Consider the following 459,099-nt stretch of genomic DNA (forward strand, 5'->3'; position numbering starts at 1 on the left):
TTTTCACACCTTTCGAGAAAAGATGAATTATTCATGAAACACAAAAAATTGGTGTTTTTGGGCAAAAAGCATGGACTGTAGCCCATGGTTTTGATTGATTTTGGGTCATTTTCATACCTTTCGAGAAAAGATGAATTATTCATCACACTACAAAAATGGGTGTTTTTGGCGAAAATGCATGGACTATAGCCCGTGGTTTTGATCGATTTTGGGACATTTTCAAACCTTTCGAGAAAAGATGAATTATTCATCACACTTCAAAAATGGGTGTTTTTGGCCAAAAAGCATGGAATATAGCCCATGGTTTTGATCGATTTTGGGTCATTTTCACACCTTTCGAGAAAAGATGAATTATTCATGAAACACAAAAAATTGGTGTTTTTGGGCAAAAAGCATGGACTGTAGCCCATGGTTTTGATTGATTTTGGGTCATTTTCATACCTTTCGAGAAAAGATGAATTATTCATCACACTACAAAAATGGGTGTTTTTGGCGAAAATGCATGGACTATAGCCCGTGGTTTTGATCGATTTTGGGACATTTTCAAACCTTTCGAGAAAAGATGAATTATTCATCACACTTCAAAAATGGGTGTTTTTGGACAAAATGCATGGACTATAGCCATTGGTTTTGATCGATTTTGTGTCATTTTCATACCTTTCGAGAAAAGATGAATTATTCATCACACTTGAAAAATGGGTGTTTTTGGCCAAAAAGCATGAGCTATAGCCCATAGTTTGGATCGATTTTGGGTCATTTTCACACCTTTCGAGAAAAGATGAATTATTCATCACACTTCAAAAATGGGTGTTTTTGGGCAAAAAGCATGGACTGTAGCCCATGGTTTTGATTGATTTTGGGTCATTTTCATACCTTTCGAGAAAAGATGAATTATTCATCACACTTCAAAAATGGGTGTTTTTGGCCAAAAAGCATGGACTATAGCCCATAGTTTGGATCGATTTTGGGTCATTTTCACACCTTTCGAGAAAAGATGAATTATTCATCACACTTCAAAAATGGGTGTTTTTGGGCAAAAAGCATGGACTATAGCCATTGGTTTTGATCGATTTATGGTCATTTTCACACCTTTCGAGAAAAGATGAATTATTCATCACACTTGAAAAATGGGTGTTTTTGGCCAAAAAGCATGGACTGTAGCCCATGGTTTTGATCGATTTTGGGTCATTTCCATACCTTTCGAGAAAAGATGAATTATTCATCAAACTTCAAAAATGGGTGTTTTTGACCAAAATGCATGGACTATAGCCCATGGTTTTGATCGATTTTGGGTCATTTTCACACCTATCGAGAAAAGATGAATTATTAATCACACTTCAAAAATGGGTGTTTTTGGCCAAAAAGCATGGGCTATAGCCCATGGTTTTAATCGATTTTGGGACATTTTCACACCTTTCGAAAAAAGATGAATTATTCATGAAACGCGAAAAATGGGTGTTTTTGGCCAAAAAGCATGGACTGTAGCCCATGGTTTGGATTGATTTTGGGTCATTTTCACACCTATCGAGAAGAGAATGTATTATTCATCACACTTCAAATATGGGTGTTTTTGGGCAAAAAGCATGGGCTAAGCCCATAGTTTGGATCGATTTTGGGTCATTTTCACACCTTTCGAGAAAAGATGAATTATTCATCACACTTCAAAAATGGGTGTTTTTGGGGAAAAAGCATGGGCTATAGCCCATGGTTTGGATCGATTTTGGGTCAATTTCACACCTTTCGAGTAAAGATGAATTATTCATCACACTTCAAAAATGGGTGTTTTTGGCCAAAAAGCATGGAATATAGCCCATGGTTTTGATCGATTTTGGGTCATTTTCACACCTTTCGAGAAAAGATGAATTATTCATGAAACACAAAAAATTGGTGTTTTTGGGCAAAAAGCATGGACTGTAGCCCATGGTTTTGATTGATTTTGGGTCATTTTCATACCTTTCGAGAAAAGATGAATTATTCATCACACTACAAAAATGGGTGTTTTTGGCGAAAATGCATGGACTATAGCCCGTGGTTTTGATCGATTTTGGGACATTTTCAAACCTTTCGAGAAAAGATGAATTATTCATCACACTTCAAAAATGGGTGTTTTTGGCCAAAAAGCATGGAATATAGCCCATGGTTTTGATCGATTTTGGGTCATTTTCACACCTTTCGAGAAAAGATGAATTATTCATGAAACACAAAAAATTGGTGTTTTTGGGCAAAAAGCATGGACTGTAGCCCATGGTTTTGATTGATTTTGGGTCATTTTCATACCTTTCGAGAAAAGATGAATTATTCATCACACTACAAAAATGGGTGTTTTTGGCGAAAATGCATGGACTATAGCCCGTGGTTTTGATCGATTTTGGGACATTTTCAAACCTTTCGAGAAAAGATGAATTATTCATCACACTTCAAAAATGGGTGTTTTTGGACAAAATGCATGGACTATAGCCATTGGTTTTGATCGATTTTGTGTCATTTTCATACCTTTCGAGAAAAGATGAATTATTCATCACACTTGAAAAATGGGTGTTTTTGGCCAAAAAGCATGAGCTATAGCCCATAGTTTGGATCGATTTTGGGTCATTTTCACACCTTTCGAGAAAAGATGAATTATTCATCACACTTCAAAAATGGGTGTTTTTGGGCAAAAAGCATGGACTGTAGCCCATGGTTTTGATTGATTTTGGGTCATTTTCATACCTTTCGAGAAAAGATGAATTATTCATCACACTTCAAAAATGGGTGTTTTTGGCCAAAAAGCATGGACTGTAGCCCATGGTTTTGATCGATTTTGGGTCACTTTCATACCTTTCGAGAAAAGATGAATTATTCATCAATTTTCAAAAATGGGTGTTTTTGGCCAAAATGCATGGACTATAGCCCATGGTTTTGATCGATTTTGGGTCATTTTCACACCTATCGAGAAAAGATGAATTATTCATCACACTTCCAAAATGGGTGTTTTTGGCCAAAAAGCATGGGCTATAGCCCATGGTTTTAATCGATTTTGGGACATTTTCACACCTTTCGAAAAAAGATGAATTATTCATGAAACGCGAAAAATGGGTGTTTTTGGCCAAAAAGCATGGACTGTAGCCCATGGTTTGGATGGATTTTGGGTCATTTTCACACCTATCGAGAAGAGAATGTATTATTCATCACACTTCAAATATGGGTGTTTTTGGGCAAAAAGCATGGGCTAAGCCCATAGTTTGGATCGATTTTGGGTCATTTTCACACCTTTCGAGAAAAGATGAATTATTCATCACACTTCAAAAATGGGTGTTTTTGGGGAAAAAGCATGGGCTATAGCCCATGGTTTGGATCGATTTTGGGTCAATTTCACACCTTTCGAGTAAAGATGAATTATTCATCACACTTCAAAAATGGGTGTTTTTGGCCAAAAAGCATGGAATATAGCCCATGGTTTTGATCGATTTTGGGTCATTTTCACACCTTTCGAGAAAAGATGAATTATTCATGAAACACAAAAAATTGGTGTTTTTGGGCAAAAAGCATGGACTGTAGCCCATGGTTTTGATTGATTTTGGGTCATTTTCATACCTTTCGAGAAAAGATGAATTATTCATCACACTTCAAAATTGGGTGTTTTTGGCGAAAATGCATGGACTATAGCCCGTGGTTTTGATCGCTTTTGGATCATTTTCACACCTTTCGAGAAAAGATGAATTATTCATCACACTTCAAAAATGGTTTTTTTTTTGCGCAAAAAGCATGGACTATAGCCATTGGTTTTGATCGATTTTGTGTCATTTTCACACCTTTCGAGAAAAGATGAATTATTCATCACAATTTAAAAATGGGTGTTTTTGGGTAAAAAGCATGGACTATAGCCCATAGTTCTGATCGATTTTGGGTCATTTTTACGCCTTTCGAGAAAAGATGAATTATTCATCAAACTTGAAAAATGGGTGTTTTATGCCAAAACGCATGGACTATAGCCCATGGTTTTGATCGATTTTGAGTCATTTTCACACCAGTCGAGAAAAGATGAATTATTTATCACACTTCAAAAACGGGTGTTTTTGGCCAAAATGCATGGACTATAGCCCATGGTTTTGATCGATTTTGGGTCATTTTCACACCTTTCGAGAAAAGATGAATTATTCATCACACTTCAAAAATGGGTGTTTTTGGGCAAAAACCATGGACTATAGCCCATGGTTTTGATTGATTTTGGGTCATTTTCACACCTTTCGAGAAAAGATGAATTATTCATCACACTTCAAAAATGGGTGTTTTTGGCCAAAATGCATGGACTATAACCCATGGTTTTGATCGCTTTTGGGTCTTTTTCACACCTTTCGAGAAAAGATGAATTTTTTATGAAAAGCGAAAAATGGGTGTTTTTGGTCATAAAGTATAGACTAAAGCCCATGGTTTTGATCGATTTTGGGTCATTTTCATACCTTTCGAGAAAAGATGAATTATTCATCACACTTCAAAAATGGGTGTTTTTGGCCAAAATGCATGGACTATAGCCCATGGTTTTGATCGATTTTGGATCATTTTCAAACCTTTCGAGAAAAGATGAATTATTCATCAAACTTCAAAAATGGGTGTTTTTGGGCAAAAACCATGGACTATAGCCCATGGTTTTGATTGATTTTGGGTCATTTTCACACGTTTCGAGAAAAGATGAATTATTCATCACACTTCAAAAATGGGTGTTTTTGGCAAAAATGCATGGACTATAACCCATGGTTTTGATCGCTTTTGGGTCTTTTTCACACCTTTCGAGAAGAGATGAATTTTTTATGAACAGCGAAAAATGGGTGTTTTTGGTCATAAAGTATAGACTAAAGCCCATGGTTTTGATCGATTTTGGGTCATTTTCACACCTTTCGAGAAAAGATGAATTATTCATGAAACGCGAAAAATGGGTGTTTTTGGCCAAAAAGCAAGGACTATAGCACGTGGTTTTGATCGCTTTTGGATCATTTTCACACCTTTCGAGAAAAGATGAATTATTCATCACACTTCAAAAATGTTTTTTTTTGCGCAAAAAGCATGGACTATAGCCCATAGTTTTGATCGATTTTGGATCCTTTTCACACCTTTCGAGAAAAGATGAATTATTCATCACACTTAAAAAATGGGTGTTTTTGGCCAAAAAGCATGGAATATAGCCCATGGTTTAGATCGATTTTGGGTCATTTTCACACCTTTCGAGAAAAGATGAATTATTCATCACACTTCAAAAATGGGTGTTTTTGGGCAAAAAGCATGGACTATAGCCTATGGTTTTGATCGATTTTGGGTCATTTTCACACCTTTCGAGAAAAGATGAATTATTCATGAAACGCGAAAAATGGGTGTTTTTTGCCAAAAAGCATGGACTATAGCCCATGGTTTGGATCGATTTTGGATCATTTTCACACCTTTCGAGAAAAGATGAATTATTCATCACAATTCTAAAATGGGTGTTTTTGGGGGAAAAGCATGGACTATAGCCCATGGTTTTGATCGATTTTGGGTCATTTTCACACCTTTCGAGAAAAGATGAATTTTTTATGAAAAGCGAAAAATGGGTGTTTTTGGTCATAAAGTATAGACTAAAGCCCATGGTTTTGATCGATTTTGGGTCATTTTCACACCTTTCGAGAAAAGATGAATTATTCATGAAACGCGAAAAATGGGTATTTTTGGCCAAAAAGCATGGACTATAGCACGTGGTTTTGATCGCTTTTGGATCATTTTCACACCTTTCGAGAAAAGATGAATTATTCATCACACTTCAAAAATGGTTTTTTTTTGCGCAAAAAGAATGGACTATAGCCCATGGTTAGGATCGATTTTGGATCATTTTCACACCTTTCTAGAATAGGTGAATTATTCATCACAATTCAAAAATGGGTGTTTTTGGGCAAAAAGCATGGACTATAGCCCATGGTTTTGATTGCTTTTGGGTCATTTTCACACCTTTCGTGAAAAGATGAATTATTCATGAAACGCGAAAAATGGGTGTTTTTTGCCAAAAAGCATGGACTATAGCCCGTGGTTTTGATCGATTTTGTGTCATTTTCATACCTTTCGAGAAAAGATGAATTATTCATCACACTTCAAAATTGTGTATTTTTGGCCAAAAAGCATGGACTATAGCCCATGGTTTTCATCGATTTTGGGTCATTTTCACACCTTTCGAGAAAGGATGAATTATTCATCAAACGCGAAAAAAGGGAGTTTTTTGCCAAAAAGCATGGACTATAGCCCGTGGTTTTGATCGATTTTGGGTCATTTTCACACCTTTCGAGAAAAGATGAATTATTCATCACACTTCAAAAATGGGTGTTTTTGGCCAAAAAGCATGGACTATAGCCCGTGTTTTTGATCGATTTTGGGTCAATTTCACACCTTTCGAGTAAAGATGAATTATTCATCACACTTCAAAAATGGGGGTTTTTGGACAAAAGAATGGACAGGAGCCTATGGTTTTGAACGATTTTTGATGATTTTCACAACTTTCGAGAAAAGATGAATTTCTCATCACACTTCAAAAATGGTTTTTTTTGCGCAAAAAGCATGGACTATATCCCATGGTTAGGATCGATTTTGGATCATTTTCACACCTTTCGAGAAAAGATGAATTATTCCACACAATTCAAAAATGGGTGTTTTTAGACAAAAGAATGGAATGGAGCCTATGGTTTTGAACGATTTTTGATCATTTTAATACCTTTCGAGAAAAGATGAATTTTTCATCACACTTCAAAAATGGTTTTTTTTGCGCCAAAAGCATGGACTATAGCCCATGGTTAGGATCAATTTTGGATCATTTTCACACCTTTCGAGAAAAGATGAATTATTCAACACAATTCAAAAATGGGTGTTTTTGGGCAAAAAGCATGGACTATAGCCCATGGTTTTGATTGATTTTGGGTCATTTTCACACCTTTCGAGAAAAGATGAATTATTCATGAAACGCTAAAAATGGGTGTTTTTGGTCATAAAGTATAGACTATAGCTCATGGTTTTGATCGATTTTGGGTCATTTTCACACCTTTCGAGAAAAAATGAATTTTTTATGAAAAGCGAAAAATGGGTGTTTTTGGTCATAAAGTATAGATTATAGCTCATGCTTTTGATCGATTTTGGGTCATTTTCACACCTTTCGAGAAAAGATGAATTATTCATCACACTTCAAAAATGGGTGTTTTTAGCCAAAAAGAATGGACTATAGCCCATGGTTTTGATTGATTTTGGGTCATTTTCACACTTTTCGAGAAAATATGAATTATTCATGAAACGCGAAAAATGGGTGTTTTTGGTCATAAAGTATAGACTATAGCTCATGCTTTTTATCGATTTTTGGTCTTTTTCACACCTTTCGAGAAAAGATGAATTATTGATGAAACGCGAAAAATGGATGTTTTTGGCCAAAAAGCATGGACTATAGCCCATGCTTTTGATCGATTTAAGGTCATTTTCACACCTTTCGAGAAAAGATGAATTATTCATCACAATTTAAAAATGGGTGTTTTTGGGGGAAAAGCATGGACTATAGCCCATGGTTTTGATCGATTTTGGGTCATTTTCACACCTTTCGAGAAAAGATGAATTATTCATCAAACTTCAAAAATGGGTGTTTTTGGGCAAAAACCATGGACTATAGCCCATGGTTTTGATTGATTTTAAGTCATTTTCACACCTTTCGAGAAAAGATGAATTATTCATCACACTTCAAAAATGGGTGTTTTTGGCCAAAATGCATGGACTATAACACATGGTTTTGATCGCTTTTGGGTCTTTTTCTCACCTTTCGAGAAAAGATGAATTTTTTATGAAAAGCGAAAAATGGGTGTTTTTGGTCATAAAGTATAGACTAAAGCCCATGGTTTTGATCGATTTTGGGTCATTTTCACACCTTTCGAGAAAAGATGAATTATTCATGAAACGCGAAAAATGGGTGTTTTTGGCCAAAAAGCATGGACTATAGCACGTGGTTTTGATCGCTTTTGGATCATTTTCACACCTTTCGAGAAAAGATGAATTATTCATCACACTTCAAAAATGGTTTTTTTTTGCGCAAAAAGCATGGACTATAGCCCATGGTTTGGATCGATTTTGCATCATTTTCACACCTTTCGAGAAAAGATGAATTATTCATCACAATTCTAAAATGGGTGTTTTTGGGCAAAAAGCATGGACTATAGCCCATGGTTTTGATTGATTTTGGGTCATTTTCAAACCTTTCGAGAAAAGATGAATTATTCATCACACTTCAAAAATGGGTGTTTTTGGCCGAAAAGCATGGACTATTGCCATGCTTTTGATCGCTTTTGGGTCATTTTCACACCTTTCGAGAAAAAATGAATTTTTTATGTAAAGCGAAAAATGGGTGTTTTTGGTCATAAAGTATAGACTATAGCTCATGGTTTTGATCGACTTTGGGTCATTTCCACACCTTTCTAGAAAAGATGAATTATTCATCACACTTCAAAAATGGGTGTTTTTAGCCAAAAAGAATGGACTATAGCCCATGGTTTTGATTGATTTTTGGTCATTTTCACACCTTTCGACAAAATATGAATTATTCATGAAACGCGAAAAATGTGTGTTTTTAGAAAAAAAGCATGGAATATAGCCCGTGGTTTTGATCGATTTTGAATCATTTTCACACCTTTCGAGAAAAGATGAATTATTCATCACACTTCAAAAATGGGTGTTATTGGACAAAAAACATGGACACTAGCCTATGGTTTTGATTGATTTTGGGTCATTTTCATACCTTTCGAGAAAAGATGAATTTCTCATCACACTTCAAAAATGGTTTTTTTTGCGCAAAAAGCATGGACTATAGCCCATGGTTAGGATCGATTTTGGATCATTTTCACACCTTTCGAGAAAAGATGAATTATTCCACACAATTCAAAAATGGGTGTTTTTAGACAAAAGAATGGACAGGAGCCTATGGTTTTGAACGATTTTTGATCATTTTCATACCTTTCGAGAAAAGATGAATTTTTCATCACACTTCAAAAATGGTTTTTTTTGCGCCAAAAGCATGGACTATAGCCCATGGTTAGGATCAATTTTGGATCATTTTCACACCTTTCGAGAAAAGATGAATTATTCAACACAATTCAAAAATGGGTGTTTTTGGGCAAAAAGCATGGACTATAGCCCATGGTTTTGATTGATTTTGGGTCATTTTCACACCTTTCGAGAAAAGATGAATTATTCATGAAACGCTAAAAATGGGTGTTTTTGGTCATAAAGTATAGACTATAGCTCATGGTTTTGATCGATTTTGGGTCATTTTCACACCTTTCGAGAAAAAATGAATTTTTTATGAAAAGCGAAAAATGGGTGTTTTTGGTCATAAAGTATAGACTATAGCTCATGCTTTTGATCGATTTTGGGTCTTTTTCACACCTTTCTAGAAAAGATGAATTATTCATCACACTTCAAAAATGGGTGTTTTTAGCCAAAAAGAATGGACTATAGCCCATGGTTTTGATTGATTTTGGGTCATTTTCACACCTTTCGAGAAAATATGAATTATTCATGAAACGCGAAAAATGGGTGTTTTTGGTCATAAAGTATAGACTATAGCTCATGCTTTTGATCGATTTTTGGTCTTTTTCACACCCTTCGAGAAAAGATGAATTATTGATGAAACGCGAAAAATGGATGTTTTTGGCCAAAAAGCATGGACTATAGCCCATGGTTTTGATCGATTTAAGGTCATTTTCACACCTTTCGAGAAAAGATGAATTATTCATCACAATTTAAAAATGGGTTTTTTTGGGGGAAAAGCATGGACTATAGCCCATGGTTTTGATCGATTTTGGGCCATTTTCACACCTTTCGAGAAAAGATGAATTATTTATGAAACGCGAAAAATGGGTGTTTTTTACCAAAAACCATGGACTATAGCCCGTGGTTTTGATCGATTTTTGGTCATTTTTAGACCTTTCGAGAAAAGATGAATTATTCATCAAACTTCAATAATGGGTGTTTTTAGACAAAAGAATGGACAGGAGCCTATGGTTTTGAAAGATTTTTGATCATTTTCACACCTTTCGAGAAAAGATGAATTTTTCATCACACTTCAAAAATGGTTTTTAATGCGCAAAAAGCATGGACTATAGCCCATGGTTAGGATCGATTTTGGATCATTTTCACACCTTTCGAGAAAAGATGAATTATTCAACACAATTCAAAAATGGGTGTTTTTAGCCAAAAAGAATGGACTATAGCCCATGGTTTTGATTGATTTTTGGTCATTTTCACACCTTTCGACAAAATATGAATTATTCATGAAACGCGAAAAATGTGTGTTTTTAGAAAAAAAGCATGGAATATAGCCCGTGGTTTTGATCGATTTTGAATCATTTTCACACCTTTCGAGAAAAGATGAATTATTCATCACACTTCAAAAATGGGTGTTATTGGACAAAAAACATGGACACTAGCCTATGGTTTTGATTGATTTTGGGTCATTTTCATACCTTTCGAGAAAAGATGAATTTCTCATCACACTTCAAAAATGGTTTTTTTTGCGCAAAAAGCATGGACTATAGCCCATGGTTAGGATCGATTTTGGATCATTTTCACACCTTTCGAGAAAAGATGAATTATTCCACACAATTCAAAAATGGGTGTTTTTAGACAAAAGAATGGACAGGAGCCTATGGTTTTGAACGATTTTTGATCATTTTCATACCTTTCGAGAAAAGATGAATTTTTCATCACACTTCAAAAATGGTTTTTTTTGCGCCAAAAGCATGGACTATAGCCCATGGTTAGGATCAATTTTGGATCATTTTCACACCTTTCGAGAAAAGATGAATTATTCAACACAATTCAAAAATGGGTGTTTTTGGGCAAAAAGCATGGACTATAGCCCATGGTTTTGATTGATTTTGGGTCATTTTCACACCTTTCGAGAAAAGATGAATTATTCATGAAACGCGAAAAATGGGTGTTTTTGGTCATAAAGTATAGACTATAGCTCATGGTTTTGATCGATTTTGGGTCATTTTCACACCTTTCGAGAAAAAATGAATTTTTTATGAAAAGCGAAAAATGGGTGTTTTTGGTCATAAAGTATAGACTATAGCTTATGCTTTTGATCGATTTTGGGTCTTTTTCACACCTTTCTAGAAAAGATGAATTATTCATCACACTTCAAAAATGGGTGTTTTTAGCCAAAAAGAATGGACTATAGCCCATGGTTTTGATTGATTTTGGGTCATTTTCACACCTTTCGAGAAAATATGAATTATTCATGAAACGCGAAAAATGGGTGTTTTTGGTCATAAAGTATAGACTATAGCTCATGCTTTTGATCGATTTTTGGTCTTTTTCACATCCTTCGAGAAAAGATGAATTATTGATGAAACGCGAAAAATGGATGTTTTTGGCCAAAAAGCATGGACTATAGCCCATGGTTTTGATCGATTTAAGGTCATTTTCACACCTTTCGAGAAAAGATGAATTATTCATCACAATTTAAAAATGGGTTTTTTTGGGGGAAAAGCATGGACTATAGCCCATGGTTTTGATCGATTTTGGGCCATTTTCACACCTTTCGAGAAAAGATGAATTATTTATGAAACGCGAAAAATGGGTGTTTTTTACCAAAAACCATGGACTATAGCCCGTGGTTTTGATCGATTTTTGGTCATTTTTAGACCTTTCGAGAAAAGATGAATTATTCATCAAACTTCAATAATGGGTGTTTTTAGACAAAAGAATGGACAGGAGCCTATGGTTTTGAAAGATTTTTGATCATTTTCACACCTTTCGAGAAAAGATGAATTTTTCATCACACTTCAAAAATGGTTTTTAATGCGCAAAAAGCATGGACTATAGCCCATGGTTAGGATCGATTTTGGATCATTTTCACACCTTTCGAGAAAAGATGAATTATTCAACACAATTCAAAAATGGGTGTTTTTGGGCAAAAAGCATGGACTATAGCCCATGGTTTTGATCGATTTTGGGTCATTTTCACACCTTTCGAGAAAAGATGAATTATTCATGAAACGCGAAAAATGGGTGTTTTTGGTCATAAAGTATAGACTATAGCGCATGGTTTTGATCGATTTTGGGTCATTTTCACACCTTTCGAGAAAAAATGAATTTTTTATGAAAAGCGAAAAATGGGTGTTTTTGGTCATAAAGTATAGACTATAGCTCATGCTTTTGATCGATTTTGGGTCTTTTTCACACCTTTCTAGAAAAGATGAATTATTCATCACACTTAAAAAATGGGTGTTTTTAGCCAAAAAGAATGGACTATAGCCCTTGGTTTTGATTGATTTTTGGTCATTTTCACACCTTTCGAGAAAATATGAATTATCATGAAACGCGAAAAATGGGTGTTTTTGGCCAAAAAGCATGGAATATAGCCCGTGGTTTTGATCGATTTTGAATCATTTTCACACCTTTCGAGAAAAGATGAATTATTCATCACACTTAAAAAATGGGTGTTAGTCGACAAAAAACATGGACTATAGCCCATGGTTTTGATTGATTTTGGGTCATTTTCACACCTTTCGAGAAAAGATGAATTATTCATGAATCGCGAAAAATAGATGTTTTTAGCCAAAAAGCATGGACTATAGACCATGGTTTTGATCGATTTTGGGTCATTTTCACAGCTTTCGAGAAAAGATGAATTATTCATCACAATTTAAAAATGGGTGTTTTTGGGGAAAAAGCATAGACTAAAGCCCATGGTTTTGATCGATTTTGGGTCATTTTCAAGCCTTTCGAGTAAAGATGAATTATTCATCACACTTCAAAAATGGGTGTTTTTGGCAAAAATGCATGGACTATAACCCATGGTTTTGATCGCTTTTGGGTCATTTTCACACCTTTCGAGAAAAGATGAATTTTTTATGAAAAGCGAAAAATGGGTGTTTTTGGTCATAAAGTATAGACTAAAGCTCATGGTTTTGATCGTTTTTGGGTCATTTTCACACCTTTCGAGAAAAGATGAATTATTCATGAAACGCGAAAAATGGGTGTTTTTGGCCAAAAAACATGGACTATAGCCCATGGTTTTGATTGATTTTGGGTCATTTTCACACCTTTCGAGAAAAGATAAATTATTCATGAAACGCGAAAAATGGATGTTTTTGGCCAAAAAGCATGGACTATAGCCCATGGTTTTGATCGATTTTTGGTCATTTTCACACCTTTCGAGAAAAGATGAATTATTCATCACACTTCAAATATGGGTGTTTTTGGCCAAAAAGCATGGACTATAGCACGTGGTTTTCATCGCTTTTGGATCATTTTCACACATTTCGAGAAAAGATGAATTTTTTATCACACTTCAAAAATGGTTTTTCTCGGCCAATAAGCATGGACTATAGCCCATGGTTAGAATCGATTTTGGATCATTATCACACCTTTCGAGAAAAGATGAATTATTCATCACACTTCAAATATTGGTGTTTTTGGGCAAACAGCATGGGCTATAGCCCATAGTTTGGATCCATATTGGGTCATTTTCACACCTTTGGAGAAAAGAAGATTTATTCATCACAATTTGAAAATGGGTGTTTTTTGATAAAAAGCATGGACTATAGCCCATGGTTTTAATCGATTTAGGATCATTTTTACACTTTTCGAGAAAAGATGAATTATTTATGAAACGCGAAAAATGGGTGTTTTTGGTCATAAAGTATAGACTATAGCTCATGCTTTTGATCGATTTTGGGTCTTTTTCACACCTTTCTAGAAAAGATGAATTATTCATCACACTTAAAAAATGGGTGTTTTTAGCCAAAAAGAATGGACTATAGCCCTTGGTTTTGATTGATTTTTGGTCATTTTCACACCTTTCGAGAAAATATGAATTATCATGAAACGCGAAAAATGGGTGTTTTTGGCCAAAAAGCATGGAATATAGCCCGTGGTTTTGATCGATTTTGAATCATTTTCACACCTTTCGAGAAAAGATGAATTATTCATCACACTTAAAAAATGGGTGTTAGTCGACAAAAAACATGGACTATAGCCCATGGTTTTGATTGATTTTGGGTCATTTTCACACCTTTCGAGAAAAGATGAATTATTCATGAATCGCGAAAAATAGATGTTTTTAGCCAAAAAGCATGGACTATAGACCATGGTTTTGATCGATTTTGGGTCATTTTCACACCTTTCGAGAAAAGATGAATTATTCATCACAATTTAAAAATGGGTGTTTTTGGGGAAAAAGCATAGACTAAAGCCCATGGTTTTGATCGATTTTGGGTCATTTTCAAGCCTTTCGAGTAAAGATGAATTATTCATCATACTTCAAAAATGGGTGTTTTTGGCAAAAATGCATGGACTATAACCCATGGTTTTGATCGCTTTTGGGTCATTTTCACACCTTTCGAGAAAAGATGAATTTTTTATGAAAAGCGAAAAATGGGTGTTTTTGGTCATAAAGTATAGACTAAAGCTCATGGTTTTGATCGTTTTTGGGTCATTTTCACACCTTTCGAGAAAAGATGAATTATTCATGAAACGCGAAAAATGGGTGTTTTTGGCCAAAAAACATGGACTATAGCCCATGGTTTTGATTGATTTTGGGTCATTTTCACCCCTTTCGAGAAAAGATGAATTATTCATGAAACGCGAAAAATGGATGTTTTTGGCCAAAAAGCATGGACTATAGCCCATGGTTTTGATCGATTTTTGGTCATTTTCACACCTTTCGAGAAAAGATGAATTATTCATCACACTTCAAATATGGGTGTTTTTGGCCAAAAAGCATGGACTATAGCACGTGGTTTTCATCGCTTTTGGATCATTTTCACACATTTCGAGAAAAGATGAATTTTTCATCACACTTCAAAAATGGTTTTTCTCGGCCAATAAGCATGGACTATAGCCCATGGTTAGAATCGATTTTGGATCATTATCACACCTTTCGAGAAAAGATGAATTATTCATCACACTTCAAATATTGGTGTTTTTGGGCAAACAGCATGGGCTATAGCCCATAGTTTGGATCCATATTGGGTCATTTTCACACCTTTGGAGAAAAGAAGATTTATTCAACACAATTCCAAAATGGGTGTTTTTGGCCAAAAAGCATGGACTATAGCCCATGGTTTTGTTCGATTTTGGGTCATTTTCACACCTTTCGAGAAAAGATAAATTATTCATGAAACGCGAAAAATGGGTTTTTTTTGTCAAAAAGCATGGACTATAGCCCGTGGTTTTGATCGATTTTGGGTCATTTTCACACCTTTCGAGAAAAGAAGATTTATTCATCACAATTCAAAAATGGGTGTTTTTGGGTAAAAAGCATGGACTATAGCCCATGGTTTTAATCGATTTAGGGTCATTTTTAGACTTTTCGAGAAAAGATGAATTATTTATGAAACGCAAAAAATTGGTGTTTTTGGACAAAAAGCATGGACTATAGACCATGGTTTTGATTGATTTTTGGTCACTTTTAGACCTTTCGAGAAAAGATGAATTATTCATCACACTTCAATAATGGGTGTTTTTAGACAAAAGAATGGACAGGAGCCTATGGTTTTTAACGATTTTTGATCATTTTCATACCTTTCGAGAAAAGATGAATTTTTCATCACACTTCAAAAATGGTTTTTTTTGCGCAAAAAGCATGGACTATAGCCCATGGTTAGGATCAATTTTGGATCATTTTCACACCTTTCGAGAAAAGATGAATTATTCAACACAATTCAAAAATGGGTGTTTTTGGGCAAAAAGCATGGACTATAGCCCATGGTTTTGATTGATTTTGGGTCATTTTCAAACCTTTCGAGAAAAGATGAATTATTCATGAAACGCGAAAAATGGGTGTTTTTGGTCGTAAAGTATAGACTATAGCTCATGGTTTTGATCGATTTTGGGTCATTTTCACACCTTTCGAGAAAAAATGAATTTTTTATGAAAAGCGAAAAATGGGTGTTTTTGGTCATAAAGTATAGACTATAGCTCATGCTTTTGATCGATTTTGGGTCTTTTTCACACCTTTCTAGAAAAGATGAATTATTCATCACACTTCAAAAATGGGTGTTTTTAGCCAAAAAGAATGGACTATAGCCCATGGTTTTGATTGATTTTGGGTCATTTTAACACCTTTCGAGAAAATATGAATTATCATGAAACGCGAAAAATGGGTGTTTTTAGCCAAAAAGCATGGAATATAGCCCGTGGTTTTGATCGATTTTGAATCATTTTCACACCTTTCGAGAAAAGATGAATTATTCATCACACTTAAAAAATGGGTGTTATTCGACAAAAAACATGGACTATAGCCCATGGTTTTGATTGATTTTGGGTCATTTTCACACCTTTCGAGAAAAGATGAATTATTGATGAAACGCGAAAAATGGATGTTTTTGGCTAAAAAGCATGGACTATAGCCCATGGTTTTGATCGATTTTGGGTCATTTTCACACCTTTCTAGAAAAGATGAATTATTCATCACACTTCAAAAATGGGTGTTTTTAGGCAAAAAGAATGGACTATAGCCCATGGTTTTGATTGATTTTGGGTCATTTTCACACCTTTCGAGAAAAGATGAATTATTTATGAAACGCGAAAAATGGGTGTTTTTTGCCAAAAACCATGGACTATAGCCCGTGGTTTTGATCGATTTTTGGTCATTTTTAGACCTTTCGAGAAAAGATGAATTATTCATCAAACTTCAATAATGGGTGTTTTTAGACAAAAAACATGGACTATAGCCCATGGTTTTGATTGATTTTGGGTCATTTTCACACCTTTCGAGAAAAGATGAATTATTGATGAAACGCGAAAAATGGATGTTTTTGGCCAAAAAGTATAGACTATAGCTCATGGTTTTGAGCGATTTTGGGTCATTTTCACACCTTTCGAGAAAAAATGAATTATCATGAAACGCGAAAAATGGGTGTTTTTGGCCAAAAAGCATGGAATATAGCCCGTGGTTTTGATCGATTTTGAATCATTTTCACACCTTTCGAGAAAAGATGAATTATTCATCACACTTAAAAAATGGGTGTTATTCGACAAAAAACATGGACTATAGCCCATGGTTTTGATTGATTTTGGGTCATTTTCACACCTTTCGAGAAAAGATGAATTATTTATGAAACGCGAAAAATGGATGTTTTTGGCCAAAAAGCATGGACTATAGCCCATGGTTTTGATCGATTTTGGGTCATTTTCACACCTTTCGAGAAAAGATGAATTATTCATCACAATTTAAAAATGGGTGTTTTCGGGGAAAAAGCATGGACTATAGCCCATGGTTTTGATCGATTTTTGGCCATTTTCACACCTTTCGAGAAAAGATGAATTATTTATGAAACGCGAAAAATGGGTGTTTTTTGCCAAAAACCATGGACTATAGCCCGTGGTTTTGATCGATTTTTGGTCATTTTTAGACCTTTCGAGAAAAGATGAATTATTCATCATACTTCAATAATGGGTGTTTTTAGACAAAAGAATGGACAGGAGCCTTTGGTTTTAAACGATTTTTGATCATTTTCACACCTTTCGAGAAAAGATGAATTTTTCATCACACTTCAAAAATGGTTTTTTTTGCGCAAAAAGCATGGACTATAGCCCATGGTTAGGATCGATTTTGGATCATTTTCACACCTTTCGAGAAAAGATGAATTATTCAACACAATTCAAAAATGGGTGTTTTTAGGCAAAAAGCATGGACTTTAGCCCATGGGTTTGATCGATTTTGGATCATTTTCACACCTTTCGAGAAAAGATGAATTATTCAACACAATTCAAAAATGGGTGTTTTTAGGCAAAAAGCATGGACTATAGCCCATGGGTTTGATCGATTTTGGGTCATTTTCACACCTTTCGAGAAAAGATGAATTATTGATGAAACGCGAAAAATGGATGTTTTTGGTCAAAAAGCATGGACTATAGCCCATGGTTTTGATCGATTTTGGGTCATTTTCACACCTTTCTAGAAAAGATGAATTATTCATCACACTTCAAAAATGTGTGTTTTTGGGCAAAAAGCATAGACTATAGCCTATGGTTTTGATCGATTTTGGGTCATTTTCACACCTTTCGAGAAAAGATGAATTATTCATGAAACGCGAAAAATGGGTGTTTTTAGCCAAAAAGCATGGACTATAGCCCATGGTTTGGATCGATTTTGGATCATTTTCACACCTTTCGAGAAAAGATGAATTATTCATCACAATTCTAAAATGGGTGTTTTTGGGGGAAAAGCATGGACTATAGCCCATGGTTTTGATCGATTTTGGGTCATTTTCACACCTTTCGAGAAAAGATGAATTATTCATCACACTTCAAAAATAGGTGTTTTTAGCCAAAAAGAATGGACTATAGCCCATGGTTTTGATTGATTTTGGGTCATTTTCACACCTTTCGAGAAAATATGAATTATCATGAAACGCGAAAAATGGGTGTTTTTGGCCAAAAAGCATGGAATATAGCCCGTGGTTTTGATCGATTTTGAATCATTTTCACACCTTTCGAGAAAAGATGAATTATTCATCACACTTAAAAAATGGGTGTTATTCGACCAAAAACATGGACTATAGCCCATGGTTTTGATTGATTTTGGGTCATTTTCACACCTTTCGAGAAAAGATGAATTATTGATGAAACGCGAAAAATGGATGTTTTTGGCCAAAAAGCATGGACTATAGCCCATGGTTTTGATCGATTTTGGGTCATTTTCACACCTTTCGAGAAAAGATGAATTATTCATCACAATTTAAAAATGGGTGTTTTTGGGGAAAAAGCATGGACTATAGCCCATGGTTTTGATCGATTTTGGGCCATTTTCACTCCTTTCGAGAAAAGATGAATTATTTATGAAACGCGAAAAATGGGTGTTTTTTGCCAAAAACCATGTACTATAGCCCGTGGTTTTGATCGATTTTTGGTCATTTTTAGACCTTTCGAGAAAAGATGAATTATTCATCAAACTTCAATAATGGGTGTTTTTAGACAAAAAACATGGACTATAGCCCATGGTTTTGATTGATTTTGGGTCATTTTCACACCTTTCGAGAAAAGATGAATTATTGATGAAACGCGAAAAATGGATGTTTTTGGCCAAAAAGTATAGACTATAGCTCATGGTTTTGAGCGATTTTGGGTCATTTTCACACCTTTCGAGAAAAAATGAATTATCATGAAACGCGAAAAATGGGTGTTTTTGGCCAAAAAGCATGGAATATAGCCCGTGGTTTTGATCGATTTTGAATCATTTTCACACCTTTCGAGAAAAGATGAATTATTCATCACACTTAAAAAATGGGTGTTATTCGACAAAAAACATGGACTATAGCCCATGGTTTTGATTGATTTTGGGTCATTTTCACACCTTTCGAGAAAAGATGAATTATTTATGAAACGCGAAAAATGGCTGTTTTTGGCCAAAAAGCATGGACTATAGCCCATGGTTTTGATCGATTTTGGGTCATTTTCACACCTTTCGAGAAAAGATGAATTATTCATCACAATTTAAAAATGGGTGTTTTCGGGGAAAAAGCATGGACTATAGCCCATGGTTTTGATCGATTTTTGGCCATTTTCACACCTTTCGAGAAAAGATGAATTATTTATGAAACGCGAAAAATGGGTGTTTTTTGCCAAAAACCATGGACTATAGCCCGTGGTTTTGATCGATTTTTGGTCATTTTTAGACCTTTCGAGAAAAGATGAATTATTCATCATACTTCAATAATGGGTGTTTTTAGACAAAAGAATGGACAGGAGCCTATGGTTTTAAACGATTTTTGATCATTTTCACACCTTTCGAGAAAAGATGAATTTTTCATCACACTTCAAAAATGGTTTTTTTTGCGCAAAAAGCATGGACTATAGCCCATGGTTAGGATCGATTTTGGATCATTTTCACACCTTTCGAGAAAAGATGAATTATTCAACACAATTCAAAAATGGGTGTTTTTAGGCAAAAAGCATGGACTATAGCCCATGGGTTTGATCGATTTTGGGTCATTTTCACACCTTTCGAGAAAAGATGAATTATTCATGAAACGCGAAAAATGGGTGTTTTTGGTCATAAAGTATAGACTATAGCTCATGGTTTTGATCGATTTTGGGTCATTTTCACACCTTTCTAGAAAAGATGAATTATTCATCACACTTCAAAAATGGGTGTTTTTAGGCAAAAAGAATGGACTATAGCCCATGGTTTTGATTGATTTTGGGTCATTTTCACACCTTTCGAGAAAAGATGAATTATTTATGAAACGCGAAAAATGGGTGTTTTTTGCCAAAAACCATGGACTATAGCCCGTGGTTTTGATCGATTTTTGGTCATTTTTAGACCTTTCGAGAAAAGATGAATTATTCATCAAACTTCAATAATGGGTGTTTTTAGACAAAAAACATGGACTATAGCCCATGGTTTTGATTGATTTTGGGTCATTTTCACACCTTTCGAGAAAAGATGAATTATTGATGAAACGCGAAAAATGGATGTTTTTGGCCAAAAAGTATAGACTATAGCTCATGGTTTTGAGCGATTTTGGGTCATTTTCACACCTTTCGAGAAAAAATGAATTATCATGAAACGCGAAAAATGGGTGTTTTTGGCCAAAAAGCATGGAATATAGCCCGTGGTTTTGATCGATTTTGAATCATTTTCACACCTTTCGAGAAAAGATGAATTATTCATCACACTTAAAAAATGGGTGTTATTCGACAAAAAACATGGACTATAGCCCATGGTTTTGATTGATTTTGGGTCATTTTCACACCTTTCGAGAAAAGATGAATTATTTATGAAACGCGAAAAATGGATGTTTTTGGCCAAAAAGCATGGACTATAGCCCATGGTTTTGATCGATTTTGGGTCATTTTCACACCTTTCGAGAAAAGATGAATTATTCATCACAATTTAAAAATGGGTGTTTTCGGGGAAAAAGCATGGACTATAGCCCATGGTTTTGATCGATTTTTGGCCATTTTCACACCTTTCGAGAAAAGATGAATTATTTATGAAACGCGAAAAATGGGTGTTTTTTGCCAAAAACCATGGACTATAGCCCGTGGTTTTGATCGATTTTTGGTCATTTTTAGACCTTTCGAGAAAAGATGAATTATTCATCATACTTCAATAATGGGTGTTTTTAGACAAAAGAATGGACAGGAGCCTATGGTTTTAAACGATTTTTGATCATTTTCACACCTTTCGAGAAAAGATGAATTTTTCATCACACTTCAAAAATGGTTTTTTTTTGCGCAAAAAGCATGGACTATAGCCCATGGTTAGGATCGATTTTGGATCATTTTCACACCTTTCGAGAAAAGATGAATTATTCAACACAATTCAAAAATGGGTGTTTTTAGGCAAAAAGCATGGACTATAGCCCATGGGTTTGATCGATTTTGGGTCATTTTCACACCTTTCGAGAAAAGATGAATTATTGATGAAACGCGAAAAATGGATGTTTTTGGTCAAAAAGCATGGACTATAGCCCATGGTTTTGATCGATTTTGGGTCATTTTCACACCTTTCTAGAAAAGATGAATTATTCATCACACTTCAAAAATGGGTGTTTTTGGGCAAAAAGCATGGACTATAGCCTATGGTTTTGATCGATTTTGGGTCATTTTCACACCTTTCGAGAAAAGATGAATTATTCATGAAACGCGAAAAATGGGTGTTTTTAGCCAAAAAGCATGGACTATAGCCCATGGTTTTGATCGATTTTGGATCATTTTCACACCTTTCGAGAAAAGATGAATTATTCATCACAATTCTAAAATGGGTGTTTTTGGGGGAAAAGCATGGACTATAGCCCATGGTTTTGATCGATTTTGGGTCATTTTCACACCTTTCGAGAAAAGATGAATTATTCATCACACTTCAAAAATGGGTGTTTTTAGCCAAAAAGAATGGACTATAGCCCATGGTTTTGATTGATTTTGGGTCATTTTCACACCTTTCGAGAAAATATGAATTATCATGAAACGCGAAAAATGGGTGTTTTTGGCCAAAAAGCATGGAATATAGCCCGTGGTTTTGATCGATTTTGAATCATTTTCACACCTTTCGAGAAAAGATGAATTATTCATCACACTTAAAAAATGGGTGTTATTCGACAAAAAACATGGACTATAGCCCATGGTTTTGATTGATTTTGGGTCATTTTCACACCTTTCGAGAAAAGATGAATTATTGATGAAACGCGAAAAATGGGTGTTTTTGGCCAAAAAGCATGGACTATAGCCCATGGTTTTGATCGATTTTGGGTCATTTTCACACCTTTCGAGAAAAGATGAATTATTTATCACAATTTAAAAATGGGTGTTTTTGGGGAAAAAGCATGGACTATAGCCCATGGTTTTGATCGATTTTGGGCCATTTTCACTCCTTTCGAGAAAAGATGAATTATTTATGAAACGCGAAAAATGGGTGTTTTTTGCCAAAAACCATGTACTATAGCCCGTGGTTTTGATCGATTTTTGGTCATTTTTAGACCTTTCGAGAAAAGATGAATTATTCATCAAACTTCAATAATGGGTGTTTTTAGACAAAAAACATGGACTATAGCCCATGGTTTTGATTGATTTTGGGTCATTTTCACACCTTTCGAGAAAAGATGAATTATTGATGAAACGCGAAAAATGGGTGTATTTGGCGAAAATGCATGGACTATAGCCCGTGGTTTTGATCGATTTTTGGTCATTTTTAGACCTTTCGAGAAAAGATGAATTATTCATCAAACTTCAATAATGGGTGTTTTTAGACAAAAAACATGGACTATAGCCCATGGTTTTGATTGATTTTGGGTCATTTTCACACCTTTCGAGAAAAGATGAATTATTGATGAAACGCGAAAAATGGATGTTTTTGGCCTAATAGCATGGACTATAGCCCATGGTTTTGATCGATTTTGGGTCATTTTCACACCTTTCGAGAAAAAATGAATTATCATGAAACGCGAAAAATGGGTGTTTTTGGCCAAAAAGCATGGAATATAGCCCGTGGTTTTGATCGATTTTGAATCATTTTCACACCTTTCGAGAAAAGATGAATTATTCATCACACTTAAAAAATGGGTGTTATTCGACAAAAAACATGGACTATAGCCCATGGTTTTGATTGATTTTGGGTCATTTTCACACCTTTCGAGAAAAGATGAATTATTTATGAAACGCGAAAAATGGATGTTTTTGGCCAAAAAGCATGGACTATAGCCCATGGTTTTGATCGATTTTGGGTCATTTTCACACCTTTCGAGAAAAGATGAATTATTCATCACAATTTAAAAATGGGTGTTTTCGGGGAAAAAGCATGGACTATAGCCCATGGTTTTGATCGATTTTTGGCCATTTTCACACCTTTCGAGAAAAGATGAATTATTTATGAAACGCGAAAAATGGGTGTTTTTTGCCAAAAACCATGGACTATAGCCCGTGGTTTTGATCGATTTTTGGTCATTTTTAGACCTTTCGAGAAAAGATGAATTATTCATCATACTTCAATAATGGGTGTTTTTAGACAAAAGAATGGACAGGAGCCTATGGTTTTAAACGATTTTTGATCATTTTCACACCTTTCGAGAAAAGATGAATTTTTCATCACACTTCAAAAATGGTTTTTTTTTTCGCAAAAAGCATGGACTATAGCCCATGGTTAGGATCGATTTTGGATCATTTTCACACCTTTCGAGAAAAGATGAATTATTCAACACAATTCAAAAATGGGTGTTTTTAGGCAAAAAGCATGGACTATAGCCCATGGGTTTGATCGATTTTGGGTCATTTTCACACCTTTCGAGAAAAGATGAATTATTCATGAAACGCGAAAAATGGGTGTTTTTGGTCATAAAGTATAGATTATAGCTCATGGTTTTGATCGATTTTGGGTCATTTTCACACCTTTCGAGAAAAAATGAATTTTTTATGAAAAGCGAAAAATGGGTGTTTTTGGTCATAAAGTATAGACTATAGCTCATGCTTTTGATCGATTTTGGGTCTTTTTCACACCTTTCTAGAAAAGATGAATTATTCATCACACTTAAAAAATGGGTGTTTTTAGCCAAAAAGAATGGACTATAGCCCTTGGTTTTGATTGATTTTTGGTCATTTTCACACCTTTCGAGAAAATATGAATTATCATGAAACGCGAAAAATGGGTGTTTTTGGCCAAAAAGCATGGAATATAGCCCGTGGTTTTGATCGATTTTGAATCATTTTCACACCTTTCGAGAAAAGATGAATTATTCATCACACTTAAAAAATGGGTGTTATTCGACAAAAAACATGGACTATAGCCCATGGTTTTGATTGATTTTGGGTCATTTTCACACCTTTCGAGAAAAGATGAATTATTGATGAAACGCGAAAAATGGATGTTTTTGGCCAAAAAGCATGGACTATAGCCCATGGTTTTGATCGATTTTGGGTCATTTTCACACCTTTCGAGAAAAGATGAATTATTCATCACAATTTAAAAATGGGTGTTTTTGGGGAAAAAGCATGGACTATAGCCCATGGTTTTGATCGATTTTGGGCCATTTTCACACCTTTCGAGAAAAGATGAATTATTTATGAAACGCGAAAAATGGGTGTTTTTTGCCAAAAACCATGGACTATAGCCCGTGGTTTTGATCGATTTTTGGTCATTTTTAGACCTTTCGAGAAAAGATGAATTATTCATCAAACTTCAATAATGGGTGTTTTTAGACAAAAAACATGGACTATAGCCCATGGTTTTGATTGATTTTGGGTCATTTTCACACCTTTCGAGAAAAGATGAATTATTGATGAAACGCGAAAAATGGATGTTTTTGGCCAAAAAGTATAGACTATAGCTCATGGTTTTGATCGATTTTGGGTCATTTTCACACCTTTCGAGAAAAAATGAATTATCATGAAACGCGAAAAATGGGTGTTTTTGGCCAAAAAGCATGGAATATAGCCCGTGGTTTTGATCGATTTTGAATCATTTTCACACCTTTCGAGAAAAGATGAATTATTCATCACACTTAAAAAATGGGTGTTATTCGACAAAAAACATGGACTATAGCCCATGGTTTTGATTGATTTTGGGTCATTTTCACACCTTTCGAGAAAAGATGAATTATTGATGAAACGCGAAAAATGGATGTTTTTGGCCAAAAAGCATGGACTACAGCCCATGGTTTTGATCGATTTTGGGTCATTTTCACACCTTTCGAGAAAAGATGAATTATTCATCACAATTTAAAAATGGGTGTTTTTGGGGAAAAAGCATGGACTATAGCCCATGGTTTTGATCGATTTTGGGCCATTTTCACACCTTTCGAGAAAAGATGAATTATTTATGAAACGCGAAAAATGGGTGTTTTTTGCCAAAAACCATGGACTATAGCCCGTGGTTTTGATCGATTTTTGGTCATTTTTAGACCTTTCGAGAAAAGATGAATTATTCATCAAACTTCAATAATGGGTGTTTTTAGACAAAAAACATGGACTATAGCCCATGGTTTTGATTGATTTTGGGTCATTTTCACACCTTTCGAGAAAAGATGAATTATTGATGAAACGCGAAAAATGGATGTTTTTGGCCAAAAAGTATAGACTATAGCTCATGGTTTTGATCGATTTTGGGTCATTTTCACACCTTTCGAGAAAAAATGAATTATCATGAAACGCGAAAAATGGGTGTTTTTGGCCAAAAAGCATGGAATATAGCCCGTGGTTTTGATCGATTTTGAATCATTTTCACACCTTTCGAGAAAAGATGAATTATTCATCACACTTAAAAAATGGGTGTTATTCGACAAAAAACATGGACTATAGCCCATGGTTTTGATTGATTTTGGGTCATTTTCACACCTTTCGAGAAAAGATGAATTATTGATGAAACGCGAAAAATGGATGTTTTTGGCCAAAAAGCATGGACTATAGCCCATGGTTTTGATCGATTTTGGGTCATTTTCACACCTTTCGAGAAAAGATGAATTATTCATCACAATTTAAAAATGGGTGTTTTTGGGGAAAAAGCATGGACTATAGCCCATGGTTTTGATCGATTTTTGGCCATTTTCACACCTTTCGAGAAAAGATGAATTATTTATGAAACGCGAAAAATGGGTGTTTTTTGCCAAAAACCATGGACTATAGCCCGTGGTTTTGATCGATTTTTGGTCATTTTTAGACCTTTCGAGAAAAGATGAATTATTCATCATACTTCAATAATGGGTGTTTTTAGACAAAAGAATGGACAGGAGCCTATGGTTTTAAACGATTTTTGATCATTTTCACACCTTTCGAGAAAAGATGAATTTTTCATCACACTTCAAAAATGGTTTTTTTTTCGCAAAAAGCATGGACTATAGCCCATGGTTAGGATCGATTTTGGATCATTTTCACACCTTTCGAGAAAAGATATATTATTCAACACAATTCAAAAATGGGTGTTTTTAGGCAAAAAGCATGGACTATAGCCCATGGGTTTGATCGATTTTGGGTCATTTTCACACCTTTCGAGAAAAGATGAATTATTCATGAAACGCGAAAAATGGGTGTTTTTGGTCATAAAGTATAGACTATAGCTCATGGTTTTGATCGATTTTGGGTCATTTTCACACCTTTCGAGAAAAAATGAATTATTCATCAAACTTCAAAAAAGGGTGTTTTTGGGCAAAAACCATGGACTATAGCCCATGGTTTTGATTGATTTTGGGTCATTTTCACACCTTTCAACAAAAGATGAATTATTCATGAAACGCGAAAAATGGGTGTTTTTGGGCAAAAACCATGGACTATAGCCCATGGTTTTGATTGATTTTAGGTCAATTTCACACCTTTCAACAAAAGATGAATTATTCATGAAACGCGAAAAATGGGTGTTTTTTGCCAAAAAGCATGGACTATAGCCCGTGGTTTTAATCGATTTTGGGTCATTTTAACACCTTTCGAGTAAAGATGAATTTTTCATCACACTTCAAAAATGGTTTTTTTTGCGCAAAAAGCATGGACTATAGCCCATGGTTAGGATCGATTTTGGATCATTTTCACACCTTTCGAGAAAAGATGAATTATTCAACACAATTCAAAAATGGGTGTTTTTAGGCAAAAAGCATGGACTATAGCCCATGGGTTTGATCGATTTTGGGTCATTTTCACACCTTTCGAGAAAAGATGAATTATTCATGAAACGCGAAAAATGGGTGTTTTTGGTCATAAAGTATAGACTATAGCTCATGGTTTTGATCGATTTTGGGTCATTTTCACACCTTTCGAGAAAAAATGAATTTTTTATGAAAAGCGAAAAATGGGGGTTTTTGGTCATAAAGTATAGACTATAGCTCATGCTTTTGATCGATTTTGGGTCTTTTTCACACCTTTCTAGAAAAGATGAATTATTCATCACACTTCAAAAATGGGTGTTTTTAGCCAAAAAGAATGGACTATAGCCCTTGGTTTTGATTGATTTTTGGTCATTTTCACACCTTTCGAGAAAATATGAATTATCATGAAACGCGAAAAATGGGAGTTTTTGGCCAAAAAGCATGGAATATAGCCCGTGGTTTTGATCGATTTTGAATCATTTTCACACCTTTCGAGAAAAGATGAATTATTCATCACACTTAAAAAATGGGTGTTTTTAGCCAAAAAGAATGGACTATAGCCCATGGTTTTGATCGATTTAGGGTCATTTTTACACTTTTCGAGAAAAGATGAATTATTTATGAAACGCGAAAAATGGGTGTTTTTTGCCAAAAACCATGGACTATAGCCCGTGGTTTTGATCGATTTTTGGTCATTTTTAGACCTTTCGAGAAAAGATGAATTATTCATCATACTTCAATAATGGGTGTTTTTAGACAAAAGAATGGACAGGAGCCTATGGTTTTAAACGATTTTTGATCATTTTCACACCTTTCGAGAAAAGATGAATTTTTCATCACACTTCAAAAATGGTTTTTTTTTCGCAAAAAGCATGGACTATAGCCCATGGTTAGGATCGATTTTGGATCATTTTCACACCTTTCGAGAAAAGATGAATTATTCAACACAATTCAAAAATGGGTGTTTTTAGGCAAAAAGCATGGACTATAGCCCATGGGTTTGATCGATTTTGGGTCATTTTCACACCTTTCGAGAAAAGATGAATTATTCATGAAACGCGAAAAATGGGTGTTTTTGGTCATAAAGTATAGACTATAGCTCATGGTTTTGATCGATTTTGGGTCATTTTCACACCTTTCGAGAAAAAATGAATTTTTTATGAAAAGCGAAAAATGGGGGTTTTTGGTCATAAAGTATAGACTATAGCTCATGCTTTTGATCGATTTTGGGTCTTTTTCACACCTTTCTAGAAAAGATGAATTATTCATCACACTTAAAAAATGGGTGTTTTTAGCCAAAAAGAATGGACTATAGCCCTTGGTTTTGATTGATTTTTGGTCATTTTCACACCTTTCGAGAAAATATGAATTATCATGAAACGCGAAAAATGGGAGTTTTTGGCCAAAAAGCATGGAATATAGCCCGTGGTTTTGATCGATTTTGAATCATTTTCACACCTTTCGAGAAAAGATGAATTATTCATCACAATTTAAAAATGGGTGTTTTTGGGGAAAAAGCATGGACTAAAGCCCATGGTTTTGATCGATTTTGGGTCATTTTCACACCTTTCGAGTAAAGATGAATTATTCATCACACTTCAAAAATGGGTGTTTTAGGCAAAAATGCATGGACTATAACCCATGGTTTTGATCGCTTTTGGGTCATTTTCACACCTTTCGAGAAAAGATGAATTTTTTATGAAAAGCGAAAAATGGGTGTTTTTGGTCATAAAGTATAGACTAAAGCTCATGGTTTTGATCGATTTTGGGTCATTTGCACACCTTTCGAGAAAAGATGAATTATTCATGAAACGCGAAAAATGGGTGTTTTTGGCCAAAAAGCATGGACTATAGCCCATGGTTTTGATTGATTTTGGGTCATTTTCACACCTTTCGAGAAAAGATGAATTATTCATGAAACGCGGAAAATATTGGTGTTTTTGGGCAAAGAGCATGGGCTATAGCACATAGTTTCGATCGATTTTGGGTCATTTTCAAACCTTTCGAGAAAAAAAGATTTATTCATCACAATTTAAAAATGGGTGTTTTTGGGTTAAAAGCATGGACTATAGCCCATGGTTTTAATCGATTTAGGGTCATTTTTACACTTTTCGAGAAAAGATGAATTATTTATGAAACGCAAAAAATGGGTGTTTTTGGACAAAAAGCATGGACTATAGACCATGGTTTCGATCGATTTTTGGTCATTTTTAGACCTTTCGAGAAAAGAGTAATTATTCATCACACTTCAAAAATGGGTGTTTTTGGACTAAAAGCATGGACTGTAGCCCATGGTTTTGAACGATTTTTGATCATTTTCACACCTTTCGAGAAAAGATGAATTTTTCATCACACTTCAAAAATGGTTTTTTTTTGCGCAAAAAGCATGGACTATAGCCCATGGTTAGGATCGATTTTGGATCATTTTCACACCTTTCGAGAAAAGATGAATTATTCATCACAATTCAAAAATGGGTTTTTTTGGGCAAAAAGCATGGACTATAGCCCATGGTTTTGATTGATTTTAGGTCAATTTCACACCTTTCAACAAAAGATGAATTATTCATGAAACGCGAAAAATGGGTGTTTTTTGCCAAAAAGCATGGACTATAGCCCGTGGTTTTAATCGATTTTGGGTCATTTTCACACCTTTCGAGAAAAGATGAATTATTCATCACACTTCAAAAATGGGTGTTTTTGGCCAAAAAGCATGGACTATTGCCCATGCTTTTGATCGCTTTTGGGTCATTTTCACACCTTTCGAGAAAAAATGAATTTTTTATGAAAAGCGAAAAATGGGTGTTTTTGGTCATAAAGTATAGACTATAGCTCATGGTTTTGATCGTTTTTGGGTCATTTTCACACCTTTCTAGAAAAGATGAATTATTCATGAAACGCGAAAAATGGGTGTTTTTTGCCAAAAAGCATGGACTATAGCCCGTGGTTTTAATCGATCTTGGGTCATTTTCACACCTTTCGAGTAAAGATGAATTATTCATCACACTTCAAAAATGGGTGTTTTTGGCCAAAAAGCATGGACTATAGCCCATGGTTTTGATCGATTTTGGGTCATTTTAACACCTTTCGAGAAAAGATGAATTATTCATGAAACGCGAAAAATGGGTGTTTTTAGCCAAGAAGCATGGACTATAGCCCGTGGTTTTGATCGATTTTGGGTCATTTTCACACCTTTCGAGAAAAGATGAATTATTCATCACACTTCAAAAATGGGTTTTTTTGGCCAAAAAGTTTTGACTATAGCCCATGGTTTTCATTGATTTTGGGTCATTTTCACACCTTTCGAGAAAAGATGAATTATTCATCACACTTCAAATATTGGTGTTTTTGGGCAAAGAGCATGGGCTATAGCCCATAGTTTCGATCGATTTTGGGTCATTTTCAAACCTTTCGAGAAAAAAAGATTTATTCATCACAATTTAAAAATGGGTGTTTTTGGGTTAAAAGCATGGACTATAGCCCATGGTTTTAATCGATTTAGGGTCATTTTTACACTTTTCGAGAAAAGATGAATTATTTATGAAACGCAAAAAATGGGTGTTTTTGGACAAAAAGCATGGACTATAGTAGTATAGGGAATGGGGGTTCCAGCGCAATCTCAACACGGGCAAGACCCGTGTCAAAAATCCACCTGCGGAAACAACCCACTCCAAGTGTGGTTGGGGGCAACAGCGCAAATATGTTAGTCTATATATGGAGTGCAAAGATTGTAAAGAGTTTGTTTATGATTTCTGTGTAAAGTGCTTGAAACCCAAGTTTGTACCTACTAAACCAAATAAGTATATTTGTTGTGACAAGAAAATGCAAATAGAAGACGACACGTCAGCACAGTGTTACGAATGTGGTAAGAATATTCGTAATGCCGTACCAAATGCTACCAAAGAGCAGTATTACGCTAATGGAGGCCGTAAGAAGACCCCATACAAAAGAATAAAATACTTCAGAGACTGGATGAGTCACATTCAAGGTCATCGGCCGGTATATTTAGACGACGAAGTAATGGAAAGAATTATGAACCATTTAGAAGAGCCAACCCCGCAAAGTCTACGGAAAACGCTGAAAAAATTAAAACTAGGGAAATATTACAAAGCTATTCCCTATCTTTTGTCTGAAATTACCGGTAAGTCTATTCCCGAGGTTTCTGATATGAGCAGAGCCGAGTGGATGTTTTGTCGGCTGGATAAGGATATTCCTTATTACCCTGACGTAATTTACGAAATATTTTACGAAATAGACCCCAACCACCCCCTGTTAGGATGGATTCCGAGGCGACAATAACATATTACACGTAATTCATACGATGAATTTATATTACGCGTAATAATTTGCCAAATAAGGTCATGCAAATAATTTATATTACGCGTAATAATTCGCCAAATAATTCATATTACGCGTAATAATTCACTGAATTTATATTACGCGTAATAATTCACCAAATAATTTATATTACGCATAATTTCCAGACTGTCGTTCAATATGCAAATGAAATCCTGTCTCGCTTTTTTCAAAGCAGATGTTTACTGAGCAAGCTTTCTTTGAAGCTCTTCTTTTGCCTCCTGGTAGATCTTTTTGCGAGATTCCTCGGAAAGATCTTTTACGACTGTTTTTTTATTCCTTATGTCCGACTTTAATTTCTCATACTTTTCCTCTTCGGCTAAGATAAGCGAGAATTCTACGTCGTCTATCTTTCTGTCACGCAAAGCCTTTGAGACAAGGTCAGTGATCGTATTTACTTTAGCCCTTGACAGAGCTATTGTCGTGTCGTGTTTTGATATTTTGCTTGACAACTGTTTCATAATGCCCGTAGTAACAGCTGAAATAATACCACAGGCTGCCCCAACGCCAGCCAAAGGAACTCCAACGATTATTCCCGGTCCAGTAAGCGAAGTAGCAACGCCAGAGCCCGTTAACACAACAGATATGGATCCTGAAGTTATCGCAATCTTATGTAGCGTACTCCGGGCTCTAACGTACTTTTTTCTAACTTTTTCATAGTGTTTTGTCTGCCCTTCCAAGTAAGCCAGGATTAAGTTCGCTTTATTCAGACGAAAGTTTTCAGCGTTTAATTCGTTAGGTTCCTTAGGAAGTTCAGGATAAAGTGGAGGCGCTGATGGTATAACATCCATTATATATATACTAATGTACGACGCTTTTGGGAATGATATTGAGGAGCAGCCACATCATGACAACAGGGACTACTGGAATTGGAGAGCATTTAGGAAGATGTTTCCACATGCAGACCCCAGTAAGTTCGAAAGAAGACCCGATGGTATTTACTATAACGGCTCTAGGATGTACAGCAACGAGGATTTGAAGCCTACGCTGGTTAATCAAATAGACGATCAACTGAAGCATTCGCCAATGCATAAGCCAACGCCAGCGCCAACGCATGTTGAACCCAGTTGGTCAAAGGAATTATTGCTTGGTACCAGTACTTATCCGATACCCGCAGTTTCATTTGATAAACACCCAAGCTTGGACCTAACGCTGAACATGCGGATTTCTAACAAGCATTCCTTTCCGTTAAAGGTGCGGGATATCTTCAAAGACGTACCCATTATTCATACCACCGCTAAGGAATCTCATGAATGGTTAAGTGGTCCTAACATGCGTTATTGGCCGCAGCAACTAAACTTTGCAGTTTGGTGTGCCACTAGCGGCTGTGGTGTAAGCGCAAGCTTGATGAAGAATTCAATATTTATGTTTCATTTTCACTTCACGGTTAGAAGAATACTGCATGAAATGGGTGTTATTGCGCTGCCGGGAGATGCCACGTTTTATCCAAGAGATAATAAATGCAGCGTGCCGGCTTATGACAGACTTTGTAAGGAGTTTGACGTTGTAGGGAAGGATTTCCGATGCACTGCCGGCGCTAACAATGGTCTGGGGCATATTTGGGCTTATTGGGGGATTGGTGGACATGAGCTAAGTGATAAGGAAGTGCATACGCTGCGGTTGCAGTGGGACACTGGGTATCACAAAGAAACTCACGACAGTAGCACCTTCTTTGAACCAAACGCTAAGACCACTAAGGAAGTTAGAGACGGACCTTTGTTCAAAGACGAGGGCGGTAAGTATGCAGGGGCTAATCCACTGATTATCAAAATTACCAACGACGAGCAAACAAAGCAATATCTTAATTTCATACCCCCAGAAGGTAAAGGACTAACCAAAGCCGGCCTTGCCCGTTTAAACCGCAGCATAGAAGCTTACGTGTATTCTATCCTTGGAGCTCAGGTAAACACCCGATCCAGCATAATCGGAAATACTGGCGCCGCAGAAGAAACGCGAGCCGAAGCCTTGATCTTATTCGAAAGTTCAATCTTGGAGGGCGACATTAGCAAGGGCGTACAGCGTTACCAACTAGCCATACAAAATTCTAAGGCGAGGTTGGACTATGCAGTAGCCCCGGGTTGTTGGTTAATGCCTAGTAATTTATCTATAAATACTGGTTCTGTAGTAGGATACAACAACAAACTGCAGCGAGCTACTAAGGATATGAAGTTTGGGGTGAATGACGTGAACTCTGACACTCTTAGGAACATTCCTCACTTCGTAGAGAAGCCAAAAAAGTCACACGAAACGAAGCTACCCACAGTTAAGAAACCATCAAAGAAGGTCCTACCTGCGATACCTGAGGAATATGACCATAACTTATTAAAAGCCGGTCTAGCAGCTGCAAGCATTGGTCTGAGCTATTATATATGGCGATGAACAACCCCTACGTAACTGGAGTAGATTGCGTTTATACGACTTACACAGGCGAGAAAAAATACACCCAGGCATCTTGGGTGGACGTCACCGGGATGTCTGTGGATCTGAACTACTCAGGAAAGAAGTTAATCCTTTGTAGTATTTGCCTCGGATCAGTAAGTCACACCAACATTGGTTTTAGATTTTGCGATAACAACGGCGTACTACAACCCATGCGCGTGAAGACGAACAACAGGGAGCCTGCGCATTTCTCCGTAGAGCCCAACCCCCTAAGCAACGAGAATCAATCCGTTTGGACTTTCCATATAGTCGCCGATTGCCATGGAAAGGTAAAGCTGCAGATAAGAGTAGACGATACGGGAAAGGTTACGGTAAATAGCATAGAAAATCAAAGGGATAGAGCCTATAATCACGCAACCATTAGCACTCTTACGGTAATAAGTCTCTAGAAGCAAATTTATTTGCTGGAATATATGAACCCGCACGTAAAGGAAGAAGGCTTTCATTACTATTTAGGAGAGATTCATTATCAAGGGGATGAGTGGTTTGATACCGAAATTTGGGCAAAGGTTGGTGGTTTAGGGTTGCTTATATGCACCCCCAACATTCATCTACGCAATAGCTGTAATCTTGGGTTTAGGATAGTAGATGAGACCAACACTCCACTATTTCCATATAGGGAGGAAAAAAATAACAGGCACTCGTCACACTTTACGTATGAGGCCGCACGTGGTGTTAGTAAGGAAAATCAACAGCCGGTAACTTTTCATATGATAGTCAATTGTCAATATGCAAAGCTTCAAGTTCGCCCCAGCGATAATTTCCAAGGTTTTCCCAATAGTAAAGGCTTTGTCGTATTTAATACCATAACGCAAAATGGCGGCTTGCCGGATGCTGTTTGGAATCATAAGACCATTTCTACCATGACCGCCATACCACTAGTTCCGCATTATCAAGGCGGCGCGAATACTATCTTTACTTATCCCCAATCGAGGACACCTCGGATTCCCGACGACGATAAGCCAGCAGTAATACACGAGGATAAGATTAAGCCTTCATCTTCTTCAGGAGTACCACCCCAATAGCGACGACCAAGACCCAAATGTTGTTACCCACGAACTTCAACAGTTCTCCGCCAGCCCTAAGTGCCAAGGAAACAACCGAACCCAGCAGCCCAGGAAGACCGGCTGCCATCTTTTTCCCCAAGTCCGTTAGTCCCTTACCTAACTTGCTTACGCCTGCGCCTGTAGCCTTAAGAGCGGATAGGATAACTCCTACTACGCTTGAAATGGCGACCGCAAACGCCAGCGGAACGCCATACTTCAAAAGGGCTCTTTTTATCTTTTCCTTGGCGGTAAGCCCCAATTCTCTTTCCAGGTTTTCCTTTTGCGCCTGTAATTCCGCAACTTCCACCTGAAGAGTTTCTAGTTTTCTTTGAGTTGCCTCCCTTTCCTCTTCAGTACGAGTTTGGTCATTGATTATTTCCCGCTGCCGCTCTATTTGCCCCTCCAGGTCTTCGATGGCCTGATCTCTTTGTCGGATTTGCTCCTCTTTAGTGTTGATTTCGGCAACCAACTGCCGCCGTTCCTCTAAAGAGCCTGCTATGGCGGTACGTAAGTTCTTAGCTTCTTCCTTGCTTATGTCTAGGTCTTGCAGGGCAAGTTCGAAGGCGTGTCGGGTTTGGTCTCTTTCACGTAAGGCATTTCCTTCTCGTTCTCTCATTTCCGTTATTCTTTGGTTTTTATCATCAAGTTCTCTCTTTCGAGCATCAAGGAGTAGTCGGGTTTGCCGCATGTAATCTGCTTCTCTTTCCTCCATCGCCTGCTTTAGCTCTTCTACTTCCCTTATCGCCTCAAGGCCTTTTTGTTGCCGCTGCATTAGGGTCTTAACTCTTTCGACGGCTTCGTCAATATTCTCACTATTTTCTCTCATTCTTTCGGGTAAGTTGGGCTCTCCTAATGCCTTTCTAAGGGTTGGAGGAATATTTTTATCTGCGTAGTATTTACCATTTATGTCCCTGATGACATATGGATGAGCATTAGACCTATTTAACCTTGCTACTACGACTTCCCTGCCCCATTCGTTATCCGCGTCAAACATTACTTGGACTTTGTTTGGATCCCAGTTTGGGAATTCTTCCTTGATCCTATCAAAATCGTCTGGGGTTTCTTCCATGGATTCGTCCATTTGTTCCTGAACCCTACTAAGCCATGCAGCGCCGGGGGCTTCAGGAATGTCGCCGCCTGGGCCTACTACGTAATCCATTTGCAAAAATTCTGGAACGGTTTTGTATGGATTTTTTCGTGTGAACATACGATTTAATGTGGCCTTGACCCTCCTCCATCTACTACCAAACGTGTCTCTTAAGGCTGCGTCGTATATCAGGGGGTCGGTTTCCGCGCCTTTAGTCCATGCGTCGTATTCGTCGTCGTTAATATCTACTTGACCTTCTTCAGTGGTGGGGTCGAAGTCTGTTCCTTCTACTTCCATTATATATGATAAGCTCAAAGTTAAACCCCAACGTATTACCTAAGCAGGTTGGCGGACTGAAAGCAGAACGCACCTTTCACCGGGTTACATTCACGCCTTCTAGCGCAAAGCCTGGAGAAACCTTGTACGTAGGCGTGCCCCGCCTAACGGATAACCTAGTGTTAGTTCCTGGTACCTTGGCGTTAAGGTTTGACCTAGCAATACAACCAAGCACTGCGGACGCGCGTCACGTTGTCAACGACCTTGGCCGCAACATTGTCTCAAAGATGCGGGTGAAGTTCGCAGGGGAATCCCTCTTGGACTTAAATAGGTACGATCTGTATACCACGTACAAAGACTTATGGTTGACTGCATTTGACCGCGCGCAAAGGATAGAGCAGGGAATCGCCAGTGATGCTATACGCAAGGTAAGAAGCGCAACCTCTGGCGCCTCAGGAGAAGACGAAATAAAGACGGCTTATGGTACTAAATATGTCGTTCCATTAGATTTCGAAGTTATCACGAACCACGGTGCATACTACCCAAGGCAGCTAAGCGAGCTGCAGTTCGAAGTAACCCTAGCAGACACTACGAACATCCTACAGGGAAAGGACGTAAGTTCCTCAGCCGTCCACCCATACTCCGTTACTAACTTAGAGCTGCAGTATGAAACGGTATACAGCGAAGACTTAGCCCGTAGCGCCGGTATGGAATACAGCTCCGGGAAGGCTTTCCTTTACGATCACGTCGTGATGTACAAGACGTTCAGCTTTACAAATAACGTCGAAGAGGTCATCAACCAAAGCATTAACCTTCCCAGGCGCAGCCTCACAGGGATAATGTTGCTGTTCGCAAAGACATACACGGCAGGATTGCGTGACTCTGAGGCGTTCTTTAATCCTAACATCACTAACGTAGGCGTTAGCATTAACGGAGTGCCTAATAAGGTTTACTCACAAGGGATAAAGCCCGAGGACATGTACCGGGAAGTCGCGCGTAAGTTTGGCGACCAAATTGGCCCAAAGGAATTCTTTAAGGATAAGTATGCGCTGTGGATCGACATGCGCACGACGAACGACGAAGACCTACATGGTCAGGGATTGCGGCTGGTAAATACCCAGGACGGCATTACGTTGGAGATCAAGCGCACCAAAGACGCCAGCGACGCTACTAAGATCAACGCATATATCTTCGTAGTCTCAGACGCGCAACTGAGTGTAGAAATGAATCAGCTAAAAAGCGTTGCGTATTGATTCGCGTTCCTTGAGCCAAGCGAAAGGATAAAAAATATTCCTTAGGTATAATATGCTTCGCGTATTCGAAAACAACGAAACCAAACTGCAATGCATAGTGCAAGGCGATAAACTTTACTTCAAAGCGAAGGAGGTGGCGGCGGCGTTGGGTTACGTAAATTCCAGAAAAGCGGCGTCTGATCACGTATCAGAGGAAAACAGGGTAACTTTGAAGTCTTTAAAGGGTGTAACTCAGCGTGACACCCTTAACGCACAACCCAATGCCGTGTATTTGACGGAGGAAGGTCTTTATGAGTTAATATTCGGATCTGAAAAGTCCGTAGCTAAGGAGTTCAGAAAATGGGTGTTAGGTGACGTTCTACCTACGCTAAGGAAGACAGGTAAATACGATATGGAGAAGCGATTCAATGGTTCAAATCCAATGGCATTTAAGATAGAAACGGAGGCAGACATACACGATAGAACCGTACACAGGGTGCGTAGGTTCTACTCGCACGTAATCATAGTTCCAGGTCTTGGAGAACTGCAGGACACCGCAAGTAAGCGCATTAAAAGCTGGCGGAAAGGCTACCAGGCAGGCCAACCCGATCTGCTGATCCTTAACAACCATAATAAATACAATGGATTATGCATAGAATTGAAGACACCCAAAGGCACCGGCGTATTGTCCGAGAAACAAAAGGTAATGTTGGAACGATATGAAGAAAATGGATATTTAACCATCGTAAGCAATGATTATGATCTACTTTGCAGGGAAATAGACGAATATGTTGCCGGTATTCGCATTCCTTGCCCTTGGTGCATTAAGGCATTCAAAGGTCAAGACACTTTAAGCACGCACCTTAAAATATTTCATAGGTATAATGATTCTTAAACAAACATACTGGCGAGATCTGCTGCAAGGCGTTTCATACCGAATAAAAAACTACGTCGCATTCGAAGACATCGACCGTTTGAGGTTGGTCTTAGAACGCGACGGTCAGGAATACAGCCTTTGGGCGCCTGACTGTGTGAGATACATACTGCAGGGTGAAGAATATACACACCTACGCAGTCATGGTAAGGTAAACGGCCGATGGAAGTTTGACATCGAACGTCGAGCGGAGGATAATCCGTTGTGCGACTAATCCTCTTCATGGGCGGATAAGTAGTCATCTGCTGTGTCTGCCCTCATTTTTTCCGCCATTTCATACGCTGATAAGGTAATAGTCACGCCTCCTAGGAACGCTGCGATGTAAGGTAACATTATACCTTAAGTAGATTCCACTCTTTTCTTACCAACAGATAATGATCTAAGGGCTTAGGGCCATCGTAAAGGCAGCACCAAATATGTTGGCCGCTACGTATACAGCCACATCGGTCGCAGATGCCATCCCAGTGTTCCCTATTCTCCCACCTTACACCCTCATAGTCGTCGAAGCATACGAAGTCTTCGTCGATCTCCTTCTTACGTCGCGTGAGCACCCGGCCGGTTTCAAGGGGGCAACATCGCTCTGCTAAATCGCCGTGGGTCTCGCAGACCACATCTGTGAGGTCATAGCGACGGCAGCGGTACTTATGCCAGTTTTCTTCGAAGTGAGGTTCATCGCAACGGAGACAACGGTCTTTGAGGCAGACTCTGTTCTCGCGGTGATATCGTAGGGCCTGTACAGTGGACAGTTCCTTACCGCAGTCACCGCAAACAGTGCTGATGGTCTTCTGACAGACTTTCTTGGAAAGATGGTATTGCAGTCGCTGCTTGCTACTAAAAGCTCTATCACATTGCACGCACTTCATTATATATACCTTATTTTTTATTGTTATTTTGTTAAATGCTGCAAAGAGGTCTCAAGTAAGGATCTATCTTTTATTGTTATTTTGTTAAGCCCCCATTAAAAGATGAGGTATCATTCTTTCTCATTGTTGAAACCAGCAAAAAGATAATCATGTTAACCATTCTTCGATCGTGATGATTTAACAAAATAACAATAAAAGATAGACCCTTACTTGAGACCTCTTTGCAGCATTTAACAAAATAACGATAAAAAAAGAAAGACCTATGCTAATTCCTCTTGCTGGGGCTTAGTAAGATCTTCTTTGCGACCTCTTACTCTTCTCGAGCGTCGTCTAAAGTCCTTTGTGCTTTAGTATCCGCGGGACACCAATGTCCAACGAAGTCTTCTTCAGAGAATACCTTATTACAGTGACAGCAGCTGTGTTTCTTACGAGGCGTCGGAGGGGTAACGATGATGCAGTCAGCAGGTAGTTCGCACGTAATGCAGTCCATATATCTATGGGGGATATCGAATGAAGTCCTTAATGGACTCCTTAGCCCAGCCCGCCATTGTCAAAAGCGCGCCAAACCGTTCTGCACGCTTCAGACCACACATTTCATCGTACAATTCCTGTACGCGCTCTTTTAACCGGTCTATCTCTTCCCTTTGCATTTCTATGGTGTCTCTTTTATCCTTTGCGTCGGCGGTAATCCTTCTTACTGCGTCCACTGGGTCCATTGTATATATAATGGATCCGAATCATATTCCCTGCAATGCTCTGATAGTAGGACCCACCGGCAGCGGAAAGACCCAGTTCGTGGTAGAGCAGCTATTAGGACCCTTTAGATACCGCTTTGACTACATAGTGCTGCTTTGTCCCACCTACGTGAATAACCGCACCTGGGCGGGTATAGGAGTGAAAGATGACGACTTCTTCGTAGATATTTTAGACCCTAACGAGTTATCCAGCCATTTGAAGTTCTGGCACAAGCAATTCCCTAAAGATACGCAGACACTCCTCATACTGGATGACATCGCCTGCGGGGACGACGTAAAAAGACGCACCTCCGAATTAGTGAAGCTCGCTTTCAGCGGCAGACACGACAATATCAGCGTTTGGTTGCTTTCCCAGCAGCTTACCAGTGTCTCTAAACCCTTTAGGGAAAACATAGGCTCTCTCGTAGTATTTTATACACCCAGTAAGTCTGATCTGGAAACCATCTTAAGCGACTACGGTGGTGAGATAAGCAAGGAACAGCTGCACGAATACATGCGGCATTTAAAAACGCACCAACATTCCAAGATGATCTTCTCTTTGAGGTTTCCGTATGACGTTAACATATATGGACATTGAGCAGCTCATAGATGAAGTCCCCACACAGTTAGATGAAAGTAACCTCAAGGAACAACTTAACATTCTTGTGTCTTCTGGGAAGTGTAAAGAAATGATAGGTAAGGAACTTACCCATGAGCAGGTTAATAAGCTGTCAGAAGAGGAGGTTAAGAAGTTCCATAAGAGGTACGAGGCTGCCCTTGCAAGTAAGACCACGGACGCCGTAGCAGACTCCGCTATCCGACTTGCCACTAAATTGCTTGGACTTGCGCTGCCCATAGACGACGTGGAGCAACTGCGGAAGGACATAAGCGAGGACTATGTTATCGCCCAAGAACTTAAGATAACCTGTGGGTGGTTGTCTTTGAAGTGCGGTAAGTTAATGGCAGTCGCCTCTGCGGCACTTCACGTAGCTCAGCACGTCGACTTGAAGGAGGTACTAGGTTCCTTTGGAACATCTTGGAAGGACTTCAAGAAGGACAGAGAAGTCGAAAAGGTCTTCCAGGCAGCACTTGCTGAGGTACCTGATCAAGTCACCTCAAGTACTTAGTCAAGTCGTTGTCAGGTCACCTCAAGTACTTAGTCAAGTCGTTGTCAAGTCACCTCAAGTACTTAGTCAAGTCGTTGTCAAGTCATTGCCAAGTCATTGTCAAGTCGTCATCAAGTTACTTGTCAAGTCCTTCAAGTCCCTTAATATAAGATGAGTGACACCGAAGAACAACCAGAAAAGGCTCCCGTAGAAGATACCAAGATTACCAAGGCTAAATCTCCGGGCAGAGTCGCTGCCGGAAAGAAGCTCGCGGAGATGAATAAAAAGAACAAAGCAAAGAAGGAGGAAAAGGTGGAGGAAAGAGAAGAGGAATCCTTTATCAATCCTGGGTACGTCATTGGCGCGTTAGGAGTCGCTATAGCAGCAGGCAGCCTCTACTTACAATGGCGGGCTACGAAGCCAAAAGTAAAGTGGGAGGCCGCAACATATCACGCACCTGTGGAGGTTAGAAAAAGTAAGATCCCTGAAATGGAGTAGATTTATCACCACGTACCGTGGCGACCTAGATTTTCCTTCTTGCTTTGTAATATAATGTCGACCGCGTTGTTGAAAACTGTTGAAGAAGCAGCTATCATTACTTCCATCGTTGCGGGTATTGGTTGGGTAGGTAAGAAAGTGCTCAAAGAAGACTTTACTGAAGACCCAAGCAAGAGCTTCGCTAACTTTGCTAAGATGACCGCTGCCGTAGGCGGGGCTATCATGCTAAAGGATTACCTACGAAAGGAAAAGTACCTGCCTAACATATAATGGTTAGCTTAGTCGCAGGTGGAGTCATTGCAGCTTTAGCATTTACAGGGGCTAATTATGGCGGTCAATATTTGGATAGATTAGTCAGAGGCGACAAAAGCGGTGCCGCCGAAAGGAAGAGACACGACTTAGCGCTGGAGAAATATCAGCGGGACGTGGCAGCTTGGAATGAAAAAAGACAAGCTTACAGGGATTGGTTGGACAAGAACTACCAAGACAAGATGCAGGCAGACAAGAACTTCGAAAACACAGACTACGCCTTCAAACTTTATGCGCAAGCACACCCCGACTTTAGAATGAAAAAGCCTCAGTTCAAGAATTACTACCAGCCTTCTAAGAAACAAAAAGACAATGAATTGGTCTTTGTAGGAGTCGCAGGGCTGGCGGGAGGCGTGGCCTTGGCGTATCTAATATAATGATCGTCTTTTTGGAAAGCGACAAGAATAACTTTACTACTTATCTGAATCCTCCCATCCGCGCGGAAAGGGTTCGGCTGGTTAGTTGCTCTTTGTACAATTCTTGGTATAATTTAATTAATGGCTTTGTCGTCGTGACTTCCGGCACCAAACCAAAAATACCAGATTCCCATTACACCCCCATAACACTGGCTAAGGAGCTAGCAAAGCATGGATATACTCTTACCACAGGATTGCCCCATGAAATGACATTCAAGAAAAATAATGGGAGCGCCAATCTAAAGGACAGTTCATTGGTAGAACTCCTGGGCCTTACTAGTACCACGATAAATAGCGGCAGTACATATGATGTGAAATGGAAAGTCGCATCCTCTTATGAAGTCTATTGCGACTTGGTCCATAGTTACAACAATGGAGAAAAGTCTTCTCTTATGTCCAAGTTTCTGCCCCAAGGTAATCCATTTGACCCAGTAGAATACACTCCCATTTCTTTGAGCTATGACTTATCTAATTTGGTAGAAAGCATAAACATCACCATTAAAGTGGACGGAAAGACGGTGGATTTTAACGGACGTAAGATCAATCTCGTCCTGGAATTCATATAATGGGCCGCGTAGAGGACAAACTTAAAAGGATTTACTATGGGCCTGAAGGCTATTGGAAAGGAGCGTCAGCTATCAAGAAACTCGCGACCGCGGCCAGGGTATCAGACGAAACGGCTAAGAACTGGTTGAAAAAACAAACCCTCTGGCAGGTTTACCTTCCCGTGCCTAAGTACATTCCCAGGCCCAGCTTCACCGTAAATACCCCCAATGAAGTTCATCAGGCGGACTTGCTTTTCTTACCACATGACAAGGTGAGAAAGAAGACCTATAGGTACGCTTTGACCGTAGTTGATATCGCAAGCAGATACGAGGACGCCGAACCTATAACCAGCAAGGATTCTGGGGAAGTCGCAGAAGCCCTAGGTAGGGTTTATAAGCGCGTCTTGAAATGGCCTAAGCTGCTGCAAGTGGATGCGGGGACAGAGTTCATGGGCGTGGTTACTAAGACCCTGAAAGACCACGACACTAAGATTAGGAGAGCCGAAGCAGAGTACCACAGGGGTCAGAGCATCGTCGAAAGATTCAATAAAACCCTGGCCGAGCGTCTCTTTGGGTACCAGTATTGGAAAGAGCTGGAAGATCCCTCCAAACGCAACAGGGAATGGACTCAGAGGCTCCCCCAGGTCGTCGCGGCTTTGAACAACGAGGCGGCCAGGGCTACGGGAATAAAACCCAAGGATGCCATAAAAAAGAAACACGTGGAACACAAGTCCTACGTCAGAAGTTCAAGGGCGGTCTTCCCCCATGAAAAGAAATTAGGTAATGTCACGGTTCGATATCTCTATGAGCCGGGTGAATTAGAAGGAGGATCCAAAAGAGCTACGGATCCTAATTGGTCTTTGGAAACTTACCAGATCCGAAGTGCGATAGCTAAGAAGGGTCAGCCCATCTTGTATTATCTTCATGATGGTCCCACGCGTGGGTTCGTCAAAGAAGAACTGCTTATCGTGTGATGTCCGAATGCTATCGTATGCACTCCGTCATCACACATCCATCGCTTACCGTCAAATGCAGACAGTGACACCTTCTCCTGCGTGACGTTATGTATCTGATGACCATAGCTGCGCAGGCTGTTCATCTTATGCCGCTGTTCCTTGCGTGTTCGTAATACGTTGAGGTAGGACTCGTGCGTAATGTCCTTCTTAACCACGTACTTTTTTACGCCTTTAGCTTTCTTTTCTACGCCGTCTAACTTTAGCACGCTGTACATCTTTGGTTTCAGACCCACGTACTCTACTATGGGTTTTCCTAACATTTCGTCTTTCATCTTCCCAATTACCTTCTTATTCTTCGCAGAGTAAAGGAAGTGCTCCTTCGGGTAACCGCTGGTGTCGTACTCGTCTATGTCGGGGAGGCAGTCTTTGTAAACGTCTTCCGTTTGCACTTCTAGAATTAGGGAGTCGGTGTCTGTGTATAGGAGGCGACAGCGGTCTCCGTACTTTGGCTTAAGCTTATCGTAGTAGAACTCGTACATAAGCAGCTTCGATAGATCCAGCACCGTAAAGCCTGTGTAAACGGGCTTGTTTAGTAAGAGGTTTGCCTTTTTCATGTGAATCACGTAGAAGTTCAGCATTTCTACGTATCTAACGAAGCCTGGCTGTGACACGTATGCTTCTGCTTCCTCTTTGGTGCTGACTATTTTTACGCTTACGCGCTTGCGGATGTTCTCCATTGTCTTTCCGAACACGCTGTTGTTCATCAGTTTGAAGAGGTTTTTCTCGAAGTCATTTTTCGCTGCGGTACGCTTTTGCGTGTTAAAGTCAATGTAGGGGCGCATCCAGGGTTCCTGCGTGAATTTTAGGACTCTGTGGATCTTCTCTACGCGCATTCCGTGTCGCACGTAGAACTGCAGGTTGCGGTAATGTACCACATACTTCTTCTTATCCATCAGGTTCATAGTTAGTTTCCTGTACGGTTTGTAACCAGGGCACATTTGCTTTTGCAGCGGACTTAGCTGCTTAAATGGTATCTCTATCGCTTCTGGTGCTAAGGGGAACTCATTGTGTTCGTCGTGCAGGCGCTCTGGGTACTCCAGATCCACTTCTAAGACGTAACCCTTGTCTTCCTCCTTTCCTACCTGCATGTAGAAGTCTATCGGCTTCACTGGATCCCATTCGAAGTCTCTCACAGGTAGGTACTGTGACATTGCCCAACCATAAAGGTTATTCGCATCCAGGTAGTAAATGTATGTGGTTGGTTTCTCTGGGTCGTGCTCTACTAAGGGGTTGTTTGCGCGGGCGTAACGTCGGCTGGGTCCGCATACGCCGCCACGAATACCGTCTTCCATAAAGCGGTACATGTCGTACTCCGTTAGGAGATCCAACTGCGCATTTGTCTTCTTTAACAAAGCACTCCAGCTGAGCCCAGGAGCCGTGTAGAAATTAGCGGGATCCAATCCGTAATATTCCATAGCCATCTTTCTGAAGCTTTGGAAAACATCTGCAAGCAGCACTACGTCAGACCTTAGGTAGATGTCGTGGTAGTCACCCATGTTCTCACAGGAGTACTTTTCCCACACGTCTAACGCATGCTGGTACTCCTCATCCTTTATACCAGACTCGTTTAGGGTGCTGTAGAAGCGATCTTTGGGTGGTAGGGGTTCTTTGAATCGATCCCAGGAATCCATGTATTCGTATGGGTACACTCCTTTCCTTTCCGCGCCGTATTGGCTGGAAATGGGGAACTCCGTGTTGTATTTAACCAAGTTTGCTAAGGAGTCCGCCATAAACTGCTGCGAATCTAAGAACTTTAGCTTACCCACAGTTACGGACATGTAGCGCTCTTTGTTGTTGGGTATGCATTTGACGTCGGAGCCGTCTGTTCCTTGTAGTAGCAAATGGGAGTCGTAACCGCGGAGGTTGTGAAAGAACACCGGAATCTCCATGTCTGGATTTACTTTGAAGTTTATATTGCATTTCCAATGAGCCGCTCCTCTGTATTTACCCGTGATGTGGCAGTGATCCCTAACCTTATCCACATAGAAATCCTCAACAAATGCTTTGTGGCAGTGAATGCAGTGCGTGGAGGGCTTTCCCGGCTTCTCACCCTTCTTAGCATACTTCCCGCATTTAAAATGAGCTTCTCCTAGATACTTTCCATCTTCATCCCACGCTTTCTTGGCTCGTCTTCCAAACTGAAGAAGCGTATGTTGGCAAATGTGGCATTTTTTTGCCTTGTTAAAAGCCTCCTGGTTCTCTTTGGTAAATTCCATCTTCTTTGGACGTCTTAATTGTTCTCTTATCTCCCCCTCCTCTTCTCGCAATGCTTCTAGAAACTCATTAGCTGCGTTCTTACCTCGGTAAATCACAGGAGGGTTTGCTTTACCGTCTGATCTGACTACTATGTAACCAAAGGAGCAGATCTCGTGTAATCCTACCTTATTCGTGGCACCACGTTTCTGCTCTTCCTTAGTTATCAACGCTTCGAAGTCTGCATATATCACGTAAGGCACTTGCATCTGCTTTTGATGGTTTGCGTATGAAAGCTCTTTGTTGGTGGGCATCTGGATCCGTTGCGCCACTTCTTCGACTCCGCGGCAGATCTCATCGTGTTTCTTTAGGGCATTTAAGGATGTAAATGACAGCAAGCAGCAGTCGCAGAAGTACTTTTTGCCTTTGTGCTTAGTATGTCTGTAGAATAGTCTGCTAATGTGTTTAACCCATGAGTAGTGTCCGCCGTGGTAGAATAAATGTACGCGCTCTCCTTTACTTTTTGACAGAACTAACGGTACTATCGTCTGCTCTCTGACTCCGTAAACGTTAATTGCTAGATCGTTTATTTCCTCAAATATGGGGATGTCTATCAACTGCATGGGAAATTCCACACCATCCCACTCTAAATCATCTGTGGGATACTTACTTGTCCTACAGGGATCCTTCTCTGCTGGATACAGTGCAGACCTGATTGCCCACATAAAGCATCGATTGTCTTCATTCTTCACGTTTACAATAGCCTTCTTCCTTTCTACCCACGTTGGTAGCGGTACGTAACTCCCCCCTCGTATGGGTACGTACCTGGCTATACTTATCTCTATTCCTTCAACCTCCTCTACTGTCCAACCCGATCCTTCTTTCGTGTAGTTAGACAGCGACTCCATTATTGCTTCTAAGGCTTCACTGAGTGACCTATCCAGATTCGTGGATTCTAATATCACTAACGACTTTGATCGCAACATTGCTGTCGTCATTACCTCGTCTTTTGACAAACTTACTTCTACCATTATGCTCGCTTTCAGGGCTCCTAATTCTTCTATACCTTTTCGGAGAGTCCTTTTAACCTTCCTTTCTGACTGACGCCAAAACTGTCTAACGTCAATCTCACCGTTACCGGGTATTGACACCGTGCTGAAGTTGCTTTGGGATTCCATCTATATAATAGGAAATATTTTATACCTAATACCAAGCACTTTTTAGGTCGTCGTAGTCGTACTCACAGTCCTGACAATGCCAAAACAATTTAACCTTAGTCTCAAACTTCTTACCACATCCACAATCATAACTGCTCATACACTTCGTCTTCATTTTCAAATGCTTTTTCAAATCCGCTTCTTTCTTAAAAGTTCTCTTACAATCTTCGCACTCCATATATAGACTAACATATTTGCGCTGTTGCCCCCAACCACACTTGGAGTGGGTTGTTTCCGTAGGTGGATTTTTGCCACGGGTCTTGCCCGTGTTGAGATTGCGCTGGAACCCCCATTCCCTATACTACTACTATAGACCATGGTTTCGATCGATTTTTGGTCATTTTTAGACCTTTCGAGAAAAGATGAATTATTCATCACACTTCAAAAATGGGTGTTTTTGGACAAAAAGCATGGACTGTAGCCCATGGTTTTGAACGATTTTGGATCGTTTTCACACCTTTCGAGAAAAGATGAATTATTCATCACACTGCAAAAATGGTTTTTTTTGCGGCAAAAAGCATGGACTAAAGCCAATGGTTTTGATTGATTTTGGGTCATTTTCACACCTTTCAAGAAAAGATGAATTATTCATGAAAAAAAAAATGGGTGTTTTTGGCCAAAAAGCATGGACTATAGCCCATGGTTTTGATCGATTTTGGATCATTTTCACACCTTTCGAAAAAAGATTAATTATTCATGAAACACAAAAAAAGGGTGTTTTGCGGCAAAAAGCATGGACTAAAGCCCATGGTTTTGATCCCTTTTGGGTCATTTTCACACCTTTCGAGAAAAGATGAATTTTTTATGAAAAGCGAAAAATGGGTTTTTTTGGTCATAAAGTTTAGACTATAGCCCATGGTTTTGATCGATTTTGCGTCATTTTCACACCTTTCGAGAAAAGATGAATTATTCATCACACTTAAAAATGGGTGTATTTGGGCAAAAAGCATGGACTATAGCCCATGGTTTAGATCGATTTTGGGTCATTTTCACACCTTTCGAGAAACGATGAATTATTCATTAAACGCGAAAAATGGGTGTTTTTGGCCTAATAGCATGGACTATAGCCCGTGGTTTTGATCGATTTTGGGTCATTTTCACACCTTTCGAGAAAAGATGAATTATTCATCACACTTCAAATATTGGTGTTTTTGGGCAAAAAGCATTGGCTATAGCCCATAGTCTGGAATTATTTTGGGTCATTTTCACACCTTTCGAGAAAAGAAGATTTATTCATCACAATTTAAAAATGGGTGTTTTTGGTTAAAAAGCATGGACTATAGCCCATGGTTTTAATCGATTTAGGGTCATTTTTACACTTTTCGAGAAAAGATGAATTATTTATGAAACGCGAAAAATGGATGTTTTTGGACAAAAAGCATGGACTATAGACCATGGTTTCGATCGATTTTTGGTCAATTTTAGACCTTTTGAGAAAAGATGAATTATTCATCACACTTCAAAAATCGGTGTTTTTGGACAAAAAGCATGGACTGTAGCCCATGGTTTTGAACGATTTTGGATCGTTTTCACACCTTTCGAGAAAAGATGAATTATTCATCACACTGCAAAAATGGTTTTTTTTGCGGCAAAAAGCATGGACTAAAGCCAATGGTTTTGATTGATTTTGGGTCATTTTCACACCTTTCGAGAAAAGATGATTTATTCATGAAAAAAAAAAATGGGTGTTTTTGGCCAAAAAGCATGGACTATAGCCCATGGTTTTGATCGATTTTGGATCATTTTCACACCTTTCGAAAAAAGATTAATTATTCATGAAACACAAAAAAAGGGTGTTTTGCGGCAAAAAGCATGGACTAAAGCCCATGGTTTTGATCCCTTTTGGGTCATTTTCACACCTTTCGAGAAAAGATGAATTTTTTATGAAAAGCGAAAAATGGGTATTTTTGGTCATAAAGTTTAGACTATAGCCCATGGTTTTGATCGATTTTGCGTCATTTTCACACCTTTCGAGAAAAGATGAATTATTCATCACACCTAAAAATGGGTGTATTTGGGCAAAAAGCATGGACTATAGCCCATGGTTTAGATCGATTTTGGGTCATTTTCACACCTTTCGAGAAACGATGAATTATTCATTAAACGCGAAAAATGGGTGTTTTTGGCCTAATAGCATGGACTATAGCCCATGGTTTTGATCGATTTTGGGTCATTTTCACACCTTTCGAGAAAAGATGAATTATTCATCACACTTCAAATATTGGTGTTTTTGGGCAAAAAGCATTGGCTATAGCCCATAGTCTGGAATTATTTTGGGTCATTTTCACACCTTTCGAGAAAAGAAGATTTATTCATCACAATTTAAAAATGGGTGTTTTTGGGTAAAAAGCATGGACTATAGCCCATGGTTTTAATCGATTTAGGGTCATTTTTACACTTTTCGAGAAAAGATGAATTATTTATGAAACGCGAAAAATGGGTGTTTTTGGACAAAAAGCATGGACTATAGACCATGGTTTCGATCGATTTTTGGTCATTTTTAGACCTTTCGAGAAAAGATGAATTATTCATCACACTTCAAAAATCGGTGTTTTTGGACAAAAAGCATGGACTGTAGCCCATGGTTTTGAACGATTTTGGATCGTTTTCACACCTTTCGAGAAAAGATGAATTATTCATCACACTGCAAAAATGGTTTTTTTTGCGGCAAAAAGCATGAACTAAAGCCAATGGTTTTGATTGATTTTGGGTCATTTTCACACCTTTCGAGAAAAGATGAATTATTCATGAAAAAAAAAAATGGGTGTTTTTGGCCAAAAAGCATGGACTATAGCCCATGGTTTTGATCGATTTTGGATCATTTTCACACCTTTCGAAAAAAGATTAATTATTCATGAAACACAAAAAAAGGGTGCTTTGCGGCAAAAAGCATGGACTAAAGCCTATGGTTTTGATCCCTTTTGGGTCATTTTCACACCTTTCGAGAAAAGATGAATTTTTTATGAAAAGCGAAAAATGGGTGTTTTTGGTCATAAAGTCTAGACTATAGCCCATGGTTTTGATCGATTTTGCGTCATTTTCACACCTTTCGAGAAAAGATGAATTATTCATCACACTTCAAAAATGGGTGTTTTTAGACAAAAAGCATAGACTATAGCCCGTGGTTTTGATCGATTTTGGGTCATTTTCACACCTTTCGAGAAAAGATGAATTATTCATCACACTTCAAAAATGGGTGTTTTTGGTCAAAAAGCATGGACTATAGCCCATGGTTTTGATCGAATTTGGGTCATTTTCACACCTTTCGAGAAAAGATGAATTATTCATAAAACGCGAGAAATGGGTGTTTTTGGCCTAAAAGCATGGACTATAGCCCGTGGTTTTGATCGATTTTGGGTCATTTTCACACCTTTCGAGAAAAGATGAATTATTCATCACACTTCAAATATTGGTGTTTTTGGGCAAAAAGCATTGGCTATAGCCCATAGTCTGGAATTATTTTGGGTCATTTTCACACCTTTCGAGAAAAGAAGATTTATTCATCACAATTTAAAAATGGGTGTTTTTGGGTAAAAAGCATGGACTATAGCCCATGGTTTTAATCGATTTAGGGTCATTTTTACACTTTTCGAGAAAAGATGAATTATTTATGAAACGCGAAAAATGGGTGTTTTTGGACAAAAAGCATGGACTATAGACCATGGTTTCGATCGATTTTTAGTCATTTTTAGACCTTTCGAGAAAAGATGAATTATTCATCACAATTCAAAAATGGGTGTTTTTGGCGAAAATGCATTAACTATAGCCCATGGTTTTGATTGATTTTGGGTCATTTTCACACCTTTCGAAAAAAGATGAATTATTTATGAAACGGGAAAAATAGGTGTATTAGGGCAAAAAGCAAGGACTATAGCCCATGGTTTTGATCGCTTTTGGGTCATTTTCACAACTTTCGAGAAAAGATCAATTTTTTATGAAAATCGAAAAATGGGTGTTTTTGGTCATAAAGTTTAGACTATAGCCCATGGTTTTGATCGATTTTGGGTCATTTTCACACCTTTCGAGAAAAGATGAATTATTCATCATACTTCAAAAATGGGTGTTTTTAGACAAAAAGCATGGACTATAGCCCGTGGTGTTGATCGATTTTGGGTCATTTTCACACCGTTCGAGAAAAGATGAATTATTCATCACACTTCAAAAATGGATGTTTTTGGTCAAAAAGCATGGACTATAGCCCATGGTTTTGATCGATTTTGGGTCATTTTCACACCTTTCGAGAAAAGATGAATTTTTTATGAAAAGCGAAAAATGGGTGTTTTTGGCCAAAAAGCATGGACTATAGCCCATGGTTTTAATCGATTTTGGGACATTTTCACACATTTCGAGAAAAGATGAATTATTCATCACACTTCAAAAATGGGTTTTTTGGACAAAAAGCTTGGACTATAGCCCATGGTTTTGATCTATTTTGGGTCATTTTCACACATTTCGAGAAAAGATGAATTATTGATCACACTTCAAATATTGGTGTTTTTGGGCAAAAAGCATTGGCTATAGCCCATAGTCTGGATCGATTTTGGGTCTTTTTCACACCTTTCGAGAAAAGAATATTTATTCATCACAATTCAAAAATGGGTGTTTTTGTGTAAAAAGCATGGACTATAGCCAATCAATGAAACAAAATTAGACTCTACCATTATGGATTCTGAGTTACATATAGAGGGTTTCGATATTGTCAGAAAAGATCGATCTCAGAATGGTAGAAACGGAGGAGGCGTATGTATTTACATGAGAAACAACCTGAGTTATCAAAGACGCGACGACTTTGATGATGGGATCTTAGAACTCATCACTATAGAAATCTTTAAGCCACGATCAAAATCATTCTTAGTTAGTACTTGGTATCGCCCTCCCAACTCACCCCTCGAGTTATTTACGACATTTGAAAAGCTCATAGATAGCATTGATAAGACAAATCTCGATTATTATTTGTTAGGTGATATAAATTGCGATCTCTTAGAACTAACGAGAACGAACCTAGCTTCATCTAATTTAATTGATATTTTGGATATCTATGGGCTTTATCAGCTATTAAATGAGCCAACACGTGTAACGCATAACACCAAATCATTAATTGACTTATGTGTGACAAACACTCCCGACAAAATTAGTAAGTCAGGTGTGTATCATCTTGGCATCAGTGATCACTCTTTAGTATTCATGACGAGAAAAATTCATTACGAGCCGTCAAAGGCTCGCAAAATTGAGGTACGTAACTTCAGAAATTTCGATCAAGACAAATTTTTGAGTGATCTCAAACAACTGCCATGGTCAGACATCAAGTCTTACGATGATCCGAATGATATGTGGATTCGCTGGAAAACCTTGCTAACCAAGTGTATTGATTCCCACCTGCCTGTTCGCCACAAGCGTGTGGGAAGGAAAAACTCACCATGGATCACAACGGAGCTAATACAGAAAATGCGGTCACGTGACCAATTGAAAAGGAAAGCAATTTCCACTGACAGTGACTTATTTTGGAAAAAATACAAAGAATCGAGAAACAGGATTAATAACGAAATTAGATTAGCGAAGAAAAAATACTTTACGGAAAATTTAGCACTAAATAAATCTGATCCTCGGAAAACATGGCACCTCCTTAATGATCTAAGTGCTCGAAAGGCTAGCAAATTTTCCGGCGTTTCCGAAATTAAAGTTGCCAATAAATCAGTAACCTCACCAAGTGAGATGGCCGAGATTTTCAATGAACATTTCACAAGTATAGGCCAGACTCTAGCCAATAAATTACCTCCATCTGACATTAAATTTGAATCATTTCTGAAACCTACAACTGGTAAAACTTTCGCTATCCAACCTCCAAGTGAGCAAACTGTTTGCGACTTGTTAGGAAGTATAAAGGAAAAGAAAGCTGCAGGCTTAGATAACATACCCAACAAATTGCTAAAAATGTCCGCCTCTATAGTGGGACCATCTCTCACTGTGATTTTTCGACAATCTATTAAAATGGGCATTTTTCCTAGGGAGTGGAAAATAGCGAAAGTAACGCCTATATTTAAAAAAGGGGAGAAAACTGACCTAAACAATTATCGCCCAATCTCGGTCATTCCCACTGCTTCAAAGATATTTGAGAAGATCGTTTATGATCAACTATACGATTATTTGAATGAAAACCAGTTATTGACGGAATGCCAGTCAGGCTTTCGCTCCCTGCACAGCACTGTCACCGCGTTGCTCGAAGCAACGAACGAATGGTCAGTTAATATAGACAAGGGACTACTTAACGGAGTAATCTTCATAGACCTCCAAAAAGCCTTCGACACCATAGATCATGAAATTCTTTTGTCCAAACTATCGAATTATGGTGTAGATGAAGGCTCACTCAAGTGGTTCCGTTCTTATTTACTGACGAGGTCTCAGCTGTGCAGTGTTAACGGAAGTCTGTCTGAGCCTTGTACTGTGAGCTGCGGTGTACCACAAGGCAGTAATTTAGGCCCACTTTTATTTCTCCTGTATATTAATGACTTACCAAATTGTTTGGCGCAAGCCATAACAAGAATGTTTGCTGATGATACCAGCATCAGCGTTCATGGTAAAAATGTAGGAGACTTGGAACCAAGCATCAACACTGAACTCACTAATATACATCAGTGGTTGTTAGCAAATAAGCTAAGCTTGAATGTAGCGAAAACGGAATTTATGATTATTGGGTCCCGCCAAAAGTTCACAGCGCAATGCGATTCCACTATTAATATTGCGATTAATGGAGCTAGCGTTAAACAAGTTGATCACACCAAATCTTTGGGTGTCACTATCGATAAAAACCTTAATTGGTCAGAACATGTTAACAACATTTCGAAGAAAATCTCTTCAAGTATAGGGGCTCTAAAACGTGTTCGCCCATTTATTTCGACCGATAGTGCCATCCAAATCTACGAAGCCTTAATTCTACCCAAACTGGACTATTGTAGTGCAGTTTGGGATGGATTAAGTGATAAACTATGTGTTCAACTACAAAAGCGTCAAAATCGAGCGGCTAGAGTTATCACAAGATCTAACTATGACATAAGATCTAGCCATCTCCTTGACCAATTAAACTGGGATACACTTGCAGTTCGTCGTAAAAAACAAAAAGCCCTACTAATGTTTAAGACGATGCAGGGACGTACACCAGTTTACTTACAAAACCTTTTCTCCGACTACCATACTAAATACAACCTTCGAAATCATGATCATAAACTGTCAATACCTAAGCCACACACTGAATATCTAAAACGATCATTCAGCTATAGTGGGGCAAAATTGTGGAATGACCTACCGTTAAATATAAAAGAGGTCAAGTCAGTACGAAAATTTAAAACGGAAATTGATAGTTTGTACAGTAAGAAAAGTTGTAACTAAGGGCTCCACGGCAAACATGTAAAACAGTAACTAGCTTTTTAATCGTAAATCTTTACTTTTAAATGTTTTTAGGCAATCGACTGATGTTTTTACCGTGGCAAAATAAAGAAGCTTCCTTCCTTCCTTCCTTCCCGTGGTTTTAATCGATTTAGGGTCATTTTTACACTTTTCGAGAAAAGATGAATTATTTATGAAACGCAAAAAATGGGTGTTTTGGGACAAAAACCATGGACTATAGACCATGGTTTCGATCTATTTTGGGTCATTTTCACACCTTTCGAGAAAAGATGAATTATTTATCACGATTCAAAAATGGGTGTTTTTGGCGAAAATGCATTAACTATAGCCCATGGTTTTGATCGATTTTGGGACATTTTCACACCTTTCGAGAAAAGATGAATTTTTTATGAAACGTGAAAAATGGGTGTTTTTTGCCAAAAAGCATAGACTATAGCCCGTGGTTTTGATCGATTTTCTGGTCATTTTCACACCTTTCGAGAAAAGATTAATTATTCATCACACTTCAAAAATGGGTGTTTTTAGACAAAAAGCATGGACTATAGCCCGTGGTATTGATCGATTTTGGGTCATTTTCACACCTTTCGAGAAAAGATGAATTATTCATCACACTTCAAAAATAGGTGTTTTTGGCGAAAAAGCTTGGACTATAGCCCATGGTTTTGATCGATTTTGGGTCATTTTCACACCTTTCGAGAAAAGATGAATTATTCATCACAATTCAAAAATGGGTGTTTTTGGCCAAAAAGCATGGACTATAGCCCATGGTTTTCATTGATTTTGAGTCATTTTCACACTTTTCGAGAAAAGATGAATTATTCATGAAACACGAAAATTGGGATTTTTTTGCCAAAAAGCATGGACTATAGCCCGTGGTTTTGATCGATTTTGGGTCATTTTCACACCTTTCGAGAAAAGATGAATTATTCATCACACTTCAAAAATGGGTGTTTTTGGCCGAAAAGAATGGACTATAGCACATGGTTTTCATTGATTTTGGGTCATTTTCACACCTTTCGAGATAAGATGAATTATTCATCACACTTCAAAAATGTTTTTTTTTGGGCAAAAAGCATGGACTATAGCCCATGGTTTTGATTGATTTTGGGTCATTTTCACACCTTTCGAGAAAAGATGAATTATTCATCACACTTCAAAAATGGGTGTTTTTGGCCAAAAAGCATGGACTATAGCCTATGGTTTTGATCGCTTTTGGGTCATTTTCACACCTTTCGAGAAAAGATGAATTTTTTATGAAAAGCGAAAAATGGGTGTTTTTGGTCATAAAGTTTAGACTATAGCCCATGGTTTTGATCGCTTTTGGGTCATTTTCACACCTTTCGAGAAAAGATGAATTATTCATGAAACGCGAAAAATGGGTGTTTTTAGACAAAAAGCATGGACTATAGCCCGTGGTTTTTATCGATTTTGGGTCATTTTCACACCTTTCGAGAAAAGATGAATTTTTTATGAAACGCGAAAAATGGGTGTTTTTGGCCAAAAAGCATGGACTATAGCCCGTGGTTTTGATCGATTTTGGGTCATTTTCACACCTTTCGAGAAAAGATTAATTATTCATCACACTTCAAAATTGGGTGTTTTTTGCCAAAAAGCATGGACTATAGCCCGTAGTTTTGATCGATTTTGGGTCATTTTCACACCTTTCGAGAAAAGATTAATTATTCATCACACTGCAAAAATGGGTGTTTTTGGTCATAAAGTATAGACTATAGCCCATGGTTTTGATCGATTTTGCGTCATTTTCACACCTTTCGAGAAAAGATGAATTATTCATCACACTGCAAAAATGGGTGTTTTTAGACAAAAAGCATGGACTATAGCCCGTGGTTTTGATCGATTTTGGGTCATTTTCACACCTTTCGAGAAAAGATGAATTATTCATCACACTTCAAAAATGGGTGTTTTTGGTCAAAAAGCATGGACTATAGCCCATGGTTTTGATCGAATTTGGGTCATTTTCACACCTTTCGAGAAAAGATGAATTATTCATAAAACGCGAGAAATGGGTGTTTTTGGCCAAAAAGCATGGACTATAGCCCGTGGTTTTTATCGATTTTGGGTCATTTTCACACCTTTCGAGAAAAGATGAATTTTTTATGAAACGCGAAAAATGGGTGTTTTTTGCCAAAAAGCATGGACTATAGCCCGTGGTTTTGATCGATTTTGGGTCATTTTCACACCTTTCGAGAAAAGATTAATTATTCATCACACTTCAAAATTGGGTGTTTTTTGCCAAAAAGCATGGACTATAGCCCGTAGTTTTGATCGATTTTGGGTCATTTTCACACCTTTCGAGAAAAGATTAATTATTCATCACACTTCAAAAATTGGTGTTTTTAGAAAAAAAGCATGGACTATAGCTCGTGGTATTGATCGATTTTGGATCATTTTCACACCTTTCGAGAAAAGATGAATTATTCATCACAATTCAAAAATGGGTGTATTTGGGCAAAAAGCATGGACTATAGCCCATGGTTTTGATTGAGTTTGGGTCATTTTTACACCTTTCGAGAAAAGATGAATTTTTTATGAAACGCGAAAAATGGGTGTTTTTGGCCAAAAAGCATGGACTATAGACCATGGTTTTGATCGATTTTGGGTCATTTTTACACCTTTCGAGAAAAGATGAATTATTTATGAAACGCGAAAAATGGGTGTTTTTGGCCAAAAAGCATGGACTATAGCCCATGGTTTTGATTGATTTTGGGTCATTTTCACAACTTTCGAGAAAAAAATGGATTATTCATGAAGCGCGAAAAATGGGTGTTTTTTGCCAAAAACCATGGACTATAGCCCATGGTTTGGATCGATTTTGGGTCATTTTCACACCTTTCGAGAAAAGATGGATTATTCACGAAACGAGAAAAATGGGTGTTTTTGGCTAAAAAGCATGGACTATAGCCCATGGTTTTGATTGATTTTGTGTCATTTTCACACCTTTCGAGAAACAATGAATTATTCATCACACTTGAAAAAATGGGTGTTTTTGGTCATAAAGCATGGACTATAGCCCATGGTTTTGATCGATTTTGGGTCATTTTCACACCTTTCGAGAAAAGATGATTTATTCATCACAATTCAAAAATGGGTGTTTTTGGCCAAAAAGCATGGACTATAGCCCATGGTTTTGATCGATTTTGGGTCATTTTTTCACCTTTCGAGAAAAGATGAATTATTTATGAAACGCGAAAAATGGGTGTTTTTGGCCAAAAAGCATGGACTATAGCCCATGGTTTTGATTGATTTTGGGTCATTTTCACACCTTTCGAGAAAAAATGGATTATTCATGAAACGCGAAAAATGGGTGTTTTTGGGCAAAAAGCATGGACTATAGACCATGGTTTTGATTGATTTTGGGTTATTTTCACACCTTTCGAGAAAGTATGAAAAATTTTTTCACACATTAAAGATAGGTGTTTTTGTGCGAGAGGTATAGATCATAGCCCATGATTTTGATTGATCGATTGGGCTTTTAGTATTCTTTTTAAAATATTGAAGTTGTTTTGTTGAAAAAGCTATTTTTTCCAGTTTTGATTAAAAAGCATGATTTTTATTTTTATTTTATTTTATTTTTTTTTAACTTGATATGTTTATCGTATTCTTGCTTTTATAAAGTGTTGTTTGAAGAACTGAAGCCTTAATAAAGGTCATCAGACGGCTGTTAAGACACCAGAGATGCTAAGGCAAGTAACAATACTGTAACGTTCGTTAAAGGTAATGACGTCATACCACCTTAATCATTGTATATACACCTATTTCAGAAATCGTTGTCGCACCAAAAGCCTCCAGCAACAAGCCAAGGCCGCAGAAAACACCGGTACTTTTAGCTGTAATTAGTTTATTCATGGTGCATTTTCATTTATTGACAAATTCACAAATTGCTCCAAGCAAGACTGCTTGAGATGATAATTATAGTGGAGAGCTATAGCCACTTGCATGAACCATGAATAAATCAATTCTAATTAAAAGTACCGAAGTTCTCTGGAGCCTTGGCTTGTTACTTGAGGCTCTTGGTACGACAACGATTTTCGAAATAGGTGTATTTGAACCTCGAGACATGAAATGACGCAGAGATGTCATCTGACTCGTAGCTAATCGAAAATCAAGTGATTGCGTCTGTCGATATTGCTAGCCAATAGGAGTTTATATGAGTTTCGGGAGCAGCACATTATATTTTATTTGTATCTGTCATACTATTAGAGTCAGAATTTCATTCACTTTCGGGTTAATTTAGAATTCGCATCGTTTGGTTTCATATTGTGTGCTTTGCATTTCATTGGCTTCCATCAATACTCTTAGCCAATCCTGTTGTTCCTTGGGACACGTAGCCCCGTAACCACAAAAAGCTTCAAAAATGTTCAATTAAATTCATGTTTAATTATTGAACAAAACATGCGACACGAATGTCCTGCCTTAAGATGCAGTAATTACCCAGGAGGTGACGTTCATTTACAGCGATAAATTAAACTGGAAAGCTATATGTTCTTGGCTAATCGTTAAAACCAAGGTTTTGCGGAAGAAACAAGACGAATTCACTTGTCATTAATGAGTTGTGAGAAAATCAAAGTTTACTGGAAGCTGAACAAACCAATGTTTTTATTCTTTTTCATTACTTATGATTACCGTAGCCTCTAGAAGTAGAAAAACCTTCTTAGTGTTAATTACAGTATTCACTAATCCGCGGGGGGTATGGCTGACGACTAGTTATCACAGTCTTCCATCCAATCAGAATCCAGTTGGCTCAGTAAGGTAATAAGCCAGGTTTTGCACACCATCCTCTGGTTCAGTGCTGACAAGTTTGTGTCATATCAACGCCTCTAGACCTTAATATCGTACGATAGACATTAGAAACAGCGAGTGAACTGTTAAAAAGTGTCTGCGATCATGAACTCCACATCTACACACCCTCTTGAACTCAAGATTCTGTTCTATTCTGCATTCATCATTGCCTTTCCTCTCATTATTGTCGGTAGGTTCTCCTTTGCTCTTTATCGTTTTTTCTATTAGATAGTTAGATCTTTATATATATATATATATATATATATATATATATATATATATAGCCATTTGCAAAAATTATGGCCGCTTCCAATGTATATACAAATATATCAAAAGCATATCAAAAGTTATGGGATATCCTCCATTATATTTTTTTCGAGTTGTCTATCACTAGGGCTTTCTGAAAAAAATATCAAGAAAGATATCCCGCCCTGTCTGATATACTTTCGATATATTTGTATTTATATTTGAAACGGCCATAATTTTTGCAAATGGCCGCCTATATATATATATATAGAGAGAGAGAGAGATAGATACAAGCTACGAAGGCAACACTCACTAAAACATGGGAAGAGTCTAAGAATCCCTGTTTCTATGAAGTCTTATTTTTCTATTAGTCTTTTCGTGATCCTTTTCGTTTCTTTTGTGTTTGTATTCTCTTAAAAATGCCAAAATATGAGATCCAATGGGTGCTGTTTCTAAAAATAATGGTCGAGTTTGATGAAATATATATTTTGCAAGTCAGTTTACAACAACGTAGGAGCCAGGGGGCCCCACTTTTTTGAAATTTACCGTTTGTAATAATGATAAAATACTTATATATATAAAACTAAATTCTTATATTCAAAAATAATGAACATTTAGTAGAAGAAGTAGCTATTTAGCACGACGCATACGATCGAGCAGGCGAGTGCTTTTTAATCTTTTCAAACATTTTTTTTCAGCTTCCCCAATAAAAATTATCCAATATATATGAAATAGAAATGTCGTTTTTCCCTTTGATGACACTCAAGGCTAATTAACACACTTTTCCACTATGATATCCAATCTTACAAATTTATGCACAGTAAAACATAGCGAATTTAAATTTTCTAAATTATTACTGAATATTTGCAATAGACGGTAACAAGTGAACTTCGTGTAAATACTAGTGGATGTTATATCATATTAATCACTTGTATGTGGCATGTATTCAGAAGGTACGCCATGATCACTGGCTTGAGTTTAGTCAGCTGTACAGTCCAGTTTCTGCCTCAGTGCTAGCTAGTGTCGTAGCCATCAATAGCAAGTCTGCGATGATCTTGTTGCCTTGAGAAAAAATGAAAACAGAATGAATAAATGAATGAATAATAGAATAAATGAAAAGAGCAAAGAAATTAGACGACTTTTCCCGCTAATATTTTGATACGGCTATCGATTTCATGATATTATCAAAGCCGTCTCCAAGTAATTTTTTGACTTTAGTGATGGCTAATACATCGATTCACGTCTATTTAACTTTAAGCGTCCAAGAAGCTCTAGTAACTATTATTAATTTACACCTTGTAGAATAAAAAAACAGTAAATGATATTAGAACGAACCAGAAGTACAAATACTGTCAAACACAGACGTCACAATGACCAACCATTCGATCCAAAATAGGATAGACTAGGCGAAAAATTAATATATCAACTCTAAAGAAAAATATAACATACTTTAATAAGGTTGCTTAAAAACCTAAAATGTTCTGAATAAGCTGGACAAAGTATGTGTTATAGTATGTTCTATTCGTTAGATGACAGACTCAGTGAACATATTTCAACTTTTTTCTGTGTAATAATCAATTAGTTTTCTTTTGTGTTTCTAGTTCAGTTACTGAATGCGGGGCATCTTACTTATTTCTCATTTATAACTATTAGAACAAAATAACGAAATCCTCTTACCTTCTTTTCAAAGGTTTTTTTAGGGATATAACTCTAACAATCTTTGCGTCTTATTTATCAAATATAAGCAATTTTCAATCAGTTTATCACAGAACACATTTCATTTTTTTTCTTTCATAGCCATCTTAAAAAGCAAATTGATCTTTTCTGTGATTCAGCTCTTATTTACACTAAAAAAAATAATTATTTTTGAAGTAGTTTGTCGACATTTATGTTACCGTGAGAACACCAAACATGTCGGATAAACAATTATAAAGTAAACAGTAAATATCTAGGGATACTTTGATTTAAAAGACGAATTAAAAGCTACAAGAAAGAAAGATTAAAATCGAGTAACTAATGAAAGGAGAAAAACCCTGGAGGAAAAGACAAAACTAAAAAAGAATTCTTTAACGACATTGACTTTAATGAAAATAGCCAACAGATTACGACGAAGAACTGTAAAACGCCATCTAAATGTCTAGTAAAATGATTATGACAAACAAAGAGTAAGATCAACTGTCTACGACTTCCATGACGCCTGCATGTAATGGTACCTCATGTAGTAACACAATCTGACATTAATAGCTTCCTATAAATAAATACAACAGTCCAAAGTGATGCTTCATTACAACATTCAATTTTCACTACAACCCATGGACCTCAACGTACAGTAAATAATGAGGAAATTTTTAAAAAGCCTAAAAAAACATCCAAAATTGATCAAAACCATGGGCTATATTCCATGCCATTTTGAACAAAATAGCCTAAACACATTACCCAAATAGATCAAAACCACTGGCTAAACTCCTTGCTTTTTGGTTGAGACTCGCCTGAAACAAAGCGTCTTCAAACCATTCAGATAACAATGCGGCAATGAACGACAAGTATGGGACATGTATGGAGTAAAGGTTTCTTAGCTGTATGGCCGTTAAAACGATGCATGATGAAGTAGAGTCTGGGTATGGAAAAGTTAACTGGTGGTGGCGTTGTTCAGAATCTTACATTTCAATGATATAACACCGATGGAGTCAATGGGACAGCCGTCTATATTCTGATGATGTTGCTCATAAATGATAATACAAGTAATAACGACTAATAATACTGGATAGTCATGAACGTATCTAGATGCATTGAGTTATCATGCTGAACACCTTATATTACTTCTTATTTTAACTACGAGTAAGTAATTATAGTAATATTATAATAAGAGTAAATTAGACATTTCCGATTTAGCGGCATATGAGCGGAATAGGAATATACTAGCGGAATAAGCATAAACCAGCGGAATAAGGCTAGAATCATCGTTATGACCAGAAAATTCAATAAAATAATGAAACAGCTTTCAGTAGACCTGTTTTATTTAACTTAAGGTATTGCACAATTAATATCGTTAACACTACCTGTTTTATTAGCTTAACTGACGAGCAGTGTGCTCGAGAATAAGATCTCGTCCCGTTGAAACGCAGGTATATAAAAAAGTTGCGTTCATAATATACTAATGTAAATGCTCGCCCTTAAATTTATAAAAGCACTAAGAATGCTAGCATATAATGTAGAATACCACGACGGTTATTATTTTCGAGAAGTTTTCCTTCTGCATGGACACGTACGTATTGCTAACATATAGTTGATATGTGGATGCCTACTGAGATTGTTCACTGCCTGTAAACACTTGCTTCCCAACTCTGTTCCCCCTCCTCTGCGGGGAAAAACAGGATTTTATTCAAGTTCTCTATTAGTTCTTCTACATTGGAAAAGGCTGTGCACATAACCAATGCGTTGAAATTCAGAACAAAACAAGATATTTGAGAGATTCAGTAAGACAAACATTTGTGCTACGCAAACGAAAAAAAAAAAAAAAAAAGTAAAAAGAAGTTGAAAAGCTTTTCAAGAAGCAATAGATAAATAATGAAATAACCTTTGTCTTTGCTGAGAAGGTTTGTAAAAAGGTACTAGTTATAAATTACAGGGAAAGAACAAAAACGTGCTTATGCCGGCCAGGCTCTGCGGTAAGAAAAAACGTGATGCTTAATGTCTATTTATTAATAACGTGAATAGAACTCATAAAACCTATATATTGCTAGTCTTCATCTGACGAAGAATTTGTCACATCAAGACCATGAACTGCCCTCCAGCTTCTTAATGCTTTCTGGTGCTCTCGTGCAGCACGTTGGGCCGCATCAAGAACGGCGGGGATTGCTTCGAGTAAGCTGTCCAGTTTTTTACTTGACTTTGAGCTTTCCTTGAGAAAAAGGAATAAACGAGGTTTTATTATCAAATAGGTATGAGAAACGTTCAAAGTAATTATGTCTGCTTATAAATTACCTGTCTTCCATCCTCTCGCTTTCTCTTGTTTTCTTGATTCGTGTAAGGATGTCAGCAGGGTTCGTTCTTTTCTGCATCTAACACATACTTTGTTTCGCGGTCATTGATAGCTCTGCAAATATCTTCGACTTCTTCAGTATCTTTATTACAAGTTTCTTCCTCACTGGATGCGGACGAGTATTCTTCTTCAATTATTTTATTTGACGTGCTTGCTTCACTGGCATTCCTACCAGGAAATAAAAGAATCATCACACTCCATATAATACCGTTATGTAGAGTCTTTTCTTCTTTGGTCAACAGCATTCTTACCTTGAAGGAAGAGAGTTGTTAAGCAGTTTATTAGCTCTCTTCCTTAATCGCTCCTGCAACACTTTGTTGGAATTTCCTTCAGCCAAATATTGATCACCTGCTTCTCCCAAAACCTCAACATGCCTTCTCATAAAACTCAAAACACTTTTCCACTCTCTTCCACATGTTTGCACAGCTTGAAGAAGAAGAGTATCTTCGACTTGAGTGTAGTTTTTCCTTGGTTTTCTTTGCTTGTTGCTGTCCATCGCGCCTTTCTCACAGGATTAAGAAAAGTGAAAAGAGCCCTAAAAATTCGCATACATAGGCACGTGCACACGTGCACTGGCCGTAATGTTTTTTTTAAATATTTTTGTTTGGTTTCGTGATTGCGAACGAAAACGTTGCATATATGTTTAATACACTATCTGTTCGCGTCAGTCAACAATGGATGTCCCACCTTTCCCAATGTTTATTGTAGTAACCCTGCTGTCTATCTTTGCAGCTATAAAATTGAGTCTTCAAAGACCAAAACGTTTGGCCCCTTTATTTCCTATGCATTTAATAGGGAACCTGCTCATCACACTCGTTGCGCTTGTCTCTACGGTACCAACGGGAGCTAATCTCCTAGCCCGACTTTTTGGCAATCAGCCGCGGAGTCATACAGACGACTTCCTGCTATAGGCCATGGAAGAAGAAGGAATCTACCACGACGAGCAAAGGCTGCTAGCTGATGGGGGATACGCTAACGCACCACCTCTTATCACTCCAAGGCGTATTGCTTACATTAGACGACAACAGAATGCCAACAGAGCGCTAAGGTCGCTTCGTATCCGCGTAGAGCACGCCATTGGATTCCTGAAAATTTACTCAGCGACCTCGGATATTTTTCGACACATGAGGCCATTTCAACCCTTTGTAATAGCAACTTGTGGTGCTCTTGCTAATCGAAGGAAAAGAATTCTAAAAACACTGTAATGTTATATATGTTCTTTTTGATATACTTTTCGGAAAAGTAAAACAAACTGGCTTAACACATGTTTATATTAGTGAGAGCAGAAAAATTCCTAGCTTAATACTGTAAACAAATCTCAAGATATGTTGATACTACTAGCGTTTACTAGTCAGTTGTGACTGTTTTGGTGCGTTGAATACAACTGGTGTATAAGAAAGTTCATAAATATATGACGTTTGGGACATTAGTTCTTCGTAAGAAGAGGATTGACTATTAAGGACCATAGTAGTAAGACGAAGGAGTAACGTCAGTAACAATAGTTACAAACTTTCTTTCGCAGTTGTTATTTACCTAATAATACATTGTACTAGCTGAGAAAACAGTAAGATAAGGAGTTTTGAAAATTCTATTGGTTAAATCTGGAATAAAATAATGATAGCTCTTTTTAATTTATGCTATTCCGGTCGGATTAAAGAATGCGGAATATACTTTCCCTATGCCGCTAAATCGGAAATGTCTATTATATACATACATACATATATAGCATTTATTCATAAGGTTATTAGTTGCTTTTTTATTAGCTCTATTACTGTTTAATAGTTTATACTATTTGAATACATATATTGCAGTCACTTATCAGCCTATGAGTTTTTCTATTATAGGTTTTATATTATTTACTACCGCGCATATTTCCACGCACACGTTATTTTGTCGATAAAGTGTGCAGCCATATTCGAAGTGAGGTTAATCGGAGGATCGAGAGAAAATGGCTATTTGTCACACTCACCGATAACTGAACTATAACAACCAACAACGTGTATTTTGTTTTTTTCCTCTCAGGTAACGTGTTGGTGATTCTATCTATCATATTTCACAGACGTCTACGTACAACGACTAATGCTTTAGTCTTCAGTCTTTCATTGGCTGACTTACCAGTAGGGCTTATAATCTTTCCTCTCATCAGTGTCACGCAGAAGTATGGACCCACCATGTCTCCTAAGGTTGGGTTAGGACTTTGTCACGTGTCTATATTCATGACGCAAGTTTTCCTCAGCGCTTCTTGTCTTCATCTGTTGTTCATCAGTGCTGATAGATTTATAGGTAATATATACTGGTTATACAATGGTTTGGAGTGGTATACGATGGAATATCCTTATATTTTCTAGTATATTCATGAGCCTTTAGCCGAACTACGAACATTTCATGTGTCATGTGAAAGCATTGTATAACTATTTTATCCTACACCATTGAAAATGCACCTAGGTTGCAATGTCTGATGGGAAGGAACAGTGGAATACCCCAGAATAAACTACGGCTTTCTTGCATTCTCATTGGTGTAGGGTAAATTACAATCTATGATATACGACAAGAATTTCAGTGGCCGAAACCAGCAGAAACTCTAACTTGCAATACTTGAACAAGAAGTAGTTACAATTCTTGCGTCTTTTGAAAGCAAAGGATCCCATGTGAAATTACTGAAAAGAAGGGGAAAAAGGAAATGAATAAAGGGAAATTGAATGAAAGAAAATGAAGGAATGAAAAAAAAAAAAAAAAAAAAGAAAAAGAAAAAGAAAAAGAAAAAGAAAAAGGATATGAGATGAGATGAAATGAGATGAAATGAGAGTAAGACAAAAAGAACGGGAAAGAAAGGTCCTGATAAGTCATTTACTTAAAGTCATACTTGATTTTCAGCCATTACGAAAGCACTTCGATACCAGGTACTTGTGACGAGTCATCGGGTAGGTCTGGTTATTGCCTTCATCTGGGTTCTCTCAGTGTTCGCACCACTTCTACCATTCTTTGGATGGCGTATTATCACGGAACGAACCCAGGGGGGGTTCTGTCAGTACCATCTGAACCTCGACATCACGTATATCCTATTCCTTCACGTGTTCGTCTGCATCACACCAATAACTGTCACGTGTGTTGCATATATACAGATATTCATTATTGCAAGGCGACAGGCTTTAAAGATTGCTAGTACTGATGTAAGTAGCAGTATACCATGTGCCATTCCCTTTTATCCATAACTCATCTCTCATCCAAACCATCCATCTCTATGAGGACTGAAATAAAAAACGAAATGTACGCCCTATAAGGCCAAACGAAAAAATAAGTATGTTTCCAGTTGCGCGACCGACCTTAATTTTCTTGCCGATTGAAATTACTGCTCTTATGGCAGCGTTGTTCTTACTTTTAGTGTTTATATCAGAACCAATCAAAGAGGAAGTGTACAGTATACGCTTCCCAGGCACCTTTGCGAGATTAGTCTTTTCGCAATCGATCCATGACCTTGCAATCATTTTCTTTTTTTCTTTACCTTTCGATTCTTTCACTTTAAAACTGAACATCCCTGAATGTGCTATTCTGTACCAAGGAACCATGTTCTTGGCGTCCTGTCTCTGTGAGATAAAGAAAGAAAGCTTGATCAATGTTTCATGATTTAATCTTTTATCGACAGATTAACGTGAGTGAACGCGAGCGACAACAGCGGCGTCTGGAGAAAGAGCGTAAAATCACCCTTACAGTTGCTATAGTGGTGGGTGTATTTATCCTGTGCTGGGGTCCTCTCAACATCCTGCTTCTAATCTATGCAGTTTGTCATCAATGTGTCTCATCCCTAGTGGTAGAGGGTGTTGAGATCTTGGCTCTCATGAACTCTGCTTGCAATTCTCTGATTTACAGCGCGTGTAACAAGGATTTTAGGAAGGCGTTCAAACGTCTCCTCTGCTGTCGGTTTGGACGTGTTTGGGATAATACAGGAATAAACTACGATAACACTGACACTCGTATCGGACAATCAGAGATGAGGAAAAACCCTGACCCACCCCACCCATCATAATTCTGCCAAGGAACAGCCCGACCCACCCTACCCGTGACAAATCTGCCAAGGAACAGCTTGAAACACCCCACTCAATAATAGTAAGAAGGTTTTACGAATCTCCAATTAATGAACATATTTCAAAAAGTTTAATAAAGTTTTAGTAAATTATCAAAGTTAACTGAATTTATTAGATAATGAATACTGGATAAAACGTGACCTAGTATGTTGCTTACAAGCGCAAGTTTCAAAATCTATATATTATACTCTAGAATTATTCAATAAATGCTTCAATAATTATTTATGTGCTTCAATTATTATTTATGATTGCGCTGCTTTGGTGCTGATGCAACGGGCCTACATGGTATGTTCAGATCATAATTTATATTTTTCTATTTCTATTTCAGTTTGTAATGCACGTGTGAGCATCTTCCTATGTAACACGTGCAATATAAGTATTAAATTTTTATGTATTTGATTTCAATCGATTGTCTAAAACTAGTCCAACATTTAGCTTTATAACAAGACGTCATTATCGTTGCTATAGCTACATTTCAATAAATCAAAAGGAAAACTATCCTCTTTTATTTTACTCTGAAAATAATATAAAGAAGAGATAACTAGCTAAAAACTAGTGTGATGCTCTTTTACTCCGACGAAGGACTAGCGTCTGAAACGTCAGTAAGTTTTTTCATCTTTTCACGGTGTATAATTTAATTACCCTTTTATCATTACTGAAAATATTATATGTGAAATAAACAATAATACAGCAATAAAAACTGCATATATTAGCTTACATTAGCTTTGATGGTGGTTTATATTAACGTTAATTAAACCGTATTTAACATCCCATAGAGCGTTTTCACACGAAGTCAAAGCCACCATATTAGTGTACCTTTGACAATGACTTTGTCATTAGTTTCTTTTGTTAGATACACCAACATGGCTGCCATCTCTATTGAAAGTTAACTCTCTAGAGACTGAGTGAAAACGCTCCATGAGGAGTAAACAACAATTAACATGGATGATTCCAAGAACGCTTGCGAGTAATCAAGAAAATATGGTTCATTGTTGTCTAAATGCTTGTTTTGTTTAGACACAAAACATCCAATCCTTTGATACAAAAGACCAGTTTTAAAGCAATTTTCCTAAAGTATACTTAGAGCCAAAGTGATAATTGACTCTCTTAAGATAAGTATTTTAGAAAGAATTCTTCACATATAGTATCCCTGTGGTTTTGAATACCTTATATATCCTGTGTATCTCTCAGCACGTTTCCTGCCACGATAGACAATCACGACCATTGATCTCTGTGCAAACATATAGTGTCTCTTAGCAACAGGGTGACGCTAGTAACAAACACTCAATCTAAGGAGGTCTGCTTTAGCAATTCACATTAATCAAGAACAACAAAGACACATTGTCGAAAGCGTTCTTACACCTTGAAGAAGCCTGAACTACGAATAATATTCCAATACTAGCTGTTGAGTTCTGAATATAAACTTGACATTCCTTTACTGGATGACATGAAGGAACTAAGCTTCTCACAGCAGCGTCTGCTTGAAGCAATAACTAACGGCAGAATCTACCAAACGAGACAACTTCTAGAAGCAGGGACGCCTTCAGAATTTCTCGACGAGGAAGGTTATAGCCCTTTCCTACGGGCTTGTTTTATCGACGATGAAAGACACAGGACAAGGACCAACCTGATAAAACTCTTGATTGTTTACGGAGCTGATGTGAATACTACAGATCCACTAGGTCGGCATGCCTTGACATATGGTTGCATGACCGAAAACCAAGAGATGGTTCAACTCTTGTTAGACATCTCGATACATAATATAGACTTGAATAAGAAAGATTGCAATGGAGATACACCGCTAATGCATGCTGTACGACTTGGTAATGTTAACCTAGTCACTATACTAGTAGATGCCATGAACAAGTTTAGTATCAACATGGATGTACGAAATAATGCTGATAGGACTCCATACCTTGAGGCTAAACATTTGGGAAGAAAGGAATGTGCGGAACTTCTACTAGAAAAGGCAAGCGCGTCCAGGGAAGTACAAGTCAATCCGTTTCTTGACTTTATGGAAGGTAAAGGCGAAAGATATCGATACAGTGGGGATGTTAGAGGTGTTGATTGGAGAAGGAAGAAAATGAAGGGAACAATAGTAGAGAAGAATCGGTATAACTTGATCCATCAACACCAAGGAAAACCTGCAAGATTAAACTCGAAACGAGAAATAAAGATTGATTGTAGTGTTAAAAGATTACCCAAGAGACAAGGCACAAAGCCTAGGGGTTTAAAGAACAGAAACACTAAAAATACAACTGCTTTTGAAGAGAAGAAACTAGCTTCCAACGCGACTACAGAAACACGTGTTACAGAAGTGTTACGAGAAGTTCAAGTATGTAACGAGAAGAATGACACTGATGATAGAGCGGAGTCGAGTGCCGCCAGGGTCACAAACGAAAATACCATAACAACGACGAAAATGGAGAAAGAAGGTTTGATATCTGTGAGTGAGACACCTCGAGTAAGACCATCTACAGCTGTTATTACACGGAGGGAAATGAAAGCTGCCACGAACAGAGAGAACAGAGACCCTTTGTTGTATAACACATTCTTAACGGACGGTACCCCCGTGAGGCCAAGCAGTCATCGAGTATGGGTACCACATCACCTCAGAAGCAAAACAGCGCCCCCCAGACGGTACCCTCACAGCATACGGCAAACACCACTCATGTCAGATAATCCATCAGTCAAGAGGTACAGCGTGGACGATAATGATCAGATAAGTTGGTATTCTCATTTTAGTATTCGTACTTCTCCTTCAGCGAATTTCATGAATAAGATAATGGCAATGTATGCTGAACAAGTCGCTCCTCAGTCTAGTTATAGAAAAGGCGTAAAACCGAGGAAATCCGAATATGCACCGACTATTGTCGCACCGCCCGATGGTGAACACGATAAACACTCGGACGGCCGTCGGTCGTCTAGCGGAAGTGTTCGTTCGTTGTCGGGTTCTGTTCGGAATAGAAGGTTTTCTGTAATAACTAAAACAGTTGCTTCTTACATATCAAGTAGGAAAGCAATGACCTCTGGTGGCAAAATTAAAAACTAAATTATATTACTGAATAAATGTATAAAATCCTTTAAAAATAACTCAGTTACTATAGTTTAAATTATTATTAGCAAAGAAATTTGTATTGAGAATTACATCTTTTAGTATAGAATGTAACAGAATGTTCAAGTTTTTTTATTGAATCTTTTATTATTTAGTGAAAAATATTTTTATGTCTTTGCTATTTTATATTTTTAGGAGTTTTGATGCATTACTTTTTATACAGGTATATGTATATATTACTATTATCAGAAATAATAATCTTCAATTAAATATATAATACCAACTCTTGTATATATTGAGAATATATTACATTAGATACTGATGACCGTAATTCACAAAAAAACCAAAGCTGTTTCCTTTTGAGGGTGAGTAGCTGAGTTGTCTAGAGAGTGTTTGCTATCCAAAGACAGCACTGGATCAAAAAGACGGCTTAAAATAACTATATGGTATTGTCTGGCCAGAATTGGAACTTGTCCAGTCAAATCGTTGCCTTACCAGTTATTTTGAGCAGTAATCTTAAGATAGAAAGGAGGTATGACCAAGCTAAATCCCCGAGGGGGGGGGGGGGGGTACTCCCATATATGGACTATACGGGGATGATCCGCTGAACAGGGTGAACAGGGTATGGTTTTTCGAGCTTCTTGTCATAAACAGGGTATGCAATTTTACTCAAGTTCCAAGTTCTTCCTAAGTTTCCTGTTATATTCAGGGTTTCTACTTTCGTATTGGCCGAAACTGGTTATTATGGTCATAACAAAACAATACGCGAGCTGACATGATAATTGAAACAGGAACACAGTGCAATTAATTATATCTTTTATCATAAACAGGGTCTACAAATTTGGGTTTTTTTGTCACCAACAGTGTACCCCTTTCAGAATCCCAGCGGAACACTCCTACCCAAATTCTGGCGGAGTTCATTTTATAGTAAAAGTCACTAAGCTTATATTATGTAAAGACATCTTATAAAATAAAAACAAAATCTTACCTTAAAACCAGAAACCCGAATATCTCCACCGACACGAGCAGCGAGGAAGCAAGAGAGCCAACCATTGATTAGTTAAGAGCTAACAAGTGAAACTTCCAAGTCCACAACGATTTGTAATAGCGAGAAAAGAAGGCATGTGTTGTTATCTTCTCGTGTTGTTGTCTTCTCGTGTGTCAGCCATATTGAATTTCGCGCCAGCCCGATCCCATGGATCTTTGCGCGTAAGGAACAAACCCAACCTAGAAGCTGATGTTACCTCAAAAGGCAAATTTATCACAAATTGATCACAGTTGATTAGAACGATTTCGGATCGAGGAGATTTTCGCATAATTTCCCATAAACCGCGTATTTTGAATAAAATAAAACAAAGCCAAAACTCTTTAAAAATCCTCAATTTTAAATTCAATAGTTATCGATAAAATATATTTAATTTGTTTAAAATAAGAATAAATGCAGAATAGAAGAAGAGAAAAAATATGCAAAGTAAATTATTCAATAATAAATCTTGATATATGATAAAATCAGAGAATTTGTCCATACTGCCTCGTTAGCGCAGTAGGCAGCGCGTCAGTCTCATAATCTGAAGGTCGTGAGTTCGATCCTCACACGGGGCAAGTATTTTTGCTCATCTTCACCTTTTTTTTTTGCCTATTCTTAAATACAACATAAAGCATTATAACTTTGAGAAACTTGAAAGAAATGAATTACCTGTCATTAAATAGCATCTGGGAATAATATATTTTTTTCGACCAAAGCGACAACAAAAGCATGCTACGACGAGCTACGACCTGGAATCGATAGAGTAGTTTATACGTTTTGATTTCTTTGTGTTTGTTTCTTTTTTTCTCTTGCTTGTTAATGACTTTTCTGAAACTCTTATATAAATTGTTAACTTTTTAAAGTTTGTAAGGCTCAAATGTAATGTATATTTCATCGACTGGGATACCTGTGTTAATCAAAACTTGTTTTAATTCTTATATTTTATTAAATAATTCAATAAAAAACACCGTAACAAAAAAGATAAAATGAGAAGTAAATCTAACTCAAAACCTGGAAATACTACATCAAGTCTATACGACTTGCATTAAAATACACTGGGCTGCCTGTGTCAAAGAAAATTAAAATAACAAGTAACATATTAATCTATATATAGTAATAGACTCTAATAATATCTCTCTTCTATATATACACTATACAATGTCTTTAACCTTGTAATATATTGCATCTTGGTTGTTTCGTATACCAAATCTGTAGCGGACTGCAGCTAAAAAGTACAGCATTAAATAATTTGATTTTAATAAATTAAAAATAGGAATAAATAAGTTTAAATGGCTTTTTCAACATTGCAATAGCTACAGCTCCAGTTAAGGGTGTGTCAACTTCTGAATTTCTTGTTGGCGCCAGGCGAGATATCATCAGTACTTTCAAGAAAACTTGCAGGTACCAGTCCTTTACGGCCATTAATTTCCGCGTTGTAATACCCGTCTTTATTCATGGTACCAGTTATCGTTATTTGTTGTCCTTTTCGAAAAGAGAGTTGATTATGAGGGTTATCTAGAGGAGACTGCTCGTTTGGGTTGTAGTCGTATAATGCTATCATTTTCTTTCTGTGTCGAGGAGTAGGATTGGGTGATGATGTTCCATTTATGTTGCCATCGTTGATGGCTTGAGAACCACCCTACAGTGAGATAATGAATAATTAGGGAAAGCTTTGTCAGTGAAATATCAAAGAAGCACACTAGATTTTAATGGTTGTGTCATACCTTGCGTGTAGGCGATGGTGGACCCAGGGCGTTGGCAACCGCAACTTCTTCTACAAAGTTCGATGGAATAAGACCTTTTTTATCATTCAAAGAACCAAAATAGAATCCATCTTTTCTGGAAGTATCTTCTACTCGCAGTATATCTCCTTCATTAAACTTCAGTTCATACTGAGGATTGGAGTTTGGAGAACTTTTCAAGGGGTCATAATCGTAGAGGGCCACGAAAATGCGCATTTGTTTGTTGTTACCCACAGTATCCTAATAGAAAGAAAAATGGACAAACAGTCAAACACTACCGAAATAAAACTATAAAATCTAGCATAATAGCTGTTAAATAATGGGAAAAGTTTGAAAAGCATGAATGAAACAAAGAAGAAAAGCAAGGGGTTGTCCTGAAACCATAAAGAGAAATCTAATAACTTCAAATCAAGTTCGTTTGAATACATACCTCAATGGCCTTGGAAACAGGCATCTACAAAAAAACAAAAAAGTTTTAGGGAAAAACAAGTAAAAAGGAATGGCTACGCGGTTTTAAAATATCTTTATACAATCTTAATAGTATACCAATGAAGAAATAGAAAACGCTCGCGCGTGCTGTGTGCTGTCATAAAGCACGCGGGGGTTGGCAGAACACGAGAGAAGTGTTAGGAGAAGCACGACGCGTAGGGGAGTGCTTCTGGACACTTCTCGAGTGTTCTGCCAATCCCCAAGTGCTTTATGACTGCACACAGCACAGCAAGCAAGTTTTTTATTTCTTTTATAAAATACAAATTACAATAATAGATAGGAATGACGCAACGGAAAGTGCGCGCGCGTGCAATGTGCTCTCATAAAGCACGCGCTCCAAACCAATCAGAACGCGACATTCATAACATTTATTTTATAATATTTAATAGAGAATATACTTAATTTAGCGAGAAGAAGAGTGATCGAAGGATGGAGCAACTCACCCTAGTGTTATTGATAGTATCAGTAAAGGTCGTAGATACGTCACTAGAATGAGAACCATCAGATCCTATAGTACGGATTGTAAACCGTATGGGATACCGAAGATCAAGGTCGTCTACCAACGCCTAGAACAAACATTATGGTTAGTTCGCGTGGAAGCTCAAACTGAATAACAAGAAATTTATTCGTACTTTGGTCATAAATTGACTCCGGACATCCAACTTGTAGTCGCCATTTTCGTATATCTACCGAAATAAAGACAAAATGATAACGTTAACTATTATTCCCGGTAATGATGATAACAATTCGCACCACTTTGCCTTCATGCTACTCTGCGCATGCTCACGTTTATCACGCATATTACCTTGTAACCCTTGACAGCCACCCCGTTACTTCTACCAAACTCATCCATATCAGGAAGACTCCAGCCCAGCAAAATAGCGTCATGGTTGACAGGTCGTATAACACGAAGACTTGAAGGAGGACCTGGAGGACCTTAAAAGTAATAAAATATGTCAGTATAGTACATCCCATACAACAAGACGAGGTTAGATTGAACCGATACTTACCTCGATGACCAACAGACTGGGGACTAGTCACCAGAGCCTTTGATTGACGGGGTTTGGGTTTATTGACAGGTTGTACTGAACTACGTTGTACTTGTGAGGTTATTTGAGGTGGTGATGTCAAAGGTTGTGATGATATAGGGTGTTTGGAAGGTGAGAGCTGTGAGGTGATCCCACGTGACCTAGGTGATGACTGTTGCCTTGGTGATCGCTGTGATGCACGTGGTTTGCTAGGAGAAGTGTTGCTGATTGGTGCAGCTAGCTTGTGTACTTCTGCAGGTGACATATAGGGTGTAAATATCGGTTGAATCAGCTGCTCTCTTCTTGGTGATACCATGGACACCATGGGAACCGGTTGAACCAAGTGACCTGAAGGTGCTATACTGGTTATTGTGGGTTGGCTTGAGAACCTTGGTTCAGTGTTGGGTAAAACTGACATAGGTAGTGACGTTCCTAAAAACAATATATATAGAATTCTGGTTACTATTTTTGAACTGTTGTAGGTGGTGTAAATTTCAAGGGCATGGATGATAGCAGTTTGTACCTGTTCTTTGCGGTGAAGGAACCTTTATGTTATCTAACATCCCAAGAATTTGTTCTGGGGCAGTACTACTCGTCTGTAAAGCAAACAAAAACAACACCCAAAGTATTACTACACGGCAAACAATGTAAACAGCAGACAAAGAGATCGGTTTAAAGAAGAGAGCAACGAACGTGATGGCAAGAAACTCACGGGTTGAAGAAAAGATGAAGAAGTGACATCTTCTACAAAGTTAGACGGGACCAGTCCAATTTGACCTGAGAAAATTACACAGAATATAATCAACAAATCATGTCATTTATTCTGATGATTTAAAACAGGAACCGAAAGCCCGGAAAGCACAGGCCAAACAACCTACCATCCATCTCTGCCTTATAGTATCCACTGATATCCATATCTCCTATCACGGTCATTATATCACCCTTCTTGAAGGGTAGCTCTACTTCAGGTCTACCAGTTGTACAGGACTGGTAAGGGTTATAGTCGTATAAAGCTACGTAACATTGTCTTTGTAGCTCAGTATCTGGACATGATGATCGTGGTGACATACTACTGCGACCACTAGAAATAGCATCAGGCTGAAGGAATGAAAGAGAACACATCCATGTCAATAGAGGCTTTGCACATTCACTTGACGGCAACCATGGTGGATGACAGGGACAATATAATAAATATAATAAGAAAGAATTCAATCCCCAAGGGCAAAGGGATTTTATTGTTCTGCCATCCAACCACAGGGCAGCCCAACCTGTATTACGAGCATGGGCACGTGATGGTGCAAAACCTCTATAAAAACCCTTGCGCAAATGTACTTAGTATGTCATCTTGTTGTGAGGCTTAGAGGACGTAATAGTATGCCTGAGCATGATAAAAAAACACATAAGAATGAGGCTGCGAAGGCAGAACAATCATTATAACATTAATTAAAACATGGAAGCGAGGATAATAATGTCATTATACCTCACAGTGGCCATTAGTCAGCCGTCCTTTAGCAATTCTTTCTTTTTCTTTTTCATTAGTTCCATTGACCAAGGTTTGACCAGGACCATCCTCTACTTCTTCAACGTATAGTCCAGGTACCAGTCCCCTCACGCCGTTCAACTCGGCTTCATAGCAGCCATTAGAGTCCATGTCCCCATACACCATCAGTTCCTCGCCTTCCTTTAGGGTTAGTTCTGACTCGGGGCACCCAGAAACACTAGCTTTATGTGGGTCGTAATCAAAGATGGCTACAAATAACTTGGGAGGAGGGTTTTTCGACTGTAAAGAAAGAAAAGAAAGCACAATTTAGAAAGCAGTAGAAAGTCTGTGGACTAAAATGAACACTAGAAATGAAAAGATGAAAGAAATTCGATAGACAAATTTGGAAACAAACCTTTGATTTAGGACTTCTTTGACCATTCGAATGAGGCTTTGAATCCACAGCATCCTGGAATAAAGGAATCGAATGTTCTTTAGTAAAAAATATGTCAACTTTGAGGGTTTCAAATTTGGACATGATAGTAATAGGAAGTTTTGCGATTAAACGCGTTTTTAAGAGGCACTGATGACTTTTCGGCTACATATGTTTGTGATAGCCATAATCATTCTGATAAAGGTTATCATAAGCATAGCCGAAGCTTCATGCTTCTTAAGAATCACTTGTTAAAAAAGCAAAACCTACTATTACTAATATGTCAACATATTTATCTAAAACTTGCACATGCGCACTAAGGCAATAGTAGAAAACCGGATTGGAAAACATTATTTGTATCAACCAATCAAAAGTAGCAGAAGTTTGATCATTCAGTGGCTGCTCATCATTGTTGGCAGACGGGAAAAATAGCATCAACTGATGTAACTATCTGATACTCATTGATACAGCCCGTGGTCTCAATTAACAAATACTGCCCTCCCGTCAAAACAATCTTCAAAGCTGCCTTCATATCATTGTCTTCCATAACAAAGACTTGTTTCAAACAGCATAGTCAATAAAGTGTAGCTCACCCTAAGGCCGTTGGTGTTGTCTTTTTTGTTCCCATCTCGCTGACTAGAATATTTCACAAAGTTTTCAGGGCTGTATCCATAGCTTCGTATCTTGGACAGGTCATCTAATGTTGATGTAGCAATGGCGTGTCGTAGTTCACGTATCTCGTCATTCAGTTTATCAATAAACTCGTCCTTTTCCTTACATGCTTTTTTGAGAAGAGCCACTTTGGCCTGAAAATCGGAATTACGAGTTTGTCAAGGACCCATTTTTATCCGGTATGCATTGCAAGCTGAGCTACATCTTCTGAAAGACTCCCAGAATCATTTAAAACGTACTCTAAACGAGATTCATATTCATAACTTGCTTTGAAATGAAACGAATCAGTGTTTATTAATGCGCATGCACCAACCATCTTTTGCGCAGCTATTCTTGCATTGGGTCAAAACTAATTAGAACATTGTACATTTGGGTCGAAGAATAACTGAATCAAATCAAGTTACCTTGAGGGTTGGGATCTGCATCTCGAAGTCATCCCTTTGACGAGTCACTTCAGCAGCCTGGTATCAATAAATACAATAGGATTGATTTTGCACGTGTTATACTTAAGGTTTGACATCTAGATGCGAACACATGTAACCTACCTTTAATCTAAGAGTATGGAATCCATCTTCTAACTTGACATACTCTCTATGAACAACAGTACGTAACGCGTTAACGAAAGACTAAATGCTGCCAGGAAAACCATCAAAAGCAGTGTACTGGCAATGTTGTAGGAAGAAGTTTGGTAGTGCAGTGTTTTATGAAGTAGAGTAAAAGTGTGGTGTGGTTTGATTCGGTATGCTGTAGTGTGGTGTGGTGTAATGTAGTGTGATGTTATGTTGTGTAGTGCGCTGTGATGTGATGTAGTGTGATGTAGTGTAGTGTAGTGTAGTGCAGTGTCATGCAGTGTGATGTGTAGCGTAGTGTGGTGTGAGGTAGTGTAGAGGGATTCGAGTAGCGTAGTGTGGTGTGGTGTAGAGGGATCCGAGTAGAGTAGTGTGGTGTGGTGTAGTGTAGAGGGATCCGAGTAGAGTAGTGTGGTGTGGAGTGATGTAGTGTAGAGGGATCCGGGTAGAGTAGTGGCGTAGTGTGGTGTGGTGAGTAGTAGTGTACTGTGGAGGGATCTGAGTAGAGTAGTGTAGTGTGGTGTAGTGTAGAGGGATCCGAGTAGAGTAGTGTGGTGTGGTGTAGTGTTGAGGGATCCGAGTAGAGTAGTGGTGTAGTGTGGTGTGGTGTGTAGTAGTGTAGTGTGGAGGGATCTGATTAGAGTAGTGTACCACTCTAAGGGGTGTGTCGTAGTATGGTTAGCGTATTATAGGGTTATATATATACGTTTGTTTGCGTGAAAAAAACTACGTAAAGAAAAACAAACAAACAAACAAACACCACTACACCACACCAATAAAACAAAAACTATTAAATAGCATTCAAGTGAACAAAATCACTTAGGCATAATATTAACAAAATAAAATAAGATATGATTTAAAATTAATGAAATGTTAGAAACGATTATCAATCATTAAAGCATAAGGAATCAGCACGGACAGCGCTTAGAGAACAATTACAACATCAACACAAACAAACAGCCACAGCTGACAAAATATATATCATACAATATCAACACGAATCATGACAAAATAAAAGTAAAAATAAGATTGAATAGAATTAAACGAGGATTTAATGGAGTGAATATGATATACCGTGATAAGTGTGCCATGACAAAGAAATGTAAGGTGAAGAAAGTGTCATTCAAGCAAGTATTAATATACTACAGACGTCAGTACTACCACACCGCTGATCAGTAAAACTGCAGCTTCAGACAAGAACCATGAAAAACACAGGTTGACCAAATCAAGCTAATCCACATCTACCAGGTGTAGTTTGGCGTTATCCATAAATTCATAATTTAGAACATTTCTTGTTAAAATATTTTATGGTATGGATGTTTTATTCTTTATTCAAGACAATAACAGAACCTCGTAAAACTTATTATTTTTATTTGGTGTTTATTATATTTTTATTATTTTAATATTTGATTTAGTTAATCTTAGTTCACCTATTTACTAGTTTACAAAAATATTCACAGAAATTAATATTCTTTATATTTTAAATTACTCTTTGTATCTTATATTTCGAAGTTCATCACGAACCACAGGTAGCCCATTGTTGTGTTTTTAGCTTAAGAGGAAATTTTTTTCAATAATGAGCAATGATGGCAAAAAGCGCCAAAAACTAGACTTTCGTATGAGTTTTGATCCCAATTTTCGTTTTGGGTTAACACTCAAAACCTTTTTTAAACAGTTAGAAACGGTTGTACTATGATAAAATGCTTGTTTGAAGCGGTATTTTCAGTTGTACAAAGATGTTTTGTTGCACTTGTGTTAGAATGTTGCTTTGTCAGGCTTTTTTATAAAAATATATGGGAAATAAGCAAATGAAGGCCTAAACCTCATTTTCGAATAAAATTTTTGCTTTGGGTTAACACTTTGATTCCACTTTCATTGGTCATCTCCACTTCCAAACAAGTTAAACTTTCTGATTTTAGCCTTGTACAACAGCCTTTCTTCAAGAAAATAGTTTTTGGCGCTCACCGCTTGAATACGAAAAGAATTCTCTCTTAATACCTAACACCAAAGGAAGCCCAACATTTATCTAACTATGTTACTTAGTATATTATTGTTATTCCACGTAGCTGAAGACAGGTTTATTTGGGTCTCTTGTTACGTTTTAGTCGTCCAAGGAACGAGCTGCTTCGTTTAACACGCTCTTCTTTGTCTTGAGGAGGAGAATCAGAAGATGGAGTGGAGCGAGAAGGCGAGAGCCTGGAGAGGAGGGTTAGAGTAGAGGCTTGTATCACCAGTAAGTAAAAGACTAGGTATGTTACTACTAGTAGGGTTATTATCAGTGCATGCATGATCATATATCAACATTATTATAAGATATTAGATAGTGGAATGAAAAGTAATAGAACAACACAATAATAACAGAAGTAACAATAATAGCAGCACAGGACAGCACAAGAAGCACTAAAAAAGAATGTCTGAATATCTAGACACGGGGAGGAAAGGATTTGTACTCCTACAAGTACAACACATATATATTGTACAATACTATGTAAGTAACAATAAGCTATCTGTCCGTGCTGAGTATGTACATAAATAATGAAGTACGGAAAAGATTCAAGAAGAACATAGATTAAAGAGTACACTTATTGGTTAAATCCCGATAAGGGAGGAATAAGAGCAGCCTAATGAGCAGCCTAGGAATTGCCTTTAAAATGGACAAAAAGATGACGCGCAGTTGAGAGAACGGCGCGTCACGACATTTTTGTTGTGCGCACTCGTTTTCAAAAATACCATCGATGATAGGTTACATCTCGTAGCCTCCTTCAGTATGAAGGGGAAGTCAAACCTAAAGACTACACCCTTCGTATCAAAAACCTCTCTCGTGCAGCCCCCCATGACTCAGAAGGGAAATTATCTAGTGTAGTATGGGGAATAGAATATCTATGAGTATAAGGCTTAGTTACGCACCTGCTACGATCCTCAAGCTCAGCCAAACGAGTCTCGAGTGAATTTCTTTCCTGTATAATGCCTGCTACCCGTTTTTCCAGTTCGTTTTTCTCATCTTCTAGTTTGTTGTACTTTGCTTGCACAAAGTTGCGTTCGTGTTGCGCATCTAAGGTCTTGTTATTAGCGTCCTGGATTTTGTCTTCCATCTCATCAGCCTAATACGACAGATAGATTAAAGAACAATCTTCTTAGTATACAGTTTACGTAGAACAAATGCCGTGTGACCGTAAAACTCTTAGAGTGAGTATGGACGTGGCGTGCGTGACCATGGATGAACACTATCCTCACGCACTGTTATTGGTTTAAAGGATAACGTAAATTCCGTACCGTGACAGTGCGCGTGACAGTATATTTCACAGTCAAACGAAATGCTAAATGCAATAGTATTGTTAACGGGCGTGACGCATTGGTATGTCACGCAATCTTACCGCAGCTTTCAGTTCCATCTGGTTCTTATGCGCCATAGCATATCTCTGCTCCAGTTCATCTCTCTGCATTTCCATTATCTTGTTATTTCTCAAAAAGTCATTTCTTTCTGATTCCACCATTCGTCCTTTCTTCAGCAGATCATCCCGTTGGTCCTCTACGATCTTTAGTTTCCTCAACAGGTCGTCACGCTCTTTCTCCACACTCTCCATGTCCTGTAGATGATTCTATAATACATAGGATATTGTTAACAAAGGTGGATCAATATTCGTTTTTCCTGATTGGCCAGGAAAGCAGACCATCTAAGAATCAAAATACCCATAGCACTCGTATCAAGAAAACCATTCCCTACACAACACTAAGACATTTAGAGCATCTCAATGGCCTTGTGACGTCACAGTCTATGGACTTGTGACGTCATGTTCGGTGACTAATTGTTGGGCATGAGAATATTATACCTGTAACACGGAAATGTTGTACTCAAGCTGTTTAAACTCCTTTTCTGTCTTTTCCAAGTTTTTAACCTGAAGGAAAAGGTAATGAGAAGATTTTAAAAAAGTACAAGGGACGGCAGCACAAAATATAATATGCATGAAGAGACGAGATCTCTGTGATACCTTGTCCATCAATTGCTTGTTTTCTCTTTCCAGCGTCGAGTACTTGGACTGTAATCCAGAGAGCTTCGAGTCAGAACCTTGTAAGGTACGCGTTTGAGCCTAGGGAAAAAACAATATTCTTTTATTTCTTTATTTCTTTTATTTTTTCATTTTTTCCTTTTTCCTTCGCCGTTCCAATCATTAAACAGTCCATTCATCCCATTAACTTATCTGGTCATCCATTCCCTCGTTCATTTGTTTATTCATCTATTCATTAATTCATTAATCTTTTCATTTCAGTATTCAGGCTGACCCACCTGCAGGTTCAAATAAGACGCTTCGATTCGTTTTCGCTGTTTCTCTGCGTTATTTGCTTCAGCTTTCCATTGATCCGCCTGAACAAAACAGAGATATCAGCAACATGTATCAGAATCCTGATCTACATCCACCTACATTCACATCATGACTTCACAAACGAACGTACATTACGTTCACGTTTCAACGAGTATGTATGAGCTCCTAAGTGGTACGTGGGTAAATAAAGTATTCTATCACATCCCATCCCATCCCATCACATCCTATCCTATCGCATCCCATCCCATCACATCCTATCCTATCGCAACCCATCCCATCCCATCGCATCCTATCCCATCTCATCCTAACCTAACCTATTCTATTCTATCCCGTCCTATTCACACCAAATTTCAAGTTAATGTTTACCTCATAACTTTTCCTGTTCAACTCTCCAATCTACACAAGAAAAGAAAACGCACCTCGTTTAGTCAAGAATGCTGGGTTAATCACTTTATATAGTAGAGTTGACGGAAAGTAGCATTATAATAAAGAGATAATTTGTACAAACCTTAGTAAGAAGCTCCTTTTCCTTTTTATGATTCTGTTGACAATCAAAATAAGAAACAATTAATGATCAAAGCGTCAAAAATATTAATTAGAAATAATAAAAAACACAAGTGATTATTACCTCTTGTTTCAGAAAAGATACATCCTCCTCCTGTATAGTTGAGAATATACAAGACAAAATATTCATGTTATAAGCATCTAACAATGAGTAATGTGAGTAATTATTAGGAACTGAGGATGAATAGGTGCTTACCAAGATCTTGATTTCTCGTTCTCTGCGTTCAAGCTGTTGTTAAAAATAAATAGAATGAATCAATAATAATAATAAAGATGTTCTTATACATGTATACCGCAGCCCCATACGATCTCGATCTCTTTCAATGGAAAGTAAAAAAACGATCAGGTAGTTGTCCTACAACAGTGCGGACTGTTAGTATGCTATGCAATCGTGATATACACTAGGAGGAAAAATCCCCATCACTTGATTCATATTTACCAAAGCTTGTTTTTCTAGCTCAGTTGCTTCAGTCTACAAGGAAATAAAAACGAAAAGTAAGCTATGATATACCAGGCCACACCTGTGATAAGCCTTCAGCAAATGTTTGAAGGATCTACGACTAAAATACTGAGCAAGAAAGAATTACTCTTCAAGAGATTTACCTTCATGGAGCGTATCACGTTTTCTTTGTTCTGTAACAAAACAAACCACACATGTTAGAAGAACACCAATAACCAATGAATATTCAGCTACTGATGTGTAATTAACACCTCTTAACCGTGGGTTAACGTGTATTCTACGTACTGCATAGTGACATTAAAACATAACGTTATCGTGTAATTGCGGTAGATGCGAGTTGAGAGAACCATTAATAACATTACATTTAGTGCTTCCTCTCCACAGCAACCAATCAACGGGCAGAAAAAGTTCAAACTATCCAATCGATACGCTTGTTTGCCGAAACCACATATATGAATCAGAGTCATAACACAGTATGTTTTCCTTCATTTGAAATCTAAGCTAGTTTGATGTGACATGTAATCGATAGTGAGAAAGCGTGACATTAATCTTTGTCACGCACAGCAAACATAAACACAACGAAAGATGCCAAGCACCTGCTAGAACATGACAATTAGTTGAATTACATACTTGTAATACATATTCATACTATCTATTTCTAGCTGAAAATGTGCTAATTTAAAACAAGATCTTAACATATCATTTAAACACGAGACAAAATCGTTATCTTCTTTTCTCTCTCACTTTTTTCATTTTTTTTCCATTTTTTCACTTTCGTTTGAATAAGAGAACCTTGACATTTCTTTTATCATTGACCAGGTCTATATTCTATAGTTATTAAACCTACATAACCACTACAGCCTCTACTTATCTGCCCTGGTCATGACTTACTAGTTCTCGTATCTCCATGCTACAGATAACACAGTTTGGATATTTCCCACATACAGGCCATTCAACCATCCTCTTTCCTCGATCACTACTATTACTATTTTCGATCCTTGAAAGTCTGTTTTTAAGAAAAGTCCCACGGAGATTTTTTGAAAACTTGTCTAACGTTTTCTCTAAGCCGACTAGAACTTCTACTTGCACGCGTTTTTCTCGTTGATGGAAAAACGAGAGGTTCGTTTCGAAGTGCTTGAGAATTCTGGACAACTGCGCTGTTTGAGCTTTACATTGTTTGTCCTGCTTTGATGTCGTGCCAGGATTACTGCATCGTCGTAGCTCTTGACTCAAGGAATCTACATCATCGTCAGTGTTCCACTTGTGTTTGTTGGTATCTTGTGGGTCAGGTTTACAGGCATGAGATGGTATGACCACTGAGCTAGCTGTTCGTGGTAGCGAGGGAAGACATCTCAGGTCACTTATTATAGACTTATCAAGAGTCTTCTGAGAAAGACATTCCTCCTCGGTGATTCTGTTAGACATCACTAGCTAATAATATACCACATCATTCGATCTGCATGTTATCAGCAAGAAGCCTCTCACAAAAAAGCCGTAAGCTACAAGAATCGTTGGTACAGTCCCAGTGGGTCCTTACTGTGTTCTGTAGGCTATTTTAAGCAAGTCTTGCAGGCGTTCTCCCAATAAATCATCACATATATTTGCATAGTGTTCGGTTGTCAACAGATTTAGTCATATTTGGCTATAGGAATTGAATGTTTAACAGGTAGCTTGGAATTCTGCCAGAAGTTGGAAGACAATGGACAAATCATTTAATTTTACTGCTCCTTCCAGTATAGCAGCGCTCGTGTTTTCCTTGTAACCAGAAATTCCCATGGCAAAATATTAAATTGTCAAATTTGCGTTTCCAAAATTCAGTGGTAGACTAGTAGTAAATAATAATAATAATACCGTGCAGCTTACAATCATGAGTATGATGGTGATGATATACATGGTGCATAGAATCTTGGGACTGAATTGGAGGATGGGAGATTGTAGAGATTCTTGATTCCGTCCCCAATTCAGTCCCACAATCCCATGCACTACGAGACTATATCTATCCCTATCTTGCACTAACCTTCAGCTGTTTTTCCAGGAAGTTAATCTTTTCTCCCAGTGCATCCAGCTCACCCTGGTTAATAGCAGATGCAGTAGCACGTACATACCCACGTGGGGTCAGGCCAAGTGCTTCCTCATCGGTAAGAGATTCACGTGATCTAGTCAAAGGTGTGGAGAGTAACCCATGTTTTGGGGTACCTGGTACCCTTCTTCCTGACATCTTGGGTTTGGGTAGTGTAGGTGGAGGAGCAGCTTTGGGTGTAGCTGGTGGTCTGGACGTCCCTCTATGGAGGGGGCTTGTCTGGTTGGTACGTAAGGGTGGAGGGATCTTGGTTCTCTCGGGTATAGGTTCTCCCTCTACACCAGACTCTTCATCAGCTTGTATAGCCGGCTCACTCACAGTTTCTCTTTCCGCGGGATAGTTCTTCTGACGTGAAGCAGCCCGCAAGGCTCTTGAGTCACGCGGAGGGGAACTTCCAAGTATATTTTCTGTTCCTAACTCCATGTCATCTTGCTCGTTATCTGGAAGATCCGGGGGAGGTACTGATGGAACCGGCGGCGGAGCAAAATCTGGAGGAAAATCATCTCCGAATTCAAAGTCAAGGATATCATCAGTATCGGCTCTTTGACGTACATCCTGTTGACCATCCATGACGTCAAGACTCCTTAACCCTCTCTGTACGGCAGTCTTGGTGTCCCGAGGAGATCTCGACGACAGGACCTCGGGTTCCTTTACCTTCCTTTTATTGGAATACTGTCTCTTGGGACCCTGTGGTTTTGGAGCAGGCTTGGTAAACAGCTCATCGAAATTCTTCACTGGAACCTTGGGTTTATTTCGATCATCACGGCGTGTACTGGACCGACCATCACCTGAGTCTAACTTTGTAAGCCAGTCATTCTTGGTTTCAGCAGTTGACTGTACACTAGCTCTGATTGGTTCCTCTTGTCTTTTGTCACGTGACCCTCGGTATCCTGCTGTAGAGTTCTCCAGCTACAATAACAACATTAGAAAAAACATCAAATGAAGGAATTTTAAATGTAATAGACTTGTAACGCGATAAAGCTGTCACGCGTCACATCAACGATGCCCGCTGGGGTTGAGATCATAATAGGGTCTTCCTGCTAAACGCACTCATGATATTAAAAAAGGCATTTTTAATTATAAAAGACTGTTCCACAGCCTTGGGTTGGATTAAAGATGTTATGACTGACCTACTAACACTCACTTTAGTAAATTATTTTTTCGACTACAAAAAACATTAACAAAGTAAAACACTTGAAGGCATAAAAACCATTCTAATGATTGTTTCCCTTACACGCAGGTGTTTAATATGGCCCGTAATATTTATTCTCAAAGAAGATACTTCTCTTTGACATCAATATTTGAAACCATCATAACACTGAGAGCCGTTAGCATACACTGACCGAATATAGTTATAAAACAGAGATCAGAGTTCAACGTTGTGATGATAGATTACACAAATAAATAATGGCTTAAAGACGCGGTCTCATGCAGGGCTAACCTAACCTAACTAGCCAACGATAAACGAAATTCTCGGAAACCAAAATACCTCTCAGTCAAAGTACATCTATTGCTAGTCTTGTACTTACATTTGTACAAGATTTGATTCACGTTTGACAGTGTTTTGAGTTTTGTATGACAGATTTGAATATGTGTAAGCTAAGTGAAATCAACTTAAGCAAGCCGATGTTATTAAGTCATTTTCAAACTGCAAAAAGTTGGCATAGAAACTGAGAAAGAAACCTCTACAAGTAAAGGGCGTTAAAGTACAGTTTATAACAATTATGTTATTGTTATATTTTATAGCAATCTCCTCTAAAGCATCCCTTGTTCGCTAAGCGATTGATCAGCAAACAACACCACCGACAAAATGACCTAAAACCAAAGTACTTAGTCATAAATCTATTACCTGTAAACACAGAATCCCGATATTAGGCCGACTACACGGCATTCATACCTGGAACAAGGGTTTGTGCTTGTTTATAGAAGCGTAAAGAATGCTTTTCGCTGGCTTCGTCGAGCTGAACGAACGAAGCAACGAACCACGGGGCAACAACACACAGCAGCTTGTGTAGAGATCGATCGGAAGTAATTTGCATATTAATGATCCGGTTAGATAATGTATGCGTGTTTGCTTCACGCGAGCTGCCTTCTAGTGTACAAAAGATTCTCTTGACGTTTTGTTTCCCTGTTTGATTTGGTTCGATGGCTGATTTAGAATAGTACCAAGGCTTTAATCCAGTAAACAAAAGACATTTTATTCTAAGAATATCTTTTAGACGAGCTTATAATTAACGCTTTTAAAATAAAATCCAAGCCAAAAAAGAATCCTCGTTGATTCTTATTTATTTATTTTTCTTGTCCTGTTGTTGTTACTTTACATTATTTCTAGGCAGGAACGCTTCCCATGCCGATATGTCATTCTTTTTTCATAAAGTGATATCATCACGGCTTTTGTTCCAGGGTGGTTTTGTAATGCGAAAAGAATGTCAATAGTCTGTTTGTCATAGCGATTTTAATCCCTGTTGGTGTGGTGCGAATGTTTTTCGCAAAAACCCTCAAAAATGACGCTCTTTAGTCCACTCCATATTCGCTTCCATGTTAACTACTATAATCTAATCATTACCTTCAGTTTTCTCAACTCCAGCAGCTCCTGGTACAATTCTTTATTTTCTGCTTTTAATTTCTCAAGCTCCTGGACAGGAAAAAAGAGAATAATTATAGAAAGGAAAAAACATACATTACACGCGGAACAACGGTTGCGTGCTACAGAGTTTTCGAGTATGATCACACGTATTGCAGTAACATTTCGTGCAAAATGAATTATAAATGAAGAAAAAACTCTATCGCATAATATCAGAATGCAAAAATCGCATTTTCTTGGCAAAGACCACTTCAGCCTATGGTACGTCTTGCGCGCAACGTTGCGAAAGTAGTTTTTGATTCTATCTCTGCAAACATTCACTACTGTTAAAGCAGCGTACAACGCAGAGTTGGGCACATTTGCGCAACAGTTGCACCGTGTTTTTGGACCTTTGGTAGGGTAACTAGATTTACACAGCCCGGAGTAATTTTCATCCAGGTCCTTTCTAGATCGAATTAGAATTTAGAAATTGATTTTTGTGGAGGGAGGAAAACCGGAGAACCCGGAAAACCCTCGAAGCACAGGAGAGAGAACCAACAAACAACTCTACTCACATGCCTCGAGTACGAGAATCGAACCCGGGTCGCGTCGGTGAGAGGCGAGCGCTCTCACAGCTACGCTACCCGTGCTTCCCAATATTAACCAATTAACCAAGAATTCTAACTTTTCTTTTTGAACAAGAAAGAGAGACTTTACGACAGGTTCAGACTGACCTTGGCTATGTGGTCTGGTATGGTTCCATCGTATGACAAGTCAATCAGTTTTACCAGATCTTCTGTGGTTTGGATTTCCTGGCTGACCCCTGCTGCTGGTCCTGCCTGGGTTGCATGGTCAGACTAGAATACAATACAAGACTTTTAATACGTGGACTGAGGCCGCAGATCTCTTTATACCATCAACAATAGAAGCACCTTCACTCTTTTCTCCGTACCTAGTTCGATGTAACACATTCTTAACCCCACCTCTCCTATTCCCCTAGGGTCACCCTGGGCCTACTCTACCGTCCGATCAATCCTCTTACGTTGCGATACTAAGACCAGTGAGGATTAAATCGAAAGGGTGCACTGTATGCCGTGAGATGTAGTCCCTATTTTTCCTATCCTATGCTATCACAAATAAAGGTTTGAATAGCATTGGGAAGGTTTTTAAAGTTGTTTTTTATAATGGAAGTTTTATTTTATCAAATAGTCTCCTAAGCAGCCGCTATTAGTGTCGTCACGCAAAGATCTCTCCACTATAAGTAACTACTTTGGGGAGATAACGTTGCGTGACGACACTAAGTAACTACTTTGGGGGAAGAGCGTTGCGTGACGACACTAAGGAATTACTTTGGGGAGAGAGTTGCGTGACGACACTAAGTAACTGCTTTGGGGAGAGAGCGTTGCGTGACGACAATAATAGCGCCTGCGTAAGTGACTATTTGCTATTTCAAGTTTAGTTTTTTAAAGTTTTTATGACACTGATTTTTACCTTGGTATATTCATCTATTAGTCGTCGTAATGCACTAGTTTCGATGCTTTCAGCTGGAGACACAGCTCCTTCACGTGCAGAGAACAGACTGTCAAGATCAGACTCGCCTAGACCCCAGTCTTGTACGAGTAACAGTCTTGTCTAAACAGGGATAAAGATTACACCACGGATATACGCAATTTATAACGGTACTTTATAAGTTAATTTTACAGGGAGGAACCAATCTATAAAAATTTTGTTTTAGCTTTTTAAGAAAGTCTTACTTTTAAAGAGCATTATTTAGAGGTGTTTTAAGTGTAGCATCATATTCATTTTGTTAAAACGAGTTGAAGACTCCGTTAACATGTTACAGCCTTATTTCTAACCAATAAGATAAACACGAATGTTTGTAGTAACTCCACTGACAGGAGTTTAGGATTTTTGGGGATTTACGTTTCAGACATTTTACTACATGATATAGAGGTTTGAAACCTCTACATCATTAACGATTACGCATCATTCACAATTTTGCAATAAATGATGATTATGATGATGACGATAGTTGCATCTGTGATGATGATGGTCGTGGTGGCGATGATGATAATCAATGATGATGACGATGATGATGATAGTCGTGGTGGCGATGATGATAATGATGTTCATGACGATGATGATGATGGTCGGGGTGGCGATGATGATAATCAATGATGATGACGATGATGATGATGGTCGTGGTGGCGATGATGATAATGATGTTGATGACGATGATGATGATGGTCGGGGTGGCGATAATTATGATGAAAAAGATGATGATGATGATAGTGTTGGTGATAATGAACAACATGATGAAAGTTGGATTGTGATTACGCCTATGTTGACGTTGTTTGACGATGATGATCAATGATGATGAATAAGACATATATTCTTACCCTTCCTTCACTAGGATCCATCTCAGACCAGTTGTCTCGCGCACTTCTTGACGTGGTAGCCCCTGATGGCAGATTCTCCTGGAACAAGGCATCAATACTGTTAGACCCAGTTGGTAATATCTATATCAGTCGTGTGTTTATTCACTAACCTCTTGTAGCTGGTTGATTCTATCTTTGAGCGCGGTATTCGAGTCGTGAAGCTTCTCCATTTGCTGCAACGAACACACAGTATCATCGTTTGCTTTTGTGCTAGTGAACAAGAAGTTCCTTAGACGCAAAACATGCCCAACAAAAGAAGAACACAAGCTACAAATAAACATATTTCTCCTCTCTTCTATCTTCGAGAACACACCTTTCTGTGATGGTTGTATTTAACATTAAAACAATAAATACATGTGTGTGTTAGTAATGGTGGTCAACCACATGGTATTGCCACACATTGTTATTAGTCATGTACTAACCACTAATAAACCATGGTTAATATTATCACTCTGTCTACATGTGTATTTATATACAGCAAGAAACCTTGATGTATGACGACAATCAAATACTGATCAATCAAAATAAATGCACGATTTAAAAAATATATGTTTGTTTACACTGAAAAAGATTAGAAGGTTAGTTTAAATGGATGATAAGGTTGATCATGATGCCTACCATGCATATTGGTGCATGATTCATGAATACGATATTAAGATTCATTCAATTCTATCCTTACAAAGGAAACCAGACCGCTTACTCCAGACAATTTTTTTAGTAAGTAAGAATAAGAGTAAGAAAGAATATTAATTAATTCTGACAGAATGGACAAAGATAAGTGAGAAAGAAGACATGGATTTCCAAATGGAATAAAAAAGATGTTACCATTTATTGGCCAGTAAAGTTAAAAGGAATTGAAGATAAATGTGTTTTGAATATCGTTATTATAGTTTACATATTGCAGTAGTAATAATATTATACAGACAGCATATGTTATAACCATTATGATCTACCGACCACAGTTTTTCAATACTCACCTCTTCTGCTTCTCTAAGCTGCTGAATCTTCTGTTTCAATAGCTGCAGTTCATCGTCTGACAAATCTCCTTTCTGAAAAAATTACCGCGCAGGAAATGATTTAGAGTCTCGTATTGTTCAAGCTGTGCCGCGTTTCATTATGAGTTTTACGCTATGTGATTTGCAGCACTTACTACAGACAGACATCGGATATTTTTTCTTTCCCAGTTTTCATTTTTTTTCCTTTTTCATTTTAAATAATCGTTTTTTTACCTCATCAAAAATCAGGGAGAAAATCGAAACGTTACTAGAAAATATTATTAACGTCAATATTTTGAATGATAAAAATACGGATCAAAGCATAGCAGGTCTAGCATTGGTTCGTACCATATGCTATACTTACGGCTTCATGCATAGCCAAATAATCTATCAAATTCTGAACATTCATTTCTCTCGTTTCGTCCGGATTTTCTTTTTCCAGATCTAGAACCGCTTCAAGTTGACTCATTTTTGCTCAGTTTACAGAAAGCAATTCGTTAAGTTGATGTTGCCGGCAGATTTCTTGGAGTTCGGGAAATCTTCATTTGAACATCTTCACCGCTCAAAGTTCGTTCCAAGATATTCATTCATCTTGATATAATTTAGATGTCAAGCTTGTCAGAGAATTCTTGACTTACAAACCACAGCTATCGAAGCCGAATTAATAGCAAAGATATTTGATTTGGGCTGTTTGCAAGAGACCTGTCGTGTTGTGAATACTAATCAGTTTATGGAGGAACATCGTCCAATCACAGGGCAAATGCTAATCAGACTCACAGGTAACCATATAATAATTACAATCATTCGTATTCGTTTGACGGTAACGACAATGATATTCTCAGAAAACCGCCTTATCAGCAATTAGTTTAGCTTTCAAGTTATTTAAAACGATTCAGAACCTTTTTCCTAGATCTTATTCAAACTAACGCAAACATTACAGAATCCAAGTGCATTAGTGATAAATGTATTTATGGTTGGAGCGAGACTTATATTGGGGCTGATCTCGATTGCTGCAGAAAGGGTCTCTTGTTGAAATGAAAAATGAAAACACATTCGATATAAACAGCATATTGAGGCTTTAATTGCGTGCGTGGGAGAAAAACACCCTCAAATTCGACCCTTAAGAAATATAAACTACAAGATCTTTCGCTTTATTGTGAAGGCAATTATCCGTAGTAAAGCAACAGCGATAGACGAAGATCTCTTAAAGTGAAAACTCTCTATACAATAATAAACATTTCAGACTAAATTGGTCCGAGCAATTGGCCAGTTGTCTGGGCTGCGCCGGCGTCAACATGCCCTGTCTTGATAATATATCACAACAAGTATACCAGATATATCCTATATGCATATTGTATGATAGCATGTCTTTTATGACTAGCAAAAAATGGATTTCCTTGTTTTTTGATTATGAATGCATCGATCTCAGTATCGCAGCTAATCGAAGCCTTTCCTATAGTTTACCTCAATGACGGAAAATATCGGATGCAACTAAACGCGATCAAAAGCACATCATATAAGGATCTATCATATAGAGGGATTCGCGACAGCCATGTTATGGGGAATAACAATAGAGATTTTTTCTTTGGAAATTGAAATCTTGTCATTCCTGCCCTACACGAGCCCTACACTGACATGGCATGAGGAACCATCGTTAAGGCACCATACCTATCACTGGGGCATGCGGGTAGGGGTCTATCACTAGGGTATTGTGATAGACATATTTGAGTGACTCACCTGGGCCACGAGTAGTTCCAGTTCCATGTTTCTAATCTTTAGTTGTTCATTTTCGTTTAGGAGATCAGCCATACTCTACCATCAATCATAAATAGAATGCGTCAAGTAAAGAAACATGGGGGCATTAGCAGCACTACTGTTAATGGAAACCATTTGTTTAAACGTTAATACTTATACTCAATTTATGACAATTACGTTTCTTCGTCCCTCACAGATCGTACTCTGAAATTACTTTTGGGCTAATCATTTTAGGTATTTTTAAAACTTCCAATAAGGTCTTATTATGGCGGAGACAATTACAGTCACACAATCTACTGAACTGCGACCCCCCTTTGCATGGAAGTCATGATATATATACATATAGTGCTAAATATACCGATACAAATTGTTTCCAGGTACCTTTGGTTGGTGTGGTTCCCCATCTTCTTCATCACCGTTTTCACGGATATCTGCTAGCATATCCTTCTCGGACTGTTTCCTCGCCATGACGTATCGATCAAACTGTGTCACAGCGCTCTCTCCCACAACGCTAGTTTGCATTGCATGATGTAGAGACTCCTCGCTTGGTGCGCTTTCAATATCTGACAGGTCAAATGTTTCATCCTGTGCAAGAGGAACACGAGGAGAATCCCATCTACCAAAACCAGAACCTACAATAAACAGAACACGATGTGTTTGATGCTTCTGTCTAAAATAATCAATTGATGATGAATAAAACATTAGCAACGCGGTGTTTGACTGACCTCTTGAGGGTGTCCTGTCTAATCCACTAATATCCAAGCTAGACGTAGACTGCCACCCGTAATCAAGATTCAACGACATATTACTACTATGCCTTTTACTATCCAGTGAATATCTCTTGTTGCCTTGGTCACGGCGGCTTGTCACGTCAGGGGTGGACGAATTCCGTGCGCCGTGTCTTAGAACAACTTTTACTGGCTCGAATCCCTCTGAGGAAAGACAAAGATATACAAAATAAAAGACATGATCGATGAAAATGACTATCAGAAAGTCGGAGTCGTTGTTATACCTTTACTCGCTTTGTTAAATTCTGAAATAAACCACTTGGTATCGACAGAGCCACCATTTTGCTCGTGTTGCTCGCGAATAAGAGATAACAGATCCTTCAAATCACACTGAATACCGATCTCAACAGTATCAACACCCCTTGCGTCTCCATCACAACCTCTATCACCATGACGACCAGTATCACCATGACGACCATTGATGTCTCTATTTTTCAGAGGATATGACGATTCAAGTAGATCTTGACTGGTTTGTGCTGTTACTTTCTCTGATATTCTCTTCTTTGTGTCTGCAGCATTATTTGCAAGGTTTTCAATACGTTTCAGATCAGATCGTGTCATGTCTGTTTCTACTGACTTTTCTATCATACTGTTTCTTATTCTTTCTTGTTCTCTGTACCACCGTTCAATATCTTCAAGATATTCTATACTCGAGACTACCAAGTCTGTTACCGTGCTGTATTTTCGTTTAGGTTTCTGTAGTTGTTCGAGTCGCGATAAAATACCTCGATCTTTTAACTCCGTATAAATATTACCCGACTTCTCGAGATTTTTTAAGTTTTCTAATGACAACTCCGTCATTAGCGCGCAATCACGCCTTTTCTCTTTCTTTATTCTCTTTTCTTCTGTCAACTGTGATACTATCTCCTCAAGCTCCTCACCCTTAGCTGCCATTTCGTCAAGGTTGTCAAGATGTCTTCCCGTGACTTCAGTCATCAAGTTAACATCTTCCGTCTCCTTTGTAACAGATTGTCTAAATGCTTCGTACTCTCGTACGATCTCTTTATGAGCGACGGCCACCTCTTCCAGGTATTCTAATACAGGAGCTGTTAACTCAGTACCTACACCCATATCACTAGTGTCTGTTCTACTACTAGAGATATCGTTATCCACTGTTGTCATACACTGCTGGTGAACTGCTTCTACTTCCTCCATGTAGTGCAGGTCTGCAAGCATCAAATCAGTCGTGGTACCTACAGGAACACTCTTCCTCGAGCCACACTTTTTGTGAATTGACTCAACCTCTTCTAGGTACTGTAGGCGGTCCATACTGACGGCTGTAGAGACTCCTTCGTCAGGAGACAGAGCCTCCTGTTGTGTAAGAAGAAGGTTCTTGTACTCGTTGTCAGCATCCTGTAAGGATTGTATATCATCAAGGCTCATCTCTGTCTCTGTCGCTTTGTTAGTACTGTTCTTATCCCTGTTCATGGCATCATATTGTTCAGACAACTGCTGGTGACTTTCTTGGAGCTCACGATAATCTAGTTCTAAATTCTCATAGTATTCTAAGTCATCTAACGTGAGATCAGTGGATGTTCCCAGCTCGCTTTTAGCCTTCTGTCTGCCGTACAAGTCCAACGAGCCATGTAACTGAGCAGTTTCCAAATGTTCTTTTTCTGATAACAATTCGCTATATTTTTCTTTCAAATTCTCATAATATTTTTGATCATCTGGTCCTAGTCGCATTTTAGATTGCGCAGCTTCATATTTCTCTTTCTCCAACAGAAGCTCATTTAATTGTTCTTTCATATTCTCATGATCTTCTTGATCCACTGAAGTAAGTCTCTTTTCAGCTTGCGCAACTTCCCACTGCTCTTTCTCTGATAACAATTCTTTATATTTTTCTTTCAAATTCTCATGGTCTTCTCGATCAGACTGCACAGCTTCCCATTGCCTTTTCTCCAACAGAAGCTCATTTAATTGTTCTTTCATATTCTCATAATCTTCTTGATCCACGGACGTCAGTCTTTGTTCATTCTGAACAGCTTCCCATTGCTCTTTCTCCAACAGAAGCTCATTTAACTGTTCTTTCATATTCTCATAATCTTCTTGATCCACGGACGTCAGTCTTTGTTCATTCTGCACAGCTTCCCATTGCTCTTTCTCCATCAGAAGCTCATTTAACTGTTCTTTCATATTCTCATAATCTTCTTGATCCACGGACGTCAGTCTTTGTTCATTCTGCACAGCTTCCCATTGCTCTTTCTCCATCAGAAGCTCATTTAACTGTTCTTTTATATTCTCATAATTTTCTTGATCCACAGAAGTCAGCCGCTGTTCATTCTGCACAGCTTCCCATTGCTCTTTCTCCAAAAGAAGTTCATTATATTTGTTATTTAAATCCTCATATTCCCTAACATCGATCGTAGACATTCCTGGTGCTAATCCTTCAGCTTCCCAACCCTTTTTCTCCTCTAAAAGTTGTTCATATTTATTTTTCAAGTTCTTAAATTCTCTGGCATCAACAGTTGTTCTATCTTCTTCAGTACTTGATGAATCTCTAGAAAAGATGCCTGCTGCTTCTTCCTGTTGGTTTTTGTTCTTCTTCTCTAACATCATCTCATAATGTTCTACCTCGAGATTCTCTAAGTTAATCAGATCTTCTAGAGTTAAGTCAGTGCTTGTTTCTTGATCTGTTTTGCCCAGCCCTATAGGTCTGCCATTCTTGTCTAAAATCATGCTTGAAGACCCATCCAATGAAGAACCATCCAATGAAGACCAGGCAACTGAAGACTCATCCACTGAAGGCCTTGTTTCTTGCTGTTTTGTCTTCAGCAACAATTCATGGTGTTTAACTTCAAGGTTTTCAAAGTACGAGATATCATCCAGGGTTATATCTGTGCTGGTGTACTGGTCAATAAGATCAGCATTTTGACTCAGCGATGAACCCTCTCGTCTTAAGCTGTCATCAAGACCTTCACTAAAGGGGAACTCCATCAAGCTTGTCGAGGTTCGCGGTTGTTCGGTAGACTGTTGAAACAAATCACATTATTTAGAACAAGAACGATTAAACGCCCAAACATTCTGACCGAATTCATATACTTTTGACAAATAAGTTATGATTATATAAATAAAACGTAAAATAATAAAACAAAACCAAATAAAAACTAAAGCAGAATAAAAATAAAAAACCGAAGAATATTCATGGCTAAACTTTCCCATGCAAACCGTAACGCCTATTGTAATGCCATGTTCACGTTGTCAGTAAACGTGCCTGGATAAACCAAGCTTGCGTAAGGTACACAGCCATAAAGTACAAGCTTAGGCGCAAACATATTGGTATATCGAATCTAGAGTTGTATGGAGGACATCTAACAACACTTTACCCCTGTTACCTCCAGCGTGTTGTCCGCATTCTGTCCTTCATCATCATCATCTGTTTTTCTGTTATATTGTCCTTGCTCGAGTCCTTTTTTGTCTTGTCCCCGTTTAAGGTCACAGCTACTAATATTAGCGGTCATGTGTTCGTTACCTGTGTTGTCTGTAGTTAGTTGTTCTTCTAGTTTTCGTAACCGTTCTAATTGAGATACGATATTGTCAAACAGTAAATCTGTCATACAACTTTTGTCTTGTTGTTCAGTTAGTTTCATTGCAACATCTTCCATGGTAGAGATATCTTCATGGGACATTTCAGTCATACATTCTTTGTCTTTCCTTTGCTCTACCAAGATGTTTAGTCTGGTTTCCATGGTTACCATATCCGTCATGCTCTCTGTGTCCCTCATCCTTTCATTGTCAATATCCAGGCTTTCCTCCTCATCTTGTAGGTCCACAATGTCTTCCAGGGTTTCGATATCCATTGACCATGGTATCTGACCCATACTTTCGCCCTCTAATCCACTAACCATGGTTTCAGTTAATAAACTCTCACCAGGGTATCTGTTATCCGCTATTAAGCCATTCAAAAGGTCAATCTGATTTTTGTACGATTCTAGCTGACATTCCACTTCATCCCACTTCAATTCTGTCATGACTTCTTCATCCATAGCTTCTTTCTCAGTTTCATTAAAAGATTTTGCAAGAACTTCAAGTTTCTCAAGTTCTTCCTTGTACGAAATCTCAAGGTGCTCAACGTCTTGCCAAGTCAGGTCTGTCATAGCTTGTTTATCAACACCAGCTCTAGACCCACCATACTCAACGTTTCTTATTCCCTCAGCGATTACTTCAAGTTCTACTAGTTTTTCAGTGTAAGATGTTTCGAGGTATACTATGTCCTCCCACTTTAGTTCGGTCATCGTGGTTTTCTCTTCACTCATACCCTCATTTGCCTTGACATCCTTTAATGCTTGCAGCTCAAGTATCAGTCTGTTGTAAGAGTTTTCAAGATGGATGATCTCGCTCCATTCAAGGTCTGTCATCGTTTCAGCATCCATTGAACTTGTTTGTAATTCCGTCATACAACTTTTGTCTTTTCTTTCCAGCTGTTGTTGTCGTAAGTCCTCTTTCATTTGACGCAATTCCTCGACCCACTCACGATAGGTTTTCTCGAGATATTCGATTTCTTTCCACGAGAATTCCGTCATATTTTCTTTGTCTTCTTTTGCCACTTCGAGGACAGCTGTTTCAGCTGTTAATTCAACAATCGCCTCATTTTTAGCTTTCTCCACAAGTTCCACTGCAGCCGATTGTAAGACTTCTTCCTTAACCCATACCTTGTCTGTCATGACACTTTTATCCTCGCCTGGTATGGCCACACTTGATTCTCTTAATGCTTCGTATTCCAAGAGTTTCATCTTGTCAGCTTCTCTCATCACTTGTTCCAAAATCAATTGTTCCTGCAGTTCTTCAATCTGTTCCTTGTAAAGTTGTTCTTGGTTGTACAAGTCTTCCCAGACAAGGTCTGTCATGATTTCTACCTCATCTTTCTCAATGTTCTCGTTAGCAAGCTTCTCTTGTAGCTCTTCTCTCGTTTCTCGCTCCATAATCAATTGTTTCTGCATTTCTTCAATCTGTTTCTGTATTTCTTCAATCTGTTCCTTGTACATCTGCTCCTTGTTGCACAAGTCTTCCCAGACAAGGTCTGCCATGATTTCTACCTCATCTTTACCAACGTCTACTTTAGCAAGCTTCTCTTGTAGCTCTTCTCTCGTTTCTCGCTCCATAATCAGTTGTTCCTGCAGTTCTTCAATCTGTTCCTTGTACATTTGTTCCTGGTTAGACAAGTCTCCCCAGACAAGGTCTGTCATGATTTCCACTTCGCATTTCTCAACCTCTACTTTAGCAAGCTTCTCTTGTAATTCCTCTCTCGTTTCTCGCTCCATAATCAGTTGTTCCTGCAGTTCTTCAATCTGTTCCTTGTACATCTGTTCCTTGTCGTACAAGTCTTCCCAGACAAGGTCTGTCATGATTTCTACCTCATCTTTCTCAACGTCTACTTTAGCAAGTTTTTCTTGTATTTCTTGGATATTTTCACGGAATTCTTCATACTTTTCTTCTACTTGTGTTACTTCAACCCAAGACATGTCAGTCATAATATCTTTGTCACATTTTACTGAACACTCAACTTGTTCTCTCATTGATCGATTTTCTAGAACATCAATGTCTTCACCACTCAACTCGGTCATCACACAAACGTCTGCCTTCGCGAATAAAAATCTACTCATACCATCCTCTAGTTCTTGTATCGTTTGTTCTTTCAGTTCAACAGCATCTTTCATCTTTATCATTTCTATCACAACATCCCTATAGTCGTTTTCAAGGTTTTCAATATCTTTGTAGGTCATGTCTGTCAATGTAGGCTCATCAATTAGAGGAACAGCCAGCTTCTTTGTTAACTCGGTAACTGCTTCCATCAAAACCTCGTTCAAGGCTGCATTCTTAGACTTCTCAACAAGTTCCTGTGTCACCATCTCCAACGCGTCTGCAGCTTCCTTAATCCCACTCTTGTCTGTCATGACAATCTTTTTCTCTTTTAGCACATCTCTTTCTGTTTGTCTTAAGGCTTCGGATTCAATAAACTTTATCTTTTCAGACTCCCTCAAATCTTGTAGCATAATCAATTGCTCTTGCAACATATTGATTTGGTCCTTGTAACACTGCTCTTGTTGTTCTCTTATGGACACATCTTCCTCCAGGCGTTCTGCCATTATCTGCAGGTCATTTTGACTTTTTGATAACTTCTCTTCCATATCGTCTAGTTTTTGTTCATTCTCTATGAATCTCGATTGCCTTGAGATTTCATTCTCCATTATGTACTGGAGCTCTTCATCTGCTACTTCAACAAGAGCTTTATTCGTAGCATTCTTCACCATCTCTTGTACAAAGATATCTAAATTTTCTGCAGGATTGTTGACGCATACCTTGTCTGCCATGACACTTTTATCCTCACCTGCTATATCCAAATTTGATTCTCTTAATGCTTCGTATTCCAAGAGTTTAATCTTGTCAGCTTCTCTCATCACTTGTTCCAGAAGCAATTGTTCCTGCAGTTCTTTAATCTGTTCCTTGTACAACTGTTCCTGGTTGCACACGTCTTCCCAGACGAGGTCTGTCATGATTTCCACTTCGCCTTTCTCAACATCTACTTTAGCAAGCCTCTCTTGCATCTCCTCTCTCGTTTCTCGATCCACGATTAACTGTTGCGTCAACTCCTCAATCTGATTTTTGTACACCCGCTCTCTTGTTAAAAACACTTCCCTCAAATCGTCGGTCTTGGCCTGCAGCTCATGTCTCTCTATTACACTCTTTGACAACTCGATTTCCAACTCGTTCAACTTTTGCATCTTCTGGATGCTATTTTGAATGATATCTTCAAGATCTTCACATGCAATTTCAGCGATAGCTTCAATCTTGGCCTTTTTAACCATCTGTTGTGCCATTCTTTCCAACATCTCTACAGGATCCACGATGAAGATATTTTCTGTCATGACAATTTTGTCTTCACACATCTTATCCATTTTGTCTTGTAAAACCTCGTACTCCGTCAGCTTCATCTTGTCCGCTTCTCTCGTGTCTTGTTCAAATAGTATTTGCTGTTGCAGTTTTTCAACTTGTTCATCATGTAGCCGATCTCTCTTGGTAACATCTATTCTAATCATCTCGATCATAATTTCCAGCTCTTTCTTCTCGCTAAACAAATTAGATAACTCGTTTTCCAATTCTCCTACTATTAGCTTGTTTTGTCCAATAACGTCTCTCATCTTTGCCAATTGCAGAATGTTAGTCTCATTATCCTTCTCAATGTTCTGAAGATCCTCGTCTAAGATGTCTGTTATTGTTTCCTGGTCAGTTTTAGCTAATACTGGTCTGTTCTGTAAATCACAGATGATATCATTTGCTACTTCCATTAAGGCTTTGTTCATCGCCTTCTCGACAATTTCTCGTGCAGTCCTTTCCAAAACTTTATCAGTGTCCTCAGCAGTGTCTTGAACTGTCATCGATTCCTTATCACTCTTAGCTACTACTAGTCTGTTCTGTAAACCATAGATGATATCATTTGCTACTTCCATTAAGGCTTTGTTTATCGCCTTCTCGACAATTTCTCGTGCAGTCCTTTCCAAAACTTTATCAGAGTCATCAGCAGTGTCTTGAACTGTCATCGATTCCTTATCACTCTTAGCTACTACTAGTCTGTTCTGTAAACCATAGATGATGTCATTTGCTACTTCAACCATGGCTTTGTTCATGGACTTACGAACAATTTCTCGTGCAGTCCTTTCCAAGACTTTAGTCGTGTCTTCAATCCATACCATCTCTGTCATGCTGCTCTTGTCCTCATTCAGTAGGGCCATATTTGCTTTTTCAGTTAAAGCTTCGCATTCCAAGAGTTTTATCTCGTCTGCTTGTCTTATTTCTTGTTCCATGCTCAACCTTTCATGAAGTTCATCTATCTGGCTTCGATACATCTCTTCTTTTTCTGCAAATTCTCCCCTCATAAGATCAGTCATTGTCTCCAACTCATCCTTCCCGACTAGAGTGTTTGTCAACTCATCCTGCAGTTTTTCAAGTCTTTTTTCTCGTTCTTCCACAACTTCTCTCAATCTCATTAGTTCAGAAGTAATAGTTATATTGCTTGTTTGAAGGGTTTGTATATATTCGCCAGTAACGTCTGTTCCTATCTGCTGGTCGGTCTGACAAATTGACAACCTTTCAAACAGAAAATGCTGTAACTCGTCAATAGTTTCATCTGCTGTTTCACAAACAGCATCACTCTTAGTCGTTACAACAAGATCTTGAACCATCCTTTCTAATCGTTCTGCTGGATTTTCAATCCAGACATCGTCCGTCATGACACTTATTTCTACAGTCTTTTTAGCCGCATTTGCTTCTTTTAGAATCTCGTATTCTATCAGTTTCATCTCGTCAGCCTCTCTCAATTCTTGCTCCATAACCAAAAGGTCTTGTAATTCCTCGATCTGTTCTTTGTACAGTTCTTCCTGCTTTACCACATCTTTCCATGCGACATCTGTCATTATTTCCACATCGTTCTTCTTACAAACTCTCCTAGAAAGTTCACTTTGCAGTTGCTCCACCTTCATCATTAATGCTCTACTGTTCTCCTGTTCTTTTAACATATCATGGCAAGTCAAATCTGTGTTACATTCAATCTCATGTTTCTCAATAACCTCAGTACTGCTTTCCTTGTCAAAACACTGCATGACATCAGTGTTGCTATCTTGCTCGTGTTTTTCGACATTCTTATCTCGCGACAAAGTTTCTTGCAGGTGCTCCAGCTGTTTTCCCTTGTTCTCTAAGGCAATGATATCATCACAGTTCAGGTCGGTTGTGGTTCTTTTATCCAGCATTTTGACTCCAGCTTTTGCTAGATTTAACTCTAGGCCTTCAATATTTGTTAGAAATTCTTGGTATGTTTCTTCAATTTCAACAATATCTTCCCAGATAAAATCAGTCATGCACTCCGCATCACTCTTGTCTGTATCAAAAGTAATAATTGGGGTTTGGCAAAGATTTTTAGTCTCTTGTTTGTCGTCAAGCAAGAATTTTTCATAAATGCGCTCCATGTCACACAGCAGAGTGCAAGTCAATTCCGTCACGCATTCCTTGTCTATCATTTGCTTTTCTTTGAAGTGTTTGTCAATGTCAAGTAACGTAAAGTCAGTGTTGCTTTTAGTACTGTCAATTTGATCCTTATTGGCTGCATCCAGCTCTAATGCTTCACTAAGGGTCTCTGGCTCCCCCATGTGGGAGTCATACTGTCTGAACATTGTTGGTCCTTGACTGTCTAGTAAGTTCTAGGGTAGGGACGGAAGGCAGAAATGTCACTTATAGTTTTGTCACGTTGTGTTAGGATGCGGTTACAGGTGAGTTAGTTGCTGTGGTTTTGTTAGACACGATGAGTCACGGTTAGGTCTTTGGTTTGTCAGTATTTTGTTAAATGATGAATTAAATATCATCATCGTCATCATGAGTGTTACCACTAGCATCATAATCATATCTACCTCCTCGATCGTTAGAAGGATTAGTAGCATAGTAATCAATACGTTGTTTCAATCAGCGCAACTAGCGATTTTCTCATCACTATAATTGTCAACACCGATCCTATACACCACCGCAATGCACCACCATCATCACTACATTCATCATCATCACCACCATCACCATCATCATCACTACAATCATCATCACCGCCACCATAAACCACCATCACCAACATAATCATCATCATCATCACTACAGTCATAATCACCACCACCATCATCATCGCCGAAACTATCATGCAACACCATCATCACTACAGTCACCATCACCACCAAGATCACCATAATCATCATACTCATAATAATAATTTTGATTGCCGTGTGCGCAACACTATTAGATAATGATCCAGCTGTAATGACCTTGGGTTATACTATTAAGTACTAAGGTATTACAGACGATCTATAGTGACGGATCTAGCCATGCATGCATGCAATTAATATTACTAATGGTATTACTGATATTTGTTAGAATATGAACAAACGTAACAAAAATAATAAAATCAAAATAAAATAGAAGTAAATGAAACAAAACATAATTCAAAAATAAAAACAAAATTTAAACAAAATACATCATCCAATAAATAATGGTAATTAATCCGTGATCATTGCTGCAAGTATAGATAACTTGCATGTACAGGTCTTGTTGGATGTCAATATTCAATAGGAGAGAACAGAGGGTGGGTCAGTAAGGTTTTACACGAAAAGGTCCTACTATATATATGGCTTGACATCAACCTAGTTTCAACCCTCCCTTATGCATAAACGTCCAATCAAATCATTATAGCCCCTCTTCCTATGACATGCCTGTAAATGGTTATCAGTAATGACCCTATGATGGTATGACTCACCCTTTCCTCTAGATCTTTGACTTTTGACCTAAGAACTGCTTCAGTCGCTTCTAAATGGCTGATTTTCTGGAAGAAAAAAACCATGTAGCTTAGGCATGTTTTGTCATAATATAGCCAATTTACACGGCCAAGTGTGATACACAGCCATCATGGACCACCTCACTCTCAGCTATGCTCTAAACTCAATTCAATCTCTATTGAACAAGATGTTTAAATGCTTGATTATCTTCTTACCTGTGGAAGAGCAGTAAGACTAATTCTTGCTTGTTTCAAAGCTTCTATCTCCATGACATTGAGAACATTAGCCTAAAGAGATATAATAGTTATGCCAATAAAAAGACTGAAAATAGAAAAGACTACAATAAGAGCAAAAGAAATGAATCCAATCCCTTCTATTCATTACCTTCTCATTCTCCATTTCTTCTAAATAAGCTTTCACTTCTTCAAGAGACAATGGCAGTTTCTGGTATGATGAAGATATTCAAGTTAAGAAAATTATAAGCAAAACTCTGCTTGGGAACTTTGTGATCATTCCTTTGCCTTGTCTCCCCCCACCCCACCCCTCCAAATGTCACTTACCCTGTCCTCCTTATCTCTCATCTTTCGTGGACTAGCAAACTCATCTTCTGAACCAGCAAACTGAAAAAACAAAAGGGAAAAATATTGAGCATAATCAATGAGAACCGTCTCTTCCACTTCTCTTCCCATTACACAACGAAAAGCACCACTGACAGTAAAAAAACCTACATTATACTGTTTACGGTAAATACTCACAGACATCTGAGACATCTCCTCTAGTTCAAACTCTAGGAGGTCTTTCTTGTCTTGAAGATCTATCAAATGCTATCAGGCAAACATTAAAACACAAGTAAAGAATAGAACTATTGCAAGTAAAGAGATATTGAGTACAAATTTCATTGACTTGTGTACCTCAGTGTTCTTAGTTAGGTCATTCAGTGCTCTGTCTCTTTCATTCTCTGCAGCAATAAGCTGAAATACAATAAAATCAAGTCAGTATGGGAAAGATGAATGGATGGGGGAAGAAATGGATGAATGAATAGATGGAAGAATAGGCGAGAGATGTATAAATGCCATTCAAAGTAAGAAATTCTTAAGGAGAAAGGAAAATCCAGAGGCAATAACTCATGACAACCTTACTATCAATCTCAATATTACTAGCATTTAATAGCATCATTATGATGATATTTTACCTTTTGATAAAGAATCTTGTTGTCATATTGTAGCTGTTGCAGATCTTCAACACCACCCTGTTCAAGTACAATAATTGTATATTGATTGTCAATCTATTTAAATAACTAGCAAGAATTAACTTCAAATATTGGTATTTTCAAATAACTAACTATAAAGGATTGGATATATACCGTCATTATCTCATTTGAACAAACCTGCGCATTGTTATCCATCATTCTTTCCAGTTCATGTATCCTGGTTTGGCTTTCTATCAGGTCAGACTGCAGCTGTTGACGCTCCTTCAACAATAATTACCAAAAGTACTTTTAAATACTAAGAACATGTCCACAGAAATATTTATCAAAGCAGCTGGTATGTGCAGTGTAAGCTGAGTGTATATGTACTCCAATATATGTGCACATCAACTCTTTCCATAGTTACATTGCATATTATGTTGGTCCAAAGGGATTAGTAGGATTAATTTAAAAGCACACCAAAGTTCCTGTATCGATACACATATATAATATGGCTATACTAATAGATTTATGCAGTTACTGACCAGCTCGTCGCGTTCTACGTCAACAGTACCACCAACTTGTGCTTGTAATAATGCATAAGCTCTTTCTAATGCTAGAAGTTCTTTGGTTAGTTTCTTTAGCTTGCTGGCATCTGAACCAGAATCAGTTGATGACTGTGGAATAAAATTAATATAAACAAACCATGTCTCTAAACTATAGAATGTTCTATAGTTTTATATGTACGTACAGCTAACTTTTGCCTCAAAGATATCTAAAACAGACCTCAACAATTATAAAGCAAGTTCCAAGATATCCATAATCACATGTAATCTATTCAAATGTCTCTTAATAAGCCCTATATCAGAAAGGATTTGTCAGATCAGACAAAACCCTGGCAAACTTCCTATAAAATGTAATGAGCTGGTTGTGCTTATGTACATGTTAGATACCATGGAATTTTAATGTTGACAAATGACTTGTAAAGTAAACAGGGATTATATACGGACATTTATATGTTTATTTATGCAAATAAAACAATAGCATGCACCTCTACAGCTACTCCTTCCAACCCCTTCAATCCTTCTTCTCTATCTTTTCCCACTTAAGTTAAAGCAAGTCAAATTAACTTGGTCACTATAAAAGGAAAATAATTCATAAATACAAATTCATACAAGAATGCTTTAACTGGAAAAAAATATGCAATTAAAGAAAGAGTGGATTATCTATTACTTCTCAAGGAATTGGTCAAATATTTGCTGATAATGACAGTTTAATCCAGTGTTGGCTATCATACATTAAAATACTTCTGCAATACCTCTGTCTAGACATATATAGGGGAATGATTATTCTACTTTGGTCCCTTTGTAGCACACCTGATATTTACATTATATATCAAAAAATGCCACACTTATGCGAGTTTTAAGAGCAGACCAATGCTTGATGTATGTAATGGAACTAAAGATTCCTCAGTGAATATATACATTGTTAACACAGAGAACAATGAACATGTACATGTTGTGTACTCTATTAGACAACAGGTACAGTACCATGTTATACCTACCATTTCAGAGACGTCACTACTGACATCAGAAACTCCTGATGCAGCATCATCATGTTCATGTTGTAACACAGCATCCACAGAGGTACGGCCCTGACACAGATAAAACAAGTTTATACTAACAAACTTAGTAGTAGACTATAATTATAGATACTGAATTCTGATTCACTATGCTGGTTTGTTATCAACAACCAGGTTTATTGAGCACTAGTGATAGGATACTAGTGATCTGCCACTTCTTTTCAAATGTGTAGCGAGAGTAAAGGAGCCTGGCTGACCCTATATGGAACAGCACTTGAAAATGAAGGAGCTACATATACCAACACTAAATATATATTCCTTTAACTGCATGTGTGGTTTATCCTTACCAGTTTTAGCTTTTTCCCACTTTTCTTTCTTTGCTTCAGTAGATCTATTCTCCTTTCTTTTTCCTATTTGACAAATTAAAGTTACCATCAGCAAGGTGTTTGAAACATGTTGTGTTGTAACATGGTTCTATACAATCATATTGATCATCAATTACAGAAACATTCAGAAGAAAAAATTACCATTAAGTTTTGTTTGAGTTCCTCAATAGTTTTACTTTGTTCTTTAATTTGCTGCTTGAGTGTTGCAATCTCTGGACCATCAGTCTGTGATGCATCTTGACCACGTGGGCGAACTGCCTTTTTACTGCCAACATCCTTGCCACTACTAGTAGAACCAGGTTTTCTTTTCTAGACAAACATTTTTATTCTAAATAAGTTGTATGAGAGATATAGGATGATGTACATGCTGGCACTTAGGGCTGTGCACTTTATTACTCAACCATCCCCAAACTCATTTAATTGAGGTCTAATGAGAAAGAAAAGTATAAGACTCAATACTAACTAGAGCATTGATCTCGTCCTGTAGAGCCTTGTTCTTGCTTTCCAGCTTCTTGCTGTTCTGTGTTATTTCCAAGTTCTTCTTTTCCAATTTCTTATTTTGGTCTTTTGCATCTTTGTTGCTTCTCTCAAGCTCTGATAGCTAACAAATGGAATTCATATTTTTTAATTTATCCGATTATTCATAGGAGATACCTGAGACTCTTACAGTGCTTTTCAAAAGCATGCGAAGAATCGTCATGATAATGAAGATATATGATGGATGTCAATCAAGATGTCTCCATGACATTTACAAACACATGGCACAATTAGCCCTTGAAAATTTTGTGCTTTAAGACCATATCATGGGAAACTTTCATTGATGTCCACCAAAACCCTATTTTGTTCTGAGGGCAAAGTGTACAATTTCACACGTGATTGAGAAACACTGTACTAGTGTCTACAGGTCAAAAAGACCAAGCATTGGTTAGTCTGCGTTGCAGCCTTCTAGTGGATCAATCTGCCCACTCCTCTCACCCTAATCCCCACCAGGGGGCTGCTATTCAGGCTATAAGCATTAGTCAAATGTCAATTACAGTTTACTGGCAGTTATATTCTAATCATAATAAATACTTACTAATTCGGCATTTTTTGTTGCCAGTTGCTGGTTTTTCTCATCTAGTTTCTTAACCAAAGAGCTCAGCTCTGTATTCTTTCTTTGTAGTGTTCGTATCTCTTGGTTGACACCATGATACTTTGGGTCCTACCAATAATAATATTAATATCGTTAGAACCACAAATATCCAATAATAATTAAGACGGATTGATGATATGAAGTCACTATTATATCAGTAATCAATTCCTTTATCATACTTTTGGTATGAGTAATGTTCCAAATAAGCTGTCTGAGTAAGTTGTCAAGAAAATTTATGAATGAGATAAGTGATGATATCTCCAACTATCAGTCTATATACGCTAATGCAATAGCATCTAGTAAATAAAAATATTGCATGGACTAGATTTAAACTAGACTAGATTTAAACATCTTAATAGTCAACAATTTATAGCTATTTTATATCAAAGAATTACCTATGAGGTTGTGCTTAAATCTTAAATGTGATGCCATGCTAAGAATACTTGTAAATACTGTCATAATTCAATATTATCAGTTGTGGCTAATACAAGAGCAACGTTTCTCGAGTTTATATTTTATTTACAATTATGATCATCATATTTCTAAAATAAATCCATTAAAAGAAACTATGTTTTACAAAGTAGATAGATTGGGAATTTCTGTAGAATAAAGAATCATAATATTTGAATGTTACTACATTAGTTTGTATATGAAATTCAGATCACACAAGAAGATGTGCAGGTGCCAACAAACACAAACTTGTTCCCTACACAGCTTCATGCAATCTTAAAAATAACTAAAATATCTATAACTAAAAATAATAAAATCATTACAAACCAATGACAGAGGACTTTCCATATGGAAATGGTGGAAATACCACAAAATTGTCTTTCATACAAATATCACATTTTTAGAAGGTAAAAATTAAAAGAGCTTTTTCAATCCAGCTGATGGCAGATTGTGTTTGCATACATTAAATATGCCTGGTGTTCTAGATGTTTGTAATACTCCTGGTATGTTAAGGAATAACAAAATACTGCCACCAGTTAGATTGTTTTCAATAACTCTAGTCTGCTATTGGAGGAAACAGAATTTAATTTAAACTTCAATAATAACAAAAATAGACATGAATGGACTCTATTTTAATAGTAATATTGTATGGATTGATAAAAATGAGGAATAATTTGTGAAATGTAAAACTAACAGTAGTGAAAAAATATTAGATATAAAATAATCTGTGAGAAATAATTTAAATGAACAGATATTATTTTTGTTTTTCATGTCATGGTTTCTCTGCGATTTTTAGCAGATTCTAGTAGTCTAAATGTGCTATTAATAAATATTACTAGCAAATAACAATAATTGTAAATGATTACATACTTTAAGTATTATTGTAATATTTCTTAGTAATGTATAGTTGGATCTGACAATAGGGACATGGTTTATTTCTAGCAGTCAGACTAAAAAGCCAAATATATTAGAATTGACATGCTATACATGTAAAGCAGTTTTTTTAAATGTCTATTTCTTGATCTGATATTATGCTGCTTGCTTCCTAGTCTGTGAAGAATGTCTGTTACAGTATAGCCATCATGAAGGTGAAAACTAAACAGACGCCTGATGTATGCACATACAATGATCCCTGTCTCTGATTGGCTAATCTATTGTATTGATCAGCAAATTAGGAGTAAGGATCATTGTATGTGACTGATTTTATACACGGACAGTAATAGTTTCTCTAACAGATGCAATGCATTTAACCTATTGTCTGGCCAGAACTGGGACTTGTCTGCTCAAATCTTTGCCCTGAAGGTTATTTTGACCACTGACGTTTAGCCAGATATGAAGTATGACTAAAACTCACTTGTCCTGTGGTCATGACCAGGGGTTGATTGGTGGTTATTTTGAGCTCTGCCCTACCATATGGCTGTTGTGAAACCACTCTATAATCATGATAATAAATAGTATACTCACAGTGTTAGGAGAGGGTATGGTAGGTCCACTAGTACTACTGTCAGGTTTAATCGACGATGACATACTATTATCCCAAGCATCAAAAGTATTAGTTTTCTTCCTTAATTCCTCATACAAGCCTTCTTTTTCCATTCGTAACTTGTTGATGTGTCCAGAATCTATACCAAGCTTGCGCTCCAACTGTTCTATGATGTTAAGAAGTTGTCGCATCTCACCCATCTGAAAACCAAACAAACAAAAAAAATTCAGTTTATAAATTAAAACTTCTATTAATAGTTGTTTTCTTGTGACAGTAACAATTAATATCATATATCAATATCCACAGAAAATAAAAATCATTGGCAAAGGCAATACTTTTACAATTAAACTCAAGATAAAAATATCACACATAATTATGGCATAGCTACTTCAAAATGGTTGTTTTATATTTAGTATTTTAATACTACCCTATACTCAAGTCAAATTTAACCTCACCAGAAAGACCTTGTACTAAATATACTACATTTGCTTATAATTTAGGGTCTGGTTACTTTGATCTTATAGCTTTTTAACTTTCTTTTTGATATTTTGATGCACATACTGCATACAACATTATGAATGGTGGGCGGGGAAAAGATCCATGAATACTTCAAAATAAATTATTAAATAAAGTGAGAAAAGAAACCATTATCTTCTTTAGCTTTTAGTAAGGCAGAACCTATAAAATATCATACAAAAATTGTAGACTTTAAAGTAAAAACTAAATAGAAAGCCTGTTATTTATACAAAGAAGAGGTTTACATTTGCAAGTACTTGAAAAATTATAATTTATAATCAATGCAAACAGAACTGAAATATTATTGCTCAGACTTTTATGATAAATGTTATGATTTATCTACATGGTGAGGGCTATCAGGCTCAAAATAAAATTGAAAATTCTTTCAATGATTATTTGACTTCTACATTTTCAACATTTAAACCTGATTGGAATGAAATAACTGGATCCATTTGTATTTTTGAGTATAAGCTGACAGTATTCATGTACACATATGCGAATTATATTGAACAAAGGAATTTTTGACTTGCCTGATACTGTACTGATTATCAGCCATTATCTTCCACCAAACCATCAAAGAATAAATGATGATCAAACACTGATATTGAAGATACTTATTTCTTGATTCTTAGTTTTAAAGGAGGGTCAATTGTGTATCTTTTACACATGAAAACATGTCAAGCAATAATCAATTGTTATGTGCATTTCAAAGACGTACAGTACTGAATCACCTGTTGATCATCCTTGACCATTAGATCCAAACACCTGTCTGATCTATTTTGAGGTTACAGAATAACTTAATATCAGAAATCTAGGTCAACAGTTAACCAATCCTGTTCTACTTATAAACAATAGTCTTGGCTATTTTAAAGTCCAAGAATTTTATCATTTAATTTTACTAAAGGGGTGAAAATCCATCTACTCTTTTGTTATGGTGAAAGATGTTTAATAGTGATAACGATGTACTATTCACGGTTCATTAAAGATGGACTTTTCTTTGTGTAAATCCAGTTTTTGTTCGCACATCTTAACACCTTTTTGTTTACTTTTCTACTGTTTTCTGTTAATAAAATCATATTCCATCAAAAAGAAAGTAAAAGAAAAAATTTCAAAAACATTTTGTCTATTTTTATCTTTTTCATAATCGCTATGCCTTTAGAGAAAATATTTGATACTACTTTTAGTAAAAACATCAATAAAAATATTATACCAAAATATCTATCAAGCCATCCTATTTTCTCAATAATTGAAGTAAAATTCCTTCTGATGTATATATATATATATATATATGTTATAGGAAGTAAATGGATAATCCAAGCATATTAGCCTGTCATGGCATTAATGTTGTTTCCTTGGCAACAGGATATATACATACTGTGGGTTATATATAGCACAGCTATATATATATTTATATTATTATTCTATAACTTTCATGCAACAAGCAAAGGGTAATGCTATAAAAATGTATCCTGTTTACAACTGAAGCAATATGCAGTCATTTCACATTGTGCTTTTAAATGAATTCAAACCTTCAAATATGACACAAGTCTAAAGCAATGTTGACGACCTGTTGACAGCTAGTCACAGCACAGCTTTGCCCTCCATAAGCTTATTATAGAATTATGATTGGATATTATGAGACGTATAATACCATTATACATAGACTATATTACTTTCGTATCTGATATGGTAAGGGTTGAGGTAAGATCGAATGTAAAACAAGTAAAACACCTAATTAGACATAATTATTTTTGACAGCTTGGGTAATAACACTTTCAATTTTGTATCATTCGTTGGATTTAATTTATAGCTTATTTTACTCAACAAAACCATCAAACACCTATTCTTTTGTAATTTCTTTGGTTATAGAAGGGAAAAGGAATAATAGAGGTTTTGTTTTAGGTTGGTTGTTTTATGGATGGAACTGTATTTCAGGTGAACAAACAAATGTCATGTTATATGCGTAGCAGAAATACTAGCTACTGTTGGTCGCAAATATAATAGTCAACAACAATCAGAATAATCTGTTCATATGTTCACCACTGTACCTTGTACTTAACCTATTCTCTCTCATCTGATATAAGGCTACATTAAACATTACAAAAACATAAATATCGCTGATAGATTAAATTAGATAAATGATAACTGTATCATGCGTAAAGCTATCTCGGAGTGACTCCATTATCATACTCACTTGTCGTCTACTTTCTTGCCAAGAATTGCGCTTGAATTTCTCTAATTCTATCTCATGTTCATGGAATATCCTCCGTATTTCATCAGCTTTTCGTTTATCAGATTCTTGCAGGGTTTTATTAGCTTCTTCAAGCTCTTTTTTCTGCATTCTTAAATCCAAGATTTCTTGCTCAAGTCTCGTCCTCTCGCGATCAAACTCCTTTCTCGATTCCTCCCTGGCTTCACTCCATATTTCACCACGTAGTTTACCGCGCAATTCATCTTTTTCTTTCCCCCAACTCTGCTGTGCCGTCCTTAGTTCATCATCCTTCTGTTTAATGATTTGTAAGATTTCTTTTTCCTTATCTTTGTGTATCTGTTCTCTAAGAGCGGTTAGTTCATTAGTCTTCTCCTTGTGAAGTTTAGACTTCAGTTCAGTTTGCATGTTGGCTGCTCGTCTTTGCTCTTCTTCTCGAGCGTGTTTCAAATCTATTGATTTTTCTCTCCTTAACTGCTTTACGAAAGCTTTCTCAGCCTCTAGCTCCTTATTCAAACTGACTATTTTCCTTCTCAAGTCCTCAGTACTGTACCGTGGTGCTCTTAGTTCTGCAGTACTTAGAGAAGCGCTATGGCTGAGGTTGGGATGTGAAGTAGCACGTTTATCTTCCTTGAACTCAGCCTCACCAGAAGGAATCTTTTTCCAAGACTGACTCCTATTCATGGTCATAGCTATATCTTTTCTTCTTCAGTCTAACCAACCAGTTGTATTTAATACGAGCAATTATTTACTGCTATCCTTGAAGTCCACCTGTAAAAACTTGACACCCTTTTCCATGTTTTATCTTCCTCTAGCTTTCAGTTCTGCGACCGCGGTTTGAGATTCTACACCTTATGAACCATGATATTCTGAAAATGTTCATCTTATCAGGAACATAAACTATTGTAGGGGTATTCAATAACCACAGAGTTTAGAGTAACTGTTCTCTGTGAAGTAATTCAAAGGACGCAATATCTGACGGTGTGAGGAAGATAGCTCACGCTTGCTTGTTGTCATGCATCACACTACTCAACCCCTCCCCCTGGGGGCGGTGGGAATGTATAAGGCGTGTACAAGGAAGTATGGGAAATGAAATGAAAGAAAGGCATAAAAGAGATCAGAGATTTTATCACAGAATAAATTAAAAGCCGGATTAATCAAAGTAAGGAAACACAACTTCAAACCATCTAAAATATTATTCACTATTTCTGTGAAACTAGGTGCGTTGTTTCGGTTAAGCGGGATTTTTCATTTTCAAACTGAGGCATACGAAGATACCGCATTTCTAAGAACTTTCAACACGACAGCACCATAAATCAAAAGTTCCAGGCAAAACCAAAAAAGCCGATGCTTGATGAAGGCGTCTTTTAGGACGAGTGTACAAGATAAATGCAGTCAACATGGCTACAGGAGGGCAGACATTTTGACACTGTCTCTTTAACATACCTTTTATTCCTTCCTTTCTTTGAAAGGTTTAAACCAGTGTTAATCCCATCATTATTATTATTTATTATTATTATTATTATTATTATTATTAATATTAGGTTTGTGCTTGTTAATTTCCCATTTTCCCATTCTTTTATTTCTTTATTTTTTCACTCTTTCAACGTGATCTTCTCATATTAATCCGTCAGCAAGTCTTTATTCGGTTCAAAAATATGTTATGACTATTGGAGAAAATATATACACTGGCGACTGAAATAAGTTTTTATACCTTTGCCAGATTTTTGATTATAAAAATATAGTGGGGGAAAGTGAGATAGTTGGAATGGCGATTTCCGAAGAATGCAAAATGATTGAAAAACCTCTTAGAAGTATGCGGAAATTATCTGAAAATATAACAGAACTATTTGCAATATACCATTTAGCCAAAACATAAACCCTGTACTCAAACCGTGGTAAAAACCTTGGTATAAACCAGAAACGTTTTTTTTTTTTTTTTTTTTTTGTAATCATAAAAGCACGTGATAGACACGTGATATAATGCGCTAGTGTGATTGGTTAGTGGATTAGAAGACAGAACGTCATGGTAAACAAACACTAATCTGAAAGACAAGTCTGCGTAAATCTTGGGTTCAGTGAATAAAAAAGATTATTGTCGCCTTTATTTGGCCTTTTTACTTCGACAATCATGGCACATCATACTAACGGAAATAGTGAAACATCCAGCGAGTCATTAAATGGTAAATATCGAGTAAGAACGTGAGAAATCGTAATGATTGCGTAGGTTGTTCGATTTGTGTTTTGGCAACATTTTGATAATGTTTTGTTATTTTTTTGTTATTCGTTTTAGGATCTTGGGTGAATTTGGATGGTTCTATGCGCAATGGAAACAGTGTTCATCATTCTCCTACAGGCTCACAATCAGGAGCTATGGAAGATCTTTTAGCTGAGGCAGTAGAGGATCATTACAAGCAAAATTCTAAGTTAGTAAAGGACCATATCTACTGCGGCTTGTTCTTGCGGTTGCTGACGGCGTTATTTACGTATCTTGTCATCTATTTTACTTCCAAAAATACCCTCTTTACATCCATATTACCTACTGGCTTTGCTAATCCATAGTTTTAAGCGTTTCCTCACCTCATATTTTTGTCATTTTCTCTTACATAGCGGAGAAAAGACTCCTTCAACACCAAGTCCAACCCAAGAACTCGCCCAGGTGAATATAATAGCGGGAATAATATGTTATTCATTCATTGTGTGTTTATTGTTTCTTTGCCTTTTTCCGCCCAGTTTCTCGTTTCTAGATACGAATAAGAGGCCACTCGACTAATTTTCGTGTTGCTTGAGATAACAAGATTTTCTCACGATACTAAAGAGCTTATTTCCTTTGGGATTTCGTGATCAAGAAAGGAAAAATCAACCGAGCTTGACATTTGTCATTAATCTTCAGAACTATTATTTGTTCGATTAAAGTTTGCATTTAAAAGCAAGAGTTAAGTCACGGCTTTACTCTGCCTTTTTCAATACCAAGCTTCAAGTTGTTGCTTAATATTTATTATACGGGTTTTACATACGTGTACAAATCATATACAAGGGCTGCACCGTGGGAGGGGAGGGCGTAAAAACTAGATATTTCTCTTAATATTTACATCAATCTTAGATCTTACTTGCTTCAAATATTATGATTTTTAGAATTAATTTTCTAAATTGATTATTAATATATATTTTTTAATTTCAGAGTAGTGTACCCCTTCTACCGCAGGAGCCCAAGACTGATTGGATATGGGAGTGGTCAAGTGGGATTGAACGAAACCCGCCAAAGTTAGTTTTGAAGAATTTTTTTCTATAGGCAATATTGTATCAAACTTAATATCTTCTGTTCTTTTAAAGGGAGTGGAAGCTGCGACATCCAAGTGAGAAACAAAAAAAGACACATTCTCATACAAGGCTGAGCCTGAGAAAGACTAAAGTCATGAAAAGGTTGTCACTAAAATAATTTCATTAATTGTAATATCACTCTACCATCAGCCTTCCAGGGGAAGTAGCCAGGATTTTCCAAAGAAGGGGAGGGGCAAATTTAAAAATTGCCATTTTGTTTGTGTGCCCACTAACCCCCCCCCCCCCCAAGACACCTTACGGTTTACAAAAATATCAAAATTTAAAATTCAGTTTTACATTTTAAAAAAAATTGCCATTATGTTGCTGCCATTTTGTTGCAGCGAAGGGGGCCCTGGTGCCCTCTCTATGCCCTTGTACAGCATATTTTGAAAACAGTTTTCATAACATAGATAAACTGTATGCACTCATATCCAATGACAGTCCAAGAAATTGGAAAATTAACAAATGATATATGATTTTACCCTTTTTTTAGTGACCTGCTGAATGTTAATTTCTATATTGTTGTGCCAACCATTATCTTTACTCACCTTGTTGCCTTTGGTATTGGGTAAGTAAATTTCTTTGTCCATAGATTAGCAGAAAACAGTGCGGGGCCTAAATTCATCTATCATTTCTTAATCCAATAGTCTTTATTTGCATGTTCCACTGCCATAGTCCTATAGCCATTCATGAACACAGCTCTGGCAGTACAGTGCTCAACATTAAGGCAAGCCCAATACACTGGGACTAGTAAATAATTTGCTCCAGACCAGTGAAAATTAGGCCTTACTTTACTACTCCATAGACTAGTGGGTTTTTTGGATTACCTAAATAAGCTACTAGTAGAATACTGGATTTATAGACTTACTAGCTTATTGCTTTATTATCCAAAAAAGTAAGTGCCGAGAACTGCAGTAGAATGTAACACCTTTCACATTTTTACATTCTATATTTTTCAGAGTGTATGTTGGAAAAAAGATGGCTGTCATCCAGAGCTCATGAATAAACAAGTCCATATTGACAATTCACAGACACCTGATGACAGAATTATTTATCAAAAAAATAGAGCAATTGAAGCAGACATACATTTTTGAAAAAAAGATGTTTTCCAAGAAGGTGCAACCAAAATATCACTTACAAATCCTGGTAATAATTATCTCTCAATGATAAGGTCATGAGAATAAGTGAATTACTTGACCTTATTGTTACAATCAACCAGTCTCTCAGTTGATAATCATTATATGAAGAAATGCTTTGTACTATTTGAAAAAATGCATTTTTTATTATTCCACTATCTTTAGACCTTTATAAAAGGAGTGTGCTAATATTTAAAAGTTATAAGGGAGCTATATAAGAGGGAATAATCTTACAAAAAAAATCTGACATTCCAGCTAGTACAAATAAATAAGTTATTGGGAAACAAAGAGAAAAATATCATAAAGTAACTTGGACAGATAATTATGAATTTTAAAAATGCACCTATGTCCCATTTTTTGCCGTTGGTTTAGAATGTGTTTAAAATGTGTGAATGACTTAATCTATTACATAGTGCAGTTTTCGTATGACCGTGAAAAGTTCACGGCATGAACACGGTCGTGACACAGCAAGGGATACGCCAGACAAATCACATTTCACGAGAATTTACTCTCCATCCAATCAAATACCCGGAACACGGCATAAACACGGTGAGGACACGGTCACGCCGAGATCACGACACTTTTAGACCATTATCATATTGTGCGTGAAAAAAATCAGCCAATTAAAATTCTAGAAAGTATCATGGTCACAGCACGTCACGCTTACGGCACTGAGCTTTTCACAGTCATACGAAAACTGCTCTAAAATATAATAACAATTGCATATAATTTCCAATGAGAACTACTACTAATATTCAATACCTAATTAAGGCCTTCTGACCTTTTATATTATTAGAAAATTAACAGACAGTATTACTAGATGTATATAGAATGATGTAGTATCATACAACACCTATTAAGGTTACATGTTAGCTACTACATGTACTTCCTATAGTTCATGATTTCACTGGACATCACACCTACTACTTGCTCCTTAGTTTGTTCATAGCCCTGCAATTCCTTTTTTCCTGTGTACCATGTGAGCAAAGTTTGTAAATACAAGGTCAGCTATTGCTAGGTTCTTTAGTATTTAAAAGATATAACTAGCTAAAAACTATTGTGAGCTGCGTCGGTGTTTCTAATGAAACAGTAATGATGAAAAGGTAAATTATACACCGTGAAAAGATGAAAAAACTTACTGATGTTTCGGACGCTAGTCCTTCGTCGGAGTAAAAGAGCTCTTTTACTCCGACGAAGGACTAGTGTCCGAAACATCAGTAAGTTTTTTCATCTTTTCACGGTGTATAATTTACCTTTTCATCATTACTGTTTTTTTAGTATTTGTTTAGCTATAGCTTTTTTGGTTTTAGTATTAGGCAATTTGGACCAAAAGAATTGCAGGGTCTTCTTGTTGCTGCTGGATAATTTACAACACACTGTATGCATTCATGTTAAAAATAAGCTCTGCTTCTAATGTATGTAGCTGCATGCATTGTGTAAGGTAACTGGCATTTTAGAAGTCAATATTTTTATTAATTTGTTGCTGCTATAGTTGAAGTATAGATTAATTCTCTATCTTTTGTATAGAATATTGCATTGCATATTATTCAAAAATAAATCCAGTGACACAAACATTTTGTGTAATCTATCTGCATTTTTTACCCAAATAAAAAAAACTTACCAAAAGAAAATCACTGACTGATAAATATGAGAAACCCCTGCTTTAAGGTTTCCATAAAAAATGTTATGGATAAGTAAGAAAAGCTCTATAAAATATATTAATCAACAGGGGCAGATCCAGGATTAGTCCCATCACACAGAAAAGCGTTAATTGTAGTGGTGTTGGGTGTGGTCTCACATGCCACTGACGAGGACAAGAATGATGCAATATTCCACTCATTTTATTTTCATTAGCATACTTATTGGCAATTGATTTGAATCTGCTGCTGGTCTGTACACCCAAGACAGATTGATTACAGTATAATTATAGTCCCTTGTTGAAGTACACCTTATCAATGGCTGGTCCTCCCATCCTTCTTATTTTCTCTTGAAGTTCTGGCTCTAGATGTTGAACCTTCAATGAACTGAAATACAAAAGACACATGGGAAATTCCTAAATAATACTGTAAGGTGGCAAACCATTAAATTAAACCAAACAAAACATCAATTTCTCAAACCCTGAGCAGCAACTAACTCTCAGAGACTGAATTGGACTTTGGCATTATAGGTTGTGTAAGAGTAAGGTATGCTGGTGCCTTATCTTTCACTTTCATGATCAAGGAATAAGCCATAAGGTTACTGCAGATTTGATCCCACGTGGGAATTGAGTTTGTTTGAGTTGCCATAGGGTTTTGTGTGGTTTTCCTCCCTCCACAAAATGAACACATGAATTGAGTGTGGCATGAATAGAATTCTTGGTGTTTCTGGCAGAAATACAACTCACCATCTTTGTGGGAAGATTGAGCAAGCAACTGGCACCATAAACGTCAAACTAGCCCCAACCATTAACATCTGAAATGGTCCATGTAGAAAACGAATCCTCTGTCACGTGATAAAAATAAAATATAAATTAGGATACAATATTATTGTTAGTTCTTATGTACTGCTAAATATTCTCCTTCATAGTTGTCCAAGGTGTTAAAAAAAGGTCTCTATCATTACAAGCTCACTGTTCATCTTGCTTTGATGCAAAGGCAGTGAACTGTGACTGGAAAGGGGGACTATTGGAATAAGTAATAAAAACAATAAGGGAGATATATACCTGCATGAAGTGATATCTTTCCAACTTTTCCATGATAATGGGAAGGATTGCTGTGAAAAGGGAATGGGTTAATTTTTCTGTAATCTCATTCATTCATTTGCCTGTTCAACCAATCCTTGAACTCATTTATCCCATAATTCATGCATCATTGATTCTCAATGCAGATAATTGTATCATTCCCAATCCATTGATGAATGACTGATTTATACAACATTTGCAAATCCACAATTATTTATTCTACATTAATCTACCACATACACATTTGCCTTTTCTCATTCTTCCACTCGCCCATTCACTGAGTTGGCCAGTCATTCAGTATTTTGTCCATCAATCCTGCACATATTCATTAATTCATCCATTCAATCAATCTGTTCATCCATCCATCTTTTCATTTGTTAAACCATCCGGTTAGGGTATGTCATTCACTTGCCCATTCATTCATTCATCTATTCATCCACTCATCTATTCATCCACTCATCTATTCATCCACTCATCTATTCATCCAATCCTCTATTCATTCACTCATCTGTTCATCCACTCATCTATTCATCCAATCCTCTATTCATCCACTCATCTATTCATCCACTCATCTATTCATCCATCACTCATCTATTCATCCAATCCTCTATGAATGTACTCATCTATTCATCCACTCATCTATTCATCCACTCATCTATTCATCCACTCAGCTATTCATCCACTCATCTATTCATCCACTCATCTATTCATCCACTCATCTATTCATCCACCCATCTATTCATCCACTCATCTATTCATCCAATCCTCTATTAATTCATTCATTCATTCATTTAGTCAGACATGCATGTATCTTCATATTACATACTCATTCCTGGAGCTGCCATGGCTATTCTTGATATAACAACCTGCGCTATGCCTTTTTTAGCAGCCTTTTTTGATTGACCAATAGGATTTCCATCCTTGTCAAACACCATAATCCCATTAATTAACTCCCTAAAAAAACAGAAGAAAATTACTCTACAGGTCTCAATCTATCAATCTCATATCCACAGCCTGAGTTTCTTTTGGCCTGCGGTGAAGAACAAGGGCATGCACAGTTTTCCGGAAGTGAAATATATATTTATCGATGAAAATCATGCTTTCAAGCAGAGTTCTGTGTTTATTTCCGATCAAAATAAGAATTAGAAATGGGGAACATATTTTATTAATTTTGGCAAAGCTTTTAATGTATGTGCTCTTGCCGGAAGTCCTAGAAATCCTGGTCTCAAAAAATGGATTATGCCAGAGCCCTTATTCTTAGCCGCAGGCCAGAAGAAACGCAGGCTCTAGGTACAAGATTGTCAATCTATATAAAATGCTTTTCTGACATGCGTAACCTATTCTAACCCTCACCAATGTGATAATGTTTATATGCAATTTAACAATTAAATAACAGTTTAGTATTGTCACCTTTGTCTCATCAAAGGAATATTGACACAATTAGCAGCTGCAACAGCAACAAATGGAACATAACGAGCTATGATTGGTGGCGCTGTCTGTGAGAGAAAAGAGAAAATCAGTTGCCACTGCTCTTTGCAAAACAACATCAAGTTAAATGCGGGGTTTTCATTAAGGGTTGAAAATCGGAGAATGCTGCAGTAATGTGTAACTGAGCAAAATTCTCCTGCTTGAACAACATACATGAGACATACATGATCTTCTTCTATTTTTTAAAAACTTAATAAAAACCCAGCTGGAAATGTCTTATTCAATTACCTTTATTAGGCTATTGAGTCCCACAGATGCAGCAACAGCACTGGTAGTGGCTGACACATATGCAATGCCTATTTGCCTGCAGTTGCGATAAAAAATCACAATTCAATTAAAGTGCTACTCTGACGAAAATTGCTCAAACTTGGATTCAGCTGAAACTTCCTAAGAATACTCTTTAAAGGTCCAATAATCACTGAATTAAGTGTTTTCTTGATATTCAGGACGAAAGTATGACATTTTTACAATTATTTTTGGAGTCTGTGACGTCATATACCCAACATCAAACATTGCTACATATATTTCTTTGTATATAAATCCTTAATTTATTTTATTCCTATGAAGCCCAAAGGGTGGTTAATGTGCTTATTTCATATAACTTGTGACTATAATTTATATTTTGGGGGTGTTTGGGTATTTCTTTTTCGGCTTTACTACTGATATTTTGATTATAAACTACAAAGAAATGTATGAAGCGATGTTCGATGTTGAGTGTATGACGTCACAGACTCCAAAAAATAATCGTAAAAATGTCATACTTTCATCCTGAATATCGAGAAAACACTTCATACAGTGATTATTGGACCTTTAAGAGCATTCTTAGGAACTTTCAGCTGAATCCAAGTTTGAGCGATTTTCGTCAGAGTAGCACTTTTATGCTTGAGCCTTTGCCTTTGGAGAAAGTAGTTTTGTAAGTTAATTTTAGTATGTGACAGAACTGATAATATTTGTATAATGTAGTTTACATACTTTCCAGTAATCTCAGACTTTGCATTTCTGTTGGTATAGTTAACTAGAGCATTGAAAGACTGGTTGACCCACTGCCAAAACACCACAGCTGGGACTGTTCTGAAATCAATACAATAATATGATCACAGGCAATGAAAAAAGGGGGAGTTACTTAATTTATTAGAAATTTATAAATGTATTTATTTTATTTATTTATTTATTTACAAAAATGTATTATAATCGTGTCCATTTCAATTGAAAAACAGTGTTCATGTTATATAAGCAATTGATCTTATAATATTGGATGGAGTAAGTATAAGTATTGCGATTGGTTGCCTTTATCATCTTGATTAAACTTACCTATACCACTGGAGCATTGCACCAGTTATAGCCATTCCCCCAGGCACCTGAAACGTCATGCGCCCAATAACATTCATTCTTTCACCACTATCTGGGTGGAATGCAGAGTCAGTCAAGTGTTTAGCATTCCATATATCTTCAACAGAGAGTCCAGGCCTTTCTTTGCCTTGTCTGGAAAAAAGTGAAAAATGGGAAATGAAAAATGGGAAATCATAATAAAGCTACTAGATGGAAATGCATAATAAAGATACAGAAATGAAGGCATTATATTTCTAATATCTTTTTTCCTTAATTCACATTTATAAGAAGTTCAGCTTTAACTTACTTGTAATCTTCAACTATTTGTTTTGCATCGTCAAGTTCTTTATTAGTCTTGAAGCCTTTTGTCCAATCAGTAATAGCAAAAAAGTGCTTGAATCTCCCACTGAATGTTGATTGGTCCCATCTCGGCGCATCTAGGTTGAGTCTTTCACCCATCTTAACTTAATTAGTTTTATAGCAATAACTAAAGAAGCTACCTCATTAGGTCTGAAAATCAAAAGACGTTTGTTTAAGATTTCAATTAGTTTTTTATCACTTGATTTGGGCTCCCTGTGTTCATAGTCTTCGATAAAACAGTCAGTACAGCATTTCATAAAAATCGAAATGAATAAAAATTTAAGTCAGCGATAATAATATTGGGTGTTATAATATATAGCCTACATATATATATATAGACTAAATAAGAGAACAAGACACTTTAGCTAAGGCATTCCTAACACCAGTTTACTAGTAACAGTGGCCTTAGTGTGTGCTATATCATCCCTGTTGTCTTCTAGAAAATCAGCTTTTATTTTACTAAAGAACTTAACAACCCGAGAAATGTTCATAAGAACAAAAGAACTAATTATACGAAGTTCACAAATTAAGATTAAATTCGATTTTCTGCCGCCAAAAGCAAAACCCTTGAGAGGACACGTATTCACCACGCTTGATCAAAAACCAACATAGGTCTCTGATATTTAGGAAATTTAGCAAAAAATATCGATTATCAGTGGTAAGGAGCATTGTTCTTACCTTAGCTAGTCATTCTACTCCCTAGAACAGTGTTAGAACAATGTTTTACTTGGCTTCTGAGCCGCCTTCCACGATCAATGGAACCAGACACTAGAGAGCCCCATATCACCCGCCCGTTCAACGGGTTTGGAATTGCATATCGCCTTAGGGGGGAGGGGTCAGTAATGTGGACAAAAACACTTTGCAAAATTTGTAAAACAATAATTTTATTGCTTATATTATTAATTGTTTTACTACCTGTTGATCAACATATCTACCTAAAACCCCATGAAATTCAGCAGGCCATTTTTTGTTGAACTGAAATTGCTTGAATGTGATCTGAATAAGGTTCTAATTAGATTCCAGGGGGAGGGGGTAATGGGAGGAATCTGACATCAAAAAAAGCCACAAAATGGGTTACAAGATATGACAAAATAGTTTGACCACTTTACTTAACACTCCTCTAAGCAGTTTGATATAAAGAAGCTTTTGAAGAATAATTTGTGAAGAAAATCAAAGTCAAGTGGACGACACTTCCATTCCTCACTGTCAAAACAAAGAATTACCTTTTTGGTATGATTTTGCAAGTTTTTAAAATTTACTGCTTTTTCTACTTTTTGCAACGAGCAGCCACAACTTGCAATATCAACCTTCATTGAGTGACAAGTCTGCAACTTGCAACTGACTTACAATTGATTTTGTTGCTCATATTACTAGAGTGCAAACAATTAATCCGTGAAACACTAATTATTAAATAGTACAAAATAGTGCTAATTAAACAATAGAAAACAATGGATTTTGCATGAAATTGTGCTATTTAGTATTACTAAAGTTTCACGGATTTACTGTGGTCACTCTACACCAAACAGGAGAAAATATATGAGTTGTATCAAAAAGTGAAAACACAACATTCTTTAATCTAATTATTAGATTACAAGCATCAATACATTTTACCATCAACCCCTAACATTGAATATATCTATTATTACACTTCTATCATTTACAACACCAACATTGATAATTATTCTACTGTACTGTGTAATTTTTTTTTGATATTTGAAAAATTACAGAATAGTAATATCCATGTACTTGAGTGAATGATGTCAGTTACAGCTTTATTATCACTTTGATTTCATTCACACTGTACCAACAAGTGCCCCTGTTCCACTAACCAGATTTCAGGCTTTATGTGTAAATTAATGTACAATTAAGTTTGATACTTGAAAAAGGATTAATAATAATATTCATCATTGGAACGACTCTGGCAGATTGCTAAACTACATGGTGATTGAAATATGTTCTGAAAGAAATACAAACAAAAAAGCAATTAACCATCACTCAAAGTCTTGACTAGGGTCTTTCATTTTCATGTTTATTGTATGTACTCTGTTTTATTACCATTAATTAAAGTCTTCTTCCCCATATTCCTATGATTTCCTTCAATTGCTTTCCTTCTATTATTGGTCCAATTAGCGGGTTTAACTGTGCTAAGTAACAGGCTAACCAGCTACATAGTGTCGAGTTAAGGAGAGTACATGCAAACATTGTTAGAGGTAGAATTTATGCAAATCAAAAACAATATTAGCACACAGTTAATAAGCTATGCCCAATTAGCAAATCGACGTTCCTTTTCTATGGTTTGTACTCTTATCGAACATGGAATAGCGTCAGCATATGATCCAATATAAGCGCATATATCATATTGCATGGATCATATGCTGATCCAATATGAGCGCACATATCATATCGCATGGATCATATGCTGACACCATTCCATGTTCGATAAGAGTACAAACCATAGAAAAGGGACCTCGATTTGTTTTTTTACTGCAAAAAAATTCACCATCAGCTATTTTTTCAATGTTTTTTAGTGATCAAAACAACCAATGGAAAGTGGGCATGCTCGTTGTCAGCTTATTTGTCTGTCCTCTTATTGATCATAAAAAAATAACCAATCAGCACAAGAGAAATTAACAATTTGTGGTAAAATCATTGATATCTGTCCAATCCATGACTATGAAATGATTTTCATATAAGTTGAGAATCGTATGATGTTAGTAATAATGTACAAGATGCAGCATTAATTATATGCATGTCATTATATGCTCGTGCTTATATGGTAAAAGTCATATGCCTAAGAGTACCATAGGTATAGCTATGGTATATAGTTATAGCGCTAGTTGTTGTGACAAAAGGTACTGTCATTCCTTAGCCAACCAGAGATCAAGTTGCTGATAAAACAAATGAACTTGCAATGGCAAGAACTACTGTGACAATGGTGGTAATGTATGTAAACACCAACTAGTATATATGATCTTGCTTGATTAAAGGATACAATAACCAACAGCAGACTGCCGTCAACATCAACATGGTTTGAATAAGACTGAAAATAGAATAGAAATATAAATTTGAAGACTCAGTCAGCTGATACTAAAATTAAAGATTAATAAACATAATAAAACAATATTTATTGATTGAAGTATGTTGTTTGGCATTCTACACATCACATGATAATCACTCTTTATAGAACCACAGACAAGACAATGAAGTCAAAACATTACATCGTAAATGATAATAGTTACGAATAACTCAGATGATATAAAGTAACATTGTTAAAACGTTAGCCTGCCTACTTGGAACGCAAAAGAGAAAATTATTATGTACACAGAACAACAATAAGAGAAAAGTAAAGGCTTAGACTAACATATTCGAAAATTATTATACATGATTCAACTTCTCAAACGTTAACATTTATCTAGGTAGGTTAGGAATAATCTAAGATTAAAGAAAACGGAAGGAAGACTGATGTCATCTTAAGAATCATGAAATATTCGTACCTTTTATTCTTTCCCCGGATAAAACATGGTACCACTGCACCAATGATAACCCAGAAAACAGTTACTACGACAATTGGAATTGCTGCTGCCCCTTTAGCCGAACCGTCGTTTGGCAAAGAAGACATTTTGATCCTTTTTCTTCTCGATTCAAAATGGCGACCAAGTCATGTGAATAATATGACACAGGCTACCCATGTGATGGAAAATAGTAAAACACAGGACACCCATAAGTTGTAATTTTATTTCATTTCTTTATTTTATTTCATTCTAACTTTATTGATTATATATATATCGACCATAAAACAACTTTTGAGCCGGTCAAAGTCATGTCAGGGCATGGCATTACTAGACAAGTAACAATCTGTGAATTCAATTTTCCATTGCGTGACCAAATCACTACATTGCGTGACATTGTGAGCCCGTGCGTGTAAAGGTCAGCTGTTAACCCTAGACACACATGACGTCATAATCCAACATGGCGGCCATGGTTTGTAGAAGAAGTGTTTCCAATGTCTTCGGTATTTCTACTCGAATCGCTGAAAATCTTCGAACTTTAAAAAACCCAAAGGTATCCTAAGGAATCTTTCTTTCGTTTGAAGTATTTCCCCCAGAAATCGCTTGATTGTTCAAATGGTAGCTTTTGTTGAAACGTGCTTAATATTAGCTGTCAGATAAGATATTCAGTACCTATACACAGTGTTGCCTTATCACTTTAGTATTATGCTTTTATTCATCGATCTATTGATATTTTTACATGCAGCATCTTTATGTGGAGGGAAACATATCTATTTTGTACATTGTTATAGTCATATTTGAATTGTTAATGAGTAGTATTGTGGTTTTCTTCCCTTAGACGCCTTATAAATATTAGTAATACATCTGTTTACTTACTTGTATAAATAGGTTTTCCCTGCATCAATTCAACTGAGTCTGGGACGCAGATTACTAAGCACAGCGGAACCAAGTGAATCAAATATAAACACACCTGCACAGTTTGGTGGTCGCCAAACAATGACCCTCATCCCTGGAGATGGTGTTGGACCTGAGGTTGTTAACTGTGTCAAACAAATATTCAGGTGAATTAACATAAATAATTGGGCTGTCTTTTTTTTTCTTCTTTTCTTTTCTTTTTTTTCTTTTTTTTTTTTTTTTCTTTTTTTTTTTTTTTGATTTTAAAATTTACCATTTGTTCACCATATTTTCAAATAGCCTAAGACAGAAAGTTGGCTCTAAAGTCTTGTCATTTACTTTCATTTCTATTTTTCATTTATACATTTTTTTACTTCATTTTTCTGCATTATTTATGCACCTATCAGCGGCTTCCCCGGGGGTCGACCCCCGGGCTGACCCCGGAGATTGTAAAAATTCATAAACAATGTTGATCATTTTTCCCAGGGGTAGGGAAGTTGTTCTTTTCAATGTCCCCTGGTCGAGGCATTCAAATCTAGAATCTCCCTCATTTTGGTTGAAATTATTGTTATTGTATTTTGAAAACTGAACTCAACGCGTAACCCGTGCGGTTTGCTCGATATTTCAGGTAGTTTTTCATTGAAAAGATTGAAAAAAAACTCATGAATTGAAGAATTCACATTTAAAAGTAAAAAGTAAATCAAGTTGCCTTCGATTTCGTTTCTATGTAACAACAAAGAATGTCCAAAAAAAAATACTTCACAGTGGAATTCTCTCACCTCGTCAGCCATCTTGACGAGCAGAAGCATCTGGGTATTGTCGAATAAACACAGGTAACCCAGCCGGACCAAAAACGTCCGTGGTCTCAAAATTTTTAAAATCAGAAGCTATTTCTTTAACTAGAGAGTAAAATCAATCCCCCTGGTAACCTCCGCAATGAAAATAATTTCATTGCAATCCCCCACCTCAGTTTTTAGCCACGAAACCAATGTCGCAAATTTTCCCGACCCCAGGGGGAATAACTGGATCTAATCCTTCTATATTCTCCCACCCATCTCCCTGGTCAGCCCGGGGGTCGACCCCACGGGGAAGCCGCTGATAGGTGCATTATTCAGTTCACTTTTTTACCATAGGGTTACTGGAGTTCCTGTTGACTGGGAGGAAGTCAATGTCAGGTAATAATCAAGTCTAGTTCATGTGTAATAATAGTATCAACCAGCTGCAGATTATAGCTCTCACTATTCATAGTATATGTACCTCATCATTTTTCCATTATTCCTCTTCCGCAGTGACTTGGGATATGGCAACAGATACACACTAGAGGATGTAGTAGAGTCACTAAACAGAACTGGTGTTGCACTTAAAGGTAAACTAACCAGTTACTATTTATAGAAGAATGTGATTGAGAAATATTATCAGTCTTGCACATATTTTAAGTGGTTCAGATTCAGACATTTCTTTGTGTTTTTCCCTGAAGTAAAAATACTTCTCTGATAACTTGTTTTGTTTTAGGTGCACTAACAACGCCATCAAATATCAATACACAAGATCACCTCTCCCTCAACCAACGAATGAAGTATGTAACAAAGAATTTGAATTGGATTTAGCTTTAACGGAGAAATATAAATTATTGCATTCATATGACACTTTCATATATTCAAACAAAAAGGTTATACGATATATAGTCTACTGCATGGAAAAAAAACAAATTCTCTTAGTTTAACATCTTATATTTATTTTACTTTTTCTAACAGAATTGAACTTGATCTTTTTGCCAATGTGGTTCACTGTAGAAGCCTCAAAGGGTTCAAAACAAGGCAAGAATGAAATTTAAATAACTATATACAATACAAATCTGACAATTGTACTGTACACGTATATGTATACTGTAACAATTTAGAAACATTAATTGCTATTGATGTATGATTGGTCAAAATTTGATCATTTACAGGCACAATGATGTTGATCTTGTTGTGATTAGAGAACAGACTGAAGGAGAATACAGCCACCTGGAACACGAGGTAATAGCTATGATCAAGGATCTTCTGTAAATTGGTTTAATTTGTTTTTACTTATCAACTCGTATTTTTATCTTGATGTCCATCAGAGTGTTCCAGGTGTTGTGGAGATGCTGAAGGTGATCACAAGACAGAAGTCACAAAGAATTGCTAAATTTGCCTTTGATTATGCAACAAAACACCAGCGTAAGAAGGTTACTGCAGTACACAAAGCAAACATCATGTAAGCACATCTGCTCTATTGTACTTATAACATGCTGTCATGTTTTGATCACTTTATCTGTATTACCCTTCCTGAAGTGGCAGAAGGATTATACAACACATTTCTACAACTTTGGGTCAGCTAATATTACTTTATCCTTAACATTACATTGACATACGTAGAGACTTCGGAGTATACAATTTGAGATTTTCTTTCTTTTTCAGGAAAAAGAGTGATGGCTTGTTTCTAAAAACTTGTGATGAGGTTTCAAAACTCTACCCTAAAATCAAGTTTGAGGGAATGATAGTAGACAACACCTGCATGCAGGCAAGACTTGTTTTTTTCATTTGTTAATCAAGAATAATTCTCCAGCTTATTGGTATCATTGTTGTTTTGTAGCTTGTTTCCAAGCCTCATCAGTTTGATGTGATGGTACTTCCCAGTCTTTATGGCAGCATTGTTGATAATGTTGGAGCAGGGTTGGTAGGAGGTGCTGGCATTGTACCTGGCGTCAGCATCGGCAGTCACTTTGCCCTTTTTGAACCTGTAAGTTACGTTTACATCTGAGTTTTTAATCCCACTTTGATGATGTACGTTAACTTATCGATGGCCACCATACACTTAACCAATATGGATGTCATTTCTTTGAAGGGTGCACGGCATACCTATGCTTCTATGGCTGGCAGGAATGTTGCTAACCCAACAGCCATGTTGCTTGCCGCAGTTGATATGCTGAATCATCTCAAGTGAGTACTTCCCAACAGTAAACCCATAACCATTAAATACACCCTTGTACTTACCATACTGCATTACTTACTGGCACTAGCTATAATACATATTACCATATAATACAACCAGTAAAACTGCTCTTATGCTTGTATTTATAGCTTGAATTCCTATGGCAAGCTGATAAAGGAGGCAGTTGAAAAGACTATAGAATCTGGAAAGGTATGATCAAATTCGTTAACCTATATGCATTTATGTCAACACCAAGGAATGGATATTTTCTGAAACTCCTCACCTCTTGCATTTTTCAATCCCCCCTCATGGGGAAGGTATGGATATTTCTTGCACTACACAATATGCCCTATTCAGAACCTCCCCACCCTTGGAAATTTCATTCCCCTCAATGGAAGAAAATGTAGACGTGTATTTTTGAACTATACAACACACATCCTCCTGACTCTCTTCTCTGTATTTTTATAGAACTTAACAATGGACATGGGTGGAAGTGCCAGTACCTCAGATTTTATGCAAGCTGTGATAAATAACTTGCATCCACATTAACTCAACTACAATCTAGAATTTGAAACCAGTATATTATTTTAACAGCATCAGGTTTCTGTGAAACTGCTGCAAGATGAATGAGAATCTTATAAAATATCATTACAATAATAATACAAGAAAAGAGGATGTAATTATTATAACGGCAAATGTTCAAAAGACTTCCAATATTAAATACTGCTAAATTACGAATGTCAAAATGTTGGCAACTTCTTAAATAATACTGTATTATTTAGCCTACACATTTCATGTGTTGTCATGGAAACAGTTTTGAATCATTTAACCTCTGGCCATAAAATGTGGTGTCACAAAACACCTGCATGGCCTCTGGATAAAGTCAGTGAGAAATGAAACAAAAATAGTTATTTAAGGGGTTTTTTTCGCTATCAAAAGGAATCATATGACAAGAAGAGCGTGTTTGTTACAGATATATTCCATAATCTCTAAAATCTTTGAAGATTTAATGTGTTAAATCTTGGAGAGAACCATCGTGGGAACTGCCCAAGAAACTTTATTTTATTAATGAACAAAACAGTATTACAGTAGCTGGATCTATGAATAGTTAAAACAATATACTGTCTAACATTCAACACATTTAATTAATATCAAGAAACAAGACTGACATGTTACTATCATTATTTCATACAAGCTACAACTATATACACTAACATCAACACATTAATTAAATGAATTTGTCAAACTAAAACCTTTACTGATATTGATAAGCAATACTCATGCAGACTTTCTCAAGTCTAAACAGAAAAGATTCATCACAAAAAAGTTCTACCATGCATCTATAATGTGTTAAATGGCCTGATTTACAAGAGCTATTATATTACACATACATGGTATTAATTCAGCAAACTTTTCACTGTATTAGTAAAGATACAATTTGTCTAAATTAATATTATCTCATGGCACAATTTAATGATTATTATGAGATCAAGGTTTTCCTAATTTAAGTTTAATGTAGTAGTTCCTCCATTACTAGTGTTAATATCTGCAGCATATTGTCACAGCAATACAATATTATAAATGTAATGTTGCAAAAAACTGCAGATTAAATGCATCAGCCCAACTTTGATATTGCAAAATGCTCCCATAATCTTAGGATATACAAGTAACTAATATTTATGCTTCAAAATCCAATTCTCTGGCCAAATTTTGTTGAGTGATGAAGTTATTCACTCAATTTTTTACCCATATCTTCCATTGTTTATTAATAAAAGAAAATGTTTTTATGGAAGGCAAAAAATTGCAGTTATTCGTAATTAATGTATCATCTCTCAAATAACAATAAGCCACAATTTTGTACCATTTTTGATACTTTTTTCCTGGCTGTTTTTGCTTTTATAATAATTATTATTGAATGAAAATAAAATAAATCATGATTACAGTTCAAGGAACATTGTAGCATAACATGTACTTTGATTAGCATGGTTTAAACCAGTATTAATCTCTTCTCCCAAGCATTCCCTAATTCTCCCAGTCAAAATTTCTAAAAAGAAATCAAGTTCTAAACCATGTTTATACGGCACACTAATCTATTTATGTTATTAATAAGTCTTCAAGATTTGAAATTCCTTATCAGCATTGGCCAACCTTTCATCAGCAGCTATAAATGATGTAGCTGGTAAATAAATAATCCTACTTGAAAGTACAGTATGTGTTTACGATAATCCCATGTCTTCATTATTATTTTACTTCTTTTTCATGTTTTTTACAACCCATTCCATTCCCGTCTGTAAATGAACATAGAAATATGTCAAATATTCACCAAATAAAACAGAAGACAACAAGAAATATTTTTGAATAAATATCATGAGAGTAATAATATGAATTTGAAACGCATCATGAATAAAACTACATCTGCCTATGGTCTTGACGTGGCCAATTTGTATATTACCACTATTTTCATTGCTATGCAATGATTGAGACAAAACTAGTGATGTTGAGAGCAGTTGACAGATTACTGTCAATCAAATAAATGGTTCAATTCATCTTCCATGTACGTACTACATCAATTCATCTAACAGTAGTCTCTTGCCCAATTTGCCTTGATCAGCACATATTAATACCAACAGTGGTAAAATGTTTCTGATAGATGTAAGCCCACTAATGTTTGGTTGACGGTACATACCTTGACTCCTTCATTCTTGATAGCCGAACATGCCTGTATTTGCCATGCTCTATCACGGATTGACTGTAGGTCTAATTTTTCTGATATCTGTGAAAAAACAACATTAGCTCAGATATCATTTTCTGCAGTAATACGATTCTTTATTTGTGTCATTGTTTTTGTTTGTTCACTAATATTGCACTAGTTTTTGTCACACATGATGTCTTATTAATTGATAATCAATCACTGCATGATAACAAGATAAGAAGCTAAAATCACACCAAACCTAGTCTCACACATCTACACATTTTTCTCTCTCTTGAGCAGGAAATATTGTTTTTAACCCTATTATCAGTATTCACTTACTTCAGCGGCTGGAGCAGCACTAAGTAGATCCTGTTTGTTGGCGAACACTAACAGTGGGACACCAAGCAATTTTTCCTCTTCCAATAATTCAGCCAATTCCTGAAGAAAAAAGACATTTTTCTTACATTCGCAATCCTCATTAGATCGACATTCTTCCTTCAAATACTTTTACACCAATGATAAAAAGGTAAATTATCATTACTGTTTCATTAGAAACATTGACACAGCTCACACTAGTTTTTAGCTAGTCATCTCTACTTTTACACCATAAACTTGTAATTTAATATTTTATCATTATTATTATTACGTGAAACGTATTGAAGAAATGAAAAAAAAATACTGATAATAATTTTTCTAATTGTAATAAGAAAATTCTGTTTTATTTGTTATTGTCTGTGATAGTGTGAAAATCTCAGAGAGATGTTTTGGTCTAATGATTGTGCGGGCAAACGCCGGGTAAACTAGGTCTATCTTGCGGTTCTACCTTATTATAGATACAAGACTGTTTACGCTTAGCAACCAAAGAACGAACTTCACTTACCACACCAGTCTCCTCCATCCGCTTGCGATCTGCACTATCTATCACATATATCTGAACACAGAAATAATAAGCAATAAATAAGGCAAGACTGAAGTAGCATTACAATACAATCAAGATGATCAGATCCTTGTTGTTATAGAAAAGGTTGTTTTATGCTCCATAACTCGCTCGATCTTTGTACCTAGCTACTTACCAGTACGTCTATGTCGTCGAAGTAATTTTTCCAGTACGGTCTAATCTTTCTTTGCCCTAAATAGACAATAAATCAAGGCTAGTACTGGTGTGTTATTGAGTTTGTTGTTTGATAATGAAGATAGCTCTTACCTCCGATGTCCCACACGTTGAGTCTTATGCCATTTTGAGACGAAACAGATTTGATGTTAAAGCCCTGAATATCAAACAAAAACGTCAATTGAAGGTTCACAGGAGCTGAGATGATCCACAGAAAACTAACCTGAGTAGGTGTTATGTGATTAATCTCTTCAGAAGCAAGTTTCTTGAGGATAGTTGTTTTGCCCGCGTTGTCTAACCCGAGCAACAAGATCTTCAAGTCCATGTCTTTATCAGATTTGAGCTTACGAAGTAAAGATAACAGACCCTAACAATAACAACAGCTAGTTAGACTAACGAATACCGAATACATATCTAGTCTTGCACCTCATTCTTACCATTTTATATCGACAATAAACACGCAGTTTTGAGAGAAGTAAAGGAAAGTTCGCGTTGTCGAGTTCTTGCAAATAAACAATATGGCGGCCGAGAGGGGTCCGTGACGTCATACCAGGATCATGGACGAGCTTGACTGGGTCTGTTGTTGTTCAAAGAAAGAAACATGGCTGGACTGGTTGGGAAGTCTTTGCTTCGCTATTCTCTTAGATCTTGTAGTCTAAGAGTTGTATCGCAGACAAGATTCTATTGTCAAGGGAATAAACCGATAAGTCGATTCCCTGTTCCTGAAATATCGAGCTTAGCAAGCGACATCAGGGAAAGAATAGATGAAGTTGAAGAAAAGGTACGAACTGCATGGTTAACACGATGTTGTATGAACTTTGATAACCTCAAATCCCTCATTCTTGATACTTTTGCACACACTCACTCTCTTCTATATTCGTGCAGTGGGATACTTCAGACTCTTTTTCCTTTTTGATTCCTTGTTGCCCGGCCTTGATGCTTGGATTCCTCATGTCCCTTCCCCCTCCAGGATATCAGCCATCCCTTCAAACTAGTACTTCAAGTTACGCTAGCTTCCATTTATCATATGGAATGCATTTGCATAAAGTATTACGTATCTTTTGAAAAGTACGATTTTGTATATACTTATTTCAATAAAGTTAGTCACCAAAAACCTATTAAGCTGTGATCGCTGAGAATCATGGGAAATTCACTTCATATTCATCAAGTAAAGCTTTTGACACAAACTGCAGCAGTTGAGGATGCTCAGAGGAGGTGAACTCGTAACTGGTAAAAGATCTCAAGTCCATCAACAGTTATCAAGAGCTTGAAATATGTGAAATGTGTCTACCCATAATCCTTGCCAGTCTCAGCTTTGTAGCTTTTCTGGTGACTAACTTTATTGAAATAAGTGTATGATCTTGATGACGAAGAGGTATGATCGAATAAGCTCGAATAGTGGTGATAAATATGCATGATGGTAAAGAATTAGAATGAAGATGCATTGATGATGATGGTGATGGTGCATGATGGTGATGATAATGATGATGGTGATGATAGTGGTAGTGGTGTAGGGGATGGTGATGGTGATGATGTAGATGTAGATGTAATGAATAATAATAACAATATTGATGGGAGTTTCTTATATAGCGCATTTCAAATATCTCAATGCGCTTCACATTTATGATCAGTGATCAGTGGAGGACTTTACGGAGGCACATGTATTGATGATAATCGTGATAATGATGATGATAGTGGTGGTGATGATGATGATGATGATGATAAAGTTGAAGATGCATTGCGTCGATTATGATGGTGATGATGATGGTAATGCTGGTTGTAATGATGACGGTGCCGATGATAATGATTGTAATAGTAATATATAGTACCAATAATGGTAACGATAGCTTTGACATTAAATGACTGTACATTTTTGGTTTCATTTAGTCTGGTTTTATCCCAAACGTCTTCAAAACCCTGGCGCACCGTCCCGCTGAGTTTCGCGCATTTTTTGATTACTATGATGCTCTGATGACCAAAGAGAACAACTTAACGAAGGCCGAGAAAGAGATGATTGTCGTGGCTACTAGTGCAGACAACAACTGCATGTACTGTGTCGTGGCACATGGAGCATTGTTGCGCATTTACTCGAAGAACCTGCTACTTGGTGATCAAGTAGCAATCAACTGGAAATCTGCTGATCTTACTGATCGTGAGAAAGCGATACTCGAGTTTGCTACAAAAGTAGGACGAAGCGAATCAATCGAAGAAGAAGACTTCAAAGCGTTGGAAAAACTCGGGTTGGGTAAAGAAGACGCATGGGACATTGGTGCTATAGCTGCATTCTTCGCCATGTCTAATAGATTAGCACACATTACTGACATGAGACCTAACGATGAATTCTACCTTCTTGGCAGACTTCCCAAGAATAAAAAATAAATGCGCAATTTAGCCACCCGCTGCAACATTCTTATGAACATTTAAAGTATTTAGGCTTGGTTTCTTTTGGGTGTCAATGGTTTTTGTTAAAGTCACGGCAGCATCGGTTAAAAATTCGTTCAAAAGCGGAGATAATAAGGATGAATATTAACCTTTTTCGCACAGTATCATCAGAATAAGAAATTTAAATTTAGGGACTAAACCAAATATTTTTCAATAGAATTAGCAACAGTGCTCGACTTATTTTGGTCTTAAGTTTTCATTAATAAATGTACGAGTGAAACTTGAAGATGCTCGAAATGGCATGGCATGCGTAAGTCGCAGACCTGCGCACTAGTAATGCTTCCAAGTGACCTCGTTGTGTTCATCTGTGCAAACAAGTAGGCAATCATCAAAAGCTTGCATGTGTTTCTGCTGACCAGCACCCAAGAGACCTAAACCTGTAGCTAATCCAATTTTAAAGCAATTTGATTGGCTTATGCATTCTTATGGGAGTCAGATCTTAAAAAAGTGGGTCCACCTCTGGACTACAGAAATGCGAGTTTGGATAATAAAATGACCAATCAGTCCTTTGATAAAAAGGTTCTTTGGCAAATAGGTTACACCCTTTACCAAGGCAAGAGTGCGTGCGCATGATCCACGGCGGATAAAGCCTGTTACCCGCACACAGTCACCAACGCCTTTTTTCGAATATTTGGCGATCACTCAGAGTGGGAACTACTAAATGTTCATAAACACAACACAGGCTCAGGTCAAACATCGAACTTCATATGAGCCGAACCTAATGACATCAAAGAAGACCGCCTCGCTATCCATTATTTCAATATGTTCGGCTCACGTGAAGTTCGACGTTTGACATGTGCCTAAGAACATTAATAACGAACCAGTGGTGGTTCAAAGCAAAGAAAATGCAATATAGATCATATCACAACCAACTTCCTGCAGTTTTATCTTTGATTCTCTGCAATAAGTCATATAATTATGTCAACATTACAATATATATTTTCAAGCATGCTAAATATTGGAATGATATTCAATGAATAATTTAAAATTTCTATGTAAGATCAAAAAAATAAAACTGTTTTTGGAAAATACAATTAAATGCAGCAATTGCAAAATCAATTTGAAATAAGCTAAAATTCTTTTAGAGTGCTTGTTCAACTTGATAATTTCAGTGCAAAACAAACTCAAAGATGTAACTGACTTGTCCTCTTTGAGACAGCGGATTCAATTCAGGGACTCTGTTATTCTTACTAAACAAAAGTGATTCTCAAGTCTTCGGTCTCGTAGGTCACGTACGGATCGAGTTTGGGAATTTCCTTCCCAGGCTTCCTCGAACTATCCAGCGAGTCTTCAAGAAGCCTGGAATTACGTTTCTGTAAAACATTGTCTCTAAATACTTTAGGTGCCGCTAATGGCGTCCCCTGATTGGTCGGTTCGGCTACAAATGTTCTGTCATTAGTAGATGGAGTAATGGTTTTATTCATGCTTTGGTCCGGGGAGGGTGTGACAGTCGATGACTCAAATTCACAAAGTGGAGTAGGAGGAGGAAAGTCAGCCACATCTAACTCATCCATTTGCTCAGGTAAAGGAGAAGGGGGGAGGGGTAGGGGACTATTGGTAGTCCTGTCAGTACCCTGCACAGGAGATGGTAGTCTTTCCACAGAAGATAACACTTTCAATCCTTCAGTAGAAGGTGTTGAAGTAACTTGTTCAGGAATGGATTCATTGTCAGCCTTTGAATTCTTGTCATCCTCAAGTCCTGCCATTAGCTCCTGTGAGACCGTGATGGGTTTAGGGCGTGGTTTGGTATCCGAGCAACTCGAAACAACCCGATAAGGTTTGGCACAGATGGCTGCAGATGAAGGTATATACACCTCTGCTTTCTTAGCGTTAGCTTGAGGGAAACGGAATGGAGATGATATGTTCCCTTTACTACCAGCATCAGTATCACTTACATGACGTACCCTACTCGACCTTTTCCCTGTCACAGGACTTGCTTCGAGCACGTAAGGTACATTAGAAGGATGATCAGGAGCACTCGATAAAGAAACTGTCCTCTGTTTAGAAGAATAGGTGTGGTATTTTTGTACCGGGACCCCCTGAGTGACTTTAACCGCATTCTTGTCATGATGGGTGTGTTCATCTATACGGCCTTTAATATTCCCCGTGGATGTGTGTAATCCACGTTTAGTATTTACAGTTATTGGCTGGGTATTACTGGTGCGTGTAGGTAGCGTATCAGGCATACTCTCAGAATGTGTCACGCGAAGTTTCTGTTGTCTTACGTGACTAAGAGAGGTAGTACCATCTAGACGTACTGGCGTGACGGCCTCTACCTTGAAAACAGCACCATCAGTAACAGCTCTTGGTCGAACTACGTTAATTCTCCTATGATGTTCTTGTCGTTCCCAAGGAGAGTAAGATTGACTCCTAGTAGGGCTGCCTTCTTCATCATTCTCAGCCTGATGGTTTTCCGGGATGGAAGCAGCTTCAGACATGGATCGTCTTCGTAGTTTTTCTGCTAGTTCTTCCATTAAGTCTACTTGCCCCTGCATGCCTGCTGGAGTCGATAATGTTTTTCTAATCACAGGTCTTTCTTCTTTTCTTAATTTCAAGCTTTCTGTCTTTTGATGTGAGCGCACTTCCATGACAGGCGGTGGTGGCGGCGGTGGTGGTGGGGGTGGGGGAGGGGGAGGGGGAGCTGAGGAGTCATTTTCGTCTATTATATCTTGATTTATCTCTCGATTTATTACAGGAATCCTCAAGAAGTCTGGTAATTCAAAGTTTTCTTTTCCTAGTGCTCCACGTTGGTCGTCCATTCTCTTGCCTTGCGCTCGACTTAGAAGATCTAACAACTCTGCAAAACCAGAAAGAAAGTGGGTAAATAATGATATGGAACAACTAATCCCACCCAAGGCTAGCCGACCACAAACAACAAGCCAAAAGTAGAGTTTCCTTGCCTTAATCAGTGAATGAGTAATATAAGGAATTATAAAGATCAAGTAAACTAGCTTTGCGAAAGAAATGATGTAATAACAGATGGATATGAATGATATCGTGTGCCGGTTGCAAGCGATTCATTGCATTAGTACAACATGTCATCAACTGTTGAAGTACACTGGTCTGTGTACTTGTTTTCAGTCGCATTCATTCACTTTGTAGATTTTTAAATAAATATTTCGCCTTCAAACTTCAGTGTTTTCAATACACCAAATGAAATGCCTGCTTGTAATGCATAATTTATTGGTTTTATTGATAAGTCCCAAACTTATCCATTTGTTAATCCACAGGATAGCTAAATAAACACAATGCCTCACTTTGCATTTTTTTATATTATAAAAAATGGTTTTGTTTCAAGCACGAAAAGAAAGAAAAGATTAATGAATTAACCCAGATCAACGCTCTACATCAAACAGGGCTTTACACCACCAGGGATATACGCTATAAATACTTTATTTCATTAAATATTTATGCATTCTCCCGATAAACCTTTTAGAACTTCGAAACAGAAATGAACTCTGGAAACTTTCCCAACAGTGTGCCGTGAAAGAGTTTTATGCATGCAAATTAAAAATACAAAATATAGCCGAAGGTACTAGAAGGGAAAAGAAAAGTGAAGAGAAGAAAATTCCCACTACAATCCGGAAGCGTTTGATAAAAATATTGATCAAGAGCTGGTTTCAAGCAAGAAAATCATTTTGAAATTAAAATCCTAAGTTTACAAATACTTTGAGATTACAGTCAGTTTAAGATGCAGGAAAATTTTCTAGTTTTATTGTGTCAAGAACAAACAGATTTGGCCATGAGCGAAACTTGAACTTACGATTATCAGGATGAATTTGCAGAACTTGCCGAAAAAATACAAAAGTAGAATAATATGAAGAAAGCATGAGTTTCCACTATAAAGAAATCCGGTTACTATATCATACATAGCCGCCACACTTTACTGAGGAGCTGAGGATATTCATTTTGAAGTGAAAATTGTATAAAGCAACTACTAAAATAATAAAAAATATCGTGATTAACCAACCTGTAACTTCTGTATTACTCTTGGAGGTAGGTTTTCCTGCTTTAACCGAAGATCTCTCCTTATCGTTAGATTCTTTTCGTTTTCTGCTGAACAAACCAGGTCCTCGTAGAAAGTTTCTACCAAAACTATCGTCGTTCAAAGACTCATGGCTTCGAAAAGGCTTCAATCCGGGAACCCATACATTTGCGTCGTCAAAGTAACCGTCACCTAGCGACTGTTTTTTGCCTCGCATGATATCATCAAATATGGTATCATCCCAGCTGCTGCCTCGCCTGCTGCCGCGACGAGGCGAACTGAATCCAACTGGAGGTTTGATGTTAATTTTAGGTGGGCCATTGTTGTTACCTGTGGGAAGTGGATAGGAAGAAATGAAATAAAAACATGAAAAATATAACAGCTGTTTTAATGAGGAACTTTTTGTAACGTTTATCATTTTTCAGTTTTGTCTCTGTCATCAGAATGAAAACCACTGACTGACAGACAATCCCAGCCAAAAAAGACATTTCAGTTTCAAATTGTAAATGCCAGGAAAAGAAGGCACGAAATACAAGGCTAATGTGAGGCGGTTGGCAGACACTTACAGCCAGCACACTCCGGTGGTCAAAGATAGATGCTTCCTAAATTTACGTGTTTCAAAGCCTAAAGGTTATTATTATAGTCCTGGGTCCAGTGATTTGCGTGCTTAAAAATGGATAAAAACGGCGGGTTTCACTTTTCAAACTTATGATGAAAAAGAAAGAAGAAATAAACGAAAAAATTAATCACGATAAAACTAGACGAAAAGAATATGAAACGGAAAAATAGAAATGAATGCGCAAAGTTGCGGCATCGTTCGTTCATTAAGGATATAAGGTTTTAATATAGATTATAGAACTGAACACAAAGATTCATTGTCGACTCAAGTACGAAGGTAAACGATATTCTATATTTAAAGAAAAACTAATTAGAAAACCAAAGCCACAAGGTAAAGCCTCGAATGAAATTCTTAATTTATGTTGAGACATTTCCTTTCTTTTCTTGGAGCAAGAAAGGATTGATAGTTAGCAAGAGAGGAATAAAAAACGATTGTCATGTATAGTATCAAGCGTGACAGGCGGACATGCTAATGATCCATGGATCGAACCACCTGCCAAGCCCACTCTTCAACATATTTCTGTTAGAAATCATTCTACATGTAGGGGTATAACTACCACCTTCACTACAGGTTTTTTCAGGGTGCGCTGATTCGTTTTAATGGTCAAAATACCCTGAATATTAGTCAGTACAGTGGTAGTGAAGTGTAGGAAGAAATTACAGTGTTAAAAACAATAAAGCTATAAATCTAGACTCATAAATGAGCTGTAGTAACAAAGCTACGCTTCGAGGAACATCAAAAATTGTACAAAACTAGTTTCATAACGAAAAAGAAGTAGATATGAAATGACAGTTCTGCGCCACTCGAGTGAGGTACCATTGAGGTACCATTGAGGTACCCCCCTCCCCCTCCCCCTCAGGGTCTTTACAGAGATGATGTTATAGCTATTCTTATGTTTTTAGTTGACTGGATTGCACCACATCCTATATTTTACGTCAAAGTTTAATCCTAATAAAAGTTTCTAATTATTCATAAAATATAGTTTTTCTATCTCAAAGCCTTAAAGGCTTAGTTTAGGCTTTTGTTTCATCCTAATTGAGTTCTACGGATATTGTCCTTTGTCTTACTACCGCGATAAGATATTGAATACTAAAGATTTTGAGATTTTATGCCCAACTCTTTTACTACCGTCTAAAGTAAGAATTGCACCACTCACAGGCAATACGGATATCGTCATATCTATTTTTAGAATTAGGAATTGCACCACATCCTATATTTTACGTCAAAGTTTGATCCTAATAAAATGTTCTGATCTAATTATTCATAAAATATAGTTTTTCTGTCACAAAGCCTATTGTTAAAGGATTAGACTCTTTTTACTTTATGCTTTTGTTTCACCCTAATTGAGTTCTACGAAGTTGACTCATCGAAAAACAAACAATTAAATGACTTGCCCAAGGAAAAAGAGCAAACACGTTTTTCAAAAATCTTTTCCTTTTTTAATTTATTTATAAAACGCTCAGTGCATGTGAATACAAAAAAAGTTTAGTTACAGCTCTTTTCATTTTTTAACTAAGTATTATGTTTTGATTGTCAGTATATATTTGTTCAATAGAAACACCCGTCACTTGAAACAATAGAGGACTGTGTTCTGTAAAATTTGCGAGTCAAAAAAACCTACTAGATATCAAGACCACGATCTACTCTTTCTCAGTTTTACAAAACAAACCGTCCATCCAAGTTGAAAAAATAATTAGTGCAAATTTCTTATTCACTAATGAGTTCAGCCAGGTGTGGACTTTCAGGTCAGGTACATGCCAATAGCCGATAGCTTGATAGCTGATAGCCTAGCTCTATATATATTGTAGATCCTAGTGTAGATAGTAGATCTAGTGTAGAATCTAGTGTAGAATCTAATGTAGAATCTAGTGTAGAATCTAATGTAGAATCTAGTGTAGAATCTAGTGTAGAATCTAGTGTAGGTCGATGAGAGGTCGATGTTGGGTCGATGTTGGGTGGATGTCCACTACACTAGAATCTACACTAGATTCTACACTAGATTCTACTATCTACACTAGATTCTACACTAGATTCTACACTAGATTCTACATTAGATTCTACACTAGATTCTACATTAGATTCTACACTAGATTCTACACTAGATCTACTATCTACACTAGGATCTACATTAGATTCTACACTAGATTCTACACTAGATCTACTATCTACACTAGGATCTACAATATATATAGAGCTAGGCTATCAGCTATCAAGCTATCGGCTATTGGCATGTACCTGACCTGAAAGTCCACACCTGGCTGAACTCATTAGTGAATAAGAAATTTGCACTAATTATTTTTTCAACTTGGATGGACGGTTTGTTTTGTAAAACTGAGAAAGAGTAGATCGTGGTCTTGATATCTAGTAGGTTTTTTTGACTCGCAAATTTTACAGAACACAGTCCTCTATTGTTTCAAGTGACGGGTGTTTCTATTGAACAAATATATACTGACAATCAAAACATAATACTTAGTTAAAAAATGAAAAGAGCTGTAACTAAACTTTTTTTGTATTCACATGCACTGAGCGTTTTATAAATAAATTAAAAAAGGAAAAGATTTTTGAAAAACGTGTTTGCTCTTTTTCCTTGGGCAAGTCATTTAATTGTTTGTTTTTCGATGAGTCAACTTCGTAGAACTCAATTAGGGTGAAACAAAAGCATAAAGTAAAAAGAGTCTAATCCTTTAACAATAGGCTTTGTGACAGAAAAACTATATTTTATGAATAATTAGATCAGAACATTTTATTAGGATCAAACTTTGACGTAAAATATAGGATGTGGTGCAATTCCTAATTCTAAAAATAGATATGACGATATCCGTATTGCCTGTGAGTGGTGCAATTCTTACTTTAGACGGTAGTAAAAGAGTTGGGCATAAAATCTCAAAATCTTTAGTATTCAATATCTTATCGCGGTAGTAAGACAAAGGACAATATCCGTAGAACTCAATTAGGATGAAACAAAAGCCTAAACTAAGCCTTTAAGGCTTTGAGATAGAAAAACTATATTTTATGAATAATTAGAAACTTTTATTAGGATTAAACTTTGACGTAAAATATAGGATGTGGTGCAATCCAGTCAACTAAAAACATAAGAATAGCTATAACATCATCTCTGTAAAGACCCTGAGGGGGAGGGGGAGGGGGGTACCTCAATGGTACCTCAATGGTACCTCACTCGAGTGGCGCAGAACTGTCATTTCATATCTACTAAAAGAAAAAGCTAAAGGAAATTTAAAGGAAAAGCAACTAGCATTAGACACGAAACAATGATTTAGAAAGAAGGAAATAAATAAGTTTAAAGGAAAAACAAGTTTACGATTTTGTATATTAGCTTTAGCAAATTTTTAAAGCCGAATTAAAAAAACGAAACTTATAGTGCGAAAGAAAAAACACTGGCTTACCATAGACAGCAAACTTGAGCATATTGTTACCAGTAAACAGCTAAAAACGAATAATCTTTTCTCGTTCAGGGTAAAGTTTGGTCCATTACGAGAGAGTACAGTAGCTCAACAGGCTGTGACGCCACAACTGACTAGCTAGCGCGTCTACAATACATTTATATACAACACTACGTCACTTTATGGTACTGGCCCCTCGCTCATTAATACTAGGGATGATTGATATCAAGACCTTTGGCACCACATTTACAGCTCGCTTATTGTTTGATAATACTCGTACGGAAAACATACAAATAAATGTACATTAATTTTCGTAGTTTAGTCTGAATATTATCGATGTATTTGACATAGAAATGTGAATTGAAGTAGTTGGATTGTGATGGAGACAAAATTACTGTGTTTGAATTTGACGGGTGGCTTTGTATCCAACATAAACAAAGAAACCTTCAAGTTCTGAGTATTATTACAAATGTCACTGAAAAAGAACAAAGGAGTTACAAGAACGATCTTGATTTTCGTCATACTGACAGATGTTTACTGTGAATAAAGGAAAGATTACTGCCAGGCAATAAAAATGAATGTTCTTGATTCATTCTTCATTTTATTATTATGTCTTGTGGTCGTATTTTCTTTTTTAATTAACGAAGAAAAGGCAATATTGAAAACAAACCCCCTAACGAGCCGGCTTCCTCAAAGCAACAGGTTTTTTTTACTAATGACTGATTTTGACTTTAACTACGTTAGTAACTTCACTTTATGTAGCTGTTTCCATAGTAATCAGCGTATTCAGCAATTATTTGATTGACAAGAGATTAACTTAATCTCTTAGCGTTCTACCCTTTTAATTCAGTATAGTGTAACACTCGTTTGAAGTAAGACGAACTTTCGGGATTAATATCTTTATGTAATTGTTTTAACTGACCCGCCAACGTTGGTAAGTCCTCAACCTTATTGTATTTCTTTTAATCTGTAGCACAACTGATTACTTTGTTGTGTATTTCACCTTGTGAATCATTTTCCCATAAGTAACAACAATTGTAAACAGAGCAATAACTATAATAATAACTATAGATAATCCTTATTTTAGTTGACCAGATCATTACCAGATTCAATAGTGCAAGAATAAAAAGGATTTGCGTACTCAACTATGGCAGTGGTTTCTTTTTGATACGATATTATTGAGAAATCCCGTACACTTTACTTTAATGGTCAGGTACAGCCACAACACGTGCTGTAGTAATAAAGAACTCCAATCAAATATATTATTACTAAATTACAAAACATGACATTTATCAATTTACAGATGAAAATAAAGTTTATGAAGTTTGTAATCTCGTGGCTTACGACTCGTCTTTCAAAAAAAAAAAAAAAACTGCAAGCAATCAGTAGTCAAGAGAGTTGAACTCAGAGAAGCAGATTCCTACTGTTATGACTGAATCGGGCTCAAATCATCAAGTAATGCAAGGGCATCAAGTAACGCAAGGGTATCAGTAGTACTCATTACCATATTAGAAAATTATCTCATTGTAAAAGTATTTCCTGAAGTCTACTGTCTACTGAAGTCTACATGTGTATTCATCTGTTTAATCTTCTCCCCCACCCCTCCCCCACACTCGGCCCACCCCACCCTCCCTAGTGCATGACTGAAAAGAGATCGCATAAAAGAATACTCGCAAGCACTCGAATCTCCATATTTCGATTTAAACCTTTAAAAAAAAATTTTTTTTTTTTTTTGGTCTTTAGTAGAATATATAAAAAAAGTGATGAGAATAAAGTTACAGGAACACCGTTCATCAGCCTTCCTTTGCGCTTCCTTGCGTTTGTGTTTCAGAAAGTCGTCTCAACTCAAGAGTACATCCTAGAGTGCACCTGAAACTCTTTTCTTTATCTCGGAATATTGTCCAAACTAAAAGATACTGATACAAATAAATAGAGTATGACTAAGATGTACCAGGACTAACAATGTATCCCTGGTATGACTTATTTACTTGTATAACAAGATAAATGACACAAAGAAAAGCCGCTTGCAATCGGCAGATGCGTGTACTTAAAGCAGTGTAATCATGAGTGATGGCTGGTCTCAGTATACAGGTAGCTATACCATGTACCGACCTAGTCAATGAGATTAGTCTACTCATTTGGTTATCATGAATATAGAAACAAGACCGACATAGATAACTATAGTATCGAGAGAGAAAGGAAGGAATGACGAGAGAGAGAGAGCTGATAAAGAACACCTGGTGATGTTACATACAGTATGAAGTATTACTACTAGCCTGTGGGAACTGAATACCAGCAACATGCTTAACGATAGATTCAGAAACAGGTTTCAGACCTGTACAGCTGGGACATGGTTAGGTGTGTGATTTAATAAAGTAATACTGGAACACAGTAACTAACGAGCATAATTAAAGCTAAGCGAAAGAAATGAAATACTAAAAAGTTAATCGAGTTAAATCAAGAAAGATAAGCTTAAGTCAGATAGCATGATCAGCCATGTTTGAGTAGGAAACCCGCAGATGATAAGGATATTAAGAACTAATGATGAACACTCGAAACTAAAGTGAATAGAATCTCTTAAACGAGTTGGTGGGTTCAAAGCATTTGGTTCATCAGATAAACCATTACTTGTTCAAGTCCCCTACGTACTAGACGTCTTTCAAAACATGACCAAAACAGATGGTATTTTTCTAAGGCCGATTTGCACGGTACAACTTTTCTCTACGACTGTGGCACACAACAGACTTAAGACATGTCTTAGCAGTTATTTCAACGCGCGCAACTCTTAGCTTACGACACCATAAAACCGTGTGCAATTCTCTCGGTTTGCTTGTCACTTTTATTGTTTTCGGCTACGATTGTCCCAAGGTTTTAAAAAATGTTTATAAATCCTACAACTTTTTTTTATGTCGTACACAACAGATGTGATCAAGTTGAAGGATTGATTTACATGACGCAATTCGCGTTATAATCACAGCGTAAGCAGATTGCATGCGACAGTTGTGAGCAAAAGTTGTATCTTGTAAATCGGCCTTTTAAGATGATCACGTGGTGGTAGGCCGATCACGTGACTAGTGACTGACTGACCTGATAAGGGATCTATTTTGTCTACTACAACCCACTGATGTTCTATAGATGCTATAGGTACACCGCTGTCCAAGGGTACTTCACAATCCACCTGGTGTACAAACACAACATGCTAAAGGTTAGTTAGTGAGTAACACTTAAATGGTTTTCCTCTTCAACCAAGGAAAAGAAAAAACAATTGGTGAAAAAATATTTTGATGAAAAACATTTCAAAAAATCGGGGGGAAAAATCTTTTCAAATTTTATCGAACCCTAATTAAAATAACTTCTGGGTTGATAAAAGTTAGAGCACGCTAGTCCACAGATGGAATTGGAATTTAACGTGTTGGGTCTTGCGGAGGGAGAAAAAGTGGAGAAAACCCACGAATCAAGGGAAATACCTAACAAACTCTACTCACGTGTGATGCCGAGTCTTGGAATCAAACCCGAGGCCCCATAGGTAAGAGGCGAGTACACTACAGTACTGCACATTATAAGAAACATATTATCAAATAATGATTATCACTACCGCTAACACACTGTACTCACCAAGTGAACAGAAACACTAGAATAGTTCAAACCATTTCGATTCAGGATGGGTTCCAGGCACATGCGCAAAGATTCATCTGGCTTTGATTTGACTATCAGAAAATTGCCTGGTGACATCTCAAGTCTGATCCAAACAAAAACAACAACAAAAAAACAATCCATGTCAATAAACTGAGTCTTTAATGTTCACATGATACCAGGGGATTTTACGATCGAAGGTTACAAGCCTTACACGTGCCAAACGCGCAATAGCTCAATCTTTACCGAGTATAAACAAAAAGCGTCACTCAAAAAAAGATGAACTAGTTCATTTAAGTCTCTTGCCTCACCTGAATAAAGATCTATGTTCCAGTATGACTTCTTTGCCCGCCATGGATTGTATGTCTACATCCACTTCTTTGAGCAATGCCGGCTGTTGATCAGTACCATATATCAGGATGATTAGCACTATGTATAAGAGAGGCGCACGATCGCTTTGCTTTACTAATAGAGGGGGAGGGGGCGGGAGAGGCGGTAATTCCTGGTCTGCTGGTTACATTTCCAGCGATAAATGACTTGCAGCAATTCCAAATGCTAACTATCATTGGTCACGAAAACGGAATTTCCTGTACGGAGAATGTAAGACCGCGATTTCCATATTAGTTGCTTTCCACGTGATCCTCACCTTGTCTGCTCCACCAATAAACACGTCTGTACTAACGAAAGACATGTGTCTTCGTTCACACAGCTGCATTAGGGTTTGACGCAGCGTTTGTCCTTGTTTGCCTGTGACGATGGTAGACGAGTGATCTGGTAACACGATACGACAAAACTGGAACACCTCACTCTCTCGCCGACCTTCCAGGGACTGCAGGGAAAAACAGGGAGAGATAGCAGGTTAACTTTCAATATAATAACTGTAGGCGAGCATGTAGACACTGATAACAATCTGGTTAGTACTAGCTTCCGCACGAACTACAACCCGTAAGAAACATTGCGGAAAAGGTTAATGAAAAAGGTGAACAGGAAAAAGCTGTTGTAAAATTCTACCCTGACTTTCAAATGGCTTCCATGCCAATCAAAGACCGGGAAACCATATCATCCAACCACATTGCTCAAGAGCGGAAGCGATTCAAGACACTTGTCACATGTACCTCGGTGGAATAGCTCATGCTTGGAAATGAATCTGATAACGATGATAAAGAACTTCGAGCGCTGCTGGGTTGGCTGTCGAATGGGCGATTGGCTCCTGTTGAGGACATAGAAAACGAGTCAATCCCTATTTAAGCCTTAACTTAAAAAGGATTAAAACTTTGAAGTGTAAAAGACATTTTATGATATATTCACAACACTACAATGCACCTACGCGTGAGTACACACCTTTCTTAGCTTGTTTGCCTACAAAAGAAAGAAAAGTACAAGAATGACATTAGTAGAAAGCAGTTTTCACTATGAGACGTTTGGTTCAATACTAGCAGAGCTACTAAGGCCGTGGACCTGAAGTCGTGTTTTCACTATGAGACGTTTGGTTCAATACTAGCAGAGTTACTAGGGCCGTGGACCTGAAGTCGTGTATCCGCTTTCACTCCTACTATCCCTTCCGTCCTCTTGCATTTTATTCTCTTCTGCAATCTATCATTTCCTTTTCCTTCTTTTCCCTTTCCTTCCATTCATTCTCATACAAATGTAGTGCTCGCCTTTCCAGGGTAAGAAGGACTTCTTCTTTTCTCCTGGCGTTCTGTTCTCGTCGTACGAGCTTGTACTTTTCTTGGAGCTTCGTCTTCCCCAACCACGTGTTGAACGCTGAATTTGGATAAAATACTAAGATGAGAAAGAAAAGACATGAAAAATACCCGCGATTCGAGGAAGATCAGGGTCCGACACTGTTTGTAGGACATGCATCAGAAGGGAAAACCCCAATATCCGTGAATACCTAGCTTGGTTAGAATCGCGGGAAAAAACACTGTACACAGGAAGCCCAACCTCGTTAGGTCTTTCTCTGTGATGCACAATGCCGAACAGTGTACAGCGTTTCCAAACAGCATCAATAGAAGCGACTGTCTTCAAGACTAGATCACTGCTGAAACCATGTCACGACGCCACGCCCTCGCAAAACAACTCACTTCAATGGAATCCACAATTGACGATTTAACATTTAAGAACTTTATTTTTATTATTTTTTCATTATTATTCTCTTATTCTCTTACGTACACATACGTAATTTATAATTCCTTCGTTAATATTGTATTTATATATAACAGATTTAACTTGAAGTTAGAGTTATCTTATTTAAACTAGTTATTGTTGTATGTGTTATCGATTTACCTTGGTCTCAAAAGTGTAGCTGCCTCGACTGCTAATACTCGAACATTCTGATTCTTCTGACGACAAGTACAGACAGTTGGCCTGGAAACGTTACCACGTGATAGATCAACACAGTTAATCAAGTACAGCTGGGTAACCTGTCTTCGCCAGTATCCCCCATCAACATTCGCAATACTTATCCCACAAAGGAGTTTAATGCAGTATTCGAATTTAGGTTTAGATTTAGAGTGTTTTACCTTGCTCAGCTGCAAGTGGTGTTAAAAGTGATATATTTTTTATTCATTGTTATTTATTGCAAAGGGAACGGTAGATTCTGTTAAGTGAAAAGCTAATTATCATTAAGAATTAAACGTGACGATGTTTTAAAGTAGTCAATTAATTTTCTTTCAAATATGATTAACGCCGGTTTTAGACAGTCAATGACTTTAATATCTAAGGAATAAATTTTAACTCCTAATTATAATATCACCGTCAAATAAAAGTTTAGCGACAAACTTTGATTTCTCTAAGATTCCGCTGTTTGGTGGTCAAATAGGCAAAGACTAAAGTCATACGAATTGATCAAATTATCTTATTAACTCTCGCTATCTAATCCTTTGTTCACTTATCAAAGATAACCATCTAGGGTCATCTATTGAAGGGGCGTGGCACCACGTGATGGTCAGGCAGGGCGTGGTCCCACACCGCGTGGAGAGCAAACCATCAGACAATACTTTTGAAAGTACCTTTTTAAGAAGTTTTCCTTTATCAGGTTTCCCATCATCGAAAGGTAGTGGTGATCCCTCCATTTCTGATACTAAACATTTTCTGTACAAGTCTGATTTGAGGAATCTTGGATAGCTGTCAAACTTCATCAGGGTATATACCTATATGTGTACAGAATGACACATCAGAACACTCACACATCATCTATTTAACGCCATAATCTGTAACATGATCTTTGTAACTGAACCTCTTCATTATACACAAGTATTGCAAAATTATTCTGTAGAAACCTGAACGAAAATGTGAATCACATAACAACATAGTTTGCTGTTACCTTGCCTATTTCTCTTTGTCTCAATTCTTCTTTTTGTTTTCTCTTTCTCACTGACTTTCTGTGTGTGTGTGTGTGTGTGTATGTGTGTCCGAATATCACACAACATGTCAGTTTCCACCAGAGGTCATGCATACTCAAGTCAGCAGACTAACCTGTTGTTGTTGCAGTCTGTACATATCATTGGTAGGGTTGGCTAAATGCTCCTCAGCAAGTTTAACAGCAGAACTATCAATATTTACAGGCATTGTTGCATTAGAACTCAAATGAGCATCAAATATGCTGATTGCCGTGCTTTTTTGCTGGGGAAAAATAAAATAGAACATAACTTTGTTTGAAATCTGTTTCCAAAAGTGATTAAAAATTCTGATTTTCTTATATCTTTAACTCTAAGTTAATATATGACAATCTCATAGTATTAACGTTCAATATTTGAAAGTGCTGGGTAGGAATAATATATATATCCACTAATTATGACAGGTCAGTACTGAATACAATTAATCATTCCTTAGTCCATAAACTTATCATTGACTTGTTCATGATACTAATCTCTGAAATATCTACGAATGTTATAAATTTACATGTGCTGTGAAGATATCACATCCAAGATGACATATTGTAGTCATTATGGCTGGCATGACAACTTGGACAATGCAGTACGGAAGCCTCAATGATTTGTATACCATAAATTATGGTTACATTCGTTTATTACACAATATTGAACTCAGGGTGAAATATATCATAGTATATTTAAAATCAAAGATTTACCTCCTTCTCATTGGTGATGTTCCTGAAGTCTTCACATGCCATCCAAAATACAATGTTTTCCTCACTAAACTCTTTCTTCAGGAATTCCTAAATAATTGAAAAAAATAGCCTTATTTTGTTTAAGATTTAATTTTTTGCAATGCGATATTAGTATCAGTAGAAGGAAAAGTTATGATTCTAGCAGAATGTAGGGCGCTATGATGCTAATGATAAGATTGAATCACCTCAAAGCACTTTAGACCAACAGGATCTTCCATAAGTTTGTCAAAACCAAGAGCCCAGCAAGCCACACGTCCATCAATGCCAGAAGTATCACCAGGCATGCTACTAAGGCTGTGGATACTCTGGGTACTGGAACAAACACTTGCACTGACATTGAGATTAGATGGACTGGAAGGAACTGAAACGAAGCAATACAAGATGAACATCAAATCATTTGTCTCTTAACAACGCTGTGGTATTTCTTTGTAAGGAAGTTTAAATAATCAATTAATAAACATGAATAATTGATATCAATGTCATGTGTACAGTATGGTGGCTTTGTCAGCAATATGGAACACATGGGGAAGGGATAAAAACCTCTCAAATCTTTTAGTCTTTCTATCAAATCTCAGACATCTAATATTCCTACCTTGTTAGTTTTTAATTTACAAATCTCAATGGCTAAGTATACACACTGTTTTTATTCCCGCCATCATGACTTCAACTAATATCCCCTGAGGTGCAAGGAAGTGCTAGGATTGATTACACACATACATAACAAATAACTCATGTTAAAAGCAAAGGAGCTTAACACTATCATCCCTTTCAAACCATTCTTTTCCCCCTCAACCATTATCCAAGATTCTCAAGTCTCTTGATTAAGTCAAAAGGCTGTAGCCAGACTAGGTGGTCAGATTACTGCCTATTTCTGCACATTAAGGAAATTTTGATAATTTCCCAAACCATCAGAGAGATCTACACATTTGCTCTTATCAAAAACGAGTGGGCTAAATTCTTTAAGATGTCAAGGTCAGAAAATCTAGTTAGCTATAAATATATTGAGCTGTATAATTTTAAAGCTGCATGAATAAAGCAAGTTTTTGTGAAATAAAATTTGTAAAGAACTGTTCAAATAAAAGCAAAAATAATAGATTTTTGATGAACAGAGTTTTCAATCGAACAGAGTTTACACAGGGCATTGTTTACATTACATAAGCCTAAATACATGAAGAAAGAGCTAGCAATATATTAAACTCCATAGCAAGAGAAAAAAGCACTGGAAAACAAAACCAAATCATGGAATCCTCAAGTTTATAAGATAACCTGAGATATACTTTTTGTGTAGTCTTTAGAGGATAGTGAGGATGTTCAAAATAACACTTTGCAGAAAGAAATAGGAAGGATCTTTTTACAACATGTGAGGATATTGAAAAGGTATTGTTTTGCTGGGGAAATGTCATTGCATTGGTCAATATTAACAAACAATCAAGCCTGAATGAGCCATTGCCTGTTCATATATTTTATTGAATTTTGAACACATAAAACTCAAAACCCACCAAATGAGATAGAGGTGTTAGATCTCGTAGTTAAACAAAGGATTGTGAATCAAAAATATGTACTTACCATACTCTGAATGTGCCAGATTCTGTAAAAGAATTGTGAAAACAGAATCATAATTATCAATCATGTTTTGATAAGCCCATTATATCTGAGTACATTATTCACACTTCATTCTATAACCTTACAATATACAGTAAAAACTACCAAGGAAAGAAAACTTTACAACAACAAGGCTCTACACAACCACAAATACAATTCTATTTGATTAAGGATTAAAAACCCAAAGCCTTGGTTGGATGTCTCTGTTTACTTAAATTAATTCAAGTTATTCATGTATCACCCAAACGATGGCTATTAGCAAGAAAGCCAAGAAATTCAACATTAATGTACAGAACATATGTATGCTAAATCCTAAAGAACTCTATACAGAAATTAATTTCAAAAAATGAAAACAAACAGTATACAAGTAAAATGTTTCAGTGAAAAAAATTGATTTCTTTTACAAGGGTTAGATTTTGTGTTAACCTTGTTATGCAAAAAAATAAAAACATTGTGAAAGCCAACTAATCCAGTGGGATATACAACACTATTAATGATGTTATTTTAGTGACACATACGGACCAATATAATCATGTTATCAGTAAGAAATATGTCAATTCTACTAAACTTAATCTTGCACTTAAATCCAAAAAAAATTTCCGAAATTTTTCTTGAAAAAAAAACTAACCAAATCAAAAATTTGCAAGTTAAAAGATGAGCTTTAAAAAACACGATCTCTTAAATTATAGTTTAAAATGTGTGAATGGTAATTTTTCCATAAAAAATACAGTATCATTTAACATTTACCTTTCAATATTGTAAACATTTCACTCTCAGAATTAAATATAAAAGTGTGGAGTTAAATTTAGATTTTTTGAGTAAAGGGGAACAAAAACTACCACAATCGTAAGTTAGTAATAATTGTCAATCATTAAGGTGGCTGCCTACTTTTGAACGTTCGAATTGAGCCCACGATGAGCGCGCGCTCAAAAACCGCTGAAAAATCTACAACATTTTATTGAAGAACCATACGCGTTTTGAGCTTCAACAGGGCAAAACCCTCAAATTTTGCACGGGACTCTATATTTTTTGATAGCTCATTCGAAAAAACACCTAAAAATCTAGGTTATATCAACATTTTAGGAAAAGCTTAAATCAGGAACACGTGAAAAAATAGATTTTTGTAGGGATTTTTGTTCGACTTTATGAGATTTTTTAAGAGCACCGAAACTACAAAATATGACAAATCAATGTATCTCTCTGTCTTTTTGTCGAAAATATCCATGTATTATTGTAGAATGATTGACTAGCCTTCATTCATGCAATCATATAGTCTGCAAATAACTATTATTTTATGAATCTTAATTTTTTTCTAATCACTTCGGGTGGCGCAATTTTTACTCCAAAAGCTCGTGCGTAGGCTTCCATTAAATGCTGATTATCTCGAAAACGAGCTCGGGACACCCTATTTTTCTTTCCAGATTTGGAATCAGCATTAAATTTCAATTCGGAAAATCGAAGTTTTAAAAAAAGCTTAAATCAATTTCCAAAAGTAGGCAGTCACCTTAAATCAAGAGTTTATGAATAATTATTAGTAACGGATACACTCTGCTAGGAAAAAAGTTACACCTAAATTCATGTGATATAGGTGTATTTTTATTTCAAAGACTATGCGAAGAGGTAAAATTAAGACCACCTTGCTTGAATGGAAACAAAGTAAGTTATTTGACTGACCACACTAGTCTAGGGGTTTAACACTGTCTTAACTAGTGGTTTTTAAGGTCAAACCAACATGGAAATTTTCTGTCAAATTCAACTGAATGCAAATGTCAAGCTTAGCACATCTTAATGTAATAATACCTTGTGGTTATGGTGGTTCTGAAGGCAAAGAATGCTGAACAAACACTAGGAATCACTAGCTTTCACAGGAATATTACATGTGATTTAGAAAACTGTCCATTTGACTTGTCATAATACACATATACATAATAATGTAATACTTGGATTCAAGAAGTCTCAAATCTAGGCTCGTACACCCTCTGCCTGAATTATGTAGAAGCTATTTAACCTTGAATATATACACGTTGGAGTTATATGCATAAATATATATTTTTTAAATATTGATAAAGAATGGAGAGATATAATGCATAAAGTAAAATACTTACAAAAATATTGACAAAATGTAAGATTTTTTGTTTGTTAGTTATCATTGAAGGATCAATTGTTAGTAGAGTTTTTAGTGCAAACCATTTGTGTTGGGATAATTGTTGCAGTTTTGAGTCAAAAAGCAAACAAAAGGAGATACAATAATTGTACAAAATGTGTACAAAAATATATATTAACATATAGAACTGGTAAAAAAAATTATCAAAACCAAGAAAATACAGCATATAAGTAAATAATTCAAATAAGAATAAAAAATGATGGATGCATTTTTGTTCAGCTGTCTTGTGATAATGAGTTTGTGACGGGTTAATACAAATATTGAATAAGATCTGACATATTATTATCATTTTTGTAAAGGTCATTTGCATATTTTAGTCCAAAACTTCAATGATTCTACAATAAAACTACTTACAGAATTCAAAGTAATAAATAATGTATAAAATTTTAGAAATATAGTTCTATACTCACCTCAGCAGAATGGCTCAGTCTTGTCATGTGATTAACATAAAATTTAGAATTACACATTTTAACAATGCCGTCATGTCCATTCTCATTTTCTCTCGAGTTGGTTGACATGTGGGAATCTGGAGATGCTTCAGCTGAAGAAGATGTATTATCCTGGACATCTGATTTATGGCTCCTGTTATCATCAGCAAAAACATCTCCATCCCAATCTCTTTCACTGATATTGTGCATCTTTAAATTTTGGTTTTCATTTATAATGTATTTTTCCTTTCCTTTTTTCTGTGTAACTGGAATGTTTTTTTGGATCGGGGCCACCCTGTGCCTAAATGGTTCTTGTTTATCACCTGATTTCTCACTCGAAGCCTCTCCACCATCTGTTACTCTAACCCGTATTCTGTGATTTGGAGTTTCCATGACACATTCATTAATGACTGACTCATTTCTTGCTAGTTGCACATTATTGTCCAATTGACCTGAGTGGGTGTTTAGAATAGTATCTTGGTACCCCCTCTCTTGCTGCAATGCCTCAGAGTCTGATCTTTCAGATTGACTAGAAGAATGAGATTGCAATAAAGTACCCATTCCATCTGTAGATTGAGAATCATTTTTTTCTTTGAAAAGCCCATTGATTGACTGCAATATGGATGATGACGATGATAAAAACTTCTCACACTCACCATCCTCATTGGAGGGTGTGCAATTTATATGAAATTTTTGAGCAATTAGAACATGGTCTGCGTGAGGAGCTATCTCTGGATCTACAGAGAATACATGACAGGAACAATTGACAGTATTTGCCATGTCCATTTTGTCATTAGTGCTGTGCCAGCTGTTTGGACGATTTCCTTCACTCGATTTTCTTGTAACAATACCAAATACCCTTTCATCGTCAGAACAAACCCCAGTGAAAGCAAGAGACTTAACAGGATACGTTACAATGTTTTTTCCATTGCCATCAATAAGCTGAATCCCCAGCACCGACACTTCCAACATGAACATCACATGTACCTTTTTCTGTGCGCGTAATCTCCGCACACAGCTCCGAATAGCATTTAAACTAGCCGTCTGTAAACAAGAACTTGCCGGTAATTCAATGGAGCCTAAATAACCAACCACTGCCCTAAGATCCGGCTCAATGTTAGGCATTTCGGACTGCTCACTTTGGTTTGGTGTTGCTGGGGTGAGCGCAGGATACGAAAGGCGATTCAATGTTTGTGTTCCTGCGCGGCCCGGCAATCCATCTCCTTCACTTGACCGTCTATTATCAACATTACTTTGTTCCAAAAACACGCTATCTGATGAGCTCTCTGACCGTAGGGTTTCTGAGAATGATGCCTTAAGCTCTTCATCGCTAACTATTTCGTCTTCATTGATAATCTGATCACTAACGTTAGCAAATCCACCGCGCCGCAAAGAAGACGGTGTGTTGATTGAAAGACTCCCTGATTTGAGTTCCTCAACAACTTTATCCACTCGGTTGAGAATATTATCGTTTTCTATTTCTTCTTCTGATGTTTCATGGCCTTCTGGTGAAGGCATAGGTAGTTTGCTAACAGAATCAGTGCAGTTTCTTACCCCAAGGTTCACTACACCATTCGGTGAGCGAGCTATCAACTTGACGACTTGTTCGTGCGGGGATTTCTCCACCGAACTGCCATTAACAAATAAAATCTGATCACCTGGTCTTAAACCTGCCTTGTGAGCTGGACTGCTAGCCAGAATACAGCTAAGTACACATGGTCCTTGGCTGGAAAGCGTAAAGCCGAATCCTCCAGGACCACGACTCAAATCAACAGATCTGACTCCAACGGACTGCATGGCTTCTTCTGGTGAAGCTCGCCCTCATAATTTTGAGCAAAAACTTCGACCTCAAACACCGTAAAGTCACTAAGTGGAGCCTTCCTCTTGATGTGCTGATGATAAAACCAGTCTATGAGGTCTGAATAAAACCATTATTTTAAAGATTTCAGTAAAGCAGACGAAGGAAAACAAACCAGATTTCAAAAAAAGTGCGTGTTCACTTTGCTGTTCTCTGCTAGCAGGGAAACTTTGCTGCTGTCACCGTGGTGCTGTACTCGTAGATAAAATTGCCTTCAACTTGGATTATGAAAAATTCTGTGGTGTATTTAGGCAGGAAAAGCCACTTGCCTAGCTATCAGTATATACTTGATTCCTGTACATTAGTCAAAAGCCATTTGTTGGTCGTGATATTTTGAATGCCCAGTCGGTTTATTGTCAACTGACCCCTCGTATCATTCACTTCCATCCTAACGTCATGCACCACGTGGGCATATACCACATTATGATTGGTCCATAAACCAAAAAAATCATTAGCGCCAAAATGCTTTAACCAGGAATTATATGCCCAAGTCATGCATATATAAAGTACAATTATCTTTATTATACGAAACTCCTTCTTTGATAGTAAGAATTAATTATATTTTTTCCTAAAATAGAAAATATAAAAAGGAATCCTTAAAAGCAATTAGAACATTAAAAAAAATATTGAATTTGTGTTTCGAAACCTATGGTCGTGAAGGGAATAGATCTTTATCTTGACCGACTTTCGGGGATTTGTTTTACAATATTAATAAAAGAGTTGCGTTGACGAGAATAAATACTCTAAGCCGAAAAAACCTAAATGCAAACAAACCTTTTTGTCAGTGGTGTTTTTGTTTGATAAGAGTGCTTGCGAAAAGCTTGTTTGCCTATCATTAAACAGCAAGAAGTATAAAACCAATAGTGAAAGATACAAAAATAAAAGCAAATGGATAATAGAATAAGACTAAAATTAAGTGAAATGAATCATTATGATAATAGGCCGATTCAGAACAGTAAGTAAACGGAAATGAGGAAATGCAACGCAGAATACATTGCGCTTAAAACTGAAAGTAAAATAATGGATAGATGCACGTTTTAGTACAAAGTGTCAGCTCAAAATAGGAACAATTACTGCTTCAAGCGATAACCATTAGTTTAATTGTTTTCTGTGTCATTCGAATGTTTTTGTCATAATTAATTATGATAATTGGCACGTGATAGCGTGCGCGCGCGCTCCAGAAGGCTAGGTTTCATGTTGATCATTCGTTCCAAAAACTCAAGACTCCCAACTGTAAACGCGGAAAACCTTCGTTAAATCTTCAATTTATCCCTTATCACTATTATGAAATACAATAAGCATTGCCTCAAGGAATTCGTAGTCTTCGAGCCAAGGCCACTAGCCATCTTCGTCCATGTCTCAGGAGTATTTCGTCGTGGAGAACGATCTAAAACTAGACGGTCTTCCCGATGACGTCCTGTTCGTCATTTTGGCATTCTGTGATGTGAAAACTCTGCTTGCACTAGCGTGTGTCAATCAAAACCTGAACCGTGTATCGAGTCATGATACTGTGTGGCGAAGAATTAGCAAAAAATGCATAAATATCCGGAAATCGGATAAAAAGTAAGTGAAGATTCGATACGTAAACACTGCAGTATACATACACTGTCGTTTAATACATGAATTATTTATAGTCACATTCAACGACATATTATATAACAATTTAATATTATACGAAGCTGAAAGGAGTTTTAATTGTTTGTGTTCGTAGAAGTGAGTGCTGGAAGAATCTCTGTCGAGTGTCTCATAACTGGACGAGAGGAAACTGCAAGGACAGATGTATGATCAAGTTTAAATGCAAGTATGTACTATGTACATCGTAATGTACATTATAATAAATTGTAATATATAGTCTATATACCAACCCTTCATGTTTATTCTCTTCTCTACCTTTAGCTTCATGCCATATCTGTATCTAGTAGAGCCAAACAAGCTCTTTGTAGCCCAGGGACCTGATATTGTATTATACCAGAGTAAGAAAAAAACACGCATGTTACCTCTATGGCAGCAGCAAATGCAATTCCGTGGACATGAGTTTGATGTCACACACTTCTTCATTCAAGATGATCGGCTGATCAGCAGTAGCTTGGACAACACACTGCGCACATGGAGCTTGATGACTGGTATGTGTGAAGCAGTGTACACAGGTCATACCAGTAATGTTCATTCAGTAGATGGGTATGGTGATGTCCTGGTATCAGGAGGGAGAGACAAAGTCATCAAGGTGAGGAACAAAAGACACCAACAAACTACCATTGAACTAAAGCAATGCTGAAATCACAACTGACAAATAGTCCAGATGCCAACATAAGATAACGGTGGTAGTAGCTATGTCCATAATATTTAAGAAATTCTAAGACATAAATACTAGTGCTTACAAGCTGAAGTAAGTTTTTTTTGTACACAGATTTGGTCTCAGCAGTCCAAGCATTGTCTTCATACCATTCCCATACAGGATCACATCTGGTGTGTTGGAATGAATCCTGTTACAAGGTTTGTCTAACTTGCTTTGAACTTAATTGCAGGGTAGGATTAAAAAGACAGTAGAGAACCATGAACAAACTCTGGCACAGCACATAATGCTGTGTGTAAAGTTCCCAAAACATCACAAGTGACATTATCAATACCTTCACATTGAAGTAATCAAAGGTGATGTCTTAAAATGTTCAAAACTCAAGTGGGATCATGAGGATCAATAAGAAGACAGTCAATGGAAATCTACAAGCATTTTTTTTCAATAAGCAAATCAAAGAACAAAAACTTGTTTTCAATGGCATGCTGACTCCATGCTTGAGCAATGTTCCTCATTCTATACGTCTGTCTTCTTATTGTTCATAGCTGTCAGCCAATCAGATTGCAAGACTATGCTCTGTTATCGTAATAATTATGTTTTCATAAACTCCATAGGTCTGTACTTAGTGGTAGTGCAGGTCACTCTACTGATGTTCCTGCTCTTCGGTTATGGAGTCTAGAAAGGTATGGTGTGTTCTTCCATTTTTCATGTCTTTGTGACATGATTCCTTGACTCTTGTACCCTACCAGTCGAAGTTGTAAAGACCTTTAGCATTCTTCAATAAGTTAAAAACATTTATAGAGCTACTGGTTTGACTTTAGTTATCTCATTGTTTAAATTATTATCAAATGGTATCATATAAATGATTCTCTAAAATCACTATCTTCAGATAGAGTAAAGGAATCTAACTAATGAAATAAAAAAATACCAGTCAACTCGTTATAGTCAAATAGACACAAAATAAAACAATGGAATTAAGTTCTACTAATGTGTATTGGTGTAATATCTATTTCATAGGTTTAGTGACTTCACTCTATCATTTCCCTTATCTTCTAAAGGAACTTCTTTTTTCTAATTTTTTTCTTCTTTGTTCAAAAGTTGCTCTTTGATTCGTAACTTGGATGATGGCTGTCATCGTTTTGGTGCTGGTGTACTTTCTGTTCTGTGGGAGTCTGCATTTACTTTCCTGTCCTGTGGCTATGACACCGCAATTAAATACTGGGACATGCGGGTCAATTCAAGGTAAGACTTTGAAGAATTTGAATCAATAATTAGTATGACCAAGTGTGTTCCAAAAGCCCATTTCCAATATATGCATTGCTTGTCAAACACAAAGGTTTCAGTATAAGGCTATGCATTACTAAGCATTATTGCATTATGTATTTAGCCTCATTAACTACGCATCTTTTTGGAATCCCTGTCCTTTTTCCAAAGAACTGTCTCTCATTGTTATTATTTTCAAATTATACCTTAGATGTGGATGTGTATTAAAGTGGGAAGATCCCCATGACTCGACAGTTTACTGTGTTGATTCCGATCATAAATGGATGGTAGTGAGTGGTACTAACCGATATGGTGTGGTAGGTACACTATTGTTGCCTAAACAATAAAAACTAAAATCATATTTCAGTGTTAAGATATTGAAAATATTTTCAATTTAGTCACCTGTTTTCATTATATAATTATTGTCGTGAAGTTTCTCTTGACCATATACAACTTTGCATTTTTCAGACAAGAGTGTGGGACAAGCGTGCTAGAAGATGTGTGAGAGTAAGTATTCAAACACAAATACCTTGTATCCAAGCCACTTAGTAGACACTCCATACTTTAATAGGTTTACCAACATGCAAAAGCATCCTATATCACAAGAATTTTCAAGTATTTTCCTCTTGTGGGCTACCTGTGTTAAAATGGCCAAGAGGGACTGGAAGTGAAAAGTGAGAGATCCAACTCTCTTCAGTCTTACTCTGTCTTTGCTGCTGATTTATGCCCCCTTTCTGAGAGGGTTAATATTAGAATCACCATGACATGGCCTTGCAATACTAACATAAACTAACCTTCTTGGTCTGATTTATGTTTCAGTCATTCTATGCTGGTCGTAAATCCTTTAGTCCAGTCTATTCCATTCAGTGTGACAGAACATCTTTGTACGTAGCCTTGGCTAACAGCATTAGGAGCCTTGACTTCTCTATTTAATTCTATTCTAGAATATTCAGTTTTCATTTGTGCATCAAAGGATTTAAATCTATTACCTTATATCACATAAGTGCATTCAATTTGTTACAATATCTGAAAGCATCTTGATTGATATCTACCGGTATTTCCATAATGTGTACGGTCAAATAGTATTACTAAATAAATATTTCAAGAGTGTAAAATAATAATGAAGGCTTTGTAAAATTGCAAAAACGTTTCTTGTACATCTGCCCCATTTTTAGGTATAAAAAATTTGACAAGGGACCTTAAAGTTGTTCTTGATAATTCATGGGAAACTTGCCTTAAAAGGCTACATCCATGCATGTAGATAGCTAAAAGTGGTGAAGTAGTGTGTTTCATGATTGGTAAAAGCATTGTACATAGGAAGTGTTGTATAGTGTGGTTTAATTTGATAAGATATTTATCAATAAAATAATCAAGTATTAAGAAGAAATGTTTATTCTCAAAAAAGTCAATAAATAGGTATAAATAATCTTCAAAATGTCAAATATCGTTCATGAAATTTGTTTTCCAAAAATAAAAATGGCTATACAACGATTGAAATAAAAATATCCCAAAAGTTCTATATTTAAGAACTTGATACTTTTTCCTGGCAAATATTACGAACGAAATATCAAATGCCAAAGATTTATCATATATAAAACACAAAATGTCTGCTATTTCAATGGTTAAAAATTGTTCTATAAATCTTTCAGTACTGGCCTTGACTTTCTTCCCAAGTAGTTGGTACTGAAGCATCTAGTTCATGACAAGAATCAATAAGCTGGTCCGCGTTTGATCAGAATATCCTCAAATGGCCCTCTTTGAACAGGATCTAAAATGCCAGACTTCGTCAAAGCTGGAGATAAATAGGAGAAAGATATGGTCAAATAAGCACTTTTTCCAGGAATAAAAATACCGTATAAGCCCCCCCCCCCCCCCCCCCCCATCGATTATAAGCCCCACCCCGGTCATAAGTACCCTCCATTGATGGAGTACCGATCCACTCAGATCAAAGTTTTACTAAGAAGTAGAGCGAAGGCATTTAACCCGTGAAATAAAAAATGCTAGTCAACATGTACTAGTCAAAAAGACACAAAAGAAGACAATGGAATTAAGGTCTACCAATGAGTATTAGTCTAATATCTATTTCACGGGTTTAATGACTTCACTCTACCATACTAAGAAGTGCCATACGACTAAAGCCTCACAAAGTCTGAATTTCAAGATATATATCGCCCATGGCCTGTTATAAAATGCTTTCCATGCCGTTGTCTGACAAACTGTTCTTACCCATTAAATGATAGAAGATACATGCTGCTTGTTTCCTTGGTGTGTTCAAATGCAAGATATCGTGAAACCAAACTTTATACATATCACCCATTGCGCGTTTGATTTTACTGGGGAAAAAATTGACAAATTTCAGAGTAAAATTGATGTAAGATAAAATGTATACGAATATCAGGATTGATATTATCATTGATGATCAATGTTTCCTATCTATCTTAAAAACCGCCCATACCAGCTTATTGTATAAGACTAATTAATCGTATACAACAGCAATAGTCTACATGTATCTTTACAAGAAGTATTACGCTGAGCTACACTTGTGATCCCTTATCCTCACTTATTTGTATATTGCAAAGAATATGAACAACACTAATTTCAATGAGAAAACGCTGGTGTGGTAAAGACGCACCCTAATGTTTCCAAGGTTTTCTCATCGCGTTGTTCGGTTGGGATTTCTTCGTCTGTACTGAATGGCTCATCTGCAAAAAAGGATTATATCATCATGACAAAACTCAATAAATGGCTTTATAACGCCACCTCTTCTCTCCCTGTGCTCATTAATCCATATCCGACAGAGGTGTTGACATACTAACCTATTTCTTCAAGTGGTATCATTTCAACCTCAAGTTCTTCATCGATAATCGGTGATAGAATAGATGCACGTCCCACAGTCGGAGGCCTAGAGGTACAAGCGACTGTACATCAATCCATCATTACCATGACTACGCAGTTTAAATCCCTTCGCCTTCCCATACAGACTACAGCTATAGCGCAGCCTCAACTCGTCTTCCCATACAGACTACGGCTATCGCGCAGCCTCAACTCGTCTTCCCATACAGACTACAGCTATAGCGCAGCCCCACCTCGTATTCCCATCCAGACTACAGCTATCGCGCAGCCTCAACTCGTCTTTCCATACAGACTACAGCTATCAGGCAACCAGACCTCGACTCAGTACTACGATATATAAGGTTTATAAACGATATAGAATACATTAGAGAAAAAAAACAATAACCTGCTGACTCGTCTTGCTGGTGTTGTGATGTCAACCCTCTTCTCTCCACTGAGAGACAAATCACGTGATCGACGGTTCTTTTCTAAAACAAAAGAGTAATGTGTATTAATCTCTTGTATGCATATGGATAGGACTGATAAAAAAGTCATCGACTTTCATTGGAAATATAGGATCCGTTCCCTCTTACTGCTTTACTTACCTAGACTGGGTAAATCTGGAGTGACGTCCATACCGGTCGACTGCTCGAATTCTGAAGAAATCTCACGGCTTTGTGCTCGAAGAATCTCGATCCCCGAGACCGGGCTCTCCTCTAATCCACTTAATTCCTAGTGATTAAAATAATATCAAAGTAAATACTTCAACTTGAACTCCACTTAGAAGCTGGCTTGATAATTTGCAGTTTTTAATATATCTTTACTTGTTTGGAGTCGGGGAAATCAGAAAATTCTCCGCATCGCTAGCAGCACGCAGAAACTGTGCTTGCCAAAACTACACATACTCGATGGACGAGTAGAACACAAAGCTTGAAAAAGTTAGTGAATGCTGGGATGGTCGACATTCACATCCAATTCGGGCAATAAATTTTATGTGCGTGTTACATTTTTGAGAGTCAAAGTCATTGTTTACTAGCCCGTTCTAACCTCTTGAATAGAAGTGACTGGGCTGACTGGCAAGCCTGTAGGGACATCCATTATCCAACTAATCTCGTCATCTCTCAGCGGTTTAACGAAAGCATTTGCCTTCCAATGTTTTATGAAATGAGCCTCCGATAAAACTGAAAGAAAAAAATAGAGTAAAGTAAAAAAGAAGCGACACTCTTTTTGTACATTACTCACAAATGCGCGGTGGCCGGAGATGAATAAGAGAATTCCCGGTTTTCAATCATTCCCAAGAAAATGCAATAACAAAAGACATGACGGTTATGTTGGTTGATATGACAAAAGAGACCAGCATTAATTAACGGTGCACAAGGTTCAATGCAGAACGCGAATAGTGAGTAATAGTGAGTAATAATAAAGATTACCCTACCTGATGTAGTGGGGCTAGAGAAGAGTTCTAATGCGGATTGCACTCGAGGAATCGCGTATACCTTATAAATAAATGACAAAAAATGTAATTATAATCTCGATATGATTAACGATAAGATCTGAAGCCCGAATCTTTTCATGGCTTGCGGGTCAATATTGACTCGTAGACCAAGAGAACGAGAAGGATGAAGTAGAGAGAGAAGAGGATAAGAGGGAACAGGAGAGAGAAAGAGAGAGAGAGGGAAGGGGGAAAGGGCGGGAAGGGGGAAAGATGGCCGCGCGTGTTAACCACCTTTTTCTTCTTCAGTGAATCGACATTATTGAAGTTTTTCTTCATGATTGTTCCTGTTAACTTGATGTTAAAGTCAATAGCCAGTCTTCGTTTTCGTTTTCGTTTTCTCGGAGGTGATACAGGATCTAGCTGCCCGATAGGCACTTGAGGCGTATCAAATGGACCAGGGACCTGAAATACAAACAGAAAGATACTTTGTCATCTCAGTTCAAAACTGTCCTAATCGTCTTATTATTTTCCATTCACGCTTTTTTGTTGGTCTCTTTGAATAAAAGTTTTGAACATTTGTGTTTTTTTAATGCTTTTATTCTGATATTTGCGCAACACATTATAACATATATCATCTTTCTCAATGTTTTGTGTCCTCAGTCACATTCCTACCAGACTTGTCATCCAGTCAGATGCTAGTTAAGGTGGAGAGCTCGAAGGAGGAGGGAGGGGTTGGGTTGGGTTGGGTATGTATCTTGCAATAAGGATGCCGATACAGTGAAACCCCTCTATACCGGACCCTCAGTATACCGGAATTCTCTCTAAACCGGACAAAGGTTTTTGTCCGGAAATTTTTCCCATATATCTTTTGTAAAATAAACCTCAGTAAACCGGAACCTCTCTATTCCGGAAACCGGACGAAAATTTTGGTACCAAACGCTATTTAACAATAGAATTCAACCCCACTAGTCCGGAAGAACGTACACTTGTTTAGCGTATTTGCGGGTGTGTAAATTGAGTCTACAGGGACAGCTTCTAAACTCACAAAATCATCGAACATTTTCTTTAAATAGTAAATCTTGTTCACAAATAGACATATAAAGGCTAATTAATTGTTTTCAATATATAAATGTTCAAACAGAATGCATAAGGAAGTTTTAATAGTGTTGAGAAATACTAAAGATCGAATGGTTCGCAAAGTTTCGGCCGCCATGTTTTTTCATGTCACATGGCTTTGGGGTCATTCCCAGTCCATTTTACCGGGGATTTTGTTCAGATCGTATTTAGAATGTTTCTTCTTGGCGTTCTTTTGAAATAAAAGTTAAGAAATTTGCTTAGTTTTTGATCTTAATGTTGATATTTTTACTTGAACTTTCGTTTACGTGTTTGTTTATACTGACGCCAAACGATTAGACACAAACATATTTTCAATAGGTGTGATATCGCACCTATTCAAATCAAAACAAAAGTAATTTGCAAAAACCTCAGTATACCGGAACCCCCGCTAAACCGGAAATTTTTATCGGTTCCAGCACTGTCCGGTATAGAGGGGTTTTACTGTATCCCGATCTCGTTCTCACCTCAGTAACGTCCCTCGTTGGCGTTGCTTCTGCAAACAAAAACACACACAATGATATGATAACTGAGGTTTGCAAATATATTGTAAAGCAATATACACAAAAACAAACATGTGATCCCAGATTTTATCAGTTAGTGGCTATTACCTGGTCTCAAAGCACCAGTTTTCTCGTCAAACAGCATAACGTCTGCTTCTTCTGCAGGCGCCGCGCCTTCCCCGGGTAATTCTAGGGGAGAAAGGCTGTCGAGAAAAATTGGATGGTGAAAATATTATTTATTTATTGCATTGCGAACCATGCCCGCGTTGGGGAATTTTGTGTCAGTCCGTGGATTACAGACTCATTTACTCAGGGTTTGCCTCATTTCAGCGTCAAAATATTCACAAAGTAAAGAATGCAATGATTTCAACTTCAACAATACACGGCAAACACTTTAAAATTCCATGGACCTTCACTGCGGTGGAACACGTGCATATTCTACGCAAGGTTGAGGCTAACCCTGAGCAAAAGAGAAGTCGAAACTGAAGTACTAAAACAAAGAAGTACTAAAACAATGATAAACTTTGGCAAAGATATTGTGCTAGAAGAAAATATTTTTTTCGTACGGTTAAGTGTCTAAAATTGCAAGCCATTTTTGCGCCAACTGAATAAGTTTGAGAGTATCTTCTCGCCATTCATCTGGGATATTGATATTGTGGGGCATCACCTGTATATACAGTTCCTTATAAAAAGAGTTACAGTTACTCAGATACAGTGAGTACTGTCAAAAGGGTAATTTTTTACGACACTTCCCATCCATGTTGGCGTTATGTCTAACAGAAACCTTCAACATACCCAAGTTTTTGAGGTGTTTTCTCGGTGGCTTTTCGTAAGACTTCAATATCATCGTATGGTAACGGCTCCCCGATGTCCACCTCTCCTGGAACCTAAGACATCGTTTACAAAATGAAATTAACATTCATTCAAACTAATAGTATTCATTTATGTTCACAAGCGCCTGTAATAGATGACGTGACGGTAGGAACATAAAACCCAGAACATACCGCCTTTGCAGTTACTGTTGTGTTATACGTAAGTCACGCGTGACAATACGGTAAATTTTTATCCTTAGGTGCCTTGCGCGCATGGATTGGAAATCGTGCACTAGCCTAAGATCACAAATCGCTATTTACCTGGAAAATATTTTCATCAAGAGTCCTGGCAAAGTCAATCTCAGGAATGGTGATGTCTTTTATGTCTGCTTGGAAGGGACTCTTTTCTTCCTCTGTAGATATCTTCTGTTCTGGTGTTGATACGGGGGAGGGGAGGGGTAACTGAGGGGACTTGACGAACGGTAAGCGGAAATATTTATCTGACTGGAAAATCAAAATGATAATGGGTCATTAAATATATTCTGAGATTGGCAATAAATTTACGGAGAGGCAATAAAAACTTTGGAAAAAAGTTGAGCAATAATCAAACCCTCCAATGTAAGACCAGACTCCCCTATAGTATATCAAGGCTCTTATGAATACAAACCTTAGCAAAGGCGACTAGATGATCAGTGTGGATTTGTTCCTGACATTCAGGAAACTCCATATCGTAATCAAGTAAGAGTGGAAGGGTTATTGTGTCACGCCTACACACAAACAAACAAATAATAATTTGCATATGAATGAAATTGAACGACTGGAGATAAAAGAGATAAACAGGACAAAAGTGGAAGAGAAGAGACATTTTACTTTTGTTCAGGAGAAGCCATCTGTAACTCTTTGCTTAGCCTCTTCTCTGCTATGGCTGAGCTTACTGCTTTTACCATCTCGTTTGCTTCGACTGAAAACATAAGATAAAAAACAATATTTATCTGTATGATAAAGTAAACATTTTGAGCAGTAGCTTCTTTAACTTGTGTCTTATTGATTTATTTTCTTATCATGAAGAAGAACTATTAGAGGTAAGAAATACTAGAGTAATAATGTCTTAGGATTATAAAAGGGAGATGTTAAGTTTAAGTTATCTCTACAATGTTAAGCTGAAAATTCTTGGGCCCCCCGTATTTAGAAAAACATGACTTCAAGGGAATAACAACATGTTGCCAATATTCTCATCCCTTTTTTTTTCTATTGGCTACCTTCCTTAGCTACTTTGATAACAAAATCAAACGGACTAGTTTTCGTACTTACTTAAAATAATTCTTGTTTGTTCCCGGTACACTCGTACCACACCCACCAAGAGGGTCGATGACAGACGAAGTGCGAAAGGCAGGGTAGGATGCATAATGTACTCACTAACACAAACAAGATAACAACAACTTTACCTTTAGTTATTGAAAAGAAAACCAAATAAAAAATGTTATTAATGAGCATGAGCAGTGTTTTAATGAACAGGACATCTTTTTGGCGCGCATCCTAAAGCCCGTACAACGTTGCCATGGGTAACATCTTCAAACTGGTTAACTTGACGATGAATTTCTATATCGTCTTCGATCAGCTGATCGTTTATTTTCTCCGATTTAACTTTTCAGAATACGTTTAAATATGAACTTTTATACATAAAGAGAGTCTAACTTGTTTTTTCTTTAACTTTTACCAGGCTCTTATGATGTTGACTTTCTTGAAATCTTTTGAACTCAAATACTTGTTCTTTGGTCCCTTGTAAGTCGCTGCTAACCTTCGATCACAGAAAAAGAATTTAAAATAACACGCATGTTATATTAGAATTAATCAAAAGTGGTCTATAAAAGCATTAAAAGTGCTTTGAAAGCTTAAAAAAAAGCTTACCAAATGATTCCAAGTTTTCCTTTCCTGGTCAAGATGTTTTGCGAGTAGAACATGATTGTTCTTTGCCAGGCCTGACGTATCTATGATAGAATGATCCACACAGCATGTAATGTAGTCGGACTTGATGATTATATACAATGTTTTTTCTATCTAAATATTGCTTTTTATTAATCTATTTAACGAGAAAGATGACGAACCATCTTAGCGCATCAAAAGTAACGTTTTGCTTCTGTCACTAGTTGTAGAGACCTGCAAACTAACTTCTATTGGCAATAACCAAATAGATTGATAGCTTTAACTTATCAAAACGTTAAAGTAAGCGGAGTCAATGACATAGATACGACAGTTCTGTCCAATTTTTTCCAGTAAGACAGTAAGAATAATTTTAATGAACGTAATTCTACATGCAATCGGAGCATGACATGCAAAGCCACCAAATTCATCAAAAAGAAACTTTCTCAAACTAAGGTTAGAACTGGAAAAAAACAACACCAACACTAAAGTCGAATTAGTCTTACCTTTGTAAAAGTTTTTGAGTGATAAACGGCTGTTTTTGACCAGGATCGATGAGAAATAATTCTCGTTGTAGTTCTTTCTCTCACAAGAGATGCAGATGGAATTCTTCCAGTTCTAAGGTCCTGAATGGCTTCCGAATCTGTCAATCACCCTCCACCGCCAATGAGATCACATTGCTAGAATTTTGGCGGGAATCGTGTTCATTGGCGGGAAAAATTAAGCAGCTTTTGCACGCCTTTGTTTAAATATGCTTTTAACGGGATAAGACTGAAGCGTCATATTTTTCTATTCATGGGCCTAATTATGACTAATAATAATATTATTAACCAACGGTTTTACAGATATTTAGGTGTGACTTCTACCTTTTAAAGGGTAATAATAAATTGCTTATATAGCGCACAATGCAAACACATTTGATCTAATGCGCTTTACATATACATAGGGAGGGGTGAAAAAAAAAATGTGGTGTTTGGGGCCACGCCCGGCCACGTCCTCGGCTTCTCCCCTCCTCATCGTAAAGGGGAGGAACAACTATTCCCATAACGTTTTTTCTTCATGTAGAGTTCTTGGAATTAGAAATGGCCGGAAATACGTCAAAGCTTTTGAAAAGTCCATCAGTATAACTTGTAGATAATGGACTTCTATCTGGTACTCCAACATTGCTTGAACCCTACTATTAGTACCGTAAATATTATACGTCCAAATAAATGGAGTAAAGTCATTTTTGGTCCTTCGTTTAAATCATTATTCAATAGATCAAAGCGGTTTTTGTCAGTAGAACTATACCAAGATATAACTAGAGGTGTCTGACTGACTCATTCCTAGAACCTGCTCTAACTTGTCATTATGGTCAGTATGTTACTTAATTAGGGAAAAAACTGACCGTTTTTCTTCTCTCATGCTAACTTTGTATATAAATTTCTCACAAAATATTAGATGTTTTGCATTTAGCGATTATTAAAAGTCGAGAAACTAAAAACGTACGATTTCTTTTAGCGATAAAACTTTTCCATTAGGTTAAGTCATTGGTAATGACGTCTGCTAGGTCTTTGTCATAAAGACTATGATAATAGTATGTCATTTTCTATGTCGTCAAACAAAAACTCTCGGCGAATTATTTCTTAAGTTTGGTCAATCAATTAGATCTCTAGCTGTAATTTTGTCTTACAGTTTAAAAATAGAAATGATGATACTGATACAGACAATAGATCGAATCGCTAAGGAAAAACATAAATAACGGGCACATCTTCGGTCGGCTAATCAAATATTTAAGACTGGGAATTAATTACACCTGCCTGAAAAATTTGAGGAAATCTTCATCCAATCAAATACCTTGATTGAAAGAATAGCCAATCAGGTGCGAGTAATGAGTCACGCATGAAGGGCTTCCTTAGCTTCCTTATGTAAAGATAACAAACATGGCGGACTCCTGAATGTTAACAAAGTTTTTCTTTCTCCTCATCTTTTTTATGTAATTTATTTACTTGAGAGAGAAATTTTGTGGATGTAGGACAGACCAAAGCTTTGGGATGTTCGGGGGTGGCAAAAATCGCTTGTTACCACCGATAAAAAACCCACTTTTCAACCCAAATGATGGCGCAGAGGAAGTGCGAATAGCTACTGTGGTAAGATTCTGTATCGAAAAAATATATCATTCATACTGATTTCCTGCCTATGATCCACAAAATTTTATCAGTTTATAACTTTGCCTTTTTTCTGCCGTATCTATAGAAAAATTCGCCTGAAAAAAGAAAAGGAGGAAGATTTAGCAAAATTTTCAGTTCAAAAAATCGCAATTCCTCAGCGAACAGCTATGGCGTAAAAGAAGTAGAAGATAAGGCCGGCTGTAGTGGGTCTAGCCGTCCATCTACAAGTGATGCTAGTTTAACCAATCAGGCAGAAAACAACAAGGAGCTACCAAAACTTAAAGTAGATAATAATCAAGAAAACAAGTCTGGTGGGGGAAAAGGTCGATCATTACTAAGTTCTCGGACAAAATTCTCCAGAAATTTAAACTCTAACGATGCCAATAATGGAGAGAGTTCTTTTGTTGAAGCCCCGATCTCTAACACTGAAAAAACATCAATTAACAACAGTGATTCTAAGACATCTGGGCTTTTAAAAAGGGGCAAAGAAAAGCCACCCTCTCTTGGTAATACCAGCGAAGGGGAAAGCAGTCGTTTACAAGTGGAAAAGGGCTTTCAGAATCGACCTTTCTCTAACCCTTCAACGGCAGCAGAAAATATGGAACTTGCTGCTTTAAATATACCTTCAAAACAAGAAGAAAAGAAAACTAAAACTATAAAATATCAGGATGCCCTTTCTTTAAGGTAAGGATGTTTCAAAAACAATACTAGTATTGAAGACGTGAATTGTTTATGTTTTCGATTCCTTCGCATATTTCCCATACCTTGAATGGTTATATCAAGTGATTTTTGTGAAGCAAAAAAATTATAATTTTCATGTAATAATGATATAAGCACGAAACTATAGCTCTCAATTCTAGAAACTAAAATAGTTTCTAGGAATGTTTCGAATTTTGAATTATAAAATTTCATAGCGTTGCCATGGTGATTGCCATTAATGTTTTATGTGTTTGTTCCAAGAGAGATAGCAGGAAAGATGGAACTCACGTTCTTAGATTAAAACCATTCATTGACAACCTAACAAAAATATCTATACTTCAAGAGATGTTGCTGTAAATCAAATGTATGACAATTTTAGCGAATACAAAAATTTTATTATATTTTTTCTCAAAATTTGTCATGAGTTTTTTTCTTACTTCTTGAAATTAAAATTCATTTGACTTGTTCCAGGTATTGCAATAAATTCAAAGATATTGCTATGTTTGCACAATGTCTGGCTGTCAACTATTAATGAAAGGGAATATAAAAGAAGTGGCATGAAATAGGAAATGAAATGAAATACTTGTCAATCTTTTTCTTTTTGTTATTGCTGTAGACATTTTTCCTAGCCTAATGAGGTATCAAGTTCATATTATCACTTCTATTAAAATAGAAATCAGAATATTTTAAATATGCAATCATGGATATTGCACTTTATATAATCAGATTTCCAATGATAATTATTAATATAGGTAGGACAGTATTGTATTGACCTTTAAAATATAATGATCTGTTAGACAATAAAAGGTTTTGTTTAATGTGCCTTGTTACTACGGTGATCTATGATGCAGGTGATGTTACACCTGGCCTGTCGTCACTACCTGTAAATGAACTTATGTTTTAATATATCTTTTAAAATATATTTTAGCATAATAAATTAAGAGGATTAAATAAGAGGAAAGAGTGATTACTTGCTATTTTTCTTTTAACTTGAATAAAGATTAGTTCACTCTTCATAAACCTTTTTAGACAAATAAATTATTCAAATTTTTGAAAAAAACTACAGTAAAATGTTGGTTACTATAGATGTACTAAATTAATGCTTATCAATGTCAGATTGTGCACATTATTATTTCATTGCTACCTAAAATACTTGTGATTTTACATCTCCCTTATTGTTGTTATATTGTCTACAATTTCAGAAACGATTGGCGTCTTGCTAAAGCATCTGGAGACTACAAGTCTATACAAACTTTCCTGACTTCAACATTTGATTCATTTGCTGATATTAATGCTGTTTTTAAGGTATCTAAACAACCAGATTCACCTGACATTGCATATTCATAAAGAACTTCCTGTTTATTTATAGTGTTATTCACTGTTGATCGATTCTAGAAAAAAGAGGATTGCTTGGGTCATGAGGATCAGAATGGAAGTTGTCTGGATTATGACTTTGTCAGGATAACATATGACATTGTCCTTACTCTGGTTAGTATAAAATATTATACTCAGATGGTTAATTATTTCTTTTTGTATAATATTTATTATCAGTCTTTATAGACAAGCAGTCCAATAAGCCTGAAGCGAGATGACGTTTTACCCCCGACTCTATACCATAACAGTTTTTAAAATTCTTTCATATTAAAATTTTTGATTCCTTAGAGAATACTGGAACAATAGTCATAATTAAAGAACAAAAGCAATGTGAAAAGGATTATGGTCTAGAGACGGGGGTAAAACGTCATCTCGCTTCAGGCTTATTCAGCTGAGGCTGTTTTAAATGAAGGCTTGTATATCATTGTGTTTATTTTTATAATTCTTTAGCCTCTTGTATGATGTCTGCAGCATTGTCACAAGATGCCTCACTTGAAGCAGTGCATGTAATCCTATATAGGACAATGTGCATACAAACCTAACTATACTTGACACATTCTTACTAACAAATTATATGATACATAATGTTATTATTAATATTATTTCCAAAAGCCTCAAGAAGTCCAAAAAACAGTTCTCAAATCCATCATAAATGGTCTTCTACAAGACATGAAAAGGTAATATGAATAATCTATGAAAAGTTAAGCTGAATTAATTACCACTTGAATAAGTTAATAGAATTCACCTATGGGTTTTATCTCGTTGGGAGTAATTTTTTCCATTAAATCTCAGGCAAAGAACTGCTGATGACCTGCGAGCTTATACAGTACTCTTACAGGTAAACATTACTAGACTGCGAACTAAGTCCCTATATTTCCTTTGGTCACTGTATGTCTTTCTGTCCATGTCGATTGATCGAGGAAGATTGGTTATGAGTCAAAATTCCCTGGGGGAGGGGGCTGGGGAGGGAAGGAAAAAAAAAATAGAAATTTTTTTTCCTAGTAGTCTCCCTGGAAATTATGGACATATATTATCTGGAAGTTCACATAATCTAAACTTACTCTTACATGATTTTTGTTTGTTTAGAATGCTCAGTTTAATAAATCAACAACTTATGTCATCTTTGCTCACTTACTGCGGCAAGTGTCAGCTCTGTCTGACAGTGAACATCAAAGTCTAGTCATGTGGTTTAGAAAGTAAGAAACTCTGATTATAATGGTTTTATTATTATCATCACCAGCATACTTTCTTCTCATGCTCGATCATCAAAATAATCATCATTTTCACACTCAAAGTTATATAAAATTCTTTAGGTTCGGTTATCAAACTAACACTGTGTAATAGTAACAATTCATTTATCCTGCAGAATCCCTGTAAACACTTACAAAAGCATTGTTACAAGGATTGAACAGGTGAATTTTGTATTTTATAACTGAGGATTGAGTCTAGTTGTTTTTGGACCTTATGTTAATGACCTTTATAAGACTGTGCCATTATATATAGGTGGACATATTAAAACTGCTTGACTTACAGTTAAAAATCATAAGATATATCTCCTTAGATTAAACGATAACTTGGCCATGTAATAACTGGCATGTAAAACCAGGATTGACTTTCATAACTTATACTAACCAAAAAAAATTTCTAATGTAATTGGACAAAAATATGTAACATAATATTGACCCTAAATTATTCTAAAACTATGATATTTGATTTAATATATTGATTTCATTATAATAAATTAATATTAATAAATATGTAAAGTAAAACTATACATAAATGCTCAAACCTTTTGAATATTTTCTAAGTTTATGAGCCTGCGATTGTTTCCAACTAAATCCACTGATCTACCACCTGAAGAGAAGTGCACATGGTGGGTGCCATCTGCCGTCAAAGTCCTTGCTCTACTAAGTATGTTACTCCATTACCTTCCTGATAATTAGATAGTAAACGTTCAAAGAGCAAGAATTGCTAAAAATTACTGTTGTCATAAAACCTATAAAAAGATTATAAAGAGTCTGTATTTAAATTTGACATTTTGTCAAGGGTGGATCCAGGGGGGGCAAAGGGGAGCTGAAGGCCCCCCCCCCTGCAGAAAAATAAAACAAAACAAAACTGAAGAGTTAAATGCTTTTTTTGATTATTTTTAGTTGTGTTGGCAGAAGAAACTCAATTAGCCTTCTCAATTAGCCCTCCCTAAAATTTTGGCTGGATCTGCCCTTGTTTGTGTACATTCGTCTTAGTTGAATTATGAGGGGGGTGTGAGGGGGGAGGAGTGCTAAAAACTATAAATCCTCTCCAAAAAATATTAACCGCCAATCTACAAAAGATATTTATTTAAAAAATCAACATTATCTTAATAATATTAATGGAACTAAAGAACTGCAAAAAAAGATTTTTTCCAAAAAAAATGCATCTAAAACTTATTGTGTGTATCTGTAAATCCACGTCGATCCCCCTCTATGGGCCTTTATCACACAGCAGCGGCCATGTTTATTCTCATGAATATAAAAACCTTTGTTTCACCTGTATAAAACTCTATTCACAAGCACTTGAGAGTGACAGATATGTCTAGGTCTGCTAGCCTTTTAGGTACTATCAGACCTTGTAGAGATGAATATCTTTACGTTTGTTTGTGTTCATCCTGATAGATGCTGCCAATTGGCTTCAGTTACCACCTCTCATCAGCCATACCTACTTTTATAATCATTCCTTGGACCACATTGACTTGATGGGAGAGTATTACTCCTGGCAAAACCCAGGGGCAAACTCAGGGTGAGTACTCATTTGAATCTCTTTTACCACAAATAGTACTTGTTCATTGATGCCTTTTTACTCTATGTATTTCTTTTCTGTGTATGAGTATCTGTTATCTACCTGGTTTGGATGGGTCCTACAAACCCCCTGAATAACCTGCATTCTAACTTCCCAAATCAAACCTTAAATTCATGTAATTAGAAAACAGTTAGTACAAAAGTAAGGGTTTTTCGGATGTCTTTTGAACTCCTCCTGGATCCACGACTAAAGTCATGATTACATTTCTGTTTACTTTAATCTACAGGAAGTTCTCTTTCTGTCAGTACCCATTCATTCTCAGCCTAGCAGCAAAGCGCTACATTATGCAGAAAGATTCTGAATCACAAATGATAGTCATGGCAAGGGTAAGTCTGTCATGAAAGTGAGGCTAGTAGTGACAATCAGACTATCAGTAAATTAATGAAATGATGGAATAAATGAATAAAGTGTGTAAATAAATATATGATTGGATGGATTTAATTGAATAAGTGGTTGAATGAATAGACAAATAAATAAAAAAAGGAATGATCATTGATAATTATTGAATTATTAGAAAAGTTTGATGGAAAAAGTTCAGCGCAGAGAAATGCCAGACATGGGGATGTTGTTCCTTAACATTAAAGTCAGAAGATCCAACCTGATTTCAGATTCCCTCAATGAGGTAACCAACCATACTATAATAATACCATGACTCTGAGATTATTGTGATATTATCGTGTATCTTTTGACATACTAGATTGAGCATTCTTGCCGCCATTAGTGTCCTCAAAACACACCATGAATAAAGAGAGATTTCATCATTGTTATTCACTTAGCTGAAAAAGAAATGGGAAATGAATGGGTGAATGAAAGAAAGATCAAGTACATCAATCATATTCTATCCATATACACACCTCATTAGTTCTTTTGACTCATCCCATTTTGCTTTCATTCAGATTGCTCGTAAACAGAAGGATCTTAAGAAGAAACTTAAGGTGACGTTTGCAGGTGAACCAGGTCTTGACATGGGTGGTCTAACCAAGGAATGGTTCTTGTTACTCATAAGAAAGATCTTCAAGCCAGAATATGGTGAGTAAATCTGCAATCTAATCACAAGTGAATATTATCTAGTTAGTAGATTGAATGTGATAATATATAAATGATTTTTTTTCCAGGAATGTTCACGTATCATGAGAAGTCACGTCTGTACTGGTTCAATAATGAGTGTAAAGACCAAGATGAGGAGTTCAACCTTGTAGGAGTTGTATCCTCTACATGGATGATTGATAGCCCTTCTATTTGTCTATTTTCCCACTTTTCCTGTTGTCAGATTGTACCTTTATTCTATGCATGTCTATAAATTTAAAGGACATAACGATAGGTTTCCAATTCTCATGAGATTGAAATTCTTTTGTTTTGTCCTCCAAATTGAGTTGCATTGACGTCACATGCAAGGGGTCTATATCATGTGTCTTGTATGTTTCCTTAACCCACCCACCCCTCTCCAGCTAATGGGACTAGCTGTGTACAACAGTATCATTTTAGACATTCGTTTCCCATCTTGTGTGTATAAGAAGCTTCTCAGCCCAGCCGTCGTACCTTACCAAAACCCTAAAGCTACTGTAGGGGTTGCTAAGCTTGAATTGGATGATCTTGCTGAGGTGATGCCGGTAAGTGAGACTATACGTCATTAGACTATTAGCAACCGAGGGGTACTCGGTCTAGACGGTCGTGTTCACGCGCGAAATTTAAAAGTTCAAGTTCTTTTACACATTGTTCCCTCAGTGTCATAAACAAACCTGAAAGGTACTTTAACCCTCTAAGTTATAAACTGGGAATCGATTTTACACGCAGGGGGGATAAAAAATTAAGGAACTGTTTATCTTACCCTGTAATTTTAGTAGCGACGAACATCGTCATGTTCTTAGTTTTCTTCGCTCTCGCCAGTAGACATCCTCCAAAACACATTTTAAAAGTAGAAAAAGCCTAGATATTTACTCTCATATCAAGTTTATACACTGGAGAACACATAACATCCGACAGCTTTTATACACAGGCTTTTTAAATTGCAAAAATAAGAGAAGAATCTCTCGTTTTTAAGCCCGCCAAACCTCGGCGCACGCGTGAACCTTACGAAACAGGTAAGGGTCCGACGGCAACACCGTATGCTAATTAGGCTAAATTTACTTCCGGTAGACGTCATCTGGGATGTCAAAAGTTCTTGGTTCTTACTTTACTGGACAGCAGTCAAATATCACCCGGAATATCAGCATCTCTAATGAATGCGCATTTGCTATTACGAGTGGTACGGTAACCAATAGATAAAATCGAAAAAGCGCACACCGTATCTGCGTGTTGCCAATGCGTCACGTCAATGTCACGTCAATGTAAATGACAGATTGCGTTACTCCCAGTGTTGTTTCATTGACAGGACTTGTCACGTGGACTGAAGGAACTTCTAAGTTACGAAGGCGATGTGGAGAATGATTTATGTCAAACCTTCCAGGTAATGCATTATTCTCATTGTTTTTAGTCTCCGCGTATGATTGTATGTGACAAGTCTTTTACTTCTCCTAGATCTCCTACACGTCTTATGGACAAGTCATCACCCAAAACCTTAAACCAAATGGTGATCAAATACCAGTAACAAGTGAAAATAGACACGGTATGCCGCACCTTGTACTGGCCTATGATTCACTTGACCACTTGTCACTTGACCATCATTTGCTTTGCTATATTTACAGAGTATGTCAGTCTATACGTGGATTATCTTCTAAACAAGTCCATGTATCAACAGTTCGCCGCATTCTATCACGGATTCCATAGTGTATGCGCATCTAATGCCCTCATTGTAAGTAGGAGTCTCGTTCACACTTGTATCAATGATAATCGAGTGACTTGCAAAATCTGTCGTTCAGCGTACGGCAATGCGCATTTGTTAAAATACTACAACCGGCTTGTTTCCAGTACTTGTATTTTTTACCACAACCATTAGATGACATGTAATTTGATGTTGTTCTTAGATGCTTCGCCCAGAGGAGGTGGAGATGCTTGTATGTGGTAACCCAGAGCTGGACATGGAGGCACTCAAGAAGGTCACAGTATATGATGGTTACAACAAGACTGACCCCACTATAAGGTGATTCTATAACGCATTTATTACAAATAGTCCCCTTGACAGTTCCCTGCGCCATCTTGAAAGGTAGCCGTGCCTTTGAATCAAAGCGAGACAAACGGTTAGCTTGCAATAATAGAGACATGTGAAAACATTTCCAATATGTTAAAAAGGTCTCTATCATTGCAAGCTCTTCGTTCCTCTCGCTTCGATGCAAAGTCACGGCTACCATTCAAGATGGCGCAGGGAACTGTGAAAGGTACTGTTGAGTAGCTTCTCGCGCCGTCCCAAGCCCGTTCTTCTAGAATTGGTGATCAAGAGATGCGCAATACTGCATGCAGGCCATCTACGTCATACAAATAACTTTACTCTATTATAGGTACTTCTGGGAAATTGTTTTGGGATTCCCAACCGACTTGAAAAAGAAAACCCTTCTGTTCGTGACGGGAAGTGATCGCATTCCCATCGGAGGATTGGCTGAAATGGAGTTTAAGATATGCAAGATGGACACCGCAGACAGCACCAAGATGTAAGTACCATCCACGTACCTGAAGGAACTACTTTACTCTGCTTGTCTTGAGTTCATAGTGGGATTACCAGTGTGTCTGATGAATCCAATGTATTCCACAGGCTTCCCATGGCACACACGTGCTTCAACCAGCTGTGTCTTCCACCATACAAGACTAGGAAACAAATCAAACAGAAGCTGACTATCGCGATATCCAACGCTGAAGGGTTTGGCATCGAGTAACAGCCAGCAAGATGGTCCTATAGTCTTAGATTAGCGGATGTTCTTTGTATTTTACGTCACGGGACAGGATCGAGTTGTAGCCGAGTCTCTCTTCCCATTAGCTTTGCTCTGGCAAATAATGAATCTCGACGGTTTTCCCATACGACACAATGACCACTACTTCCTGTTTTGCGTAGGGTACCCCTTCACACACACGACCTGTTAAGATAATGCATCTACTGATATATGCATGGATAAAGTAGTTTTAAATATCGATAACTAGGAATTAGGGGAGTTCTTTAAGCAGAATGACCGCGACGTATTCAGGATTCCAAAATGAAGACAGTTATGCACTCGATAACACGCAGTGGACACCTAAATTGGGTTCCACGTTGACGTTAAAGCACTGTTCAGAAATGTACGCCCTCCTACATTGGGTAGATTTTCCTTTCTTATTCTCTTAGCTAGTTCAATAGCTAGCATGTCTTTGCATGTTAATCAAACATGGAACACGTCTACCAACAGTCCAGCCAGAAAAGGGCGTGTCTTTCGCAGTGCGCGGGCATCCAAAATTGTTTTTGCAATAAAATATTTGGTTACGAATAAAATGATTAAGCACCGCGGGTTGTGAGTTCTATTTTCTCACAAGAAGGGAAGGGGGGAATAGAATATTCATATTCTTCCTTCTGAAGGCAAACAACAGCAGCAGTAATAAGATTAGCAGCGGCAATAACAGTAGCAGCAGTAACAAGATTAGCAGCAGCAGCAACAGCAGTAGTAACAATAATACTAGCAGCTGGAGGTAGAAAATACTTTAGTAGCATAACAGTAGAAATATTCCTTTGTTTTGTGCAACGGTGTAACAACACGAAACAATCAAATACAAAACAGCATAAAAATTCCATTGTTTTATTCCCTTTTTTTTCTGCAGCACTGCAAACACAAACTAGCTGTGGTTCTAATAGTTGATGGCTGTATACAAATGGCATCGTTACTATGCAGATGGGATATTTACATACACTTACAAGAGACTTGTCATCTCACTGCCTCCTATCAAAACTATTAATACACGACTGACACTGACTGACGACTAGAACACACACACACACAACAAGTGAGGAACAACACATACAAAAGAACACAATGAATGTGTCAGTGAAAACGATGACTTTCAGAACCATTTTCTGTTGAAAAAGTTCTCATTTTAGTTCATAAATACTAGAAAATCCACAATGAAGAACTTACAGGTGAAAAATAGACGACTTTGGAGGACAGATTTATAGAGAAATGGCAGCCATGACAAACCATGGCGTACAATAAATATAAAATATAGACGTTAGCATTTTGTGAAACTGTACATAGCGGCCAAAATTGCTTTAATTTTTGTACTAAACTATTTGTTGGCTGTGAAAATTGCGGCCACATAATACGCAGATATTCGGACATTAAAACTACTTTTTCAACATTAAAGGGTTCAGCAATATAATCATAGCTTGTATTTGTACTCTTGTCTAGTATTTATGTTATTATTGCTACATTTTCGTCCATTTTTCCCAAGCATTTTGGCCTATTTTAGTCCTAGCTTTTGACAGGGTTTCATTCTTTTGGCTTGTTTTTTTTTGTTTGTTTTTCCATCGCTGATTAACAGTTTTTTTAATTCATTATATCTTCACATGTTTACTACTTCTTCTGATAGAATCGACTACTACAACAGCTGGCCTTACTATCTTTATGACCAGCCGCTTACAGCTAACTAACACTAGAAAGTGATTAACAGGTGATTTGCCACCATTTTTTCATGATAATGTTAACATATAGGTGAGAAAAGATAGCCCACATTGGATACAATGGTTTTGTTGGAATTACAATATCCTAAGTGGAATACAAAATGATACCTCTATTACTGCTAGAAAGATGCAGTTAGATCAAGATGCAGATAGGTCGAGTGATCAGAGAAGTAGCAAAGAGCATTGAGAAAGAGCATCATTTGAAATCATCATCATGTGTTGAGCATCATTAACTGAGAGTCTAAGCTCAGTGTTTACTGAGCATGATAGCCAGCAGCCGGCTGCATGGCATATGATGGTGTAGGGCCACCTTGGGGAGTCAGCATTCCACTGGCTTGCATACCAATCACTTGTGGTGACTGGTTCGGAGTTTGAATGGCTGAAGAGGGGGAAGTAGACATCTGAGCTGCTGCAGAAACAAACAAACAATGTTGATTATTCTATTTGATTGTTTTGGTCCAAAACAGTTGTGGATCTTTATTCATTTGTTTCTTACCTTGGTAATTCTGTACAGGATACATCGCCATACCCTGTTGGCCACTGTACAATCATAGATAAAAATCATTAGATAAAAGATTAGTTAACAGTCAGCGACAAGTACTTATGTATCATAGGTAGCCCATATTGATAATAAATAATATCCCCAAGGGGGTGGGTTACTCAACAGACAGTACCAAGTACTTACGTAGGATAGGTGGCCCCATTGTGATAATACATTGCATACTGAGGATATTGCACATAAGGCTGTTGTGGTTGCTGCTGTTGTGTGGGTTGCATCTGTTGTTGCTGTTGTTGCTGGGTTTGTTGGTAGTAGAATGGTGCATAATACTGGTGCTGGGAAATAAACATACATTTGAAAATTATTTACTTGCAGTCTTGAGTCTGCTAAAACAGCATAGATCCCTCCCTTGGTCCTATTTTTCCCCTTGACACCATCCACCATAGTATACATTCTTCTATCCCACCATAGACCCACCCTGTTCTAGTACTATGTACACCACAGACCCCTCCCTCCTATTCTACCTCCTAGTACTATGTACATGTCAAGGTTATTACCTGCCAAGCTGCAGCCTGCTGGAAGTTTACCATTTCTGGTGTCTCTTTTCCCCACGAACACTGCAAGAAAATAAAGGAATAAACAATTAACACTCACATCCAGTCAACAAGGGTTTAATGGATTCTTGTTACCTACCCTAAGCAAGTAAGGATTGTTGGGATCTCCTAATGTAGTTTGATTATGTGTTCCTACTATTCCACTGGTTGCCTCATTATGGGTGTTAAACCTAAATAGAAAAACAGACAAGTACATTAGTCAATACTTGTTATGCAAATAGAGCCTACAATAAACCTAACATTCCCTTGAGAATAATTCCTTTGTTTATTGGAAACAATTTAGAAGATTCATTCGTACAAGAAATCATTATTCTCAATGGCATAACATGTAAAAACGTTATGCCCAACTTTAGGTCTTTAAATGGTGTTGGTGCAAGATTATCGCTTATTCATAACATTAAGTTGACTTACTTTATAAATGCATATCCCTTATCAGCAAATAACTTTATCTCCACTATATTACCATACTGTGAGAACAACTGCTGTAGATCATAATCTATACAAAACAAGAAACAAATAGTAACATTGCTTGTACACTTGAGTCTATGCAATTGGACAAAAAAGAACTATGGGCCGGTACTGACTATGTATTGACTATATATGGTTATTCTCTGCCTGGAGAGTCAGATTCAGGTTTGGTGGAAAGAAATATATTATATGGAGGCTATGGGTGAGGGTTAAATAACTGTCAATTAACAAACATGTAAATAATAAATAAATGTCTTGACAAAAAAATTTTCATATTTTCCTTTGGTTTGGTGGATTGAAAAATTATATGGAGGCTTAAGGTGAGGGTTAAATAACTGTCAATAAATAAACATGTAAACACAAAAATCACTGTTGATAGATTATTTTTATCTAGGGAAATGTACCTTTAACATCTGGTGGTAGATTTCCAACATAAATTGTCGTGTTCAACTGAGATGACTTATGAAATACTTCTTCCCAATTCAGAGGTTTGCCTATAAATTTATTGTCAAACAATAATTTACAAAAAAATAACAAAATGGTTACTCTACACTAATACAATAGACTTTCAACAAATACCACAGGGTGGGTTACATCAGACCTGTTCTCATGGATGGTTACTCTACACTAATACAATAGACTTTAAATAAAAACCACAGGGTTACATCAGACCTGTTCTCAGGGATGGTTTGAATGTGAAGACGAACCTCCATCTCTTTGACATTATTTCAAAGATAAAGATGAACCCCCTATCAACAACCCCCCAGGGTTGTGTGTGTACACTTACTCTGTATAGGATGGTTTTTTCTTGATGCCCAGTTTGTCCTAATTATTTTACCCTTGATTTCTGTACCTGTCAATACAAAAGCATATTTATGTTAGTGGCCTTGTTGTATTATTGATGTACAAACTCAAGCCATAGATGGTGTAGGAGTTTATATGATGTACACAACACAAACACAATTATTCCACATGACTTATCAAATATTGAGAGAATAAGAGAAAAATATCAAATGCCCTTGGCGGGAATCGAACCCACATCTTCGGTTCCAGTCCGATGTGTTAACCACTACACCACAAGGACCAACCACGATGTTGAGGTTAGTTGTTTTGTGTTTGACTAAAATTCTCAAAATAAAGGTGAAACTGGCAGGACAATTTTGTATATGATATAAAAATTCCTCCACGGTCATGATTTCTATTGTGTTTTCCTCATGAATTATTAATGACATTGATAATATCAATCATATAACCAATATTTCTCTACTGTCATCAACAAGTTACCAGTGGTAGCTCTTACCATTCATATCAGCAATTGCCTTTGCAGCGTCCTGAAAAAAACAACAGTAGCAATTGGAAGGTGTTTTGTGGTAAGATGGGATATTCACCAGAAGTACCATAGGCAGGGCCTCCATGGGAGTAAACCTGTTGTTTGGATGCCTACAAACCCTGTCCCCTTCCTAATGGGCACGGCAGTTACTTACATCTTTTCTGACAAATGCAACAAATCCAAATCCTTTTGACTTGTTTTTATTTGCTGGGTCCTTCACGACACGCACTTCACTAAAATAAAAAACAAAAATAAGAATAAACAAAAATCAAATTACCCCTGTCCAAAACTAACAACAAAATGAATTAAAGTATAAGTTACAAAGTATCCTTGCAATAGTTATAAAAAAGTTAGGTTTTCACAATATCGGTGCATTTTTACTAATACTGGTTAAAGAGTTTCTATGAACAAGCTCACTGGTAGATTAGAAAGGGACAAAATCTATGACAAGCTTCTACACAAGTTCAAGTTACACAGTATGCTGTAATGGAGAAGGGAGGCTCTCACTGATATCAATGTCTGGATCTAGGGTTTGAATCGGAAATTAATATTAGACTACAGAGGAGGGGTTTGAATGACAAGCACTGTTACGACATGTCTCGTTATTGCAGTATTTGAGAGGGGGGAGGGAAGGGGGGAAGAGAGCCCTGTCAATCTTACCCTTTCTGTAGAACCTCATATGAGTTTCATTTTGAGGCTGATGTGCGATCTCTCATTGAGTACAATTTGGATGTGTGGGGGGAGGGGAGGGGATGATAAAAGGGTACATGCATGATTAATTTAAAAGAAAAAAGTAAAGTAAAAGAAAACAAGAAATATATCCTACTCTTCCTGCCGTGATGGACAGTATATCATAGATAGACTCATCTGTGACAAGCAAACAATGAATCCAGAATTAACTTGCTATTCAGGTACAAAACATTTCACAAATAGAAGATGGATAAAAACCGAAAAGGAATTTCCTAACCAAGAGAGCATATGAAACTAAAGACGTTTTTCAAATAAGAATTAAATAAGAAACTTAATTATTATAATTCCCAACCACTACCCAATGGTTGAGATGAGTTACTAAATAGAACCATGAATTTTTTTTCCTTTGATAAAATTCTGGATTGATAAAGAATTTGGGCATGAACAGGTTGACGTATTGTAATGTAAATACTAAGCCTTCCATATTTGAATGATTGAGTTGAGAGAAAAAAAACATTGTTTGAAAGAAGATGGGTGACAGGTTTGGTATATCTTGAAACTCCTCCACAATAACACACAAAACAATATGAATGATTAAGAGAACAACAAATCATTGCTCATGGTTCAAATATAGTAAGATGTTCTTAAAAAATGAATTTGTCCTACCCTTAGTTAGTATTAACTAAAATCTTCATAGAGCAGTTGTCTACAGATTATATCTTAATATCAGATACTAGAGTATCACTGGACAGTAATAGAGTATGAGGGTGTACCACGGAAACATCACTGGGCCCTAATCTTACCTCTCGATGATTAGTAATCTTTATAACAACAATGTTGATCAAAATTCTATAATAATTCTATATTTTCTATTTTATAATCTGTCAATCTTGTTCCTTCCTGAAGAATGCTATTGTGAGTCAAGTTGGAACAGAGATTAACAACAGGAATTTTAGAATGTATGGAATGTGATGAAAACATCAATATAGTACTATTTATTATCCATCTATTTTAGTTATTAGATTGAACTTTTCCATGTACTTACGATATGTCCCCAAAAGGTTGGAATGCCTTTCGTAAGGTAGTATCATCTATATCTTCGGCAAGATCTCCCACAAAAATGTGGTGATGGTCTGAAGAGCAAAAAATAATGTATAAAAAAACGTGTACAAGAACACAACATGTTTGTTTCACTAAAATCAGGAGGTTTCCAGCATCTATACAATTAACCTATATACAACGGGGATGGCAGACCAACCCCCTTTTTTTCTTGGGAAAAAATATTCTTTGGTAGAACTGTTAAAAACCATCATGTGCAACAAAATGTTTTGACTAGGACAAAATTTGTTTCCAGGCTGAGGCTAAATTGTCACAATGGGCTGCCTGTGGCATAATTGAGCTCACCCCCCCCCCCCCCCCCCCTACTGTATACTGTCTGTCCTGTACAAAATGTTACTAGTACCAGGTAAATACATTATGTGATTAGAACAAATCACCTAACAAATCACCTAACATACTCTAAAACTACAAGATTAATATAGAAAAGTATGTAAAAGCAAGCTTCGTAATTCATAACAACCTTTGGATAGAGCTCCTTAAAGAATGCTAAGTTCAAAATAATACCAATAAACTTTATTAACTAGTATCAATAATTATCTGTTATTTAATCGAATATAATTAGTGTACATAGTATAAGTCATGCAATACAACTTGGAGACAATTGATTTGTTAAAGATCTTCAATTACTTCAATTTCCTTTATCTGTCTTGTGGTAAGAAAGGTCACACAAGAAAGATACAACAGTGATACAGTGATGACAATCAGTCTGAAAACAATATCACCTGCAGTAAAAGAATTTATCCCAACCTAATAAGATTTAAAAAAAATTTACATGAGAACTAATTTATGTATTATCAAAAAAGTCTTCTATTTTAAAGGCACAATTCATCACAGTCATCTCAATACTAGCGATTTTTTACATTGCAAAAAATCTGAAAACAAGATTACAGTAATTGTAATACATTGTGTATTATTTCCATTCATGCCCAAAGATCAATAACAAAATCTTGACATTAAAAATTCAATATTCCCTTCGCAACCACAGGGTTTGAATATGTCTTCAAAAGTAGAGTGAAGGCCATAAATCCAAAAACAAAGAGTTTAGTCTAATTGCACCTATATTGCTGCTATTTTGTACAAAATAGTGGACATTACTGGAACATTGGGAACAACAGGAAATACCTCTATGCATCTTTGTTTGATTGATGCCTGAGTGAATCTTAGCTATTTTACAACTAAATAGTTGATAACTAAATACTTTTAAGCACTACATGTACTTAGCTAGTTATTGTATATGTATATATGGCATACACTCTATGCTTTACTGCTTAAACCAGTACTCCCAAGAATTTTCATTTGTATTTGGTCATATTTTATAACTTTGGGCATATTTCATATTTAATTCAAAGAGAAGATTGTTAATATTCCATTAGTGGTATCCTTGGGGTGTTTGGTTTGTAGAAAACACTAAAATTACCAATGAAAAACTGGGGAAAAAATAGAAAAAAATATCTAGAGCAGCTTGTAATTTCTGGTTAATTTGATAAAATTATGATTGAACATTTGATTATAAAAACAAACAGCCTAACTGTTTCACATAAGAGATGATTAAAAATATTTTTTAAATTACTTTGTCAGAGGCCCAGTAAACTCTTTTCTATCAGAAGATAATAATAAAAAAGAAAGAAAGTAAGATTTGCTATTGCATGTCTGCATATAATTGTTTTTCTTCCTTCCAATCATTCTTTTATTTTTCTTTTCTTTCATTCTTGTTTCTTATTTAACTTGTTTTAATTTAGCAGTAATTATAAACTAATTTCCAAAAATATTTCTTAACTTCCTTTAAATGTTAACATAATCTCTCCAATCAAAAACAATAAGTCAGAATCATAACAGGAAGTTAAATGTAAAATAATGAGAAAAAACTAGCCATCTGCATGAATACAAAAGCAATAGAAGACAGTATATGATGTACAAAGGAATCTTTATTTTTATTTTATTTTTTTTGCTGATGGAAAATGAAAATAATATCCAATAGACAAATGATTGAATATTTTAACCACACACAACATTAAACACCATGGGATACTGTTTAGATTATCATCTATCATATAAATACACTCAATCTTCACTCAGCTGGGATAGTTCACCTTTGGGCAATATATTCTGAAGATATATCATTAAAACTAAGACCAGTTTCAATGTCATGGAATGCTAACAAAGCAATAAAACATTATTGGCAATCCAAGAAACAAAGAAAAAAAACTTCAATTAACTTGATAATCTTGGTTAACATGTGTGGCTACATCAAATCTGACCAAGTTCTAAATTACACATTTTGCCACACTTGCCCATAGATTAGGATCTAGGTTTTTATGTCTGAGTCTGATGTGAGGGAGAAAAAAAAAACATTTCATAAAATATGTTTTTGGGTATCAAAGTGTAGTAGGACACTTGGGCAGCAATTGAGAGTCAATTGACACTAGATGACTCTCTTGATAAACCATATCAACTTGACAATGGATATCTACTGTATGTAGCCAGAGGTAAACCCTTGGAAAATCCTATTAACCTGGATATATTTTTCTCTCATGAATCTTTAGGAGTCATACATTCTTGATTGGTGCATTTGTAGTATTTTATCAGCTTATCTCAACTTTTTATAATAATTATGTAGAACCCTTTTTCTGTCAATAAGTCTGAGGACTAAACTGTTTCTGACTCTCAACAAAAGAGGAATATGATCCTAAACATTATTTTCTACTCATTCAATTATTTTGGTGCTAAACCCATTACATTCATCAAATCTTTTGAATTTAAAAATATATTAAATTGGTTTTCTGGTAGCAGAGAAATTATGAGATCCTTTCAAATAAAGCAACATAATGAGTTGCTTCTATCTTGCAAATATGTTGAGGTTTTAAAAGGGTCTTAGGTAAAACATCTTTCTTAATAAATCAGTTTTGGTAAAGATTTTCAAGTCTGTCATTAAACTTGATAGAAAACTACAAACAGATGAAGTTCAAGGACAAAGGAATTACACAAGTGTGTCAAAGATTGTTTACATTCTGTTTCTTTGAACAAAATAGAACAAGCTAAAGGGCTGGACTTCTCAAATAAGACCTGTTCAGCAATGATACTTCTATGAAAATAATCTTCACCAAGATATGATTTTTTGTGAAGAATTTCTAGCCAGCCAAATCAGAACTTCAATATTCATAATGTTTCTTGTCTGGTCTATGATAATTTGACTTGGGAACCAGTTACTATGACAGACAATCCTTGAACAGAACTGTTCTGGACTGTGAATCAATGCTGGAACTAATTGACAGCTTAAATGTAACTAGACATTGAATCCCAACAAACTTGTTCATGATATCAGCAAGCACTTGTAACTCAATGCTGGTAGCTTACAGCTTGAGATTACACACTAGTGGGAGTTCCCCAGTCTTTAAATGAATCAGAATTATCAGAGCTAGGAGGGCAAGCAATCAAACAGAGTCACAAGAGCACAATACAACAATAATCAAGAACCTACCTGACATTTTGTCTCAATAATATACACAAAAAAACAAGATAATTTGTGTTGGAAATACTTACTATTTGTCTCTCCTCTCTTCATGCCCTGGTTGTTAGTAGCCCAATTCACTTTTATATTCTAGATGGAGTGAAAGAAGAATGGTGAAGGTCATTTATTATGTATTTTGTGACCCTTCTAGTTCAACATCAGAGCCAGATGTCTGGTTGTTTCCACTGTCCCAGCAGGTAGACAAGTAGCTAAATTATCACTCAATTCTTACTTGACTTAACTAGCCACAGCAATGAATTACCATGGAGGAGATATTGTGAGGGTACACTAGAGAACAGAGGTGATCACTCAGAACTGGTTTTGATTTGTCATGTTAGTCTTGTTCTGGTTCACTTCTCTGATCAAACTTGTTCATTATCATGAATGCCATTGTCTGATGCCATGAAATATTAATGGAATAACACACAAACCCCAGGGTTACAACCTCTCTGATTGGGAAACAGATACAAACACACCCTTTCCAACCTGTCCAAAATGATTCACCAAATTCACAGGTCTGTTAAAGCACAGTATGAATCCTGGCACAAAGCATAGCTGCACATCTTTGGGGAAAACTTAAGGGGTATCATTTAGAGAGAATTTTCTAGATCACCAAAAAGAAACTCTTGATTAACTTTAGTTCAAAAAATTTTATTCAATGCCATACTTTTGCATATGGTAGTAGAGGACTTGGAAACGTCAGCCACAAAATACAGACAGTTTTTCTATGATAATTTCTAGAAAGGATGAGTGAAGATTGATCAAGTTGCAATAACCTAGTACACCTGTTATTACATAAAACACACCTGTTTACCCAGAATGGGAGAGCTAAAGGATCAAATTCACTTATTGAGAGGTGTCAATACATACCAATAACAAAAGTTGGATAGAATGATAGGAAACCCTCTAACACCTTCAATGTCGTAACAACTAATTAAACAGACACTCCATTGATCAAGTGAAGAAATAATTCCCATTATAAACAAACAAACTCCAGTCCCTTACATATACAAGTGCCTTTAGATATGTGATGATGTTGGCATAGCACCTGGATACTCACACATACATACTTGATACAGTATATACCATATACAGTATAGACTAGAGTATATATATATCGGGCTGACACCTATATAATTGGAACAATTAACTAAGCTATCCAAATACAACAAGAAATCTACTAGTATAAGCAAGCAGGTACAGAAAACTACCAGTAATTCCATAACTTGTGTTTAATATTGTTTGTAATCCTCTTCTTCTATCATACTTCTGGTTTATTTTGAGGTTTGAAGTTTGTACCATATGACAATGACTAAATATAGCCAGCAAAAAAAATTATAATTGTATTAGCTATAATTCCTTGGTGTTAAAAATACCATTAATCAATTTGGAATCAGTGCGGGAAAAAACTTAATCACAGCATGGAAGAATAGCTCAGTGATTTGGTAGGAGTTGGTAATAAATTTTAAATTATAATTATTCATAAATCACATAAAATTAAAAACCATGAGAGAATCCCAATCAAATGATAAGATTTTTTGGCACATTTAATGCTTTCTAGTGGAATGCAGCATGATTCAAAGGATGAAAATAGTTGTATAGGCTTTGTGTGTGTGTTTCTTTGATACAGTGTTGCCTATATTTGCATAACCATGTCAGAAATGACAAAGAATCTATTCATAGGCTAAAATAAATAAGAAACAGGTATTCTTTAAAGCAAATTATTCAAAATTCTTAAAATATATCAAATATTTCACCTGTCAGGACCCTACAATGTATAAGAGTCAAGGAAACAAAGAAACTTATCAAATCTGTCAAAATTACCCTTTTTTACTGGAAAATACAAATTAAAACAAACAAAAAAAACTGACAAAATTGTGAACATTTTAAAGAAAAAAAATTTTCCATAGATTTTTGAAAATACCTTTTTCCATTAGAAAAAAAACTTTTTTTAAAAAATAACCATTTTTAAAGTCAAATAGCATTGAAAGCTTCAACTTGAACAAAACAAATAAGCTTTTTAGACATCAAAGTAAAGATTTGGGGTTCTCAAACTTAAAATTGTGGTAAATGAACATACCACAATAATAGTTTCAAATCAAAAAAAATTAATATTCTTAAACAATATTATAAATATTCAAAAAAAGGTAGAAACAGGGAGTGAACATAAAAAATGTATCAAGACTTGAGTAAGGTTTTGTAAGTATTGGTTGAGCTAGTTTTTTTTCACCAATATCTTTTCAAGCAGAATTTAAAAACTTGTTTCAACCTGATTCTGACCTCTGATCTTGTGGTGTGACCATACATTGGATTAATTGCATATATTTGAATATTGTACGTCAAATACTGTCAAGCATAGTTGGCGCTCAAGCTATTCAAGTGCTGTAACTCTTTATAAAAATAGGAAACTAATTTTAAAACCCCTTTTGCTTTCAATTGGCTGATATATATTTGCATTACAAGTTTTAATTCATTTTATGAGATTTATTTTCGCTGTTATTACATTACTCTTCATTTTAATTATTCTTCTTGTGTTCTGTGTCAGTGTTGTCTGGTTGCAACACCAAGAAATACCAACAGTCAAACTCAGCACCTACTATAACTATACTAATGTGCCATAAGGCAGTAGCTGGACTGCAATGTTACATGTAGATGGTACAATTATCAGTAAAAAAGTACTTCAAAAATGAAAAATCATTCTATTAAAATGAATATAGCAAATGACAACTACAATTTAGAATGCTAATATATTGGCAAAAGAAAAAATGTTTTAGCAAGAAAGAAATTAACTGTAACTATTGCCATGAACATCAAAATTGGAAATGAACTTTTTCATCTTAAATCACATGTAGCAAAATCTAGATGAAAAGATTTAAATAAAAAGAAATCTAATCAGATCTGGTCCTCAGATCTACCACTTTATGGTGGATGGAAAGCCTAAAATGTTTTTAAGCCCACTTGATACAGCTACTGATAGATCAAATTAAAATTTCACAGTTGATCTTTGTGAAGGGAGGACAAACCAGAGAATCCAGATAAAAAGCCTCCAAGTACAGGAGAGAACCAACAAACAACCCTACTTACATATTACGCACGAGAGAACCAACAAACAACCCTACTTACATATTACACATGAGAGAACCAACAAACAACCCTACTGACATATTACACACGAGAGAACCAACAAACAACCCTACTCACATATTACACACGAGAGAACCAACAAACAACCCTACTCACAAATTACACATGAGAGAACCAACAAACAACCCTACTCACATATTACACATGAGAGAACCATCAAACAACTCATATGACACAGAGCCTGATGGGACTCAAACCATGGTTTTGTGTTGGTGAGAGGTGAGTGGCCATCAAGTTCAAGTAGTTTAGTTAATCCCAAGATATTTGGTGCTTTTTACCATTACTCATGTTCCCTTTAGTGAAGTCTGGGTAAGGGCTGGAGAGCTCTCATAAAGTGGAAGTACTTAGTATAATCCCATAACATTTTGTGATCTTACAACTCATGTCTTATTCATCTCAGTATTATTTTCTTGGGAGAAGGAAGGAATGGAGCGGGCAGTTTGTAAAGTACCATTATTAAGTTTGGAGAGGAAGAGAGAGGTACAGTGCTCTTTCAAAGAAAAACAGTTAAGTCTTACTACAACCCACAAACACTTATTTCAAGGTTTAGAAGAAAAACAGTTAACATATTCTTACCTTTCCCATTATAAATCGTCTATCCATTTGATATAAAGCTTTTGCTGCATCAGAATTAGTATGGAATTCTACAAAACAATAAGGGTCTTTCCCAGTTGTCTGGAAAGAAAGAAAAACAAGATTAATTAGAAATGTCTTGTCACATCTGAATACAATAAATTTCTAGGATTATTGCATCTTAAAATGTTACATTAAGAAACAGTATGTGCAACATTTTGGTGAGAAATGTTAAAACCATTAAAAGTTAGTAAAACAAAAGGTATGTAATCTAATCCATACTAATCTGCCCTCGGCACTTGTACATTTCTATAAATCATTGGATTAAATATAAACACACTTATTACAATATTGATTACTGTTTGAGGTAGAATCAATAAATTTTCAACTTGTTTACAACAACCTCATATTACATAACCCATTCTTTCATCTAACTGCACTGTTTATATCATTTACGGCAATTAACTATATCAGAGCACAAGATAAACAGTTCTACGTAGAACTATTTAAAGAAGGTGGCAAATTCACAAGTCAAATCAAATTCGCTGTCAACAATTCCAATCCATTATTTAGTATTTTTGCTTGTAAGTGTCTTGATAAATAAGTGGCAAATTAGAGTTAACAAAATTTCAATTGATCTGAATTACCTTCTAAGCAAAGGATGTTCCGATTTTTTTAATTTTTATTTAAACATATTAACTCTCTGAGTTCTCTCCAAGAGCTAGGCTCATCGTGGGAGATTACACAGTTAACAATAATTACAAGGTTTCTGGAGTTTAAGGAAAAAGGAAAAAAAAGTTTAACATATTAACAAAAAAAACACATATATATAGAAAAGTACAATTGAGATTACATCGTGGGAAATTACATGTAATGATTAGAAAGGAAAAAAAAGCATATATATATAGAAAAAGTACAACGGAAAAGAAAATATATATGTTCCGATTTGGGGGGAAATAAAATGTAGGTAGAATATTAAATGCTTAAATGCAATAATATGATTATTGTACAAAGACATAAGCCACAAGAAGTAAAAACTATGAAGAGTGGTTATTGGAGTATGGAAAAACTCCAACACAAACAAATTTGCATAATGTTTGACCACATGTAGGCAAGATTATTTATAAGAAAAGCCAATTTAAGACCAACATAGGTTTATATTGGTTGAAAGCTGATAAAGAGTTAAATAATAGCTTGTTTTAAGATAAACATCTTTTAAAGGACTTTCACAACACAGCATACAGTAATTAATAACACTGGTAGTTACTGGATTATGCTGTGTAGCACTGAGTTTTGTTCAAAGATACCAAATATCAAGAAATACCATGAGAGAGTCCATTATTTTAATAAAGTATTCTACCAATAAAGAAGAAATGATTTGAAATGTTAGCAGAGTCATATGATACAGTGACTGTGATAAAGATATGGATTGAAAACAAGCCCTTAGGTGAGAACATCAACTTCATCTTTGGTACAGTTTTAACATCCACTATTTAGAAAATACTGAAACACTTTTTTTATAAAACTACAGAACAAAGGCACCTTAAAAAGCGTAAATTACAACCAATAGGTTAAATGACAATAAAAACATTTACGTTCTGAACTTCAAACTGTTTCTAAAGGGAAGATGAAATTAACAGAAATCAAAGAAACACATTCGAATAACTTACTAAACAAAAGATTTTCGGACGAGTTGGTTTGGTATTCTGGAAAAATAACCAAGTAGTCTCTTGTACAACTAAAAGTTTAAAATTAGAATTCGATATCTGAATCAAGAGAATGAAGTTGAAGAGAAAGACAGATGGCAAACAAACATTTTCTGACTTGTAAGTCTATAACAAAGATAGCCTCAGTTCGTTTGGCAACAAATCCAAAATGTTTCAGTTTTGAAAGCTGAAATGTCGGTAAGAATAGAATATTCCGTGAGCACTCTGAAAGTCTCCAACAGAGCATTAGGTCAGACAATGAAAAGCGAAGAAAGAAGGGAGTCACTCGTTTAAGGAAAGAAAACCACGCAAAATAGAAAGAAACAGCACTTACAATTTGTGTTCATCCCACGGTATCGATCAATGAAGAAGATCACAAAGCAGTAACGACTAAACGACTAACCTTATGACCGAGAAAGCCTTGGAGAATTGAAATAACTAATCATGTGAGGCCAAGGATAATAATATTTGGTTTGATTGGTAGACCCAGGAGCCGGGCGTTAGATAAACATAACCATAGTGCACGGTCAAGCAAGTACTAATGAATACACATAAGCCATACATATATCGTATACATACATATATATGTTCTATTGATTTTATTATTGACTCTTTCTATTTCACTTGGTAATTCTTCCATAATGTTTATCAGCTTTTTTTAAGTATCATAATACAACAGTCAAGACAGATCAAAATAGGATAAATTATAAGGTGCGGGTTGTTGGTAAATTAACTGGCGGCCTTTATCTTTTTACTAAAACTGAATGAGCTTCAAATCTATTACATCATCAAGTATAATTTTTAATTTCAACGTGGCTGCCACTAAAATAAGCGTCTCAGACAATCGTAGGTGGTTAGAAGTTGCTGTAGAGACAATCATCTATCGGTATTCCCAAACAATTTTGTGATCATCACCCAGTGTTCACAGTGAACCGGCGTTTGGTTCGTTGACGCACTAAGACAGCTCAAACATAAATAATTTTGGGGCTAATACATACCGAGTTGATCATCTTACATCTTGAGACTGAAGCTACGCCGTTAAATATAGAGTGGATAAGTTCTTCTGTGCATGAAGGATCCAAGTTGCCAACGTAGCTAAAGAAAGAAAAGCATCCAAAGTGTGCGTAAGATGGCTGAATCTCAACGTACACACACTCAACTTCCTGTAGTATTTACACCGATTTACTCTTCATTGTTCTACTTACAGGCTTCTGTTTTCCTCCTCCCCATTAGCCTAGAACGGAACGGAGATACAACAGTTGATCTAGATGTTTGGAAAGTCAAAAAAATCCTGTCAAAAACTTACCTCCATGGCGAAAAAATTTCCCAGATAACACGCGAAGAAGAAAAGAAAAGCTTTAGGCTTCAACTGCACATGCGCAATCGTTTCAGCTACGTCACGTTCTTGACCGCTGACCGGGTTTTCACGTGCTCAGTCAATTGGTTTTCCTTTGTACGTGACATGATCACACACGTTCCAATATTTACAAGAACGAAAGGTCGTAAAAAAAACAGTCTAGATCTTTCGTTATTCTTAGAAAACGTGTGTTCGCGTTTAGCTTAAGACGCCACAAAGCTAAAGCGAGTTAAGTGCTAAAAAGAGATTTAGTAATTGGCGGTAATATATTTAAAATATTTGCGGGCATATTGTCTGCATTTTTTTCGCGATTAGAATCAAAACACAAATAAGAAGTATGATAAGAATTAATCATCTGTTTATTAATCAACCTGTTCTGGATATTTAGTTAAATTGCTACAATAAAGAATATCACGAAAACTTTTCTAGCAGTCGAATATAATATAAAACCTCTTTACAAGCATTGATTTTGTTAAAAAGTATTTACAGATCCTGTAGACATGAAGTGTTTTCTCATTCGCATACAAAATAAACCAACAATTGAAAACTGTCATTCATACAAGTTGTTTGAAGTAGGTTATACAAACCTGCAGGACTTGGAATATCATTCTGGATAGGATGACTTGTTCAATGCACTCTCTGCACTATATGTACCTTTATGATTCATAAAGGTGTATATGTTTGTGGTTGAGGGTAAAAAGTTGTAGTAGTGTTCACAAGTCAATGTATAAGAAGTTGTTTATCAGTATCAGCAGGAAAGGTTAATCTTCACACCCATGAAATAGGTACATAGTTAATAGATAGGTAACTACATAAAGAAGCTGACTTTTTCCAATGAAAAAACAAGTGATTGGGTCGACCCGAAACTCTCTAGCAAGATCAGTATATGAAGACTACAAAGACTACTAATCTACACAGATATTGAAAGCTTGCTTCACACATACTTTCAATAAATTAGTTGTTTGTTGAATAGACATTGAAACCACAATATTTTTAAATATATACACAGCAATATCCCAATAGCCTAACTGGTTTTTATAGCATTAATAAACATAACAAACCCACATATTTGTAGTTCTTATTATTTTTACATCCATCAATTAGAGATGTTTTTAAAATGTAGAGCAGACCAAAATATAAATATTATTCAGTATTCATACTATAAATATATTGAAGAGAGTTTTAATAGTGTAGTTCTTTTGCTAACTCCTTGGCAATGGTGTTAAGCTGAATATTTGTTGTTCCTTCATAAATTGTGCCTGAAAAAAAGGTATATTTATAAATGATGGATACGTGATAATGAGGAAGATAGTGGTAATAATATTGTTACAATAATAATGATAATATTGGTATTGATAATGATGCTAATGTCAGAAAGTGCAAATGTCCAAGGCAAAAAGTCAAACCCAGGGGAGGATGCAACCAAAAATATAGGGGGCCCAGACCCAATTTTGTGAATGGAAACTTGGAAAAAATATCTAAAAATATGCTTTCTATTCCACTTCAAGAAACATAACCAACGTTCTGAAAGGGGGGTGACAGCCCCCCTTTGCCCCTCCCTGGATCTGCCCCTGAAAACTCATATATGTGATGATGAGACTTTCAAGTCTGTATGGGTATATATCTTGACAGTTACAATACTGGTGCCTGCATTCCATCTGGTATTTGAAGGTATCCTTGTTAATAAGCTCATCAAGTGAGCCAGAAATATCTGTTTCAGTCATTGAGCCTTTAAGAGCACGTCTGGCTCAAATAGTGACCCTTGACTTACTGTAATAAGATTACTGGTAATCAATGAAGATATTTAGTTATACCTATTTTACAATCCCTGTAAAACTTCTCCATGGGATAGTTTGTAGAGAATCCAACTCCACCCATCCACTCAATACATTTAGATGTCGTCAATGTTGCAACCTTAAAAAAATAACACCTAAAAATTTTAGCAAAAATTGATAATTTTACATTAATTATTTATTAGTATTATCCAAGGATGTAGAGGAGATGACTGTTGAAATCTTGAGAATTTAAATTTATGTTTTGTTAACTAGCTATAGAGGAATGGAAAGTGTTTGTAATGTTGTTATATTTGCATATCAATGGTAAAAAATGTATTAAAAGTATTGTTAACTCTGTTTCACTATTTTATCTGTATGGCTTTTTTACCTTCAAAATATTAGGAGATAAATCAAGACTTTAATATAATATTAACTAATACTAAATAAATTTCATTTTATAAACTTTATAAAATAAAAATACTAATGCACATATTTCAGGCGTATATATGCTCACATGTGTGCATAATCTTATTATATGTATTTATTGACAACAGTACCTCGCTAGCATAATATTTAGCCATGGCTGCCTCTTTTACAAATGGTTGTCCTGCTTCTTTTCTGCGAGCTGCATTATACACCAGCAACCTTGCTGCTTCAATTTGGGTGTGAACTTGAGCAATTTGATGTTGCATTCCCTAGGGGGGGAAATATTACATTTAATACATCCAAAGTTACAATGCTATAACCAACATAAGAAAACTAGCAAGTAAATTAGTTTGAGCTGTACTGGTGCATTTGACATGACTTCAATAGTGTTACTGTATAATGCTCATTTCCAGTCAAGGCTAATAAACATGACAAAAGTGAAACTCTGAGTCTTGACTGTAGTAATTTAGACAGCAAGAGATAGGCAAATCTAAGGACAGGACAGGACAGCAAAGATGTAAAAAAATTGAGTATCCAAACATCGTACTGTAAGTTGAAGTCATTTGATGATGAGCTGAATAATGTGATCAATAATCATGAGTAAAAAAGAATGTAACAAACTTCTTACATCAATATAGACCAGTGTACAATGAACTAGTTCTGTTTCCACAGTCAAGTTATAAAAGACTTCAGACTTACCTGAAAATCCCATATTTTTTGGCCAAATTGTTTTCTCTCATGAGTGTATGGAATAGTTGCATCAAAACATCCCTGCGCCAAGCCAACCATCTACAAACAAACCCACAGAATGAATACCATGTAATACTGTATTCCATTTGTATTGGAAGAAAATAGCACCAAGTGTTGTTGTAAGTTAGCAAGTGTGTACGCACTGCTAGCAAAGCAAGAGTCCATACAATAGTTCAATGCTCAGTGACCACATATACGTTTTTCAACATTTCTGTAATCTATGTCAAGCATTGAACCTTAGCATGATTAGCATGGATTCTTGTTCCAATTATATTACCTGAGCACCTATGCCAATTCTTCCCTCATTCAGCATGCCTATAGCATACTTATATCCAAAGCCTTCTTTTCCCAATACATTGCTAACAGGAACCTGTAATTAACAAATGTATGCAGGTAAAGTTCTATTCAATGACTGCAGTTTTCAATATTCTGCAAACCCAGAAATATCAAAGGCTCGTTGTGAAATTGTTTTTTTGCTGCTGCCAGTCAAGAACATAAAAGGTATCAAAGGCTTATTTTTGATTGATAGCTGCAAAATAACAAATTTTAGCATGCAGCTTGCAACTACCAAGTTTGCAGAATAGCAAAAACCACAGTAAGACTTGAACAGACACAAGGATTTATTGACCTAGTTTTGGTAACATACATTTCTTAAAACTGTAGAGGGCAATCAAACTCCTTGGACTTATCCTGCAAGGGACAGAATCCTTTCTGGGGGGAGGGGTAGTGTATTTAAATAAAGATAGATTGTAAAATACAGAATACATAAGCATTATTTTATACTCAATATGATTGGCATGACTATACTACACCTTGTATGGTCATCATTCTTACCTTGACATCATCAAAATGGACTGGACAAGTTGACGAAGCTCTGATCCCAAGCTAGAAAAATAAAAGAATGAAAATGAATATAACAAACTAGTGAACAATAAAATAAAATGAAATATGTTTTATAATATATAACAGTTGTGTAAACATTTATAGCAAAAGAGGTTTCAAATTTAACAGTGGATTGCAATTATTATATTTATTCAAGAAATCATATGATTTTGTATAAGTTGGACTTGAACTCTTATTTATTCTCTAACTTGGTAAATGCATTGAGCAGTGGTAAATGTGCGATAAGAATGTGACATTGTTATTGTTATTATTATTATTATTATCATCATCATCATTAATTTAACAATGGCAAATATCCTGAAGGCTGTTGGAATAAATTAGATGATAGAATCGACTTACTTTATCTTCTTTCTTGTCAATGGTAAGTCCTTCTGTTTCCCGTGGTACAATAAAAGTGGTAATTCCTTTGTGTTTCTAAAATGCGAAATGCAGCAATTAATATTGATCAGAAGCTTACTGGGATAAGATATTATATTCTTGTTAATAAAAGCCCAATATAAACACATCTATTTAAGTAAGAGTGTACTACAAACAACTGATACTACTCAACCTTGTGCAGAATATCAATGGTTATAGGGTGTGTGTTTGATAATGGTAAGAAAAGTTTAAGTCACCTTTGATTTGTCTGCATTAGCCATGACCAAAAAGACTCCAGCGTGCTCGGCATTAGTGATCCACATTTTGGAACCATTAATAACATAGTAATCACCCATCTTCTTAGCCTCACATTCCATGGCAAAAGCATCACTACCTGATGTGACTTCTGATAGGCAAAAACTACCAATCTAAATGCAAACATCAGCATTGGTTACGATACTCTTATTCATTATACAGGGAGCAGATTCATCCTGCCTTTGTCCAAGCTAAATAGGTGGTTATAATAGGAGGATACAATGATATGTTAATGTGAAACTTCTAGAATTCATATCACTTTGAAAGATAGTACAGGAATGATCATCATGATTGGACAAGCAATTGGGTACAATGGGTATCATCACTTATATACATTACAATGATGGTTTTGGATGCTAAGTATCTGTTCTAAAGGGGGGGAATTCCAACCTGCCCTGTCATATCATCACATACCGTGTCTGTTGCAAGCCTTGGTAGATACTCCTCTTTCTGTGCTTCTGTGCCATATTTTACAAACAGCGAATTAATCAGAGTATTATGAACATCGCACATGACGCTGACTGAAGGATCCACTTTGGCTAATTCTTCTATCACCAGATTAGCTACGAAAAATGATGAATGAGATCCTCCATATTCTGCACCTATCTCTATACCCATGAACTATAAATAACACAAATTAAATGGTCAGTAAAAACTGCACTAACCCTTCCATGCCATATACTACGCTATACCATATCTTCCCCCTTGATGGAAAAGTCCCTTGATCACAAATGTCCCCCCCTCAGATCATATACTATGCTATACCATATCTTACCCCTTGATGGAACAGTCCCTTGATCACAGATGTCCCCCCCCTCATATCATATACTACACTATACCATATCTTACCCCTTGATGCGATGGAACAGTCCCTTGATCACAAATGTCCCCCCCCCCCTATATCATATACTATGCTATACCATATCTTACCCCTTGATGGAACAGTCCCTTGATCACAGATCGATGCCCCCCCCCCCCCCCCCCCCCTCATATCATATACTACACTATTCCATATCTTACCCCTTGATGCGATGGAACAGTCCCTTGATCACAAATGTCCCCCCCCCCTATATCATATACTATGCTATACCATATCTTACCCCTTGATGGAACAGTCCCTTGATCACAGATCGATGCCCCCCCCCCCCCCCCCCCCCTCATATCATATACTACACTATACCATATCTTACCCCTTGATGGAACAGTCCTTCAATCACAGATGGATCCATTTGGGAATTCTTGTCCATTTTAGAAACCAATGGTTTGATCTTGTCTGTTGCAAATCTAGCAACTAAAAACATTGTATGTACATTAAGGTTTGTATATTTTACTCCATGGAAAAGAGAGAGAAAAAGAAAGAAAGATTCTGCTCGCATAGTACTACAATTGTTACTCGTTTGCCTTACCAGCTTCTTTCATCATTTCCTCTTCATCAGATAACAAGTCTACAGGTAAATGTGATATTTTATCTGTTCTTGTATCGTATTTATTTGCAGCAAATGACGAGCACAAGTGATATTTGGTCTTTAAACCCTGTGGAACGATTCTGCTCATCCTATTTAAACTCCAAATATTGGATGATTTGAATAACGATCTAGAGACCTGTTAAACACACAAAACACAAAATAAAATATTTTTTCATCATGAAATATCTCATAAACATTGGTTGACATACCGATGACAAAGCCATATTTTTTAAATTAATTTTTAAAACGAAGAATTTAGTATTTTTTCTGCCAAGCCATGAATATTATTGCATAACACGCCCGCGATGGGGTCAGCGGCGATTACCCACGAGTCTTTTCGCGCATAAAAGTTTGCTAATTATTCGCGCGAAATTTTTGAGATGCGGGAAATTCTTAATTTCCTGACTAATTTAATTAAATCATTCGTGTATCATGCAACTTTTTGTTCTACACGTTTCGGACTGTCACAAGACTTGTGCGGAAAGTGAATCGAGTACTGAGAATCGAAAGCAAAGCCGCTCGAAACCTAATCCCTTTCACCTTCTTATTCTAGTAAATTTCATTACACACCTTCACATTGTGCATCTTTGCCTTTTTGAAACAAAAACGACAACAAAAGGAAATAAACTGATTTTATGGTCGATTGTAGCTTGGGGTTCAGTAGAATTAAGGCTACATGTTTACGAAGCAGCCCCTTTTTATATATAGACTATTAAAGATCAGAAAGGATTTATTCAGTGAAACGAAACAAAAAGCTGAAAGCTTTGTAATATGGTATGTTTTCATTTTCTAAATACCCATCTCAAGGGTTTCAATTCTTCAGTTGTTACGAATCCTCTTGTGTTTGCAACATCGATTGTTAAAACTCCCCGCAAGTAAATTGAGGCAAGCCATTTTCAGTCTTCTCTTATCGAGCTCAACATCAGGTCACTGAACAAACTTTGAACAATGTCAACTAAAGTTTTAATGGTTGCCGTGCTGATAAAACTGCTTTGTGCTATAGGTATGTATGTAGTCTGATATGCGTGATAAACCGGCTCCGCCTGCGTTATACTTTATTCGGCGATCACCTTTGGTTCACTAATTCAGTTTATAATTTCTCTGCTTTTATGTGTCAAGTATTTCCCTGTCAATGTATTTATTTTCTATCCAGCACGAATTGTGCAAATTATTTGAATTTGCTTGCAAGAAACTGTTTTTTCCCCCGTGTTGCGGCAATGCGAAATCGAGGAAGGCGAGGAAAGCGAGGAAACCAAAAATTCAGTATATTCATATTTAAGTTACGGACTTGACTAACTGTTTAATACTCGGTAAAGAATCATGAAGCTTACTGCACGGAAATGTAAAAGTCTGTGTAATCAATGTCTTGACAATTACCCACTAGGTACAGTCATTTCATATTTATATTATATTTATATTAATAAGTAGATTATGTATTTTTGGTTTCCTTGGTTTCCTCGGTTTCCTCGATTTCGCAATGCAGTGTTGCTAATCCTCGGCAACTTCTCAACAGTTTCAACCAAAAAATGTACCCCAAATTACACTTTATGAAAGAGGTCTCCAGTCACCGATGAGTTATCGAGCATCTCCCAGTGTGTAAGTGCACTGATTGTAAATTTGGTGCAAGTCTAAAAACAAATCTATAACTCTTTTTTCTTTTAAATCTTATTTAAGAATGTTCGAGTAATTCTTCGATCATCGAACAGTGGGAAGTTCTGATGTCTATTTACAATTCTACTAATGGCGAACAATGGTTGAAGAAAGACTTTTGGAACTGCAGCGGAAATCAAGTAAACTGTCGTTACTGTTTCTGGTACGGCATCACATGCGACCTCTATTCTAATGTTACGGCTATTGTTCTAATGGATAATAATTTAACTGGATCTCTCCCACCTATGTTATGGAAATTGAGACATTTGGAAAAACTTGTTCTGAAATCTAACAAGAATTTAGGTGGAAAACTAGAAGATTTCATCTATGGAAACATGACGAAATTGAAAGTAATTGACTTGTCGTTTTGCGGTTTTGAAGGCGCAATACCCGAAGAAATATCTTTGTTGACAAATCTCGAGGAACTGCGGCTTTGCAGTCAGCGTGGCACGCGAAAACTAAATGGTTCGATACCTCGAGGCATAGCTAAATTAACCAAGCTCCGTGTCCTTGGTCTTGGAGAAAACACCTTAACCGTTCCTTCGCCGTCACGGCTATTTGGTGGTCTAACAAAACTAGAGGTACTCGATCTTGAAGATGTAACTATTAAATCAACATTTGATGTCTTTTGTAACTTGACTGGTGTAAAGTCTATGAACTTGTCGAAAACTGGACTTCATGGTGAGTTGCCTCTAAATCTTGGGAAACGTTTTCCAAAGATGGAGGAGTTGTTGTTACCAGGAAACTATTTGAGTGGTTCCATACCTAACAGCATTGGAATGATAACAAATCTTACAAGACTAAGCTTGGCCAATAATAACCTTTCTGGTGTTATCCCAGGCAACATTACTCTTGCAACTAAATTATCATTCATTGACCTTACGGTAAACAACCTCTCGTCTATTCACAATGAATCTCTTTTGCTCTCACATGATCTAGAAATCCTTTTGTTGTCGGATAATCCAAACCTCAATGTCAGTTTTGCACAGTTCTTGCAGAGCCCGGACACGAAAACCAACTCGGGTCCAGCCAAGCTGAAAGTTCTTATCATTAGTAATTGTAGTTTTTATGGCAAAATTCCGAAATCAATCTGGTCGTTTGGGAACTTGATTTACGTGAATGCTCGATACAACAAGCTAAGCGGTTATCTCCCCGAGGTACTGGCTCCAATGTACACTCTTCTTCACTTTGATGTCTCTCACAATCATCTGGAAGGACCAATACCGTCGACTCTAACAAGGATCGAATCTCTACATCGTCTCGACATCCGAGGAAACCACAAAATGACTGCATGTAGTGAATGTAAAAACTACACGTGTTGTAAGGCAGTAATTAAACAACATGGTCTAAAGATTGACTTCAAATACATGCTGCATAAATCTCATGCCGGTAATTTCAGTTGTCCTATGGCTTTTCTCAGGGTAACCAATGGTCCAGTGTATCTAGATGCAAGGTATTATGAATATATGTTCTGTAAATGTGACCCAGGTTATTACGGTGAAGGAAGAACATGTCGAAGATGTATGAAGGGCGGGAAATGTGTTGACACCGACAGGCACCACATGATCATCCGCAAAGGATATTGGCCTGAGCCAGGCCCTAAAAATGTCACTCATTTACACATTTGTGACGACAAGGAGGATTTTTTCACCGGGGGCAGACGTTTAACGGCATGTAATCCTAGTGGTAATTGTAGCTGTCATCTCACAACCTCAAGTAGTAGTACACTAACTACATGTAGCAATACGTGCTTGTGTAGGAAAGGAAGCATTGATAGACTTTGTTCTCGTTGTCAGAAGAGATGGTACAAGTCTGGTAGCATCTGCCGGGAATGTCCCTCCCACCACCACGCCACTTACATCTTCATTGGTGTACTTGTTGTAACTCTTCTCATCTTTGCCGCAGCTTTACTTTATTTGAAAAACCGTCCAAGACTCGGTATACTTGTCATCTACGGACAAATCATAATTTTATTCTTTCTTCGTTTTTTTAACGTGATTCCAGCCTGGGTATTTGAAATCAATGTTATCATTCTACTCTTCTACCTTGCTGGGATAGGTAGTTCAATGAAAGGTCTCCTAAAGATTGCCGTATTTTACCTTCAAATCCTTGATGCAATGTTGTCTACATACAAGATGTGGCCCAAAGAAATATTACAATCCCAACATTACATCAGCTCCCTAATCAACTTCAATTTTCCAGGCCTAATGTGTGATATTCCAGATCTCTATACCCCAACTGGTCAATTCAAATTACTCATCCTTCTTCCAGTCGTATGTATTTTCATTGCATGGCTTTTTTATTGTCTTGTGTGGATAGCCGATAGAATAAGAGCAACTCGCTGGAACGTTCTGTCGATTAAGTATCACTGCCTACAGATCTCCGTCACATGTCTGAACCTTACCTACTTCCCTATAGGTCTACGATCTATTGCTGTTCTTGCCAGCTGTCGAGACCATTCGTCACACATGCGCATCGCTCCATGGATACCGTGCAATAGTCCAACCAACAGTTTCCTTCGGACACTTGCTTGGCTGTCTACAGTTATATATGTGATTGGTGTGCCTTTGTTTGTGTTCCTGCCTCTGTTGTTGCGGTATGTAAGGGCGCATAAACTTTCTAAATTAACAAAACAAGAAAAAGAAGCCTTGGACAAGTGGCTGGGATCGATCTATTTGCCATACAAGGAGAAGTGTCGATCATTCTGCGAGGTTTATGCCTTACTGCGCAAACTCCTATTGGCTTTTCTGATTGGCTACATCCCTGAGGTGAGCTCACTGCAGACTTTCTTCGTGTCAATGGTATTGGCAATCGCTTTGATATTTCATCTTGTTTGGCAGCCCTACCAGAGCTCTCTTGGTTGGCTTCCTATTGAGAACATCCTGGAGACTATCGTACTTGTCGTTTTACAGCAATCTTTTATTTTATTGCGATTTACAACCGTTGAAAAGCCATACAAAAAAAAAGTACATCTTCTGTGGATTATTGTAGTAGTCAATTGCATGGTGGTGTTGATTTTAGTGGTGATCATTTCAGTGCTACTCGCCAAACACGCTGCAAAATCGCTTAAAAACCGGTCAAGAAACGAAAGTAGTAGGACAAATAAGTTTAAGAATGATCTTCTGTCGTATTTTAGATCAAAAAACAGCCTTTTCAAACCTCTTTTGATGCGAGAGGATAAAGATACTTCTGAAGACGAATAGATGCTTCATTCGTTTCATGGTTCCGACTTTCCCTTAGTTACCGCTTTGCTATATCGGTTCCACAAGTTAAACTGACAAATTATCCTAGAATATCTTAGAATTTAAAACCGGCTCTAATCGAAAGTAATTGATTAGACATCGTCTCAATAGTTTATTTGTCTGAGTCGGAACTATGACTTATCAATGATAACCGGCCCCAGGGTGCGAGGGGGGCAACCACAGCAGAATTTGACATTTTGCATTTGAAATTTTCAAAATCCACCCTCAGGATATATGCTTATTGTATTTTGCGGCTTGTTCAAGATGGCGTCCACGCCAAAATTCCCTACTGCATTCCCTAATGTCAATTTTCCAAGGTTATCCCCTCCCCCCCCCCCCCCCCCCCCCCCTCCTCTCACCCTCCCACACACATCCTGGTGCTTAACATTGATAAGTGCATTACAACACTGGATAAGAAACTAATAGTAGATTAGCTAATATATATATATGCAGGTTTAAGGAAACTAAAAAATATCTTATTCAACTGGTATTATCTTTATTTTGATATGGACAATGTCATGTTTTGATTCGTTTTTTTTTTTTTTTTTCATTGTTTCACTAAAAATAAGCTTATATGTGTTGTTATCGAAGAGTTAACTAGGTAAAAACTAGTGTGAGCTGCGTCGGTGTTTCTAATGAAACAGTAATGACAATAGGGTAAATTATACACCGTGAAAAGATGAAAAAACTTACTGACGTTTCGGACGCTAGTCCTTCGTCGGAGTAAAAGAGAAAGAGGTGGTAGAAAGGAGTGTTTATATGATAGAATAAGACAAAAGAAACGTCAGTAGGTTTTTTCATCTTTTCACGGTTTATAATTTATCCTTTTATCATTTGTGTTGTTATCGGCGAAACTTATCGATTCAGTCTACTGATATTTGATAAATAAATGTTTTTTACGTTGAAAGCCACCTTGTCACTTGTTGTTTCTTTTCATGGATGTTACCTCTGGAGATAACTAAATTGTCTCTTTTTCAAACAAATCCCTGTCAGGTTCAAACATCTTGTTCCAGAAGAATTTCATGATGGCGAAATAAAAAGTTGCCTCTGTTGCGTTCATCACAATACTAACAGCTTGCAGAGAAGCTGGACGGTGTTCAAACTCGTGTATTCCTGTTATGTCTAGAGCAGCTTGAGACGACATTAGTACAAATAAATAAAGATTTTCTAGAAAATATGCAATTAGCGTTACATAATAACAACACTGAAAGCTGGAGGTAGCGGTGTCCTTGTTCGGGGCTGGAATAAAATTCCACAAGCAAACAACAAGTGTCACAGTTACTTCGTCTATAATGAACCCAACTTCGATAACAAAACTGATTGTCAAATGTTCATGAAGGATTAGGATAATGTTGTAGGTGATAACGACTATTAGTTGGAATGAAAGTGACCAAAACCTAGCGTAGCGAACCAGCTTTTTCCAAATGACACGAAAGCCAGGAAACGGTGACAATTTAGCCACAATAGATATTGATATTAAAGAGTTTACGGCTGATGACATTTGCCAGGCGACCTCGAACTTTGTAGGATATGGAAACACACCGGAATCATCACAACGGAGCGTGGCAAGTTTGGCCTTAAAGAAGCATTCTGTAGCATAGGTGGCATAGAATATTACGCTGATGTACCTCCATGCTATAAACATCAAGTAGAAAGCTGTTAAATAAGGACACATGCAGGCAAACAGACATATCGTTTTTTCCTCATCCAAGTACGACTGTCTGTGGTTTTTGATTTCATTTTCGACTTCTTCATTGCGTTCTTCTTCGTTGTCAACTTGTTCTGGTTCTGCTTTAAGCATTCAAAATATCATTTGATCAATTCCACGACGTCGTAAACAAATGGACTCCACTTTATACGTTGAAGCGGAATTTCATTTCATGTTCGTGGTTTTTTGAGGCTTTAGTTTCAGTGACTTCATTTGCTCTAAAGATCATTTGTTCGTGTAGATGTGCTGCTAACTGGTACCATCTCCTGAGTTCAATGAACCGTTTTACGTTTTACACCTGTAGGGAACCATGATTATCAGTTATACCAATACACACATCATGCAAATCCGTTGGCTGACCGACCGATAGAAACTGATAGAAAGGTTGCCAGATTATAAGTCCTAAAATATTACGAAGTTCAATGTCTCCGGTTCGACACTGAACTTGCATTTCAACGACCGTCATTCAAAAAACTGCGATAAAAAAAACATAATCTTGAGGACGATTTTAGGCTGAATCAAAGATTTTAGATTAAGTCTATTAAAATCTTCCTCAAGATATAGGTTTTTTATTGCAGTTTCTTGATTGACGGTCGTGTTGAAATGCTAGTCAGCGATCGAGATATTGAACTTCACGGGTCGCACATGGTCGGCAGCGTAACCTGCTGTTCGAAGTACTATGCGTTTGATGGTTTAAATTTATCATTTTCATTCAGACTATTTATTTGGTATTTATTTTATGCACTATTCTGGCTTTCCTTTTTTGATGTCAATGGGTTAATAGCTCCATTTGCAGGGAGCCCGCCGTCCTAAAAATCCTGCAAAGGAAGCCCACGATCACCATGTACCAGCGGCTATCCCTTTTAACAACGATTTCTGAGAAGCTGTGGAAGCAGCATGATCGGAATGGTTTCCCAGAAAACTAACGGATCGACCAGGCTTTAATTATGATTTTAGTCTTAAATCTATCTTAAATCTATTGTTTAATCGAAGAATGAATATTTTTGGAGTGAATTGGCTTCCCATATTTGCACTATTGCTGTCCTTATTTAGTTTTTGTGATCGTGCATCTTCGTACAGGTCAAGTTTACATGGTAAGTCATTATTCGAGGTGGTATCGAACAGGGACGGTGAAATTTTAATACATTTTCACTAAACTCCCCCCCCCCCCCCCACCTTGCCATACGATGTCACTATTGAGCCCCCCCCCCCCCCCCAATCAAAAAACTGTTCCGCCGTTCCTGTCGAACAATTGCCTTTATTATTCTTCAAATTGTTACACAAGTTTAAAAGTTGCCAAGCATTTTTTCTTGCGCTCTGATCGATCAAGGTCGTAAAGCATGTTGAAGCAGGGTCTGAATGGGGTTAACTGGGAGGGCTTTATATTCGCATATTATGCAAGATGTACCTTCTATATAACGGAATTTTTTATGCAAACAATTGCTTATGTATATTCGTAATTATTATATAACGGAATTTATGCAACTAACTACACGCTTAATTTTCGTTATATACTACACACTATATAACGGAATTTATGCAACTAACTATTCGCTTAAATTCCGTTATATATCAAATTTAAAAACATAGATTCATCAGGTATTAAACACCCGACAAACACTATGTTTGACACAGGTATTCGGACTCAAGCGAAGGGGGAAGTGGTGGGGAGGGGGGGGGGGGGGGGGGTTCGTATGTGAAAAATGATTAAAGAAAAATGATGAAAAAAGATATAAATAAATAGCATGAAATAAATAAATATTAAGGCAGCGGGTGATTGGAACAGTTGAGCGTACGAGACGTATATGAGAGTATTATGGATATGTATCGTAGATAGGTAGCAATGGTACAGTAAACGATAAAGTACATCGTACAATGTATATTGAGTTAAGAATAAAAGTGTTTCGAGTGAAGGCAACGTTACGATGGTAAGACCAGCCAGCCAACAAGACCAACCAGCCTACAGAACAACAGTTTTACTACCATATGTAGATGGTGTATCCCAAACTTTGCGTAGATGCCTTAAGACCATGATATTCGCACTGTTTTCAGATCCGAAACAACTCGCTACTAATAAGACCCAGCTCCACCTTAATACATAAATAGGGATTGCAGTATTGACTTACCGGAAGTGATGGGAGACAAATTAATAAGCCATCCTTAATTAAAAACATATTTCACATGCGAATTTGAGGTAAAAAGTACTTTAAAATAGACTTCACCAGTTGTTTGTTATTTATTAAACATAAGAATTATAATGTTTGACTTAACTGAGAATCATAAAATTTAACTGATAACTGAGGAAATTGATAAAATATAGCTGTTAACTGATATTGGGACCCCACTGATTCAGACCCTGTTGAACCTTCTGCAAATTACAAAATGTTGCGTGACATCTTGCCCAGGTCACCCTGCAAATGGCGAGGCGGTTCTTATAAGTGGAGGCGAGAGAGTACTTAATTTCTTGTAGATGCTTTTTGAGTTCGATTCTTTTATTTCTGTTCAGAGCGACGATTAAAGCCAGCGCATTTGAACTTCAACAAGAACGAGTTTTGCCTTGATAGTCTTCCCGTACCAGATAACCTACAACCTGATACCACATTCACGACAGACGAAGAAGCGATAGTGCTACAGGATATATATCGTAGCACAGGAGGCCCGTACTGGACACATCAGAGAGGATGGAATGATCCCGATCATATACATCACTGCTCCTGGTATGGTGTCAAGTGTGATAACAGGACTCATTATGTTATCAGTTTGGATTTCAGTGAAAATAATTTGACCAACACTCTTCCCAGCAGCCTTTGGAAGCTGCGCAACTTACTGGCATTGTGTGCACCTTCTAATACTAGACTCGGAGGGGAATTGAGGTCTTTTTTATTTCCAAATATGTCAAGACTTATTCGTATAGACTTGGCATATTGTAGTCTGACTGGCCACATTCCTCAGAATATAGCCAACCTACTCTCTCTCGTCAAGATACAGTTGTGCTGTCAACAAGGTCTTGGCTTATCTGGCCCAATCCCCTACTGGATTGGGAATCTAACAGACTTACAAGTCCTGAGCATCGGAGAAAATGATGTAAGTGGTGATATTCCAGAAAGCATCGGTAAACTCTACAAATTAAGGTTCTTAGACTTAGAGATTCTAAGTGGGCTCCGAGGGAATATCGAATTGTTCTATAATCTTTCATCCATGGTATTCCTTCACGTGTCAAATTGTGGCATCCACGGAAATATTTCGGATGATTTTGGTACATTTTATCCCGAAATGAATCAATGTCTACTGCCACAAAACAACCTACAAGGCATGATTCCTAGCAGTATTAAAGCCATGAAAAACCTTACTCAGTTAGTTCTTTCTCAGAATAAGCTAACAGGCGTCATACCTCGAGCCATTGGGGACTTGCCCTCCTTAAGGATAGTAGATCTATCGGGAAACGATTTACTGGGTTTTCAAAATGGGACCATGCTTCACAGCTCTAAAATAGAAGTTCTCATTCTCTCCAACAACAGGCGTTTTTCATCAGAGTTTAATAATTTAATAATATCCTTAATGCCACTGAACCAGTCTATTCGTATCCTAAACGTCAGCACATGTCACCTGACCGGGTACATTCCCGTACAACTCTGGTCATTTCCAAATTTGATTTCGATAGATATTCGGGATAACGAGATACGAGGTGCCATCCCGGACGTCCCTTTCGATTTATTGTTTCTTTTGAAAATTGATTTCTCGATTAATCAGCTCTCTGGTCCAGTCCCCGCGTCCTTTAGTCAGCTACACGTTCTGCAAGATCTGGATATATCTGGAAACCCGAGCATGTCTTCTCCTCTCGACGATAAGCGTATGCTGCAGAACTTCTTTGAACCAGACTTGAACGTATTAGTAAAGAAAGATCCGTCAGATAAGTTCTCTTGTCCCTATGTTCGATTCTCCTTTAATAATGGTCTTGTAATTCTTGATCCAAGCTATTACGCCTACAGCTATTGTGTCTGTGATATCGGCTACTATGGTTACGGTAATATTTGCCGTGAGTGTATGGAAGGAGGGAAGTGTATGGACAGACAGGATGGTAGTACATACCCAAGTGTTATGACAATTAGTACTGGCTACTGGCCATCACCTTCACCTAAAAACACCTCACATCTCGTTAGTTGTGACCCTAAAGGCTTAAGCATAACGCAACTATCTTCTTGTAACCCAAATGGCTCGTGTACATGTAATTTTGTGAAGAACGGGAATTCGTACTATACTCATTGCGAACCGTCAGGTATTTGTAGCGAGGGCAGTTATGATCGCTTTTGTACAAGGTGCATGACGTCGTACTATCGCAGTGGTAACATTTGTAGCAAGTGTCCTGATTATTCAAACTCTGTCAACATGATAACTTTATTTGTGGTGATGCTAGTTTTATCCCTTGTTGTTCTCTGGTGGGCCTTTATCTATGTCAGGAAGCGTACGCGTTATTTAGCTTTAGTTGTCGCTATCGGGCAAGTCCTGTTACTGGGTATCCTGTGGTGCTTTCAGCTCATCCCTGGCTGGCTTTTTGAGATTAACGTTCTATTTTTACTGTTTTACGTGGCTGGTAGTGGGAAAAGAACTCGGGGTTTGGTCAAGATTTCCATCTTTTACATTCAGATCGTCGATGCCATGATATCTGCGCACAGTTCGACATGGCCGCCTGAGATTCTGCAGGCTCACCACTACATCAGTAGCGTGGTTAATTTTCATTTTCTTGGCATGGCTTGTGAGTTTCCATCGCTGTTCACCCCCATAGGTAAAATCACAAGTGTATTGCTCGTTCCACTGGTTGGGTTGACCCTGGTTTGGATGTACTATGTTATTGTTTATCTCCGTTATCGCAAATCAAGCCATGAAACTCACAGAAGAAGAGTGCAACGTCGTCAATGGGAGTGTCGTCAGGCCAGCATCGTAATCTTGAACATCATATACTTTCCAGTTGTTAAACAGACTATCACAATGATCGCCCCATGTGACCATGACGGATATGTAAGCTACATGCATACTGCCCCGTGGGTAGAGTGCACAAGCAGAAATCACACATATGTTGCTCTACGTGTTATCGCATGGGGTGCCTTTGTATTCTATGTCTTGGGCATTCCTCTTTGCGTCTTCTTGCCTCTACTTCGAAAGTACCTTACTTTGCGCAAAGCACAAGAAAATGACGAAGAAAACCTGGAACTCAAAGAAAAACAGGCCATGATGGATCTTTGGTTAGGTTCCATCTACCTTCCTTACAAGGAAAGTGTTCGAGCAGGCTTCGAAACTGTTGCTCTGTTGCGCAAGTTTCTCATTGCCTTCGTCATCGCCTTCCTGCAAAGTACCTCTATTTACCAAACACTCTTTCTTCTGTTAATCCTGTCAATATCTCTAATCGTCCAGTTGTCACTGACGCCATATATAGATTCATTTAAGACATTTCCTTTGGAAAACGCGTGTGAAACCATTGTCCTATTGGTTCTTCTTCACTCATTCGTAGCGATACAATTAGCTGAGCTAACTCGCGATACGGTACTTCTGTGGGTTGTTATAGGGACCAACATGGCAGTCGTCGTCCTGCTAGTTGCTTCTGTTATCATAGTTTTTCTACGAAATTGGCTGATAAAACGAATACATCCTGAGATGGAAGGCGAAAGGATATCCCAGACATCACAAACCACTGTCACTCAGCAGGGAATTTCTTGACCGGTCAGAACTTCAATTCAGTTCAAAGAATCTTTGGTAAACGATTATCGGGTTCTGATATATAAAAAGATGACTAGTAGCTGACCAGCAATGTCCCGTTTAAGAAAGACTGACACTTGATAAACAAATTTTCTTGTTCTTCGGCTCTTGTTATGATAACAAACAGAAAAAGACTTTACAAGTGTTAAAATCGTAATGTGTTACTAGAATGTACCATAGGATTTGTTATGACTGTTACGACGGCTTAAAAATTAAAAATAAAGGAATAGTAAAACAAAATGTGTTTCCTGATGATCAAACACATCATTTAATGAACAACGTTAACAGCTTTAACAGTATGCTCTCATTAACACCGTATAAGTCCTGAGATCAAAAGAAAAGAAAGCCTCTTGATGGCGTCTTTTTGGCACCCTTGCAAGAGTTTCACCATATTAACAACTTCTTCACAACTCAACTTGCGTTATAGTGCTTGTTTATAATAGGGAGGAACGGAAAACCTTTTTTACTTGCTCGCTTCCTGTGTGAAGCTTTTTCAAAACATTTTGTATAAAAAGTTAAGTACGTTATCATTTGAACAGCGAAGTCTGTACAGCGCGTGTTTATCCAAAGGAATAATAGAAAGAAATTTGACTTGAGTTCAGGCAAGGTAGGTGTAATAAAGCAAAGATAAAGGGAACCAATTTGTGCGGAACCTGATAAAATCCAGTTTTCAAAGCCAGGATTCCGTGAGCGAGACAAAAACGTACTCACCCTACCCCCGTTGTTACCACATTGCACCAGTAATGGCGTCGAGTGTGGTGCGACAAGAGCCAAGTCAAGTTGTTTCTCGAGCTAAAAAGACTCCTTCTCCCAACGTTTCTGCTCCTAAAACTCCTTCAAGATCGAGGATTGAATCTAAAAAGCGTTTAAATAGTTCGGATGGAACTTCGAAGCGGCATGTTTCGGCTCCAAAGACTCCCTTTTCAATGGAAAAGACAAGCACTGCTCGACCGTCCGACAGACTGAACCCAAAAACTATTGACCCGGTAAGTTGAGCTTTAGTCGCTGTCATTTTGCTTTCTACACTTAGTCCTTATTCAGGAAAATTCTATCACTTCGAATGATTTTCGTAAACATTTTCTTGTGTTCTTTCTTGTAAGTTTATAAGTAAGTTAACTAAATTAGCTGATATTGTCGTTGTTTTACATCAAACCTCAAACGAAAAGTTGTCAACAAAACGTTGAATAATTTACTTTCAGTTTAACGACAAGACTCCAAAATCTTCATTTGCTGCTGTTTATGCTAACGGTGGAGTGCCTTGCAGGTAGATATACACATAAATATTTTTGTGTTTATTGAGTTTTTTGCCTGTCGCACACGGTTCTCAACAGGCTATAAGACCCTATCGAGGTTGTCAAGATACACTGTAGACTGAAGCTCGAAATTGCACATAATATTATTCTCTTAAAACTTCACAGGTTTAGTATAGGATTGTACGAATAGTGTGCTTACATTTGGTAAATTGTTTCACTGTACAGACATTTGTTGATTTAGGTTTTATGCATAGTTGTCATCCTGTACAAAAAGAATGATAAATTATTAACGAGTTTGATCAATTAACACTTTTTGTTAACACGAAAAGCTCATATATTTTTAAAATTACTAGAGTTTTAAGCTCCTTTTTATTGGATGCCCTAAACATTCCATAATACTCATGTTTTAACATGCTTCCAAGCTAGTAATTGTTACAGACATATATATACGTTTATATGAATTTTTCTGTTTTATTCTCCTGAACAGATTAGTGCATGGATCTGTGAAACACAAATTACTCTGGGATACATCCCCAGAAAATCTTCCTTTTGATCCTGTTCTTATAACCTTAGCTGAGGTAAGTGTGTTGTTGTTGTTTTACATGAATGGATTGGTTGGAATTGATAAATCTATGTTTAACCTAGTGTCAAACACTATATTATTATTATACATTGTTTGTTACTTATTTTAGCTATTTCAAAAAAGGTTGATAGGTAATAAGCAATAGGAGATAGGTCTTTCCAAGATCCAAGAATAGCTGGAATGGAATCATTGGCGTTTCTTATTATTCTTGTTGATAACACAGAGGTTATTGCAGAGATATCTAGTGTTATGTTGTTAGTTGTTAACGAAACAATGAAACACCTCAATAATTTATTATTCATGTTTAAATATATGGCCACAGTTCCTTTTGGTCTTTGAATCGCTCACCATCACACCTTATACATTTTTTGAAAGAGCTATATTTGATGATTAACTTTTTGTATCCATAATCATTTTTAGAATTGCAATCAACCATGTTTGTTTGTTTGTTTGTTCATTTGTTTTCAGGGACTAAGAGAGACAAAGCATCCCTATTATTTTGTAGCACGTGAAGGATTCAAGGATATGTTAAATATTGAAGATGCTAGCTCTAGGATTGTGCCAATTGTTCCTAAGTTAATCCTTCCTCTAAGGGCTGCCTTGGTAAGAAAAATACCCTTTGCTTTTCTGAGATTTATCTGCCAATTGTTATCACTGTATTGACCTGCAAGTAAGGAGATATTCCTCTTCTACCTTTCCTATTCAGCTTGGTAACATGTTTTTACCTTGTTTATGGATCATCTGCAGGCCTCACAAGATGTTCAAGTGTTTGACACTGCTCTCAATGCACTGGTTCAGCTAAGTTCTGTAGTTGGAGAAACCCTTCTTCCTCACCTCAAGACCCTTTTACCACATGTTTCTAGGAGATTTATGGATAAAACACTCAAAGAAAGAATAGTATATGCTCTACAAGAGATTGAAAGAAATTGTGGAAGGGTTAGTACATACATAAATGCATATCTTTGTGAGTGAATAAACATTGAACGTTTTGAAAGGTTTATTCACTGGAGAAGTGTAGTGATAAAGGCATTGCCAACTATTGCGGTGGCTTCAATTTCCCATTTAATGTACTTACTACCTGGATTTAATATTAATATAATGCACTCTTATTGGTCTTCACAGGACAGTCTACCGATAATCAAGCTTAAGATCCCAACCTATCAGTCAGTGTGCTCATAGCACGAGGCTCATTTATAAAGGTGTTGTTACAACCATGATTTCTTTTGAAACTTGTCTCAATGAAAATATATATGGCAGGACTAAGGTTTTAGTTTGGAACATTATGCTTGTGCAATACGTTTTTTCAAGAAATCATTGCATGTAACAACTTTAATTTATTATTAATAAGTGTAAATAGTTATTATATATTTTTGCAAATCAATCACTGGAATCCATATTGGAATCCAGTGTGATAATGAGATAAATTATCCAAACAAGATGCACATCTGAATGCATTTAATATCATGTAAATAATGTTTACGGGAAGTGTAAATAATATGAATTCCTAATCAGTTGTTAGGGTACAGTTTACATAATGATGTCCTACCTTTATATTACACTTTTATCTGCCTAGAGGTCGTTTCAAGGTTCAATAAATTTGGAGGTATAACAGTAACTTATTGGCAACCTACTGACAACCTACAGTACCAACAACCTACTGACGAGCTATAGACCCCTTGCATGGAGGTCAAAGCAGCTCGATCTGGGGGACAAAACAAAGTCTCCTATGAAATGGAACCTATTGTTTTGCATTCAAAAGTGCTGAAGGGGTCTACTATATTATGACACCCTACTAATTACCCAACACCAATTTTGGGTTCGTATCATTTATACCTCTGTTAATATGTGTTTGTATTCATTACCTAATGTGAATACACTACACATTCAAACATTCCAATGGTATATCTGTTGGTATTTCTAAAAGAAAAAGATCATTTGAGATCTTGTGTGCATGAAGACAGTGTGAACCTGCTGCATAATGGCCAGGGCCCAGTTGTACAAAGGGTTGATAGTGCTATCCGACAGATAAATCCTTATCCAAAGGATAAAGTGATGCTGTTATCCAATACATGCATCCACTGAATAGGATTTATCAATGGGTTAGTTCTATCCACCCTTTGTACAACCGGGTCTAGGTGAAAAGGGGCTGTCGATGAACAAAAGTGGGATATAACCCAACCACAGTTGACAGGGCACCTGGGAGGCTGTTTTGCATTTCACTGGCCGACTCATTTGTCATTGGCAGTATTTTGAAACACAAAACAAAAGGAAAACAATGAAAAAAAGATGTGCCCCAAGCTCAGCACCAGAGTCATCCTATCCACAGGTTTGGTTGAGATAAATCATAGTAAGACATAAGTGTTAGCAATAAAGTGATTTGCTGCTGTTAAACCATGTTAGATAGTTAGCAACATAAAATGGGTAAGAAGCATTAAGTCATACATACCTTGAGTAAATAGAATGTTTCAGAAGGTAGAGTATCTTTTGACTTGCTTATCTTGTATCATTACATAACATAAGAATGCCATGTAAAATGAAAGAGCACTGTATGTCATTCACGCTAAACTCATGAACAAACATTCATATGTGTGGTTCAATCATGTCACAATACAATGTGTTTCTGAATGGAAGGTAAAGTTTACTCAAGGCTCTGACTGAAAATATGGTAAAGAATAATTGACTTTAAATTATTTAGATACAAATTAAAATTCAAAGATTTGTAAACATACATTTTATTACCATAATTATTGTGTGAATTAAATAAAAATTTCAATATTTTAGTGTTGTTTTAACACTGGACTTTCTAAGAGTCCTTTCTGCTCTGAGGTCTGCCTCGCAACCTATCTCACACCCTGCCTCATGTGTCTGCTAGCAGGTGCAACTTGGTGCAAGTATATTCTAAATTACTAATATATTAATAATTGTCTGTCAAAATTTTACAAATATTGTCATAATTTACCTTTTTTACCAACCTACGATCTATAACAGTAAACAGTTTTAATTCCATGAAATAAGAATGATAATATTGAGCATCGCTTGGAGCAATGTTAACTTCATACTGTCAATGCATTATTTACAATCAACGCTGGACACTTGTAATAAGAATTTTTATAAGAATAAAACAATCTTTTTAGAATTATCCAACCATTCAAAACTTATCAAAATATAAGATCATCATATTTTAAAGTCTAAAAAAACTGTTTATGTAAAAGACTCAGACAATCCTATAAAACTAAATGATTTAGCTATAAAAACTGTTTAAAGAAGATTCCTTTGTCGAGAGCTACAGGAAAGAGGAAAATATTCAAATATTAAAACAGATAGGTGTTTCTTTGTAGCCTAGAGCATATGCAACTTCATTGATAGGCAATCTCTTCAGGAAGAATCTGGCTGTTTCATCATGCTTTCTTCTAGTATACAATGCACAAACAATATGCTGTAGTTTGACTCCAACTAAAAATCTATCAAGAAATGCCAGTTTGTATTTTAGTTCTCCACCACTTCCCTCATCGTCACTGATGAAACTATAAAACACATTAGGACTGTTATAGAATAACAGTGCTAAAGATTGGTTGCTTCTTGATTGTCGCAGGATGACATCCACCGAATCTAACAGTCCTTGTGTGTCTGGTTCATCCAATGGATCAGACATGCTTGAAGTTTCTGTGGAGCGTTGGGAGGTTGACTGGGATGAATTTGGACGTGAGCCACTTGAATCTGTGCAAAAATCCATCAAAATTTAGGTCATAGCCAGCAAATAAAGCAAAATACTGATATCAGTGATAATGAGAAATCTTATGGTGTCTCTTGCAGTAGCACTCGAATGAGCAGTTTGTTCCATGCAACATCATTTGGTTTTTATTGCATGAGGTCAGGTAAAGTAACGTTAAGTACGGAAAAAACCTCCAGATATCATAGAGAATGTGTACTGAAGATAGCATGTGATGCAAGGAAACTCTAAATATCAAAGATATTCAAGATTTACTCAGAGGAGAAGAAGCCTTAGAATGCAGCTGTAATAGGAAGGGTACATGTTGAACAAACTTACTATGTTGTTGTACTGTGATTTTATTTACTGTCATCCTGGATGGCAGCGTAGTTGCATCCATAACAACAGCTCCTCTTGAGGAACGTGACATTCTTTGTTGCACAAGACTAGAAGCTGGCTGTTCTGTGTCTGCTTCCCGGTCTGCTTGTTCCTCAGCGTTTATTAATGTAGTAGGTTCTGCATTTCGCACACAAACAAGTTGATTTCTTTCCAAAAGATACTGGCCTGAGAAAACATAAGTTCGTCAAGAAAAGTGTTAAGAAAACCGTTAAATGCGAAAAAAAAAAACAACAAAAAAAACGTTCACACTGTAATTCTGCTGCAAGTATTACTGCTACTGCTACTCCTACTAATCCCTACCAAGTTCAATTCCAGTGTCTGTTTCAGTCATGCCAATACACACTCCAAGGCTGTCATAGCCGTTCTTTTGTACATAATTTTGAACCCATTCCACGAAGGCTGCACCAGAAAAACACTTGCTTGTGGCGTGTAGTTCAGAACGAAGGGCCTCAATTAGGTTATCAGCAGGGGATTGACTACTACTGTGATGTGAATATGTGCTAACAGATGACGTGAAATCATCTCCATCTCCTATTTGTTCTCGTTCCAGTGATACCATCTAGTATGAATGACGTATAGAATGCAGTGAATAAATCTTCATTCGTTATCATTTAACACTTGTGAAAAGTTTTCTTTTCACGGCGGTAATGTTAATGGTGATGGTGACAATGTTTGATGGCGATGGCGGCAATGTTATTGGTGATGGTAACAATGTTTGATGGCGATGGCGGTAATGTTAATGGTGATGGTAACAATGTTTGATGGAGATGGCGGTAATGTTAATGGTGATGGTGACAATGTTTGATGGCGATGGCGGCAATGTTATTGGTGATGGTAACAATGTTTGATGGCGATGGCGGTAATGTTAATGGTGATGGTAACAATGTTTGATGGCGATGGCGGTAATGTTAATGGTGATGGTAACAATGTTTGATGGCGATGGCGGTAATGTTAATGGTGATGGGGACAATGTTTGATGGCGATGGCGGTAATGTTAATGGTGATGGTAACAATGTTTGATGGCGATGGCGGTAATGTTAATGGTGATGGTAACATGTTGATGGAGATGGCGGTAATGTTAATGGTGATGGGGACAATGTATGATGGCGATGGCGGTAATGTTAATGGTGATGGTAACAATGTATGATGGCGATGGCGGCAATGTTATTGGTGATGGTAACAATGTTTGATGGCGATGGCGGTAATGTTAATGGTGATGGTAACAATGTACGATGGAGATGGCGGTAATGTTAATGGTGATGGTGACAATGTTTGATGGCGATGGCGGCAATGTTATTGGTGATGGTAACAATGTTTGATGGCGATGGCGGTAATGTTAATGGTGATGGTAACAATGTATGATGGAGATGGCGGTAATGTTAATGGTGATGGTAACAATGTTTGATGGCGATGGCGGTAATGTTAATGGTGATGGTAACAATGTTTGATGGCGATGGCGGTAATGTTAATGGTGATGGGGACAATGTTTGATGGCGATGGCGGTAATGTTAATGGTGATGGTAACAATGTTTGATGGCGATGGCGGTAATGTTAATGGTGATGGGGACAATGTTTGATGGCGATGGCGGTAATGTTAATGGTGATGGTAACAATGTTTGATGGCGATGGCGGTAATGTTAATGGTGATGGTAACATGTTGATGGCGATGGCGGTAATGTTAATGGTGATGGGGACAATGTATGATGGCGATGGCGGTAATGTTAATGGTGATGGTAACAATGTTTGATGGAGATGGCGGTAATGTTAATGGTGATGGTGACAATGTTTGATGGCGATGGCGGCAATGTTATTGGTGATGGTAACAATGTTTGATGGCGATGGCGGTAATGTTAATGGTGATGGTAACAATGTTTGATGGCGATGGCGGTAATGTTAATGGTGATGGTAACAATGTTTGATGGCGATGGCGGTAATGTTAATGGTGATGGGGACAATGTTTGATGGCGATGGCGGTAATGTTAATGGTGATGGTAACAATGTTTGATGGCGATGGCGGTAATGTTAATGGTGATGGTAACATGTTGATGGAGATGGCGGTAATGTTAATGGTGATGGGGACAATGTATGATGGCGATGGCGGTAATGTTAATGGTGATGGTAACAATGTATGATGGCGATGGCGGCAATGTTATTGGTGATGGTAACAATGTTTGATGGCGATGGCGGTAATGTTAATGGTGATGGTAACAATGTATGATGGAGATGGCGGTAATGTTAATGGTGATGGTGACAATGTTTGATGGCGATGGCGGGAATGTTATTGGTGATGGTAACAATGTTTGATGGCGATGGCGGTAATGTTAATGGTGATGGTAACAATGTTTGATGGAGATGGCGGTAATGTTAATGGTGATGGTAACAATGTTTGATGGCGATGGCGGTAATGTTAATGGTGATGGTAACAATGTTTGATGGCGATGGCGGTAATGTTAATGGTGATGGGGACAATGTATGATGGCGATGGCGGTAATGTTAATGGTGATGGTAACAATGTATGATGGCGATGGCGGTAATGTTAATGGTGATGGTAACAATGTTTGATGGCGATGGCGGTAATGTTAATGGTGATGGTGACAATGTTTGATGGCGATGGCGGTGATAGTGGTGATAGTGGTGATAATGGGGATGATGATTGTTGTGTTGCTAGTGATGATAATGATAATGTTGCTGGTGATAACGATGGTGTTGATGATGATGATGGTGTTGCTAGTGGTGATAATCATGATGATACTGATAGTTATGAAGTGCCTCAAGGCCGATCTCGAGCCACGAGGAAAACTGTGATGACGATGGTTGTAGTGGCGATGATATGTTCAAGATCAGGACTCATTTATTACCTGTTGACGAAGCCATTGGTACAATCGAATCAGTCTAATAGTAGAACTTGTATATAACTCAATATGTTTAGAAACCGTTTCCTAAAAGGCAAGACGAATAAAAATCAATAACTGCATGTCTAAAGCGTGTCGTGTTTAGCGGGATCGGATCAAACATTATACCGTGGCTATGTTAAGTTCCTCAGAGCTTAGTCCTTGTTTTTGATTGTGGAAAAGCTGCATCAAATGCTAAAGAAGAAAAAGAAAACCAAGTTAATGAGACAAATCAAACATTTAACATTTTTTTTATGAATTCAACCTCGTAGCTGCTTTTAGTTTCAAACGAATCTGTGCGCATGCGCAAGTCAGATCACAGAGGAGTGACTCGATCAGACTCACCGCAAGTGACATCATTAGAAGCCCTGCGTGCTCTGAGGCACCTGGACGTCTTTCCTTCAACTGTTCAACTTCTTCTTCAAAATCCTACATGTAAAAGAAATTTCGTTAAAATAATGACCTTGGCTTCTCAAATCATTACTTTAAGCAAGTAATGGAGAAACCTCACACAATGGCAGCTCAAAGTTTTTTTGTTATGGTGAAAAGGAAATGATAACAAGAGAATGCATGATATCTTTTGTTTTATTTTTACAGAAGATTTTGTTTGGAAAAAGGATAGCAAGAGAAAGAGGTTATGGAAATACCTGGACAACGTGCCGCAATAAACGTCTGATTAACACCATAAATCTATCTCGAAGCATTACTCTATGTATGGCGGTCAAACGTCTTCGTAAGAAGTCAATTGCAGGTTGAAGACGCCTTCTTATGCTGAATGATGGTAATGATAGATTAAGAAGCTCGTGCAGAATCTTCTTGAATATCTCGTTCAACTGCAAAAAAAGATTTAAAAATTGTTCGCTACATTGTTACTGTACTTGTCACTTGCGCTAGTGTTGACGCTGTTGTTATTGTTGAAATTGTGTTATTCATTTAGTGTTTTTGTGATTGTTCATACCCTGTAAGCTAACAGTTTATCTTGAGCGTTGAGATTCCCTTCCAGATCAGCTGAACATTCATCAAGTGACACGTCAAGCGACTGTGCAAGTCTAAGATAGTCCTCTTCTCCATTTCCAAGTGAATGCTGTTGGAAACCTGCAACAGATCAGGACATGACGATATTCTATTCAAATCAAGTTTTTATGATGTAAGAAGCAGCTTGGGCCCTCACTTGTGACATGTTTAAAAATGAACACTTTAATGAACTTATCAAGAGAAATAACTTATACATATCTTATTTAATTTCATTACACTTTTACACATTTTATGAATTGTTTTTAATGTTATTAAGTTTCAAATTTCAAATGTTTTTATTTTTAATTTTAGATTATGATATGGTAATGCGAAATACATCATATTGTATGTTTTTTGAGGAATAGAAGAAATAAATTATTATCATTATAAAAGAGAGAGAGAGAGAATAGGACCTGCGCGCAAATGTAAAGAAAACCAATAGTCTCCTAATGGCAGTATGATAGACAGTATGATAGACAGTATGATAGACAGTATGATAGACAGTACAATGGACAGTGTCATAGATAGATAGATAGTTAGTTACCTTGACTACTGCCGTCCAAGGTTGGTCCATTCTGACAATACGACTCACTAAGAATAGACTGTCGGTCAAACTCTCCACTAATGCCATGGAAAACCGGCACCGAATCAAAACGACTGATGGCTGTTGTTATTCGATCGTGTAACCATGACAACAAAGATTGAAGTATAATGACGTCACTAATCCGAAGCCCCATCTGAAGAAAACAAACATCATTATGTTAAAGATGTAGCGAGTGAAACTACCAGGAAATAATAACGTTAAGTTTCAAAACATCAAAGTGACATACCTTTTCTGAAGTTAGCTCACAGCCAGTATAACTATCTTTGACTTTACATAAAGCAGGACATGGTTGGACTTTATTACCTTGAATTGAAAGACGTTTTGTTGATGTTAAAATCATATTGATTGCGCATGCGTCACCACAAATATTTCCATAATAAGTCCATACCTGCATAATTCCTCATATTACATCTTTCTCTTCTACCAGGGTTGAAGCGACAGCCAATCACCTCGCCAGATCTATACCGACCAATCAAATGTCTCGTTATATTTTGTCCTATAACGCTGACCATATCATCTTCACTCATTCCACACGTCTCGATGGCCAGGATATCATCAACGTACAAGGTCACTATTCTCTTTGTTATCTGAAAAAGAGAATCAATGTGTCGTCATATGCTGACGATAAAATGATAGCACAACTTAGGTAGATTGCATTTAACTCAACGTTCGCATTAACTTTTAGGAAAAAAGGGACCCAGCTTCGTTCTTGTGGAACGCCAATGGTATCGTCCCATATTTACCAGCTGCGCGTAGAGAGAAAAAAGGACCAAGCTCCATTCTTTTTTTGAGGTTCTTTGCATGTTTTGGTGTTGATAAATTTTCAAAACTTTTATTTGATTTTATTATTGTTTGATTTTAGATGAAAAAAACGTGACACGATCACATCCACTGTGATTAGTTAGCCATCGAAGAGAATGACAAAATAGAAGCCGGCAATTAACATGATGAATAGGATTAATAGATTCACTAAAGAGTCGCTTGGTTACTCATGCAACATACAACATACTGTTCACTTAACATTCAAGGTCTGAAAACACCTCGAGAAATACCTCGAATGCCTCGCAAGATAACTAATACTTTCTGTAACAAGTTGTAAGGTTCACCGTTCTCGCACAGAATTAAGTAGAAGGAACAAGTGACTAAGAATCTACCATAACATGACTAAGTGGACGTTCTTTATTGCTTTCTTTTTCTCTTCGTTCTGTATACAGGATACTATGTGTACCGTAAGCTTCAAGACTGCGTATGCTTATGGCGCGTTCTTAACGTCTTATGGAGTGCTGATGATCATTGTCGGATGTGTTGTTCTTATATATATATATTATTGTCGAAAGCACAAAGAACTAAGACTTTTTGAGGACAAGAAAAATTCGGATTCCACACCATCTCTTCTCAAGAAACCCGACGAGGAAAACTTCGAGATAATGAAAAATGACAATGAAACACCGAACATTTGGCTATAAATTTACATGCTCAACACTTTAGATTCAAGGAACAGCATCTGTTACAATGCATCAGTTCTGATGGCCGTATTTTATTAGTGGTCCTATATCTAATTTTGTAGTAGACTTTACAAACTTGTGTCAGACATTAGTGCTATTCAAAGCGTCCATATATTAGCACATGCGATCTAAAGTCACATTAACTCCACATTTCTTAACATCCTATCCATGTTCCATACTTCTTACATCATGGAAAAAGTGAAACTTAGCCAAGAAACTGAAATATTCAAAAGCATGCTTTCGAAGAGTAAATATGTTGTTGATGTAGAGAATTCATAGTCAGCAAAGTACTGAGCCATGGCTGGATGCCAAAATATCAGTTTCTAGCTATATTATTCATGTATACAGTGAACAATTGTATATTTAATCATGTCAGGCTGCTTTGCATCTCCAATATAACTAAATATAGTAACAAACGTTTAAGCAACTGACCCGGAACACACATGGAAAAGCGCCAAGAAACAATCGCTTCTCAGAGCATCGCGCGTCCAAACTGTTCCGTGTAATAGTTGTAGGGTCTGGGAAGAGAGTAACAGAAGGGTATGTAACAACTTGATCTGCATTGAGTGCCTTATAAACTATACGTCAAGTGTTCTTCCCTCTAATTGGACAATATAGCATCTCTGCTGAGGATTTTTTGTTTCCTAACCACTACATTCATTCATTGGCCGCTTTTATACTAAAAACGCATAATACGTTCGGACAGACTTGCGCGAACGTTTCTGCTGTTTCTTTTTATCTCTAACTTCGTCACGTATGAAGACGCGGGGCACAAACGCATTATTCGTTAAGACGCACTTTTTGATTAAGTGCTTCTTGAACGAAAAATTATTTAAAGAGAAGGTCGTCTGAAAGAACGTTGGTGTAACCGTATAAAGACGAGCAACAGATGAAGGAAGTACAAAACCTGGAATTTCCTGCGTAATTAAATATACTAATGCCAGGCCTATTTCACTTGCATGCATCAAAAATTCGTCTTGTATTTGACCATCTTTACACTACACGCATGAAGTAATAGATGCATTATACGTCTTTACTATACATTCATCCATTCATTCATCCATCCATCCATTGTGCCACTCTATTTCGTCTTTCTTTTTCCCACATCCATCAATCCATTCAATCCATTGAGCTGTCATCGTACATGGTATCCCATTTCTTATATTACCTTACTAATACCACAGTTCAACTGCCTGGGGGTAGTCAGTCGAGAAAATGCGTGTTGAATTTCAATCTTTGGTGGTACTCAGTTTAACCTTTGATCAGAAATGATCGAACTGGAATAGAAGATTCGTACATATGGAAAATATTCTATTTAAGTACTATAGAGCTGAAAGAGCTTTAGAAAAATTAACGAACATTGTTTTGGCTTCAAAGCATGGTGTGTGAACAGCGTGTGAACAGCCTACTTTTTGAACGAAAGAAAGCCGGCGGAGAGACTTTTAAATTTGTGGTCTTAAACTCAAAATAAGTATAAAGCTAGATAGATACGAGAACATGGTCTAACTCTGGTTAGTCCTATACTGGAGAAAGGGCGCTTTTCGACATTATTCATGATAAAATAACGGGTTGTAATGGACATGTAGTAAAGAAGTCAGTAATTATAGGACGATAGTATGCTGGGTAGTCGGGATCACGTGGGGGTAAAACGCTCGCCTCTCACCCCTGTGGTCCGGGTTGTGTATCCCAGTCGTCCCATGTGGGCTGAGTTGGTTGGTTCTCTTTCTGACCCGAGGGTTTTTCCGGTCCACCGGTTTTTCCTCCCTCCTCTCAAATCAACCCTGACTAATTCAAACTGGTTAGAGCTGTGCTCTGGGGTCATACATGGACTGTATAGCGGCTGCCAGAAGCACCTTCACATGCTTTCAGTTCGATCCTGTTGATCTGCGCCACTGCTGTACTTGCGGTGATGATAAGTGATGACAAATTTATTTAAAAAAAACAACAGAAACCGCGGTTATGATGAAATTCGATGTTGCTAAGATTGTTTCGTAGTGGGACATAGCTACTATTCTAGTGCGACAAAATGAGTGACGTGAAGTGATACACAACGCTGTTTGGGGAATAAAATGCTTCATTGAGGGAGAAGATATTTTCCCCCTACGGAACATGTAAAGTATGTTTATAACCTGTTATAACAGAAACTAGAATGTTTGACCCAGGTGGAATGTAATATAAAGTAGATAAAGAAGTCAAGTACTGAACATCCTCAATGGGTTATCTAAACCTCACTTAGTTATTCTGTCTTGGAGGTCCGGAACAGGACATACAAGAAGCCTTACTAAACACGGACCAGTGGGGGTGGGGTGGGGGTCTGAACTGGACTACGGGATTACAATCCAACCAGAGCTTGAAGACTTTACACCTTCATGCCTTTAATCTCACAACTATATCCAGAGGACCCTATCTAGAGATTATTACAACAACCGAGGTCAATATTCAGTGGTATTACATCCCTTTGCAAGTCGGTATGTACGTATTTTTACTATAAATAGAATATATGTTGTGCTGTTTTTACCGAGAATGGCTCCCATGGTGCAACATGTCTTGCCACCTATAATAATCCAATAATCAAAGTCCAGTTCTGACTAACATATTATTGCCCATAATCGCTGACCCACAACTCATTAGCATTTCAGCCCTTGCTAAGACCATCCGACTGTTCCGACTGACGATATTAATTTTTTTACTCGTCAAAAAATATTCGATAAAATTAGAATCCAGCGTCAAAAGTTGTACCAAGCTCAAGCCTCTTTCACTCTGTGAGTAAATGTCTTATTATTCTGTTACATGAAAACCGTTCATTCTGTGTATAGTGTTATCGTGAAAACATTCGAAGATAAATATGACAAAATTAAAGGGACCTTATCATACGATTATTAGCCTTTGAACACTTCTTCCATAACATAAGAGTTACGAAGTATAATGACGCCAGTCATTCAAAGATGGGAGTCATAAATTCGAAACTGAGGCGGTTGAAAGCAGTTCCCGATCTCGTGATGTCGGGGTCTACAAAGTAACAAAGGGAGACATAACTAAAAAAGCCAGCTTCGTTTAGTTTCTGCATAATATTTACATACCCCTTTTTGTTGTTTACACCACTTAAGTCTTGCTCAGTATACATTTTATATTAAATGAATTCAGAGATGCCATCGCGATTAAAATATGCGCTCTGTTCGGTTTCAAAAAGTTAATCTATCAATCAATCAATCATTTTATCTTGATTAGATAGGAATATGCCGAATACATATCAACAAACAATATATGGAATATTTCTTGACAGGAACTCGATTGCATTCAGCCCCTCGTTCAAGAGAAGTGCTTAGCGCGGAGGTTAAAGAGATGGCACTAGAAGGATTGTCTCCTGGAGTGATTGCAACCATCGTCGTAGTAGCAATTATTGCCTTAGTTCTTATTATCTTCTACTTCGTTTGTCGCTCTGATGATCCTGTACGTGATCATACTTGTGTTGCACTGCTGTACCCTCGCACAAGACGAGAGTTCCAGCAACTTAGAGTCCCACTAGACCCTATTAATCCTACAGACATTGGAGTCAACAGTGCTTATGAACCAGATAGTGATGAAAACAAGAAAAGAGAGCATAATGTGCAGATACACACACCTCCGCAACAAACAGAGACAACTGCGGTGATCTTACAGCACTGTTAAGCCACATCAAACAAGACGGCCACGGAGGAAGCTGTGCAACTAGAGACTGTGACAGTGGAGCTGAATACTGCTGCAGAAAGTCAATAACACAATAAATAACGTGCCTAAACATCTGTTGATTTTGCTCCACAACCTATTCGTTATCTATCATTGAACACTAGTAATTCAGAAGGTGTAAAAAAAATGAACCCAAATGTACAAAAAACGTTGAAAGCATATTGTACGGCGATCATTTAATCATTAATAGACAATTCAATAGTTTGATGACCAGATGATTATCCTAACTGCAACATAGAATACAACTAGAGTTAGTGGCTGAGAATAATAACAATATTGTTTTAAAATAAGCATGCAGAATCGCAAAAAAAAAACAATAAAGTATTATTGATTGTACGGTTGAGTGAGAATGAGTTAAACTACAATATGTAAACAAAACGAGATTGAATTAAATGAAATAATAATAATAAATAATAAAAAAATACTGACCATTGGTAAAAAAAGATATAAACAACAGCCCACACCGACTGGTCTATCTGCAATATTTCCTGTCACCATCACAACCCGTGAATAACCCCTTTTAGTAGACAGTTCTTCAGGGAGTTATTTTTACATTACAGACATAAAATCTTCACCAATTTTTGTGATTATTAGAGAAAGAAAGCGTGATATCTTGGCTGTATTCATTGATAAGTAGAGAAGTGTTCGTAAGTGAGAGTTGATAAACGTTCGTGATCTCGCTCATTCGAGATAAAGTATATCGCTGTTTGTTATGAATCACGGACTGCGTACCTTTTATTGTCACAACAACTAACATTCAGGATCAACGACAATGGAAGAAATTTAGCCTTTGATCCGATTAAAGCTCCATGGATTCATAACTGTCTGAATACCTAGTGAACCCATTCAGTCGTATGCATTCGTAAGGCGGTAATTATAGGTATACAACTGAAACAAAGATAGTCATAAAAAGCACTCAGGATGGACCAGGTGAAGAGTTAACATATAACTTGGAAGATGAGTGAAACACTGAGATTCCATCCTCTTACCGTTTCTCCCGAGGGGAAAGGGGGTCGTAAGCCAACTGCACAGACCCTTTTGATGCGCAATTCCAGTACAAATCTTACCGAAGTAAATACTCAAAGTTGAGGGAAAAGTAGAATCATGCAATGTGGGAGCGCGATGCATGATGGTTGTCACCCAGTCCCCAATATCAAATAGTCCTCAATAAACTATATTATGGTGTTATGATGTTAAACCAATGAAACTACAGATTCTGCTGTCCTACTGTATGTGTATGACGTAGAGGTACAGCTGATCACTAGTGTGGAACATACATTTTCAATAAAATATGGTAATCAACTATCAATACGATATTCTTATTCTCTCTATATTAATACGATAATAGAGTGAACACGACTTGTATCAATACTATTGCATTGGCGAGGAAAGAGATACAGAGGGCAAGAAACTTGAAGTTGATGATTATATTTGTTAAAACTTGTTCCCACAAGAAAAAAATAGCTTTACTTGATAAATGAGCTAAAAGACGCCTGACCACATCAAGCGTGTCTAAGCATCTAAAACATCCAGCTAAGAGAAAAATAATCAAAACAACGCGAAGACGAACGCTTTGGGTATGAACATCACGAACAGTTAACACAAGTGAAGTAATTCTTTGATAGCCTCTTTGTAACCATCGTCAAATACACAGATTACAGACTGGATAATATGTACCCAAAGGACCGAGTAACTTCAAGAACTTACAGACGACATCAGTTGACTGATGCCCTTGGCGAGTACGTATCAATTGGATCAATATTGATATCAATGAGCAAAATCATTTGAACATATAGTAGTATAAAGTCATTATGGCAGAAGTACTGTCCATTGGTGTGATAGTCTTTTTGTGTACCGCTGCTATTACTACTGTTTTGTTGATTATCCTGTACTGTGTGTGCAGATCTGAAGATCCTTTACTTGACCATACTTGCGTAGCTTGGCTTCATTCACCGAGGACAGTAAGCAAAACAAAGTATGATGTGCTACCGTTGTACGATATGCAAAATGGACATAACGCACCTCGAGACGATAAGCTAGGAACCATAGAACGATTAAGAGTAGAAGAGAAGAAAGAGAAGAAAGAGAAACCTACTAGAGGGGTTGATGTTAAAAGGAAAGAGTTCTACGAACGCTACCCGGAGAAATGTCCGCTATCGATTGACGACCCAAACTTCCACAGAAGTGAGTCATCGGGCAGAGGAAAGGCTGTGTCCAGAGAAAAAGGAAGAGACGATGAGCGTAGAAGATCTCACGAGAATCATTCAAGAAGAAGCAAAGAACAGTGGGAACCGAAATCCAAAAGCGTACATGACATTTATGTAAATGAACAATATTATTTACAATCACCTCCTCAAACATCACGATCACTCAACTTTATAGACAAGTATGATGAACGAGATGGTGGTGTGGCTTCGTCATTGTACATGCATCCACCGCGCCATGATGAAAAAAGTCATCATTATGTCCGTCCACGATCAGTGGAAAGAAATGATGGAGGAAGTAACCATTCATATTTACATTCTTTGCTACCGCGTACCCTGGAAAGAGAAGGTAGGAGAGGGCGGAGAGATAAGAGGGAAAGTCAGTCATCTTCCCATTATGTGCGACCACGATCACTGGAACCAGAACGAAAAGAGAGATCTCATTCATCACATAACGTGCGCCCAAGATCACTGGAGAAAGATGAGAGAGATGGGATAAAGAGATCCCATTCATCACATTACGTGCGCCCAAGATCATTGGAGAAAGACGTGAAGGATAGCCATGTATCTTCATCTCATTACGTGTATCCACAATCACTCGAAGACAAGACCGACTCCCTTTACGTAAATCAGCCTCCACCAGCAGCAAAAGAAGAGACAAGACACAAAAGCAAGCATCCTACGCGCTCTAAGGATGATATACTCCACGCCAAGGATAACTATTATCAAAATGTCTCAGCTATAAATGACGATGAACAGTTCTTGACAAAGTCGAGAGAGGAAACTCCTCTTTTGAAGGCATCTGAGGAAATCGCGATGTCTGAAGTCCAACAGTTGTCTTCTGGACTCCCCCAAAGAAATGAATCTGAACGGCAACTAGATAGACATCATCAAACAGGATACAAGCAAGAGGACCGGGACAGAAAAAGAATGCGTGACGGAAGTGAACGTCAATCGAGACCTCGGTCACGTTTAACAGAATACAGAAGGCCAAGATCATCTCATGAACTATTCGATGTAGGATGGTCCGATCACAAAAAAGGCCCAAAAGACAACTACTTTCTTCCTCGAACACAATCCATGATTTCTGCGCGTCCAACCAAGAATGATGACAGTACAATTGGGAGACGTCACACAATACACTTGGAATTCCATCCCAGGTCTGGTGATGTCACGCCAGTGGACAGTGAAAAAGAAAGTGGAAATAAAAAGAATCGGCCCTCAATACAGCAGGAATACAGCCCCAAAGAACAGAGAGAATTTTCAGCAAGAAGAAACATCAAGAAACAAGATGCGATCAGAGCTCAGCAGAACTATGCAGATCATGCTCAAGATACAAAAAGGCGGCAAAGCAAAGATAAAAAGTCACACATTAAACCAGAAGTAGGAAAGAATGGTCTTACGATACCACCGAGGTATGATAGCGTTACTGATGAATACAGGAGTACCTTGAGGGAAGATAGAATGAGAGCATCCTTTACTATACCACCAAGGTACGACAGCCTTCCTGATCGTTACAGAGATGCAGGACATGAACCACGCCCTCTAACCACACACTCAAGAGACCAAAACAAGAGATTCACATCAAGAAAAACCACGCTAGATGAACACCGAAAACTGCAGTCCAGAAAATCCACAGAATCTACAAGCTCTAGAGCCACAATGGAAAGTGTTCACAAAGAGATTGAATCGAGTTCAATATACAAGAAAACAGATGATGGCAGGCTTGTGTTAAGAGACACGAGTCAAGAACCTAGTCAATATAAAGGGACAAGGGCCCCAGAAAAGATGCCGATTAAGGGACCTGTTGAAGACACAGCAACACAAAGAACAAGGACCCCAGAAAAGATACCGATAAAGGGACCTAGTAAAGATACAGAAACACAAAGAGCAAGGACCCCAGAAAAGATACCGATAAAGGGACCTAGTGAAGATACGGAAACACAAAGAGCAAGGACCCCAGAAAAGATACCGATAAAGGGACCTAGTGAAGATACAGAAACACAAAGAGCAAGGACCCCAGAAAAGATACCGAGAGAGGGACCTAGTGAAGATATGGAAACACAAAGAACAAGGACCCCAGAAAAGATACCGATAAAGGAACCTAGTGAAGATACGGAAACACAAAGAGCAAGGACCCCAGAAAAGATACCGATAAAGGGACCTAGTGAAGATACGGAAACACAAAGAGCAAGGACCCCAGAAAAGATACCGATAAAGGGACCTAGTGAAGATACGGAAACACAAAGAACAAGGGCCCCAGAAAAGATACCGATAAAGGGACCTAGTGAAGATACAGAAACACAAAAAGCAAGGACCCCAGAAAAGATACCGATAAAGGGACCTAGTGAAGATACGGTAACACAAAGAGCAAGGACCCCAGATACGATACCGAGAGAGGGACCTGCTGAAGATACGGTAACACAAAGGGCAAGGGTCCCTCCAAAACGCACGAAATCAATTGAACGAGTTTTCTATGTGAAGTCAGTTCCACGATCTGAGCCAATGTTAAACACTGAAACACCTCTTGAAGTCTCGTCAGACGAAATCGTTGACTGGAATCTGCTTAAATTGACTGGACAAAATATTGATGTAAGTGAAGATGAGAGATCACAAGACACACCGTATTCTGCTGGAGATGAGAGCAACCAGCTGATACAACCGAATGCAGCTTTGCCTTCAAAAGGTTTAAGTGACAAAAACATCGATTGGCATCTCTTCAGCTTGAATGGACAAGTGGAAGATCATAAGTCAGCAGTATTGAATAATCCTTCACAAGAGAATGGGCCGACAGAACCGAGCCACGAAGTTAAACAAGCTATAGTAACAAACCACAAGAATATCGATTGGCATCTATTCACCATAGCCGGCGAGAAGATCGACGAAAAGAAAACCCCTACACAAGATAACATGTCCACAACAAGCACTAAAGACTCCATTAAACAGAGCTTAGAAACACAGATCAAATATGGTGAAGAGCTTCATACATCAAGAAGACCGAAAGTAAAACCAATGATATTACATTTTGAATGACTCTGATTCTGTTGGCAACAACTAAATAATCAATGTAACAAGTTACGACAATTAGGTAAAACTAAAGAGTGTTGTAAAATACGAATAACTTTGTTCATTAATGTACAACATTTTAGCGAGTCTTTGATTATAAAAATGAAAACTGCGCATCAACGGAGATGTTAACTAACTAGGTAACTAATTTTTGGCTTCATGATAGTGTTGTCCATAATAAAAACAATCATCTCGTACATTCTATTAGAGTATCCTATGATAGATGTGTTGATCATGATAGATGTGTTGATCATCACAGTGAATGAGCGATCTAAGCCAACGCTGTAAAGAAAGACTTGACAAAATGAGTATCCTATACAGATATCCATGTATTCATAACGATAGCCTCACGTCAGTTGAACACTGAGATATGCATGAATCGAATCCTTGTTTATGCTGTAACTTAAGAAATAAACTTATTTTCGTTAATGTAAAGTGTTGAATGTATGTCTGCGCTAGCGACTGCGTTAACCAGTTGAGTTAAAGTTTAACTGTTACCCTGTGCTAAGATTTACGAGACCAAAGAGCGTCTGCTTGAGCTGGTCTGAGCTTGAACAAAGCGCTAACCGGAAACCGCATTTAGAGAGCTATCGTATATGACTCAATCTAATAAATAGCACAAAGGGGCGGATCTAGGAGAAGAACTGAAAGTTGAGAGGTTTGCAGCGGAAACAAATTTATGTGAGTTAAGTATTACACACCAAGAAAGGGTATTAGCCTCGTACAGACAATGACAAGGCCTCGTTCCCAGACCCTGCGCTATTGCCAGCAAGCCAATTATTCATTTCTTCATTTTTCACGCATTTCTTGAGTATGAATCTCTTGAATAATCTTACCTTAATAAGTTTTCCACAGATCGCCGTCTTAATCTCCATTGTCGTAGCTCTATTTTCCTCCATTTCCACCTGCCCGTCACTACCGGGGCTTACTCGCTCGGTCGGACACAACACTTTACACAGATGACAAGCAAAGGATGTCAGACGCTGTATGCAACAAAGAAGATCCACCATTGAACTAGAAACAGGAACTATTTCTGTCTTGGAAGCGTCTGTAGTCGCTAATGGAGCAGGAGGTGGCTCTGTTGTACTTGGTTCTGAATCAGTAAGGCTCTCGTAATCCGTACTCAAATAACTATCATTATCAGTGCTTACATCATCAGTACTTCTACTCGAGTCACGTGCCGTAGTGTATGACGTTGGACAGCTACCATACTCTGTCGGTACGCTGCTGAGGCTGGCCTTCTCGGCTTCTAACGTCCTTTCAAGCAGTTTGTGTTTAGGTACGGGTAATGACTGACTACTTGCGATGGGTACCGGTCTACGCTCAGTCGATGCTTGGTCTAAACGATTATCAGATTCACAATGATTCATCGCTCTCGTTGTTGTAGGAGGATCAGCGATGTGTTCAATATCGGTTGGCATAGCAACAGTCTTATGTGGACACTCCTGACAGGTTGGCATAGCAACAGTCTTATGTGGACCTTCCCGACAGGATGTTTTACAATTCAAATCAGAAGCCTCATTCTTCTGTGCTGTTGGCGTTACTGTTCTCTTAATGTTTTGACCCGATACACTAACATTAGTCACTGCATTTGCTAGCGTATCCTGAGTGTCTAAGGTACCAGGCATTTGCGCACCCTCAACGGATTGCATTGTTGTGTCTGAGGCAGTTGAAATTTGCGCGCCTTCCACAGACATCTTTGTATCATCTTCCAAGCTATTATCTAACGTATCTGCTACACTGTCTGTCAGTTTTTCAGCGCTCATTTCTGTTGACATACTTTCGCCTGAAACACTTGTGGTACTTTCAATCGACAGTCTATCGTCCTCTCCTATTTCACCCTCATCTTTTACCACTGGTTCTGATCCTTCAGAAAAAGAGCTCTCAGCAGTGGTGTACGAATCATCAGTTGAACCAAGGGCTGTAGTACTGTCGTCATTCTCGTAAGGAGTTGCTCTTTGTTCACCTTCTAATGAAACTGGTTTTTGTCCTGTGAAACCGGTTAGAACAGATTCAACAACTTCATTACTATTTTGTTTGGTAGTTTTACCAGCAGAATTCAATATATCTTGTTCTGATATTTCAAGTTCCCTTTGATGATTACATTCAGTCGTGTTTTGAACAACTTTATTGTCATCTTCATCAATATTTTCAATTCTTTGTGAATGTTCTAGAGGAGATTCTCCATTTACTTTTCCTTCTTCAAATGTCATTGTTTCAATGTCTTCTGTTTTATTACTATCACTACTTGTAGTCATCACATTATCATCTTCAGCAACATCAGGTATGTGTACTTGTGCTTGGGTCACAATCGTTTTCCCTTTAAAGGTTGTTGTAACAGGTGGTGATGCGTTCATCCTGACTGGCTGCCAGGAAGACAATGATTCACTACTACTGCTACTCGACACGTCTGATGAACTGATTTGTGCTGTGGAAGATGAGGGATGCGGATTGGATGCAGAAACCCCTTCTATCTTTTTCTTTTGCTCCTGTGTCAAACAGAAAATACGAGTGAGATTCGAATCACAGCCGAGAAGATAAGCGGGAAACTAAACAAATTGTCATACGGACGGGTGGGTGGGTGGGTGGGGGGTGTTGATTGGGGGGAGGGGAGGAAAAGAATCGACAAGGAGAGCCATTCGAGGCAGTGGAAATATGTTAGTAAGAAGCATGAGTTAGTGAACTGATCCTGCGCGACACTTACTCTAAAGTCAGATTCTGCAGCACAATGTACAGGGTCTACAGGTGTGAAAGCAGAGTGGTCTGATCGAGTAATACACTGTGTCCTGGGCATACGGCGTACAGCACTTGCAGGTCTTGATACACTCTCTTCTTGTACAACACTAGTCACGTGCCACTGGTCTCTTTGGAGAAGGCATGGTACTAGGTCTTTTAGATATCTTCCCACAACATCCATCCAGAGCAAGGACAGTCGAAGGAAAGGTTCACGCCATGTCTGCATGCTAAAAAAGTTGGAAAAATTAATTGAAAACTATACAGATTGATTAAATAGAAGATGCTATGTGATTGAGGGAGTGTGCATGGTGGTTGTGTAGGGGGGGGCAAGCAAGGGAAGGGGCAAGGCAAGGGGAGTGAAACAAGTTGATTATATTGATCCAATTTCATTACTTTATTACCATTACCTATTTCACTTCAGATATAATATCCTCCGTTTTTACAGCTGCCGGTTAAGTTTGGCATACATTTGTAAAGGTTTAATTAAAAATCGTCTTTAAGCGGCAATCCTGATATTGAGAGGATTGTAAGTATCTCAGACAAGTCTTAGTAATGAACTAACAGTACGTTTATTATCTACTTCGTTCTTACCCAAGTCTCAAATACTTCACGTTGTCTTTATCCAAGATCGATAGTCTGAAAGCCAGGCTAAGCATGCGCAGATCTACTTCATTTGTGGGTGCGTTTATTGGAATGAGTTGACACATTTCACCAACATCATCCATCAAAAGACGGTAGAAAGTAACGGTAGCCAGTTGCACAAAATCCAAGTACCTGAAGAAATAACATCAAACCATTTCAGAGGAGCCACAGGCAGTTTTCTTTGTAAGTATGGCACGTCATTAGGTAGAGGAGCAGGGATAGGAGAGAATAATCTCTGAGTATTACTACCTTTGAAATTCCTCTTGATAGTACGTCTTGTAGATTATTATTTCATCTCTTATGTTCAAAATCAGAATGTTGAGGAGCTGAGGTGACAATGGATTCTCATATCGATTCAATTGCAGCTCATCGATGGCTATTACTTTGAATCTCTCATAACGGCCCGTTATTTCCTCCTGCAAAGAAAAGACAACCACACGAATCACTCTCAAGTTCTGTCCCTGTTGAGGATACTTCACATTGTCTACTGTATTAGCACATAGAAGTCCACGTAGAAGTTAGTATTGAAATTGGTGTCTTGAAAGGTTTTTCCATCCAAAAACATGTTACCTTACTATGGACCAATTGGTGGCTTAAGCCTCCTCACTTTTCTCTAACATTCAATACTGGCGTTCTAAGTCTTTGCCCCCTCCCAACTTTCAACGTGGCTCTACAATCCTGGAATTGATGTTCAAAGCAACATTTCGTACCTTGAGATAAGAAGCTAACTGGATCTCAAACGGTTCTTCCCCAAAGCTATCCACAAATTTGCGTGCTTCTCTTACATTCATAAAAACGGCGGGAAAAGTAGACTTGAGGAAATGAGCAGCTTCCTCTACCATTGCTGCCATGGCAACCAGTGATGTTACTCCACCAGGAGGAGAGTTTTGTTTGAACAGCCTTGTGACTCGTGTAAGGTAGTATTTGGAAAGGCGAAAGAGAAGTGATAAGATCTCAATGCACATTAAGAACTGTCAGAAGGAAAAAAAGCAAACAATCAAGTTATACTATTATCTTGCAGGAAGGAAAGGAAGGAGAGTCAAGACCAAAGACAGATAGACTTTTTTGTCTTTTCATAAGAAAAACACATATTAACCAACCACGAAAAAAAAATCCATGAAGATGAAAGAGATGTGAGCAAGAGGAACTAAGAGGACATATATAATTCTATGGCTTACCTCCTCCTTGACATAGATCTCAGGGGTGTTAGTTACCAGTCCCATCACTATTTCCAGAAGATTGGTAACGTGTTTGATGTACCACACCTCACACTCAAAATGACTATTGGACAACACAGGAAAACAATGTTACTTTTGTACCTGTCACTAAAGTAAGTTCCAAAACGTTGTGAATCCCCCCCCCCCCCCCCCCCCCATACTGTAGAATTCCCTCCTCTAGTGTTTACTATAGGTTGTAGGTTAAATTCTAAGCTCTAGAGTAAAGATAGTCATGCACAGTCTGGCATACAACTTACTTGACCAAATACTGAAGGTAAATCAGTCTTCTATACAACTCTCCAACTCCATATCTTAATCCAAACTCCTTAAGAAGTCGGCAAGACGCAGGGGAGAGAGGAGAAGTGGGAATTGCATCACCAAATACGCTGTGAGATGAGCATTTATTGAGACTTTCCTCTCTGTTCATGAGAAAAACAAACAGTTCTCAACTATTAAATATCTGGATGGCAGAAACGTGTGCAGTTGTACAAAGCTATCGTAGTGGTATGGCAGGAATGTTTGCAGTTGTACAAATGTACGTTGTATGGCAGGAATGCGTGCACTGGTACAAAGGATGTTCAATAAAATGTAGATACCTTATGAGTTTTGAGAGCAAGATGTTATATCCTTCATGAGCATCAAACAAATGTATGGGATAGCATTCATTCAGGGATGGTAGAGGTGAATTCCAAAACCTTTTTACCAGTCTGTTAATATGATCTTTCTCTGTTTCTACCCACTGGTCATAGCCATTCTTGTCCAGGAAAGATTGTATTCGGTAGTAAGGGTGAAAGTTTTTGTGTAACAGTGAGAGCTGCGTTAATAGATCTTCCACAAGTACCTTGTAGAAATGAGATATCAAATCAAAAAATATGATCACAAGTAAAGGGGATTGTATCTTTTCTTGATCTTGATTGATCTCTAATTTTTGTGACATCATATCCACCTTTAATATCATGTAACAATGACTTTTTTCTTTATTTTTAACTTTGTTAAAAACATTTCCAGGAAACCAAAAGTGATATGATAACCAGTGGAATTCTTTCTTTCTACACACCCTATCCGCTGTCTTTGGTTTCATCTTTTCTCTGATGCTCTTCTCCAGGGATATTTGCTGTCTTTTAGTTAATCCAAATGTTCTTCTTGCTAATTCTTGTAACTGTTCTGCTTGCACTGGCTCATCAGAAGAAACTTCTTCAACGTTAAAGGAAAATCTTTGGGATGGACGGAAAGGAGAGAAAACATAATCCCTAGCTGGAGGACTGTATGATGAATCATAAAATTCAAATTGAGGGCTGAAAAAAAAACATTGAAACATTATGTTACTCATTTGTTATTATATTTAATTGTATCATCACTCTATAATCCTTGTTTACTTTTTTCATATTGTAATTTTTTCAAAATGGTGGAGGAAGTTGGAAGAAGGAGGATGGCAAGGCAAGAAGATAGTAGCTTAGAAGATATCCCCGTCAATGAACTCTTTGGAATACTTTGATTTAATTAATCTGCAATAGGACTACTTGTCTGTCCAATTTGGAAATAATTGAATTGAAAAAATTCCTATCGGCCTATCGGCCTCTTCCAATTTTGTCAGTCCTCGGAATTTTTTTCATCCAATTATTTCCAAATTGGACAGCATGTAGTCCTATTACCTATACTAATTACTTCACAGGACAACAAAAAGTCTGTACACAACTAACTGATTTAAAGAGCCATGAAGGTTTATGTTAGAATATACTGTAAGCCTATACTATTTGCAAGCAGTTTGTTACCTAATTTGTCCTGAAGAGCCAAATCTTACCTCCTTGGAGAATTGGGTGATACAGCACCTATTGAAGGTGATGGGGAGTATGGAGAGGGGACGGGAGGAGCACTTAACACTGGGATCTGGCAGCACAGGATAACCTTTTCATACAGCTCAGATTCCTGTTTATTAAGGATGATGATAAAATGTAAAATATTATTAAGTAACATGAAATAATGCATTAATTTGCAAGAGTTTAATTTGAAGTACAGATGAGGACTGCAGGAGAGTATCCAAAAAATTCAAATTTGTGGACCCTGTTTATGATAAAAGATATAATTTATTGCACGGAGTTCCTGTTTCAATTATCATGTCATCTCGTGTATCGTTTTTTACGACCATAATAACCAGTTTTGGTCAATACGAAAGAAGAATCCCTGAATATGACAGGAAACTCATGAAGAACTTGGAACTTGAGTGAAATTGCATACCCTGTTTATGACAAGAAAGTTGAAAAACCATACCCTGTTCAGCGGATCATCCCCGTTTAGTCCATATATGGGAGAACCCCCCCCCCCCCCCCTCCGGGAGGGTATCATCAGTGCTTTGGGTCACATGAAATAAACGAGTCATGCAGATCCATGGTAGGAGATTTACATACATGTATCAATCCATGTATCACATACCTTGGGATTTAGTGTGGCCTCTCGTTGACTGACGTTTCTAACACCTGCAATACAACAGTGAAGGGTGAATGGTGCAAACAGATTAGATACCATGAGACATATCATCAACCTCTGTTGCAATGAATGCAGCTATAATTACATAACATTAAGAGTATGACATGGTTTATCTCACGGCATAAGGGACACGTATTGATGACATCTGCTTAACCCATCAAACTAAGTATATTATGTAAGATTATTGTTGTGGACCAAATAAAGGTCTCTCAAGTTATACTATCATATAACATGCATAATATCATGTACCAGAGAAGTGATATTTCATTTATTTAAAAAAATTATATGAAATCCTCACCTTCATCCCTAGGAGGTTTCTGATCTATTCTACTGTCTCCTCTGACCTACAAATGAATATTATAACATCATACATTGTGTAAATATTCAAAATACTAGATAGGTCTATTCATTTTGTACACATAACAGTCATATGAGATGCGGGTCAAAATCACTACAAATACAACTTTAATAAAATACAGTTGTAATATCTTCAATGTATAAATCACTATGAATATACATATAACATTAAAGTTATAAATGACATTTTTCATGTCACCATCATCCTCATTACCCTCATCATCATGTTCTGCATTACCAGGGAATATCAAAATCACAATAAACAACAGTCTTTCCTATTATCTTACTAGATATATGAACTATAGAGCTAGACTTTGTTTTCAATAATGAATGTTTGAATTTCATGGGGTGAAAAGAAAAGAAAAGTGAGACTACTATCTATACAAACCAGTCTCATTCTGTTACTTGGTCCATCCAGTGCTTTGTTTCTTGCTGTAAGACTAAGACAGTATCGCCTAGGCCTAAATCAAATCCAATATATTACATAAAATAAGTAAATTGGTACTTCTCAGTAGTTACCCAGACTGAGTTGTTCTTCTTATATACTGAATTCACAGCTTCAGTATAGATAACTTTCTTCAACTACTGTATCTCAACTCTGTGTTAAATAAAGATTTTATTATTGTTATTATTAATTGAAACTAAAACTTTGATCTTTATCGAGTGAGAAAAACATAATGTAAAACCCCACTCCCCTATCCTGGGCCCAAAAACATCTGTAAAGCAAGCACTTAAAGATAACTGCTCCTACTACTAGACAAGCTATTATTAATTAAATCAAGTCAATAAATTAAGCAGGAAAAAGAATAGAGAACACTGCCAGTATTCATTATTGTGGTATCGAAAATGGACCTACTGTGATGTGTCATGACATTTATCTATGGATATCATCAACTTCCTTCTTCAACAGGAGGAGTGACTTGATTACTGTAGCAGAAGTGTACTCGCCTTAGATCACACATGATTAGAATCTGTTAGATGTCTCCCTTGATTCACTCATGGCATGCCGACATAGCTAATCCATTATACAATGGTTATACAGCAATCAACGCTGAATCTAGTATCAGTATAATCTAAGTAACTGCTATTTAACACTTGATTGGATGAGCACAGTTATATCATTTATACTCACTCAAGATTCTGAAAGTAAGAATGGATTTGACAGATGCTATTTCCATGTCTGAAAAATAAAAGGCAAATTTGTGTGTTATGTCTAAACAATATTCCAGTACTGTTGTCAAAAGCGCAGCACTTGGAGAGATGAAGGCAAATTAAATCAAAACTTGTTCCTTTATGAATTGTAAATCTGATTACTGTAGTATGACTAACAAGTATTGCTTTAATATTGGTTACTATTACAGCTTACAGAAATATGAAAAATACAAAGAAAGAAAGATCTAAGTTAAATCAACATATATTTTGCAAGAGATTTAAGCTTTCAGAAAATAGATTCCAATAATAAAGTAGTCTATTAATTTTAATATGCAAATATTTGCAAGCCTTGGCAGATAAGGTATGTCCTATTATATTTCTGTAAAAGATTTTGTCTTTACCTCAATAGTTTAAAACCTGGATCACATCTTCCACAGCTGGGCTCGCCGTCTCGAGAGAGAGGGCTATTGCAACAAGAAGACGAACCAATTATCTGGGAAGATGAAATTTGCTGTAAAGGTGAAGCACTTTGAAGCCATTGCTGTTCTTCTGCGACCAGGAGAGATGTTATCAACTTTTCTATGTCTTCTTTTGGAACTTGAAACTCCTCTGGCTCCCAGCTAAACCCTGGGTCCATTTTAAATGGATAAAAAAGACTAGTTGTAGGCAAAAATACACGTTTATGTTTTGTAGTTCTTCATCTTCAGCAAACTTCGATATATCAGATATATGTATCTACCAGGCTCCATGGCGTAATAGTTTCTAACCACTTCCGTGATTGGTTACTCTGAGAATGTTACTATATGACGACGTATTTGATTGGCTAGATATCCCAGGGGGAATCCCATATTAGAGGCTTGGTATTATTTTCAATTGCATTTTGAGTCACATGACAAGATTTGCCCTTATTTTCGCAGAATTTAATGACGTTAAATCCGCCATCACAAGATTTTAATTATTTTGTTCACGAGCTAGGCTTATGATCTTTATTTCCCCTTCATACAGTCTTTTTCCTGTTATCTAACCATGTTTTTTCAACCTCGCTTGATTTTACGCATTTCTTCTTCCAAGGATTAAATCAACTTTAATTTTTGTGACTTCTAGTCCTTGATTATGTCTTAATAATATGGCCGCCACTTCATTATCATAATTTTGTTAATTTATTTAAGGAGAAAGACATAAAGGAAGCTTTGCCATCCTTCCTTTCACGTATTCTTCACTCCTTTTGCTAGTGGATAAAAGCAGAAGTCTATATGAACTTATGAGTAAAGGAGCACGAGAATAAAGAAGAAAAGCGCACTTTGAGTTGCCTTTCAGTCAAGTCACGCAACCTAAATCAGTGTAAGCTGAACTTTACTCCGATCGTGATCAACTCCCATTCCGACCTATGCGACTCCGCAAACTCAGTTGCGTTTCATCAAACAGACTGACCACACAGGCCATCATGAGGTACGATCGAATGACGGAAACAACAGGCAAAAAAGAAGTACTGAGTAACAAACTAGATGCATACAAAAGTATTTTACTGTCATACAAAAAAAAAAAAAAGATTTTTGCTAAATTATTTATTGATATAATTTTTGCATTCTATTTTTCATTTCTTAAGAAAATATATATTTATTATTTTGGTATGAATAGTTCATTTACATCCTTGTCATTGGAATATTTGTATTACATTGACTCTATTCAGGGAATTGTATCTTTTTTTAAAGAAATTCATAAACGTTGACGTCGTTAGAGCTTCCTGTGTTCAAAGATGGGTGTGTCGTATGTACAAAGATATGATCATAGGTATTTCAATGTCAGCACTGATCTAAGTAGAACTAGAGAAATAAGCGGATATCATTGATAATAAAGCTATTATATATAATCTCGCTGAAGTGAAAGGGACCATCCCTGCACCAATATACATGTAATATATGTAGGTTTTTGATACTGAATGGAAAGAGTGGTCACGTGCATCCTATGGTGGGATCCACCACTGATGTTTCCATCATAATAATAAGATTATGGATATAAAGAGTATGGCAATAAGAAGTAAAATCTGTTCAGTATCCTAGTGTGCTGTTGTATGCTATCAATTCATGCATGTGCATCTAAAAACGCAGAAAAGATATTTATAAACCAATAATTTCATAAGTCTATATAAGTGATATTTGTTAATACTTCTTCTATACTATTGCTTTAGTAACGAGGTGATTTGTATGGAGCCGTCCACCGAACCCGTCAAACAGGTAGAACAACTCAGGGATGTCGTCCAGTCCACGCTCATAACAGGCTGTTTATGGTACGGTAAAGTTAGGACCTGAGTGAGATTTTGTCCATCGATCTATAGGATGGATAAAAGAACACAATTGTTACGTTATTAGTATAGGAAATACCACCGTCCAAGAAGATTTAATAGAGACTTCAAGATTTGCAAAATCTACGACGGCGACGTTATCCGGAGGTGTAAATAATTTTTCATATTTCATTGGAGAATTCATTCAAAAAAATGTGAGTGAAGTCAATTCATCCACACAGAAGATTGTGGTTATTTACTGGTCAACATCGTGATATACAAAAACAAGTCCGCATTTCTCTCACAGGATGAACACAGGATCAAAATACCTTGTAAATAATCCCAGATTGAGATCCACATGTTAAGACGTGTTGTCCTTCAGAATCAAAAGCAAACAGTCTACCGTACGAACTGCTGCCACGAGAAGAAGTAGATTTGGTGAAGACCGCACCTTGATGGATGTCCAGATCTGCCAGTTTTTGTCCCATTCGATGAACGCTCCATTGTAAAAACTACGAGATAAACTTGGAATTAGTAAGTAACTACTGCAGCTAGTTAATGTCCTTCGAAGATGGCTTTAGCTTTACTTCCACTAGACAAAAGCCAGCTACGAAAAAAACTAGGCTAATCTGCTGGTGATTTGTAACTGGTTCATTGAAAAAAAAACCTCCCAGTTATACTCCCTTGAACAATTGTCAGTGCTTGTAGACGTGATTGAGAGTAATAATTATAGTAATTATGCAATAAGGTCACGCCGTGAAGATCAAGGTCTGAATTACCTTTCCATCACTGCCCATACTGTAAATGGTAGTCTCATCTACACTGAACTGAACATCACATACTTCATTTTCGTGGGCATGCATCCCCATCAAACAGTCATATGAACGCATATCTAAAGAGTAAATAATATTGAAGGATTATAACATCGTACTTTTCAAATGTTTAATGTATAAATTGGCATTAATAAACAAGTAGCTTTTTGGTGCTAAGTCAATAGAAGGAATGTTGTAGCAACCAAGGAGTTACATGCCATTGAAAAAGTGGGTCTCTAAAATACAGACTCAGTGCAGAATGTTTTTTTCCTTTCGCACCTCACCGTAGTGAGCTGGTGATATTATTAAGAATAGTGTAATCAACTTACCAAACAATCGTATCATTCCATCAGCGCCACCAGTAACCAGAAGCGTTCCATTATGGTTGTAGGCCGTGCAGTTAATACACACAGGGGTGGGGTCGATAGGTAATTGACGCTAGTAAGAAGTTAAAATACAACATGTTAATAGTGCCATATCTTATCATTTTCTTAACAATTAACAAAACAGAAGGTATTGAGATTACAAGCCAATGATAAAAGGACGTTTTGATGCTCACCTCAAACTTCATGCTCCTCATATCCCAACACTGCAACACTCCTACACTGTAAGCATGTGCACTGAACGTTGAACTAGACGCCTCACTTTGCCTTGATTTACCTTGATTAAGACGCAGTTGTGAGGCAGTAGATTGACCAAGTCTCTTGTTAGAAGCTGCAGAACACACGAATGCAGCACCAGTTGGACTACACGACAGTGAAACAATTCTGGGATGATTCAAGAGGGAAAAAACGAGTTTATACATGTTAGTCGTGCTTACAAAACCTTGCAATGCTATACACGGAGAGAGCTTCCTTAAATGGAGTATTGGATCATACATGTACCTCAGAGTAAGTATAAGGTGGGTTTAAAACTCTTGCTTCCACTGAAGGCAATCAAAAAGCAAGAAAATATGTCTCATCTAACAACAATGTATTGTATTCTCACATATACCTTGGGTAGAGAGATTCCGTAGCAACATCACATATAGTTTTCTTGTTGTCTGTATCATAAAGCCTTACTTTACCATTCCCAGTTCCTAAAAGAAGCTGTATAAATAAACAGAATTTTGTAAAAGTAAGAAGACAGGTAGATACCAATTTTTCAAGCTCATGAACATTAACATTATTATGTCTTACTATCCGTTCAGCTTTTGAAGCCCATTCCAGGGACAGTAAAGGTGACTTAGACATGATAGTTGCACATGTCTTGATGTCTGGGTGGTTGCTCCATACTCTGTTTAATACAAATGAATAATTAGCAACACCAGAAAACACACACTGTCTTCAGTTCTGAGATGGAATCAGGTCCAGCTACTTACTTTACAATACCATCAGCATCAGCACTAGCAATAACCCTGCCACTAGATGAGAACCTGCAGTGAACTATACTTGAACGGTGTTCTTTATATTCCTCCTGCATAACAAAATACAGTGAATGAATGAATGGATGGACGGACGCACAGATGGATGGATGGATGGATGGATGAGTGGGTGGATGGATGGGTGGGTGGGTGGGTGGATGGGTGGGTGGGTGGATGGATGGATGGATGGATGAATGGATGGGTGGGTGGGTGCGTGGGTGGATGGATAGGTGGGTGGGTGGGTGGGTGGATGGGTGGATGGATGGATGGATGGATGGATGGATGGATGGATGGATGGATGGATGGATGGATGGATGGATGGATGGATGGATGGTGTAGACTGGATGTTGCAACTGTTATATACTGCTCTTGCCCTGATCATTTGTGTTGTGATTGATTGGCTAGTTTGTTCTGTGGATGACTGTTCTTCTATCATGATGTCAACCTTTAGAAACTTCAAGTAAATGGTCAAGATAGCTGCTAAATAGACCTACTGTATACATACCCTAGAGACATTCATGCTAGTTGTTTGATAGAATACATACATGCACAGACTCACCTGTCCCAGATGGATGAACGGCTTGGGTTTAGTTTCATCTATAAACCAGGAAACAAACAAAACAAAAACAAAATGAACATGAGGCTGCACATCTTCAGATCACCAACAGCTCAGTGTTTTACAAACCTTCAAATCGAACAATCTTTGGCTGCAATGAATCATCTGAAACAAAATTAAAAGGATGACATCTTCTATTGAGTGGAATAATATTACATTTTAAACCAAACATTGAAAAATAATTATTTTTTTGGAACAATTAACATTGCCACAAATCTTTTGAATTTTATTGTAACCTGAAAAGACCACTGGGCTGATCAAAGTCATGACACGGTTAATTCACAGATCAAACTCTGAAACAACCATTTGGCTAATCAAAGTCATGGCACGACTAACTCACAGATCAAATTACAATTTAGCTTGTTTTGCAGATAAAGGAAACCAGAAAACCTTAACTCACATTAGATGCAAAGTAAGAATCAAATCCAAGGACCCAAGAGGTGAGAGGAAGAGCACAAGGGTGGATCCAGGGGGGGGGGGGGGGGGGGGCAAAGGGGGGCTTCAGCAGAAAAAAAACAACAAAACAAAACTGAAGAATTATATGCTTTTTTTTATTGTTTTCCATTGTGTTGATGGAAGAAACTCCATTAGACCCCCCCTAAACTCAATTAGCCCCCCCCCTAAAATTTTGGCTGGATCCGCCCTTGGTGCAGTCCCACTACTCTATCCATCCTGCATATATATATATATATAGAGAGAGAGAGAATCAATATTAGGGTACCTGTAACTATAGTTTCTCTTGGGAGAGTCTTATTTGCTGATGCTCCAGGCATTGTGCTAGCTCTTTTGAGAGGTGCTGCATCAATATCATCTTTTATACTGTATGTCTTTTGTTCTATCTCTGAGTCCAAGCTCAATGATTTACCAATTGGTGAGTGTTGACTGTTAGTCCCAGTTTTACAAGTATCTTCACTTTCTTTGGGAATACTTTGGCTTGGTGTTGATGCATTGTTAGAACCTATTGTGTTATATAACTTTTCTTGCTACAAATAAAGAAATGAGGAAATTAATTGATTAGGGTCCAATTCAAGATGGTCTGTCTGATGACATATCTTCAATTTCATCCAATTCAGACTGAACCTCTGGGCTGGACTAAGTCAGGGCATTGCTAACTCACAGACTGAAATCAGACTTTGGCAGTGTTAGACCTGTTTTGTTGAAAGGAGAGAAGCTTTAGAATCCAGAGAAAAACACTGATTCAAGTGTTTGTGAAAGACTAGAACAACTCTCTTAAATGTAATACTCAGTCCAGGAATTGAACCTGATATCACAAGAGGCACATTCTCTACCATGGCTCCTCCCTTTATTCCTGTAAAAAGCAATAAATAAAACCAAAACTACTTTCATTTACCACTTCTTGCTGTTGTTTTAGTTGTTGTTTTGGTTGAGCCAGTTTGGTTTGGTTGCTTATTTCTTGTTGTCTAAGTACTTTGTTTTTTTTCAAAGATTTTTCTCTTTCCTTTTCCTTTGTTTTCTTGCCAAATCCAGCAGAGAGTGTCTGAAACACTGACTTGGGACCAGGTCTATTAACATAATTAGTAATGAATAACACAGTATGGATGAACTTAGTTTACTGCCATTAATCATTCAAACCATAGTTTTCTCAGCTGCTCTCAGAGTTTGATTGCAAAAAAAAAAAAAAAACCATTAAAACATAATTGCAAAACATTTTACAACTTGCAGATCTATTAAATCAGCTGAAATTGCATAATATCAAAAAAAGGTTAGTAATAGAAGGGAAAGGAATGCATTTTTCATCTCACACCAGAAAAGATATCATCAATACTGAATATTATAGTTTGTGACAGAGATAAAAACAGACATAAAAACAGACATAAAATTCATTAATTGTTAGTTGACTTACTTAGGAACGACAAGGAACTCATCCATGTCCTCATCATGAGCTATGCCACTACTTGATTGTCCTTTCATCTTCTCTTCAAGTTCCAATGAAAGTTTAGAATTTTCACGCTGGAGATCAGCTATTTGGCCTGCTAAATTTACTACTTGTTCTTTAAACTTTGAGACTTGATCCTCTAGTTTTTGCTGGATTCCTCTTTCCTTGTCAAATTTTAGAAGTGTTGGCATTGGTACACAAGGTTAAGGTCAAACAATAATCTATTATTCTGTGCTGGGTGACAACATATCTACTTACTACCCTATTATTGTCCCCAAAGCAAGTGAGCCTAGCTGCCCCTATAGCAAAAGACTGTGGCTCAATCTATCCCCAATTCTTTTAAACTATTTTATAACCTTAATTTGAACCCCCCTAAAACAAAGTTACATTAAATGCAGTGTTTGTAAAAGGATATGCAAATGATGGAAGAGAGTAATGAGGAAGTTGTGAAGTGACAAGTAAAAAGTCTCCTGCCATGATTTCTGGAAGTACATCTCAAAAGTAGAGTTTTGCTCTGGATTCTTGATAAATGGAATAGCTAAAACAAACAGACAGGCAATCACATACTTTTATCAGCTGATAAAAAAGATAGAAACCTTTAAGTTTGTGGTTCCATATTTTTGCTTCCTTTGGAATAGGACTGCAATTTATTTTAGGTAAAAGAGATGACATTGCTATATTAAACAATATGCCTCTTTAGCGTAATATTAACTTAGCGTGTTACTTCCTAGACTATCATGTCTATTATTATTTTTGTTTAATAGTTGTACATGAGAAGCCATGTGTATACATGTGTCACATTTCATGTGACCTGAAATGGAAAAACAGTAGCCCAAGCTAGGGGTCTAATCATTGAAGTATACCTACCAAACCATTCTCTCCATTCACTCTGAGGCTGGAGTTCAATGGTGTATTTCTCAAAAAATTCAACCACTTTTTCTTGTTTGGAGTTTTGCAAGGCATGTACAATGTACAATCTCAGCAAACATGTTTCTAGTTTGCGCACATTACTATAATGCTGGTAATCTAGCCTTTTAAAGAATTTCTTGTCCAGATGTTCCCAGTAATCCCTTAACGATGATATATCATATGATGACACATATACTAGAAGTTGATCCATAATCTTGGTGACCTTGAGAATGAAATCAGAAGAAAAGAAATGAGCCTTGTTCTCTTATAATCTTCCATATTATTTTGAGTCCAGGAACAAAATATGGCCATTCATACAGGGGTAAAATAGGATGCATTTTAAGACTTGTCCTAAATAAGACAAAAACTGATCCTTTTTTACAAGTGTGTCTAGCTTAAGACATGAAGATAATGTCTGAAAAGTTTGTAAGGTATTTGGGCTGATTTGTGGATACTTATTCCTGTCTGTGTGGGCTTCCTGTGTGAACTTGCACATGCAAACATGGCATTTATCTCTTGGCTAAGATACGAGTGCCATTTACAAGAACATGTTCACATCTTATTTAAGGCATGTCTTAACTTAGAACAGCTCATAACCCTGCTTTTAAAATAAGAAGTTTGCTTCTTATTCAAATATAAGACACGAACATGAATTTTGTACCACTTTTAATATACAGTCCATTCGTGTCTTATGTAACACTCGTCTTACATAAGATGCGACTTATTTCTCTGCATGTAAATGGCTGTAACATTGCAAGAAGAAAGCAAACTAAGACAAGATGTACTAATAGCAGATATCTGTCAATCAAATAGTCAGTAACATTATCATCATCTATATTTATTGAAGATAGTTTATAAAATAATGCAGATTATATAACTATCATGGAATCAATGAAACCATTGTCCTAAAGATCATAAGTAATAATTATTGCTTAATACATAGCGAACAGCGTGTTATCGATCAAAGCTCAAAAAAAAAAATTTTTTTTCACGAAACCTGAGACCAAATTAATTAACCTTCGAAATAGCTCCCTAGAATAACTAGCTAATGTAAACAATGAATATTGTAATCAGTGAAGACTTTATCATCATTCTCAATATGCGTAAAAAGAAAGGGTTTTAGTTTCTAGAGCATAGCATGCAGCAACTTCCAGGTCAACAACATCAGCACGAAATGTCAAAGTCGCCAAACATGAACAAAAACATCATCACGAATCTCCAACAAATGGCCTAAGAACACAAGACAAACACTCACCCTAAAGCTCTTGTCCTTGTCCGCTTTGATTTCATTCTCGAATGTTTTTAAAGTGGCGGTAAAGCCACGAAACAGCAAGTATTCTTTAATCAGCTCGTCAAGAAGTGGAACTGCATCAGCCATCTTTGTTTTCTCTTTCTGTACTAGGTACCAGATTCCCGGAAATTCTCCTCCGTCTGGGTTTAACGTAGAGGGACTGGTTCTCAAATAACTTTTTATTTCTAGGGATGGCTACGCAGTTTTTGACAGAAAGGAAAAACCAGGTAACAGAGAGACATATACCTGGTACTTAACCGGCAAATCCCTGGTTTTACTAGTAAGACCCCGTCCACACCATACGTCGTTTTTATTCATAAACGCATACCCGCATACCTTTTGAGGCGTTTACACCTTCCCCCACCTCGTTCCGTCCACAAGTAAACGATAAAAACGCTCACCGTAACAAACGCATACTCACTGAGTTTGAAAACCCTCTTCAAAGTGAATACAGGTGTGAATACGTGCGGACGGCTGAAAACGATTCGTAAATGGATGACCTTTACGCGCGGATGCATGGACATGATTGGCTTACAAAAGTATGCGTTTATGAATGAAAATGTATACGTGTGGCCGGTGTCTAAACAAAATTGGCACCGGTGCCGTTGTGCGTCGCATATGATTGAGGAATTTTAAATCGCAGGGATGTTTTTTTCCATACTTTCCGACCTAGGCATCATCCTGTACAGGAATGCACGGTCACCTAGAGTTAATCACTGAATATCTGTTTTATTTTTGTCTCCAAAACTCTAATTCTCGACCAGACTAACGGAAAGAGACGAACGTCAGCATATCACGATACGGAAATAACCATTAAAGTTATAGTTACAAAGTTCAGTTAGTCTGTCTTTTGTATTTTCTCTGTTAAGACATTCTAGACAACAATTGTCAACTAAAAAAGGAATGCAAGATAGCAATTAAACCGCAGCGTCTGGGCTGTCAAGTAATAGATTTAGAACTTGTCAGAAAGAAATATGAATTATCACTCTTAAGCGCTGGCTTAGGTTAACTGATCAAACTGCCAACTTTCATCTGTTTCTTTTGAAGAACATAGTGTTCGTTTGCAATACTATGTTATTCTTGTTAGTGGCCACTCGTTGACACCAGAAAATGACAGCAATTATGGGCTACTTTGCTTTGATCGATTACGTTTACTTTTCTTTCCAAAAATGTTTGATATAATCTTTGAGTGACCTTCAAGATAAGATAGCTAGCAGAAGGGCAAAATCAATTATTTCAAGAGCTAAATGATCAAGATCTCGTTTTCAGCATCGACACTGAGGAAGTATGGAAAACTCTTTTCGTAATTTCTCCAAATAGATCATTTTTTCGGTTCTTAAAAACAAACAATTGTAGACTTATGTTTACAATGAGATTGATTTGCTACTGTGATGTTGTCTAACTTTGTACCAAATATTCAAATTCTAGTGTCAATACTATTACTCCCTATATTGTACACCAAAACCACTCAACTACCTTTTTTAGTTTGCCAAAAATCTTCTGTCTTTCCTACTGTACAGACTGTGACAACAAGAGAAGCTTTTCTGATCCAATGAACGTCGCGGTGATCACGAGCGATGTCCAATAAAAAATCATAGTTAATATAGTTTTAAGCAGCGCTAATTGGAATACCCAATAAGATCAGCTAAAAACAATGGGTTTTAAGATTTGATGTTCGGTATTTTAATATCAGCGCCCAAGGAACCCGATACATGCAATACTTGACTATGAATTTCTTGTGAAAGAATTTTTGAAGATGACCCTTTATTTTATAGTTTGTTATTATGGCTGTTATGTTGAAATACTGTTAGTTAAAGTGATGACAAGTTAAGTCGAGTCATCGTTGGTTTGGGTATGATGACTGTTTGGCTTTAGTTTGTTTGTTTGAACTCCCAGGAGATGCACACCGCGTCATCAAGCCGTAACATTATTCACCGCCGTCGCATAACATCACATTAACACTGGAGTTAGTTGACGGTCGTTCATCGTGTTCTTGCATGGTTCACACCAAAGATCTTGTGAGATGACGACATCCAGAAACCCAGGGAATATTGAGTTGGCATTGTGTAACGATTCTGATTGTTCTGAACGAACAAGTTCCGACAGGACGTTCAGGGATTATGACATGGCTATCGTCAACCGGCTTCAATACTTAACACAAAGGGTCGAAGGTCTTGAGCGTAAATTAGAGAAACGAATGCCCATGGATTGCGATGACTTAAGTTTTGCTCTTAGTGTCGATAATAATAATTCTGTACCGAATGTTGACATCAAGGTTTTGTCAGGACCTCGTGAACCTTATTACAACCATACGCGAAACCCGACGGTCGACGAAGACTTGATGAGTGGTTGGGACGATGGTATTGTTGAACGTAACACTTCTTTTCTCATCATCCCTGTCGGGAATGACAAAGACTCTCACTTAAATGAGGCACAAAGACTAAAACAAACTTTGGATGGAACACTTGAACCGACCACTAGCCTTCCAGCCTTGTGTTCTGCCGACAAACATAATAAGATTATGAATGCTGATGAGGATGAAGAACCTCTTGAAATCAATAAGTCTCATACGACACCTTTCACGACTCATAGGGCAATATCTGTGAGCGTCATTCCGTCTGGAAACTTTATGAAGCAGGGTACTGATATAATTGAATCTGAACATATAGAATCAACAAGTGATTCTAGCTCTGTCAAAAGAAATGAATGGTCAAGTGATGACATTATCAACGTAAAAGTATCCGGAAACGACGAGCTGAAGGTGGACAATAAACAAGTAATGGTGGAGGAACCATCTGAGCAACAAAGCATGGAAAATCTGGTAAAAGACATGGAAAAGTTGGAGACTTCATCCTGTGGCACATTAAGGTACGGATACACTATTAGTGTTGCTGGGGTAAGTCCACAGGAACATGAACACACAACTAAACCTTTACCATTCCAACCTCGTGTGTTTCATTTTGAAAGCAATCATGAAAAAGACATTACACAAGAAAGGAGAGACTCTGGTAACATAAATATGAGCCAAGATTTTGCTTCAGTGGAAGAAAACAAGTCAATAATCCCTCGTTATGTTGTAAGAAGTACAGTGTTACCGGCAAGTGAAAACGTCTGCTACGAAGATGTTGGGGTTGATGAGGTGACTTACCAAAGGAATGATAATGACCCTGACAGGTTGAATTGTAACTATGATTTTTGTGATGATGACACACCGATTAGGATTGACCCAGGTTTATCTAAACACGATGTGCTCAATCATAACTTTGTCAAGTCATACACATGTAATTCTCATTCTGCTGAGAAGCAATTAAAGAATGCCGAAAGTCTGATTAATGAGCCAAAAGAAAGTAGAACTCAGTGCGAATCAGTAATAAACAGAAGGGCTACTAAAGGAAATATGCCTTTATTTGATGATGTATTGAGTGAGAAAGAAGTTGAGGAGATCACAAATACAGTTCACAGAACCATGGACACTGAACGTGATGAAGAAGGCGAGAAAATACAAATGCAAATAGAACGAAAAGACAGAATATCAAGGTGTAAAGATGTTTATTGTCCTGGAAATGGTAGCGATGATTTATGTCTGCTTAGCAACAATACAACGGCTAACAGTGGCTTAGTAAACTACAATACAAAGCACAACACAAGTACCCTCAAAGAGATTGCGGTCGATTGTTTTAATGTTAATGATCATCAAAACAATACACTCCATAAAAACACCAGACATCGTTGTGCAAGCAATAAGACAGCATTAAGAAAGGTGCGAGTGCGTTCAGTAGAGTTGCCCTTGACATCTAGTGAAGAATCTCTTACTATGGATTGTGACACAGTTCTTGGTAGCAACCTCAGGACTACTCGACCACAACGAAAGAAGCAAAGAAACAAAACACCTAAACCCAAATTTGCTGCACGCAATTACATGCCTTGCCAGAAACCCGCTAAAGAAAACCTGGAAGAAAAACTGAAGGAACTGATAGATCCTGGTGAAATAGGTAATTTGAAGGAGGAAATGGCTGCAATAAACCGTCCATTATTACTTGCTGTCATGTCACCTACTGATAGTGGATATATTGAGTCGAATACAGACTCCCCCCGTGATGCGTGGAAGGATCATTATTATGAGTCTCCATACAGTAGTGAACCCAGTACACCTGTCATCTTGCAACCATATTCTAACACAAGCAGCCTTTGCTTTTCACCAAAGGGAAGGCTAGCGGATCCAGTACTATCTAACCAAAGGCCTGCGCGAGGCGAGAGACAAGAGGACGTGTACCTTTCGCCTCGAAGTGCGCATCACTCTGTGGGAAGCCATTCCAGTGGGTCATCAACTGTTTCTTACCTCGGAGGCAGCGATTACTCTGAATCATCTTATGTTGAAGATAGAGGTGCGTTCACAGATCTAACGATGCCTCCTTTACGTTTACAAGACCACGAGATCCTTAACACCAGGTTAAGTGAATGTTTTCCCGGACCAACTCGGATACCATTCGAAAACTATTCCTCGACTATTCGTCTCAACGAGTATTTATTGAACCGGCATCCAATCGCATCTCCTACATCAAGTGTCGGAACAAGTGATCTGAGCGACTCATTTTTCGGATGTGAAAGTGATTATTGTGAATGTCAGACAGGTATCGCCACCGAGCAAGATTTCCGCGAGGAACTCAAGTCCATCTCGAGTTATGTTTTGGAAGCTGGAGAAAAGACTGGAGTAATGAAAAAGACAAGTAAGCCGTTAAAGAAATATTTTCTGGATGAAGAGGAAGGTGAGATGGATATTTTTGGTGCAAGGCTCCAGAAAGGGGAACATAAAGCAGTCCCAATACTTGTCAAAGTCATTCTTAGACTGAGAAAGCATTTCTTCGGAGGAATCGAGGGGGCCAACTCGTTAAAATCACTAAGCCCCAGACGAGAAAAAGGTTCTGTTGAATCTGAAAGTCGCGCAAGAAAGATTTCATTCTCGCCCTCTGCGATGCTTTTAAGTGCAGTTGGTGAAAGTTCGGCTTCAGAAATTCGTGATGTGATCGAAAAGGACCGTCTCGACGTGAACCAGCTCAGCCCCAGTGGAAAATCCCTTCTGCACAAAGCAGCTGCTTCGGGTGACCTTGAAAGCATACATACTTTAATACAGTATGGAGCTAAAGTCAACTTGACAGACCAAGATGGATTTGCGCCTGTGCATTCCGCGTTACGAAGGTGTCATTATAAGTGTGCTATCTTTTTTATTGAATGTGGAACAGACATGGGTGCATATACTAGAGCTCGTATTGGGGAGATATCCATGATAAGGAACATGTCTAGTGAGTATATGAGGTCTGTACTGAACACTCCTCTTTAACCACTGAATCACGTGACTTGTTCCAAGAAAGACTGGTAACGACATCGTGTTGCAATGCATTGTGGGATTGAAATAAAAAGCTCTATGTCCGTCTGAAAGAGCTCGTTACCAGTCTTCCTTTTAACTTCTAGAAGATATAGTCAAATACACGTCTTCTGGCCCGTCATTGACGGTATGAAATTATCATAGATTTATTCTCCAACCCTAAATCATATTTTCTACTTCTGGATTTCACAGCTTTCTTAATCTAATTAGTTTACTATATTTTGCCATTTCTCCTAACTGTTTTCTGTGAATTATATATATATATATATAGAGAGAGAGAGACTTGTAGTTATAATAGATTGGAGGTATAAAAAAGAAAAGAAAAATGAAATGAAACGCATCTCAAATATGGCTGAAACGAGATGACGTTTTACCCCCGACTCTATACCATAATAGTTTTTAAAATTCTTTCATATTAAAATTTAGGAATACAGGAACAATAGTCATAATTAAAAAACAAAAGCAGTGTGAAAAGGATTATGGTCTAGAGACGGGGGTAAAACGTCATCTCGCTTCAGGCTTATTGGGCATGTGATTTCCCTGTTTATGCCTTTTCATTTCAAGTATTGACCAGTTTTACTTTGTGTGTCATCGTCGGAGTGAAAACCTGCTAGTTTTTCCTAGGACAAATCGCTAAGCAACCGGTCATTAATTACGGGTGGAGGGAGGGGTGGGGCTGGTGCATTATACTTTTGATCTGCCTGCATGTTTTTGAAAGGCCCTTTCCTGCTGCACAACTATTGTTGACCCTATCAAATGTTTGCAAAAATTTTTGTGACCCTTGATGTTTAAAGTTTTCATTAAAAAAAAGACTTTATCTCCATTTGCACCAGCCCCCCCCCCCCCCCCCCCCCCCGGTCTAATTTATAACCGGTGCCTTTCTTTGTGAGAAATGCCCGACTAACCCTACTATAGCCACGGATAGATCATTGCTCATAATGTTTTCATAATGGCTGACGAGCGCACCAACACAAAGTCACCCCGTCAAGATAAAGGTGGATAGCGCGAATTCAGGTCCAAACAGAATAAACGTACTTCATGTGCTTTTGTATCTTTTATTGGGAACACAGCCATTATGAGAACGGTGTATAATATATATTTATATAGTGTTTCAATAATTTATATACGTATGTTTATATTATATATTATAATAATATAAGGTTTTAAGGTATTTATTTGAAGATTCTATATTTAGATCAAATAAGATAGTAATAAAACCGTTTTACCCAGAACCACTTTCGGTCTTCGTATCATCGCCTGCCATGAAAATGTGGTTTGAGGAACACAGGACTAATATTTCAGGCTACATCGTTGTTTTTCAACGAGTAGAGTGCTAAAAATCCGAATCGGCTAATTAACGGGGTTTTTAGAGCGAGTGCCGCCTGCAATCCTTCAGGAGAGGCCTCGAGACAAACGACATGCGCGGATGGATAAAACGAAACCTATTAGATTCAAGTACATGACATGAAATCCTTTGAACCATTATCTTTTGACAGCAATTAGTTCATTCATGTAAGCATTACCGCAAGCTTGCCGCAAGGTCACTAGAACTGAATCCTCTTCTATAAGAGCCGAGCGGGTTGTTCATTTGAATTTGAACAAAAGTGACGTGACAAAAGTGCAGCTAAATATAGAAATCAAATATGCCATCTCGACTGCTGCTGTTCGCTGCATGATCAGCTGTTTCTAAGGGTGTTATTGTTACTAATGTTGATCAACCCCGCTGGATTCATACAGTCAAGGGAAATAAAAAAGATTAATTAAATAAATAAATTAAAGACCGTAATAGAACGGAAGAAGAGAAAAGCAAACGAGAAAGAGAAGGATAAGTCTGCATGTTGAATGAGAGATTTGCGGCAATTCTGGAGTATTACGAATTGAAATCTATATAATATAGGAAATCTCAATCCATTAAAACTAAGTAAGGCCCAACGGGAAGCCATGTCAGTCTGAGATAAAGGGCTGCCTCATTTGAATTCGATCTCAGTTCAAGTAGTTAACTTTGTCTTGTTTTTTACTAAAGACTAAAGAAAAGTATGCATTTATCATAAAGTTGAAATGTTAACACCTGCTTTCACGAAATGACTAAACTGATCAGTTCTATATAATGTTGTCGTATTGTTATCGGCAAGAGGAAACTGCAACACTTTTGAAACAAGGTTGCAAAACAAAGGATTCATCGGTTCAAACCATTGTCTTATTTCTTTTTGATTGAATTCTGGCCAGCTCCAAACTATAGCTACTTTTCTGGAGTTCCAATGCCGAAATATACAAAATGAAATAAAATTGCCTGGCTTTATTCGTGGACAACCTGATCAACCAACACTAGGAGGGTTAAAGCTGAACGCGGCATACAGAATAGGTTACGGTCTTAATACGTTAAAATAAGAACAAAAATACACCGACGGCTCGTTTGGATACCAGTTACTTGATTAAGACTTGAGCAATCATAATCGGTATTTTTGTGTACGAAGTTCGATAACAAAAAGACTGACAGTAAACTGTAGACTACTGGACGACAGTTGCCTCAGCAGGAGAACCCTTTTTGGTGTCCGGGGTATTTTCAGTTTGTCAGTGGGGAGTGTCAGACAACATAGCCTGGCCGGACTATCATCGGATCCAACGAAACCAAAACAAAAAAAAACTCTACACGATGTGGAGATTGAATTCTTTTTTAAAGATTTAATTTCCTTCCCGCTCAACGTAAAAATGGCTTGCATAAGAGCTTTGCACTCACATGATTCACATGAAGATTATAAATAACTATTGAAATTGTTAGTACATGAATCTGGTTTGATGCCTATCGCTGGCTGACTGATATCTATCGAGACTAATCCGTCTAGAACTGACTGCCGCACACTTTTAGAGCGGCCAGGTAATCAAACTGTCCAAAACGCTAGGAAAATTTATAACTAGTTTTTGTTATTGAACGTCTGTTTCTATTTGGAATAACCGAATATAATAATTTGCTTTAGTTACAGCTGTTCAAGTATATTGGCTGAATTCATGCTATTAAATGTGCGACGGTTCATTGTTCGTAATGAAGCTTGCCAAACTATTGAGAAATCCCGTCTTTTCAAACGATCTGTGGGAAAGGCTTACACATTGACATCATTTATATTGATCTATTTTTCTAAATGGACGATAGATTTTGTGAATTGTCTCTTGGTAGTTAAACCCTGATCGTTAGGTTGGCTTGTCTTGTATACACGACAGAGCTGAGAATCAATTACCTAAATTTGTATTGCTAAGGAAATTAGAGGTTCATTATCAAATCCAATTTCCAAAAACCAGAAAATTACCAAGCTTTTGTCGACTGTATGGAGCTTGTTAGCCGATTCAAGTATCGAGAAAATCAATCATTCAAATTGAAGGCGGTTAATAAGAGACAGGGACGAAGCATATTGCAACTTTAAATCTGAGATGTTAATTTGGAAGAAATTACTATTTTCTGGTGTAGGATTTGGAAGCAATTACATTCGTGTTGACCGCCTTTAACCAATACTAACATCTACTTGTTCTATGCGGATAATAACAATGTGCTTACAAATAACAAACTAAGTCGAGAACAGTCATTGTTAGATAATAGGAAAGAAAATGAAAAATGGAATAAAAATATTGTTGAGCTGATGAAACTGGATATCACCTTCCGATATGATTTAGCATCAGACGTCGGTGACAAAAGTGCGCTTATAAGTCCGAAAAAACTTTCTAGCAGTTTTAAATTCGTTTACCTTTTGAGTGGTAAACTGTTGGATATCTGCTCCTGCTTCTATTAAAAGTATAGCACATTCATACTGTTGTCTAGTGAATGCCATATACAGAGGTGAATGGTTGTCCGAGTTTAAACAGTTTACATTGGAACCGTATTTCAATAAAACTTGAACGCATTGAGTAAAGCCAAGCTGTGCTGCCAAATGGAGCGGCGTGAGGTTCTTAGAGTTGTAGCAAAAGTTTAGGTCAATCTTTGAATTCGTTAGAATGTTTTCTAATTCATCTTTAAGATTATTTTCTACTGTTGAAAAGACTAGCACCTCAGGAGAAAAAGAAGAACGTTGATAATCTTCCAAATCATGGACGACTAGCGGTTGCTGACTTGCTATATTTTCTATGCTCAAACTCGTATTATCAGATAGCCTTTTTTGCTTGAAACTTAAGATAGAACGATAAATTTTTTCTGGATTTGCTGTCCACTCTAAAATATCAAAATCTTTGCTAGAGGGGTTGACCTCAGAATGGGTTACCAACTTTTCGATATTTTGCCTGTCAATAGTATTATCAGCTGACGGCTTCTGATCACTGTCATTTGCCCTGGTTTCCAATTTTCTCCAAACATCGCATTTTTCGAAGATTTTTTCCCCGCGCAAAACCCCAGACTTGTCTCCACTTTCTTGTCGCGGCTTTACCATCAGGCTGCCACTTGCTGTATTGGTCTGAAATGTATGGAGTCGAGAGAAGTCCACAGAACTTCGACAACTGGAAAGTCTTCCATTAGTAACATGTAAGGTCGCGGTGTTGCATATCGGCAAAGACACACTGTGACGACTTAAGCTGCTCGGAGAGGGAGAAAATTCAAAAACTTCCTCTGGATCGTCCATTCGACTTAGAATCTTTATAGGACTTGTTTCCTTTGAGTTCAACTTGAGTTCAGGATGACTTAAACAAGAGTCATTTGTCACATTGGTCTTCCCAAATACAGTCAAGTTGGGCCTCATAACTGGCTTGGTGAAGAACATGGCTGCATCAACATCATTATCAGAACAGGGCTGTATCTTTCTACTCCTGCTCTTAAAACGAGGCATAATTCGAACAGTGATTTTATGATGAGACCACAGCACCATCCAGGCAAGGCAGCGACCTGGTATTGCCTGAGCAGTCCGGTGGATAATGCTGTTTACATCATTTCAACAGCTACTTGTTTGCGAGTCTTTTCTCGTTATGGCAAACCACATCCTCAGTCTGGATTCGAGTTCATGAATCTACCACGTCGACTTCTGCTTAGTACTACTTATGTCTTTTAGGATTATAGAATTAGATTAAATAATTTCCACTATTAAAAATGTTTGAGGCTTTAAAATAATAGCAGTACTTGCTGAAAACAGGTCAGCGGTTAGCACATCAACACAGCTTGGCATCCGGTCGGTGATGTGACGGTTGGAAAATGCAAAAAAGAAAACCAATAATTTCCATTTGTTACTACGTGACAAAGACAACGTACTCAGTGACCTCTAAATACTTCAGATTTGATAAATTTTCTCAACACAGACTGACCACACTGAATGAGAAAGATAGTCAAGGTAGAAAACGAATCGTTTTCTAGTGTTCTAGCACGTCTAAGATGAATATCAGTCGACAGTAAGCACCTACCTGTCACTTACACATCGACGCTCAAACGCTGATCATCTGAGATAGCCATCAGTCTACGTCATATCAGTAAATATAGAGTATGGAACCAATCTTTGACCACCTTAAACAAGGCCAAATTAAAGACATTGTGAATAGCCGGATAAACTTAATAGAAAGACAAAAACTTTACATTTACAATCGTTCAGTTGAATATGAATTTGAAAAGCAAAAAAAAAACAACAAAAAACAAAAAAAAAACAAAAAAAAAAACAACTAAAAAATCAAATAGTGTCCGGGTTTATTGTTTACGAATATGTTTCCGGTATTGTGAGTTAACTCTGGGAGGTTTTAGCAGAATCCAATAATTATAGATTCTAACGCTTCACTTTAAATTTTTCCCCTCCAGAGAAAAACGTTGATGTTCTCGACGCTAAATTGCAGCTTACAGCTATTTTGCAACCATGGTTACCATTAACACGAAATTTTAAAATCAGATTTCTCTTCTGGATTCCCGCCAAAGGTAATCTAAAAATACGTGAGAAACACAAACGCAAAGACCAATTAAGAAAAACAAAGAAAACGGACAGAAACAAGATGCCAGAATATGTTATCACTGAGTGGTATCAGTCCGGCGCGATTGAAGCGAGACGTGTTGGTTACTAAGCGAAAATCTCTTGATGCAAACATCTATTTAACGGTAACGCGAGTCAGTCGTTTGATTAAAAAAGGACAGGTGTTATGAACAAAAACCTAGACGTAAGGCCTGAGAAATGAGACTGGTCATGATAAATGAATCAAAGTACTCTTGGTTTGATGGCCTACGGACAGGAGAAGTGGTTTCACTTATCTCAATGATCAATAAGCCTTTTTATAGTTTAAGAATCGATTCCACTGCGCATGCGATTTTATCCCGAATTTCTCACCTTTAGTCTAAACCTTCTTTTGTTCTTAATTAAACAAAAGGATCTAGGATAACGTTATTGGCTCCCTGTGGTACGCCATATATTTAAAAAAGTCCTGAATTTTAAGAGGGTAGCACTTAATGGCCAGTGGCTAACAAAACTGTGTAAATGCATATTCGGTTTTCATGTGCAATTGAGAAAGATGGGAAAACATAGTATTTCATGATTTATTTCATCTAAGGGGGTGGGGAAGGCCTTGGTAACTTTTATTTCGACTTTTCCGCATATTGTAAACCTTCCTCATGAATTTGTAAGATTAATCTAACCCATTAAGACTTGGGGATTAAAAACATCCGCCCTACAGTTTTATTAAATATCAAACTAGCTATTATATAAAAAGCTACTGTCATTTCTAGTCATTTCCAAAGAAACGTCTTTGAAATTAGTGTACATCTGACAATTAATATCGGACGACTCCAAATTGCGGTGCCTATTTTTAACCCGGCCCCACACTGCGGCATCAGGATAACAGATGTCAGTCAAACTGCTTCCCTTTCCAGGACGCATCTTCAGTTAAAAATAGCATCATCTAGAACTAGACAGCCCATCTGGCGCTAAGGATTAGCTACTACACTCAACAAACGGTATTTAATAGTGCGCTGTTGGGATTTCAAAGAATACAGTCAATTCAAAAAACGTTGTCGTCGACCGGAACAAGCCTACGCGACTGGACCGAAAGGAATATGGGTAAAAATCACTGAAGCGGTTAAATATTCGTTCTGAATTAATTGTTCCCGCTAGAAATAAGATAATAATGGCGAGAAACAATCCATCAAATGCATGTCTTTGGGTTTAGGAAAAGAAAAACAAAGTAGTTATGATTCAGTTCACAATTCCGAAAGTATGAAGGCATTTAAAAAACGTTTCCTTCAACACTTCCCGCTCGCCTACGAAGGTTCGTGCTGTAAACCAGGCATAACTAGTCAGATAAATTTATGGGGTCAACTAAGCTTCAATGATTGCTACCCAGAGTTCCTTTCGGTCCAGTCGCGTAGACTTGAGTTGGTCGACGACAACATTTTTTGAATTGACTGTATGCCGGATTGGCTTATTTGCTGTCATATTTGATCACCATCTAGTGGTGTGTTTTTCGGTGCCTTAGTATCTCAGTACTAGTAAATGAATATTGTTTAGAACATTCAGCACAAAAGTAAGGTTTTCTCAGATGATCTACTGAGGATCGAGAAGATTCTTCGACTGGGGTGAAACTAGAGGAAACAGTCGAAGCTGCTGAGTCTTCAAACTCGCCGTTACCATGACAATCATTTTCGTGTTGCAATCTTTCTAACACAATAACCACCATTTTGACTCCACACTTTACACATTTCCAGTGTTTTTGTATAAATTGAGCGGCATCTGACGAAGCCTCCGCCATAATTTGATCTTGAAGGCAGTTATACGTTAAGTATTCATTGATCTGGATACCCCCCTTGATGGGATGGACGTTAACGGACGTTGAGGGACTTTGGAAAGGGAGTGCTTCACTAAATTGAGCATTAATGTTCCTTGTGTCATTCGGCCCGACATAAAGATGTTTTTCATCAGATGAAAGTAACCTTGTGATGGAATATCGAATATTACTGTCCAAAAACTCGCTCAGCTTCTGAGCCAAGAGTGTTTCGAGATCTCGACACTTGTTTCGTTCGACGCCTGTCAACTTATCGGTCTTCCTAGTTTGTGAATTCGCCTCGAGCCTAAGCTCCAGCAGTCGTGCCCACGTTATTCTTAATTGCAGGACAGCGGATATCGCATCCTGGGCAGACTTGACGTCAGCAAAATGAACTTCCAACCACGCATCTGCGACAACACGAGTTAGATCAGCATTAGTGTCCAGACTACGAGCAAACAAGAGCAAAGTCTGGAGGCCTGGGACTCGCATAGCGTTGACCAAATAAGGTTTGTTAGTTTCTAAGAGTGAAACATATGCTAAAAGTTGATGGGAGCCACTAAAGATATCACGTGATTGATCATGTGACTGATGGAAGTCACGTACTTCTTGTGGTTGCAGTATATCAGGTTGGTTAGCGAAGACACCCGTTGGGTGCAATAGCAGATACTGCTTACATTTGGTATGGAACGTTTGTTCCGAATCTCTCTTGAACGAGTTCGTTTCGTCAGGTATCGCTAGATTTGGGTAAAGCCCGCTACATAAAATAATCTTCAGGAGGTTGATATCTCTTAATGTGAAACGTCTTCTTTCGCTGCTGTCTTCCAGCAGTTTGTCCAAATCATGGGTCATTTTGAATTCTAGGTCTCGGATGTCTTTACCAGGCTCCGTGTCATCCTCCTCGTCCTCATCTTGGTCAAGTTTTAAAAGCTTTCGACGTCGGGTGGATTTTTGATGATCTCGTTTCATTCTTTTTAACTGACGCCGCTTGAATTTTTCCTTTTCGATCTCGTCTTCATCCGACTCGTCTTTTTCTTCTCGTTCTACAAGGCCATGATCGTGTAACAGATCCTCGAACTGATTCTTTAGTTTGGTCATCTCGTAGAATCTTTGTTCCTCCAGACCACGCCTTTTACACCACTTCCTTGACTGGTAACCATGGCGACTTTTGACCTGAAAAACCATACCTCAATGAAGTTAAAACTAACTCTTTATATGATACTTCTTGATATTCTTTAGCTATACATCGACTTCAAACTCACCTGGATCCACTCATCATAAGCATTCAATAAAGTAAACGGGTCGCCATGATCAGATTCCAGTTCTTCTCGTAGTGACGTCACATCCGGGTCGTGATCCAAGCGCCTGGTGTAGGGAGACTGGACACTAAGTCCAGCAGCTATGATCATGACAGGGTCAGTCAAATGAAAGACAGACCCCATTAGAAGCATCTTACCAATAACCACATCTACAGGAAGGCGAGACAACATCTGACCAATAGGAGTCAAGGCCTCATCCTCGGTTAGCGCTCCTTGCTGCTTCAAAGTGAAGACGGAGTTTTCAATGCTTGAAGAAGGAGGTGGTTCAATGAATGCAAAAGAACGCACATCATTGATTCCTAGTGCTACCATCTGTAAGATAGTGGAATCTAACGGCGTACGTTGAATCTCGGGCGTGGCGTACTGAGAGAACGCGTGGTAATCATTTTCAGAATAAAGGCGAAAGCAGACACCAGGACCAGTACGACCTTTGAAGTGTGAAAAATAACAATAATCAACACAACAAACACGCCTGGGTTGTCTATAACATTCACATCTCATCTACACTGGAATTTCTCATGTCATTTGCAAAATGGGTACGCCACATAGGACATGTAGAACAGGAAGGGTTGGCCAGATAATCTGATGTCCTTTTGTGCTTACACGCGCGATGTTTTGAAGTTTATTATTTGTTAGAGATCGAGTTACTTAACCATAGTTAATATTAACTATGCTTACACTGATTATGAGACACATAGCCGAACTTGCAGACCTACGGAACTTGTTTCATTTTTCATTTTTTTCATTTACCATGAATGGAGATGACAGGAATAAGACAAGATAACAGTTTTACTGACTAGTACCTACCTGCTCGGCCTTTTCTTTGCTCGGCGCTTGCTTGGCTTATCCAAAACTCCTTGAGTCGTTGCATCTTCTCCTGAGCGTCAAAGCTCATCTCCTTAACCTAAACGAGCACAGCATTGTGTCAGATGCCTGGGCCGAGTAAGACAATGTTTTGTTCGGCTGTATTATCTCTTACCTTCCCAGAGTCAACAATGAATCGAATGCCATCTATAGTAATAGACGTCTCGGCAATGTTCGTAGACACTACACACTTCCGAACACCATCAGGTGGCACGTCAAATACCTATACGACAAGAGGAAGGACATGCCGGTTACTGCTAACGAAACAGGATTCTATCATTGGCTGGGTAGCGGGTTAAGCAAGCCACTCTGACCTTAGATGATATATATTTACAGAAGTACCAGATAACTCGAAGCACATTTCGTGCTACGACATTCTAACCTTGTCTTGTTCCTCAACTGATAACGAACTGTGAAGAGGAAGAATAATCCAGCGACGAGTCTTTTGAGCATATTCTTTTGCAGCATTAACAACAGCAGCAATCTCTGCCATTCCACTCAAGAACATCAACAGGTCACCACGCTCTGTGGGAGGGTACTGACAGGAGACATTAGAAATGATTAGAGTAATAATTTCAAGTGACTCTGGGAATAGAAGGCAGATAGCACTACAGGAGTGATGCTTTTAATACCTTTTTGTCAATAAGTTGCATAATTCTAAGGTATGGTGATGGATCTAGTCGCTCTGCACGGCTTGATGGTTTCTCTTTCTGATGACAATAAGAAAAAGTATTGGATGTGTACTCTTAGTCATGTTTAACACTTGAAATGTGAATACCTCAGCTGAAGGTGGGTGGTATTGGACTTGGATTGGATACAAGCGGCCAGGAACCTGCAACAATTATACATGCAATATTGGTCAGTCAAAGCTTGTATAGTCTACCCTACCAATGATCAATATTAAATATTAATCAATATTATTATTATAGTAAACAAGTTACGGAGGTAAAGAGCAGAACACGAAGTGTTACCTGTATAACTGGAGCCCCTTCAAAGTAACCAGAAAACAGGCTGTAAATCAAAAAAGAGAGAAAAAATCCCTCAATATTCTGGAATTCAACATATAATGTTAATATTAGATACAAAGTATGATTCAATGGTTACTTTATGTTGATAGTAGCAGACATCAGAACAATCTTGAGATCAGCACGGCCTTCAATCAGACATCGCAACATTCCCAGTAAGAAATCTCCATGGAGATGACGTTCGTGAACCTCATCTACAATCAGTACATTGTACTGAGAGAGGTCTGGATCTGATGACAACTGCCGCAATAGTAAACCTAGAATGTACAGTAGAAGTCAAATAAATGAAATAGTTTATAAATTGAATTTATTGAATTTGAAAAATAATCGTAACTTTACCTTCAGTAAGGAATAGAATTCTTGTTGCTTTTGTCTTACTTGCCTCAAAACGAATCTAAATAAGACAAGAGTGAAATACTACATGTTTGTCTTGCTCGAGAAGGAATCAAATTTCTTTGATTCAATTTACTGTATTAGCATGAGATACTAACCTGATAAGCAACTTCTGATCCATACTCATTGAGGGTTTCATATCCTACTCTTTTTGCTAGTGATATGCATGCTATTCTTCTGGGTTGAGTACAGGCAATTTGTGTAAAGCCAGCATTCAATAAGTACTGTGGAACCTACAAAACAACAACAGTATGCATGGATGGATCTATACATTATTGTCTTTAACATGAATATTTATGCAGGATATCGACCCTTCAACAATATTGCTGCTATCAATGGGAGTCCTGCTAAAAATAACATAAAGAAACTAAATGTTAAAAGCTAAAAAAATGGCCTTTAAAATATCAAAAATATTGAAATATTTAATATTATATTATTATATTATATTAATAATATTATTAATATCAAATAAGCTGGAGTAAAATCCTTTAATGAAAGGATAGAATTTACTAACAAGCTACCCTACTCACATATGACCCATGACCAGAGTATACACGAGTACCATTAACAACATACAATACACTTTCTATCCAATGATAATATAATCCCTTGTTACTGCCAGAAATTCCTTTGTCTTTGATAGAAGAGAAGTGTAACATATGACTAACCTGGGTAGATTTCCCACACCCTGTATCACCAGCAATTATCACAACCTGATGTGTTCCAACAGCTTCTACAATCTGCTCCCTGAACTGGCTGATGGGAAGGTTGGCCTGATCTTTTTTCAGTTTTACTATTTTGTTGAACTAATAAATAATGTACATAAATGCCCATAATCAGTGAAAATATCGTTGAAAAGTCAATCAATGTTAAAATTGTGATATTGTTTTCCTTTCTAGTATGAAAATAAATAATTATAGAATATTGTAACTACCAGGCATCATCATGATTATCATCATCATCATGGATATCATCATGATCATGAACATCACCATCATCAACATCATTTATAGTACCTTTTGTTTTTGACAAAAGTCAATATAATACAGGAGTATAGATCTAAACTCCGCAATATGTTTTGTTTTCAGACTTCTTTGGGTTGATCTACTTCTTTCTTTATCTGTCAACACAAATAACTGAATGAATGAATTGATCAATAAAAAACACCATTGTTAATAAAATAACATTAATAAACAGCACTATCCAATGAATAAATCTTATCCAGTGGATAAATTTATTGGATAACAGCATCAACTTATCCAATGAATTATTTCAATCTATCCATTGGATACTGCTTGATTAATAGATTAGTGATTAATAATAGAATGAATGGAAATGAAATAAAAGATGAAAACAAGATAAGAATATTGTGCCACTGCATGAAGAGGCAGGATGTAAGGCATAATCATAAATAATTATATTGCATTACAAGTTGTCCAAACCTACCTCTACGGTGTTTTGATCTCTGCTCATCTATGACGTCGCTTGTCAAGATAGACACATTTACTTTATATCTCTTGTCATACGTCATTGGTAATCCCAAATTTGATGTCTTTGAACTTGAATGACTTTTTTTCTCTTTCGAAATAATAAAGGAATGAAAAATAATTTATCTGATTTGGGTTAGGCACAGTAACCTAAACATGACATTATTCTTGTGTCATACCATTTCTAGATGACTCAGTTCTTTTTCTAAATGCCTCGTATCGATCAAGAAAACGCCAGAAATCTTTGTAGTCTTCACTTCCTCTGGGGAGCAGACACACGAGATAAATTATGGTAAAACCTTAAATCCTTGTTTTTTTAATAATTCTTATTTTTAGTGGACAATGTATTAAATTCATTCTCTATAAAGTATAAAGTTCGTACCGTTGTATGAAGTCCTGTGGACGAAAGAATGTTTCACAGAGAGCTTGTTCATGCTCCTTCCATACAACGTCTTCTTCCTCGTCTTCTGAAGAGAACTTTCTTCTATGATAACTATGTCTAGTCTTAGACATTATATATTAGTCTTAGTACTTCATACTGATATAATAAGGCTGTATTGAAGGCATTTATCACTAGTTTTTTTTACATTTTTTGGTACAAACTTTTAATTTACCGCCATTTTGTTTCTGTGGAACATCAGCTGATCTAGCATACTGAAGGCTCAATAGGTTGTTCCCAGTCCTTGACCGTGTTCAAGATGGCGGTGCTTGGAGAACTGATATCATTATCACTCATTGGTAAAATCACCTCACAATCACTTCAATATCGTAAATTCTGTAGATATTTCAGAATGGTACTAAAACTGAATTGTTGATGTTTGTAATTGTCTTTTTATTTGGTTATTTTACTGTAGAGAAAGACGTAAATAACGAGGTTCTCTGGACATGGTCTTTCCCTTCCGTCTCGTCCAGTTTTCGACAAATTCTGCTTCGAAAATGTTGTTTGAAGGCAGAAAAAGGCCAGGAAATTATACCATTTTGTTATGGGCAGTTATCCAAGAAATGGTACTACCTGTTTACATCAGCTGTCAAAAACGCAGCTGAGATGAATAAGGTGAGCTATGTGAAAATAAACTTAACGACGATATCTGAGACCATGACGTAAGCTGAACACAGTCTTTATGATTTTCTTTCTCCTTAGGTTACTCATGTAACTTTGGTGCTTGTGGCTAAGGTAACTAAAATTGTAGTCTTATCATCATCAGCAGCAAAAATTTTAAATCATGCATTGTGTTAATTTCATCCATGATCTACCCTTCCCCCCTCCCCTCCCTGTGACCATCAGTGATGTTTCCAACCAACTGCATGTTCATGTTATTTATGAAAGGACTTCAACCCAGAGAAGTACAAGAGCCTGTGTAGAATATTATGCAACAAACTGATAGTAACAGGCAGTCCTGCTAGTATGCTACAATACTATCTATCAGTGTTCACCAAAGGAGTTTGCCCTGATGATGAAGATGACAGTATCTTTGCTGTCAAGGAATTTGATCCAAGAAAAGCTTTCATAGAAAAATCAATCAAAGGTAAAAAAATGGTTTTCCATATTTAAAGCTAGTGCGAGGAGGTGTTTTTTCTGATTGCATTACATTTCTTTAGATGTGGTCAACATATTTGGAGTAGAAACCATTCTGATATACACTGCGTTACTACTGAAGAAAAGAGTAGCTGTTTACAGTCCAAGACTAGATACTCTGCTGGATATAACCAGGTTGGGCCTACAATAATAATTAATCATTTATTGTTTGACTTGCTTATTTTGCATTCATTTATTTACTCATTTGTCCACTATAGAGCACTACCTTTGTTGGTATGGCATCGTCAGAACTGGTCAATACTCTTCCCATATGTCCACTTGGAGGAGGATGAAATAAACGACTTGCGTTCGAGCATTACATACATTGCTGGATTTACAGATGCATCCATTGAGAATAACACTGACATTTATGACCTTTTTGTTAATGGTAATGTAAGATACACATAAATATAGTTATGCTTTGTTATTGTTTCCTTTCATTTCTCATTTTATTTCCCATATTTTCTCTTCAAACCATAGTTGGAGCAGGGGAGATAACTATTCCGATGCATGCTAAAGGTTAGTATGCCACTCATGGCATCTTTTAGACAATTCATTGTGGTTGGTTTTCCTGTGGTAAACCTCTCCACAGGAATCCCATGCACTCATCTTCCTTTCAGGTATTTTTAACTCTTATTCACACTTTATATTCAATGATCAACTTGTATGCTCTTCTTTATTATTGCTAGAAATGTTCCAGATGGGAAAAGTCCATAAAGATATTGCCATGTTTATGATGGAAGCAACTAAAGATGAAAATTCAAGTGATCAAACGTTTATCAAGGTATGCTTATTAGCTAGCTGCATCCCCACCTCCTGACCTTCATGCAATACCATAAATGTTCTGTACTTTTTCCAGGAATTGTCCAACAAAACCAAGGATCTGATTGGTACTCTGAAGAAACTTGCTGTTGAAACTGAAGAAGGCTCTGAACCAAAGATAACTCTGGAAGGACTACAACAACGAAAGCTGACAGCCATCATGGAAAACTTTTTGTTCAATTTAGCTGCTGCTGAAGGGATGGTGTGAGAATGGGTTAATGTTTAAAATTGGGATTAGTAAGATAGTAAATAAATGGATAAGAAACCAGAAGAAAAATCTAGCAATAATCGAATGATACTAGAAGATTTCTTTAAATAAGTAACTTCTATAAATGAAACAAAAGAATAATATAGCAATTATCATAGCAATTATTAATGATTGATATTATGAATTGTCTGGCACACACTCAGTAAAGAATCAGGCCACTCAACACAAGGGTGCAAAGGAGGTGTTTTTCAAAGGCCATTTATGAATTTCATGCATTCTGGTTTAGCAAACAATAACTGGTAAGGCATCATGAACAAAAGATGTTTGCACCAAAGCTAGACTACAATGTACCACCTTTGCTATCACAGAAGAAGTCAGCTTTTGGCGTGCAGCTTGTTCACATGCTAGTGCATTTGTAAACCTGTCTTTTTGCTAAAATGAAGCCATACCACATATATTTGCCATATCACACACAATTGTGTATCAAATCTATCGGTAATCACAGTATGAGAAGAAAACTTAAATACATTAAATAAATAAAAATAAATTAAATACATGTGAAAAAAATTTTTTTTGTGATGTATAAATGTAAAAAATGCAATTTGATACAAAATAAAGTATTCAATATTTCTTTTTCGGCGTAACAAATTTACTTCAGTTTTTTATGTATCTATCCTCTTATTGAAGATAAAGATATGATAAATTGCGTTATCACATTGTCTAAGTAGTGTGGATGCACGAGGCGTATATTTAGTCGTAAAGTGTAGTTTTTCGTGGCTACATTCGCTTGAACGTTGAGTACATGCAAAGTCAAAAGATATTTCAGTCATTAGATTTCGAGGATAACGATTTGCAAACTTTCATCTTTTTGTAAAATCTGGCATAAAATATTATGATAGATCTAGCTAAGATACCACTAATTATTTATCGTCAAAGTGAATTATTATAATAATTAAATAATTATATGGCGCAAATTCTCATGTGAATATAATCAAATGCGCCACAACTGTGTTCAGAAAAAAACTACTACAGGCCAGACCATCCATAGCTAGTCTAGGATACTCACTTTTTAAATAAGCATGACACGGACATTTGCGGAGCAGGAACGAACTGATTTGTGTTTCCAATGTGAGGTGTTTTCTACAATATCCTCATTAACGTGTTGATCCATATAGATTTGTTCTTGTCATGTATCTCGCAGACAGATTGATTCATCTACTACCCCCGTCCATTGAGTAAAATATGTTCTTAAAGTATCTATCACCCTTCTGCAATTGTTTTCCCCCATTGCTCTTATAGAAATTATTGCAAGTTCGTTTTCACATAGAAGCCGGTGTTTCGAATTACAATGAGAACACCATAAATGCCTCCTCATACGTCACAGCATTAGCATATGACTAGGAAAAACCTTTATAACTTCAAGAAGCCGCCTTCAAACTATGAAATTTTTATCTTACCTCATGTAGAATCAATACTAGTTGTCAGAGGGGTGATAGGCACTTTAAGGTAATCCAATATATTCCATTAGTACCTTATGACCTATGCATTGTTCAGGAGACATGCATCAAGTGCTCTTCGACGTCACTGGTAGAACTTCCAATACAAAACTAACTAATGTTAGTAACCTACGATCCGTATATTATGAGATGAAAAAATGAATGGAAAAACACAGTCTCTGAAACAAAGACTGAACAAGAAGGTGATGTAACCCGATTAAAAGGTTTGCTGCTGTATACATGCGATACTGCTTTAATGTATATTGATATACAGTCGGTTTGTATCGATCAGTTAAGTTTGTATATTCATTGGGTTATACTCTCTCAGTCGAGTTAATAGGATTGTTCACATGTGCAATGGCTGTCGTCGTTGCGATTCAACAGCCTTTAGCTCATAATAGTACTCTTTTAGTGGATGTTCTTTTCGGATTACAAGCATTGCTCCGCTTTTCTAGTGAAATAGCACTGCGATAGTATCGTGGTTTCCAAAGACTAGCCCAGTCTCAGGTCAGTTTGTTATAGGCGCTTTTCCAGTTACTACTGAGCCGGATCCGCAAGCGTCTTCTCGATCGCTTGCTTGTCTATCTTAAATCGTATATGTGTAACCAAGAGATCATAAAGAACAGAGTCTCTTGGTGTAACATAGGGAACAACACCGAAATTGATGAAATAGATATTTGATCTCAATACTGTTACGAAAAATACATACGGCAAAGCAACCCGGTGGGGGGGGGGGGGGGGGGGTACTCCGCCAGGATTTGGATAGGGGTGTTCCGCTGGGATTCTAAAAGGGGTACACTGTTTATGACAAAAAAAACTCAAATTCGTAGACCCTGTTTATGACAAAAGATATAATTAATTGCACTGTGTTCCTGTTTCAATTATCATACCAGCTCGCGTATCGCTTTTTGAAGACCATAGTAACCAGTTTCGGTCAATTCGAAAGTAGAAACCCTGAATATGACAGGAAACTTAGGAAGAACTTGGAACAAACTTGAGTGAAACTGCATACCCTGTTTATGACAAGAAGCTCGAAAAACCATACCCTGTTCAGCGGATCATCCCCGTATAGTCCATATATGGGAGTACCCCCCCCCCCCCCCCCCCCGGGCAAAGCAACCAAACGCGAAAAGCAGATATGAAACATGCGCTCCTGCTTCCTAGATCATGTTAGTAATTAAGCCTTCTCATACTCATTAATAAATAATGAAGAAACCAGCCAATCAATGGGATATTTTTGGGTCACATGATGTTACTTGAAACCTAGTAAAGTCTTGTGAAAGGACTGAATTCAGTCGGTGGTTAACTGGAACAAAATTAGTTCAGTCCTAGGAATGAATTAATTTTGTTCCAGTTACTCCAAGTCGAATAATAATGAGCATGAGAAGTCATTTCAAAGCCTCCAATATCGGACTGGATTTCAAGCTGCGCCTCGGAGTGGAACTAATTGCTTGCACTTGAAATCCCGTCCAGTCCTCATTGTCGGCTTTGAAATATTACATAACGTACCATAGGCTGCCGTGAGAACCTAAACTAGCCAATTCTCGCACAACCGGTTCTCGTTCTCCAGCAGACGGCCGATGGTTCGTCTCTTGTCTCAGTCGATCTTGGGACCAGCAATTCTGGTTTATAATTTTCTGACAGGTTTAAATTAATGTGTTAACCAATCCAGAAGAAAGTGACAGTTAGATTCGCCTAGAGTTTTTCTTTTACTGGTGGTGACCAAAAGGAACGCTAGCCCTGGGAACGAAAAGTGAGTGATAAATGAATGCGCATGCGCAAGAATAGGATGAAAGGGCGTTGTATTTCGGAGTGCATCTGTTTCAAAAACAAAACATATTCGGGAAACTTAGTAGCGGCTTTCTTATAGTCTATCATATGGAAACAGTAAATGGAGCCAAGAATATCAACATACGATAGCGCACGGGAACTGCCTGAGTGCCGGACGCTTTTGTTTCTTATACCATCTGAGTTCACTAGTAAAATTAGTGGCTAATACATTTTACTCGGTCTCGTTTAGTCTCGTTTCCGTGTAAAAATACCATTTGTTATATATCTTACAAGTATCTGTTAGCATTAAAATGTCGGTTCATTAGCTGAGCTGCACCATTCAGTACCGCATCGCCGGGCATCGCGGTTCACAGTCAGTTCTTGTGAAATACAGCCACGGTGAATCTAGTTAGCAGCAAGTTTCATAAAACTGCTATACTCACTAACAAGCTGATGTGTGATATCTTGAAAGATCCTTCACTGTACAGTATTACTGAAGGATGAACTAACGCATATCGTCAATCATTGTTGTTATTTCATTTCCCCTGTACTTCAGATTCAAACACTAATTGCATTCCACGTCACTTATCTTTTTATTATTATTTCCGAATTCAATTTCACTTCCATTTACAGCGGCGAATTATGATATAATAATGATAGTGATGATGGCCTTTACTGCTGCTGTTGTATTACTGACCCAAGCAACTGAAGTATTCGGTAAAACTCAATAACCCTCAGGCCAAGAGCGGCTTTTGTTTCTATCACCTTTAAAGAAACATTAAAACTTCAAAGTAGTGGATTATGTTCTTAATTTCGAAGTCTGATATGATTTTAAGATAAAAGAGAATTCGAATATCAATCAGATTTTAGAGAGTTTAAGATTAATAGGCAGATTAAGATTCCCGGTTTTTCTTTCTGCAAACGGCAAACGTGACCACGTTTTCATCGTTTCCCTGCATTTCACTTTACCTTTTGCAAACCTTCTCGACAAAGACAAGTATTCTTTTGTTTATCTACTACTTGGAGATTTTTGCGATTCCTTTTCACTAATTAGAGAGTTTAAGATTCTCGTTTACGGCAAACATGAAACGTCAGTTTACCATTAAAATATTCTTTAAAATTAGTGAAAAGGAATCGCAAAAATCTCCAAGTAGTAGATAAACAAAAGAATACTTGTCTTTGTCGAGAAGGTTTGCAAAAGGTAAAGTGAAATGCAGGGAAACGATGAAAACGTGTACATGTTTGCGGGGAAGGAAAAACGGGAATCTTAATCTGCTAAAAAGGTAAACGGTTTTTTTTTTGGCGTCGTTTTGATTTTGCTCGTTTGACTTTTCTTAAATAAATCAGTGAAACATAATGAGAAATAAAGTGATGAGCAGTTACTTCCTTTATTCAGAGGATTCTATGTTATGGTCTAATACTAATGACAGTCAAGCCAGAACACTGTCTAGTATTAGTGGTACAACCTGGATCAGATGGCCTCTGGGACTTGTATATCTAATAGATTGACAGGACACGCCTACTCCTAATGAACCAGCATTATTCTAATTTCATATAGAAAGTTTATCATCTATCTACGATATTTTATTGTATTCTGTTATATACTGTTAATAGCTGTGGCCATCTTAATCTGTCAATGTCATCGAATAAGATCCACTACAATTAATTGTTCGAGCTAATGTTAGACGGCTCAAGAAGACGACATAACTTGTTCTAAAAACTAATGTATTTGCTCGGTATTGAGTCAACTGACGCTAGCATCACCCACCTGAGGTGAGGGCGGGACAATGAACATCACGATATGCCTTTGAGGCAAATGTAGGACATATGGAAGTTTTTAAAAATATTATAATAACATAATTGTGTCCTTCGAGCGGCCAAGAACGACACATACCTCAAAACTAAACACACATATTGATTAGCTTGTTTTTCATGAGGAATATCTTGAATGATGATCCTCTTATCGTACTCAAGCAAACCGAGTCTGGCCGTCTCGTGTCAAGTATCAAATCTAGTCAAATCTACTCCGGAAGAGTAAGATATTCTGAGCGCATTTGCAATTGATTTGGCGCCCTTTTCTTGTAAGAAGGTTGTCCTTTTGTGGGATCATGATGGTTGTGCTCTGTTGCCTTGCTAATCTGATTATCCCCCTCCCCTACCCTTCCACCACAAGGCCTTATGCTCGGTTGTATGAGATATTATCTTCCCGCGAAAAGAACCTACAACTGAACTCTCGGCCGTCTTACTATTTGTTATTTCGGCACAGAGTGGCCCTCACAATGTTTTAGTTAATACATGATAGATTACTAACCTATGGTAGTCATGCGTGGGCATTTTACAAACTCTAAGTTTGCTTCAAAGTGTCTATGGAGGTCAGTGGCACATGCAGCACTTAAGGGACCTTGAATTTATAAATCACCAGTTAGGCAAGTTGAACCAGTTAGTTAGTATAACTAGTTCAATAAAGGATTGTTATAGTGTATTATTGTAAAGGTCATATCTTGTCATATTTTGCCTGTCACTTCTGACTTGTTCTGGCCGCGTGGTTTCATAATCGTGCTGTTTCCCTTTTCTTCACATTCTTGTTTTCTACGGTGATGTTTTGCACAACAAAAGGGATGAAATAGTTGGTTAACGAGGCGCAAGAACGCCTTTCTGAGTTCTCTAGTGAATTTCATGTAAATCAGAGGGTTGAGTGCGCTGTTTAAGTTGGGTAAGATAATGACAACCAACACCCTGATGAATTCAGCTAAAACTGGATGAACTGGCGGTGAAGGTGACCACAGATTCTTCAACAATACAACGAAGAAAGGAAACCAGCAGATGAAAAAGGCTCCCACCACTACAGCCATCATCTTTGTCGCTTTGATCTCACGTATAAGACGTAAGGTACGATCGCTTTGAACAGAAGATCCTCCTCGCATTCGACTGTACTCGGGAGACACAAGGTTTTGTAAGGCTCTAGCATGAAAAAGCGCTACTCTAGTCAAGTAGGTGTAAGCTACAATGACGACTGCTAAGGGGAGAAAGAAAGCAAGTGTAGCTACGACGGTGTAGTACAATGGGTCGTACTTTCCACAGCCGCGGTTAGTGTTAAACACGTCCAGGTGTGGATTACTCCAGTTTAAGTTCCCCAGTGAAGCCCAGATCAGGGCATACAGCCATATAAAACCCATTAGCTTGAGACCTGTCTTTTGATCCATTAGACTTCTATATCGTAATGGTGCTTTGATGGCCAGGAACCTCTCCACTCCGATGGCTGCTAAGTTTGTTATAGACGCACAGCAAGCAAACGAGTCTGTCCAGATCCAAAAGGCACACGCTGAAAGATTCAAGCACCACTGACCATTACGCAGAGTCTGGTGGATACGAAAAGGCATGGAAAACATTGAGACCAGAATATCAGCAAGGGCTAGCGATACGAGGAGAAAGTACGTAACGCTGTGAAGACTTCGAAAGGTAGCAACAGTCAAAATGATGCCAGCATTACCCACAAACGTCATGGTACAGATGAGGGAAAGTATAACTGCAAGGGCGAGATTCTTGGCTGTTGGATGTACTTCACACCTCACATCGTTGTATTCAAGGGACGTGTTCAAAGTCGTGTTAACGTGAGCGCTCCAACTGTAATTATCTGACATGTTCATCATCGCCGAACTGACCCGCTTGTTCTTCGTCCTCGCTTCGTGGCGAACTGTTCTTTTAATCGCGCCTCACTTGTGTTTGGCGAAGCCTTCAGGACTCACGGAGGTTTATTCTTCTATTTGAATAAGATCTTGTTTCTCATTCGATGACGTCTGTAGCATCCGGAAAGCTAGAGTCAACACTTCTGCGCATTTGTATCGCGAACCTAATCCATTTTGTAATATCTTATGAACACAGAATTAAAGATGGCTCTTAAATTTGGTTTCGAGTCCGCTGTCAAAGTTTCCCAACCTCGGGGGAAATCCGGAAACATTTTGATCGAAATTGAAGTTAAAATAATTTCCATATACAAAAATGTATAATGAGTACATGTGAGTAAGAGCACCGGAGCTCTCGAATATCTCGGCAGATTTAATATGTAGCTCGTCGTCGGGTCACTGAAGCTCCTACCAGTTGGATAATACGCCAATACAAAAATCTGCCGTTAACGCGAAGAGAGGTTTCGTCGCGGGCTGTTTACCGACTTAAGATGCAGTGTGCAGAGAACAGCTGCAATACCTTATGCAAACACCAACGCCTTAACTTCTTATTAGACTTGTCTTATACTCCACCATGAGAATTGAATGATGATGAAATTGAAATAAGTCCAGTTGATCTCGCCAACCCAAGGCAGCCTTTTCTTTGTCAGAGTGACATGATACAAAAAAAAAAAAAAAACACACAATAAACTAGCGAGCAGTATGTGTTTTTTATCTCTATCAGGGTTATCACCCAGCCTTTCAACGAGCTTTCGTGATTATTAATTGAAAGAGGTGTCAATAAAGTGTAATCATTCTAAGGCTTTAATTCAAATAAAGTACGAACGACTTGAACAATATAGCCGGGCCATTGATCGGATGGGGAAGAAATACTGGAAAATACGTTTAGGCAACATTGACTAAAGTATTTACCATTCCACTAATACGTATGAGTGGTGTGATTGTTATGGAGCGTAAACACTAAGATCGTTTGTTCGTCCATCTTGATCATATGGGGTACGGAAGTAAATACATCGTTAACGCGCGCTTCAATCTTATTTCTTTTGACACAAGACGGTTTGTTAATCTTGTCCACTTTAATCATATTATTGTAAAAAATGAAAAACTCTTCCCCTGTCAAATTCTAGCCTATATTTAGCGAAATCTTGATGTTAAGTGCTGAAGATTGCTAACGAAATGACTTATCGAAAATCATCATCTAATGTTCTATTGATTACTTTGCCTTTTTTCTAATATTGTTCCTCTCTCTTTCTCTCTGAATGTATACACATCAGTTTTGAGAACATTATTGACTCTTTCTCCTTTCCGCACCACAAGATTCTCTTTATACGATCCACGAGTTTAGCATTGTTTATTTTCCTATCGTGATAAACTCAGAACTGGAAGATAAATAAACACACTCTCACTTCTGTCTCGAGGGGAAATCCCCATTAACAAGGATAAGCTTTCTCGTTTGGCGGCTTACCTCATACAAACATAGCTCAAAAATATTTCAAAATAAAAACATGACATTACCGCCGGCATAAGTCAGTCCGTAAGAAAATGAGCGACTTCATATCAAGCAGCTACCAATACGTCATTTTTTGCTTTTTAATTCCACTCAAGTGTCAAAAAATGGCAAAAACCCTGACAGAGGATTACACTAAACCATAGTTACCTACGACTAAACATAGTGTTAAGAAACTGAGATGAATGTGAATGGTCTTCATTATACTCATGTTTACAGTAGATATACTAGTGTTTCTTCCGAAATAAGGTTTTCAATGAGTATGTTTTACATATTCAATAACTCAATGGCAGCTCGTTATCTGCCACTAAAACACATAAACACACATTAACATAAACTCCTTGTTCTGGCCTCCAAATCATTCAGATATTTCAAGCAGACTGTTAGGAAACCGATAGTCATTCTTTGGTTTTGCTTTGCCGGGTTATGGAAAGAAGAGACAGACTATTAATCCATCTAGCGTTATAGCATAGCGCTACTTTTGATCCGATTACATATGATCTTGTAAGAGCTAAAATAAAGCGATGAGGATTGGGGAAATAAGGTAAAATTGAATTAGTCCACGCAGCCTTAGCTAAACCTTAAACTGTAGGCTTTTTACCGGCCAGACCCGGCGCAATAACATTAGTTTTGTACACTACTTAGCTAAAAGGTTATATAAAAACTTGAATATAGATGGTAGATCAACGATGAACTTCCAGTATATATACTTCCAGTATATATATATCATATACATCAATAAGAAATTTAAAACATGCCATATTTACTGATTGAAGGATGTATAATCATCAGTGGCAACTGTTTTACTCAGTTGAAGAGTTTAAGACTGGATTGTCTGGTTTTAGTGCGAATATATATTCATTCACAAACGGATTGCATTGACTCGAGTGTTACTTCAGGTGACACCCAAAGTCATAATAATAGAAATACTCTTACAAGATCAAAAATACACTGCTTATCTGCTAAATAGCTCAAGAGGGATTACATGTAGAGAAACAAGTGCCGGACATGAACTATTTTCATACAAATGAGATCTCATTTATACGCAAACACTGGAAGCGATCATTGGTTATCCCAGTTAGGTTCAGTCAGAACCACAAGGTCGTAAACAAGTGTGATTGAGTGTTTGTATTCAGTACTCAGACGTAATGATCTGGTGTGACGCCACAAGACAAGATGGTCAGGTGGTTTAAATAGGCTTAGATTCCCATGAACCAGTATTTAGTTGCAAAGTAAAAGGATTTGTAAAAATGAATGAGTGAAGAATGAAGAGAGACTGATCTCCTGCACTGAACATGCAAAAAAACTGAAGATGTCAGTAACAACAACATTGAGATGGCATTTAGATTTTTATTGCCAATAGAACTTTACAGCTTTTACGATGTTTATATCAAAATACAGCTAGCGGCCTGCAGGTTACTTTAGGCATCAATAGAATAAAACTGACCTCACTAATCATTTCCCTCCACTGCATTAACAACAACCACAACTACTGATAAGTTGATTGGCAGACCTAGTCTTCCTGGCAGGTTTTTTAGTTGCTATAGAAACACAAGCTTGTAAATACATACATACACATATTTTAAGAAGGTTCTATTGTTCTCTAGGAAATAAAACACATCAAAAGAAAAGAAAAGAAAAAGATTTTTCTTCGCGTATTTTCAACAAGCGACAGGATTGTTATATTTTTAGAGAGGCCAGAGGATCCTCATTCCAATACAGTAAAAAGCCACTGACACTGATCATATTACATGCACTTCTGTTTAGATCGTCGTTCAGATCCGCATACGTCTGTACACTCACGCATTACAAGGCAAGGTTTCTTTATAGCTGCTGACTTGAATTACATTCAGTCAAACAACCAAAAAACATCGTTATAGCAATCAGAATAACAAATTCGTGTCCTTGACTCAGTCAAAATACCTATCCAATACTGACGGGGCCCATGTACGTGGCTATTGGGACCAACTGCCCTCTGGCTCAGCTTTTGGCTCCTGAGACCGAAGTCGAAAGCTTTTAGCTTTCTTTTCTTTAAATACAAAGGTAATTTAATTATTTGAATTATTAGGGAGAGATTTTTCTCCGTTTATACTAGAAATTATTTACGAACCTCAAATGTAATTCTCTCTCAACAATTGCTACTAAATGTGAGCCTCAAACAGGTCACGTGACTTAGGCTGGTTATGATGCTAACATTATCATGATTAACGTTGAACTCACGAACATGTTTAAGGCGTGATTACGCATAGCAATTTTGAATGTCTACACGGTGCAACGGAGACGCAATTGTTGCCAAAAGTAGAAACGAATTCTACTTTTCACAAAGATTGCTGCAACTTGTCTTGCAACATTTTTCATATTCCGCTGAAGGTTACACGCTGCAATGCAACTTGTGTCGCAACGCGGCTGCGAGACAAGTTGCAGATGAAATTGCGCCGTGTAATCGCGCCTTTAGGACCTTTCTATATTTCACTCATACAAGCCATCATCAGCTGCCAAGTTATACTTCACTGTGTACCAGTCCAACCAGTTTGCAAGGTCCTTTTCATGAGCCTCCAGCCAGGCGCCATTCAGTTTAACGAGTTCCAAAGCTTTCTTGAACTGTCGTAGCATCTCTTCTCCGTTTAAATTCTTTTCGATGTAATCCTTAAGCTATAAAAATAGTACAATGAATTTAATTGTTAACGGTCCAAAACAAAAAACAAAAAAAAACATGAAGACGTTAATAGAAGATTCCTGTAGTCTCCTCACCTGTTGCATACGACAGGTGGTAGAAAACCTCTTGGATACCACTGGCAAATGACCCATCAAGTCAGCCCTGTCAGGCATAAGCAAGTCAAATCACACTATCAGGTGCTGGATACATAATATGCATAAAAGGTAACATACAAAAGGAGTGTTCTCACCTTGGAAGAATGAAGTTCAATGCTACCTTGTGCCCAACTGGATTGCGGTTCGCAACAAAATCGTACATGTATTTGGCAAACTGCTGCTTGACTATGGACTGATTCTGGCCGAGCTGAAGGTAACTTAGACAAAACGAAACGATCTTCTAAATGATAGTGTCGCTTCACCATTCCCTCCACCCCTCTCTCTCTCTCTAAGTTACAACACCCATTCCCTCCCTCCCTCCCTCAGTATTGTTTTCTAAATTACAACACCCATTCTCTCCCTCCCTCCCTCAGTATTGTTTTCTAAGTTACAACACCCATTCCCTCCCTCCCTCCCTCAGTATTGTTTTCTAAATTACAACACTCATTCCCTCCCTCCCTCCCTCAGTATTGTTTTCTAAATTACAACACCCATTCTCTCTCTCCCTCCCTCCCTCAGTATTGTTTTCTAAGTTACAACACCCATTCTCTCCCTCCCTCCCTCAGTATTGATTTCTAAATTACAACACCCATTCTCTCCCTCCCTCCCTCAGTATTGTTTTCTAAGTTACAACACCCATTCTCTCCCTCCCTCCCTCAGTATTGTTTTCTAAGTTACAACACCCATTCCCTCCCTCCCTCCCTCCCTCAGTATTGTTTTCTAAGTTACAACACCCATTCCCTCTCTCCCTCCCTCCCTCAGTATTGTTTTCTAAGTTACAACACCCATTCTCTCCCTCCCTCCCTCAGTATTGTTTTCTAAGTTACAACACCCATTCCCTCCCTCCCTCCCTCCCTCAGTATTGTTTTCTAAGTTACAACACCCATTCCCTCTCTCCCTCCCTCCCTCAGTATTGTTTTCTAAGTTACGACACCCATTCCCTCCCTCCCTCCCTCAGTATTGTTTTCTAAGTTACGACACCCATTCCCTCCCTCCCTCCCTCAGTATTGTTTTCTAAGTTACAACACCCATTCTCTCCCTCCCTCCCTCCCTCAGTATTGTTTTCTAAGTTACGACACCCATTCCCTCCCTCCCTCCCTCCCTCAGTATTGTTTTCTAAGTTACAACACCCATTCCCTCTCTCCCTCCCTCCCTCAGTATTGTTTTCTAAGTTACGACACCCATTCCCTCCCTCCCTCCCTCCCTCAGTATTGTTTTCTAAATTACAACACTCATTCCCTCCCTCCCTCCCTCAGTATTGTTTTCTAAGTTACGACACCCATTCCCTCCCTCCCTCCCTCCCTCAGTATTGTTTTCTAAGTTACAACCCCAATTCCCTCCCTCCCTCCCTCAGTATTGTTTTCTAAGTTACAACACCCATTCTCTCCCTCCCTCCCTCAGTATTGTTTTCTAAGTTACAACACCCATTCCCTCCCTCCCTCCCTCAGTATTGTTTTCTAAGTTACGACACCCATTCTCTCCCTCCCTCACTCAGTATTGTTTTCTAAGTTACAACACCCATTCTCTCTCTCCCTCCCTCCCTCAGTATTGTTTTCTAAGTTACACCACCCATTCTCTCCCTCCCTCCCTCAGTATTGTTTTGTAAGTTACAACACCCATTCTCTCCCTCCCTCAGTATTGTTTTCTAAGTTTCAACACCCATTCTCTCCCTCCCTCCCTCCCTCAGTTTTGTTTTCTAAGTTACAACACCCATTCTCTCCCTCCCTCCCTCAGTATTGTTTTCTAAGTTACAACACCCATTCTCTCTCTCCCTCCCTCCTTCAGTATTGTTTTCTAAGTTACGACACCCATTCCCTCCCTCCCTCCTTCAGTATTGTTTTCTAAGTTACAACACCCATTTCCTCCCTCCCTCATTCAGTATTGTTTTCTTAGTTACGACACCCATTCTCTCCCTCCCTCCCTCAGTATTGTTTTCTAAGTTACAACACCCATTCCCTCCCTCCCTCCTTCAGTATTGTTTTCTAAGTTACGACACCCATTCCCTCCCTCCCTCCCTCAGTATTGTTTTCTAAGTTACAACACCCATTCTCTCCCTCCCTCCCTCCCTCAGTATTGTTTTCTAAGTTATGACACCCATTCTCGCCCTCCCTCCCTCAGTATTGTTTTCTAAGTTACAACACCCATTCCCTCCCTCCCTCCCTCCCTCAGTATTGTTTTCTAAGTTACAACACCCATTCTCTCCCTCCCTCCCTCCCTCAGTATTGTTTTCTACAATGACAAGCTTAGAGGTGTTGATAAACAAGTTTTCCAAATGTGCATACTTCAATAATGCATCTTCTTTGGATGAGCCAGCCAGTCCCATGAGAAGGGGTTGGATCTCTGAAGGAACAGTAGTTGTCTGGACCGCTTCTAACACCTTTTGCCAATCTTTTTGGTTTCCTTGACGTACTCCATAGTAATACACCAGCTGACGAAGAGCAGGAGTGATACTGTACAACACAATCAACTGCATCAGATGGCAATACAGATGGCAATACAGATGGCAATACAGATGGCAATACAGATGGCAATACAGATGACAATACAGATGGCAATACAGATAACACCCTCACACATACATGCAACCAAACACTGGTGAACATCCATCTCCTGATAGAACTATTGTCATACTAACACTTACACATACATGCAGCCCAACACTGGTGAACATTCATCTCTTGATAGAACTGTTGTCATAATAACACTTACACATACATGCAGCCCAACACAGATGAACATCCATCTCTTGGTAGAACTGTTGTCATAATAACACTTACACATACATGCAGCCAAACTGATGAACAAGAATCAATAACCAATCCATCTCCTGATACTGACCTTCTTGTCATTGGATCATTCTTCCAGGCGGCAAATTTGTCCTTGGTGTACTGTAAACAAGTCTTTAATCCTGCATCACACTGAAAGCCAGCCACCATCAGTCTCAGCAATCTGCCAGGACAATAAAATAGATTGCTTCCTATATCAAGTAATCAATCAATTTATTCACTACAAGTTCTACAGACTAAATACATATAATGATAGAAATTGTTGAAAACAAATTTGGTACATAGTAGCTAACTGTAATAGCCAAGGAGAGAATCATAAATGAAAAATATAATAAATAAAGTAAGTACAATACAATATAAATAACTTAAGGATGTGGAAGAATAATATAATATATTGATTATAAGCATTAAATATAAGCACTAGATACAATAACATATGATAACATTAGCCTTTTCACTAACACGGCTTCTCAATGAAGGATAGGGTATACAATGCTTCTTTATACTAACATAGCCCTACCACTAACACGGCTACTCAATCAAGGATAGGATATACAATGCTTCTTTATACTAACATAGCCCTACCACATGAATTTACATCATCTCATTTGCATATTCATATTTCAAATGTTCATATCACTGAAAAGAGAGGTCCACATACAAAAATACTGCAACCATACTACTACACTGTTCACAGTAATGATGAAAAGGTAAATTATACACCGTGAAAAGATGAAAAAACTTACTGACGTTTCGGACGCTAGTCCTTCGTCGGAGTAAAAGAGAAAGAAGTGGTAGAAAGGAGTGTATATATGATAGAATAAGACAAAAGAAACCAATGAGAGCAAGGTAGGCAAGGAAACAAAAACAAACAATCAAAAGACAAAAGAAAAGGTTAGTTGAAAATAAAGCGTTCATTAATCCCGTTGGGACTAAGAGTGCCCAATAGGTGAATAAGCCGCATTTCTTTGGTCTTGCGACAATCATTGTTGCCGTTAAGCAAAGAAAGACCGAAAACAATGAAGTCAGAAAGAGAATGGTTAGCTAGATTAAAATGGCGGGAAACTGGTTTGGTGGGATCGTTATTGCGAATATCATAAAGATGATTGCAAATGCGATCACCAAGACGGCGGCCAGTCTCGCCCACATACAAAAGATTACAGCGGCCACATTTAATACAATATACAACATTAGAAGTGGTACAAACAAAATGGTCAGTGATTTTAACAGTTGATTTAGGACCGACAACAGAAGTGTGAGAGACTATGTGAGGACAAGTATAACAACGTTTACGAGAACAGCGAAAAGTACCAGGTTCTTTGTTAGAGGGAAGAACTCCCTTGACCAAGAAAGAACGGAGATTACGATCACGTTTATAGGAAAAGAGAGGGCGGTTGTTGAAAATAGCAGAAGTGCGAGTATCAGAGTCAAGCAGAGAAAAGTTGCGGTTAACAATGGGTTTAATGGAAATGTTAATAGGATGATACGTAAGAGTGAAAGGAATGCGGTCATTAGAGGGACGAGTGTGAGGAGTGAGAGCGGTGGTACGATCAATAGTAGAAACTTTACGAATGGCGCGATCAATAACATGAGCAGGATAATTACGCTTAAGGAAGAAGGAACGCATCTCAGAACATTTAACAGAAAAATCAAGATCATCACTACACAAACGACGAAGACGAAGAAATTGCGAGAACGGAATAGCGTTAAGAGTGTGCTTAGGATGAGAAGACGAGTAGGGTAAATAAGAATGAGAGTCAGTAGGTTTGTAATGGACACTAGTGCTAAGACGGTCGTCATTAACACTAAGCAAGATGTCAAGGAAAGTGACTGATGTTTCACTAACCTCCCACGTAAAGTCTAAGGCAGGGTGAAAAGAGTTAACAAAAGAGATGAAAGAATCTAAGTCATTACGCGAACAAGAAGTAGCACCAATACAATCATCAATATACCGTCCAAAAAACTCAGGTTTAGGTCCAGTATATTGTTGAAAAACAAGGTTTTCGATATAACCAACAAACAAATTGGCATAACTAGGGCCCATCTTAGTACCCATAGCAACACCGTTTATCTGCCGATAATACCGATCACCGAAAGAAAAACAATTAAGAGTAAGAACAAGTTCAGCTAAGCGTAACAAAGTGGGAGTGCTGGGCTCGAGGACAGGACGAAGATCGAAAAAATGCTGAAGAGCACGAAGGCCCTCATCATTAGGAATAACAGTATACAAAGATTTGACATCCATAGTAAACAAAAGCTTAGAAGAGTTATCAGGAAAGCGAAAATCATTAAAAATACTAAGAGCGTGATTAGTATCCACGTTCCACTATTCGTAGTATGTGCTGTAAACGTGATGCCCTCACTCTTGATACTGCTGCTTGCCTCAGAGACTTGTCTAATGTCTGTCCGGCAGTGTTAGTTTCCTCCATTCGTAATCACATTCATACTCTTAACCGCCGTTTGTACCAGTCTTTGTTTGTTACTAAGCGTAATAAGTTTGTGTCTCTTGTTGGTTTTGATCCTTTTACACATGTTGAACATAGCAATCACAATGTCTTCAGTCATTCCGTTGTCACCATTCCCGAAGATTTACCTCTTTCTGATTCTGAAATTTCAGTTCTTAGCAAGGGTTTGAACTTCGTTCCTCTTGCTAAGATATCTGATGAATTTCAGGTCAAGAAAGACTCTGAATCTTTTTTTCGCCGTACTCGCCTTAAAGCTTTTTTCTCCGACTCTTCTAACTCTAACTGTGAACGTGATGTCTTTGAGCGCCTTTGTCCTCGTAAGTCTAACTGGGTCCCTCCCGAGGGACAATTTTCTTCTCTTGATCTTTTTGTCAATAAGTGTCGCCGTGATATTTCTAATGTCAATCTTAACCGTAAACTCAGTTATTCTAATCTTTCTAAGGACGAGTGGTTGGCTTTACGTCAATTACGCAATCGTTCTGACATTGTTATTAAGCCCGCTGACAAAGGCGGTGCAGTAGTTGTCTGGCGTTCTGACCTGTATAAACAGCAGGCTTTACGTCAACTCTCTGATACTAATTTTTATTGTGAAGTGGATAAGGATCTTACCCCTGACAATCAAAAATTAGTTAAAGACACTGTTAACTCTTTCATTTCTGATGGCTCTTTACCCTCCACTGCTAAAAACCTTTTTGTTATTACTCCTCGTACTTCTCACGTCTATTTTCTTCCTAAGATTCACAAAGCTAACAACCCTGGCCGTCCTATTGTTTCTGCTTGTAGTTGTCCTACCGAACTCATCTCTAGCTATCTAGATTCTCTCATGCTGCCTATTGTTCAGTCTTTACCTACTTATATTAAGGATACTAATCACGCTCTTAGTATTTTTAATGATTTTCGCTTTCCTGATAACTCTTCTAAGCTTTTGTTTACTATGGATGTCAAATCTTTGTATACTGTTATTCCTAATGATGAGGGCCTTCGTGCTCTTCAGCATTTTTTCGATCTTCGTCCTGTCCTCGAGCCCAGCACTCCCACTTTGTTACGCTTAGCTGAACTTGTTCTTACTCTTAATTGTTTTTCTTTCGGTGATCGGTATTATCGGCAGATAAACGGTGTTGCTATGGGTACTAAGATGGGCCCTAGTTATGCCAATTTGTTTGTTGGTTATATCGAAAACCTTGTTTTTCAACAATATACTGGACCTAAACCTGAGTTTTTTGGACGGTATATTGATGATTGTATTGGTGCTACTTCTTGTTCGCGTAATGACTTAGATTCTTTCATCTCTTTTGTTAACTCTTTTCACCCTGCCTTAGACTTTACGTGGGAGGTTAGTGAAACATCAGTCACTTTCCTTGACATCTTGCTTAGTGTTAATGACGACCGTCTTAGCACTAGTGTCCATTACAAACCTACTGACTCTCATTCTTATTTACCCTACTCGTCTTCTCATCCTAAGCACACTCTTAACGCTATTCCGTTCTCGCAATTTCTTCGTCTTCGTCGTTTGTGTAGTGATGATCTTGATTTTTCTGTTAAATGTTCTGAGATGCGTTCCTTCTTCCTTAAGCGTAATTATCCTGCTCATGTTATTGATCGCGCCATTCGTAAAGTTTCTACTATTGATCGTACCACCGCTCTCACTCCTCACACTCGTCCCTCTAATGACCGCATTCCTTTCACTCTTACGTATCATCCTATTAACATTTCCATTAAACCCATTGTTAACCGCAACTTTTCTCTGCTTGACTCTGATACTCGCACTTCTGCTATTTTCAACAACCGCCCTCTCTTTTCCTATAAACGTGATCGTAATCTCCGTTCTTTCTTGGTCAAGGGAGTTCTTCCCTCTAACAAAGAACCTGGTACTTTTCGCTGTTCTCGTAAACGTTGTTATACTTGTCCTCACATAGTCTCTCACACTTCTGTTGTCGGTCCTAAATCAACTGTTAAAATCACTGACCATTTTGTTTGTACCACTTCTAATGTTGTATATTGTATTAAATGTGGCCGCTGTAATCTTTTGTATGTGGGCGAGACTGGCCGCCGTCTTGGTGATCGCATTTGCAATCATCTTTATGATATTCGCAATAACGATCCCACCAAACCAGTTTCCCGCCATTTTAATCTAGCTAACCATTCTCTTTCTGACTTCATTGTTTTCGGTCTTTCTTTGCTTAACGGCAACAATGATTGTCGCAAGACCAAAGAAATGCGGCTTATTCACCTATTGGGCACTCTTAGTCCCAACGGGATTAATGAACGCTTTATTTTCAACTAACCTTTTCTTTTGTCTTTTGATTGTTTGTTTTTGTTTCCTTGCCTACCTTGCTCTCATTGGTTTCTTTTGTCTTATTCTATCATATACACACTCCTTTCTACCACTTCTTTCTCTTTTACTCCGACGAAGGACTAGCGTCCGAAACGTCAGTAAGTTTTTTCATCTTTTCACGGTGTATAATTTACCTTTTCATCATTACTGTTTCATTAGAAACACCGACGCAGCTCACACTAGTTTTTAGCTAGTTATATCTTTTTACACTGTTCACATACAAGTGATTTTGAAAATAAATTTTTTTCCTTGATATACACTTTATAGAAAAACGTACTTGTCAAGATGTGATCCAGTGTCATCTGTGCCCAGTTTATCATAGAGAGGCTTGCTTTGATAAGCAAGAAATCGCTGCAAATGGAAAGAACAAAACCTCAAAAAGAGTTATTAAGAGATTTCTGATTGTTCGATTCCTAAGCGACATTTGATTAACTGATTCTCATAACACTTTTCCATTGGTGAATTATTTAGATTCTTATATTACACGTTACGTCATCGCGGTCATGTTGGTGTCATTGAACAAAAGATTTCTTATTAGCATCCAAGGTGGCTATCATGTTTAATTTTGGCCTTTTGGCTCTTTGGAATACCAACACTCAGTCAATCCTCAAACAATTTGCTGGGTCGATTGTCGTGTCCACACTCACCTTCAATTGACGATAAACATTGGAATCAATTGGCAAGATACCAAGTATGTACTCTAAGTTCTTATGGACAGCAAGCCAAGGCAAGTAGGATGTCTCATTCCTCAGATAGCCGATAAGATTTAAAGCAGTTGTGATATTCAGACGACCTCCCCTGACAATCACACAAACCATTGGTTATTCTAGGAGCATTGCAGCAATTTTTGGAACAATTTGCGGTTGTTTACAATAAGTGGTCGATAATCAGAAGTAATTGTTTACAATTATTAAGTGGTAGATAATCAGAGGTAATTGCTTACAATAAGTGGTCGATAATCAGAGATCATGGTTTATTATATATATTAGGATCATGATGTCTCTAACCTTGCTAAGTTGAAGGCGTCATCAATCAATCCATATCTATCAGCTTCAGTGAAAGCCTGAACAGCAAATATAATTAGTTTTCCTACTGCTAGAATTTCAGTAGACCTCTTTACTTATGGGGTATATTTCTTTTTTTATTTTGAATACAAGATGCGTTACCCAGGTCATTTTACTCACCAATGTGTGGTTATGTTCCAACTGTTCTGTCAGACCTTTCCATGTTTTAGCATCGTAATTTACTCGGTAAAATCCTGTTTGATCCACGTTACCTTTTATCCATCCATCACCATTCCATGCAATCTCGCCTACAAAATAACAAGATATAAATCATCACACTTGTAAATACTGGGATGGGAGAGTGATATGAATCATCACACTTGTAAATACTGGGGTGGAGGAGTGATATGAATCATCACTCTTGTAAATACTGGGGTGGGAGAGTGATATGAATCATCACACTTGTAAATACTGGGGTGGGAGAGTGATATGAATCATCACCCTTGTAAATACTGGGATGGGAGAGCGATATGAATCATCACCCTTGTAAATACTGGGGTGGAAGAGTGATATGAATCATCACACTTGTAAATACTGGGGTGGGAGAGTGATATGAATCATCACCCTTGTAAATACTGGGATGGGAGAGTGATATGAATCATCACACTTGTAAATACTGGGGCAGGAGAGTGATTAAACCCAAGGTGAAGGTGTTTGCAAAAACTCTAAGGCAGTTATAACCCTGACTAAAGTCTAACCCTAACCCCAGGGCTCAAAGAAATAACCTATATTATTGAAATTGTTGATATTTACCTTGGTCCTTTGTTACCCATTTATTGGATTCAAATACAACCTCGTCACCTTTGAAACCAGTTTTGTATCTGAAGTATATGCTCCAACTATACAAACACAATAATGCATGTATACTAAAGTAAACACTACAAAATATGGAAATCATTCTTAGACTTACTTTGGCCCCTATCTCTTAGTGGCAAAACATACAGCACAAAAAAGAAACATCAAAGGAGGATTTTTGCAAGCCGGCCCAAAATGACTACAGGTTAAGGTATTTGTAACAATTAACCCTCATCATCCATCATCATCACCATCATAACCACCATCACCATCACCGCCACTGCCATCATTATCACCATCCATCATTATCACTATCCATCATAATCACCATCACCGCCATCACCACCATCATCGCCATCGCCATTGCCATCGCCATCGCCATCGCCATCGCCATCGCCATCACCATCACCAGCACTGCCACTGCCATCAATATAAAACAAAGACCATGCATACAATGCATGAAGGGAATGATGTACTGCCGGATCATAAAGGAAAATAACAAGTGAAAGGAAAATATATAGGCTTACGTGTTTGTCTCGACGTTAGCGCTCTTGTCATATACAAAACGTTCCTGCTTGACAACGTAAGTATTAACTTTTGAGTCACTTTTTGATACCGTGACCACAGGGTAACCAAGAGTTTTAAGCCAAGGTACAAGGGTGTCATTAATTAAACCACAGTGCTTCTTGTCACAGTGCTAGGAAAAAAACAATTAGCACTAAAAACCTCATATCTGCCATGCTGTACCATCTTTTATGATGGTAGCCATGAAGAAACGTGGACCCCTTTATTATTGGGTGCATGTGACGTCATGGCCACCATGTTGGATAAATGAACTTATGACTGTTGTAATGTGTAGGAGAACTAACCTTTTGCAGGGCTTCATACATATCACTTGCAACAGTGCTTTTATAAGAGAACTTTTTTAAGTAACTCTGAAATGAATAAAAATCAATCCAAACGCCTGTTAAAAAGTATTATTATATAGTTAAGATAGTACGTGTGCAATGATTGGTCGAAACAGTGCGAGCTTATCCCAGATGGTTGGAGCCCTTTTTGCTCTGTAAGTTTTCGTATTTTTCCTTTCATGCTCTTCTCATTTTCTATTCACTTCATATCTTCTTGTAAAGGTGTACTCATTATCCTGGTCATTTTGTTTTTTCTTTGTTTGGTTATTTAGCACTATTTTTTACCCTATCGCCTTCCTCAGCTCCTCAATCTTTCTGTTTCAATTACATTGCTTTAGACAGTATATATATTCTCTTAACTTCAGACTTGGCTAGCATACTTTATCTGATTTATAGCTGTTTACTCCGTATCTTCTCATTATCCTTGTTGATCAGTTTTTCCTTTGTTTTTCTCAATCACGGGCCTTTTCTTAGTTTCTTGGGTCATAACTGATCGTGCTTTCTGTTTCAATCATAATTACACCAGCTCAGACTTAATATACTTTCAGGCTCTTTGCTACGCTCTTTGATTGTTTTTATTGCTGTTAATATTGTTGATTTATTCTAGCTTTCTTGTCTCGATTTACAGTAAATGCGTTTTGTTTTGGTTTTTTCCCCTTAACATGGGACCAAACAATAAACATATTCATGAGATCTACAATGAATTGTCTTCAGTCAAATGCTCGTAGCTTGAAGAGCTTACATAAATCCAATGGCTCTCTGGTATGTAATATCAAGATTTCAAGGAGAGCTGGATTACAAGGAGGAAGCTGATATTGCACTGGTCACTGAGACACACAGTGTCCACAGGCTTCACAAGGTCATACTGGACTGCGAAATACTTCCTGCTGATTATTCTATCTTAAGGAAAGACAGGGTCTTACGTGGTGGTGGAGTTTTACTTGCCATAAAAACAAGTTTTAGCTCAGTTTGCCAAATTGACATACAGACTGATATCGAGATATGCTTGGCCGAATTAACAACATGGTTCAATCTCAAGATATCTGGCGTTGCTACAGACCCCCAAACTCAGGTAACACCTGGTCTGGTTCATTTAAGTCTTCTCTTTCACAAGTTGGGGAGCTCTATCAGAACATCAATATTTTTGTGGATTGACAATTTGGACAATTAACAACTGTGACAATTGACAATTTACTAGGCATCAGTATTTTAAGTGATCTCACGTAATCTGAACATGTAATTGAGCAATGAGCCAAACCTAAAAAGCTTCCAGGGTTTGTCTACCAGTCTTCCAGGGAATGAAAAACACCCAAACATGCCGCACGTTGTACTTGCTTAGTGTACGCTCCCATCTAGGATATGCTACAAAGGTTTGGTCACCACAGTCTTTGGGGCTCATTAAACAAGTTGAATGTGTACAGCAATGCACAACCAATTATGTACTCAAACTGCCATTTCGCTGGGACATGGACTGCCCATCTCTTATTTGCATGAAATACTAGACATCATCCTCTTCCTCAAAGCTATTAATGGTTTGGTGTGCATAGAAAGTGAGGTGTTACCAGTCATGAGGGATACAGGCAGAACAACAAGAGCATTGAGTAACGGCAGAGCATGCGCAGTAATGTTCACTCAGAAAAGATGCAGAACAGTCGCCTATCAGCGGTCTGTCTTTGCTGGAGCATGCAGAGCGTGGAATACTCTACCAGAACATCTATGAGTTAAGAACATATCTTTGACTGCCTACAAGAAATCTCTCATGGAGTACTACCGCCATGCTCTGCATCTTGTCTATGAACAGGACGATCCTAGGACATGGATGTCCATCGGTCCGAAATGCAGCACTGCCCGTGGCTTGCAGAGCACATCCTGCTGCTACTAACTTTTTTTCTTTAAAAAGAGAAATATGAAGGACGGAAAGGCAGGGAAAAAGCTGTTTTATTTGTTAATCAAGAATATGTTTGCTCCAGATTAGAACGATAAATAGTTTTTTTGTGTCTGTCTGTCTGTCTGTCTATCACTCTGTTGTTCTTAATTTTCTGATACTTTTCTTACTTTAATGGCTTTGTTGAAATTTTTTGGCTCTTGGAAGGAATTCTTTAACATCCTTAGCACTGATGATCCCTTGATGTTATCAGAAAAAGATCAAAACAGAAAAAAAGTAAATTAATTGAACATATTTTCCTCTACAATCGCAATTTACCTTCGTAAAATTTAGGGAAAGGGGAAAGGGGAGATGGGGAAAGGGGAGATGGGGAAAGGGGAAAGGGGAAAGGGGAAAGGGGAAAGGGGAAAGGGGAAAGGGGAAAGGGTTACTGTTGCTACGTCAGACAAAAATATTTATTTAATATACAACATGGAACAGACAATTGCTGAAAATTGTAAATGTCTGTCTTAGAATCAATGCATTCTAAAAGTACGTCAAGGAAAAAATTGATACCTATTAAAAAATCTTATGAACTACTTCGACAATCATCTTGAATCACGATGCATAATGGGGCATCCAGGGGGCAAATAAGGCTTTGTTACAGTAATGACGTCGATTGATATTAACAGCTCACCACAAGAGAATACAACAAAACATGAACTGAGATGGCACATCGATCACCTTTACCCATAAGGAAAGACAAACACATAAACTTTATATATTTTCTGTCATCTTCGTTTTGTTTTGCCCTCTGGCAAGATGGCCGCCTTGTCGTCGAAGTAGTCCATTGGAGTTTGTTGGTCGAATTCTGTATTCCACGGGAAAACTACCCATTGTTTGGGTGTACACTTGAGCTTAGCCGGGATAGGTCTATTGAGTGTAACACAAACATCTGCTACTCTTTCCCCTGTTAATTCATGACCAATTCCCATCACCATTCCTATTGCTGCATTTCACTTGACGAAAATACTATCTTGCTGACAGTTCATGGAATGAGATTCAAAGACTTTATCAGCTGATTGAAACCCAGCAATAGTTTGTAACCAAAAACAATTGCAAAATATTATTTTGCATGAAAGCAGTTTTTTTAAGCGTTATAATTATGTTGTGGAAACTACAATGCAAGACAAACCTTTTTATAGATAATATCATCAAATATGTAAGCTGACATGAGTTTCTTCGGATTCGCAATTACTTCACGAGTATTTATGAAGGCATCAAGCTCCAGGGCAGAACCAACGTTGGTATGAGTAAAGAGTTTGTCCTACGAAAATGAAATTGTGCTTTGATCAAACATGTATCGTAATGATAATCTCAAAGCAAGAACAAAACTGGGAATGAGAGATCAAAGAAAAATATATACTGACGCAAATTAAAATAGACGCATCTTGGGGATGTGATATTCATAGTCAAATAATTTGCCGGTGCGTTGCTGGTCAAGTGGATTTAGTCTCACGCACTCCTGGTTTAAGATATTAGAAACGTGTAGTACATCATAATTTTTGGTCATTTTTGATTAGCTTAGAGAGTGATAAAGACATCTAAGTGTGAGATGAAGCTCCATACCCTTTTCCAGCTTGCAATGGATTTTGGTGATGCTTCAAAGTAGTTAAAGTAATCAGCAAATGCCTCGTTCAACCAAATATCGTCCCACCAATTCATGGTGACTAGATTACCGAACCACTGCAACACAACAGATCACACACTTGCATTAGAGTACAAACACTAAAAGTGTGCAACACTTTGCATTATTATTAGTAAATAGTGCTAATTAAACAATAGAAAACAATAGGATTAGCATAATTTAGCAGTATTTAGTGGTATTTATGTTGCACACTTATAGTGCTTGTACTCTACTGGATAATAAATACCAATATACGTTTAGTACAAGATAAAACAAGATCACTAAAACTCCTAAGACTCATGCAAGCATTACCTGATGCACGATCTCATGAGGAAGCCAGCGCATTAGCAACGACGACTGAACTTGTTCTGATGAAAACCCTTGCTTGTAAAGCAAGCCATCTTCCTGGAAGTGTATCAAACCATAATCTTCCATAGCAATAAAGCATTCAGGAAGAGCGATCAAATCTGCCAAACAACAAAACATACAGCTTATAGGATGTAAATTGAAACATGTGGAATTAAATACCCGGTGAACATACCTAGTTTTTCCAATGGATATTTAATGCCAAATGCCTCTTCCAACTGGACCAACGTCTCATTGGCCATTTTTAAGGCGAATGTCATCTGATCTTCTCTATCCGGTTGACCTAATACTCGTATCTTAGAACAAATACAACAAAAAGATGGTAAAATTATGCAAGAATTTGATCAACAGTTAAAAAAAGAAAGTAGTGCCATCTTCCTCCAAATGAGCTAAGCTTCAGACTGAATATTTGTGTCATCTGACAAAACCGTTTCCCAGGAAGGTAAATGATTCACTCATATTTGAATTGTGATATCTGGATGCAGCAACTGATTACAGCTAACCTGCAAGTAGCCGAGGAGGGGGAATCAACAATCCGTTGCTACACTAGAAAATAAGAAATGTTGGGGCATGTTGTCTCAAAGATTTACCCCATCAAGGTATCCAAAGGTCCTTATCAACACAATGACCTTAGGCTGAGCCAGCATGATTCATGAATCCATCCTGCTCTCTCCCGTACAAACCACTCACCTTAACACCATTACTAGAAGTCATTTCCTTGGAACTAGTTAAGTCACCAACAACGATTGATACCAAGTAGGTTGACATTGTGGGTGTTGTCTTGAAGGAGCTAACATAGTTTGTACTTTCTTCTTTCTTCTCTTTAACACCATTATTAGAGAAGGCTGAGAGATCCTTGGGATGTGTAACTGTTATATCAAAGGTTGCTTTAAGGGCAGGTTCATCGAAACATGGAAACATGGAACGAGCCTCCACGGGTTCAAAGAAAGTAGAAGCAAAATACCTGTGAAAACCATTTCATCCATAAGCAACAAAAGCTGAAAAAATCGGCTTCTGAACAGAGGGAGACTTTGGATGAAGTGAGGGAGACTTTGGATGAAGTGAGGGAGACTTTGGATGAAGTGAGGGAGACTTTGGATGAAGTGGGGGAGACTTTGGATGAACTGAGGGAGACTTTGGATGAACTGAGGAAGACTTTGGATAAACTGAGGGAGACTTTGGATGGAGGATGTTCACAAAACATTTATGGAAGAATTCCCCAACACGTAAACAAAAAACTTACGCAATGGTGCCGTCCTTTTTACGGAAGTAGCCTTTGTACAAGCCATTCAGGTCTTTCCTAAACAAACCCTGGAAGGCCATTTTTAGGAGGTATTTTCCGGGTGCAAATGATGATTCGGTCTCGATAAAGTAGAAGTCATTTAAGTCGCTGGCATAATGCCTCTTTACTTTGAATGAACCTGAAAAAAGTACAATCAGTTAGAACAGGGGCATATAGCAAGTTAAATTTTCCCACTAATTAAATAAAAAGGAATCCAGCATGAATTAATTAAATTTGGGGGGGGGGGGGGGGGGGGGAGCATGTGTCCCTCATTCCCCCTCGCTGGAATCAACAATTTGTCAAACTTGTGAAATATAAAGGCAGATTCTTACTGCGCTAATGATATTTAGTTTCATAAACAAAAAGGCTTGGTTGAATTTTGTTGGCAATTTCCGGGAGGGTGGAGGGGGGGAGTGGTGGGTATGAAATCTTATTCTGTCTTAGTTTGAGTTGCACATAAAGAAAATGAACATTCTAGTCCCTCCCCCCTCCCCACCCACTTTTAAATATGCACGTCAACATTTCTGAATTTGCAAATTTGCTAACAACAAACATGACTTTAAACACACAGCCATGTATGCACATAATCATCTTTACCTTGTTCGATTTCAACATTGGTGATGTTCAGGTTTTTGGAGTGAATCACAAGAGTAGACATAGATTTTATGACGTTCACTTGAATTTCTTCTTCACCACTGAAATCTTCCTTGTTGGGATCAATATTCATTCTTAATTTGTAGTGTAGAGGGACTACTGTGTCTGGAAGCCGATTATTTTTTGTTCTATTTTGTGGTGGTACTGGTGTTGGATCATCTTCTTTTGATCCAACTTTTGATTTTTCTTAAGAAAAAAAAAAACAGTTAATAAAAATGCTACATACTACATGCAATACTATTAATACACATTCTCTTAGTAGCATATATTTACATGTGGCAACCGCAGGTCTAGAACAAGCAACACGACCCATTGGACTCACAGCAGTGAAAGACGAAGCTTTAGCTTCAGAAACTGAACTACATTGTCAATACAGTGCTGGATCTAAGATTTTAAAAGGAGGTTCTAAAATGTCCATGACAAGGAAAAAGCTGTCTCAATCAACTTCACGAAGTAAGGTTTCAATTTCATTCTACTGATTGTAAAGAAAAATGATTGGCTTCACAAATTGGGGTTTTATAGAACAACTCCTGGATCCATAATTGAAATGTTAACGTCTTAAGGGAACAATTAAGTACAGCATGGGTTGCCTGTGTCAGTGTTTCAACTTCAGATTTACCAAAATTCAGTCAATTCGGTATCATAATATCAAAAAATTCATTCTCCATACACCATAGCAAAATATTTGTATTAGGATTACGTGGATATCTTCTTTAAAGTAGAAAACATTGTACGAACCACACCATGAAAACCCAGACATTTTTATGCATACTAATTACATTGATTACACCCTACAAGAAACATGGGAGCGGTTAATGTTATTCAGATAAACTGCAATGGGGGAAGACGAAGAAGAGTCAAGTGTTTTCCACTTTTTTACATTAAATAAGAAGATTATATTCCACATGTTTTGAGGGAAAAAAGGTTAAATAAAGTTGTGTCTGACATTTCATTTTGATTCTCTTTCAAGTTTATCAAAACGAAGAATGGAACAGGATTTTTAACCTGGACTCCGCCACGGATAATTTCTTAAAAGTTACTAGCGGAATAAGGTACAATTAAAATACTGTTAAAGAAAATAACGTTTTACCTTGTGCAGCTGAATATTTGGCTGCAATGACTATGAGGCAAAAAAGCAGAATCAAAATGACGAGAATAAGAACTACAAAAACCACGATTAGTGCTGTCTTCTTCGACTTGCTCAGGACAGTCTCTCCACTTTTGGGGGAAGACGAAGAAGAGTCAAGTGTTTTCCACTTCTTTACATTAAATAAAGAAGATTATATTCCACATGTTTGAGGGAAATAAGCTTAAATAAAGTTGTGTCTGACATTTCATTTTGATTCTCTTTCAAGTTTATCAAAACGAAGATTGAACAGGATTTTTAACCTGGACTCCGCCACGGATAATTTCTTAAAAGTTACTAGCGGAATAAGATACAATTAAAATACTGTTAAAGAAAATAACGTTTTACCTTGTGCAGCTGAATATTTGGCTGCAATGACTATGAGGCAAATAAGCAGAATCAAAATGACGAGAATAAGAACTACAAAAACCACGATTAGTGCTGTCTTCTTCGACTTGCTCAGGACAGTCTCTCCACTTTTACCACTTTTTGTCGTAGGATGTGGATTATCATCTCCTTTTTGTAATGGAATATCTTCAAACGGAGCTGCCATGGCTCAAAATTGACGAGATAGTTGATGGAAAATATAACAGAAACTAGTTGATTCGTATATGGCGACTCGTCGTTTAAGACCAGCCGAGATCCACAGGAAACCCAACTACCAGCTGCTGACAGTCGCTATATTTCAGTTTTAATGTCTGCATTAAAAAGCTATTGATTGCTTAGAAAAATACGGATCGTTCTATGAAATACATTAATATCAATTAAAAACACATCTATTATTCTGATATCTTTGCTCTTTTTGAAGAAAAAATAACACATGGTTTCTGAAAGATGTGATTGCGTGACACAGGTCTGATTGTTAAAACGTGGTTGAGTTGTGGCGCTACAAACACATTTATAAATTAAATATTGTTGAATGACAAAAATAAAAAGACAACTTTCCAGAAAAGCAAAGGTTTGGGTTAATAAACCATTACCAGTTATATTACCAGTTGCCTTTAATATCGAACTAAAGTTGCGTGACAAATAATGTACGGTGCGTTAGTGATTATACCAGTTGCTAAATCTGTCATTTTCTTAACTATTTTTGGACGAAAACGAAAGACCGCTCTGAAACTGAAGCTGCGCAATGATAAAAGTTCCGCTCCGAGTTTGTTTCAAAACATTTTCTTTGTACGTCATTATTTTTCTAAAGGGAATCTAAAACCCTAGCTACCATCCATTCTCGCTCGTGCGCAGATGGTGGACTGCGCCTTCTACTTAACAGGGTCTAACAGACTTGAAATTCAAAGAACAGGCTATAAGTCAATAGCCCATAATTATTTTAGTCAAATCTAACTTAGTAGGTCAAACATATAGATGTAATAAAGTTTTGAAGTTTTGAACAAGGTAAATTTAATTTTTTGCATGGTTTTCAAATTAGCACTTTTCGCTACTAGTAGGATATAACTTATAGCCTAGTAGTAGCTTGTCCAATCAGAATACAGCATTGATGATAGACCACTAGTTGGATTTGACTAAAGTATTTTTGCATAAACCTACTAATGGTCTATTACAAATCTTGTACTCTGATTGGCTGAGCTAATAGTGGTCAGGTAGTAATAAACCACTAATAGCAAAAAGTATTGGTTTTGAAAACATGAAAAATAAATTATTTCAACCTAATTTCAAAATTGTTTGTATCCATTTTGGGCCAATGAGTAGTTTAATGGTAAAACAGTTAGACCTCTAGCACTCATGGTATATGAGTCAATAGCCCCTGAGGTGGAGGGTGAAATAGCTGACATTTAGCCTGCTTGCTAACACAGGTAGAGTTATAAACAGTCACACAGGCAAATGTATTCATGTATCACTGAGAAGAAATATTTATTCATTTATTTATCATAATATCTCACATGAGTTAATAAATAATACAGATATAATAGAGACATAATAATAACTGTAGGTTATTGTGGTTTGCGCCTGTTGTTGACAACGTAAAGACAGGGACTGCATGGAGGGAGGGGCCAGGGTGACTATAGCCTGTCTAGTTTTCCATTTTGCATACCAATCTCTTATATTTTCAAGCCTTAGCTCCCTCAGTCCCCACAGTTCTTGAAGTATGCATGTGCATTGACTTATACTATAGTAACAATACATGATATTTGAGATATAGATTCTCACTTAATGCTCTCATATTTTGTAAAAAGGTTTGACCAATCTGATATTAAATAAATGTTAAACATGATATTTATGCATCTCCCTGAAGTAGAATAAAATCATGGGAATGTCCAAACTAAGTCTTTCCACCATGCTGGGGAAAAAACCACCCCAAGTATGTCAGAGGCACATCTCAAAAGGATTGAGCTGAAAACAATACAGCAAGGCATGAACCCAGCTCTAATCAGTTTGAATTAGTTAGGGCCAGTTTAAAAGGAAGAAGACAAAAACAAAAGCTGAAAAAAACTTTGAAATCAGAAGGAAAACCAACACCTCTCAGCTCACATGGGGCAGCTGGGAATTGAACCTCAGAGGTAATAACCAAGTGCAAGGCCATCGACAAGCCTTGATTATGGCCTTTATCGCACGGTGGCCATGTTTATTACTAATGAGAATAAAAATCGATGTTTAACTTTCATAACTTTTTTTAAAGCACTTCAATGGGAGGCTGCGCGTGGAGGAATCTATTATTCAAACCAACATGGCTGCCGCGTGAAAAAGGCTCATGGTCAAACCTTGCATAGTCATATGACATACTATTGCTTTTGATTCTTCATCAAGGATGCTAATTAATCAATAGTTTAAATTAAGTGTTGAAACGTGTAAATATATTGAGTCTGGCATGGATGGGTATTTTGTTGTCATGGTTTTATTGTTTTCTTCTTTTAGTTCTTGCGATGTTTCGGGTTGTTTATCAGCTGTTGTAGTATATACATGCCGTCTCTTTAGCCTGCGAACAATACTTTCTAGGCTACGGCGCTTTGACTCGTAAAATTTCGAAGTCTCCAGTCTCTTTAAGTACAAATTTCTTTTCAGTTTTACTTCGTGATAGCCAAGGTTTAATGTGGGAGCCCAATCAACATCTTCTATATCATACAAGCTGCTTGGACGTCCTGTGGTGTAATATAAGAAGCAGTTGAAACTCCTTCATCCAAACATTTCATAAATTACTCTTCTTAAAAGAAAAACAAACTCCTTAGAGCTATTATCAATAGGTTCAAACTAATAATAATAGTATAAAACTTGAGTACCTTTTGCAAAGTGATCGCTGCAAACTCGAGCATGGGGAGACTCAATCTTCTTTGCTAGTATTGACAGATTTTCGATCCATTTTTCACGACGTTTTTTAGAAATTTCAAGACTCCTTTCGCCCTTGTGTAGAATAATCTTGGGTACTCTAAAATATCTCTTGTCTTTTTCTCTGTTTGAGCGATTTGTACAGCCATAAACTGAGCAACAATCAGGCATTTTTAACCAAACTCTGGCCAGCGGACACGTAGTTATAGACATGGATCACTGCCCGTCACCTGGGTATGTAGACACCCGGATGTAATGATGTCATGTAGCTTTATAGTATATATAAGTCTAACTGAAAAAAAGTAAAATGTCAATGTCCTGCTTTTGTAGTTGTAGGTTTCTTTTTCTTCGTCCTCTCCTATTCAAAAAAGAAAAACGAAAAAAAAGGAGCAAAAGCGTGAGTAGGTATCACGTTTAGGTCACCCATCCAAGTGCTAACCCTCCTCAGCCGAGCTTGACTCAGTATCTTGAACGATAACAATTTATCCACTGAGCCACTGTTCCAGGTGAATCAGCATATCAATAGCCTTGAAAACAATGCACCGAATAGACTAGACTTTTTAACATTATATTTTCAACCGATTCCGTGCGTGGCAGAGATGCAAGGGATTAGCTGATATGGTCTGGGGGCCGGCTGGTCTCTCCCCTGATGCTTCGGCTAGAACATTTTCTTGCGTAATTCGTACACCCAAGGGCAGAAGGATTTAATCGCCGTCAGGTCCGAAGTCCATACGCCGCCTCAGCTCTACGGATGTCTCGGGGGTATGGCACAGTGGAATCGCATTTAAAAATTTTTTTTTAGATTTTCCTTTTTTTCTTTTTTTTCTCTTTTTTCTCTTTTTTTTTAATCCATTTTTTATTAGATTTTAATAAATCTTCAACAATAGGCCAATCATTTTAGAGAAAAAGTTTTATTCCTAGTCGGTTGCTCATAAGCTTGTATACGTTCGATCAGATGTTATCAGTGATATAAGCAATATCGATCCGCGAAAAGTAGAGCTATGCTTTCCTATCTTTCCTGGCAAAGTTTGCTGACAAGAACATTTACTGCACTTGGTACTCTTGGTATTGTATGCCCACAAAGGACTTGAAGACTTTAGTGTGCTATTGCGCAATTTCTGCATTTTTTAACAACGAAAATAAACAGCTACCCCAGTAAATAATATAATAGCTTGTGAAGATAAAAAAGATAAGAAAATTGATTGGTGATTCTGACAGAGAACATTGGGATATTTGACCTTGTTGCAACATGGAGCAAGATCAAATTCACAAGTAGTGTGGCATGCATAACGCAAAACTGTTTATTATATAGCCTACAAAAGGGCAGAACCTGCAATTATTTCAACATTATGTAGAGAACACATCTTCTTAGACAAGTTAAACGAAATCATTTCATATTTTCTTCAGCTGTACTAGGTCTGTGCATGATGCAGGCAACCCAGTGAACGCCTAAAGGGCGTCTTGTTTGTTTTGTTAAAATTGAATTTATTGTCACCCTGAAAAAGAAGTTTTTACGATGGGATCAGTAATGTAACTTAGCAGCCCTGGACGTAGACTGAGGACGACGGCTGCTCTAACTTGTGGGGGGGGGGGGGGGGGGACTTGGTTTAGAGTATAAAATACTTCATACTCTCTTGGTTTAGACTGTCGCGGTAATAACATCCATTTTAAACTCCAAAAATAAAAGAAATTTCTCGTTTTCTAGAGCCCGCCAAACCTACCTTCTTCAGCGCCGCGACTTAAGGTTCACGTGCGCCCGACGGCACGTCTCGCGGCCATCTATCTCCTTCCAGGGTTAACCCTTCCCTAGATCATCCTACTCGGCGATAAACCTTAATTTGAGATAGCACAGAACGATGTGAAAGATCATCATAACATGTCTATTGATGGATTGCAACCAAGAGTAAAAAAAGCAATGGATGCTAACATGAGAAATATATTTTTTTAAAAAGAACCCATATGGCCGCGATGACAGAACATGCAAAGGAAGAATTGCTCGAAAGCTGTAAAACATTTGTGATCAATCAGACGCACTTATCATCATTTTTTTACCATCATATCAATTTCTCCACCCCCCAGTGGGAGGAGTTTGCCCAATGCCCAAGGAACAGACAAAGTTGATTCCATTTAATCGGATGCTGAATCTTGTGTTTCAATGTCTTGAATACATAAGTCATCATCTTTGCTTTCGATTCTCCTTGCTAGTGACGTCATCTCATAACGATCATTGGGTACTGACTGCAACTCGATTTGACTTTCATCAGGTACGCAATTCAGATCAAGGAACGTCTGCTCGGTTGTCGTGTTGATTGTTCGTACCGTCATAATCCGCCTTCGAGTGAAGAGGGGCGTGTTACTTGCTGCAATGTCCATCACATCAACTATCTGCATGAGTTCTTCAACATTGGTTTGTTCTGTTTGTTGCTGTGCTGTAACGGGAACCACATAGGCTTTTCTTCGTCTTCCTAGCTTCATAAAGCAGTTCTGAGTGATAACGTTTCTCTTTGCTCTTTTAAAATATTGCAACATGAGGTTACGACTGCGTCGATTTCTAAGTCCATAGATTAAAGGCCTTAGTGAAGTATTGAATAGAAGCAACCAAAAGGCTACAATACGCCAGGAGTGAGGTATAACTATGTTAGAACGTATACTTATCAATTGTATTGTAATGTATGGAAGGCATAAAAGGACGTGAGAGGCGACCACGATCAGGGTGGTGCACGCTGTATAATCTTCTGCCATCATTCGCAACTGATCTACGTTTACCAGATTTTGTTTCTGTCGAGGATGTGTCATACATCTGCGCATGTGAATCTTCTTGAATACCTTGAGAAGTGAGACGAGCAGGAGACTTACTGAAACTACTTTAAATAGCAAACCTTCAAGCAAAACAAATATCAAAATTGATTCAAGACTTGCCCCAGAGGATGTTATCATGATGCAATTACCGAGGCAGTCATCATACACCGCTTCGCGAGGAGGGTACGGAACGGAGAATACCAGAGCAGTAATACAAACGACAAAGAAAGTCATTAATACTCCATTTCTGCTAAACTTTTTCAACTTTCTCTGTACAATGTTTGAATGTTTCTCTAAGACAACCACTGATAAAGTGGCTGTAGATACTTTGGTAAAGAACTCGCCACAAAAGGCAGTTACATGGCACATATTTTGACCAAACATCCATTGGTATCGAAAGAGTGATATGAGAGAAAACGGCATGAAAAACACACATAACCCGAGGTCTGACACTGCCATAATAAATGCAAATTTGTTTCCCATGGTTTGCATCAAAACATCGCCACATATCACCCGTATGATCAGACCATTACCAAGCAGTCCGCTCACCATTATCAACAGTAAAGTCATTTCTTGTACCATAGCCATGTTTTTAGTTTGTTCCTCCTTTGGTTCCCCAATACCGCTATTTTTACACAGGTTGAAGTTAACTAGATAATTCTCTTATACTGGCGTAAAGTGGCCAACTGCCTTCATAGTCAAACAGATTCAATTATATTCATTAGTATATCAGGGTAGTTAGTTGACACTATAGATGTCGGAGTACTGTACTGATGAAAAAACGTCTTGAGCGATCTTTATAAAATTTTAGAAGAATTTTGATCAGTGCGGAAAGGCTTTTATCTTTCCGACAATAGTTCCTTAATGAAATTAGTAAATTTGGTTAAGTTGGCGTCAACGTTTCCATGGAAACTAATTATAATTTCTTAAAGATTTCCTGGTATGTATAAGAATATTAAAACTACCGAAAAGCGCTATTCTAGATCTTGGGGTCCATGTGACGTCATAGCCGCCATTTTGGTTGACCTGCCGGTATCTTTTCTCATGTCAGCCAACATGGCGACCACGTCTTTTTTCTGTTTATTCTCATGGGAAGGTATACACGATACGAAGTGTAAAAATCAGCTGACGAAAAAACTCACATTACGAAACTAATTAAAGTTTCTGGACGGATTTATAGCTGGAAACACAGCTGTTTTATACTTTTAATATAGACTCATTCCATGATACTCGCTCACAGCTCAGTGAAGACTGTTAGATATGAAATCTGACTTGTTCGTAATACATGTTCCCAGAAATCTGCTGATTTTTCTCCTGCTTGTATTGCAGGCTCGAGTCATGCATCGTACATACACCTCTATCATCTCCATGGTAACTAAAGGTCGCAGCTTTACAACCAAGTGTCTGCTGACACTTAAGGACGCAAGCGATCTTACTTTTCATCTTAAGTCTGTTTATAAAAGAATAATTTTGTATAGGGACGCCATGTAATCCTTGGTATGTACCGACAAGATAATCTGGAATATAAAATACTGGTGTTATACAAGCGGTGCTTTTGATTGAAGCCTTAGCTGCCATCATACTGAGATAGGTGTAACTTCAACAACATCAATGAGAATTAGTCCAACATTTGACAATAAACGTAAAACTTTGGAATAGAAAAAAAACTTTACGAACAAACTATACAAGGTTGCATTTTACTGATAGATAATCACCTGGAAGAAAGTCTGGCACGGGTGTCTGCTTAGGCACAACATTTGTTGTCTTACTTGGCGATACAACAAGAGTCTGTCGCGGTGTTAAGGTCGGTGTCGGTGAGACAGTGTAGGTGGGCAATCCACTGACTATTGCCGTACTGGACATGATAGTGGATATAGGTGTTGGGCTTGTGGCGCTATAGCTTGCGTAGAACCCTCTATTTGTGAAGACAAGATCAGACACAAATCGCACCGTCATGGCATTGCCAGAGGAATAGTAATGTACTACATATCTTTCGTGACAAATTCTTTCCATGAGGTGAGCAGAGGAACCTACCCCGTCCATCACGAAGATATAGTCACTTTCACACCTGTTTGTGTTTTGGAGTTTCACCGTAGAAAACGTCAGAAGGATGCGGTAACCCTGTGGTACTTGTATGACCCATTGACATGTCAGGTTACCAGGATAGTACGAGTGGTAGTAGTTGGGGCTCATTAGTATACCTGACATTGATGTAAGATTTTCCTTGGGACAGACGGCTGGAAAGATAAGAAATAAGGTCATGTAAAATGTGTATGCTGACATCGAATTGATTATCCAACATGCTGTAACCTGGGTCCCAGAATCTCTCGCTAGCATGCAAGGTTTCTCTCACGAGAAAAACCCTTACGATCGGGAAACATAGCGTAGGGAGCTGGGGGGACAGGGGGCCACGTGCCCCTCTCCCAAAAAATAGTTTGCTCTCGGCACCAAAATTTAATTAATTCAATCGGTATTCCGTGTGGATTTGGCTGCAAATGGTACATTGCCATCCTATAATCGAGACCTCGCTAAGCCCCTGGCTACCATTTTCATCGTCTCGGAAATTATCGTAAATAGTGAGCATCATCCAACATGGCTGCCACTTTTATTCCCTCAGGAATAATCACAAGCCACCTATAGTGAGCATCATCCATTAGTTGGTGTTTACAAACATTAGCATTGGGATGTTAATTCGTCGGGAAACCCGTTATCACAATAGTTCTTGCCAAGTTGCTTGGTTTGATCAGCGAATCGAACTTTGGTTGGCAAATTAATGGATATAGTAGAGCCATAGCCAGAATGAAATGTTTACCGCGAGGCAATCGACCGCCGAAGGATTGAGCAACTAGGGCGCTTCGGAGACATGCTCTACATTTTACAGAGGCGACTGTCTCACTAGCCTCGAAGTGTGGCTAGGACCCTGTATAGCTCAGTTAGGTACTCTTACCTTTTAATATCTTGAATTTAGCGAGAAATCCTTGTTGTTCTGTATTGTTTCCTGTGCCGGCAGTGAACGTAACATTCATTTCATTATTTGGCGAATAAAAAGCCAAATTGCTACTCACATACCAAGAATAACAGTACTTATATGATACCGGCCCTGCATATCTGACCGTCAAGTGATCTACACAATAAGGCATAAGTCGTATGGATATCTTGTTAATCAACAGACTGATGTATGTTTTTGGTGGTGATCTTATGATCCAATTACATGAGATGTTTGTAGGATAAGGTAAAGGATACCGAGGACTTGATATCTGGCCACTGATCACATAGGAATTGCAGTTGAAGATTCTATCACAATTAACACTCCCTGAAACAGGATAGAAACAGTATAGTTTGCATATATACAGGACCCGTATAGTGACATGTATCAGTAATGCATCATCAGTCCAGTATTATACCCTATATAGTAACTATTAGCTGGGTAATGCATCACGAGGTTAGCATCATACACTACCCTGTATAATAACTATTAGCTGGGTAATGCATCACGAGGTTAGCATCATACACTACCCTGTATAATAACTATTAGCTGGGTAATGCATCACGATTGTCGGTGGTCTAGAGGTTAGCAGGGTTCACAGATTCCACGTAGTAAAGAAAGTATGCACGAGTAGGTTATGAGTTGGATTCCCATCTGGAACTGAGCAGATTTGTTCACAAGAGTTCCTTATTTCTTTCACTACGTTCTTGTATTCAGAAACAGTAAAGACGATGGACCGACAAATTAGGCTTCAAAGGGAAATTCTGGTTTGATCATGACTAATGACTACCTGCAACTGATACTGCAGTTTGTAAGGTTGCTACAACCTTGATGGCCAAGACGATAATAGAACGCATCCCGTTCATTTTGTACGATCAAAATCAGCAAACAAATGAACTAAAGATGAAAAACATTAAATCTATGAATTTAAATATGCACCTATTGAATCAGCTTTCCCGATTTTTTTTGTTAAGAGACTACAAGTAAATAAATAAGATGAGAACGTCCTCAACGTAAAACAATAATGAAGTCTTTGAAACAATGAAATTTGATGTCTATATTTTGAAACTTCTCACACTATGAACCTCACATATTCTGAACACCTAGTTTATCTTGATTACTCTTTCCCTGATGATCGAATTGGAATTAAGAAGTTGATTTTTGATTGTGGAGGGAGGACAACTGAAGAACCACTCACTGCCTTCAGTGTCAGTAGTGTGTGTGCCAGGGGCTCCTTCATTAGAAATTGTCCTGATCATGATTACGCTATATTTCGCTATTTTTGTTATCATCGTTTTTATTATTATTAAGTAACTATAGTTGTTGAGTTTGAATACAAACAGGCTTGAAGGAAATGCAAATAACTTTTCAAGAGCGACGGCTGAAAATACAACCTGCATCGAGGAAAAATGACATTGAACTTCTCAACTACAGCAGCACGGAGCGAATTAATTATAGTATAAAAATAGAAGTCTACTTGTTCGTTGTTTCTTTGTCTTTCTTCAGGATCCCAAGATTACGTAATTAGTTCATAGTATATCACGTGGCTTTCTGCCACAATACTTCCAGGCGTTTCACGTATGTTTGTTTTGTGCAGAGTGCACAAACCAGAGGACTGGGAAACATACAAATACGTCACTGATTTACACTTGGATGATTGCTGACATAGAAGAACGCAGTTGATCTGGCTCGAAGTGCTCAGTTTTCTGATAGAGTGACCTTTGATGGTGTGATTAGGTATTGATCGATATGTTCCACCCAAGAACTCTGGAAGATACGTCGAATAATACACCAATTAATCATTCTTTCATACATCATAATATAAGCACATGGGTGGGTGGATGAATAGGTTGGGGGTGGGTTTATGAATAGGTTGGGGGTGGGTGAATGAATAGATTGGGGGTGGGTGGATGAATAGGTTGTGGGTGGGTGGATGAATAGGTTGGGGGTGGGTGGATGAAAAGATTGGGGGTGGGTGAATGAATAGGTTGGGGGTGGGTGAATGAATAGGTTGGGGGTGCGTGAATGAATAGGTTGGGGGTGGGTGGATGAATAGGTTGGGGGTAGGTGGATGAATAGGTTGTGGGTGGGTGAATGAATAGGTTGGGGGTGGGTGAATGAATAGGTTGGGGGTGGGTGAATGAATAGGTTGTGGGTGGGTGAATGAATAGGTTGGGGGTGGGTAGATAGATGGATGCAGTATAGTTGAATTATAGTGGGAGTATTGATGTGTGGATGAATAGATTCAGAGGTCAGGATGGATGGATGGATAAATAGATGCTGATGATTTAATGGTATGGGAAGAATTTTCATCACCTGTTTCTCGCAGTGCGACTGTTGGAGATGGAGTCATGACAGGTTTACAAGTCGAGGTTTTCGATGGAGCCACAAGTTCAAATGTAGACTTGGTAATTTCGTGTGATTTTGAAGAGAACATTGATGTTGTGGTGTGGGTGAAAACCATGTTTGTAGGTGAGACATAGCTGGACGTAATACTAAAAGAAAGCGTCTCTTGCATGGCTGTGAACTTGGCCTCAAATCCATTCGCGATAACATCATCATCAGAAACAAAAGTTACTAACATACTACGACCTCTGGACCGGTAAGACAGCATGTTACCGTCACTTCTTAACACTCCACACAGCACCCAGATGCTGTGTTGGTTAGACAAGTCATCAACAGTTACATAATCGTTAGTACAGTTGTAGCTATCCTCGAGATCAAAAGTACTGAAGTTCAGCTCAACTTGATACCCCAAGGGTACTGTAATGTTGTACTCACAACACATAGTGGAAGGATAATAATCAGGGAAGTTCGGGCTGACGATTCTTCCTGATAATCCATCCAGATTGTTTGGTGGACAACTAGCTGAATATATAAAACATTATAAAACATTACGAATAGAACTGAAACTATTCTGTCCTTTGATGTCATCTAGGAGAGGAGAGGAGTATGGGAAGAGAATCAAGGGCTCACATGTGACTAGAGTTTGCTAAATTGGTCGTTGTCCTTTCTTCCTCCGTCGCAAGAGCAAAACAAGATAAATTCCAATTTGGACCTGGACCTGCGATTTAGCCCGGCACGCCGTGGATAAGTTCAACAGGGCGACAGTGATGCTCTACGTCAGAGTATATAGGATAGCAGAGCATTATGGGTAAGCAAGTGTATTAGTACAAACTAGTGGCTCTTAGTAATTGGATTGACAAACAATTTGATGTTACCTTGCAGTACTACATACTCTGCTTTAAACCCTGTTGACTGCGAGACTGTTGTTCCATCAGCAATAAAATGCACATCAAAGTGATTGTTAGATGAATAAGCAACAAATGGTAAATCTCTGTTGTGTGCGCAAAGTTTTACTCCAGCCTCGTTACCAGGCCTGATTAAAACCTTATCGCTACAATGAATGTCGTCTTGCAGATCAAAGTGTGTTACAGTAAGCTTGATGTACGTCCCTGGAAGACTAGAAATAGTCCAGGTACAGTTCTTGTTGGGTTGGTAAGGGTTTGGCCAGCCTGGACTTGTAAACGAACCATTAGGAAACAATCCATCAATGGGGATTACTTGTCTACAGTTGCTTGCTGAAAACACACGTAGAAAAGGATATCAACAAGAGCTGAAAATGGGAATAAATATGCTGGTAAAAGTTGAATAATCCCTTGTAAAAACAAATTTAGAAAAACACTAAGAGGAATAAAGAGAAAATAAAATAGTACGGGTTCCTGATCTTGAAGAGAAGAAAGCCAGTCATCATAACTGATGCCCACAGTTTCTCAAGCAGTCATGAATGGCATAGTCAACTCACCTAGTACAGTGTTTTGAAGAACTACGAAGATGATAAATGATGTTAGGAACATGACTTAGATGCGAGAAGACTTTTCCACTCGTTGGGCATATGTATGGGCCACAAGTGAGAAAATAGAAATGACTCAGAGGCCCTAGTAAATTACTTTATGAATCACGCAGACAGTACTGAACAGTAGTGAATAGTACTGTTGATTCAGATGTCTCTGGCACTAACTGAGATCACATTAGTGGTTTTAGGTGTTTGTGAAATTCTTTTAACGACTTTAATATATTATGAGAGAAGATAAAGAACAACTATTTTTTAAAACTTTCCTTGTTTACTAACCATTACTTATATCAATAGCGAGGAACAGAAAACAAACAAAACAAGACTTTAAAACTGACTTCAACTAAAAACTGCCGTAAGAAGCCCAACAAAATGTAAATAGCTGAATCAACTGAAATCGTTTAAAACCCCTTAAATGCAGTACTTTGTAATCATTAATAAAGCATTACCGGCTGAAACTGTTCGAAATGGAATTTTAAGCTGTTGGGTCAGTTATATCAATCAAAGCATTCTGATTGCTTAAGATACACAAAAATGTTATAATCTGATTGGCTAAGGTACATAAAAATGTTATAATCTGATTGGCTAAGGTAGATAAGAATGATATATTCTGATTGGCTAAGTTATACATAAGAATGTTACATTCTGATTGGCTAAGGTACATAATAATTTTATAATCTGATTGGCTAAGGTACATAAAAATGTTATAATCTGATTGGCTAAGGTAGATAAGAATGATATATTCTGATTGGCTAAGTTATACATAAGAATATTACATTCTGATTGGCTAAGGTACATAATGGACGTTCGCGGTGTCCATTACTTCGCCAAGAACTTAACAAAACCAATTTGAAGAAGCAGAATAATATTTCAGCTGTGTTAATCCTTAATACTGTAGAAAAGGAAACTTAAGACACGCATACGCTGAAACCAAGTTGGGATATCATTTTTTATATATTTTTATTTTTCTTAAAGCCATATTGTTTCCCATTACATGTTATCTATCTGTATTACAGCCCTAACTATGTTGCTGTTGTGGTTTATTAACGCACAGACCTCATGTGGTAATCTATCCAATTTCTGAACCGAGCTACTCGTGCAAACACGCTGAAGGCGTCTCTTGTGTCGCACCGTGGAGAACCCCAGCTAACAGCACCCTGGAGGACCCATCGACCATCACGTGCCTGACAAACAAATGGACCACCACTGTCACCATGACAACCACTCTTGATAGAGCCTTTCTTGCCAGCACATATCATGTTGTCAGTGATTTTAATGTGTGACGGCACAGCGGGGCTGGCGTCTACTTTCTTTTGACAGCATTTCCTGCTGGCGAGTGGAAGACGTGCCTGCTGTAAGGTATGATGGCTACCACCAGGGTGATGGATCTTACCCCATCCTGTAACAATAGTAATCAATACGTAACGTTAAATATATGGAGCATTTGGAAGAGAAGGGACGAGTATTTCTAACCTGTGATATAACAGCTGGCATTCCGAGGAACTATTTCATCTTGTCTAGGAAGACAGGCTGGTTTTATCCTATCATTGATCATCACTGGACGAGACAGATAAATCAATGCGATGTCAGTATCAATCCTTGTTGCATTCCAGCTTGGATGAACAGTGATGTTGGAAGCGTATACTGACTGCTCCGTTCCTTCAGCTATGCTTCGGTTGTGTTCTCCAACAACAATTTCGTAGCTAGAGGAAAGAAAACGAGACAAACTTTTGTAAAGTATCCTTTGTATTGCAGCACATTACATTACCTTCTGGCCTTTTATATGAACCCTATTATGAACAGTCTATATGAACCCTATTATGAACAGTCTATATGAACCTTATTATGAACAGTTGATGTGAGCCCTATTATGAACAGTCTATATGAACCCTATTATGAACAGTTGATATGAACCCTATTATGAACAGTTGATATGAACCCTATTATGAACAGTTGATATGAACCCTATTATGAACAGTTGATGTGAGCCCTATTATGAACAGTCTATATGAACCCTATTATGAACAGTTGATGTGAACCCTATTATAACAGTTGATATGAACCCTATTATGAACAGTTGATATGAACCCTATTATGTACAGTTGATATGAACCCTATTATGAACAGTCTATATGAACCCTATTATGAACAGTTGATATAAACCCTATTATGAACACTCTATATGAACCCTATTATGAACAGTTGATATGAACCCTATTATGAACAGTTGATATGAACCCTATTATAACAGTTGATATGAACCCTATTATGAACAGTCTATATGAACCCTATTATGGACAGTCTATATGAACCCTATTATGAACAGTTGATATGAACCCTATTATGAACAGTCTATATGAACCCTATTATGAACAGTTGATATGAACCCTATTATGAACAGTTGATATGAACCCTATTATGAACAGTCTATATGAACCCTATTATGAACAGTTGATATAAACCCTATTATGAACAGTTGATATGAACCCTATTATGAACAGTTGATATGAACCCTATTATGAACAGTCTATATGAACCCTATTATGAACAGTTGATATGAACCCTATTATGAACAGTTGATATGAACCCTATTATGAACAGTTGATATGAACCCTATTATGAACAGTTGATATGAACCCTATTATGAACAGTTGATATGAACCCTATTATGAACAGTTGATATGAACCCTATTATGAACAGTCTATATGAACCCTATTATGAACAGTTGATATGAACCCTATTATGAACAGTTGATATGAACCCTATTATGAACAGTTGATATGAACCCTATTATGAACAGTTGATATGAACCCTATTATGAACAGTTGATATGAACCCTATTATGAACAGTCTATATGAACCCTATTATGAACAGTTGATATGAACCCTATTATGAACAGTTGATATAAACCCTATTATGAACAGTTTAGTCTGAATAGGGTAACACCACAAGTCACATGGTCTGTGTACATTGAGCTTGAAAGAGTTGCATTAATAACGGGAAAAATTGCTGCGATGACCTATTTCTATATACAAAAACATATACCTAGAATGCGGAAGGCCTTGGAATATACAGTGAGCAGCAGTTAGAACCCATCGTGGTGCAATAAGAGTTCCACCACAGAAGAAAAAACCAGAGATCTTTATTGCAACCTGCCACGGCCAGGACCCTGGGCGCGCATCTACACCTCCAATGACACGTGCTGGTGGAATGGCAGGAACACCGCAACTAACTGAAGATCAAAATATTAAACTAAATTAGTTTTAAATCTTTGCAAAGTAGACGATTTGGAATACATGCATGGCTATTGGCTCACCGTTTTGTGGAGGGTGAGGAGGAAAGGTTGGTGGAGGACTGGGAAGGACAGTAGGCTGTGCAGTAGGCTTAGCACAGCTCGGTGTAATATCACATACATCCTTGTCAATGGAATAGTATTCCTGAAATCCAAAGTCATCAAGAGCGATATCTGACCTGAAGGAATTGCCAATAACAGCTTCGTATTCAATCTATAAATAGATTTAGTTAAAAAAAAAACAATAGTGTGAGGTACATTTCCTAATGAGAAGAAATTCAAAGAAACGAAGACAGAAAGAAAAAAGGTATAAATTATTCAAAAATAACAAGATATAAATGTTACCTTATACATTCCACTAGCACTTAATTGAACAGGAATAGTAGCCTTTGTCCATTGATTGCCTTGGTTACCGTGCAGTTCCCACTCCAATCGGTCGTTAACATACACTTTAAGTGTACCCATATCAGCACCGAACATGTGGTAGTGAAAGAAAAGACAAGCGCTGTGACGTAAGAATAGGTACGTATGCATACGCGCTCGGGAACCTGGGATTTGACCTGATGCTTCTGCATAGATGTATTTACCTAATAATAACAATAATAATAATAATAATAATAATAATAATAATAATAATAATAATATAGATAGTTAAGGCATTCTACACCTTTGAATAGACATTTGTTAGTGACACACTAAGGATATAGCCTAGAACTATAAAAGTTCCGCTTTATTCTTGTAAAGTATCACCCATACTGAAAGTTTAAATAAACGAAGATAATAATAATAATAATAATAATAATAATGACGACGATGACGACGACGACGACGATGCCGATGATGATAATAACATCAACTTACCATGTCCAGAGGTGTGGTCAGCGGAAGGTCCCGTAGCAACACTGGGCGTGCTTCCACGATAAATAGTGAAATCCAACTGATCGTTACTGTTTTGTATGAACCAACACTGAATATCATCAAAATTGCATGTTCCATCTTTTTCAAACAAGATAATGAAAATGATTATTTTTTTGGTAATGAGGACGGCTTTAGTTATGACCTAGTTGAATAAAGGAATGACATCATAATAATCCATTTATATTAATACTTACTTTGCAGAGAAACTGGTCTTGATGTGGTCCATGGTCTTTGGGTTGTCCAAGATCCAGAGCAAGGATTGCTCGTTGTCAATCCTGTCAGAAGGTAAGATGTTTTATCAACCATCATTTATCCAAAATCTGCTCGAACTTACCCTTACTTTATGATCCTAAGTACGAGGGCAATCGAAATAAAAAGAGTATGAAAATGTAAGCGAGCAAAACATACCAACGAGTGAAAGTACCAGAAAAACAGCTGTTACGTGGATATGTGCCGTCCTCATCATTAATCTCATCAGCATGTTGGTTCAACCACTGTACTGCAGCCCCTAGCTTGATATGTTGCTTTTATACCCTTGTAATTATAACATCCAACTAATAACGAACCATCAAGTTTAACCTGCTGTAGAAATATTACACAGATGTGCAACACCTGATACAACTTCGCAAACCTTTAATTGGTTTTTATATAAACAAGGAAGGTAAATAACACTTTCAAAGACAAATAAAATAACTATGATGAGCCACAAATTTGTCTGTGAACTCGAAGTTTTTGAAAAACTAAGAGCGGTCCAACAGTATAGAACTAGCGGCAGTCTTAAAGTCATTATGAAATCGAACATTTCAAATATTGCTAAGGTATATTACTTTGATCAGTGTTGACTTAGATGATAAAAAATGGACTTTTGGTCTTTAAATGCAGTTCAAAGTTATGGATTTCGCACTATTGGGCTTTCTGTGGTGTTACGGATCCGAACAACATGCGGACATAACCCGATGAAATCTACGAGGCAATAAAATAGTCACAAAAACTGACGAGATTGTTCAAAAAATGATAGACACAAAGTAGTTGGTACGCCATTTAGTGAACATTAATCGCGCTGTTCCGCGGTACTCTAATTTAAAAGCCTTCAATCCTTCAAATTTTTCTGATGAGATTTCTTAAAATTTAAGACTTGAATCGGAAATTTACTGAAAGCAAAATACCCCGTTTTTTCTTTCCTTATTTTGAATCAGTGTTAAGTCCTGTAAGGATGAACTTTTAGTAGGAAATTTTCTAATTATTTTTTTGCTAAACTTAAAGGATGTCACTGCACACGAGGGAGGGTCCGCCATTTTGCTGCCTCACTTCTCCCGGTTACATCGTCTATATTTGACATGGCCAGAAATAGCCCAACCTAAAAGACAGCTCGTTAATATCATGGAAGACAGACACTGGCAAAATCAAATTTAATTATATTTCACAGAGAAAATTGTTTGGTCAGCTTTACTTCCTAAGAATTTATTCAATCTTTATATCAGTACACGTCACTTCCGGTAATATCTGTGTTTGGAAGATTGTAGGATCTTAAAGGTTATTTGTGTATCTTGATTTTTGGTTATAGGCCGTAGACCGTAGAAATAGGCAGATAGATTACTTTGAGGACTAATTTTGACATCTTTTGACTTAACGATTGCTAGCTATATATAAATTGCCTCCAGTCAAAAAGTCACGTGATTGATTGCAAACATGTAAGCTAGCGTAATGAAAATTACTGCATTTCAGCGGTCAAAAACTTTAAGAATCTTAATTCAAGAAAAAATGAAAACCCCGTCGGTCTACGCTAAATCGATATCGTGCTCTTGGCTAACAAATTGGGATTTAGAAGTTGATTTTCAAGGAGGGAGAAAAACCGTCTCATTGATGAGGAACTACGACACCCGTCGTAGAAGCGTCCACGTAAAACCGTCTTCTTTGTTTGAAAACCTATACCTTTCAATGCGTTTTGGCCTTCCGTCCACACTTAAGACCATCAAAAACGCATATATTTAAAAACGCTCTCCATATCGGAAACATTTTAAGGGCCTGTGTTATATTAATACATTTTAGAAACGCTGTGTTTTCGTTCCATGGTTAGCGTCCACACTAGCTTTTTTTATAACGTTTTTGTTCGTCCGCCACACCAAAACGATATCAATAGGGCCTTTTTCACACTAGCGTCCGAGCGTCGGAATCGTGAGAAAAAGAAAACCTTCTGATCCTTCTTCTTTGGATTATCAGTTCACACTGGTCATAAGCTCCTCTTATGATTCCAATTCAGAATGCGACGCTAGTCTGAACCCTGTTTAATGAACTGCGCATGCATCTGCGCATGCGAAAAACAGACATGCCGGTGTTTTCAAAAGCATCCGTTTTTCAGCCTGTCCATACGATTATATAATAATAAATATAATCAAACCCCACACAGCTTAATGATTAGTATAAAAAAAGGTTGATTACGATCGCGAGACGAATTTATTGCACATCCTTAAATAAAAAATACATTTTCATGGAGAAAGTTTGAAGTTTATGAACTAAAACAACTCTCAACTTTACTTGAGGGAAAAAACGATTAACCTCAAGTGCAAACAGACTTAACTAATAGCACTAAAAACATTGCTAATAATTAATCATTTGCGGGCTATACAATGTACGTGGAATATGCCATGGTTGCCATGGTAAGACTAAAATTCACTGCAAATCATCAGTAGAAGAAATGTTTTGACAAGTTTTTAATCAGTGAATCGGCATCCAAGCCTGTGTAACCACGACAACAAGAATTTAAACGCAACACTGGGGTATGTTTTTAAAAATTTTAACTTGAATTTATTTCTTGCCAAATAAACCTGGAAATATTGCACAAAATAATCTAGAAAATGAGTGTTATTAGGGTCATTCTATTCACTCATATGCTCTTATACCTTACTAATATTTGATGTCTTATCAGTGATTGGTTGCATTCTTCTTCACACTAACAAAGGTGTTCCAGTGATTGCAATGAATTGACTTTTTTGTCATTTTCGTAAGGGTAGAGAGGGTGGGGGAAAATTTGACCATCGTTGGTTTACGACAGGACTTTCTGCTTCCATGACCAAGTTGTCCATAAAATCCTAGAAAGCAATCAGCCAAAAACAGTTTAGAAAGAATTTCATTTCAAAAGAGGATGGCAGGTAGATATCACTTACCAAAACCCCATGTCCAGAGCTCACCATTACCTGTCAGTTATAAAATTAATGACAATATCAAAATAACACATTTTACAGAAAGATGTATCCTTAGTATTAACACTTAGGTACTTACAAGTAATTGCTGCTGTATGCCTAGAGCCACAACTTACATCAGTAACACTGTCATTACTAAAAACTACAGGAACTGGAACTGCCTGGATCTGGACAGGCACTTCTTGTGGTATGTCTGTATTATTATATGAGACACCCACTTGACCATCCTTGTTCCAGCCCCACATGTATAGATCACCACAGCCTTAAAGTTCAAGATTGAACATATTATTAAATAAAGTAATTAAAAAAAAGCAAGAAAACTGCTGCAGAATAGGCATGAGTGCTGTCGGCATGAGGACAAATCTCTAGTGCAAAGCATGAAAAGAAACTGAGTACTTTTTTGTCTCCTATAAAAACTAATCTGACAATTTTTCCTTTGACATTTTTAAAGAAAAATATGTAAGTAATTTAACAAACAAAAATATCAGGTTATTTTTTGTTTCCTTTTTTGCAACACTTAGTTTCCCAGAGTGCTTTGTGAGCTTTAATGCACACAATCAAAAAGCCAACATGAAAGCAATGCTTGTCCAGAAATCGATTTCCCAATAATTTATAAGTTTTGAAAATTTATACTTTCTGTCATATGGTATTGATTTATTGTAATTACAGAAACGTCTGACCAAAAATTGAACTAAAGGAAGTAGCATATCAGGATAATAAGATTTAAACATGTTTATGGGGGTGATACTTGTCATTGTCATGGGCCTAAAAAGCATGAGCACCAAAAAGAAAATAAAAGCATTCAAAATCATCGATAACAGGTGTACATGTATACTAGATCCTCATAGACACAGCATTCTAATGTTAAAACTTATATCAATGACTTGCTTGACTTGCTATGTCCTTAACAAATTACCAGAGATATATCAGCCAGATTTTGACCAATCAACACTTTGAACAGACTGGCTACTTACTGGTTATGACAGCTGAATGCCATCCACCACAAGAAATGACTCTAATAGTAATTCCTGATAAAGCTTCAATAGGCTTTGGTTCATCTTGTTGGTCTAATCTGCCATTACCTATTTGACCTCGGCTAAAAAAAGAGACAGCAAAACTAAACAAATTGACAATAGTACTTAGAGTTAGATGATATATATTGTATATACCTTCCTCCTCCAAAGCTGAATACTGCTCCTTTGTCTGTCAGTATTAGCACATGTTCCTTGCCACAACTCACAGTTTGCACACAGTGAGAAAATGTTATCTCAGCAAAGGACACCAACACTTCTTCATCCTGCGTGGTAGAACTATCAGTCACCAACTGACCAAGATGTCCATCATCTATAAAACAGAATAATTTTCATGTGTGTATATATATTATAACAATGATGTGTACCAGCTGTAAGCAAAGTATTGGTTATTCATGATTTATTCTATTCCTTTTATCTTCAACCTCATTTGTAACTGTTTGGAGGTGCAACTAAAAGTCTCCAGCAAAAAACATCTATTCATGTAAAGTCAACTTGGAATGAGATTTCATTCCAGTTCGCTTTCTTTGGGCTCCAAGCCAGATTGGCATTATATCAAAATATTGCACACTTTATGGTGTATGTCATTAGAGGAGTATATAAGCATGCATATTGTCTTATGGTTAGATAGTTGATTTGCTTTAACAAGTTGCACAAGGGTGAATTATGGAATCTCTAAAATAAAATTCATTTTCCAATGAAGTGGTTAATCAGGAAGCTGAATCTTAAAGGGGTAACAAGGCTAAAGCATTGCTGCAATATGCCTTGTCACATTTTTGAAAGATCTTTGTACATGACCCCCTATGTAGCCCTATGTTATCCCTTCTAATGTCAGATTAGTATCATAGTTAAAAAGACTGTGTATACCTGTCAAGACTATCGTTAGAAGGTCTCCACATCTTATCATTGACAATGACTCCTCCAACTTTACCACAGTTGGAAATGAATTCTCGTGCATGAAATCATTCCACAGGAAGAGCTTTTTTGCTTTAGAAAGTAATGCAACCTTGTTGCATGAGCAGGAAATATCCTGTACAACTTCACCAGGAAGAAAATTATTTACATTTCCAAGAGCTTTTGTTCCAGGAATCCATCCAGAGGTGGTGACTGTACCATTTTCTATTGAATTGAGAGAAAAATCCACCTATGAGTTCATAATCAATTCATGCATCTGAGCATAGCAGTTTGCAGGCAATGCAAGAAGGTCTAAACGACCTAGTATGGGCCATAATCTAAACAAGTGTCTCCTGTAGATGTGATTAAATGAAACTTAGGCAAAGTTTAACTCAGCCCATTAGTGCAATAGTGTCTCAGACCACTAGTTGGCTATTGTTGTTTGGGGACTTCTCAGTTATCAATCTTCACTAGTTAGCAGTTATTATATATCATATTAAGATATATATATTGTAGCTTCAAAAGATATGCATGTTCATGCCTGCAATAGATGATTTTACATATCTCTGTCAGAGTTTGTGGGGTGGCTATTGGCTTATCTCTTATAGACTGCACTACTTGTGACCTTTGATAGTAAATGCTTTTTGGTTACTGTTCACCTTTGTAGCCAGATCTCTCTCCCAGGTCGCTATGGGTGATAAGTGTAACTTAGTGTTAGAGCATCTGACTAGAATAGAGAAGGCCATTGGTTCTATTCCCATCAGAGACTTGTTTTCCCCCCAATTTCCCTTTTTGCTGTGACACTCTGAATAATTTTATATCCTGTAAATACCAGCAAAGTTATTCTACGCCTTGGCAAAACCCTCACTCAATTTTCTCAAGCACTCAATGCACAAAACGAAATAATAACATAAATGATATAATGACTGACTGTAACCTTATGTATGAATGAATACTGGAACAATTAATGAATGGACAGATGGAAATATTATGGGATAATATGTGAGCATAGAATATAATACTCACTCTTCAGAAGAAAAGTGTTAGTCCAAGATGACTGTATCTTAACAACATCTTCAGACAAGCTGATGTCAACTTGAACAGGAACATCTATAACACTTAGCCCTCCATGTTCATAATTATCGCATTTCTTTTCTTTCAAACTACAAATTTGTCCAAATACATTATACCCAAACCCAAACATATACTTCCTTTTCAGACACGCTATGTCGTTGGGAATATTCAAGAGTGGAGCTTATTTAAAGTTCAATGTTTTGCCGCCATGTTGTCTAACATGAGCATGCAGTACAAAGTGGATGCGCAGTAGTACATGTGCAGTACAGATCAAGCGCCTGACTGTTTTGTGTTGCTAAAGTGACATGAATACATTACATTATAATAACATTCAAAGTACTGCATTTTGAACGCCTTGATTTCAGCTATATTGCCACAAAACTGTTAAATAAGGGCTAACCTACATTTACGACAAAGTGTGAGAGCATTACGAGAAACAAGAACCCAAGATTTACACGGAAAAAAAATGAAAAAAGGCGACCAAAATATTCAAACTTCAACCGTCAGGTTCAAATTATGTGTTTCAGTGTTTTAATTCTCAGCTGTGAGTGGATGATATGAGTGTCTTTTCAAAGAAGCCATTAATCAAGCAGCAAACGGTTTATGATGGAGAAGAAAACGCCAAGTCTAAGATGAGCTTCACAACAAAACGAGTGTCTTTCGATTCAACGACGGTACAGTCCGATTCAGATGAAGAAAACTCTTTGGGTAGAAGTAATAGAAAGCCCGTGAAGCCAAATGCTGATGACGATGATTTACTGAACATGTTTAGAAGTGAACTATCTGATAGCGAAGATGATATTTTGCAAACACGGTCTGAAGTCAAGAGTAAAGGTGTTGGTAAGTCTTCTTATGATATATAGATGATGGCTAGTAAACACTAGCGTGGATTGCGTCGGTGTTTCTAATGAAACAGTTATGAAACAGTTTCGAAACAGTTTCTTATGATATATACACTTAACGTGGATCTTTTAGTGCTGACGTTGTACTATGCATCCCATATATTTGTAAAAACTTCAAAATCATAATATGAGTTATGTTTTTACTAGTGGAGAAGCCCAGTCCTGTACCAAGGTATTTAAAATCAGCATCATCTACCAGGGACTTCAAAACATTGACAACAAGATCAGTAAACCAACCAACAGATGTGTTAGATCAAACCATCCACCCCAAACATAAAGCAAAACCTAAACCACAACCTAGGAAAATGTCAGGAAATATTCAATCAGAAGAGGAAAGTCCTAGATCATCAAAACCTGAAGTCACTCCAAGAAAACAGCAGTCAGCCAGTACACACCATGAACAGCATATATATGATATGAGAAGAAAGAGCAAACCACGACATGACTTTAGTGACAGCGATGATGATGATATTGTTGTCAATAGCAGGACAGATAACCATAAACTATCTAAGATCAGTAATCAGTTGGAAGTGAGAGAGTCTAGCATTCAGAAGGGTTCTGGAAAAATGAAGAAAGAAAGTTCTGAGGAAGATGAGTATATTGACCAAGATATTGTACACACAACTTCCATCTTAAAGAAAACAGATGAAAGCTCATATTCACGGAACAAACTGGACAAAGGGCAAGACGAAAGAAAAAAGGTAAAATCATTTCAATTAGGTGAATCTGTGGATAAAGAAGATATTGCTTATGTTAAACCTGCACCAAAACCAAGAAGACATATTCAAGACAATGGAATACATGATTACAAATCACACAATGATGATGAGGATAACGAAAACATAGAAATTGATAAAGATACAAGCAGACATTTGAAAAAAGTCCCTGTTCCAAAGGCTAGAAAAGAACACTTACTAGAATCACAGGAAAAAGAAATTGTTTCCAAGTCAATGTTATCAAAGTCCAAATTGCACTATCTAGATGATAATGACAGTGGTGAGGAAACACACATGAAAATAGTTGATAAAGGAGGACAAGTCTCAAATAGGAGTAAAAATGGACTTACTGAAGACAAGGTTGATGGAAACACCCTAGACTGGTCATCTCTAGATGAAAGTGATGATGATGAAGCAGTAGGAAAGAAAGTGAACTTGTTTAAGAAACAAAGACCAAGCAGTGCCAAAGCAATAGATGATAACAATAACAAAGAAATAAGCAAAGTTCCAAAGCCTTCACCAAGATCTAAGCCTCGGAGGGAACTTGGGAATGTGCAGCAACATAGGCAGAATGATACTTCGAAGAATACTTTAAACCACAAAGATTTAAACTCTACTGACTATGATTCCTACCAGCGTGTTACAAGAGAACGAAGTGATAGAGACAGGCGTGCTAGAGGTAATGCCACACCTCAGCGTCCTGGTAGCAGTAAAGCCCGAAGCAATGGTTGGGGTAGGGATAGAGAGGAAGACATAACAGATATGTTTGAGGAGCACATCCCAGATTCTAATGATTTGATTGGTGTAGATCACAAACAATTTTGGCATAGCAAAGGTAATATTACTACGACCATAACGGGTTGTCTGCTGGTCAGGCAATTGTTGTTTTTGTGTGAGATGATCATGATAATTTATTATAGTGTTTACATGCTTATTGTTTCAAGACATAAACTAGACTAGTCTGTGTACTATGGACTCCATGTTTAATCTGCCATATGATATACTAGCATGTGCTTACAACATATGTGATGCAATCAACTAAATCAATACAGGAAATGATTGTATATCGTAACTTATACTGACAGGAAAATTTCAATGGTGAGCATGGAAGTCTTGTAATTGTTTTTAGAAGGTTTTTAGAGGCTCTGGACTTCATGTTTATTTTGAGGTTTTGCCGGCAGGCTAGCGCAGCACAATAGGATTCAGGTCCCCCTTCGAGGTACATTGCAACAATTTCCAAGCCCATAAGATCCCCATACCCATCCCACGACTAACCCTTCATCAGAAATCATTAGTAAAGGCCAGACACTGAGGGTGGTCGCTGTCATCTATAGCCAGTCCATGTTCACTGTTACAACTCAAAAACTTATACTTTTACTTTCTTGATGGGCTTTAGATCAACTAAGACCTCGATCATCCACGACACCCAAGAAAGGTCCTATGAAAGCAGACCAAGGAATTGAAGAAATGACAAGATCACCCCATCTTAGGCAAACTTTGAGACATACAGACGACCAAGACTTGGATAATCCCTTCCAGCCATCAGTCTGGAGACAGAAGTCTTCCTCTTTAACAAATCTTTATAGAATAGGAGACTCTGATTACAGAAATTATGATGAAGATGAAAGTCCAACTCAAAGAAGGAACAGTCTTGATACAGAAACCATTCGACAAACAGTCTATGATAACTGGCTATCAAGAAAGACAGTTACTATCAAGAAAGAACTGTCCAAGAAGGCATTAGAAAAACAGAAAGAGCAAGAGAAAATAAAAGAAGAGGAAGAGAGAAAAAAGAGTGTAAGTACTCAACCTGTTGTTTGCGTCTTCTCTTGTTGGTTATGTTTTTATCAAATCAGAATAGAATGACTGTTCTGAAATCCCCAAAATCTAATCCTGGAGTTGACCAATGCTATAACCTTATCTTTTCTGTAGGCACAACTTGCATTTCAATCCTGGACCCAACACAAAACAGAAACATTAAAAGAACAGTATGCAAAAATAAAAGCAAAGCAAAAAGAAGAGCAAGAGAAAATGGAGCTTGAAAGACGAATGAAAGAAAAAGATAGTAAGAAATATTTTGAATCATGGAAAAGTAAAAAAGATGCATTAATAAAAGAGACACATAAGGAAAGGATGAATAAAGAGAAGATGAAAAAGAAGAAAGACGAGGAAGAAAAACTTGAAAAGACAATGTCTTCTAAAAAATCCTTTGAAAATTGGTAAGTGAACAATAATACCTACTGGTGATGGAAGTAGTATAATCTCCCCCTTAAAAATAGACCCTCATAAAGACACCACAGCCATCATAAATATGGGATGCCCAGGGAGTAAACATAAAACTATTTATAAAGTAGTGGCGAAGTTACTTTTTCAAATGATTTTTTATTTCACCATTACTGCATGCTCTGTCATGTATGTGTATTTCCCAATTAAACAGTTTTAAATATATATATATATACATTTAGCAATTATTCGCCAAAGGTGAAGTGAATATCGGGGAATATTTACCATGACACGAGTCTTTGAGCAGCAAGGTAAATATTCTCCATATTCACTGAGCCTGAGCCGAATATTTGTTTTAGCATAGAGTGAAGGCATTTAACCCGTGAAATAACAATTATTAGTCAGCGTGTAATAGTCACTATAGACACAAAAGAAAACAATGGAATTAGGGTCTACTAAAGTGTGTTAGTCTAATTCTATTTCGCGGGTTTAATGACTTCACTCTAAACCAACTTGTGTACAGAGTAACTTATTTTTATATACAATAATTCAATAAAAACAAACGAACAGAAACTTTTAGTTTGCCTGAAAAACTTTTAGCAAGACCTTTGGCAAAACTTTTAGGCCATACTTCGTTGCCTTTTTAGTATTGATAGGAATGGCATTTACTTTCATTTTTTCAATTTCTTCATCAGAAATTGTAGCAAAACGATTGCCGGCAGATGCCATTTTGTTGCCGACTCAATATTCCGAGATTCAGAGGTGAATATCGTACAATATTCAGCTCCAATTAACCAATGAGCGTGCGCGTTCTTAGGAAGTACACAAGTTGGTATATGCTAAATATATATATTCATTTGAAAAATGTATAGCACATGTACACTAGCCATCAAATATGTTGAAAAGAAATCTTGATGGAATGTTTTTCATTAGGAAATCAAAGAAAGACACTGTGCTAAAACAACAGCTAAAAGAAAAGAAAAAGAAAGAAAAAGTAGAGGAAGCAAAAAAAGAAGAAGAAAGCTATGAGAAGACAATAAAAAATGCTGATGAATTTCAAAAATGGGCAGAAAATAAAGGAAAGCCAAGAAAAAAACCAGCACCTCCAACATTAAAACAGCGGTAAGGTCATGATTGGTTTATACCATTGAGAATCCAATAGTAGTACTGAGGGTGTCACTATTTGGTTTGTCATAGGGCATGGGTACCAGGAAGTCGTAATACAAGTGATAGCTGTATACCATCTACTGTGCAACCAGTTGTTCTTCCTGCATCAACAAACAGGGCACGGACAATGTCTGGTACATACCGCGGCAAAACTAAGGTAATTGTCATCCACTACCGTTTTGTTGACCCGAGTATATTTAACCCTAATATTCAACTTCATTTTTGCACTGTCATACTTTCTCATTTATTATAATAGATATTTTTTCTTAGGGGTTTACTTTGAGCATTGGTTAGCAGAACTTTACACCTTGTAGGGGACTTAATATGAAATAGCTTTTTCTCCTGCCTTAAAGAACTGATATTGTACAACTGCCTATACATGACATATTTGCTTAAACATTTCCTTTTTTATCTTTCAAGTACTATGACTTCTAATGGCAGCATCTTCTGGAAAGTCTTGAAGCAAATAATAAGATGTGTAATCAGCATGAATCAGTCATGTCAGTGACAAAATGGAAAGCTTTGGGTGGTCAACTACTGCATAAAAACCAAACGCCAGCAGTTTAGTATAAAACATCAAGACAAACATGAGGCATCTTTATTTAAGAAGTCAATTTTCTGTGCCATTAAAAATTGAAGATACATGTAACAAGATCAAAATATAACTAACTTTTGAGCTCTTAATAAAACAGTTTTAGATTACAGTCATAATCTTGATTGGCTATTGTGAACAATGCTCACTGTACGGTAAGGTGTCGGTAAGTGCTTGGTAATGTAACAGTAAAGTGTTGGTAATGTTTCGTAACTGAATTTATTTTCCGGTGATACCATTCCCATATTTGCCAAGTTTGAGTTACTAGTACTACTGGATCAATTTGCTAGTAGTACCATTACAATATTTACTCACGATCGCTAATTTTAACAAAACTGCAGTTCAATATCTCTTTATCATGCACAAGAACGGACTTTCATGTCTTTTCTTGGATTACAATGTGTTTACCGAGAGTTCAATTTTATAACTCACTGTATTTGACATCTATTCTACACTATCATTGAAATCTTGTTGTCAGTAAGATAACGGTAAGGTGTCAGTAAATGGTTGATAACATAACAGTAAGGTGTCTTTAAGTGGTACAACACCTTACCGTATGGTGCAGATTGTTCACAATAGCCATCTTGATTAAATGCAAATAATGCAAAAGGAAAATTGTAAGGAATGCTAGCACAGTAACTATTGTAGCACATTCATCATCATGATAACATTTTTATTGGATTTGTATTTGAGGAAAAAATCATCTATATCTTATTTAATCAAAATAACTTGATGTAACTACTCCTTCCTCTATCAATAAAAAACGACAAACTACTTGGATGTGTTGCAAAACTTTACATCTATCTATCTAAGAAACAAAACTGTTATAATAAATGTTCTTTTCTGATTCTACATGCAAACATCATCAGTCATTATTATACATCTGTACACAAGGTTTTCAATACCAGCTTGAGTAAGCAGTAAAATATAATGAATAGGTGGGGAACAGCGAGTAAATCTTTCTCACGTTTTCCCTAAATCTTGGGGAACTTTAATCAAAATACTGCTGGCTTCTATTGAAAACTCTGGGTAACTAAGAGTGACCTTTTACTAGGCCCATGAAACGAAGTTGTATGATTAGTAAGTATCAATAAGTAAAACAAAGAAGACAATGGAATTATCCTTTCATTGCCAAGTAAAACCACTCCTAGTGTTTTTTAAACTTTGAAAGCTTGAAATAGCATCATGTTGAATTTACTCCATAACCCTTCATCATTTAACAATGAATGCAAAAAAACCATCATTGTCATCACTGAATAGTAATGTGGCGTTACAAAAGAGAGAAAACAAGGGTCCTTGAAATTAAAAAGCTAATGTTATTGTTTCACTCGGTCATTAGTTTCCTTGTCACTACTAGCATCACTATACTCCCCTGGACTTGATATACTTTCAGCTTCTTCTGGTACAGGACTATCCAGCAATGTTTCTTCTAAAGTATGCACTTCATATTCAGAACTGTTTGTTTCAAAGTACTCTGTTACTTCTCGCTGTAAAGAGAATTGTATCATTTAAAGTGTATATTGAAGAAAAATTCCTTTTCAAAATCACTTATATGTGAATAGTGTAGTAGTATGGTTGCAGTATTTTTGTATGTCAAATTTTCTTTACAAAGATGTAAACATTTAAAATATCAATATGCAAATGAGATGACGTAAATTAAAGACTACTCATTTATACAAAAATGCTGTTGTGGAAAGTACTGCTGTTTTTTCATTTGCAAATGAGCTAGTTTTTTCTAATGAGCTATTAAAAACTAGAGAGTCCCATGCAAAATTTGAGGGTTTTGCACCGTTGAAGCTCAAAACGTGTATGGTTCTTCAATAAAATCTTGTAGATTTTGCAGCTGTTTTTGAGCACACGCACATCATGGGCTCAAATCGAACGCTCAAAAGTAGGCAGTCACCTTAATTAAGCAGTGAATGAATAGAATACAATGATAACATACACTTAATTAAAAAAAAAATTGTTTTTACTTCTGTTCTACATATAGATACTGTAGATATGCAATGAAAAGTATGATGGTTTTGAGTTTTGACTAAGCATCAAAGCAGTGAATAAGAGGTAAAATGCATATTAAACAATTCTGCTCACTTCCAGCACTTGTGGCACAGATAGAATGAAATGTTCTGAGAGTTTATATCATAATGGACATCAATACATGATAAACTAAGGTTATTTACCTCTTTTGGTTTGATAGCTTGCACGAGAAAGTGTATTTTATTGACCATTCTAACTAATAAATCCTTTACCTGTTAAGCACAAAATCATTAGGAAATTATTCACCAAATTGATAATACTGATAAAGAAGACATTCTGCCAAACCTTTGTCCTATCTAGGTATGCTGCTCTAGGATCTTTTATGTCACCATTCAACCTACTGAGCCTATTAGCCAGCTTTTTAAGCTCAGCCTGTAAAATAAAAAAAAACTTTACTAAATTAATACAAAAATATCCCACAAGGCACATCAAGTGGCAAAGTGGGATATTGCGTGGTGGCAGAAAGCATTCTACTTTTTCATCCCCTGCCATGCAAAGTACAGCACAATGTGAAGAGAGTATAATAAAAAACATACCATATTAATGTCTGTGTTTTTTATGGTGTGGTAAAGTATGCGAGGAAACGGTTTTGAAGAAATACTTTGTAAACAGAATACCTACATATATTAAATTGTTGATCAAATTACAGTTTTTTTCTAAGCAATTTACAGTACATAAATAAGACAATGTTTTCATTTTGCACAATGTGATCTAGTTTTTAGGCATTTTATATTTATTTCTGGAATTCAATATCTCCAAATGTAAATGCAAATTATCTCTTTTTAATGCTTAGGTATTTCTATATTTATTTACTCATTTCAAATGTCAGGGAGAAACAGTAATCTTATTGCAGTGGTATTATCTTTACCTGTTCTGATGAAGGATGGTCTTCATTACCAATAGCCAGATCAAAAAGAGATATAATAGTATGAAGTAGATGATAATTAGAGTTTTGCTTTGGTTGTATTTCATCTACCAGAGACAACAGCTTGAAAGCCTTTAGGAAAAATGCATAAAAAACCATGAGGTCATAAGAAAAATGCAGCTTTGCAAAACCAAAATCAAGATACACAATGAATGTTAGCTTTGGCAAATGTGTAACATGCCTTCTTGTACTGGAAATATAGAAAAATAAACATTATTTAACAAACCTCAAAAGTTGCTGTTTTGTTTATGCTTTGAAGTATTTCAGTTCTTTGTGTGCTGTCAGAAATAGCATGTTCTGAACTGAATTCTTTTACAAAATAATGGATTAGGATAACACAGGTCAACTTTCTGAGTTGACAGCCTCGTTCTGATAGTGGTACTACATGTAGAATGTGCAGCAGGTCCTGGTGATTGGTGCTCAAATGTACAAGTAACATTGGCAATTCCTTTACCTGTAAAATAAAATGAATATCATGATTTATTAAAGGAATACACAATTTGGCAGGGTAACTAGAATTACATAGAGTAATTTTCATCCAGGCCCTATCTAGATCCAATTGGAATTTAGAAATTTATTTTTTGTGGAGGGACGAAAACTGGAGGACCCATATAAAACCTTGAAGCACAGGCAAAAATCAACAAACAACTCTATCCTTGATTAACGGCAACAATGATTGTGGCAAGACCAAAGAAATGCGGCTTATTCACCTAATGGGCACTCTTAGTCCCAACGAGATTAATGAACACTTTTGTCTTTTTCCTTTTCTTGACCACCTTATTCTCATTGGTTTCTTTTGTCTTATTCTAATTATATAAACACTTCTTTCTACCACCTCTTTCTCTTTAATTCTGACAAAGGACTAGCGTCCGAAACGTCAGTAAGTTTTTTCATCTTTTCACGGTGTATAATTTACCCTTTTATCTCTACTCACATATTATGAAGAGTGCAAGAATTGAACCCAGGTTGCATTGGCAAGAGGCAAGTGCTCTCATTGCTACACCACAAATGTCATAATTAAAGACAGCAAGATTGGTAGAAAAACAAACCTAGACTTTCAAGGTCCTAGTGACAGGCCTGATTTCAGCTGTTGTTATCAAATCTTGTTTGTCTTATTACCTGACAAACACCCTAAGAGGTACTGGGCTTACTCTCTTGTGGCACTTTTAGGTTTGTGATATCCTAAGAGGTACCAGATCTGTAACCCTAAAAGGCATGACTAGGATCCTCCCTTCATTTTTCTAATCAGGTCACTACAGGGGAAGGTGGGGGTTGGTATTTGAAACATCTGTCTGACAGGTTTAAATCATAAAAGGACTCACCTGTTCTTCCCATTGAGATTTCCCAAAGGAATTTAAGATTTCAAAAATTAACATTTCCATATCAAAAAGGAATTCTTGCAGCCTAAGGTCAAGTGATAGCCGACATGAGATCATTAGAAGAAGATGAAGATCATTGACTGTGAACTTCAGGGGAGCCATATGCAAACAATGAGTCAGAAACTGAATCAATTGTCCCATTACAAATACTAGCTGGGGATTACAAGATCTAGTCGACTTGGAAATATCAAAGGTTTCTCCTTCTCTTTTCATCACATTATGTATTGGTGGACAAATCCCAGCTGTTTTCAGTTCATTTGGTGTAATAGATTCTATTGTGGCTCCATAGTGCTGTAAGACAAGGATGATATTCTTGATGCTTGGTACCCATGTCATACCTCTCACTCCCTTTGGTACTCCACCTTGTTCCTATTAAAAAGAAAGAAAACATTGACATTAGAGCAGTTTTTGTATGATTGTAAACAGCTTGGTCCAGTATGTGTGTCTCACTGCGACTTTGATTGAGTGAATGTTTTACTTATGCAATGTGATTGGTTTGGCAGTGCTGTAACCTTAGCATGTCTGTGTTTCAGGGGTAGTTGATTTGATAGAGTAAATTCTCATGCAACAAGATTGGTCAGGCTTATGCCTTGCTGCCATGTTTGTGCTGTAAGCTTTTCACCAAATACAGCATATATTGTAGGAAAGAACACCAGTTTATAAAATGTTTGAAAACCAGACATATCAGAGCTACCAAATGAGCTGCAGAGTAAAAGCTTGGTTGTCTCCTGGTTCAATTGCTATCCCATTTGGAGGCATAATACTAATATATTAACAGTTCACTCATGGTTGTAGGCTGCATGGCTGCTAATACAATTACAAATGTAAAACACATTAAGACATCTTTGAAATGTGTTATATGTATTTCCCATTATTATCATTTCCCAAACCCCCCTATATAAAAAAGGCTTTTATTGACCTAACGCACCTCAGTACCAGCCCTCAACAGAGCCCACAGAGTCTTAAAACATTGACTACTAACAAATGTATCTGGGCAGAAACACATGATTTGGAAGACCCATTCAGCTACAGGATCAGGACAAGGCCTTTTGAGATAGTACTGCATAATCCATCCCCCATTTATTAACTCCTTGATTTCATCAGGTTTGGATGATAACAAGCAGAATATGTCTCCTTCTTTAAGTGGGGGAGGAATGTTTATGGTAGGCATCTCATATTCCTGAAATGAAATAAGAAAAGGTCACTACTCTATTTCCAGTTGAGCATGTAACTCGTTGAAATAATCAAACCTCACACCCCAAAACACTCTTTTCAACCACATGACCCTGTTAAAGTTAGCATGTGAACTTGTTTTGATTAAAGATACAGATGAAATTGCAGTACAAACTTCACCTATGTCATTTATAAAATAGGAAGATACAGTAAAGATATTGGCCATTTCCCCTTTTAGTTAATAATTACCAGGATTTTGTTATCCAGCATTGGGAAGATATCTTCACCAACAAGGTCTTCTGAGAAGTTGCTTACTCGTACCAAATGTTTTGATACCTCCTTTGGTAATTTGCACTGACTAAGATCCTTTCCATCTGTAATGCATAGAATAATTGACAATATCAACATTATAGTGAGCAAGAGTATTAAAATCTCTGAATTCCATGGAACTTCCAGGTTACTGAAAGTGGGAGAACACTGATCTAAATAAATAGATATAATCATATATAATTAGATGGGATTGATTCTGTCTCACCGTCAACCTCTGAATCTGTTTCATCTTCACTAATCATATCAGTCATATTCTTAATTCCTCCTTTCTTGATCCCAGCATCCAGATCAGCTTCAATCTTTGTTAGTGCCGTATTTTTCACTTCTTTTCTGTTCTTCTCTTTCAACAGTTTATTAACAGAAAACCTGTAATTCTGTTCATCAAGTTCCTGCATAACATTTTTTACAGGTTTTACAGGTGAAGACATTGGGCTTGCACCCATAGGAGTAGTGATTTTTTCTGGTGTATGCACAATGGGCTTTGCTGTCTTCTCGTATAGGAATGGTGGTGGTGACAGTAAGTCATCATCTGAATCAGAACCTAGTTCATCATTTCCTTGGCTGTACAAGGTATCACATGAAAAGGGTGAAACATAGGCAGCTTCAGTGTCTGTTAGTGTCTTATAAGAAGAAGAATGCAAGTCCATTTTGATTGGCCCTTTGTCCATAACATTTCTCAATATGTCATCTGGTTGATCAGTATTTTTGTTCCTTTCCTCTTCTTGATCAAAATTCTCACAGTCATCGGTCCCAGGAAGTGGTATACAAGGTTTCTGATCAATGCCTTTGTCTATGCTCTTATTGTTACCATTTGATTCAGTTTCACAGCTTATTTCTGTGTCTAACATGGTGACATAGTTGGTATCTTGATCATCTTTATCTGATTCATCTTCAATACCACAAGTCTTTTTATCTTCCATTAAACATTCTTCTTCTGTATCCATATCAACTGGAGTCTGGTCAGACCCTAGACTTTTTGACACATTCTCAAGCGAAGAGTCACTTGAAATGGAAAATACAGTATTGTCTTGCAATGAACTATTTGTATCCCTATCTGCATCACATTCACTCAATTCTTTTATGCCAGCTTTCCTTATTCTATTATTAGGATTATTATCTGAAGCACATTCAGGTTTGTATTCTGGATGGACTTTATCATACTCTTCCATCTTTTTATTCTTTTCATTGCTATAGGAGCAAACAGGATCAGCATAAAGTGCTCTTCTACTAAGACTTTCTCTCAGTTTGGTCAGTTTTTGTAATACTGGTACAGCAAGACTCACTTTGGATACCACAAATAAATCTGTATCTTTTTTACTAGCTTCTTTCACATCTGTAAAATTAATCATCAAATAAATTAGTACCAAGAAAGACAAAAAATGTCCAATGGGTTGGTTTGTTGGTGCAAGCTCTATAAACACAATTCATACTATTGATTCTGTTTTGCATGAAAAGTCACTTGGTTCCACATATTTAAACGTATTGTGTATGAAAAGTGAGCAAAATCAAGGTTATAAAATGTCTGCATTATTTTCTCAAAATCTGTGCCACAGAATTTTGTTAAACTTTGATATCTTGTAAGTCATATGTTTGTGTAAATGAAGCAATTTAAAAATAAAACGAGGGAATATTTCCTTGTAACTTTGATTCATTTAACGTTATTTCAAAACAAAATTAACTATTATAAACTTCAATTAATAATAATATAATAATAATATATAATAATAATATTTATTTATAAAGCGCAAATACAAATCTGTTCTAAGCGCTAGTAAACAAACGACAAAGACAACGACAAAATAAAATAATTTACAAAGAATATGCTAATTTGAAGAGATAAGTTTTAAGTTCAGTTTTGAATGAGGCAAGACTTGATGCATTTCGGAGAGATATTGGAAGTGAGTTCCAGAGTTCAGGAGCAGCCACAGAGAAGGAGCGATGACCATAAGATTTAAGATTATAAGAATGTGCTGATAGAAGAACTTGTGATGCAGAACGAAGATTACGGTTCGGTTTATACACTGAAATGAGTTCCCGGATATAGATAGGAGATTGGCCATGAAGAGCTTTAAAAGTAAGTAATAGGATTTTATATTTGATTCTAGATTCAATTGGTAGCCAATGCAGATTAACGAGGATAGGTGTAATGTGGTCATGTTTATGGGAAAGAGTGATTATTCTGGCAGCAGCATTCTGTACAGATTGTAGTTTATCTAAGAGTTTGTTTGGTAAGCCAAAGAGCAGAGAGTTACAGTTGTCGAGTTTGGAGGATATGAACGCGTGGACGAGAGTTTCAGTTGTTTTCAAAGAGATGTATTTTCTTATTTTAGCAATGTTTCTGAGATGATAAAAAGAAGACTTGCAAATATTATTCACATGACGAACCAAAGTAAGATGCGTATCAAATATGACACCAATGTTCCGAGCATGCATTGAGGGCATTATCACATCAGAACCAAATTGAAGAGAAGGAAGAGTTAACTGTGGGCTGTGCTTTGAAGAAAATAACAGGAATTCAGTTTTGCCTTTATTTAGTTTCAATTTATTTGTAGTCATCCAAGCATCAATATCAGATAGACAGTTTTCAATCAGATTCATGGAATCATTAAGGGACAAATCATCATTACAGGAGAAAGGAATATATAATTGAGTGTCATCAGCATAAAGGTGGAAAGACATTCTGTGTATTCGGAGGATATCAGCTACTGGAGAAGTATAAAGGAGATACAACAAAGGACCAAGTACAGAACCTTGAGGTACGCCACAATCAAGTTGAAGGGCTTCAGAAGAAAAATCATCAATGGAAACAAATTGAAAGCGATCAGTGAGGTAGGACTTAAACCATTGAAGAGCTATGCCAGAAATGCCAAATTTTGTATGGAGACGATCTAGAAGAATTTGATGATCAACTGTGTCAAATGCAGCAGATAGGTCCAAGAGTAGCATGGCAACACAAGAACGATTGTCAATGGAGTGGAGGATATCATTTTGTACTCGAAGAAGAGCAGTTTCACAGCTATGAAATGTTTTGTATGCAGACTGCAATGGTTCATGGAGATTGTTCAGAGACAGATAATCATTTAGCTGAAGGGAAACGACTTTTCCAATAATCTTGGAGATATTCTTTAAATTAGAGATAGGGCGATAATTTCCAAAAATTTCATGATCAAGAGATGGTTTTTTCAGTAACGGTTTTAAAACAGCAACTTTAAGAGAAGATGGAACAACACCAGTTTGAAGTGACAGGTTAACGATTTCACATATAGTAGGCAGTAATGCACCAAAATTATTGTCTAACATTTGATGAAATTTTCATGGTAATCAAATAAATGCAACATTATACATGTAAATGAAGCGAATAAACAAGCTTAATGCGGTCAGTTATAAATAGTGTACCCAACCACCTTAATCAGATTAGATCAGATTCAATTGTTCCTGCCGCCTGTCATGGCTACCATCACTTGATGGTGTTAAGCCTCTATATTAGACCCCCACCCTACTAATTGATAATCAAAGGTAACCCATGGTAAGCTCCTGAAGCTTTTTGAGTACCAATGAACTAAGATGATAACAAATGACACTAAGTGACACCAAGTCTTGGCGACTCATTTCATTGAGGGTATTGTGACCTGAGTAAGGTGATAGTCAGAGTTATGTTTTGTGCAAACAAACTGTTTTTATCAATCAAATTATTGGCTTCTGATTGGGTCCAATCCTTTCTTTTCCAATTTCTGGTTACAAAATTTTGCTACGATTGAGATTATCTGGACTGAGTCTAATCGATCCAATATATGACAAACCAGGCTGTTTTCGGACTCTTCTTCCAACTTAATGATAAAAACGACAATCTCGTATCCAATAAAAAGTATAAAGTAAACTAAGAATACAGTGAAACCCCTCTATACCGGACAGTGCTGGGACCGATAAAAATTTCCGGTTTAGCGGGGGTTCCGGTATACTGAGGTTTTTGCAAATTACTTTTGTTTTCGATTTGAATAGGTGCGATATCACACCTATTGAAAATTTGTTTGTGTCTAATCGTTTGGCGTCAGTATAAACAAACACGTAAACAAAAATTCAAGTAAAAATATCAACAATAAGTTCAAAAACTAAGCAAATTTCTTAACTTTTTTTCAAAAGAATGCCAAGAAGAAACATTCTAAATACGATCTGAACAAAATCCCCGGTAAAATGGACTGGGAATGAAACCAAACCCATGTGACATGAAAAAACATGGCGGCCGCAACTTCGCGAATCATTCGATCTTTAGTGTTTCTCAACAATACTAAACCTTCCTTATGCATTCTGTTTGAACATTTATATATTGAAAACAATTAAAAAGTCTTTATATGTCTATTTGTGAACAAGATTTACTATTTAAAGAAAATTCTCAATGATTTTGTGAGTTTAGAAGTTGTCTCTGTAGACTCAATTTATACACCCGCAAATACGCTAGTGACGGTAGTTCCGAAACAAAGGTACGTTCTTCCGGACTAGCGGGGTTGAATTCTATTGTCAAATAGCGTTTGGTACCGAAATTATTGTCCGGTTTCCGGAATAGAGAGGTTCCGGTTTACTGAGGTTTATTTTACAAAAGATATATGGGAAAAATTTTCGGACCAAAACGTTTGTCCGGTTTAGAGAGAATTCCGGTATACTGAGGGTCCTATATAGAGGGGTTTCACTGTACTCAAAATATGCTGCTGATTATGAAGTAATTGAAAATCCAAAATGCCTTCCTCTACAAACAAGGTGCGTGGAGTCTTCCAGTGACATCACTTGGCAAATAAAATGGATTCCATGGTTACGGGAATTACCCAAAACAAAATGCTGAGAAGCGTTATCCGAAAAATGTGAAATCTAGCCACTTCGATAGCTCTTCACGAGCTAAAAATCAAACAGAAACTAATGAAATTGAAATCATAGATAATTAATTGATAATGATCATTTGATTAATATTGATAGCTATCAGGAATCAATAGAAACTGATACTCACAACCCAAGCTCCCTTGATTAATCGATTATAATTGAATGTTATCGATCCTTATCAATTTTCATTGGGGAAAGTGATACTACCCTGACCAGCTGGCTGGGAATCTGAACCTAATGTGATAAGCAATCTAAAGATCAATATTGAATTTGATTTATTTCTTATCAATCTAAAGAATTTGGTTACTGTAAACGCACAAAACTGCAGTGCACAGCAACGACAGTGAATTTCATCAACTTCCCAAAACGGTCGTCGTAAAGTGTGTTGTGAAGGGCTATCATAAGTGCATGAGGATCGCTTTTTTCGTCAAGGTAGGAAAAGAATTCTTGGTGTTGAAGAAGCAAGGAACTAGATTTCATTGGTCATCACCAGTGCTCGATCCATGTTTACTGGATCAGTGTATTTGAACTTGTAAATATAACAACATGTGTCTCTGAAACTATGGTCTATGCTTGCACAATAACTGTGTCTTTGCGTATAACATCGATGAAAATCGATAGAGATTGATAGTGAATGATAAAAATCAATGAAGATGAATACTTAAGTTACACAAATTATCGAGGAAAATCTGCTGTCATTCTTTATGCAGTATTTGTTAGTCAGTGTATTATTTGTCACATTACCTTGAGATGACGAAGTCTTGAAGAATTTGGATATTATCTGACACCTTTAATTTAAATACAAATAAGTATTATTAAAGCTCAACTTTTCAATGATTGAAGATCTAACCTCGACTGCATCTTGCAGTGCACTGCATGTATTGTATTGTGTCATTCAGCCTCATGTTGGTCTTCCTTCTCATGCATCAGCTAAATTATTCGCACTCACACTTCAATATTTACTTACCCTTTTCCTGAAGAATTATGTGGATGCTTTCGTTTCATATTTCCTGCCACACATAGCTCATTTATCGCTATAACGAGCTTTTCTGTTATTTTGACTTAGTTTAAACGCGCGAAAATAAGGCCTTATTACGCACGCGCATATTGTTGTTACAGCTGGACACAAAGACTGCGTGTTCCATAACATTCAAGATGGCGACCACTTTTGGCTGGAAAAAGAAAACTCCTCATAATTTATCTCGAAAACGAGCTGCTGCATTTATTGAAAGTGAGGAAAACGGGGAAGATTCTTCTGAAAAGGAAGAAGAGCAAAGTTCGAGTTTGTTGTGTAAGCGATCACAAACCAAGGAGAGAGTAGAGGACAAAGAGTCGACGAGCAAGAGGTTGACCAAAGAGGGCATTGCTTTTGCTGAACAAAAAAGGTAATTATAATAGATAATCATTAAAGGCAATTGTTCTCATATATAAAGTATTGATAGTGTTGTTTCTATGTAGACTGAACTTGATGTAATTTGTCGTTATCGATAAATGCAGATACTCTGAAGCAATACGAAAATGGAATGATGCACTCACTTTAATTCCAAATGACGAAAAACTTCATGAAATGAAATCTCAGGTAATGGCTATCTGAAAGAAATACCAATAGTCTGATTCTTCTCTCTGGTTTCTGAGCTCCTCCCATTATCAGTGCAGAGCTCCCCCTAGCTCTTAGTATTGAGGGGGGGGGGGGGGGGTAGGCGGGATGTTGTGCAGAGCTCTTCCTGTCTCAGAGGAGTTGGGGTGTGGATATAGGTTACTGACCCAATGCCTGATAAGAGTAATGTTTTTTTTTTTGAGAATTGTACTTTCCCATGTCAGGTATTCTTACATTTAGATAAAACATTTGAAGCAATCAAGTCAGGCGAAAAGGCAGTGGAGTTAAATCCTAGATGGCCTGTTGGATATCAGTCACTTGGACGAGCTCAGCTTAAATTTGGAGAGTTTGATTTGGTAAGATGATGGACAGTCAGTGGTATCTTGATTACACCAAAACTAACTTATTTTAATTATTTTAACATTTTTAGGCAGTCAAGAATTTCTCTAAAGCATTTCACCTACGACCAGATGATTTAGAAGTAAGAAAAAGTTTAGCCGAATGCTCATGAATGTTTGCACTGTTCTAATTTACGATCTCAATCTTTATTTTAGCTACTGAAGGAAGACCTGATTTGGTCAGTTAAAATACGAGAAAAAGCAAGAACACATGACAAACTTATGGCAGCAAAGGAAAACACATAAAGTGGTGCAGCACAAGCTATATGAATGACATTCACATGTCGGTAATTTAGTGAAAAAAGTAAGACTTCAAGTCACTGTTGGGAGACTGCGAAGCTACAAGACAAATAGGAACTCTCTCTGCTTTCAAAATAGAAAGCGTGAAGACAGTTCAGCACAGCTAGAACTACTAGATTACTTGTTTTAGAACAAATTCCTTTAAGAAGACACAAAAACTGATATAAATATCATGAATGCATTGAATCATACAGTTATAAAATATTACAATGTGTTTCTTTCCAAAAATCAAAGAATAGAACAATATTTATTAGAATGTCTACAAGCATTTATTGGTTGTTCTCAATAGGAAACTTGCATGTCACTCAGGGTTTGGATACTCTTCTAATTTACGAAGCAAAGAAGTGATGTTTGAAGCAAATTCTTTACATTCAGGTTTGACACCTGCAAGCTTAACCTCTGCAAACATTGGATGGGGAGGTTGAGGTACTTGAGGACAAAACATGTTGTTGAGAATAAGCCACATAACATCTGGTTCCAAAGTGAAAAATATCTCAAATATCTGCAAAGCAATCTAAAGACAAAATATTTCATGAATGTTTGTTTGCCTTTTACAATCAAAATAAACCATTAATAGTTTCATTATTCGCATATTGCAATGTATTATTCTTTCTGAGATTATGAAGACTCAGAATCAACATTAATATCATATATCTTCTAATAATACAATGCTAAGAATTTCTCTGTGTGTATTATTTTGTTAAAAGGCCCTCTCTTTGCGAGGGGATTCAAGGCAAGTTTGAAGTGCCACCTTCATTCTCCACATATCCAAGACAGCAAAAAACCCCTACTAACATGGGGTGGAAAAGAGAGACTGTTCATTGTAGATACAATAAGAGAACAAGTTAGTGAGAGTGTAATATGAACTTGCATTAATGCTTGATGCAAATTAATGCAACTTATCAACACAAGCATAAGAAATTTGTGCTGACTGTTTGTTGATATTACTATACCTGCTGAAGATCCACCGGCTGCCTACAGCTCAGATACAGGGAACACACACAAGCTGCAGCATCAAGTTGAAGCTCACTGATCTCTAACTGCTTACATAGTCGTCCCAGTCCTTTAAGAGAGGCAACTTGAAGTTTATAGGCCTGAGAATGAGTGTAGACTGGACCAGCTTTAACACTAACTTCAGCTTGTTTGTTGAGGTATGTCAAGAGCCGTGGTATAACATCTTTTATAACCCGTCTTCTCATGAAGTCTCCTGAACATTCTGCCATTGTAGTAATGACATCTATTGCCTTAATAACCACCACCTGTGGAAAATGTTCTGACATAAATATTTGTATCTTGGTCTTTTTGCAATGTTTCCCCTCTCAATTAAATGACACAGTTTTATGTTTTATAGTAATAACAAGACATGTTAATTCATTATAGTGAGTTATCCAGGGGTCTATAATTATAATTATTGTTATTAGAAGTAGTAGCACTAGGAAGAGTTGTAGTGCTATTGCCAGTAAAGCACAGTTGGCATACTGGTTAAAGTGGTCGCCTCTCATCATGCGACCCAGGTTTGAGTCCGCCTGGTCTTCAAGCCGTATTGGTTCTGTCCTGTGCTTCAAAGGTTTTCCGGTTTTCCCCTTTCCAAAAAAAGGAACTTCTAAATTCCAATTGCACTTCAGTGGATGAAGAGCCACTCTGTGGAAATGCCACTGCTCAATCCTATTTATCATTTTTTTGGTGAAGTAGAAAATAGTACTTAGCTAATTATTATTAGTTACCTGGTCTTTGTCATTGAGCCGATTCATTAGAGGGGGCCATAAATGGTGTATCATTGGAAGCAAGTCATTCTCCCTTTCCTTAAGAGCTAGAACCCCATGGTACACTGTATCCAAAACCAAAATACGTAACACAAAAGAACTGTTTGACAAGAAATGGATACATTTCTCCAGAACCTAGTGTGGTGAGAATAAAACAGAAATCAAACATAAATCTTTAGGGCTGCTCTAAAACCTCAACAGGCAGCAAACAAGTACAGTATTCTACACTATACCACCACCTTCCAAGGAAACAAGTCAACATTTCTTGCCAATTGGCTACTTCTGAGCTCATATTACTAACAATAGTTCTTCTATCTAACCACAGTGTCTATATCTTACCTGCGTAGCATAACGAGCATGTAAAGGAAGTTTAGGTTTCTCATCTGTACTATACAAATCCTCATCCTCTGATTCTTTGTTATCTTGAGCAGCGTCTTCTTCCTCAATGTCGGCTTCACCTAAAACAATGCGCTTACGCTTGATGTATTGTTGCAGATTATTCTTTACTTTTTGAACAAAATCATCTTCCTTCAGCCTGAGAAAGAGTTTTTCTTCACTACAATGAGTTTTGGGTATCAGCTGCTACAAAAAAAGATGTGAAAACAATTAAAAGAAGATTAGGGCTTTACCTTAAATCCTTCATTCAAATAATACCTTTTTAACAGCTTGTTGTTGCTTACTCTTGTAACCTGCAAACCACTTATGAAGTGAGCACACCAAAGTATTGAGGACCTTCACCAAAGATATCATAATTTGGTCTGGATACAAGTCTAAAACAGTGAATATATCGTTCAAAGTATCTTCAATAATAGCAAGTACTTCTGGACTGCTGTACTGTAACATAACTTGCAATACACGAGGTGATTGTTGATTGATGAACACATACTTCAAGTCTTTTGCAATAGAGTTAACCAAGTAATCTGCATTTTGAGTTATAAGTTCCTCTACTGAAGAGTATCCACAGCTCTGACAAATAGAAACAAGAGTCCCATATGCAGATCGGCTGACTGCTGCATTGCTGTCACCAAGTTTTGATAGCACAAGGTAAAGCGTTTCTATCAGGAAAATGTCGAAATCCGGACCAAGGGCGCATGCAAAAACTCCAATTCCTTCCAGAAGTAAGCATGTCAAGAAAATGTTGCTGTTGAGAGTCTTGTAGGATAAAGCATGTATTGATCTAGGTTCTCGACTGACTTGAAGGGTGTTATTCTTAGCAGGTGTAATGCCAGTGTACTCTGCAGTCTCTATTGAGTTGGAGGTACACAAATTCCAGTTTTTCTCTGAGGTGTACATTGAAAGAAGGATCTCCACAAGACTTTTTAAAGTATTGCGGAAATTTGTAAAATCCTCTGTCACTAAAAAGAGAAGAAGGGTACATTTACTCTTAGAGTACAGTTGATTGGTAATATTTTTTGGCAGAAAAAAATTCACACCATTGGGAAATTCATTGTTGCAAAGAACCCTACCTGAACCAGACTTTGTTTCAAATTTCTTCTCTCTTTGAGTAGAGCCAAGGATGATCTCATTTAGAATTAAAATGACTTGCTTCCTGTGTATTTCTGATTCTTGAAATAAATCAAGAAAGTGGTCCACAAGAAGAGCAAGGTTGCCATGACAACCAAGTAAGTTGCAGCTATGACAAAGGGCATTTCTTATTTTATCATCAGTAAAATGTCTGAAAGGGTATCGTGGATATTGATCTGCAGTAACCTCTCCAGCAGGAAAGGAGAGTGGGTTCTGGCCGTGAGTGTCTGAAGGTATTACAGCTGATTCATGCATAGGTGATGTTTTTTTCTCAACAATGCCAACATCGGACACATCTAGTTCAAGTACCTTTAACAAGAAAACCAAAGTTTGTTATTTACAAATAACTACAGTGCATTCAAGGGTTTAGAAATGATGAATTGGCTCACAAGAATCAAGAATCAAGAAAGAGAAGAAAAAACAGAGAGAAATTTGTACTGTACCTGTATGAAAGCAAGAGAAAGTCTCTTCAGATGAGAGGTAGATGTTAACAACAAGCTGAATCTATCACCAAGGAGACCTATGTAACCATTCAACAGATTTAAGGTTCTGAGCTTTTTCTCATCATCTGCTGTTCTCATAACTCTTGGAAGTGCTGTCAGCTGGTAATGGAGATTTTCCTCTAAAACTGATGAAAATGATGTTTGTTCTGAAAAATGCAATTAATAAGGAGCATTAAATTTAAAACACTAAATAATACAGTATCAAATGGGTAACCAATATATGTACATATAAGTAACAATACATTACCATTTTTAATTTCATTTTTTGACATATATTCCAGTACTGCTTTACTTTCCGTTGAAACCTGAGAGTATTCATCTTCAAGGAAGCCAACCAAAATGTCAACCAAAAGGGAAGTACTTTTTGGCATTGACTTTGTGCAGTTAGAAAGAATCTTTTCACATAGTTTTACCACTGACAGACGAACTCTCCAGTTTGAATGACTAATAGAAGCTGAAGTAAGTTTCTCAATAAGCACTTGCAGTTTTATTGCAGTTGTAGTAAACCACTCCTCATTGAGATTAACCTTAAGGGTTTTTGTTGGCTGCTCCTTTTGATACATCTCAGTTTTTTCCTGGTGCTCCTTGATTTCACTTCCTGCTTGTAGTTTTACTAATGCAGATAATTTGGATAAGATGCCATCTTCACTATTATCTAATTCATCCATGTATCTGTCGTTCATCACCATGGAAACCAAATCACCAAAAATATCAATGGAAGATGAAAGTACAACATGACCTTGAGTTGGGTCACCACATATTATTCTAGTCAAAGCCATAGATATTCCTGGCAAAAATGATGCCATCGTTGAAGCAGCACTGTCATATACGCTAACCAGCATTTCATGCTCTTCTGGTGGAGTTCCCAGTTCATCATGTTGCTCCTCATCCCCATTTCTTAAATCAGATAAAGATTGACTATCACAAAATGAAATTTTCCTTAGACATGACAAAGCAGCAACCTGTAGATTTCTTGCCTTCTCCTGTTCAGCCATTGCGAGTAGCAGTGACACAGCATGGCCAAGAGAGGGAAGATAACGATCACGATATATCACACTACGAATGACTAGACCTGAACTGTTAATCAAGCTGTTCAAACAACGGATAATGCTAAGCTTCAGTTCCTCCGAAATATTTGCTACTTTTCCCGCCTCCTTAGCACTGAGGGAGACTGTTAACAAGTTGAACAAATCATCAAAAACATTGAGTTTATCAACTTTTACTTTACGTAAAAGAACTTCTATACAGTCAACCACATCTTGTTTGAGTTCATTCGAAATTCCATTCCTTTGAAGCGTAAGTTGTAATGGAAAAAGCAAATATTCTGTGAGTTTTGCAAGGCTGCTTGACTCAACCCCATCAAAAGCATTCCGTAATTCTCGTACATTTGAACGCGTTGGTTCACTTGACAGTTTAACGCATGTTGGACGGAGTCTCTGGAAGACATCACTTGGGTTAGTTTTCATTATGAAGGGTTTTTTTTTTTTCGTTTTAAGTCACTTCAAACATCACAGTTCTTCTGAAAGTCGTGCACGTTCTTCCTCCTCTTTCCTTTCCTCCATCTTGAAAATTGCTTAGGGACTGAGTACTAGTCGTTCCAGTCTAATATGAGAGAATAACGACACAGGCATCCCATACTTGATCCCCTTTATTTATTTTCAAAAATCAACTCATTTTTATGTTACAAAAAGAATTATTGATAAAGAACTGAAAAGGTTAACATCAAAAGTTGGTTGCTAAATAAAATGTAATTTAAGAGCAATTACCTACCACAGATTGTATAATAGTTTATAATACTTTATTATTCTACTGGACCTGGAAGGAACACGAAACAGTCATTCAATATTTCTCCCCTTGTATCCATTCCTCCAAATATAAACACTAACTGATGTGTTTTATCCTTTTCTGCATCATTTGCTTCTGGTTTTTCTTCTAGTAAAAGAATAGGACAAATAATTAGTCAGGTAATTCAAATAGACCTCAGTATCCACTATCTTCCCATTTCATTTCTATCTATCTTGTCATTATGTCAAGTCATTTTATTTTTCATTATTGCTTGACAAGTTGTGGTTTTCATAGTAGGAAACAAACAATACTGACTCAAAGTATGTACATGGTAGGACATATTCTTGGTTTTCACCTACGTCATCATGAATTTCAAAAGCCCAAATTCGCATTATAATGAAATAAAAGTTTCATAATCTTGTAAAGCGGTCAAAACTACACATTCCCGCCAAATTTTGGGGCTGCATAGCATTTCGTTGCGGAACTAGAGGTGAGTAAACATGACATAATTTTTGGTTAAAATGTATGGAGCGGCCATCTTGGTGTTCCAAGTTGGTACACCATCATGGCGGACAAAATTTCAAAGGCTTAAGATAATGGCATTTTAAATATTTTTGACTATATTTCACTTGAATAAACTTTAAATAGATCTTTAAAACGTGTCTAAGGGAAAATCTTTTAACTAGAGTAAATTATTTTACTATTTCGATCGCTATTTAGGGAGACGTGACAGTATTGCGTGACACAAACTCAACCTTCATAACTCGAGAACCAAACATCGAAATGACTCAAAATTTTTTCTCGTGACTTATAACACTGATTTCTAAAACATACTTGAGAAATGCCTTTATACGATTTATAGTTTAGATTTTGATGTTTTGATGACGTCATGTGAAAAGCGGCAATATGCTGTTTTCTTCCAGTTATTTATCCAACCACAACACATCATTTTACAACACATACAAGAACCAATCTATTCTCAAAAGAAGGAAAGATAGTCTCAAGTGAAAAATGAATAGTAAACAAAAGGAAAATGGTTTCATCACCTTGCATTGGCTGGAATGTCACTGTACACATAGCATGGTCCAGACGAGGATTAGGAGGAATGGCATCTATTTTTATCTTATTCCACTTTACAGTTACTAATAAATAAAATTGATATTGAAAAATTACTACATTTAATGACTGGTCTACATAAAATAAATAAGTGAATCAACTTTATTTAAAGAGGATGATACTTGATTGTAATTCAACATGATCATGGTCCTCATTTAACTTCTCTAATTGATGGGACCACCATTAGCATAGCCTTCTACCCACTAAGTGGGAGAACAATCCAACACAAAAAATGTCTGCAAAGGAGTCTATCATTAGCATGGTCATGATATCTGAGACATCTAACATTTAATGATATCTAATTACCATTTGCAGATCTATGTAATATTAAATAACAAAGGCAGCACTTTCTCCTAAGTTATTTTAAGATTCTGAGTGTCGGTCCAGCTGAGGCCTAAACCACAACCTTCCGCATAACAGACCAACACCCTCACCATCTGAGCTAACTGAGTGGTGCTTTACACCTATATTTGCCCTTGTTGATTTTACCTGTGTTTAGCATATAAAAGTCATCCAAAGCAGAACCAATTCCACTCATCCCACCAAAAACAAACAAGTTTTTGTCAACAGCTGTTCCTGCATGTGCTGTTCTTGCTTCTGGTACATCTCCTGTTGGTGATAGTCTGATCCATGCATTGGTAACTAAAGAAACATAAAAAATTCTGGTTTTTTAAATATGCATATTAATGGAAGTGTGAAATAACACTACTCACCTGTATTAAACTGATACAAGTCATCAAAAACACTAGTTCCAGCCATTCCACCATGTAAATAAATATTGGTTCCTATGGCAACCATGACATGTCCATGTCTACAAGAAGGTTTATCACCACAGGTTTCTAGCTTGTTCCACGTTGTGGTTACTAGCAAATCATATGCAAAATATCATGATGTCAAAATATAATGACATAAAGTCCTAATGGAGGTAGAAGCTTGTACAGGAGCAGGAATAAAGAATGTCTACTCTCAAAAGTATAATTATCCCTAACCTGCATCAAAGACATGCATTGAATCCTCCTGCACAGGATCTGGGCCTGTACGTCCCCCACCAAACACATACAAGCTATCTCCAATGGATGCCATGGAATGACATGTCCTGCTTGCTGGAGCTTCTCCATTTGCCTCCAATTTATACCATGTCCCATTATCTGCAAAACATTTTACGATCATATTTATCACCATATTTTGATGAAGTATGCATCTTTCATAGAAAAACAAAGTTGCAATCAGAATTTCTTTAAACTTGAGGAAAAGATGAGATCTATAGTGTAACCAAAGGTATCAAAGAAACAGTTTGCATTATTACCAAATGCATTCAAAATGCATTTGGTAATAATGATAATGTAGTTGATGTTGATGAGGATGAGGATGATGATGATGACTGATAATCTTCATTTATCTGGGTTACAAATACAGCGATAAGGGTTGGTTTCCTATTTGGCCCACCACTAAAATATAAAAGCAAGCAGATTTGTTTTAAATTATGTGGATTTTGGTAGTAACTTAAATTTAAGACAAAGGCAAATAGGGGCTCTGACTTTGTGTTTGAGCTATACAGTAAGAGTCTGAAGATTTGAAAAAGTTGTTTTCTTGATATTTGGCTCATCAAAACATTTGAATGATACTGGATCATGCGTGCATGCACTTAACACTCATACGTAGAAAGAATAGTGCATGAAAAATCTGACAAATTTGTCTAACCTGTGTTTAAACTTTGAATATCATTGAGATTCTGTGACTGACATGCACCACCAAATACTAGAACACTGCTGGGGGATGAGGCTGGAATGAAGGCAGAATGCTCATATCGGGCAAATAAACCCTTCCATTCTGTCTTGTTCCATTTTATTGTATCTGTGATAAAATTACAACATAATGTAATTAAACATTTCTGTTACCAAGGAAACAAACTATACATCAGACCAAAGAATGAATTACTGTTTAAAAAAGACGAATCTTAATTACTTAGTTCTAAGATATAGACTTCATCAAAAGGGCCATCAGGATTTGCACCGCCAACGATCAATACATTTCCCTTCCTCGGCCTCTGTGACTGAGCGTCTTTACTTTTCAGGCCAAAATAATATGTGCACGTATGTCCAACTCTTACACTTGGACTTTCACCACTAGGTGACAGCACGTACCATAGGTTTGGCTTGATGTTGTCTAGGTCATCTAGAATGGGATGAACTTCCATGAAACCTAATATGACATTTAAACTATTCCAATAAAATCCTGTTTGTTTGGGGAAAATAAGAGATGCGAGTCCACGGCGAAGAAAACCGCTGGTCAGCTGATTCGTTTAGCTCCCAGTCCACCCTGTCGTGAGTGAAAACAAAATGGTGTCGAACGAGTTCATGTTTACAATATGTTATATAGTTGTTTCTTTGTGCTTTATTGCGCCACCAAAAGAGTTTGTAAGCGCAGGATTAACAGTACAGAATATGTTATCAAGCTATCTTGGAAGTGAGGAGATAGACTTTACTGGATTTCACTTACGAAGGACAACCGCTACCGTTGTTCTTCATTCACTTTTGCCCCTTGGTCAGTGACGTGTACGACATATTTTGTGATCAGTGTGGCTGAAATCTTGCTTTACTATTTCCTTATCCTGTTTTAATTATTTATACACCAATACCTGTCTGAATGAAAGACCAAATAGCGATAAACACCATAGTTTAATTAATATCATTATATGGCATAGTTTAATATCATTATTAATATTATTATTATTAATTTACATCGTTATGTTCCATAATTTTAAAGCCTGACTTTAAATTTACGGGGGTTGACATCAAATGGGGATTTAGTTCCTCCCTTTCAACACCCTTTCTGCGTTTCTTTGTCATTTTTTTGTTTTGTTGTTGTTGTAAATAAATTTGTGATAAAGAAATAAATGAATAAATAACATAGGAAAAATATGCTATTGTTTTTAGGTTATTACGTTGGACTTGGATTGGTCTCCTTTTATAATGAATATGACAACAAAAACTTGTACATGTTAGAACCTGGTAAAGCAACCCTTGCTGTGAACTGCTTTCTGTTGCTGTGTATTGGCATCGCTATCAGTGGATTTGTTATAGCGAGATATTGGTCATGGAACAAATGGTAACTGTACCTTTCACATTTTTCTTATTATAGATTGATGAGAGTTGCTTACTTGATAATACACAAGTCAGTTGCTGGTTTGAATGCACTAATTTCAATCATTTTTTATTATCAAAACTGCTAGGGCAAACCACCCCTTTGCCAAAGTTCTTGCCAAACATGGTGAACCTTGGAGAGCAGCTGCTTCATCAATAAACATTGAATTCAGGAGAGTCAGTAAATTCTGCTCAATTATCGGTGGAACAAGCCTTTACATTACAGACTCTTGGATTGTTAAGTGTACTACTTATAAAGTGCATGTTGCTCACAAACCAGATGTGCACTTGTCTATCATTGCTACAGAAGACCATGCTATTTCACATGAAAGCAATATGGCTGTCCAGTTTTTAAACATTCAAGTAGCCAGCATTAATCCAGCAGTTAAGCCTTTCATCATAAGATTAATTTCCAGTGATTATGGGGAGTTGAGGGAGAAGATACAAGCACCAATAAGGAATGCTCGAAACATCATCATACACCAGTCATTAACTGATCGCTTCCTTGAAGCTTTTAGATATCAAGTGCAGCAAAATGAAAGATATCTAATCAGAGATAATGAGGTAAGCATCATTTGCATTAGGGAATTTGCAAGTTTTTCATTTTATTTAATACTCCCATTTCAAGTTTGCCTTGGCCCAGCCGTAGCTTCGATAATGTGCAAAATCCTTAGTGGTGTGCTAGGCTAAGGCTGAGCAAAAGAGAACTTGAAACTGGAGTATTAAAGGAAAACATTTAATGTCAGATGTGTTGTCTGTTAACTTGTGAACCAAATCCTATCTTTCCTTGATCTGGTTGTTAGAAGGCAAATGCCTAACAACTGAATTGTGAAGAGAATCAAATATGAACACTAGACTATTTTTTCTTTACTTCTTTAGGAACCAGAGCCTTGTATTGGATGCATGCAACAACAAGCTAACATCAAGCTACAAAAACTTTGTGCTAATGCAGAGGAGGGGGACTGTGTGTCATGCTTCTGTCGACCTATGTGGTGTTTAGAATGCATGGGAAAATGGTTTGCTAGTCGGCAGGACCAGACCAGACCTGATACCTGGATGTCATGTCGATCTCCGTGCCCAACTTGCAGATCTCCATTCTGCATGCTTGATGTTTGTTTGATTTCAAAACATTAAAAGTACTGAATAACAGAGAAATTTATTAACTTCACTCAGGGAAAAGGGAACATTAAACAACATTTAATATTATATTATATTTGAAAATCTATTTTGAAGTGATAAATTACAGGTCCTGTTTAGCAGTTACAATATGAAATTTCGTAGCCTCATAGACCTTAATATCTACATTTCTGTCATGTGAAATCTTTTTTACATTAAACTTTGTCTTCAAAAGTCGTATGAAATCGTTGTCTCTTTTATATCGAATCCTGCAGGACAATAATATAACTGATTCATTTCCACTTAAATCGGTTAGGGTTTTCAACAAATTTGGAAAAGTTTCCTCAATGTACACAATGTCAGCTCCGAGAATTATGTCATAAGGTGCCGAGAAAATTGATGTGTCCTGTCCCCAGTCCAGCGCAGTAACTTTCAAGGAGGTATCTGACAGTATTTTCAAATTGTTTTTCACATTAGTTTTGGTATAGTTCAGTGCAGCTTTTCTATCTGTGACGACCACATCCCCTCCTAATATAGCTGCAACCATTCCAACCAGTCCTGTTCCTGCTCCGAGTTCAATAACTTTCTTATCTTTGATCCAGTTACCTTTGCTTTCTAAATACTGGCTTAAAACAAGAGCAGCATCCCACACAACGGCAGCCACTCCTCCTTCTTCCCAATCTTGATGAATTGTGAGTGTCCTTCCAACAAACGTAAAGTTTCTCTCGGATTTGTGGAAGATTCCAAGTGTTTTGTGAGGTGAATAAGGTACCAATGCCATTGAGGCTGACGCTTTCTGAATCGTAATGATAAACGGTAAAAACTTTGTAAATGATAAAAGTAAAACTACATAAGAAGATAAAGATCCCATGGACAACGACAAGTCCCGAAAAACAAAGAATTTTATCAATGGAAAGCAATTTTCTTTTGAAAAGGAAGAAAGAATTAAGCAGTATTTGATCAGGCGTTGCTTGTGTGCTAGTTCCATGCTCCCTACGTAATACTGCGGTGTTTTCTGGGAAATGTGGACAAAATAAGAAATGATTGTAAAACTTTACACCAACGATGACTACATAATGATTTCATGAGTTTTCCTGGAAGCCATTGTCTTAAATGCTAAAGATACAAAGAATTAGTTTATTTAGTACGTTTGTATAGCGTTCGTACTGAGATCAGGCTGTGATATGGGATCCAAAGTTGACGCTAAAGTCGTGTTATTAGGCAAAGAATACAGTGGCAAGACTAGCCTTGTGGAGAGATACCTTCATCATCGATTCAACGAAGGCGTCCCTTATCAAAATGTAGGTATCGTCAAGATTTAATCCTGGTTCACTAATGCAAAATCTCTAGAGACCGGTTAATGGATTATGCAATTTCAGTGTCAAGCGATAATATACTGTGTTTTCTTAACGGTATAAGTTACATGTATATGTGCAGCTCATCATAATGATGTATGTATTCGATAATGCATGTTGTATACATACTTGTTTTGTTATGTATAGGTAATCATATGGTTTCGAGTGCAATTTGGAGTTAATTAATTTGCATGAGTGGGGTTTTCAAAGAGCTTCAACATAGCACGATCCCTATAGGGCGAGTGCTATTAATTTGAGGTCATCGAAAAACACACCAGTGAAAAATTAATTCCAAATTAGAAGAAAAAACCATATGATTACCTATAGACATAAATAACATTAACACACCAAGTCACATCAAGTTTGTGTTGTGTGCATACAACATTGATTGTAGTAGTGTGTGCAAGTGAATGTATGAGTGTCCCCAATTAGTGCAAAAATGCTAGAACAACACTAGACATGAACAATTCAACAACAAAGAATTTATTTTTACTGCATAGTGTAAGACACAGTTCAATTTTTCTATTTTAGACTATTGGTGCAGCATTTGGAGCAAATAAAGTTATAGTTGGAAATAAAAGCATAACCCTTGGAATATGGGTAGGTGCATGTCAGAATGAATGATATACTGCTATATTCCCAGTTGAGTGTGCCACTCGCCAAACTTCACTGGGTCGTGCTTCTCCTAACACTTCTCTCGTGTTCTGCCAACCACCGTGTACTTTATGACAGCACGCGCGCGTTTTCTATTTCTTCAATATTATAATGTATTTCTCAATTATTATGAGTATGAAACAATCATTATCAATTTAAAATTTATCCATAATGTGTACAGGATACAGCAGGCTCAGAACGTTATGAGGCTATGAGTAGAATATACTATCGCGGGGCTAAAGCAGCTGTGGTTTGTTATGGTAAGTCTTGTAAGCCTGCCCTGTCAAATAAAGACTAATAAACAAACTGTTCTGTATGTGTCCTAAATATTAAGTATAAAATGAATTCTTGACTTGATAGCTTATAGAATCATTGCTGTAGCTGCCAACAGCCCCTACTTGGATTAAGAGTTTGTAGATGAGCTGCTTAATCAAATTCAGCCTTTTATTATCAAACCACACTCACAGATAACAAGAAAGTATGACTCTACGCATGCTCACCATACATTCTAAATCATTTCTATAATGTTCAACTGCTGGGAAGTTAACACAACAAATGTCCATGATGCTAACTAGTGATTACTATCTTATGTTTCAGAATTGATAGAAAAATCTAGTTTTGAAAGAGCCAAATTTTGGGTCAACGAACTCAAAACATATGAACCTGTAAGTATAGTATTATTAGATATTCCTCATGCCCTCGTTGTTTTAATATTTTTTTAATGCAAGTGATTGATAGAAACGTTCAGCTACTATATGTACCTCATGTTACAAACCTTCCTCCTCTCATAACTTACACTTTAGTGCATAATATACATGTATTGCACTTTATATTTTATTGTTTATTGCGATGAGATTTTTGTTTCTTTCATCACTCAGCAATTTCTCTATTTTATCTTTAGAACTGTAAAATATATCTTTGTGGCACTAAATTAGATCTTGCACAACAAGATAAAAAGTTGCGAAAAGTAGACTATCATATGACAACAGATTATGCTGAAGGTGAGCAACATTGATTGAACATTTACAAATTGTGTAGCCTAGGTACCTATAATTGGCTGATTATGTTTTTGATTTGATTAGAAATTGGTGCTGTGGTATTTGAGACATCAAGCAAAACAGGCCACAATGTTGGTAAGTTGTTTAGTAAAGTGTTGAAGGTTCATAAGGATATTGAACCTACAATAAAAATATTGATATTAAAACTAAATGTGGACACAAAAGCCAGTCTACAGTAGTTACATTTACACCCAAACATGAAATATATTACTATTTAATTCTATTAAATCAACAGAAGAAGTTTTCTTTGAAATTGCAAAAGATTTTGCAAAGGATGAGGAAGTTCCTAATGAAATAGGTGAGTCAATATGATAAAACTGTGCTACTGGGGAGGTGCTACTGACCACTGCTGTAAAAGGTGCTATGGACCATTGCTAAGAGAGGTGCTACTGGGGAGGTGCTACTGGGGAGGTGCTACTGGGGAGGTGCTACTGGGGAGGTGCTACTGGGGAGGTGCTACTGACCATTGTTAAGAGAGGTGCTACTGGGGAGGTGCTACTGACCATTGTTAAGAGAGGTGCTACTGGGGAGGAGCTATTGGGGAGATCCTACTGGGGATGTCAGTTCTCTCTCATCCTGCAGCAAAGGATAGCCGTTCTTAGACTTTGATCACCCCATTTCATTTACGTTTCTGAAACTACTTTTATAGACTGATTTGTTATATATGTTTCACAGATGATAAAGATACTCTTCAACTCCAAGAAACAAAAGATAAAAAAGTTGGTTGTTGTTGATAAAGAAGTAAAATGTTTTTCTGTTTATAAATGTGGCTAGTAAAAGCACTATTGAAGTAAATCGAAGATAAAAAAGTGGAGCGATTGCAGAATACCCCAGCCCAGTCCAGTCCATGTTTTACAGATTTTTCTCAGTCCAGTCCAGTCAATGTTTTATAATATGCCACGCGGCTACGCAGTCAAAATTAATGCGTCAGGCTTCCTGTGTCGAGAACAAGGTATAACTACGAAGTGGCTACGCGGCTACGCAGCTACGCAGTCAATATTAAGATATTCCGAACCATATTTTGGTATCCCCGTGTATTAAGACCCGTAGCCGTAGGCAACTGCCTACACAGTATGATCTGGATAGGCTGTGAAGTATTCCTGTTTGTTGAAGTTATTCAGAACCATATTTTGGTATCCCTGTGTATCTTACATGTAGCTGTAGCCAGTGGCTACAAGCAGAGACACATTCATGAGTGGTGGGGTATTCTGCAATTTAGCCAATATTCTAATAATAATACAATAGTTCTTTCATATTACTTTACTTTAAAAATTTTCAATTTGCTATATATTTTCACTTGCTTTTTTAAGCAACCAAAGAAAAGAAAGAAAAATTACTTTTCTCTTAGGGTTCAAATAGAATCTTTCAGTTTGCTCAAAGGTGCTAGGACAGACCGATTGGGTTGGTTATATATCGGTGTGTTTGTTTCACTTATTCGTAGATACTAAATAGAGTCCACTAATATATGTTTGTTTCTAAATAGACACTAAATAGGGCTCACGAGAAGAAAAAAACAGCTAAAAACTAGTATGAGCTGTGTCGGTGTTTCTAATTAAACAGTAATGATAAAAAGGTAAATTATACACCGTGAAAAGATGAAAAAACTGACTGACGTTTCGGACGAAGGACTAGCGTCCGAAACGTCAGTAAGTTTTTTCATCTTTTCATGGTGTATAATGCATGTATCCTTTTATCATTAAAAGTAAACGTCCTTTCCAACCAACGGTCCGTCTGGTTTGAATCAGCCGTACGATATGAATATATTTACCACGTCCACCAACGGTCCGTCTGGTTTTAATCAGCTGTACGCTCTGAGTATTTACCGCTGCACTACCGTGTAAAGCAGCGCCGGCGTCACTTCGTTAGCGATTACTTTCTTTAATAAGTTAATCAAATTTACCTTCAGTACAGTAAAATAGACCGGGGTAGGAAAGCAAGAGCGGTTCTTTTGTACTCTCGTCTGCTCGGATAATCCAATTATTTTGGCAGGACCTAGGGCACTTCGTTTACACAGCAATGACAGATATGACTTTGGCGAACGCAAAACGAAGGGCATACCTACCTCTAAAGTATTTGACTGTACTGAAGGTACAATCCGTGTGTCCTAGCGCCCTTGGTTTGCTCCTAATGGTTCTCTGCCATAAACACCTTACTTTTATAAATGATGAAAAAAATTCTATGGAAACCTCTATTTCCTTGTGACTAGATAAAATTGCTCTATTTATGTTTTAATGTCCATTCATAAAAAAAGAACAGTTCAAAGCAGGTCTCTCTAGGTTATAATCACTGATAAAGTATGTCTACGGACATATTATTATAACTTGACAATATGATAGAGAAATTAATAATGGATTAATTATAGATATATTTTATGACGGACAAGGATTATACATTAGTTATTATTTCAATGTAAATAAAGTATTTTATATAAAAATATTTGCCTGCTTGTGTTGGCCTTTTTAGCAGGAGTACTAAAAAAACCCCGACAATGCCAGAAATGATGTTACTCTCTTTAAAACGTAGTTGTACCTCGACTATATCTTTGTCTAATGTTTTATAAGATGAAAGCAGGATATTCAAATGCTACAACACAACAGAACACAACAGAACGAGAGATTGGGCTGCCTGTACATGAGTCAAGACGTCTTTTAAAGGCCGAGGTATGGCAATAGGGGAGGGGAAGGGGGGGGCGTAGTGGTAAAACGCTCGCCTCACATCTGAGGTTTGGGGTTACGAATCCCAGTCGTCCCATTTGGGCTGAGTTGGTTGGTTCTCTTTCTGACCCGAGGGTTTTTCCGGTCCTCCGGTTTTTCAACCCTAACTAATTCAAACTGTGCTCCGGGGTCATACATGGACTTTATAGCGGCTGCCAGAGGCATAAACAATGGCTTCCTACTGTTTTTCTTATGCTTCCGTCACATTCATTTTCACTAGAACATAACGATCTTATGCTTATGCTCATGCTTATGCTTATGCTTCCGTCGAGTTTGCCTAATGGTCGTGGGTCGTGGGTCGTGGGTACGAAGTCGTGGGTTTCAATTTTTTTCCAAATTTATCATTTATAACTTTAAATTTATCACTATACTTCCAAAACGAAATCGTGTGGCTATGTTCCTATAAATTCGGTGTAATTGTGGGTTGTGCAAGGTAGTCTGTGTCTGATTTGCGTGACAGTGTTATAAAAATACACCAAAATTGGTGGCCTGGAAAACCTTTTAGCAGTTTCTTACATTTCATTTATATTGGCCTTGCTGTTCAAACATAAATTTGGCAGAAAAAAAGAAAAAGAAAAAGAAAAAAACAACAACAACTAGTCTTCTACCTTGTCTCGCTTCAACGAGGAGTCTTCAATGGACTTTATCAAGATGTTACCTAGAAACTGGAGCGACAAGCCGCTGCAAACGTGTGAAGTTGATGGACAGCAAATTCGCGTTTTCGGCATCGCGTTTCTCCTCGTTCTATGTTTTTTGTCGTTGCGAGAAAGCTTGTTTCATTATTTCTTAGTAGTTTTCTGTGTTACTATGGAAATCCTGAGTAAACGACTCGAAAGTGCGGGGTTTACCGTTACCTACGACTCCAAGGTTGATAGGGACTGCTTTTATGCAGCGGCAGCGTATCAGTTGGGCTTAAATACCAAGAAGGTCAAAGAAGTTATATTTAGTAACTTAGAGAAGAACCGATTTGATGTAAGTATAATCAAAACGATGTTTTATTCTTGATTTTGCGGGTCTATACCTAAATTATAAGGAAAGTAGAAATTCCAATAGAGTCAGCTCTCTAAAAATCATGTCCACCAACTACATGGAATGAATAATCGCCGGTTTAGGAGATTCCAACACGTGTCTCCATCTTCATCTTCATCACCAGTCTCAAACCTTTTATTCAGTTTTATTGGAACCAAATTTTAATTTCATGTCTTAATGTATACGAGAGATCTAGTATCTTTTCGTATTGGGTGCGACTGGAAAGAGCCTAGCTATGCCATAGATTGAAATATTTTACTCTGCATTGCTTACGCTGTGTGGACACTACAAAAACTTTTTTGAATTTCGAATCATTCTCAACACACTTCTAATTCGATCGCTTTTCACATAGTCTATTTTTGCTTCTAATTGTTGGTGTAAAGTTTATGGAAATATCTGATAAGATGCTCCTTTCGTTTTCTATTATCGTTTTCTAACTACCAATGACAAACAAGAAATATGTGACCCAAGAGGTCAAGATTTGCGTGACTAGCTAATTTTGAGGACAGCAAAGTTTGGGGATTTTATGTAGACGTTACCGGTTAATCCTGGTTCAGAGCTTGGTTTGCCTTTTCAAAAAAAGGAAAAACCCTGAGTTATAACGCGGGGAGCTTGCGCAGTTTTGAGAACCACCTTACTGAGAACCACCTTACTGAGAACCACTTTGCATAGTAGAGTCGATATTTAAACCTATAAAAAAACCTATAAACTAATAATAGAAACAAAAAGCTATAAGCTTTACGTTAATACTTCGAGTCGAGTTCGCGAATTTACAGGAAGAAAGCTACACAATCTCGTTTTAGAAGAATAGTGAAGAAATGATGAATTTGGAAATTTGGAAAAAAAATGGAACCCACGACTTTGTACCCACGACCCACGACTTCGTACCCACGACCCACGACCCACGACCATTAGGCAAACTCGCTTCCGTCGCTTATGTCGCTAGTGAAAACCAGCCTTTCGACCTCGTTGAGCTGCGCCACTGATAAGCAATGACAAGTTTTTTTTAGAGGGATGCAAGCCTTAGAGACACGTGAAATCATATATCGGGTCAACCTTGGTCGAATTTTCCCTTAATATTACATGTTAAACATCTTAGTTGAGAAAAATATTTCATTATTGAAAATCTTTAATTTCTTTAAGGTCGCTTTCTTTTTCGAGCTAGAGTCACATTACATCATATACTGTTACGTGACAAAGATACTGTAACATGGCTCGGGTGAAGGTCAAACTGACACTCAACTAGTATGACGACGTATATGTCGCGTTTTGCCAAATGATCGACAGAGCTTCCTTTAAACCCCAACAAAGGAAGATCGAGGTCTGCTATATTAGGATTTCGTAGATTTTCTATTGTAAAATGACAGAAGCAAGAAGCGAGCTAAAAATTGTATTACTTGGTAAAGAGAATGGTGGCAAATCGTGTTTGGTGGTCCGATACCTTCACAAGCGATACAACCCAGAAAATGTTTCGACGGTAAGTGAAATGATGAACTGAAACAATCTGTAAAGTGGGCAACAGATCGTCCAATTTGTCGATAGTCATAGCCTTGTTCCTTGAATAGCCACTACAACCATGATTGCAAAATACAGGCTTTCTTGCGTAAGTTTGAGTATTGTAGCATGTGTCACATGAAAGAAAGAATAACAGTCATCGCTTTAATCATGTAATAGTAGGTTGACTGCCTGACGGGGCCGATCATGGATCAGTATCGCCAAGAATAGTGTTATTACACAGGAGCATTTGATACACTCTAGATATGTTATCCTTGATTTTTTGACTTTTTTCCTTTTCTATTTTTCCCCTGCACTAAATAAATGCTTATTTTTCGATCAACTCCTGCTCCCAGTCCCATAGTAGGCAGCACAGCAACCGGCAGAGATTACCAAGTCGTTTTCTTTGCACCAAAATGCAACTAAATCCGATCGTGTTTCAGACCATAGGTGCAGGTTATGGAAGTCACAGAGTCATTGTAGATGGTAAAACTGTAGTTCTGGGAATATGGGTCAGTATGAACACTGTATTCATGGACTGTAATGTTAATGAACAACGCTTGAATAATATTATTGGATTGATATATTGCAGGATACTGCTGGTTCAGAGCGATACAATGCGATGGCTCGGGTATATTACCGGAATGCAAAAGCTGCTGTTGTTTGTTATGGTAATATTAGTTGTCACTGAAAGCGAATATTGCCTTTAAATCGCGTTGAAGACATATCCATTCAACCATTTTACATTACAAGTGCGCTACATCTGAATCTTGATTTTCAGATCTTACCGACGATACAAGCTTCGAAAGAGCAAAGTTTTGGATCAACGAACTACGGAAGTACGAAGAGGTGAGAAATTTTCGGTATATCTATTTTCGACTGAAATCGAGAACGGGTTTGTTATCGAGACCTGCTTTCTTTTTCTTTTTAAAAAGACGTACAATCTTAATTATTCACTCTTTTTATTTCCACTAACATAAAATTGCTAATTTTACCCACCCTTTTCTAATTTTTGATAGATATCATATTAAGTTATAAAAATATGAATTGTTGTATACGTGTTGATATTAATATTGCTAACATCATTAAAAATGTGAATGTAAGCGTTGTTGAGCTTAAGGAATTAACGTTACATAAATTATCATCATCATCATTATTTTAAGAGTGTCCACGACGTACGCAAACCTTACCCTAGTACTAGGCAATCCCATACTTACAACAACCTTGAAAAGTCCTCATCCATGAGACAATGAAAATTTTTTTAAACTTCATTTATTCAGGGGTGTAAGGTTTATTTGTGTGGAACAAAGCTTGACCTTGTACAGGACGATCCAAGTTGTAGAAAAATTTATTCAGAAATGGCAGAAAACTTGGGATTGGGTAAGTGGACAAAGTTTCCGTAGTGCTACATATTGGTCACTTCATCATATAACAATCAATGTCGAAATAATCAGAGGCAAACACTAGGCAACGTTGCAGGCCGTAAAGATGGTGTTACACTAGGCAACGCTGTAGGAGTAAAGATGGTGTAACGCTAGGCAACGCTGTAGGAGTAAAGATGGTGTAACGCTAGGCAACGCTGTAGGAGTAAAGATGGTGTAACGCTAGGCAACGCTGTAGGAGTAAAGATGGTGTAACGCTAGGCAACGCTGTAGGAGTAAAGATGGTGTAACGCTAGGCAACGCTGTAGGAGTAAAGATGGTGTAACGCTAGGCAACGCTGTAGGAGTAAAGATGGTGTAACGCTAGGCAACGTTGCAGGCCGTAAAGATGGTGTTACACTAGGCAACGCTGTAGGAGTAAAGATGGTGTAACGCTAGGCAACGTTGTAGGAGTAAAGATTGTGTTACACTAGGCAACGTTGCAGGCCGTAAAGATGGTGTTACACTAGGCAACGTTGTAGGAGTAAAGATGGTGTAACGCTAGGCAACGTTGTAGGAGTAAAGATTGTGTTACACTAGGCAACGTTGCAGGCCGTAAAGATGGTGTTACACTAGGCAACGTTGTAGGAGTAAAGATGGTGTAACGCTAGGCAACGTTGCAGGCCGTAAAGATTGTGTTACACTAGGCAACGTTGTAGGAGTAAAGATGGTGTTATACTAGGCAACGTTGTAGGAGTTGTAATCATTCTTTCCTGTTTGAATTTCAGAAATCGGTTCGAAAACATTCGAAACTTCAAGTAAAACAGGAGAAAACGTAGGTAAGTAGTATCTGATAAACAACAGTTAGTAAGGCAGTTTTCACGGTTCTACTACATCTTATTCAATTCCGTATGCGGAGGCGTGCGGGGACTAACTCGTAGAGGTAAACAATGTTTTACGTCTCTATTCCTTTGCCTGCAGAAGAATTCTTCTACGAGATTGCAAAAGACAGTCTTATGGTGGAAGCTGAGCAAGAGACGAGAAGAGGTAATAATAAATAGATCCCTTGCATATGAGGTCAAAGCAGCTCAACTTAATTTGGAGGATAAAACAAAAGAATTCCACCTAAATTCTCTCCTGAGAATTTAGATATTTAGGTTTTGCGAATGGCGAAAAAAATCAAACAATAAACAACCAATCAAGGGAGGGACTAATCTTCGCAGCCGTCATTATTTTCCGTCCCAGATCCTCTCGGGCCCGTGAAACTCTACACCCATCAGATGATGAGACCAGAAATAGAACTCGAGATCTCAGAAGTGAGTGGTGAGTGAACTACCACTACATAGTCACCCTTGATTCCATATGGACGAATTTCACTGAAACACTTTCCGAGTTTAAATAAGTCATTTATTTTGAGGGCGATAGTGTAATAAAAAAAAGTTAAAGTACCTATATTTAACGTCGGTAGTTCCTTCAGTTGAAATTCAACTGCTATCAATGGAAGTCGACGGTGCGCACTTCACCCCTCTCTCCATCAGTGCTCTGTTATAAGAGTATTTAAAGTGCACATGAACCCTTCGACAATACTTTCAGTACTGATTCTACACGAAGTAAATAGTTGAATGGTAAAATATTTCTTGATTTGAGTGATGCGTTTCTAAGTTATGAAGGTTTATACTTCCAATATGCTAATGAGTGTGACGTCTATTAAGGCTTAATCAAATATACAAAATCGAACTGGTTCATAGAAACAGTATTTAAAAAGCATCATTATTTTACTCATGGTTTACATGAAAGCTATTTACAATTTTTATTTTCAAAATGGCCAGCATTTAGTATTACTAGTTACAACAAAAACACTCAAATACCTTACCTGACGTCATCATCATTAACATATTGGAAGTATAAACCTTCATAACTTAAAGACGGATCACTCAAATCAAGAAATATTTTACCAATCAACTATTTACTTTATGCAGAATCAGTACTGAAAGTATTGTCGAAGGGTTCGTGTGCACTTTAAAGCTGAAGCTACACGGATTAGAGAGAAGTCGAAACAGACGTGGAGATCCTAAGGATCGAGCCGTGGACCTCAAGCTCTAAAGGTCGCGCACTAACCAACTGAGTTACGCCTGCTCCTGATAATAGCTAATAATAGCTATACTTTTTCTTCTCTGCAGCAAACGAAGTCTTCTTGGTGGACAGAGGCAAGGCCAAAAATCAAATAAAATTCAGATGTTAGAGCTGTTAGTGAGGATCACTGGATCAAAAGAAAAAGTGCGCCAATCAAAGCTCCTAAAACCACACTGATTACCAATATTATAAGCAATGCCATTAATTTCTCGACTCATACGTGCTCGAATACCACCCAGGCCCAGTTTTGGCGTAGATACTATACGTGTATTGAGATTAGTGCCCAGCAAGAATTGTACTCTCGAGCACCGTCCTCAGCAACCAAATGCCAGTATACACCTAGTGGTAAAGTGGCAAGTTATAACATAATTTTTCACATCACACTGATTATTGCGTCCTAATAATATTGATTTATTATAGAAGAAAACTTAAGAGTTTAAAATCATGCATTTGTAAATTCATCTGTACTGGTAAATATCGTTAGTTCACTATTTATCAAAATTGTATTCATTCAAAGTATTGTTGGTGTTTTGTATGCAACTGATAGACGAACAAACAAAGAATAAAAACAACCAATATCTGGTTGCTCGAAAGTAAGATATATTAGGAAAGAATATTCCATTGCTGTTTTGGGGGGGGGGGGGGGGGGGGTGGGGAGAGGGTTGACGTCATATTGAAACGCCAGAAATAAAGTTTGCATTTCATTATCGAGTTTCATCAAGCGAAAGTCAATAATATTCAGCGTTTGGTCATTTTCCTAAAACCTTCGCTCACGGCATAGAATAGATAGAGATTAGTTCACTACATCATTTGTTCGGTGTAGCGTGATGGAATGGTATTCATGTCATGTAATGACTTGTCCTGCTAAGATCGCGTGACTTCTCAACCATACCAGAATCTCGATAGCTAATGGACACCCTAATTAATGCTAAAGTAGTGATCTTGGGCAAAACCAACTCTGGCAAGTCCTGTTTATTCGAGAGATATTTACACGACAGATATATGGAGAGCACTGAACCGGTATGTACCAATGATAAATCAGTAGATTGAAATACTCAACACGAAACGACACCAAGTAAACTATTTTCCGAGAAGGAACTGACGGTAAAACACTGATTTTACCTTAACGAAACCCGGCCAAAATCAAGTTCAAATACAAATTAGATTCTTCCAAGACAAATTTTAACTAAACTGGCATTAGAAAATTGGTTTAGAAAAACCAAATATATCCTTTCTAATTTGCATAGGTATTCATTTTTCCTGCTAGTAAACAGGAAGTCATAAAGTTCAGTTCAACATTTGTGTTGGTTTGTGGTTATGGGTAACCTGTGTTGTCTGTGTTATAGACAATAGGAGCAGCGTTTGGAAGCAGAACTGTGAACGTTGGCAATATCAGAGTGACCCTTGGAATATGGGTAATACTAAATAACGCTTAATTTTAATAAGCTCATAAACAGTAATTTATAATGCAAAATAGAAAAACAAAATAATTTAGGCAATTTTCCTTCTTAGGATACAGCAGGATCAGAACGTTACGATGCGATGAGCCGTGTATATTATCGCGGTGCTAAAGCTGCAATCATATGTCATGGTACGTACGTGCCTACCTGCCTTCCTGTAGTACAGGGGCTTTCATTCTATTTTTCTATTTCTAGACCTCACTGAAGAGAATAGTTTTCATAGAGCAAAATATTGGGTGAACGAGTTGCAGACATACGAAGAGGTGAGCACTATCGTATGTTCTTTAAGTTCTTTTTGATTGAATTTAAATCGTTCTTATTTGTGTGTGTAGTCTTGTAAGCTATATCTGTGCGGAACAAAGCAGGATCTTTTCAATGCAAATAACGCAGAAGGAAAATCTTTAGCTGCAGCAGTTCAACAGTACGCAGAAGGTTAGTCAGAGCTCCTCTTCAAAATCCATTCTTTTTACTATACTAAAAGAAAATGTCTTGTCGTTATACTGATGAACAAATAAAATACTCATATTATAACTCTTTAGAAATCGATGCTAGAGTCTTCGAGACATCGAGTAAAACTGGTTATGGTGTAGGTAAGAATGAATCAAATCAGTATATCTACAATATCTTCAGCATATTTTTAAAGGAAAATAATTTGTGCTCACAATTTACAGAAAGATTGTTACGTATCGTAGCTGAAGACTGCGCTAAAGAAATCCCCGATACTACAGGTTGGTGAAGCTGCATCACTGAATATCAACATCAAGATTAAAATGTTCTCATACTTATTTATTCTTTGGTTCTAGATAAAAACACATGCGATGTAAAAGCAGATTGCTCTGAACACGAACCGTCCAAGAAAACACGTTGCTGTGCTTGACCTATCGAGTATTCAGTACTCTTGATAGAATACACGTTTTACGACCTGTATTTATAGCGCGAAACTCAAAACTGTGACTATCATCCTCCAAATAGCGATTAAATCAAAAATAAGATAAGACGATCCTACGATGAATATTGAAAGAAGGCAGGGAGAGAAATATGCGAATACATTATTAGTAGTCATACTTTTGGGCGTCGCGATGTAAAATACAATGAAGACACAAGACCATCATGAGTTTCACGTGCCGAGCAAGTTTAACATGGCCAATGCTGTTGAAGTATTATTATCGTATTTAAGGAAATAAAAGTAAAATATAATTATTTTATAGCGTATAGAATCAAGCGTTTCAAAACCTTTTACAGCAAATGTTGCGGGAAAATAGTGTTGTTCAATTGAAATGAAAACAAAAACAAAACAAAAACGGTTGAAATGGAAATTTAAAAAAAACGGATTTCAGACGTAATGACCTCCCGAAAACCTTTACAAAATCAGTTGTATAAGTCCACTGAGGGCTTGTAACCGATTCACTACAGTAGAAGATACCTGGTGTATGTACATGACTATCATGATGTCATGATGCTTAGTCCTAATTAGTCTACAAGTAACATCTGTAAACCAACTCCACACACTCCTATAGTCGTACATCTACCGTTCTCCTTCCTGGAATCAGAAAAGTTTTCCAGTTACAAGAAGTATTTTTAACAGTAAAATCACGCTAACAGTGTGTATGGCATACCATGTTTCCCACGTCTCAATGGCTTGTACATCAGGTACGTCGACAAACTCCACTTTACTCAGTCTGATAAACTTGTTATTCGTTGTACTGTCCTACAGTTGTAGAAAATAATAATAATAATAATAATAATAATAATAACAATAATAAATAGGTACTTATAGGGCGCATTTCTAACCTCAACAACGCATGTATATGTGATTAACTAAAAATAATGTTTTTGAAATAAAAATGTCTTAAGTTTAGCTTTAAAAGTTTCTATTGTTTCTGCTCTTTTAATGTGCTCAGGAATTGAAGAATTGAAAAAACTAATTCAGAGCGAATTTTGGACAATTTTATTCTCGCTCGCTTCTCAAAACTAGTGCGTCAGTTTAACTGGATTTTTCAAGTAATGTGCTTGGATTACCCTAGATTCTAACAGAATATTTTAAAATCAAACAGTGTTATTTTTAAGGGGGACTAGCACGAAAATTTTCCGAAATTTAATTCGGCTGAAACTTCAATTAAATAATCTTTAAGGGTTTAATAATCACTGGTTAAAGTTTTTCCTTTATATTTCAATTAGCCTGCGTCACATCCGGAATTTTCTTACGAAGAAAATTCCGGATGTGACGCAGCTATGTTTCAATGGGAAGTATTATATTTTCACGAATTTCTATAGGTGTCTGTGACGTCATACACTCAACACTAAACATCGCTTCATACATTTCTTTGTAAATAACTTCATGTTTTACTCTAACCCAAAGGTCCGCTGAGGGACTTAACGTACATAACTTGTGGTTCGAGTCGTTTTATGATATTTTTTCTTCAATACTGAGTATAAAACTAGCGGATATTTTGATTACAAAATATAAAGAAAATGTATGGACCGATGTTTAGTGTTCAGTGTTTGACTTCACAGACTCCTATAAAAATTTGTTAAAATATAATACTTCCTATCCGAATATCGGGGAAAAACTTTAACCAGTGATTATTAGACCTTTAAGGGTTATTCCAGTAAAGTTTCAGCTGAATTAAAATTTGGATGATTTTTTCTGCTAGTCCCCCTTTTCCTAGAAGATAAGATTCTGAAAATTTCAGAAAAACCGTACCTGAGGATGATGAGAAAAACGCCAAAAACTAAAAATAGCACTGTTTGATTTTCGGCCGTAATAGGCTAAACACTTAAAAATCTTATAATACAATACACTGTTAGGTCTAGGATAATCCAAGCACATTATATGAAAAATCCAGTTAAATCGACACACTAGTTTTGCGAAGTGGCAAGAACAAAATTGTCCAAAATTCGCTCTGAATTAGTTTGGTTCCACCTCTGTCAAAAGTAAACTAGACAGTGATTGTTAGGGAGTCGCCGTTCAAATATCTTGATGGGCCTTACCTCGTTTGAATCGATATTCCAAAGTTTTAGTCGCTGGTCCGTAGATGATGATACTATCCTGCTAGAATCTATTATTCTAATGCCTGGAAGAAGATAGCCAAAAAATAATTATCCAACATTCATTATCAAATAGCAAGACCTGACTGAGATATACCTGTGACGGAGGACGTATGCGCTGATTGGACAGTTTCTTCTCTTATCACGACTATACCACGTGATCCACTTTCTGCTGAACAAAGATTTAATTCTGCCACGAACAAGCCACTATCATCTCCGCCGCTACACAAAACGTAACTCGCACAACCTTGACAAGAAACAAAAATAAAGTAAATATAAGCAAGGCAAGGGATTTAAACGTTGATGAAGGGGGGAGAGGGATAACAAGACGAGCAGACAAACAAGGGTAGATGTAGCAATTAAATATGGAATCAAAATGTACCTTTATGAATGGAAATGTCGTTTACTCCAGATTGATGTGCTCTGAAAACATGTATAGGTCGACCCAGTGAGTTTTCAGCTGGAGTTATACATGAGAAATTGTTTTTTTCATGTTCCTCTACCAAAGAATAGCAACATAAATGTCCTTCAGTACAATTTTGTACCAATTCATTCCCATCTTCCCGATGTAAATCGGACTTGTTTGTTGTAGCAGCATCGTCTGCTTCTTCAGCAGCATCTTCATCTCGAACGTATTCAATGAGGTGATCAGTAATATCCCACACAGAAATTTTGCCTGCAGTGTCGCCAGCAAATATCAAGACACTATGACGTCCCGAAAAGTTGTGATGAATCAGATGGTTTACCGTCAGAACACACCGTTGTAAGTAATCAGATTGTGCGAGAAGAAAGAACTTGGAGTTCTTTTCATCGAAGATAAAGATCCTAGGAAATAAACGTCAAGAAAAGTGTGAATGTACAAGGGAGTAGCCAGGGAAGGCCAAGAAGTTTTTCTGGGGGGGTTCGGTGTTTCAGGGTCACAAACAAAAGGACATTTTTTTCTACTTTGGGTCCCCTTCTCACCGAAAAAATCCTGGCTACGCCCCTGATGTATTGTTCAACAACAAGTCAATGAGACTGATTTATACTTGCATGGGCACTTGAAAACTTGTGAAAGAAATATGTCAAAACACTTAATATTACCTGACAAACCCATCAGAACAAGCGGCAGCTATACCATACAAATACCAAGACTTATCTTGAAAGCTCTCGTCGTCCAAAATAACAGACATAGACAACGACGTTAAAGACATAAAGCGAATCTCTGAGCAGATGTTTTGGCCAAGTTGTCTTCTGCGTTTTCTTCTTTGGTTGCTGGATCGAGACGAATACTCGCATATGTGAGAAACTGGCGGACTCGAAGCCACACACTCATTATCAAGGATTTTAATAGCTGAAAGATCTACTCGCCAGCATCTGAGAGATGCTCTTCCTCCTCCGGAAAACAGTAAGTATTTCATGGAACAGTCGGTCCCCTCGATAGTGGTCTCTCCTGTGTCTTCTTGTTTCTGCACACGTAGTCTACATCTTGTAACACTTAATGTTCGTATGCTAGAAATATGTCCTTGTGCAGTGAACACCTTTGTTAAAAAATCAACGGTACTGTTATCTTAAGACTTCTTAAGGAATAGAAACAACAGAAGGTTTGCAATACGTTACAATACAATTTATTCAAAACTAAAACTATTTTAGAAAAGATACATGACATCATATTTATGGTGGTGTCTTCACTTCCTGTCAGGAACACATGGTGCCGAGGAAATCCTGCATCAAAACCAATAATAATAGACCTCGCTTGTTAGTACTAACTGCTACCTACAGGTTGGCTTAGCATCGCGGCGGGACTTTCGTGAGTGCGGGATGTCGCGGTTCAAGTCCCGGCCGGACCAGCACTCAGTGCCTTTGTAAAGCTATCCACACAACTACTGAGGACCTTTTTTAGGAATTCTGAAGTTAGTGCAATAAAACTTGGCAAAGCATTAGCCTACGGGCATATCTCAAATAAAGTATTTCAATATATTCTCTTGATAAAATTGACGAGAATCATGGCTTACCTTGTTTACCAAGAGGCAGACTATCAACGTAGCACAGGCAAGTTGCTTCTCGACCATGAAAACCAGTCTAATACGAACAAAACAAATCAGCACTAGAAAAGAAGCAACGGAAAGCCCGGCATCCATGGTCGGGATTTCAAAGTGAAGTGCTCTACTATAAAAAAAAGTACAAAATCCACTTTTTACCGACCGCACCTCCCAAGTGAATTCAAAACAAGCCACTAACTGTACTAACTGTTTGAAATGGAATCCATCATAATGAAGCATGCCAAATGCGTATGTAATCTTTAGTTCATAGCCGTTTTCAAATTTGTAATGACTTAAGTAAATTGATAGAATTCAGTATTATCAAAGTCTCTCAAACTCATTGTTATTTTAGAGTGCTAAATCCTGTTCTACAAACCCTGCAACCAGAGATTGAGAGTGGCATTGCAAAATAGTGGATGAACATTCCACATGTATCATCACAAAAAGCATGTAGCATTTTGGCCTCAGCTTCTATATTCTATATTTTGCTATTAGGTGTAGTATCTACCATGCATATACATGAAACACTGTCACAAACAAACTGCAGACAGGACTTCATAACCTAATACCGGAAATGTTACCACTACGTGATCTTCCAATCCAACTGATTACCTGTAATACAGGTTTCGCTATGGAATTCCTCAGCTGTTCCAAGTGCACATTTATGGAGTTTCCCTTCAAATACGTAAACACAGCTTCATAATTTTGTGATTCCTACAACATAAATGGTTAATTGATCATCAGTATCAGTTGGCTGCAGTGTTTTCTAAGTCTCTTGTAGAGAAGTGAACTACCTACTTACGGGATTTTGGTTCAGCACAAAGTCCCAAGCCCGATGTCCTCCACCACACTTCACTTTGAATACAGGTTGGTTTCTTTCAACACTCCATACCACGAAATATGCCTGGAACCAGAATATTGAAGGAAAGCCGGAAAAACCCCTTTGTTTAAAGGACTAAACAATAATCTTGAACTGACAAGGATCACATACACCAAGCCGACTAAACTAACCGTGTGAAATCCTGCTATGACCAGGTCCCCATTTGCAAGAAATATCAGCTTTTCAACCCATTCTAATCCTTTGAATACCTTTGGCATAAAATAAAGAAATATTTGCGATTGTAATGGGTAAATAACTGAAGACAGATGCAAAACCTCAAAACAAGGAGAAAGAACAGCAGAAAGAATGAGACAAGACAAAAACGTTCTAGGGAAAATCATTTCCATTCATTTTAATTCGATCACAATATTTAGACTAGTGTTCACAACTGAAAAACATAGCAGAACCTAAAACATAAAAAAACGACCTCGCCTTTTCCTTCTTTTCTATGACGACCGAATCCCTAAGATATCTACCACTCTACCTGCATTGTGTACCAACTGAATACATTTTGATTAACACATTCAAAAAGCAAAAGTTTAGTACCTTTTTGGTGTCGATCACTTCTAGTATAGAATCCAAGAGTCTGTATTGACGATATGTTCCATCTCGACCAGCGGAGTATAGACTGTTGTCGTGAGCACACAGTTGCGTGACTCCAATACGTCCATGTATAACCGGTAATGAATGGACTGGATCTAGGACCTTATTATGCAAAATACAAACACAAATCAAATAAAACCCCTTATTTCATATAAGGATGTCTAGTGATGATTATTTACAACCACAATTATTACCTCATGTTGGGTGATTCTTCTAGCATCGAACAAGTGAAGAGAACCCTTTCTATCACCAAATACTATGTGACAGTTTCCTACTTTTCTTTCTCGTTTTGTTGACATCTTATCTTGATCCAACACCTCTACAGCTGATGGCCACCGTTGTTTTGAATAAGGAATACAAAATGTACGAACTCGTACCATTTGCAATACTTGCTGACTATCTTTAAACACATGCCACCAAATAATGATTCCTTCAGGTCCACAAGAGAAAAGACTGTGTGAAGCAGTTTGAACAGACCAAAGTAGACTTAAGACTTTACTTGTGAAAGGTTTCACTTCTTTAGCATCTAAGGAAAAACCTGAAAGAAAATATTACTGGCATATACTTATCCAAATTTCTAAAGAAGACTCAATCAAGAAACTAATGCAGCATTTTTATCTGAACATGAAAATCAAGATACAAAAAAATGCAAACATACTTGTTTCCTGGACTTTGATGCTTCCCTGCAAGTTCCCAAATGCTACATACTTGTGATCAGAAGATACTGCCATTAAACTGTATGACGAATAGTTTGGGTCATGCAACAACAACTTCCATTCATTGGATGTCCACTCTGCCATGGAATCTGAACCTTCTGGCTGGTGATCCAATGTATTTCTAGTTATGGACTTTGCTGTGTTTCCTGGCTTCTCTCTCCAAGTATATTCATACAAGTAACTGAAATGGAAAACAAATTTGCAGATTTGGGTTCCTGATGTATTTGGTGTGTTGAAGAATGATTACACAATTCTGGAAGCAAAGCACCCAAATGTATACAAGAATGCACAAAAATAAGACCAGGTTGTGTTAGTACTGATAACCATCAACTGGCTTTCCAATATCAAGGGGTTAATTATGTTCTGTCCACTTACAATGTACAAGTCTACACCTTACAGTGTGCCATCTCAAATTGTAAAATCTTATTTCTAAACTGTAAAACAATTTGTTTAAATTAGAGTATTTCAGGTATCAGCCAATCAGAAGATTATATTTGGAGGCAAGAAATGTACCTCCACCTGAAATCATAACTCTGTTTGGAGAAGAATGAGAAAGCATTACATTTCTCATCCAATCAGACAAAGTTCAAATGTAAGGTCTCATTTCTGCCATGGCTGGTAGAAACAGGCAGTACATACTTCCCAAAAGAGTGATGTGTTGTTCTGTTCTTGGATTATACATGAAATAAAGTCAATTCAATTGGAATGATGTAGCTGCAAGAGCAGATCCAGGATTTTTTTATAGGGGTTTTTCATTTTACGATGAAGTTCACAAACTTTCAGGTTAAGCAAATACTGTATTGGAGGGGTGAAAAGGTTGTTTATGTAATATCATACCCTTCAGATGTCATTATTAAAGACTTTTTATGTGTCACCAAAGAAACAGATCTTGGAGAGTCGACAGTTATTCCACCCTTCTTGTTTAGTTTCAACTGTTCTGCTGTCCCTGGTAAAAAAGCTTGTGCTGTGACCATGGATTCCTTGCTATTGATGTCCTCCAAGGAGAAAAGTCGAATACTTCCATCTCCACCACCAGTAGCAATTACATGTTCATCTTTAGATATGGCTAGACTCCAGATACTTCTACCTATAGGACAGTAAGGGTACCTTTACTATTACTACTCATAACAATGACAATATTGATGGGATGATGATGAGAATGATGAAAATGAGGATGGTGATGATGATGTTGATAAATTTTACCTTTGTGTCCAGAAAATGTTTTCACAAGTTTCCCATCATAATTCCAAACATTACACACTGCATCTTCTCCAATGCTCACAAGAAAATTTGTTAAAACCTTTGCATCCCATACTCTTGCACTATGTCCATACAATATAAGTAAAAGTTGTACTTCTCCAGTAAAATCTAGGCCAGCGTGTGTTAGTTTCCATAAACGTATACTTCTGTCATCAGATACTGATGTCATTAATGTTCCGGACTTGTTAAAGTTAATTTTAAATATGACTCCCTCATGGCCACACAGTTTACTTAGTACTTTAATGGACTTTTCCTTTGTCTCTGCTCCTTTTACTTTCCACAACAACACTTGATTGAATACTGTTCCAGAAGCTAGGAGTAGGTTATTCAAGTCTTTGCCAAAGAATTGGGCAGAATATCTTTGTAAGTGATGTAAGGCCAAAAACACACAAATCAAAATCAATCTAGTCCACATCAGTTTATTCTCAGTAATCAAGAAGTAATGATAAGTTAACCCTATAAACATTTATTATGAAGCTGAGAAGGATACAGTATACTGGTTTCTTCACACTGTGCAACCTGAGATCTTATGCCTGTCTCCATGTTAAAATACCAAACAGCATTATGGGCTGTTGCTATGGCAACTGCATTGGATTTTCCATTTTCACCATGTAGCCAATGAACATCTAATATCAGATCAGGAAATGATAGCAGACTTGTTTTATTTTCAATTCTGGTATAATAACAAGACATTAAAATTATCATTTATTCCTATACCATGTGCAAAACCTACTGTATTACAAAAGTGACAAGTATTTACAGTCAAAGAACAAGAAGCTTGAGACTGCAATATTTTTTGAGAATATAATAGCCTAAATACTAAATGCAATTAATTGCATTATCTCTACTCACAGCAATTCACTTTTGATAAAAACTGCTAGTATAAAAATAAGACATAATCTATAAATATAGTGTGGGATTGCAAAAAAAAAGAAAGATCATTTTGAACATTTTTCAATTGAAGGACCAGTCAAATCCAAAGAAAAGAACCTTCTGTCAAATCATGAGAATGTTAAATATGCATAAAGTATTACTTCACAGATGCTTGAGTGGAAATGATTTCAACAACTCTCATGATCTTTTGACCAGAAATAGCAACCAATGACTTTTCCTTTTCATTAACTGCAATGACAAAGATATAGAGGATATTACATGAGCGTGTGGAGATATGAAATTTATCTTCAAGTGTTGAAAAGATCTATCACGAATGAGTGCAGCGAACGAGTGAGAGATTTTCAACATGAGAAGATAAATTTCGTATATCCAAGCACCCATTTAATATTCTGTTTATTATATAATTATCCATAAAATCAACTTAATAAGCCTTTTATTATTATAAAAAGTTTTTATCTATAAACTAGAAGAATGGTAACGATACTTTCACATTTGAAAATAACATGTTATTTTCACATATGAAAATATCAGCTCTTTTGAAAAGGAGAAATATAGGTATCTTATGGATAATTATACTATAAAAAAATGCATTAACATAACAGGGCTGTAAAAATAGAAAAATATAAGGATGTATGGAGAGATGTTGTCATTATTGTTGGAGAGATAGCTAAAAGAAAATTGGCAAGAAACGACTGAGTTAAATTTCTAATTTATTTGCCATTTGACAAATCATTTTCACCTGCCATTAGTACTATTTGGCGTGCATTTTGGCCATTTAATGGTAGTCCACTACAGTATTTCTAGCCCACTACACTATTTCTAGCATTTGGGTGACAAAGTACCTTTTTGTGTAAAGGATGACATTTCCTTAAATAATTTAAATTTTCAGCAGTAGTTGTCAATGCATGCGTGTGGTGAGAAAAAAATCTATGACTCTCATTCTGTTTATCTAATTAACGAAATTTACCACAGGTAGCCCAAGCTTGGTTTCTGTGGTGTCCTGTTATAAGGAAATGTATGGGGAATCATCAAAAATTTCAATAAAATCATCACAACGTGAAATAAAGCCTCGAAATTTTACCCTATCATTGAGAAATAGCACTTCTTTCGCTCTGCGTGGTTATTTTTTGAATTTAGCCCGTTTTAAGGATTTTTTCCCCCACCAGTAAGAAATAAGAGGTTGGAAACTCGGGATCCAAAAGCGAGCCATCACGAGTCTTTGAAACCTTGTACGTCTTCGAACTTTCTTTCCAGCGCCAAATTTTAGTCATGACCCTTCTCTCACATCCCTATAGAACCGAGAAAGTCGCATTAGAGATTAGTCTTCGCGTCTTTAAGCCATGAAATTTGCCTGTATTCACATACTACCTCGCTTGTTCTGACCCGTACTTGGAGCTCACTGTACACCAGTTCAACAGATTTCTTTCGGCAACCGACCCGAGGTCACGCCAGAAGTCTTCGTATCGTAAATGCGAATTCGATTTGGATATCGTCTTTCTTCGAAATTATGGTGAGTGAATTTTTTAACAGCCTAAGGTACAAAAGTATTTAACTTATAATTTCGAAAATTATGGTGAGTGAATTTTTTAACAGCCTAAGATACAAAAGTATTTAACTTATAATTTCGAAGAAAGACGATATCCAAATCGAATTCGCATTTACGATACGAAGACTTCTGGCGTGACCTCGGGTCGGTTGCCGAAAGAAATCTGTTGAACTGGTGTACAGTGAGCTCCAAGTACGGGTCAGAACAAGCGAGGTAGTATGTGAATACAGGCAAATTTCATGGCTTAAAGACGCGAAGACTAATCTCTAATGCGACTTTCTTGGTTCTATAGGGATGTGAGAGAAGGGTCATGACTAAAATTTGGCGCTGGAAAGAAAGTTCGAAGACGTACAAGGTTTCAAAGACTCGTGATGGCTCGCTTTTGGATCCCGAGTTTCCAACCTCTTATTTCTTACTGGTGGGGGAAAAAATCCTTAAAACGGGCTAAATTCAAAAAATAACCACGCAGAGCGAAAGAAGTGCTATTTCTCAATGATAGGGTAAAATTTCGAGGCTTTATTTCACGTTGTGATGATTTTATTGAAATTTTTGATGATTCCCCATACATTTCCTTATAACAGGACACCACAGAAACCAAGCTTGGGCTACCTGTGAATTTACCTTTAATAACATGAATTCTGGAATTCCCTAAGACATGATCAGAGAGAATCTTTTCCCCACTAACTGTATGATATATACTCAAGTTTGGACCTTGCCCTGCAAATAAGAACAACATTTCTATTCTATTTTCTATTGTAAAGTCAAAGTAAATCCCCCACCCCGTCCAGTAAAGAATTAACACTTCATTTATAGGAGGCTTGTTTCTTGCTCAACAAAACTTAAACCTCCATGTTGGATACTTCTCCTCACTTATCACTTCGTATAAACTATTTTCTGTTATGAATGTCAAGGACACAAACCTGACAAAATGAGATCTTTCACAAAGCCCAAACTCGTAACACTTGAAATTAAAGCTGTTTTTTTCATCATTATCCACATTATTTATGACATGTTGTGATGCTGCTGTGATGCTGCTGTGATGATTCCATGCTGTCTTCATGGCAGTAACCGCTGGCCACTTGGACGAGAGGGAATGGGATCTACATGTATATTTGGAATGTTTGATGACGTCACATGTATTGGTTTTCGCTTTCAAAACAACATGGCGACCGAAGTGTTTTGAATGGATTACAGATTTCGTATTGTCATATTTCCTCGTTAAAATACACATGTATATCGCTACTAAAGATTCTGGAACATAACTAATACATCCATGAAAGTGAAAGGATATTTAGGATACAAGTTGGGCCAAGAATTAGGGCAGGAGAGAGTTTTTTTACGTCGGAATTATCGGAGAACGTCGAAGGCGAATAAACCAAGCAAGAAAAGCTGTGAACGGCATTGCTGGAGCTTCACATCTCATACCCGCGCAAACTTTGGGTATAGATAACGTCTACTTTATTATTTAGGACTTTCTTTATTGTTAAACTAAATATTTAGAAATGCCAAAAAATGAGCAAAACCTCAAATGGCCCTGTGAATATTGCACATACGAAAACTGGCCATCAGCCATGAAATGTGCTCTTTGTTTAGCCAAACGACCTGCACATGTGATCTGTCCTCAACCGAACAGATCTGGTGGAATTGTCCAAGATATCTATCAAGCTGCTGATAACGAAAGAGTTAATGCTAGGAATAGCCGTACTCCAAGTAACGCAGACAAAACCTCACCGAGATACAAACATAGTGATCAAGAAATTGTAAAATGGAAATGTTCTGCTTGTACGTTTGACAACTGGCCGAGTTCTCTCCACTGCGCTATGTGTCAATCAGCTATTTCTAAATATCACAAAAATGCTATTCAACCTGAAGCTTCGAACAGTAAAGATGAAAGAGCGAGAGCAGTTTCTCCTAAGACAAGCCGTTCGGGATCGAAGGTAGATTTGAAATCTTTAAACAATGATAAAAACAAAGCCCAACATAAAGCACTAATGAAGTGGGAATGCCCGAAATGTACCTATCAAAACTGGCCGAAAACCACTCGTTGTGTCATTTGTCATACTATGAAAGCACTAATCAAAACCAAATCTGATGAGACTTGTATTTCCAAAAACAATAATGGAGTATCTTCTAGACGTAGGTCTCCCACATCATCAGTTAGTGATATGTCCCTAGCTCTTCAGCCAGCTAATCAAGATGTGGGAAAGATTATATATGATATTCCTGCCAATGAAGATGTCAATGACAATGAGGAAGTGTTGCAAATTCGAAACAGGCTGACTGATAAGGATTGGATGTGGTTGAGTGCCTGTATTGGGATAGTTGAAGGGGATGCAACATCAGTAGAGACATACTTGAATTCAGGGAATGACCGTACTAGGCAGCTAACAAGGGAGGAGTGCCTTGTCTTGAACAGACCTGAAACATTTGAAGTGGGATACACTTTAGTACACTTGGCTATTAAATTCAAGAGGGAAGAGCTACTTGCATATCTCCTGGTATCTGAAGTTGGTAATCACCGTTTACACTGTGTACCATGCTTAGTAAGTCCAGAGCTAGCAGCAGATGTAAGGAAAGATATAGCACATACCTTGAGACAGAGAAAAGGAGATTGGCCTTGTTATTTCTTTACTGAGCAAGTGACTTTTGTACTACCAGCAGGTTAGTAAAATTTTTTAATTACAGGTCTTACTTTAGCCTACCACAAGAACAAACATTGTTTGGAAACCTTGTTTTGTGGATGATATTTCTTCCTGTAACTTTTCTTATTAAACAGTGACAGTATTGTACAGTATTTTATTGTAAAAAGGGAGTATGGGGTACTCCCACGTCAAAAAGGATAGAGATGATCTTGGAAAAAATAAATTTTTCCACTATTGTGAATTTCCTTGCTTTCTGATTAGTCTAGAAATAGAAGTTAATACCAATAAATTAAGTCAGCAAATCACACATGTGCTTGAGACCCCATTTTTCTTTCAAATCTTACCCTTGTTTTTGTAGTTAAATTTTTAAACATTTTTGTGTTAAAAAACCCATTTTCTCCATTTTTCCATGGTATGTTCTCTTATTTACCACTTTTTTCATCATCTAGCCATCAAAATATATTGTGGACTCCCTCGGCTATACCTCTCCACAACATAATTTTTGATGGTAGATGACGAAAGTCATGGTAAATAAGAGGACATACCACGGAAAACTGGAGAAAATTGGTTAATTTAACCCCAGAACAAAGAGTTTGGCCATTGTTTTAAGAGTTTGACCATTGTTTTAATTTTAGCCCTAAAATATACCACTTCAAAATAAAAGATTAAACATTTAAAAATGGAAAGATATAACTAGCTAAAAACTAGTGTGAGCTGCGTCGGTGTTTCTAATGAAACAGTAATGATGAAAAGGTAAATTATACACCGTGAAAAGATGAAAAAACTTACTGACGTTTCGGACGCTAGTCCTTCGTCGGAGTAAAAGAGAAAGAAGTGGTAGAAAGGAGTGTATATATGATAGAATAAGACAAAAGAAATGGAAACAAAAATGGAAACAAGAGTTATTCCTTTTTCAACCCTAAAAAAGGGAGTGGCTTATAATTCAACCCTCAAAAAATATGATGACCATCCTGCCCTTTGTTACATGGGAGTATCCCCACTACCCTGGGTTTATTAGTTCTAGAGGACAATCTTAGTAGTAATTTTTCCATAACAACAATTGAATATCTGGGTATACAAAGTAAAAAATTCTATAAACATTGGCTTAACCTAGAAAATGTTTAAAAATTGAGATATGATTTTCTTAAATTTAAAAGTCTTGATTTAATTACAACAGTAGTTGATGATTTATCACAAGTAGACCTTAGTATCAGTATGATGGACATGCAGTCTACTAGTTAATATTATTAATGCCAAATTTGCACTATCAGTATTGAACCTTAGGGTCATTAGGAAGAGTAAAGTTTTTTCCCTATAATAATAGATTCTCTCAGTAAATAAAGCGTATCTATGTATCTAACTTTTTTTTGGATATTAATTTCATTAACATGTTATTTGCTCTGCTTTTCAACAAATAGAAATTCAAGAATTTCCAGCTCGTTTACAAAGACAGCTTTTTGAAGACTTACTTGACAAAGATGTCCAGAGAGGTACAGTATGTGTATTATAAATGGCTTCTTTTCTTAACAAAGTTGATTCACTTCTATAGGTTTTAGTTATAATCAGCATTGTGCAGCTAAGTGAAATAGTAACTGTATGAATACAAGTGTTACTAGTGGAGCAACAACAATCTCCATACAGATTATCTTTGTATTATAGGGCCATATAGGGCTAAAAATAACAACCAGTCATAGGACAATGTCTGATTGAATCTCTTCTATTTAAATCTTTGCAATTTTGACATATGCAATGTTGAGCCAGAAAGGAGGTATGACCAAGCTGAAATTAAATTGACCAGTCACCATGACTAGCAACTAACTGGCTGTTACTTTTAGCCCTGATATTGTCACACTCAAATGCTTTATTGTAGTAATATAACACACACACACACACAGAATGATGGAAAAAGATGATGGTTCTTGTTCTCTTTCTAGTACTGGAAGTTGAATCCCCAATCATTAACTGGAGTGAAGAGATTTCAGTACACCTAAGTAGCAGAATTTATCCATTGTGGAACCGTTCAGCTGGTGACTGTCTACTTGACTCTGTGCTTCAAGCAACGTATGGCATGTTTGACAAGGACAATACTCTAAGAAAAGCTCTGTTTGAAAGTCTAAGTGAAGGGGCCATCAGGTGTGTGTAGATTTTAACATCTTTAAACATGCTCCTTTTTCAACCTTAATGCAAATGCAAAATAGAATAATAATAATGATAATAATTTTATTAATAATAATAGTAACTTTTATTTAAATGCAAGGTCATAATTTGTTAAGAACTAATCAAAGTGTAGATTATTTGCAAAAATTTCAAATGTTGATACTAAATAGATAATATTCTTTAAAAAAAGCCCTAACCATAAAGTATAAACATCATGATAATAATGATATTGAATAATAATAATAATAATAATAATAATAATAATACATTTAGTGAGATTTTATCAATAAAGTACACCATAATAATACAGTTCTAGGGCATCACAACTGGGTCTCAATGTCCTTACAATAGCAAAAAATAAAAAAATGAAAACTCATACAAGATATGTATGTACATAATCAAATAATAATGTATGTACATTATCAAATAATATTCATAGACATGCTCATATATGTGGTCTATAAGTTAAATAAATAAGACTTCAGTTCTCTTTCGAAACGATCCAAAGATGGTAAATAATGTAGGTATTTTAGTAGGTTATTACAAAGGCATGGCACACAGCAAAAGCTTTTCCAGCGTAGTTCTTGGTATTAGGAATTAGGAGTATTTTAGAAATAGTTTTATCATATAATTATCCATAAAATATGTTTCTCCTTTTTGAAAAACTGATATTTTCACATGTGAAAATAACATGTTATTTTCACATATGAAAATATCGTTACCATGTGTAATTAATCTATTAGTTTATGAATAAAAGCGTTTTATAATAATTAAAAGCTTATTAAGTTGATTTTATGGATAATTATATGATAAACAGAATATTATATGGGCTCTTGGAGATACGAAATTTATCTTCTCGTGTTGAAAATCTCAAACTCGTTCGCTGCGCTCACTCGTGAGAGATCTTTTCAACTCGCTCTCAACGCGCCCGTGTAATATCCTCTATATATGTCCTATGTTATATGTGGTGAAATAAAGTATGTTACAAAACGTTGAGCAACACATGACAACACACTTCATTTCATGTTATGGTGAGAGGTAGCATACATTTTTTAGTGGTCTCGAATTGAAATTGTCTGAATACAATGGAAGCACAGGTGGCGTAGCGGTGTGAGCGCTCACCTCTCATCAATGTGACCTGAGCTCAAGTCCCGCTGGGTTCGGGTTCGTATATGAGTAGAGTTGTCTGTTGGTTCTCTCCTGTGCTTCGAGGGTTTTCCGGGTTCTCCGGTTTTCCTCCCTCTGCAAAAATCAACTCCTAAAATAATTCCAATTCAATCACAGAACGCGGGCCACAGGTTTGATAGCCACTGGCTATTAAGTGCTACCGCCGTGAAAAAAGAATATTTAAAAAAAAATCTAGATTCTAGTTCTTAGATATCAGCATGACGTGTTTTATTTTTTATTTTTTTTCCAGATTCTTTCCTCGTTACAAGGAATGGGAATCAATACAAGCAGAGACACTACAGTACACCCTAGATGAAGACCAATGGGAACAAGATTGGGCATCAATACTTAGCTTAGCTAGTCAACCTGGAACATCTCTTGAACAAACGCATGTATTTGCACTGGCTCATATCCTACGCCGACCAATCATCATCTACGGTGTCAAGTATGTCAAGAGTTTCAGAGGAGAAACTCTTGGTTTGGCTAGATTCCAAGGTATCAACAAACTATTGGCCAAACTGTGAAAATCTCTATTGATAAGGCACTTTCTTTTAACTTCAAAAATACAAGGAAATAAGTCCTTTATAGTGCAAAGAATCATAAGTCATGAAATGGAAAATTGATAGGAAAGAGTAATAATGGTTAATCAAAAGATGTATAAAGGAGAAAAAGAAAGGGATCATGTTCATGATCAGTGAAAGTAGTCTTTGAAAGTGGAATTTCTTGGCAATTTTGTTTTAATGCTTTTAACGAAAAGAGAGTTAAAAACATGATATGCATTGCTGTGGCTTGTTGAAATTGTCATTCCTTTTTTCCAGGTGTTTATCTTCCATTGTTATGGGGAAAAAGTTTCTGTTGGAAGAACCCTGTTGCCCTTGGTTACACAAGGGGTCATTTCTCAGCACTGGTTGCTATGGAAGTGGATACTGACAAAACCAATGATATTGGTGCTCATGCTCATGTAGAGAGTAATGACAATGTTCATATAACATACCTGCCACTGGTTGATCATGAGGGTCGTCTATTGCCTGTCCACTTTCTTTCTGCAGCACAGGTATGGAAACTACCAAACATTATTGATGTATATATTTGCTTCATTTATTAAGTTAATAAATTATAATTATAGATTGGCAGTGAGGAGTATCTTTTACGTGACTGGTTAGACTGCTGTACAACTGATAGTGGTATTTTGGTAGCACAACAACGACTTACACCAAGACCAGCTCTTGTCAACCAAATGATTGATGACTGGATCGACAGATATAGGAAACAGAAGAAATAAAGAAGCAATGGTATTCTACTCCCTCGTCAGACTGTAAAATAATACACATAACATCTACAGTTTGCTATTGTGTTTTGCTAGGTTTATGTGAAGTTCATTATCAATGGGTTTGCCAAGCAATAGTGATGTTAACATGTTAATGTTAGCAATATGACATATAGGTATTAAGGTTAAAATTTATTCATTAATGTTGTCTTATAATTAGCAAATCTATGACATATTCTATTCTATTGGGAGGACTAATTCTTATTCATTACTGTTCACTTTTACCACACAAGTTTTAGTTTAATGTCTGGTTCAAATACGTCAACTACCAACACTTGGCCTTGAAGATAAAAAAAGCACGTTTGTATCATATATTTCTGTGTATAGGCACTTATAGCAATATTATTAAGTTAAGCAAAAATGAAAATCGATAAGCAAATAAATATATCATTAAAAGAATGTCGTATAAAATATATTCTGCCGTTTCTATTGGAAGTAAAAAAAATTGGCGTGGTGGGTGGGGGGTACTCTTGCCCGTTTAGGGTAGGGATGTGCCGCTGAGCCCTCTGAACCCTGACCCTGTTCCAGAGTAAAATCGCTGAAATTCATACCCTGTTCCAGTAGAGTAAGATCGCTAATAACCATACCCTGTTCCAGTATTGCGAAAATTGATACCCAGTTCCAGAGAGGAGAGAGCTTGATTTTATATACCCTGTCCCAGAGCGAGCGCGATTTTATTCACAATGATCCATACATCGGTTCACTGGTCAAAAACAAAGCATTCAGTCGAGGTTGCAAGGTTCAAATTTGAATAATCCTTTGCAAGTACTTTGGTGCCTCGCTTGAGCGCATTGTGTTTGACCAGTGAACCAATAAATGGAAAATGGTGAATATACTCTTTTCCATAGTAGAATCGCTGAAAACCATACCCATTCCCAAGCGACATGCAGCGAGTTTGTTTTAATCATGTTGAACTAAGACATACATCCAAACTTCAGTCAGTGTTATATTTGACAACTTATTTCATTAACATGAAAAGTTCAAGACATCAAAATAATTAAAATCGTAGAGGCAATCCAAAATAGGCTAAAAAGACGGATACATAAATGTTTAAATAATTCTCATTACACGCATGCGTACCTCACAATCATATATTTAATATAAATGATTCCAATCTGGAATAAATCCATTATTTTTTCTTGCTTTACACATGGGAACAAAGAGAAGTTTCATTCAGTCTGTAATTTCCTAGGCAAAGGGACGTTTACTATAGCATTGGAAAAGGCATCTGAAATTGATGAAGGTAGCATCGACAACACGCATAGAAACTGAGCATCCAGGCCAACAACATAACGGTCACGTGGCCTTTGTAACGTCACGGCGTCTTCCACGGCGCTCACCACTTTGGAAAAGTCGCTCGAAATATGGCGTATTGATTTGCAGAACGATTCAAACACTAAAAAGATAAAAGAGATAATTTTTATATTCTATTTCACAGACTTTACTGTGTGGATACTCGAACCATGAACACTTAAAGTTCTTTTAAAATTTTTTTGAATCATCCAATCAGAAGCCAGATTCTTACCGAGGTTCCAACATTTTTTTCGTGCGATTCCAAAGTCCCTTGTGTTGTTGTTGCCGTTAAAGTTTGATTTTATAACAGTTACTTTGTCAAAGAACGATTCCTGTAAATTATTGAAAGTTTGCACTTTGTCACAGTTTTGCATACTACCACGTTTTGATACGTGTCTAGCAGTTAGTTCACGCGTAGTGAGCTAAAAATAAACTAGTCATTTCAGATTGAAAGTGAAGTGCTGCGGCGGGATTGATTTGTCCTTTTCCTTCATATTGTGTTATTGGAGAGTCAATATAGTAAGATGGTATTGCAAAGGAAAATTCTTTTAACTTGTTTCCATGGAAACAAGTAATAAAAAGCAAGAATATAAGTTTGTCATATCTTCAATAGTAAAATGTTTATATAACAATAAGTGAAATTATAATTGGAATAAAACAAACTAAGCTTAACATTTCAATTGATTTATTTCCCTCGTGAGAGAAAACAGTAACTATTAATTTTTCTATTTTTCATGGGCTAAATATATTGATATCGTAAAATCATCGAAAAAATAGACCCATAGAGCCCGCCGTCGGATTGCTTTTTACTTGTACACATTAACATTCAGTAAGTGTTTATTAATTAAATGCGACCGTCTTGGGATCATTTGTAATATCTTTTATCATATGACCGTGAATCTTAGAGCCTGGAACACTAGCAAATCGAGCAATCTGATTGGATAGATCGCATCGCGGTCTAGATTCTCCGGTATTAACCAGTCCGATCGCAAATTAATCTTACGGCGAAAACATTTTGTCATTTTCAATGAAAAGTGGTCATATAATAAAACTCTTATCAACCGAGCTTGGTCGGTCTGTACGGGATAATCTTGACCTCGATCTGTACATTCCGACCTCGGTCAAGATTATCCCATACAGACCTCCCGCTCGGTTAATAAGATCTAATTATTGTATTTGACAGTCCATATTACCACGCTGAACAGTAACAAAACGCATAACAATTTGTTGTTCTCAAAGACGTTTTGCTCGAAGATACTGTACTGCTAGGCAAATAGTTTAGAGATGTATGCTCTTGATCTGGGATTGCATGGCATTCAAAAGCATTTAGATACATCTTGTCACCTTCGATTAGTATGTTATCTATAGTGGCTATAGTAGAACGACTCCATTCATGAATAGGACAGAATTGCGCACATAAAAGTGCCGAAAAACTCATAAATGAACATTGCCTCCCCCGAGAAATGTAACTGAACTGTTCATGACCTTGACGAATATAGTTCCACGAATACGAAGAAAGACCACGAGCCTGCGCATTAATGTAATAAAACAGACCGTTGCCCAAGTGTGTTGGGTGCGCATGTTTCTGAACTGATGACGTAAAAATCCAATATCGCAAACACGAGATTTTTTCTACCTAACGTGTCCAGTACCTCTCGTTCGTGTATAAACAGGATACCCGTCAAAATTAGTGTTACTCCTCGCTTCGCTCGCATCAAACATATAAAGATTTTCTGCCGTTTGTTGTGATTGGATGGCGCCTACAAATGTTTGATTCCTTTGTTTCTACAGAGAGCTATGATTTGATAGTTATTAAAAATATTAAAAAAACCTTGAAGTGTTCATGGTTCGAGTGTTTGCACTGTAAAAACTATCTGGCAAGGTAAAATGGAACAGGGCCATGATCAGGGATCAAAAAATTGTGAGAAAAGTTTGTAAAACCATTCCCCGAAATTGCATGCAATGAACGAAAGAAATACATGTTTACTCAATCATATGACACGTACATACCTCGATCGAAATACTCCTCCCCGTACTCCTCCTTAACTCCTGTATTCAATTCATCCCATTGTTTCTTCCACATGCATCTTTTATTCATTACGTTAAGAATGTCAGTACTGTGGCCACCGGGTTCCATAATAACCACCTCCACATTCCATGGCTTCATCTCCCGTCTTAAAGCATCAGAGAACGCCTCTACTCCATACTTACTGATACAATATGACGATGAAAATGTTGCCGACGCTCTCCCTGGTGAAAAGGGTGATCGTCAGTCTAACAACACGTTTCGAACCAACGAATACATAGGAACCGCGAAATGTAGGCGAGTGGCTAATCCGAGAGGTCTCAGTGAAAAAATGGCTGAAAGTTTTTGAAATTTAAACTAGCCCTGTCGGAAATGCAATTTCCAGCATTTTGAGGGACAATTGTAACATGTATTACACTCATATCAAAGTGTCAGGCAACCCATAACACGTCAAGAGAATATGAAGTATACTCCTCTTAAATATGTACATTTTTTTTTTCCGGCTAAAAACGTTGGGGGCCGGGGTGAGCCCCCAAGCCTTCCCCCACTATATATATAATTTATATAATCAACATTTGATGTAATGATCTAATGATCCCTTCTTAGGCTCACAGAACTGGGGATTTGTGGCTTTCATGCGTAGGTTAAGGAGCTACCTACGAAAAGGCTCTGCACATGACGTACAATAATGATGAATGCAGTACAAGGAAGACAATCTGCATCAAAGGTAGCAAATAAATGTCATTTGTACCTGCAGCACTAGAAAAGTTAACCACTCGTCCTTTCGCTTTCTTGATCAGAGGTAAAAAGGTCTTGGTCATATCAATCATTCCCCAAAGATTAACGTCTGCGGTCCGTTTATAGATGTCCAGCGATTGCCACTCAATCGGGCCAGAAATAAAGATACCTGCATTGTTGATTAAAGCCCACAGACCTGAAAAATAGATACATGAATGACTTAAATATTGTTCTTTTATTAATCAGATAATGAATGACATGAAGTGTCGAAATTGGTACCGAGTAACTCAATTTTCATATTACTATAATATACTATAAAATAGACCCTAACCCCAATGACGTTTCACGCCTAAACTACCACAATACTTTTCAAAATATCTCTTCACATTTAAATGTCCTTTGAGAATACAAGATCATAGTGAAAATAGCGCAGCGCAGTCGTGACGTCACAAAACTAAGACAAAGACGAAATTCGGACAAACTTACAAGTTTACTTTCAGCAGATAATTTTCACAGCCGATCACTTAGTTTACATGGGTTATTATTGTAACTTTATGTAAAAATAATAAAATCGGTTCGTATAATCCTCGTAGCGGTTAAACAGAATGCAATGTTTGTCCGAATCTTTAAGCTATTTTTAGAATCAGTGCGCTGCGCTATTAGCATAACGAAAAAGCTAACGAAAAGGTTCTCCTCGGGGAGGGGGTTATTCCCATATTGATGGTTTTCAACCATTCCCAAGAGAATTAAATAACAAAAGACACGTCGGCCATTTAACAAATTGACAATTCTTTTGTTAAGTTCCTCCAACATGGCCGCCGTGAAAGCTATCAATATCTTTTAGGGGTTAAATCGTAAGTCACTCCCTTTTTTGGGGGGGGGGGGGGTGGGGTGAAAAATAAAGAGTTGTTGGTTGTAGCACGTGCGATATCTTTTAGGGGTACTCAATTTGTTGCCCTAAAATTTTTATTCGCTTGAAATGTCAGCAATATAACTGACACCTTCAAAGTTGTATCTTTTAGGGCTAAAATTGAAGCTGGATTTTAAAATGTACTTTTTTCGACGATCCCTGCCTCTTCAGAATGGGAGCCCCCACGAGTGTGAATGAGTGTGGGGTTGGAATTCTGGAACTGTAAGTATAAAACGTCATCTTAACATCAGCGAATTTAAATAATTCCACTGAAGAACTTACCAACTCCTTGTGGAATTAAAGACCGAGTTATAGCACTGTAGAGCTCTTGAATTTGGGTTGAACTTGTAACATCAAGAAGAAAAGTCGTTGTTCGCTCGCTACATAGTTTTTGCAAGTCTTCTTGACCCTTTTTAGTCAAACATGTAGCAATCACATGAAACCCAAGCTGATCAAGGCGCAAGGCAGAAAGTCTGCCAAATCCAGAGTCACAACCGGTGATTAAAATAAACTTACTACCGAAATTATTTAATTTGTGAGACCTTGAAAAGAATTTTAAGAGTAAATATGCTATAACCAATGACAAGAAACCCAGTAAAATAGCCATTGCAACCATCTCAACAATAATGAAGGCATGAGCTAAACAAAGAATGTAATTGAGATGCAAATTATTCGTCACGCTAGAGTATCAATAGAGGCGGTAACGCAGTGAATATTTACGAGTTCTGAACCCATGTGATTGTACCACAGGAAGCCCAAGCAATGTTCTTGTGTTACTACCACTACCAAAATGCTTCGCGTATTTTCTTTCTTATTCAAATGTCTATTTCCTCAAGAGATTAATAAGACATTTGGTGCTAATTAACTGAAGAAAAGAAGGTGTGCAAGTGACTCTGGTAGCGGTACGTAGTAAATGATGCTATAATGCAAGTGAATTGTTCAGTGTCATGCATTTGGTTTATCCGTTGGTTGAATGTAAGGTTTGTTCTTAATAATATTGGCAAAACTTAGATATGTTGTTTATTGTGTCACTATAACTAATACACAATTAAAAACATATCCAAGTTTAGTCAAGATTTAATGAAAACAAACATTCGTACCTTAGAAGATTACCTCTGAAGATTAATGAAACACGAAATGATTACTTTTGGCTGTCTATTATTATGGCGGGTATTATGGACCAAAAACACCCCTTTAGTATACGATCCCAAACACCTTTGCTGGATGCACATTTAATACATTTTACATGAAATAGAAAATAGAAAAGACACACAGGCACCAAATGAGTACAGATGACTTCCACGATTTTGATAGACAAACTGATTGTGTAGCATACTCAGATGATTAACAACCTGTTGTGCATAGACACGAAACAGAAAAGATCCGGACGACGCCGTTTTCATCTTTCTTCACTTAGCTGCTTTCGACTGAGACCGTACTAAAAATTGCTGCTTTCGAAGAGTCGCAACTTCTCTAAGACATGTCTACTTCCATTGCAGTTTGTATACCGGCGTAAAACATTAAATGTGATTGTTTCCTGTTGTGGGGGCGTTTACTCTCTCTCGCCTTTCCGTTTGGACGCTATCCTGACCTATTATGTGGTCATTGTTTTTTTATTAGATTAGTACGATAACGCACTACAAATATTTAAACAAAACAGAGACAACACTATTTCCTTTAGTCGTACTTTAGTTACAAAAGCTGATGGATGCCGCAAAATTATGCTAGAAGAATAAATGTTTAGTGTAGTTGTACAACACCTTTTGTCAGCAATGTATTGGTTTAAATGCTCATTCATGGTGGCCGTGTCCTTCCGAAACTTACCAATCTCACGCCCCACTGTGGACGTTCTTAATTTGTCATCTCGTTTTACTACAAGACGCAATATGGACAATGATTGGTCAACAAACGACCCGCCTTGACTCTGTCACTCGAAACGTTGACACACTCTCACTGATGACTAAAGACAGAGGACGGCTTGTTCTTCAGATAGAGTTCGTATAATCGAACATCGTTTATTGATCTAACGCCAAACAATGCAGGCCACGCAGAATGGATTAGGATTATTTCGCGTATTTAAACCAACGATTCTATTTCAAGCGCCTTCTTTACCATCGAGTCAACAGATCCTGCTACAGCCGGAGTTTGCTACTACAGCAGCTCTATGGAATCAGAGTTTGGGACACTTGAGTTATTCAAGCTTAACAATGGCACCTCCTTCTACATCGTCCCATGTGCCGCACATCGGTTTTCATGATGTTCAGAATACGTGCGTTTCTATATTCAACCAACAATCAGCCTCTGAGGCTAATACACGACACCAAATTCTTCAACAACCAAATGATATCGCTCAAACCGGCCCTATTGCTTCTGTAATTAAAATCGAGGATGATATTTCAACCAGTGCGACTAGTACTTCGACTGCTGCATTGCTGGATTGTAAAACTCGCAAGAAGAAGTACCCATGTCCTCTGTGTGAAGTAAGATGTAGTAATAACGGTCAATTACAGGGACATCTGCGAATTCATACCGGAGAAAAGCCGTATATTTGCAACTATGAGGGATGTGATAGGCGCTTTGCGCGCAACGAAGAGTTAACAAGACACAAGCGTATTCATACAGGGTTTCGACCACATAAATGTGAGGCATGTCATAAGGCATTTGGTCGGAAAGATCACTTGAACAAGCACCAGAAGACACATTTACAAGAGTCCGAGAAAAAAGTTTTCATTTGTGCTATTTCGGGATGCAAACAGAGGTATAGTCGATCGGACGCTCTCAGTAGACACAAGTGGGCAGCCCATGCCATTACTAAACCTTTATCATCGCGAACTCGAAGAGCAATAAAGTCGACAGAGAAGTCGACAGATGTACGAAATTTGTAATACTAACGATAAGAATTCAAATTACTGGTTATTCAATCGTCGAGACTGAAATATGTATTTGTTCTTAGTCCTGCATGGGTGAAGAGACATTGGAGTGGTAAGCTGTTTGGATGTTTGGGGCGTGAGGTGTTTAGATAAGTAGATTGAATGGACGACTTGTAATTTCTCTTATTTTGAATCATTCTGTTGTGACCTTTTGGGACTGTTGTCTCAGACTATTCATTACAGGTCAGCTACACAAATTATGACAGAAAAGACAGTTGATTAAGTACTGGTGTCAAAGAATTGTGATTTTAATCATTTCAATATTTTGACTGATTGTTTTTCAAACGTTTTGCATAGAAAAAATAAGCTAACATTTATCCATAATTCCTTGTCAGAAATATCACAGTCATGAAAGCGTTTGTTAGTAAATAGTCAAACTCTTTTTTATTATTTGTCCTTTGGTGAACAGAAAATTAACTTCTATATTGACTAGTAATCATTGATAATTAAAACACCTTTGAACGACAATAGTGGGATTGTTGACACTACACTGAGGCAACGCCATACACGTCAGTAACAAAGGGCTTTGAGGGTTTTAGCGTGACAGATATCAGTGATTTGATTCCCTCTGATTCATAGCTTAATTATATAGGGATTTTACTAATCTTTTTTGTTTTCGCTAACTTGTTTGCAACGCTACGTTTTAACTGGCTTATAAAACAACCAAGCCCTATTTTAATGTTCGATGAGGGTTTGAATTTCGATGCAAAAACCTGTCCCAGGTTTTGAATTCAGCATTGATATTATAAACAGGGGAGAGCGGGGCTGAATTCAAAACCCGGGACAGGGTTTGATCATAATTAAAATTCTGCTCTTACATTCCTAATGGACTGTGCAATAATTATCAGGAGGAGGGCTGAAAAACCAGAGGGGGGGCATCACATAAAATTGATGCTAAGATTGGGGGGGGGGGGGGGGGGGGGGGGGCTCAAAGTAAAATCACTCATTTGACGGAGGGGGGCGCCTTAAGTTTTATTCGTAATGTATATAAAAGCAACGTGAATGAAATGCAGGAGGTGTGCCAGAAATTGATGGTTGATGAAACCACTCTCAAATGCTTTGTGCAACATCTTGAGTATCTTGAATTGAAAGCTCAAAAAAGGAAAGCTGAACGAAACACCCTTCCAAACATTAACTGGAAAGATGAACACCAAGTCACAGCCAAACAACTAAAGATCTACCTAAAGCAGAACAATCCAAACGTATTAACAGAAAATAAAGCTGCGCTGGTAGCACGTGTCCTTAATTTTGCTGCTCTTGCTGAAACGTTTAGCGATGAAAGAATTAATTCCAGTGATAGTAGTACAGAATTCCTGTCCAGTGATTCCGAATACGACTCTGATTCTTCTGAAAACAGTTCTGATGTGGAATCAGATGACTCTGAAATGGACGGTTTTGTTGAACATTATTATGAAGTACCATTTGTTGCAGACGAGGACATCGAACGAGTAAGCACCGGACTTGCAATAGCATGACAACAGGTATTCAAATAAAGACATTCCTAATTGAAGGATGGTAATCATTGGGGGGGGGGGGGGGGGGGGGGGGCACAGTCCCTAAATTCAGTGTTTTAATTATACGGGGAAGAAAGTACTTTAACCCTTTATAAACTGAGAATCAATTTAACACGCAGGGGAAATAGTAAAAAAAAACTGTTTATCTTACCCTGTTATTTTAGTAGCGACGAACATCGTTCTTGGTTTTGTTCGCTCTCGCCAGTAGACATCCTCCAAAGTACATTTTAAAAGTAGAAAAAGCCTAGATATTTACTCTCATATCAAGTTTATACACTGGAGAACACATAACATCCGGCAGCTATTATAGAAAGGCATTTGTTTGAATAGCAAAAATTAGACAAGAATTTCTCGTTTACCCGCCAAACCTACTTGTTTCACCGCCGCGACGCGAGGTTCGCGTGCGCCCGACGGCAACTCCGTATGCTAATTAGGTTAACAAAAGCTGTGCAAATTCACTTCCGGTCTATGCATGCATTTAGTTTTAAAGTTATGTTCGGCGTATCAGTCAACAATCTCGACGGTTTTTTATTTTTATCTAAGTTATTTATTTAAAGTCGTATTTCATTGCTCATATCGATGTCTAGCTTCTGCTGCCAATGATACTTCCATTTGCCAATAGTAGCAAGTCTTACCACTTCTTCATACTCCTTCAGTCGTTTGTGAGTGTAGGTTTGTGAATCGCACCCTGCAGCAAGCAGCAAGGCTGCACACTTGAGATGTTGTTGCTTTATAGCATAATGCACTGGTGGCCACCCCTCAGAATTCTCTGCGTTCACATTAGCACCATGACGAAGAAGAAACTTAACCCCTTTGTACGTCCCAGTTGAAGTGATATGATGTAGGATTGTCATCCCATTGGCATGCACGAAATTGGCATTGGCGTTCATTTCTACCAACACTTCAGCGCATTTCATGTTTTCGTTTTCTAGAGCAATAGTCAAGGGAGTCCATCCTCTTTGGTCTATAATTTCCGTTGAAATCCCATGGGTAACAAGTGTCTGTATCTGAAATACACTGTCGTTTTTTGCAGCTCTAAGTAAGGCATACGCTCCTTCTTCACTTTGTTGCTGCTTCACTGACATGGGAACGTTTTTGTCACTTATTTTAACAAAACGTCTAAGACTATTCAATGACTTAAGTGATCTGCTCGTAGATCTACTAATTTTTCTTGCTACGTTGACTATTGACGATGTTTTTGAATTTACGTCTTCCTCGCTTCTGAAGTACATTCCTCTTCGTTCAACACTAGAGTTACAAGACTTACTATGTGTAGGCGACGCACTGAATGTTTCTAAATTCACAAGTGACGGGATTTCCGCCTTCATTCCTTCACCCAATGGTTCTCTCAAAATTCCCTCATCCGTCTCTTCTTTCTTTTTCAAAAGGGGTTTATTTACTTGTATATTATCGATTTCCGACTTCATCACTATTTGCTCCGCTTCAAATATAACATCACTGGTCCATTTTTGATCATCTTTGTTTTTCTCTTCAGCTTTTGTCGTCTTTAATACTTTGAGATTTAGGTTGTCGTCACCACACCTTATTGTATTAAGAGAAGGTTTCGATGATTCCGCAAGAGACAGTTGATTTTCACCGTCAGTAGCTGCTATTTGCTCTACCATGTTGTCTGCCTGCGTCCAACACCTCTCTGTGAGCTGCGGATAAACTTGTGCCCCATCAGTCTCACCTTTGTGTGGACAAGTTTTTACAGGAGAAAATATTCTCTTCTTATTTTTCATCTTAATGCTTTTAGGTAGAATTTTACTGGCTTTTGAAACTGACTGGCCGTCATTCTTTGGAAAATTGTCTTGTTGTATAAATGAAGTCCATTCCAGTTCAATAGTTGACATGACCTTGTTTTGCAATCAGTTCTCACTTAGAAGTTGCCGTCAAAATCTTAGACTGAGCTAAAACTTTTAAAATGGTTTTCAGGATATCAAGCAGCAGGAAATCTCTAGAGCATTCTCCGTTAAAATAACCAACGACCAGTGTCGTCTTAATAGTTGACGCACATAGAACTGAAATGACTCTTAAGTCACACCTTCTATAATCTGAGGCACTATAAAATTCAGGACTCCTGTGTCTCCCCATTGTTTTTCTACACCTCTCGTTGAGATTCACTCAGTTGGAAAAGGCAAACACAGCTTCTCCTGATATGTTTCACAACTTTAACTGAAAGTATTATCTTGAAATTAACAACTTTTCTCAAAAGAATGGAATCACTTGACTATTGCGGTTTTAAAAACTTACACAAGTAATACTTGGTAATTTATCTATTAAAGGTAACGTAGTGATTTTAGTTAATTTAATCAAACAATTTCAAGAATTCATTGTTGGATTTCCAGCGTCTTCTTTTCAAAACAAAGTGTACCTACTATTATTATCATATCTCAAGTTTTCGATCGGCTCTATTTGAATATTGTTCAGTTTTATTTCCTTGTCAGTCTCGATGCAAATATTTCTAAGCCGATTTCTTGAATGAATAAATAATAATAATAATAATAATTACATGTTTTACCAGGGTAAGCTCGTCAGCAAACAGCTGTTATCAAGGAGCGCCCTTAAATAAATAAATAAATAAATTTAAACGTCCCTGTCATTTTTACGAAATTTATATTCGAGATCTTCTAAGATTTATAATATCATCATAGGTTCACTGGCAGGTTCACCACTTTTAATCGAAAGTAAAAAAAAAAAAACATGGATTGTTGGATTGCCTTTGGCTTCTCCTTGTAATCCAATGGACTGGGTTACCTGTGTTATATTTGCTGTTCATGCATGTGTCGTTCACGTGAACAATATTATTGCGGACTTTGACCTATGTACTTTGACTAGACTTGTGTTACGTCACGTACTTACGCACTTTGCTTGTCTTTTCTTGTTGATCAGCTCACGTACAAATGTGGTGTGTTTCTGGCCTCCTTCTCTACTTAGTTTATACGCTTTAATGAAAAGATTAACCTAAAGAAGACTTAAATTTACCATGGCTGCTACAGGAACATACATTCTTCATAAATCGACTCAACTTTGCTTTGCAGTTCGGTCTAATGTCAATTTGGAGCAAATGCATCCGAGTGTGTTGAGTTCCAAGCTCCTGATGAAATTTACCAACTTTCCTGACGGAGCAAACACATTGCCTCCAAGAATGAACTTAAAGGTTTTATCCTCTGCTATAAATATGCTCTGTGAGAAAGTAAGAGTTGAACGCGAGAGCAGCAAACACATGAAAAGGCGTAGCTATCACCGCCATCATGGACTCAAATCTCGACCACGTGATAATGTAAAAGAAATCGATGATCACAATATCATAAAGTCTTCAGACGTGGCCTTACTTGGTGCTGGGGGCTTCTTTTGGTACAAGGAAAGAATCACAGATCAAGATCTCATAAAGTGAATACATAAATCATAAGGATTCTTTACTACAAATAAAAATTAGGATGAAAATGGTACAGTAGTACCATTTCAATGTTTTTCATTAACATAAAATTGGCTTTCCAATCAAAATGTAATAGATGAGGCTGCAGTGTACAGCCATAATGTTCCAATGTCTCAATATAATGCTATTCATGATACAAGTTCATAGCGGAGTAGTGAATCTAATAAGAATGTTTTCTTTTTGTAGTTGTACGAAAAATCTAACAATAGATGATAAAAATGGAGAGAAAATGCAAAGTGAAGAAGCTGAAAAGGTTAAATGGGAAGTACTGTCAAGACAAGAGAACATGTCAGTGTTGAGAAGGCAAATGGACACTGGAATATATGAATATAAAGGTATGGCATGATATACAACAACAACAAGTTATACACAAATATGCCTACATTGAGAGATGACCTGTGTTAAGGAGTTGCCTGACTAAGTGTATTTTGATCGAGAAAACACTTTAATCTCCACAATTCCATTCAGTCTCAGATTTCAGATCTCCAACCAACAACGTTTTTTGAAATGGCTGTAAAATAAAAAATAAGTAAAAATAGGACATTATTTCATTATTTAAAAATAGGATAACATTGATTATTATTATTTCATTATTTTAGTGTTTGGTTCGTTCATTGATATAAATGCCAGATCTTTCTTCACTATCCAGGTAAATTTTGAATTGATATGTTGCATGAAGGAGTTTTAGACTTATTTGGACTATTACAGTACCTATTGACCAAGGAAGTTATGAATTTTCTTGGCATTCCTTTTTTGTCCACACCATAAGCCAATCAGTGAAAGAACGACTTGTTCAAGTTCTCTTGGAATAACAGTAACCAGGCTGGTTTGTACTTATTTGTCTTAGATTGATACTGAGTATCGTAAAATATGGGATCATTATGCTGGTAAACTAGAGATAATAGACAGAGATCCTGAAAGTGAATGTGAAGTTCTTCATTGGATCATGAAGTATCCTGTAAGTACTTTAAGGTATCAGGAGGGGATTTGGTCACCTATAGTTACCCTATATGTAACCTATAGGAAGCCCAATCTTGTACCCAGAGCCCATGTTCCTCATGGTCAGCACTGAAAACCGATTTTCGGTTGGCTTCCAGTCCATGAATTTTGGACCGGAAATTTCAACTGCGCATACCTTAATCACAGGTAAGCTGATGTTTCGGTTCCCTTTGATCTTCAGGGATTCAAATTGCTTCGAACAAACGGTAATCAATTTTTGACATTTTTAGCTTGAATATAGTAGTTAATTATTTGTCCTTTGCCTTCTTAAAGTTTATTTAGTCAATTTTTCCCCTGGGTACTAATTCAAATCTGAGTTCAAATCATCACGACAAATGCAAGAGTGATCACCTGCCAACGCGACTCGCACTAATCCTCTTGAAAATTTGCTTAAACTCCAGTCTCCTTCTCATCTATTTCGGGTATGCAAAAGATTGATTATTGTACCACATTCTAGCAAATTTTGAGTTCGATCCAAGCCAATTTAGTGCTCGAAAAATCCACTTATTTCCTGATATTTTCGAGTCTGTTACCCATTTTATTTCCGGAACGACTCTTTCTATTGCTTTTTTCCCCGGACCAATAGAAATGCTCAAAAAATTGGTTACAACCAGAGCCTCTCATTTCTAGGTGCTCACCATGAGGAACGTGGGCTCTGGGTATGAGATTGATAGGAAGCACAATTTAACATTTACATTACTAGGTCGAGTTTTCTATGAGTCAATAGATAGTCAATGAGTTGCATAGCATCAAATTGACTATTTGACTGATAGAAAAATGAGAATGAGTAATATAATTGTTTTAGCATAAACCTACTAGCTAATCTTATACTTTATTGAAAACAAAAAATGGCACTGAAAACTTTAATGAACAAAACAACGGTCAATTGGGCAGCAATATTTTCATTCAACTTTGGAAACTCAATACGAAGTCTTAACATATAAACTTAAACTTTGTCTATTTCTTTAGCTTTTTGTTTCTATCCAAACCTCTCTTTCCAATATTTTTTACCTTTTTATTTGTTCTTGAGAACTTTTCTAATTAATGAGTGATAATCAGAACAGATTTATTCACAAAATACTTTGTTGTCAGATCACTGGAAGCCATGCCAATGTTTACGATTCGCTTAAGATTCTTGTCAGTTAATTTGCACTTTCATTATTGTTTGAAGAATTTTAAAATCATTGAACATGCGTTTGCCAACTCGCCCACGTTAAAATCACCTTAAGAGATATCTAACCCTATATTAAGACTACATAAAGTAGTTTGTGATTTACCAAACTTATTACTTGACACTTAAGCTCCAGACTTCAAAACGCAAACTTTTTATACGCCATAACGGACTCGCCTACGCTAACTCACTAACGAACAAAACAACTCATGTAAAACCAATGTAAATGTCACTTTAGCCTTTTTAAATCTCAGATGAGTTTCTTCAAGAATTTTTTTATCATTGTTATACCCATATTATCTGTTGAAGGACGCCTGACGCCATAGCTTTTATAAAAATGCCACCTAGCCGGTTTCTTAAATTTTACAGCATCTTTTATTTGTTTGTAGTTTTATATTGTTGTAAACAAATAGCTGATGAATTGCCTGTGTTAAAATAAAGATGATCGATTTATCTATCTGTGCCTTTTTTGTTTTCAGTATCCACTAAGAAGCAGAGATTATGTGATGATACGAAGATCAAAGGTATGATTTTTAAATAAACATTCTTCTGATCAACCTACCAAAAGGAAACTTGTAAAGTTCTTCAGATGTTTTTACTCACAATATTACAGATGTTAAAATACATTAATGGATAAATTTTTATATTTGACTTAGGTTGATGAGGAAGAAAAGAAAATAGTGCTCATGTCAAAGTAAGAAGTTATTCTATTGAAACTCTATAAATGTGAAGTCAGAGTCACTGGTTTGAGAAAAATCAATGAGAAACTATGTGCTAAGACATTCACAGAGTAATTGATTGATCTTATTCACCAGGGGATCCACATTTACTGTATCTAAAAAGTGGATAACCTGGCCACCAGGTCATTGACAAACCTTGAAAGTAATGAGGTGATGGCATAATAGTGTAATCAAGCAGTATCAATGCTATAAATTTTATAAAACTTACTGTTGGTCAATAGTTAATAAATGCAGTTGACTTGCTGTTCCTTTGAGGCACTGAAGGTTTGGGCTGCAAAAAATAATTGTTTTTGTGGAACAAAAATGATGCTATTGCACTCAATATCACTGTGAAGATGACTATTTTTGATAGTTGAAACATTCAGATATAAGGTGTTATTGGGATTAAAATGGCTTTTACATGTAATTACCTTGTTGATATTGATTTCATGTTAATATATTATTGTAGGGCTACAGATCACCCAAAATACCCAGAGTCCCAAGATCATGTCAGAGTTAATGAATATGCTTCGCAGATGGTTATTAAGCCCCACAGGATGTTTGAGGAGGTGTGTTGATGAAGTCAGTCTTTTGTAGTCATACATGTGAATATAGAGTCACTTTTGCAGAGTGGGCCTGGTTGTAGCAAGGGTTGAAAACACTATCCTACAGATAAATCTTATCCAGTGGATAAATTTATTGGATAGCAGTTAACTAACCCACTGGATAAGGATTTATCTGCCCTTCATACAACTGGGCCTAGGGGAATAATATTTAAAGAGTTCACAAACAGTACAATAAAATGATGTATCAAATTGAAATCTATGTGATTTGAAGTACTATGCATTGATTAACTCTTGATCTAATGATGTTTGTTTACAGAATGGTATGGATTTCGTACTCCACTGCTATGATAACCCTAGGATGACAATACCATCAGTGTGTACAAACTATGCTACTGCATCAGGTACATGACTTTGTAATGGTGCACCTTTTTTCCTTTATGCATTAGTATTTGCCATTGAAGCAACCACTAGCCAGTTATATTGCCTTAAAATGTCATATCAGAAAGGAAATTAACCAAATGGATGATCCTGTTATGTTCTCAGGTATTCCAGAGTACATCAAGACTTTGCATGCTGCTGCTAGTAACATTCAAAATGAACAAGACACATATTACCGCAAAAAACATTCATTTGAGAAGCAATGTATTAGCGACACCAGTTACAAGCCACCAAGCCTCTAAAAGTGTGTGATCTATTTTTGTAATGGCTTATAGATAATATAAATAATTCAAAAGGGCTAATGGCAGCGATCATTTTATGATTACTGTAAACAGCCAATGGCATGTTTAAATTAGTTAAGACTCAAGTCTCAAAACTGTAAATAGATTACATAGGGAGAGTATTAACAAGTGATAAATCTACTACTTTGTAGAGGCATTAGTCAAACAGATGTAGGTTATAAAATATGACAAATAAACTTTTATCTTTTATTGAAGCAATTGTGTTTGGCTCAGTCATAAAGAAAAGAATGGAATCCACTGAGGTTGGAACCCAGAGAATGGAACTGGAAATGGAATGCCTTGGTGAGAGACTGAGCTATCTAACCACTATGCCTCGCATGCAATACCTAAACTCATGTGTAATTAATGAGCCTTTGAACCAATTGGAGTGAACATACATGTCACATACATGGATCTTTAAAACTCATAAAGTTCTCTTCACTAGTATTATTTACATGAAGAATACTATTGAGGATGAGAACTTTATATAAGTGTAAAACCACTGGGCGTTGCCGAGTGGTTTTAGACCTGATAAAACATGATCTGCAAGTTTATTAAACTGCTTTAAAAACTTAGGCATAATTCACAAACTTTTGGTTTGTTCATCACTGCCATGCACAGTAGGTACAAAAGGGTTTAGTGAGAGAGACCAAGAGCCTTGATGAAAGCCTAACCCTAACGTGACTTTGATGAGGCTCTTCATTAATAATCTCTACTTAAAAAACTCATTAATAATTCATGAAGGAAACAATAGAAATCATGACCATGAAGGAGGTTTTATTTCTGATAACAAAAACCTCACTAGATTATGGCACTCGACTTCCTTGGAAACCCAGGGGTAAAGTTTTGTCACTTGTTTCTTGCTCCTAGAAAAACGAGTAAGAAACGAGTGACAGAACTTTACTCCTGGGTCATTCCAAGGATGGCCTGATAATCACTCTAAAACTGTTTTATTTGCTGACAATTTCACTACAAAAATAAAATTAAAAAAAAAAGAATTAAAAGCTAAAAGAACAAAAATATAACTGCTTCGAAAGCCTCAAAAGGTTAAAATATGTGTACTGTTTAATAAACGAGCAGGAGTGTTTTATCGGGTATAAAACACGAGGCGTTTTTAGACACGATAAAACATGATCTGCGAGTTTATTAAATGGCTTAAAAAACTCACGATGTATGTTCTCATATTGTACAAAATTCTTTACGAAATGAACCAGGTTTGATAGAGAAAATCCAAGTTAAAGTATATGCAAATGAAGAGGAATCTATATCAGATATAAGCATCCTTCATGGTCATGATTTCTATTGTTTCCTTCATGAATTAATAATGAGGTTTTTAACGGTTTTTAATATTTTGCAAGTTGAGGAGATTTTTAAAATTTTATTTTATTTAGTACATAGTGATCATGATGTACCAAAGTACTTAGTTGATAATTCATTTTTTTCACCATTAATTTATTGGAAGACTATTATTTCACAATCTTAAAGCCAAGATATTGTTAAACACTTTGAAAAATTAGTCTCGTACACTTTTTTGCAAAGAACAAGCAACAATATGTATTTTGGCTCTCTTAGTGGGTGAAGCATTGACAAATTCGTTTTCCAATGATACGTTTCTAAAAATGAAGTATACCACAATTTGTTTTGGTTATAGCCCTTATGAATATGAGTGAAATGCATTCGTTTGAATATACATAGAGTATTTTAAAGACGTGGACAGATGGTACATATATTCCCTTTCATACAAATATGCATCAGTCTTTGATATTTAGAGCCTTTTTGACAAGCATATAGTTAGCTTCATTATCGTTGTCTAATTTAGGCTAATATTCTAATATTGTCTAATATTTTAGTTACTAGATAAAATCATCCAAAGAGATTTCTTTTCTTTCTCGACCAATCAGCGCGCAAGATTTTCAACAATCATCTGCGTTTTTATACTAATTGATACTAAAATCTGGTACTAAGAATTAGTATTTGTTTCACGGGTTTAGTGCGAGCACTCCATTTCGCTTTAACTTAATTTTATCAGATTGATGGTAATGCTAATAATCCATGCAATCCTAGTTGCCAAAGAAAGGCTGGTCAAACTTTCTAGTGGTATTTCTCCCCCAAGATGGACGCAGTCAAAGACAAGGTAAATAAGCCAGCCTTTCAAAATTAGAAACACTTTTCACAATCTAAATACTTCTTTCGTTGATTCGTATAGCTATTATCAAACACAAGTTTATTTTCAGAACATTCGCTGAAGTCATGTGGTAGAATTCAAAGTGAAGTTTTGCATATCTTTTAAAAAACCTTAGATCACTAAGTTTTTACAACTTTAAACTTACAACTTTTACTACTAAATAGTGCAAAGTGTCGCACACTTTTAGTGTTTGTACTCTACTAAGACATTTGTATTTATGGCTGCTACGTTTTTGTTAGTGCTCAATAACATTATGAATGGTGAACGTGCGTAACTGCACGCTCTATCTTAGAACATAAAAGTTTAGTATTTTTTGTTTAAGAATATCGAACTGAAACAACTCTTTACAACTAGTGAAGTTTAAAAAGCGGAAAGTTTGATAGCTTTTAAAACATTTTTTAGTTGCTGTTACTTAAAAGCATTATAAGCTTAAATTGAAAGAGCCTTGTTCTAGTCCTAACTCCTCTAGAATAAAATTACGCAAAGCCCCAACGGTACAGAAAAGAAAGAACTATTATAGTAACCACAAACAGTCTTAAATAAGAGTACCTTTTGTTTTCTGGTCTCCCAACAGTATTGTTTTGTGTGCGTCTTCTTGCACGAGTCTTGCCTAAGTGAAGAGAACGGACTGATGTACAACATGTTTTCTAAAATTTCTATGGCAAGAAGGAAGTGCTGTGTCCAGCCAGTGCGAAGTAAACCTTTGTATTGAAGTTTTGTTTCTTTTAGAATAGAAAAGACAGAGAAAAGAAAGATGTTTTTGGGGGTTTGGATTTTTAAACGTGGCGCTCAAACCAAAAAACCGGTTTTTCAAGTTTCCACCTCGTTTTATCCAATTAGAAGGCCAATCAATCCGTCCAAATAACCGGAAATAGATCTGCTTCTTTAACCACAGCTAGCCCAAACTCTGGGATTTCAATATGGTTTCTTTTTGTAAAAGCTCCTTTGTTTGCAAAATTAAGGCATTTGACGGGACATTTGAATATAACTCAAGATTTTTAAACATTTCCTCGAAATTTGCCTTTCTTACAGAAGGTATCCTTATGCGCATTTAATATAGACTGTGTCAGTTTGTTTTTCTTGTTCTTTTTAAGTTGAAAGAGTATAAAGCAAAGAATACCATAGCAGCAGCTGTCTTGAAAGTCCTTGAAGAAAGAACTGGTGTAAAACAGAAAAAGCTGACCGCAGGAGATCAGTAGAATTATTATTTTTGAGACTTATTATTTGCTAAGACTCCGCCTGGAACTCAAACGTCAAACTGACTGAAGAACTAAAAGTAATTACTATACCATCCATTATAATATTCATGAAGGGTTCATTTATTGATCGTACTCTGCAGTTTTATCCAATTTTAACATTTCAAAAGATATATTAGATGATATTATTGTTCATTGGCAAAACTTCTCTGTTATATTGTTTTCAGACTGTCACAAAAGTTTGCAGTAACATTTATTCATAGAAATATAAAAAAATAAAAAATATTGGTCTTTTTCATTTTGGTTTTTAGCAATTTCTCTTCAGAAATTTAGCAGAATCTATTGTTGGGATATATTGGTTATTTGACATACAAGTGACGGTATATGCTAGTGATGGGATATAATGATAATGAAATAATGATAATTAAGATTCTTCAGCACAATATAAGAAACCCTAGAGGTGATGTAAAAAATATTGGTAGTGATGGGATATTGTAACTAGTGATGGGATATGGCCAGGCAGTGGAAATGTAAAGTGTAACTAGGTTTTACTAATAGGAAAAAGCCTAGGTTTTGGTGTTGTTGGGGAAAGATTATGTAAATGTATAATAAAATAACATCCTTAGTACCTTATAAGCAGAAAAACAGCTTTCCAACATAACAATTTTGCAGCTGGAAAGGGTGTTCATTGACACGAGGGGAAAACGTCTGCGCATGCTCTGAATCCGTGCAAATTAGTCAAAACATAAGTAAATTTGACTTTCAAACATGCCTGATAAATTGGACTTCACAAAATGCCAAAACTTAGTGCCCATGCTTGAAACGTAAGGCTAATTCTTTCATATCGTGATTGTTAATACAGTATCTTGGTCTGACAAAAGTATACTCTCGAACTTTTTTGTATAGTACTTGGAGAAAACAAACATTTATTTTCTCACTCAAACTCTTCAAAGTTATTAAAAAACGTGCTGAAGTGCACGCATGCGCAAACGTTTTTCTCTAGTGTCGTGTTCATTATGGTTCGTAGCACATTCATCACGGTAAGCGAATATCTCTATCTTATATGTTTCCTTGTGAATATTTTAATCGTATGACATTCAATTATGCAAATATACGCTAAGTATATAAGCTAGTGTGATACCCCCGGGCGTGGGGGGGGGGGGGGGGGGGGGTACTCTTACATGTTTAGGGTAGGGATAAAGTAGAGGCATTTTGTGAACAATCAGGCTTAACAGTTAATATAACAAAGACAAAAGTGATGGTTTTCAATAATACAGGGAAGACAATGAATAACTTCCAATTCTATTTGAACAAATTTAAACTAGAAAACGTTAAATCATATAAATATTTAGGATTAAATTTTACAACCTTTGGAAACTTTACGTTTGCAAAACAAGAATTAAAAAAAGCTGCATTAAAGGCACTATTTCAGATGAAAAAACAAATGGGTGAATTTTTCACATCCAATATCAAATTAACTATAAAACTGTTTGACTCGCTTGTTACACCAATACTTCTATACGAAAGTGAGATATGGGGTATAGAAACATTAAGCACCAAAGACCAAGAGCCCATGGAACTTGTTCATTTGAAATTTTGCAAAATGCTCCTCAAGGTGACAAAGAATGCTAGTAACCTTGCATGCAGAGCTGAGTTAGGAAGGTTTCCGCTAAAATGCAAAGCATGCAGTAGAAGTTTTAAATTCTGGCATAAAATTATAAAGTCGGAACTACACCCAAAAAAACTTTCAGCCGAAGTCTACCAAGATATTAAAAATGAAACTAAAAAAGCCTTTTGGAGCATAAATATTAAAACTACTTTAGAACAACTCGGATTGGGGATAATTTGGATGAAACAAAATGAACTTTCTCCCAGATGGTATGAATATGGAAAAATGATAACCCAAAGAATATATGACATTGAGTGGCAAATTTTATGGAGTAATCTCCACAATGATGAAAGGAAAGACGACAGACATAAAAATATACTCAGAGTCTTTCGTCAGTTCAAAACGGATTATAACTTTGAAGAATATTTAAGTCAAGTCACCAATATTAAGCACAGAGTGGCGCTTACAAAATTAAGAATTAGCAACCATAAGCTTGAAGTAGAAACGGGGAGGTATAAGAGGCCTTATCTCATTTACGATGAAAGGATTTGCCCAGTGTGTAAGTCGGGAGTAGAAAACGAAAAACACTTTTTAGTTTGATGTCCACTATATGACTCTCATAGAAACGACTTAAGAGAGTTCATAGAAAAAAACACCAGCATTAATTTCAACAATATGAGCGCTGACAGTCGTTTTATGTTCTTAATCAATTCAAAATCAGCGTCTCTACAAAGAGCCATATCAGCATACATTCATCAATGTATGCTGATACGTGAAAATGAAATAAGAAAATTACCTAATACATAGTATATATATATACCTATAATATATTTGGAATCAAACACTCATGTACTATTAGTATAAGGTGCCAAATAACATTGTATTGTATTGTATTGTGCCGCTGAGCCCTCTGAACCCCGACCCTGTTCCATAGTATTCCTGTTCCATAGTATTTTCGTCATTATTTTTGTACAGCATATTACTTATAAGCAATTCCCTTCAAACATATTTAATCCAAGAACTGTTCTTAACTTATTTATGCATTGTAATTTCTCCTCTTCCGTCCCATTATCTTAAATCGAATTACCTATGAATAGGGTGCAGAAAATTTCATTAACCCCCTCGGGTTGTATTTCTGCACCCTACCACGATTCTTTGTCTTTTTTACTAGCATCAATAGCTATGTAAATATGTGGAAAAAATTGAACCTTGAACCTTGAACCTGTTCCAGAGTAAAATCGCTGAAATTCATACTCTGTTCCAGACCAAGATCGCTGAAAACTATACCCTGTTCCGGTATTGCGAAAATAGATAGTCTGTTCCAGAGATGAGAGAGTGTGACTTCATATACCCTGTTCCAGAATAGAATCGCCGAAAAACAATACCCTGTTTGGCGCCACGTACCCGTATAGCGAATAAATGGGAGTACCCTCCCTACCCCCTCCTCCCCGGTCCCCGGTGTGATACCAAATGCATTACCTCTCGCTTGTTGGGCAGCCAACATTGGTATCCAACCTTATCCAAATTTACGTTACATGTACTTTAGAAATATAGCTCTAGCCCTAGCTCGCAGCTTAAATACGTTGCATCGGTCGAGGACTACGTTTTCCAGTGGGCTTTTTACCAAAGAGGTTTTTATCCTGTTTTTTTCGTAGCGGACAGCGTATTATTGTAATGTAATAATATAGGTTCGTTCTCTAAACACTTGTAATTCTTGAAAATTATAAGTATGTACTTATTAATTACTAAATCTTATCCTATTAATGATAAAGTTCAAATAGACCGTTTTCTCAAGGTTGCGCGCGCATTCAAATTCAAGGAACTTGACGGGCCACGATATCAGAACACGAGTATTATCATGCATTGCTATGAAATTATTTTGGACAAGAATTCATGAAATCGATTATTCTTCGCTTAAAAATGTGACTGGCCTCTCAATTTTACTGAATTTGCATTTTTCAGTTATGTGGCCCGTCACGTTGGATGCGCACGCAACCTTGGGAAAACGGTCTATTGATGAAATTAGTAGTTATCAGCCCACATAATTGTAAATAAAATGCTGGTCAACACCCCTCCCCATAAACCAGTCCATAGTTTAAGGCCCCGTTCACACGTATCCGGAAATTTTTTCATCCGCAATTTTTTTTTTTCGGATACGGGTTGCTTGCTAGCCTGCCGCGCAGACGTTTTTAAGAATCGTTTCAGTGTGCATGCGATTTTATCCCGAGTTTCCACCTTTTGTTTAATTAAGAACAAAAGAAGGTTTCGACTAAAGGTGAGAAATTCGGGATAAAAGCGCATGCGCACTGAAAACGATTCTTAAACTATCAACTAGCTTATTGTCTCAACATCTCGTTGGAATTTAAATGGTCTTCATGTATAAGGCGCAGTATTCAAATCGTTGACTCAGTCGCTGCGAAGACTTCGAATTAATGAGGTAAGCGATACTTTTATATTTACGCGTAGAAAATACTTCTTTTCGTAAGCATTACTTTACATAAACTCTTAAAAAAGATTGAAATTAAAAAGTATAGAGAGGTAGTGGGGTATTTGTGGGTTTTTTGATTCAAATTCTTTGATTTTGGAGTACATTTTAGAAACAGCAGAAAGTGAAGGCATTTAAAATTCTTGGTTAAAACGATTCTTTTAAACTAGATAAAAAATTCAGTTTTTAGCAAATTTCTAGTTTAAAGCGCTACATTTTAGTTAGGTTTTGTGTGTCAAAATGTGTCTCGTGCGAGGTAAACAGTTCATTCGAGTCTCCTACTATACCAAACTGGTCTCAGCTTTAACTAACCTAACCATACATTTATTTAGTTCTACATTAATTTAGTTCCGTACATCTATTTAGTTCCGTACATTTATTTAGTTTCGTACATTTATTTAGTTCTACATTTATTTACTTCTACATTTATTTAGTTCTAAATTTATTTGTTTAGTTCTATACTTTACTATATATACTACTTCCCACCCTTTTCAACATATACCTTCACGATTTGCCTGAAACGTTTAATGACGAAGCTTCAAATTTAACTGAAATAAACAACACTGGTGTAAACTGTCTTTTATGTGCCGATGGTTATGCTGTCAAAGACACAACAAGGACTACAGCATCAGCTTAACAAATTGAACCTCTTCTGCAGCTCTAAACTGAAGGTCAATCTCGATAAAACCAAAATTATCATTTTCAATAACAACGGAAGAATTTTAAACAATCATAAGTTTTATTTTGAAGACACAAAGATCGAAAATGTTAAAACATATAAATACCTAGGTCTGCTATTCTCCGCGGTAGGAACATTCTCTATCGCCCGAGAAGAACATAAGAAAATCGCGTTAAAAGCCCTATTTAAACTCTGCAACGGATATGGGTGACCAGTTCAGAACAGATGTAAAACTTACAATAAGACTATCTAATTGTCTGATAAAACCAATCCTGTTGTATGGTAGCGAAGTCTGGGGTGTGGATGAGAAAAAAAATATAAATAGCGACCAAACTGATGATGGCCTTCTCTCGGTAATAAACAATAGAATTTACTTCCAGTCACTTCATAATAACGATAAGCCTTCATATATTATGAATGCAGCAAAAAACACTCAAAAAGTCATAGCTAAATATATCTATTGTTTTGACAAAAGAAACAACAGCATCATCACTTGATCACTTATATACGATTTACGGCCAGATACAGATTTTGAGTTAACTAAATATATTTTGTATGTCACTTTTCTTGTATATGTATATATGTATATGTTAAAAATGTATGTAGCATTGTATGTATGTAAAACATTAATTTATTAGCCAACATCCGAAAGACGGTTTATCTGTACAAGGAGGTTAATAAATAAAAAAATCAAATCAAAATCTAATCATTTATTTAGTTTCACTATTTATTTAGTTCTACATTTAATATTTAGTTCTAGATTTATTTAGTGTCATACATTTATTTAGTGCCATGCACTTATTTATAAGTGCCATGCACTTATTTATAAGTGCCATACATTTATTTATAAGTACCATACGCTTATTTAGTGCCATACATTTAATATTTATGAACATTTAAACTGTAACCATCACATAAGGGATATCTGTAGCAAGGGGGCGAAGAAAGTGAGGGTCACCTTATGAGGTTCAGAAATACGTTGCCAACAATAGCTAAGTTAAGGATTCATAAATCATTTATTCTATCGCAACTTAGGTTATATATTGCCATACAATCCGACACTTTTATTGTGCTTCAGATACTAGGAAGAGCACGCATTAAGGGCCATTTACTGCGATAGGAGTAGCTCATATGAGCAGCTTTTAAAGGAGGCAAAACTTCCAACATTGCAAAATCGTAGGCTACAGGATATAGCGCAATTTGTGTATAGGGTGAAAAACCATCTGGCCCCACCCTATATACCAGACCTTTTCCATGGCAATGGGTGTAGGTATAACCTTAGAAATTCAAACGACTTCTTCATACCAAGATTTAACACCATAACATACGGGAGGCACAGTATAAGGTATATGGGTCCTTTCATTTAATCAAAGCTTGATAAATCGCTCAAAATGGCTGAATCCAATTAATGTGTTTAGAAATCAAGTAAGGAAGTTGGACTTGGCCATGACTATCTCTACTCAGGAGTGTAAAGACTGCTTTTTGTATCTAAATTAATTCATGTCTCTACTTGATCTATAATTCATTCCTATAGGTAATGCAGTGTGCTACAGTTTTCCATACATTTTCAGATGTCCTAATAGTAGTTTCAGTGTCTGGATAGACGTGGGGAGTCTGATTTTGTGGGAATGCAAACCTGTGGTACTCGGCTACTATTTTACTATCTGTACACATAATTTATACACACTCAATTGAAGAATCGTTGTCGGGTTCAGAAATATATAACATAGAATCTGAGACCATTTCGGTCTCAGCTTTTATTTTCTGTTTCTGGACCCGACAACAATATAGAACTAGCAATGTGGGAGGGGAGGGGGTAGAGTGGTGGGGGTTAACAGATAGTGTTGGGAGGGAATGTTACACACTACAGGCAACCCACAAGAACTAAACACCAACGATTATTGATTTAAATTTAGTCGTCTATCAGTTTACAATGCCAATCTGATCACAGCGCAGATCTGATTACAGCTTATGTAATAGGAAACCGATCACAACGCAGGAAACCCACAAAGAGCAAAGTTATTTTTCTAAAAGAAGCAAAAAAATATATAGCTGGGTTCCCTGTGAATTTTGTCACAGATTTACAACACTCTTCACCGTCCAGATTTCTGTTGTGTTTTCCTCATACCATGAGTTATTTATAAGTTTGATAATATTATTTAATATTTAGTTCTACATTTAATATAATGCCATACATTTAATATTTAGTGCCACACATTTAATATTTAGTGCCAGACATTAAATATTTAGTGCCAGACATTAAATATTTAGTGCCAGACATTAAACATTTAGTGCTACACATTAAATATTTAGTGCCACACATTAAATATTTAGTGCCACACATTGAATATTTAGTGCCACACATTAAATATTTAGTGCCACACATTAAATATTTAGTGCCACACATTAAATATTTAGTGCCACACATTGAATATTTAGTGCCCCACATTAAATATTTAGTGCCACACATTAAATATTTAGTGCCACACATTAAATATTTAGTGCTACACATTAAATATTTAGTGCCACACATTGAATATTTAATGCCACACATTAAATATTTAGTGCCACACATTAAATATTTAGTGCCACACATTGAATATTTAGTGCCACACATTGAATATTTAGTGCCACACATTAAATATTCAGTGCCACACATTAAATATTTAGTGCCACACATCAAATATTCAGTTCCACACATTAAATATTTAGTGCCACACATTAAATATTTAGTGACACACATTAAATATTTAGTGCCACACATTAAATATTTAGTGACACACATTAAATATTTAGTGCCACACATTAAATATTTAGTGCCAAACATTAAATATTTAGTGACACACATTAAATATTTAGTGCCACACATTAAATATTTAGTGCCACACATTAAATTAATTTAGTGCCACACATTAAATATTTAGTGCCACACATTGAATATTCAGTGCCACACATTAAATATTTAGTGCCACACATCAAATATTTAGTTCCACACATTAAATATTTAGTGCCACACATTAAATTAATTTAGTGCCACACATTAAATATTTAGTGCCACACATTAAATATTTAGTGACATACATTTGACATTAAATAGTGTCACACATTAAATATTTAATGCCACACATTAAATATTTAGTGCCACACATTAAATATTTAGTGACATACATTTAACATTAAATAGTGTCACACATTTAATATTTAGTGCCACACATTATTTAATGTTTAGTGCCACACATTAAATATTTAGTGACATACATTTAACATTTAGTGTCACACATTAAATATTTAGTGCCACACATTAAAATTTAATATTAAATGTTTGGCACTAAATATTAAATGAATGGCACTAAATATTTAAGGTGTGGCACTAAATATTTAATGTGTGCACTAGATATTAAATATCTAGTGCACACATTAAATATTTAGTGCCACACCTTAAATATTTAGTGCCATTCATTTAATATTTAGTGCCAAACATTTAATATTAAGTGCCACACATTTAATATTTAGTGCCACACATTAAATATTTAGTGCCATTCATTTAATATTTAGTGCCACACATTAAATATTTAGTGCCACACATTAAATATTTATAGTGCCACACATTAAATATTTATAGTGCCACACATTAAATATTCAGTGCCACACATTAAATATTTAATGCCACACATTTAATATTTAGTGCCATTCATTTAATATTTACTGCCACACCTTAATAATAATAATAATAATAATAATAATAATAATATCTTTATTTACCCTGATTTAAAAAACCGATCAGCTGGACACGATAGAATATAGCTGGTATGAACCGGTGATCAGCAATACAAAATCTATAAAAATCTAAATAAAATCTATGCTAAAATCTGCGATTAAGAACCTAAAAGTATAAATATAAGAAAAGAGAAAATTAAGTATAATATATACATATATATAGACAGAAACAAGAAGACCCCGTGTCCACAAAACATATACAGTCAATTTAAAAAATGTTGTCGTCCACCAACTCAAGCCAGTACGCGACTGGGCCGAAAGGAACTCTTCGTAGCAATCATTGAAGCTGAGTTGACTCCATAATTTTATCTGACTAGTTATGTCTGGTTTACAGCACGAACCTTCGTAGGTGAGCGGGAAGAGTTGAAGGAGTCAACGTTTTTTTAATGCGTTCGTATTTGTGAACTGAATCATAACTACTTGGTTTTTCTTTCTTTAAACCCAAAGACATGCATTTGATGGATTGTTTCTTGCCATGATTATCTTTATTACTAACAGCAACAATTATTTCAGAACGAATATTTAACCGCTTCAGTGATTTTTACCCATATTCCTTTTGGTCAAGTCGTGTAGGCTTGAGCCGGTCGAAGACAACGTTTTTTGAATTGACTGTATATCCATTTTATACACTTATTTCAATAAAGCTAGTCGCCTGAAAAGCTACAAAGCTGATACCAACAAGGATTATGGGTAGATACATTAATTTTAATGTTTCAACCGCTTTAAGAACTGTTGATGGATTTTAGATCTTTTACCAGTTAGTCTCACCTCTTCTGAGCATCCTCAAGCTGCAAATTGTATCAAAAGCTTTACTTGTTTGATATTAAAATGTTAAATATTAAGATATTTAATTTTCCCATGATGCTCAGTGATATCAGCTTTCTAGGTTTTTTGGTGACTAACTTTATTGAAATAAGTGTATACAAGGGCTCGAAAAAGAAAAAGAAAACAAAACAGAAACATTAGGCTACAAAAGATATATCCAAAACGTGTGATTTTCGTGCCTCAGTGTAGATTGTTGTTTAAATAATTAAATAATAAAATAAGTATATGAAGAAGACCTACTAGATATAAAGTTAAAAGAACTAACTTAGTATGCATATTCTGAGTGCAAGTTTTGCAATCACTTGATAAAATGATACGCATTGCCTGATTCATAAGGCGATCTAGCTAAGCGCTGTGCATTTCGCTTCCCCCAGTCTCCCCAAACTATGCTCCCATAATCTAATATTGGTAGAACAGTTTGTTTGTATATTCTTAAAAGTACATTTATTTCTATTTAAATAAGATGAAATCCTATTTAGCATCTTAAGTTTTGGATAGATTTTAGGAGATATGTAAGAAACATGCTTGCTCCAATTAAGACAATTATCGATTAATCACTCCTAAGTACTTAAAATGTTCAGACTGTTTTAACAGTTTGTCATCCAATACAACCTGAAGTTGTCGTGCATTCTTCACAGCATGGTTCGTGCCAATTAACATTACTTCAGATTTCTTCGTATTGCTTATTAATCCATTATCAGTAAGCCAATTGCTTATGAGTCCTAAGTCTTGATTAACATGTCCCCTTTAATATTTAGTGCCACACATTTAATATTTAGTGCCACACATTTGATATTTAGTGCCACACATTTGATAAATTTAGTGCCACACATTTGATATCTAGTGCCACAAATTTAATATTTTAAGTGCCACACAATTGATATTTAGTGCCATACATTTAATAATATTTAATATTCAGTGCCATACATTTATTTAGTTCTTTACTTTTATTTAGTTCTACATTTATATAGTTTCAATCATTGATTGATTGATTGATTGATTGACTGACTGATGCCACCTCTAAATTTATATTTTCAGTATAATGATTCATTGGTATATTGCGAATATATGAAACCTTTTTACCATTCGAATATTCAATAATATCCAATGAAGCAAGTAGACCCCTGAAGTTACAGTATCTTTTCCTTAACAAAAATTTAACATATTAATTATATTTATTCTCTACTTTCACATCCCCATAATACTTTGCCTCTTTGGGGGTTAACCAGAGGGTAAATACCCACCTTTTTTGCTGAAGGCTGATCAGACAATGTTGACAATACCTTTTTTGGTTTCCAAAGATAAAATGAAGAAGTGAAAAAAAGAAAAAGATAGAAGCTTGAAGACGTTTAAGGTGAATTTTAGCATTTTTTTGTAAGTCAATACATTTTTTGTAAGACCAAAACTCTTGAAGATCTGTACACGCAAAAATAACTTGATAAGCTGATAAACAGCATTTTACAGATAAAAGTTGGTATAGTATAAATTCAATTGCCCTATTTCACTATGACGTGACATCAAAACAATCTAATGTTTAAATGCAAAGGAGGGGGTCTGAAATCAACGCAAATTCACAGAAAATTGTTCTAAAACCCGTATCAATCCACGAAGTCAAGTAGAATAAGGCCAGCAAACTCTCAGAATGTTTCTTGGTGCATATTATTATTATATCTGAAAACCAGGCCATTTTAGATGAAATTGTTTTGCTAGGAGCAAATTTTGGGTCAGGGTTAGGGCAATTCAATTTGGCAATTCTATCCCCCACATAAACAAGCAGTGACGTCATAGTGATTCAGAAATAGGGAGGGCAATTTATAGAAATTTATCTTTTTCAGGCTAAATGACGAAAAACTAACCCTAACCCTTCTGGAGATGGTGGAAAATGGATGCAAATTGCTTTTGGTGGTCACCTCTATCACTGTTATTTGTTTGTATGAGTTTATAATTGTTTCTTTGTTTCTTTAATGTTTAATTTGTTTGTCTAATATATGCATATATTGCAGTTTGTTTGTTTATTTAGCTTTTTTCTTGCTTGCCTGCCTGCCTGCCTGCTTGCCTGCTTGCTTGCCTGCCTGCTTGCCTGCTTGCTTGCCTGCCTGCTTGCCTGCTTGCATGGTTTAGACTATTATCTTCTAACATTTTTTTCACATCCTGTTGCTTTGTTTTTGAAAGTTTTCCGTTTGTAGTTAAAAATTAAAAGCGATCAAAATGAATAAAAATGAATAATATAAGTTAAAATATATTCATAATAAAATAACTATAAAAATATATGCTTGAACAAAAAATAAATAAATAAATAAAAATATAAAAATATAAGTATGAACAAATATTCGTGAAAACTACATAAAAAAGGCTTGCCTAAATAAGTATGCCTTCAACTTCTTTTTAAATTCCTTCAAAGATGTCCATAATAAAGGTATAGTATATATAGGTTATATAGCAGCCGCATTGGATTTAAATCGGTATTGTGAGAAGTATTAAGGATAAGTAGAATCTATTTGATGCATTTAGTGTCTTTACTGACTATCTTTTAGTGTGCGTGTTTTCAGATTAAATCACTGGCAATGACATATATCAACAGAAAGTCAGGTAATCTTATTTGATTTTTTTACCCTATTTGAATCAATAATCTTGTTATCTAATTATATTTATAAAACATATTCTACCTATAAGTTTAATATTTATCTATTTCATTATTTTAGAAATTCAAGAAAAAGCAATGATATGTCGAGAAACTACCACCAAGTGATTGTGGATTTAAAGGCTACTCTGAAGATGTAAGTAAACAATAATGCGGTTTCTTTTTTTTACAATGCTGTTGTTATTGCTGCTGCTTCTGATATTGCTGTTAGCTTATTATAACTTCATATTCATCTTACAGGGAACCCCTGGCGGGCAGTACCACAGACAAGCTTGATTTGGACCTCATCCTTATCCACCACTCCACAAGTAAGTCTAGTCTACATGGGTGTTGTTGGTTCGACCTTTCTATGAAACATTACCACACAAGAATCCACCTCCGAATGGTTCAAGAACAATAATGCGCAATGGTTGGTTAATGGAGTCAGGTTTTGGTCAGATCGTAAGTTATATATCTCGATTATTAATTTCTTCATCGCTGGGGTAATTTAACAATAATTTCAACGACTGAAATGGTCAGATCGTAAGTTATATATCTCGATTATTAATTTCTTCATCGCTGGGGTAATTTAACAATAATTAGATACCAAATTTTAGCAATATAAAAAAAGAAATAGCTATTACATAGTCATAATAGATAGTTAAATAGTTATCATAATTATAGTAGTTTCAGTAAGTTTAGATGTGAAGATGTGCCGATGAAAGACGTCGTAAAAAAAGAGCAATGACACCCAATAGGTCACCTCGAAGCAAGCACAAGAGTTTGTTTCGAGGAATTTATTGTGGCTTCAAACCCGGTATTTTCGATTGGAACCAAAAAAATTGTAGAAGCAATTGCGTCGACATCGCCGTTGGCCAAACTGTCACTTAGAGAGATGCGTAGCTTTGCAGCGAATGCCTTGCCAAAGATTGTTGTGCAGGTTGCCCGTCCTTGGGCTAATATAAGCCAATTGGATTTCGGGCATGCCGGCCATACCTTCTGGGAGATAACGATAATAAGGATGCGTATTATTTGGTTGGTTAATTGAGTCAGGTTTTGGTCAGATCGTAATTTATATATTTAGAACATTAATTTCTTCATTGTCGGAGTTCATTATTTACAATTACTAGAAACCACATATTAGTAATGTAAAAAAAAGAAATAATCATAACATATATTTATGAAAGGGCTGAAATGGAACAAAGTGAAATCAGCCATGAATCCAAACTGGCCTTGCTTGGGAAGACCAAAGTTGTAAATACTTGCTACAAAGACGTTTGTCAAAAAAGGGCAAGGGCAAACAGACTTTCTGTCGTGAAGAGGCATAAATTTGCAACAAATGCCTCGCCTAAGAACGCCGCGCCGTTTGCCTGGCCTTGGGGATACTATAAGCCTCTTGGATTTCGGGCATGCCGGCCATGCGTTCGGGGAGATTTGAGACCATAAGGCGCGGCTACGAAGTATGAAACGACTCAATTGAATGAAAGTTAAATGCATGAGTAAACAGAAAATCACGAGTTCATGAAAGGGCTGAAAGGGAACAAAGCGAAATCAGCCATGAATCCAAAATAGCCTTGTTGGGAAAGGCAAACGTAGTAAATATTAGCTGAAAAGACGATTGTAAAAAAAGGCAATGGCGCACAATAGGTCACCTCGAAGCAAGCACAAGAGTTTGTTTCGAGGAATTTATTGTGGCTTCAAACCCGGTATTTTCGATTGGAACCAAAAAAATTGTAGAAGCAGTTGCGTCGACATCGCCGTTGGCCAAACTGTCACTTAGAGAGAGGCGTAGCTTTGCAGCGAATGCCTTGCCAAAGATTGTTGTGCAGGTTGCCCGTCCTTGGGCTAATATAAGCCCATTGGATTTCGGGCATGCCGGCCATACCTTCTGGGAGATAACGATAATAAGGATGCGTATTATTTGGTTGGTTAATTGAGTCAGGTTTTGGTCAGATCGTATACGTAATCTATATATATTTAGAACATTAATTTCTTCATTGCCGGAGTTCATTATTTACAATTACTAGATACCACATATTAGTAATGTAAAAAAAAGAAATAATCATAACATATATTTATGAAAGGGCTGAAATGGAACAAAGTGAAATCAGCCATGAATCCAAACTGGCCTTGCTTGGGAAGACCAAAGTTGTAAATACTAGCTACAAAGACGTTTGTCAAAAAAGGGCAAGGGCAAACAGACTTTCTATCGTGAAGAGGCGTAAATTTGCAACAAATGCCTCGCCTAAGAACGCCGCGCCGGTTGCCTGGCCTTGGGGATACTATAAGCCTCTTGGATTTCGGGTATGCCGGCCATGCGTTCGGGGAGATTTGAGACAATAAGGCTGCGGCTAGTAAGCATGAAACGACTCAAATGAATGAAAGTTAAATGCATGAGTAAACAGAAAATCACGAGTTCATGAAAGGGCTGAAAGGGAACAAAGCGAAATCAGCCATGAATCCAAAATAGCCTTGTTGGGAAAGGCAAACGTAGTAAATATTAGCTGAAAAGACGATTGTAAAAAAAGGCAATGGCGCACAATAGGTCACCTCGAAGCAAGCACAAGAGTTTGTTTCGAGGAATTTATTGTGGCTTCAAACCCGGTATTTTCGATTGGAACCAAAAAAATTGTAGAAGCAGTTGCGCCGACATTTCCGTTGGCCAAACTGTGACTTAGAGAGAGGCGTATTTTTGCAGCGAATGCCTTGCCAAAGAATGCCGCGCAGGTTGCCCGTCCTTGGGTTAATATAAGCCCATTGGATTTCGGACATGCCGGCCATACCTTCTGGGAGATAACAATAATAAGGATGCGTATTATTTGGTTGGTTAATTGAGTCAGGTTTTGGTCAGATCGTATACGTAATTTATATATTTAGAACATTAATTTCTTCATTGTCGGAGTTCATTATTTACAATTACTAGATACCACATATTAGTAATGTAAGAAAAAGAAATAATCATAACATATATTTATGAAAGGGCTGAAATGGAACAAAGTGAAATCAGCCATGAATCCAAACTGGCCTTGCTTGGGAAGACCAAAGTTGTAAATACTAGCTACAAAGACGTTTGTCAAAAAAGGGCAAGGGCAAACAGACTTTCTGTCGTGGAGAGGCATAAATTTGCAACAAATGCCTCGCCTAAGAACGCCGCACCGGTTGCCTGGCCTTGGGGATACTATAAGCCTCTTGGATTTCGGGCATGCCGGCCATGCGTTCGGGGAGATTTGAGACCATAAGGCGCGGCTAGTAAGCATGAAACGACTGAAATGAATGAAAGTTAAATGCATGAGTAAACAGAAATTCACGAGTTCATGAAAGGGCTGAAAGGGAACAAAGCGAAATCAGCCATGAATCCAAAGTAGCCTTGTTGGGAAAGGCAAACGTAGTCAATATTAGCTGAAAAGACGATTGTAAAAAAAGGCAATGGCGCCCAATAAATCACCTCGAAGCAAGCATAAGAGTTTGTTTCAAGGGATTTTGTTGCGGCTTCAAACCCGGTATTTTTGATTGGAACCAAAAAAATTGTAGAAGCAGTTGCGCCGACATTGCCGTTGGCCAAACTGTGACTTAGAGAGAGGTGTAGCTTTGCAGCGAATGCCTTGCCAAAGAATGCCTTGCCAAAGAATGCCGTGCAGGTTGCCCGTCCTTGGGTTAATATAAGCCAATTGAATTTCGGGCATGCCGGCCATACCTTCTGGGAGATAACGATAATAAGGATGCGTATTATTTGGTTGGTTAATTGAGTCAGGTTTTGGTCAGATCGTATACGTAATTTATATATTTAGAACATTAATTTCTTTATTGTCGGAGTTCATTATTTACAATTACTAGATACCACATTTTAGTAATGTAAAAAAAAGAAATAATCATAACATATATTTATGAAAGGGCTGAAATGGAACAAAGTGAAATCAGCCATGAATCCAAACTGGCCTTGCTTGGGAAGACCAAAGTTGTAAATACTAGCTACAAAGACGTTTGTCAAAAAAGGGCAAAGGCAAACAGACTTTCTGTCGTGGAGAGGCGTAAATTTGCAACAAATGCTTCGCCTAAGAACGCCGCGCCGGTTGCCTGGCTTTGGGGATACTATAAGCCTCTTGGATTTCGGGCATGCCGGCCATGCGTTCGGGGAGATTTGAGACCATAAGGCTGCGGCTACGAAGTATGAAACGACTGAAATGAATGAAAGTTAAATGCATGAGTAAACAGAAATTCACGAGTTCATGAAAGGGCTGAAAGGGAACAAAGCGAAATCAGCCATGAATCCAAAGTAGCCTTGTTGGGAAAGGCAAACGTAGTCAATATTAGCTGAAAAGACGATTGTAAAAGAAGGCAATGGCGCCCAATAGGTCACCTCGAAGCAAGCACAAGAGTTTGTTTCAAGGGATTTATTGCGGCTTCAAACCCGGTATTTTCGATTGGAACCAAATAAAGTTAAGAAGCGGTTGCACCGACCTCGCCGTTGGCTAAACTGTGACTTTCTGTCGCGGAGAGGCCTAGCTTTGCAGCGAATGCCTCGACGAAGGACCCCGCCCCGGTTGCCGGGCCTTGGGGATAGTTTATGCCTTTCTTTCGGGCATGCTGTCGCTGCGTTCAGGGAGACGTCGTGAAAGACGTGGCAAAGAAGGTTAGCCACTACGGCAGTTAGGCAGGAAGGCAATTAGGCAATGAAGGAAGGAAACGTAGGGAATAATCAAGGATGGAATAACCAAGGTGGGAAGAAGCCATGGAAGAAAGAAACCAAGGAGAGAAGAAACCAAGGAATCAAGGAATCATGATGAAGGCGAGGAATCTACAAAAGCAAGGAACCAAGGAACAAAATGACCAAGGAGGCATTCGAGAAGTAAGTCTATCATTTTTTCCTTCTACCTATTTTCGACCAGTATCTTCATCTTTCGTTATCCCTCGGAACATTATTCTTTTAAACCTTCAAGACATATATTTTGTCATAAAAATATTCATCATTGTTCTACAACACAAAGAGTCCCAATGGGCGTTTTTAGGGTCAAGCTTGTTTCACAACATTAACCATACAAGAACATGTTTTGGTCAGATCGTAAGTTATTCATTTTAATCGTTGATTTCTTCATCGTCGGAGTAATTTAAGTTTTAGTAATTAAGTTCGTTAAGGAATTTAAGCAAGTCAAGTTAATAACTACAACGCATTTTGCTATTTTTTGAATTCGGTAAACCTTGTTTTATCATTCTAAGTTTTATCTTTGTACTTCTTTGTACTTCTATGTACTTCTTTTTTGTTTCTTACCACATGTAACTAAAACTGTAACGTCCATATTCGATCCACAAGATACTTAGTGAACTGCGATTTTTTCCAATCCCCATAATGAAACCTCAGCACGACATTAACAAACTTTAACTGAGTAGCAAATATATTTTCTAGCGTATTCGATGGATACGATGTCTATTGAAATGTTATTTATCTGCGCATTGTAAATGAGAAAGTGTAGTATCTTTCAAAAACGTTTTCGATGGATACGATGTATATTTAACCGTTATTTATTGCGAACGATATAAATGAAAAAGTGTACACTATTACCAAGGCATATTCGAAAGATATATTACAAAAATATGTCGTACTGTTATTCAATAACTGTGCAATATATAATTGAAGACGTTTACTGTCTTATTTTAACATATTCGAAAGATACGATGTATAATAAACGGTTCTTTAAGAGGAAATGTTATCATGAAAAGTACAGCATATTCGACCGATTCGATGTACTTCTTTTTTTTTTCGTTTTTGTTGTTGTTGTTGTTGTTGTTTCGCACGACATGTAACTTAAGTTGTAAGGTCCATATTCGATCCAAAAGATACTTAGTGAACTGCGATTTTTTCAATTTCCCAATTTTGAAACCTGCGCACGACATTAACGAACTATGACTGAGTTACAAATATATGTATGAGGATATTCGTAGGATACGACGATTTAGTTGCGCATTGTAAATAAGGAGGTGCAGTTTCTTTCAACAATGTATTCGATGGATCAGATGTATATTTATCTGCTATTTATTGCGAATGATTTGAATGAAGAAGAATACACTCCTGCCAAGGCATATTCGAAAGATATATTCGAAAAAGATAATGAACTGTTATTCAGTAATTGTGTATTATATAAATGAAGAGGCTTAACGTCTTATTGAAGCATATTCCAAGGATACGATGTATATTAACTGTTTTTAAGATGGACATGGTATTATGATTTGCTACAGCATATTCGAACCATTCGATGTACTACTTTTTGTTTTGTTTCGCACGACACGTAACTAAAACTGTAACGTCCATATTCGATCCACAAGATACTTGGTAAACTGCGATATTTTCCATTCCCCATTATGAAACCTGCGCACGACATTAACAAACTTTAACTTAGTTGCAAATACATGTATTAGCATATTCGAAGGATACGATGCATATTGAAGTGTTATTTAGTTGCGCATTGTAAATAAGAAGGTGTAGCATCTTTCAACAATGTTTTCGATAGATACGATGTATATTATGTTATATAATTGTGCCTGGAATATATGGAGATCTGTACATTTTCGCAATACATCTTCTGATGGTCACGATGTATGCTGTTTTGTACTGGCATATTCGAAAAAATAGATATTGAACTCTTATTTAGTTGTGCAGGATTTATATGAAGAAATGTACTGTCTTGCGCATATTCGATGGCTACGAAGTATACTGAGCCTTAATTTCTTGCGAATGATATAAATGAAGAAGGGGACCGTCTTGCAACTGCATATTGTTGAATGTTATTTAATTGCGCATTACAAATGAAGAAGTGTAGCATCTTTCAGCAGCTTGGTATTCGATGGATATATATCGCAATGTAATTTAATTGCGGATGATATAAACGACGAGGTTACACGGTCTTCCAACAGCATATGCGATTGTTACGATGTATATGGAACTTCTATGAAATTGCGATTATATAAATGAAGGAGTGTACTTTTTTTGTGTAACCGGCGGCAAGGCGCTCAGCTATGAATCAGATTGCAAGTGGTTTTGACAAAAGAATTTATTGAAAAATTCACACAACTTTACAATACATGAAAAAAAAACGGGAACGAGATTACAGGATATCTCTAATGAAAACAAGAAAAATATTTACAATGAGATAAAATAAATTTGTAGCTTATCTAAATAGCTAAAAAGTTATGAATAAAATACAGTTTTGCTAGATATAAATAGAAACGGAAATACGTAAATTACGTCACAGGTAATTTGAATATTGCATACTGATTAGCAGTGTTTACAATACGCGAGTGAAAATTACTAGGTTGCAAAGTTTAATGTACAAGTCGGTAAACCGTTTAAAATGAACTAAACCAATGGAAAAAGCAATAGGAAAAATTGACTAGAGGTTAACTATGGCTTTAGGTAAGTATTTTAACCTTTGTTTATGACAAACTAAGAATTACACGGTTTACTGAACACGCGGTCGCGACAATGACCTTGAGTGTAGAGTTTAAGTAGCGAACAAATTAAAGGTTGGAAAGAAAAGGTCTTTTATCCCGCAGTTAAGGCTATTTATCGTAGTAAAAAGGTTAAACAAGCGAGTAAGGCGGTAGCGATCCTATAGTAAACGTTTTAAAGAGTTTAAAAGACAAAATACACTCAGCGTGATTACTAAATTACTACTGCGTGAATAACTTTGTACTAAATTACGCGCTAATGCGACTAGCATTACAAAAACATGAAACGAATGCTTAACAAATATATAGATAATCTAAGCTATAAAATATAACGACTAGTTAACGATATTAACATAGATTTGTCCTAAATCTATCCTAGGTATAAGTGTAAAAGGCTTCAAAGATTCATACCTTTACATCGTAGAGAATTCCTTGTCTTGATATGTGCAACGTCTTCAAGAACTTTTACTACACTGATTTTACCTTGCTTGAGCCTGCAACAGATGGAAGAGAAAATGTCCTCGTGTTAACAGATGTGTTCACAAAGTTTACAATTGCTGTACCTACCCGTGATCAGAAAGCTACAACCGTAGTCAAGACCCTGATTAAAGAATGGTTCCTTGTGTATGGAATCCCCCAAAGAATACACTCTGACCAAGGCAAGTCATTTGAGGCAGAACTAGTCAAGGAGTTGTGTGCAGTGTATGGAATTAAGAAGTCAAGGACAACCCCCTATCATCCTCAAGGAAATGGGCAGTGCGAAAGATTCAACCGTACACTACATGAGCTTCTAAGAACTCTACCAGCAGAAAAGAAAAGAAGGTGGCCTGAACACCTGAAAGAGTTATGTTACGCCTATAATGCTACGCCACATGCAACGACTGGATACTCACCCTTTTACCTGATGTTTGGTCGAGATGCCAAGCTACCTTTGGACATTCTACTTCCTGATGATGACAGACAAGTGACAGTAGACAACCAGCAATGGATTACCAAGCACCAGACTCGTTTACGAGAAGCTTACACCACTGTGACACAAAACTTGAAGGAAGCTGCTACCGTCAGAAAGAAGATCCATGACCAGAAGGGCAGAGCACTGGCCGAACCACTACAAGTTGGAGAGCGAGTACTCCTTCGCAACCGTAAAGTCAGAGGAAGAAACAAGATTCAAGATAAATGGGACAACCAAGTGTACAAAATCGTCGAACGAAGAGACAACAATACATATGTCGTTGAAAGAGCTGATGGACATGGAGGAGATAAAGTTGTTAGTCAAGGAGAAATGCAAGTGTGTCCAAGACCAATGCTGGAGATACGAGGACGACACAAGCAAGCTGACAGGTCTAGACAAACATGTACTGCATCGCCAGAATCATCAGATGAAGAAGATGACATTGGAGGAATGACAATCGCCTTTCAACCAATGACAGAACCAGCTGAACCTGATGATGATGATGATAGTGATGATGCGTCTGAGGAAGAACTGGCTGCACCTGTACTCCGACGTTCCACAAGGACAACGGCAGGCCAACACAGCAACCTCTATAATCTTCCAAGATCCGCACTTCAGCACTGACGAGTCCACCTGCGTATCATTGTTCCTGAATTTGCTCGAGGACGAAGCAAACAAAAAGGAGGGGCAAGTGTGACAGAGTCAAAAGACACTATTTTGGACAGTAATTATTTAGTCATAAATCTATATTTTTAATTAGGAATGCCTCGTGTACACATAGGAATGTAATTCTTTAGTTAACTGTTTGCGTGGAAAATGCGTAAGCAAGAAATAATTTCCGTACGTAATTACATTACAGTGAGTCATGCCTAGGTTTGGCGCTTGTTTACGTAAGTTCGTGTTTGGGACATCCTGTTTGCGCCTAGGGCGTGCAACATTGCATAGGATGTGTAAGGCCTTAAGAATGCAGGTTTTTCCATAAAAATAGGCCCAAACTAAGCTTAAATCAGTGTAGTAAAAGTTCTTGAAGACGTTGCACATATCAAGACAAGGAATTCTCTACGATGTAAAGGTATGAATCTTTGAAGCCTTTTACACTTATACCTAGGATAGATTTAGGACAAATCTATGTTAATATCGTTAACTAGTCGTTATATTTTATAGCTTAGATTATCTATATATTTGTTAAGCATTCGTTTCATGTTTTTGTAATGCTAGTCGCATTAGCGCGTAATTTAGTACAAAGTTATTCACGCAGTAGTAATTTAGTAATCACGCTGAGTGTATTTTGTCTTTTAAACTCTTTAAAACGTTTACTATAGGATCGCTACCGCCTTACTCGCTTGTTTAACCTTTTTACTACGATAAATAGCCTTAACTGCGGGATAAAAGACCTTTTCTTTCCAACCTTTAATTTGTTCGCTACTTAAACTCTACACTCAAGGTCATTGTCGCGACCGCGTGTTCAGTAAACCGTGTAATTCTTAGTTTGTCATAAACAAAGGTTAAAATACTTACCTAAAGCCATAGTTAACCTCTAGTCAATTTTTCCTATTGCTTTTTCCATTGGTTTAGTTCATTTTAAACGGTTTACCGACTTGTACATTAAACTTTGCAACCTAGTAATTTTCACTCGCGTATTGTAAACACTGCTAATCAGTATGCAATATTCAAATTACCTGTGACGTAATTTACGTATTTCCGTTTCTATTTATATCTAGCAAAACTGTATTTTATTCATAACTTTTTAGCTATTTAGATAAGCTACAAATTTATTTTATCTCATTGTAAATATTTTTCTTGTTTTCATTAGAGATATCCTGTAATCTCGTTCCCGTTTTTTTTTCATGTATTGTAAAGTTGTGTGAATTTTTCAATAAATTCTTTTGTCAAAACCACTTGCAATCTGATTCATAGCTGAGCGCCTTGCCGCCGGTTACATTTTTGGTGTCAGAAGTGGGATTGCAAGAAAGTTGACATTAGTAGTTATTGATTATTTACAAACGGGAACGAGATTACAGGATATCTCTAATGAAAACAAGAAAAATATTTACAATGAGATAAAATAAATTTGTAGCTTATCTAAATAGCTAAAAAGTTATGAATAAAATACAGTTTTGCTAGATATAAATAGAAACGGAAATACGTAAATTACGTCACAGGTAATTTGAATATTGCATACTGATTAGCAGTGTTTACAATACGCGAGTGAAAATTACTAGGTTGCAAAGTTTAATGTACAAGTCGGTAAACCGTTTAAAATGAACTAAACCAATGGAAAAAGCAATAGGAAAAATTGACTAGAGGTTAACTATGGCTTTAGGTAAGTATTTTAACCTTTGTTTATGACAAACTAAGAATTACACGGTTTACTGAACACGCGGTCGCGACAATGACCTTGAGTGTAGAGTTTAAGTAGCGAACAAATTAAAGGTTGGAAAGAAAAGGTCTTTTATCCCGCAGTTAAGGCTATTTATCGTAGTAAAAAGGTTAAACAAGCGAGTAAGGCGGTAGCGATCCTATAGTAAACGTTTTAAAGAGTTTAAAAGACAAAATACACTCAGCGTGATTACTAAATTACTACTGCGTGAATAACTTTGTACTAAATTACGCGCTAATGCGACTAGCATTACAAAAACATGAAACGAATGCTTAACAAATATATAGATAATCTAAGCTATAAAATATAACGACTAGTTAACGATATTAACATAGATTTGTCCTAAATCTATCCTAGGTATAAGTGTAAAAGGCTTCAAAGATTCATACCTTTACATCGTAGAGAATTCCTTGTCTTGATATGTGCAACGTCTTCAAGAACTTTTACTACACTGATTTAAGCTTAGTTTGGGCCTATTTTTATGGAAAAACCTGCATTCTTAAGGCCTTACACATCCTATGCAATGTTGCACGCCCTAGGCGCAAACAGGATGTCCCAAACACGAACTTACGTAAACAAGCGCCAAACCTAGGCATGACTCACTGTAATGTAATTACGTACGGAAATTATTTCTTGCTTACGCATTTTCCACGCAAACAGTTAACTAAAGAATTACATTCCTATGTGTACACGAGGCATTCCTAATTAAAAATATAGATTTATGACTAAATAATTACTGTCCAAAATAGTGTCTTTTGACTCTGTCACATTTGCAATAACATATTGTAATGGTAACGATGCATACTGTTTTGTACTGGTATATTCGATGGACATTGTATTTTTAGTTGCGCATTACGAATGAAGAAATGTACTCTGTTGTGGTAGCACATTCGAAGAATACGATGTATACCGACATCTTATTTACTTGGGCATGGTATCAATGAATAACTGTATTATAATGTGATAAAAAATTTTCAATTTTATAAGAGGGGTATAGAAAATGAATCCATTTGGTATGGTTTGCCTTTGCTACTGTCTTGCGCATATTCGGTGGCTACGATGTATACTGAGCCTTAATTTCTTGCGAATGATATAAATGAAGAAGGGGACCGTCTTGCAACTGCATATTATTCAATGTTATTTAATTGCGCATTATAAATGAAGAAGTGTAGTATCTTTCAGCAGCTTGGTATTCGATGGATATATATCATAATGTAATTTAATTGCGGATGATATAAACGCAGAGGCGCACTGTCTTCCAACAGCATATGCGATTGCTACGATGTATATTGAACTTCTATGAAATTGCGATTATATAAATGAAGGAGTGTACTTTTTTTGCAATAACATATTGTGATGGTCACGATGCATACTGCTTTGTACTGGTGTATTCCAAGGATACGATGGACATTGTATATATTTGCGCATTACGAATGAAGAAATGTACTCTCTTGTGCTAGCACATTCGAAGGATGCGATGTATAACGAAATGTTATTTACTTGGGCATGGTATCAATGAATAACTGTATTATAATATGATTAAGGATTTTCACATTTTATAAGAGGGGTATAAAAGAATAAATGCCTTTGGTATGTTTTGCCTTTGGTACTGTCTTGCGCATATTCGATGGCTACGATGTATACTGAGCCTTAATTTCTTGCGAATGATATAAATGAAGAAGGCGAGCGTCTTGCAACTGCATATGATTTAATGTTATTTACTTGCGCATTATAAATGAAGAAGTGTAGTATCTTTCAGCAGCTTGGTATTCGATGGATATATATCGTAATTTAATTTAATTGCGGATGATATAAACGCAGAGGCGCACTGTCTTCCAACAGCATATGCGATTGTTACGATGTATATAGAACTTCTATTTATAGCGAATATATAAATGAAGGAGTGTACATTTTTTTGCAATAACATATTGTGATGGTCACGATGCATACTGCTTTGTACTGGTATATTCCAAGGACAAGATGGACATTGTATTTTTAGTTGCGCATTGCGAATGAAGAAATGTACTCTGTTGTGGTAGCACATTCGAAGAATACGATGTATACCGACATCTTATTTACTTGGGCATGGTATCAATGAATAACTGTATTATAATGTGATAAAAAATTTTCAATTTTATAAGAGGGGTATAGAAAATGAATCCATTTGGTATGTTTAGCTTTATGATTATTTAATGCAAAGTTATTTCGCAGTTTTTTGGAACAATTTATAATTTTTTTCTTTTGAATTTCAACACTTATTTTCAATTTGGACAAATTGCAGCAGGTTCGAGAGAATGGACTGGAAAAATGGAAGAAATAGAATATGATAGATGCGTTTCGCGTTTTTACTGACTATCTTTAAGTGTGTGTTTTTCAGAATAAAGGCTTGCCAATCATAGTTATCAACAAAAACGGTAGGTACTGCTCTTTGATTAATTTATTCTTGTTTGAAATTCATCAAGACTCATCTATCTTACCCATAGCTTAAAGTATATATTTTATCATTTTATAAGTCAAGAAAAACTAACCAGTGAAGTGTCAGCCAAGCACTACAAAAGTAACCATAGATTTGAAGCCTTATTCTGAAGATGTAAGTAAACAATAATGCTGTTTCTGATTTTTAGAATGTTGCTTTTATCATTGTTACTGCTGCTGTTGTTGTTGTCATACTATATATGACACAAATAAAATAATAGTTTCATTCTATCCATTGTAATAATAACATCATATTCATCTCACAGGGAACCCCTGGACAGTACCACAGCCAAGCTAGATGCATGTGTGTCTCGGTTTAATGTGCATTCCTTTTAAATGTCTGTTTCAGTTTAATTTCTGTTTCTGTTCCACGTGCGTATCTATTTTGTGTGTGGTTTGCCTATCAGTCGGTTTTTTCTGTCTTTGTGTAAGTGGCGTGCCCGCTACGAAGAACGGTAGCCTCCACGTGGCGTAGCGGGGAAGTAATTGCCAGGGTAACCTACCAGTAAGATCGACTGAAATTGGCTGTTTCATAATACTCCAAAATTCATACAAGATTGAAGAAGGATTTAAATAAAAACCTAAAACTATTGTGGTTTAATATTGATTTACTGGTATGGTATACATGGCCATTATTACGAATAACCGTTCAACTATATTTAATATTTACTAGCACTCTCGTAGATCTTAAGTAAGATATTTTATAGATTTGAGAAATTTAAATTTTTATATATAATGTTAATATGGATTTTATAGATAACTGTTATATTCTCTTTTTTTATTATTACTTTGTGTCCTCAATTAGTATATTTCATGCTAAAGTGTATTGACACGTGAATAAAGATTATTATTATTATTAATAAAAGATATATATTTACCTGATATTTTGTTGCGCACAAACTGTTTATAAGACTACACAGTATTGTCTTTTAAATGTGCACGGCAAGGTCCATCCACTGTGCTCTTCAGATCACATTGAAATATTCATGCTGAAATATTGTAGGTACTTATCTTAAATCACATTTATTAATAATTCAAATGCATCAATATTACAATAATATTAATTATTATACTTAAGATGATACAAATACAATAAGCAATGCAGTAACCGCAAAAAGCAAAAGTCTCTAGTGTATTCTGACGGTCTCTCTACCTTTACTTCATTCACTTTAATGAGGGTTCTCGAAAAACTTGTAAGGGACAGGTGAATTAGGGTTAGGGCTAGGGTTAGAGGGGGAGGGGGAGGGGGAGGACTGGTGCAAATGGGGTAGGGTCATTATTTTTCATGCAGGCTAAAAGGGAGGGACAGAAAGAATTGTGCAAGTCTTAAGGGGAGGGCCAAAGCTTTTTGTGCATAAAAATAAGGCGAAAAGAAATGTAAAAAAAAGAATTATGCTGTCACTGCATGAAGCTGATCGGTGCGTTAAGAGCTATCTAGAACACTTAAAATTGCTTGAACAGAAGAAAGAAAAAAGAAAGGAAGACAAAACTGAAAAGAAATCTGCAGAGGCAAGAAAAAAGTATGAACACTACAACGGGATTGCGATGCTTGATGATGGCTCTTTAAGAAAACAAACTGTAGCTGTCCTAGATAAACATTTTAAAGTTACATCAACTGCAGTGCTGTGTTGAAAGCAAAATAGATGGGACAACTACAGAGCCTGGCAGTGACACTGACACTGATGGGAGTGCAGAATCTGGATTATCTTCTGATGAGGATTGCGAGGAAAAACAGCTATTGGCCGAACTTTGTTCAGATACAGATGACACAGTAGAGTTTGATAGTAGAATGGCAACTACTGTCACTCAGTGACAACAAGATTGGAAAGACGAGCAACTCGTTTACTGCTATATTAAAAACAAGGCCATCTATGGCAAGGCAATGGTAGCAATATTTAATACACAAATAAAATATGTCATCTACGAATACAATATTTAAATCATGGCTTAATTATTTAAAACTGTAACAAATATATTTTATTTAAACTTTAATCTTTTTATTTATTGCTTTTTTAATTTTCTGAAGTTTAAAATTTTTATTTAATTCTAACAAATTTTTATTTAAGCTTCATAAATATCTTTAAAATTAAAATTATTTATTTCATCTTTACATTTTCATTTAATATTCCTGGGACGGGCTCGGCCAAATCCGTCTGGGAACGAGATTCCAATGCTAACAGCAAAAATGGCTACCATGGGTGACAGCGTAAACAGAAGCGAAGAGAGGGAAAAGGTCGGAGAAAAGCTCTTATCCTCTCTTTGCTTCTGTTGACGCCATTGGTACATGAACATTTACCAAATTACAAGCACTCCCTCTCTTCGATGCTTAAGTGCTCGGGTAGGTCAGGATCAAAGTTAGTGTTCTAATTTACAGACCCCACTTTTAAATGCATTAACATTTGGGGCTGTGACTAATTCAGTGGGTTGATTATTGTTTCATTGATTTATTTTGCATGGTAGAAAGCTTTATTGTATATATCTTTTTTTCTCGAGAGGAATTTTAAAGGATCTGTTGTGATTATTTCTTAAGTTTCTTGCCAAGGGTATGAGTTCATTACAGAGATCTACAACAACTAAGTTGTTTATAATAAAAAAAAATTATTTTGTACAGTTGTTTATAATTTAAAAAAAATATTGTACAGCAAAACTAATCAATGGTCAGCTCTGTGCTGCTTAAGACTGCGCAAACCAAGCTCTTCCAACATCGCGGTGGCACTTGCTTCGCGGCTGTAGTCGTTACAATCAAATGTGACTGCTCTTCTATGAAGCATTTCGATCTCATTTTGGTTCACTTGGGTAAAAGGGTCCCACACAGTAGACGCATACTCAATTTGAGGACGAAAAAGGGTATTGTATGCGTTAGCTTTGATGAGTTTTTGGTGAATTTGCAAGTTTCATCTCAGAAAGCCTGTGGATGAATTTGCTTTCTTGAATACAGAGCATATATGTTCATTGCAAGAGAGCTTATGATGTACAGTGACACGAAGGTGCTTAACTGCATCTTTTTCCTTAAGGGTCTGGTTGTGTAGGATGTAATCATAGATTAGAGGCTTCCTATGCCGTGTGACTCAAAGCACATTATATTGTCAGGGTGGAAAGACATCTGCGACTTATTTTCCCATTCTTCAAGAAGTTAAAGATCTTTCTGTATGGTGGCAGCATCAGTTTCAATAGTCACAGTCATATACACAATAGTATCATCCGGAAATACAAGGGCGGATCCAGGGAAGGGGGGGGGGGGCAAAGGGGGGCTGAAGTACCCCCCCCCCCTTCAGCAGAAAAAACCGATGCTTTTGCTTTCCGTTGTGTTGACGGAAGAAACTCAATTAGTCCCCCCTCCCCTAAAATTTTGGCTGGATCCGCCTTTAAAATAGTCGAACTTTGGACTGTAGTTTAGCTGGAAGATTGTTGATATATATAGAAAATAGTATCGGTCGTTAAAAACAATATCGCTCAGGTATGAAAGCCATTTTTGCTGTTAGCTTTGGAATCTCGTTCCTAGATGGATTTTGCCGAGCCTGTCCCAGGAACATGAAATGAAAATGTAAAGATATTTATGAAGTTGAAATAAAAATCTGTTAGAATTAAATAAAAATTTTAAACTTCAGAAAATGAAAAAAGGAATAAATAAAAAGATTAAAGTTTAGATGAAATATATTTTTTTCGCTTATAAATAATTAAGCCATGATTTTAATATTGTATTTGTGGATGAAATATTTTATTTGTGTATGAAATATTACTACCATTGGCTTGCCATAGTCATCCTAAATAATAAGTTGTGGGGGAGGGGAGGACCAGAAAAAATTGTGCAAGTATTTAGGGGAGGGCCAAATTTTGTTATATCTAAGGAAAGAGAGGACCACCAAAAAATACTACAAAATTCCTAAGACCTAAACAGATCCATCAAATTACATTAAAGATCGTGTCTAAATAGCTTTGTTCCGTGGTATACTCACTAATGAAGTGCAAGATATAATATCTGATAATGTAGATGTGAAAGAGTCATCAATTGGGATTCCAAGTCATTGTATCAAAATATTTTCAAAGTAAATGAGTAATGAATTAGGGTTAGGGCCATTTAACTAGCTTGAAATATTGAACTTATCACTTGTACAAGGAATTGTACCAGAGTCTTTGAAAGGTAACACCAGTTCCTAAAGGAGGAGATACCTCCTACCCTACTAACTATAGACCGATATCTATTATGTCAAAATTCTCAAAAATATTTGAGAAACTAGTTTATCAGCAACTATTAGGTTATATTGAAAAAGATAAAATTTGGAATGAAATTCAATTCTGACTCAGAAAAAAAAATCAGATGCACAGAACAATGTATTATTGAAATTACGGGAAAATTTAAAAAATCTATAGATAGCAACAATGAATACTTGTGTAAGAAGGCCCATCGTTGTCATAGAAAAATAATGACAACAATGAAAGAAAAATTCAAAGTCAAGAAAAATAACTTTGAAAAATAGAAATAAAATGAAAAATGAAATGAAGAATAAAATGAAAAATGAAAATAAAATGAAAAATAAAAAAATTAATTTGATTTAATGAAAATGAAATTAAAAATTAAAATAAAATGAAAAATATAAATATAGAAAAAAAAAAAAATAAATAAAATTGAGGTTAAAAAAAAAATTCAGGCAATCATTGATGTTTTCACCAGACGCCACTTTGATTTGGTCAGTGAACTGCTGCTCTTGCATACCGCTGTCTACGAGAACACAGGGCCGACCCACAAGATTGAATGTCACGGATGATTTCAATAAGAGAACACTGGGTAAGTAAAGAAAAATAACTTGGAAAAATAAAAATAAAAATGAAATGAAAATAAAATGAAAAATAAAAAAAATTAATTTAATGTAATGAAAATTGAAAGTAAAATGAAAATGAAATGAAATGAAAAATACGGAAGCCCTAGAGGGACATTTCAGACTTCAAAAGTAGGATATTTCAGACTTCAGACTTCAGGCAGCGCTAGCCAGCCTTATTTATACATTTTGCAAAACCCAGTCAAGCTATTCTTTCAAATTCTGGTCGAATATGAATTATCCGGCTTTTTAGTTACATCCAGGTTCCAATGACTTCACAGACATTCACTGATTTAAAATTTCAAAATTGAAATAGCTTTGCTTGGTGACACTGTGTAGCTCGGCCCTAGGGGGGAGGGAAAATGGGAGGAGAGGAGTGGGTAAAAAAAAGGGAGAGCTCTCTCTCCTTCTCCCCCCCCCCCCTAAAGCCAAGGTACGCAGGCTACGGTATCGTATGTGAGTGGAGTTGTTTGTTGGTTCTCTCCTGTGCTTGTAGGAATAATCTCCGCGTTCTGCAGTTGTTGTGATGGTAACATGCTGTGATGTGGCAGTCCAAGCTTAATAGAATTTTTTTACTTGGCAAAAAAGCAGAGTCTAGAAAGAAAATACCTCTTGCTCCATTTTGTCAATGAGTTTGTACTACGGCGAAGTGCACGGGAAGTCCGAAGAAGGCCGAAATATCCAATATATTCGAAGTCAGAAATATCCTAAGTCCGAAGTGTGGAGTATACTAAGTCTGAAGTCTGAAATATCCTAACCCTGAAATGTCCCTTCAGAGCTTGGGTAGAAAAATATAAATATAGATTTTAAAAAAATAAAAAAATAAAAAAATAAAAAAATAAAAGTGAGGTTGAAAAAAAAATGTAATTAAACTAAAAATGAAGATAAAAATAAAAATAAAAATAAAATAAAAATAAGATAAGAAAGGAAATAAAAAAAAGAAAGAAAGAAAGAAAGAAAAAAGAAAAAGCAAGCATTAGTATTTGTATTTGATATTTATATTGCAATGAGAACGATGGGCCAGCGCATGGCCCAGTGTTCTCATAGTGAAATCATCCGTAAAATTCAATCTTGTGGGTGGGCCCAGCATTCTCATAGGCAGTGGTATGCGAGAGCAGCGGTTCACTGACCAAATCAAAGTGGCGTCTGGTGTAAACATCACTGATTGCCTTAATTTTTTTTTTCAACCTCAATTTTATTCTATTTTCTTTTTCTTTTTTTTTATTTTATCTCTATTTATATTCTTCATTTGATTTTTCATTTGATGTTTTTTATCAAAGTTATTTTTCTTGACTTTAAATTATTCTTTCATTTTTGTCATTATTTTTGTATGAGAACGATGGGCCAGCATACAGGGGTTAATATGAATGTAAATCTGTAGGTGGTGTTTTAGGACATCAATGTAATATGCAAAGATAATAGTACTTGAGTAGTGCGTTGAATAAGCTGAAGCACTTAGCAATATAAGACAATATAAGAATAGATAATTAGAACTATTTAGTACTATTGAGTAATTAGTGTTTGAGGGCTTAATGGTTTGCACTCTACCAACAACCCTATATATATATGTTGCTATTGATAGTAAGAATGATAAAATAGTTCAATGAGAAATGTATAATTGTGTAAAAATAATAAAAGTATATGTTTTTTGTATATGTTGACATTCAAGTAATTGAATTGAAAAGGTGCTCATAAGAATGAAAACATGAAATGACTAGCGGCTAAGACAAAAACTTAGAGTTAACTTAGGCTGTAGGCATTGAAAAATAGCAATATATGATGCAAAAAGTAAGGCTAAACATTGTAATAGAGGTGAAGTACTATAAATTAAACAATGGTAATGTAATGAAGAGTAGAAAGAGTGAAAGTGCGGAACTGCTCAATCATGCAAAACCTGCTATTGTATTGTATCGAGCAGTAAATAGTGTAAAGTGTTGGAGACTTTTCGTGTTTGCAGTCTAGCAGGACTGAATAACAATAAAGGAAGCTTACCTGGGTTGGAGAGGAGGGTGTATTGGAAGGAAGTAAGCAGGTCGAAGTGGAACTGTGGTAAACAAGATGGCGTGCAGTGTTGGAGATTAGCATATAGGCCGCGTATAAAGAGAGAGTTGGGATCGAGGTGGTTGAGTCGCTCGTCGCTGGTCGGTAGAAGAAGAAAGGGGAAGGGAATAGATCAGCCATGAGGTGCCCGAAGGCATCATTAAGCCTAATGAAGGCAGCAATGTAGCTCTGCACGAAGAAGTGTGTAGAGGGGCTTGCATGGTCAGCAATAGGGAGGTTTTTTTTGGCCATCAATAGGGAGAAAAAGGCGATTTTAGTCAGTTAAGTTTTGGTAGCTACCATGTAGGGCCAGAGCTGGTGGCGTGATCGGTGTTTGGGCACCCTCACGGGGAGTTTGAGAGGCCAGTGAACGTCTGGCCTAAGGGCGGCGAGCGGACTCGAGGGTGCCCAAAGACTTGTACTTCTACTCCAATGCTAGGAGGGGGCTATGTCGGTGGACCATTTGGTTGGGATCCCTGTGTTTCTTTGCCTTCAGTTAAGGGGGCCGTTAGCCGTAAGCCAACAGTTGGTTGTTTTGGCGCCTAAAGCTGAGCACGCGCGTCTATCTAGACATCAGAACTCGTGACGTCGTGATGACGTGTCGGCGATCACGTACTCTCTTCTGCAGTGAGAGGGCTTTTTTCTCTCTAGACAAAACCCATTAGCGGTGTCTAGACACTGTTATTTATAGATCAATAACAGAGCGCTCAGTAGGATTTCGCTTCGTTTCTATCGCTCCATGAAGCTACTTTATCCTTCGAAACAAGGACTTTTCTTCGATCGGACCACCTTCATCGACTTTAATATTGGTTCTCCACGGCGGTGAAGGTTGCCGAAAAGCTTTACTGCTTCTAAACTACGAACAAAACAAGCCACAACTTACGACAAGAAAGGACTGCTTCGCTCAACAGATCGATAGATGGATGCGAGGTCTATAAACTATCGTACAGCTAGCCTGCCTTTCGTCAACAGTCGATGGGAAATGAAGCTCCATACGCTTTCAACAGTCCATTCAATCCGTCAGTGAGCTAGATGACATTGATAAAAGGCTTCTTCGATCTGTCAACAGCCAGCCATTCCACTAGCTCAAGCGGCGAATCGCTTGAACAAACAACTCAATCAAACAAACAAACAATACTTCGAAGCCTCAAGTCAAGACCCAACTAGTTTGATATTTCAAGTGTTTATTTATTCTAAGATATGGATAGTTCTATCTTTGTATTTCAGTTCATGTTGTATTTAATTCACTTAATAGCTAGCTTTTATTACCAGTTCTTGATGTATTTTAACAGCAGTGATTTGTTATTGTTTTGAAAGCTCCTAGCGGCTCGCTCAATGTTATCGTTTCAATTACTTTGAAGTCTTGATTTAGGCGAGCACAAACAACAACAACAAAGGGAGTGATTCTATCTTGTTCAAAGGATGAATTGATAATAATAATAGGTCTTTCTTTCATAAGGTAGAAACACATATCCTATGTTACAATGTTGACATCCTAGTAGAAAAGAACAAAGTGTAAACATATGAAATATAAACATTGCTAAACCATTGTAATAGTAATTATTTTTGAAGTATGAAATTTAACTGCTAACGAAGCTAGATTCTAAGTGCTGTCTTCATGTATCATCGAACTCCTACAAACACTGACCGCTATTATTAAACATTATCAGTATTGTAGAATTATTTACTTTTGACTGCCTCATTCATTAATTTAGCTACTACACTTTTGTTTCTAATTATTTATAGAGTTTCATCAGCCAAGGGTTTGCCCTCCAGCTATTGAGAATAACAATAATAATATTAATAACAATAATAATTATAATAATAATTCATTCCATAAGCTCATTCTTTTGAAGACATCAATATTTTGATTTAGTTCTAATGATAATTATTATTATTCAGTCATGATTCAGTGCATGCATAGAGTAAGTAATATGTATGACATATAAGATCAATGTACACTATGTATACTATGTATACTCTGCAAGATGAATGTGAAGATAAAATAAAAGAAACTTTGAATGCATGCAAATGATATTCTTCATCCCTACAGCAAGGGTGAGGGTGACGGTGAGGGTTATACTATAACATAAGATGAATGTGAATCAACTAAAATACAACAATGATATTTCATCCATACATCAAGGGTTGGGGAGGGGTTTAGGATGAAGTATCAATTACTTATACAAGTATCCCTTTACAGCTTTTCCCTGTTTTAGGTAACGTCCATATCTCATTGAACAATAAACGGCTTGCAACCACACTGCTAAGAGGTAATGTCCTTAAGGCAAGCTGTACGACAAACTATCAATAACTCAATAAAAGTATCCCTTTACTGGGTTTTCCCTGTTTTGGATGACAGCTATAAATCATTCAACATTCAACCCTTTCACTCAATCTTTCCCTTACCACCCTTGCTACCCTTACCACCCTCACCACCCTTACAACCGTGTACTACCCTTTACCACCCTTACAACCCTCACCAGCCTTACAACCTTTACCACCCTTACAACCCTCACTTCCCTTAACCACACTTGCCACCCTTACCACCCTCACAACCCTCACTACCCTTACTACCCTTGCCACCCTTACCACCCTTACCAACCTTACCAACCGGACCACCGGACCAACCGGACCAACCGGACGACCCGGACCAACCGGAACAACCCGCACACCCCGGACGACCCGGACCACCCAGACGACCCGGACACCCAGACGACCCGGACCACCCGGACCACCGGCACAACCCGGACGACCCGGAGGACCGGGACGACCCGATGAGACGAGACCCCGACGACCCGAGACACGAGACCCGGACGACCCGGACCACCCGGACGACCCGCACAACCCGGACCACCCGGACGACCCTGACGACCCGGACGACCCGGACGACCCGCACAACGCGCACAACGCGCACAACCCGGACGACCGGGAGCACCCGAACGAACCGGACCGCCCGGAGGACCGGGACGACCGGGAAGACCATAACCAACCCGGAGGACCGGACGACTCGGGGACAACCTCGACCAACCCGGAAAACCGGACCAACCGGACCTACGCGGACCAATAGGAAATAAACCGGACCAACCGGACCAACCGGAACAACCGGACAACACCACCTTACACCCTACCTTACACCCTACCACCCTAACCTTACGCCCACCCCCTTACCTTACGACGCCCGTACCTACACCCGACCTACACTTACCGTACCTACGCCCTACCAACCCTTACCTACCACACCGACCACAACTTACAACAGAAGACCGGACCTACACCAGAAAACAACCTATACCAAACCCGGCGCACACCCGACCGACACCCACCGGACACCCGGACCGACACCAGGACGAAACGGACCCGGACGACACCGACCGGACACCGGACCGACACCCGAACCGGACACCCGGACCGGACACCACGGACCGGAGACCCGAGACCCGGACCGGACAACAGGACCGGAGACGGACACCCGGACGACACCCGGACCGACACCCGACGACCCGGGACCGGACCGGGACCGGACACCCGGACGGACCACCGGAACGGACACCCGCACCGGAGACCCGAGACCCGACGGAGACCGAGACCCGGACCGGACACCAGGACCGACACCGGGAAAGGCACCCGGACCGGACACCCGGACCGGAGACCCGAGACCCGACCGGACACAGGACCGGAGACCGGACAACACCGGACACCCGGACGGACACCCGGACCGGACCCCCGGACCGGACACCCGACTTAACCCCGTACGGACCCGTACCAAGGAACACTATACCCGTACCTTAACCCTATACCTTACCTAACCCTATACCCTTACCTTACACCCTTAACTATACCCTATACCTTATATCCTTACACTATACCCTAACCCTTACACTATATCCTATACCCTATACACTATACACTTACCCTATACCTATACCCTATACCCTATACCTATACCCTATACCTATACCCTATACCTATACCCTATACCCTGGAAGTTATATGTCAGAAATACCAAACTTTTTCAGTGCTACCACTGGCAACGTTAACTTTGACGATCCCTATCTCATTGAATATTCAACAGATGTCACTCAAACTTCATGGGTGGGTAGTCCCTTGGGTAGGCTACAGGAACATCAAAACATGACATCCAGGCATTAAGGGTTACATGATTCCCCCTGGGGTGAAAGTAGGGTATTGAGGTTATATGTCACAAGTACAAAATTTTCCTAAGTGCCATGACTGGAAACCTTAAGTTTGAGGATGCCTATCTCATTAAATATTCAACAGATGTCACTCAAACTTCATGGGTAGGTAGTCCCATGGGTGAACTACACGTACATTAAAACATTACATCCATGCATTAAGGGTTACATGATTCCTCATGGGATGAAAGTTAGTGTTAGCACTTAGGGTTAAGTGCCAAGACTGGAAACCCTAAGTTTGACGATCCCTATCTCATTGAATATTCAACAGATGTCACTCAAACTTTATTGACGTGTAGTCATGACACTGTACTAAAGGGAGAGCACAACATATCATCCATGCATCAAGGCCTTACATGATTCCCTTCTAGGGTTATCATCGTGTACCTTAGTCATATATCACAAGTACGAAATTTTTCCAAGTGCCCACACTGGAAACCCTAAGTTTGAGGATCTCTATCAAATTGAATATTCAACAGATGTCACTCAAACTTCATGGTTGGGTAGTCCCATAGATGGGCTACAATAACATCAAACCATGACATCCATAAATCAACGACTTACATGATTCCCCCTGGTGTGAAAGCTAGGGTTACCACTAAGAATTTAATCCTCACCCTAACCCTAACCCTAACCCTAACCCTAACCCTAAACCCTTGGGGTTAGGGTTAGGGTTAGGGTTTAGGGTTAGGGTTAGGGTTGGGGTTGGTCCTTTGCACTTTTAAGTGTGACCCATGGAAAGGTGATTGTGGTGAAAACCAGAACCCCACATAGGGTATATATTTCAAAATGACTACCCTCCTTGAGAAGATTGGTCAAAGATCACCACCCCAAGGTACAACTATGAAGACAGTGAAGTTGAAAACTTACCAAAAGCAAGAAATTTTTGCTGCTGTCATTGACCAACTTTGGCCTGTGTTTTTTCACGTAGTCTTGCAGTATATGGCAGAGTTCATGGTCATTCTGCAAAGAGAGGCAGAGAGGATTTAAGCAATGCTCTTGTTATTGCAATACTATTATAGATGCATGACGCAGACAAAATAATTTTGAAGGAGAGGAAGCAGCCTAGTGTTTTACCTACCTGCAGAACAGTAGTGTCTGTACCATAAGTCTTTCTTGTTTTGTAGTTTTGGAATTTCAGTGTGACAGAGCCATCCTCATGCAATTGTACCAGGTTCTTGTTGGCAGTTTCTGGGCTGGCCATGGTCAGTGCTTGAGGCAACAGTTCTAGGGTTCTTATTTCAAGTCCCCGGCTTGGCGGTATCAAAACATAGAGCGAAAGGAGTAAAAGGTCTGCACTCTCCCTGGCTCTGGTGTCTGCTGTCCGAGCCATGTCCACCCTCTCCTTCTGCAGAGCAACCGTAGCCACAATCTCGCTCCAGTCCAGCCACCTGTTGAGGGATTCGAGATCTTCTTTGGAAGAAGGGGTTTCTTTGTGGCCAACCCTCTGCAGGTTGGCCACCTGTCCACGAAGCTGTTTGATGACAGGAACATCAGTGAAATCTGGTGACTGCTCTGGGTGCATGAATTTAGCTGGATACAAAATGGCAGCGGCGTGGTTGGCCAAGGTGTTCGAAGATAATCGCCTGACTTGCTGAAACGAGTCAATTCAGTAACGGTAAATTAGTTTCTTTCAAGCTGTAATGCGGGCGAAGTTTCGAAATATCATTGTTGTTGAATGACTTTAGAAAATGGATACAGGTAATAAATTGATCATCGCAAGAATATATGTCAATAAATAAGATGAAGAAGGAAAAATAGCAGGGTCAAAATAGTTTGTAATTCATGTTTTAGATGAGAGCATGAAGAATTGTTGCACAATACATAAATGAATGTTGTTGGAGCTGTTGGAAATGAAAACTAGGAAAGCTGTCCTTAATTTCTTACCTTCAAATAGGTCAAATATTGCTCAATGACCTTGAGTCTCAAGAAAAGGTCAGGCGTCAGTTCCAGCCCCAGGTGGTTGAAGGCAAAGCCAAGAAAGCCTACACGTGGAGAAATAAAAAAGTGAAAAAACTCAGTGCTAGAATATAATCTATGCAGTCAGTGAATTACACAAACACTACATCAAATCAACTCAAAGTTCAAGACATGAAATGCATAAAAGCTTAGCTAGCTAGCTAGCTAGCTGTAGAACTTACAGAGAAGTCTTTCTTGGGCTTTTGCGTAGGTACTTTGCGAGACTGGCGGTTTTTGTCTTGTCAAGTTGACGGGCTTGGTGAAATGGGACCTCAGTTCTTTGAAAAACACTTTCATGACGGTGGGCAGCGCCACGAAGGTGAGAGCGTATTTGCCGCGCCTGGTGTTGGAAGTGGTAGTCGAGGCTGCTGTTAGTTCGCCGCAGTCATCGTCGCTGGAAAAAGGACTGTTGTGCTGGTTGGAGTGTGGCGTGACGATGGTGCTGGTTGTTAGCCCAAGGAAATCGTGACCGTCATCACTGGCACTGTCGTCGGTGGTGCAGGAAGAGTAGTCTCCAAGTAGGTTTAGAGCCATAGTACTGAGGGAGGGCGAACAAGCTCGTGGAAGGAGATCGATGTGACCTGTGGCTGAAAGAGAGAAGAAACTGACTTAGTGGTTGTGCAAAGGTATTTTGTAGAAGGGGACTGCGAAATGATTTACGTCAATGTGACGTGGGTTTTTGCTGGTGGAATGTTCGTAGAAGCGTACGTTTGGCAACTCCAGATCGTAGATTGTGTAGTATGTACAAAAAGTACTGAAAAGCTGATGAGTGCGAGTGGTTGGAAAGGGCGTCGAAAGAAGCATGAGTTGGTTGGTTAGCTGTTGGGTGTAGTTTGGCTGGAGTGTGCGGCGGGGTGAGGTAGAGTTGAGGGAAGAGAGCGGCCGAGGTTGGCGGTAGTTTGGCGTTGGAACGTGCGGCCATCTTGAGAGTGGGTTTGTTTACGTGTGGTTGGGTCATGCGCAGTGAGGTTTGTTGGAGTTTGGGTGGGATTTGGAGAGGGTAGGGAGGTGATTTGGGGCTTGCAAGAGTGTGGGTGGAAGAGTGTTGGTGTGTAAGATTGCGAAAAAGCATGTTTTGAAATGGTAGTGTAAGAGGGGAAGAAGTTGCGTTTTGGGTTGTGACTTGGTCTTGCTGTGGTTTTTTGGCACGTGGGGGGTGTGGGCTGGGTGTTGTGGTGGGCGAAGGTCGTCGAAGCAATGATAATAGAATAACATGTGGAAGGACTAACGAAAAACCCCCCAAAAACCAACCAACCAACCAACCCACCCACCCACCAACCTAACAAACAACAACCAGAACGAGGACAAAAAAGGAACCAAAACCAAAACCAAACAAACCAACGAAAACCAAAACAAACAAAAAGCAATAATGAATGAAGCAAAATAAATAGGAATAAATGTCTTGGTAGCAAGCTGAAGATTGCCAAGAATACGATAAGAGCAGCTGTTGTAGGGATTGCTTTATAGTTCCCTATGTAACACACATCAACTAGTGAATTCTTGTCTAGAAGTGCTTGCGTAGAGATTGAATTTTTGTTTTCGTTTTGTTTTCAGGCCCGTGTCATGCATGCAATAAGAAATGGGTTGAAGTGGCTGTTATCTAAGCATGCAGGTGGTTTTGAGCCCACTCAATGTGGTAATTAACTGCAACCATCCTGATTGTAGTATTGGTAAGCATTTTTTTAAACATTCTCTGTCGTCTGTTTGACTTGGATTCCACCTGCGTGACTTGGTTTCAACCTAAGAACCCTGTAGGTTGTTTTGAGCCCAATCAATCTGTTAATCAATGCAGCCCTATTGATGTTGGTCATTTCCTCAACCCAATAATTAATATGACAGCAAATTCAACGACTCTTGGGTCTGTAAGGGTGTTCTGGGTGAACGAACAAGGCTGTAGTACTCTTGTGCTGAGTCCACAGGACATTCTAGCTGAAATATCTTCGATTTCAGACCGTATTACGACATGATGACAACGGTAATAGTAAATAATCGCAATGTAAACATATATGAGTCAGATTGCAAGTGGTTTTGACAAGAGAATCTATTGAAAAATTCAAACGACCTTACAATACACAAAAAAAACGGGAACGAGACTACAGGATATCTCTAATGGAAAATAGAACAACTAAAAATACCTTTGTAGCTTATCTAAATTAATAGCCAAAAGGTTATTGCCAAAAGAGTGAATCAGTAAGATACACTGTTTTGCTAGATATCAATAGAAACGGAAATGACGTAAATTACGTCACAGGTCATTTGAATATTGCGTACTAATTAGCAGTGTTTAAAACATACTAGAATTGCGAAGTTTAATGTACAAGCTATGAACCGTTTAAAATGAACTAAACCGATGGGAGAACAATGGACAAGTTGTCTTAGAGGTTTACTATGGCTTTAGGTAAGTGTTTTAGCCCTTGTCTATGACATTTAACCTACGAATTACACGATAACTTGACCTTGAGTGTAGAGTTTACATAGCGAACAAAAGATGGATTGAAAAAAGGTCTTATACCCTGCGGTTAAGGCTAATAAATAAGCGTAGATGAAGGTTAAACAAACGTTCAAGGCGGTAGCGATCCTATAGTAAACGTTTTAAAGAGTTTGAAAAGCGAATATTACGCAGATAGTACTTTACTGGAAAAACTCTAAATAACTTTAGATTATTTACTGCCGAGTTGTTTAAGTAATGTTTAAAAGTATTTTAACTGTGACTACATGACGAATTTCAATGACAAAACGCACTTAGCGCGATGACTAAATTACTATTGCATTGTACTGAAAGCGCTAATGCGACTAGTACGACTAAAATCACATAAGCGAATGCTTTAACAAATATATAGATAATCTACACTGTAAAATATGACGACTAGTTGACGATATTAACGTAAATTTGTCCTAAATCTATCCTAGGTAAAAGTGTAAGAGACTCCAGTACCTTGCATCGAAGAGAGTTCTTTGTCTTGATATGTGAAAAAATCCGTAGACAGCGCAACGTCTTCAAGAACTTTAAACTACACTGCTTGAAACTTAGTTTGGGCCTACTTTTATGGGACACCCTGCATTCCTAAGACCTTACAACTCCTGCGCTGCGCGTTGTACGCCCTAGGCCTACCTCGTAGGCAGGATGTACTGAACGCGAATTTACGCAAACATGTGCCAAACCTTAACGCAACTCACTGTAGTGTAATTATGTACGGAAACCTCTCCTTGCTTTACGCGTTTTCCGCATAAACAGTTAACTAAGGAAATACATTCCTATGTGTACGCGAGGCGTTCCTAATTAAAATTCTAGATTTATAGCTAAATACTTATTAATTGTCCAAAAATAGTGTCTTTTGACTCTGTCCCATATGAAATGATATGATATGACATTGAGGGTTAGGGTTAGGGTACTAAGCTTATTGCATTTTTTGTTTTGTTTCATTTATACCATTTCATCTCATCTCATCTCATCTCATCTCATCTCATCTCATCTCATCTCATCTCATCTCATCTCATCTCATCTCATCTCATCTCATCTCATCTCATCTCATCTCATCTCATCTCATCTCTTCTCATCTCATCTCATCTCATCTCATCTCATCTCAATTCGAGCACTAGCCGAGTGCACAGGACTGGGGTCCCTGCAACGACAATTTTTGAACTGGGTGCAGAACTGTACATCATTTGGAAACCAGTCCTATAGTTTGGTATAAGTACTCTTGTGCTGAGTCAATAGGATAGTCTGGCTGAAATATCTTCGATTTCAGACCGTACTATGACATGACGACGACGATAATAGCAAATAATCGCAATGTAAGTATCATGATATGAAATGATATGATGTGACATTGAGGGTTAGGGTTAGGGGTAGAACCAGATGGGTTTTTATCAGCCTATGTGGGAGTTTGTCAGCAAATGTTGGACTTTGTCAGCAAAATGTGGGACTTTGCAGTCAGCAAAAATATCATGATACGAAATGATATGATATGACATTGAGGGTTAGGGTTAGGGTAAGCTTACTGCATTTTTTTATTTATTTATTTTTATCATCTCATCTCATCTCATTTCATCTCATCTCATCTCATCTCATCTCATCTCATCTTATCTCCCATCATATGTCACATTAAGAGTTTGTGTTGTTGTTGTTGTTGTTGTTGTTGTTGTTGTTAGGAGGTCTGCAGCATGGTGACTGACTGAAAGGAGGGAGAGGTGGAATTCTAATGCTTGTTGTAATTCTAATCGTAATTCTCTTTCTTTTCCTGTAATCCACCAGCGTGCCCACCCATCCATCCATCCCTCCCTCCCTGCACTCAGGAACTGGAGCCTCTCCTATATCACATTATGACATAATGAAAGCGATCATAGTAAATAATCATAATCATATCATGATATGAAAGGATATGATATGATATTTGGAGTTTACGAGTCTTGTTCTGTTTTTTGTTTGTTTTCTATTATCACATCACATCATATCATTTCATCTCATCTCATATGTCATAATAAGAGTTTGTTTTTTGTCATTTTTTGTTTTTTTAAAGAGGTCTGGTCTGCAGCATGGTGACTGACTGAAAGGAGGGAGGGGTGGAATTCTAATGCTCGTTGTAATTCTAATTGTAATTCTCTTTCTTTTGCAGTAATCCGCCAGCGTGCCCACCCATCCCTCCCTCCCTCCCTCCCTCCCTCCCTCCCTCCCTCCCTCCCTCCCTCCCTCCCTGCACTCGGCCACCCACCTACTGCAGGCTCAGGAACTGCAGCCACTCCCGGTTCACTGGTTGGTCCTGTTCCAGGGCCGTCCTGATGGCTTGGATGGCAGATTTTTCTATACGGTTGCCACTCACTCCAAAAGCAAGAGAAACCCTCTGCGCAACATTTCAATACGAAGAGACTATGTTCAGCTAGTGTTGTGAAGCACTCCCGGGGCTGTGGCATAACAGTGTGTGTTAATGATATCAAGGAACAATTTCCGCACTTTACCTGTGCTGCGGCGCCGACGATTTTCGCGCACGCTTGGGTTTTCTCGGCGGACTGGCTGGCTGACTGCAAATGCAAGGCACAGATTCGGAAAATGGAGTGAACGAATGCAATGTGCAGCCCTGGGAAGCTTTACGTACCTATCTCCCGGTCCGTCCTGCGTCGCTCCCCTACTACTTTCTACTGACTCCAACTCCGACTGACTGCAAATAGAAAAGAATGCTATGAAAGCTAAGCTTCTTACACCCACCCAGGGGATCTGAAATGGAGAAGTAGAGTGCACGCACTAAATCCGTGAACATTAAGGAGTACTAATTACCGGTACTATTTCATACGGAATCCTTTGTTTTCTATCGTTTATTTATCACCATTTAGAACTAAAAGTTAGTATTTGTTTCACGGGTTTAGTGCGTGCACTCTAAGAATAACGTAGAAATATAATATTTTGCGCGACTTATTTATCAAGTATGAATAGACATACGATAACATTATGTAACGTGTAATTTTGTGAATCATGATCGTATTTATTGTGTGTGAAACTGAAGTTGTTGCTGTTGTTTATTTTCATCTACGCACCACCTCACTTCCCGCTCATCCTGCGCCTCGCTCGCTCCCCTACCACTTTCACCTGACTCCAACTCCGTCTGACTGCAAATCGAAAAGAATGCTATGAAAGTCAAGCTTCTTGCATCCACCCAGGGGAGGTGTCGGGAAGCTCGCAAAATTGGACCAGCTACTAGAAACAAAAGCCTGTCCAGCATTGCACGAAAATGAAAAACTCATTAGCTACTATTGTCATTGTTGCCGACCTCTCTTGTTAGGAGCGTTCTTCTTTTTTTCTTCATAATTGCGATAACCAAAGGGACGCCTATGTTTTTGCAAGTTTTCTCGATTCTGATTGGCAGACGTCTTTCATTCATCAATCCAGGTGAATCGATTATTTATCCAGTCTTCATAAATTAGAGTGCACGCACTAAACCCGTGAAACAAATACTAACTTTTAGTACTAAATGGTGATAAATCAACAATAGAATACGAAGAATTCTGTATGAAATAGTACCGGTAATTAGTACTCATAAATGTTCACGGATTTAGTGCGTGCACTCTATTGAAATTTTGATATCTAAGTAACACGTAGCTAGGATCCCGTTTGAATGCAATAATGCAGATTGGGTTTCCTTTGTCGATGTCGACGTCACTGCCGGCACTCGCTTCCATGTTCGCGAAATTTGCATTTTATCCATTTGGATAAAACCATGCGGCCTGGCCTGTTTCAAACGCCGTTCGGTGTGGCTCTTGAAAGTCGAATTTGTTATGCGTGTAAGTAAGTGGAATGAATAGGCCTAAAGTACGAGGACTTATTCTACCTACGCTTCCAGAATCCTTGGTCATTCTCGAAGGAGTTTCAACATGATATGAATGACGAATTTTGAAAAGGATCGTGGTAGTTTCGAGGTAAGAAGCGTCGTAGTAGGGTTGAGTGCTATGAAGTTTGGCATTCGTTTCATTTGTCTAGTTTACCCAATGATTTGGATCGTGGAGTGAGGGGGGCGGGCTAAAGTATACCTTTTGAACAACTTTTCGATCCTTGGCATTCTCTTGCGATCGACGGTACATACATACAACACAAATAACTTGGATCAGTGAAGTTAGTGATTAAAAAGAATCGCGGGCTCAAAATAACAAAAGAAACTCTGTAAAAACCATCAATATGTCTGCTTTCACTGCATTGCAAATGCATCCTTGTTCCTTGATGCATTATTATTTTTGCTGTGGTGCTATGTTTTCTCACTTCACTCTTGAAAGAAATAATAAGCCATCCATCCATCCATCCATCCATGCATGTATCAATCCATCCATCCATCTATCCAGTTAATTTGGTGAATATTGAAACTGATTTTCAGCTAGGTTAGCATTCATTCATTCATCTCATGAATATCAAGTCATGGGGGTGCAATGCAATCTCGCCCCTAAAGTTATCAAGGGGCGAAAGTGTTCTTTCACTTTACTGTAGAAACGGGAGTTCAGGACTGAATACGTTTGTACGTTTTCGTTAAGTTAGTTACCATGGCAACAGCACATGTGAACTTTGACCCTGAATTTAAAGTGCTACTACGACGAAAATCGCTCAAACTTGGATTCAGCTGAAACTTCCTAAGAATACTCTTTAAAGGTCGAGTAATCACTGTATAAAGTGTTTTCTCGATATTCAGGACGAAAGTATGATATTTTTACGATTATTTTTTGGAGTCTGTGACGTCATGCACTCAACATCGAACATCGCTCCATACATTTCTTTGTAGTTTATGATCAAAATATCAGTAGTAAAGGGAGAAAGAAATGCCCAAACACCCCAAAATATAAATTATAGTCACAAGTAATGTGAAAGAAGCACATTAGCCACCCTTTGGGCTTCATAGGAATAAAATAAATTAAGGATTTATATACAAAGAAATATATGTAGCAATGTTTGATGTTGAGTGTATGACGTCACAGACTCCATAAAATAATCGTAAAAATATCATACTTTCGTACTGAATATCGAGAAAACACTTCATACAGTGATTACTGGACCTTTAAAGAGTATTCTTAGGAAGTTTCAGCTGAATCCAAGTTGGAGCGGTTTTCGTCGTAGTAGCACTTTAAGAAAACTTGATGAAAGGCTTCAGGAGGATAGCAAAAGTTAAAGTATCAGAATTATATTCCATCATCCATCCATCCATCCATCCATCCATCCATCCATTCATTCATTCATTCATTCATTATGGATTGAAAATACGGGGGAAAAAATAAGAAAATAAAAAATTAGGTTCAGAGTGAGACGTCAGAAATGTCTGTGTTTTTCTTTGCAAGCAGTGTACATAAAAACTTACATGGTATGCATATTAAAAAGGGAATGGTAAATATAAAACTATAATCATGATAAAGGTAATAGTTATATATACTGATATTGTAACCTATCTACATAGCCAGATTGATTGATTCATGCATGCATGCAATTTATTCAATGATGTGTGTTACTAGCAGTTTTGTGGGTGTTGGACAAGCGATGGCTCTAACGTCATTGCTTCTCGTTGTTCATTTCAGTGGGCCCAAGAATCTGCTGGATTTGCAACCAAACTCTTAGCAGTGAAAAGCGGACTCAATGTACACTTGTGGCAAGTCATACCATTGTTTGTATTGCGACCGATGTTATGGCAGTAGAGACAAAGTAGAGGCACATGTTGGCACGTCACACCACGTTCTTTTCTGTGACAAGGCATTTACAACAACTTCAAAACTGAAAAGGCACCTGAGGACACACACAAGTGTATCCATTGCAAAAAAGGATTAGCCCAAAAACGTAATATATGGAACATCACATGAGGACATGCACCGGTGAAAAAACCCTACGAATGCAGTCATTGCAACAAAAACAAAAAAACAAAAAAAAACAAAAACGTTTGGGCCAAAAGAGTCAGGCCTCTGAACCAGCAATTACCTAGGACCGAGTCCAAAAATGATGAAATAGTAATTGATCAAAATGTAATTGATATCGATTGATTGCTGGATTGAATTATATTTGTTGGAAACATCTGACCATCATTCGTTCATCATAATGCCCAAGATTAATAATTCCCAGCTTCATAAATAATTGGAAAAAAAAAATTCCCTAGGTTGAGAATGAAAATAAATGAATGAATGAAATAGTAATTGATCAAAATGTAATTGATATCGATTGATTTGCTGGATTGAATTATATTGTTTGAACATCTGACATTCATTCGTTCATCATAATGCCAAGATTAACAATTCCCAGCTTCATAAATCAATTGGGAAAAAAAAAATTCCCTAGGTTGAGAATGAAAATGAATGAAATAGTAATTGATCAAATGGAATTGATATCGATTTGATTGCTGGATTGAATTATATTTGTTTGAAACATCTGACATCATTCGTTCATCATAATGCCAAGATTAAAATTCCCAGCTTCATAAATCAATTGGAAAAAAAAAATTCCTAGGTTTGAGAATGAAAATAAATGAATGAATGAAATAGTATTGATCAAAATGTAATTGATAATCGATTGATTGCTGGATTGAATTATATTTGTTTGAAACATCTGACATCATTCGTTCATCATAATGCCAAGATTAATAATTCCCAGCTTCATAAATCAATTGGAAAAAAAAAATTCCCTAGGTTGAGATGAAAATAATGAATGAATGGAAATAGTAATTGATCAAAATGTAATTGATATCGATTGATTGCTGGATTGAATTATATTTGTTTGAAACAATCTGACATCATTCGTTCATCATAATGCCAAGATTAACAATTCCCAGCTTCATAAAATCAATTGGGAAAAAAAAATTCCCTAGGTTTTGAGAATGAAAATAAAATGAATGAAATGAAATGAAAAAATGTAATTGATAGTAATTTATCAAAATGTAAATTGATAAACGGATCGATGATTGCTCTGGATTGATTTATATTTGTTTGAAACATCATGACATCCTTATTTGTTTTTTTTTGTTCATTCATAATTCCAAGATTAACAATTCCCAGCTTCATAAATCAATTGGGAAAGAAAAAAAATTCCCTAGGTTGAGAATGAAAAAACAAATAAATGAATGAATGAATGAAAATGTAATTGATTTACAAAATGTAATTGATATGATCGATTTTTTCGATTGCTGGACTTGGGAATTATATTTGTTTGAAAACATCTGACATCATTCGTTTCATCCCTAATGCCACCGAGCTTAATTAACAATTCCCGCTTTCATAAATCAATTGGAACAAAAAAAAAATTCCTCTAGGTTGAGAATGAAAATAAATGAATGAATGAAAATAGATAATTGATCAAAAAAAAAAAAAGTAATTGATATACGATTGATTGCTGGATTGAATTATATTGTTTTGAAACATCTGACATCATTCGTTCATCATAATTGCCCCAAGATTAACAATTCCCAGCTTTCATAAAGAAGTGGGAAAAAAAACTGCCCAGTTGAGATATGAAAATAAAATGAATGAATATTATGAAATAGTAAGTTGATCAAAATGTAATGAATGATTGATTGCTGGATTGAAATTATATTCGTTTTGAATGAAACATCTGACATCATTCAGTCATCATAACACAAGGGATTAGCAATTCCAGGCTTCATAACACAATTGTCGAAAAACCCCAGTCCCTAGGTTGAGAATGAAATAAATGAAGGATGAAATAGTTTAAGTAATTGACAAAAAGGTAATTGATATCAGATTGATTGCCGGATTGAAATTATATTGTTTTGAAACATCTGACATCATTCAGTTCATCATAATGCAAAGGGATTAATAATTCCAGCTTCATAACATCAATTGGAAAAAAGTCCCTAGGTTGAGAATGAAATAAATGAAGGATGAAATAGTTTAAGTAATTGACAAAAAGGTAATTGATATCAGATTGATTGCCGGATT

The 459,099-nt window shown here is 37.1% G+C and overlaps 49 protein-coding genes, 1 long non-coding RNA gene and 1 other non-coding gene across 63 annotated transcripts; 24 read left to right on the forward strand and 27 right to left on the reverse strand.

Annotated features, from left to right (window-relative positions):
• The first annotated feature begins 59,383 nt into the window (after positions 1-59,383).
• Positions 59,384-68,030, forward strand: LOC116293766 (histamine H2 receptor-like). Its single transcript, XM_031701233.2, has 4 exons — positions 59,384-59,696; positions 65,817-66,077; positions 66,669-66,964; positions 67,438-68,030. Exons 1-4 carry the CDS (start codon positions 59,612-59,614, stop codon positions 67,816-67,818), a joined length of 1,023 nt encoding a protein of 340 aa, XP_031557093.2. The 5' UTR covers positions 59,384-59,611; the 3' UTR covers positions 67,819-68,030.
• Positions 68,031-69,152: 1,122 nt separating this feature from the next.
• On the forward strand, positions 69,153-71,149 carry LOC116293765 (uncharacterized). The gene has a single exon (XM_031701232.2). It carries the CDS (start codon positions 69,324-69,326, stop codon positions 70,926-70,928), a length of 1,605 nt encoding a protein of 534 aa, XP_031557092.2. The 5' UTR covers positions 69,153-69,323; the 3' UTR covers positions 70,929-71,149.
• A 1,311-nt stretch (positions 71,150-72,460) lies between these two features.
• Trnam-cau (transfer RNA methionine (anticodon CAU)) lies at positions 72,461-72,533 on the forward strand. Its single transcript has one exon. It is a non-coding gene; the product is annotated as a tRNA-Met (tRNA).
• A 348-nt stretch (positions 72,534-72,881) lies between these two features.
• On the reverse strand, positions 72,882-114,606 carry LOC116293757 (uncharacterized). Of its 4 annotated transcripts, XM_089028430.1 has the most exons (54): positions 113,570-114,606; positions 110,841-111,059; positions 108,870-108,995; positions 108,258-108,395; positions 107,936-108,103; positions 107,756-107,818; positions 107,391-107,480; positions 106,372-106,503; positions 106,028-106,111; positions 105,833-105,889; positions 105,552-105,611; positions 105,396-105,464; positions 105,201-105,260; positions 105,025-105,084; positions 104,856-104,927; positions 104,622-104,687; positions 97,672-103,527; positions 94,561-97,306; positions 94,274-94,480; positions 93,930-94,180; positions 93,531-93,605; positions 91,776-91,847; positions 90,909-90,971; positions 90,760-90,837; positions 89,852-89,992; positions 89,095-89,217; positions 88,364-88,432; positions 85,735-86,706; positions 83,861-83,890; positions 83,697-83,729; positions 83,454-83,486; positions 83,322-83,351; positions 83,202-83,234; positions 83,060-83,089; positions 82,657-82,734; positions 82,361-82,459; positions 82,202-82,267; positions 81,746-81,970; positions 81,279-81,472; positions 78,348-78,393; positions 78,207-78,263; positions 77,724-77,936; positions 77,113-77,166; positions 76,698-76,997; positions 76,096-76,315; positions 75,930-75,994; positions 75,741-75,813; positions 75,200-75,649; positions 74,995-75,125; positions 74,822-74,875; positions 74,633-74,755; positions 74,131-74,154; positions 73,683-73,940; positions 72,882-73,597 (listed from the first exon to the last, which is right to left on the reverse strand). In XM_089028430.1, the coding sequence occupies exons 1-54, from the start codon at positions 114,272-114,274 to the stop codon at positions 73,295-73,297; spliced, it is 16,044 nt and encodes a 5,347-aa protein (XP_088884556.1). In that variant the 5' UTR covers positions 114,275-114,606; the 3' UTR covers positions 72,882-73,294. The 4 variants fall into 4 exon arrangements, with proteins under 4 accessions (XP_088884556.1, XP_088884557.1, XP_088884558.1 ...); XM_089028431.1 differs by lacking the exon at positions 89,852-89,992; XM_089028432.1 differs by lacking the exons at positions 110,841-111,059; positions 113,570-114,606 and adding an exon at positions 109,704-109,833.
• Positions 114,607-115,606: 1,000 nt separating this feature from the next.
• LOC116293738 (BCL2/adenovirus E1B 19 kDa protein-interacting protein 3) lies at positions 115,607-119,613 on the forward strand. Its single transcript, XM_031701199.2, has 7 exons — positions 115,607-115,767; positions 115,878-116,010; positions 116,195-116,243; positions 116,766-116,848; positions 116,918-117,007; positions 117,399-117,473; positions 117,865-119,613. Exons 1-7 carry the CDS (start codon positions 115,716-115,718, stop codon positions 117,905-117,907), a joined length of 525 nt encoding a protein of 174 aa, XP_031557059.1. The 5' UTR covers positions 115,607-115,715; the 3' UTR covers positions 117,908-119,613.
• A 251-nt stretch (positions 119,614-119,864) lies between these two features.
• Positions 119,865-124,738, reverse strand: LOC116293736 (sideroflexin-2). The gene is made up of 10 exons (XM_031701197.2): positions 124,616-124,738; positions 123,885-124,087; positions 123,560-123,730; positions 123,221-123,319; positions 122,477-122,552; positions 122,171-122,256; positions 121,587-121,714; positions 120,743-120,792; positions 120,425-120,522; positions 119,865-120,065 (listed from the first exon to the last, which is right to left on the reverse strand). Exons 2-10 carry the CDS (start codon positions 124,034-124,036, stop codon positions 119,966-119,968), a joined length of 960 nt encoding a protein of 319 aa, XP_031557057.2. The 5' UTR covers positions 124,037-124,087; positions 124,616-124,738; the 3' UTR covers positions 119,865-119,965.
• Positions 124,739-125,491: 753 nt separating this feature from the next.
• LOC148912279 (V-type proton ATPase subunit e 2-like) lies at positions 125,492-127,599 on the reverse strand. Its single transcript, XM_089028575.1, has 4 exons — positions 127,432-127,599; positions 126,930-126,977; positions 125,993-126,101; positions 125,492-125,894 (listed from the first exon to the last, which is right to left on the reverse strand). The coding sequence occupies exons 1-3, from the start codon at positions 127,554-127,556 to the stop codon at positions 125,999-126,001; spliced, it is 276 nt and encodes a 91-aa protein (XP_088884701.1). The 5' UTR covers positions 127,557-127,599; the 3' UTR covers positions 125,492-125,894; positions 125,993-125,998.
• A 301-nt stretch (positions 127,600-127,900) lies between these two features.
• Positions 127,901-133,240, forward strand: LOC116293735 (putative isocitrate dehydrogenase [NAD] subunit beta, mitochondrial). The gene is made up of 13 exons (XM_031701196.2): positions 127,901-127,999; positions 128,335-128,507; positions 129,474-129,515; positions 129,630-129,706; positions 129,853-129,916; positions 130,095-130,157; positions 130,292-130,361; positions 130,448-130,581; positions 130,785-130,887; positions 130,960-131,106; positions 131,212-131,306; positions 131,448-131,508; positions 131,767-133,240. The coding sequence occupies exons 1-13, from the start codon at positions 127,907-127,909 to the stop codon at positions 131,845-131,847; spliced, it is 1,203 nt and encodes a 400-aa protein (XP_031557056.2). The 5' UTR covers positions 127,901-127,906; the 3' UTR covers positions 131,848-133,240.
• Positions 132,304-135,643, reverse strand: LOC116293737 (ADP-ribosylation factor-like protein 3). Its single transcript, XM_031701198.1, has 8 exons — positions 135,539-135,643; positions 135,325-135,468; positions 135,195-135,258; positions 135,064-135,119; positions 134,871-134,921; positions 134,330-134,428; positions 133,985-134,071; positions 132,304-133,586 (listed from the first exon to the last, which is right to left on the reverse strand). Exons 1-8 carry the CDS (start codon positions 135,539-135,541, stop codon positions 133,545-133,547), a joined length of 546 nt encoding a protein of 181 aa, XP_031557058.1. The 5' UTR covers positions 135,542-135,643; the 3' UTR covers positions 132,304-133,544.
• A 45-nt stretch (positions 135,644-135,688) lies between these two features.
• On the forward strand, positions 135,689-138,602 carry LOC116293739 (uncharacterized). Its single transcript, XM_031701200.2, has 2 exons — positions 135,689-135,882; positions 136,989-138,602. Exons 1-2 carry the CDS (start codon positions 135,703-135,705, stop codon positions 137,478-137,480), a joined length of 672 nt encoding a protein of 223 aa, XP_031557060.1. The 5' UTR covers positions 135,689-135,702; the 3' UTR covers positions 137,481-138,602.
• On the reverse strand, positions 138,406-159,740 carry LOC116293744 (regulator of G protein signaling 12). Of its 2 annotated transcripts, XM_089028056.1 has the most exons (16): positions 157,487-159,740; positions 154,877-154,898; positions 153,496-153,671; positions 153,272-153,358; positions 152,659-152,805; positions 152,193-152,333; positions 151,468-151,548; positions 150,840-150,945; positions 150,523-150,540; positions 150,297-150,391; positions 149,828-150,010; positions 149,493-149,575; positions 149,164-149,287; positions 148,636-148,726; positions 141,514-141,858; positions 138,406-140,340 (listed from the first exon to the last, which is right to left on the reverse strand). In XM_089028056.1, exons 1-16 carry the CDS (start codon positions 159,299-159,301, stop codon positions 138,734-138,736), a joined length of 5,121 nt encoding a protein of 1,706 aa, XP_088884182.1. In that variant the 5' UTR covers positions 159,302-159,740; the 3' UTR covers positions 138,406-138,733. The 2 variants fall into 2 exon arrangements, with proteins under 2 accessions (XP_088884182.1, XP_088884183.1); XM_089028057.1 differs by lacking the exon at positions 151,468-151,548 and having other exon boundaries at positions 157,487-159,739.
• LOC116293740 (uncharacterized) lies at positions 144,934-146,693 on the forward strand. Its single transcript, XR_004196852.2, has 2 exons — positions 144,934-146,482; positions 146,636-146,693. It is a non-coding gene; the product is annotated as an uncharacterized LOC116293740 (long non-coding RNA).
• Positions 159,741-160,557: 817 nt separating the features above from the next.
• Positions 160,558-164,360, forward strand: LOC116293767 (F-box/WD repeat-containing protein 4). Its single transcript, XM_031701235.2, has 9 exons — positions 160,558-160,925; positions 161,074-161,163; positions 161,259-161,586; positions 161,770-161,855; positions 162,270-162,338; positions 162,754-162,897; positions 163,130-163,235; positions 163,387-163,425; positions 163,738-164,360. Exons 1-9 carry the CDS (start codon positions 160,717-160,719, stop codon positions 163,849-163,851), a joined length of 1,185 nt encoding a protein of 394 aa, XP_031557095.1. The 5' UTR covers positions 160,558-160,716; the 3' UTR covers positions 163,852-164,360.
• Positions 164,361-164,627: 267 nt separating this feature from the next.
• LOC116293743 (uncharacterized) lies at positions 164,628-171,574 on the reverse strand. The gene is made up of 18 exons (XM_031701202.2): positions 171,522-171,574; positions 171,331-171,411; positions 170,925-171,028; positions 170,484-170,574; positions 170,281-170,380; positions 169,935-170,117; positions 169,597-169,688; positions 168,910-169,004; positions 168,766-168,794; positions 167,477-167,647; positions 167,186-167,246; positions 166,798-166,931; positions 166,356-166,482; positions 166,157-166,238; positions 165,735-165,820; positions 165,551-165,620; positions 165,145-165,251; positions 164,628-164,710 (listed from the first exon to the last, which is right to left on the reverse strand). Exons 1-18 carry the CDS (start codon positions 171,572-171,574, stop codon positions 164,628-164,630), a joined length of 1,749 nt encoding a protein of 582 aa, XP_031557062.2.
• A 1,861-nt stretch (positions 171,575-173,435) lies between these two features.
• LOC116293761 (putative E3 ubiquitin-protein ligase HECTD2) lies at positions 173,436-182,996 on the forward strand. The gene is made up of 21 exons (XM_031701225.2): positions 173,436-173,662; positions 173,769-174,367; positions 175,585-175,687; positions 175,778-175,870; positions 176,369-176,433; positions 176,549-176,594; positions 176,843-176,952; positions 177,123-177,168; positions 177,565-177,667; positions 178,408-178,531; positions 178,818-178,917; positions 179,106-179,213; positions 179,488-179,620; positions 179,707-179,795; positions 180,040-180,201; positions 180,963-181,037; positions 181,109-181,196; positions 181,276-181,382; positions 181,555-181,670; positions 182,026-182,175; positions 182,277-182,996. The coding sequence occupies exons 1-21, from the start codon at positions 173,567-173,569 to the stop codon at positions 182,395-182,397; spliced, it is 2,634 nt and encodes an 877-aa protein (XP_031557085.2). The 5' UTR covers positions 173,436-173,566; the 3' UTR covers positions 182,398-182,996.
• A 275-nt stretch (positions 182,997-183,271) lies between these two features.
• Positions 183,272-199,210, reverse strand: LOC116293763 (nucleolysin TIAR). 2 transcript variants are annotated; one of them, XM_089028573.1, is made up of 16 exons: positions 199,121-199,210; positions 199,020-199,048; positions 198,813-198,909; positions 196,112-196,210; positions 192,424-192,481; positions 188,810-188,897; positions 187,229-187,307; positions 187,045-187,075; positions 186,532-186,597; positions 186,149-186,238; positions 185,688-185,772; positions 185,356-185,446; positions 185,220-185,279; positions 184,849-184,997; positions 184,660-184,703; positions 183,272-184,572 (listed from the first exon to the last, which is right to left on the reverse strand). In XM_089028573.1, exons 1-16 carry the CDS (start codon positions 199,124-199,126, stop codon positions 184,418-184,420), a joined length of 1,227 nt encoding a protein of 408 aa, XP_088884699.1. In that variant the 5' UTR covers positions 199,127-199,210; the 3' UTR covers positions 183,272-184,417. The 2 variants fall into 2 exon arrangements, with proteins under 2 accessions (XP_088884699.1, XP_088884700.1); XM_089028574.1 differs by lacking the exons at positions 198,813-198,909; positions 199,020-199,048; positions 199,121-199,210 and adding an exon at positions 198,149-198,167.
• A 297-nt stretch (positions 199,211-199,507) lies between these two features.
• LOC116293762 (short/branched chain specific acyl-CoA dehydrogenase, mitochondrial) lies at positions 199,508-205,456 on the reverse strand. Its single transcript, XM_031701226.1, has 12 exons — positions 205,373-205,456; positions 205,104-205,299; positions 204,888-204,988; positions 204,112-204,318; positions 203,640-203,810; positions 203,365-203,439; positions 202,957-203,007; positions 202,400-202,492; positions 202,072-202,161; positions 201,504-201,641; positions 200,986-201,085; positions 199,508-200,430 (listed from the first exon to the last, which is right to left on the reverse strand). Exons 1-12 carry the CDS (start codon positions 205,385-205,387, stop codon positions 200,354-200,356), a joined length of 1,314 nt encoding a protein of 437 aa, XP_031557086.1. The 5' UTR covers positions 205,388-205,456; the 3' UTR covers positions 199,508-200,353.
• A 533-nt stretch (positions 205,457-205,989) lies between these two features.
• On the forward strand, positions 205,990-210,380 carry LOC116293764 (uncharacterized). The gene is made up of 2 exons (XM_031701231.2): positions 205,990-206,166; positions 206,838-210,380. Exons 1-2 carry the CDS (start codon positions 206,112-206,114, stop codon positions 210,014-210,016), a joined length of 3,234 nt encoding a protein of 1,077 aa, XP_031557091.1. The 5' UTR covers positions 205,990-206,111; the 3' UTR covers positions 210,017-210,380.
• A 174-nt stretch (positions 210,381-210,554) lies between these two features.
• Positions 210,555-212,288, reverse strand: LOC116293754 (uncharacterized). Its single transcript, XM_031701213.2, has one exon. It carries the CDS (start codon positions 211,854-211,856, stop codon positions 211,014-211,016), a length of 843 nt encoding a protein of 280 aa, XP_031557073.1. The 5' UTR covers positions 211,857-212,288; the 3' UTR covers positions 210,555-211,013.
• Positions 212,237-217,754, forward strand: LOC116293751 (uncharacterized). The gene is made up of 2 exons (XM_031701211.2): positions 212,237-212,857; positions 214,270-217,754. Exons 1-2 carry the CDS (start codon positions 212,758-212,760, stop codon positions 217,473-217,475), a joined length of 3,306 nt encoding a protein of 1,101 aa, XP_031557071.1. The 5' UTR covers positions 212,237-212,757; the 3' UTR covers positions 217,476-217,754.
• A 290-nt stretch (positions 217,755-218,044) lies between these two features.
• On the forward strand, positions 218,045-222,130 carry LOC116293755 (PACRG-like protein). The gene is made up of 6 exons (XM_031701214.2): positions 218,045-218,500; positions 218,714-218,778; positions 219,255-219,345; positions 219,819-219,953; positions 220,098-220,286; positions 220,473-222,130. The coding sequence occupies exons 1-6, from the start codon at positions 218,258-218,260 to the stop codon at positions 220,527-220,529; spliced, it is 780 nt and encodes a 259-aa protein (XP_031557074.1). The 5' UTR covers positions 218,045-218,257; the 3' UTR covers positions 220,530-222,130.
• Positions 222,067-247,787, reverse strand: LOC116293750 (uncharacterized). Its single transcript, XM_031701210.2, has 26 exons — positions 247,458-247,787; positions 247,037-247,084; positions 246,293-246,365; positions 245,846-245,891; positions 245,494-245,537; positions 244,865-244,989; positions 244,121-244,358; positions 243,660-243,904; positions 243,321-243,482; positions 243,025-243,127; positions 242,557-242,817; positions 242,096-242,262; positions 241,796-241,978; positions 241,173-241,431; positions 239,305-240,957; positions 228,356-228,554; positions 228,194-228,270; positions 227,908-228,100; positions 227,308-227,444; positions 226,997-227,182; positions 226,695-226,778; positions 226,479-226,544; positions 226,317-226,397; positions 223,759-224,017; positions 223,399-223,623; positions 222,067-223,067 (listed from the first exon to the last, which is right to left on the reverse strand). Exons 1-26 carry the CDS (start codon positions 247,691-247,693, stop codon positions 222,655-222,657), a joined length of 5,763 nt encoding a protein of 1,920 aa, XP_031557070.1. The 5' UTR covers positions 247,694-247,787; the 3' UTR covers positions 222,067-222,654.
• Positions 231,787-233,534, forward strand: LOC116293756 (uncharacterized). The gene is made up of 2 exons (XM_031701216.2): positions 231,787-231,940; positions 232,756-233,534. Exon 2 carries the CDS (start codon positions 232,815-232,817, stop codon positions 233,139-233,141), a length of 327 nt encoding a protein of 108 aa, XP_031557076.1. The 5' UTR covers positions 231,787-231,940; positions 232,756-232,814; the 3' UTR covers positions 233,142-233,534.
• Positions 247,788-248,606: 819 nt separating the features above from the next.
• Positions 248,607-256,688, reverse strand: LOC116293749 (WD repeat-containing protein 91). The gene is made up of 16 exons (XM_089028152.1): positions 256,229-256,688; positions 254,932-255,196; positions 254,480-254,602; positions 254,032-254,257; positions 253,519-253,690; positions 252,889-253,150; positions 252,237-252,272; positions 252,111-252,148; positions 251,510-251,604; positions 251,328-251,424; positions 251,143-251,237; positions 250,709-250,916; positions 250,479-250,587; positions 250,117-250,229; positions 249,667-249,849; positions 248,607-249,385 (listed from the first exon to the last, which is right to left on the reverse strand). The coding sequence occupies exons 1-16, from the start codon at positions 256,349-256,351 to the stop codon at positions 249,233-249,235; spliced, it is 2,298 nt and encodes a 765-aa protein (XP_088884278.1). The 5' UTR covers positions 256,352-256,688; the 3' UTR covers positions 248,607-249,232.
• A 1,287-nt stretch (positions 256,689-257,975) lies between these two features.
• On the forward strand, positions 257,976-262,874 carry LOC116293748 (uncharacterized). The gene has a single exon (XM_031701208.2). It carries the CDS (start codon positions 258,288-258,290, stop codon positions 261,600-261,602), a length of 3,315 nt encoding a protein of 1,104 aa, XP_031557068.2. The 5' UTR covers positions 257,976-258,287; the 3' UTR covers positions 261,603-262,874.
• Positions 262,875-268,238: 5,364 nt separating this feature from the next.
• Positions 268,239-275,290, reverse strand: LOC116293758 (putative ATP-dependent RNA helicase DHX34). Its single transcript, XM_031701223.2, has 16 exons — positions 274,813-275,290; positions 274,610-274,692; positions 274,390-274,521; positions 273,960-274,063; positions 273,612-273,749; positions 273,042-273,176; positions 272,890-272,944; positions 272,630-272,807; positions 272,497-272,536; positions 272,304-272,357; positions 272,158-272,235; positions 271,908-272,063; positions 271,641-271,748; positions 271,469-271,565; positions 270,605-271,089; positions 268,239-270,515 (listed from the first exon to the last, which is right to left on the reverse strand). Exons 1-16 carry the CDS (start codon positions 274,941-274,943, stop codon positions 269,031-269,033), a joined length of 3,459 nt encoding a protein of 1,152 aa, XP_031557083.2. The 5' UTR covers positions 274,944-275,290; the 3' UTR covers positions 268,239-269,030.
• Positions 275,124-277,669, forward strand: LOC116293759 (DENN domain-containing protein 10). Its single transcript, XM_031701224.2, has 9 exons — positions 275,124-275,168; positions 275,285-275,484; positions 275,572-275,604; positions 275,758-275,956; positions 276,030-276,141; positions 276,225-276,394; positions 276,487-276,525; positions 276,696-276,790; positions 276,866-277,669. The coding sequence occupies exons 1-9, from the start codon at positions 275,129-275,131 to the stop codon at positions 277,034-277,036; spliced, it is 1,059 nt and encodes a 352-aa protein (XP_031557084.2). The 5' UTR covers positions 275,124-275,128; the 3' UTR covers positions 277,037-277,669.
• A 4,005-nt stretch (positions 277,670-281,674) lies between these two features.
• Positions 281,675-284,268, reverse strand: LOC116293745 (alpha-1A adrenergic receptor). The gene has a single exon (XM_031701205.2). The coding sequence runs from the start codon at positions 283,950-283,952 to the stop codon at positions 282,807-282,809; it is 1,146 nt and encodes a 381-aa protein (XP_031557065.1). The 5' UTR covers positions 283,953-284,268; the 3' UTR covers positions 281,675-282,806.
• A 2,554-nt stretch (positions 284,269-286,822) lies between these two features.
• On the reverse strand, positions 286,823-306,283 carry LOC116303099 (glutamyl aminopeptidase). 2 transcript variants are annotated; one of them, XM_089028125.1, is made up of 22 exons: positions 305,984-306,283; positions 305,600-305,629; positions 304,453-304,695; positions 303,817-303,994; positions 303,264-303,537; positions 302,749-302,869; positions 302,520-302,674; positions 302,150-302,266; positions 301,716-301,847; positions 300,712-300,780; positions 298,618-298,683; positions 298,276-298,445; positions 297,707-297,792; positions 297,074-297,201; positions 296,897-296,952; positions 296,537-296,687; positions 296,167-296,240; positions 291,142-291,252; positions 290,586-290,753; positions 288,399-288,521; positions 288,244-288,310; positions 286,823-288,144 (listed from the first exon to the last, which is right to left on the reverse strand). In XM_089028125.1, exons 1-22 carry the CDS (start codon positions 306,186-306,188, stop codon positions 287,962-287,964), a joined length of 2,907 nt encoding a protein of 968 aa, XP_088884251.1. In that variant the 5' UTR covers positions 306,189-306,283; the 3' UTR covers positions 286,823-287,961. The 2 variants fall into 2 exon arrangements, with proteins under 2 accessions (XP_088884251.1, XP_088884252.1); XM_089028126.1 differs by lacking the exon at positions 305,600-305,629.
• Positions 306,284-307,487: 1,204 nt separating this feature from the next.
• LOC116303103 (uncharacterized) lies at positions 307,488-309,426 on the reverse strand. Its single transcript, XM_031712558.2, has 2 exons — positions 308,869-309,426; positions 307,488-308,730 (listed from the first exon to the last, which is right to left on the reverse strand). The coding sequence occupies exons 1-2, from the start codon at positions 309,125-309,127 to the stop codon at positions 308,411-308,413; spliced, it is 579 nt and encodes a 192-aa protein (XP_031568418.2). The 5' UTR covers positions 309,128-309,426; the 3' UTR covers positions 307,488-308,410.
• Positions 309,427-312,886: 3,460 nt separating this feature from the next.
• On the reverse strand, positions 312,887-315,589 carry LOC116303100 (bone morphogenetic protein 1). Its single transcript, XM_031712556.2, has 4 exons — positions 315,490-315,589; positions 314,661-315,026; positions 313,429-313,950; positions 312,887-313,230 (listed from the first exon to the last, which is right to left on the reverse strand). The coding sequence occupies exons 1-4, from the start codon at positions 315,563-315,565 to the stop codon at positions 312,968-312,970; spliced, it is 1,227 nt and encodes a 408-aa protein (XP_031568416.2). The 5' UTR covers positions 315,566-315,589; the 3' UTR covers positions 312,887-312,967.
• A 214-nt stretch (positions 315,590-315,803) lies between these two features.
• On the reverse strand, positions 315,804-318,663 carry LOC116303101 (bone morphogenetic protein 1 homolog). The gene is made up of 4 exons (XM_031712557.2): positions 318,505-318,663; positions 317,921-318,280; positions 317,016-317,567; positions 315,804-316,466 (listed from the first exon to the last, which is right to left on the reverse strand). Exons 1-4 carry the CDS (start codon positions 318,554-318,556, stop codon positions 316,216-316,218), a joined length of 1,215 nt encoding a protein of 404 aa, XP_031568417.2. The 5' UTR covers positions 318,557-318,663; the 3' UTR covers positions 315,804-316,215.
• An 824-nt stretch (positions 318,664-319,487) lies between these two features.
• Positions 319,488-323,300, reverse strand: LOC116303098 (uncharacterized). Its single transcript, XM_031712554.2, has 8 exons — positions 323,173-323,300; positions 322,959-323,039; positions 322,708-322,842; positions 322,192-322,433; positions 321,871-322,060; positions 321,600-321,786; positions 320,026-320,255; positions 319,488-319,951 (listed from the first exon to the last, which is right to left on the reverse strand). Exons 1-8 carry the CDS (start codon positions 323,243-323,245, stop codon positions 319,596-319,598), a joined length of 1,494 nt encoding a protein of 497 aa, XP_031568414.2. The 5' UTR covers positions 323,246-323,300; the 3' UTR covers positions 319,488-319,595.
• Positions 323,301-325,199: 1,899 nt separating this feature from the next.
• Positions 325,200-329,198, reverse strand: LOC116303095 (uncharacterized). Its single transcript, XM_031712551.2, has 7 exons — positions 328,916-329,198; positions 327,863-328,114; positions 327,134-327,308; positions 326,939-327,060; positions 326,044-326,226; positions 325,929-325,958; positions 325,200-325,853 (listed from the first exon to the last, which is right to left on the reverse strand). Exons 1-7 carry the CDS (start codon positions 329,091-329,093, stop codon positions 325,687-325,689), a joined length of 1,107 nt encoding a protein of 368 aa, XP_031568411.2. The 5' UTR covers positions 329,094-329,198; the 3' UTR covers positions 325,200-325,686.
• A 46-nt stretch (positions 329,199-329,244) lies between these two features.
• Positions 329,245-334,530, forward strand: LOC116303093 (uncharacterized). Of its 2 annotated transcripts, none has more exons than XM_031712547.2 (7): positions 329,245-329,803; positions 330,013-331,416; positions 331,978-332,378; positions 332,514-332,800; positions 333,738-333,926; positions 334,002-334,128; positions 334,392-334,530. In XM_031712547.2, exons 1-7 carry the CDS (start codon positions 329,521-329,523, stop codon positions 334,404-334,406), a joined length of 2,706 nt encoding a protein of 901 aa, XP_031568407.2. In that variant the 5' UTR covers positions 329,245-329,520; the 3' UTR covers positions 334,407-334,530. The 2 variants fall into 2 exon arrangements, with proteins under 2 accessions (XP_031568407.2, XP_031568408.2); XM_031712548.2 differs by having other exon boundaries at positions 329,245-329,797.
• A 38-nt stretch (positions 334,531-334,568) lies between these two features.
• Positions 334,569-346,421, reverse strand: LOC116303094 (SMC5-SMC6 complex localization factor protein 2). The gene is made up of 11 exons (XM_031712549.2): positions 346,244-346,421; positions 346,021-346,064; positions 340,613-341,740; positions 340,327-340,451; positions 339,833-340,084; positions 338,848-339,273; positions 337,752-337,979; positions 337,469-337,597; positions 336,886-336,972; positions 336,744-336,812; positions 334,569-336,050 (listed from the first exon to the last, which is right to left on the reverse strand). Exons 1-11 carry the CDS (start codon positions 346,279-346,281, stop codon positions 335,880-335,882), a joined length of 2,697 nt encoding a protein of 898 aa, XP_031568409.2. The 5' UTR covers positions 346,282-346,421; the 3' UTR covers positions 334,569-335,879.
• On the forward strand, positions 346,406-348,156 carry LOC116303097 (tetratricopeptide repeat protein 33). Its single transcript, XM_031712553.2, has 5 exons — positions 346,406-346,661; positions 346,774-346,855; positions 347,098-347,229; positions 347,304-347,354; positions 347,428-348,156. The coding sequence occupies exons 1-5, from the start codon at positions 346,432-346,434 to the stop codon at positions 347,515-347,517; spliced, it is 585 nt and encodes a 194-aa protein (XP_031568413.1). The 5' UTR covers positions 346,406-346,431; the 3' UTR covers positions 347,518-348,156.
• Positions 347,397-352,930, reverse strand: LOC116303091 (TELO2-interacting protein 1 homolog). Of its 2 annotated transcripts, none has more exons than XM_031712546.2 (8): positions 351,609-352,930; positions 351,302-351,507; positions 350,801-351,167; positions 349,989-350,689; positions 349,674-349,913; positions 349,296-349,469; positions 348,525-348,830; positions 347,397-348,085 (listed from the first exon to the last, which is right to left on the reverse strand). In XM_031712546.2, the coding sequence occupies exons 1-8, from the start codon at positions 352,825-352,827 to the stop codon at positions 347,873-347,875; spliced, it is 3,426 nt and encodes a 1,141-aa protein (XP_031568406.2). In that variant the 5' UTR covers positions 352,828-352,930; the 3' UTR covers positions 347,397-347,872. The 2 variants fall into 2 exon arrangements, with proteins under 2 accessions (XP_031568406.2, XP_031568405.2); XM_031712545.2 differs by having other exon boundaries at positions 349,674-349,916.
• A 66-nt stretch (positions 352,931-352,996) lies between these two features.
• LOC116303096 (rab9 effector protein with kelch motifs) lies at positions 352,997-356,522 on the reverse strand. The gene is made up of 7 exons (XM_031712552.2): positions 356,228-356,522; positions 355,964-356,116; positions 355,252-355,410; positions 354,976-355,125; positions 354,752-354,904; positions 354,193-354,288; positions 352,997-353,293 (listed from the first exon to the last, which is right to left on the reverse strand). The coding sequence occupies exons 1-7, from the start codon at positions 356,457-356,459 to the stop codon at positions 353,163-353,165; spliced, it is 1,074 nt and encodes a 357-aa protein (XP_031568412.2). The 5' UTR covers positions 356,460-356,522; the 3' UTR covers positions 352,997-353,162.
• A 74-nt stretch (positions 356,523-356,596) lies between these two features.
• Positions 356,597-358,704, forward strand: LOC116303087 (E3 ubiquitin-protein ligase TM129). Of its 2 annotated transcripts, none has more exons than XM_031712541.2 (4): positions 356,597-356,728; positions 357,199-357,370; positions 357,495-357,969; positions 358,285-358,704. In XM_031712541.2, exons 1-4 carry the CDS (start codon positions 356,602-356,604, stop codon positions 358,537-358,539), a joined length of 1,029 nt encoding a protein of 342 aa, XP_031568401.1. In that variant the 5' UTR covers positions 356,597-356,601; the 3' UTR covers positions 358,540-358,704. The 2 variants fall into 2 exon arrangements, with proteins under 2 accessions (XP_031568401.1, XP_031568400.1); XM_031712540.2 differs by having other exon boundaries at positions 356,597-356,806; positions 358,285-358,700.
• On the reverse strand, positions 358,588-359,620 carry LOC116303088 (protein N-lysine methyltransferase METTL21A-like). The gene has a single exon (XM_031712542.1). The coding sequence runs from the start codon at positions 359,507-359,509 to the stop codon at positions 358,646-358,648; it is 864 nt and encodes a 287-aa protein (XP_031568402.1). The 5' UTR covers positions 359,510-359,620; the 3' UTR covers positions 358,588-358,645.
• LOC116303089 (ras-related protein Rab-24) lies at positions 359,562-364,022 on the forward strand. The gene is made up of 8 exons (XM_031712543.2): positions 359,562-359,822; positions 360,408-360,476; positions 360,712-360,790; positions 361,128-361,195; positions 361,432-361,531; positions 361,613-361,663; positions 361,824-361,886; positions 362,264-364,022. Exons 1-8 carry the CDS (start codon positions 359,706-359,708, stop codon positions 362,320-362,322), a joined length of 606 nt encoding a protein of 201 aa, XP_031568403.1. The 5' UTR covers positions 359,562-359,705; the 3' UTR covers positions 362,323-364,022.
• Positions 364,023-366,559: 2,537 nt separating this feature from the next.
• On the forward strand, positions 366,560-370,915 carry LOC116303085 (ras-related protein Rab-24). 4 transcript variants are annotated; one of them, XM_031712534.2, is made up of 9 exons: positions 366,561-366,808; positions 367,269-367,337; positions 367,418-367,496; positions 367,607-367,674; positions 368,106-368,205; positions 368,974-369,024; positions 369,167-369,232; positions 369,431-369,508; positions 370,366-370,915. In XM_031712534.2, exons 1-9 carry the CDS (start codon positions 366,692-366,694, stop codon positions 370,425-370,427), a joined length of 690 nt encoding a protein of 229 aa, XP_031568394.1. In that variant the 5' UTR covers positions 366,561-366,691; the 3' UTR covers positions 370,428-370,915. The 4 variants fall into 4 exon arrangements, with proteins under 4 accessions (XP_031568396.1, XP_031568394.1, XP_031568395.1 ...); XM_031712535.2 differs by having other exon boundaries at positions 369,431-369,501; XM_031712536.2 differs by lacking the exon at positions 367,269-367,337 and having other exon boundaries at positions 366,560-366,808.
• Positions 370,916-371,020: 105 nt separating this feature from the next.
• LOC116303086 (ras-related protein Rab-24) lies at positions 371,021-372,978 on the forward strand. The gene is made up of 8 exons (XM_031712539.2): positions 371,021-371,338; positions 371,665-371,733; positions 371,831-371,909; positions 371,974-372,041; positions 372,111-372,210; positions 372,318-372,368; positions 372,450-372,506; positions 372,582-372,978. The coding sequence occupies exons 1-8, from the start codon at positions 371,228-371,230 to the stop codon at positions 372,653-372,655; spliced, it is 609 nt and encodes a 202-aa protein (XP_031568399.1). The 5' UTR covers positions 371,021-371,227; the 3' UTR covers positions 372,656-372,978.
• Positions 372,544-383,803, reverse strand: LOC116303083 (tRNA (34-2'-O)-methyltransferase regulator WDR6). Its single transcript, XM_031712533.1, has 20 exons — positions 383,667-383,803; positions 383,368-383,463; positions 381,341-381,428; positions 380,797-380,979; positions 380,250-380,665; positions 379,884-380,133; positions 378,989-379,227; positions 378,525-378,868; positions 378,274-378,432; positions 377,859-377,936; positions 377,650-377,751; positions 377,460-377,561; positions 376,821-376,887; positions 376,468-376,530; positions 375,910-376,375; positions 375,209-375,651; positions 374,924-375,073; positions 374,770-374,852; positions 373,395-373,486; positions 372,544-373,318 (listed from the first exon to the last, which is right to left on the reverse strand). Exons 1-20 carry the CDS (start codon positions 383,743-383,745, stop codon positions 373,249-373,251), a joined length of 3,570 nt encoding a protein of 1,189 aa, XP_031568393.1. The 5' UTR covers positions 383,746-383,803; the 3' UTR covers positions 372,544-373,248.
• An 81-nt stretch (positions 383,804-383,884) lies between these two features.
• LOC116303090 (ubiquitin thioesterase ZRANB1) lies at positions 383,885-390,438 on the forward strand. Its single transcript, XM_031712544.2, has 6 exons — positions 383,885-385,407; positions 386,807-386,878; positions 387,323-387,521; positions 388,963-389,207; positions 389,531-389,766; positions 389,839-390,438. Exons 1-6 carry the CDS (start codon positions 384,249-384,251, stop codon positions 389,992-389,994), a joined length of 2,067 nt encoding a protein of 688 aa, XP_031568404.2. The 5' UTR covers positions 383,885-384,248; the 3' UTR covers positions 389,995-390,438.
• A 534-nt stretch (positions 390,439-390,972) lies between these two features.
• On the reverse strand, positions 390,973-396,989 carry LOC116303106 (short-chain dehydrogenase/reductase family 9C member 7). The gene is made up of 4 exons (XM_031712562.2): positions 395,289-396,989; positions 394,110-394,292; positions 393,343-393,582; positions 390,973-391,435 (listed from the first exon to the last, which is right to left on the reverse strand). The coding sequence occupies exons 1-4, from the start codon at positions 395,620-395,622 to the stop codon at positions 391,209-391,211; spliced, it is 984 nt and encodes a 327-aa protein (XP_031568422.1). The 5' UTR covers positions 395,623-396,989; the 3' UTR covers positions 390,973-391,208.
• LOC116303107 (uncharacterized) lies at positions 396,973-398,515 on the forward strand. The gene has a single exon (XM_031712563.2). It carries the CDS (start codon positions 397,043-397,045, stop codon positions 397,889-397,891), a length of 849 nt encoding a protein of 282 aa, XP_031568423.1. The 5' UTR covers positions 396,973-397,042; the 3' UTR covers positions 397,892-398,515.
• A 1,237-nt stretch (positions 398,516-399,752) lies between these two features.
• LOC116303104 (uncharacterized) lies at positions 399,753-402,318 on the reverse strand. Its single transcript, XM_031712559.2, has one exon. The coding sequence runs from the start codon at positions 401,301-401,303 to the stop codon at positions 400,002-400,004; it is 1,302 nt and encodes a 433-aa protein (XP_031568419.1). The 5' UTR covers positions 401,304-402,318; the 3' UTR covers positions 399,753-400,001.
• A 118-nt stretch (positions 402,319-402,436) lies between these two features.
• Positions 402,437-407,278, forward strand: LOC116303105 (stAR-related lipid transfer protein 7, mitochondrial). The gene is made up of 9 exons (XM_031712560.2): positions 402,437-402,843; positions 403,076-403,224; positions 403,489-403,538; positions 403,737-403,847; positions 405,539-405,583; positions 405,716-405,753; positions 406,248-406,347; positions 406,661-406,745; positions 406,888-407,278. Exons 1-9 carry the CDS (start codon positions 402,437-402,439, stop codon positions 407,022-407,024), a joined length of 1,122 nt encoding a protein of 373 aa, XP_031568420.1. The 3' UTR covers positions 407,025-407,278.
• Positions 407,279-443,720: 36,442 nt separating this feature from the next.
• LOC148912280 (uncharacterized) lies at positions 443,721-449,644 on the reverse strand. The gene is made up of 5 exons (XM_089028157.1): positions 448,881-449,644; positions 448,627-448,724; positions 447,821-448,333; positions 447,610-447,702; positions 443,721-444,319 (listed from the first exon to the last, which is right to left on the reverse strand). Exons 1-5 carry the CDS (start codon positions 449,230-449,232, stop codon positions 444,284-444,286), a joined length of 1,092 nt encoding a protein of 363 aa, XP_088884283.1. The 5' UTR covers positions 449,233-449,644; the 3' UTR covers positions 443,721-444,283.
• Positions 449,645-459,099: the final 9,455 nt, after the last annotated feature.

This window comes from Actinia tenebrosa, unplaced genomic scaffold (assembly GCF_029948245.1).
Source record: "Actinia tenebrosa isolate PJP-AT-01 unplaced genomic scaffold, QUT_ActTen_1.0 PGA_scaffold12__29_contigs__length_12842862, whole genome shotgun sequence".
NCBI lineage: Eukaryota > Metazoa > Cnidaria > Anthozoa > Actiniaria > Actiniidae > Actinia > Actinia tenebrosa.

What these genes read in the sequence shown, in the direction of transcription:
- LOC116293743 (XM_031701202.2), bottom strand. Translation starts at nt 171,574, where the DNA reads ATGTTCTACTCGCAAAACATCTTGACCAGGAAAGGAAAACTTGGAATC. An exon ending in ATTCACTGAAGAAGAAAAAG is followed by an intron (nt 167,247 to 167,476) that starts GTGGTTAACACG and finishes TTTATTTATAAG; the next exon opens with GTATACGCGATTCCTCGAGT. An exon ending in CCAGCAAGACGAGTCAGCAG is followed by an intron (nt 165,821 to 166,156) that starts GTTATTGTTTTT and finishes TTGTACCTCTAG; the next exon opens with GCCTCCGACTGTGGGACGTG.
- LOC116293765 (XM_031701232.2), top strand. Translation starts at nt 69,324, where the DNA reads ATGAAGGAACTAAGCTTCTCACAGCAGCGTCTGCTTGAAGCAATAACT.
- LOC116303096 (XM_031712552.2), bottom strand. Translation starts at nt 356,459, where the DNA reads ATGGAAGTTCATCCCATTCTAGATGACCTAGACAACATCAAGCCAAAC. An exon ending in AGTCTATATCTTAGAACTAA is followed by an intron (nt 356,117 to 356,227) that starts GTAATTAAGATT and finishes ATTTTATCACAG; the next exon opens with ATACAATAAAATGGAACAAG. An exon ending in CTTTTATATGCTAAACACAG is followed by an intron (nt 354,289 to 354,751) that starts GTAAAATCAACA and finishes TTTATTTATTAG; the next exon opens with TAACTGTAAAGTGGAATAAG.
- LOC116303105 (XM_031712560.2), top strand. Translation starts at nt 402,437, where the DNA reads ATGGCTGCTACAGGAACATACATTCTTCATAAATCGACTCAACTTTGC. An exon ending in ATTGGATCATGAAGTATCCT is followed by an intron (nt 403,848 to 405,538) that starts GTAAGTACTTTA and finishes TTTTGTTTTCAG; the next exon opens with TATCCACTAAGAAGCAGAGA. An exon ending in AAACTATGCTACTGCATCAG is followed by an intron (nt 406,746 to 406,887) that starts GTACATGACTTT and finishes TTATGTTCTCAG; the next exon opens with GTATTCCAGAGTACATCAAG.
- LOC116303098 (XM_031712554.2), bottom strand. Translation starts at nt 323,245, where the DNA reads ATGCTGATGAGATTAATGATGAGGACGGCACATATCCACGTAACAGCT. An exon ending in TGACCACACCTCTGGACATG is followed by an intron (nt 322,434 to 322,707) that starts GTAAGTTGATGT and finishes TGTTATTATTAG; the next exon opens with GTAAATACATCTATGCAGAA. An exon ending in TCCTCACCCTCCACAAAACG is followed by an intron (nt 321,787 to 321,870) that starts GTGAGCCAATAG and finishes TTTGATCTTCAG; the next exon opens with TTAGTTGCGGTGTTCCTGCC.
- LOC116293756 (XM_031701216.2), top strand. Translation starts at nt 232,815, where the DNA reads ATGGCACTAGAAGGATTGTCTCCTGGAGTGATTGCAACCATCGTCGTA.
- LOC116303100 (XM_031712556.2), bottom strand. Translation starts at nt 315,565, where the DNA reads ATGAACGGGATGCGTTCTATTATCGTCTTGGCCATCAAGGTTGTAGCA. An exon ending in TAAATTCAAGATATTAAAAG is followed by an intron (nt 313,951 to 314,660) that starts GTAAGAGTACCT and finishes TTATCTTTCCAG; the next exon opens with CCGTCTGTCCCAAGGAAAAT. An exon ending in CGTGCCAGACTTTCTTCCAG is followed by an intron (nt 313,231 to 313,428) that starts GTGATTATCTAT and finishes TTTATATTCCAG; the next exon opens with ATTATCTTGTCGGTACATAC.
- LOC116303101 (XM_031712557.2), bottom strand. Translation starts at nt 318,556, where the DNA reads ATGTTCCTAACATCATTTATCATCTTCGTAGTTCTTCAAAACACTGTA. An exon ending in TCTTCAAAACACTGTACTAG is followed by an intron (nt 318,281 to 318,504) that starts GTGAGTTGACTA and finishes GTGTGTTTTCAG; the next exon opens with CAAGCAACTGTAGACAAGTA. An exon ending in AGAGTATGTAGTACTGCAAG is followed by an intron (nt 317,568 to 317,920) that starts GTAACATCAAAT and finishes TTATATATTCAG; the next exon opens with CTAGTTGTCCACCAAACAAT.
- LOC116293762 (XM_031701226.1), bottom strand. An exon ending in AAGGACTGTTCCATCAAGGG is followed by an intron (nt 204,319 to 204,887) that starts GTAAGATATGGT and finishes TGTTATTTATAG; the next exon opens with TTCATGGGTATAGAGATAGG. An exon ending in TCCATTTTGATGATGTCAAG is followed by an intron (nt 202,493 to 202,956) that starts GTAAGAATGATG and finishes TGTTAATTACAG; the next exon opens with GTTCCTGTTAGCAATGTATT.
- LOC116293744 (XM_089028056.1), bottom strand. Translation starts at nt 159,301, where the DNA reads ATGCAGTCCGTTGGAGTCAGATCTGTTGATTTGAGTCGTGGTCCTGGA. An exon ending in GAACATAGATCTTTATTCAG is followed by an intron (nt 149,288 to 149,492) that starts GTGAGGCAAGAG and finishes TGTTTGGATCAG; the next exon opens with ACTTGAGATGTCACCAGGCA. An exon ending in GAGTAATACAGAAGTTACAG is followed by an intron (nt 140,341 to 141,513) that starts GTTGGTTAATCA and finishes CTGGTTTTGCAG; the next exon opens with AGTTGTTAGATCTTCTAAGT.
- LOC116293745 (XM_031701205.2), bottom strand. Translation starts at nt 283,952, where the DNA reads ATGATGAACATGTCAGATAATTACAGTTGGAGCGCTCACGTTAACACG.
- LOC116293754 (XM_031701213.2), bottom strand. Translation starts at nt 211,856, where the DNA reads ATGCTTAAAGCAGAACCAGAACAAGTTGACAACGAAGAAGAACGCAAT.
- LOC148912279 (XM_089028575.1), bottom strand. Translation starts at nt 127,556, where the DNA reads ATGTCTTCTTTGCCAAACGACGGTTCGGCTAAAGGGGCAGCAGCAATT. An exon ending in ATCCGGGGAAAGAATAAAAG is followed by an intron (nt 126,978 to 127,431) that starts GTACGAATATTT and finishes TTCTATTTTCAG; the next exon opens with TCTTATTCAAACCATGTTGA. An exon ending in GCAGTCTGCTGTTGGTTATT is followed by an intron (nt 126,102 to 126,929) that starts GTATCCTTTAAT and finishes GACACTATGTAG; the next exon opens with CTGGTTAGCCTGTTACTTAG.
- LOC116293759 (XM_031701224.2), top strand. Translation starts at nt 275,129, where the DNA reads ATGGCGGTGCTTGGAGAACTGATATCATTATCACTCATTG. An exon ending in ACGCAGCTGAGATGAATAAG is followed by an intron (nt 275,485 to 275,571) that starts GTGAGCTATGTG and finishes CTTTCTCCTTAG; the next exon opens with GTTACTCATGTAACTTTGGT. An exon ending in ACTCTGCTGGATATAACCAG is followed by an intron (nt 276,142 to 276,224) that starts GTTGGGCCTACA and finishes TGTCCACTATAG; the next exon opens with AGCACTACCTTTGTTGGTAT.
- LOC116293738 (XM_031701199.2), top strand. Translation starts at nt 115,716, where the DNA reads ATGGCACATCATACTAACGGAAATAGTGAAACATCCAGCGAGTCATTA. An exon ending in CAACCCAAGAACTCGCCCAG is followed by an intron (nt 116,244 to 116,765) that starts GTGAATATAATA and finishes TTTTAATTTCAG; the next exon opens with AGTAGTGTACCCCTTCTACC. An exon ending in CTTGTTGCCTTTGGTATTGG is followed by an intron (nt 117,474 to 117,864) that starts GTAAGTAAATTT and finishes TATATTTTTCAG; the next exon opens with AGTGTATGTTGGAAAAAAGA.
- LOC116293750 (XM_031701210.2), bottom strand. Translation starts at nt 247,693, where the DNA reads ATGGACCCAGGGTTTAGCTGGGAGCCAGAGGAGTTTCAAGTTCCAAAA. An exon ending in CCAGGTTTTAAACTATTGAG is followed by an intron (nt 247,085 to 247,457) that starts GTAAAGACAAAA and finishes TTTATTTTTCAG; the next exon opens with ACATGGAAATAGCATCTGTC. An exon ending in TTCTAATGATGTCACTTGCG is followed by an intron (nt 226,545 to 226,694) that starts GTGAGTCTGATC and finishes TTTCTTCTTTAG; the next exon opens with CATTTGATGCAGCTTTTCCA.
- LOC116293763 (XM_089028573.1), bottom strand. An exon ending in GAGGAGGAAAACAGAAGCCT is followed by an intron (nt 198,910 to 199,019) that starts GTAAGTAGAACA and finishes TTCTTTCTTTAG; the next exon opens with CTACGTTGGCAACTTGGATC. An exon ending in GATGTAAGATGATCAACTCG is followed by an intron (nt 196,211 to 198,812) that starts GTATGTATTAGC and finishes CTTTCTTTCCAG; the next exon opens with ACAACTGGGAAAGACCCTTA.
- LOC116303103 (XM_031712558.2), bottom strand. Translation starts at nt 309,127, where the DNA reads ATGTCTATAACTACGTGTCCGCTGGCCAGAGTTTGGTTAAAAATGCCT. An exon ending in CAGCGATCACTTTGCAAAAG is followed by an intron (nt 308,731 to 308,868) that starts GTACTCAAGTTT and finishes ATTACACCACAG; the next exon opens with GACGTCCAAGCAGCTTGTAT.
- LOC116293751 (XM_031701211.2), top strand. Translation starts at nt 212,758, where the DNA reads ATGAATATTTTTGGAGTGAATTGGCTTCCCATATTTGCACTATTGCTG. An exon ending in GTACAGGTCAAGTTTACATG is followed by an intron (nt 212,858 to 214,269) that starts GTAAGTCATTAT and finishes ATTTCTGTTCAG; the next exon opens with AGCGACGATTAAAGCCAGCG.
- LOC116303085 (XM_031712534.2), top strand. Translation starts at nt 366,692, where the DNA reads ATGACAGAAGCAAGAAGCGAGCTAAAAATTGTATTACTTGGTAAAGAG. An exon ending in ACCCAGAAAATGTTTCGACG is followed by an intron (nt 366,809 to 367,268) that starts GTAAGTGAAATG and finishes ATCGTGTTTCAG; the next exon opens with ACCATAGGTGCAGGTTATGG. An exon ending in GGCAGAAAACTTGGGATTGG is followed by an intron (nt 368,206 to 368,973) that starts GTAAGTGGACAA and finishes TTTGAATTTCAG; the next exon opens with AAATCGGTTCGAAAACATTC.
- LOC116293735 (XM_031701196.2), top strand. Translation starts at nt 127,907, where the DNA reads ATGGCGGCCATGGTTTGTAGAAGAAGTGTTTCCAATGTCTTCGGTATT. An exon ending in AACTGGTGTTGCACTTAAAG is followed by an intron (nt 129,707 to 129,852) that starts GTAAACTAACCA and finishes GTTTTGTTTTAG; the next exon opens with GTGCACTAACAACGCCATCA. An exon ending in TAGACAACACCTGCATGCAG is followed by an intron (nt 130,888 to 130,959) that starts GCAAGACTTGTT and finishes GTTGTTTTGTAG; the next exon opens with CTTGTTTCCAAGCCTCATCA.
- LOC116293755 (XM_031701214.2), top strand. Translation starts at nt 218,258, where the DNA reads ATGGCGTCGAGTGTGGTGCGACAAGAGCCAAGTCAAGTTGTTTCTCGA. An exon ending in AACGGTGGAGTGCCTTGCAG is followed by an intron (nt 218,779 to 219,254) that starts GTAGATATACAC and finishes TCTCCTGAACAG; the next exon opens with ATTAGTGCATGGATCTGTGA. An exon ending in TTGAAAGAAATTGTGGAAGG is followed by an intron (nt 220,287 to 220,472) that starts GTTAGTACATAC and finishes TGGTCTTCACAG; the next exon opens with GACAGTCTACCGATAATCAA.
- LOC116293748 (XM_031701208.2), top strand. Translation starts at nt 258,288, where the DNA reads ATGACGACATCCAGAAACCCAGGGAATATTGAGTTGGCATTGTGTAAC.
- LOC116293764 (XM_031701231.2), top strand. Translation starts at nt 206,112, where the DNA reads ATGTCAACTAAAGTTTTAATGGTTGCCGTGCTGATAAAACTGCTTTGT. An exon ending in AAAACTGCTTTGTGCTATAG is followed by an intron (nt 206,167 to 206,837) that starts GTATGTATGTAG and finishes ATCTTATTTAAG; the next exon opens with AATGTTCGAGTAATTCTTCG.
- LOC116303107 (XM_031712563.2), top strand. Translation starts at nt 397,043, where the DNA reads ATGCAGGCCACGCAGAATGGATTAGGATTATTTCGCGTATTTAAACCA.
- LOC116293757 (XM_089028430.1), bottom strand. Translation starts at nt 114,274, where the DNA reads ATGACCATGAATAGGAGTCAGTCTTGGAAAAAGATTCCTTCTGGTGAG. An exon ending in ACGTGATACGCTCCATGAAG is followed by an intron (nt 83,730 to 83,860) that starts GTAAATCTCTTG and finishes ATTTCCTTGTAG; the next exon opens with ACTGAAGCAACTGAGCTAGA. An exon ending in AAAGAAGTCCTAAATCAAAG is followed by an intron (nt 76,998 to 77,112) that starts GTTTGTTTCCAA and finishes CTTTCTTTACAG; the next exon opens with TCGAAAAACCCTCCTCCCAA.
- LOC116303089 (XM_031712543.2), top strand. Translation starts at nt 359,706, where the DNA reads ATGGGATCCAAAGTTGACGCTAAAGTCGTGTTATTAGGCAAAGAATAC. An exon ending in AAGGCGTCCCTTATCAAAAT is followed by an intron (nt 359,823 to 360,407) that starts GTAGGTATCGTC and finishes TTTCTATTTTAG; the next exon opens with ACTATTGGTGCAGCATTTGG. An exon ending in GGAAGTTCCTAATGAAATAG is followed by an intron (nt 361,887 to 362,263) that starts GTGAGTCAATAT and finishes TATGTTTCACAG; the next exon opens with ATGATAAAGATACTCTTCAA.
- LOC116293761 (XM_031701225.2), top strand. Translation starts at nt 173,567, where the DNA reads ATGTTCGGGGGTGGCAAAAATCGCTTGTTACCACCGATAAAAAACCCA. An exon ending in AAGTGCGAATAGCTACTGTG is followed by an intron (nt 173,663 to 173,768) that starts GTAAGATTCTGT and finishes CCGTATCTATAG; the next exon opens with AAAAATTCGCCTGAAAAAAG. An exon ending in GATCTTCAAGCCAGAATATG is followed by an intron (nt 179,621 to 179,706) that starts GTGAGTAAATCT and finishes TTTTTTTTCCAG; the next exon opens with GAATGTTCACGTATCATGAG.
- LOC116303097 (XM_031712553.2), top strand. Translation starts at nt 346,432, where the DNA reads ATGGCGACCACTTTTGGCTGGAAAAAGAAAACTCCTCATAATTTATCT. An exon ending in TTCATGAAATGAAATCTCAG is followed by an intron (nt 346,856 to 347,097) that starts GTAATGGCTATC and finishes TTCCCATGTCAG; the next exon opens with GTATTCTTACATTTAGATAA. An exon ending in AATTTGGAGAGTTTGATTTG is followed by an intron (nt 347,230 to 347,303) that starts GTAAGATGATGG and finishes TAACATTTTTAG; the next exon opens with GCAGTCAAGAATTTCTCTAA.
- LOC116303086 (XM_031712539.2), top strand. Translation starts at nt 371,228, where the DNA reads ATGGACACCCTAATTAATGCTAAAGTAGTGATCTTGGGCAAAACCAAC. An exon ending in ATATGGAGAGCACTGAACCG is followed by an intron (nt 371,339 to 371,664) that starts GTATGTACCAAT and finishes TCTGTGTTATAG; the next exon opens with ACAATAGGAGCAGCGTTTGG. An exon ending in AGAAATCCCCGATACTACAG is followed by an intron (nt 372,507 to 372,581) that starts GTTGGTGAAGCT and finishes CTTTGGTTCTAG; the next exon opens with ATAAAAACACATGCGATGTA.
- LOC116303091 (XM_031712545.2), bottom strand. Translation starts at nt 352,827, where the DNA reads ATGAAAACTAACCCAAGTGATGTCTTCCAGAGACTCCGTCCAACATGC. An exon ending in AAAAAATGAAATTAAAAATG is followed by an intron (nt 351,508 to 351,608) that starts GTAATGTATTGT and finishes TGCATTTTTCAG; the next exon opens with AACAAACATCATTTTCATCA. An exon ending in GGCTCAATGACAAAGACCAG is followed by an intron (nt 348,831 to 349,295) that starts GTAACTAATAAT and finishes CATTTTCCACAG; the next exon opens with GTGGTGGTTATTAAGGCAAT.
- LOC116303106 (XM_031712562.2), bottom strand. Translation starts at nt 395,622, where the DNA reads ATGGTTGCAATGGCTATTTTACTGGGTTTCTTGTCATTGGTTATAGCA. An exon ending in TTTAATTCCACAAGGAGTTG is followed by an intron (nt 394,293 to 395,288) that starts GTAAGTTCTTCA and finishes TCTATTTTTCAG; the next exon opens with GTCTGTGGGCTTTAATCAAC. An exon ending in TAACTTTTCTAGTGCTGCAG is followed by an intron (nt 393,583 to 394,109) that starts GTACAAATGACA and finishes CCTTTTCACCAG; the next exon opens with GGAGAGCGTCGGCAACATTT.
- LOC116303088 (XM_031712542.1), bottom strand. Translation starts at nt 359,509, where the DNA reads ATGGAACTAGCACACAAGCAACGCCTGATCAAATACTGCTTAATTCTT.
- LOC116303093 (XM_031712547.2), top strand. Translation starts at nt 329,521, where the DNA reads ATGAGTGTCTTTTCAAAGAAGCCATTAATCAAGCAGCAAACGGTTTAT. An exon ending in AGTCAAGAGTAAAGGTGTTG is followed by an intron (nt 329,804 to 330,012) that starts GTAAGTCTTCTT and finishes TGTTTTTACTAG; the next exon opens with TGGAGAAGCCCAGTCCTGTA. An exon ending in AGGAAGAGAGAAAAAAGAGT is followed by an intron (nt 332,379 to 332,513) that starts GTAAGTACTCAA and finishes TCTTTTCTGTAG; the next exon opens with GCACAACTTGCATTTCAATC.
- LOC116293767 (XM_031701235.2), top strand. Translation starts at nt 160,717, where the DNA reads ATGTCTCAGGAGTATTTCGTCGTGGAGAACGATCTAAAACTAGACGGT. An exon ending in ATGATCAAGTTTAAATGCAA is followed by an intron (nt 161,164 to 161,258) that starts GTATGTACTATG and finishes CTCTACCTTTAG; the next exon opens with CTTCATGCCATATCTGTATC. An exon ending in GGAGAGACAAAGTCATCAAG is followed by an intron (nt 161,587 to 161,769) that starts GTGAGGAACAAA and finishes TTTTGTACACAG; the next exon opens with ATTTGGTCTCAGCAGTCCAA.
- LOC116303099 (XM_089028125.1), bottom strand. Translation starts at nt 306,188, where the DNA reads ATGGCAGCTCCGTTTGAAGATATTCCATTACAAAAAGGAGATGATAAT. An exon ending in CTCATGAGATCGTGCATCAG is followed by an intron (nt 302,267 to 302,519) that starts GTAATGCTTGCA and finishes GTTGTGTTGCAG; the next exon opens with TGGTTCGGTAATCTAGTCAC. An exon ending in TGGAACATAACCACACATTG is followed by an intron (nt 296,953 to 297,073) that starts GTGAGTAAAATG and finishes TTTGCTGTTCAG; the next exon opens with GCTTTCACTGAAGCTGATAG.
- LOC116303104 (XM_031712559.2), bottom strand. Translation starts at nt 401,303, where the DNA reads ATGTCAACTATTGAACTGGAATGGACTTCATTTATACAACAAGACAAT.
- LOC148912280 (XM_089028157.1), bottom strand. Translation starts at nt 449,232, where the DNA reads ATGGCTCTAAACCTACTTGGAGACTACTCTTCCTGCACCACCGACGAC. An exon ending in AGCCCAAGAAAGACTTCTCT is followed by an intron (nt 448,725 to 448,880) that starts GTAAGTTCTACA and finishes CTCCACGTGTAG; the next exon opens with GCTTTCTTGGCTTTGCCTTC. An exon ending in CAGACACTACTGTTCTGCAG is followed by an intron (nt 447,703 to 447,820) that starts GTAGGTAAAACA and finishes CTCTCTTTGCAG; the next exon opens with AATGACCATGAACTCTGCCA.
- LOC116293736 (XM_031701197.2), bottom strand. Translation starts at nt 124,036, where the DNA reads ATGGGTGAAAGACTCAACCTAGATGCGCCGAGATGGGACCAATCAACA. An exon ending in AAAGATATCACTTCATGCAG is followed by an intron (nt 120,523 to 120,742) that starts GTATATATCTCC and finishes ATCACGTGACAG; the next exon opens with AGGATTCGTTTTCTACATGG. An exon ending in TCAATCTTCCCACAAAGATG is followed by an intron (nt 120,066 to 120,424) that starts GTGAGTTGTATT and finishes TTTGTATTTCAG; the next exon opens with TTCATTGAAGGTTCAACATC.
- LOC116293749 (XM_089028152.1), bottom strand. Translation starts at nt 256,351, where the DNA reads ATGGCTGATGCAGTTCCACTTCTTGACGAGCTGATTAAAGAATACTTG. An exon ending in GATGCTGATGGTATTGTAAA is followed by an intron (nt 251,425 to 251,509) that starts GTAAGTAGCTGG and finishes TGTATTAAACAG; the next exon opens with AGTATGGAGCAACCACCCAG. An exon ending in TGGAATGATACGATTGTTTG is followed by an intron (nt 250,230 to 250,478) that starts GTAAGTTGATTA and finishes TTTACTCTTTAG; the next exon opens with ATATGCGTTCATATGACTGT.
- LOC116303095 (XM_031712551.2), bottom strand. Translation starts at nt 329,093, where the DNA reads ATGTTTGGGTTTGGGTATAATGTATTTGGACAAATTTGTAGTTTGAAA. An exon ending in TTCAGCTTTGGAGGAGGAAG is followed by an intron (nt 327,061 to 327,133) that starts GTATATACAATA and finishes CTCTTTTTTTAG; the next exon opens with CCGAGGTCAAATAGGTAATG. An exon ending in GCATTCAGCTGTCATAACCA is followed by an intron (nt 326,227 to 326,938) that starts GTAAGTAGCCAG and finishes TTGAACTTTAAG; the next exon opens with GCTGTGGTGATCTATACATG.
- LOC116293758 (XM_031701223.2), bottom strand. Translation starts at nt 274,943, where the DNA reads ATGTCTAAGACTAGACATAGTTATCATAGAAGAAAGTTCTCTTCAGAA. An exon ending in GATCAGAAGTTGCTTATCAG is followed by an intron (nt 272,945 to 273,041) that starts GTTAGTATCTCA and finishes TGTCTTATTTAG; the next exon opens with ATTCGTTTTGAGGCAAGTAA. An exon ending in TCATTGTTGACTCTGGGAAG is followed by an intron (nt 271,566 to 271,640) that starts GTAAGAGATAAT and finishes GTGCTCGTTTAG; the next exon opens with GTTAAGGAGATGAGCTTTGA.
- LOC116303087 (XM_031712540.2), top strand. Translation starts at nt 356,602, where the DNA reads ATGGTGTCGAACGAGTTCATGTTTACAATATGTTATATAGTTGTTTCT. An exon ending in TCATTCACTTTTGCCCCTTG is followed by an intron (nt 356,807 to 357,198) that starts GTCAGTGACGTG and finishes TATTGTTTTTAG; the next exon opens with GTTATTACGTTGGACTTGGA. An exon ending in ATCTAATCAGAGATAATGAG is followed by an intron (nt 357,970 to 358,284) that starts GTAAGCATCATT and finishes TTACTTCTTTAG; the next exon opens with GAACCAGAGCCTTGTATTGG.
- LOC116303083 (XM_031712533.1), bottom strand. Translation starts at nt 383,745, where the DNA reads ATGTGGATAATGATGAAAAAAACAGCTTTAATTTCAAGTGTTACGAGT. An exon ending in AACATTTTCTGGACACAAAG is followed by an intron (nt 380,134 to 380,249) that starts GTAAAATTTATC and finishes ACTGTCCTATAG; the next exon opens with GTAGAAGTATCTGGAGTCTA. An exon ending in TTAATAATGACATCTGAAGG is followed by an intron (nt 379,228 to 379,883) that starts GTATGATATTAC and finishes TTTCCATTTCAG; the next exon opens with TTACTTGTATGAATATACTT.
- LOC116293766 (XM_031701233.2), top strand. Translation starts at nt 59,612, where the DNA reads ATGAACTCCACATCTACACACCCTCTTGAACTCAAGATTCTGTTCTAT. An exon ending in CAGTGCTGATAGATTTATAG is followed by an intron (nt 66,078 to 66,668) that starts GTAATATATACT and finishes CTTGATTTTCAG; the next exon opens with CCATTACGAAAGCACTTCGA. An exon ending in TAAAGATTGCTAGTACTGAT is followed by an intron (nt 66,965 to 67,437) that starts GTAAGTAGCAGT and finishes TTTTATCGACAG; the next exon opens with ATTAACGTGAGTGAACGCGA.
- LOC116303090 (XM_031712544.2), top strand. Translation starts at nt 384,249, where the DNA reads ATGCCAAAAAATGAGCAAAACCTCAAATGGCCCTGTGAATATTGCACA. An exon ending in TGACAAAGATGTCCAGAGAG is followed by an intron (nt 386,879 to 387,322) that starts GTACAGTATGTG and finishes TTCTCTTTCTAG; the next exon opens with TACTGGAAGTTGAATCCCCA. An exon ending in ACTTTCTTTCTGCAGCACAG is followed by an intron (nt 389,767 to 389,838) that starts GTATGGAAACTA and finishes TTATAATTATAG; the next exon opens with ATTGGCAGTGAGGAGTATCT.
- LOC116293737 (XM_031701198.1), bottom strand. An exon ending in CAACGTGTGGGACATCGGAG is followed by an intron (nt 135,120 to 135,194) that starts GTAAGAGCTATC and finishes TTGTCTATTTAG; the next exon opens with GGCAAAGAAAGATTAGACCG. An exon ending in GGATGGAGGAGACTGGTGTG is followed by an intron (nt 134,429 to 134,870) that starts GTAAGTGAAGTT and finishes TTTTTTCTTCAG; the next exon opens with GAATTGGCTGAATTATTGGA.
- LOC116303094 (XM_031712549.2), bottom strand. Translation starts at nt 346,281, where the DNA reads ATGAAACGAAAGCATCCACATAATTCTTCAGGAAAAGG. An exon ending in AACAGATTCAGAGGTTGACG is followed by an intron (nt 340,452 to 340,612) that starts GTGAGACAGAAT and finishes TATGCATTACAG; the next exon opens with ATGGAAAGGATCTTAGTCAG. An exon ending in AATCTCAATGGGAAGAACAG is followed by an intron (nt 337,980 to 338,847) that starts GTGAGTCCTTTT and finishes TTTATTTTACAG; the next exon opens with GTAAAGGAATTGCCAATGTT.
- LOC116293739 (XM_031701200.2), top strand. Translation starts at nt 135,703, where the DNA reads ATGGCTGGACTGGTTGGGAAGTCTTTGCTTCGCTATTCTCTTAGATCT. An exon ending in TAGATGAAGTTGAAGAAAAG is followed by an intron (nt 135,883 to 136,988) that starts GTACGAACTGCA and finishes GGTTTCATTTAG; the next exon opens with TCTGGTTTTATCCCAAACGT.